The 559,483-nt window shown below is 42.4% G+C and overlaps 2 protein-coding genes across 10 annotated transcripts; both read left to right on the top strand.

The window, feature by feature from the left end:
• Window positions 1-32,372: 32,372 nt before the first annotated feature.
• On the top strand, window positions 32,373-411,829 carry dnah1 (dynein, axonemal, heavy chain 1). Of its 4 annotated transcripts, XM_072280693.1 has the most exons (78): window positions 32,373-32,776; window positions 44,888-45,079; window positions 51,005-51,077; window positions 51,809-51,983; window positions 52,897-53,053; window positions 65,875-66,007; window positions 69,476-69,637; window positions 70,978-71,230; window positions 72,029-72,186; window positions 75,892-76,103; window positions 77,665-77,963; window positions 89,820-89,970; window positions 92,145-92,338; window positions 97,150-97,375; window positions 99,153-99,272; window positions 107,752-107,834; window positions 121,821-121,962; window positions 126,479-126,634; window positions 127,619-127,817; window positions 130,236-130,489; window positions 151,553-151,765; window positions 152,612-152,776; window positions 163,100-163,221; window positions 169,900-170,005; window positions 172,822-173,001; window positions 177,715-177,855; window positions 189,957-190,120; window positions 192,254-192,367; window positions 202,591-202,779; window positions 211,308-211,413; window positions 222,617-222,730; window positions 225,190-225,339; window positions 226,264-226,350; window positions 233,512-233,698; window positions 235,191-235,282; window positions 245,270-245,424; window positions 246,957-247,134; window positions 253,585-253,779; window positions 257,816-257,935; window positions 260,528-260,686; window positions 262,458-262,559; window positions 268,078-268,218; window positions 269,824-269,984; window positions 271,790-271,947; window positions 273,537-273,710; window positions 276,397-276,575; window positions 287,295-287,525; window positions 292,003-292,199; window positions 295,409-295,544; window positions 298,360-298,568; window positions 308,344-308,515; window positions 308,607-308,798; window positions 317,059-317,169; window positions 319,653-319,838; window positions 322,232-322,423; window positions 324,267-324,434; window positions 328,692-328,883; window positions 329,469-329,600; window positions 341,217-341,342; window positions 342,466-342,585; window positions 344,554-344,703; window positions 346,771-346,931; window positions 348,215-348,440; window positions 358,911-359,106; window positions 360,388-360,539; window positions 367,281-367,477; window positions 370,033-370,177; window positions 371,356-371,514; window positions 376,940-377,071; window positions 379,006-379,176; window positions 380,908-381,087; window positions 381,418-381,594; window positions 384,007-384,177; window positions 385,455-385,585; window positions 386,896-387,040; window positions 392,227-392,433; window positions 401,366-401,597; window positions 411,635-411,829. In XM_072280693.1, the coding sequence occupies exons 2-78, from the start codon at window positions 44,900-44,902 to the stop codon at window positions 411,754-411,756; spliced, it is 12,597 nt and encodes a 4,198-aa protein (XP_072136794.1). In that variant the 5' UTR covers window positions 32,373-32,776; window positions 44,888-44,899; the 3' UTR covers window positions 411,757-411,829. The 4 variants fall into 4 exon arrangements, with proteins under 4 accessions (XP_072136794.1, XP_072136796.1, XP_072136798.1 ...); XM_072280695.1 differs by lacking the exon at window positions 253,585-253,779; XM_072280696.1 differs by lacking the exons at window positions 32,373-32,776; window positions 44,888-45,079; window positions 51,005-51,077; ... (3 more) ...; window positions 69,476-69,637; window positions 70,978-71,230 and adding an exon at window positions 71,283-71,632.
• Window positions 411,830-432,914: 21,085 nt separating this feature from the next.
• Window positions 432,915-528,522, top strand: LOC140211163 (DDB1- and CUL4-associated factor 1-like). 6 transcript variants are annotated; one of them, XM_072280699.1, is made up of 25 exons: window positions 432,915-433,237; window positions 459,757-459,812; window positions 460,712-460,829; window positions 462,619-462,695; window positions 463,407-463,480; window positions 465,017-465,130; window positions 472,279-472,416; window positions 474,317-474,817; window positions 476,159-476,260; window positions 478,213-478,371; window positions 478,866-479,045; window positions 479,727-479,936; window positions 480,948-481,117; window positions 487,747-487,871; window positions 490,020-491,292; window positions 503,915-504,113; window positions 506,047-506,129; window positions 507,020-507,104; window positions 507,825-508,058; window positions 513,777-513,870; window positions 515,169-515,273; window positions 516,956-517,029; window positions 522,279-522,383; window positions 525,331-525,595; window positions 527,956-528,522. In XM_072280699.1, exons 3-25 carry the CDS (start codon window positions 460,720-460,722, stop codon window positions 528,012-528,014), a joined length of 4,536 nt encoding a protein of 1,511 aa, XP_072136800.1. In that variant the 5' UTR covers window positions 432,915-433,237; window positions 459,757-459,812; window positions 460,712-460,719; the 3' UTR covers window positions 528,015-528,522. The 6 variants fall into 6 exon arrangements, with proteins under 6 accessions (XP_072136800.1, XP_072136802.1, XP_072136799.1 ...); XM_072280701.1 differs by having other exon boundaries at window positions 432,915-433,148; XM_072280698.1 differs by lacking the exon at window positions 459,757-459,812.
• Window positions 528,523-559,483: the final 30,961 nt, after the last annotated feature.

Below are 559,483 nucleotides of genomic sequence, written 5' to 3' on the forward strand. Positions count from 1 at the left end.
TGCAAGGGGACTTGAAAAAGTTATGAAGGGTGGGGGGGGGGGAATCAATATTTTGGGTTGCTGAGCAATTTTTGAAAGAGGACATTCTGCTCCCCAACACTCTAGCCTCTGCAGGAGATGGAGGACCATCAGTGACAGGACGCCACCGTGGTGTTATTACTTTCTTGAAAAAAGGCTGTACCTAACATATTTACCATTCCCTGTGTAATTCAGAGACAAGATCTTGTTGCAAAAAAAACCCCAAAGTGATCAGCTGCACAAATCAATAAATACTACTATCATGGCAGGAAGGAAAATCAATCCCGATTATTTCAAGAGCTTTGTATTGAAAACGAACAGTTTGAATGCTTGCTGTTGTACACAGAACTCAGATGGCTCTCAAAGCAAAGCTGACTGAGACACTTCCATGTTAGTTTTGAAACTGTGATAAAACTGACACTGAATGAAACATTCAGGTCTTCAACGAAAGAATATTAGGCATGGCATTGCTTACTGGTCAGAATTATTGGCAAAGTTTGATGAAATCAATCTTCAAGGAAATGATGTGAATCTTATCAAAGTCAAATCAGTCATCTCCACACCTGTCCAAGTTAACCCTGTAAGTGAAACATTGGCCGTCACAACCTTTTCCAATTTCCGGAAAAATACCAGACGATGATCTTCAAGTATACTGTGCCCATCTGAGTGAGCTGCATAAAGACATGTCAGAGAGATTTCAGGTAATCCATCCCTGAACACTTCTAATGTGCAACAGGAAGAATGGAAGAACAACTGATAATCTTGTTACAAAATGACTTTGAGCTCAAGGCCAGGTTCCAAAAAAAAATCAGATCAAGACTTATGGCTGCAGAAAAAAAATCTTGAATGCTGCACTGTGGAAAAAGGTCAAGATGTTCTTTATTGCCTTTTCAACATCATAATTACTAGAGTGCAGTTTCAGTGCAGTCACTCAACTTCTTTCAAAGCAACAAAACAGACTGCAAATGACTGAACGTGGGGATCTGAGGTTCCTTCTGAATGACATTCAGCCTGATGTTGAGAAGCTGATATCACTGCACCAGGCCCATCCAGTTCACTGACAGGTGAAAAAGCAATGAAGTAGTGAATACTTGGAATATTAAAAATAAATGAAACTTCATTTTTTTTAACCATAGGTCATTAAGGAATGATTTTATTTGCAACTTTAAATAGATTTGAATAATCTTTCAATTTGCCACTGCTTCGAATTTGCAGTTCCTATTTTCTTTCACTGTTTCATAAATGAAAATTCTTTATAGTTTTTAATGTAATAGTTGGAAAGGGAGAGGAGGCACTGGGAATGTGGTCTGCGAGGCAAGGGGATAGTAACAAAAAATTTTGGGAACCACTGTCCTCAAAGTTCCTCTATGAGGGTGGATTGGGGGGTCAGGGAAGGGAGACAGGGAGGCACAGAGAAGAGGCAGCACCCCAGCAAACATCATTTGAATTTCCAAGGCACCTGCATTATCTTCCATTCCAGTGATTGAATCATGGCATGGAATGTACGCATTTCTTTTCAATGGTGTACAGTAGTGTTGTGATCAGCAGAAATTGACTTGGTGATGTACTCACAGTCCAACACACCAAGGAACAGCAAATGCTTTCATGATGGTCTATATAGTATAAATCTCACAGACCACACAGCCTCTCAGTGCACCAAATGGAGATGGCGGAACGGCCTAACATAAGAAAAAAAATTATAAATTAATTTTAATAAGATCACAACTGCATCTGAGTGTGGGTTCTGTGTTAATGTTTGTATTCTCACAATCACATACTGATACTAGACATAATGGCCAAAATGATATAGGTTATCTGCAACATTAAAAATGTCTGTGAGAAATTTCTTCCTTGGATTAAAATAGATTTTCTTATAAGGTCATTATAATCAAATACATGTGGCTTGGAGGCTGTTATGTCATTTTATTAATACAATTTAAAAATGTACAAAATTTCGATGTTGTAAGTAACACAGACCCAACCAAATCCCAAGCGATTTAGATGGTTTGGAAATAATCTCATGAGTGGTGAATAACATTCAATATTGACAGATACGTCATCATGTGACAAGGAAATGGAAGTAAATTGCTAAAACAATTTAACTAGATCTGAGCTACAGGATACAAGAAAGGTACCTGCAGATAATGATGGATAGTTTATTGAGATCACAAGGAAACCCCTCGGGATATGCAAGCAGATGTAGAGCAAACGACATTAAATAACAAGTTTATATATGGCCACACAGCGCTGTGTACAATTTAATGGCCTTATTACAGAAGGAATATTTAGATAATGAAAGCAAAGCAGAAAAGAACAAAGTTTCAAGCTATCTAAAGATGTTAAAGAAATAGGCAGATTGAACCTTAAGAAGGTTAAGGTTGCCATAAACTCTGTGAACAGAAATCTGAAACACAAGTGGATGTCTGAAGTTGTTTAGTCTTTTAACCAGTGATGATTGCTTGGAACGGACTGCTCAAACAGCAAAAAGAAAGGTCGCTATTCTTTTCAGAAGTAGGAACCATAAAAGCTAAGTTACAGCTCTAAATTTTCAGAGGATTAACATCATTCCCTCAATGATCATTGGGTGCATATCACCTGGACCTGAAACCTTATTAATTTGGAGCTTCACTAATTTCTCCAAAATGACATTACTATTTTAGCTATTCATTACTGAGCTTCATCTCACAACAAACTCACACTCCAACCTGCGATATATTTTCCTGCTCTACCTTAATCTGATAATCCTGTTTAATCTGCCCTACAATATTCTTTAGTGACTGTACATATTATTTGATGGTCTTTCAATTTCAGATAGAAGTAAATAGCTGTTCCTTTAATTCTCATTACTGTACAACTTTTTCTCCAGAAGATCTCGACTGAGATTTTGCACGTTGCTTTCACCATTTGTGTACATTACTGTTCTCTGTTCCCCTAGAAGTTTAAATGTACCAAAGGCTTTCTCTGCAATCAAATTCACCTCATTAAAACTACAAGATTGTTTTTAGTTACTCTTCCTTTAACCATTGGTTTACGTCTTAAATCTGTTTGAGCATAATTTTAAATGAACTATTCTGCTCTTGAAACTTGTCAGACTATTGAGTTTGCTTGTCCAGTCAACTGTTGCTGTTTTGATTGCAAATTTTAGAAAGGTAAATCTTGTTATGACTAAGTCCAGTTGTTTCCTTACATGGGACATTTGATTACTGTTACAAATCAGATTAATAAAACCTTTATACATTAGTGCACCACCAACATGTTGTGAAGGGAATTAATCCTCAATTCTCCTCCACACTTGATGGTCAGAAATGTGAATGAACAGGGCAAGAGGAGGCCATTCAATCCTTCAAGGCTGCACCTTCATCCAATACAATCATTGTTAATCGTCCATCTCAATGCCATAACACCTACTCTTTCTCTACACTCCTCAGTACCTTCTGCATCCAGGAATTTATCCACCTCCTTTTCAAAAATATTTAGCAACTTGGTCCCTGTGGGAGAGAATTCCATAGGTTTGAATGAAGAAAAATTCTCTCATCATAGTCCTAAACGTGTTAGCTCACATTGTGAGACAGTGACTTCACATTCCTGCGAACCAGCCAGGGGAAACATCCTCCTCACATCCCAGATGTTTTGCCTTGCCAGAATTTCGTGATTTAGTTAGACTCCTCCTTATTCTTCTCAGCTCTAGTGAATAGAGATACACCCAGGCAATGCTGAATGTTTGTGTGGAGCTTGTGGTGAGGCAAGGGTTAACAATACCTGGACAAGGACAGAGTGCAGACAGCCCAGACCAGAAAGGTCACTTCCCATTGCAAATCCCTAACCCCAACCCATTTTCACTTACTGGAGATGAGATAAGAATATAATGAAAGGAGCGAAACACACACACACCAACTGAAGGACAACTGATTTACTAACTTCGAAGTATCATCAGTAGTTACCTTGCAGTTTCTATTGACTTAACACCTCTATTGTTAATGGCAATTGATCTTGCAAGTAAGGACTATAAACATACAGTTTACCAAATTTTGTATAAAAATGACATTTCTCTGTTCAGACTTCTGAACAGTGTGGGTGACAGGGGCCATGCTGTTCTTCTTGTGCACAACTAAAATAAAGTACGCCTGAGGAATGAGTGTATTCAGTCCTGTTAATTGGCAATGACCATTCCTCAAGACAGCCAACTCTTGACTTCGTTACATGGGAGAAAGAAATTCAGCCCTGGCAGTTGACCAGTCCTAAATCCTCGGCTGTTGCTACTTGAGCAAGGGATTGAGTCTGCTGTTGGAATGCCAATTTCCTCCTGTGTGGAACAGTCAGTGCACACCAACACTTTAGTCGCTGACGTAGGAAAGTTAAAAAAGAAGCATTCCCTGGGCTGGGTCAGGTCCCAAAGCAACAGATTAAAAAGGATGCGTCCTGGGCCGGCCAGATCCTATTGGACACATTAACAACGGGCGTGCCCTGATTTGGGTTGGATCCAGTGGGATCACAGCCAGTATGTGGTTAACAAAAGGAATTTCGAAATTTGCGCATGAATGGTCCCATGTCCCAGATTCCAGTAGTATGCATGCTTGTGCATTATAGACCAGATAGCATTGTTGAAAAATGTATTGAATCGGGGGAATGGACTAAGTGAGTGTCTGCAGACATGTGGTTAGAGAAATGAATAATGTCATCAGAAAGAAGGCATGACAGCACTTGTACTTTCTTAGAGATTTACGTAGATTCGGCATGTCACCAAAACGTTGACAAATTTCTGTAGGTACACAGCAGGGAGTATCCCAACTCCTGGCATCACTGCCTGGCACGCAATGGAAAAAGCTCCAGGGAGTGGTGGATCATCACAGGCAAATCGCTCGCCAACGTTGACTACATTTACATGGCGAAAGCAAGAAAGCAGCATCCATCAAAGAATACTTGTGCAATCATTTATTTTGTGTTTTATATTTGTAATTAATTTAGATCACTTTGTAGAGATCTGTTTTCACTGTGACATGAAAGACACTTTTTCTGTTGATCAGTGTCAAAAAAGTTAAATTAAATTCACTGTGATTCAATGTTGTAAAACAATAAAGCATGAAAACTTCCGGAGGTGGGGGTGAATACTTTTTAATAGGCTCTGTATGCATCAATATCTTGTATACATCATTGAAGTATACATCAGCTTCTCAACCTGACACCATTTGAATTTTATACCACCTTCTTTGTTTTCCAGACCAATATTGAGGATTTCACATTTATCAATACTACATAAATCATGCTCTCCCATCCTTTCTAAAAGCCTCTAGCATTTTCCCTTATGTTAAGATAAACAACCTGTGGTTGAGTGTTTTCTGTTTTTAAATTGTTGGGTTACCTTCAACAGCCTCTAACCCACTTTAACTATTTCATAATCTATAGAACTGTGCAAAATAATAACCGATGCACCCACTATTTCCAAGGCTGCCTTCTTTAATATGCTGGCATACAGATAATCATACCAGGGGATTTATTGACTTTCTACACCAATAATTTCTTCATTACTGTTTTGTTATTAATACTGTACTAATATCATTTAGTTTCTCACGATTATTTTCTTGGCTTTTTAAGTTTATTTATGTTCTCTTCGGTGAAGACAGAACCAAAGTCTTTGTTTAATTAATCTGCTACTTCCCAATCTTCCCCTTGTTTCTGGACATAAGGGATATAGACTTGACTTCATTGACCTTTCTTTTCAAACACTAACTGTAAGCCTTTACAGTTCACTTTCATGCTTTTTCCAAATTTAAACTCATTGCTTTTTGCTCTCAATTTATTTGTCCTCCTTTGCTTAAATATAACCTTCTCCCAACTATATGCTTGCTACTTCTTTTGGCAACCAAATACAACTTCTTAGGATGTAATGCTTGATTACTTTTGTTGGTCACGATCCATTTACTTTTGCACCAGGCAGGAATCTATGATAGTTATCATATCTGCATTTGTTACCTAAATATTAGCTGTTGCCTATCCACTGTTGAGCCTTTTAATGAAGTTCTCCTCTTTAATCTATTATAACCAACCCACCCCTCAGAGAGGTTTACTAACCTAGTTTTGGATTAAACTACTTAATTTCCATCTTAGTGAAGAATTCTATCATGTTATGATTGAAATCTATTATGTTAAGGTCACCCTTCCCTAATGAATCTCATGCTACAAGATTATTAACTGAACCTTTTTTGTTGCATAATAACCAGTCTAGGATGGCCTATTCCCTAATTGCCTACTCAGCATCCCAGTCCAAAAAAAATCATTCCAGAATTCCTCCTCCACAATACTATTGCTGATTTGATATGACCCAATCTAAATTTCGATTAAAGTTCTCCATGATTACTTGAAACACTCCTGCTATTGCATCTTTAATCTTTGGTTTGGTATCATCCCCTATCACTACAATCTGGAGGCAGAAAGATTTCCATCACTTTAGTTCTTATTAACTCCACCCAGCCCAATTCCACGTCTCCATTTTCTGAACTAATATCCTTTCCCCCTATTGCACTGACTCAATCATTTACTAAGAGTGTCACACCATTTAATTTCCCTATTTTCCTGTCTTTTCTAAATATTAAGTATCAGTGAATCTTCAGCCCAGGCACCGTTCTACTAGCAGCAATAATCCATGATGACAATTATATCCATTAACACCTATTTGTGTTATTAATTCAAAAACTTTGTTAGAAAAAACACCCTTACATTTATCATTTTATTTTGTTTTAAAGAAGTTTACATTGTTATTATACTATATTTGTCTTATTTCCATTTTCTTTCTTGCCTGGACCCCATTTGCTTGTGCATTTGTTTATTTCACACCTCTGTCCTTTCCTGACACAATCTGGCTATCCCTCCCTCCCTCCCTCCTCCTCATCCCCAGTTTCATCTATCACCCAGTGGTTCGCTCTTCCCTCCCCCCACTTTATTACTCTGACTCCTCATCTATTCCACCCACCACGCACCCCCCCCCAGTCCTGATGAAGGGTATCAGCCCAAAATGTCAATTGTACTCTTTTCTATAGACACTGAGTTCCTCCAGAACTGTGTGTGTGTTGCTTGGGTTTCTAGCATCTGCAAATTTCGCTTGTTTGTGATTCAACATTTTCCTGCTCTGCTTCCTTGTGGTTCCTTTTAGTACTTGATATTTTCCTTCACTGGGAACAGGTACCCTCTCTGAACCCCCACTCCAACATTATATTAAGTTTAAAGCTCAAACTTTGCACCTAGTTTATTTCAGGTACTTTCTGTACCAAAAGAATTGGTCTCAGTACTGATCTCACAACTCAAAACCCTCTCCTCTCATACCAAGCTTTGAAACACATTATTTATCCCTCTGGTCCTATTAACCCAGCTTGCTTGTGGTTCAGATGGTAATCCAGAGGCTATTACCTTTGTGGTTCTGCCTATTAATTTAGAGCCTAATTTCTCAGACTCTCTCAGCGAAAACTTACCCACCTATGTAAACCCTGACAATTGACCCCCCTCCTATTAATAGACAAAATGTTGGAGGAGCTCACCTATGGAGATGAATAAAGATCAACATTTTGGGCCAAGACCCTTCATCACCACACCCCTCATTCCAAGTTTCTCTCCAGCCTGGAAGAAATGCCCTCACCCTGATATCAGCCCGGCAACAGGGCTTTAAAGGTCTCTTTCTCCTGCTACAATATTTTAACTTTCTTCTCCGCCACCCCCCCCCCCCCCACTTGGAATGTTTACTGTACCATGGTGGCAAAAATCAGTGTCAGGCCAGAAGCCTCAGGAGCTCATGAACAAAATTCCTCATTAGCTTGGGGTACCATGCATAATCTCAGTTGCATTTGAGCTTCATCTCAGTCATGGCAATTTGCTTTTCTACATTAAGGTGATAGGTTTGGCAATTTCTATATTACCCCTCCTCCATGCAATCATATTCTATCCTCGCAAAACATTACAGGCACCTCACCGCTCTGTGTAAAAGGTGTGTCCAGCACATCTGCTTTAAACTTACCCCCTCATCTTCAATGCATGGCCTCTGGTATTAGCATTTCAAACCTCTGGGGAAGTAAAAGCAGTTGACTACTCTTTCTATGCCTCTTGTACCATTATAAATCTCTATCAGGTCTCCCCTCAGGTTTTACCACTCTAAAGAAAACAACGTAGACTTGTCCAACCTCTTCCCACAACACATGCCAAAGACCCTCACCATTACTGAGACACCTACTGCTCATTGCCACCATTGGGGAGGAGAGACAGGAGACCGACACCTCATACTCAGTGATTTGCCACCATTAGAGAGGAGAGACAGGAGACCGACACCTCATACTCAGCGATTTGCCACCACTGGGGAGAAGGGACAGGAGCCCGAAGCCTTACACTCAGCGATTTGCCACCACTGGGGAGGAGGGACAGGAGCCCGATGCCCTACACTCAGCGATTTGCCACCACTGGGGAGGAGGGACAGGAGACCGACACCTCATACTCAGCGATTCATGAACAGCTTCATTCCCTCTGCCATCAGATTTCTGAACAGTCTTTGAAACCCACAAACACTACCTCTTTATTCTGTTGTTGTAATTATTTTATATCTTTGTACTGCATTGTTGTCATAAATCATTAAATTTCATGTTACATAAATGAATCTGACTCTAATCCCAGTTAATGTCTTCTACACTTCTCCAAAGCCTGTTATCAAACAAAAACTGCAACCAAGCCATAAAAGGAGATGTTAAGCTAGATGACCAATAACTTCAAACTTTGGGGATCACCCTACCTTTGGAAAAAGAGCTAAAGGAGGTTGGGAAATTTGAGTACAGAGCTTTGATAGTTTGAAGGCATGGGCTGCCAACAGTTGGGTAGAATGTGGAATATCGAACATAGAACAGTATATCACAGAAACAGGCCCTTTGCTTCACAATATTGCGCCAACTAACTACATTTATAATCAAATAGTAACTGAACTAATCCATCCTGTCCACAAAATTTTTACATCTTCCATTTCATGAACATTAAGTGCCTCTTCAATGCCCCTATTTTATCTGCCTCCATCACCACTCCAGGCAGCACATGCCAAGCACTCATCCCTCAGTGAGAAAGACTTGCCCTGCACATCTACTTTGAACTTGCCCTCTCTCACCTGAAATGCATGCCCTCTGGTGTTAGACATTTCTACCCTGGGAAAAAGATATTCCTTGTCTACTCAATCCATGCCTCTCATAACCTTATAAACCTCATCAGATCTCCTGTCAGCCTCCACAACTCTAGAGAAAATGACAAATCTATCCAGCCTCTCATGCCCTCTAAACCAGGCAGCATCCTAGTAAACCTCTTCTGCACTCTCTCCAAAGCCTCAACGTCCTGGGGCAACCAGTACTGTATGTAATACTCCAGATGTTTTATAAAGTTGCAACATAACCTCTTGATTTTTGAAGTCAATGCCTCGACAAAAAAAAGGAAGCATTCCATAAGCCTTCTTAACTACCTTATCAATCTGTGTAACACCCACAAAAACGCTGGAGGAACTCAAAGGCCAGGCAGCACCTATGGAAAAGAGTACGGTCGAGGTTTCAGGCCAAAACCCTTCAACAGGACTGGAGAAAAATGCTAGGGAGTAGATTTAAAAGGTGGGGGGGCAGGGAGAGAGAAACACGAAGTGATAGGGGAAACCTGGAGGGGGAGGGATGAAGTAAAGAGCTGGGAAGTTGATTGGTGAAAGAGACAGAAGGCCATGGAAGGAAGAATAGCAGGGAGGAGAACCAGAGGGAGGTGATGGGCAGGCAAAGAGATAAGGTGAGAGAGATGGGAAATAGTGAAGGAGGTGGGGAGGGGGAACCATTACCAGAAGTGTGAGATATCGATGTTCATGCCATCAGGTTGGAGGTTACCCAAATGGAATACAAGGTGTTGTTCCTCTAACCCAAGTGTGGCCTCATCACGAAGGTGGAGGAGGACATGGATGGACATAGATGGACATTTCTTCATAATCACTCAAAGAGTTGAACTGCATGTACATGTAACGAGAGCTGTACAAGTCATCTCCTTCTACCTTGGGCCACAAACTTATCAATCATCCCTGCTGTGGACCACTTTCTGGAGGTCTAAGACGCCGACTTCTACAAAGAAGGGATCCATATGCTCCACGACCACTGGACTAAGTGTGTAAATGTAGGAGGGGACTATGCTGAAAAATAAATGTGCTAGGTTTTCTAAAATTGACTCCTTCTACCTTAGGCCACAAACTTATCAATCACCCCTCATATATCGCGCTGTATTCCTTGCTATTCTTCTATTCTATCCACAATTCCACCAATCTTGGTATCATCTGCAAACTTACTAACCCATGCAGCTCCATTTTCATCCAGGTCATTTACATACATCACAAACAGCAGAGATCCCCGCAGAACTCCAGTAATTATAGATCTCCAGCTGGACAGGTCCCTTCAACCACTACCCTCTATCTTCTGTATGCAAACCACTTCTGAATCCAAACAGCCAATTCACTGTAGACTCCATGTATCCTAATCTTCTGGATTAGCCACACTGGAGGAAACATTGTCAAAACATCTTGCTAAAATCCATGTGCACAACATCCACTGCCCTACCTCCATCAATCTCTCTCGTCACCTTGTCAAAAAACTCAAGTCGGTAAGTTACAACCGGCCACAAACAAAGCCACACTGGCTTTCCCTAATTTGGCCATGGGCTTCCAAATATTCACGTACCCAATCCTTAAGAGTTCTCTCCAGCAGTTTCCCTACAACTGACATGAGACTCACCAGTCTATAGCTTCCAGGATTTTCCCGTTCCCTTCTTAAAGAGAGCTCTAACATTAGCCACATGCCATCCCTCCGCGACCTTGCCATGCCTTGAGGCTACGTCTACACTACGCCGGATAATTTTGAAAAGGCCGGTTTCAAGTAAAAACGACAGGCGTCCACAATAAGCATTTTTCAAAATATCTCTGTCCACACTAACACGGATATTTGGGTGAATCTCCTCTAATGGGCATGCGCAGGGCACACAGAAAACAAGCGAAGGGGAAACGATATACTTGGTCCACATTTGTCCAGTTACACAGTAGAAAAACTTAAAAGGAATTGCTCTTGGCTCTCGCGCAGGAGGACTTAAAACTCAAAAAAAAACAAATACTGGAGCGTATGGAGGCAACCGACAGAGAGTTCACCGACAGTATGACTCAGCTGACGACGAACATTGAAAAATTGATTAACTCTGTTGCATTAATAAAGCACCTTGTTAAATGTATAAAACATGTCTGCATCAGTGTTATCTTGTATTTCCATACAATGTTACATTAGGCTGTTACACATCTATTGTCAGAGAAGTACTTGCATAAATAGGTAAACCACCTTCATACAAGCAAGGACAGAAAACAGGGCAAAGCGAGTATACTTATTTATTCAGTAAGCTATGGGTCAAAGTATTTGGTGAGTACATTTCTAACTCTTCTGGCCTCAGTCTTGTTGCCGTCTGTTCTGAAATTGTTAGGTTCTGCGAAGCGCAGAATCAAATATCGCTGTGATGATTGTACGCTCTAGTATCAATTGTTTGGCGACAATAAAGTAGTAATAATAATAATAATAATAAGAAGAAGAATAAGAATAACATGAAGAAAACATGAAATGCCATGCTGTCGCCATCCGTTCCGGCACATCATGACAGCGGTTTTAAAAAGCTCCAGTTACCCCGTACACACTGCAACAGATATTAGGCGTTTTCAGATTTATTCACTCTGGAGACCATTTCTGGAAATCTCCATTTTCGGGGGCTGAAAACGCCGTTTCAGTGTGGATGGAAGGTCAAAACGAAGAGAAAAAGCTTCATTTTCAAAATTATCCGGCGTAGTGTGGACATAGCCTGAGAGGACACTCATCTCATCACCCATTAACACTGCTAACGGTCCTGCCATTAAATGTGTACTGTCTCTTCACATTTCATCTGTCAAAGTGCAACACTTCACATTTGGCTTGGTTAAGGAAGTCCCGGTCTATATGAGGGAAGTTGAAATCACCCCCTATAACATTATTACTTTTACAGCTTTCGCTAATCTACCCGCATGTCTGTTCCTCATTGTCCCAGTGGCTACTGGGGGTCTGTAGCACAATCCATCAGAGTGATTGCACCCTTCCTACTTTTGAGTTTTACCCGTAGACTCAGCAGATGAACACTCTGTTATGTCCCCTCTGAGTGCAGCTGTGATATTGTCCCTGATCGATAGCACAACTCACCTGCTTCTTTTATCCACTCTATTTTTTTTTAAAGCATTGAACTCCAGAACATGAAGCATCCACTCCTGTCCCTCTCTTAACCGAGTTGTGCAGTGGCTAATGCGATGCTATTACAGCTCAGGGCATCGGAGTTCGGAGTTCAATTCCGGTGTCCTCTGCAAGACCCCGTTTCCTCCCCCACGCCTCTCCCCCCCCCCCCCCGTGGAATGCGTGTGCTTTACCCGGGTGCTCTGATTTCCTCCCAGTCCATCGACGTACTGGCTAGGTTAATTGGTTATTGTAAATTGTCATGAGGTTAGGATTAAATTGGGGTTGAAGGGGATTGCTGGGTTGGCCAACTCCGCATTGAATCACTAAGTTTAAAAAAGATCTGTTGTATCAACATCTTAGTTCCATGTCTTGATCCATGCTCCATGTTCATCACCCTTATCCATAATACTCCTAGCATTAATATAGAAATACTTCAACCCATCTTTCCCATGATGTCTAATAGTTTATTCCTGCCTATTCCACTGGACCTGATATCTACCTTCCTCTGAATCTCTCCACTCACTGGCCTGGTGCTCTGGTACCCATCCCCCTGCATAGTAAACCTCCCGACCAGGATATTGGTTCTCCTCCGGTTAAGGTGCAACATGTCCCTCTTATACCGATCACCCAGGCCCCAGAAGAGCACGATCAGAGCAAAATTGGAAACCCAGTCCTCTGCACCAGTTAATTAGCCACACATTCATCAGTTCTATCACTCTATTCCTGTCCTAACTAGCACAGGGCACTGAGAGTAATTCAGAGATTACTCCCTTTTCAAAACTCTTTCTTTTAGCCTCAAGTTCAATCTTTTCCCATTTATACTGTTACTCTTTTAACATTCAGGCCCTTATTTTAACTATCATTTCTGTTATTCCATGGGAACATCCCACTTTAATTCAAAATTATCATAAATATAACAAAATATAAAAATACTCCAATAAACTATCATCTTCTGTTATCAACACACACCAAAGTTGCTGGTGAACGCAGCAGGCCAGGCAGCATCTCTAGGAAGAGGTACAGTCGACGTTTCGGGCCGTTCACCAGCAACTTTGATGTGTGTTGCTTGAATTTCCAGCATCTGCAGATTTCCTCGTGTTTGCACCTTCTGTTATCAGCCATGCTATGCATCCAAACCGTTACCTGCAGCTTATGGCATCATCTCCATGCGATCTTAACGCTTCAATCATACAAGCCACGTGGGTGAAAACAGGTTTTTTCCCCTCGGTTTCAAACAAATATGTAACTCAAAAGATTATACAAAATTTAGGAAAAAATACTTAATAACATTATTCTGAGAGCATAGATGTGCCAATTCACATAAAATTCCAATTATTTTTCGTTCCCTACCTGAAAAGGGGAGGCAAAAGAAACATATGTACTCCCAACGCACCCGTCATTTTATAGAACGAGTACAACATATACTGCCCCTCCCCAGGCACGAGCAATCAATTGAATGCAAGTCCTTACAAGTCAATGGCAGATTCAGTACTCAATACTAAGAGAATACCGTGCACGCAGATTCTCAGAATTTTCAACTAAATACATTTGCATGCTTTTAAAGTAATATTCCTTTTTTCCTCAACATGAAATGATATTCACATTAAGTAAATAATTTTAACTCTTTTAAAAAATCAGTTGAACAGTTATTTATAACTAAATGGAACAGATTTCAACCTTGTCACACAAGCATACTCAATGAATCTGTAATAGAATACAGTAATAACCATAGCAGAATCAATGAAGGACAGCACAAACTTGGGTGTTGAACCAGTGAGCAAAAGGCAACAAGAAAAAAATACAAAAAGAAAGTAATAATAATAATAATAGTAAATATATTTCGTACCAATCTAAGGGAAAGATTTGGGAAAGGGATAAAAAAATGAAAAAATTAAGTAAATAAGTACATAAGGACTGGATAATTATGTCTGCGGGCAGGAGCAAGCATGAACAAATTAGGATATAAACACCTACAATGGTTGATGCATAGGCTTATATACAACATTTTGGACCAGTGGAAATGGTCCAGAAGGGTTATATGGAAACTATTATTACCATTTTTCTTAACAACTAATTTCATTACTTAGCCTAATAGGTTAGATTTACCACAGTACATAATTATCTATTTAAATGTTTATTTTCCTTTTATATCATCTCAATGTGTACTTAAGAATGTATCAATAATTGTAGTTTTATACATATGAAAAAATGGAAAAGGTTATATGTGTGAAAAAAGTACATGATATTTGTGAATTCCTTATCCAAATAAGAATAAAATTTAAAAAAAAATAATAGTAAATATATATAAGCAATAAATATCGAGAATGAGATGAGTCCTTGAAAGTGAGTCGATAGGTTGAAGAAACATATCAATGATGGGGCAAGTGAAGTTGAGTGAAGTTATCCCCTTTGGTTCCAGAACCTGATGATTAAGGGGCAATAACTGCTCCAGAACTGGTGGTGTGAGTCCTGAGCATAACAACCAAAATAATTAGAGGAATGAAAGAGTTTGGAATGGTAGGGTGAAATGAAATCACAAAGAAAGTGCAGCATAGGGCTATGGAGGGATCTGAAAATAAGCAAGAAGATTTAAAAATCAAGGCTTTGCTTAGTCAGAATTCAGTTTAGGTTAGCAAGTCCAGTGGCAATTGACAAAGAAGTTGTGATATGAATGAAAATATAAGCACCAGACTTTTGGATGATCTCATGTTTATGGAAAAGTGAGTGAGAAACATCAGCTAGAAGTGTATTAAATCCAGAAATACTAAAGAAATAGGTGATGGTTTGAACAGCAGATTAGTGAGGAGGGGTGGAGTCATTGGAGGTGGAAATCAGAGGCTTTGGGCCTGGCATGTACAGTATACATGATACAAGCTCAAGATAAGATGCCGTATGTCACCAAGGTTACAGACAGCCTGGCTTTGTTACAAAGGTTGCTTGGGAGAATGATGTAGTCAGTGACTGGGAAATTAAGTTTTCAGCCTGAAGATGATTATTCTATTTATTCAGTAATGAACGTCACACAAGCAGTCTACCATTTAGAGACAAAGAAAGAGTCAGAGGGGTGAACAGGGTGGTCTTTTTTGGAGATGGTAGGGTTTAGCTAATTTTCATTCCTTCAGGTCTCCAATCCCTATGCAAAGGATATCTTTTTTAGTGTACCTAGAGGGAATCGATTAATTTCCCAGTCAAATTTGTCCCTGTACACTTATCCAACCCTGACCCTTTTCTCTCTCCTCCTGATCTGCCCAGTTCTTCTACAACCCTCCTCCATGCACTTCATCTGCCCATCACTACACACACCTCCAACTGGGTCCCCCCTCCCACTGTTCCCATCTGCCCACCCCAACCTCCTTTACTTGGTTCTATGCTCCGACTTGCTCTCATATCAGATCCCATCATCTGGAACCCATTTTTTGCATCCACCTATCACCTCCTGGCCTGTCTCTATTTCCACTCTTCCCTCCTTCATCTGCCCATCAGCTCTTCTTTACCTGGATCCACCTATCGCTTGCCAACTCTTGCCCCACCCTTACCCCCTCCCTCTTTGGGCCAACCATCTCTCCTCTAACATTCAATTCAGATGAAGAGTCTTGAACTGAAATGTCAACTGTACATTTTCCTCTGCAATGCTACCTGAACCATTGAATTCAAAGGTTTAAAGGTTCATTTATTATCAAAGTATGCAGTATACAACTCAGAGATTCTTCTTCTCTAGCAGCAGAGCGATCCCACCAACAATCAGAAGGCAGGCAGTTGGCACTCATGTTTTGCATTCATCTTGATGTTCCAATCTCCCTTGTTGCTCTTTAATCGGCAAACAATGTAAGCTTTAATCGGCGAAATGGAGATGGACATCTGCTCACATCCCGTCCCACAGCCTCCCCACCTCAAGGCTCGAGCTTGCTGCCTCCTGGAATCCTCTTGGAGACAGCAAAGTGCTAGATCACCTAAACAATCTCCAAACTGCAAATCATAGGCTCCAACAGTCCAGAAACATATTCACGATGAAAACCAGATGTAAAAGACGCAAAAGAAGTGAAATAAATAGTTTAGTGGTCTATCCAGAAGATGTTGACTGAGGGAGCGTTGTACACAAGTGCCATCTTGACGAGAGGCTATGATTTTAAATTCCTCCAGCACTTTGTTTTTTTGGCCCCAAATCTTTATTGTTAATCCTCAGAATCCAAGCATTCAACTATGATACATACCTTAATGTTTCATATTTACTGTGATTTGTAAGGTGCAATTAACTAGTCATTGATGCATCCCTTTCCAAGAAATGCAATTTGCAAGTCCACTATAGCCCACATCACACATGCTGAACAGATCGATTGTTTGAATTCTGTTCAACTCAATATCTAGGCATAAATTAAGTATCAAAAGATTATTATTCAACTGGAGTTAAGGAACTTATTTATTTTTTTTTGTTTTCATCAGGACCTGGAATTCTGTTTTGGAGAACATAAATGTAATTAATTTCACTTCTACTTGAGATATGATCTCAGATTTCAGTTACCATATATCCATTACAGTTTGAACATATCCATATGATACTCTTAGTGTGCACTACTGAGTCATTTGTGAACAGAGGAAGAAGATAAAAAATTAAATTCATGCCCACACTGGATTCTATAACCTACAATACTTCTCCAAACTGTTAACAGAAAGTCTGATTAATTTTTCAGTGAAGCAATTTCTTCAGAGTATAAATGAATTCATTTTAAATTTCAGCATTTCCCTTTGATGCCTTGTTCCCAATAAAATGCAAAGCTCCATACTGTCTCATGATACATTTCACCAGTTTGGCCAAGGCTCGTTCTTTTCTCAACAGTTATTTTCTTAAGGAAAATATGCTTTCTGTCCCCTCACCAGCCCAGACCTCATATTGACGCACTACTGTCTAAAAGCAGACCATCTATGCTCAGGACAACGCAGGATATTCTTCACAATGCCTTCAAAAATGAACAGGCATGGAGCAACTAGACTACAACCACACAGGCGTAAGTTTATTGAAGTATAAAGGCAGCAAATGGAAAGAACTGAGAGAACACTAAGGGGATGTACAAGAATGATTTGTCAACAACTGTCTATTTTTGTCTTCATTTTAAAAAAAATTATAGACATGGGTAGCACTTATTGCCCATCCAAGTGAGTCACCTCATGAACTGCAGATGCCCTTTGGGTGAATGTCCTCCCATAAGGTCAAAGCCTGGATTTTCTGCAGCAGGTAGATCATCTTCAGAACTTCTATAGCCTTTGCAACATCAATATCAGATGGAATATTCTCCAGTTACTTGCGAGCACCTCCATCAGCACCCAACAAGTTTGATATTTCAGCAACTCACGCAAAATGCTGGAGGATCTCAGCAAGCCAGGCAGCATCTATGGAAAAGCGTAAGCAGTCAATGCTTCAGGCTGAGACCCTTCATCAGGACTGGAGAAAAAAGATGAGAAGTCAGAGTAAGGAGGTGATGGGTGGATGCAAAAAAGGTGGGAGAACCTTGAACTCACTGTGTGTCATTTACATGGCAGTTAACCACCAGGACTATCATGACAGCATCTCCCAAACTTGAAATCTTTCTCAATAAGAGCAAGAAAGGTAGTAGACACTTAGAAGTATTGCCACTTTTAGTGTCTCCATCAAGTTACACACCACTCTGATAGAGAGAGCAGCGGCCTCTGTGGGTGCACTGGAATCCATAATGGGTTGGGGTTTGGCCCCTCCTTCAGTGCAGCCCTCTGGTGCTCAGTGGAAGAACAAGCTGGACCAGGACAACATCCCATGTACCATCAACCTACAGGCTTTGCCACTCGGGGACTTGGGCTACATGATTATTTGCGATTTGTGCTTTTCTGTTACCATAACCATATGTGCTATGTGCTGTTGGTAATGTGTTTTGCACCTTGGCCCTGGAGGAACACTTTTGTTTGGCTGTATACATGTATGTTTGAATGATCATTAAATTTGAACTTGAGCTTGAAAGTATAGGGAGAACGTCAGAGATAAGTTTTTTTTTAAACACAGAGAGAGGTGAGTGCATGGAACATCCTATGAGGGTGGAGGTAGATACACTAGGGACATTTTAGAAACTTAGGTAGGCACACGAATGACAGAAAAATTGAGGTCTATGTAGCAGGGAAGTGTTAGATTGATCTTAGAATATGTTAAAAGGTCAGCACATCATCGTGTACTCAATGGCCTATACTGTACTGTAACGTTCTATGTCCTACCAGCACCTCTCTGTAGAAATGAATTATAAAACAAATGAGGGCCAATTAAGCTTCTGATACAAGCTGGTTCCCCAGGATGTAGATGGTTGAGGACAGCAATGGCAAAGCTCTGGGATACTAATGGTAAATGTCAACCTCTCTTTCTGGAGATGATCCTGTGTGCGGCACTAATGATACTTCTTACTTATTATCCTGTGACTAAGTGTTATCTGAGTGTCGCTGCATGCATATGTAAAATGCAGAATATGTGTAAAAACTGTTTGACATACTGATAGGCTTTGTTCTGACTTCTCCTGGTTTGTGCAAAGGGAGCCCTGAGATAATGATTAACTAAGAAAAGGGAAAGTATACTCTGGGGAGGATTCAGTGTGTCTTGACGTTTATATTTGATGTGTTAGGTTGTTCCATCCTTATCTTAGAGCTTGGGCTGTTGCTCTTCTTTACAGTGGAGGGAAACTGTTGACAAAGTGCAGCTATTCACTTGGTACAATGTCTATACTCTGATGATGATCTATTATCTCCATGCTGGTTGCATAAGGTTCAGGGGCTTTTCTTGAAGATAGTGGCAGAAGTCTGCTTTATGTTTTAATAAGACTCATCAGTATCTTTGGTGCTGTAGAGAACTTACCCTGGAAACATTTTTCATTCTTTTATATAGAGAAACTGTTTTATGAAATATGGATTGAGGTGCTTGGTGAAGCTTTGCGAGATCTTACACAATGCTGTTTTATCCGAACAGTGGCCGCCAGAGAAAGCAGGATCTCCCAGTGGCCACACATTTTAATTCCACGTCCCTCCCATTCCCATTTTGATATGTCTATCCACGGCCTCCTCTACTGTCAAGATGAAGCCACACTCAGGTTGGAAGAACAACACCTTATATCCCGTCTGGGTAGCCTCCAACCTGATGGCATGAACATTGACTTCTCTAACTTCCGTTAATGCCCCACCTCCCTTTCGTACCCCATCCGTTATTTATTTATTATTAATTTTTTTTTTCTTTTCCCTTTTATTTTCCTCTCCTTTTTCTCCCTCTGTCCCTCTCACCATAACTCCTTGCCAATCCTCTGGGCTCCCCCCCGCCTTTCTTTCTCCCTAGGCTTCCCATCCCATGATCCTCTCCCTTCTCCAGCCTCGTATCCCTTTTGCCAATCAACTTTCCAGCTCTTGGCTCCATCCCTCCCCCTCCTGTCTTCTCCTATCATTTCAGATCTCCCCCTCTCCCTATCAAATCTCTTAATATCTTTTCTTTCAGTTAATCCTGACGAAGGGTCTCGACCCGAAACGTCAACTGTACCTCTTCCTATAGATGCTGCCTGGCCTGCTGCGTTCCCAGCATTTTTTGTGGCATGTTATAGCAATTCTGGAACTAGTGTGGCATTGTAAGTTTGTCATTGAATGGTCCTATGCTCCCACTGCACTTGGGCATGGGCTGTCACATTTGTGAATCATTAGCCAAATATGGGGTTTTTATCTTAAGCTCAGGGACATAAGGTATGCCTGGATAATGCATTCAGAGTGTCTCCTTTCATCACTGCAAGCTACATTCTTCTTCCTTCTGCAATTGCTGTGGAGTAGACAAGGACTGAGTGCTTGATACCAGATTGTAGAGGATATAACAGCTAACGAATTAAGATTGCAGTTGTAATTCTTTTCTGCAGAACTACCAGGAATTGGACTGGAGTCAAGAATAGCATTTAGAAGGGTTTGCCCTTGATTTATGCAGCAGGCCAGGCAGCATCTCTAGGAAGAGGTACAGTCGACGTTTTGGGCCGAGACCCTTCGTCGTCCTGACGAAGGGTCTTGGTCCGAAACGTCGACTGTACCTCTTCCTAGAGATGCTGCCTGGCCTGCTGCATTCACCAGCAACTTTGATGTGCGTTGCTTGAATTTCCAGCATCTGCAGAATTCCTCGTGTTTGCCCTTGATTTACAAGGGTCGTCCACCTATCAGGATTCAAGACTCAAATGTACTTATCACATATACGTCATAATTACAGTGAAACATGCATTAACAACCAACACAAGCGGATGAACTGGGCCACAGCCCACAAATGTTGCCACACATTCTTGCGCCAATACCGTACCTTAGAACTCACCTTGCAAACGGATGCTCAAAATAAGTCGACATAAAGCACAGCTGCTCACAGGCACGTGTTTGAGCAATGCCGGCTAGAATGCAGTTCCGGGGGAGGAGCGGCTGCTCGGGGCGCAAGCTGCTTTTTTTTGCGCGCTGCTTTTTATCGCGCGCTGCCGTTTATCGTAACAGTGAAAACACCTTCTGTTAGCGAAAACAGGTAACTAATATAGCTCTTTCATAACAGGGAGGTTTTGTAAAGCGAACGTTCGAAAAGCGGGAGACACCTGTATATGTACAGTAACTTGCCTGCAATGCTTGGCAGAACAACACAGAATACAACAAGCAGCAACAAAACAAACCCCGTTCCTCCCTCCTACCCAACCACCCACACACATATGTAGTCCTCCAACCCCAGGACAAGCCGTCTTTGGCCTCCAGTGGCCTTGGACTCCAAGACATTTGACGTTTGACTTCCCTAGCGGAATCGGGGTTCTGGCCAACAAGACTCAACTTGTGGACTTCCATTTCAAACCTTGGGCCTCGGCATCAGTCCTAGAACCTGCGATCATCAGACACTAGGCCAATGATGGGACCCCGAACACTAGGCCCTGAAGTTAGGCACAGTTTTTAATTATGGTGGGAATAGCTACCTACCTCAGGAAGGTAAAGTCATGCAAGCATCTTAGCATTAACTGTAACAATGACCTCTTCTAGGGCACACACTAACTACACGCTCTATGCATGATAGTCCTTTGGGGCAGCAAAGGACTCCAGGTTAAGATATGAATGCCAGAATTTTTATGTAGCCTGAGATCAGAAACGATCCATGTGTTCATACTATTCTCTCTCCTATCAATAAAAAGGGGACAAAGTCCTTCTGAGTGGACTGCATCAGTGACATTATGCAAAGTGGTTGAGCTACAAGCTGCCAAGAGGACGTTCAGGATAATAATTAGGTCTTCACCTTTGCGGGCAGAACAATTCCATTAGAGGTCCCTTACTGGAGTTCTACCTACCTTCTCCGAGGATCGTCACATTGTCGTAGTGGAGAGGCTTGTGAGCTCCTGAGATCTTGCGAGCGATGTCGCTTGGATTTAGCCGGTGGTAGGGTCACCCGTGGTGGTAAGGTCAAAGGAGAAGTTCCAGACAAAGAGAAATCCAACCAAGACTCATCAATGGAGCTGGCAGAAGATGATGACAGAACATAATAGCAGCGAGGGCTGCAGCAGTGAGGGGTCCCAGTCGTCTTGCGCTCCATGCCACTAGACCCTGATTCCTATCTGTCAAGGACCGTGTGATGGCTACCCGTGCATCAGCCTCCCCATGTTCCAGCTGACTTGAATCTCCCACATGCCTTTTGGCAAACTCTAGCTGAGATTTCATGTGAATTTTTCTCCCCCACCAACAGTAATTTTCTCTTTGCCACTCTGCCATAAAGCTGTGACTGGTGAAGCACCCAGGCAACAGTTGTTGTATGCACAGTCTCTCCCATCTCAGCCACTGAAGCCTGTAACTCCTCCAGAGTTGTCATAGGTCTCTTGGTGGCCTCTGTCATTAGTCCACTTCTTGCACAGTCACTCAGTTTTTGAGGACAGCCTGCTCTAGGCAGATTTACATCTGTGCAATATTCTTTCCATTTCTTGACGATTGACTTCACTGTACTCCAAGGGAAATTCAGTGACTTGGAAATTTTCTTGTATCCATCTCCTGACTTGTGTTTTTCAATAACCTTTTCACTGAGTTGTTTGGAGTGTTCTTTTGTCTTCATGGTGTTATTTTTGCCAGGATACTGACTCACCGGCAGTTGGACCTTCCTGTCTGTCTGTGTCTTGTTTTACAGCGGTTGACACCCAGCTTAATGGTGCATTACCGCCACCTTCTGCTCCAGAGTGTGCAATAGACGCACATTCTAAACCCCTTCACCCAATCTCTCTCTCTCTCACACACACACACACACACACACACACACTAACGTATACTTTATCCTCCCACCTTTGGCCATCCTAGTACCCTATTCCTGTTTATCCGTCATATCCTATAAAAAAAACCCTGTACCCCTTAAGAAAGCTAAAAATACCCTAACCTGTGCCCTCTCACCCATGCCCAGCAACCCTTTTAATGTGAATTCTTGCACCCCCAATTCCCTTAGTTTAATTCTCATCATCTCTCTGTGTATCCCATACTTCCTGCAACTCAGAACTACATGTTCTACTGACTCCTCTTCCTGACATCCCTCACACAATCCGGTCTGGTGTTTCCCTATCACCTTCAATGTTTTTGTTTAATGCACAGTGTCCCAGCCTTAACCTAGCCCACACAGTCTCCTCTCTTCTGTTTCCACTACCTACCCTACCTGCAACACTCTTTTGTATTTGATATAAATGCCTCCCTTTCCCCTCCCTGTCCCATCTTTCTTGCCACAGTTGATTGATTTTTTCCCAGATTACACACTCAACCTCTGCTTTACTGATACCAATGTGCATTTCTATGTTTTCTTTCTTTAACGCCCTCTTTGCCAACTCATCCACCCTCTCATTCCCCTTCACCCCTACATGTGCTGGAACCCATAGAAATTTTACCTGACCTCCCTGATTTGCAATTCTTGCAACTAACTGAAGGACTTCATAAAGTTCATGTTGCCGACTGTTTGTGTGAAAAGACCTTAAACTTGCCAGAACTGAGGATGAATCTGAGCATATCAATGCTTTGACTTGTCTGGCTTTCTGCACCCATTGCAGCATAACCAACACTGCCAGTATCTCCACTGTAACACCCCTAACTTATTAGATGTTCTTCTGCTGATTCCAATTTCTTTTGCTGGTATAACCACTCCAAACCCTGTTACCCCTGTTTCAGGTTCCTTCGCACCATCCGTATAAATGTGAGTATAATCACTATACTTTTCCATCACGTGACAGTTAAATGCATTTACCAAATCAGTTTTATATCTTCCTTTCCTTTTTAATTGGACCTTCCAGATACAGGTGTATTTTTTCTACAGTCAGTTGAAACAACTTGACTGCACACAGGTGATCTCCATTCAACTAATTATGCGACTTCTAAAACCAATTGGCTGCACCAGTGCTGATTTGGTGTGTCATATTAAAGGGGGTGAATAGATTGGCAATCAGTTATTTTTTTTATATTTGTGATTCATTTGGATCACTTTGTAAAGATTAGTTTTCACTTTGACCTGAAAGAATTTTGATCTCTTGATCGGTGTCAAAAAAGCCAAATTAAATCCACTGTGATTCAATGTTGTAAAATAAGTCATGCAAAAAGATAGAAAAAAATTAGTGAGGTAGTGTTCATGGGTTCAATGTCCATTCACAAATCTGATGGCGGAGGGGAAGAGGCTGTTCCTGAAACATTGAATGTTGTGTCTTTAGGCTCCTGTACCTCCTCCCTGATGGCAGCAATGAGAAGAGGGCATAGCCTGGGTAAAGGGGATCCTTCATGATGAACACTGCTTTTTTTGAGGCATCACCTTTTGAAGGTGACCTCAGTGCTGGGGAGGTTAGCAGACACCCCACCCTGCAAAAACTCATTTCAGCGAGGTAGTACCCCCGCAACCCCATATCACACCCCACTCCCGGTCGATCTCCAAGGATGTATGTAATACTTTGTTTAGTGATTTTGTCTAATCTGTAAACCAAGTTGGGTGTATGCAGAAGATGTGACATTAAGATATGCACTTATATTATATTATATTATCATGTTTATTCTATTACAACTTTACTCAAGTCTACAGGGAGTTTGACCTCATCACGTGGGACATCACTAGAGTAGCTCCTTAGCAGATAGCCAGCTAGTTTAAATAATGTTAGCTATGCTAATGAACAAATGACACCTGTTAAACTCACCTCAACATGTCTTTTACATTTTCACCCACCATGGGCAATAGAAAAGTCACTGTTGCTAACAGTGCAGCGAGCAACACTCATTACTTTTGAGGTCAACTGTAAAGCCCGCCCACAGAGAAAACTGATAGGTCTACTTAGCACGAAGAGGGACCAATCAGGATGCTCGCTCTTGCTCTTGATCTCGCTCTCCCTCTCCCTCTCAAAAAAATCGATTTCTGGGATATTGTATATAATTTCCAGGCGTCAGGGAGCCACTATCAAGGAGGGGGCCACGTGTGTCTGGTAATTGTGGACAAGGCGAGAGGGGGTGTTGAGGGAAAGAGAGTGGAGAAGGAGCGGGATAGGGATTCGGGACCAGAGGTAGGCAGCTGAGGAGAAATGGATTATTGTGGAGGGAGAAATAAAGGGAATGAGGAGATAGTGAGGGGACAGAAGAATGAAGACCGAGAGAAAGGGAATAAAAGAATAAGAAATGTCAGTGGAAAGAGCTCTGAAAGTGAGGAAGATGAACAAGTTCAGTGAGAAGGTGTTGTCATAATTAGGTTTAATGAGGAGGCTCAAGGAAACATGAAGAAAATTAACCCGTTTGTGCTAACAACAACTCTGGCAAATAAAATAGGGGAAATAGTATTTGCAAAAGTCCTTAACAACGGCAACCTATTGGTAAGATGTGCGAATGAGGAACAACTTGAGAAAGCACTCAAGCTAAAAGAGATAGGAAAATGCAAGGTGGAATACACAGGGAGGGTGGGAGCACGAAATGGCGGTGGATGTAAAGGAGTGATCACGGGGGTACCAATGGGTATAAATATGGAGGAGTTAAAGAGGAATATCAAAGGAGGGAAAGTAATGAATGTTCAAAGACTGAAAACAACAAAGGAGGGAGTGAAAAAGGAAAGTGAATCAGTATTGATTGAATTTGAAGAAGAAAGAGTGCCAAGGAAGGTGTTCCTGGGTTTCATGAATTACCCAGTAAGGGTGTATGTGCCAAAGCCACTGAGTTGCTATAATTGTCAAAGGTTTGGACATATAGCTAAAAACTGTAAAAGGCAGAGGAGATGTGCTAGATGTGGGGGTGATCATGAATATGGAAAGTGCGGAACAGGAGTTCAACCAAAATGCTGCAATTGTGGAGGAGCTCATAATGTTGCATATAGTGGGTGTGAGGTTGTGAGACGGGAGACTAAAATTCAAGAAATAAGAGTGAAAAGAAAGATCACTTATGCAGAAGCTGTAAGAATGTCAAGAGAACAGAATAATGCTCCTAATGAACAGGGAGCAATAGGGATGCGGGAGATGCAACAAAGAACAAATGACAGGATTTATGTAGACAAAAAGGCTCTAGTAACATTCATTGCAGGAGTGATTAATAGTACGGCTGAGGTAAAGTCAAAAAGTGACAAAATTCAGCTGGTGGTAAAAGTAGCAGTAAACCATTTAGGGTTAGTAGGACTGACATGGGAGGAAGTGAGGGAGAACCTCACTAATCAGTCAAGCCAGGAAGTGTCATGGGTTGGTTAGTACTAATTATGGTGATTCTTTTGCAATGGAATGCAAGGAGCTTACTGGCCAATAGCCAGGAATTCAAGCACTTTATTAAAGAAATGGTTGTAAAACCGGATGTAGTGTGTATTCAGGAAACTTGGTTGAAACCAACTTTAGACTTTGTGGTATACGGGTATACAATGATAAGGAAAGATAGAAATCTAGGGGGAGGAGGGGGTTGTGCTATGTTAATCAAGCAAGGTATACCATATAGGGTACTGGAAAAAGGAGATGATCAGGAATACATAGTGGTGGAAGTGTGGGAGAGAGGGGAGGGAGTGGTTATAATTAACTACTACAATCCATGTAAAAGGTTGGATTTGGACAGCCTATTAAGGATACAAGGACAAAACAGACATAAAGTAGTGTGGTGTGCAGATTTCAATGCTCATAGCACAATATGGGGGGATCAGATTACAGATCCAAATGGAAAGGTAATTGAAGATTTGATGGAAGAAAGGGATTTGGTGTGTATGAATGATGGTAGCGGCACAAAGATAAACATAACAACAGGAACTGCGTTAGTATTAGATATTACTTTAGTGTCTAATACCTTGACTGAAGTTAGTAACTGGGGAGTTTGGACTGCCTCACTACCCAGTTTTGTGTTCAGTGGGTGAAAGAGTTGACCAGGTGGCGGAATCCCAAAGTGGGTGTTTGGAAAAGCAGATTGGGATATGTTCCAGAAGTTGAGTGAAGAAGCATTGACGAGGATTGGCATTACTGGAAATATAGATGAATTAAACAGTCAGGTGACTTCAGCAATTATTATGGCAGCAGAAGGATCTATACCCAGGAGTGAAAATAGGATGAATAGAAAACTGGTACCGTAGTGGACAGAGGAATGTTGTCAGGCTGTAAAAAACAGAAATAGAGCATTCAGGCTAGTTAAAAGAACCCATAATATGCAGCATTTGATTCAATATAAGAAAGCACAGGCAGTGGTGAGAAGAACTATACGTCAAGCTAAAAGGGCAAGTTGGAGGAGTGTTTGAAACAAAATAGGAAGAACAACACCTGTGGGAGAGGTATGGGGAATGATTAAGAGGATGGGGGGAGATAGAAGGGAATGGGAATATCCAGTAAAGATATCTGAGGAGGAAACAGCAGTCTCCAGTAAGGATAAGGCTGAGATCATGGCCAAGTCATTTGTACAGATACACAGTTCAGGAAATTTGTCTGAAGAAGGGAGAAGGAGAAGGGAAAGAACAATGAGTCAACACCCAGGTGTGTTAAACAGGAGGGAAGAAACTGATGATATAATTGATGATCCATTTACGTTGGCAGAAATGGTGAGACCAATAAGGAGATCGAGACCAACCTCCCTATGGTATGAATGATGGTAGTGGCACAAGGATAAACATAACAACAGGAACTGCGTTAGTATTAGATATTACTTTAGTGTCTAATACCTTGACTGAAGTTAGTAACTGGGAAGTTTGGACTGCCTCCCCAGAAAGATCTGATATGCTATGTTATGCTAAAAAATCTAGGAGAAGGAGCGCTCTTGAAGTTGCTGCATTTTTATAACAGAGTGTGGGAGGAGGGAAGATAACCAAGTGCATGGAAAGAAGCAGTAGTAATTCCAATAAGGAAACCTGGCAAGGACCCATCAAAACCCACTAGCTACAGACCAATTGCATTAACATCAAGTATATGTAAGATAATGGAAAGGATGATAAGAGAAAGGTTATCATATGAGCTTGAGAAAAGGGGAATGCTGGCAAGTTATCAGAGTGGTTTTAGGAAGGGAAGGAATTCCATAGACTCAGTGATAAGGTTAGAGACTGAAATAAGAAAGGCCCAGGCAAATAAAGAGTCAATAGTGGCAGTGTTTTTTGACATAGAAAAAGCCTATGATATGATCTGGAAGGAAGGATTGTTAATTAAACTGCACAAGATGGGGGTTGGTGGGAGAGTTTTTAATTGGATTAAAGATTTTTTGTTTGGTAGAAAAATTCAAGTTCGGATTGGATCAGAATTATCAAAACAGTACATAGTGGAAAATGGCACACCCCAAGATAGTGTGATTAGCCCATTACTTTTCATCATTATGACCAATGATGTCTTCACAAAGGTACCAGTGGATATAGGTAGGTCACTGTTTGCGGATGATGGGGCCTTGTGGAAAAGAGGCAGGAACATGGAGCATATAATCAGGAAACTACAAGAAGCAATTGATGAAGTGGTGGAGTGGGGTTATGATTGCGGATGTAGATTTTCAGTAGAAAAAACTCAAACTGTATTTTTCACCAGGAAAAGAATTGAAGTAGGGAAGAAGTTAAGAATGTATGGGATTGAATTAGAAAGAGTTGGATCATATAAATTTCTGGGAGTTATATTTGATTCATGATTAACATGGGCAGACCATATCATGAAATTTGAGGAGAAATATAAAAAAATAATAAATGTGATGAGATGTTTGACTGGTAGGGAATGGGAAGCAAGTTGTTCAGTGTTGAAGAGAATGTATGTGGCTTTAGTGAGATCTGTGTTGGACTATGGAAATATAGCATATGGATCAGCAGCTAGGTCTCTTATAAGGAAACTGGATGTGATTCAGGCTCAGACTTTGAGAATGTGCTTTTAAAACATCACCAGTATCAGCCTTACAGGTAGAAGTGGGAGTAATGCCTTTGGAACTAAGAAGGATGCAATTGATGGTAAACTACTGGGCTAACTTGCAGGGGCACAATGATTCTCACCCTACTAAAGGAGTGTTGCAGGAATGCTGGGAAAATGGGAGGTTTCAGATGGATAACTTTAGTCGGGTAGGGAATGATATTGCTAAAGAATGTGGAGTGTTTGATCTAAGGATAAGTCCTTCAGTAGTTTATCTGGTTGTAGCTCCATGGGAGCTTGTATGGCCTGACATAGACTGGCATTTGTTAGAGGTAAAAAGGAAAGGAAAATATAAAACTGATTTGGTAAGTGCATTTAACTGTCATGTGATGGAAAGTATAGTGATTATACTCAGATGTATACGGATGGTGCTAAGGAACCTGAAACAGGAGTGACAGGGTTTGGGGTGGCTATACCAGCAAAAGAAATTGGAATCAGCAGAAGGACATCTAATAGGTTAGGGGTGTTTACAGTGGAGATACTGGCAGTGTTGGTTGCGTTGCGATGGATGGAGAAAGCCAGACAAGTCAAAGTGTTGATGTGCTCAGATTCATCCTCAGTTCTAGCAAGTTTAAGGTCTTTTTACTCAAACAGTTGGCAAGATGTACTTAGTCATAGTATAGTCATAGTCATAGTCACACTTTATCGATCCCGGGGGAAATTGGTTTTTGTTACAGTTGCACCATAAATAATAAATAGTAAGAAAACCATAAACAGTAAAATAGTAATATGTAAATTATGCCAGTAAATTATGAAATAAGTCCAGGACCAGCCTATTGGCTCAGGATGTCTGACCCTCCAAGGGGGGAGTTGTAAAGTTCGATGGCCACAGGCAGGAATGACTTCCTATGACACTCTGTGTTGCATCTCAGTGGAATGAGTCTCTGGCTGAATGTACTCCTTGGCCCACCCAGTACATTATGTAGTGGATGGGAGACATTGTCCAAGATGGCATGAAACTTAGACAGCATCCACTTTTCAGACACCACCGTCAGAGAGTCCAGGTCCATCCCCACAACGTCACTGGCCTTACAAATGAGTTTGTTGATTCTGTTGGTGTCTGCTACCCTCAGCCTGCTGCCCCAGCACACAACAGCAAACATGATAGCACTGGCCACCACAGACTCGTAGAACATCCTCAGCATCGTCCGGCAGATGTTAAAGGACTTTAGTCTCTTCAGGAAATAGAGACGACTCTGACCCTTCTTGTAGACAGCCTCAGTGTTCTTTGATCAGTCCAGTTTATTGTCAATTCATATCCCCAGGTATTTGTAATCCTCCACCATGTCCACACTGACCTCCTGGATGGAAACAGGGGTCACTGGTACCTTAGTTCTCCTCAGGTCTACCACCAGTTCCTTAGTCTTTTTCACATTAAGCTGCAGATAATTCTGCTCACACCATGTGACAAAGTTTCCTACCGTAGCCCTGTACTCAGCCTCATCTCCCTTGCTGATGCATCCAACTATGGCAGAGTCATCCGAAAACTTCTGAAGATGACAAGACTCTGTGCAGTAGTTGAAGTCCGAGGTGTAAATGGTGAAGAGAAAGGGAGACAAGACAGTCCCCTGTGGAGCCCCAGTGCTGCTGATCACTCTGTCGGACACACAGTGTTGCAAGCACACGTACTGTGGTCTGCCAGTCAGGTAATCAAGAATCCATGACACCAGGGAAGCATCCACCTGCATCGCTGGACTTTATGAAGTCCTTCAGTCAGTCACAAGAAATGCAAATCAGGGAGGTCAGGTAAAATTTCTATGGGTTCCAGCACATGTAGGGGTGAAGGGGAATGAGAGGGTGGATGAGTTGGCAAAGAGGGCGTTAAAGAAGGAAAATGTGGAAATGCACGTTAGTATCAGTAAAGCAGAGGTTAAGTGTGTAATCTGGGAAAAAATCAACCAAATGTAGCAAGAAAGATGGGACAGGGAGGGGAAAGGGAGGCATTTATATCAAATACAAAAAAGTGTTGCAGGTGCTAGGGTAGGTAGTGGAAACAGAAGAGAGGAACTGTATGGACTAGGTTAAGGCTGGGGCATTGTGTATTAAACAAAACATTGAAAATGATAGGGAAACACCAGACAGGATAGTGTGAGGAATGTCAGGAAGACGAGTCAGTAGAACATGTAGTTCTGAGTTGCACGGAGTGTGGGATAGAGAGAGAGATGATGAGAATTAATCTAAGGGAATTGGGGGTGCAGGAATTCACATTAAAAGAGTTGCTGGGCATGGGTGAGAGAGCACAGGTCAGGGTATTTTTAGCTTTCTTAAGGGATACAGGGGTTTTTTATGGGATATGATGGATTAGCAGGAATAGGGTACTAGGATGGCCAAAGATGGGAAGATAAAGTGTAGGTTAGGGTATGTGTGTGTGTGATTGGGTGAAGGGATTTAGAATGCAAGTCTATTGCACACTCTGGAGCAGAAGGTGGCGGTAATGCACCAATAAGCTGGGTGCCAACTGCCGTAAAATAAGACAGAGAAGAAGAAGAGCCGTTATCAATATGCGGGAGACTCCCGGAACTTCCGGGAGAGGTGGGATGTCTGGGTTAGCACCCATGATGGAACTGGCTGAGTTTACAACTCCCTGCAGCTTTTTCTGATCCTGTGCAGCAGCCCCTCCATATCCAAATTAATGCTCTCCACAGTACATCTGTGGAAATTTGCGAGTGTCTTTTGGTGACATACCAAGTCTACACAAGCTCCTAATGAAATATAGCCAATGTTATGCCTTCTTTATAATTGCAATATGCTGAGCCCGGGATAAATTCTCATATCTGGAAATGTATCTGTATAAATCTTGAAACTCCCAATCTAACCTCACTTTTAGCATTATCTTGACCAAGTTGACCACTATAACTCCCCAGGAAGGGCTATTTAGAAATAGAAAATAAATGGTGATTTTGCAACACTCACAACACGCTGGAGGAACTCAGCAGGTCGGGCAGCATCCGTGGAAATAATCAGTCAACGTTTTGGGCCGGAACCCTTCGTCAGTCAACGTTTCGGTTCCAGCCCAAAACATTGACTGATCGTTTCCACAGATGCTGCCTGACCTGCTGAGTTCCTCCATTTTGTTGTGAGTGTTGCTTTGACCCCAACATCTGCAGAGTATTTTGTGTTTACGAAATGGCGACTTGTTATACTTGCAAAAAAAACCCTCAAATGTTCTTGCTGTTCTGAGCCAATATGACTTTCTGTCTGCATGGGCTGCCTGCAGCTTCAATTTCTTCGGAGCGAATGGTTCATAGCAACGGACGTTCTCCTTGTGCACTTTGTGACCTTCCGACGTTTAAAAGTGTGAAGAAAAGTTCCATTCTGCGACCTGACGATGTCAGAATTGTTTTCAAAAGATCTACACCACCTGAAAACGCACACTTAATAATCACTTCCGTTATCAGATATCTGAACGGTCCATGAACCTATGAACATTTGCCCATTATTATGTTTTTTGCACTATTTATTTATTTCGTAAATCATAATAACTATGCCCTTATAATTTTTTGCGGTCGCAAAACAACACTTTTTACGTCATATGAGACAGTGTTAATAATCATTCAGAAATAGTAAAGCTTCAGTTGATTATTTGTACTTGGATACTTAGTTTTAATTTTTTTAGGTTATTTTTTCAAGAGGAGACTTTCTTTTTAAGGAAAATGAAACTAGTTTATATTTTGCGGAGCAAGCCCCGCAGTTCAGACTAGAGTTGGTCATCAACCCCTCCCCAATCGCCCACCATTTATGGAAGGCAAAGAAGAAAGTATATGGACACTGTGAAAGTACTAACAGATCTAAGTGTGTGAGACATCATTCACGCTGCGTGGAGAGCCGAGCGTGTAACGCGCAAGGCACATGAAGGATAAGATTCCAAAGCGAAATTCGGAGAGGGGATCATCACTTCATTTAGAAACATGAAAAAAAGCAACGGAAACTTTGAATTTTAGAAGCATGGGTGTCTATTATATAAAAATATTTAGTTCAATGCGAATCTGTCCAGAAGGCACTGCCGTGGTGTGGCTGGCATGTACTTTGTACTCCGAACCCCTTCCGGAGAGATTGGCGCCTACTTCCTGGTAACCGCGGAGCGTTCGGTTGCTAAGCGACGCGGGGTTCGGTGGCGACGCGGGGTGAGACAGCGGCCGTTAGCCCGGCGTGAGTACGACTGTACAACTTATTGGATTTAATCCTCCCCCCGCCCCATGTCTCTCTCTTTCTCCCCCTCGCTCTCCCACACGCACTTTCTCAAACGCAGCTCCTCTCTTTCACACACGCTCTCTCTCCATTCGCTCACTAACATTTAGAATCATAGGGTTATCACAGAAATAGGCCCCTTGGCCCACCCATCCCCTACACCAATACTTTGTCCAAGCCTCCCGTACACTGACGAGGCAAGTGTTCGTCTGGATACTTCTTAACCGAAGTCTCTGTCTCCACCACCCCTCCAGGAGCTAGTTCCAGATTCCCACCACCCTCTGGTTCTTTCTCGGATATTTCCCCTTATCCCAAACCCATGCTGCCTAGTTTTACGTCACTGCTATGGGCAATTGCCCTTTTTAAGAGTTTACGTAAAACTGTGGACCAATCTGAACTGAAGAGGTTGAATCAGCTGGAAGGGAAAAAAACACGAATGGGAGTACATTCCAAATGTTCACATTTGGTCATTAAAACAAAGCAATGATATCGACTGAATTGCTCAGCACATGAATTTAAGTCACAGATTATTACTTTAGGCTATTCACCTGTGGCATTGAGGTCCAAGAAGATTTCCTGGTGACATTGGAAACCATTGGGCCAGAGAGCCTACAGTAGCACCCAAATATCCCACTTATTTTCCTGTATTCTTTTCTCCTTCTGGTGCTCATTAACTTTCCCTGATTCTCCTGCCACTCATACATATTAGGGGTAATTTATTTTATTTAGATGTTTAGCATGGTAACAGGCCATCTGGCCCAATGTGTCCAATTAACTGACTACCCCAACATCTTTAGAATGTGGGAGGAGACTGGAGCTCCTGGAGGAAACCCACATGGTCGTTACAAAATCCTTATAGGCAGTGGCGGGAATTGAACCCGCTTGCTGGTGCTGTAAACTATTACAGTAATTGCTGCACTACTGTGCTTACTACCCTAGGATGTAGGAGCACCACAGGGAGGAAGCAAAATCTCCACTTAGTCAGCACTAGAGATAAGGATCGAACCAAGTTTGACAACAGTACCTCTTATGGCACTCTGCCAAAATTGTGCCAGAGTCGAGATTTAATCCATACCGTAATTGCAAACTTCTATTCTATACATAAGAGTGACCCTAGGCTACCAACTTAGTTCTTCACTTTCATCCACTCCGACCTATCTGTGGCTGTCTACACTATTCAGTGAAGTGCCACATATGACAGAGGGGCAGCACTTTATTTATCGTCTAGGCACATTGTAGACGTTGGGAGACAATTGAAAACAAAATCAGGAAATTTGCTTTTACTGTTTGTTTCAGTACTGGAAAGTTCTAATGCAAGTTTATTCCTCTCTAATGTTAACTCAGCCTTTCTCTCTGCACAGATTTTGCCAGAGCATTTCCAGTATTTTGGTTCAGATGTACAACATAGAACAGTACAGTGTAGGAACAGGCCCTTCGGTTCAGAATCAGAATCAGGTTTATTATCACCGACGTGTGACGTGAAATTTGTTAACTTAGCAGCAGCAGTTCAATGCAATACATAATCTAGCAGGGAGAGAAAGAATAATAAATAAAATAAAACATAATAAGTAAAAAAGTAAATCAATTATGTATATTGACTAGGTTATTAAAAATGTGCAAAAACAGAAATGCATAAAAGAAAAGTGAGGTTGTGTCCAAAGCTTCAAAGTCCATTCAAGAATCGGATGGCAGAGGGGAAGAAGCTGTTCCTGAATCGCTGAGTGTGTGCCTTCAGGCTTCTGTATCTCCTACCTGATGGTAACAGTGAGATAATGCTGAAGCAAATTAATTTAAATCTCTTCTGCCTGTATATGATCCATATTTCCCCCCCCCCCCCCATTTCCTTCATATTCATGTATCTATCTTACATTCTCTTATAAGCCACTATCATACCCGCTACTACCCCTGGCAGTACGTTCCAGGTATTTACCACTTCCTTTTTTGGGATGATATTAGCACCAGGAAAGACAATGCGTCATTTCAAATGGAACCATCCATCTTTGTGTTTTAATGCCTGAAATCCCCAAATGATTCATGATTTTAATGATACATTTTGTGTTTAGCTGTACATATTGCCATTAGTATTTTGGCAAAAATACCCAAAATATTCACTGTAATTTTGGTGAAATCTCTCAGAGTGGAAGATCCAGAACCCACACCAACACCTGAACTTTTAGGTCAGCATGGGTGGGAATGGTTCTGGTATGCCAATCTCCAGGAGCCCAACTGAATGGGAATTTAACACTGCTCAGGTTACATCTGAATGTGTCTCTGCTGATACTGTCTAACCAATGATATCAAACAGCAGAGCTGTAATAATGAATAACAGAGAAATGTTAAATTTGAGTAACATTTCATACGTTCCGTTTTGTGTGGAGGAGGGGGGTTTTGGGGGATTGATTATTTGAATGCTGTTTTTTTAACGGGTGGGGGGGGGAGTGGGTTGATGTTCCTCTCTAAATGACTTTCATATTCGTTCAAGTTTCCATGGCTGGCTGGAGAATGCAAATTTCAAGTTGTATTGTTGTTGCTGTTGGCATCCATTTGTCTCAAAGACAATGGATGATGATGATGATCATCACAAGCCTGGGTGGAAGGTATGGGGATCCTGAGATGCCCAGTCATCAAGATCCCCCTCTCGGCCTCACCAGTGTAGTGCACAGGAAAGCTTATGAAGCAATACTTTTGACACCAGCTTGACTGCAGGAGCTGCCGGAAGGATGTTCAACGACGTCCAGCCGCCTTCGGGGCTCCACTCTGGATTTGCCGTCTGGGTTTACTCCTGTAGCCTTCATCTGTCCCGAGGCTGCCCACAAGGCACACAGCTGGGGATCTGGTTCACGAGCACCAGGGTGTGTCCACACACCGGTGGACCTGCGTGCTACGTGTGCAGGGACCAGACCTCCTCTGTAGTTCAGCCTGCATCTGAAAGGAGTTCAGTTTCTGTGTCTCACCAGCGAGGAGGCACTACATCAGCCTTGCTGTTGGAGAGGGTATATACTGGCAGGGAGAGACTTACACATTCAGCTCTCCTTTTTGCAAGACTGCTAGCTAGCGGTGGAAGCTGAAAGTGAGAGCGACAAGCACTACTTACTACACTGCCACACTAGGCATGTCACAACAACCATTTTGATACATATTGATACATGCTTTGGTAATATTTGAATCTTTGAACTTTTGGGTAGAAGCTGAACTAAGGTTATGGAGACACAAGAAACTGCAAATGCTGAAATCTGAATCTAAACTGCTGGAAGAACTTAATGGGTCAGGCAACATCTGTGAAGGCACAGTGAGGGTTGACATTTCTGGTTGAGGTCTTGCATCACAACCAAATTTATGCTATTACATTTATATTACTAAGAGAAAAATGAGTTTTGAGGAATACCAAAAGTGCCCTCTTCTGTTTAGATTTTTAAAAAACTTCCATAAACTGATAATAGGAGGAGCATAAACTGACAATATTGGATGTGTATGAGTAAGTCATAAAATGAATTTTTTGTGGAGTTAGAGAGCAACAGGAAAGTAATGAAATGAACATCTTGCCAAAATCCAGTGGCAGCGGTAAAATTTAATAGACAAACTATATGGTGAGACGGAACAGAAATCACACCCACGTCATTCACCTATTCCCGCGTCTAATACCTCTTAGCTGACTTCTCTTTTCCAAAACCATTTGGCTACATTTCCAAGGATTAAACCTATTTCTCATCTCAAGGCATAATCTGTAATTTTATTGGAATTACCCAGAAAGAGCATGGATTTCTGATCTCAAGTTATTTTTAAAGTTAGGTGGATAGAGCAAAATTTATAGTTTCCTTTTATAATTGAGGCATGGAATAGATCCAGATTTCAATATGTATAAAGCATATGTATGACTTAGTTACTACACTACATAAGTGGAATGAATGTCCCACGGTTCAGAATAGAGTATGAATGCTGGCATTGGCCAGATCAAGACGAGTGTTATGGCCATTCAGTACTGAATAATGTGCAATACTGTATATATAACATTCTTGACAAGGTTGATACCATGATACTTTTGCTGGCTGAGGTTTCTGAACAAGGGTTCATATTCTCAAATCAAGGAACTGAGGTAAGGAGAAATGTTGTCAGAGGGTGATTGAGGTGAGTCTTTCCAATCCTCAACCCAGGAGGTTTGTTATGGAGGTTCAATTACTGTGTTATGACACAGATCTACTGTTTTTTCCCACTGGATATTAAAGGGATCAAGGGGTCAGTGAAAGAGAATAGTAAAGGATCACCCATGATCCTAGTGAAAAAAAATATTGACGGGCTAAATGGCTTATCCTGTTTGTGTTGTATGATGCACTCTGCTGCTACTTTTGAAGGGTCAAAAGTCATTGAGGTTGATGGATCGAACATATACAATTGATATTTTAATATCTCATCTCTCCTCATTTCACTAAATATTCTTCATTATTATTAAAGTTTCTTATTGACACCTTACTTAGCTGCATCCTTCTCTCATCATGACCACTGTCTTTTGCCTTTTGCTATGGATCTCACCCGTCCCGCTAAGGAGCCAGACTCTGTCATTGCAATTGGTATTCCTAACTTCCATCCAGGTACTTTACAGAGGTAGAGAGTAACTAGAAATACAGGTTTCACACTGTGTGGCACACAAATGTATTGCAACCAAGTCAGAAGGCTAGGGTAACTTGTGTCAGATCCCTGTGAATGAGGGCACAGGACAGTCCTGCTCCAGGTCCGGACTAGAAAAGTATATAGAAACTCCCAGTTCAATGCTTGTTCTTTAGAAAGCTTGTAAGAAACTAAGTGTAACATGAGAGCACCTTCCATAAGGGTATTATCCCCATAGTTTAAGCATTGCACAAAACAGATGGGAAAGTGGAGAATGGTTCCTAAGAGAAGACAGCCAGAGTCATATCAATAGTACACACAAAATAATCTGCAGATGCTGTTGTCAAAGGAACACTCACAATGCACTGGAGGAACTCAGCAGGTCAGTCAGCATCAGTTGAAAAGATTAGTCGACGTTTCGGGCCGAAACCCTTCGTCAGGACTGAAGGAAGAACTTTGGGGATGGTTTGAAGAATGCTGGTAGTTGAAAAAAACAGTAATTTGAAAGACAAAGGGGTGGGGGGGAGGAAGCAGGGAGGTGATTGGCAGGAGAACAATAGTAGAAGGAGGCGGAACTATGAGGGAGGTGATGTGAAATAGGGATAGAGGAAGGGAGGGGGAAGGAATTACCAGAAGTTGGAGAATTCTATGTTCATACCAAGGGGCTGGAGCTTCTTCCTTCAGTCCTGACGAAGGGTTTCGGCCTGAAACGTCCACTAATCTTTTCAACTGATGCTGACTGACCTGCTGATTTCTTCCAGCGCATTGTGAGTGTTCCATATCAATAGTACTACAGGAAACTCTGCCTAAACAATAGGGATAGTATGGACAGGGGAGCTGTAGTCATGCATATTGCATGGAATAAGGGAAGATATTAATGAGCAGGACTTGGAGGTCTTGAATACTACACATCAGTGAGTATAGAAATAGTGCAAATCAACGTGGGTCTGATGCTATTGTGCAGACTGAGAGTTCTACAGTTATGGAGCTAATTTCTAGGGGAGATGTGACTTGTACAGGAGAACAGCTGGCATCCTAGCAAGACCAGAATCAATACTCTTGCTGACATATTTCCTAGTGTAATTGGGAAGAGTTTAAACTAGCTTGACAGAGGACTGGAATATTGTCAATGTATTTAAAAAGGGAGTAAGAAATGGAGTAACAAACTATAGCTGATATAGATAGAAGACAAAATGTTGAAACATAGAAAAAACACAGAAACCTACAGCACATTACAGGCCCTTCAGCCCACAATGTTGTGCCGACTACTCTAGAAACTACCTAGAATTTCTTTACTGCATAGCCCTCTATTTTTCTTAGCTCCATGTACCTATTTAGGAATCTCTTAAAAGAGCCTATCGTATCCGCCTTTACCACCAACGCTGGCAGTGCATTCCACTCACCCTCCACTGTGTGAAAAACTTACCTCTGACATCCCCCTTGTACCTACTTCCAAGCACTTTAAAACTCTGCCCCCTCATGTTAGCCATTTCAACCCTGGGGAAAAAGTCTCTGGCTATCCACGCAATCAATGCCTCTCATCACTTATATACCTCTATTAGGTCATCTCTCATCCTCCATCGCACCAAGGAGAAAAGATCAAGTTCACTCAACCTATTTTTGGTTGATGATTGAATGGCGGAACAGACTCGATGGGGCGAATGGACTACTTCTGCTCCTATATCTTATGGTCTGTTCTTGTAAGGCATTCTGTCCAATCCAGGCAACATCCTTGTAAGTCTCCTCTGCACTCTTTCTATAGTATCCTCATCCTTCCTGTAGTGAGGTGACCAGAACTGAACACAGTACTCCAAATAGGGTCTAACTAAAATCTTCTATAGCTGTAACATTACCTCACAGCTCTTGAACTCAATCCCTCGGTTGATGAAGGCCAACATACCATACGCCTTCTTGACGACACTGTCAACCTGTGCAGCAGCTTTGAGTATCCTGTGGACATGGACCCCAAGATCTCGCTGATCCTCCACACTGCCAAGGGTTTTACCATTAATATTACATTCTCTCTTAAAATTTGACCTACCAATATGAATCAGTTCACGCTTATCTGGGTTGAACTCCAGCTGCCACTTCTCAGCCCAGTTCTGCATCCTATTGATGTCGTGCTGTAACTTCTGACATTTCTTGAGACTATCAACAGCACCCTCAGCTTTTGTGTCATCAGCAAACTTACTAACCCACCCTTCTACTTCCTCATCCAGGTCATTTATAAAAATCACAAAGAGGAGGGGCCCCAGAACAGATCCCTGCGGAACACCACTGGTCACCGACCTCCATGCAGAATTTGAACCATCTGCAACCACCTTTTTCCTTCTGTGGGCAAGCCAATTCTGGATCCACAAAGCGAGGTCTCCTTGGATCCCATGCCTCATTACTTTCTGCATGCAGAACCTTATCAAATACTTTCCTGAAATCCATATACACTACATCCGCTGCTCTGCCTTCATCAATCTGTTTTGTTATATCCTCAAAGAATTCAATCAGTGTCGTAAGGCATGACCTGCCTTTGACAAAGCCATAGTGACTATCCCTAATCAGATTACGTCTCTCCAAATGCTCATCAGTCTTGCCTCTCAGGATCTTTTCCAACAACCTGCCCACCACTGAAGTAAGACACACTGGTCTATAATTTCCTGGGTATCTCTACTCCCTTTCTTGAACAAGGGAACAGCGTTTGCAACCTTCCAATCCTCTGGTATTTTTCACATCCCTATTGAACCTTGCCAGAACAACAATTTCCTGTCTTGCTTCCCACAGTAGCCTGGGATATATCTCATCCGGTGCTGGTGACTTATCTAACTTAATACCTTTCAAAAGCTCCAGCGTATCCACTTTCTTAGTGTCTATACACTGAAGCATTTCAGTCCACTGTAAGTCATCCCCACAATTACCAAACACGAGGAAATCTGCAGATGCTGGAATTTCAAGCAACGCACATAAAAATTGCTGGTGAATGCAGCAGGCCAGGCAGCAATTTTTATGTGTGTTGCCCACAATTACCAAGGTCCTTTTCACTGGTTAATACTGAAGCAAAGAATTCATTAAGTACCTCCACTACCTCCTCCGGCTCCATGCACATGTTTCCGCTATCACTCCTGATTGGTCCTGTTCTCACATGGCTCATCCTCTTCCTCTTCACATATTTGTAGAATGCCTTGGGATTTCCCTTAACCCTGCTTGCCAAGGCCTTCTCATGGCCCCTTCCAGCTCACCTAATTTCATTCTTGAGCTCCTTCCTGGCACCCTTGTGATTTTCTAGAGATCTGACAGTACCTAGTTTCTTGTACCTTTTGTAAGCTTTGCTTCTTAACTAGATTTTCTTTATCCTTTGTACACCATGATTCTTTTACTCTACCATCCTTTCCATCCCTCAATGGAACTTGCCTATGCAGGACACCATGTAAATGCTCCCTGAACATTTGCCACATTTCTGCCGTGTGTTTCCATGGGAACATCTGCTCCCAATTTATGTTCCCAAGTTCCTGCCTAATAGCATCATATTTTCCCCTACCCCAATTAAATGTTTTTCCAAATTGTCTGCTCCTATCCCTCTCCAGCGCTATGGTAAAGGAGATAAAGTTGCGATCACTACCTCCAAAATGCTCTCCCACTGAGAGATCTGACAACTTACCAGTTTTATTTCCCAATACCATATCAAGTACAGTCTGTCCTCTAGTTGGCTTATCTACATATTGCATCACAAAATCTTCCTGAACACACCTAACAAACTCCACCCCATCCAAACCCCTTGCTCTAAGGAGATGCCAGTCAGTATTAGGGAAGTTAACATCACCCATCACAGCAACCCTATTATTATTGCACCATTTCAGAATCTGCCTCCCTATCTGCTCATCAATGTCTCTGTTACTATTGGATGGGGTCTATAAAAGCACACAGTAGAGTTATTGTCCCCTTCCTGTTTCTGACTTTCACCCACAATGACTCAGTAGACAATCCCTCCATGACTTCCTCCTTTTTTACAGCCGTGATACTATCCCTGATTAGCAATGCCACTCCCCCACCTCATTTGCCTCCCTCCTTTGTCCTTTTTGAAACATCTAAAGCCTGGCACACTCAGCAGCCATTCCTGCCCCTGAGACATCCAAGTTTCTGTAATGGCCACACATCATAGTTCCACGTATTGATACATGCTCTATGTTCATCTGGCTTGCTTATGATACTCCTTGCATTAAAATAGACACATCTCAAACCATCTGGCTGAATGCATCTTTGCTCTATCATCTGCTTATTCTTCCTCACAAACTCCCTAGAAGCTGTCCCTACTCATGCGCCAACTGCCCCATCCTCTGCCTCTTCACTTAGGATTCCACCCCCCTGCAAATCTAGTTTAAACTCTCCTCAATAGCATTAGCAAACCTCCCTCCCATCATATTGGTTCCTCTCCAGTTCAGGTGCAACCCATCCCACTTGTACAGGTCACCCCTTCCCCAGAAAAGGTTCCAATGATCCAAGAACTTGAAACCTTCCCCCTCCCGCATTATGTCCTCAACCACTCATTCATCTGCGCTATCTTCCTGTTCTGACTTTCATTAGCTCGTGGCACTGGGAGTAATCTGGAGATTACCACCTTGGAGGTCCTGCTTTTCAGCCTGCTTCCTTGATTTACGTGCAAGACCTTTATCCTTCTCCAGCCTATGTCATTGGTATCAACATGTACCACAACCTCCAGGTGCTCACCCTCCTGTTCAAGAATATTCAGCAACCACTCAGAGACATCCTGGACCCTAGCACCTGTGAGTAACACGCTGTCCTGGTGTCTCTTCTGATGGCACAGAATCCCTATCTGTCCCCCTAACTATTGAGTCCTCTATGACTATTGCTCCACCTGACTCCACCCTACCCTTCTGAGGCTCAGAGCTGACCGCAGTGCTGTTGGTCTGGCTGCTGCTGCCATGTCCAGATAGGTCGTCCCCCTCAGCAGTATCTAAAGGGGTATACCTGTTGCTGATGGGAATGGCCACAGGGGGACCCACAACTGACTTCCTTCTCTCTTTACCTCTCTTGGTGTTCACCCATCTACTCCCCGAATTTTGCACTCTAGATTCTGAGGGATAAAATTTATCAGCACCCGTAACAACCCAGGCTAATCAAAGCCAAATAGCATGGATTTGTTAAGGGAAGGTTTAATGATTTTTAGGAATGATGATGAAAATTTTGTATAATTTACATGAATCAAGTAAAGCATTTGACAAAGCCCCAATGACAGTTTAATCATGATCCTAAGAGCCCAGTGGATCCCTGAGAAAGTGCAAACTTGAATTAAAATTTGATCCACTGGCAAACAGCAAGGGACATTCAAGTGAAGGAAATTTGTGTGTCGCTGGTGTCAGTATTATGCCATTTGCTTTTTTATGTGGACTATGGGAATGAGTTGGGGTCAAATGTAGGATCTACAATTAAGAAGTTTGCAAATGTTACAGTGTTTGATGGTGAAAAAGAAAGATTTGGGCGATGTAAGGCTATTAAGGTATTAGTTAGTTTGGCACAAAGGTGGCTAGTGGAATTAAATCTGGTAAAGAATGCATGGGAGAAAGGCAGGAAATACACAATGAATAATAGCATACTTAGAAGTATAAACAAACAGAGAGACCTTGGAGTGCATGTCCACAAAGCCCTGAAAGTGGCAAGACAGGTAGAAATCAAATGGAATGTCTACCTCTACTGGCTGAGCTACAGAAATGCAAGAGCAGGTAGGTCTTGTGAAAAAGAACAGTTAGGCCACATCCAGAATGCTGTTTTCTGTTTACCACACTACAGAACTGGCGTGATAGGTTTACAGAGGCTGCAGAGAAGGTTTACCTGCTGTCACCTGGCTGGTGGGCAGTATTAGATTTACGACACACATACCACTAAAAAAAAGCATATCCTTGCCCATAAAGACTTTGCAAAGTATCACTTAGAAGATAGTGTAAAGATTTGGAAGAAGGTTTTCTGGTCAGATGAGACTAAAGTGGAACATTTGGCATCAAAATTAATTGGTACATGTGGTGTAAATGCAATACTATGTATCAGCTAGGTAACACCATCTTTACTGTAAAGTATAGTGGAGGTAGCATCATGCTATGGGGATGCTTTTTAACAGCAGGGATTGGAAATCTGGTCAGGATTGATGGGAAGATGAATGCTACTAAATACAGAGAGATGCTGGATAAAAACCTGCTAGCTTCTACCAGAAAGCTTAAGCTGGGGAGGAAGTTCATCCTTCAGCAGCCAGTGACCGAAAGGATACTGCCAGGGCAACCGTGGAATGGCTTCAAATGCGCAAAATTGTCATCTTTGAGTGGCTCAGTCAGAGTCCTGACCGTAACCAGATCGAATATCTCTGGCTAGACCTCAAGATTGCTGTTCACCATTGCTTCTCAACTAACCTGGCACAGCTTGAGCGATTTTGCAAGGAGAAATGGGCAAATCTTGCTTCATCACATTATGAAAAAACTACTGGCTGTGATAACTGCGAGAGGTTGTTAACTAAGTACTGAGCAAAGAGGGGATGAATACTTTTGAACTGCTGACATTTCAGATTTTGAAATTTTAGTTTTTCATTCTTTATAATTTTCCCTGTTTTATTTGAGCTCTACTGTGAAAAAACATGTGATTCACAAATAAAAATCCTCAATTAAATTGATCAAAATCCCTGGTTGCAATACTCATGTGCATATGTGAAAGAGGGGTTGAGGGCTGAATACTTTTTCAAGGCACTGTATATCTCAAGATCATAAGCCCAAGCCTCTGATTACTAGTCCAGTATTATGCTGCTTCTACAAAACATGAAATTTTACCAGAAGATTTTCAACGAAATAGCCAAGAATATATTTGATTTTCTAGTTAGCATGTTCTAGAGTTCCACAGATATAAGAAGTGCAGATCATTGATCTTACTAATATTTTTATAATACACTAACTATTGAAATATTTCTTAACAACATTTGCTGTATCTTTCCATCTTTCTCAATAACCCATAATGGAAAGGACAGGAAGGCAAATGTAATGGATAAATATTCGTTGCTGTGTGTATGCATGTCAGCTATCTTGTACAGTACCAATACATTTACTCCTTTCCTTACAAAATCATGTAGTTCTACAGGCCACTGTGTCAGTTGGCTGATCATCATTTCCTGTTCTTTCCTCATCCCATTATTTTTATTATTTTAAGCTCATCAGTATTTTCTCTAAATCTATGATAGGGTCTCCTTCATTATTGTTCTGTTATTGTATTCTGTCTTCAAAGAAATTCTTAAGCTCTCCTTTTGTTCTTTCATTTTAATTTAAAATGTTTACTCTTTTAAATTGCAAATAAGTTTTCCTATTCGCTGTATTGAAACTTCTTATCAATTCAGACTCCTATCACTGTTCCACAGTCTTATTTTCAGTATTGTGTGTTGAGATAAATTATATGGCAATAATGTTATTGTATTTTATTTCAATTATTAAGTTCTGGTAAAGAATGGAAGCAAACAATAGAAAGAAAACCCCTCCCAGGAAGAAGTTGAAGTCATCTAAACCAAACTTACTAGATTCTAGAGCTTCAGTGAATGATGACCAGTCTGGCAGAAAATATCCAAGTATCACAAAAAGAGGCTTCTATTCAGATATCCTTGCTTCAGGGGCATTAACTGTTCTCGGGGTAAGTGCCATGAATGTCTGTAAATGTCTATTATGATCAAAATCAGGTCAAATGTTGTTGATTCAACAGGTGACTAACCTAACCAGTAAATGCACTTTACCTATCCAAATACTCCAATGAGCCACACTATATTGGGTGCTTCATCTATTTTGTGTGGGAAGGTGAAGAAATATTGGGAGGTAAACATCATAAACCGTGCAAGCTCAATGGTGGGACATTATCAAAGGTCAAATGGCTGCGAATCCATGAGTCCATTGGAGGCTGGAGGCTGAAGACTGAAGTTTCCAGTACAAAGTCCAGCCTGTCCTGGGGTTAGAGGACTGTATATATGTGTGGATGGGTAGGTAGGTAGGAGAGAAGGAGGAATGGGGCTTTGTTTTGTTGTTGTGGCTTTGTCACATAGTATGTTCTGTTTTGTTGTGTAACGTGCTGTGCTGATGAGCATGGTGCACATGCTATGTTGGTGCTGGAAGGCATGATGACACTTGCATGCTTCCTCCAGCATACCATTGGGCATGATGGTCGTTAACACAAACGACATATTCCACTTTGTGTTTTGATATACGTGATAAATAAATCTGAATCTGCTATCTACTCAGGACTTGCAGCAAAGAAGACTGCAGAGATTTTAGCACCTCCTTCATGGAAATGTTGAGGAATTGGAGAGGAGCATCAATGTTGCTGTAGATTTCCCAGTGATGCAAATAATTGATAGAATGGTATAACTGGATAATGGTGACCAAGCTACAGTTATCCAATTACAACATTACATTATGAATGGGGAAGCACCAAAGTCTGTTGAAAAAACAATGGGCTGGACATTGCTGATCTGTTAACTAGTAGTAAGATGCATATTAGTGCTTTCTGGATGCCTCCACTTTTGCATTATATGCAAATATGGAGTATGGAGTGCAGTGGACATCAGATGCAAGTAAATCTGACCTCTTGTGTCCCTTGGATGCACGGTTAAGTCCAGATTGTTCCATGATGTCCTGAGATTAGGGTCAATTAAACTTTGTACTGGGAACTTCAGTTTTGTTTCAGTCTTAGTGGAGGAGGGACAGGGAGCATCAAGCATAACCCTATTCATTTGAATGATGTTCAGCTACATGGTAAGAATAGTTAATAATTGCTTAATTTCAATGTTTTTGACTCACTTCTATAACCAATGTTTATATAGACCAACAATATCCAGGTATGAATCTGTACCTGAGTATGCAAGATTATCTAGACCTGAGTTAACATAAGGATCTATGCACAATCCCTATGAAGTCACATCAGTCAGTTCCTTCCTAGTTATGTCAGATGATGAGTTAATTTGCCAAAATCAAGAGTAGCCAAATCTTGTTGCTGCCAGGACAAACTGTACTCAATTCTGACAACCAGACAGTGGAGGTGGAGAGGATATTTCCCCTGGCTGTTGGTATGAAGAACCAGTGGTCACTGTTTCAGCAATGCTGGAAGACATTTAAGACTGACATAAGGTGAAATCCCTTGACTCAGAGGATGGTGAGCTTGTGGAGTTTTCTGCCATAGAAGGTATTGGTTCAAATCAAGTTTAATTATAATTCTGTCATGTGATTGGCAACAATGAATATCAATCGGTTTTATAAAAACAATCAAACATTTATTAAATTCTACTCAATATTAAAAAAAAACAAACAAAAATCTTAACCGGAAGTAAACTGCTATGCGGCCATTTAACAAACCGCCACTAGTACTAGTTCTTAAAGCAATAAATGCGAAAACAGTTCTTAAAGTGGTGAATTCAAAACCAGTTCTTAGAATGGTAAATTTGAAAGTCCAAGAGATTTATACAGTCAATAAGGAGAGACTTTCCTGTAGTAAAGAATTTCTCGAAGACACGATGTCACTGCCGATCCCAGCCGGAATCTGCCTTGTCTGCAGGATTCACGACGATGGAAATAAAACGGTTTAAAAGCACTGAGCTTTCCCTCTGGATACTAGATACTGCACAGCCTTCTCTGCTGCTTTTAGCAGAGGCTATCTCATGCAGGTCACTCTTTCTTGAACGAATTCAATAATGGTTGATCCTATCCAAAACCGCCGAACGACTCCTTCAGGTTCCCGTCTTCACTCTCCAATACTACTGAAAAGATACATCAACAAACCGGGCAGCAATTGGTTAAACTGCCGGCCCAACACTTTTGTACCTTACAACAGAACGTAAAACTCCGTTTTAAATCAAAACTGCGTCATAGGGCAAATACGTAGTGGAGCGGAGTATCTGGCTGACTTTCTAATTGGAAAATTAACTGTGTCACCCCAGGGGTCTCCTTTTATACCCGAGGTGAACATGTCATCACATGACCTCACATCGGCGGGATAATTACATCAGGTGACCTCCAAAAGACCATTACATCATGGTTATAAGACAGTCACAAGATATCCATGAGGTATGTAACAATTCAAACCATACATGGATACAGTCAAATGAGACAGTGTTCCTCTAGGGCTAAGGAGGATAATGTATGTCCAAAATAATGGAGAGAGAGAAAAAACACACATTGTTAAACAAGAAAAACACATGTATAGTCCAAATCCATGAGCGACATGCAAATGGATGGTACAGCTCCCGGCATTCCAGCCAGTCATACCACCAATTTGGAAGCCGGTTTACTGAAAATATCTTAGGAGGTAGACTGATTTCTAGATACAATAAAAGGATCAAAGAATGTAGGAGAAAATGGTAATTCTGCACAGGTCCTCTCCAGTTTAGGAATACCCAACCTATGCATAGCCCTTGCCTACAAACAAGCATTTGGGAGACTGGTGAGATAGATTTGTCAGCTAGTGTAGGGCTACAGGTGATCTTTCCTGATGCTTGCTGGAATTTTGCCACATCAAACCCAAGAATACTTTTTGGTTAACCATTTCACAAACCCTATCTAGAGACTCCTGCCTGAGTCAGCAGCAGTTTCCTTTTTAAAGCTGTCAAAAGCATTCAAAACTTTACCTGCTGAGATGTGCTGAGGCTAAATTTGTGTGAAGAATTGAAAATACACTTGGACTAAGATGTTAACTGTCCTGTGTTATCACCGGTGGGATCATCAGTTGATCTGCCACCTGTCTTCAGGAGATTCGGCCCTCTTATGATCAAGACTCCCTCAAGGTGGTGGGCCAGCAGTGCTAAAGCACCACCTCCCACTGGTGAGCTTAAAAACTTGGCATCTGCCTCTATCAGAGTTGTTGGTCGCTTCCATCCAACAGGTAGTCTACTCTTCAGGTATCTATGCAACTACTGAAGGGTTTGCAAAAGATGGATACACTGTCCAACTATCTGCCCCTCTGGACATACCTGGTCCACACCCATGATGATCCTGTCTCTGCTGCCTCAGCTACAGCCCTGCTGGTTGACTTGATCTCTCTTCTAGTGAAGCCAAGGTCACGCAGCGACTTCTGGAAAGTGAACGCAATAAAGCCATGGCAACCTAATTAGAATGGATAGCATGAGGCCTTCCACTCTCTGTCTCTGCACTCTGATCTTAATTCTGCATACTTGGTTAACTTGCGCTCATGGGCTTCATCGATGTTATCTTCCCAGGGGACTGTGAGTTCACCAATAACCACTTCTCTACTGGTGTCAGACCTTACGATTATATCTGGATGCAATGTGGTGAAAAATATTTGCTCCAGGAAACTGCCTTTCCCATCCAGGTCAGCCTTGACACACCAATCATTGGCTGAAGAAAGTATGCTGGATCGTGGGCCTGTGCTGTACACCCTTGACTTGGAGCCTTCTTTTACAAATGATATGCGATGTTCTGTGCAGCATGGGGCATGAGATAAGTTGTGTTGCAGTACTCTCTGCTCAACCACTTCTGTCACAACTTTGAGAACATTTTATGTCTCCAAGTGTACATGCCACTGGAAAGATTGACTCTGCATGCACTCAAAATATGTTGAAGTGTTCCCTTCTCACCACAAGCAGCACACCTGTCTGTCTTATCTTCATAGCAGGTGCTGAGGTTGGCAGGTGTTGGGAGCAGGTCGTACGCTGCTCTGCATAGAGAAGAAATGCGGAGCGGTTCCATCTGCCACTGAACATTCCAAGATAGATGTCGTTGTTCAACGCTTTCCCACCGGGTCCAAGCCCCTTGTTTGGCCAGGCCAGCTGTTTTAGCTAACCTCTTCTCCTCTTCTACCTCTTGTATTTCTTGTGTTACAAGCTCACGGCACTCCTCACCTGTAGAAGATGACCACCACTTGTGAGTTGTCCATCCAAGTCCCTGGTGGTCTAGCTGAGTAGCCCCAACCATCTCCTTGTGCTTCAATCTAGACTCTGCCTCATCAACTGCTACGTGGGCTGACCACTTCCTGCCTGATCTCACATATGCCTGGGTGTTCTTGATGACAGGGTCATTTGAGTCTCAAAGCATCAAGAATGATCTTACCTTGGCTACCTTGACCTCTTCAACAAGGGATTGCACTGGGATGGTAAGCTTTGTCTGGCTACTGTGGATTGCAACATTGGTGAGGCTACTCGGTACTCCAAGCCACTTCTTCACATACTTGTTGATCTTCTGTTCCATTGCCTCAACACGGGACATTGCCACTTCATAGACAGTTAGTGGCCACATTATCTGTAGCATCAGTCTGTACTGCAAGCACCACAACTTTAACTTGCCAGGCAAGTCACACTTGTCGACAGACATCAGACCTCTGCTGATCCGTTCTCCTGTCTTTTGAACCCTCTTGGTGTCTCTCAGCTCCTCTGTGTACTATCGCCCGAGGCTCTTAACTAGTTGGTCCTGAATAAGTTAGTAAGTTTTATTATAAAGAATAGCAAGGTTAGATTTAAAATGCTTGTCCAGACAGCCCTTTCATATGGAATGTCATTTCTGTAGGCATCTTCGGTCAGGTGGGAACTCAGTTTGCAGCCACATTTCCAACTTTGTGAACTGCTCCCGGTTACTGCTCAGAAATAGAACCCTGCCATAACCTGGGGAGGGCCTGCATTGAAATGGAAGGTCAGATATGATCATATTGAAAGATAGAGTAGGCTCAGAAGTAAAATGGTCTATCCTTCTTATGATCAATAAAGGCATTTGGAGACAGTGATTGTTGACTTTCACACAATAGAGCTTTCAGAAGACTATCAGAGTTGTCTGAGGACAGGGCTCTAATTTCTACTTCCTGTGGCCTTAACTCCACTTGTGGCTTGTCCCACTTCATTGAAGTTCTTTGGTATCAAAGGCAGGAAGATATTGGGAGCTGTGAAGCCACTGCCAGAGGCTGCTTATTGTGTATAATTAATCATGATGGTGGTAAAATTGGGCTTTGGTTTATTGTTATACTCACTGTCAACATTATTTTGGAGTGACTGACTGAGGAAACTTTATTGCGACTGGGCATGGAATTTTCTTTACCCATGCCTATCTGTATCATTTGGAAAGTCTGGAAAAATGAGAAGACTTGTGTCACAACTAAATCAGTAATTGCTTTGTATTTTTAAATAAGTTCACCTATTATCCAGTATGGCTCTTTATAGTATGTAAGGAAACTAGAGTAGCGTATTGGATTATGACATTAATTGTTACTGCTACTTTAATATCATAATTACCTTAAGGACCATTTCTGTCACAGGGTGAATCATTACCACATTGTTCCACTATGCTTGCAGTTTTAGTTAAAATTTAATAGCCACAAAAGCACATGTTCCCTACCCTCTTAGTCTGAGTAAATTATGCTAAAAGAAAATGAATACATTGCACCCTTTGTCTTAAATGAAACCTTACAATGGTTTTGTCTGGAGAGGCCAATCTTTGCATTTGGACAGAAAGTGCATGATTCTTACTTTTAACTTCACAAATGTTGATCTTCAGTCTTTATGACAGTTCTTTATAATTGGTTTTGGGATTGCTTTTGAGTCTATAGCATGTTGTTTTCATTTTCTTTTACTAGAATGTTCAAGAAGGCCCCGGTGTAATACGCCACTTGTTAAATCAGTCAGGTCAACTACACTATACTCCTGAAGGTAAGGACCTCCTGTTAATCATGGTTTAATGGAAACAAAAATAAGGAGAATGTAAAACAGCTTGCTGTCTCCCTATTTTACAATAAAGCATGAAATCAAAATTTACCCTTGGTAGTATTGAGAAACAGTAGTTGAACAAGTATTACATTCACCATTGTGGTTCAGTTTTTATATTTAATTTAGTTTTCCCAACTTACTTTAACTCTCTTCTGATCTGGAGCACCTGGACCATGATGCTTTCTCTCTCTTTTTCTTGCCTCAGTGGAAGGACTCAACCCTCTGCAGCTGTCTCGGTTTGAAACAAGTTTGTGGGTAAAACTAAAAGCTTCAATGAGTGTTCCAAAATATTTACATAAAGAATATTATTTGAGTTGCTTCCTCTTTCTCCTCTCTTGCATGGTTCATAGGTTTCACGTGAGCATGAAACTGAACTGTAGTCAATAGAATGAGATTACCAAGATGTAAAAGATTTGGGGAACCTAATTCAAAATGAACCAATTCACAATAAATAATATTTAATTCGCTGTGTGGAATATTCAAATTCTCTTTACTCACAGAGTCATACAGCACAGAGACAGGCCATTTGACTACACTGACTATCAAGCTCCTAATACTATTAATTTTATTTGCAGAAATAGCTTTTGTTTGCAGAAATGACACTCTTCCTGGTTTTGCTGGGTCTTTTACAGTTTCTTTATCTGTACAAAAAAACAATAATGCTGTAATTTCAGTCTCTGCTTTTCACGGGCCTGAGGACATTGTAACACACCTGGAATCGCAAGTATATGGATCTGATACAGCACTTCATACAAGAACAGATTTTACACTGCGATCCTTTCAGCCAAAGGTGCAAATTCCATTTCAAGTGGCCCCAGGACAACGACCTCGTAAGCTTGAGATTGAAAGGTAATATTCTCTATTTCACTTTTATATTTCTTGTTATAATTTTGAATGTCATCTAGAAGATCTATATCTGTAGGAAGTTATAAATGTGGTTTGGTTTATTAGGTAATCTAATGATACTTTTCAGTAAAACAAAATGTTGGAATCACCAATCCAGGCTGTATCTGGAAAGAGAAATAGTTGATCTGGGATTCATCATCAAGATGGGAAAGAAAGAAAATGAGTTAATTTTAGTTATCAGAGAAAGTGAGGTGGTGGGGTGGGGAGGATATGTAGAATAACGGGAATCTATTGGGTAGAATGTGATCAGATGATTTAATGTGCTTTTTAAGCAGCATTTACAATCAAATTAAACCTGTTTGTTTGATTAATGTATTGCTAATGGTAAGGATGTGGCAAATACACAGCAGGCTATGAGATATATAAAAGGAAAAACTCAGCCAAAAGGATGATGGGCAAAAATCACTAGTTCTGATTACTTAAAATTGCTGAAGTTATCCTAACAGGCTATAGCATAGACTGATGGAAGATGAGGTGTCTTGGACCTTGTGCAGTGTATGAGGCCACAGGTAGAAAAGTTAGAGTAAGAGTAGCAGGGTCAATTAAAGAGACAGTTAACCAGAAATTCAAGGTCATCCTGTAGATGCTCTACAAAGCAATCACCCAATTTGTATTTGGTTTCTCAGTGTACAGTAGAGCACTTTGTGAACACTGAACACAGTATAGTAGATTCACAATATGGAATATACAATTCACAACGTATATTCATATGAAAGTGATTTTCTTCTTTATGTGAATAGGTTGTTTGGGTCTCTGGATGGTGTGAAAAGAAGAGGCATCCACCTCTTTCTGTCTAACAACCAGATCTTGTTTAGTAACAGCACTCTTTCATTTTGTAATGTTTTGTTTCTAACAGGCGAAGGCGACAATACCAGAGTCAGAATCTTAAACAGTTGCTTAAGCACGAAGGAATTAATTCAGACAAGTTGATACCACGTCTCTCGGGACCAGAAAAAAATCGTGCCAAGGGTGGAAAGAATCCAGCGCAATTCACTGTATATCTGCCATTAGAGGTATTATGCAGACCTTCCCGATATTAGTGTCAATGATTTATGGTTAATTCATTTGTACTATAACATGGTACAATCAGGGAAGTTAAACCACATATTTTAAGACAGGTTAATACATTTTTAAAATTATGAAATTATGAAATTTTATAAAGATATTATCTATATACTACTAAAACTCTCACACTCTGTCTGTCTGTTTGTGACCTCCAATTAGCGCAAACGGTGCATTACAACGGCACTTCTTTTGGCTAAATCGAATTAAAATGTGCCAACTTACAGAATGCAGGCAAATTTCAGGTTATATATTCATATAAAATTGCTCATTCGCCAAAAATCAACAGGCTGGCTTTCAGCTGAGACTCGATCGGCCATCGTGGAAATCGGGACGCGACAGCCCGACGCATGAGGGCAGGGCAGCTCTATTTCGAGGGGTCACATTCTGCTAATGACCATCAGCATGTGCAGGATTGGGACAGATCTAACTGCCACCCATCAATAAGAGATAATTAAATCTTATTGTAATGACGTACTCCGAGACACCCATCAAACCCCTTGCTGCAGTCAAAGGACAGTGATGACTATATCACATCCATTTAGGAGAGCGCCAACCACATCATCAAGAATAATCAGCATCCTTTGGTGTTAGTGCTTTGTATCTTCTATCCAGCATTAGGGTAAAAAAAATGGTCAGCCTAATTATGCCGCGTGGAAAGGGAAGGGGGACATTATGGTCAAAGAGTCAGGACAAAAAAAGATGAGAGGAGATGGACAGAGGAGGACAGGCATGCACATCCCCTGGATCAGAGACAAAGAACAAACAGCAGAAGAGATGAAGAGACGGGGGATGAAAGGGCTGCACGTCTCCAGAATGACAGCAAGAGGCACAAGGGTGGCAGAGCAACACGCACAACACACTGGAGGAACTCAGGGTAGCACAATGGGTAGTAGAAGGAGGCAGAACCATGAGGGAGGTAATAGGCAGCTGGGGGAGGGGGCCGAGTGAAATAGGGATGGGAGAAGGGAGGGGGAGGGAATTACCGGAAGTTGGAGAATTCAATGTTCATGCCCAGGGGCTGGAGACTACCCAGTCGGTATATGAGGTGTTGCTCCTCTGACCTGAGTTTAGTCTCATCATGGCAGTAGAGGAGGTCATGTATGGACATATCTGAATGGGAATGTGAAGCGGAGTTGAAGTGGATGGCAACCAGGAGATCCTGTCTGTTGTGGCGGACGGAGCGGAGGTGCTCGACAAAGCGGTCCCCCAATCTACGTTGGGTTTCACTGATGTAGAGGAGGCCGCACCAGGAGCACCAGATGCAATAGATGACCCCAACAGACTCACAAGTGAAGTGTTGCCTCACCTGGAAGGACTGTTTGGGGCCCTGAACGGTGGCAAGAGAGGAGGTGTAGGGACAGGTGTAGCACTTATGCTTACAAGGATAAGTGCCTGGTGGGAGATCTGTGGGGAGGGACATGTGGCCCAGGGAGTCGCGGAGGGACCGATCCCTGTGGAAAGCGGAGAGGGGTGGAGAGGGAAAGATGTGCTTAGTGGTGCGGTTCTGTTGAAGGTGGCGGAAGTTGTGGAGGATAATGTGCTGGATCCAGAGGCTAGTGGGGTGGTAGGTGAGGACAAGGGGAACTCTGTCCCTGTTGTGGTGGCAGGAGGATGGAGTGAGGGCCAAAGTGCGGGAAATGGAGGAGATGCGGGTGAGGGCATCATTGATGACGGCAGAAGGGAAACCATGATCCTTAAAGAAAGAGGACATTTGAGATGTCCTGGATGGCAGATAAGTCACAAATGATGCTGTCAAAAGTGTCCTTCGTTAAACGAGGAGGAGCTATATTTGCCTTGCTACACATCGTTCTTCTTTAATAATCTGAGGTTTTCTACTTCCAAAGCAAAGCGATACCAATACCATTCAGGAAAATTCAATGTTCTTTCTGGTCACTACCTTTCTCTCAAAGGGTGCCCCAACGGGTCACCCCGTTGTCTAGTAATATAATAGAATTCACCCTAAAGTTTGAAAGGGAGAAATTAAAATCAAATGTATCAGTATTACAGTGGAGTAAAAGGAACTACAGAGGCATAAGACTTCTGGTAAGACGGCCGTGCACTCAGACACAGTGTCCACTTGCGTGAAAACCAAAGGTGTTTTTTTTCTTTGTTTAATGCATTTTTAATGATTGCAAGACTGTAATATATGGATCTATTTCTTTTATAGCAATAACTCCCCTTTACCACTACGTTTGAACTGTTGTCTATGCATGCGCATTGATCTCTCTCTCTCTCTCTCTCCCCCTCTCCCTCTCCTTTTGTTGCTGCCTTCAAGTATTAGATTGGTGGAATGACAGGCTGGATTGCAGTGGCTGCCTTAATCACTATCATCCAGGAGCACTTACATCCACTGTGATGAAGTGTTTTGGAAGCATGAGCTTCTGCCTGAGAAGTAACTTGGATTCACTCCAATTTGCCTACCTTCTTAACAGGTCGCCAGATGGACTACACACAAGAGTTCTGAAAGAGGTGGCTGGGGAATTGTGTCTTTCAAAAATCACTAGATTCCAGCATGGTCCTGGAGGACTGGAAAATTGGAAATGTTGCTCCAGCCTTCAAGAAGGGAAGGGGGCAGAAGAAGGGAAATTATAGGCCAATTAGCCTGACTTCAGTGGTTGGGAAGATGTTGGAGTCAATTGTTAAGAATAAAATCTCAAGGTACTTTGAAGCACATGATAAAATAGGCCAAAGTCAGCATGGTTTTCTGAAGGGGAAATTTTCTGACAAATCTGTTGGAATTCTTTGAGGAAATAACAAGTAGGATAGACAAAGGAGAATTAATGGTTGCTTTGTACTTAGATTTTTAGAAGGCCTTTGACAAGGTGCCACACATCAGGCTGCTTAACAAGTTAAGAGCCCATGGTATTACACGAAAGATACAAGCAAGGATAGAGAATTGGCTTATTGGCAGGAGGCAAAGAGTGGGAATAAAGGAAATCTTTTCTGGTTGGCTGTTGGTGATTAACGGGGTTGGTGTTGGGACTGCTTTTTATGTTATATGTCATTGATTTGGATGATGGAATTGATGGCATCGTGGCCAAGTTTGTGGATGATATGAAGATAGGTGGAGGGGCAAGTAGTGTTGAGGAAGCAGGGAGTCTGCAGAAGGACTTAGACAAATTAGGAGAATGGGCAAAGTTGCAGTTGGATACAGTGTCAGGAAGTGTATGATCATGCACTGTGGCAGAAGAAATGAAAGCTAAGAAAACAAGTTTTCTAAACAGGCAGAATATTCAAAAATCAGAGGTGCAAAGGGACTTGGGAGTCCTCATGCAGGAATCCTTAAAAGTTAGCTTTCAGGTTGTGTCAGTGGTGAGGAAGGCAAATGCAATGTTAGCATTCATTTTGAAAAGACTAGAGTATAACAGCTAAGATATAAAGCCTCAGCATTATAAGGCACAGGTGAGGCCTCACTTTGAGTATTATGAGCTGTTTTGGGCCCCTTATCTAAGAAAGGATGTGCTGACATTGGAGAGGGTTCAGAGGAGGTTCACAAGAATGGTTCTGGGAATGAAAGGATTATCGTATGAGGAGGGCTTGCTGGCTCTGGGCCAGTACTTGCCGGAATTTAGAAGAATGAGGGGCGATCTCATTTAAACCTATTGAATGATGAAAGGCCTAGATAGAATGGATGTGAAGAAAATATTTCCTTTGGTGGGGGAGTTTAGGACCAGAGGGCACAGCTTCAGAATATAGGGGCATCCATTCAGAATGGAAATGAGGATGAGTTTCTTTAGCTAAAGGGTGGTGAGTCTGTGCAGTTCATTGCCACAGGTGCCTGTAGAGGCTAAGTCATTGGGTGTATTTAAGGGAGAGGTTGTTAGGTTCTTGATTAGTCAGGGCGTGAAAGGTTACAGGGAGAAAGTAGGAGAATGAGGTTGAGAGGGAAAATGGATCAGCAGAGCAGGATCAATGGGCTGAATGACCTAATACTGCTCCTACCTATCCTAGTCTTATAGTTCACTGACTCGAAGCAATCCCATAGTTACCCCTCTGTCTCCCATGACCACCTCTCATTGCCCTTACTTCAGGAGTCTTGTTCTTTAGCATCTGCTGTATGCAGGTTGGAGGAGGGCAACCAAGTGATCAGATTTCTCAAAATGCCATCTAGGCATGGAATGGTAGCAGTGTTGAGTGTGTTGGGAACCCTGTTGCTGCAGCTTATACGTTGATGATAATTCGGCAGAGAGATTTCTTCAAATGAGCCTGCCTGAAGTCCCCATCAGTGATTTGAAAGCCATCGTGGTAGGCTGTTTCTTGTTCGCTGATGGTAGCACTCAGTACCTCAAGTGTCTGTTTACCATCAGCCTTTGGCAGTATGTCATGGAGGAGATCTCTCTTGGTGAGTAGGATGGTCGGCACTTAATTATCAGTTGTTTCAGTTCGTGGGAACAAGAGTGCAACCAGATCACCGTGTTCATGCTCCACAGTGAGTATTCTCATAAAACACAGAACCCTACCTTTTGCCTTCTCCGAATCAGCAGTTCGATCCATCCTGTGTATTCAGAAGCCTTCAGGTCTGATCATCGAATATGGTATGCTGGAGTGAGCCATGTCTCCATGAAACACAGAAGGCAGCAATTCCTCATTTCACTGCAATACAGCAACCTTGCCTTAAGATCCTTAGTCTTGTTCTCTAGCAATTATACATTTGCTAGCAAAATAGCAGGGTAGTCATCTTAGTCCTGCGTCCCTCTCTTTTGGCCATGATGATGTACCTCCATCCGCTTAAAGGTGCTGTACCTGCATGCTTGAGAGTTAGGTCCACTGAGTCCTTCAGAAGATCATGACATCGTTAGTTTTCAAAGGTACTTTACTTAAAGGGAAATTACTGGATGCAGATTGCAGTAAAAGTAGTTCCAAAGAAATATATTTAGAAGTTTTGTGAGCTGCCTGCAACATGGCACCATGTTTAGAAGGAAAAATGGAAGATCAGATTATTATTTAAGTGGTAAAAGATTGCAGCATGCTGCTGTGCAGAAGGACTTGGTGGTGCTTGTTCATGAATTGTGAAAGGTTGGTTTGCAGGTGCAGGCTATCAAGAAGGCAAATAGAATGTTGGCCTTCATTACTAGAGGGGTTGAATTTAAGAGCAGAGACGTTATGCTGCAACAGTACAGGGTACTGGTGAGGCTGCACCTGGAGTAGTGCGTGCAGTTCTGGTCTCCTTACTTGAGGAAGGATATACTGGCTTTGTAGGCTGTGCAGAGGAGGTTCACTAGATTGAATCCAGAGATGAGGGGGATAGACTATGAGGAGAGATTGAGTCACTTGGGACTGTACTCGCTGGAATTCAAAAGAATGAGAGGAGATCTTATAGAAATATAAAATTATGAAAGGGATAGATAAGATAGAGGCAGGAAAATTGTTTCCATTGGTAGGTAAGACTAGAATGAGAGGACATAGCCTCAAGATTCGTGGGAGTAAATTTAGGATGGAGATGAGGAGTAAGTGCTTTTCCTAAAGAGTGGTGAATCTGTGGAATTCTCTGCCCAACAAAGCAGTGGAGACAACCTCAGTAAATATATTTAAGACAAGGTTGGATAGATGTTTGCACAGTAGGGGAATTAAGGGTTATAGGGAAAAGGCAGGTAGGTGGAGATGAGTCCATGGTCAGATCAACCATAATCTTATTGAATGATGGAGCTGTACTTAGCCTTACAGTCATAAGTATAAAGCGAATAAAGCAGGGGTCTAAGTACACGGCCCTGTGGTGATTGTGGAGAAGGTGTTGTTGCTGATCTGAACTGACTGGGGTCTTGACTGTCCATATATTCTAGGGTTGAATGAAGAGTCATTGAAAAGGCAGCTGCTGTTGACCTGTTGTGACAGTAGTCAAATTGGAGTGGATCTAAGCCACTCCTCAGGCAGCAGTTGATATGCTTCATCACCAACCATCAAAGCATTTCATAGCAGTGGATGATAGTCATTGAGGCAGGTTACCACATTCTGTTTGAGCACTGGTATAATTGAAGCCTGCTTGAAGCAGATGGATACCTCATGTTGCTGAAGTGAGAAGTTAAGGATACAGGTTGAATTCCCCTTATCCAAAATCTGAAAACCTCTGAAATTCAAATTTTTTTTGAGCTCTGACATGATGTCACAAATGGAAAATTCATCTAGATGCTGGGAAAGTTCCTAGGTAATGTGCAGGTCTCCGTGCACCACAGACAGTTCTGAGAACTGACCTCACATATGTAAATGAATAGAAGTTAATGAAAAATAGAAAAACACTGCATAAAGCGGAAAAGCAATTTAGATTAGATTAGATTATGAGGACACGCAGTCCTCTTTTATTGTCATTTAGTAATACATGCATTAAGAAATGATACAATGTTCCTCCAGTGTGATATCACAGAAACACTAGACAGACCAAGACTGAAAAACTGACAAAAACCACATAATTATAACATATAGTTACAACAGTGCAAGCAATACTGTAATTTGATAGAAGAACAGACAATGGGCACGGTAAAAAAAGTCTCGAAGTCTCTCGAAGTCCCAACATCTCACGCAGACAGTAGAAGGAAGAAAACTCTCCCTGCCATGAGCTTCCAGCACCACAAACTTGCCGATGCAGCATCCTGGAAGTACCCGACCACAGTCCGACTCTCAGTCCGTCTGAAAACGTCAAGCCGCCGACCAGCCCTCCGACACTGAGCACTGAGCACCATCTCTGCTGAGCAGCTTGATCCCAGCCCCAGCCGCCAGCAACAGGCAAAGCCGAGGATTTGGGGCCTTCCCTCCGGAGATTCTCGATCGCACAGTAGCAGCGGCAGCGAACTGGGCATTTCAGAAGTTTCTCCAGATGTTCCTCCATGCTTCTCACGTCTGTCTCCATCAAATCAGGATTGTGTACAAATAATATCTATTTAACAAATACGATATCAACAGAATCAACAAACTCATTCGTAAGGCCAGTGATGTTGTAGGGATGGAACTGGACCCTCTGATGGTGGTGTCTGAAAAGTGGATGCTGTCTAAGTTGCATGCCATCTTGGACAATGTTTCCCATCCACTACATAATGTACTGGTTGGGCACAGGAGTACATTCAGCCAGAGACTCATTCCACTGAGATGCAACACAGAACGTCATAGAAAGTCATTCCTGCCTGTGGCCATCAAACTTTACAACTCCTCCCTTGGAGGGTCAGACGCCCTGAGCCAATAGGCTGGTCCTGGACTTATTTCCTGGCATAATTTACATATTACTATCTAACTATTTATGATTTTATTACTATTTAATTATTTATGGTGCAACTGTAATGAAAACCAATTTCCCCTGGGATCAATAAAGTATGACTATGACTATTTCACTGGAGAGGCTGCACGCGCTGCGTCGCGCCGCCATCTTCTCCCTCCCTTAATTATTAATGGTATGTAATAATTTTTACTGTTGAACAAGTGTAAGACAGACTGCTTATATGTAGCACATAAATTCAGAGTTGGAAATTATGGTGATCCCAAGCTATCTCATTATATATTCCAAAATCCGAAAAAGTCCAAAATCCAAAACACTTCTGGACCCATGCATTTTGGATAAGGGGTACTCAGCCTGTATTATATTGCAATGTACTGCTGCTACAAAACCACAAATTTCACAACATATGGGACGTTTCCTTTGTAAAGGAATCTAAAGTAGAGGTAATTTTAGAAGTATAAAATTGCTAATTAACAAGATTGAGAGGCAAAATTCTATTTTTAAAGGGAGTTTCAAATGTTCGGTAACCCTAACTTTTGGAACTCACTTCCCCAAAGAGCACTTCAATTGAGAGATTAAACACTTTTTAGGCAGAACTAGTTAGATACTTGATAAGCAAAAGAGTGAAAGGTATTATGGGTGGATAGAACCTGGAGTGAGGTTACAATCAGATCCTCCATGATGTTGCAAATGGCGAGCAGACTCCAGAGTCTAAGTGGCTTTTTCTTACTCCCAATTTATATGTTTGTATGTAAAGGAGAATTTTACAGTCCTTGAACAACCAGGTATATATTTATTCTCGTCATGAGTCGTCATGAAAATTTCACATTTGAACTACTCTTTTCATTTATTTAGTTATTTGTTTCTGTTGCTGTTACCCTTCCTTGTGCTTGTTTGTTAGTTCTGTTCAAAACCTTTCTCATCCATTACTCATAGTCTCTTAATGACAATGACAATTTTTAACTTTGATGGTGTCCTTTTTTCTGTTCTGCAGAATAAGATTAATGGTGTAACTTCCTATATATCAGAACTATTTGCATTCGCTCCTCTTAGGACATCTTCCTACTATGAGAATGGTACATGGAGTAATGCAGCCCCCCCCCATGGTGATCAAGGTGCCCACCTAAGCTAAAACACAAACTAGAGAAAATCTGCAGATGCTGAAAATCCAAGCGACATGCACAAAGTGCTGGAGGAACTCAGCAGGCTAGGCAGCATCTATGGAAAGGAGTGCAGTCAATGTATTGGACCAAGACCCTTCACCAGGACTGGAGAAAAAAAGATGAGGTGTTACAGTTAGAAGGTGGGGGAAGGGGAGGAAGAAACAGCAGATGATAGGTGAAACCAGGAGGGGAGGAGGAGGGGTGAAGTAAAGAGCTAGGAAGTTGATTGGAGAAAGAGATACGGGGCTGGAGAAGAGGGAATCTGAGACGATAGGATAGAAGGTCAGGGAAGAAAGGAAAAGGGCAGGAGCAACCAGAGGGAAGTGATGGGGAGATTCAAACAAGAGGACACGAGTTGAGAGTTAAAGGGCAAAAGTTTAGGGGTAACATGAGGGGGAACTTCTTTACTCAGAGAGTGGTAGCTGTGTAGAACGAGCTTCCAGCAGAAATGGTTGAGGCAGGTTCGATGTTGTCATTTAAAGTTAAATTGGATAGATATATGGACAGGAAAGGAATGGAGGGTTATGGGCTGAGTGCAGGTCGGTGGGACTAGGTGAGAGTAAGAGTTCGGCACGGACTAGAAGGGCTGAGATGGCCTGTTTCCATTTTGTAATTGTTATATGGTTATATGGTAAGGAGATAATGTGAAAGAGGGAAATGGGAATGGTGAAGAAGAGAGGGAGGGCATTACTGGAAGTCTGAGAAGTCAATGTTCATGCCATCAGGTTGGAGGCTACCAAGATGGAATATAAGGTGTTGTTCCTCCAACCTGAGTGTGGCCTCATCGCGACAGTAGAGGAGGCCATCGACTGACATGTTGGAATGGGAATGGGAAGTAGAATTAAAATGGGTGGCTACTTGGAGATCCTGCTTTTTCTGGTGGATAGAGCGTAGGTGCTTAGTGAAGCAGTCTCTCAATCTGCATTGGGTCTCACTGATGTACAGAAAGCTACACTGGGAGCATAGGATATAGTAGATGATCAAATAGGCTTACAGGTGAAGTGTTACCTCACCTAGAAGGACTGTTTGGGGCCCTGAATGGTAGCGATGGAGTAGTTGTAGGGCAGGTGTAGCACTTGATCCACTTGCAAGGGTAAGTGCCAAGAGGGAGATCAATTGGGAGGGACTATACCTCTTCCCACCCTGTTACCTGTAAAAATGTCACCCCTCCTTTCAATTCCTCTGTCTCAGCTGTATCTACTGTGAGGATGAGGCTTTTCATTCCAGAACAAAGGAGATGTCCTCCTTCTTCAAAGAAAGGGGCTTCCCTTCCTCCACCATCAACACTGCCCTCAACTGCATCTCTTCAATTTTGCGCATGTGTGCCCACATCCCATTCTCCCGCCAACCCACTAGGGATGGGATTCCTCTTGTTCTCACCTGCCACCCCATCAGCCTCCGTATTCAGCATATAATTCTCCGTAACTCCCGCCATTTCCAATGTGATCCCACCACCAAGCAAATCTTTCCCTACGTAACTCTCTTGTCCATTCATCCCTCCCCACTGATCTCCCTCCTGGCGCTTATCCTTGCAAGCGGAACAAGTGCTATACCTGCCCCTACACCTCCTCCCTCACTGCCATTCAGGGCCCTAAGTAGTCCTTCCAGGTGAAGCAACACTTCACATGTGAGTCTATGGTACTGTACTTGATTAGATGTCAAGGGCATTGCTCTCAGCCATGCCTCTGTGCCTGACCCTTCTTACATATTTAGACTAAGACTGCAATGAGGTTTGAAGTTACTAGCCCTGGCAGAATCTAAACTGAGCATCACTTGGATGTCGTCAGTGAGTATGTGCCGCTTGCCACCACTGTTCAAAACACCTACCATTACCTTGCTGACAATAAGAACAGAAAATGCTGGAAAAACTCAGCACATGAGGCCACATCATTGGAAAGAGAAGCAGAGCTAAAGTTTCAGATTCAAGACCTTCTGTCAGAAATGAAGAGGGAGACCAAAGAAGCTTTTAAATTACAGAAAGATTGTGGTGGCTGGAGATGGTGAGGGTATACTGTATTCGATAGGGTAAAACCGTTGTGACCACAGGATTAGACTAAACAAAATTATGTGATCATTGAACCAATACGAGCATTTAGAGGGTGGGAACATAGGCAAAATATCCTGGACAAGAATGTAGGAGCTACAAAATGTAGAGCAGGAAGACGTGCCTGGCAGGTCAGTCTGGGTACATCCTTCGCTTTCAGAGGGAAGAAAAGTCATTGGAGGCTGCAGCATTAGCCTTGCATCCTGTGCTCATGAAGAACTCAATAGTTTCATTATTTTTGCTGTCAATTTTGTTCTATATTCACCTCACATGGTCACTCATTCTTCCTTTTCTTTTCTGGATCTCTCCATCTCCATCTCAGGAGATATACTAGCTACAGGTATTAACATCAGTTACAAGTCTACTGACTCTCAAAGCTGTCTCAACCACTTTTCATCCTACCACCCCACTCTATTCCATTGTCTCAGTTCCTGCATCTCTGACTTATTTGCTCTGATGATGAGACTTTTGGTATGGGTGTCCCTGAAATGCCTTCCTGCTTCCCCTCTTGTTGGATCATTGTTTTCCCTGTTCCAATGTTCACAAAGTCTTTGAATGCATCACATCCATTCTCCATGCCTCTATTCTGACACTCTGGGCCAAAACAAGGATAAAGTTTTCTTGGTATTCACCTTCCACTCTACCAGCCTCTGCATTCAACAGATTTTTCCCTCCAATATCCACCATCTTCAAAGAGATTCCACTACTAGACATATTTAACCCCTTCGCCTTTCAGCATTTTGCAGTGTCTGTTCCCTCGTGGCTCTATTGTCCACTCCTCTGTTCTGACCAGCCATCCCTCTTCTTATAGCACTTTCCCTTACATCAATAGGAAAACATTCTATTTAACAGTCATTTAGGTATGTTTTATCACCTTACATGTAGCCAGCTCTCTTTAGGGTTGCTTGAATGGCAATACTTATTGAACCAGGTTTTGGTGATCGGCCTAATGATCGCACCTGCTACTGAGATTACAGATTACGAGCAACTAAACTTGATATGAATCTACAATATACAATTTAGAACAAAAGAGTTACTACAGAATAAAATGGCATGTTTCCTCTTACAGTAATACTCATGGCCTTCTACAAATGCGCAGTTGAGAGAATCCTAATATACTGCATCACTGCGTGATATGGAAACTGCACTGCGGTGGACAGGAGGACTCTAAAACTGCCCAACACATCACCGGCGCTAGCCTATCTGCCATCAAGGACATATTGTATATCGAGAAACGTGCTGGAGAAAAGCCAGAAATATCATGAAGGATCCTACCCACCCTGCTCATGGAGTGTTTACACCACTCTTATCAGGGAGGAGGCTACATAGCATCCACGCCAGGCCCACTAGACTCAAGACCAATTACTTCTCCCAAGCTGTCAGGCTGATCAACCATTAACCCACCTCACTGCCCCCATCACCACTACATACACATCACCTTGCACCACTTAATGTACATACTACTCTATGTATATAACAGTTACTTGTACATTGTGTTTTATAGGATTGCTTTTACATTTATATTTACTGTGTTTTTATTGTGTTCTTTATGCTTATTGTATTATTTTAATGTTGCATCATATCTGAAGCAATAGTCATTTTGTTCTCCTGTACAATCTTGAATCTTGAAACCTTGAATCCTTAGTATTTGTGGTGACAGATATTGAAAGCATGCTCTTTCTGTCCTCAATGATAATTATATCTATTTATTAGCACAAGGAGAGAGATTGGTGATGATCAATAGAAAGTTTCTTTGGCTCTATTGACTTGATGCCAAAGATAATGTTCAGGTCTCAGGACCAATTCCTTCAGACTTGTACATGATTGTGCTAAAGCCTCTGGTGTGTCAGTCAGTATATAAATTGTAAAGGCAAGAGAAAAGTCAGAGGCATTGTCTTGTGTGGAAGTTTTCCTCAGAAAATAGGAACCCACAAGGTAAAATGGAATACTTTTCCTCAGCTCCCCAATTCTGTAAAGGGCAGAAAACACAGAGGGCATTAACTCAATTTCCAGCTAAGATTCAATTCCAAATAACATTAATGGACCAAGGCCCTTGATTCAGCAGTATTGTTGGCCAAATGAGCCTCTGTATTTTGAGTGCCATGCTCAGGTATCAAAGACAGTTGGGGTGAAAAGGTGATGGGACTGCAGGAAAATTGATTCATAAATCTGTTATTCTTTTTACCATCCATTTACCATCCATCTACCATCCATTTATTCTCTTATAAAACAGAAATTAGCTACATGAAATCATTATTCCAATCAAATACTTCCAGAGTTCAACAAGTAAATGTATTCAAAAATATCACTGTCTTCCAATTAACAAACATTAATAACTGATTTACACTTGATTTGCTATAGGTATTTGATGATGAAGAATTTGAAAGTCGGACTCCAGATGAATGGTTAGAACTTGGCTATGAGGAAGGATCTAATGATAGGAAGCCCATCCCAGGGTATGCTCTTCTACCCAAAGATGACAAGTTGGGGCATGGTATGGTATATCAAAATATTATATTGGCTGTATTTTGCATTAAATCCTTTTATTTCAGAATTTTAACATGCACACTATACATGTAATTTTAAATGCAACCTTGTTATTGCTACGAACAACCAATTTTGTTTCTAGCAACAACTAAAAGAATTGGTTGAGTCAAAGCAAAAACAATCACTACTGTCCCAGGTCTTTAAACAATTTTAAAGCATCGCAGATGATGAGGCAATTAAGTTATTTTCAACTATTCTTAAGATATCTTTTCAAATAATAAAAACATTCCCTTAGAATAACTTTAAACATTCTCTTAGAATCACTCTAAGTGATAAACAGAAAAGTAAAGAAAATATATAATTTATTTGTATTAGCCTTGTTGACAGATGAATAGGACAAATGTTATGCTAAATGATCAGTTTCCCCCAGCATTTTGTATGTGCTTCTCTGGATTTCCAACATCTGCAGAATCTCTTGTGTTTATGTTATGCTAGATGATCGGTGTTTCATCCACTGGACATGCAGGAGGTGAAATGTTCTGCCTCTGACTTCCAACACAGATAAGTTAAGATAATGAGAGTATCCCTTTGGCAGTTCTCTACAAAGATAAAATTTAGGACTATCATAAATTGTGGATGTTTAGATATTGCTTTAATGTCATTTACGTTCATTCTTCATCGGTGTAGTTGCTGAGTAAGAACACCATTAGGGACATTTTATTTTTTGGCCACACTTCTTAATGCAACCCAAATTAACCCTAAAATCAAGGTGAGTGCTCACTTGGCAATCCTTTCTTTAAGGTGATTCCTTTGCTGCATCATATTGATTTTCATTCTGTGGACTCAGTTGAGTTCAAGCAGCATTGCTGTCATTCTTTTATTCATTCTTTTATTAGTGACTATAAGTTGTGAGTTCCAGACTTGCTGAGCATGATATCTCATTATAGCTTTGTTTAGCTGTGGGCACAAGAATGAAAATTAGGTAGAATTTAGAGATGAGAGTGACTTCCCTTGGTGTGGAGGCAACACTTGAGTTAACAGGAGTTTAAACCTTTATTTGTCACATATACATAGTCATAGTCATACTTTATTGATCTCGGGGGAAATATACATTGAAACATGTAATGAAATACGTCGTTTGCATCAAGAACCACCCCATTCGGGATATGCTGGAAGTGCCTAGAAGTGTTACCATGCTTCTGGAGCAAGCATAGAACAACACTAACAATTTACTAACCCTAATTTGTACATCTTTGGTATGTGGGAAGAAACTGGAGCACCTGGATGAAACCCACAGGATCATGGGAAGAACGTACAGACTCCTTACAGACAGTAAGAAGAATTGTACCCTGATCGGTATCTCAGGCACTGCAAAACACTACACTAACTACTATGCTACCGAGTTGCCATACCATGCATACTTGACTAAGTGTGGCATCAAACATCCCAGTATCATCGATCTCAGTGGGGACCAAGGCAAACCTTCCTGTGGCCTGAAATCAAACTTAATATGTATTAACTGTAGAATGGTGGAAATAGTGAGTGGTCGGAACTACACCCACAATCAGCGTCTTTAGGAATATAGAACTGTGCCTGAAGGAAGGTGGTTTTAGTTGTTAGAAGTCGATCATCTCAGTTCTGCAAACTGTATCCTAGGCTCAGCTGCTTTATCTATTGTTTTCACTCCAATATTGTGCAAAGTGAGGAAGGCCTCTGATAATTCCACATGGTTCAACTCTATTAATAGTTCTTCAGTCAGCTAAGGAGCTCCACAAATCTTTGTACATTAGGTTCTACCCTTTAATCATAGCTCCCTGCTGAACATGAAACTTTCTGGATACTGCTTTTATGTCCAGAAGATGATTACTACAGGAAACTTACTGAGTATAGAGTATCAGAGTATCATAAGTTTAATAATTTCCCCCCAAATCCCTCATCTGATTTTTCTGCTGTTTCAATGTGAAATACTTTTAATGACTGGTAGAGACACAAAAGACTGCAGGTGCTGGATTTTTGGAGCAACACATAAAAAGCTGGAGTATCTCAGCAGATTAGGCAGCATCTATGGAGGGAAAAAGTCAATGTTTCTGACCATGACCCGCCATCAGAGTGATGGCTGATGAAGAGTCTAGACCCAAAATGTTGACTTTTCATTTTACTTTATACTTGCTGCCTGAGCTGTTGCGTTCGTCCAACTTTTTTTGTGTTGCTTCCTTTCATGACTGTTACACCAGAGAAAAATTACCATTTACTATTTTGGTGCTAGACCGGTATTACTTAAAAAAATGTAAACATTAAATTGAATCCTGAATGGATTGAAGTACCTTTAAGTATGATTAACCATCATTAATAAAGACTTGACACAAACAAGAATAAAATTATCTTTTACAGTCACTTTTACTCTGTCTTTCTAGAAAGTGAGAAGCAGAACAAAGATCAAAGTTGCTGGTGAACGCAGATCTTGCCAATCACCTGTCCAGCTCTTGGCTCCATCCCTCCCCCTCCTGTCTTCTCCTATCATTTCAGATCTTCCTCTCCCCCTCCCACTTTCAAATCTCTTACTAGCTCTTCCTTCAGTTAGTCCTGACGAAAGGGCTCGGCCCGAAACGTCGACTGTACCTTTTCCTAGAGATGCTGCCTGGCCTGCTGCGTTCACCAGCAACTTTGATGTGTGTTGCTTGAATTTCCAGCATCTGCAGAATTCCTCGTGTTTGAGCAGAACAAAGAGGAATGGAGAGGAAATTCCAGAGCAGAAGACCTAGAAAACCAAAGACATTGCCATTGATGGTGGAGAGAAGGAAATCAGAGATATGGAGTTTTATGGCTGGCATAGGTTACAAAGACATGGAAGAATGAGGCCATTGTATAGAGTGCCGATAAGAATAGATTTTATGTACCGATCAAGAGGCAGCTAGATAAATGGGAATTGGTGCAAGTTAAGATGTGGGAAACAAAACTTTAGAAGCGCTTAGGTGGGAATTGTGAAGTAGTTCAGGAGAGCTTAGAATAGTTGAAGTCTGGAGATTATGAAAGCATGGCTGATAACCAGAGGCAACAGTGGAAGCAGATGACATTATGGAGGAGGGCGAAAGTGGTCCATGTGATGGAGAGGATAACTAGTTAGACGATCCAATCAGGGTAAAATAGGACAGAGGTAGTGAACTGACTGGTTTAGTTTTGGAACATGATAAAGGAGATAGATGGAAATTGGTGAGTAGGGAATGGATTGTGATGAAGGTTAAAAAAATCTCAGATTTTATAAACATTTGAGTCGCCATGTTTAGGTTTATTTAATTTCCACTTCAGTGCTCGTTTTACTTAATAACTACAAAAAAAATCTGATTATAAAGTTCCTGATAGTGAAAATGTATCTTTATCTTGATAAATGAAATAAAATATAGAAAAGGCATTTTAAATGTTTTTGGATAACCAGTGCTGGTATTTGGTTCAATAAAATGTTTTTCTTAATCTTCAGATGTTCCCAAAAGTGACTCACTTGGCTACAGGTGGTTTTCTGTTGGAGTTTTGGACTATGACAAAGAAAAGAAACTATATCTGGTACAAAAAGCAAATAGTTATGGTTTAATCCGAGATGAGCAAAACAGAATAGTACTGAATGGAGGCATTACTGAAACTGGTAGGTACTTCCAATGATTTTGTTGTCTCAATGGACAGAATTGTTGCATATAGAATAAAACAGAGCAATACGTGAAATTAGCTTTCTGTAAATAAAACACGAAACTGTCTTGAAAGATGCATAATAAAGGATCTTTCCTAAAGTGGCATTATTTTTAGAAAGAAATTTGGATCAATTTCTGATTTTTATAAAATTAGAGTTTTCTCAACAATGTAAGATCTGATGAAAATATAGAAACCTATTTGCATTAAAACCTTGTTTGATGATCCATTTCAATGAAATTAAGGATTAGAAATTGGATTTTCTCATCTTTTCACTTGGTGGTAACAAAGCTAACCTCAATAACCGTGCTTTATCAAATCTCTCAAGTTTCAGTGGTGAACATTTTAGCAGTAAGTTCTCAAAGCTGTGATGGATTGTCTGATAGGGACAAGAGGACATTATTCATCACTTCAAGCTTGTTCCAGCCAAAAGAGCAGAGGAATACTGAATTACCTATCTTGATGTCCTTATCTATTATGACCATTTCTTGACCAAAGTCCATTGATCTCAGCTTTAATCTTTTTCAGTTGGACTTGCTGCAGTTTTGTTTTTGGAAAGTAAGTTCCTGAATTCCACTACCCTTCATGTGAAGAATACCTCCTGATATTTTTCACCATTCCCTTGTGGCAGAGAAGGAAGCCATTGAACCCACCAAGGTGTATGTCTGCACCCAGAGTGATTCAAATTAATCCCATTCTCCCACTTATTTACTTGTGGCTATTCTCTCTTAGATGCCATAAACTATCCCTAGTTTCTCCTGATACTTGCAGTAAGGATATTTTGCAGCATCCAGCATGGTGACCACACTTATACATTTTATTTGAACTAGGTGTACATAGTTACTATTATAATATTAGAAGCACAGCAGCTAGTTCATGCATCCCAAGGTCCTAGATACCACAGTGAAATAAATGACCAGATAATCTATTTTGTTCTAATATTGATTGAAGGATAAATATTAGTCCAGATACTGGGATCAGCTTCGGCTTTTGTTAGTGCCTTGAGATCTTTTCTATTCTCCTGAAAGGCAGATAGGGCCTCAGGATAGTACCTCATTTGAAAAAAAGGATAGTAGTCACTCAAAACTGCACTGAAGCATCAATCTAAAATGTATGTTAAAATCTCTGTAGTATAACTGGAACTACCACCACCACTAAGGGTGCTTCCATAGAGTCACAGCTGGCATCAGTTCTAAGAATCTTTTATACATTTTAGCAATTGGTGGAGGAGTTGAATAAAATCTTATGAAGATTATTTTTCTTCCTTGAATATTAAGCATGTTATCATTTTCTTTTCAGGTGAGAGATTGAAGTTACCCAATCAATATTGGATACCGCGGGTCCAGCTGATGTTTAGTGCAGAAGATCCTGTGGTCTTTGCAAAGCGTGTGGCACAAGCTCATTTCCTACGCCAGAAGACAGAAGCATTGCTGCTCTACAATCTGTACATTGACTGCATGCCAGTCGATGGGCTTAGGTTTCTAGATGAGAACAGTCTTAAAAACATGAAGAAATGGGCTTTCAGCACTCCTGGGTTCAGAGATAAATCTGCGTATGTATTTAATCAATTGACCCATATGAATTATGTTAAGATTCCCTGAATTCAATTCACATAGTTAAAATGAACAGAAACTTTCATCATACTAGTTTCAACTCTAATATAATCTGAGAATATACTGTATTTGTTTCTATAATAAGTTATCAAATCTACTTGAATAGTTTCATGTTGACTAATAAAACTTTTGGAGTTTCCTTTTACAAAAAGAATGTAACAATAAACCTCAAACATTATACTGAATTTAGAGACAGAAACAGAATGCTATAATTTCCAGTGTTTATGCTACAGCTCCCCCAACCATGAGATCTTATTTACCCTTTCATTTATTTTTCATTATTCAGTTATCTAGCTCCCTCTGAAAATGCATCTGTTTTTTTGCCCAAGTTACTCCATATGGTAAGCACAGACTGTTCAATTATTTCTCCAAATTCCTCATTGAATTAATTATCAACTACCATATATTAATGATCCGTAATGTTGTGGTTGCCTCCAAGTTAAGTTGGAACCACATCTGATTTGTAGATTTAATAAATCTACAAGTCATCTCTCAGCCATCTGATTCCTTGTGAAACTTTCAACCTAATTTGACTCTTCAGATATTAATTCAGGTAAATGATTACCTAAACACTGATTTTCTCCAAACATTTGACTTTGTCTTTTACTATCAGATTACTAGACCAGTGACATGACCACAATGTTACCCTACCTTAATGTAGCATGAGTGAAATAATTCAAAGCTTTAAATAAGAGTTTCTATGATATATTTTAGTTGTTCACTTTATGTTTTTGTAGATTGCCAGACTACTTTAAAAAGATAGAACAAGAAGTTCATCTGGATTATAATCGCACTATGAATAAAATTACCTTTGACAAAATTGTGTTGTCTGACCCCAAACATTTTTCTAACGTCACTCTTCCAGATAAAGAGGAAATTAAAGTGCCAAGCAAAGGTAAAACTTTCCTCTTCACTGGTTAACACTGTGTTTCTCATTTTATTCATTTAAATTTCCAGCATGTTAGGTAGGAACATTTTAAATTTGGCTGGTGCCTGGCAGTTGGAAGATATTTCAGCTTTGTAGAGATGTTTGGGGATTGCCATAAATGATAAGCCTGTACTACTTCACAAACACGAGGAAATCTGCAGATGCTGGAAATTCAAGCAACACACACAAAATGCTGGTGGAACGCAGCAGGCTAGGCAGCATCTATTGGAAGAGGTACAGTCGACATTTTGGGCGGAGACTGTTTTTTTATGGAGAACAGAGCGTTCGGAAGGAGTGAGGTTGGAGTGAGTTCTGACAAAGGGTCTTGGCCCGTAACGTCAACTGTACCTCTTCCAATAGATGCTGCCTGGCCTGCTGCATTCCACCAGCATTTTGGGTGTGTAGCCTGTACTACTTGACTACAATACAGGTAGCATTCCCCCTTGCTGTCTGTTCACTTCAATTATTTCAATGTTCAGCTGGCACAACAGCATAGTTCATTGGTTGAAGCTCTAGCAGAGGTCTAATATTGTGAGTACCTAGCTCCAGTTGAAGTTAGCCTCAACTGTTCAAAGATAACTTCTTAAATTCAGCTATATTGATGTTGGAAAAAGAACTAGCAGACTTGCAGAAAATGAATCCTGATTCGAAGTTTCACACAGCATGGCAGGAATCAGGCACCAAAATTTTTGTGCACAGGAAAACCAATCAAACTACAGTAGCTACGGTCTGAAACATAAACATAAATGCTGGAAGAACTGGAGGACTAAGTTCAAGAGCTGCAAGGAGTGTTGCAGCTATATAAAACCCTGGTTAGAACACGCTTGCAGTCTTGTGTTCAGCTCTGGTCATGTCATTATAGGAAAGGTGTGGAAGATTTAGAGAGAGTGCAGAGGATATTTACCAGACTTAGAGAGCAAGACCTGTGAAGTTAGGTTGAGCAAACTCGGGCTTTTTTCTTCAGGGTAAAGGAGGATGAGAGGCAACTTGATAGAGGTGTACAAGATGGTAAGAAGCATATATAATGTGGATAGGAAGAGACTTTTTCCCAGGGTGGAAATGACTAACATGAGGGGGCTTGATTTTGAGGTGACTGGAGGAAAATATAGGAGAGATGTCAGAAGTAAGTTTTTTACACAGAGAGTTGGGAGGGGCGGTGGTACATGCAACAAACATCCTGCCAAGGGTGTGGTAGAGGGAGGTACATTATGGACGTTTAAGAGTCTCTTAGATAGGCACATGGATGACAAAAAAATGGAGATTTATGTAGAAGGAAGGATTAGATTGATTTTAGAATAGATTAAAAGGTTGGCTCAACATAATCTCATAGGGGCCTGTACTGTGCTGAAGTTTCCATGTATGCTCTAACTCAGTCAACCAAGCAGCCGGAAAGAGAAACTAGTTAACATTTTGGGCCAGCAACCCTTCCTCATCGACGACTCCCTGAATGATCATCAGACCACAATCAGTAAGGATAGGCAGCAACACTTCCGTCACAATTATCCTCAATACTGACACCTCACAAGGCCACGTCCTCAGCCCTTTACTTTACTGTCATGGCCAGATTTGGCTCTATCACCATCTACAAGTTTGCAGATGATACCACTGTAGTGGGCCATATCTCAAATAATGATGAATTGGTGAACAGGAAGGAGATGGCCTAGTGGTATGGTGTGAGTACAACAGTCTTTCCCTCAATGTCTGCAAAACGAAAGAGCTGGTCATTGACTTCAGGAGCATGCTGCCCTTCCTGATTATAACAATAATCAAAATGTCAAAAAAAAGTTAAGAGCTTCAAATACCTAGGAACGAACATCATCCTGTCCTGGTCCAACCATACAGAAGGCACAGCCAACGAAGTTCACCCACATCTCTATTCCACAGGACACTAAAGAAATTTGGTATGTTCCCTTTGACCCTCACCAATTTTTATCGATGTACCATAGAAGGCACCTGATCTGGATGTGTCACAGCTTGCTATGGTAATTACTCTGCCCAAAACCACAAGAAACTAGAGAGTTGTGGTCACAACAGCACATCACAGAAAATAGCCGTCCCTCCAGGTACTCTGACTACACTTATCATTTCCTTGAGTGGACAACATAAGCAAAGATCCTACCTACCCCAGACATTCTCCCTTCTCATCCTCCATTAGGCAAGGATACAGAAGTCCAAAAGCATGTACTACCAGGCTCAAGGTCAGGTTCTATCCCATTGTTATAAGACTATTGAATTGATTTCTTAATAAAATAAGATGGATTCTATTTGGTCATAAGTCAGCCACCTTTCTCGAGGGAAAAGAAATATGTTCATCCCTTCTTAATTGGTATAAAGTTACTATGATTAGGCTACAATTGTCAGAATGCACCTATCCTTGTCACAATTATCTGCTTTGGTTTATTTTCCGTTACTGGATCTAATAAAAAGTGTTGTTGGGCATTTTACATGTTGGGTTAGAATATAAACATACGTGAAACTCCATCCCTTCATTTGTTTACTACATCATATGTCCAATTCATATTAAAGTAGTTGAAACTCCCACTTATAATCTTTTTTTTTTACTCATTTCCATTATTTTCTTCAAATTTGTTCCTCATTCTTTCTTCCAATATTAGATGGTCTGTAGCCTACACCTATTAATGTGATTGATCCTTTATTATATACCATGTATGTTCTAATGTTATTTCCCTTACAATTGCTTCATTTGTCCTATTTTCATTTTGTTATCCAAAATGTGTTGATACTGCACCTCTCTATTTTCCCTCTCTGTCTTTTTTTCTGAATATAAAATATTGGGACGTAGCAGCATGAATAATTTACTTGCCTTTGAAATCTGCTGTACTATTCAATACACTTTGCTATATTTAATTACTAGTTCTAATTTTTTTTGTAACCACGTCCTATTAACTCGACCACTTGTGATTTCTGCAAACATGTGATTGCCTTTTGTTTTCTTATTTTATTACAAACACTGTGTATATTGTACTATAGTTAGGTTAAATTAATTTTAATAGGATTTCTATCACTTAATAATTAGTCAACTTTTAGGCTACTTTTCAATGAATCTTTTGGTCCCTTGATCTGAGTATCAATTCTTTCCTATGTTCACTTTTTCTGTTCTATTTGTATTTAAACTATTTGCTAGATCCCTCACATATTTTTTATTGATTTCTATTTACCTATTCTAAAATGACATATCCCATCATGGTTCAGGTTCAGCTCTAACAAGTGATCAAACTTCTTCCCATCATAAACTTTCATAATGGGTGATAATCTTCAGTTTTCCATTTCCTATACCCATTCCCATGAGCCCTCCCCTTACAACGACAGGAATTGCCCACCTTTGTCTCTTCTTTCCCACTAGCTAGGATCACAATTGCAGTTTTCAGGTGAAACCATGGTTTACTTGGGTTTCTTCGAACTTAGTGTATTTTGTTTTCCTCATGTTGTAGTCTTCTAGTGAACAATCTAAATGCAATTGGGGAACCTCATTGCAGAGCATCCCTACGTATGAATTCAAGTTTCCTGTTGCCTGTCACATTAGTTCTCCATCCCATTCCCACACAGAATATCCGCCTTCATTGCGGCAACACAACTCAACTTCACCTTGAAGAATAATACCACATCTTTCTACTGTGTAATGAAAATAATGATGTTCTTTTCTCTCTTCAGGGCTTGTACAACTCCCAGATTATTCATTTAATCAAATGAAAAAGGCATTTTCCTTTAACACCCTGTTGACGAAACCGGAAGTGATAGTTGCCTTGTGTAAAGTGCATGCTGAATGCAACAAAGTGGCAGCCATGTCTCTTTTTTTTGTAACCTTCATTAAAACTGTCCGATTAGAAGAATTTGAACAGATTCAGTCCCAGGCACATGCACAGGTACTGGCTTAGGCAGCATCATTTCTTTTTGTTAGTTTTAGTAACCATTTGATTGATGATTGTTGAACAAAACCAAAGATACTAAAGATATCAAAGTCTGAGGGTCTTTGATATTGAAGTCTGGAAGTCGTAGCCCGATGCTCGAAACCTGGGGGCCTTTCCTGGAGATGGAGGGCCATCTGTGTGGGTGGGCGGGAGAGAGGAAAGGGGCCTGTTGTTGCTGTTTTGTTGCTTGTTGCATTCTGTGTTGTTCTGCCAAGCACTCTGGGCATGCTATATTGGTGCCGGAATGTGTGGCAACATTTGTGAGCTGCCCCCAGCACATCTTTGGGTGTGTTGAATGTTAATGCAAAAAACATATTTCACTGTATGTTTCAATGTATATGTGATACATAAATTTGAATCTGAATCAAAGAACACTATGTATTGCCTTTTTTCTTTTTGATAGTAGGGTGGCTAGAAATTGAAAATAAGTAAAACTTCAGATGCTGGATTCTGAAACAAAAACAGAAAAACTGCAGGAAGAGCTCAGCCAGTTAAGCAGCCTCTGTGGAAAGAGAAACCAGTTAACATTTTGGGACCCTTCCCCAGAAAAATGGTTGTTAGGGTCATAAAAATCTGGAGCAGCTTTCCAGTAACGTGGAAGTTCTATTGGCTAGATGTAAGAGGATGTTTATAGAGTTGCTGAGTGGGTGAGAAATTAGAAAATCAATTTCAATTCAGATAAATGGCAGAGGGAAAAGAACAGCATGAATCATGGAATTACTGCAAGTATTATTGCGGGTCACCAAGGTCCTGTTTATTTCTGTAGGTGAAGAAATGAAAAGCAGTTAAGTCTATATCTAATTTTGCATTAGATCACACTAATAGAAAAGGAAATAGTGAAGGCTGCTTCTCAGTGTTTTTAATACAGAATTCTAGTATTATTGATTTCCATTCACTGATTGGACATACTTTCTGAGGTCCTCCTGCACCTCTTTTGTGTTTTGAAATGCAGTTAAGTTAACCTATCACACCGCACCCCCCCCCGCCATTTGTTCCTCAACCCCAGCTAGCACCTGACAACTTTTGTCAAGTGGAATGGGCTCCAAGCAGTGAGTAATCATTGGGACAAAGACCTAATGTCTTGCTCTGAGGACATCCTGATAAACTTTGACCACTGTAAGAGTCACTTTATGTCAGACAATCGTATGATAAAGTGGGGCTTGTACAGAACATAAGTATTTGTTGTCACAGGTCTTCATCAGGAATGGTCTGTATCTGCACTTAAATTCCTGTGTAAAGTTGCTAAATTGTATAAGTCTCTGAAGATCAACATACTGTATATTTTGACAATAGAGCTAAAGGTAGATAGTAAATTTGAATCCTGTGCAAGCTTTTTTCATGTATTGCCTGTTCAAATGTGCATGATACATCAGACATCAAGGGAGATAGCAAACGCCAACCAGTGGAACTTGTTCACCGCTGGGGTAGGCCACCTGCACAACTCCTGCTGTAATGTAAACTTTCCATGTAATATAGTGTTTGGTCTCATAGCTTAGTTGTTCTATTTGAATTTCAGATACAATTATTTCTCAGTGATAGCTGGATCAACACATTGAAGAAAGTTCTACGTAGTAGCCTATGGGATGTTCGGAAAGGTTGGTTTAACTTGCGTGAATCTAACTGGGAGGTTTATCGCAAATCCAAGCTGCACATGATGATGGAAATGATCAAGTATAACCTCCAGGACTCCCTCCGATACCTTGTGCAAGATTCCTTGGTTAACTACACCCAAATGATCCTCGATGGCTGCTATAGTTTCCTCAACTGCTCCGAGGATATGAAATGGGGTGAAGACCTCATCAACAGCAATTTCAAGTAAGATTCTAAAAATAAATAGCATGTAAACTCTGCATTTTCCTGTTATTGCTAATGTGCAATACAAAATATACAGTTTAAGTATGGAAGCAATTAAATATCAATAATATTCTAACCATTTTTCTAAATGATAGTATTTGCTGGAGGTTTTTTTTGTTCCTTACTGTTATCTGTTTTCTTTGCAATGCTGCTTCTCTCTCTCTTTTGTTACTTCTGCACTTTGCTGAGAGAAGTTAGCCTGGGGACGCTGCAATGTCTGTATGTATATATATATATATATATATATATATATATATGCACACACATAGTTGAAGTGGTACATTAACTATAATATCCCTAAATGTAATGTGAGGTTTGATTTGGAGATGCCTCATTTTTTTTCCAGTAGTGTTGCCAATGCCCTTCTTCAATTGGTCTCTGATTCTCTCCAGTTGTTTCTTAAAATCTTGTTGTCATTTTGACTTTTTGTCCAACATCAAAGACTAAACTTTTGTCCTGTGCCTCGGTGTCTCCAGTGAGGTTCAGTTTACAAATTTTCGTTGCTACTGTGGTGAGCATTTGGTCCATGATGATAGACGAGAAAAGTTTGTTTAGCTCACCTGCCGCTTCTATTGTGACAAGCACAGAAACAGACCGAGCACTCTGACCTGGGGAGAGAACTACTCAGTCACATACAGATGGAGGATGGGGGGGAAGATTATTACACACCCTGGTTACAGTCAGGATGACCCACAAACACACGTGCGAATAACTGTATAACCCGAGCTAAAGTGGAACAATAAATTAACTTGAGCATTTCACCATAATTCCACGAATGCATTTTTAAACAAGAACAATAAATAGCACTGGCTGCTAGGAATGCTGCAGTGAGCTGACGACCATGACCCTGGAGTACCACACTGCCCCCACCTGGGTGGTCACCCATCCCTGGCAACCTCAGAATCCACAATAAAGTCCCAAATTCCCTATGGTGGTCGACGCCGCCGCCTGCAGTGCTGGAGGGTAACTGGAGCCCCTCCCGCCAGGGAGGCACTGTTTGGTGAGGTAAGAGGCAGGGCACCCAGAGTGTCACTTCCTTCTTTCAGCCTCTCTGGATCAGTGGTGACCAAGGACTGATACGGTGCCAGCTGGTGCCTGTGCAGCACGACTGACATCCGCTACTCAGTCAACTGCACTTGATGTACCACATCGGAGGTGTGGTCCAGCACCTTTCCCAGCCCCTTCCAGTGGCTTCCAAGCTTGGGGGATAGTCCCTTCTTCTGGGTGGAGCAGCAGACCCATACTTAGTGAAGTCCTGTCCCCGGCTGTGGGCATCATAAGCCCATTTTTGGCAGCTGTCAGCTGTGCTTTGTTTCTGCTGAGCCATATCACGAACAGCCCACAAGCGCCGCTGAGGTGCTGCAGGTACTCCAACCTGGCCTCCCCAGGAACCTCTGGCTCAGGAGCGGGGCCAGACACCAGATCCACCAGCATGTATAGTTCCCACCCGAACGTGAGCACAGCCAGCGGACACCTGCTGCTCTCCTGACCTGCTGTCCGGTATGACCACAATACTAAGGGTAGGTGGCAATCCAAATCGCACTGCTGCTGGCTAACAAGGATGGCAAGCTGCGTAGCTAGGGTGTGGTTAAAGCGCTCCACCAGCCCATCACTTTGCAGATGAAGCGGGGTGATCTGCGTTTTGGTGATTTCCAGCCACTTGCAGACCTTGCCAAACACCTGCGCCTTGAAGTTGCGGCTGTTTGCTGTGGAGTTCCTCAGGGGCACTGAAATGACAGAAGAACTCCACCATGAGTCTCTCAGCGCTGGAGGTAGCGCTCTGGTTCAGGACCACGTACGCCTCTGGCCACTTGGTGAAGTAATCCATGGCCACTAGAACATAGCAGTTCCTGGTGTTGGCGTGGGGAAGGGGTTCGGTGTATCCACCCCTACACACTGCATTAGCGCCTTAGACTGGCAGCCTGGCCCCTTCTGGAACGTGCACCCATTGCAGCGGTGCATGAAGAGCTCCACATCCTGCCTGCTCCCAGGTCAGTAGAAGCATTTGCACAGCTTGCCCAGCGTCTTTGCCACTGCGAAAATACCAGCCCCCTCCGTTTCACTGACTGCACCACTGTGGCGTCCTGGAACAGCAACTTGTTGCACACCTCCAGTGTGCCCCACTGAGAGTTTAGGGCTTTGTTCCCTGGATCCAGGGCAGTCATCTGTCCAGTCCAGCCGCTGTCTCACTCTCAGCCATCCCCTCACCTGGGCCAGCATGAGATCACTCTCCTGCTCGCCGCTCAGCTGCTGGTGTTCAATGGTGGGGAGGTCCCTGCCGGCTGCCACCTGAAGTGCTGCCTCCGCCTCTTGCTCCTGGCTCTGTTCCTGTAGCTCCAATGCCTTCCGATGCCAACATTGCTCTGATGCCTTCCGGTGTGATGCAGTATCTTAAAATCATAGTTCTGGAGAGTCCCCAGCCACCGTGCCAGCTGCCCCTTGGTATTGCGGAAGCTCAATAGCCAGGTCAGTGATGCATGGTCCATATGAAGCAGGAACAATCGGCCGAAGAGGAAGGGGCGGAAGTGGTGGGGGCTGGACCACAGCCAAGAGCTCCCAGCAGGTGACACAATAGTTCCATTCAGAGTGGCTCAGGGTGCGGCTGAAGAATGCCATAAAGAGTCCTCCTTGGTGCCCCTCCTGTGACAGCACTATGCTGAACCCCATTGCTGTGTCACCAATGAAGAGGCGTGCTGGATTAGGGTACGCCAGTACAGGGGCTTGGGGAGTGCAGCTTGGAGCTGGTCAAAGGCAGCAGCACAGGTGTCAGTTCAGATGATGGGCCTTTTCTTCTTCGTGTGCTGGTGCAGGGAACTGGTGACAGTAATATGATGCCAGACCTAGGAACCTGCGAAGTTCGGAGACATCGCAGGTGGGGTGGGGAGTGCGGGAGGATGGGTAGGATAGGCCAATCCTGACCGCTGCCACTTTCTCTGGGTCAGTTGCTACTCCTTCCGCACTCACCACATGCCCAGGAATTCTATCTGGTGATGTAGCAGGCAGCATTTTGCGGAGTTGAAGTGCAGGTTTGCCTAGCGGATGGCAGCAAAGACCATTTCCAAGTTCCGCAGAGCATCATCAAAAATGACGGCTTGTCCAGGACGTCGTCCAAATTGATGATACAGTGACTCCATGAAATGTGAGCCAGCACATCAGTCTCTCAAATGTGGCTGGGGCATTACCCAAGCCAAACAGCATTACCTGAAAGTGCCACTGCTCTTGACCAACGGCAAAGGCAGTCTTGGGCGGAGTCTCCAGGACCAGATCCACCCACCAGTAGCCACTGCAGATATCGAGAGAGCAGAACCAGGTCAAACGCACGATACGGTTCAGGGCATCATCAATTTGAAGCAGCAGGCAGGAGTCCTTTTGGCTCACCACACTGAGACGGTGATAGTCTAGGCAGAACCGCCACGACCCATCTTTCTTCCTGACCAACACCACTGGGGCTGCCCATGGGCTGTCAGAGGGCTTGATAATGCTAGCTGCTACGATTTCTTTGATCTGCTGCTCCGCTGCCTGGCATTTGACAAGGGGCTGCATGCAAATGGGCTGGGTGTCCCCAGTGTTAATGTGGTGTTGGACCAGCCCAGTGCATCTGCAGTCCTTGCTCCTGGCTGCAGAGATATAGAGGCGGTGGTCCAGGAGGTCCTTCAGATGCTGCCGTTGGTCCTGATCCAAGCCCTTGCCACAGTTCTCGCACTGCCTGGATGGCCTTGCTGGAGGATACCGCAGTAGTGCTGTCAATGCGGCTGCTGATAATGGGCATGGTGAGTTGCACTGGAGTGCCCGGTGGTGATTGTTGCTGTGCCCACCTGGTCTGTTTCCAGGAGCTGCCCTGCTGAAGAGCCATGGCTTCAGCAGTGAGGTAGAGTGTTGACCCCAGCACATCTCCTCACGCCCACGCAGCGGGACAGCAGGTCCAGGCCAATGATGCAAGATTCCCGGAAATCAGCTTGTGCTCCACTGTGTTTATCCCCATTGTGAGGCACTCTTTCCTCTCATCGCCACACAGTTGCCAGTGACCATAGCCAGCTGGACCGCCATTATGGGGATGGCTGGTCTGTGTTGGGGAGGACACCTGGAAGGTTGATGGTGATGGTTCACCAACACATGACATCTGATGCCCTCCACCACGCAGTCCACATATAGGACTTGCTCTTTACCCAAATGGCCCAACAACCAAGGGATTCTGCTGGAGGTCTTGAGCGCCATTTCCCTCATGGCACCACCTGGCTGTGAGGCTGTGGCATGGCGCTGAAGTGGGGCAGTTCAAGTCCACATGGCCAAGTGATTGCTGTGCGGCACGCTGCAAGGCCAGCACGCTGCTTGCCTGACCTGTCTCGCAGACTACTTCTTGTCAGTTTCCTCCTCACCTCAACGACACAAGCCCAGGCTCGTGGTGTGCGGGGCAACACAGAAGTGCCTCGGGGGGAGGGGAGGGGCTAAAATTGCTTCTGCCCTCAACTCATTTCCTGGGTCTTAAGGCGCTCCATCTGATGTCATAGCTCTTCAATTTTGCTGTCAATTTCTAATCCCATTCTTGACATCAATGTGGTGAGAATTTGGTCCATGATGACAGATGATAAAAGCTCGTTTAGCTTAACTGCTGTTTTTATTGCGATAAGCACAAAAACAGACTGAGCGCTATGATCTGGGAAGAGAATAACTCAGTCGCATACAGATGGGGGAGGTGATTATTACACACCCCGGTAACAGGCAGGGCGACCCACAAACACACAAGTGAATAACTGTATAACCCGAGCTAAAAGGGAACAATGAATGCATTTTTAAACAAGAACAATAAGTAGTGCTGGCTGCTGGGAATGCTGCAGTGAGCTGTCGACCATGACCCCGGAGTGCCACAACACTGTTCCCGAGAAATATCCTAGTGCCCTTAAAGGTTCTTTATAAATGAACGCGACAATGGAAATGATCAAGTATAATGCCCAGGACTCCCATCAGTAATATCTCAAGCACTCAGTAATTCTAACTCAGCTGGCCATAGAGTCTCAGACTTTACCATGGTCCTTTCTCCACTGATATCTCCTGCATCATTATGCATATCCTAATCCTCTCCTAGTTGGCTTTTCATGGCTTTTCTTCCATAATTGATCTCTTATCCATCTGCTGGTCTCTATTGTACAAAGTAACTAATCTATATTGGTTCCTGATTCCGCAACAGTTTGCTTAAAGTCTTATTCCAATATTCATATGGCCTTGGTCTTTTCTGTCTTTTTACACCAGATGGAAAAAATTGGAGAGCACAATGAGCTACAGGTTAAGGGGGCCTTCTGTTTCAATGAGTAAGATCATGTTTGAGATTCACTTTCCATCTTTCACCATATCCTTTAATACACCCAGTCTAAATGTCTATAGGTTTCTACCTTGTAAGCTTATAACTCAGAATCCCAATGATTTATTACCTTCTGAAACAATTCCCAATCTCAATCCCAAAAAGCTGATTCCTGCACCTGGGTTCCCTAAATTGGAATAAAATCCTGTCTGCATGTACCTTTCCACCCCTTTGAAGAAACTGATATATCATAGTCATAGTTATACTTTATTGATCCCAGGGGAAATTGGTTTTTGTTACAGTTGCACCATAAATAATTAAATAGTAAGAAAACCATAAACAGTAAAATAGTAATATGTAAATTATGCCAGTAAATTATGAAATAAGTCCAGGACCAGCCTATTGGCTCAGGATGTCTGACCCTCCAAGGGGGGAGTTGTAAAGTTCGATGGCCACAGGCAGGAATGACTTCCTATGACACTCTGTGTTGCATCTCAGTGGAATGAGTCTCTGGCTGAATGTACTCCTGTGCTCAACCAGTACATTATGTAGTGGATGGGAGACATTGTCCCAGATGGCATACAACTTAGACAGCATCCTCTTTTCAGACACCTCCGTCAGAGAATCCAGTTCCATCCCCACAACATCGCTGGCCTTACGAATGAGTTTGTTGATTCTGTTGGTGTCTGCTACCCTCAACCTGATGCCCCAGCACACAACAGCAAACATGATAGCACTGGCCACCACAGACTCGTAGAACATCCTCAGCATCATCCGACAGGTGTTAAAGGACCTCAGTCTCCTCAGGAAATAGAGACGGCTCTGACCCTTTTTGTAGACAGCCTCAGTGTTCTTTGACCAGTCCAGTTTATTGTCAATTCGTATCCCCAGGTATTTGTAATCTTCCACCATGTCCACACTGACCCCCTGGATGGAAACAGAGGTCACTGGTATCTTAGCCCTCCTCAGGTCTACCACCAGCTTCTTTGTCTTTTTCCACATTAAGCTGCAGATAATTCTGCTCACACCATGTGACAAAGTTTCCTACTGTAGCCCTGTACTCACCCTCATCTCCCTTGCTGATGCATCCAACTATGGCAGAGTCATCAGAAAACTTCTGAAGATGACAAGACTCTATGCAGTAGTTGAAGTCCAAGGTGTAAATGGTGAAGAGAAAGGGAGACAAGACAGTCTCCTGTGGAGCCCCAGTGCTGCTGATCACTCTGTCGGACACACAGTGTTGCAAGCACACGTACTGTGGTCTGCCAGTCAGGTAATCAAGAATCCGTGACACCAGGAAAGCATCCACCTGCATCGCTGTCAGCTTCTCCCCCAGCAAAGCAGGGCAGATGGTGTTGAACACACTGGAGAAGTCAAAAAACATGACCCTCACCGTGCTCGCTGGCTTGTACAGGTGGGCGTAGACATGGTTCAGCAGGTAGGCGATGGCATCCTCAACTCCTAGTCGGGGCTGGTAGCGAACTGGAGGGGATCTAAGTGTGGCCTAACCATAGACCGGAGCAGCTCCAGAACAAGTCTCTCCAGGGTCTTCATAATGTGAGAGGTCAATGCCACTGGTCTGTAGTCATTGAGGCTGCTGGGGCGTGGCATCTTCGGCACAGGGACGAGGCAGGACGTCTTCTACAGCACAGGAACCCTCCGGAGCCTCAGGCTCAGGTTGAAGACATGGCGAAGTACTCCACATAGCTGAGGGGCACAGGCTTTGAGCACCCTGGTACTGACACCGTCCGTTCCTGCAGCCTTGCTTGGGTTGAGACGTTTCAGCTGTCTTCTCACCTGTTCAGCTGTGAAGCCCATTGTGGTGGTTTCGTGTGGGGAAGGAGTATAGTCATGAGAGCAGGGTGGGGGACTGTGAGGAGGGGTAGGAGGGGAGAGTGGAATATGTGTTGGTTGGGGGCTGACAACAGATGACTCATGTGGGGGATGGGCAGGGGCCACAATATTTTGTTGACATCACCTTCAATTCTTCTAAACTTAATGGAATTTTTTCATCATTTCATAGGGCAACTCTCTTATCCTAGGAATCAATCTAGAGAGCTCTCATTGAAAGTATATTCTTCTTTCGATAAGGAGAGCTCCACATAGTGTTCATAGTACATCGAAGTCCTGTATAATTACAGCCAGACATACTTATACATCAACACCACCATGAAATAAAAGGTTTTTTTTTTGTCCAACAGTTTACTGCAATGGCACATTGAATCTTTTGGGGATTTCTCTGAATAGAAATATTTCTCATCTTTTAAAACATAATTTACATTTCTTCCTACCAAAGTTAAAAATGTCACCTCCACATTATATGATTGTAACAGGCACTTTGTTGAAACTCTGACGTCTTAGAACATAGAGCATAGGACAGTACAACACAGGAACAGGCCCTTCAGCCCACAGTATTGTGCTGAACCAATTAAATTAGGAATCAAATGGCGATCCAAACTAATCTCTTCTGCGTATACATGTTCATATTTTTCCATTTTCCTCACATTCATGTGTCTATCTAAACGTCTCTTAAAAGACTCTAATGCTTTTGCCTCTACCACCACCCTAGGCAGCTCATTCCAGATATCAGATATCCATCACTCTCTGTGTGAAAAAACAACTTGCCCCTCACATCTTCTTTGAAATTATCCCCTCTCACCTTAAATGCATGGCCTCTGGCATGAGACATTTCAACCTCTTGGATAAAGATATTGCCTGTCTACTCTATCTATGACTCTCATAATTTTATAAATTTCTATCAGATCTTGCCTCAGCCTCTGTTGCTCCAGAGAAGACAAATTAAGTTTGTCCAACCTCTCGTTATAGCACATGCCCTCTAATCCAGGCAACGTCTAACCCTTTCCAAAGCCTCAACACCCTTTCTATAATGGGAGACCAGTACTGAGGCCTTCCATTAATCGTGGTTGACTATGGATATTGCGTCTTATAGCAGTCTACATTGTCGCAGTCGGTCGATATGCAAGCTGGTATGCAAACCAGGAGAGCACAATATGGAGAGCAAGCTGTTACCAATGCAACAGGCTCCTCCTCGCCACACAGCTGATGAATCCAAAGGAACGGCAGAGGCCAATACAGGTTGGAACCAGCGACATCGCAGGAACTCAACATCAGCTTTGAACTCAATGTAGGGCAGCTAGGATATTGGTTCCTCTCCAGTTTAGGAGCAACCTGCCCCTGCCCCAGAAAAGGTTTCAATTATGAAAGAACCTGAGACCCTGCCCCGCACCAGTTCCTTAGCCAATCATTCATCTGTGCTATAAAACCATTCCTGTCTTCACTAGCACATAGCACTGGGAGTAATCAGAGTTTACTAGCTTGGAGGTCCTGTTCTTCAGCCTCTTTCCTAACTTTCTATGTTCACTGTGCAGGACCTCCTCCCCCTTTGTACCTATATCATTGGTGCCAATGTGCACCATGACCTCTGGCAGCTCACCCTCCCTCTTAAGAATATTTTGAAGCTGCTCTGAGGCATCATTGTCCCTAGCACCTGGGAGGCAACACAGCATCCTAGTGTCTCTTTCATGGCCACATAATCTCCTGTCTATCCTCCTAACTATCTTCCTAACTATTGTGACTATCGGGTCATATTCTGCATGGAGGCTAGTGACCAGTGGTGAGCCTTAGGGATCTGTTCTGGGACCCCTATTCTTCATGATTTCTATAAATGACCTGGATGAGGAAGTGGAGGGATGGGTTAGTAAATTTGCTGATGACGCAAAGGTTGGGGGTGTTGTGGATAGTGTGGATGGCTGTCAGAGGTTACAATGGGACATTGATAGGATGCAAAACTGGACTGAGAAGTGGCAGATGGAGTTCAACCCAGATCAGTGTGAGGTGGTTTATGATGGCAGAATATAGTATTAATGGTAAGACTCTTGGCAGTATGGAGGATCAGAGGGACCTTGGGGTCTGAGTCCTTAGGACACTCAAAGCTGCTACGCAGGTTGACTCTGTGGTTAAGAAGGCATATGGTGCATTGGCCTTCATCAATTGTGGGATTGAGTTTAAGAGCCAAGAGGTAATGCTGCAGCTGTATAGGACCCTGGTCAGACCCCACTTGGAGTACTGTGCTCAGTTCTGGTTGCTTCAGTACAGTAAGGATATGGAAACTATAGAAAGGGTGCAGAGGAGATTTACAAGGACGTTGCCTGGATTGGGAAGCATGCCTTATGAGAATAGGTTGAGTGAACTGCCTTTTCTCCTTGGAGCGACAGAGGATGAGAGGTGACCTGATAGAGGTGTGCAAGATAATGAGAGGCATTGATCTTGTGGATAGTCAGAGGCTTTTCCCCAGGGCTGAATTGGCTGAATTGGCTAGCATGAGAGGGCATTGTTTTAAGGTGCTTGGAAGCAGGTACAGAGGAGATGCTAGGGGTAAGTCTTTTACGCAGAGTGGTGAGTGCATGGAATGGGCTGCCGGTGGCCGTCGTGGAGGCAGAAATGATAGGGTCTTTTAGGAGACTCCTGGATGGGTACATGGAGCTTAGATAGATAGAGGGCTATGGGTAAAGCCTAGGTAGTTTTAAGGTAGGGACATGTTCGGCACAGCTTTGTGGGCCGAAGGGCCTGTATTGTGCTGTATGTTTTCTAAGTTTCTATGTCTCCTATCATTATCGCTCTACTTGACTTTATCCTTCCTTGCTGAGCCTCAGAGCCGGCTACATTGCCACTGCCCTGGCTGCTGTTGCTGTGCCCTGATAGGTCTTCCTCCCCCTCCCTCCCAGCAGTATCCACAGGGAAGCACTTGTTGCTAAGGGAAATGGTCACAGTGGAACCTTGCACACTCTCTTTGCTTACTCTCTTTGTTGTTTGAATTTCATTGAATGATAGCGTGGACCTGAGAAATATAATGGTATACTCATGTTATTATGTTCTTATGTTCTTATTCTGCATGTCTCATCAGTGTATTTATTGGAGTTTAATTCTCATTAATCAATAATATGTAATAATGTAAATACATGCTGAATATCATGGAGGATGTGGAAGGTCATCACATCAGTGATTGGTGAGCACTTCTGCCAGACTGGTTACCATCAGCTGCAACTACAAGTCTACAGATTTTATATTCCAATCTGTCGTGAAGAAACTCAGTACGTTTTACTATATTAGGAACTTCATACTGATAGAAATTATTTTTGCCTGCCAAAACTTTCTCACTCATCCTTGAATCAAACTTCAACATTTTAGCTTAGTTGCAGTAAACAGTCTTTCTCAGCTGCTGACACTTCACCATGGAACCACAGAAATGTGTAACACCTACCTTGTCCATGCCATCCATGCTCATCCCACTTGTGGGATTGTGCTCTCTGCTTTTGCTGTCCAAATGCCTTTTAAACGTAATTATTCTTGCCTCTGCTACCTCGTTTGGCAGCTCGTTCCAGTTATTCACCAATATCAGTGTAAAAGTTTTACTTCTCAGATCTCCTTTAAATTTCTCCTTTCTCAGCTTAATCATGTGCCCTGTACTTCTAGACTCCCCTGCACTGATATAAGGATTCAGGCCATCAATCCTGTCAATGCTTTAAATCTCGGTAAGGTCATCCCTGAGCCCCTTATCCTCCTATGGATAAACCTAGCCTATCCAATCTCTGCCTATAACTATAGTCCTCCATTCCAGGTAACATCTTGGTGAATCTCTTCACTCTCTCTGTTGCTACCACATCCTTCCTGTAGTGTAGCAACCAGAATGGTACACAATGTTTTAAATGCAGTGTAGCTAATGTTTTCTAAAGTTGAAATTTGTCACCCTAGCTGTTATACTCAATGCCTTGGCATAAAACGTCAAGCACATGCCCTTTTTAATTATCTTATCTACCTTTGTTGCCACTTCTAAAGAGCTGTGAACTTGTACCCCAAGGTTGCTCCGGTCCCTGCCATTACTCTCCCGCAGTCCACCACTTACAACAGATTTCCAGTCAGAAAAGAACCTATCCACCAGTACCTCTGCCTCCATCACCAATGCAGGCATACAGTCATAAAGCATATGTACTCTTGGCTATTGCCACAACTTCATTTGCCAGACCTTCAGCTGCTTTGTTACCTTGATGATGGATTAAGTGCTCAATGAGACTGCATACTTCAGAGTTATTAATCAGCTGCAAACTGGGAAGATAGTATAAAAGTGCTTCAAACAAGGCTGATATTTATTCATTTTTTATCTCTACAGATGGTTCAATATATTACTCCTAATCCCCAGTCATTAGAAATTTCAGTGAATTACTGTTATTTACTTCACAGTCAGTTGATTATAGTTGTCTTTAGAAGGTGATCAGATTTAGGTTTACAGTGGTCTCCGATTAAGTTGCAGGAAAAACAATGGACAATGGAGATATATATATATCTACACACACACATACATAGAGTATTTCAAACGGTCAGATGCCAGTCCTTATGAGAGTTGTGGAGTTGTCTGTTCATGTTTGTAGAACTTCACTAAACATTTTGGATTTAGTTTGTTGATTCCTTAAATTTTAGAAAATGTTTGTTCTTTTGTTTTACAGGCCCAAAAAGATGCCCATTTTTGTTCTGGACCTTAGTCTGGATAAGGGCAAGGTGCATTTTAGTACACCATTGGAAAGATTTAAGGCTGTTACACTGACTCTGTTTGACAAAGCCATCACAGCCACACAATTTGTTCCTCATATAGAAAAGGTAATATTGCCTTGTAATGTTTTGTATCAGAATTGAATGCTGAACTTTATTCTGAAAATTTAATAGGTATATATTCATGATGATGTAGACTACCTTCCCATCATCGATCTCATCTTCAAGAGGTGCCTCAAGAAAGTGGCATCCATCATTAAGTACCCTCACCATACGGCACTTGCCCTCTTCGCGTTACTACCAGAGCCTGAAGACCCACATCCAATAACTTAGGAACAGCATCTTTCCCTCCACCATCAGATTCCTCAAGTTCATCAGCATTACCTCATTGTCCTTTCTTTCTGCACTTTTTATTGCTTTTTTGTAATTTATAGTAATATTATGTTTTTACACTGTACTGCACAACAACAAATTTCATGTCACATCAGTGATAATAAATCCGATTCTGATTATGTCTGCGTGCACTTGGAGGCACTTTTTGCTTTCCACATTACTGTATTGATAAGAATGTATATTTATACAAGCATTCATCATAGAGGCAAACATCTTTGAATCTTATGGGAGTGATGGTGGTTGAAAATAGATGGGGAGTTGCAAATGTGAATAATGAGAGTAAGTTGACAGCATTATTAAAGAAATCTTTTTAAAAGAAGAAATATAAAGAAATCCATTGAAAGGCAAATTAGTGGCCCATGGTTTGACCTAGTGGTGGTGGTGCAGAGATAGGGAACATATCAATGTGACCAAGAGGATAGTGGAAGCTTTCCTAGGTAAGTTAGAAGAATCTGATACAAATAGATGAGGATGGTGATGTGGGACTTCATCACAGGAATCATTCATGCTTTACATTAGTTGGTAATAGGTGAATTAGGAAAAGATGATAAAAACAATTTAAAAAATATATCCTACAGGATCTAAACTTAATGTGAACAATGACTTTGCCTGAGTTAGGTAGCTTCTTGTTATAATGTTAAAAGTGAGGGAAGGTAAGAAATCCTGCACTCCAAGCTATCACAGACTTATGTTTCTTCCTTTCTTGAATTCCTGTTTCACACATCCCCACCCCCCAGCACCATTTATTTGGCTTTGTATGCCTAAAAGTTGGTTCATCTACAGTGTTTTCCAGTAATGTTTAAAGCCATTAATATGGAACATCAACTTTGTTTCTCTCCTCATAGATGGTGCCTTCCTGCTAATTCCGATGTTAAATGTATTTATTTATTATTACAAATATGATAGTTATCCTACAAATTCCATGATTACAGAAATTAGGTGCAGAGATGCACTTAATCTGTTGACTCATTGGATGAACATTTTTAGAGTTTCATTGTTCCTTAGCTGGGTTTACAAAACCTACATCATGAATCTTACAGAATACAGTTCCCATATTAACTTCTTTTCGTTCACTTGGAAAATTCTTGTTAATAAATTTCAAGTGGATGAAACTTGAAGTTAATTCATTACCTTAAAAGGCTAACCAAGTAAAAAAATTATCCTGAGATGCTCTTGTTAAACTATTGATGAATTTCGGTTCCATAGTTTAGTACTATTGGTCAGTTTCCTACTGCCCCCATGCACCAGCAGTAATTTACAATAGACAGTTAATCTTGTCTATCTGCATCATTGAACTCTAGCAGACAGAGAAAACCAATATAGTCACCGGGGGATTATGTAATCTTCCACATTGACAGCATTGAGGCTAGTGTTGAATATCTGGAACAGTAAGCAGCAGCACCCTTTTCTGCACCACAGTGGAATAATATTAAGTTTTCTCATTAATATATACTTGGAGCACTGTGAACACTTAAAGTGCTGTGAGCAAGTATCTGAATTATATTTATCCCTGACTGGTGTAAAATTTGTTATTTTGTAGCAGTAGTACAGTACAAAGTAATAAAATTACTATAAATTACAAAAACAAATAAGTTTTGTGAAAATAAATGGAATAATGAATAATGTTCATGGGTTCATGGACCATTCAAAAAAAATTAATAGTGGAGGGGAATAAACTATTTTTGAATTGTTGAGTGACCCTTTCATTACAGTCTGCCATTCCTCATGTTCTTCTATAGCTTTCCCCTCATTCCCCTTAGTGAATCTGTATACAGGCTCCTGGCATAACTTGTATTGATCAAATAAGTGAATGTATATGCAAGAGTGATGCCTGCGGTTTCCGAGTTCCCATGGTTGAAGCCGTAATATTTCAAAATTATGTTACTTAGTTTATCCTAGAGGAGATGTTTCAAAGTGGAACACCATTACTGGAATCTGTATGGCACAATGAGCCAGCTGTTCAGGAATTACGTAATACAATTAAAAATGCCATGGAAAAAGCTCTGATACCCATGAATAGCTACGCCAAGGAGTATGAGAAATTCATTGAACTCAATGAGTTGGTTATTGAAAAATATGTGAGGTCAGTAATCGAATATCACATTTATTTTATTAATAATGTTTATACTGTAAGGAGATATTTGCATTAATTTGTTTGGTATGCATGTGAATACTGGATCTTACATAGCAGAAAGATCCTTGGTTTCTATACTGACTCTTAGTGAAGCTGACTGCGCTTAGTTTGACATGTCCAAGTGAGGGAAATGGAAAATTGAATATACTAAATCTAATTTAAAGAGTTCTGCTCTGACGGTTATGGGGAAAATGTGCTCACAAGAGATTTATTGTTTAAATATATTTAGTATTAAAATATTCATTTATTAAAACATGAGGATAAGGACTGTGGAAACTGAGCAGCTGAAGGAAGCAAAAACTTTTGAATGCAGCAGGTGCTCTTAGAGTCATAGAGAAGTACAGCAGAGAAACAGGCCCTTTGGCACGTCTGTTCCATGCCAAATAGCATTTAAACTGCCTTCTCCCAACAACCTGCACCAGGAGCAAAGCCTTCATATCCCTACTATACATGTACTTATCCAAACTTCTCTTAGACGTTGAAATCAAGCTTGCATGGACTATCGGTGCTGGCAGCTCATTTCACACTCTTGCAACCCTCTGAATGAAGAGGATTTGTGCAACTGGTTGCCTCGGGCTGTGGAAGCCAGGTTATTGGGTATATTTGGAGTGGAGGTTGATGGTTTCTGGGCATCGAAGATTAATGGAAGAGGGCAGCAGAATGGGATTGAGAGGGATAGTGAATCAGCCACGATGGAATGGTGGAGTGGACCCAGTGGTCTAATCCTTCTCCTACAGTGCCTATAAAAAGTATTCACACCCCTTGAAGTTTTCACCTTTTATTGTTTTACAAATTGTATCACTGGATTTAATTTGGCTTTTTTTGGACACTGATCAACAGAAAAGTCTTTTGTGTCAAAGTGAAAACAGATCACTACAAAGTGATTTAAATTAATTACAAATATAAAACATAAAGTAATTGATTGCATAAGTATTATGACACACCAAATCATCACTGGTGCAGCCAATTGGTTTTAGAAGTCACACAGGTAGTTAATGGAGATCACTTGTGAGCGGTCAAGGTGTTTCAACTGATTGTGGTAAAAATACACCTGTATCTGGAAGGTCCAACTGCTGGTGAGTCAGTATCCTGGCAAAAACTACACCATGAAGACAAAAGAACACTCCAAGCAACTCCACAAAGGTATAAGATGATTAGAGACATTAACCGTGTGGATAGTCAGAGGCTTCTTCCCAAGGCTGAAATGGTTAACATGAGAGGGCACAGTTTTAAGGTGCTTGGAAGAAGGTACAGAGGTGATGTCAGGGGTAAGCTTTTTTACGCAGAGAGTGGTGAGTGCGTGGAATGGGCAACCGACGGCGGTGGTGGAGGCAGATACAATAGAGTCTTTTAAGAAACTCTTGGATAGGTACATGGAGCTTAGAAAAATAGAGGGCTATGGGTAACCCTATGTAATTTCTGAACTAAGTACATGTTCAGCACAGCATTGTGGGCTGAAGGGCCTGTCTTATGCTGTAGGTTTTCTGTTTCTCTTCATGTTCCCCTTGAACTTCTCACCTTTTACCATTAAGTCATGACCTCTGGTTGGAGTCCCACCCAACTTCAGTTGAAAAAGCCTGCTTGCATTTACCCTATCTAGACCACTCATAAATTTGAATATCTCTATCAAATATCCTCTCAATTTTCTACGTTCTAAAGAATATAGTCCTAACCTATTAAATCTTTCCTTATAACTTAGGTCCTCCAGACCTGGTAACATCCTTGTAATTTTTCTCCGCATTGTTTTAACCTGGTTTACATCTTTCTTGTAGGTAGGTGATCAAAACTGCACACAATACTCCAGATTAGGCTTCACCAACGTCTTGTGCAACTTCAGCATAAAATCCTATCTTCTATACTCAATACATTGATTTATAAAGGCAAACGTGCCAAAAGCTTTCTTTACTACCCTATTTACCTGTGACATCACTTTCAACGAATGATGTACCTATATTCCCAGATCCCTTTGTTCTACCACATTCCTCATTGCCCTACTATTCGCTATGTAAGACCTGCCCTGGTTGGTGCTTCTGAAATGCGAAACCTTGCAGCTGTCTGCATAAAATTCCATTCTGCCATTTTTCAGCCCATTTTTCTAGCTGATGCAGATCTCTCTGCAAGCCATGATAACCTTCCTCACTGTCCACTACACCGCCAATCTTGGTGTCATCTGCAAATTTGCTGATCCAGTTAACCACATTATCATCCAGATCATTGACAAACAACAATGAACCCAGAACTGATCCCTGCAGCACACCACCAGTCACAGGCCTCCGGTCTTAGGCCTCAAGTGTTAGTCTTGGAACAGTGTGAGAAATGCACCAGAGCTTTCTACTTGCCTTCATCTCTACTCAGGATTTGATCCCACCTTGCCCACAAGCTGCAATTACTACAGTCTACCTGCAATATAGAATACACTTAACTTCCATTCTCTGAGAATCTCACTGATTTGCATTCTTTTCAAACTATCCAACGTTCTCCCCATATATCTGTCATCTCTTCAAACTTCTCCACTGTGAATTTTCATTCCACAAGTGTTTCTCCCAAGCCACAATCTCTCCAAAACCATTACTTCCCTTGACTTCTGATCTCTTCAGCCCTCATCTCGACCTCTTTGCTTATCTCCCTTTCATCCCATAATATATGGACAATGTGTAGTCTCTTCAGCTGTCTACAATTTCCCCATTTTCTGTGACCAGTAATTTCCTTTGACCTGCAATTTTTCAAATCTGCTATATTTTCAAAAAAGCAATTCCATTAGCCTAGGAATGACTCTCCCTTTAACAGGCCACCACACCCAACTGATATCTAGTCCTTTAACTAGCCAGATACTGTCTGGGAAACAGGGGGAATAAAAAAAACAAGCAATATGTGCATTTGCAGATATCCCAGCCTCAACTCTATCCTGCCTGTCCTGTAAGTTCATTGAATGTCCACATTTAGAAAACACATCATCAGAAATTTGATGATATAATTCATTTTTAAAGCACCGTGCCCAAATTGCTATATGTGTTGATCACGTTTTTCAGGTTATAGAGTGTCTTGTGCAAATTGAAACATTTCAAAGACAACATCAAAATCAGCCCGAATAAATTCAACATTACATCTGAAAACTGGAAAAACACTGCACTCAATAGATACACCTGGAAGAAATCTGTTCGAGGGAGCTGTGCTACATGAGATTGACCTCCACTGTGTCACAGAGAACGATCATAGCTGTGAAAGGAGTGAATGAGCAACAACAAGACCCAACCACTCACTGCAGCATCTGTTTTCTCTTGGCTACACTGCACCAGAATATGTAGATCCTTGGTTGGTCTTTACAGCCACCTGAAAACCTGCCAAAAGGAGAACATCTTATTCGACTAGAGTGCTTGCACCACCACTACTACAACAATTCATAACCTAGAAGAGATATCAATTGGCATTCAGTATATATTCTTTCCGTGTGCCTGTGGGTGCAATTGAAGTACATTGTGGCCATGATAGCAAATCATACCTAGACTTGAGCTATTTAAAGTTATTGATTGGTTAATTGGAGATCCAGTTAAAGGAGAACTGAACTCTGAATCCCAGGAGATACTCTAGAGCAGGGGTTCCCAACTTTTTCATGCCATCGGTTCCAGGTTGGGAACCCCCTGCTCTAGAGCAAGGCATATACACAGCAAGGATTCAACCTCCTACTTTGCAAAGGTGCAAGTCAGATTTTCAAGAGCTGCTCTCTTCAGCTCCATTGTTAGTGAAGGTTTACTACTAGCCTCCATTAATGCAATGCCAAAATCAGAAAAATGCTTCCCACTTACCTCTACGAATAGTTCTAAAGGCATTGAAGCTACTTGAACATATTCAGCACAAAGCAGTCTGATGAATTGACAACTTGGTTAATCATTTTGAACTCTCATGTGCTCCAAAGTCAACAAGGTCAAATTTGTGCCAGATAAATTATAACCTGGAACTACATATTTTCCATCACTATGAAATGCCTTAGCCTCAATTTGTGAAAACTATTGACTGCTTAGTCCCCTCATAGGTGCTATCTGACCTGCTGAATTCCTCCAGTATTTTGTGTGTGTCAGTCAGGATTTCCAGTATCTGCATAATCTCTTGTGTTTACTTTTCTGACTTTGTTGTTGGGAGGTACCTCATTGAAGATGACTGGGTAGGATACTGTCCTGAGAAGCTGCTGCATTGATGTCCTGTTACTGTCCTTCAACACCTATAATCACATCCCTTTGTGCAAGACATGACAATGGCCATTGTTTTTCCTTGATGCCCATCTTGGTTAAGTGCTATCTTGATGTCATGGACTCATTTCATCTCTGAAATTCAGATCTTTGTTGCATAATTAAGGCCAATGGTGTTTTAGGTCTTGGGAAAACCCAAACTAAACATCTGCTGTAAATAATACTGCTGTCAGTGACATCATACATCACTTTTCTGATCATTGAAAGGAAGACTGATTGGGCAATAATTGTTCAGATGGGATTTGTCCTGCATTTTGTGAACAGGACAAACTTCCACCTGCATAGATAGATGTAGTGGAATAACTTGGCTAAAGATATAGCTATGTTGCATGCTGTTTTTGTTTAGCAACCTACACTAATCAAATGCATATCCACTGTGCAGTTCATCCCATGCAAAAATAGGATTATATACAGGTTATGTTGATCCATAAAAGGTAACTTTATTTAATTATTTCATTTAGTAGGGCTTCTGATTTCAATATTTGTGCCTTTTGATTGTTTGTTGCATACTATTAGCACCTTTGGCAATCAGGATCCAACGGTTCAAGAGGTAAAACATGAAGTGGAAATGCACTTGAAGAAAAAAAGCCACATAGAAAAGTCAATTCCTAGTAATATTATTATTGGACCCTTTATAGTCAACGTGGAAGCATTACGAACCAACCTTGCCAAGAAATGCAATAGCTTGGCTCAAGCTGTATTAAAAACGTTTGCCAAAAAACTTCACAAGCAAGTGGAAGATGTAAGTCTTTTAAAAAGTAAACCTTTTAATTTACTCTGCTACTTTAACAACTGTTATCATTTAATTTCAGGCTGTTTATTAGTCTAATTCGAGGGTGATGAACCTATGGCATGTGTGCCCAAGAAGGCAGATTTAAGAATTTTGTTGTCACTTAGTATACAGTGTCACCATCAAACCTTTAAATACCCAGCTATAATAAAAAAACTTTTAAAATTGTCTTTTTAAAAGATTAATATTAATAATTTTAAACAGGTTTTCAAAAATGCTTCACTTATTTCAATCTGTCTCTGTTATACTTTTATTCATGGTAAGACAATGAATACACATAAATACACAATAGGACTCACTCTTTTTCCTTCAAAATTTTCATAATTATTGTTACTAATTCCTTAATGATCTCCGCTCAAATTGTCCATGGTTTGTGAGAGAAATTATTGGAAGGTTATTGCCAGTATTCTGAAAAAGGTTTGTCACCCTTGATCTAGTTTATTGAACTAACTATGTTATATCTCTCTTCTATTAATGCATTTCTGAATACAGATCTACTGCTGGTCCTTTGTCTTTGTGCGATCAAAGTTAAAAGCAAAAGTATAAATTCCACAGATTTGTACATGAAAAACTGATTTACAATTTGTTATACATTTGATGGAAAACAGATTATAGTGGAGTATAGATAGGAAGCTAATTAATGTGGTTATAAATATAAAATAACATAAAGAATGTGTTCAGATACATTCTAAGAATGGGTTAGGAATGATTTACCTATGAAAAATGGATGCTTGAGGTTTATAATTAATAATCTGTATAAAGTCCATCCTCCTATTAAAAGAAAATGAATATCAGAGTGGAGTTTTCTATTCAAAGTGCACCTTTGCTGTCCTAATAGAGTAATATTTTTTGGATGGAGAGTCCTTTCTATCCTCTCATGTAGGGTGCTATATACAATCTAGTTATTTCTTTATTTCCCCCCCCACCATAATATCCTAGACTAAGTTTAAAATTGAAGTGAGATATTTGACTCATGGTGGAGATCAACATTCAGAACTGATGTGCTTATGGTACTGATATACACTTGATAATAAGTTATTTAGTTTTTTAATTTTTTGAGATACAGCATGGAATAGGCCTTCCAGGCCCTTCGAGCCACACTAACCAGCAATCCCCCGATTTAATCCTTGTCTAATCATGGGACAATTTACAATGACCAACTAACCTACCAACTGGTACGCCCTTGTTGTGGTACTGTGGAAGGAAATTGGAGCTCCTGGAGGGGAACCAATACAGTCATGTGGAGAAAATACAAGCTCCTATAGGCAGCAGCGGGAATTGGACCCGGCTGTCCTGTACTGTAAAGCATTGTACCAACCACCACGCTTGTTTAGCTAAAAAAGACATTAGGAAGGCAGGAAACAGCAATTTATGAAATTGGCATGTAAATCTTTTGGAAAATTAGATTTTTTTTAATTTATTGAGATACAGCATGGAATAGGCCCTTCCAGTCCTTCCAGCTGCACTGCCAGGAACCCCCTGATTTAATCCAAGCCTAATCACAGTACAATTTACAATGACCAATTAACCCATGCCTTTGGACTGTAGGAGGAAACAGGAGCACCAGGAGGAAAACCACGCAGTCATGGCGAGAAAGTACAAACTCTTTACAGGCAGCAGTGAGAATTGAACCCATGTCGCTGGTACTGTAAAGTGTTTGGTAACCACTACACTACCATATTGTCCTATGAATTTGCGGTAAAGATTTTGTGTTCTATTTATTCTTTAGCTCAATGATGATTTCAAAATGATCAACAGAAAATTGTTTGAGAAGGCTAATACTATTGAAGACTTGACAGATCACCGAGAATGGATGAAAAAAATTCCTGAACTGCTGAAAACAAATGAGGTACAACTATACAATGGAACTAGAGGAGACGTTCCAGTCCGTCTGTCCCGTTCTTCCATGTACTATCTATCTCACTTTGGATTCTGTTCCACTCATTTAATTTCTAGGGAATTTCCAGGAAAAGTTCTACATGAAAATCTCTTTATCCAAAATGTAATTTAATTGAACCCCAGGTATTCACCATAATTTGCATCTCTTCTATTCAGGGTGATTCCATCGCTATAGACTGCAGTCCTCACCTTCTTCCAAAATCTAACCAGCAACACAGTAACTGGGTCATAGGAATAAGCAAAAGTCAAAGTCTGTCCCGAGCCCATCAAGCCGGTGCTTATGCCGGTTTCTGTGGCGTGAAGTGACTGAGAGTACGAGACCACCCCCCCTCCCCCGGATAGGATGCCAGTCTATCACGAGGTTAACCCCCAGCATTTGCTGGTACCCATTTTCAGCTGGGTGGACTGGAGCAGTGTGTGGTTAAGTGCCTTGCTCAAAGATACAACATGCTGCCTTGGCCGAGACTCAAACCTATGACCTTCAGATCGTGAGCCCAACGCCCTAACCACTTGGCCACGCGCCACATCATAGGAATAATATGTGTGATATTTTCACCTCTTTCAGTTTCAAATTAATGTCATCCTAAAATCGTTAACATAAATCTTACAGAAGTATACATTTATTTCACATTTATATGATTCATCATTACCATTCATTGAACTATAATACCTCTCACTGGATCAAGTAATAAAATAATGGCTGGAGGCAATGAAACTCAAGCTGTTCAGAGCAAATGGATTTGTTCAAAACCATTCTGACCTTATTAGAGACCTGTTAAGGATAATCAAGGCCAATATTTCTGGCTCTTTAAAGATGCTTGTTTCATTAGATCCATGGAAATGGGAAGTGATAAAAGTAAGTTATTAATTTTTCAGCTGTCAATTTCCCCTTGGCCAAAATATTTATGTGGCTAGTTCAGTTCTTTATTGTCATTGTTGATTCAAATTCATGTTGGTGGGGTACATGATGATTGAAGATTTGTTGATTTGCCCCTCTTTTGTAGGAGATACACATTACATGGCAATTGCACAATGGAAATATTTTCCAACTATGAGAACGTGCATGTCTTCCTTCCCCCTATTTTAATCCCTTTTACTCTCTTAATGGCAGACTATTCTAAACACTGTTTATTTTTTTGAATAAAAGGAGTAATTTGCCTTTCATGGGCATAGACTGGCTCTTGTGAATCAACCACCGACATATGTCAAGCGTCATATTCCTTTCCACGGACTTATGTGGAGCTAAAGGTTTACTTGATATATAATAGATTACAAAGCTGTAACTCTTAGTTTACCATTGTCACAATGTTTTTTTTCATTCTGTTTGTTTTAAATTTTGGGTATGAAGACATAGTCACGGAGTTGTACAGTACATCTTCAGCCCACCTGTTCATGCTGATTATCAACATGAATGCCATTTGTCCACATTAGGATTATATTCTTTTATGTCTTTTCTATTTTTTGTCTCTCTAAATACCCCTTAAACATCGTAAACATCGTTAGTGTATCTGATTCCACCACCTCCACTTGCAGTGTGTTCTAGATATCAACCACTTACTGTGTTTTTTTTAAAAAACCCTCAGATCCCCTTTAAAATTCTTTTCTGAGCACCTTAAACCCGTGCTCATTTGCTTTTGATACCTCTCCAATGGGAAAGAAATTTTGACTATCTACCCTATCTACCCGATCTATGCCTCTCATAATCTTATACATCTCCGTCAGGTCACCCATCAGCCTTTTTCAAACCAAGGAAAACAAAGTTCACAAATCCAAACTCTCCCCATAACCAAAGTCCTCTAATCCAGGCAATATTAGAACATAGAACATAGAATAGTACAGCACACTACAGGCCCTTCGGCCCACAATGTTGTGCCGACCCTCAAACCCTGCCTCCCATACAAGCCCTCAACTTAAGTTCCTCCATATAACCTGTCCAGTGGTGTCTTAAACTTCACTAGTGTATCTGCCTCCACCACTGGCTCAGGCAGTGCATTCCACGCACCAACCACTCCCTGAGTAAAAAACCTTCCTCTAATATCCCCCTTGAACTTCCCACCCCTTACCTTAAAGCCATGTCCTCTTGTATTGAGCAGTGGTGCCCTGGGGAAGAGGCGCTGGCTATCCACTCTATCTATTCCTCTTATTATCTTGTACACCCCTATCATGTCTCCTCTCATCCTCCTCCTCTCCAGAGAGTAAAGCCCTAGCTCCCTTAATCTCTGATCATAATGCATACTTTCTAAACCAGGCAGCGTCCTGGTAAATCTCCTCTGTACCCTTTCCAATGCTTCCACATGCCTTCTTATAGTGAGGCGACCAGAACTAGACACAGTACTCCAAGTGTGGCTTAACCAGAGTTTTATAGAGCTGCACCATTACATCGCAACTCTTAAACTCTACCCCTCGACTTATGAAAGCTAACACTGTAGCGGTGTGCTACACACAGCGCTAAAATAACCACACGTAGTCGGTAAGTTAGAGTTGCGATGAAAGAGCTTTATTCAAACTTCACGGCCTGCTTTAAAGCCTCCCCGTTCCCGCCGTCCCTGGGGCGGGACTGCTGTAGGGAATGCATATTCCCAGACCCTTTCCGCGCACGGGATTTTCCCCCTGCTCATGAAGATGGCCTGGCGCCCTTTTTGGGGCCGGCCTCTCTGCCTGCACGCGCTGTTTCGTGAGCCGATTCGTGTGTGCTAGAAAGTGGGTCGCACATAACCCCCCCCCCCCAGAACTGGCGATACCTCCCCAAGTGTCCACAGTCTGGATCGGCCTCTGTTTAGGAGGTCTGCCCCTGTGCCGCGGTGCCTGAGCCTGGACCGGCTGCGCCAAGTCCACATGGGCCAGTTTGAGTCAGTCCACCATGAAAACCTTCTCTCTCCCCCTAATGTCCAGCACGAACGTGGACCCGTTGTTCCTGATCACCTTAAACGGCCCCTCGTAGGGCCGCTGTAGTGCGCCTGGTGTCCGCCCCGTCGTACAAAAAGAAACTTACAGTTCTGCAGGTCTTTGGGTGCGCAGGTCGGGCTCTGTCCGTGCTGTGAAGTGGGTATGGGGGCCAGGTTACCGAGCCTCTTACGTAGTCTGTCCAGGACTGCTGCGGGTTCTTCCTCTTGCCCCCTTGGGGCTGGTATGAACTCTCCTGGGACTACCAGCGGTGCGCCGTACACCAACTCGGCCGACGAGGTGTGCAGATCCTCTTTGGGTGCCGTGCGGATTCTGAGCAGGACCCAGGGAAGTTCATCCACCCAGTTAGGCCCCCCCAGGCAGGCCATGAGAGCCGACTTCCGGTGACAGTGGAAATGCTCCACTAGTCCGTTCGACTGTGGGTGATAGGCAGTTGTGTGGTGTAGCTGCAATCCTAAAAGGCTGGCCATAGCTGACCACAGGCTGGAGGTGAACTGGGCGCCACTGTCGGAGGTAATGTGGGCCGGTACCCCAAAGCGTGCTACCCAGGTTGCGATCAGTGCTCGGGCGCAGGAATTGGCGGTGGTGTCATTGAGCAGGACCACCTCTGGCCATCTGGTAAACTGGTCTATCATAGTTAGGAGGTACCGCGCTCCTCGCGACACTGGCAGGGGCCCCACGATATCCACATGAATGTGGTCGAACCTCCGGCAGGTGGGTTCGAACCGCTGCGGCGGAGCCTTGGTGTGCCGCTGCACCTTGGCCGTTTGGCACTGCATGCACGTTTTGGCCCATTCACTGACCTGTTTACGAAGCCCATGCTACACGAACCTGTTGGAGACCAGCCGGACGGTTGTCCTGATGGAGGGGTGCGCTAAGTTGTGAATGGATTCAAAAACCTGCCGGTGCCAGGCTGTTGGGACGATGGGGCGGGGTTGGCCGGTGGCTACGTCACATAGTAGGGTCCTCTCACCTGGGCTTACGGGGAGGTCTTGAAGCTGCAAACCGGAGACTGCAGTTCTGTAACTAGGGATCTCATCATCTGCCTGCTGTGCCTCCGCCAGTGCTGCATAGTCCACCCCCTGGGACAGGGCCTGTATGGTAGGTCTGGAGAGTGCGTCCGCCACTACGTTGTCCTTTCCCGAGACATGCTGGATGTCCGTCGTGTACTCAGAGATGTAGGACAGATGTCGCTGCTGGCAGGACGACCAGGGCTTGGACACCTTCGTGAACGCAAAGGTAAGCGGTTTGTGGTCTGTGAACACAGTGAAGGGCCTACCTTCTAAGAAGTACCTGAAGTGCCGGATTGCCAGGTATAGTGCCAATAGCTCCCGGTCGAAAGCACTGTATTTGAGTTCAGCTGATCGTAGGTGTTTGCTGAAGAACGTCAGGGGTTGCCAGCGACCCTCGATGAGTTGTTCCAGCACTCCACTGACTGTTGTGTTGGATGCATCCACCGTGAGGGCAGTAGGAACATCCGTTCTGGGGTGCAGTTGCATCGCGCCGTTTACCAAGGCTTCTTTGGTTTTAACGAAAGCAGCTGCGGCCTCTTCGTCCCAGGTAATGTCCTTGCCCTTACCCGACATCAGAGTGAACAGGGGGCGCACGGTTCGGGCTGCTGAGGGGAGGAAACGGTGGTAGAAATTCACCATACCCACAAATTCCTGCAGACCTTTGGTTTTGTTGGGTCGGGGGAAGTGACGGACCGTGTCTACCTTGGCAGGCAGCGGGGTTGCCCCGTCTTTAGTAATTCTTTGGCCCAGGAAGTCGATGGTGTCACGTCCGAACTGGCATTTGGCTGGGTGGATTGTAAAGCCGAATTCGCTCAGGCAGGAGTAGAGCTGGCAGAGGTGGGACTGATGCTCCTGATGACTACTGCTGGCTATGAGGATGTTGTCCAAATAGATGAATGCAAAGTCCAGGTCGCGTCCCACCACGTCCATTAGCCGCTGGAACGTCTGTGTGGCATTCTTCAGAACAAACGGCATTCGGAGGAATTTGAAAAGTCCGAACGGGGTGATGAGTGCTGTTTTGGGGATGTCGTCTGGATGTACTGGGATTTCATGGTATCCCTGGACGAGGTCTACCTTGGAAAAGATCCTTGCTGCGAAATCTTGAATGTGCGGCACAGGGTAGCGGTCTGGCGTTGTAGCCTCGTTCAGTCTGCGGTAGTCACCGCATGGTCTCCAGCCCCCCGTTGCCTTGGGCACCATGTGCAGGGGGGAGGCCCATGGGCTGTCGGACCGTCGTATGATCCCCAATTCCTCCATCTTCTTGAACTCCTCCTTCGCCAGTCGGAGCTTGTCTGGGGGAAGCCTTCAAGCACGGGCGTGGAGGGGTGGTCCCTGGGTCGGGATGTGGTGCTGTACTCAGTGTCTGGGCATGGCTGCCGTGAACTGTGGTGTCAGTACTGATGGGAAATCCACCAGGACCCCGGTGAATTCGTCGTCGGACAGCGTGATGGAGTCCAGGTGTGGGGCTGGCAACTTTGCTTCACTCAGGGAGAACGTTTGAAAAGTCTTGGCGTGGACTGATCACTTCCCTTGCAGGTCGACCAGCAGGCTGTGGGCTCACAGAAAATCTGCCCCCAGGAGTGATTAGGCCACGGCGGCCAGTGTGAAGTCCCATGTGAACCCGCTGGAGCTGAACTGTAGCCGCACCGTGCGGGTGCCGTAGTTTCGTATTGTGCTGCCATTTGTGGCCCTCAGGGTGGGTCCCGGTTCTCTGTTGCGGGTGTCGTAACTCGTTGGAGGTAAGACGCTGATCTCCACTCCGGTGTCGACCAAAAAGCGGCGTCCTGACTGCTTGTCCCAGACGTACAGGAGGCTGTCCTGATGGCCAGCTGCTATAGCCATCAGCGGCAGCTGGCCCTGGCCTTTCCCGGGAATTTGCAGGGTGGTCTGCAGCGGCGGGCCTCTGTGCCCCACCGCTGGTGGTAGAAGCACCATTGTTCGTTGGGCTCCTCACTCCCTTCGCCGGGTTTTGTAGGCTCTGCTGCCGGGCCTGGTCTGGTCTGCTCTGCTGTTGGGCACGCGGCTTGGTGATCCGTGCGACGGATGCCCCTCTCACTTCCCTGGCATTCCACAGCACATCTGCCCGGGCCGCCACTTCCCAGGGGTTGCTGAAATCTGCGTCGGACAGCAGCAGGCATATGTCCTCGGGCAGTTGCTCTAGGAACGCCTGCTCAAACATGAGGCAGGGCTTGTGTCCTTCAGCCAGGGCCAGCATCTCGTTCATTAATGCCGATGGCGGCCTGTCTCCCAAACCATCCGGGTGCGTTAAGCGGCGTGCTCGTTCACGCCGTGAGAGTCCGAAAGTCCTTATGAGCAGGGCTTTGAATGCTGTGTATTTGCCGTTCTCCGGGGGCGACTGTATAAACTCCTCAACTTGTGCAGCCGTCTCGTAGTCGAGGGAGATCAGCACGTAGTAGTAGCGAGTGGACTCCGAGGTTATCTGCCGAATGTGGAATTGAGCTCCTGCTTGTTCGAACCACAGACGGGGTCGCAGCACCCAAAAGCTTGGCAGTTTTAACGAAACTGCGTGAACAGATGCGGTGTCAGTCATCTCTGGTCCAAATATCGTTTGGGCCGTCGGGGTCACCAATTGTAGCGGTGTGCTACACACAGCGCTAAAATAACCACATGTAGTCGGTGAGTTAGAGTTGTGATGAAAGAGCTTTATTCAAACTTCGCGGCCTGTTTAAAGCCTTCCCGTTCCCGCCCTCCCTGGGCGGGACTGCTGTGGGGAATGCATATTCCCAGACCCTTTCCGCGCGTGGGATTTTCCCCCTGCTCGTGAAGATGGCCTGGCGCCCTTTTTGGGGCCGGCCTCTCTGCCTCCGCGCACTGTTTCATGAGCCGGTTCTTGTGCGCTAGAAAGTGGGTCGCCACAACACCCCGTAAGCTTTCTTAACTACCCTATTCACCTGTGAGGCAACTTTCAGGGATCTGTGGACATGTACCCCCAGATCCCTCTGCTCCTCCACACAACAAGTATCCTGCCATTTACTTTGTACTCTGCCTTGGAGTTTGTCCTTCCAAAGTGTACCACCTCTCACTTCTCTGGGTTGAACTCCATCTGCCACTTCTCAGCCCACTTCTGCATCCTATCAATGTCTCTCTGCAATCTTTGACAATCCTCTACACTATCTACAACACCACCAACCTTTGTGTCATCTGCAAACTTGCCAACCCACCCTTCTACCCCAACATCCAGGTCGTTAATAAAAATCACAAAAAGTAAAGGTCCCAGAACAGATCCTTGTGGGATACCATTAGTCACAACCCTCCAATCTGAATGTACTTCCTCCATCACGATCCTCTGTCTTCTGCAGGCAAGCCAATTCTGAATCCACCTGGCCAAATTTCCCTGGATCCCATGCCTTCTGACTTTCTGAATAAGCCTACCGTGTGGAACCTTGTCAAATGCCTTACTAAAGTCCATATAGATCACATCCACCGCACTACCCTCATCTATATGCCTGGTCAGCTCCCCAAAGAACTCTATCAGGCTTGTTAGACACGATCTGCCCTTCACAAAGCCATGCTGACTGTCCCTGATCAGACCATGATTCTCTAAATGCCCATAGATCCTCTCTCTAAGAATCTTTTCCAACAGCTTTCCCACCACAGACGTAAGGCTCACTGGTCTATAATTACCCGGACTATCCCTACTACCTTTTTTGAACAAGGGGACAATATTTGAACAATATTCTCATGAATCTTCTCTGTATTCTCTTCAGTTCAACCACGTCCAATCCCAACTTGGTATTGTTCCACTGAAGCCCCTTCTATTTGCAGAGATTGAATGTTGGCAGGCTATTTAATTATAGAGGAAAATATCAACCATACTGATCCTGACTTACTGTAGATTGTTCAATGCAAAGCCTGTTCATTGGAAGCCAAATTTATTATTTTTCTCATTAACATAAAGCATATTTTAAGGGGTAAAAATGGGAAGTGTTTGAAATACTCAGTAGGTCAGACAGCTTCTGTGGAGAGAGAAAGAATTAACATTTCTGTTCAAAGGTTCTTCACCAGAATAAATTATTTCAGGGAATGCAGCTTGGTCAAAATATCAATCAAAATCTTTTAAATTCACTTTTATTTATTTATTGTCCTGGACTTTTATATGGTTAAGTATTTTTAATTATAGAGCCTTTGTCATATTTTAAAATAGAGTTTGAGTTTATCCCTGCATACCTATTCCCTGAGTATAAGAACATTTTCCAGAAGGAAAATCAGTGGCAATGGCCCTGTCCAGTTCCTCTCATTCAGATTTAAAGATGAAGGTGATTATAGCTTCATGATGCTACCTTAGCAGAGAATTTACTCAAAGAAGACCAGTCTTTAACCTAGGACCTTCCAGTGGTTTGATTTAGTAACACAGTAAGATAATACCTTAATTCCTATCCACCAGAGGCTAATTTTATGTGTTTATCCAAGTGAAGGAATTAACTTTGTTCTTTGTAAGCTTCAGAAAGTAACATGATGATTTTATCATTTTTATTTATTGTTCCACTGTAGGAAATAACGAACAAAATCATGGTTGAGTATGATATTTTTGACGAATTCCTGTACAATCTCACAGATGAAGATTTTGCAGATAAGTAAGTATAACAAGTTTAAAATTATGTAAAGCTCCACATCTTTTGGAGTTGGTCCTTTAATAAATTCGCACCCACCTGCTAGTAGCAACATGGTAGGATTTCACCAAACAATGCCAGTAAAAAATATACCACAGTTATTCCTCCTTCCCACAGTCTCAGTAAGGTCATCTTCCCACTCTCTGAAAGCATTACAGAGGGTAATGAAGTGTGGGAGACAATTGTTATATGTTAAAGAAAAACATGATTTGATTGTTGATCCCGTGTATGATCTGACAGCTGCCAGTGTTGGATGGTGCACAGATACATCTAAATTCAAAATCCAGGCATATTAACCTGTTTAGGTGACAGGAGTCTGCTACTTATTGCTGGGTTGTGTGGAAAAGGCTATTGTCATGAAGCATCAGAATGAAGAACAGCCAACTGTGCTGTAAAAATACACATCATTATAGCTATTTCAAAGTTCAAAGTAAATCTATTCTCGAAGTACGGTACATGTATCTCACCATATACTATCCTGAGACACATTTTCTTGTGGCCATTCACAATAACTACAAATAAGAACAATAGAATCAATAAAAAGGTGCACACAAACAAAGACTGACAAACAATTCAGCATTTGTTGAGTGCCTTGATTAAGCTGGGAGGACTTACACATGCTTGCTGTGGACTGAAAATCACACAAAAAGATATATAAGATATTGGAGCAAAGTTAGGCAATTCAGCCCATTGAGTTTGCTATTCCATCATGGCTGATTTATTATCCCTCTGGACCCCATTCTCCCGTTTCTCCCCTTAAACTTTGATGCCTTTACTACTCAAGAACCTATCAACCTCCACTTTAAATATACCCAGTGACTTGGCCACCGTAGCCATCTGTGGCAATGAATTTCACTGTCTCACCAACGCCTCGCTAAAGCAATTCCTCCTCATCTCTATCCTAAAGGGACGTCCTTGTATTCTGAAGCTGTGCCCTTCTGGTCCTAAACTCCCTCACCAGAGGAAGCATCTGCTCCATGTCCACTCTATCTAGAACTTTCAATACTTGATATGTTTCAATGAGATCCCACCACGACCCCTCCCCCATTCTTCTAAACTTCAGCAAGTATAGGCCTAAGGTCATTAGACACTTCTCAAATATTAACCGGTACGTTCCTGGGATCGTTCTCATGAACCTCACATTCTAAGTTCAAGTTCATTATCATCTGACTATACATATGTACAACCAAGTGAAACAATATTCCTTCGGACCATGGTGCACCCACAAAACATATTTCAAACACAGCATATTAGCCAAAATGTTACCATAAATAAGCTAATAAAAAATCTCCTCTGGACTCTCTCCAATCCCAGTATATCCTTTCTTAGATATGGGGTCCAAAACTGCTCACAATAGTCCCAAGTGCAGTCTGACCAATGCCTTATAAAACCTCAGCATTATATCCTTTTATATTCTCATCCTCTCAAACTGAATGCTAACATTACATTTGCCTTCCTCATCACTGACTCAGATTGCAAGTTGACTTTCAGGTAATCCTGCACAAGGACACACAAGACCCTCTGCAACTCTTATTTATGAATTTTCTCCCCATTTAAGTAAATAGTCTAACCACAAACAAGAAAATCTTCAGATGCTGAAAATCTAAGCAACACACACAAAATGCTAGAGGAACTCAGCAGCCAGGCAACATCTATGTTGAGACCCTTCACCAGGACTGGAGAGAAAAGATAAGATGTCAGAGTAAGAAGGTGAAGACCCTGATGAAGGGTCTAGCCCTGAAATGCCGAATGTTTACTCTTTCCCATACTCTTGCCTGTCCTGCTGAGTTCCACCAGCGCTTTCTGTGCGTGTTGTTTAGAAAACAGTCTAAACCTTTATTCCTTCTAGCAATGTGTATGTCCTCCACTTTCCTCCACTAAATTCCATCTGTCTATTCTTTGTCCATACTTTTAATCTATTTAAGTACTTCTGCAGACTCTCTGCTTCCACAACACTACCTGCCGCCACCTATCATTGTTTTGTCTGCAAACCTGACTACAAAGCCATTAATTCTATAATCAAAATCATTGATATATAATGTGAAAAGAAGCGGTCTCAACACCAACCTGTGTAGAACACTGCTAGTTACCACCAGTCAACTAGAAAGGGCCCCTTTTTTCCCAGACCTCCCGTTAGTCAGCCAATCTTTTATCCGTGCCAGCATTTTTCCTGTAATACCATGGACCCTTATCTTGTTAAGCATCCTCATGTGTGGGCACTTGTCAAAGGCTTTATGAAAATCCAAGTACACACATCCACTGACTCTCCTGTCTGTTATTTCCTCAAAGAATTCCAACAGATTTGCCAGGCAAGATTTCCCCATAAGGAAACTATGCTGACTTCAAACTATTTTATCATGTGTCTCCAAGTATCCCGAAAATTCATCCTTAATAATAGACTAAAATATCTTACCAACCAGTGAAATCAGGCTAACTGGCCTATGATTTCCCATCTTTTTCCTCCCTCCCTTTCTGAAGAGTGTAGTGACATTTGCAATTTTCCAGTCCTCTGCAGCCTCTCCAGATCTAATGATTCTTGAAAGATTACTACTGATGCCTCCACAATCTCCTTAGTAATAGCAACTACACTCACTTATGCTCTGGCACTTTCTAATTTCAGGCATACTGCTGGTGTCTTCCACAGCAAAGACTTGACGCAGAATACTTAATAAATTTGTTCGTTATTTCTTTGTCCCCTATTGCTATCTCTCAGAGTAATCTTCCAGCAGTCCAATATCCACTCTGTCTTCTCTTTAACTCTTAATGTATCTGAAAAAACTTCTGTATCCTTTGTTATGTTATTGGCTAGCTTACCTTCATATTTAATCTTTTCTTTCTTTTTGGCTTTCTTAGTTGCCTTATTTTGGTTTTTAAAAGCTTCTCAGTCCTCTAACTTACCAATAATTTTTGCCCTATTGCCTTCCTTTTGCTTTGATGCCATCTTTGTCAAACAAGACATGATTCATTCTCCCTTCAGAATATTTGTTTGCTGGGTAGTATCTATCTTGCATCTTCCGAATTGCACCTAGAAACTCCAATCATTGTTCCGCTGTCGTCCCTGCTAGTATCCACTTCCAATCAACTTTGGCCTGTTCATGCCTCTGTAATTCTGTAATACAGATACATCTGATTTTAGCTTCTCCCTCTCAAACTGTGGAATAATTCTATCATATTATGATCACTGCCTCCTAACGGTTCCTTTACCTTAAGCTCCCTCATCAAATCGGGTTCATTGCACCCAATCCAGAATTGCCTTTTCCCTAGTGGGCTCATCCACAAGCTGCTCTAAAAAGCCACCTTGTAGGCATTCTACGAATTCCTTCTCTTGGGATCCAGCACCAACTGAATTTTCCCAATCTACCTACATATTGAAATACTGTACCCCATAACTATCGTAACATGGACCTTTTTACTTGCCATTTCTATCACCGATTGTAACTTGTACCCCGCATCCTGTCTACTGTTCAAATACTTGTATACAACTCCCATCACAGTATTTTACCCTTGCAGTTTCTTAACTCTACTCATAAGGATTCTACATCTTCCAACCCTATGTCACCTCTTTCTAAGGATTTGATTTCATTTTTTACCAACAGAGCCAACCCAACCCACTCCCCTTTGCCTACCTGCCTGTCCTCTCAATACAATGTGTATCCTTGGATGCTCGGCTCACAACTATGATCTTCTTTCAGCAGCAGCTCAGTGATTCCTACAATGTCATACCTGTCAATTTCTAACTGTGCTATAAAATCATCTCCCATATACTGTGTGCATTCAAATATTGTTCCTTCAGTCCTGCATTCATCACCTATTTCAATTTTGCCCCCAGGTTACCGGAAGTTAAATTCTTATCCCTTTCTAAACTTATTGTCTTTTTTATTTACTCTGGAGACTTTCATCACCTCTCCCTCATACTCCTTCCCTTTTACTTTATCCTCACTTTTCCAATCTAATGAACCTACTACTTAGTTTAAAGACACACTTCAACTCATCCCACTGATGCAGTTTTGCCCTATTATCTGCCTATCTTTCCTCACAGTCTCAGTACACACCATATCTACCTTGCATACCATCTTCCTCTGCCCTATCATTGTGTTCCCTCTCCACAGTAAAATTAGTTTATACCCTCTCCAACAGCTCTAGCAAACCTGCCCACAAGGATATTGGTCCCCCTCGAGTTCAGGTGTAACTTGTTCTTTTGATACAAATTATACCTTCCCCAGAAGAGATCCCAATGATCCAGAAATTTGAAACCCTGCCCCTTGCACCAATTTGTCAGCCACACATTCATCTGCCAAAGCATCCTACTATGGCCCACAGCGGTGTGTAGTACAGGCACCAATCCAAAGATCACTACGCTTTCAGGTCCTGCCTTTCAGCTTTCTTGAGTAGAAAGCTTATATTCTTATATTTTCTCTACAGAACCTCATCCTTTTTCCTCGCAAAATGTAGCACAACTTGTGGATGTTCACCCTCCCTTTTTAGAATCCTGTGGATTCAATCCAAGATATCTCTGAAGCTGGCATTTCGGAGGCAACATCCCATCCAGATGTCCCTCTCACAGAATCTCCTGTCTGTACCTCTGACTATGGAATCAACTGTCACTACTGCCCTCCTCTTTTATTGCTTTCCCTCTGAACCACAGTGACAGAGACATGGTTGCTGCGGCTTCCCTCCAATGGGTCTTTTCCCCTCCCTCCCCCTGCCCCCGTAACAATATTCTCCAAATCAGTATACTTCTTATTGAAGGGAATGGCCACAGGGGTACTCTGTGCTGATATATCCTTCTATATAAAGGTGAAAGATCCAGTGGTAGGATTTCAAATGCAAAAAAAGAGATATAGTGATCAAATTTTAATTATGGGATTTTTGTGGTTGGATTTTATTACCCACTTTTCATTTATGCCACCTGCTTTCTGATGCTGATGTTCAGAGGGAATTAAGTGTGCTTGTACAAAATCACTAGAAACAACAGAATCCTAATTATATGAAGAATATGGAAGTTTTAGAGAGGGCGCAAAAGGTGGAATGGTGCCGCAGCAACAACCTAGCACTCAATGTCAGTAAGACGAAAGAGCTGATTGTGGACTTCAGAAAGGGTAAGATGAGGGAACACATACCAGTCCTCATAGAGGGTTCAGAAGCAGAGAGAGTGAGCAGCTTCAAGTTCCTGGGTGTCAAGATCTCTGAGGATCTAACCTGGTCCCAACATATCGATGTAGTTATAAAGAAGGCAAGACAGCAGCTATATTTTATTAGGAGTTTGAAGGGATTTGGCATGTCAGCAAATACTTTCAAAAACTTCTATAGTTCTTCAGTGGAGAGCATTCTGACAGGCTGCATCACTGTCTGGTATGGAGGGGCTACTGCACAGGACCGAAAGAAGCTGCAGAAGGTTGTAAATCTAATCAGTTCCATCTTGGGTACTAGCCTACAAAGTACCCAGGACATCTTCAAGGAGCGGTGTCTCAGAAAGGCAGCGTCACCAGGGCATGCCCTTTTCTCACTGTTACCATCAGGTAGGAGATACAGAAGCCTGAAGGCACACACTCAGCGATTCAGGGACAGCTTCTTCCCCTCTGCCATCCGATTCCTAAATGGACATTGAATCTTTGGACACTACCTCACTTTCTTTAATATAGAGTATTTCTGTTTTTGCACATTAAAAAATATATTCAATATACATAATTGATTTTTCAAAATACAAATACGAGAAGATCTGCAGATGCTGGAAATTCAAGCAACACACACAAAATGCTGGTGGAACGCAGCGGGCCAGGCAGCATCTATAGGAAGTACAGTCGACGTTTCGATTTGAGACTCTTAGTCAGGACTAACGGAAAAAAGAGATAGTAAGAGATTTGGGAGGGGGAGGGGGAGACCCGAAATGATAGGAGAAGACAGGAGGGGGAGGGATGAAGCCAACAGCTGGGAAGTTGATTGGCAAAAGGGATACAAGGCTGGAGAAGGGAGAGTTTCATAGGATGGAAGGCCTTGGAAGAAAGAAAGGTGGAGGGAAGCACCAGAGGAAGATGGAGAACATGCAAGGAGTTACTGTGAGAGGGAAAGAGAAAAGAGAGAAATAATAAATAAATAAATTAGGGGTGGGGCAAGAAGGGGAGGAGGGGCATTAATGTAAGTTAGAGAAATCAGGTGACCCAGACGGAATATAAGGTGTTGTTCCTCTAACCTGAGTGTGGCTTCATCTTGATAGTAGAGGAGGCCATGGATAGACATATCAGAATGGGAATGGGATGTGGAATTAAAATGTGTGGCCACTGGGAGATTCTGCTTTCTCTGGCGGACAGAGCGTAGGTGTTCAGCGAAACGGTCTCCCAGTCTGCATCGGGTCTCACCAATATATAGAAGGCCACACTGGGAGCACCGGACACAATATATCACCCCAGCCGACTCACAGGTGAAGTGTCACCTCATCTGGAAGGACTGTCTGGGGCCCTGAATGGTGGTAAGGGAGGAAGTGTAAGGGCATGTGTAGCACTTGTTCTGCTTACAAGGATAAGTGCCGGGAGGGAGATTAGTGGGGAGGGATGGGGGGGATGAATGGACAAGGGAGTTGCGTCGGGAGCAATTCCTGCAGAAAGCAGAAAGTGGAGGGGGGGGGGAGATGTGCTTGGTCGTGGGATCCTGTTGGAGATAGTGAAAGTTACAGAGAATTAAATGTTGGACACGGAGTCTGGTGGGGTGGTAGGTGGGACGGACCACTGGGGAAGACGGTTGGAGGAGCACATCCTCCTTGAGGAGCTGTCTGTGTTGCCCACATGTCCAAGACACATTTTGCAAGGTCAAATAGAGTGGCTGCTGTAAAGTACAAGGAGTTCACCAGCAGAGTCCCAGAGCAACTTCCACCAAACAAACAGGATGGCATCAAGCTGTAGGAGTCAGGTACTTCAGGCACCAACCGGGACTTCCTTGAGTGGTGGAAGTAGGATAGTACTGGCGCAGCATGCGAGCCAGAATGCTGGAGTTGCCACTGTGGAAACTGCCAGCCGGGCAGCAAAGGAGTGACCCTTGCTGAGTCATGACGGAGTGGCTGGAACCTTGCTCAAGATGAGAAGAAAGGCATAAGGGGAAGGAAAATTGTCCAAAAAGTTGTCGATGGCTGCATGCTCTGCAGGAAGGCAAAAGCAAGGAAATGTCAACATGTAATGGGTGACTTGCAGCCAGAAAGAACTGAACCTGCTACACCATTCCAGTTCACAACGGTGGACCTCTTCGGACCCTACCAAATAAAAGATGACATCAAGAAAAGAGTAACACTGAAAGTCTGGGGAGTGGTCTTTTGCTGCATGGCCAGCAGAGCCATCCACAAAGAGTTGGTAAACACCCTATCAACCGAAGGATTCCTGATGGCCTATCAAAGGTTCACAGCAATCAGGGGACATCCAAGAAAGATCTGGTCAGATCCAGGCACCAATTTCATTGGAGCAAAATCAGTCTTGGAGGAGCTGTACAGATTCTTGGATGGCTTGAACGAAGCAGCCCTGCAGGAGACCATGGCAAAAAATGGAACGGAGTGGATGTGGAAAATCCATGCGCCTGATTCTCCACACAGGAATGGTGCTGCAGAAGCCGCTGTACGCATTGTAAAGAGAGCGTTCCAGAGTCTTGGGAAGGAGTCTGGGCTCAGTTACAGCGAGTTCCAGACAACTCTTCACATAGCAGCCAACCTTGCCAATGCACATATAAATAATAAATAAATAACGGATGGGGTACAAAGGGGAGGTGGGCATTAAAAGTCAATGTTCATGCCATCAGGTTGGAGGCTACCCAGACAGAATGTAAGGTGTGGGTGGAGGAACAACACTTTATATTCCGTTTGGGTAGCCTCCAACCTGATGGCATGAACACTGACTTCTCTAACTTACGTTAATGCCCCACCTCCCCCTCGTACCCCATCCGTTATTTATTTATTATTATATATATATGTGTGTGTCTGTGTATTTTTTTTCTCTCTCTCTCCCTTTTCTCCCTCTGTCCCTCTCACTATACCTCTTGCCCATCCTCTGGGCTTCCCCCCCCCCTTTCTTTCTCCCTAGGCCTCCTGTCCCATGATCCTCTCGTATCCCCTTTGCCAATCACCTGTCCAGCTCTTGGCTCCATACCTCCCCCTCCTGTCTTCTCCTATCATTTCGGATCTCCCCCTCCCCCTCCCACTTTCAAATCTCTTACTAACTCTTCCTTCAGTTAGTCCTGACGAAGGGTCTCGGCCTGAAACGTCGACTATACCTCTTCCTATAGTTCTTTTGTTTTGCTGACATTGAGTGAAAGGTTGTTGTCATGACGCCATGTTACTAGGTTCTCTATCTCCTTCTTGGACTCCAAATCATCTTTATTTGAGATATGGCCCACTACTGTGGTATCATCTACAAACTTGTGAATAGAACGGACTCTGGCCATGCAGTCGTGAGCGTGCAGGGAGAAGAGCAGGGCTGAGGATGCAACCTGTGGAACACCAGTGGGAGAGGTGCTGCTGCCTATCCTTCCTGATTGTGGTCTATTGGTCAGAACGTCAAGGATCCAGTTGCAGAGGGAGGCGTTGACTCTCAGTTCTCAGTGTTTGGTGATGAGTAGTAAACTATTGAAAGTGGAGCTGTAGTCAGTAAACAATATATGAATGTAGGTGTCTTTACTACCCAGACACTCCAGAGGTGAGTGTAAGGCCAGGAAGATGGTGCCTGCCATAGACCTGTTTCAGTGGAAGATGAATTGCAGCGAGTCGGGTTTGTCTAGAAGGCTGGAATTAATGTGTTCCATGACAGCCACTTGAAGCACTTCATGATGGTAGATGTCAGAGTTATTGGGCAGTAGTTACTCTTTGGTATCGAGATGAGAATGGTCTTCTTAAAGCAGGTAGGAACCTCAGATTAAAACAGGAAAAGATTTAAAAATGTCTGAAAATACCCCTACAAGCTGATCCACGCAGGATCTAAGGAAACAGCCAGTCCCCATCCTGGCCTGATGCTTTCTGCTGGTTCATTCTCTAGAAGAATGATCTTATGACTGCAGTGATGATGGTGGGTTGGAGGCTGTCAGGGTGGATGGTGACATACCAATCCCTTTCTGTTTAAAATGAGCATAGATTGCATTAAGTTCATCAGGAAGGGATGTTCTGTTGTTGGTGATGCTAATTTTGTTTTGTAGCATGCAAATCCTGCCACAACTGATAGCTGGTCTGAGACTCTGTTTTGGAATGGTATTGTTTCTTGATATTCCTGATAGCTTTATGGAGGTTGTATCTTGCTTGTTTGTACAGATCATAATCACCTGATTTGAATGCTGCATTCCTAGACTTCAGTAGTGAAGAATCTCCCAATTTATCCGTGGTTTCCAGTCTGGGAACACTTGGATTGTTCCCTTTGGTACACAGTCTCAACACACTTGCTGATAAAGTTGATGATGGTGCTAACATTTTCTTCTAGGCTGGCAGCTGAGTATTTGAACATGGACTAGTCCACTGACTCAAAGCAGTCGTGTAGAAGCTCATGTTTCCTCAGACAAGCACTGTATTAATTTCGGAACTAGATTCTCCTGTTTCAGCTTTTGTTTGTACGCAGGGTGAAGGAGCACAGCCTGGTGGTCTGATTTACCAAAATATGCATGCTCTTGGCTTGGTATGCATCTTTATTGGTTTGGGTCGCTGGTGGGATAGGGGACATTGTGGTAATAGCAGCAGTGGGGGGTTAGCAGTAAGTGGTTTTGAAAGAAACCTACAATGATGCTCAATTTTGTTTTTACTGGGGGGATGGGGAAGATCAATTTTCCAAGTCATTTCTGCCTTGTCAAGCAGGAGCCATATTTCAGAACCATGTTACTTTTGGGACATCTGCTCTAGGTAATTACAGATAAAAGAGTGGGAAGTGTTTATGGCTCACCACCTTCCAAGACAGAACATAAAACAATTTAGTGCACAATGTTGTGCCAACCTTTTGACTTACTCCAAGATCACTCTAACTCTTCCTACCCGGTGCCTATCTGAGTCTCTTAAATGTCCCTAATGTATCTGTTTCAACTACTACCCCTGGCAGGGCATCCCACACACCCACCATTCTGTATAAAAAAAAATCTTCCTCTGACATCCCCATCCTTGCCCCCAATCACCTTTAAATTAAGCCCTCTCATATTAGCCTTTTCTGCCCTGGGAAAAAGTCACCAACTGTCCACTTTACCCATGCCTCTTTAATCTTATGCACCTCTATTAATTCCCCTTTCATTCTCCTTTATTCAAAGAGAAAATCCCTAGTTTGCTCAACCTTTCCTTATAAAACATGCTCTCTTGTAGGCTCTACAAAGCTATTCGCTGTCCCACCTCGGATTCCCAGACTACATATCCATTTTGCTACTCCCTGCAATCAGACCACTGGTTAAGTGAGTCAAACCAGTTCCCAGGGAGATCAGGACCTGGCCAAAAGGTGCCAGCTCAGCACCGCAGGACTGCTTCGAAAGTATGAACTGGAGCATATTCAGGGAGGTGACTACCTACGATTATCATATCGACGTTGATAAGTATGCAGGATAGATGACTGGCTACATAGAGGACATTACCATGATTGAATACGACACTGCCAGGAAAAAGCAGAAACCATGGCTGATGGCAGAGATTAGCGCAGTGTTTAGAGATCAGGATGCTGCCTTCAGCTTGTTTGACAGAATGACTAAGGTCGGCAAGAGCCATCAGGAAGGCAAAGCATGAGTACACACAGAAAATCCACAGATGCTTTTGTGACAGCTAGGACATTTTGCGCATGAGGCAAGGTATACAAACCATAACCGATTACGAGTCCAACCTGCATGTCAACGACGGCAATGCTTCCCTTTCTGATCAGCTGAATGCTTTCTATGCATGATATGACCGTTGGAGGAAAGTCCCTCTTCCCATGAGGAACAAGTACCCTGTCTGGCCAAAGCTGAAGTGAGGAGGACCTCAGCCAGGGTAAGTCCATGCAAAGTTGCAGAGCTGGACAACATACCTGGTCAGGAGCTGTGGGCTTGTTTCATTTGGTTGTATATATGTGTATCAGATGAAAATAAACTTGAACTTGACCTTGAACTCTAATCCAGGAAGAATCCTGGCGAATCTCCTCTGTACCCTCTCTAAAGTTTCCACATCCTTCCTATAATGAAGTGACCAGAACCGAACACAATACTCCAAGTGTGGTCTAACCAGATTTTTATAGAGCTGCAACGTTACCTTGCAGCCCTTGAACTCAATCCCCCAACTAATGATGCCCACACTCCATACACCGCCTTAACCACGCAGCAGCTTTGAGGGATCAATGGAGATGGAACCCAAGATTCCTCTGTTCCTCCACACTGCTAAAAATCCTGTCATTAATCCTGTACTCTACAATCAAGTTCCATCTTTCAAAGTATATCACTCCATACTTCTCCATATAGAACTCTATTTGCCACTTCTCAGCCCAGCTGTGCATGCTCTCAATGTCCTGTTGTAACCTACGGCAACTTTCTGTAGTATCCATAACACCACCAACCTTTGTGAGATCTGAAAATTTACTAACCAGCTCTTCCACTTCCTCACCCAAGTCATTTATAAAAATCATGAAGAGCAGGGGTTCCAGAACAGATCCATGCAGCACACCACTGGTCACCAGCCTCAAGGCAGAATACACTCAATCTACCACTACTTTCTATGTAGCAAGCCAATTCTGAATCCATACAGCCAAGTTTCCCTGAATCTCATACCTCCTAATTTTCTGACTGAGCCTACCAATGAAATCAGCTTCATTGACCACATTTAGAAATGTCCCTATTTGTCTTTTATTACCTTGTCTGTGAAATCCTCAATAAAGTACAACGGGAGATTTCCTCATATTAAATGTATGGTGTTGCTATTGTAAATTATGGTTACCCTTTCCAAAATCCATCTACACCCCATTGATTACTCCATCTTCCTCAAAGAATTCAATCAGGCTTGTGAGGTACAGATGGGAACACTGCGATCAAGTTTGACTTTCCAAAGTATAACACTTGATACTTTTCTGATTGAACTCCATCTGCCACTTTTCAGCCCAGCTGTTCACTCCGGTGAATCAGGAGCTGTTCTGAGGCAAAATTAAATAAAAACAGAAAATACTGGAAATACTCAACAGATCAAGCAACATCTTTGGGGGTAGAAACATTGTAAACATTTCAGATCAATGACAAAGCCAAGTTTCCCTGGAACACATGCCTTTCAGATCAATTACCTTTCATCAAAAGGAGGAAAAGTAAGAAATCAAATGTATTTTAAGTTGTCAAGGAAAGATGGAGAGAACAGAAGGAAACTCTGTGATAGGGTGTAGATCAAAAGAGACTGAATGTTACACATAGTGATGTTGCTGTATCTGCTGATAGGCTGATTAATTGTAGCTGTTCTGTCTGGAGGAGACAAATAGAAGATGAATAAGACCAGAAGAAAAACAAAATAAGGCTGAAACTTTGAGATATAAAACACTACTGTCAGCAGGTCAGGCAGCATACGTGGAGAAAATTTTTTGTGGACTTCATGAATGGGAAGTTGAGGGACCAGCTCTCATCAAGGGATGAACAGTGGAAAGGGTGAGCAGTTTTAAGTTCCTGGCTATCAACATCTCTGAAGATCTATCCTGGGCCCAACATATTGATAGAATTACAAAGAAGGCATGACAGTGGCTATTTCATCAGGGGTTTGAGGAGATTGGGTATGTCATTGTGGGGAGCATTCTAACTGGTTGCATCAATGGAAGGGTCACTGTACAGGATCAGAAAAAGCTGTAGAAAGTTGCAAACTCAGCCAGCTCCATCATGGGCACCAGCCTCCCCAGCATAAAGGACATCTTCGAAAGGGAATGCCTCAAAAATTCAGCATTCATCACTAAGAACCCCTATCGCTCAAGGCATGCTCATCAGAGAGGAGATACAGGAGTCCAAAACACACACTCAATGTTTTAGGAACAACTTCTTCCCACCATGACATTAGATTTCTGAATGGACCATGAATCCATAAACCTTACTAATTTTACTTCTCTCTTTTTGCAATACTTACTGAATTATATATATATATGTGTGTGTGTGTATTATTGTAATTTATAGTTTTTTAAATTATTGGATTAGATTAGATTATGAGGACACGCAGTCCTCTTTTATTGTCATTTAGAAATGCATGCATTAAGAAATGATACAATGTTTTTCCAGAATAATATCACGAAAACACATGACAAACCGACTTAAAAACTGACAAAAACCATATAATTATAACATATAGTTACAACAGTGCAAAGCAATACCATAATTTGATAAGAACAGACCATGACACGGTAAAAGTCTCAAAGTCTCTCGAAAGTCCCATCATCTCACGCAGATGGTAAATCTCCAGTGCCGCCAACTTGCCGATGCGGCATACTAGAAGCATCCGACCGCAGTCTGACTCCGAGTCCATCCGAAAACTCCGAGCCTCCAACCAGCTCTCCAGCACCGAGCACCATCTCTACCGAGCGCTTTGACCCCAGCCCCGGCAACAGGCAATAGGCAAAGCCAAGGATTTGGGGCCTTCGTCTCCGGAGATTCTCAATCGCGCAGCGGCAGCGAAGCAGGCATTTCAGAAGTTACTCCAGGTGTTCCTCCGTGCTTCTCACGGCTGTCTCCATCAAATCCGGATTGTGTACGGCCCCCTAGTTACACATACGATATTTATTCGGAACAGCCGTGTGTGCTGCGTCTCGTCGCCATCTTCTCCTCCCTCCTTTGATGTATTGCGATGCAACAAATTTTATGATTTTTGTCAGTGATATTAAACCTGATACTGACTCTGAAAAACTGAGCTGCTAATGGATTGGTTGGATTAAATTATTGATGCATTTAATCTATTTCTGAAAAGTTGTTTTGCATTTTGTATATGTGTAAATATTCTACACCATGTCATTCATTCTGAAGGGTAGCCCTCTTTGTTTGTAGGTGGGCTGCAATTGCTGCGCCCCACATGATCACTACACGGGTGGAGGTAATAAAAACTCAACATATTGAGGAGGAAGAACATTTCCGAAAAATACAAATATCAGACCAAAGTGCTTTGCAGGAGAAGCTTGAAGGACTGCAGGTACGTCTTTCATTTTCTGTAAGGATCCATCAAAGCTGAATGTTGGAACACTCAGACTGGTCTTATATAAGTTGAGCTCCATGGAAAAATTTGATCATTTTATGTCTTTTGCTGCTTTGATTAGAACTCTCATCCACCCAAGGAAATATATTTTGTCAAGTAATTACATCAGTCAGATGACCTACCATCGGAGCTAGGCAAAGTTAAAACTGAAATCAAACATATTTTAATTTGTAGAGAAAGAGAGAGGGCGTAGAGATCAAAGGGAATGTTTGTGATAGGCTAGTGACTAAGAAAGAGTAAATGACACAAGTAACTGGTGGTTTTGGCTAAGAGAGGTTAGTGAAGACTTATTAAATAAAGTTGATATTTCTAGAGAGATATAATGAAAGGAAAAGATAAATAAAAAAGCAGTTGAACTGTGCAATATAAAACACAGCAGCTATTAGAAATCTAAAATAAAAGAGAATGCGACTCTGTAACTTAAAACATGTTTAATTTCTAACTTTTCTTTGTTTTGATAAAAGATCCCATGTCTTGTGTATTTGAGGGAATGTTTTGTGATTTTCCTTCAAATATTCTTCGTAAAACCTGCTTATAAAAGATTTGATGAGTCTTTTTTTCAGATGGTAGAGTTACCAAGGGTTTTGAGAACTTTTTAGAATTTTTAAAACTTCTTTCCATTTTAGAACGAGCATATAAAATTCTGGTATCCTCCTCATTTTTATCTGTTCAAAGAAAATTGCTATAATTACAATCGCAACAACATACATTTAATATTAGGAAATTTCCCTAGGTACTTCACTGAAGATTTAACTGACAATGCCAAACAATGGATATTTCTAAATGTGGTCAATGAAGCAGATTTTAAGTTGTATTAAGTTAAGCTTGGAAATTTCAGGATTTAGACCTTGATTTCCTGTGATGCAGTGAAAGGATTTTGGCATATTTAAGATAACAGGGTTTATGAAATGTTGATGATAAAGTTTGGAGGAAAAGATTTAAGAGTCCGAAATGATCCTCAGCTGAACTTCTTCAACACAAAGTTTATGTATTTCCCTCTTTAATGTCACCTGTCTACCTGTCTATCCAAATCCCCTGCTTGATTATTCCGTGCTCTCATCTGGTCTCCTTAAGGTTGTCATACTGGGGATGTTAGTCGGGATAAGCTCCCACTACCTATTAAATGCTCCTAAAATCATGCATTGCAAATAGCCTCTGTCTACCAGATCTAGCTCCAGGCCCTCACATGTGCCTAAGCAACTAAGCCCGGCTGAATGGTTTCTACTGGCAGGAGAAGGGGCAAAACTGGGTTACTGGTGCCTTAAAACCAATTGCTTTGGGCAGATGCAACTCATCAGCTGTGGCTGGCAGCTCATCCAGGAGTTATACTCACTCATGGGGAAGGCTTTAGGAGTAAACCCCGAAGAAAAATCTGGACTGCCTAAGATTCCAACTATGTTAAGTTCGATGCTGACTGGCAATTCCTGCTACATTGTTGGTGTCAAACTGTATCAGTCTCTGCCGTTCCTTTGGATTTATCAGCTGTGTGGAGAGAGGGAGTCTATTGCATGGGCAACAGCTTACTCTCCATGTCATAAGACATAGGAGCAGAGTTAGGCCATTTGGCCTATCTAGTCTGCTCCACCATTCAGTCATGGCTGATCCTTTTTTCTTCCCTCTTCGGCCCCCCTCCCCGGCCTTCTCCCTGTGACCTTTGATGCTGTGTCCAATCAAGAACCTATTAAGTTCTGGCTTAAATACACCCAAAGACCTGGCCTCCACAGCTGCATGTGGTAATAAATTCCACAGATTCACCACACTCTGGCTAAAGAAATTTCTCTGCATCTCCGTTTTAAATGGACGTCACTCTATTCTGAGGCTGTGCCCTCTTGTCCTAGACTCCTCCACCATGGGAAACATTCTTTCCATATCTACTCTATCTAGGCCTTTCAACATTCGAAAGGTTTCAATGAGGTACCCCCTCATCCTTCTAAGTTTCAGCAGTACTGACACAGAGCTGTCAAACGTTCCTCGTATGATAATCCTTTCATTCCTGGAATCAACCCTCTGAACCCTCTCCAATGCCAGCCCAGAACTATTCACAGTACTCAAGGTGAGACCTCACCAGTGCTTTATAATGCCTCAGTATCACATCCCTGCTCTTGTAATCTAGACCTCTTGAAATGAATGCTAACATTGCATTTGCCTTCCTCACCACTGACTCTACATGCAAATTAACCTTTAGGGTGTTCTGTACAAAGACTCCCAAGTCCCTTTGCATCTCAGATTTTTTGGATTTTCTCCCCATTTAGAAAATAGTCTGCACACTTATTTCTTCTACTAAAATGCATGATCATGCGTTTTCCAACATTGTATTTCTTTTGCCACTTTCTTGCCTATTCTCCTAATCTGTCTTAGTCCTTCTGCAGCCTACCTGTTTCCTCAACACTACCTGCCCCTCCACCAATCTTGTATCATCTGCAAAATTGGCAACAAACCCATCTATTCCATCATCTAATTTATTATATGCAGCATAAAAAGAAGCGGTCGTAACACCGATCCCTGAAGAACATCACTAGTCACTCGCAGCCAACCAGAAAAGGATCCTTTTATTCCCACTCACTGCCCCCTACCAATCAGCCAAAGCTCTAACCATGCCAGTAACTTTCCTGTAATACCGTGGCCTCTTAACTTGGTGTAGCACCTTGTCAAAGGCTTTCTCAAAGTCCAAATATACTACATCCACTGCATCCCCTTTATCTATCCTACTTGTAATCTCCTCAAAGAATTCCAACAGGTTCGTCAGGCAAGATCTTTCCTTAATGAAATCATGCTGACTTTGTATGATCTTGTCCTGTGTCTCCAAGTATTCCATAACCTCATCCTTAACAATTGACTCCAACATCTTCCCAACCACTGAGGTAAGGCTAACTGATCTATAATTTCCTTTCTGCTACCTTCCTCCTTTCTTAAATAGTGGAGTGACATTTGCAATTTTCCAGTCCTCTGGAACCATACCAAACACCAATGATTTTTGAAAGATCATTACTAATGCCTCCACAATCTACCTCTACCTCCACTACCTCTTTTAGAACCCTAGGATGCAGTTCATCTGGTCTGGGTAACTTATGTACCCTTAGGTCTTTCAGCTTTTTGAGCACCTTCTCCCTTGTAATAGTAACTGCACTCAGTTCTCTTCCCTCAAACCCATTCAACATCTGGCACACTGCTGGTGCCTTCCACAATGAAGGCTGATGCAAAAATCTCATTTAGTTCATCTGCCATCTCCTTGTCCCCCATTATTATTTCTTCAGCGTCATTTTCTCGCAGTCCTATATCCACTCTCATCTTTATTTTTTACATACTTGAAAAAGCTTTTACTATTCACTTTGATATTGTACTAGTTTACTTTCAAATTTCCATCTTTTCCCTCCTAATTGCTCTTTTAGTTGCTCTCTGTAGGTTTTTAAAAGCTTCCCAATCCTCTGTCTTCCCACTAAATTTTGCTTTCTTGTATGCACTCTCTTTTGCGTGCACATTAGCTTTGACTTCCCTTATCAGCCTAAGTATTGCTTTGTTTTTGGAATACATCTATCCTGTACTTTAACAACAGGAATTCTGCAGATGCTGGAAATTCAAGCAACACACAAAGAAGGTTAGTCCTGACGAAGGGTCTCGGCCTGAAACGTCAACTGCACCTCTTCCTAGAGATGCTGCCTGGCCTGCTGCGTTCACCAGCAACTTTTATGTGTGTATCCTGTACTTTCCTCATTTTTCTCAGAAACACACACCATTGCTGCTCTGCTGTCATCCCTGCGAGCATCTCCTTCCAATTTGCTTTGGCCAGCTCCTCTCTTATACCATTGTAGTTTCTTTTGCTCCACCTGAAATACTGCTATGTCAGACTTCACTTTCTCCCTATCAAATTTCAAGTTGAACTCTATCATGTTGTGATCACTGCCTCATAAGGGTTCTTTTACCTTAAGCTCCCTAAGCACCTCTGGTTCATTACATAACACCCAATCCAGGATAGCTGATCCCCTAGTAGCTCAACAACAAACTGCTCCAAAAAGCCATCTCGTAGGCATTCTACAAACTCACATCGTACTACCCTGGCTTGTTGACTGGCTTGCATATCACATAGACAGCTCGGATGCAATATCCACGGCCAACCCTGACCAACAGAGGGCCTCATCTGCTGTCCAACATTGAACCCATTATATATCTATGATTATCCAACCCTCTGTGGCATGATTCCTCACACTTTCAGGCATCACCATTTCACCTGTTAGTTTGAATTAGCTCCCGTCTACTATGTCTAAAGTTTTAATTCTCAAGTTTCTCTATAAAATTCTGAATTTTTCTAACTTTTAACGCAAATTAGACTTGTAACTAAGCAATATGAGCATCAAATTTCATAGATATTCCTACACACAAACACTAATGGCATTTGTACCACTGACACAGAGTTTCCATGGGTAGCTAACTCCTATCTGTAACTTCTATATTACAGATTGTTGTAGCTGGATTTTCTGCTTATACTGACATGAGCCGTGCACATGAAACCGCCAATGAAGTCAGACGGATCCACAAACAGTTAATGGAATCACAGAACCAAGCACAGCTCTACAACAGTCGAGAACGCCTCTTCGAGATGCCAGTGACCAATGTTAGTATATTCAACTAAATACAGGGGCAGGAATAATGAGTATAAACCTAACGGTAATCTATTCTGTGCCTTCAGTTATTCACTGTATATTCTCATACAGATACCACAGGAGTGATCTTTGCTGATGACAGTTTAGCGATAAACATAGTGCAGGGAGTAGAGTAAATTTACAAAAAATGCTAGGGAAAATCTTTAATGGTAGTGCCAATATCTGTTGGGAATTACCACATATCCATGTGGAAGTTCCAAAATGGTGCTTTGATGTCTTAATACAATGATGCAACTTCCACCATGCTGTTTTTGCTGCTGGTTGTCCTTTTGTTTCAACTAAGAACTCTCTATATACGTCCATGCTGAGAGACTTCTCTGCTGTGACAACTCTGGCACTGGCGTGAGAGGACTTTTTCAGCAATAAGGAGTAATTTGCACGGGCTTCCTGGGGGAGAGATAGAGTAGCAGGGCTGAGGTGGACAGGATATTGGGGACATTGCTGTAAATTTTCAGTCTGACATATCAGGACCCTTTCTCTTGGTAAGTTCAGGAAATAATTTTTGAATCTGTGACTGATAAGATTTTAGGAGACAGATTATTAAGTAACATGGAGCCAAGGCAACTAGGTAGATTTGATCTTAGTGAATGTCAGAACAAATCTGAGGAAAGTGTGGTTATTCATGTCCCATATTTCTCTGCTGTCCACCTCCACAGACATAGTACAGACCCAGATCTTCCCAAGTAGCAACTTGTGCAAGTCTTACTCATATGCTAGTATTAATGAATGAGCCTGGGTGGTCAGTGTCAGCAGGAAGGTTGACCAGTCTTAATATTTAATTGAGTACAGTCAGTCCTCCTGCTGAAATTGACCATCCCACGTTCATTCATAAATAATGGTCCATGAATGCAGATAAATATCTTGTTCGTTGTGGAGGAAATATATAACGGGCATTGGCTTCTAGAGTCATGTGTTAACCATTGTTACTATATCAGTATGACAGGCTTTACAAAATGTCCAAGGAATTCCAACCGTATAGGGATCTATGGACAACTACATCTGACTGGTTACGTTGGTATGACAGTTGGATGAGTGATCCATTGAATACCATTGACGCAGAACAAGTAGAACGGAATGTAATTGATGCCTACAAGACAGTGCATCGGTGCACCAAGTACTTCAAGGACATTCCAGGTAAATAGTTGTTTTGGTTTTCATCCCAAAATGCCTATTCTAATCATTTCAAAGGTGTTTAATCTTTTTTTCTAGGAAATACATTATTATTCAATGTTAGTATTTCTGTTGTTGCAATCATAGAATTATACAATTGTTATGTACCCTGTAACTGGGTTGCCAAACCAGCAGAAATGGACCACTTAGTTGGAGTCTGGATTACTGGAACTAAGAAAGTTGTATTAAAGACATAAGTGACACAGTACTCTAATCGTAAGGATATAAATGCAACAGGTTAGCAATGATAAAACACACGTGTACACAGAACTAGGGTAATAGGAATCAAACAAGCTCTATCGCAGTCTAGGGGTAAAATGATCAGTCTCAAGTGATGCAGAGTTCAGTTCAGCTTAGTACAGTTCACAGTAATCGCTGTTGTGCCATTAGAGAGAGAGAGAGAGGGAGATATGCAAATTCTGATTCAAACAGACCTTTGTTCTTCGCAGTTAGCTTTTGGGCCAACCCTTTTACGTCTTCTGTGGTCACCAACTGTGACCCCTCCATTCCAGATACGACCATTCTTCCGCGGTGAACCTGGCACCCAGGCAAGAGCGGACACACACGCCAGGTTCCTGCCAATCGTACCTTTTCACCCTGTGCATCTATGGTCGGTTCCCACGATCAGACCTCCAAACTCCCACCAACTTGTGGGGGCACACCGCTTTTCCAGGGTCTCATTATCTCGTGGTGTCTGTCGTGCCTTAGCGAACCTGTTCTTTTTATCCCCCTGCTGGGGTATTGCCTGTCCATCAAACTTAAAACAGTTCAGGTTCAAAGCAACCGGTCTGTCAATACTCTTAATTGTGTTTCTTTTCCGTTATCTCTCTCCTCTCTTATTAACATTTTGAAAGCTTCTCCATTGCCTCCCTTATCTCTCTCATCAGTATCAATCTTCTGATAACTTAGTTTTTCGTCACACAATCAAGGAAAGAACCATTTAGCTCAACTCATCCATGCCAACCACAGTGCCTTCCTAAGCTAGTTCTATTTGTCTGTATTTGGTTGATATCTCTCTAAACCTTACCTGTTCATGAACTTGTCCAAATGTCTATGAAATAGTAATTATAACTACCTCTACTGTTTTCACTGGCAATTCCCTCATACCACCCACTCTGAGAAAAATCATGCCCCTCAGCTTCCCTTTAAATATTTCTTGTCTCTCTGTTCTCTGATTTTGGACTCACCAATGCTGTCTAATTTTGGAATCCCCCTACCTTGGTTAAAAGGTTGTGGCCCCTCACCTTATCAATGCTTCTTATGATTTTATAAACCACTTGGACTTCTTCACTACAAGGAAAACGGTCTCTGCCTATCCAGTCTTTCCTCATAACTCAAGTACTCCATTTCTGACAACATCCTTGTGAATCCTTTTTGTAACCTCTCTAGGTTAATTGGAATTAACCAAAATTGCACATAATACTCTAGGTGCAGTCTCACCAAATCAATATGCTGAGCAGTTATGCAATAATGTGCATTCTGCTGCAAAGTTTAGCAAGGGCAAGGTTTCAGAACAGAGGGTGAGAAGTTGAAGGCTAAGAATCAAGGCTGGAATTGAGTTGGTGTGCAGTTATATCCTTAGGTGTAGGAGTTAAAAGATTATGGCCAAATTGGGGGCATACAATTGCCATTTTCTTTTGTAAAGCTATGTTATACATTGTTTCAAATGAGCAAGGAATGGGACAGCCACAAGTGATGAGTGTCTATGCATCTGTACATTTGTTACCAGATAATGTCACTTGCTTCAGCATCATGGATCAGAAAGATTCACCTCTCATCTGCTAGTTACATAATACTATGAAAAAACTATGTTGTATTATGTGTGAAATGTTGCAATTTGTATATATAAATTTTAACAAGTTTAAAACTAGCTCTTGGTTTTAGAAATTCTAATAATAGTCTGAAGAGAAATGTATTTAGTCAAAAAATTGAGCTCGTTATCATATTTGGATGAGAAAAGTATCTTTAGTGGTTTTATAAAGAAAGCAAACCAATGCATGAAACAAAAATGAACAGACAGGTGCAGTGAATGGTTGAGGTGGGAGAGTGGAATTAGGGAGTGGAAACACCGACAATATCAGGATAAATAATCTATTTCTAACTCCCGTGTCGTCTTCTATGTAATGTTCATTAGTGAATGTAAATGACTGACTGAATGTGCATCAGTATTAATGAACTCTCGTGTATAAAAACAAATGAGAATATTGGATATTTTGAAGATTAATTTCCATAACACCAAAGAGGTTAAATGGAAACTCATTTTGCTTTTATTCTAAGCATACTATAACTCGGATACTATGGACCAAAGGTAGTGAAAGATTTGTTCCTTTTTGGCAAATTTCTGAAATTTGCTAATTATTCCTTTTTATTTATGGATTACAGGACTTTCAGAGGTTGCAGTAAAAATCCGATCAATGATTGAGGAATTTAAGCCGTATATCCCCCTGATTCAAGCACTGCGAACTCCAGGCATGCGAAACAGACACTGGGAACTGCTATCAGAGCAGATCCAAACTCCCATCAAGCCAAAAGCTAATCTGACATTTGCACGATGTTTAGACATGAATCTTCAAGACCACATAGAGGCCATTGCCAAGGTAGCAGAAGTTGCTGGAAAAGAATATGCCATTGAACAGGTACGTCTTCAAAACTTGGATTTAAACTGTAAAACTGCTGTAAAGTACTTGTGCCTAGTGAAGCTTGGAAGAATGATGCAAGTGATGTTCTCGAGGGACTAGTCCTGTGCCTGTGTTTATCCATTGCCTTGCATAATGACTGGAGGAAGTTCTTCATACCATTTCAACCTGAACTGACATTTGTCTCGAGCCCTGAGCACCCGGTGGATCATAGGCCATTGATGATCTCCTATCTCCATAATCCAAAGTCGACAGTATGGTTGGAGCTCATTAATGTTTCTGTAATCCATTGTATCCACTGTACAGGGGATTGGTCTATGCATCTTCAACAGAGCCCCTGTTGGCTGGCGTTACCCATAAGACATAGCAGAATTAGACCATTTAGCCCATCGAGTCTTCTCTGCCATTCCATCATGGCTGCTTCCGGAATCCACTCAACCTTGTACACCTGTCTTCTCGCCATATCTTTTGATGCCCTGACCGATCAGGAAATGATCAATTTCTGCCTTAAATATATGCACGGACTTGGCCTCCGCCACAGTCAGTGGTAGAACATTCCACAAATTTACTACTCTCTGGCTAAAAAAATTTCTCCTTACCTCTGTTCTGAAAGGTCAACCCTCAATTTTGAGGTCGTGCTCTCTAGCTCTGGATACCCTCACCACAGGAAACATCCTCTCCACGTCCAGCCTATCTAGTCCTTTCCACTTTCAGTAGGTTTCAATGAGATCCCCATGCATTCTTCTAAATTCCAATGAGTACAGGCCCAAAGCTGCCAAACACGCCTCATATGTTAACCCCTTCATTTCTGGAATCATCCTCGTGAATTTTCTCTGGATTCTCTCGAATGACAACACATCCTTTCTGAGATATGGAGCCCAAAACTGTTGACAATACTCTAAGTGCGATCTGACTAGTGTCTTATAAAGGCTCAGCATTATCTCCTTGCTTTTATATTCTATTCCCCTTGAACTAAATGCCAACATTGCATTTGCCTCCTTCACCACAAACTCAACCTGTAAATGAACCTCCTGGGAGTCTTGCACGAGGACTCCTAAGTCTCTCTGCACCCTGATGTTTGAACCTTCTCCTCATTTAGATAATAGTCCGCACTATTGTTCCTTTTACCAAAATGCATTATCATACATTTCCCAACTCTGTATTCCACCTGCCAGTGTTTGCCCAGTCTTCACATTTGTCTTAAGTCCTGCTGCAATCGCATTGCTTCCTCAGTACCACTTACCACTCAAACTATCCTCGTATCATCCGCAAACGTTGCCACAAAGCCATCAATTCCATTATCTAAATCACAGACAAACAACGTGAAAAGCAGCGGTCCCAATACTGACCCCTGAGGAACACCATTAGTCACTGGCAGCCAACCAGAAAAGGCCCCTTTCATTCCCACTCGCTGCCTCCTGCCTGTCAGTCATTTGTCTATCCTTGCCAGTATCTTTCCTGTAATGCCATAAGATTTTATCTTGTTAAGCAGCCCCATGTATGGCATCTTATCAAACACCTTCTGAAAATCCAAGTAAATAACATCCACTGTCTCTCCTTTGTCCACCTGCTTGTTATCTCCTCAAAGAATTCTAACAGATTTATCAGGCAATATTTCCCTTTACAGAAACCATGCTGACTTTGACTTATTTTATCATTAGTCTCCAAGTACCTCAAAACCTCATCCTTAATAATAGACTGCGATATTTTCCCAACCACCGAGTTTAAGCTAACTGGCCTATAAATTCCTTTCTTTTGCCTTCTTCCCTTCTTAAAGAGTGGAGTGACATTTGCAATCTTCCAGACCTCCAGGATCATACCAGAATCAAATGATTCTTGAAAGATCATGACCAATGCATCCATTATCTCTTCAGCAACATCTCTCAGGAATCTGGGATGTAGTCCATTTTCTCCAGGTGACTTATCCACTTCAAGACCTTTGTTATAGCAGTGGCACACACTCCTACTCCCTGACACTGGCGGACCTCTGGCACACAGCTAGTGTCTTCCACAGTAAAGACTGATGCAAAGTATTCATTAAGTTCATCTGCCATTTATTTGTCCCCCAGTACTATCTCATCAGCATCATCTTCCAGTGGTCCAATATCAACTTTCACCTCCTTTTTACTCATTATGTAACTGAAAAAAACCTTTGGTATCCTGCTTTATATTATTGGTTAGTTTGCCCTCACATTCCATCTTTTCCCTTCTTATAGCTTTCTTAGTTGCCTTTTGTTGGATTTAAAAACTTCCTGATCACTTCCACTCACGCTTGCTACCTGATATGCCCTTTCCTTGGCTTTTATGCAGTCCCTAACTTCTCTTGTCAGCCATGGTTACCTACCCCTGCCATTTGAGAACTACTTCTTCTGTGAGACATATCTATCCTACACCTTGTGGACTATTTCCAGAAACTTCTGCCATCATCCTCACCAGTATCCTCCTCCAACCCACCCGGGCAAGTTCCTCTCTCATGCCTCTGTACTTCCCTTTATTCCATTGTGATACAGATACGTATGCTTCTCCCTCTCAAACTGCAGTATGGATCAAATCATATTATAATCACTTCTTCCTAAAGGTTCCTTTATATTCAGCTCCCTAATAAGATCTGGGTTATTACACAACACACAATCCAAGATAGTCTTTCTCTGAGTAGGCTCAAACACAAGCTGCTCTAAAAAGCCATCTCGTAGGCCTCAACAAATTCCCTCTCTTGCGATCTGACATCAACCTGATATTCCCAGTATTGAAGTCCCCCATTACAATTGTGTCATTACTCTTATTCTCGACTATACCTCTTCCCACCCCGCCACATGCAAAAATGCCATTCCCTATTCCCAGTTCGTCCGTCTCCACCGCATCTGCTCCAAGGATGAGGCTTTCCATTCCAAGACATCTCAAATGTCCTCTTTCTCTAAGGATCGTGGTTTCTGCCGTCATCAATGATGCCCTCACCCGCATCTCCTCCATTTCCCGCACTTTGGCTCTCACCCCATCCTCCCGCCACCACAACAGGGGCAGAGTTCCCCTTGTCCTTACCTACCACCCCACCAGCCTCCGGATCCAGCAAATTATCCTCCGCAACTCCTGCCACCTTCAACGGGACCCCACCACTAAGCACATCTTTCCCTCTCCACCCCTCTCTGCTTTCCGCAGGGATCGGTCCCTCCACAACTCCCTGGTCCACACGTCCATCCCCACCGATCTCCCACCCGGCACTTATCCCTGTAAGTGTAAGTGCTACACCTGTCCCTACACCTCATCTCTTGCAACCATTCAGGGCCCCAAACAGTCCCTCCAGGTGAGACAACACTTCACTTGTGAGTCTGTTGGGGTCACCTAGTGCATCCGGTGCTCCCGGTGCGGCCTCCTCTACATCGGTGAAGCCCGACGCAGATTGGGGGACCGCTTCGTTGAGCACCTCCGTCCACCACAACAGACAGGATCTCCCAGTAGCCATCCACTTCAACTCTGCTTCCCACTCCCATTCAGATATGTCCATACATGGCCTCCTCTACTGCCATGATGAGGCTAAACTCAGGTTGGAGGAGCAACACCTCATATACCGTCTAGGTAGTCTCCAGCCCCTTGGTATGAACATAGAATTCTCCAACTTCCGGTAATTCCCTTCCCCTCCCTTCCCATATCCCTATTTCACTCCACCCCCTCCCCCAGCTCCCTCATGGTTTTGCCTTCTTCTTCTACCACCCATTGTTTTCAGGGCTATGATGTCAATGCTTCCCCTCCCCGACACCTTTGTCTTTCAACTGAAGCTACAAGCATTCTTCAAATCCTTCCCCATCTTTCATTCTTCAGTCCCGACGAAGGGTTCCGGCCCGAAACGACGACTCATCATTTCTGACTGATGCTGTCCGACCTGCTGAGTTCATCCAGCGTACTGAAAGTGTTGCTTTGATCTTTTACAGCATCTGCAGATTATTTTGTGTTTACCCTTATTACATGCCTTTTCCAGCTCCCTTTGCAATCTCAACCACACATTTTGGCTACTATTTGGAGATGTATATAATTCCCAAAATGGTTTTTTACCCTTGCAATTTCTTAACTCCACCCACACAGATTCCGCATTCTCTGACCCTCATGTCACCTCTTTCTAAAGATGTAATTATTTCTCTTACTAACAGAGCCACACCACTGCCTATGCCTTCCTGCCTGTCCTTTTGATAAAAAGTATATCCTTTGATGTTAAACTCCCAATTATGGCTTTCTTTCAGCCGCAACTCAGTGATGCCCACAATGTCATACCGACCAATCTCTAATTGTGCCACGAGTTCATCCACCTTATTCTAAATGCTATGTGTATTTACATACAGCTCCTTCAGTTCTGCATTCTTTGTCCTTTTGAATTTTGCCTCAATGGTGCAATTTAACTCTTTGATCTGTCTTTATTTGTATCCAATCATTGGCTTGTCCTTCCTTACATTCAGGTTAAAACTGCTGGCTGATCCTCAGCTCTATCATCCTAGTTCCCATCCCCCCACCATATTAATTTAAACCACTCTCAACAGCTCTAGTAAATCTGCCCGCGAGAATATTGGTCCCCCTCGGATTCAAGTGCAACCCATCCCTTTTGTACAGGTCCCACCTGCCCCAGAAGAGGTCCCAATTATCCGGAAATCTGAATCCCTGACCCCTGCTCCAATTCTTCAGCCACATATTTATCTGCCACCTCATTCTATTCCTAATCCTCACTGTCGCGTGACACAGGCAGAAATCCCAGGAATATTACCCTTGAAGTACTGCTTGTCAGCTTCCTTCCTAACTCACTATATTCTTTTTTCAGGACCTCTTCCCTTTTTCTTCTTATGTTCTTGGTACCAATATGTACCACAATTTCTGGCTGCTCACCCTCCCTTTTCAGGATATTGTGGACACATCCAGAAACATCTCAGACCCTGGCACCTGGGAGGCAAACTACCATCCGTGTTTTCTTTTTGTGTCCACAGAATCATCTATTGTCCCCCTGACTATAGAGTCTCCTATAACTGCTGCCATTCTCTTCAGTTCCCTACCATTCTGAGCCATAGGGCCAGGCTCAGTGCCAGAGGCATGGCTGCTGTTGCTTCCCCCAGGTAGGTTATTCCCCCCAACAGTACTCAAAATGAAGTACTTATTGTTGAGGGGGACGGCTACAGGGGTGCTCTCCACTGTCTGTCGTTCCCCCTTCCCTGTCCTAACAGTCACAACATTTATATGTCTTCTGTAGCCTTGGGGTGACTCCGTCCCTGTAGCTCCTGTCTATCACAGCCTCACTTTCCCTAACAAGCCAAAGGTATTTCCACCTCTCATAACAAGGACGTAAGGTTGAACTTTGAGAGGCCCTGAACTGATCTAGGTGGGGTAAAACTAGTCAAGATTCACTGAGCATTACAAGCCAGAACACCTTGTTACAATTTATCAAAAGTGTGAAGGCAACTAGTCTAACATTACACAATATAACTGCAAAAGAAGTACATGATAAAAATATGCCTCTGTGCTCCAACAATCTTACGTAGGTCATATGGCCTTATGGTTTTAACTATTGACTGTAACAGAGGATGTCGATCCTAGTTCTAGATGCAATCACCCCATTCACAGTTCTCTTGCAATTTGTTGACGTTTTCCTCCAAATACGCCTTTGTTTATTGCAAATATCAAGCTAGTGATAACTGACTCATCTATTGCTTCCCTCTTGATCTGTAAGAAAGCCATTTATATCCATAGATTGCTTGATTTGATGTGGTTTTTCACAGATAAATTGTTTTGATGGAGAAAGATTCTTAGTTTATCAGCACCTTGAAAAGTCCTTTAACTATTAATTTAACTATTACTTTAACTGTTAATTATTTATCTATTAATGTGGACAACCATATTATGAAAGATCTAACAAGGAATCAATGATTAACTCGTGTGTTTGGGCTTGTTTTGTTTGTGTTTCAGAAAGAATTGTTCCTTTTGCAGAGTGGAAAATGCCCAGTTAGTTTTAAAAGTTTCTTTGAATAACAAAAAGGACGTGGTAATAGGGATATAAGGACAGTGATGTTAGGAGCATGAAGTTTATACGTAGATGACACCAGTGCAGAGAGCAATATACTGGATTCAAGTGAGAAGAGCGTGGACCACACAATCACAAGTTATACTTAATCAGTAAAAATATATAGAAGTGCCTTGCATTTTTGTAGAACTAACATAGAATGTTCATTTAATTTCAAAGAAAAATATTGAAAGTGGCTGAGAGAGAGAGAGAACACAAAAAAACCCAATAAGCTAAGTGCAGTGGTAGGGCACACTGACCCTCAATTTGTGCCATGCCATTCAGTATAATTATGGCTAATCTACACTGTCTTCAACCCATTTTATGTGGCAATTCTCTATAGACCACAATTCTTTGATCTTTCAAAATGTACCTTCCTCTTTGTTAAAGACCTCTGTCTTCAATAACCCTATAGAGCAGAGAATTCTAAACATTCGTCAGCTTCTGTGAAAACTCCTTTTTACATCAGTTTTAAATGACTGTCCCTCTTATCTTGTAACCATGTATCCTCCTTCAAGACTCCCTTACTGGGAGAAATATCACAATACCTACCCTGTCCTACCCCATTAGAATCTGATGTTTCACTAAGAATGTTCCTCATTTCTCTCAACTCAAAAAAAATTCTTTATATGCTCACATTTGATCAATCTTCTCATTTCAGTAATTAGCACAAGGAATATCTTTTGGACTGCCTTGAATGCTAGTATGTTCATCTTCCTTTGGTAATTGTAATTTAGAAATGACTTTTTTTCTGGATTAAATAGTCCAACATCTTGGTAACAACAGGCATTAAACAGAAGTCCTGCCGAAGGGATCCAGCCTGAAACATCGACTGTACTTTTTTCCATAGATACTGCCTGGCCTGCTGAGTTCCTCCAGCATTTTGTGTGTGTTGCTCGATTTTCCAGCATCTGCAGATTTTCTCTTGTTTGTAATTCAACAAAATGGCTTATAATTATCCATATTTTCTCTTTCTCTCTTCTTGATCGAGGTTTTATGATTTTCCATTCCATTGGTAGCCTCCCAACTCCTCATGCCTTTTCTTAGCATCCTACAACACCATACTCTCACTTTCCAATTGAATCACACAGTGATTAGTCTTAATCAAGAAGCAAAACTGAGAAGGATTCCAGTGTTAATAAGAGAAATCAAAATTCGCAAACACGAGGAATTCTGCAGATGCTGGAAATTCAAGCAACACACATCAAAGTTGCTGGTGAACGCAGCAGACCAGGCAGCATCTCTAGGAGGAGGTACAGTCGACGTTTCAGGCCGAGACTCTTCGTCAGGACTAACTGAAGGAAGAGCTAGTAAGAGATTTGAAATTGGGAGGGGGAGGGGGAGATCCAAAATGATAGGAGAAGACAGGAGGGGGAGGGATGGAACCAAGAGCTGGACAGGTGATTGGCAAAAGGGATATGAGAGGATCATGGGACAGGAGACCCAGGGAGAAGGAAAAGGGGGAGGGGGGGAACCCAGAGGATGGACAAGGGGTATAGTCAGAGGGACAGAGGGAGAAAAAGGAGAGTGAGAGAATGAATGTGTGTATATAAATAATGGATGAGGTATGAGGGGGAGGTGGGGCATTAGCGGAAGTTAGAGAAGTCAATGTTCATACCATCAGGTTGGAGGCTACCCAGACGGAATATAAGGTGTTGTTCCTCCAACCTGAGTGTGGCTTCATCTTTACAGTAGAGGAGGCCGTGGATAGACATTGTCAGAATGGGAATGGAATGTGGAATTAAAATGTGTGGCCACTGGGAGATCCTGCTTTCTCTGGCGGACAGAGCATAGGTGTTCAGCAAAACGATCTCCCAGTCTGCGTCGGGTCTCGCCAATATATAGAAGGCCACATCAGGAGCACCGGACGCAGTATATCACCCCAGCCAACTCACAGGTGAAGTGTCGCCTCACCTGGAAGGACTATCTGGGGCCCTGAATGGTGCTAAGGGAGGAAGTGTAAGGGCATGTGTAGCACTTGTTCTGCTTACAAGGATAAGTGCCAGGAGGGAGATCGGTGGGGAGGGATTGGGGGGTCAAATTGACAAGGGAGTCGCGTAGGGAGCGATCCCTGCGGAAAGCGGTGGGGGGGGGAGGGGAAAATGTGCTTAGTCGTGGGATCCCGTTGGAGGTGGCAGAAGTTACGGAGAAATATATGTTGGACCCAGAGGCTGGTGGAGTGGTAGGTGATGACCGGGGGAACCCTATTCCTAGTGGGGTGGCGGGAGGATGGAGTGAGAGCAGATGTGCGTGAAATGGGGGAGATGCATTTGAGAGCAGAGTTGCTGGTGGAGGAAGGAGGACATCTCCCTCGTCCTGGAATGAAAAGCCTCATCCTGAGAGCAGATGCGGCGGAGATGGAGGAATTGCGAGAAGGGGATGGCATTTTTACAAGAGACAGGGTGAGAAGAGGAATAGTCCAGATAGCTGTGAGAGTCAGTAGGCTTATAGTAGACATCAGTAGATAAGCTGTCTCCAGAGATAGAGACAGAAAGATCTAGAAAGGGGAGGAAGGTGTTGGAAATGGACCAGGTAAATTTGAGGGCAGGGTGAAAGTTGGAGGCAAAGTTAATAAAGTCAACGAGCTCAGTTGCGTGCAGGAAGCAGCACCAATACAGTCGTCGATGTAGCGAAGGAAAAGTGGGGGACAGATACCAGAATAGGTTCGGAACATAGATTGTTCCACAAAGCCAACAAAAAGGCAGACATAGCTTGGACCCATGTGGGTGCCCATAGCTACACCTTTAGTTTGGAGGAAGTGGGAGGAAGCAAAGGAGAAATTATTAAGAGTTAGGACTAATTCCGCTAGACGGAGAAGAGTGGTGGTAGAGGGGAACTGATTAGGTCTGGAATCCAAAAAGAAGTGGAGAGCTTTGAGATCTTCCTGATGGGGGATGGAAGTATATAAGGACTGGACATCCATGGTGAAAATAAAGCAGTGGGGGCCAGGGAACTTAAAATCATCGAAAAGTTTAAGAGCGTGAGGAGTGTCACGAACATAGGTAGGAAGGGATTGAACAAGGGGGGATAAAACCATGTCGAGGTATGCAGAAACAAGTTTGGTGGGGCAGGAGCAAGCTGAGACAATAGGTCTGCCAGGACAGGCAGGTTTGTGGATCTTGGGTAGGAGGTAGAAACAGGAAGTGTAAGGTGTGGGAACTATAAGGTTGGTAGCAGTGGATAGGAGATCCCCTGAGCGGATAAAGTCGGTGATGGTGTGGGAGACAATGGCCTGGTGCTCCTTAGTGGGGTCACGATCGAGGGGTAAATAAGAGGAGGTATCTGCGAGTTGTCGCTGTGCCTCGGCAAGGTAGAGGTCAGTGCGCCAGACTACAGCAGCACCCTCCTTATCAGAGGGTTTAATAGTAAGGTTAGGATTAGTGCGGAAGGAGTGGAGAGCAGAGCGTTCGGAAGGAGTAAGGTTGAATGGGAACAAGGTGCGGTTGATGTCCCGTCGGCAGTTAGCAATAAAGAGATCTAGAGCAGGCAGAAGACCAGAGCGGGCTGTCCATGAAGAGGAGGAGGGTTGAAGACGGGAGAAGGGGTCATCGGTGGGGGTGGAAGAGTCCTTGCTGAAGAAGTAGGCTCGGAGACGGAGACGGCGGAAGAACAGTTCCGCGTCATGGCAAACGCGGAACTCGCTGAGGTGTGGGCGAAGGGGGACAAAGGTGAGGCCCTTACTGAGGACAGAACGTTCTGCCTCAGACAGTTGAAGGTCGGAGGGGATGGTATAGACCCGGCACGGATGACAGCTGGGATCAGAGGGGGGAGGGGGGAGGCTGGGGGTGTCAGTGGAGAGGGGAGGGTTGGGGTGAGAGGAAGGTGGAGCCTCTGAGGGCCCAGGAGCTGACGGTGGGATCTGAGGGAGATGGGGTCGCAGAGTGCTAGTGGGGGAAGGGGAGACGGGAGTCGCAATGGCAGCACATAAAGACCCGGCCTGGAGTTCAAGGCTGGAATCGCAGTGAATCAAAATTCACTATTTTGATGCCATAGCATCATCTTATTAGATCTTAATTGGAGTATCATATGTCATGTTGTCATCTAGGACAAATATTAATACCTTGACAATGCTGTAAAAAGAGCAACAGGAATTGACTTCTGGCTGGAAGCATCTCATTTATTTAAACATGCTTAATAAGTGACTTGTTGAGTAGAACTAACCTAATTTATAAAATAAATGAAGTGTTGTCGCCTTTGTCTATTCAGGGAATATTTAAGTATTACTGAGTAGGGAACATGCCTAATTTATGTAAATATACTGATTATTATGCATATCTTATTTTCCTAGAGAGTAGTCTCTAGCATATGTTGCTGATGGACTTGTTTGTAGCTTCATGAGGGAACTATACTAATTCTTCATTTGCTAAAAAAAATTATTTCATGCAGAAATGAGCATCTTTCTAGATTAACATTTGGTACTTTTCTGTGCAATTTTTCAGCGATGGGATGGTTTTGATTGGCTGAAGTATTTTCCTCGGTATTTTTTCCAATTTATTGCTGCAGTTTTCTCTGTTCTTCTTTTGCTTTTCATAGAAGATCAAATTACTGCAGGGATTGGAGGGAGTTTGAAGTTATGGAATGATGGACAGATTGTAGTGGGGTTGCAGAGAGGTGTAACAATTTGGAAAGTTGGTATGACATATATTGTCAGGAAGATCCTGCCACATGGTGTGCCTTTTTTCCCTATTAATTTCTTGTGTTTATATCATTTGAATCAAATAACTTTCTCTGGCAGCAATCTGTGATATCAATCACTGCAAAAGAAAAAAGGCATGATAAATATGGGGCATAATATATATGCCAATGGAGGGATTAGACTACCTTGATGAGATCTTTTCCTTGGATGGGCAGACTTTATTCTCTGTAGAAATGATTATTGGTAATTTTCTTTATGTTCCTCATCATGTGCAGCATAGAGCATTATCTTGATGGTGAACTAGTGCTCCATTAAGTATCATAAGTTATTGGCCCACACTTCTGTCCAAATTTTGAGGTTTTCAGGAGCTATGGCTATTAATGATAATGTTACTGTAAGTGTGTATTTAATCATCCCAGTTAGCATACCAGATAAAAGTATATTGGTCTTTGTTCTGGGGCCTCCACCATGGTAGTTGTAGGAGTTGACTCTGGGACTGTAGGAAATTATTCTGACAGCTCTGGATACCTTTTTTCTCTAACGATTGACGCTACTGTCTTCAATTGATCAATATATCGAATCCAAATGACACTAGATGCAACCTCTACTGTGTAGGAGAGTGGTCCAGTTCTGTCCTTTTGCCTTCGGGTATCCACCACTGCTTGAATTATCTCAGCACACTCATGTAATCTTTGTGCGTTCATGGTGTGACCAATGTAAGTGATGCTTGGCTTAAAGTATTCATATTTTTCTCATCATGCTCTAAGTCCATATTCCTCTAATCTTTTTAACACTGTCTTGAGATTTTGGAGATGTTCCTTGTTATCCTCACTGGTAACAATGATGTCATCCAAGTAGCACTGATTGCCTGGATAGCCTTGGAGCACTTTCTACCAAAGTGCAGGTACAGAGGCTACTCCAAAACTAAGCTTATTGTAGCAATAAAGCCCTTTGTGGGTGTTTATGATGAGAAACTCTTTGGACTCTTCTTCTATCTCCATCTTTAGGTAGGACTCATCTCAGTCCACTTTGCTGAATTGTTTCCCTCTAGAAAGGTTTGCAAGATATCTTCTATCCTGGGCAGAGGATATTGATCTACTTTCAGTTTTGGGTTGATGGTGATCTTAAAATTACCACAGAAACTGATGGACCCATTCCTCTTGGCTCCTAGGACCACTGGCATTGCCTATGGGCTCCACTCAACCTTGGAAAGAATACCGTCAGCTTCCATGCAATTGATCTCACTGGCTACTTTATGATATAAGGAATCAGACAGGCTTTGTAAAACTTGGATGTGGCATTTTCAGTTAACACTATTTTATTCTTGGTATACTCGAGTTTTCCAATGCCATCCTTTAACACTGCTATGGCATTATCTAGTAGCTTTCTTAATTTGCTTTCAGTTGACTGTATTACAGGGGATGTAGCATGCATATGCTGGATGGATCCCCAATCAAGTTGTTGTTCTCTCAGCTGATTTCGGCTCCACAATTTTGGCCCCCCTGTTTTTGCCACGTACAAGCCCAATGTGACTGGTTGGTTCTTGTACTTCACCAGTACCAATGCCATTCCCACTGGAGGCATCTTCTTTCCAGTATAAGTTCTTAGCCGGATATCTTCAGGCTTCAGTTCAGTGTCTTTAAGATACCATTCAAACTCATTTTGTGGAATGAATGAAACAGTCAAATCAGTGTCCAATTCTATTTCGGTTAATTTGTTGTTCACTTCTGGTGTAGGCCATATTTCTTGTCCCTTGTTAGTTTTCACATTGTAAATCTTAAGACTACTCAGTCCAGTGTCACACTCATCATTTTCAGATATTTAATCAACAGTATGCAGATTAGTGCTCTTTTTAAAATTACAATTTCACTTTTTATCATTTTCACTTCCCTGTGCAGTCCATTTATTTTTGTCTACCCAACATGCTCTTCACATGTGTCCTACTTTGTTGCACTTTCTGTAAGTTTTGCTTTTAAACCTACATTGGTCTAATGTATGAGAGCCCCTGCCACAATAGTAACACAATTTGTTCATCCAGGCATGTTTCTGTTTAGATGTTAATTTTGTCTAAGCTCACTTCCTTTCCTGACTGCAACTCAATGGCATCTCTGGCTGCTGTTTCCATTAATACGGCAATTTCAACTGCTCTTTTAAATGTGAGTTGTGGTTCAATCAGGAGCATTTATGAATGTTTCTTGTAAGATTCCTCAAACTAAATGATCACTCAGTGCATCATTAAGCTAATCACTGAACTGACAATGCTCAGACAATTTACTCAATTCAGCCACATAAGCTAAAATAGACTTCCTTTCCTTTTGATTCTGCTTATGAAACTTAAAGCATCCTGTAGTCCCCAGTGGTTTCCATTCTAAACTTTCCTGCATTATGTCAAGACATCAGCAAAGCTCAGTTCATCTGGTTTGGAGCAGATAAACTTCTAAGCAAACTGTATGCTTTTCTACCCATGCACTCATTTTCAATCAGCTATTTAATTTGCTTAAAAATACTGTTGGATTCATTCATCATCCAGTTATCTGTTATGCATTTGAACGCAGTAGCGAATGGACCGATAGTGAAGTCATCCAGGAACTGAACGTGAAGCAACTGCGTGAGATTTTCGCTGCAATGATTGCAGAGAAGAACGACTTTAATTTTGAAAGGGTACATAGGCTTAGGGCATATTTGCAGGATGGTTTGAGTGCTTGCAAAGAACTGTATGATAGAAAAATGTGTGCGGCTAAGCAGTCAAGCATACTGTCATTTTTCAAGCCTTCCACATCAGCCACAGCATACGACGAACCTCGACCTTCGGCATCAAGGCAGGCCGAAGAAGAAGATGACCTGCCTGCCCTGATGCAAACAGACGACAATGAGATGACACCCCAGTGACCCACCACCATAACCTCCGGACCGTGGACTGATACATTGCTGTGAAGAATGCAGCGGTAGCTGGGACGCACCCAGCACATCTTTACAAAAAAAAAGCCGAAATAAATAAGTCTGATCTGGGCCGACATTTACCTGCTGGGTGGCACCTAATTAATTAGCTTGTTTATTTTGGCTTTTTTCTTAAAGATGTGCTGGGTGCGTCCCGGTTACTGCATGCTTTGCGGATCGGTATCGGTCCATGGCCTGGAGGTTAGGGACCACTGCACCATCCCAACCTCTGACAACTCAGCCTAACGCACCATCATCAGTGTGCTTGGTGCTGTCTTCACGATTCCAGTAAGTGATACTACACATTATTTCTACTTTATATAGGCTGTGTATTTTTATGTGTTATTTGGTATGATTTGGCAGCTTCATAGCTTAAAGGTTACTGGAGAGTGTTTCTGCCGAGAGCGCTTGCGTGAGATTTTTGCTACAGTGGACAGTGCGGCAATGATTGTAGAAAAGTATTTCTACTTTATATAGGCTGTGTATTTATCATATCATTCCTGCTTTTACTATATGTGACTGTTATTTTAGGTTTTATGTGTTAATTGGCATGATTTGGTAGGTATTTTTTGGGTCTGCAGACGCTCACAAATTTTTCCCATATAAATTAACGGTAATTGCTTCTTCACTTTACGACATTCTGACATACGAACCATTTCATAGGAATGCTCTACCTTCAGATGGTGGGGGAAACCTGTAATCACGTATGTCATTCACATACTTCTTACATGTAATACATAATGAATTCTGTAAACAAATAAAGAATGCTTAATCAAGCAATATATTAATAGATTCAAGATTCAAAGTACATTTATTATCAAAGTACGCATGCAAAATACAATGCTGAGATTCGTCCTCCTGCAGGCAGCCATGAAACAAAGAGTCAACGTGCAAGGGAAAAGAAGAACAAATTCTGCCAAGTGAACAACATATAGAATATCAAACATTAAACCAGTGGTATTCAGATTAGTTCAGTTCAACATTGTGCCACTAGCCAATGCAGACTGCGGAGCATTTCTTCGCCAAGGTGCCGCAGTCCACATCGATTCCCTGATCAAACCACTTAAAACCAGCAAAAAAAAAGAGTAACCAGAATCCAGGAACACATGCAACATGAACCTCAAAATACCCCCAAAATGAGTCCACGGCCTTGCCGATCAATCCTGGCAATATGGATTCCAAGACTCCTACACTTCCCTTTGACAGTAGCTAGCAATGGGGAGAGGAAGACCGATCAAATGCAGGCAGGCAGTGCCGAACACCTGCCTACCTTCCACTCTCGCCCTCTTCAACTTCCACCTTGCTGAACACCTCAATCAAAGAGAATCAACGGAACCGACCATGGGCTTGCAGCCTGTCTCCAGGCTGCACATTCCACTCCAAACCTCATCAAATTCCCTCGGAGACCGCTAAGTGCCATATCACTCATTCGTCCCCCAAAACACACCATCAGAATGTAAATCACAGGTTCCAAACACACACAGCTTAGTGGAAGAATCATATTTGAAAGAATAAGTAAAAGAAGAAATTTTGTGAACTGTCAGTGGGACTTTGCCATTGGTCATATTGTTCACTGTGGCAATTTGACTGTATCTATTTACAATAATACTCAAATATTACTGAAATATTAAATACACTACAGTCTCTGTAATCCTGAAGAAATTTCATTGCATAAGTTTTTTTTATTTGCCAGAAAAATAGTTTGCAATTTTTTTGTGTTTTATAATTTTATAATACAGATCCAAAAAGCAATCTAACAGGTTTATATTGCTATTTATATTTTATATGAACTCTCTCTCAACCTATTTCATACCTTTGATCTCTTTCCTTCTATTTCATTCTTTTTCATGCCATTGACTTCAACCACTTCATGTTGTAGCTAGTTCCGTTTTCCAACCACTCAATAGGTAAAAAGGTTTCTTTCGAATCCAGTTTGATTATGTGAATGTTGATGTTCGTAGTGTTTATTATACCATTAGGAGCTAGTTGAAGCTCAAGTTTGAAATCCAAAATTGATCTTGCATGTTGTAAAAGTAAATGGTTTCTGCTGACGAATATCTTGGTATAGAAAATAGAATATGTCTGAGAGTACTAAGTTCAAAATTTTGTCATTGGCAATACGGTTGTAGAAGAAAATGATATTATGCTTCCCATATGGGTATTGCTTCATGTAAACAGCCAGTAATATTTTTTAAATATTCAATGGTTTATGGTTAGTGTGCTTAACTGCTATGTACAAAGTTATAGCAGATGAAGTACAAAGAAAAAGATGTTGGAATGTGGAGCTTTGTGAACACCGAACTATCTTGAGTGTTTCTGGGCCCACACTCTGGAGGGAAATATTAACCTTTGTAGAAGTGTATCATTAACCAACCTACTTCCTGTACACTCAGGTTTCCTTATGACATACATGAAGTGGTATTCCCTGAAAATTGATATGATTCTTTAAGACATTGAGAAAACCAATAGGGTAAACAGAGAGAAACTGTGTGTCAGGAAGTTGGGATTATGGGGTAAACTCTAAAAATTAGCCAGACCTTTGAAGGGTAAAGAGTGAAATTAGGAAATATTTCAAAACGCATAGGGTGGAACACATTTAGAATTCTGCAGCAAACATAACTGGATACTGGGTCTATTGGTAATTTTCAATCTGAAATTGTTAGATTATTTTAAAATCTACTAAAGGAATATGGAAAAAGGAGTTATATTACCAATCAGCCATAGTACTGATATATATACAGTATAAACTAGAATTCCATTAGACCTTGAAGAAGGTCCATTCCATTACAGTCCTGAAGAAGTGCCTCAGCTCTAAACATCGACTGTTTGTTCATTTCCATGGACGCTGTCTGACCTGCTGAATTCCTTCTGTGTTCTGTTTGTTTTGCTTTGGATTTCCAGCTCTGCAGAATCCCTTGTGCTTTTGATTATTTTCTGTAAATGTCAGAATACTTTAATGATTTATCTTCTTCACAATCAGACTTTTGAACCAACCATTGCTTTCACATCCCTTCCCCAGTGGTATTGAATCAGAAACAGAATCAGAATAAGGTTTACTATCACTGGCTTATGTCATGAAATTTATTCTCTTGTGGCAGCAGTGCATTGCAATGCGTAATAATTTTTTTTAAACTATAAATGACAATAAGAAATGTATACACTGTAAAAACTTAAGTAAGTAGTACAAAGAGAGAACAAACCAGTTGTGAGGTAGTGTTGATGGGTTCATTGTCCATTCAGAAATCTGATGGTGGAAGGAAAGAAACTGTTCCTAAAACATTGGGAGTGTATCTTTAGGCTCCTGTATCTCCTCCTTGATGGTAGCAATGAGAAGAGGGCATGTCTTGGGTGATGGAAATCCTTAATGATGGATGCTACCTTACTGAGACATCACCTTTTTAAAGGTGCCCTTATTGCTAGGGAGGCCAGTGCCCTGACGGAGCTGGCTGAATTTACAACTTTCTGCAGCTTTTTCCGATCCTGTGCAGTGGCCCCTCCATACCAGATGTTGATGCAGCCTGTTAGAATGCTCTCCACGGTACACCTGTAGAAATTTGTGAGTCTCTGATGACATGCCAAGTTGGTCCCAGGATACGTCTTAAGAGATGTTGGCACCCATGAACTTGAAACTACTTACCCTTTACACTCTGATCCCTCAATGAGGAGTGGTGTGTGTATACTTGACTTCCCTTTCCTGAAGTCCACAGTCAAGTCCTTGGTGCTATTAACACTGAGTACATAACTGTTGTTGTGACACCGCTCCACAAGTTGATCTATCTCGCTCATATATGCCTCCTCGTCACCATCTGAAATTCTGCCAACCATGGTTGTGTCGTCAGCAAATTTATAGACGGTGCTTGAGTTGCGACTAGCCACACAGTTGTAGGAGAGAGAGAGTAGAGCACTGGGCTAAGTTCACATCCTTGAGGTGTGCCAGTGTTGATTGTTAGTGAGGAAGAGATGTTATTTCTGATCTGCAGAGACTGTGGTTTCTTGGTGAGGAAGTCTAGGATCCAGTTGCAGAGGGAGGTACAGAGGCCCAGGTTTTGGAGCTTGCTGATTAGAACTGAGGGTATGATTGTGTTGAATGCTGAACTGCAGCCTGAAGCAGGTATTGTCTATTGTCAAGGTGATCCAAGGCCAAGTAGTGAGCCAATGAGATTGCACCTGCTGTAGACCTAATGTCATGTTAGGCAAATTGTCCTTCTTTAGGCAGGAGTTGATTTTGGCCATCACCAGCCTCTCAAAGCACTTCATCACAGTAGATATGAGTGGGTGATAGTTATTGAAGCAGTTCACCCTGTTTTTCTTGGGTACTGGTGTGCTTGTTGCCCTTTTGAAGTAGGTAGGAACCTCCAACTGCAGCAGTGAGATATTGAAGACATCCTTGAACACTCCCGCCAGTTGGGTGGTACAGGTTTTCAGAGCCCTACCAGGTACACCATGAAGGCCTTGATGCCTTGCGAGGGTTCACTGTCTTGAAAGATGTTCTGATGGCGTCCGTCAGGACAGAGATCACAGGATCACCAGATACTGCAGGGATTTGCACTAGTGTAGTTTTATTCTTCTTTTCAAAGCATGCATAAAAGACATTGAACTCATCTTGGAGTGAAACATCACACCTATTCATGATGTTAAGTTTCATCTTGTAAGATGTAATGGCTTGCTAACCTTGCCAGAGCTGATGTGCATCAGATTCCACCTCCAACGTAAGTTGGAATTGTTTCTTTGCTCTTGAAATAGCCTTCCATAGGTCATATCCCGACTTCTTGTCTTGGATCACCAGACTTGAATGCCATAGATCTAGCCCTCAGTTCATCCATGGCTTTTAGTTTGAGAATATCCAGTATGTTTTGGAAGGCAAACACTCATTCACACAGGTCTTTATGAAGTTTGTGACAACTATGGTGTATTCATACAGATTTGAAGATGAGTTCCTGAGTATTGTACAGTCCACTGACTCAAAGCAGTTCTGTAAGTGCTTCTCCACTTCCCTTGACTATACCTTATTGGTCCTCACTACAGGTGTTACGAACTGTAACATTTTAGAAACAAACCAGCAGCAAGGGATTTCACGCTGAGTCAGGTTTTAATGTTAAAACCACTATCTTTATTAGTATCTACTTATAGTAACTCAACCAAGATAAAACCAAAAGTTAACAGTGTTATGTGTATATATGTGTGTAAATATAACTCCCAAACTATTGAGCTTGGGGGAACAAGGCTTAGAGTGTTGAGATGGTAAAGTAGGAAAGTTCAGTAATCCACAAAATAAATGATGGGAGAGAGATATTTGTAATCCACGTTGTAATGGAGAGAGAAAGTATGTACAAAGTATTCCACAGGCCCCACATCAGGTAAACGAAGTAATAATCACCGAAGATCTTATCTGTAGAATCCGTCCACATACGAATTATCACCAAAAGTGACCTAACGCAGGAATATCGTCTTCCACTGGTTACTACACAACATACCCAGGCAAGGGCTACACAAGTGATCCTACAAGATATCCCAAGATCCACTCCTATGGATTATACGAAGTGACACTCGCACATCCGTTATGCACTGCGTGCTGATGATCAACCCACCCTTGTGGGCATAGGAGAGTTCCAAGCCTCGGCTGCGACAAACTGAAGCTACCGGCTTCCCCAGAGTGTGTGTGTGTGTGTGTGTGTGTGTGTGTGTGTGTGTCCCTCCCCACCTTCTCCCACCCACTCTCCCTCCTCTCCCCCACTCCCTCCCCTCCCAAATCTGAAGCAAACTCCTTCAGCCTGTGACTGACGTCATAGTCCCACCTCACTCAGGCGCTTAAGGCGACAGTCCACAGTAAACGAAACCCGTGGGTTCATAACACAGGTGCTGAAGTCCTTAGTCTCTGCATATATGCCGATAGTAGAAGTACAGCCAAGTGATTGGACTTTCCATAGTGTGGCATGGTAAACATTCTTAGAGATGGTATTACAGTGGTCAAGTGTGTCGGCTTCTCTGGTTCTACAGGTGATATATTGGCAAGAGTTGTTCAGGGACGACTTCATGCTGGCCTGGTTGCAATCCCCCACAGTGATAGGGAAGGCAGTTTCATGACTGCTGATCACTGTGCTCATCTCCTCTAGATCGGTTCTGAGGTTGGCCAGAGATGGAATGTATACCACTACCAGGATGATGGTGGAAACCTCGCTTGGCAGATAAAATAGACAACACGAGATTGTTCCAGGTTGGAGACAGAACCATCACATGTGTGCATCACAATGAGTTAACTATAAAGCACACTCCGCCTCTTTTACCTTTAAAAGACTGAGCTATGTTGTCTTTGTGGGGAATGGTGAATGCATCAGGCTGCAGCACTGTCACTTAAATGCCATGTTTCAGAAAAGCAAAGTCCCTGATGTCTCTGGTCTGAGGTCTTCAATGTTCTGTTCCAGAGATTGTACATTCACCAGCAGGGTAGCAGGGAGGACTGGCTAAAGGTTCTGTGTTTCATTTGTATCTGTGGACTGGCTGGGCATCTGCACTTCCATTTTCTTAAAGGGGAAACGCACTCAAGACCTGAATCTGCAGTCTGGGATCTGCCAATATAGCGAAGTTTCAATATCAATGGATTTTGTAAACATCTTAAAACAATGTTGCTTACTGAAGTACTGATGGCTGTGTCTGTGGATATCAGCTGTAGTAGTCCTAAATGGGAATATTTGGTGATACCCATTAGAACTGCACACAAGGAATTGTCATTTATTAGTGGCAGCTTGTGTTGCACTCCTGTATTCTTAAATCTATCTCTTTTGCTTATTCTGTTGTTGTCACTTTAACATTTCTTATTGCCCTACTCCAGTTTGCACTTCAATGCTGTTTTGCAGTTGTTGTATTCATGACTTTTTATTGTTTACTCTGTGAGCTTCATGCGAGCAAAGAATTTCATTGTATCCCTGATTTTATGACTATAAACTAGTCTGTAATATGTAGCAGAACAGGAATGAGGAACTGAGTGGCAGAACAGGCTCAGCAGACTAAATAATCTACATCCATACCTGTGTTTCAATGTGGCGACTCTCTGAGCTGTCATCATTTAGAAATATATTGTTGGAGAACAACCTTCACAGTGTAACCAACCTGAAATATTTGCATCTTTTAATGCACCAACCTTACTCTACACATCTAGACTTTTATATAAAATAATATGCTTTCACTTTAGGTAAGATTTCTGTGATACAAAATTTGTTGTAGGAGTGTATTCACCGCAAGGACTTGCAAGTAACACATTCTGCAAATTAGCTGAAAATAAATAAGCCATGTTTGTTTTAGATACTTTTAGATAGTATTTAAATAGCATTCTAGGTTTCAAAATATATCAGATCTTTGCTAGACTAATTTTAAACCAAAAAAGTCTTCACCGATGAAGTTGCAAATGTTTCAGTCCAAGGAAAGAATCTTCATATGGTAATGTCTGAAATCTTATTTATAGGCCCTGGATAAGATGGAGGCTGAATGGGAAAATATCTTGTTTGATGTAATGCCATACAAAGAAACAGGAACATATATCTTGAAAAGTCCAGATGAAGCTTCTCAGTTACTGGATGATCATATTGTCATGACACAAAGCATGTCTTTCTCACCTTATAAAAAGGCTTATGAAGCAAGGATCAACAGTTGGGAAAGCAAACTGCGGATGACCCAGGTGAGATTTGCACGCATCAGTTGCCTCTTTATTAGGTACTGTACACCTGCTTGTTAATGCAAGTATCTAATCAGCCATCAATAATTCAATGCATAAAAGCATGTAGGCATGGTCAAGATGTTACTTTATTGTCGGACCAAACATCAGAATGAGAAAGAAATATGATCTAAGTGACTTTGACCATGGAATGATTGTTGATGCCAGAATATTTCAGAAACTCTTGGGATTTTCCACACAACTCTGTCTCGAGTTTACAGTGAATGGTGTGGAAAAACATAAAACATCCAGTGAGTGGCAGTTCTGTGGGTGAAAATGCCTTGTTAATGAGAGAGGTTTGAGAAGAATAGCCAGACTAGTTCAAGCAGACAGGAAAGTGATGGTAACTCAAATAACCACACATTGCAACAGCGATATGCAGAGGAACATCTCTGCATGCATAACATGGCAAACCTTGAGGTGGATGGGCTACAGCAGCAGAAGACCACAGCCAGTTCCATCCTGTATCGAATGAAGTGGCTACTGAGTGTAGGCAAATAATGCAATAAGGGTTTCTGAATCCGAACTAAATCAGCTTGTCTTGCCCAATAATCAATAGAAAAGGAAAAAAATCTTGTCCTCTATGCTATATACTATAAGTCACCATAAGTAAGAACAGATAATGTTAGACATAGTGAGCAGATCAGGAGCATCTATGTTGAGAAAGAAAGTGAGTTTACATTCCTTTCAAGAGGAACTTAATGGATCTCTACTTTCCTTAAAGACCTGCTTAACATTATAAACCACAGCTAAGACAAATAAGCAATTATACTTAGAGATGCACTTTCCATTATGTTTGTGTTACTTCAGGATGTCCTGGAAGAATGGCTGCAATGTCAGAGATCTTGGATTTACCTGGAACCTATCTTTTGCTCTGATGATATTAACAGACAACTGCCAGTGGAAAGTAAACGATATCATACTATGGAACGGCTGTGGATAACTATAATGAAAAATGCAAATGAAAATAGACAGGTACAGTTGCAATTACGCTTTTATTGCTGATAAAATGCTGATTATTTTTGATTATCTAATTTTAATATTGATTTTGTTTTCTTGCCCTAAATCAATATCATGGAGAAGCCTCCTGCTCTGATACCTTTTGCTACCTTGTTATCAAACCAGCTACATTTAGAGCAACATAGTAGCATAATGGTCAGCACAATGCTTTACAGTACAGGTGACCTGGGTTCAATTTCTGTTGCTGCCTGTAAGGAGTTTGTACGTTCTCCCTGTGACTATGTGGTTTCCTCCAGGTGCTCCGGTTTCTTTCCAGAGTCCAAAGGTGTACCAGTTAGCAGGTTAGTTGTCCCATGATTTGATTAGGCTAGGATTAAATCAGGGATTGCTGGCGCAGCACAGCTCAAAGGGCCGGAAGGGCCTATTCCACACTGTATCTCAATAAAATTTAAAAAATGAGACTGATTGGAGTGGTATTGATTATTGTCTCCTAATAAAGAAATGCTTTGCTACCTCCAGATTGCTTTATCAGTTTATCAATCTGCAAAGCTGATTAGACTTTCTTCAGCTGTGCCATCTTCTGCCAAGATATACATATCCCAATCCTGCTATGTAATTTGGCTTAATTTAATTTGAGCTTTCCACAGGCCTGTTCACATGTGCCTCTTAGCAGCTGTTCCAAGTCCACCACGTCTACTTCCATTAATTTTCTGTTTTGTGTTTTACCCTATCTCCTTCCTGTGCCAATTACCCATACCAATGCTGATCCTGCAAACTATACAGATGGTTAATTATCACAATCCTGTATGCATTTCCCTTTGGTGTACTTTTGGGTTAAGAGGAGACTGCAAGAATCTGTGAGCTTATTGTAAGAGATTGAATTGATAACTTGACCTGGATGGAAACTCAGCTAACCATGTCCCACTAAATGAAGAGTACCTTCCTGTTTATTGCTTCCACCATTTGCCTGCCAGAGAAAGAAAAACACAATGAAATGGGGATCTTTTCACCAGATCACAGCTTGGCCAAGTATCTCTATTTCTTTTGCACCAATTTCCCCCTCCCCCCCCCCCCACCGAGCTCATCAGCTCGTGCCAGTTTCCAAACTTTTCATTTTAAATCCTCACTAACTACTACCCACCCAAATGTCATGCCAACTATTTTATTAATAAGTGTTTAATTTCCTTCCCCATTACCTGCATCAATAAATTTCAATCTTGGTGATTCAGCTTCCAACTAAGCTTATTATGCTTTCACTCCTCTGAGTTTAGAGCCTTACATTATGTTTTCATTTCCCTACTCCACACCTCTCCAAGTAAGCCCTTGTTTTTCCCTTGGCTCACTACAATTATCAGGTCAATCACAGATAAAGTTTTTTCAGTTTACTTCCTTGTTATGCTGTCACCTACATCCACCCATCTTCTTCTTTTTACCCCTATTTTCTTCCATGTTCATCTGTGAAAAAGAATCTGAATATATTTACATCTACACTTTCAAATTTCTTTCATAACATTTTGGTAGCTACTTACCTGCTGGACCTTCACCTTCAAATTTGTCCCAAACCCAACTAAAATTATTGCTTTCTGACCCCTGACTCGTCTCTACAACGTAACCTTTATTTCTGTTCTGTTAGGTTCAACAGCATGTATAGGTAAGATGTCGGGTTTTGATTTTAATCAAATCTAGGAACATAATATAAACACTATTGTCTCTGCTTTCCTCTGCCTTTGTTGGAGGTTGCTGGGGCGACGTGACTCGAAAGATCAGAAGGCCTTCTCCACGCTGTATTGCTAAACAAAATTATCCTGCAATGCAAAAATAAAACCTGGGCTCTTTCATCTGCAGTCCATCTTCTTCAACCTCTTGACCCAGCCTCTTCCACCCAGAATGTGCAGGAAGCTCACTGATTTTTTTTTGTCACTAACATTAAGAGCAGCAACTGAACTATTTCTGCTGTTTCTCTATTTCCTCTTATTGTTCAGGTCAGACCTTGATGATTGTCCAGAGACCCATCTCCTTATCTACAATTACACTAAACGGTTCACTTGTTTGAGTTTTGTTCCTGGCCACCATGTAAATTGGCAAATATTTGAATTAGTTTATTATTTTCTCATGTACCAAGGTATTGTGAAAAATGTCTTGCTTACTATCCATTCAGATCATTTTAATTACAACAGTAATTTGAGATAGTGCAAGGTAAAACAATAGCAGAATGCAAAATAAACTGTTATGAGTATGGAGAAATTGCAGTACCATTAGATAATAAGGTGCAGGGTAGATTGTGAGGTCAAGAGTTCATTTCACTGTTCTAAGGTCCATTCAATAATTGACAGTGGGATAGCAGCTACCCTTGAGCCTGGTGGTATGTGGTTTCAGGCTTTTGTATCTTCTGACTGATTAGAGGGGGGAAAATGGAGTACATCCAAGGTGGGTGGGGTCTTTAATTATTTTGGCTGCTTTACTGAGGCAGAGTCCATGTTGGACTTAAGTCAAGTACTTAACATCTGAGTATATGGCGCCATTATGTGGTGACTGTTTGCGCACAGCTCTGATGGGAATCATCAAATATTCTCATTTAAGACTACTATATCTGAAATGCACAGTCACAGCCATGGATACTTCAGTGAGCAGCATCATTTTAAGACATCTTAAGTAATTATCAATACTAAAATCATTGAACTGTGGACAGCAGACCCAAGTCTTGAGTGCAATTCTTCTTTAAGAAAATGGAAGCAGGGATGGCATGCAGTCTTAGATACGCAGAGGCCTCAGACTTCCACTCCTAACTATCCTGTTCGTGAATTTACAGTCTCTGAAAAATAAGACTTCAGAGCAAGATTGCTGTACCAGAGGGACATCAGGGACTGCTGTGTACTTTGCTTCACAGAAACGTGGCTATCCCCGCCATTTCAGTTGCAATGCTGCAGCTTGTTGGCTTTATCATTCTCCGCAAAGACAGGGCAGCTCAGTCTTTTAAAGCTAGAGGAGGTGGAGTATGCTTTATGATTAATTTATCATGGTCCACAAATCTAATGGTTCTGTTTCAGTCCTGTTCATCCAACCTAGAACATCCAGCGGTCAACTGAGTCCATTTTATCTGCCGAGAGAGTTTCTCACCATCATCCTGGTAACCATTCACATTTCACTTCAGGTCACTATCTGGCAGGCACTGGAGAGTCTGAGCAATGTAATTAACAGGCACGAAACTGTGCACTCATTGTGGGAGATTTCAACCAGGCTTGCGTGAAGAAGTCTCTGAACAACTACCACCAACATATCGCCTGTGGAACCAAAGGAGTCAACACACTTGACCACTATCAAAAATGCTTACCATGCAACCCCATGCCCACAGTTTGGAAAGTCTAATCACTTCACTGTACTTCTGCTCCCAGCATGCAGGCAGGGACTAAAGACGGCAATTCCAGTGGTGAGGGCCAAGAAGGTTATTGTCAAGGGAGGCAAAGGAGCGCTTAGAGCACTGCTTTGAGTAGATGGACTGGACAATATTCAGGGATTCTCTTCATGTCATCATGTTCTTGGGTGTCAGCATCTCTGAGGATCTATCTTGGGCATTTTCCAGTTATATCATGGGCACTGGCCTCCTCGGCATCTAGGACTCCTTCAAAAGGCGACGCCTCAAAAAGGCAGCATCCGTCATTGAGGACTCCACTCCCATCACACAGGACATGCCCTCTTCTCATTGCTACCTTCAAGGAGGAGATACAGGAGCTTAAAGACACACAATCAATGTTTATGGAATAATTTCTTCTCCTTCACCATCAGATTTCTGAAAAAATGATGAGCTCATGAATACTACCGCAGTACTTTTTATTTCCTCTTTTTTTCCACTACTTATCTGATTTACTTTTCTTTCTTTATGTGTACTTGCTGTAATTTCTAGTTTATACTATTATGTCTTGTAATGTACCTCTGCTACAAAGCAACAAATTTGATGGTGTATGCCAGTGCTATTAAGCCTGATTCTGGTTCTGATTCAATTGTCAGCCCTCTCCTCAAAAACTACTTATTCACCTAACTGGAAAATTACTGAATCTTCCTTTCCTAAGCCTTGAATGTACTGACACAAGGCAAATCCATGCCCATTTTTCCTTCAGCCCTTCCAGTCAGATTTCTTCCCGAGCATGATACCAAACTTGCTCAGAACAAAATTACAAATAGCAGCAATGTGGTTGTTGTTATGGTAAACCATTCCTCCTCAACCTTTTCAGTTTGTCGCAAACCGTTGTATGTGCGAACATGAGTGAATTATCCTCATGCAATATCTCCCCTCTGCCATCTGGATGGGTGAGATACCTATCTGGCTTCATAATCTTTTCTATGGTAGCCAGTGAGCCTCTTACAATTACTTCCATTTCTGCTCCCACAATGTCTCTTAACTTCCTTCTTTTCTCCTCTCCAATTCCTCATATTAAGCCATACTTTGGCAATGTCATGCAACATGGAACATAGAATAACAGTACGGGGTAAATAAAAGCCCTTTGGCTCACAATGTTTTGCCAAATATGATGTCGAATTAAACTAAATCTTCTGCCTGTACCTGATCCGTGTTGCTCTATTCTCCACACATTTATGTGCGTCTAAAAGCCACTATCATATCTGCTTCTACTACTACCCTCATCAACCCTTTCCAGTACCTACTATTCTCTATGTAAAAGATTTTACCCCACACATCTCGTTTATTCTTTTCTCCTCTCACCTTAAACGGACATCCTGTAGTGTTTGACATTTCTACCTTGGGGCAATTGATTCTAACTGTCAACCGCATCCATGTCTCTCATAATTTTTACACTTGTCAGGTCTCTCTTCAACCTCTGAAGTTCTAGGGAAAACAACCCAACTGTGTCCAACCTTTCTTTATAGTTCATACCCTCTAATCCAGGCAGTATCCCAGTAAACCTCCACATCCTTCCTGTAATAGGGCAAACAGAAATGCACACATTTTTTCAAGTATGGCATAACCGATTTTTTAACATAAATGTAACATGACTTCTTTTTATACTTAGTACTCCGGCCAATGAAGGCAACTATGTCACATGCCTTCTATATTACCAGAAAACATATTGACAGGTCCTGTATCTTTGTTGATGACTCTTAACTGTATTGAACTATCATCTCTTTTGATGTTCCACTGTTTTAAAAATTAGCTGGTTCTTTGCCTGTTATTCAGCACTACATGTGTAGAAATCTAAGTATCAGAAGGCCACTGCTGCAAGCTCTGTCCTGAGCCGCTGACAGCATTCTATTCCATGGCAATTCTTTCAAGATAGTTTGGACTGTTAGAAAACGTAATGACATAAACTCAAGTGAGATACTGATCACATACCTGTCACCACTAATGCCTCCAACTCAATAACTCTTCCTTTGTCTCTGAAATTCTCAACCATGTTTTTATTACCATTCACAATTCACTTGATCATAAGACCATTCGACATAGTAGAATTAGGCCATTTGGCCCATTGAGTCTCCTCCACTATTCCATTATGTCTGATTTATTATCCTTCTCAACTTCATTCTCCTGCCTTCTTCCCGTAACCTTTGCCACCCTTACTAATTAAGAACCTATCAACCTCCACTTAATCTATACGTAATGACTTGGCCTTCACAGCTTTCTGTAGCAATGAAATCCACTGATTCACCACCCTCTGGCTTAAAAAAAACTCTTCCTCATCTACGTTATAAAGGGACATTCTTGTATTCTGAAGCTGTGCCCTCTGGTCCTAGACTCCCCCACTCCTGACTGCCCTCAATCTTTAAGTTCATCGAAAACTTTGCTGTCTTTTTACCGATAAGATCTTTTGTGGGATGCTCACTATGGTATTGGTACCAATACAATCCTTCCTGAAAGTAATTTAACCCACTTAGTTAAGTAATTTAAGGAAGGATCTAACTGCATTGGAAGCAGTTCAGAGAAGGTTTAGAGACCAAAACCTGGAAAGGGTAGATTGTTTTATGAAGAAAAGTTGGACAAACTAGATTTGATCCACTGGAGCTTAGAAGATTGAGATAGATAAGATCCTTAGAGATCTTGCAGAGTGGATATGGAGAGAATGTATCTTCCTGTAGGAAAACCTAGAAATAAAAGTCAGTGTTTAAAAATAATCAGTTGTTCATTTAAGACAAGAGGGACCTAGTTTCTTTGAGGTTTGTGAATCCAAATCTCTTCTTTGATGAGGGTCAGAAGCCTATATATTTTTAAAGCAGAAATACATGGATTCTGACTGAGCAAGGGGTGAACAACTACCATGAGTGGTATGATCGAGGAATGACTGTGCAGGCACGTGGACATCAGCGAGTTAGACTGGTGGGAAGAGTATAAAAAGAAGCCAGCTTTATAGAGCAGGCATCAGAGAAGATATAGACAGAGTAGGAGGGCTTTGGCTCTACTGGGCTTCGGCGATAACAAGTCGAGACAAGGTAGGTTACCTGTGAAGAATAGAAACACTGTCTGTGAAGCTGGTGTTCTGTACTGCGTGTCAGATGTGGGAAGTCCAGGAGACTCCCAGCCTCCCGGAAGGCCACATCTGTGCCAGGTACATCAAGCTGCAGCTCCTTAGGGACCGCGTTAGGGAACTGGAGATGTAGCTCGATGACCTTCGTCTGGTCAGGGAAAATGAGGAGGTGATAGAGCGAAGTTATAGGCAAGTAGTCGCACCGGGGCCTCGGGAGACAGATAAGTGAGTAACAGTCAGGAGAGGGAAGGGCAGGAGTCAGATACTAGAGAGTACCCCTGTGGCTGTGCCCCTTAACAATAAGTACTCCTGTTTGAGTACTGTTGGGGGGGACGGCCTACCTGGGGGAAGCAACAGTGGCCGCAGCTCTGACACAGAGTCTGGCCCTGTGGCTCAGAAGGGTAGGGAAAGGAAGAGGATGGCGCAGTGATAGGGGACTCTATAGTTAGGGGGTCAGACGGGCAATTCTGTGGATGCAGGAAAGAAACATCGATGGTTATTTGCCTCCCAGGTGCCAGGGTCAAAGGATGTTTCTGATTGCGTCCGTGATCTCCTGAAGTGGGAAGATGAACAGCCAGAGGATGTAGTACATATTGCTACCAACGACATAGGTAGGAAAAGGTAGGAGGTCCTGAAAACAGGCTACAGGGAGTTGGGAAAGAAGTTGAGAAGCAGAACCTCAAAGGTAGTAATCTAGGGATTACTGCTTGTGCCATGTGACAGGAGTACGGGAATAAAGTGAGGTGGAGGATAAACGCATAGCTGAGGGATTGGAGCAGGGAGCAGGGATTCAGATTTCTCAATCATTGGGACCTCTTTTGGGGCAGGCGTGACCTGTACAAAAAGGACGGGTTGCACTTGAATCTAAGGGGGACCAATATCCTGGCAGAGAGGTTTGCTCAGGTTATTGAGGAGACTTTAAACTAGAATTGCGGTGGGGAGGGGGGGGGGAAACCAAACTGAATAGATGGAGGAAGGGGCTGTTGGCTCACAAATAGAGAAAGCTTGTAGACAGTGCGAGAGGGAGGAAAGGCAGGTGATAGAGAAGGGACGCGCTCAGACCGATGGTTTGAGATGTGTCTATTTTAATGCAAGAAGCATCATGAACAAAGCAGAGTGAGAGAGTGTGGATCAGTACTTGGAGCTATGATGTTGTGGCCATTACAGAGACTTGGATGGCTCGGGGGCAGGAATGGTTACTTAAAGTGCCAGGCTTTAGATGTTTCAGAAAGGACAGGGAGGGAGACAAAAGAGGTGGGGGCGTGGCACTGTTAATCAGAGATAGTGTCACGGCTGCAGAAAAGGAGAAAGTCATGGAGGGATAGTCCACTGAGTCATTGTGGGTGGAAGTTAGGAACAGGAAGGGGTCAATAACTCTACTGGGTGTTTTTTTATAGCGCACCCAATAGTAACAGGGACATCAAGGAGCAGATAGGGAGACAGATTCTGGAAAGGTATAATAATAACAGGGTTGTCGTGGTAGGAGATATTAATTTCCCAAATATCGATTGGCATGTCCCTAGAGCGAGGGGTTTAGATGGGGTGGACTTTGTTAGGTGTGTTCAGGAAGGTTTCCTGACACAATATATAGATAAGCCTACAAGAGGAGAGGCTGTACTTGATCTGGTATTGGGAAATGAACTTGATCAGGTGTCAGGTCTCTCAGTGGGAGAGCATCTTGGAGATAGTGATCACAATTCTATCTTCTTTACCATAGCATTGGAGAGGGATAGGAACAGACAAGTTAGGAAAGCGTTTAATTGGAGTAAGGGGAAATAAGAAGCTATTGGGCAGGAACTTGGAAGCATAAATTGGGAACAGATGTTCCCAGGGGAATGTACGGCAGAAATGTGGCAAATGTTCAGGGGATATTTGCATGGTGTTCTACATAGGTACGTTCCAATGAGACAGGGAAAGGATGGTAGGGTACAGGAACCGTGGTGTACAAAGGCTGTTGAAAATCTAATCAAGAAGTAAAGAAAAGCTTATGAAAGGTTCAAAAAAAACAAGGTAGTGATAGAGATATAGAAGATTATAAGGCTAGTAGGAAGGAGCTTAAGAATGAAATTAGGAGAGGCAGAAGGGGCCATGAGAAGGCCTTGGCGAGCAGGATTAAGGAAAACCCCAAGGCATTCTACAAGTATGTGGAGAGCAAGAGGGTAAGATGTGAGAGAATAGGACCAATCAAGTGTGACAGTGGAAAGGTGTGTATGGAACCGGAGGAGATAGCAGAGATACTTATTGAATACTTTGCTTCAGCATTCACTACGGAAAAGGAACTTGGTGATTGTAGGGATGACTTTCAGCGGATTGAAAGCTTGGCCATATAGGCATTAAGAAAGAACATGTGCTGGAACTTTTGGAAAGCATCAAGTTGGATAAATCTCTTGGACAGGAGATGTATGCCAGACTATTGTGGGAGGTGAGGGAGGAGATTGCTGAGCCTCTGGCAATGATCTTTGCATCATCAATGGGGATGGGAGGGGTTCCGGAGGATTGAAGGGTTGCAGATGTTGTTCCCTTATTCAAGAAAGGGAGTAGAGATAGCCCAGCAAATTATAGACCAGTGAGTCTTACTTCAGTGGTTGGTAAGTTGATGGAAAAGATCCTAAGAGGCAGGATTTATAAACATTTGGAGAGGCATAATATGATTAGGAATAGTCAGCATGGCTTAGTCAAAGGCAGGTCATGCCTTACAAGTCTGATTGAATTTTTTGAGGATGTGACTAAACACATTGATGAAGGTAGAGCAGTAGATGTAGTGTATATGGATTTCAGCAAAGCATTTGATAAGGTAACCCATGCAGGCTTCTTGAGAAAGTAAAGTGGCATGGGATCCAAGGGGACCTTGCTATGTGGATCCGGAATTGGCTTGCTCACAGAAGGAAAAGAGTGGATTGCTTGCAGAACTGGCTTGCTTGCAGAAGGCAAAGATAGGTAATATTCTGTTTAGAAGTCAGTGACCAGTAGTGTGCTTCAGGGATCTGTTCTGGGACCCCTACTCTTCGTGATTTTTATAAATGACTTGGATGAGGAAGTGGAGGGCTGATGACACAAAGGTTGGGGGTGTTGTGGATAGTGTGGAGGGCTACAGAGTCAGCGGTTACAGCAGGACATCGATAGGATGCAAAACTGGGCTGAGAAGTGGCAGATGGAGTTCAACCCAGATAAGTGTGAGGTGATTCATTTTGGTACATCAAATATGATGGCAGAATATAGTATTAATGGTAAGACTCTTGGCAGTGTGGAGGATCAGAAGGATCTTGGGGTCTGAGTCCATAGGACACTCAAAGCTGCTACGCAGGTTGACTGTGTGGTTAAGAAGGCATACGGTGCATTGGCCTTCATCAACCGTGGGATTGAGTTTAAGAGCCGAGAGGTAATGTTACAGCTATATAGGACCCTGGTCAGACCCCACTTGGAGTACTGCGCTCAGTTCTGGTCTCCGCAGTACAGGAAAGACGTGGAAACTATAGAAAGGGTGCAGAGGAGATTTACAAGGATGTTGCCTGGATTGAGGAGCATGCCTTATGAGAATAGGTTGAGTGAACTTTGCCTTTTCTCCTTGGAGCGTTGGAGGATGAGAGGTGACCTGATAGAGGTATATAAGATGATGAAAGTCATTGATTGTGTGGATAGTCAGAGGCTTTTTCCCAGGGCTGAGATGTCTAATATGAGCGGGCTTAGTTTTAAGGTGCTTGGAAGTAGGTACAGAGGAGATGTCAGGGGTAAGTTTTTTACACAGAGAGTGGTGAGTGGTGCATGCAATGCTTCCCTTGACAAAAGTAAGTATCAAAAGTGTCTTATCATTGTCATGGGAGTTGTGATTACTCTACTTGTTTATTAACATTTTGATTCCTTTCCACAGATTATTGAATTATGCCCTGATGGAAGGCTGCTAGAGAACTTGCGTGAATGTAACAAACAACTTGAACTTGTGCAGAAAGGTCTCAGTGAATATCTGGAGACAAAGAGAGGCTCTTTCCCAAGGTACCCAGTTTTTTGTCATTCTTAGAACTTATGAGAAAGAGTTTGTTCTTCTTTCTGACATAGATATAAGAAATGTTGTAGAGTAGATCTCCTGGATGCTATATAGTGTCTTTGGAAAAAAGAAGATCTCTCATTTGGTTGCATAGATTAGTAGAAAGACCCATCAAAAATTTGACTCTTAAGTAAAATTGCTGTATTTGATTCAGCCATGGAATTCCATGGACTATAATAAAACAATTGCTCAGAACAATCCTAGCAATCTCTACAAAGACAAGCAGTTGGGTTATAAATCATCCATCCAATGATTCAGCCTCATAACTACATAAGATGCATTTTACCAACTAGACCTGTGAGCTCATGTGATTTCAAACACTAGCTCATGGACTCTTATCATTGTTGAAGTCAAGGTCACTGACACCCTTAGCTTCCAGGCCGCTGATCTGTGCAACACCTCACTATGTGCTGTTGCATGCTGTACTAACTCTATTCTCTCGGAAACAAGGCTTCAATTACTTTACTTCAGCCAGAAGATGATGCTGACCAGGAACTGATTATGCAAAAGATCTTAGTCCTAGCAGAGATCTCTAGAACAACTGCTTTCCAGGGCTTCCTAAGTTTAGGCCTGAAAGATTTCTGTGGACCCATGCACCCATTTCTTCTCCTAAATATATATTCCACTAGGGTCCTCAAATCCCTTTCATGCTTGCTCTCCTCTCTGAGTTGTATTTTAGGTAAACTAGATAAGGCACTATTCTGTGCACGTTTTATGTGTGGTGTGCTCCTTTATGGGCTGGATCACAAGGTAGTGTGACGTCACTGATGCTGGCAGCTGTGCATCAGTGATATAGGGCAGAATATTTGTGAGTGCTGAAGTAAGCAAATATTAACTGTAAACCTGGAAGTGCTTGAGGTGATAAAGATTCCACCTGCACAAACACCATGATAGAGGGGCAGAGCAGAGTCGATAGGCTGAATGACCTAATTCTGCTTCAGTGTCTTATGGTAATAGCAGTGTTAACCATGTTATGCTTTTTCTGTGCTTCCAAATAGGAACAGGAAGATTTTTAGGTTAGTGATAAAATTTACATTGAGACAAGAGGAAAGTAATTGTATTGGTCAACCAGATTCCATTCTTTGTTATGAATGGGGATGGGGGAAGGCAGGAGATTGGGGGTGAAAGGAAAAATGGATTAGACATGATGAAATAGTGGAGCTATTAGAACGGCCCAATTCTGCTTCTATATCTTATGGTCTTATAACAAAGTCTGATGACAGAATTTTGAGGATCAGTTAATCTAAAACAGATTATTTAGTCAATTACCTTGAGGCCAATTTTCTGGCACGTTTCCTGATGATGATACATTATGGATTTATTGGCTTTAAAGCACTTTTGTATGTCATCAGATTGTGGGAGATGCTATATAATTACAAATTTTATTTATTCTTTGAGGAATAATATTAACTTATTATTTTGATATAGTCTTCATTGCCTGCTATATTTCTAATGTACCTAACCTTCTCTTCCACACTTTTTTGTAAAAGCACTTTACTTTTTGTTTTGAGGAAAGGCACCAGGTTGCACCAGTCTGTTGACTTCTTCATTAATTTAAACTCTCTAACCCATTTTCTCATGCACTGAGGTTTCTTGAATCAACTTCATCCACTTCTTCCTATATCATCTAATTCTGTATTACTCCACAATTCTATTATTTGTTGGATGAAAGTATATTTCCCTTCCTACCCTTGGCTCTGAAATCTTTTAAAGTATGGTCCCTAGCGTAGAGTTCTTCAAACTGAATGATTTGAGGAATGTACTGTTCTGGAAAAAGATAATGGCAGCCTCAAAGTTAATAAATACCACAATTCTCTGCCTCAATCAATTATTACACAAAATAACTACTCAACTTCATCTTAAGCATGTCATCCTCCTGTATCTCTTGATGCTTTTTCAATGTTCAAGATAAATTTATTATTAAAGTACATATATGTCACCATGTACAACCCTGAGATCCATTTTCTTGCAGGCATTCACAGTAAATACCAAGAAACACAATAGAATCAATGAAAAACTGCACACAACATGTTGGACAAACAATGTGCGAAAGACAATCTGTGCAAATACATTCATACATAAATAAATAAATAAATATTGAAAACATGAGATGAAGAGTCATTGAAAGTGAGTCTATAGGTTGTGGAAACCGTTCAGTGTTAGGGCTAGTGAGATTGAGTGATTATCCCCTTTGGTTCAAGAACTTGATGGTTGAGGGCAATAAATGTCCTGAGCAAGGTGGTGTGGGTCCTGAAGTTCCTGTACCTCCTTTCTAGTGGCAGCAGCGAGAAGAAAGCTTGGCTTGGATGATGGGAGTCCTCGATGATAGGTGCTGCTTTCCTGCGACACTGCTCAGTGGTGGGGAAGGCTTTACCCCGATGGACAGGGCTGTATCCACTATCTTTGGTAGGCTTTTCCATTCAAGGGCATTAGTGTTTCCATACCATGCTGTAATACAATCAGTTAATATACTATGTATCCATAAACTTCTAAGAAAGTAGAGGTTCTGCCATGCGTTTTTGTAATGGCAATTACGGACTGGACCCAGGGCGGATCCTCAAATGATAACGCTGAGGAATTTAAAGTTGCTGACACTCTCCGTCTCTCATCCCCCAATGAGGACTGGTTCAGGGACCTCTGGTTTCCTCCTCCTGTAGTCAATTATCAGCTCTTTGGTCTTGCTGATATTGAGTGGGTGGTTGTTGTTGTGCCATCACTCAGCCAGATTTTCAATCTCCTTCCTATATGCTGATTTTTCAGCACCTTTGATTCGACAAATGATAGTGGTCTCATCAGCATACTTAAATATGGTATTGGAGCTGTGCTTAGCCTCACAGTCACGAACGTTTCTGGGATTCCCTTTGTTTATTTAGGACGCTATGCTGCTTAATTGGGGCTCACACTGTTGCCAAACTGTGCTTCAAGCGAACAGTTTTTAAATAGCATCAGTTGTATTCAAAAAAAGCAGTAATTTTTGTCACTGATGGTTGGCAAGAAATAAGGAGCAAGGCAAGTCCCAATTGCTTTGCTCACTGCGGTTTCAAGGATTCAGGCTTGGAGACAATGTTTCCTCTAATTTTTTTTTTACAGCTGCATTGTCTAACCATTGCTTTAAGTGGGAAACTTGGCCTGAAAATTGAGTGGCACTTTAAATACTATTTTGTAACAATTTTTAATTTAAAAATTCTTATAGATTATGATTTTTTGGAAGATTACTTAACTATATCTCATGTTGAGTTCAAGATGCCTAAACCACAGTAATGATTTCATTGTTCTCTCTATATTCTCCAAATAAAAAATATCTTTACTTCTGGATGGTGACCCAATTATACAAAGTGTCTTGGGTAGAAACAAACCATTGTTCCATAATGATGCTGAGACACATCATAGGCGCACGTCAGTGATGTAACTTGGGGTCATCGGGTGTTTCGGGTCTTTCAACATCAGTCACTCTCACTCATTTGGGGTTGATCAGGTCCTGGCTTATGTCCCAGCAGCACTGGTCCACAGGTTATACCTTTGATCCATAGCCAGGTGAAGGCATGCTCAGCAGCCTCTGACAGTCCTGACGGCTCTTTTCTTTGCAGCCCCTAGAACGCCGCGGAGAGAGTAGGTTTTGCAGAGTGAGCAGCCAGCAAGACCTCTACATCCCACATCTATAGGCTCACATTGTGTCTTCCACCCCTGTCCCTGACACTGCTGTACCAGCTCCTGGTCTTTGGCTTTCTTATGCACACACGTCACTCAATCTGGACTTCCCAAAGAACTGTCAGTTCTACCACCTGCTTTGAGGTTTCTAACAGAATGACAATGCCAGGCCTCAAGGATGAAGATGAAATAAGATCAGGGATCTTTAATTGCCTGCCAAGATCGACATTCACTTGCCAGTCAGTCGCTGTGGCGAGCAAGCCTACTGGTGATCTGAGCTGAGGCTGTGGTTGGTCTCCAGCTTCTGCAAAGTCTATGTGGTTTCTGGGTTGGCAGAGGTACCTAATGTTGTTAAAGGCTGAGGAGATACTTTTTGCCACTTCCTTCAACACCTGGTCATGGCGCCAGCAGTAGTGGCCTTCTCCCAGGGCGTTTGGACAGTTGATGAGGATATGTACCATGCAGAGAGGACATGATGGTGCCTCCAAGCAAAAAGGTTCACTGGACTAGGCAGGACGTCTTACGCAGCCTGGATTATGAACTTGATGCGCTGGGGTTCTGCCTGCCAGATATTGGACCAGGAGATCTTATGTTTCAGCACACCCTCCCACCATGTCCAAGCTCCCTGCTGCCCCATTCCTACCATCCTGGTGGTACACATTTCCTCTTCAGCTGCTTGCACCTTCTTCTAGACAAGTTTGCATCTATCGCTACTCTGAACCCTGTCAAAGTGGGTTGAAGGGAAGCTGCCCAGCCTCACCTGACCAGATGTCATTGTCCCTACTGGATCCCTGTACCTCCTTCATGATTCAGCCATTTCCACTGCATCCTGCCTGGACCTCAATGCCTGCTGATGAGACTTTGGGGTGGCTGGAGTCTCTGCAGAGCTGAGATCAATACTACTCTGGGTTTCCCCCACTAATTAACCCTCAAGGGCTTGTTTGCACTCCCTTTTTCTCTTTGTTCCTGTATTGATGGTTTCCACAAGCCATCTTGCAGTACCACCATATTCTTTCCCTAAGCTGTTTTCTAGTATCTGCTATTATTTCTCATATTGAAGCTGTTTATTATACTGCATTACATCACCTTTATGCACTTCAGCAGCATCTGACATTTACATGACCAACTTTCCTAATTACTGTATCCTAATCTCTAGCCCTGACTGCCTCATTTTCACCATGGATGTCCAGTCCCTATATACTTCTATCCCCTATCAAAAAGGCCTTAAAGCTCTCTAAGTCTTTCTCAGCAAAAGAACCAACCAGTTCCCCTCCCCCACCACCACCCTCCATCTGGCAGAACTGGTCTTTGCCCTCAACAATTTCTCCTTCAGAAATGGAAGAGATCAGTAGTGGAGAAGGGAAACCCAGTTCTTTGAAGGAGGATCCCTTTGGCTCCTTTCACTTTTTCCAGACTCAGGGGGTAGCCATGGTCACCCACATGGGCCCCAGCGACACCTGCCTTTTCATTGGCTATGTACAACAGTCCATGTTCTAAGCCTTCTCTGGTAACGCTGCCCAACTCTTCCTTTGCTGCTCTGATGGCTGCGTGGGTGCTGCTTAATGCACCCATGCTGAGTTCATCAGTTTCTTAAACTTTGACTCCAACTTCTACCCTGCCCTTAAATTCACTTAGTCCATTTCTTAAACCTCTTTCCTCTTTCTTGATCTCTCTGTCTCCATCTTGGGAGACAAACCGTCTTCCAACATCTTTTATGAACCCACCGATTCCCATGGCTTTCTTGACTATAACTTTTACCACCCTATGTCCAGCAAAAATGCTATTCCCTTTTCTCAGTTCCCTTGTCTCCAATGCATTTATTCCCAGAATAAAGCTTTCCTTTCCACATTTGATGCTGTGCTCTTCTGTATCCCTTCCATTTCCTGACATCTGCACTCTCCCCATCTTCCCGCTGCCTTAACAAAGGATAGAGTTCCTCTTGTCCTAACCTACCATCCCAGGAGCCTCTGCATCCAACAAATCATTCTCCACAACTTCGGCCATCTCCAAAGGGATCCTACCACCAAACACATCTTTATCTCCCCCCGACTCTCCGCTTTCTACAGGGATCACTCCCTCCATGATTCTCTTGTCCATTCATCCTTCCCCACTAAGCTCCCTCCTGGCACTTATCCCTTTAAGTGTCCAAAATGCTAAACTTTTCCATTCACTTCCTCCCTCTCCTCCATTCTGGGTCCTAAGCAGTCCTTCCATGTGAGGCAACACTTCATCTGCAAATCTGTTGTATCTGGTACTCCCAATGCGACCTCCCCTACATTTGTGAGACTCATCGTAAATTGGGAGACCGCTTTGCCAAGCACCTCTGCTCCAGCCACCAAAAATGGAAATTCCCAGTGGCCAAACGTTTTCATTCCGATTCCAATTCCCATTCCAACATATCCGTCCATGGCCTCTTCTTTTGCCATGATGAAGACACTCTCAGGGCGGAGGAGCAACACCTCATATTCCGTCTGGGTAGCCTCCAACCCAATTATATGAACATCATTTTCTCCTTCCAGTAAAAAAAATTCCCTCCCCTTCCCTCTTCTTCTATTCCCCACTCTGGCCCCTTACCTCCTCTCATCTGTTTATCACCTCCTCCTGGTGCCCTGCCTTCTTCCCTTCCTCCCATGGTCCACTCTCTCCTCCTAGTAGATTCCTTCTTCTCTAGATCTTAACTTTTCCCATCTACCTGGCTCAACTATGACCTCCTAGCTATCCTCCTTCCCCGACCCACACCTTTTAACTCTGGTGTCTTGCCCCTTCCTTTCCAGTCCTGAAGAAGTGTCGTGGCCCGAAATATCAACTGTTTACTCATTTCCATAGATGCTACCTGACCTACTGAGTTCCTCCAGTATTTTGTATGTGTTGCTTCGGATTTTAAGCATCTGCAGAATTTCTTGTGTTTAAAAAAATGACTAACATTTATTGGTGATTTTTCTGCTGTGTTGAACACGAATCCATTCTTTTTGATACAGGTTCTACTTTCTATCAGATGATGAACTGCTCGAGATCTTGTCTCAAACTAAAGATCCTACTGCTGTTCAACCTCACTTGCGCAAGTGTTTTGAGAACATTGCCCGTGTAAGTCATAAAGGAAGGCCATAAAAAGACAATGTTCTAAGCTTATGTGCGTTAAGCATTGATTTTCCACCACTTGTACCATAAAGAATTCTTTATACTGTATTTAACATGAATCTGAACTTACTATACATAGTGAAAACTACATTAAGGCAAAATTATTTTCATGATCATAGACCCAATCATTTCTCCTCAAAGCTTGCATCTTTCCAAATAAGAATATTTAGTCCTCATAGTGTGTCCTAGGAACAGAGGGAAGTCAAAGCAGCTACCTAGTGCCCCTGTTGTTTGAGGGATGAACAGCAGTGACAATTTCAAACATAGTCTCCAACAAATAGTTAAGTACTGTACAGTGCAAAAGTCTTAGGCACGTATATATACATATAGCTAGGGTGCCTAAGACTTTTGCACAGTACTGTAGTAATTTTATGTTTTGCATTGTAATATGCGACAAAAAAAAATTCCATGACATATGTGAGTGATGATAAACCTGACTCTGATAAGGGTCTGTATCGTGGACTAAGAGTAGGAGAGGGGGTCAGGGAGAAGGGAGCAAGCGGGAAGAACCAGAGAGACATTCTGTAATGATCAGTAAACCAGCTGTTTGGAATCAAGTTACCCTGCTTGGTGTCTCAGGGCTGGGTATGTTGCACCTGTGCCAACCCCGCCCTGGCATTCCTTCCCTGCCACCTGTCCCGCACCCCTCCTGTGGCCATCCATCCCCTCCATTCCCAACATCCTTTGTTCCCACCAGATTTACAAACTCACTCTCCACTCCATGTTGACAAATGCTGTACTGTGCAAAAGTCTTAGGCATCCTAGCTATATATCTATGTGCCCAAGACTTTTGCACAGTACTGTAGTATAATATTTCTTAATTCTCAAATCCTTTGCTTTGCAGTATTCTTACAGAGCTGGTCACAGATCTTTACTGAACTTGCATCTTTAGTTCCTTCCTTTATTCATCAGCATTGAGCCATTATGCTTAGTTGTCGCTACATGCTCCTTCCAAGTTTATATTAAAAGAAACCCCCCAGATATGGAAGACATCAAATCAACTTGTGTGCATCTTGTTCATTTGGAGATCTGCAGATTATTTTGACAAGCTTTTGTGCTGAATGATAATAGATCAACATCTCCAGCTTTAATCCTTTTACAGGCCATGGTTACCATAATGAGTGATTTTTGTGTACTTTACAATTAACGGACAAAACTAACTTATGGATGTGTGTAAAATCAGAACCTACCCTGTATTGAGTTCCACAAGTGTTTGGTTGACAGACTAAGCCTCTACTGTTCATAACTACTCTTGCTTTTAAGAAAGCAACTGGTCCCTCATTTAGCTCAAAATCTTCCAAATCCAGTTATTGTGAAATGGGATGAATTAAGACTTGAATTTACCTAGAGTAGATTGCAATAATTGAGGAATAATTATTTCCGGGCATATTGTTGTCATAATGAAATTGATTTATATTCGTGCATATGACTTGCTCCAAGCACTTGATATACATGTGACATCACAATCATGTAATGCACAATTCCAGCCTTCCTGACATAATTGGACTTAAATATGCAATCTACAACTACATGCAATCTGCATGGAAAAGTGTCATTAAAACAAAAAAAAAGCCAGTATTAATCTGTGGCTTGCCATGATGTTTCATGATTTACAGAGACATTATGCTAATAAGAGCAACATGAGAAAACAGCTTCAGAGCTTGCTGAAGTCTGCTCAAACACCTTTCAAGGTTGACTGTATTCTAAACTGTGAGTGTTTGGTCCAGGATTTAGCAATTCAGATATTCATCCAGTGGACCCTCATTAGTGACAGTGTGGCCAGTGCACAATAATTGGAGGGATTGGGAACTTGCCAGAACTCACCATTCAATGTCACTTGAGAACATTAGGGCAGGAAGCAAAGACACATTAATCTGCAAAAATCTGCCACCAGAGACTTTAGAGATACTACCCACTAATTAGCCTCTTTGATTAGAATATGTATTTCCATTCGTATGATTTCAAAGGTTGTTAACACTGAGTTATTTGCAAAGCTGTAGGGAGACACTTGGCCGCCTTCTCATTCCAGGACTGTCCTCTCTATTGAGGTCAGTCACCTTGACTCAACCTCCTCATCATAGATCTTTCCAAGCAGGCACAACAGATCTGTACCATGTTTCCCAATTTGCTGCTCACTGCAGCATCGAAGTGATGTCTTATGGGCTTACAGAGAATTGGTTTCATCTACATTGATTTTAGTGAAGAACAGGTAATGCCTTGAAAATTGAAATTTGCCATCATTGACAGCATCTCATGACTACAGACAGCCAGTAATAAGTCAGACCTTTTCTTTGACAGGATAGGGTTCCACTCCATCAATGTTCAGATGACTATGGATCATCAAAACAATATCCTCATAGTCAATACCATGTTTCTGGAAGCATGCCTGAAGACTGCATCCTCAGGAAGACCTCATTTCTGAATGTTGTCAGCAGCAGCTGGTTAAATGTTTGAACAAGGGGTTAAAGCCTAACCCCTACTTGCCCTGGCTCCTCACATCAATTGACCTCCCACCATAGAAGCTGAGTATTGATTCAGTATAAGCATCAAGTTCATCATTGAAAGCTACAGTGGGCATCTAAAGATGAGAACTTGTGGGCTGCATTACTGTGGGGATGCCCTAAAGCACATGCCTTCTAGATGTGAAAACTTCAATGTGGCGTTCTTATCGTCGTATAACTTGGACAATCCAATAACTGTTGCTAGATCAAGAAGAGCATGCAGTCCCAGATTTAATGAGTCTATCTCTGTTTATTTTGCAGTTACATTTCCAAGAGGACCTGTACATCACTCATATGTACTCAGCGGAAGGAGAGGAGATTAAACTCTTCAAAGATGTCTATCCCACAGGAAATGTGGAAGACTGGCTACTGGAGGTAGAAAAAATAATGAAGGCAAGTGTGAGAGATAACATCCAGAGATCATTGAAAACCTATCCAGAGGTAAGAATCTGTACACAACCTGTCTATATTAGTGAAAGAAACTGTTTCTGCAAGATTATAAATATATCTACTTTAGCACTTAAGTTTCTTTTAACATATTATCAACTGTCTCTTAAAAGAAGAAAATTACAAATGTCTAAAGTGAAGAATGTAATACAAAGGTTATACCAAGAGAAAAGAATGAAAATGCCAGAAATAGCAGGCAGACAACGAGGAAATAGAATTAACGTTTTATGTTGATAACCTTTCAAGAGAATGAGGAAAGGTAGAAATTAAATGTACTTTTAAGTTACAGTGAAGTGGGAAGTTCCACATACAGTTGTTAATTAATGAAATAAGCATTCCAATTAATGGCCAACAAAAAAATATCATTCTCCAGTTGTGCCTAACTCTCTCTCAACTAGACTAAACTGCACTAACTAAGACAAAGCGGGAATACATAACTATACTCGTTTACTCCTACAACATACCAACCCACGTGACAATTACCCATAACAAACACGCAACACGAGGTACAATACAGACAGAAAATAGAGTGATCCAATATCTGCTTACAGGAGAGTCATCGAAACCAAGAAAACGGTCTGAAAGTTACTATGTCTCTTTGTCATCCCCTATTTTAGCTTATGTCATTCAGTGACTTTCTCTGTTTTCATGGATTTGGTATCTCTATGCTTATTGACAAATGCAGTTCTACCTCTTTAACGTAAATTTAATTTTATCTCGGCCAATTCATGGATGTGTTAGATCATTTAAATAGAAAGGAAAAAAGCTATGTGACTGCATTTCAAGCAATCAACTCTAATTTAAAAGCAGATTTATTTACGATATTGAAATATACAGTAAAATATGTTGTTTGCATTAACAACCAATACAACTAAAGGATGTGCTAAGGGCAGCCCACAGATGTTGCCACACATTCCCATGCCAACATGGCATTTCCACAATGCTCGACAAAACAACAGAGAACACAACAAAACATAACATAACAAGCAACATAACAAGCAACAAAACAACAACAGCAGAACAAACCCCTCTCCTCCCACCCGCCCACACACACAGGCGGTCCTCCAAATCCAGGACAGGCCTCCAGCTTCCATTCTCCAAGCTTTGGCTATCAGCCTTTGTCTGTTATGAATCAGAACCTGTTCCTTTTCCCTTAAGTGCTTGACTTTTTTAGTATTCCACTGTTACCTACAGAAAATTCGGGTAATATCACCCATATTTTTAATAGGAAACTTACAGAGGTTAGCCGAATATGTAAATAGCAGGCTTTTACTCACCATTACCATAGTGCAGGCATTATAATTATTTTATGGGACAGTTCCAATTCTCTTTGCTGTCCTCCTACCATCCCATCACATACCTTTCTTCTGGAACACTACGTCAATCAAATATCCTAACCTTCACATCATAAATGATAATTCAAAGTACACTTAATACAAAAAGAGATGTCAAACTGTTTATTTAATTACTTTTGAGGAACTGCTCTGTAGTTGTTCTTGCAGAAACATGGCTCCAGGACAGCATCCCACGCACCGTCAATCTCCAGGCCATGCCACTCAGGGACTTGTGCTAGTATTATTATTGTGACTGTATGTGCTATTGTTACTATCTGTGCTGTGTGCTGTGTGTGACTGTATGTACTATGTTTTGCACCTTGGCCCCAGAGGAACACTGTTTAATTTAGCTGTATGGTTGAATGACAATTAAATTTGAAATTGAACTTGCAAGATGGAATGCAAGATATTTCACTAAGTATCCTGGTAAAGAGCCAATATACAGAGACTTCTGAAGAAAGCTGTTTAGAGTGAATTTGACAACTTAGTTGAACTTAAAGTACAGTGTGTTAACCGTATGCATAATAGAGGCATTAGATTTGCCACCGCAACTGTAACTTCAGTTGTGTACAATGTCTGATAAGTGAGTAGGGTCTAGAAATTCATCTTTGCAATTCCCCCCAGAAAAAGCATTGCATAAACAAAAATAGTATAATTTGGCATTAATCAATATTTTAAATGTTTCTACATGAGTTTACATGAATTATTAATAAGGTATCAACTTCTTTTCAGTATCCTAACTTTGTTTCTCCAGCATTCACTCGTCTAAATAATGTTAACAGTTGTACAAAGCATATCTCATGAGACTTTTAAGTGGTCTGAATCACAGCTTGTATTAATCACTCACAGAAAAACCAGCTTTATTGATTTTAATGATAGGCCCCAAACAGTCCTTCCAGGAGAAGCGACACATCACTAGCAAGTCTGTTGGATGCTTGAGGTGTGGCCTCCTCTAGATCAGTGAGATCTGATGTAGATTGGGTGACTGCTTGGTCAAACATCTTCATTCCATGTGCCACAAAAGGCAGGTTTTCCCAATGGCCACCCATTTTACATTTACTTTCCATTCCCATTCCAACATAGTAATGTTAGTCAACGTGCCAGGATGAGGCCACACATATTGTTAGCGAAGAAACACCTCATATTCCATCAGTGTAGCCCCCATCCCGATGACATCTTCTTCTCACCCTCCCATCACCTGCCTCTGATGCACCTCCTCTTTCCCTTTCTCCCATGACCCACTGTTCTCTCCTATCGGATTCCATCTTCAGCGCTTTACCTTTTCCACCCATTAACTCCCAACTTCTTACTTCATTCCCCCTGTGCACCTACTGCACAGACCTTCCCCCTCACCTGGTCACACCTGCCAACTTGTACTCCTTCCCTTCCACCTAAATTCTTGTTCTGGCTTCTTCCTTTTACTTTCCTGTCCTGATGAAGGATCTCTGCCTGAAATACCAACTGTTTATTCCTCTCCATGGATGCTGCCTGGACTGCTGAGTTCCTCCAGCAATTTGTGTGTTGCTGTGAATTTCCAGTATCTGCAGAATGTCTTGTGTTTAGAAATACTGATTGCTGAAACTGAAAATTAATTAGACATGCATTTAATTTTAGACAAATTAAATAGACATTTCCCTTGTCACACTCCGAGGATGGTTGCCAGTAATGTTTTAGAACTGATGCAAATGACTTTTTTGATAAGTTTAGAGCCTTTTGGAATAGTATTAGGTTGATTGCTAGACAAAGTGCAAATTTTCAGGCCTAGGAAATTTTGTGATTGAAAAGTATCTGACATCAGAATAAAATTGACAAATATACTGAACTAACAAAACATTGAAGGTCTTAACCTAAACCCTATGATTTGTGAAAGCCTTAGCATAGAGATTGAAGACTCTGTACCTATTTATATTAATCTTCAATCACAATCATCAAATGGTATTATATTCATGTTAATAATTATAAATTTCATTTTTACACCAAACCTATTAGCAGCATATGAAAATAAAAATAGCTATTTGAAGAAAAACCTGCCATTTTAGTTTTCTTCTAGGAGTCTAATAGTCTGATGGTTCAGTGACAATGCAGTTGTTATTGCATTTGATCTTCATCAATTATTTTTGCATGTAATGAGAGTTTTAGAAACTACACAGCAGCATGGTAGCGTAGTGATTAGCACAATGCTTTACAAGACAGGCAACCCAGGTTCAATTCCCACCGCTGCCTGTAAGGAGTTTGTACTTTCTCCCCGTGACCACGTGGGTTTCCTCTGGGTGCTCCAGTTTCATCCACAGTCAAAGACATACTGGTTGGTAGGTTAATTGGTCATTGTTAAGTGTCCTGTGATTAGGCTCAAATTAAATCAGGGGATTGTTGGGTGGTGTAGCTCAAAGGGCCTATTCTGCGTCGTATCTCAATAAGTAAAATAAATACAGTATATCTAAAATCACCTGTTCCTCTTGACCAAGTTACAAGTCATACCTCACTTCTTGTTCTCAAATATTATTTTCCAAAGAAATTGAATTTACAAATGTAACTACTATTTGCTTCTAGTGCTCAGCTATAAAATTGATTCTGTAGATTAGCCACTTATGAAATAATATTTGCAGAATTGTCAAAATTAGAGATATGTTTAAATGTTAGATCAACTTTTCATTCTGTTAGTTTCTGATAATTACTTTCATAACTATGGTGGTGGTTGGCATCCGTCTGCCTTGAAGAACAATGTGTGATGATCATCACCACAAGCCTGGGTGAAAGGTACGGAGATGCTGAGATGCCCAGTTGTAAAGATCCCTCTCTCAGCCTCACCAGTGTAGTCCAAAGGAAAGTTTATGAAGCAGTTCGTTTAGCACCAGCTTGGCTGTAGGAGCTGCTGGAAGGATGTTCAATGACGTCCAGCTGCCTGAGGGGTTCCACTCTGGATTTGCCATCTGGGTTTTCTCCCGTAACCTTTGTCTCTCCTAAAGCTGCCCACAAAGCAGTGGGACTATTTACCCATAGCTGGGGATCCGGTTCATGAGCACCAGGGTGTGTCCACACACCGGTGGGCCTACATGCTATGTGTTTGGGCCAGACCACCTCCCTGTCCTCTGTACTCAGCTGAATCTGAAAGGAGTTCAGTTTCTGTGTCTCACCGGCGAGGAGGCACTATATGAGGCTTGCTGTTGGAGAGGCTATATACTGGCAGGGAGAGACTTACACATTCAGCTCTCCTTTTTGCAATGCTGCTAGCCAGCCGTGTAGGCTGAAAGTGAGAGCAAGAACCACTAGCCACTACACTACCACACTACCACACTAAACGCGTCACGACAACCATTTGGACACCACTTTCATAATTAACACTACATAATCAAATGTATTCTGCTTTGTGTAGACTCCTCGTACAGAGTGGGTTGTGACCTGGCCTGGCCAAGTTGTTATTGCGGGCTGCCAAACCTTCTGGACCATGGAGGTATCTGAAGCATTACAGACTGGAGATCTGGAGAGCAGACTCTTCCCAAAGCTGGGCAGTCAGGTTAGTATGGCAACACTGAAGTCTCATCCTACCAGGTATTTTCTCTTTGTCCTGTTCAGCATCTGCATCAGAATCAGGATTACTATCACTGCCAAATGTCGTGAAATTGTTGTTTTGCAGCAGCAATACATTGCAATACATAATAAAAAAAACTTAATTACGATAAGAAATATATGTTAAAAATTAAATACATAATGCAAAAAGAGAGCAAAAAGAAACACTAATGAGGTAGTGTACATGGGTTGATAGTCCATTCAGAAATCTGATGAGGGTAGGGAAGAAGCTGTTCCTAAAATGTTGAGTGTGTGTGTTCAGGTTACTGCACCTCCTCCCTGGATGGTAGCAATGAGAAGAGGATATATCCTGGGTGATGGGGGTCCTTAATGATGGATGCCACCTATTTGTGGCATTGACTTTTGAAGATATTCCCGATTCTGGGGAGGCTAGTGCCCATGATGGAGCCTGCTGAGTTTGCAACTTTCTTTTTTTTTTGCATCTGCGTGCGTGCGCGTGTGTGTCCGTGCGTGTGCGATGTTGGCGGGACGATGTCATTTTCATGCCTTTACGAGAGAGAGAGAGAGAGACTGTGTGGTGCGCCACTCCTTACACAGACATTTCGCAGTATTATTCCCTCTATTTTACGAGGTCAAGTTGCGATCTCAACACTCAACCCAGCACGGATGGAAAGCATACTCGGGAGCGGCCTCAACTGGGTTCAAACCTGGGAACCTCCATTCCAAAGTCCGGTGCTGATGTCATTGTGCCACCAGCTGGCCCGAGTTTGCAACTTTCTTTCACTTTTACTGATCCTGTACAGTGGACCCTCCATACCAGGTGGTGATGCACCAGTTAAAATGTTCTCCATGATACACCTGTAGAAATTTGTGAGAGTCTTTTGTGACATACCAAAGCCTTATTAAAGTCCTAATGAGACCACTTTCATAATTACAATTTAACTGCTGTCAGCCTTAGTTATAAATATTTTGGGCGAAGGGCAGATCATTAAAGATGTTGACACCCAGGAATTTGAAATGGCTCACCCTTACAATGCTAATTCCTGGATGAGAACTGGTGTGTGTTCCCATGACTTCCCCTTCCTGAAGTCCGCAATCAATTCCTCTGTCTTACAGACATTGAGTGCAGGATTGTTGTTGCAATACCACTCAACCATTTAATCTGTCTCATTCCCATATGCCTCCACGTCACCATCTGAAATTCTGCCACAATAGTTGTGTCATTGGCAAATTTATAGGTGGCCTTTGAACTGTGCCCAGCCATACAATCAGAGATGTAGAGAGAGTAGAGCAGTGGGCTAAGCACAAATCATGGGGTGTGCTAGTGTTGATTGTCAGTGAGGAAGAGGTTTTGTTTCTGATCCACACTGACTGTGGTTTCTTGATGAGGAAGTCAATGACCCATTTGCAGAGGGAGGTACAGAGGCCCAGGGTTTGGAGCTTGTTGATTAGTACTGAGAGTATGATGGCGTTGAATGCTGAGCTGTAATCAATAAATAGCAGCCTGATGTTGGTGCTGCTGTTGTCCAGTGATCCAAGGCCAAGTGGAGAGCCAGTGAGATTGCATCCGCTGTAGTCTTTTTGCGGCAACAGGCACAATGTACCAGGTCCAGGTACTTAGTTAGGCTTGATTCTGACCATTACCAACCCCTCAACGCACTTCATCACAGTAGATGTGAGTGCAATTGGGCGATAGTCATTGAGGCAGCTCACCCAGCTCTTCTTGGGCACTGGTACGATTGATGCCCTTTCAAAGCAGGTGGGAACTTCCAACTGCAGGAGTGATAGAATGAAGATGTCCTTGTACACTCCTGCCAGTTGGTTGGCACAGGTTTTCAAACCCTAACAAGTGCACCATCAGGGCCTGACCCTCTTGAATGATGTTCTGATGTCAGCCTCCGAGATGGAGATCACAGGGTCACCAGATGCTGCAGGGTTTCACACAAGTGTAGTTTTATTCTCCCTTTCAAAGCCTGCATAAAAGATGTTAATCTCATCTGAGAGTGAAACATCACAGCCACTAATGGCCTACAAACCCTGTCAGAGCTGGTGTACATCCAGTTCCGTCTCTAACTTCATTCGGAATTATTTTTCTGCTTTTATAATAGCATTCCATAGGTCATACCTGGACTTGTATGATTCTGGATCACCAGGGATGCTCCTGTTTACATCAATGATGCTGAGGTTTAGAGGGTTGAGAGCTTCAAGTCCCTAGATGTGAATATCACAAATAGCGTGTCCTGGTCTAATTGCGTTGATGTCACAGCCAAGAAAGCTCACCAATACCTCTACTTCCTCAGGAGGCTAAAGAAATACAGGCTTGTAAATGTCGACTCTTCCCAATTTTTATCAATGTTGAAAGCATTCTGTCTGAATGCATAACGGCTTGATATTGCACCTGCTCTGTACATGACCACAAGAAACTGCAGAGATGTGTAGATACAGCTCAGCACATTGCAGGAACCAGCCTCCCTTTTATGGATTCTGTCTGTACAAAAGCCTGAAAGCACCTACCATCAGGGGCAAGGACAGTTCTATCCCACTTTTATCAGACTCATGAGTGGATCGCTTGTACAATAAGATTGGTTGTTGGCCTGACAATATACCTCGTTATGACCTTGCATTTTATCGTTTACCTGCATTGTATTTTTTCTGTAGTTTTTACACTTTATTTTGCATTGTTAATGTTTTACATTGTTCTTCCTCAATCGATCTATATGAAGAGTATGCAAGCTTAGCTTTCCACTGTATCTTGGTACGTATGACAGTAATAAATCAATGTCATGCACATGCATGCATGTGAACATAGACATCATGCACAGGCCCACCTTCCTAAAACTTTAACCAGGGCAACCAATATTCTGAATTAATATGGCAGCTGGCTCCCTCTCTCCTGCAGCTAGAAGGGAAAATAGGCTAATTGGTAGGAAATTGTCTTAAGGTCATCATTATAGCAACTCTCAGCCTACTGAGGCACCACAGGAAGTGCTTCTATCACACAACTTCAGTAATCCAGACTCACTCCTGGCCTTGGATCATTAGATGGTGGAAAGTCGCTGGAAAGTCAGGAGATGATCTATTCTCTTTAGGATGCCCAGCTGTTGACCTGCTCTTGCAGCCATTGTCCTGTCCAGTTGAATTTTTGGTCAATGGTGACCATAAGGCTAACAATGGTGGGGCACTCAGAGATGACAATGGTTGTTGAATGGAAAAGGTGGGTGGTTAGACTCTACTTATTAGAGATAGTCATTCTAAGTACATGGGTGGTGTGAAGGTTTTCTGCAGCTCATGCGTGAATATTGTTTAGGTCGTGCTGTGCATCAAGATGGATTATTTCATGTCTTGAAGAGTTGAGAATTATATTGACTGATCATTAGCAAATATTCCAACCTCTGAACTTTTGATGTAATATCATTGATGATGCAGACAAAGATGGTTTGGCATAGAACATTGTCTTACTGAATTCCTGCAGTGATATCCTGGGACTGGGATGACTGACTCCCCGTAAAACTATAACAATCTTCCTCTATGTAAGATATGATCAGGCAGTGGGGTTCTTCCCTCATGAATTCTAACGATTTCATTTTTACTAATACATCAGGAAACAATAGATTAGTCAAAAGATAGAAACATAGAAACATAGAAAATAGGTGCAGGAGTAGGCCATTCGGCCCTTCGAGCCTGCACCGCCATTCAGTACGATCATGGCTGATCATCCAACTCAGAACCCTATACCTGCCTTCTCTCCATACCCCCTGATCCCTTTAGCCACAAGGGCCTTATCTAACTCCCTCCTAAATATAGCCAATGAACTGGCCTCACTGTTTCCTATGGCAAAGAATTCCACAGATTCACCACTATCTGTGTGATGTAGTTTTTCCTCATCTCGGTCCTAAAAGGTTTCCTCTTTATCCTCAAACTGTGACCCCTCGTTCTGGACTTCCCCAACATCAGGAACAATCTTCCTGCATCTAGCCTATCCAATCCCTTTAGAATTTTATACGATTCAATAAGATCCCCCTTCAATCTTCTAAATTCCAGAGAGTATAAGCCTAGTCATCCAGTTTTTCATCATATGAAAGTCCTGCCATCCCAGGAATCAATCTGGTGAACCTTCTTTGTACTCCCTCAATGGCAAGAATGTCTTTCCTCAGATTAGGGGACCAAAACTGCACACAATACTCTAGGTGTGGTCTCACCAAGGCCTTGTACAACTGCAGTAGTACCTCCCTGCTCCTGTACTCGAATCCTCTTGCTATGAATGCCAGCATACCATTCGCCTTTTTCACCGCCTGCTGTACCTGCATGCCCACTTTCAATGACTGGTGTAGAATGACACCCAGGTCTCGTTGCACCTCCCCTTTTCCTAATCGGCCACCATTCAGATAATAATCTGTTTTCCTATTTTTGCCACCAAAGTGGATAACCTCACATTTATCCACATTAAATTTCATCTGCCATAAATTTGTCCACTCACCTAACCTATCGAAGTCACCCTGCATCCTCTTAGCATCCTCCTCACAGCTAACACTGCCGCCCAGCTTCGTGTCATCCGCAAACTTGGAGATGCTGCATTTAATTCCCTCGTCTAAGTTATTAATATATATTGTAAACAAGTGGGGTCCCAGCACTGAGCCTTGCGGTACCCCACTAGTCACTGCCTGCCATTCTGAAAAGGTCCCGTTTATTCCCACTCTTTGCTTCCTGTCTGCCAACCAATTTTCTATCCACATCAATACCATACCCTCAATACCATGTGCTTTAAGTTTGCACACTAATCTCCTGTGTGAGACCTTGTCAAAAGCCTTTTGAAAATCCAAATATACTACATCCACTAGTTCTCCCCATCCACTCTACTAGTTACATCCTCAAAAAATCCTATGAGATTCGTCAGACATGATTTTCCTTTCACAAATCCATGCTGACTTTGTCCGATGATTTCACTGCTTTCCAAATGTGCTGTTATCACATCTTTGATAACTGACTCCAGCAGTTTCCCCACCACCGATGTCAGGCTTACTGGTCTATAATTTCCCGGTTTCTCTCTCCCTCCTTTTTTAAAAAGTGGGGTTACATTAGCCACCCTCCAATCTTCAGAAACTAATCCAGAATCTAAAGAGTTTTGAAAAATTATCACTAATGCATCCAATATTTCTTGGGCTACTTCCTTAAGCACTCTGGGATGCAGACCATCTGGCCCAGGGGATTTATCTGCCTTCAATCCCTTCAATTTACCTAACACCACTTCCCTACTAACATGTATTTCCCTCAGTTCCTCCATCTCACTGGACCCTCTGTCCCCTACTATTTCCAGAAGATTATTTATGTCCTCCTTAGTGAAGACAGAACCAAAGTAGTTATTCAACTGGTCTGCCATGTCCTTGTTCCCCATGATCAATTCACCTGTTTCTGACTGTAAGGGACCTACATTTGTCTTAACCAATCTTTTTCTTTTCACATATCTATAAAAGCTTTTACAATCAGTTTTTATGTTCCCTGCCAGCTTTCTCTCATAATCTTTTTTCCCTTTCCTAATTAAGCCCTTTGTCCTCCTCTGCTGGACTCTGAATTTCTCCCAGTCCTCAGGTGTGCCGCTTTTTCTGGCTAATTTGTATATTTCTTCTTTGAAATTGATACTATCCCTAATTTCCCTTGTCAGCCTACCTTCCCTGGTTTATTCTTTTGCCAAATTGGGATGAACAATTGTTGTAGTTCATCCATGCGATCTTTAAATGCTTGCCATTGCATATCCACCGTCAATCCTTTAAGTGTCATTTGCCAGTCTATCTTAGCTAATTCACGTCTCATACCTTCAAAGTTACCCTTATTTAAGTTCAGAACCTTTGTTTCTGAATTAACTATGTCACTCTCCATCTTAATGAAGAATTCCACTGTATTATGGTCACTCTTACCCAAGGGGCCTCGCACGACAAGATTGCTAACTAACCCTTCCTCATTGCTCAATACCCAGTCCAGAATGGCCTGCTCTCTAGTTGGTTCCTCGACATGTTGGTTCAGAAAACTATCCCGCATACATTCCAAGAAATCCTCTTCCTCAGCACCCTTACCAATTTGGTTCACCCAGTCTATATGTAGATTGAAGTCACCTATGATAACTGCTGTTCCTTTATTGCACGCATTTCTAATTTCCTGTTTAACGCCATCCCCAACCTCACTACTACTGTTAGGTGGCCTGTACACAACTCCCACCAGCGTTTTCTGCCCCTTAGTGTTATGCAGCTCTACCCATATCGATTCCACATCCTCCCGGCTAATATCCTTCCTTTCTATTGCGTTAATCTCCTCTCTAACCAGCAATGCCACCCCACCTCCTTTTCTTTCATGTATATCCTTCCTGAATATTGAATATCCCTGAATGTTGAGCTCCCATCCTTGGTCACCCTGGAGCCATGTCTCTGTGATCCCAACTATATCATATTCATTAATAACTATCTGCACATTCAATTCATTCACCTTGTTACGAATGCTCCTTGCATTGACACACAAAGCAACTGGTCTTAGCCCTTATACAATTATGTTGAAAAGTGGCCCTTTTTGATTTTTGCCCCGGATTTGCCAGCCTGCCACTTTTACTTTTCACCTTACTACTTTTTGCTTCTACCCTCATTTTACACCCCTCTGTCTCTCTGCACTTGTTCCCATCCCCCTACCACAATAGTTTAAATCTTCCTGAACAACAGTAGCAAATGCTCCCCCTAGAACATTGGTTCCAGTCCAGCCCAGGTGCAGACCGTCCTGTTTGTACCGGTCCCACCTCCTCCAGAACTGGTTCCAATGCCCCAGAAATTTGAAGCCCTCCCCCTTGCACCATTTTTCAAGCCACGTATTCATCCTCCTATTTCTACTCTGACTAGCACGTGGCACTGATAGTAATCCAGAGATTATTACCTTTGTGGTCCTACTTTTTAGTTTATCACCTAACTCCCTAGATTCACCTTGTAGGACCCCATCCCGTTTTTTACCTATATCGTTGGTACCTATGTGCACTATGACCACTGGCTGTTCACCCTCCCACTCCAGAATGTCCTGCAGCCGCTCAGAGGCATCCTTGACCCTTGCACCAGGGAGGCAACATACCCTCCTGGAGTCTTGTTTGCGGCCGCAGAAACGCCTATCTATTCCACTTACAATCGAATCCCCTATCATTATAGCTCTCCCACTCCTTTTCCTTCCCTCCTGTGCTGCAGAGCCACCCATGGTGCCATGAACTCAGCTGCTGCTGCCTTCCCCTGATGAGACATCTCCCCCAACAGTATCCAAAACAGTATACCTGTTTAGGAGGGAGATGACCTCAGGGGACTCCTGCGCTACCTGCCTACTGCTATGCTGTTTAGTGGCCACCCATTCCCTTTCTGCCTGTGTAGCCTTTACCTGTGGTGTGGCCAACTCACCGAACGTGCTATTCACGACTTTCTCAGCATCGCGGATACTCCAGTATGAATCCAATCACAGCTCCAGCCGCTCAATGCGGTCTGCCAGAAGCTGCAGCTGGACACACTTTCTGCACACATAGTCATCAGGGACACTGGAAGTATCCCTGATTTCCCACATACTGCAGGAGGAACAAACCACGGGTCTGATCTCAGCTGTCATGACCTACCCAATATGCTACAGCCTTGCCGCCTTCGTTGCTTCAAATAAAATACCACTGCAGACCGTTCTCCTTTTAAAGGAACTTACCCAGCCTTGCCTCACTTGGAGTGAAGCTCGTCCTCAGCCTCTGCTCGCCGAAGCCTCTTGAGCCAAAGCCTTCCTACTCCATCTCCCTCTACTCCGTCGCCCGCTACAACGTCCCCCACTCCGTTAAAGTGCTCTCTTTTAAATACTCCCGCTGACTCACGGACTGACTTGCACGTGCTTGCGCAGTCCTGTCCCAATCAACCGCCGAGAAAAAATGGCTTGGTGTAGCTTCAGTAATTCTCATCTCTGGACTTTGAGTCTTTGATCCATGTTTGAACTGAGGCTGTGTTGAGATCTCCAGTCCAGTGGTCTTGTCAAAGTCCAAGATGGCTTTTGGAAGGTGATTGCCATTGAAAACACTGAGAACAACATCCTTCAGTATTTTAGTCATGACTAGTTTGGGCAACTATTACCTGAATAGGATCCGTCTTTATTGTGGACACTTTTATGTGTCCAATTTAAATTAGCATTTCTTTAAATCCATGTGAATGGGAATCGATGATGGCAGGGCTTCAGAGGAAAGCTAAGATAGATGATCCATTCAGGATTTCTGTGGAGAAGCATTCATCCATTACAGTAGTTGAAATAAGGTGGGCACAAGACATTGCCCTAGGATAAATGTGTCTTGCATTCTTCCCAGAAACATGGAAATAATTATTGCTATTGATGACATACAACACTTGTAGGTTCATGGAGTGACAATCATTGCATTCATGAACCGATCTGGATTTACGTGCAACTCTGAGTGCTACTTGAATACATCATTTTCAGGACCTTCCGTAAGCTTTAAGTCATTGCAGATCTGAGCTCCCACTATTTTTATTTCTCTCTGCTCAAGGAGAAGGGTGAATATCCTTTAACCAGGAAATGCTTGCAGTCTGGATATACAAGAGGTAAGGTACAAAGCTGGCAATGTGACATACTGTATATGCTAAGCACGAGAAAGTCTGCTGATGCTGGAAATAAAAAGCATCCACACAAAATGGTGGAGGAACTCAGCAAGTCAAGCAGCATTTATGAGGATGAATAGACAGTAGATATTCCAGTCCAGAAACCCTTCTTCAGGACTGAGAAGGAAGGGGAAAGATGCCAGAATGAAAAGGCGGGGGGAAGGGGAAAGGGAGCTAGCTGGAAGGTGATAGGTGAAGCCAGGTGGACAGGAAAGGTCAAGGGCTGGAGAAGCTGGAGAAGAAGGAATCTGATAGATGAGGAGAGCAGACCATAGGAGAAAGGGAAGGAGGAGGGGACCCGGGGGAAGAAATAGGCAGGTGAGAAGAGGTAAAAGTTCAGAGTGGCGAAGAGAGGAAGGGGATGGGGGTGGGGTGAAATTTGTTTACCAGAAGGAGAAATCAATATTCATGCCATCAGCTTAGAGGCTACCCAGACAGAATATAAGGAGTTGCTTCTCCACCCTGAAGGTGAGCTCATCTTGGCACAAGAGGAGGCCATGTTCCAACATGTCAGAACAGGAATGGGAATCAGAATTAAAATGTTTGGCAACCGTGAAGACCCAATTGTGATGGATGGTGCAGAGGTGCTCAACGAAGCACTCCCCCAGTTTATGACAGTTCTCACCTATCTAGAGGAGGCTGCATTGGGAGTGCCGGACACAATATCTGAATACCACAGCTGATTCACAGGTGAAGTGTTGCCTCAACTGGAAGGAGTGTCTGGGACCCTGAATGGAGGTGAGAGAGGAGGAAAATGGGCAGGTGTAGCGCTTAGACCACTTTCGGGGATAAGTGCTGGGAGGAGCAAATGGACAAGGGAATCACGAAGGGAATGATCCCTACAGAAAACTGGGGCAGGGGAGGTAAAGATATGCTTATGCTGTATATTCTGCTGCTTTTAGTGATCTAAAAGCTAAGGCAATCAGGGTGACAGATCATCACCTTCATAGATTTGAAGTTAACAGACCTCTGTAACTGCTGACTTAACAGATTATAGCCACTCTGCAAAATGAAGGTGGCTCCCAGAAAGATATTAGGGAAAAATTTCTCCTGGCTAGAGCTTTTCTCCAATCTCATGCTATCAGCATCAATAGAAGAAACCTTGAACTTATTCAAACTCTTGACTTGAATTCTAAATGTGGAGGAGATGAATGTTTAGGATGGTGTGGCATTAAAGGGGGTTGCTTGGTCCTGTATGGTGTCAAGCTTCCAGAGTGTTGTTGGTGCTGCATTCATGCAGGTATTCTGTAAGTGTAACCACCTATCACTTGTAAATGATGGAAATCTTTGCTGTGTCAGATGGTGAGTCATTTGAAGCAAAAGCCTGGCCTCTAATCTGTTATACTAGCCACAAAGTTTATGTGGCTGGTTAGTAAACTCTCTGGTTAGCAGTGACCAGCATTATGTTGGTTGAGGATTTGGCAATGGGAATGTTAGTCAATGTCAAAAGTAAGTAGTGAGCATGGTACTTTAATGTTGTGTACAGTATGTTATTTCCCAGTTATCAGCCAGACTTAAATGTTGTCTGCATCCTAAATCATTTAGAAATAGCCATCTACTTGCTGTGTAGTTGCAAACAGAATTGTGCAATAATCAGTGAACCTTCACAATGTTGACCGTATGATAGAAGGAAGGTTATTGATGAAGCCACTGAAAATGGTTGAGCTTAGGACACAAGGGCTTGAAGAAATCCTGCTGTGATGTTATGGAGATGGGATGACCTCCAAATCTATAGATATCTGAGAGATATGTTTCTATCTGTTATAATAGTTTTGGTTTGGTGCCAATTGATTTAATTTTTAACAAGGCTGTTTGATGCTACGCTTGATCAAATGCTGCTTTGGTGTCAAGGTCAGTCATTTTTATATTTGTCCTCTGGAATTTAGCTCTTTGGTCCACACAAAAATAATTGGGCATTGGTTAATTGGTTATTGGTATGTAAGTGCTACTTGATGGCAATAATAGTGACACGTTCCATTAGGTTTCTAGTGGTTGAGAGTAGACTGACTGAGCAATAATTAATCAGAATAGATTTGTTCTTCTTTTTATGAGCAGGATACTCTGGGAAATATTTCACATGGTCAGGTAAATGCAAGTGTTGTAAATAAACTGGAACAATTTAGCTATACGTGCTAGCATTTCTGGCGTGTTAATCCTCTGCATTTGCAGCTGGGAGATTGACTGGTCCCATATCCCATACTCTCATCAGTTATTTCATATCATGTAGTGTGATCTGAATTGGCTGAGGACTGGAGGAAACAACTATCCATTTGACACATCTGGATCAACATGTTCACCAATGCTTCGGTCTTCTAAATTGCTAGATAGTTATCTAGTTAAAAAATTATTACCACTCATGACTAGATGTATCAGAACTTTTAAAATGTACACATTACATAATTGAATTTCTAGGCCGTCTATATTTGTAGTTCACCTTAATACATATTACTAATTTACAAGGAGCTTCAATACCTTTCTGTTTATCTCTTTATCTGTTCATTGTCATTTTTCACAATTCAGTTAATTAAACCCATTTGACTCTGATTACTAATTTTATCAAAAGTTGCGCCTATAATAGAGGTAATAGTAACAACCATCTAGTTTTGCTACCTTATTTTCAGAAAATGTATAACTTGCCATTATTCTTTGACACAACGCCTACTTTGTGTCTTGGCAAACTTCTATAGATATGTGATGGAAGGTGTGCTGAATGGCTGCATTACGGCCTGGTATGGGAACACTCTTTGAGCAGAAAATCCTTCAAAAGGTGGTGGATTAGGCCCAGTACATCACGGGTAAAATCCTCCCAACCATTGAGCACATTTACCTGAAACATTGCCACAGAAAAGCAGCGTCCATTATCAAAGATCCTCACCACCCAGGCTATGCTCTTTTCTCGCTGCTGCCATCATGTCGAAGGTGCAAGTGCCTCAGGACTCGCACCACCGGGTTCAGGAACAATTACTACCCCTCATCTATCAGGCTCTTGAACAAAAGGAGATAGCTACACTCATTTAAAAACTCTTATATTGATGGATGTTATATTGTTATTTTATGCTCATTATTTATTGCTATTTATTTATAACTGCATTTGTACAGTTAGTTTACAGTTCTATAAATTTGCTAAGTATGCCCACAGAAAAAGAATCTCAGGGGTGTGTATGGTGACATGTACGTACTCCAATAATAAATTTTATTTTGAACTTTCGTCTTCACCCTCAATTCCAACTTCCTTCAACCCTCTGGGATCATACCGACTTCCTCTGGTGCCGCCTTCTTTTGGATTGGTTAACATTTTCTTTTATGTTCTTTTTGTGTATTTATTTTCAGTAATGACTCTTCAATACACCTTCAGGCATACCAGCAATAATAAATGGTGATGAATACAGATTCTTCTTTTTAATCACTTTTATTGTCCTTGTATTTTGAACAAAAGCTGAATGATTTGGTAACTCTTGTGCGAGGGAAATTGACAAGAATGCAAAGATCAATTCTATCAGCACTGATTGTAATTGAGGTCCATGCCAAGGATGTGGTGGCTAACCTGCTGGAGGAACATGTTCAAAGTGTGAATGACTTTGAGTGGATCAGCCAGCTCAGGTAACAATCTGTTTTATCAGTGGAAAAGACTGAATTGCATGCAGGATGAAACAATGTTTCCACCATTATCTCATTAATATCTAGATACCAATATTAATTTACCTACTTTTCTAATTAAGAAATATAATTATAGGTTTTTTTATTTGATTAGTAATTAGTTGACACTGTATTATGGTGAAGCTAATTTTTGGAATTGATATGGTAAGCTGGTTAAAGGAGTAGGCATTATATGGTTTGCTGCTTGTTGGAACATTACCCTGCATTGCTGATTATTCCAACTCCCAGTATAATATGTGTATTTTTTTCATGCCGTATACAAGCATTATCTATGCTGTATTAATACTTTCAAAGCAGATCAATATTATTAATTATAATTTTGTGCACCACTATAACCATTGTGCTGGAGGAAGTGCTGTACCCCACTTGTGCTCTAAAACAATTTCCAGAGAGACCACTGAGTCACGGTATAGATATCCAAGTACATTTCTATCTACCTTGTGCACAAGAACTGACATAACCATAAGCTATAAACACTCATGCTATTCTTGACATTATCTACATTTCTGAATTTTGTTTCATTTTTAATCCTCGAATTTATGCCATCCTTACCAGTCTGAATAACAAGTTGATAACATTTATCAAAAATTAGCAACATTGACTGCAGAGAGAAATGATCAAACACTATATTTTAATCTGAAGACAAATATTCTTATTCTGCTTTCTCTAGCCAATCTGTACATTAATAACACCTTTAATTCTATTTTTTTTCCGACTTTGCTCATGTCCAAAACTTGGTACTTTAGCAAAATGTATTTTGAAATTCTGTATATGCATCAAGTACATTGTTATTTGTTTTCATTGTTACATTATTTAAAAAGCTTAAATGTCAAAAAAGTTTAGTTAATAGATCCCTCTTCACTGATGTTACACTAAATGAATTGCAGTTGAACTTAGCCCTTTCCACATTTTGAAGTTCAATGATTTTAGTCCTGTAGTCATTGGCAATAATTTAAAGAGATTGAGAGGTTTTGGCAGAACTTTTGTAGAAGGTCAGAAACTATAGGCCGACCAGTCGGATGAGGAGCCTTGACCTGAAATGTCAACTGTCCAAAGACACTGTCTAAACTATTCAGTTCCTCCAGCATCGTGTGTTTCTGCAAAAGCTTGTCCCTCCCTCAGTCCTTTCTGAATCTGTATCTCCTCCCTTACGCATCATGCAAATACTCCAATCTCACCAAGTTAGTTCAAATAATTCCCTATAGTCCTAAGAATATTGATAAGAGCCTAGATAAAGCCCATTTTCCAGAACTTACTCCATGGTCGAGGTGTGCAGATTTTCCCTCTGTACTTCCATCATTATGTTTACTGTAATAAACAGTGCTTTAAAGTTCTAAATTCAGTGACCCTTAGAACAATTTCGAAGATAGAATAACAAAATGGAAACAGGACCTTCCACCCAACTGGTCCATACTGTCTAGCGCATCCACCCTGCTTGTCCCAGTTGCCTGTGTTTGGCCTATAACCCTCCAAACCCCTCCCCTCCATGCCTCATAAATATTGCTATTATACCAGCCTCAAATGCTTCCTCTGGCAGTTCATTCCATGTCTTCACTACTCTGTGTAAAGAAGTTACCTCTCAAGTCGCTCTTAAATCTTGCCTCTCTCATCCTGGACTTTCCAACCCTGGGGAAAAGACTACAACCTTCCACTTTCTTCATATGCCTTATGGTTTTATAAACTTTTCTGAGGTCACCCCTCATTCTCCTGTGCTCCGAGCAATAAAGATCCAACAAGGCCAATCTCTCAGTCTAACTCAGGCCCCTTAGTCCAGGCAGTGTTTTCATAAATCTCCTCTGCATCTCTTATTTGTCTGTAGGATGCTTGAAATGTGAGGTACTCAGCTAAATGTTTGCCCTCCCTATATCAAATCTGGATGTCTAACTTTATTAGTAAATCTTTGGATAATCTAGTGGAGATTTAGTGATTTTGTGTGTGGGGAATCAGTATATATACTGGAGAAAAGTAGATGAATGTTCATTTTGAACTGGTGAGAAAGCTGGGTGAAATAAGTAAATGGATCATGCAATGTATGCCTTTGCACACTAGCATTAAAGCATGGAAAACTTCTTTCAGGTACTATTGGGCACGAGATGATCTTCGTGTATGTGCAGTCAATGCTGAATTTCTCTATGGTTATGAATACCTAGGGAACACTGGTCGTTTGGTCATCACCCCACTTACAGACAGGTAAAATGGCTTTCCTGTTTGTTTCATTTCACAGATTTTTGTTAAGTAATCTTTTTGTTGATGATATTCAACTATTTTAATTACCAGATAAAAGGCTGCATTTATTTTGCTGAGGTATTTACAGTTCAAATTTTGTTGCTGTACTATGGGTTAATAGTCATGGAACAAAAGTGCAGATAAGGCTTTAGTTAATAAATACATTAAGTCTTTAAATGTAAGGCTTTTGATTTAATTTTCTACATGTCATGAGTTTGTACTGTGTTTTCCAACAAACCTCCTCAAGGGCAGACTGAGTGTGTTTCCTCTCCCACTGATGCCACACACCTTAAAGGTGTTTGTAATAGAGTTATAGAACACTGCAGCACAGAAATAGGCCCTTCAACCCATCTAGTCTGTGCAAACCATTAATCAGCCTAGTCCCATTCACAAGCACCCGACCATAGCCCTCCATAACCCTCATCCATGTACCTATCTAAATGTTGAAATCGCTCCCACATCCACTATTTGCACTGTCACCACCCTCTTAGTGAAGAAGTCCCCCCCCTCCATGTTTCCCTTAAACATTTCACCTTTCATCTTCAACCTATGGCCTCTAGTTGGAGTCTCACCCAACCTCAGTGGAAAATGACTACCTGCATTTACCCTATCTATAACCCTCATAATTTTGTAAACCTTTATTAAATTTTCCCTCAATCTTTTATGTTCTAGGGAATGAAGTTCTAATCTATTCAACATTTCCCTGAACTCAGGTCCTTAAGTGCTGGTAACATCCTTATAAATTTTCTCTGCACTCTTTCATCTCTCCTGTAAGTAGGTAACTAAAACTGTACATAATACTTCAAATTAGGCCACAACAACATCTTAAACAATTTCAACATGACATCCCAACATTTTCATCCAGATCATTGATGTAGATGACAAACAACAATCTCTGTAGAACACCACTATTCACAGGCCTCCAGTCGGAGAGACAACCATCTACAACTACTTTCTGGCATCTTCCATGAAGCCAATGTCTAAACCAATTTACTACCTCATCTTAAATGCCAAGTGACTGAACCGTCTTGACCAAGCTCCCAAGTGAGACCTTGTCAAAGGCCTTCCTAAAGTCCATGTAGACAACATCCATTGCCTTGCCTTCATCAACTTTCCTGATAACTTCCTCAAAAAACTCTATAAGATTGGTTAGACACGAATTAATACAACAAAGTCATGCTGACGATCCCTAGTCAGTCCCTATCTATCCAAATACTTACCGTATATATCAGGTCCTTTACAATGCCTTCCAAGAACTTTATCACTGCTGTTGTCAGGCTCACCAGCCTATAATTTCTGGGCTTATTTTAGAGCCTTTCTAAAACAGCAGAACATTAGCTATCCTTCAATCCTCCGGCACCAGACCAGTGACTAGGGATGTTTTAATACCTCTGCAATTTCTGCACTTGCCTCCTTCAGGGTGCAAAGGAACACCTTGTCAGGCCCTGGGGATTTATCCACCCTAATTTGCCACAAGACAGCAAACACCTCCTCCTCTGAAATCTGTAGAGGGTCCATGACCTCAGTGCTGCATTTCCTCACACCTATAGACTCTATGTCTGTCTCCTGACTAAATACAAAGGCAAAAAATACCATTTAAGGTCTCCCCCATTTCTTTTGACTCCACACATAATTACCAATCTGATCTTCCAGAGGACCAATTTTGTCCTTGATATCCTTTTGCTCTGTAGAAGCCCTTAAGATTCTCCTTCACCTTGTCTGTTAGAGCAATCTCATGCCTTCTTTTAGCCCTCCTGATTGTGTTCTCTTGCATTTCTTAGACTCCTCAAGTACCTCATATATTCCTGCCTGCCTATATCTGCTATGCACCTCCTTTTATTAAACCAGGGCCTCAATATCTCTCAAAAACCAAGGCTCCACTAACCCGTTAAACTTGCCTTTTAATCTGACAGAAAAGTACAAACTCTGTACTCTCAAAATTTCACTTTTGAAGACCTCCCACTCACCAAGTACACATTTGCCAGAAAACAACCTGTCCTAATCCACACTTGACAGATCCTTTATGATATCATCAAAATTGGTCTTTCTCCAATTCAGAATCTCAACCTGAGGGCCAGACCTATCCTTTCCCATAATTACCTTGAAACTAATGGCATTATGGTCACTCGATGCAAAGTGTTCCCCTCCACAAACTTCTGTCACCTATCCTGTCGCATTCCGTAGTAGGAGATCTAGTATCACACTCTCTTGTTGGGACCTCTATGTACTGATTAAGGAAACCTTCCTGAGCATATGTGCCAAACTCTTTCCCAACCAGCCTTTTTACGGTATGGGATTTCCAACCAATATGTGAAAAGTTAAAATCACTTACTATCACAACCTTACGTTTCTTGCCACAGTCTGATCTCTACAAATCTGCCTCTCTAACTCATGTATACTATTTGGTGTTCTATAATATGATCCCATTAATGTCCTCATCCCTTTCTTATTCATCAGTTCTACCCATAAAGCTACACTAGACGAGCTCTCCAGACAGTCCTGACCGAGCACTGCTGTGACATTTTCCCTGACTAACGATACCACCTGCTTCTTCCTTAATCCCTCCCACTCTATCACATTGACAACAATGGAACCCCTGAATATTAAGCTGCCAGTTTTGCCCTCCCTGCATCCAAGTTTTATTAATGGCTACTGTGTCATAATTCCACATGCTGATCCATGCCGTAAGCTTGCCTGCCTTTCCTACAATATTCCTTGCATTGAAGTAGATGCAACTCAGAACATTAGTCTCACCATGCTCAACCTTTTGATTCCTGACCAAGACAAAGCCTGGGCACCTCACATTTGTTGCATTCCCATTTAGACTTTTTCCCTGCCTACTTGGTGCTGTCAGTGACAAGCGTGGTGAAAGGTTTTACCAGAATGCTTCAGAGTGAGTGGGAAAAGAGTTAACAGCGTGAGTGTTGATCCGGTAAATATTAAGACTGGGGAATTACTAATGGAAAGCAGGGAGATTACAAGTGGCTTAAACATGTATTTTTAACTAGTTTACCCAATAGAGAATGCAGGTAATATTGCAGAAAAAGGACTAACTTGGAAACTGGAAGGGATGAAAGTGGTGCTGAGCAATGGTCTTAATGAACTTTATAGTAGGCTTTTAAAAGAAGTTACTGGTGAGATCAGAATCTGATTTATTATCACTTATTTGATATGAAATTTGTTGTTTTGCAGCAGCAGTACAGTGCAAAGAAATAGAATTACTAAATGAATAGACAATGATCTGGAAATGGAGTATAAATAAGAAATTGTCAGGAAAAATATAATAGAATCATTTTATCTAAATAGTTTGTGCATAGATTTTAATCTTCCAAAATTACCTAATTCAGAAAAGCTTCTCTCTGAAAAATAGAAACATAGAAACATAGAAAATAGGTGCAGGAGTAGGCCATTCGGCCCTTCGAGCCTGCACCGCCATTCATTATGATCATGGCTGATCATCCAACTCAGAACCCCGCCCCAGCCTTCCCTCCGTACCCCCTGACCCCCGTAGCCACAAGGGCCATATCTAACTCCCTCTTAAATATAGCCAATGAACTGGCCTCAACTGCTTCCTATGGCAGAGAATTCCACAGATTCACCACTCTCTGTGTGAAGAAGTTTTTCCTAATCTCGGTCCTAAAAGACTTCCCCTCTATCCTCAAACTGTGGCCCCTCGTTCTGGACTTCCCCAACATCGGGAACAATCTTCCTGCATCTAGCCTGTCCAATCCCTTTAGGATCTTATACGTTTCAATCAGATCCCCCCTCAATCTTCTAAATTCCAACGAGTACAAGCCCAGTTCATCCAGTCTTTCTTCATATGAAAGTCCTGCCATCCCAGGAATCAATCTGGTGAACCTTCTTTGTACTCCCTGTATGGCAAGGATGTCTTTCCTCAGATTAGGGGACCAAAACTGCACACAATACTCCAGGTGTGGTCTCACCAAGGCCTTGTACAACTGCAGTAGTACCTCCCTGCTCCTGTACTCGAATCCTCTCGCTATAAATGCCAGCATACCATTGGCCTTTTTCACCGCCTGCCGTACCTGCATGCCCACTTTCAATGACTGGTGTATAATGACACCCAGGTCTTGTTGCACCTCCCCTTTTCCTAATCGGCCACCATTCAGATAATAATCTGTTTTCCTATTTTTGCCACCAAAGTGGATAACTTCACATTTATCCACATTAAATTGCATCTGCCATGAACTTGCCCACTCACCCAACCTATCCAAGTCACCCTGCATCCTCTTAGCATCCTCCTCACAGCTAACACTGCCCCCCAGCTTCGTGTCATCCGCAAACTTGGAGATGCTGCATTTAATTCCCTCATCCAAGTCATTAATACATATTGTAAACAACTGGGGTCCCAGCACTGAGCCTTGCGGTACCCCACTAGTCACCGCCTGCCATTCTGAAAAGGTCCCATTTATTCCCACTCTTTGCTTCCTGTCTGCTAACCAACTCTCCACCCACACCAATACCTTACCCCCAATACCGTGTGCTTTAAGTTTGCACACTAATCTCCTGTGTGGGACCTTGTCAAAAGCCTTCTGAAGATCCAAATATACCACATCCACAGGTTCTCCCCTATCCACTCTACTAGTTACATCCTCAAAAGATTCTATGAGATTCGTCAGACATGATTTTCCTTTCACAAATCCACGCTGACTTTGTCCGATCATTTCACCGCTTTCCAAATGTGCTGTTATCACATCCTTGATAACTGACTCCAGCAGTTTCCCCACCACCGACGTTAGGCTAACCGGTCTATAATTCCCCGGTTTCTCTCTCCCTCCTTTTTTAAAAAGTGGAGTTACATTAGCCACCCTCCAATCCTCAGGAACTAGTCCAGAATCTAACGAGTTTTGAAAAATTATCACTAATGCATCCACTATTTCTTGGGTTACTTCCTTAAGCACTCTGGGATGCAGACCATCTGGCCCTGGGGATTTATCTGCCTTCAATCCCTTCAATTTACCTAACACCACTTCCTTACTAACATGTATTTCGCTCAGTTCCTCCATCTCACTGGACCCTCTGTCCCCTACTATTTCTGGAAGATTATTCATGTCCTCCTTAGTGAAGACAGAACCAAAGTAATTATTCAATTGGTTTGCCATGTCCTTGCTCCCCATAATCAATTCACCTGTTTCTGTCTGCAGGGAACCTACATTTGTCTTTACCAGTCTTTTCCCCTTTACATATCTATAAAAGCTTTTACAGTCCGTTTTTATGTTCCCTGCCAGTTTTCTCTCATAATCTTTTTTCCCCTTCCTAATTAAGCCCTTTGTCCTCCTCTGCTGAACTCTGAATTTCTCCCAGTCCTCAGGTGAGCCACTTTCTCTGGCTAATTTGTATGCTTCTTCTTTGGAATTGATACTATCCCTAATTTCTCTTGTCAGCCACGGGTGCACTACCTTCCTTGATTTATTCTTTTGCCAAACTGGGATGAACAATTGTTGTAGTTCATCCATGCAACCTTTAAATGCTTGCCATTGCATATCCACCGTCAATCCTTTAAGTGTCATTTGCCAGTCTATCTTAGCTAATTCATGTCTCATACCTTCAAAGTTACCCCTCTTTAAGTTCAGAACCTTTGTTTCTGAATTAACTATGTCACTCTCCATCTTAATGAAGAATTCCACCATATTATGGTCACTCTTACCCAAGGGGCCTCTCACGACAAGATTGCTAATTAACCCTTCCTCATTGCTCAAAACCCAGTCCAGAATAGCCTGCTCTCTAGTTGGTTCCTTGACATGTTGGTTCAAAAAACCATCCCGCATACATTCCAAGAAATCCTCTTCCTCAGCACCTTTACCAATTTGGTTCACCCAATCTACATGTAGATTGAAGTCACCCATTATAACTGCTGTTCCTTTATTGCACACATTTCTAATTTCCTGTTTAATACCATCTCCGACCTCACTACTACTGTTAGGTGGCCTGTACACAACTCCCACCAGCGTCTTCTGCCCCTTAGTGTTACGCAGCTCTACCCATATCGATTCCACATCTTCCCGGCTTATGTCCTTCCTTTCTATTGCGTTAATCTCTTCTTTAAACAGCAACGCCACTTCACCTCCCCTTCCTTCATGTCTATCCCTCCTGAATATTGAATATCCCTGAACGTTGAGCTCTCATCCCTGGTCACCCTGGAGCCATGTCTCTGTGATCCCAACTATATCATAATCATTAATAACAATCTGCACTTTCAATTCATCCACCTAATTATGAATGCTCCTTGCATTGACACACAAAGCCTTCAGGCAAATAACAAATGTAACTCCTTTATTCAAAGAGTGAGTGAGAGAGAAAGCAGGAAACTAAAGTGAAAATGTCACCCTAGGAAAAATAATCAAGGTAATTGGGGAAAGTCAGCATTGTTTTGTGAAAGGAAAATTATGTTTACCAATTTATGAGAGGTCTTTGAAGAAGTTAGATACAAGGGAAACCAGTTTTCCAGGTGCTGCATCAAATATAACTTTGGAGAAACATGCTTTTGATATAGGAGATAACATCTCAGCAAAGGCAGTAGATTAGTTGAACAATGGTAGGTATCACTAGGTCTTTTACTGGTTGGCAACGTGAAACAAATGATGTACCGCAGATATTATTTCAGGGGCTTGAACTTTTTATGAGGATTAAACAACTGATAGAATGGTTATTGAATTTGCTAGTGACAAAGGCAGCTGTGAAAGGAATATAGATGAGTTAATCAAGTAGATAAAGATCTGGTAAATGGAGTGTAATATGCAAAAGTGTGGAATTGTCTATTTTGTCAGAAAAAAATAGAATGGAAGCATTTCATCTAAATGGTCAGAGATTATAGAGCTCTGAGATTCAGGGGGATCTGGTGTCCAAGAGCATGGTTTGTGAAAACTTAGAATGTAAGTGCAGCATGAAATGGAAAAAGACAGTGACATTTTATCATTTATTACTAGTGCAATTGAATACAGAAGTATGAAGATTATGTTTCAGTTAAATAAGGCATTAGTGAAACACAACTAGAATGCTATGTGCAGTATTGCTCTCCTTATTTAAGGAAGAATATTAATGCTTTCAACAGAAGTTGATTTGTCTTATGTGGAATGATCTGACAGGCTAGCCTCACTCTAGGCTGTGAGTTACTTCCCCCTTCCCTTCCTAACGACAATATTCTGTGTGTTCCTCTCCAAGTTTCCTTCCGGAATTGAGAAATAAGGGTCACTGCTTAAAACTATGAGAAGTTGCCCATTTAAAACAGAGACAAAAACAATATTCTTTCTCATGCAGTGTTGTGAGTCTTCAGAAGTCTCGTACTTAAAGCCAGTGCAAGCAGAGTAGAACCTTTGAATATTTTAAAGCAGAAATATCCTTGATAAGCAGGGGGATAAAAGAGTACCCCAGACAGATAGAAATATAAATTTGAGGTTGTTCAGTGAAGATTATGCTGAACAGGGGTAGCTATTATGGACTATAGCCTATTGTTATTTCTAATTCAAATATTGGCATTAATTGTGGCCAGGTCCTTATTACCAATATTTTATAGGGCACCATTGACCAAAAATTTAGTTGGACCAACGACATAAATGCTGTAGATGTAAGTGTAGGTCAAAGGCTAGTGATGCATGTCCTAGTTCTTCAAAGCTATTCTACCAGCTAAAAGGCAAAAGGCAGGAACGCGATGAGTACTCTTCACTTGTCTGGATGAATGCAGTGCCAATATCATAAAAGAAGCCCTTCTGATATAGCAACCGAGGTGATGACACTCAATTTAAACAAGCACAGTATTAACACTAGTATACACAGCTCATTGACCTTCTTGATAGCACCTGCCAAATCCCTCTACCACCTGGAAAGACAACGGCAGCAAGTGTATGACACTTCCACTCCATTCAGCTTTATCGTCAACAGTGGCTTAAAATTCTAAAGTGGTTCAAGAAAGCAGATCACAAGGTCACAACCACCTTCTCAAGGTGAAATAAGAATAAACAAGCCAGCAATGCCCATCCCTTACTTACTTACTTATTTCAAAGTTTCACTTATTATCAAAGAATACAACTCTGAAATTCTTCTTCTCCAGATAGCCATGAAACCAAGAAATAAAAGAACGGCAGCAGATCATCAACCCCCAAATCTCTCCTCCCCGCACCAAAAAAGGACAAATATGGAACAGGCACATTAACTCCCAAATCCCCCTCCCCTGCACATAAAAAAGAGAACGATCAGGTGAAAATCAGCATACAAAAAATATAAGACTGAAAGAAAGTATATAGTTCAAGTCTATGTCCAAAATGCAAAAAACCTGGGTAATATTCTCTGGGCACAGCGGCAGGCCTTTCTCTCTCCAGCAGCACAGCAATCTCACCAGCAATAAAAAGTGAGTCTCCCCTCTCCAGCAGCAGAGTGATCCCACCAGTGATCAAAAGGCAAGCCACCAGCGCTTAACTTCCACTTTCGCCTCAATGTTTCAATCTCCCTCATCACTTTAATTGGTGAATCTTTAATCAGCAAAATGAAGTCAAACATTGGCTCGCACACTGTCCTGCAGCCTTCTCACCATGAGGTTCCCATGCTCTACCTCTGTCTTCACTGCAGAGCGCTAAAACACCCAAACAATCTCCACACTGCAAATCCCAGGCTGCAGCATTTCCAAAATCACATTCAAGACAAAAAACAAATGTAAAAGACATAAAAGAAATTAAATATGTGGTTTCATGATCTATCCGGAAGATGTTGACCGAAGGAGCACTGTAGACAGTCAATATGTTGACTGGAACACTGGGGCTCTTTGCTCCTAAGTGAAGAATAGGCCTCCCATCTTCATCATCCTCTGAAGTCGAAGGTATAGTTGGAGTTCATCAACAATTCTGCAATCTGTTGCATCCACTATACAGGGGATTGGTCTGTACAGCTTCACCAGAGCCCCGTTGGCCAGCCTTACCAATTTCCACCTCTCACCTATGGACAAAGGGCAATGACTATTCCTAGAGGATGGATAACAATAAAATACAAAAGGGAGTTTCACTGAATGTGTAGTAATATCCCAACTCATTCATGCTGAGTAATGTGCCTACCTCAGTTAGCCAGCCCTATTTAAGACCATATGACATAGGAGCAGAATTAAGCCATTCAGCCCATTGAGTCTGCTCTGCCATTCCATCATGGCTGATCCCAGATCCCACTCAACCCCATACACCTGCCTTCTCACCATATCCTTTGATGCCCTGACTGAACAGGAAACAATCAACTTCCACCTTAAATATACCCACAGACTTGGTCTCCATCACAGTCTGTGGTAGAGCATTCCACAGATTCACTACTCTCTGACTAAAAAAAAAATTCTCCTTACCTCAGTTCTAAAAGGTCGTCCCTCAATTTTGAGGCTGTGTCCTCTAGTTCTGGATACCCCCACCACAAGAAACATCCTCTCTACATTCACCCTATCTAGTCCTTTCAACATTCTGTAGGTTTCAATGAGATCCCCATGCATTCTTCTAAATTCCAGTGAGTACAGGCCCAAAGCTGCCAAATGCTCCTCATATGTTAACCCTTCTTTCCTGGAATCATCCTCATAAACCTCCTCCGGACTCTCTCCCATGACAACGCATCCTTTCTGAGATATGGGGCCCAAAACTGTTGACAATACTCTAAGTGCAGCCTGACTAGTGTCTTATAAAGTCTCAGCATTATCTCCTCGTTTTTATATTCTATTCCCCTTGAAATAAATGCCAACATTGTCTTTGCCTTCTTTACCACAGACTCAACCTGTATTAACCTTCTGGGACAGGCATATAGATGAAAAAAAAATAGAGGGTTATGGGGTAGTGTGGGTTTAGTACTTTTTTTTAAGGGAGATATGGGTCAGCACAACATGGAGGACCGAAGGGCCTGTACTGTGCTGTAGTATTCTAGTGTCTAGGGAGTCTGGCATGAGGACTCCTAAGTCTCTCTGCACCTCTGATGTTTGAACCTTCTCCCCATTTAGATAATAGTCCGCACTATTGTTCTCTTTACCAAAATGCATTATCATTTGTCTGCATTTGGTCCATATCCCTATGTAACTACAATGCAGATGACCTGTAGACTGTATTTTTTGATTTTCTTTCTCTAGTTATATTCCAATTTCATGACAATTTTTTCCGTTGTATTGTTCTAATGGAATTCATGATGGAGTTAATAACTTTTTTACTTGATCCTAGATGCTACCTCACATTAACTGGTGCTCTTCACCTTAAGTTTGGTGGAGCACCAGCTGGACCTGCTGGCACAGGGAAAACAGAAACTACGAAAGATCTGGGTAAAGCCCTTGCAATACAGACTGTCGTTTTCAACTGCTCTGACCAACTTGACTTCTTAGCAATGGGCAAATTTTTTAAAGGTTTGGCCAGGTAAGGAATAAGATAAGCTCTGGCACAGGACATTGGTATTCCTACACTCTATTGTGGATGTGGTTCATTTCATTCACCTTATAATATAAAACATGTGTTGGCACGTGGCCAAGTGGTTAAGGCGTCGGTCTAGTGATCTGAAGGTTGCTAGTTTGAGCCTCAGCTGAGGCAGCATGTTGTGTCCTTGAGCAAGGCACTTAACCATACATTGCTCTACGACGACACCGGTGCCAAGCTGTATCTGCCCTAGTGCCCTTCTCTTGGACAACATCGGTGGCGTGGAGAGGGGAGACTTGCAGCATGGGCAACTGCTGGTCTTCCATACAACCTTGCCTAGGCCTGCGCCCTGGAAACCTTCCAAGGCACAAATCCATGGTCTCACGAGACTAACGGATGCCTATAAAAAATAATATAAAACATGTATATTCAACAAAGAAATTCATTAGCAGAGCTTGAGGAGGGATTATTAACCTTTTCATATGAATTTTCATTGAATTTTTAAAGTCAGTATAATAAATCTATTTGATACTTGTATCCACCTCAAAAGGTGGTTATAGCTGAAGCCTGGGCCATGATCAATTTCTGATATGATCTTAGGGTCAAGAATCTCTGTACATGTTAAAGTTCTCAACCTGTAACATTGAAAGAAATTTCCTCCAGCCAAATACTGGAAAGACCGATACTTTAAATCACAGCCACAAATTCCTAGTTACTATCTTCATTCCTTTCCCTAACATCTGTTGCTGGAACCTTTAGTCATACCGTGGTTATCTCTGAACTTGATCATTTCAACACTTTTCAACCCATTCTAAGCCCTGCCATACAGATCAAAGTCAAAGTAAATTTGTTATTGAAGTATGTAAATCTCACCATGTACTACTACCTTGACATTCATTTTCTAGCCCTTCAGGAGGTTCGTCATCTGCTGAGGGCTAGGTCTCTAGTATTGAAGTCTGGTGACCCAGGCCTGTACAAGAAAACCAAATATGACTTGTGGGGTGCCCTTTCAAGAGCAAAGAAAAAATTTTGAGTGAGGTTGGAGGTGACATTGGATGCATGTCAACTCAGGCAGGGTTTGTGGGACATTACATCCTACAAAACAAAACCCAATAGCATGAATGGCAGCAATGCTTTGCTACCAGGCAAGCTCAACACCTTCTATGCCCACTTTCTAAGGGAGAATACAACTACAGCTGTGAAGAACCCTGCTGCACCCAGTGACCCTGTGATCTCTGTCAGGCTGTCTTTCAGGAGGGAGAACCCTCGCAAGGTGGCAGGTCCTGATGGAGTACCTGGTAAGGCTCTGAGAACTTGTGCCAACCAACTGGTGGGAGTATTCAAAGATAATTTCAACCTCTCACTGCTATAGTAAGAAGTTCCCACCTGCTTCAAAGGGGCAACAGACAAGCCTTTGCCCAAGAAGAGTAGCGTGAGCTGCCTTAATGATTATCATCCAGTAGCACTCGCATCCATGGTGATGAAATGCTTTGAGAGGTTGATCATGGCTAAAATCAACTCCTTCCTCACCAAGGATCTGGACCCGCTGCAATTTACCTATCGCCACAATAGGTCTATGGCAGACGCAGTCTCAGTGGCTCTTCACATGGCCCTAGTTCACCTGGACAGTACAAACACCATATCAGGATGCCCTTCATTGACACTATCATTCCCACAGTTCTGATCAATAAGCTACAGAACCTGGGCCTCTGTACCTCCCTCTGCAATTTGATCCTCGACTCCCCAAATGGAAGACCACAATCTGAGCGATTGGTAATAATATCTCCTCCTTACTGACGATCAACTCTGGTGCACCTCAGGGATGTGAGCTTAGCCCACTGCTTTACTTTCTCAATAGCCATGACTATGTGGCTAGGTATAGCTCAAATGCCATCTATAAATTTGCTGATGATATAACCATTGTTGGTAGAATCTCAGATAGAGACAAGGCGGCGTACAGGAATGAGATATACCAGCTGGTTGGGTGGTGTCGCAGCAACAACCTTGCAGTTAACGTCAGTAAGACCAAGGAGCTGATTATAGACTTCTGGAAGGGTCAGACAAGAGAACATGAACCAGTCCTCAGAGGGATCAGAAGTGGAGCGAGTGAGCAGTTTCAAGTTCTTGGGTGTCAAGTTCTCTGAGGATCTAACCTAGTCCCAAATATTTATGAAACTATAAAGAAGGCAAGTCAGCAGCTGTATTTCATTAGGAACTTGAGGAGATTTGGTTTGTCACCTAACACACTTGAAAACTTCTACAGATGTACCATTGAGAGCATTCTAACAGGCTGTATTACAGTCCAGTATGGGGGGTGGGGGTGGGGAGCTACTGCAGAGGATCGAAAGAAGCTGCAAAGGGTTATAAATCTAGTCAGCTCCACCTTGGATGCCTCTGTAGTACCCAATACATCTTCAAGGAGCAGTGCCTCAGAAAGGCGGTGCCCATTACTGAGGACACCCAAACCCAGGACATGTTACCATCAGGAAGGAGGTACAGAAGACTGAAGACACATACTTAGTGATTCAGGAACAGCTTCTTCCCCTCTACCATCCAATTCCTAAATGGACATTGAACCCATGAACACTACCTCTTTATAAAATATTATTTCTGTTTTTACACAATATTTAATTTAACTATTTTCTTTTATAGGCATCCGTTAGTCTCATGAGATCATGGATTTGCGCCTTGGAAAGTTTCCAGGGTGCAGGCCTGGGCAAGGTTGTATGGAAGACCAGTAGTTGCCCATGCTGTAAGTCTCCCCTCTCCATGACACCGATGTTGTCCAAAGGAAGGGCATTAGGACCCATACAGCTTGGCACCTGTGTCGTCACAGAGCAATGCGTGGTTAAGTGCCTTGCTCAAGGACGCACACGCTGCCTCAGCCAAGGCTCGAACTAGTGACCTTCAGATCGCTGGACGAACACCTTAACCACTTGGCCACGCGCCAACACTAACTATTTAATATACACGTATATACTTAGTATAATTGACTTATTTTTTCTGTATTATCATGTATTGCATTGTACTGCTGTTGCTAAGTTAACAAACTTCACAACATGCCAGTAATATTAAACATGATTCTCATTTTCTAGCAAGCATTTACAGATCCTAACTTAAATCAAGCTATGTTCGACCTTCACACCTAAACTTGCTTGCCTACACTTACTTGTGATTTTGAAATACAACAGTATTAAATTTTACATACTAACTTTTAAAAAATCTTCCTTTTCTTATCTCAGTAGCTATGTCCAGTCTGGAAGTCCCCTATTCTGACTTTTTCCCTATCCCCTTTACTGCTCACTCACCCTTCATCAGCCATGTTTTCAGCTGCCTTGGCTCTGAGCTCTGAAATACACATGAGTGCATTAAGTAGAAGGGCTCACCCCATTATGTCTGCTGCATCATGCTCCAAAGGCTCTGCCACTTTCCCTAACTCTCTAATCTTATGACCTTTTGCAATGAATATACCCATTCACTGAGTCTCTACTGTCTTCATGGATAGTGAATTAAAAAGATTTACCATCTTGTGGGTCAATATTTTTATTCATCTCTGTCGTGAATGGCTGATCCCTTATTTTGAGATTGCGTCTGCTGGTTCCAGACACCCATCCAGAGGAAACAGCAACCATCCCTACCAAAGTTTGCATATTTTATTCTTTATGCTTCTGAACTCCAGGTAGTATAGGTATAATCTGATTTACCATTTGGCTGGGTGGATAAAAAGATTTTAAGAGATGATCATGGTTAAAATCAAGTAATCAGGGAGTAACTATTTCCAATATTGATATGTCTTCTTGTTCCTGAAGTGGTACTTAATTACTCCATCAGAATAAGATCTGTAGCCTACAGTGTTTTTTTTATTTTCAACCTGCGGGCTGTGTTGCCAATACACAGAATATACTGCACTAGTGAGTGAGACAGTACAGGCATGAATACCATAATTGTGCATATAACAATATAATTCTCTACTCATTCTTGAAAAATCGTTTATATCCCCTTTTCTTTAAAAAATATATTCTGTATGTTTATTTTGAGCATTGCTCATCTCAAATAGTCAGAGGATAATTTTGCATGCTTGTTGTAGAGTGGCTACACTTCATTCAAGCATCAGTCAGTTATTGTCTTTCTTCTCCTTGGCAGCTGGAGGATGTCCCATCCTTCACAAATTTATCCTGCATTTTCAGTTATTCGGTAGCTCGGACAGTGATCTTACGTCATTCTTGAACATTGCAACCTGCAAGTGACAATGAAGTAAATGGTGTTTCTGTCTTAGAAGTGATATGACGTTGCATTCCTACATTGAGTCTGGTGACTGTGGGTTTATTTCACACTCTTTCTCAGATCTGTATGGTAGTGTGAATTTCATATCTCTGTGACCTACCAAATCCAGTCGTTCCACACAGATGTGTTTAGTATCTAGCATGTCCTCAATGGATCACCTTCCATTAAATGGGTATCCAGATTTTTGTTTCATTCCCATTAGTCCTCTTCTTTTTGCACTGGCATTTCTTTAAGCTTTTATTTTTGGTCTGTGTGTCTTCCATCACAGGGCTTTTTTATGTGAACTCCAGTGATTGTCCACAGCTCCTACATAGCATTACTTGCAGACTGATTTTCAAGTTTTGTTTTTATCCTTTAACTACATTATTACCTCTTCTTTCCCATGACTGAACTGCAGCCTGCCTGTTCAAGTAGTCAATATATATTTTTTTTACATACTGTGCAATTATTAGCAGTATCATTTCCTATTCATTCTTACAATTAAAGAACAATAATCAGAAAATACTAATTTAAAATGATTGTCAGAAGAATAAGAGATAACAAGAAATACATTTACCCTTTTGCAAGCATAGTACTCCAGACTGCATTAGCTAAAAGAATCAAATTTAAAAGAGAAATTGAATAAATATTTGAGGGGAATAGATTTGCGTAGCCTATCTGGAAAAAGAAAAGGAATAGAAGTAATTAATTGATCTTTCAAAGAGTCATCACAGGAAAGATAAGCTGTTTGGTTTCCCTCTCTGTTGCATTGTTTCATTTGCCTCTAATACAGTTATGAGATTTGGTTATGCACCCACCTCTCGTACTTGGAATAAAGATATACCTCTAATTTCAGCTTGGATTTTGCAGGCAGTAGTATGAGAAATCCATACTCTACATCCTTGTCACTTTGTTCTTAAAATTTGGATAGACTATTAATTATATTTCTTACAAATTAGTATGAACATAGAATAGTACAGCACATTACAGGCCCTTCGGCCCACAATGTTATGCCGACCCTCAAACCCTGCCTCCCATATAACCCCCCACCTTAAATTCCTCCATATACCTGTCTAGTAGTCTCTTAAACTTCACTAGTGTATCTACCTCCACTACTAACTCAGGCAGTGCATTCCACGCACCAACCACTCTGAGTTAAAAAAAGCCTTCCTCTAATATCCCCCTTGAACTTCCCACCCCTTACCTTAAAGCCATGTTCTCTTGTATTGAGCAGTGGTGCCCTGGGGAAGAGGCGCTGGCTATCCACTCTATCTATTCCTCTTATTATCTTGTACACCTCTATCATGTCTCCTCTCATCCTCCTTCTCTCCAAAGAGTAAAGCCCTAGCTCTCTTAATCTCTGATCATAATCCATACTATCTAAACCAGGCAGCATCCTGGTAAATCTCCTCTGTACCCTTTCCAATGCTTCCACATCCTTCCTATAGTGAGGCGACCGGAAATGGACACAGTTCTCCAAGTGTGGCCTAACCAGAGTTTTATAGAGCTGCATCATTACATCGTGACTCTTAAACTCTATCCCTCGACTTATGAAAGCTAACACCCCATAAACTTTCTTAACTACCCTATCCACCTGTGAGGCAATTTTCAGGGATCTGTGGACATGTACCCCGAGATCCCTCTGCCCCTCCACAATACCAAGTATCCTGCCATTTACTTTGTACTCTGCCTTGGAGTTTGTCCTTCCAAAGTGTACCGCCTCACACTTCACCGGGTTGAACTCCATCTGCCACTTCTCAGCCCACTTCTGCATCCTATCAATGTCTCTTCGATAATCCTCTACATTATCTACAACACCACCAACCTTTGTGTACTCTGCAAACTTGCCAGCCCACTCTTCTACCCCAACATCCAGGTCGTTAATAAAAATCACGAAAAGTAGAGGTCCCAGAACAGATCCTTGTGGGACACCACTAGTCACAATCCTCCAATCTGAATGTACTCCCTCCACTATGACCCTCTGCCTTCTGCAGGCAAGCCAATTCTGAATCCACCTGGCCAAACTTCCCTGGCTCCCATGCCTTCTGACTTTCTGAATAAGCCTACTGTGTGGAACCTTGTCAAATGCCTTACTAAAATCCATATAGATCACATCCACTGCACTACCCTCATCTATATGCCTGGTCACCTCCTCAAAGAACTCAATCAGGCTTGTTAGACACGATCTGCCCTTCACAAAGCCATGCTGACTGTCCCTGATCAGACCATGATTCTCTAAATGCCCATAGATCCTATCTCTAAGAATCTTTTCCAATAGCTTTCCCACCACAGAAGTAAGGCTCACTGGTCTATAATTACCCGGACTATCCCTACTACCTTTTTTGAACAAGGGGACAACATTCACCTCCCTCCATTCCACCATTCCCGTGGACAACGAGGACATAAAGATCCTAGCCAGAGGCTCAGCAATCTCTTCCCTCGCCTCGTGGAGCAGCCTGGGGAATATTCCGTCAGTCCCCAGGGACTTACCCATCCTAATGTATTTTAACAACTCCAACCCCTCCTCTCCCTTAATATTAACATGCTCCAGAACATCAACCTCACTCATATTGTCCTCACTGTCATCAAGTTCCCTCTCATTGGTGAATACCAAAGAGAAGTATTCATTGAGGACCTCACTCACTTCCACAGCCTCCAGGCACATCTTCCCACCTTTATCTCTAATCAGTCCTACCTTCACTCCTGTCATCACTTTGTTCTTCACATAATTGAAGAATGCCTTGGGGTTTTCCTTTACCCTACTCGCCAAGGCCTTCTCATGCCCCCTTCTTGCTCTTCTCAGACCCTTCTTAAGCTCCTTTCTTGCTTCCCTATATTCCTCAATAGACCCATCTGATCCTTGCTTCCTAAACCTCATGTATGCTGCCTTCTTCCACCTGACTAGATTTTCCACCTCACTTGTCACCCATGGTTCCTTCACCCTACCATTCTTTATCTTCCTCACCGGGACAAATTTATCCCTTACATCCCGCAAGAGATCTCTAAACATCGACCACATGTCCAGAGTACATTTCCCTGCAAAAACATCATCCCAATTCACACCCGCAAGTTCTAGCCTTATAGCCTCATAATTTGCCCTTCCCCAATTAAAATTTTTCCTGTCCTCTCTGATTCTATCTTTTTCCATGATAATGCTAAAGGCCAGGGAGCAGTGGTCACTGTCCCCCAGATGCTCACCCACTGAGAGAACTGTGACCTGACCCGGTTCATTACCTAGGACTAGATCTAGTATGGCATTCCCCCTAGTCGGCCTGTCCACATACTGTGACAGGAATCCGTCCTGGACACACTTAACAAACTCTGCCCCATCTAAACCCTTGGAACTAATCAGGTGCCAATCAATATTAGGGAAGTTAAAGTCACCCATGATAACAACCCTGTTATTTTTGCACCTTTCCAAAATCTGCCTCCCAATCTGCTCCTCTGTATCTCTGCTGCTACCAGGGGGCCTATAGAATACCCCCAATAGAGTAACTGCTCCCTTCCTGTTCCTGACTTCCACCCGTACTGACTCAGAAGAGGATCCTGCTACATTACCCACCCTTTATGTAGCGGTAATAGTATCCCTGACCAGTAATGCCACCCCTCCTCCCCTTTTTCTGCCCTCTCTACCCCTTTTAAAGCACTGAAATCCAGGAATATTGAGAATCCATTCCTGCCCTGGTGCCAGCCAAGTCTCTGTAATGGCCACTACATCATAATTCCATGTATGTATCCAAGCTCTCAGTTCATCACCTTTGTTCCTGATGCTTCTTGCATTGAGGTACACACATTTCAGCCCTTCTACCTTACTGTCTTTACAGCATTTATTCTGCTTCTCTTTCCTCAAAGCCTCTCTGTATGTTAGATCTAGCTTTACTCCATGCACTTCTTTCACTGCTCTATCGCTCCAGGTCCCATCCCCCTTGCAAATTAGTTTAAACCCTCCCGAACCACGCTAGCAAACCCACCTGCAAGGATATTGCTCCCCCTCGAGTTCAGGTGCAACCCATCCAATCTGTATAGGTCCCACCCTCCCCAGAAGAGATCCCAATGATCCAAAAATCTAAAACCCTGCCCCCTGCACCAACTCCTCAGCCACGCATTCAACTGCCATCTCCTCGAATTCTTACCATCACTGTCATGTAGCACGGGCAGCAATCCTGAGAACGCCACCCTTGAGGTCCTGTTCTTCAGCCTTCTCCCTAGTTCCCGAAACTCTGCTAATAATGCTCTGGCTAATAGTTTTTTTTCCTGTGGTTTTTCAGCTCTGGAGCCTGGGCTTGTTTTGATGAGTTTAATCGAATTGATATTGAAGTTTTGTCTGTAGTGGCACAACAGATAACAACCATTCAGAAAGCACAGCAACAACGGGTGAGTTTGGGTCCCTGATGATTTTTGCCAGTTGTTTTATATGACACTTTAGATTTCAGACTTAATGGTGTCAATAAAGAGTCCAGGTCAACTACACCTCTCAAGCAAATTACAATCAGAGGTTCATTGAATCGCAGTGGGCAAATGTACACAGTACTAAAATCATTATATATATAATGCAATTCATCCAGTATTTGTTATGACATGCACCCGACTGCACCAGCCTCTGGGGTTTGGACACTCAAACTCCCTGTAATATGGATAAGTGGTGCTCCTCCTTTAAAGATTCAGGCCCATCCACTAATTGGTGGCCATATTTTGGTGCCAGGATCTCAGGACTTTAATACTTAAAGAGCACTTGAACAGAGATTTGGTGCTTAATCGTCAGCTGAACTCTGGATTCTCGTCTAGTTTAGAACCCTGACCTTGTTTCTATCTCTGTATCCTGTCTCAATTCTAGTCCAGCACCTGGGTCCTAACCATCCTCGCCTAGGTCTCTTGTCATAGTACAACTGAGCCTAACATGGACCCAGGGAGATATCAGAGCCTCCTATCAGCTGTGGCTAGACATAGTGAAAAAATTTCTAGACAGAGCTTGGAGATACACGATCTCCAGACACCAACTATCACAAGGAGGAAGTCAGAGCCGCTCAGGCAAGGATGTCAGTTGCTCTGAGGAGTCAGTCCATCTTCTGACCCCAGAGAGATCCGGTGGTGACCCAGGGTGGGGCCGCAGCTTCCTCACTCAGTGCCCACTGGTGTTTGAACTCTAACCATCCTGGTTCACTATGGAGCTCAGAAAGGTGGCCTTCATGATCTCTCTCCTGATTGGGAGAGCCCTGGCCTGGGCCACCGCACATAGGGAGCAAAGGTCAAAGATTTGCTTGGATTCAGAGGAATTCATGGACCAAAATCACCCTACTGGAGCAAACAGAACCCGGTGAAGGTGCATCAGGGTAGTCGGTAGCAGCCAACTACACTACTGAATTTTGGACTTTGGCCAAGGAGAGTGGCTGGAAACACGGAGGCTAAGGCCACTGTACTGCCATAGCGCCATGGTGAACTAAAGGTTACCCTTGTCTTAGGAGAGCAGGTAGAGGACTTGGAGGCTCTGATCAACCAATCCATTCGTCTCAATAATCCCCTGGCGGAGCGAGAGTGAGACTACCTCAAGAGGTCAAAGAGGGCTAGCCCAAACCCAGCCTCAATGCACCACAATTCCACTTGTCAGCCTTTGACAATGACTAGCCCATCTCCTGCTCAGGATCCTGTCAAGCCATGCAAATCGGATGCACAAGACTCTCCGCCAACTGGAAGTCCTGGCATTGGAGTCGAGGTTGCTGCTATTACTGCGGAGAAGCGGGTCAACTGTGGGCCAAATATCTGAAGCGGCGGCCGACACCGCTAAGACTTTCCAGTGTTAGGAGGACTGTGATGGTAGCAGCCACTACTCCCATCCCTACTGATTCTAGGGTCACGCTGAAGGTGGAGATCTTCTAGTGTATGAACCGACTAGAGGTGAATGCCTCCGTGGCCTCTGGGGCAGCCGGTAATTTCTTATTGTGCCGACTGGGGACCACCCGTCAGCTCAACGTACATCTGCAGGAGTTGAGCCAGCCCTTGATGGTCGTCCTCTTGGTTCTGGGCAGATCCTGCAGCAGGTATCAGTTTTGCGGATGAGGATGGAGGATCATGTGGAGGACATTTGTTTCTAAATCATTGATTCTCTTCACAAACCTGACTACGAAAGTTTTGAGACTGGTAATCAAATCTATCCATACTATCTTTTGGTCTTAACAGACACATACTTACAGACAGCACACACAAAATGCTGGAGGAACTCAGTAGACCAGGCAGCATCTATGGAAAAGAGTATAGTTGATGTTCGGACCGAGACCTGGGCAGGACCTGTTGACTATAGACTTTCCATAGGTGCTGCTTGGTCTGCCAAGTTCCTCCAGCATGTTGTGTATGTGTTGCTTGGATCTCCAACATCTGCAGATTTTCTTTTATGATTGATACACACTTACAGATACTGATTGCAATGTTTCAACAGTAAAACCAACCATCTTCCTCAGGCACAAGTTAGTCAAATGTCTAGTCCCTGTCTGTCTGCATCTTGTTTTACGGCGGTTGGCATCCAGCTTAATGGTGCATTACCGCCACCCTCTGCTCCAGAATGTGCACTAGACATATATTCTAATCCTAGTACCCTATTCCTGTTTATCCATCATACCCTATAAAAAACCCCTGTACCTCTTAAAAACACTAAAAATACCTGGACTTGTTCTCTCTCACCCATGCCCAGCAACCCTTTTAATGTGAATTCCTGCACCCCCAACTCCCTTAATTTATTTCTCATCATCTCTCTCTGTATCCCATACTTCCTGCAACACAAAACTATATGTTCTACTGACTCCTCTTCCTGACATTCCTCACAATCCTGTCTGGTGTTTCCCTATCATTTTCAATGTTTTGTTTAATGCACAGTGCCCCAGCCTTAACCTAGTCCACACAGTTTCCTCTCTTCTGTTTCCATTACCTACCCTAGTACCTGGAATACTCTTTTGTATTTGATATAAATGCCTCCCTTTCCCCTCCCTGTCCCATCTTTCTTGCCACATTCAGTTGACTTTTTCCCAGATTACATACTCAACCTCTGCTTTACTGATACTAACGTGCATTTCCACATTTTCTTTCTTTAACGCCCTCTTTGCCAACTCATCCTCCCTCTCATTCCCCTTCACCCCTACATGTGCTGGAACCCATAGAAATTTTACCTGACCTCCCTGATTTGCAAGTCTTGTGACTAACTGAAGGACTTCATAAAGTACATCTTGCTGACTGTTAGTGTGAAAAGACCTTAAACTTGCTAGAACTGAGGATGAATCTGAACATATCAATGCTTTGACTTGTCTGGCTTTCTGCACCCATTGCAACGTAACCAACACTACCAGCATCTCCACTGTAAACACCCCTAACTTATTAGATGTTCTTCTGCTGATTCTAATTTCTTTTGCTGGTATAACCACCCCAAACCCTGTCACTCCTGTTTCAGGTTCCTTCGCACCATCCGTATAAATGTGAGTATAATCACTATACTTTTCCATCACATGACAGTTAAATGCATTTACCAAATCTGTTTTATATCTTTCTTTCCTTTTTACCTCTAACAAATGCCAGTCTATGTCAGGCCATACAAGCTTCTATGGAGCTACAACCAGATAAACTACTGAAGGACTTATCCTCAGATCAAACACTCCACATTCTTTCGCGATATCATTCCCTACCCAACTAAAGGTATCCCTCCGAAACCTCCCATTTTCCCAGCACTCCTGCAACACTCCTTTAGCAGGGTGAGAATCATTGTGCCCCTGCAAGTTAGTCCAGTAGTTTGCCATCAGTTGCATCCTTCTTAGTTCCAAAGGCATTATTCCCATTTCTACCTCTAGGGCTGACACTGGTGACGTTTTAAAAGCCCCACTGCATACTCTCAAGGCCTGAGCCTGAATCACATCCAGTTTCCTTATAAGAGACCTAGCTGCTGATCCATATACTATATTTCCTTAGTCCAACACAGATCTCACTAAAGCCACATACATTCCCTTCAAAGCTGAACAACTTGCTCCCCATTCCCTACCAGTCAAACATCTCATCACATTTATTATTTTTTTACATTTCTCCTCAACTTTCCTGATATGGTCTGCCCATGTTAATCGCGAATCAAATATAACTCCCAGAAATTTAAATGATGCAACCCTTTCTAATTCAACCCCATACATCCTTAACTTCTTCCCTACCTCAACTCTTTTCCTGGTAAAAAATACAGTTTGAGTTTTATCTACTGAAAATCTATATCCCCAATCATAACCCCACTCCACCACTTCATCAATTGCTTCTTGTAGTTTCCTGATTATATGGTCCATGTTCCTGCCTCTTTTCCACAAGGCCCCATCATCCACAAACATGACCTACCTATATCCACTAGTACCTTTGTGAAGACATCATTGGTCATAATGATGAAAAGTAACGGGCTAATCACACTACCTTGAGGTGTGCCATTTTCCACTATGTACTGTTTTGATAATTCTGATCCAATCCGAACTTGAATTTTTCTACCAAACAAAAAATCTTTAATCCAATTAAAAACTCTCCCACCAACCCCCATCTTGTGCAGTTTAATTAATGATCCTTCCTTCCACATCATATCATAGGCTTTTTCAATGTCAAAGAACACTGCCACTACTGACTCTCTATTTGCCTGGGCCTTCCTTATTTGGCCAGCTGGCCAGCATTTCCCTTTTCTCAAGCTCATACGATAACCTTTCTGTTATCATTCTTTCCATTAGCTTACATATACTTGATGTTAATGCAATTGGTCTGTAGCTAGTGGGTTTTGACAGATCCTTGCCAGGCTTCCTTATTGGAATTACTACTGCTTCTTTCCATGCACTTGGTAATCTTCCCTCCTCCCACACTCTTATAAAAATGCAGCAACTTCAAGAGCACTCCTTCTCCTAGATTTTTTTAGCATCACAGAGCATATCAGGTCTTTCCCTGGGGAGCTTGGTCTCGATCTCTTTATTGCTCTCACCATTTCTGCTAATGTAAGTGGAACATCAATTATATCATCTGTTCCTTCCCTCCTGTTTAACACACCTGGGTGTTGGCTCATTATTCTTTCCTTTCTCCTTCTCCCTTCTTCAGACAAATTTTCTGAACTGTGTATCAGTACAAATGACTTGGCCATGATCTCAGCCTTATCCCTACTGGAGACTGCAGTTTCCTCCTCAGATATCATTACTGGATATTCTCATTCCCTTCTATCTCCTCCCATCCTCTTAATCATTCCCTATATCTCCCCCACAGATGTTCTTCCTATCTTGTTGCAAAAACTCCTCCAACTTGCCCTTTTAGCTTGACGTATAGTTCTTCTCACCACTGCCTGTGCTTTCTTATATTGAACCAAATGCTGCATATTATGGGTTCTTTTAACTAGCCTGAATGCTCTATTTCTGTTTTTTACAGCCTGACAACATTTCTCTGTCCACTATGGTACCAGTTTCCTATTCATCCTATTTTTACTCCTGGGTATAGATCCTTCTGCTGCCATGATAATTGCTGAAGTCACCTGACTGTTTAATTCATCTACATTCCCAGAAATATCAATCTTTGTCAACCCTTCTTCAGTCAACTTCTGGAACTTACCCCAATCTGCTTTTCCAAACACCCACTTTGGGGTTCCGCCACCTGGTCTTACTTCAACTCTTTCACCCACTGAACATAAAACTGGGTAGTGATCACTGCCTACTGTTGAAGCAGTCCAAACTCCCCAGTTACTAATGCCAGCCAAGGTATTAGACACTAACGTAATATCTAACACTGACTCAGTTCCTGTTGTTATATCTGTCCTTGTGCCTCTACCATCATTCATACACACCAAATCCCTTTCTTCCATCAAATCTTCAATTACCTGTCCATTTGGATCTGTAATCTGATCCCCCCATATTGTGCTATGAGCATTGAAATCTGCACACCGTACTACTTTGTCTGTTTTGTCCTTGTATCTTTAATAGGCTGTCCAAATCCAACCTTTTACATGGATTGTAGTAGTTAATTATAACCACTCCCTCCCCTCTCTCCCACACTTCCACCACTATGTATTCCTGATCATCTCCTTTTTCCAGTACCCTATATGGTATACCTTGCTTGATTAACATAGCACAACCCCCTCCTCCCCCTAGGTTTCTATTTTTCCTTATCATTGTATACCCGTATGCCACAAAGTCTAAAGTTGGTTTCAACCAAGTTTCCTGAATACACACTACATCCGGTTTTACAATCATTTCTTTAATAAAGTGCTTGAATTCCTGGCTATTGGCCAGTAAGCTCCTTGCATTCCATTGTAAAAGAATCACCATAATTAGTATTAACCAACCCATGACACTTCCTGGCTTGACTGATTAGTGAGGTTCTCCCTCACTTCCTCCCATGTCAGTCCTACTAACCCTAAATGGTTTACTGCTGCTTTTACCACCAGCTGAATTTTGTCACTTTTTGACTTTACCTCAGCCGTACTATTAATCACTCCTGCAATGAATGTTGCTAGAGCCTTTTTGTCTACATAAACCCTGTCATTTGTTCTTTGTTGCATCTCTCATATCCCTATTGCTCCCTGTTCGTTAGGAGCATTATTCTGTTCTCTTGACATTCTTACAGCTTCTGCATAAGTGATCTTTCTTTTCACCCTTATTTCTTGAATTTTAGTCTCCCGTCTCACAACCTCACACCCACTATATGCAACATTATGAGCTCCTCCACAATTGCAGCATTTTGGTTGAACTCCTGTTCTGCACTTTCCATATTCATGATCACCCCCACATCTAGCACATCTCCTCTGCCTTTTACAGTTTTTAGCTATGTGTCCAAACCTTTGACAATTATAGCACCTCAGAGGCTTTGGCACATACACCCTTACTGGGTAACTCATGAAACCCAGGAACACCTTCCGTGGCACTCTTTCTTCTTCAAATTCAATCAATACTGATTCACTTTCCTTTTTCACTCCCTCCTTTGTTGTTTTCAGTCTTCGAACATTCATTACTTTCCCTCCTTTGATATTCCTCTTTAACTCCTCCATATTTATACTCATTGGTACCCCCGTGATCACTCCTTTACAACCACTATTTTGTGCTCCTACCCTCCCAATGTATTCCACCTTGTATTTTCCTATCTCTTTTAGCTTGAGTGTTTTCTCAAGTTGTTCCTCATTCGCACATCTTACCAATAAGTTGCCATCATTAAGGACTTTTGCAAATACTATTTCCCCTATCTTATTTGCCAGAGTTGTTGTTAGCACAAATGGGTTAATTTTCTTCATATGTTCCTGAGCCTTCTCATTAAACCTAATTATGACAACACCTCCTCTCTGAGCTTGTTCATCTTCCTCACTTTCAGAGCTTTCTCCACTATCATTTCTTACTCTTTTATTCCCCTTGTCTTGGTTTTTATTCATCTGACCCCTCACTATCTCCTCATTCCCTTTATTTCTCCCTTCACATAATCCACCTCTCCCCAGCTGCCTACCTCTGATCCCAAGTCCCTATCCTTCTCCACTTTCTTTCCCTCAACCCCCCCTCTTATCTTGTCCACCATTACCGGACCCACACGACCCCCTCCCAGCAATTTCCATTCCTTCCCCACTCTCTTTCCCTCAACAGGTTCCAAACCACATTCACACATCAAGCAAAACACAGCCAACTTCCAGTTAAGCCAACTCCAGTTCCCCAGCCAATGTCTAGTCCCCCTGGAGACACTTCCTTATATACTCTCTCGAGTGAGCAGGGCATGGGCATGGCTTAGATCTGAATTGCCTATTCCTGATTGGTTGGTTTGAATTGACCTTGTTCTGATTGGTCAATTTTTTATATATATATATATATATAGGCCAAACTCGGTTTAGGAATGTGTGGTTCCACCTGGAGCTATCTCTACACTCTTAGAATCAACGTTTAGGTCCTCATATGCTCAATCCCTGGGATTAAATTTTGCTATAGCACCTGCAAAACAGCTGATAGCTGAAGTATTAACAAGCATGGAATGCATCACACACTTCCTTCCAGTGGAGAACGATGTTAGATTTGAAATTCGGTAAGCTATTGAGATCTAAACCTCCAATCTCTAACATCATGCTAATGGAACAAATGGCATTAAAAGAGCTGAGGAGCAATAGCAACATCATAGTTTTGCAGGCAGACAAGAGTAGGGCAGCAGTAGTGATAGCTACAGTGGGGTATGAGCAGAAGCTGGCAGCTTTAATATCTGATGTTGAAAGATGACTCCACTTGCTACTAGGAGTCTAGTGCCAAAAATTGAGACTAACTGCAAAAAGCTGGTTTAAAAAAAGCAAGAATGGAGGATGTGGTTAAGATCAGAGTGAAGTGTAAACATGTCATATTTATGGTTTGCCTAAAATACAAAAACCTGGAATACCATTAAGCCAATTGTGAGTTGCAAAGTAACAACAACACACCCACTTGCAAAATACTCCTGACGAAGGGTCTCGGCCCGAAACGTCGACTGTACCTCTTCCTAGAGATGCTGCCTGGCCTGCTGCGTTCACCAGCAACTTTTATGTGTGTTGCAAAATACTTAGTTGGGATGTTCAATCCATTGCCAAGTGGGGGACCTAAATGTCGGTTCTAAGAGTGTAGAGATAGCTTCAGTCTGGGACCACACATTCCTAAAGAGGGTTTGGCTAAAAAATCAACTAATCAGAATAAGACCAATTCAAAATAACCAATGAAGAATAGGCAATTCAGATCCAGCTAATCAGGTTGGGTTTAATGTTGAAATGTTGAAATCAATATCTGTAAGTATGTGATTGTTAAGACCAAAGAATAGTATGGATAGATGTCCTCACATACCCCCGATCCTTGCGCATCCTTGCCTGTCCCTGCAGAACCCATCTGTGAACTGGAAGGAAGGGAGGATCATTGCATGGTCTAGTCATTGCAAGAGGGTATGTTTTCGGCTTGGTGTTCCAACCCCCAGACTCTCCTGAAACCAGTGGCCAACGAGGAGCCAGACTTTTGTTCAGGGTATCCTGGTGCCTTCGGGAGACCCAATTCTGCTGCTAAGAACAGACAAGGTGGCCCCAGCCAACAGAACTGTGCATGTCCCGAACCTGTCTAGTTGGGGGTGTGCTGGAACTAGAAAGAGGGTCTCTGGTTCAGGAGTTAGCCAAGGAAGTCAGGAGCTCTAGGAGCCAAATCTAAGGGATCCAGTCACCAGGTTCTGTATAAAGGAAAGGCTCCTAAATATAGACCCTTGGAGCCTCATCCCAAGATCACAAAGACCATTTGTAGTGTCTTGAGGCCATTGTCTGAGGGTATGGATGATGAATTGGACTCTGATTTGGTCTCTGTTTCAACTGAAGACTCTAGTGAACCTATAGCAGAGACTCTGAGATCAGCCAAATCACCCTCACTACCTAAGGAGCTTCAGGAGTCATCCTCAGAGGGAGGTTTGGGTGTTGTTGTAACCCCAAACCAGTCAAAATCCCTTCCAACTACAAGGATTTGGAAGAGGTCTTCAGCAAGGGAAGGGCCTCAACTCTTCCACAACAATGACCCTACAACTGTGCTTTAGACTTACAGCCTGGTACTTGTCCTCCACTGGGTCAATTATATGTGCTCTCAGGCCTGGGGCGAAGCAGTATGGAGGAGTGCATAAAAAGAACGGGAGCCTGCGGCCATGCATTGATTATAGAGGGCTGAATCGCATAACGACCAAAAATCATATCCCCTTCCACTCATGAACTCTGCCTTGAGATTCTCCAAGGGGCAAGAGTATTCCTGAAGCTGCAATCTGGTCAGCATAAAGAAGGGTGACAAGTGAAAGGCTGCATTCAACATACCAACAGGGCACCATGAGTACCTGGACATGCCTTTCAGCCTCATGAATGCACCTGCAGTTTTCCAGGCCTTTATAAACTATGTGTTCTGGGGATACTCTCCATAAGTATGCCTTGGTCTACTTGGAAGATATCTTAATCTTCTCGAAGTCTATGAAGGAGCACATAGCTCACAGCAGAGATATCTTCTTTGGACTTTATGTCAAGCTAGAGAAATCCGAATTTCATGTAACTACCATTTCATTTTTCAGTTTTATCATCTCTAGTGGCAATCTCAAGATGGTCCCTACTAAGATCCAGGCAGTCAGAGATTGGCCACAGCCATCCAATATGGAAAAAGTCCAACGATTCCTGGGATTTCCCATCTTTTCACATAAGGAACTTCAGCTCAGTAGCAGTTCTGCTGACAGCACTAACTAACAGATCCACGGGCCCCTTTTGTTTGGACTACTGAAGCGAAGGCTGCTTTTGCAGAGCTCAAGTAGCAGTTCACGACAGCTCCCACTTTGGTTCCACGTAACCCAGACCTTCCTTCATTGTGGAGGTGGACGTCTTGGACGTCAGGGTAGGTGCAGTGTTGTCTCAAAAGTCACCTTTGGACAACACACTGCACCTGTAAGTATTCTTCTCCAGGCGGCTATCCCCAGCAGAGGTAAACTAGGACATCGGAAATAGAGAGCCACTCGTGGTCAAGTTGGCTTTGGAGGAATGGTGTCACTGGCTTCAGAGGGCCAAGAACCTTTTTATTGTATTTAGAACCTGGCTTGTATTCAGAAGGTCAAAAGACTGAATTCCAGGCAGGCCAGGTGGTATCTTGTCTTTAACTACTTCAATTTCATCTTTGCCTATTGACCAGAGTCAAGGAATCAGAAACCGGATACCTTGTACTGTCAGTTCAATTAACCAGAAAGAGAGGAGCAGCCTACCAGTATTTTGCCCCAAGCTAAGGTGGTAGTGCCAATTTGTTGGGGAGTCGATGCACTTGTTTGCAAGGCCCAGGAGCAAGGGGAGATTCCTAAGAAGGGTCCTCTGGGTCATATGTTCATCCCAAGTTCTGTCAGGTCTCAGGTACTTCAATGGGGACGTGCATCAAGAATGACTGCTCACCCAGGGATTGCCAGTTCATCAGAAGATACTGGTGGCCAGAAATGGTGAGAGAAGTCCGACACTACATGCAGGCATGCAAGGTGAGTGCCTGGAGCAAGGAGCCATGCACCCACCCTCAAGGGCTCCTTCACCTTCTAACTGTTTCAGACAAACTATGGATGAACATCTCAATGGGCTTTGTCACAGATCTTCTGCCTTCCAAGGGGAAGACTGTCATCATTGCAACTGTAGATCACCTGACCGCGCCAGCCTCAGGGGTTTAAACACTCTAACTCCTCAGAATATGGATAACTGGCACGTCTCTTTAAAGATTCAGGCCTGCCCTGCTTATTGGTGGCCATGTTTTTGTGCCAGGATTTTAATATTTAAAGAGCACCTGAACTGAGGTTCGGTGCTCAATTGTCAGCTCAACTTTGGATTCTCGTCTAGCATCTAGTTTAGAACCCTGTCTTTATTTCAGTCTCATGTCTCAATTCTAATCTCGGATACTCCAGCACTTGGATCCTAACTATCCTAGCCCAGTCTCTCGTCACAATATTACTTCATAATTATGTTATGATAAAATGACAGAAAAATTACTATACAGTATACTAATATTTCCATTATTAAATTTTATTGAAAAGTAAATATGTCGGAGTCTTATCTCTGAAATTTACCTCATTGCCCAAATTATCTTTACAGGTTGAACGCTTCATGTTTGAAGGTATAGAGATTCCACTGATACCATCTTGTGCTGTCTTCATTACCATGAACCCTGGCTATGCAGGTCGTACAGAGTTACCTGACAATCTTAAGGTAGGCAAGGTTTTCACCCATGGACATTTATCCAATTTAGTTAGTACACTTGTACCATTTGAAACAAAACAAAAGCCAGTAATGTCATAGAGTATGTTGGCAGGATGAGATGAATTAAAGTGAAAATGTGCAATAAACATACTTGTACCTTAATTCCATTTCAATAAAGAATTAGCATCTTACTTTCCACTACCTAGTGTATTGATAATTCTGAAGGTTTCTTCTAAATTTTGTTCGAATAACAGTTCTCTGCCATTACACTTTCAATGTGACTTAAGGTGCCAGCTATAGTATAAAGGTTGCATATTTGCCTGTGGATTAGAAGGTTGTTGGCTCAGCTCACACAATAAGTTTAAACAGTTTAAAAAGTTTAAAAATATCCTTCAATGTAAAAATTATACAGTTGCGGGAGCCAACTCATGGAAGAGACAGTTCAGGTTTTGTCCACCCTCTGGATAAAACTGGTCTACTGGTCTTCTTTCTAAGTTCTATGACTATGGATTCAGAGATTTGAATTTGAATATTTCTATAGAGCTGGGGAGTTTAAATTTAAACAATTAATTTGAGAATAAGAGCAAAGCTAGTGCTAATAATGGTGACTATGAAACTAATGGACTGTGATTTAAAAACCTCATCAGGTCTATGAATGTCATAGAACACTGCAGCACAGAAACAGTCATCTAGTCTATGCCAAACTATTAATCTGCCTCATCCCATTGACCTGCACCCAGAGCATACCCCTCCAACTCATGTACTGTACTTATCCAAATTTCTCTTAAATGTTGAAATCCAACCTGCATCCACCACTTCTGCTGGAAACTTGTTCCACACTCTCACCGACCCCTGAGTAAAGAAGTTCCCCTTCACGTTCCCCTTAAACATTCCACCTTTCCCCCTTAACCCATGACCTGTAGTTGTAGTCTCACCCAACCTCAGTGGAAAATGCCTGCTTACATTTACCCTACCTATGCCCCTCGCAATTTTGTATACCTCTATCAAATTTCCCCTCATTCTTCTGCACACTATTCAACCTTCCCCTATAACTCAGGTTCTGACAACATCCTTGTAATTTTTCTCTGCACTCTTTCAAGGTGCTGGAAAGGGGACAGTAACATCACGAAGGATCCTACCCACTCTGCTCATGGACTGTTTGTCCTACTCCCATCAGGGAGGAAGTTCCATGGCATCCACACCAGGTCCAGCAGGTTCAAAAACAGTTACTTTCCCCAAGCAGGAAGGCTGATCAACACCTCCACCCTCAGCCGCCTCCACTTTATCATTTTCTGTCAGTGTCACTTTATGTATAGACACTCCTGTGTCTAGTGTCTCTTTAGGGACTATGTATATACTGTAAGCTATTGAATATATTTATATTTATTGTGTTCTGTATTTTATTGTGTTCATTTTGATTGCATTGGGCTGGATTGACAATTATTTTTGTTCTCCTTTACACTGTGTACTGGAAATAACAAACAATCTTGAAGAAATTTGCTAAGTGGTTGGGGAATAGAATTTAGGTTAAGATGCAGAGTTTCTGATGAGCTCACAAGAAGTCAGACGCATTGAGATATTTTAAATAATAGTGCGAGTGATGGAGTTGGGTTGCTTATACGTTTTATTTACAATATCTGTGTTGAAAGGTTAGATGGTTTTTTTACAATATCTGTGTTGAGAGGCTCCATCTCAGAAATTAATTAATCACTTTTATACCAGTCTTCTAGAGTACACTTGGAACTTGGAGGGGGTTCCCAAAGTTGGAAAAATACAGCAGCAAGACAAAGAATGACTAGATCCAGCAAGTCATTTCTTTCCACTACTTTTATTGGAGATTAATTTGTGGAGTATCCATCATCCATGAGCCTCAAAGAAGCCTTCTGTCAGCTACTTATGGTTTCTCTTCACAACTCTGTGCAGGATTACCTCCCCAAGCTTTGTGCGAGCTTCCTGTCACCAATCCCCTAACCAAATCTTGATCATCTGCTTTAATTTCTTTCTCTCAATCCCATTATCTCACTCAATCTCTCCTTTCACTTTTTCTTCAATGCTGAAATCCATTCCATTGTTTGATCTTAAATTCCAGAATCTCTTCCTTGATTATGTACTTTGATTCATCTCCTATCAGCTTCTCTGAAGAGCACCTGGGACAATCCCACTGTAACCTCCAACCACAACAACTCTCACCTAATGGTCAGTCTGCTGGACTGGAAATAGATGTAGAACAAAACAATAGCAAAGTTTTGTGTTAAATATATTGGCCTGAACTCCATATCTCTGGAAATTCCTACTTTCAATACACATCCTGCATTGTTCCATGCCACTAGTCCTGTGTTCTCAAGATGTTACGAGGAATTATTATTCAAGCAGTGTTTAACACATCCCTGTCTGAGAATATTTCATGTTCAGTTACGTGGAATGTATGTTCACTGATTTGTTGGAAATTAATGTTTCCCGTTGTTTAGGCTTTGTTCAGGCCCGTGGCAATGATGGTTCCTGACTATGCCATGATCGCTGAGATTTCTCTGTATTCCTTTGGGTTCAGCAATGCCAAAGTACTTGCAAAGAAAATCACCACAACCTTCAAACTGTCCAGCGAGCAACTCAGCTCACAGGTAAATTAACAGTCTCAAACTAAAGTATCATTATTACAATTTGACCACTTAATCTTTCCTTACTGAGACCATGGCTAAGAATATGCTGGGTTATCTGAAGAAAAAGTTTTCTTTGCTTTCTAAGCAAATTTGATTTGGTATACAGTACCCTTTTATTTACATTGAAGACCATAAGTATAAGATTTCTTGACAATCTTTCATTTCTATGAACCCATTTATCTAAACAATGTCTTTTACTAACATAGATTCATTCACTGCATTTAGAATTTAAAAAACACTAGAGAAGTTTGTAACTCATCACCATGTGTCATTTTGGCTTTTGGCCATTGCAGTTTTCTCAGGACATGTAACTCCCTGCCCTGACATCACCAGTATAATATTAAATGGTTGGCCCCACAGTGTTAGACAAGGTCTGCTGAATCAGTACGGACATTACATGCCCCTGCTCTCCTCTCTTGACCTTAACCAGCTGAGACAAGGGATACTTAATCTTTTCCCTTCTGCATTCTCTAATTTCTGAGCTTTCCTCCACATTTTATTGGGAAAATAAGATTTTAAAAAATGCTGGAAACATTCAACATGGCAAGTAGCTACCATCAAGCTAGGACTAGGTAATGTTTCAGAATATCAGAATAGGATGTATTAATTCTGCTCCTCTTATTGAAGCTGCGTGGCTGAGTATTTCCAGTATTTTGCTCTTCAGATTTCCAGCAGACATTGGAAATCTGAAGGACAAAATGTTTCATTCATCACATACAGTTCCTATGTTGTTGTCTACTGAGTTTATCGATCAAATAGAAGAAACAAGAGAAATGTTAACAATGTTTATAAGCTCCATAGCGCTTCCAACATGAACAAGCTGAACACAAAGCCACATGGTTTGTCAAAGATTAATTTGATGACTAATTACTGTCTCTGCTTTAGGATCATTATGACTTTGGAATGAGAGCTGTAAAAACTGTGATCTCTGCAGCGGGGAACCTGAAGAGAGAGAATCCCGATATGGATGAGGTGAAAGATCCACTGGAAAAGAGTATTTATTTTAAAATGAGGAAGTAGTTCATCATATTTTACAAAATAGGCAGCCATGTTGAATATAGAATGATAGATGCATAATTGTTAATCTAGTACATAGATTAATTGAAATAATAACTTATTATTAAAAGAATAAAGTGATTGCATAAAGATAATAGTAGGAATATACTACTAATCTTACAAAATAGTTTCATATGGTATACAGTGTATAGTATTAAATGAATAACTATTTGTGACCATAAATTAATAGTCATTCTATAATTTGTGTATTATGTTTAGTGAATTATGGTTAATTGGGCCATCAGTTAATTGGGACAGCTGCTTATCTGGGACAACTCTTAAAGAACAGAAACTAATCAAAAAATACCTGAATTCCCTTCATTTCTTTGGTGCACTGTGCCGTTTAATTGGGACGGGGACTGTTGCTGAACAGTGTCTAACTGGTGTCAGTTGTGAGCATTTGTGTGACCATTAGACAATATATTGTGCTTAGAGTGAACAGTTTTAAATAGTGTCAGTTGTGTGTTCCTCTATTCAAAAAGCAAAGATTTTTGTCACTGATAGATGGTGTAAAATAAGCAGTAAGACAATTTAGAACTATTTTGCACACTGCGGTTTCAAATATTCAGACTTGGAGGTGCCAGAAATGGCCAGGAGTGAAAATAAGACACTACTTCAACAGTTAGGAACTACAAAGAATTTGAAGGTGTCGGCAATAGTCTTGAATGTTACAATGAAAATGAAGATTTATAGGAAGCAATCATCGAAAGCATTGTATGAAATCACTCCATTATCTGCACTAGGTGTCTGCACTGATTTTGTTAATTTACAGTCAATCAAAAGAACATGGCAGTGTACACTGAATGAATTCCTCCATTGATGACTATTAGGAACCAATACACAATTTTATAATACTGTAGCAGTATTGATGGTGTTCTAACCTGCGCTATTTCATTTAAATACACAATTTGTCAGCTAAATGATAATATGTCCTTTTTATACCTTTTTAACTGTTTCCATGAAATTTCAGCTAATCGGAGTAGCCCACTTAATTGGGCCAACATGCACTGGTCCTGAAGTGTTCCAGTTAACTGGAATCCAGTGTATATGATTAAAAATGATAGCAATGACATATTGGCCATTCATTAGTATACAGACAGACTTCTTAACTAAAATAAAATGTTCACAAAGTAATTTATATATGAATAAGAGATCACCAGAATGAATTTCGTGTTGATGAACAGATGGTGAATGTGTATTGAACTAGCTAGGAACATAATGTAAACATGATGAAAGCTAGAATAATTAAAGAATATTATATACAGTATAAAATCTTCAAGTTTTATTGAATCAAGCAAAGAGTGGCTTATATGCAAAGGGACATTAGTATATAGAGTGCATTTCACATAGAAAACACACCTACTGTATAAAAAATGTACAATGTTTAGCTATGATGCATAGCAAGAGTTTGCAATAATAAAGTATCAGAATATTTACACTTAAGGATAATAGATATCTGGAAGTATATTGAAAAACATTGATAAATATGCTGTATGTGGAAAGCAGATAAGAATATCCACTGTGCCAACACTTTGTGGTAGTTCAGGTAATGGAAATTTACTCTTAAAGAATTCATAAATCATCAACAAAATTTTGAGATATTGTCTAAAAATTCATATACAAAATTTAAAAATAAATAATTGGATTAATTTATCAGCTGGATGACTATCAGGTCATTCAGGAAACTCAGGAAGTGGAAAATAGGAGATAGTCACCCCTAGGTTACAGGAGGCAGGTAACTTGGTGACTGTCAGAAGGAAGAGGGCAGCCAGTATAGAGTACCCTGTGGCCATTCCCCTCTATTATAAATATGCCGTTTTGGATACTGCTGAGGGAAAGACCTAATGGGGGGGAGCCACAATGATTGGGTCTATGGCATGGAGTCTGGCGCTAAGGCTCAGAAGAGAGGTGAAGAGGACTGCAGTAATGATAGGCGATTCCATAGTTAGAGGAATAGGGACGAGATCCTGTGAATGCAATAGAGACACCCATGTGGTATGGGTGTCGGGGTCAGGGATGTATCGGATTGGGTCCATGGCATTCTGAACGGGGAGGGTGAGCAGCTAGAAGTCTCGGTACATTTTGGCACCAATGGCATAGGTAGGGAAGGCAAAGAGGTCCTGAGGAGAGATTTTAGGGAGCTAGGTTGAAGACTGAAAATCAAGTCTCCTAGGGTAGTAACTTCTGGATTGCTGCCTGTGCCACATTCCAGTGAGGGTAAGAAATCATAAACACAAAATAATCTGCAGATGCTGGGGCCAAAGCAACACTCACAACAAGCTGGAGGAACTCAGCAGGTCGGGCAGCATCCGTGGAAAAGATCGGTTGACGTTTCAGGCCAGAACCCTTCATCAGGACTGAAGAGGGAAGGGGCAGAGGCCCTATAAAGTAGGTGGGAGGAGGGTGGGAAGGAGAAGGCTGGTAGGTTCCAGGTGAAAAACCAGTAAGAGGGAAGATAAAGGGCTGGGGGGAGGGAAGCAGGGAGGTGTTAGGCAGGAAAGGTGAAGAAAGAATAGGGGAAAACACAATGGGTAGTCGGAGGTGGAACCAAGAGGGAAGTGGTAGGCAGCTGGGGGAGGGGACAGAGTGACATTGGGATAGGGGAAGGGAGGGGGAGGGAATTACCGGAAGTTGGAGAAATCTATGTTCATACCAAGGGGCTGGAGACTACCTAGACGGTATATGAGGTGTTGCTCCTCCAACCTGAGTTTAGCCTCATCATTGGCAGTAGAGGAGGCCATGTATGGACATATCTGAATGGGAGTGGGAAGCAGAGTTGAAGTGGGTGGCTACTGGGAGATCCTGTCTGTTTTGGCAGACGGAGCGGAGGTGCTCAACGAAGCGGTCCCTCAATCTGCGTCGGGTTTCACCGATGTAGAGGAGGCCGCAACGGGAGCACCGGATGCAATAGATGACCCCAACAGACTCACAAGTGAAGTGTCGCCTCACTTGGAAGTACTGTTTATGTCAATTTCATTGACTTTACTTCTAACTTCCACCCAGTCCTCAAATTCACTTGGTCTATCTCGGACACTTCTCTCCCCTTTCTCGATCTCTCGGTCTCCATCTCTGGAGACAGACTGTCCACTAACATCTTCTACAAGCCCACTGACTCTCATAACTACCTCAACTCTACCTTTTCCCACCCCGCCACATGCAAAAATGCCATTCCCTATTCCCAGTTCCTCCGTCTCCGCCGCATCTGCTCTGAGTATGAGGTTTTCCATTCCAGGACATCTCAAATGTCCTCTTTCTTTAAGGATTGTGGTTTCCCTTCTGCTGTTATTAATGATGCCCTCACCCGCATCTCCTCCATTTCCCGCACTTTGGCCCTCACCCCATCCTCCCGCCACCACAACAGGGACAGAGTTCCCCTTGTCCTCACCTACCACCCCACCAGCCTCCGGATCCAGCACATTATCCTCCGCAACTTCCGCCACCTTTAACAAGACCCCACCACTAAGCACATCTTCCCCTCTCCACCCCTCTCCGCCTTCCGCAGGGATCGGTCCCTCCGCGACTCCCTTGTCCACACGTCCATCCCCACGGATCTCCCACCTGGCACTTATCCCTGTAAGTACAAGTGCTACACCTGCCCCTACACCTCCTCTCTTGCCACCATTCAGGGCCCCAAACAGTACTTCCAAGTGAGGCAACACTTCACTTGTGAGTCTGTTGGGGTCATCTATTGCATCCGGTGCTCCCGTTGCGGCCTCCTCTACATCGGTGAAACCTGACGCAGATTGAGGGACCACTTCGTCGAGCACCTCCGCTCCGTCTGCCACAACAGACAGGATCTCCCAGTAGCCACCCACTTCAACTCTGCTTCCCACTCCCATTCAGATATGTCCATACATGGCCTCCTCTACTGCCATGATGAGGCTAAACTCAGGTTGGAGGAGCAACACCTCATATACCGTCTAGGTAGTCTCCAGCCCCTTGGTATGAACATAGAATTCTCCAACTTCCGGTAATTCCCTCCCCCTCCCTTCCCCTATCCCTATGTCACTCTGTCCCCTCCCCCAGCTGCCTACTACCTCCCTCATGGTTCCACCTCCTACTACCCATTATGTTTTCCCCTATTCCTTCTTCACCTTTCCTGCCTATCACCTCCCTGCTTCCCTTCCCCCACCCCTTTATCTTCCCTCTTCCTGGTTTTTCACCTGGAACCTACCAGCCTTCTCCTTCCCACCCTCCTCCCACCTTATTTATAGAGCCTCTGTCCCCTCCCTCTTCAGTCCTGACGAAGGGTTCTGGCCCGAAACGTCGACCGATCTTTTCCACGGATGCTGCCTGACCTGCTGAGTTCCTCCAGCTTGTTGTGAGGGTAAGAAATCGACCATTTGGCAGATAAATGTGTAACTGAGGAACTGATGCAGGGGGTAGGAGTTCAGATTTCTGGATCATGATCAATGAGATCTCTTCTGGGGAAGGTACGACCTGTATAAGAGGGACAGGTTACGGCTGAACCCAAGTAGGGGACCAATATCTTTGCAGGCGGGTTTGCTGGAGGTGTTTGGGAAGCTTTAATCTAATTTGGCAGAAGGATGGGGCAAGGACAGGCTGTTGATAGGGCAAAATTGCAGTCAATGGGATGAGTTGCAATGTAAAAAGCAGACAAAATCAAAAAGGGTGATGAATTCAGTAATGAAGGTGTTATATTTGAATACACACAGTATTCAGAATAAGGTAGATGAACCTGTAGCACAGTTAGAGATTGTCAGCTATGATATCATGGGCATCACTGAATCGTGGCTGAAAGAAGATTACAGCTGGGAGTTTAACATCCAATGATACACAGGACAGGTTAGGCAGGTAGTCAGAGGTAGTGGGATAGCTCTATGAAATCAACTCCTTAGAAAGAGGTGACATAGGATCAGAAGATGTAGATTTGTTGTGCGTAGAGCTAAGAAACTGCAAGGGTAAAAAGACCCTGATGGGAGTTGTTTTCAGGCCTCTGAATCGTAGCAAAGATGTGGGCTACAAATTACAATAGGATATAGAAAATGCATGTCAAAAGGGCGATGTTATGATAGTCGTAGGGGATTTCAAAATGCAGGTAGATTAGGAAAATCATGTTGGTGCTGGATCCCAAGAGGGGGAGTTTCTAGAATGCCTCACAGATGGCTTTTTAGAGTAGCTCGTGGTTGCTAGGGGATCAGCTACACAGGATTGGGTGTTGTGCAATGAACTGAAATTGATTAGAAAGGTAAAAAGCACCCTTAGGGGACTGATCATAATATAGAATTTACCTTGCAGTTTGAGAAGGAGAAGCTAAAGTCAGAGTTATCAGTATATAGTAGGTTAAAGGGAATTACAGAAGCCTGAGAGAGGAGCAAGCCAAAATTAATTGGAAGGGGACACTAGCAGGGATGACAGCAGAACAGCAATGGCTGGAGTTTCTGGGGGCAATTCGGAAATACATCCCAAAGAGATAGATAAATAAATAGAAACACAGAAAACCTACAGCACAATAAAGCTGTGCTGAACATGTCCTTACCTTAGAACTATCTCGACTTACCCATCGTCCTCTATTTTTCTCGGCTCCCTTTACCGACTGTATCCAGGAGTCTCTTAAAAGACCCTATCATTTCCGCCTCCACCACCACCGCTGGCAGCCCATTCCACGCACTCTCCACTCTCTGCAGAAAAAAACTTACCCCTGACATCTCCTCTGTACCTACTTCAAAGCAACTTAAAACTATGCCCTCTCGTGCTAGTCACTTCAGCCCTGGGAAAAAGCCCCTGACTATCCACACAATCAATGCCCCTCATTATCTTTACACCTCTATCAGGTCACCTCTCATCCTCTGTCGCTCTGAGGAGAAAAGGCCAAGTTCACTCAACCTATTCTCATAGGGCATGCTCCCCATTCCAGGCAACATCCTTGTAAGTCTCCTCTGAATCCTTTCTATGGTTTCCACATCCTTCCTGTAGTGAGGCAACCTGAATTGAGCACAATACTCCAAGTGGAGTCTGACCTGGGTCCTATATAGCTGCAATATTATCTCTCAGCTTAAACTCAATCCCACAATTGATGAAGGCTAATGCACCATATGCCTTCTTAACCACAGAGTCAACCTGCGTAGCAGCTTTGAGTCTCCTATGCACTCAGACCCCAAGATCCCTCTGATCCTCCACACTGCCAAGAGTCTTACCATTAATGCTATATTCTATATAGGAAAGGTACGTCACATCTGGAGTTTCTACAGTTGGCGGACGATTTCCCTCCATGCCTCTCTGGCGTAGTGGGGAACCGTGTACGAGGCAAGCTACAGCAGTGGTTTGCCACTTGCCTTCTGCCAGGTGAGTTCCCAAAGAGATCACCAGCTCATAACCCAGCACGGATGGAAAGCGTGCAGGGGAGTCGGCTGGACTCGAACTTGGGACCTTTCGACCCAAAGTCCAGCACTGATGCCACTACGCCACCAGCCGGGTTTATACACTTATATATTTATATATTCTATATAAATAGCCATAAATCTCATTTACCAAGCATAATATTTGCAGGTTACAGGATCACAGAAGGACTTCTTTTTCTGACCCACAAGCCATGCTTGGAAAGCATTTCCAAGTTCTCCTTCATTGCTGAGTTTCCTGAGCTTTGTGAAACTCATTGTGGTTATCATATGAAGATGATTGCTAAAATATGAGGCATATAGGTTCATTAACATATTCAAATTTCCCCCATTACTTGAACCCTCTCCCATATCAATGCTACTCTATCGCTGCTTATCAGAGGTGTCAGAGACAGCCCAAGTCTTTCTTACTGATCTTTATCAATGTCCATTCTGTGAGATCAGCATCTCAGTGCTCAGCAGTTTAATGCAATGGATCTTTATTTAAACCTATCTCTATTTAAAGTGATTCAAGGCAAAACTATGGAAAGAAGTCTGGATCCTCATTAACTTTGATGTAAAGAACTTTCTAATTCCAACATGTAGCAAGAAGGAATAGAAGATAAAAAGCCATATAGAATTAAACTGTGGATAGATCCAAAATAAATATTAAAGAAATCCCTATATCATGCAAGTCTTGACCATGTTTCTTTAAACTAAAAGCTCTGCTGTGTTTTAGGAACTGATATGTCTGAGAGCAATCCGTGACGTGAATGTACCCAAGTTTCTACAAGATGATCTGAAGCTCTTCAATGGTATTGTGTCAGATCTCTTCCCAAAAATTAAGGAACAGCCTGTTGACTACGGCATTCTGGAGAAATCCATTCGCAATAAATGTGCCAAGAAAAATCTAAAAGACGTTAATGGTTAGTCATTTTTCAAAGAACAATTATCCTTTCAAGTGGTTGTTTTGTAATGTCAGTAGCCATGCTATACACAATTGAAACCTGATGCATAAAGTTGATTCATATTGTCAAGAAAGCATACCAGAATATTAGGAATAAGTCCTACAAGTGTTTGATTTTAAAAAATTCATTATTTACATGAGGGTCCAAGTAGGAGGAGAGGAAGAAATATACTTCCCAGAACATTCCCCAACAGTTGTTTTGGGGGCAATGCCCATACTTCCACCAGTTCAATGCACAATATGTCCTGTGATCTCCTGAGGGATTGGCATGGATGAGAGCAGAGAGTGCAGCTATGGCCATTGCTGGGGGTGTATTCTGTATTGATTCCTAAAGGCGGATCACGAGCTCATGATCGGCTCCATTCCTCTGCACTGATTAAAGCTTTGAGCAAGATTAACATAGTTTAGGATGAGAGCGGAAAACAAATAGGTTTTCAGTGGCGTGTGCCTGCTTTTGACCGGTCTCTTCTCACTGCTGCCAGCAGGAGGAACTGCAGGAGTCTTGGGTCCCACACCATCGGGTTCAGGAGCAATTGTTGCCTTGCAGCCATTGGGCTCTTGGATGGGCTTCACTTGCCATAATGCTGAACTTGCTCCACAGCAGTAGACTCATTTTCAGGGACTCATGTTCCTAGTTTTCGGGACCCTTGATGTAAGCACTGGCTAATACAAAGGTACAAACCATATTCCAATACCTCGCCTGGGGTTGTTCTTCAGGTAATGATGTTGAAAGGATTTTAAGCAAGAAAGATATCATAGCTGAGACTCTCGATCCAGGACTCTCATGATCTCTATTCATGCTGGCTGGTTTCACCCACAACCACACTTCAATGTACTAAACCAGGTGCTATAAGTTGAAAATAAAGGAATGTAACTTGCATCTGCACAAGGTTGGCAGTGTTGATAAAAATTACATTTCTTCATTTTCAGTTAAATTAATCCAGTAGAATTTCTACAAAAGCAAGTGATATTATGAAAACGGGATTATGAAAGCAGTATATAATGAAATAAAATCATGAAAATACTCTTTAGTAATCTTAGCAAGCATCTTTATTTAATGGAAGTAGTAAGATAATTAAAATAAGGATTAGAATAATGAACTGAGTTCTGCAACCATATGAAATATTTCACGCTTTTATAAAAATGATAATCTATCAGTTCAAATGTACGAGATGACTGAGATGATAAAAATATCTGAACTTGCTAAGAAGGTCATGACATCTCTTTTTTCCACCTTGTGTTTTCAGCTGGAGTCTTTGCCCACTGTATGATTTTCCAACAAATCATCTTAAGTGGATGAAAAACTGCATGAAGCAATTTAAATTTGTTATAATCCCACTGGCAATGTTTTCAGTTGATAGCAGAAGCCACAGACCTACCCATATATTGTCATTTGACTTAAATTTCCTTGAGAACGTTACATTAATGATTGCGCTCTCTTACTTATACAGGCTTTGTGACTAAGTGCATTCAGTTATATGAAACCACAGTTGTCCGGCATGGACTGATGTTGGTTGGTCCTTCAGGATCTGGAAAGACAAAGGTAGGACACATCCTGCTGTATAATAGAATTATAGTCCGTCAAATTTAGCCATCAAACTATCATTGGAATTATTGTCCTGAAGGAGGGTCTCGGCCCTTTATTCATTTCCATAGCTGCTGAGTTCCTCCAGTATTTTGTTTGTGTTGCATTGGAATTATAAGATGTTAGAGGCGGCTACTTGCCTTTAGCCAAGTGGTGGCCGTAGGCTGAACATGCCAGTCATCATTTAAGACAGAACTGCAAGAGTTTACAAGAGAGACGACCAAATATCAGGTCATATCCCCCTGTCATTATCTCTGCATACTCCGCACCAACATGGGAAATACATTACTCCCACGTTAAAAGATTTCCATGCCTATATGGTATACTGGTTTTCCTATGTAAGCTACATACTTTATATAAAACATTCACGCTGATACAAATTTAATTGGGGTCTTCTATATTCTCATTTGAGGTGAGATTCAGAACTTGTGTGCAACAAAATTATGATCAGATTAACATAGAATATAAAACAGTACAGCATGGGACAGGCCACTCGGCCCACAATTTCGTGCTGATCCTGAAGCCAATTTACACTAAATATCCCTCCTGTGTATCATTCGATGTTTGGAGCAATTAAGAATTGTTTCTTAATTTTTGCTTTCCAAAACTGAAATCCATCTGACGTATCAAAAAAAAATCTAAAATATTACAATACTTTTCAATTTTTTTGAGCAATCTTTCATAAATTCATCTGGATTTTTAAGAGATGATTTTCCATTTCTGAGTCCTATTGAGTACATAAGCATGAGGGCACTTGCCACTGCATTTCTGATTCCATTGTCCTGGAAGCTTCATATATGTGTAACAAGATGAGATCCACAGTGAGTTGGCAGGTTGGATTCAAGACTGACTTGATCATAAAAGGCAGAGGGTACTGGTGGTGGGATTTTATTTTGACAGGTTTTCAGAGGGATAGTGGCACTATTAGGTAAGCAAGAATAATATGCTTCTCTGTTCAAAATTTTTATTTGTTCCCCTTATTTAGATTGATGTTTTTCAACTTTTTCTTCATTATCTCATCTTTTCTTTCATTGCCTCAATATTAATTTGTTCCTTTTAAGAAATTCCCTATGCCTATGTGCTAAGCTAATCTTTTCTTTCAACTTTATTTCCCACTCTCTTCCCCCTACCTCCAATTTATTTAATCCTTTGACTTGCCTGTTTACTTTTTTACAAAAAGCTATACCACCAAATGAAGAATGGCAGGATAATTAGGAAGATATACCTTAATATTCATATCAAATGTAATTTGTTTAATATTACCTGTAAACTTCAAAACATTCACCACCATACAATACCCTGTCTGACTTATGAAAATAGAACTTATATATCTCGGCCTGAAACGTCGACTGCAAGTCCTGACGAAGGGTCTCAGCCTTAAACGTTGACTGCACCTCTTCCTACAGATGCTGCTTGGCCTGCTGCGTTCACCAGCAACTTTGATGTGTGTTGCTTGAATTTCCAGCATCTGCAGAATTCCTGATTAGATTGGTTCAACTCTTTAAAACCAAATGGTTATACCATTCGATGTCACATTATTTCTTCTTGCTTTGGGTAGTGGACCTGCACATCACTTTGCAACTAATACTATGTGCTTCACCAGATCCTATTCCCTCATTCGCTCAGTATCAGTTTATTGTCATTGCCTTAAACAATGCAAAATTTATATCTCTATCTATTGTAGTGATCTTGGAGAGGGTTCAGAGGAGGTTCATAAGAATGATCGAGATTAACATATGAGGAGCGGTTGGTGGCTCTGGGCCAGTACTTGCTGGAGTTTGGAAGAGCGAGGGGGGATCTCATTGAAACCTGTCAAATATTGAAAGGCCTAGATAGACTAGACATAGAGAAGATGTTTCCTATAGTGGGAGAATCTACAACCGCAGAACACAGCCTCAGCATACAAGAACATCCATAAAACAGAGGAGCAGCATTAGGCCATTCAGCCCATTGAGCCTGCTCCACCATTTCACCATGGCTGATCCTGAATTCCACTCAGCCACATATACCTGCCTTCTCGCCATATCCTTTGATACCGTGACCATTCAGGTAACTATCATCTTCCATTTTAAATATACCCATGGACTGGGCCTCCACCAGAGTCTGTAGTAAAGCATTCCACAGATTCACCGCTCTCTGGCTAAAAAATTCCTCATTACCCCTATTCTAAAAGGATGTCCCTCAGTTCTGAGGCTGTGCCCTCTGGTTCCTGATACCCCCACCAGAGGAAGCATGCTCCTCATCCACCTTATCTAGTTCTTTCAACATTCAGTAGGTTTCAATGAGATCCCCCGCAATCTTCTAAATTCTGGTGACTACAGGCCCAAAGCTGCCAAACACTCCTCATGTGTTAACCCCTTCATTGCTGGAAACATCCTTGTGAACCTCCTCTGGACTGTCTCCAATGACGATACATCCTTTCTAAGATAGGGGGCCCAATACTGTTGACAATATTTCAAGTGCGGCCTCACTAGTGTCTTATGAAGCATCAGTATTATCTCCTTGCTTTTATATTCTATTCCCCTTGAAAGAAATGTCAACATTGCATTTACCTTCTTTATCGCAGTTTCAGCCTGTAAATTAACCTCCCGGGAGCCTAGCACAAGGATTCCTATGTCCCTCTGCACCTTTGATGTTTGAACCTTCTCCCCATTTAGATAATTATCCGTACTTTTGTTCCTTTCACCAAAATGCATCACATTTCCCAACATTGTATTCCATCTGCCACATTTTTGCCCTTTCTTCCAATTTGTCCAAATTCTGCTGCAAACGCATTGCTTCCTCAGTACTACCTACCCCTCCACCTATCTTTGTATCATCCGCAGACTTTGCCACAAAGCCATTAATTCCATTATCCAAATCATTGACAAACAATGTGAAAAGTAGTGGTCCCAATACTGGCCCCTGAGGAACACCACTAGTCACTGGCGGCCAACCAGAAAAGGCTCCCTTTATTCCCACTCACTGCCTCCTGCCTGTCAGCCATTCCTCTATCCATGCCAGTATCTTTCCTGTAATTCCATAGGATTATATCTTGTTAAGCAGCCTCAAAATCCAAGTAAATGACATCCACTGCCTTTCCTTTGTCCACCCTGCTGGTTACGTCTTTGAAGAACTCCAATAGATTTGTCAGGCAATATTTCTCTTTGCAAAAACCATGTTGACTTTTACTTATTTTATCATAAGTCTCCAAGTACTCTGAAACCTCATCCTTGGTAATAGAATCCAACACTTTCCCAACCACTGAGTTTAGGTTGACTTGGCCTATAACTTCCTTCCTTTTGCCTTCTTCCCTTCTTAAAGAGTGGAGTGACATTTTCAATTTTCCAGTCTTCTGGGACCATGCCAGAATCAAGTGATTCTTGAACGATCATGTCCAATGGATTTGCTATCTCTTCAGCAGCCTCTCTCAGGACTCTGGGATGTAGTCCATCTGGTCCAGCTAACTTATCCACCTTAAGATCTTTGAGTTTCCCGAGCAGTTTTTCCTTTGTAATAGCAATGGCACTCATTCCTGCTCCCCGACACTCATGGGCCTCTGACACACTGCTCGTGTCTGCCATTTCTTTGTTCCCCATTACTACCTCATCAGCATCATTTACCAGTGGTCCAATATCAATGCTCACCTCCCTTTACTCTTTATCTGACTGAAAAAACTCGTAGTATCCTGTTTTATATTATTGGCTAGTTTGACCACATTTTTCATCTTTTCCCTTCTTATAGTTTTTTTAGTTGTCTTTTGTTGGATTTTAAAAGCTTCCCAATCATCCAGCTTCCTACTCCCTTTTGCTAACTTATATGCCCTTTCCTTGGCTTTTATGCAGTCCTTAACTTCCTTTGTCAACCACAGTTGCCTACCCCTGCCATTTGAGAACTACTTCTTCTGTGGGCCATATTTATCCTGTGTCTTGTGAACTGTTCCCTGAAAACTCAGCCACCTCTGCTCTGCCATCATCTCCGCCAGTATCCTCCTCCAATCCACCTGGGCAAGCTTCTCTCTCATGCCACTGTAATTCCCTTTATTCCATTGCAATACTGATACATGTGACTTATCCTTCTCCCTCTCAAATTGCAGCATGAATTCAATGATATTATGATCACTGCCTCCTAAGCGTTCCTTTATGTTAAGCTCCCTAATAAGATCTGGATTATTACACAGCAGCCAATCTAAGATAGCCTTTCCCCAAGTAGGCTCAATCACAAGCTCTTCTTAAGAGCCATCTCACAGGCATTCAACAAATCTCTTCTCTTGCAATCTGACACCAACCTGAGGTTCCCAATCCCCTTGCATATTGAAGTCCCACATTACAATTGTGCCAATCCCCTTATTACATGCCTTTTCCAGGTCCCTTTGCAATCTCAACTCCACATTTTGTCTACTATTTGGAGGCCTAACTATGATTCCCATAATTTTTTTTACCCTTGCATTTCTTAACTTCACCCACAAAGATTCGACATTCTCTGACCCTATGTCACCTCTTTCTGAAGATGTAATTCCATCTCCTACCAACAGAGCCACACCACTGCCTATGCCTTCCTGCCTGTCCTTTCGATAGAAAGTATATCCTTTGACGTTAAGCTCCCAACTATGGCCTTCTTTCAACCATGACTCAGTGATGCCCACAAGGTCATACCAACCAATCTCCAATTGCACCACGAATTTATCCACCTTATTCCGAATGCTACACACATAATACAGCACCTTCAGTCCTGCATTCTTTGCCTTTTTGAATTTTGCCTCTGCGGTACAATTTAACTCTTTGCTCTGTCTGCACTTGTACCCATGTCCCTTTTGAATAGAGATGAGGAATAATTTCTTTAGCCACATGTGGTGAATCTATGGAATTCATTGCCACAGATGGTTGTGGAGGCAAAATCATTGTGTATACTTAAAGTGAAGGTTGATAGGTTCCTGATTAGTCAGGGTGCCAAAGAGATTATGGGGAGAAAGCAGAAGAAAAGGGTTTAGATGGATAACAAATCAGCCATGATTGAATGGCAGAGCAAAACAAATGGGCCATATGGCTTAATTCAGTTCTTATATCCTATGGTCTTATAGTTTTATAGAGATAAATATCTATCTGGTTACCAAAAAACTTGTGTTTTCATTACTGGCTGGAAGCATTATTCCTGATGTAATCTGTAGAAGGGAGATGGACAGTAGATATTCTGGTTTGAGACCCTTCATCAGGACTGATAACCAGTATAAAGAGATGTGGGGAAGGGCTGAGGCAAGAGCTGGTAAGTGATGGGTAGATCCAAGTGAAGAGGGGTGAATGGCAGATGGGTGAGGAAAGAGTAGAAATAGTGGCAGGAAGCTGGGAGGTTAGACTTAGAGGCAACAAGAGATTGCAGAAGATCAGGAAGGTGAAGCATTGAACTTGCCCTCATAAAACACAAGGATAAATATCTAGTCATCAAAAACTTATAACGTTATTGTAGCCCTCCTGGCCAGCCTCAGGGTCGCTTGGCTTGCTGTCATCTAGGGAAACAGCCCTCAGCACCGCCAAACTGGGTAATTAGTTTGTGTGGATGCTCTGTGATGTACCCCACCCCACCCAAATAACAGACAATACACCAGATACGATTAAACGATTTACAGTTTATAGATATTACTGCAACTATATAATTAATAGAGAATAAAATATAAAAGGAAAATAAAAGGTGCCAAACTTATCAAAGTTCAATCTCTTCGTGCACAAGCAGTTGGAGCTCAGGACCCTTCTTCTTCACCCTGCAACCCCTCGGACCACCTCGACCGGCCGCCTGGGACCAACAACAGTGGTCGACCAGACGCTCCACACGAGTCCGTCTCTGTCTCCTCTCCTCGCCGAACGCCCTGATCGGGGTCCAACCCTGTTAGCGGACATCACAGCACCTGGTCCATCCTCGGTCTCTCTCTCCCGCCTTCTCCCCCAAAACCCCGCGCATACAATATCTTCAAATACACCAAAAACAGAACAACTATCCCAATTGGTTCGTAACATATTCTTATCACACTCTAACCCAAAACAAGCTGCTAGTGCAAGAACTTTCTCAGCATTTAACATAACGAAGAAGCATTCCCAAGAATAACGTAACAGAGAAGCCATTTTAATTAGCCTATGCAGTAACATAAAAGACGAAACCCGCTTACACTCTTCCCCCCACCAAATAAAGTCATGTCCTCATGATTTCTAAATAACTCGCCAACCAGTCCTGCAGACACACAACACACACATACACAGATACACACAGTGACAGTTTTCCCCAAACAGTGGACCTTACACCTGTCCCACAGGCGCTACATAGGCTAACCTATCTGGGAGCTTCCTAATCCTCCAAGACCTCCGTACCCCCTCACCTAAACCCTAAAGGCTCAGACACTACTAGGGATACCTCGAGCCTGCCTGCCAACTCCTCTCTCACTCAGGCCACCATTACAACTCGGAGCCCCCTGACCCGTGTCCGGGGCCCCGCTTCTTTTCCTTCCTGATCCTGCCCTAACTCAGACTGCCCACAGCTAACCCTCCCTACTACAACTGACTCAGTGGGAGAAGGGCCAAAGGTCTCTTCCTCAATCGCGGGGAAGTTAGTGAAAGGCAGCAGGTATCATATGTCCAGCACATCATCCTTCGAATCCATATTCTTCCTCATTCCCACGATCGGTAGCTGCTGTTTAAGTTTCTCCAAACTGAAACATTTAGCCGGGGCTACCCCTTCAGCCTCCTGCAGTCGGGACGTCAGCTTCTTCGGGGACTCCTTCAACTCTCACCACAGCCTCAGCAGTTCTGACTCAGGGTTCTTGGCCATCTCAATCTGGGACGCAGATACCCCACCAGCTTCTTCCACCTTGACCTGAAAAGCAGCAGTTAAAGGATGTTCAGCTTCCAGTTTTTTCTTCCTGATGACGTCTTCCAGGTCAACTTTCAGTTTTTCCACTTCATTTAAACTGTCAATAGTCATCTCCAGGTTCCTTTCAAGCGTCTGCCTCCCTTTTCTGAGATCTGTCCTCCATTTCTTCACCTCCTCGGAAGTGTAGTCAAACTCCCCTCCCTGGGCTCTTGGTTTTCTGTTGGCCTTAGTCAGAACACTTCCTTGATCTTCCCCAACTTGTAAGTCTTCCAATCTTTTCTGGATCAACGTCTTGAGTTTCTGCTGATCCCTTCGAAGGTGGGTCATTGTTTCTTCTCGCTGGGTTAATTCATCAGTACATGACCACAGTGTCGGCTCGGAATTCCGTTGCTCCTTCTCCACGTTGACGAGCGTGAATTCCAAGTCTGCAATGGTCGTCCCACAAGTGCGGCACTCAGTCTCCGGCCGGCATTTCTGAGCACTCAGTTCAGCGGTGCAAATCCCCTCTCTTCCCTGTGTCTCATTCAGATTGACGACCTGGGTTTCCATCCCCCGGTCCACCACCGTCTGTCCCAACACCAGGAAGTTCAACTGGTATGTCGGGTCATTTTTCTCACATTGCACCAAACTCCTCCAGCCAAAAACTCCTCCACATTTGACACTTCGCTTCGGTCGCCCGGGCTCAGCCACTCGCCTCGCCTCATAGTCCCCCCAGCCCCCAGGCGAATCCAAGCTGTAGGCGGTCATCCACATATGCCAAAACTCCACACACCTTCACTTCCCCCACGGTTTTCCTCATGCCCCACGGGAAGGATGCAGGGGCTCCAGATATGCCCTTGGGCATCTTTTCGGATCGGAAGAATCCTAGGGAACTAGTAGCGGCCGTCTTCGGCTCAACAGCCGCACTCTTCAGGATCTGGCAACATCCACCCCTCAGATGCAGCACATTAAACCACATCGCATCATCCACACACACGCTGCCTTCGTCTTTCACACCGCCAGGGTCCAGTTGCTGCGACCTCTCTCTCACTGAGGTGTCTTCAGCGGTCAACTCCCCTCCCTCATGATAGTTCGGAGCATCTACTAAGAGGGTCTCACCCTCAGCTACTTTCCCCAGGCCGTACCACTGCTGGGTCTCGTTTAAATTCGGTACGGGCTCAAGGCTACTACACATGTCCTCAGAAGCAACTCGACACGCTGGGTGCCCAGAAAATGCCCCCATGAACTCCAGGGTCATTAACCAATCATCGTCTTCTGGATAACTACTGCCACTAGTACCCAAAGTCTCCGGTACCCTTGCGGTTGTCAAGGGTAAATGCTTCAGACACCGGTTGTAAAGCGAACTGTACAACAACTTGACCTGCGCCCCGGGGTTGAGGATGGCTTTAGCATCGCTTCCCTATATCCGTAACGACACCCTGGGGTGTGGTCCCTCTAAGCCTTCAGGAATAGGGTCTTTTCCTTTCGGAAGTTCATTGGTATATTGCTGGGAACGTGCTTCCCCAGGGACCCCAAGCCGTTCCCCCACTGGCCCTCCACTAAGTTTCCCGACACCTCTCTGATCAGCTGAACAACTGATCCCCTGAAATGATCCCCCTGGCACTGCAAGCAATTTAGCTGCCCTCCTAGCCAGAGAAGACACACTGAAAACTTTCCCCCGCTTTCAAATAACTGACAGCTGTCACTACGGTGTAAGTGAACCTGACAGCTGTAACACCGTCACCAGCCTGCCTACTCAAACTTTCAACCAATCCCTGTCACTCTCCCTCAACCGAGCCTGCCACTCATCTAACAACTGAGAGATCCACTCCACCCATGTCTCGCACGCCTCCGCCCCTCTTGGGGTGGACACTATCCCAAACGCCAGGCAGAGCCTGCCAGAACTGGAACATTTATTCACACACACTACCTCCAAATCAGACCGCTCTTTCCTCTCTCTCCCAACAGCATGGACAGCCCTGAGTTCCACCTCCAACTCGTCAATACTAGTCTGAACTCGAACAAAGACCTCACCCACCACACATACAGCAATAACCAGCAAATAACCCACAGAGACACACATTACTGATTTAAACAGGGCACCCACACAGCATACCGGTAGATCCAATCCCAGACAAAAGCCCACACAATGTAGCCCCCTGGCCAGTTTCAAGGTCGCTCGGCTCACTGTTGTCTAGGGAAACAGCCCTCGGCCCCGCCAAACTGGGTAATTAGTTTGTGTGGATGTTGTGTGATGTACCCCACCCCGCCCAAATAACAGACAATACACTAGATACGATTAAATGATTTACAGTTTATAGATATTGCTGAAACTATATAATTAATAGAGAATAAAATATAAAAGGAAAATAAAAGGCACCACACTTATCAAAGTTCAATCTCTTCGTGCACAAACAGTTGGGGCTCAGGACCCTTCTTCTTCACCCTGCGACCCCTCGGACCACCTCAGCCGGACGCCTGGGACCAACAACGGTGGTCGACCAGATACTCCACATGAGTCCGTTTCCGTCTGCTCTTCTCGCCAAACGCCCTGATCGGGGTCCGACCCCATTAGCGGACATCACAGCACCTGGTCCATCCTCTGTCTCTCTCTCCCACCTTCTCCCCCAAAACCCCGCGCATACAATATCTTCAAATACACCAAAAACAGAACAACTATCCCAATTGGTTCGTAACATATTCTTATCACACTCTAACCCAAAACAAGCTGCTAGCGCAAGAACTTTCTCAGCATTTAACATAACAAAGAAGCATTCCCAAGTATAACATAACAAAGAAGCCATTTTAATTAGCCTACACAGTAACGTAAAAGACGAAACCCTCTTACACTCTATTAACATCAAACTTCAAATATAGTTGATTATCTAAAAGCCAAACGAATCCATAAGTAATCAGATGGCACTATTTTTAACTCCAATATCAAACCAGGTATAATTGTCATAAGAAATGTAATAGCTGACGCTTCCCTCAGCAATATGCTGATATTAAAACCAATTATAATTAGTTCCATCACTTTATAATCAGCAAAAAAATGACATTTATTTTACAATAGGAATAGTACAATTTCTTTGGAACGTAAGGTAGTACATCTAATTTGTTCCCTTTGCCTAGTGTTATGAAGTCTTGGCAGAAGCACTGACAGCTTTAAGGGGGAAAATGTCGGTCAGTGGTGAAAAGTATGAAAAAGTCTCCGTGTTTGTTCTCAACCCCAAATCCATAACCATGGGTCAGCTGTATGGTGAATTTGATCTATTAACTCATGAATGGTAAGTACAATTGGTTTGTTTTAAGTCCCTACCACAAAATAACGTTGCTGCTGTGGATGCTGATTAACTAGACTCTGACAACTTGCATCAATTCATCGAATACACTTTATTTATTTTGCACAGAACAGCGTGACCTTGGTCACCAAACTCATCTAACGTTTGAATAAAGGAATAACATTTTTGTATAAAAATTGACTAGTTAGATACAGATATTGACCAGTTGGTAGGCTTGTGGATGTTCAAGTTCCTTATTTGCATAATGAGTCACAATTGCACTACAGTAATACAGGAATTAATAGCCAACAGAAGCTAAATGGTAAAGGCTAATAATGCTTAGGAATTAGTAAAGTAAGTAAGTAAACATCACTCTGGAATTTTTCATTTCCATCTATCTTGTCTCATTATATCAAATGGCTCTTGGTACCTGGCTGTGCAACGGGGAGCTATGCTCTTCAAAGACCTTTCTTCCCTGGATTGACTGCACAGTGTTTAAAACTTGCTGGTGCAAAAATTATATATGCCTTTGCAGAATATATTTAATAACACTATATTGATCAGCTTTCATTTATTATTATTACTCTGTGATCACAGATAGAAGTTTTGCATTTATCATAGGGCCTTTCATGACTTAAATGTAGTTCCAAAACTCTTAATTACCTAGTGAGGAGTAATCACCGCAGTATTGTCGGAAAAACAAAAAACAAATTATGTATGGCAAGTAACTAGCAACGTAACAATGACTAGATAAATAAAGTTAGTGATGCTCTTTGAGGGTATTATTCACCAGGACAAAGGAACTGGGCAAGACCCTAATTGTGAGGATTGTGGGGATTACTGAGAGGATCTTCGGGGTCTCTCTTCTGTTGAGGTATTTGCCAGGAGCACACAGAGCCTTTGGCATTGTCATTGATCCCTCCTATCTGTCCAAAAGTCTCTTTGAACCTACCTCAGGCAGGAGATACTGTAACATTAGGACAAGAACTGCTAATATGGGAAACAGCTTCTTCCCCTGGCCATGAGACCACTGAACTCCCTGCCACCACCCAGGTCTCACCACATATGAAGTGCCAGCAGTATTATACTGTTTACTTTTTAACTTGTGTCATAAATGCACCTTATTATTTGTTAATTTATTTGTGGTAATATTACTTTATGTGTTGTGTGTGTGAGTGTTTGTATACTGTGTTGTTCACCTTGGTCTGGAGGAACGTTGTTTTGTTTGCTGTACATTTGCACAGTTGAAATGACGATAAACTTGAACTGTTTCTTTGAAGTATGCCGTAGAATATGTATGTTTATGTGAAATAGGACACAGAGCTTCAGCTTATAATCTTGTCCAAGTGAACAGATCTTCTACAATGTAACAATCCCTCAGAATTGTGTTGGTTTATCAGAAAAGTTTTCAAACAATTTTTAAAGAGAGCATTATGAAGAAAGCCAACATTACTAGTAATTAAAATGCTTTTCAGCTTACCATATATCTGTCATTTAGAAGAGAATCTAAGCACTACACTCAGTATGTCTTTTTCCAGGACTGATGGCATTTTATCATCATTAATTCGTGTCGGAGCAGCAGCTACTGACCAAGTGAAAAAATGGTATATGTTTGATGGGCCAGTAGATGCTGTATGGATTGAAAACATGAACACTGTCTTGGATGATAACAAAAAGCTATGCCTCAGCTCTGGAGAAATAATCAAACTCACTGAGGTAGGTAAATAAGAAGAATGATGAAAATTATGGAAAATCCCCATGGCTCAGCAATCAAGTAGTTATGGGACGCAGCAACATATAAACTTGGATATTAATTTGATTTAGATTGGATTCAGATCTATTTATCACATCAAATCATACAATGAAATGTGTCCTTTGTGTTAACAACCAATGTACCCAAGGATGTACTGGGAGCAGCCGCTAATGTCACTACCTATTCAGCGCCAATATGCTCAGTATGCTCAACGGGGCAGTGCAGAACACAAAATGTGACAAAGCAACAGCAGCAAACCAAGCCTTGTTCCTCCCTGTCACCCATCCACACACATACACAATCCTCTATAAACAGTGTTGTGCCAGGGAATTGCTGAATTAAGACAAAATATTGAGTCACAGCAGTGAATGTGTGATGAAATGATTGTTCTCATACACTCACTGACTGTCATTACAGAATTATATCATGAGATCCATTGGAAGCCATGGAAACGATACTCTTCAGCATAGGTAGGCAAAATATTAATCAAAGCAAGCAAACAAGTCCATACAAACCATGACCATTTTCTTCACAAACAAGTTTTTGTCCTCTCTTTGTGTCCTCTCTTAGGCCTATGTAAGGCAAGAGTCCATCTTATCGTACAAGAGGGAGAGGGGAGAAGAGAGGACGTGCAGGGTGGGTGGGGTCTTTGTTTATGTTGGGAGCTTACTGAGGCAGAGAGAAGTTCAGACAGACTGCACTGAGGGAGGCTGGTTCTTGTGATGTGCTGAGCTGTGTTCACAACTCTGCAGTTTACTACAGTCACGTCATCCCTCTACCATTCTATTGTAATCATTAACATAATAAATTCCAATTACTTTAAATCTCTCTTGCCTCCACCCAAGCACTTTACAGATCATGCAACACACATCAAAGTTGCTGGTGAACGCAGCAGGCCAGGCAGCATCTCTAGGAAGAGGTATAGTCGACGTTTCAGGCCGAAACCCTTCGTCAGGACTAACTGAAGGAAGAGTTAGTAAGAGATTTGAAAGTGGGAGGGGGAGGGGGAGATCCAAAATGATAGGAGAAGACAGGAGGGGGAGGTATGGAGCCAAGAGCTGGACAGGTGACTGACAAAGGGGATATGAGAGGATCATGGGACAGGAGGTCCGGGGAGAAAGACAAGGCGGAGAGGGGAACCAGAGGATGGGCAAGGGGTATAGTCAGAGGGACAGAGGGAGAGAAAGGAGAGAGAGAAAGAATGTGTGTATAAAAATAAATAACGGATGGGGTACGAGGGGGAGGTGGGGCATTAGCGGAAGTTAGAGAAGTCGATGTTCATGCCATCAGGTTGGATGCTACCCAGACGGAATATAAGGTGTTGTTCCTCCAACCTGAGTGTGGCTTCATCTTTACAGTAGAGGAGGCTTTATAGATCATTCTACCTTTTTTCTTGTTAATATGGATTTTTCTCTCTCCTGTTGACTGTCTTCTTCCACAAACTTTAACCTTTTTTTTTTAGATTATGAAGACACGTAGTCTTCTTTTATTGTCATTTAGTAATGCATGCATTAAGAAATGATACATTATTTCCTCCGGTGTGATATCACAAAACACAAGACAGACCAAGACTGAAAAAACTGACAAAACCACATAATTATAACATATAGTTACAACAGTGCAACAATACCATAACTTGATGAAGAAGTCCATGAGCACAGTAAAGTTCAAAGTTTCTCAAATGTCCCACATCTCACGCAGACGGGAGAAGGAAGAAAAACTCTCCCTGCCATGCCGACCACAATCCGACTCTGAGTCATCTGAAAACTTCGAGCTCTGATCAGCTCTCCAACACCGAGTACTGAGCACCATCTCTGTCCGAACGATTCGACCTCCTTCTCGGTCGCCAAAAGCAGGCAAGGCCGGGGATTTTGAGGCCTACCCTCTGAAAGATTCCCGACCACACAGTAACGACAGCAAGGAACGGGCGTTTCAGAAATTTCTCCAGATGTTCCTCTGTGCTTTCACGTCCATTCTCCATCAAATCAGAATTATCCACGGCCCCTATTTAACAGATATGATATCATTTTTCACCGGAGGGCTGCGCACACGCAGGCGCGTCGCTATCTTCTCCTCCCGCTCCTGAAACAACTTCCTATTATGATAGCAATACACATCAAAGTTGCTGGTGAACGCAGCAGGCCAGGCAGCATCTCTAGGAAGAGGTACTGTCGACATTTCAGGCCGAGAGCCTTCGCCAGCATCTGCAGAATTCCTCGTGTTCCTGTTATGATAAATGGTTGTCACCTTAAATTTTATTCCAACCTCCACAAATACTGTCTGACTTGCTAAGTATTTTGAACATTCAGTAGCAGGGATTCTATTCTAAAGCCCTTGGTTTGTAAATGAACAATTCCCTGTGATCTATGTTTTAGCATTAGAGTCATAGAAAACTACAGCACAAAAACAGGCACTTTGGCCCATCTCATCTGTGCCAAACCACAAACCACAAACCTCCCCCATTGACCTACACCCAGAGCATAGCCCTCTATACCCCTCTATCTATCCAAACTTCTCTTAAGCCTTGAAATTGAAATCACGTCCACCACAGCTCATTCCATGCTCTCATGACCCTCTGAGTGAAAAGGTTTCCCCTCATGTTCCCCTAAAACATTTCACCTTTCACCCTTAACAGATGGCTTGTAGTTGTAGTCTCACCCAACTTTAGAGGAAAAAGCCTTTTGCATCTACTGTATCTATACCCCTCAATTTTATACATCTCTATCACATTTCCCCTCAGTCTTCTGTGTTCTAAGAAATAAAGTTCTAACCTATTCAGCTTTTTCTCCAGTACAAGCAACAACCAACAATTTTCTCTGTACTCTTTCAGTCTTATTTACACCTTTCCTGTAGAGTACAGAGAATGTTGAATCATTGTGGATGGAGTTAAGAAACTGCAAGGGTAAAAACAAAATTAAAGGGATCATATATAGATGTCCAAATAATAGTCATTATGAAGTTGTGATTGCAAAGGGGGCTGGAAAAGTATGTACTAAGGGTAATGTCACAATTGTAATGGGGAATTTCAATATGCAAGGGGATTGGAAAAATTGGGTTGGTGTCAGATCACAAGAGAGGGAATTTGTTAAATGCCTACGAGGTGGCTTTTTAGAGAAGCTTGTGCTTGAGCCTACTAGGGGAAAGGCTATCTTAGGTTGGATGTTGTGTAATAACCCAGATCTTATTAGGGAGCTTAACGTAGAGAAACTCTTAGGAGGTAGTGATCATAATAAGGTTGAATTCATACTGCAATTTGAGAGGGAGAAGGACATGTCAAATGAATCAGAATTGCAATGGAATAAAGTGAATTACAGAGGATCACTAGGGACCCAAGTCACCCCAACCACAAACTGTTCCAGCTGCTACCATCTGGCAAATGGTACTGTAGCATAAAAGCCAGGACCAACAGGCTATGGGACAGCTTCTTCACCAGGCCATCAGACTGATTAATTCACGCTGATACAATTGTATTTCTATGCTATATTAACTACCCTGTTGTACATACTATTTGTTACAAATTACTATAAATTACATATTGCATATTCAGATGGAGATTTTACTCGTCTATGTGAAGGGCGTTAAGTAATGAAGTCAATTCAATTCAATTCAAATGAGAGAGGAGCTTGCCCAGGTGGAATGGAGGAGGATATTGGTGGGGATGACAACAGAGCAGAGGTGGCTGAGTTTTCTGGGAACAGTTCACAAGGCACAGGATAGTTATGTCCCACAGAAGAAGTTGTTCTCGAAAGGCAGAGGCAGGCAACCGCGGCTGACAAAGGGGAAGTTAAGGACTGCAGAGTAAGTGAAGGAAAGGGCATGTAAAGTAGCAAACATGAGTGGGAAGTTGGATGATTGAGAAGCTTTTAAAATCCAACAAAAGGCAACTAAAAAAACTATGAGAAGGGAAAAGATTAAATATGAGGGCAAACTAGCCAATGATATAAAGCAGGATACTAAAAGTTTTTTCAGTCATATAAAGAGTAAAGGGATGTTAGAGTTTATATTGGACCACTGGAAAATGATGCTGGTGAGGTAGTAATGAGGGACAAAGAAATGGCAAATAAATGTAATGAGTACTTTGTATCAGTCTTCATTGTGGAAGACACTAGCAATGTGTCAGAGGTCCGTAAGTGTCAAGGAGCAGGAGTGAGTGTCACTGCTATTACAAAGGAAAAAGCGCTAGGCAAACTCAAAAGTGGATAAGTCACCTGGATCAGATGGACTACATCCCAGAGTCCTGAAAGAGGTTTCTGAAGAGATATCGGATGTATTGGTCGTGATCTTTCAAGATCATGCTTGATTCTGACATGGTCCTGGAGGACTGGAAAATTGCAAATGACACTCCACTCTTTAAGAAGGGAGGAAGGCAAAAGGAAGGAAATTATAGGGCAGTTTGCCTAACCTCAGTGTTTGGGAAAGTGTAGGAGCCTATTATTAAAAATGAGGTTTCTGAGTAGTTGGAGACTAGTAATAAAATGTCAAAGTTAACATGGTTCTTGCAGAGGGAAATCTTGCCTGACAAATCTGTTAGAGTTCATCAAATAAGAAACCAGCAGGTGGACAAAGGAGAGGCAGTGGATGTCATCGACTTGGATTTTCAGAGGGCATTTGATAAGGTGCCACACATGAGGCTGCTTAACAAGATAAAATCCTTGGAGTTACAGGAAATATACTGATATGGATACAGGAGTGGCTGACAGGCAACAGGCAGCGAGTGGGAATAAAAGGGGCCTTTTCTGGTTGGCTGTCAGTGACTAGTGGTGTTGCTCAGGGGTCAGTATTGGGTCCACTACTTTTCACATTGTTTGTCGATGATTTAGAGAATGGAATTAATGGCTTTGTGGCAAAGTTTGCGGATGATACAAAGATAGGTGGAGGGGTAGGTAATGCTGAGGAAGCAATGCAATTGTAACAGGACTTCGACAAATTGGAAGAATGGGCAAAACGGTGGCAGATGGAATACAGTGTTGGGAAATGTATGATAATTCATTTTGGTAAAAGGAACAAAAGTGCAGACTATTACATAAATGGGGAGAAGGTTCAAACATCAGAGCTGCAGAAAGACCTAGAAGACCTAGTGCAAGACTCCCAGGAGGTTAATTTACAGGTTGAGTCTGTGGTAAAGAAGGCAAATGCAATGTTGGCATTTATTTCAAGGGGAATAGAATATAAAAACAGAGAGACACTGCTCAGGCTTTATAAGACACTAGTCAGGCCGCACTTGAAGTATTGTCAACAGTTTTGGACCCCATATCTCAGGAAGGATGTGTTGTCATTGAAGAAAATCCAGAGGAGGTTCATGAGGATGATCCCAGGAATGAAGGGGTTTACATATGAGGAGTGTTTGGCAGCTTTGGGCCTGTACTCACTGGAGTTTAGAAGAATGGATCTCATTGAAACCTACTGAATGTTGAAAGGACTAGATAGGGTGGATGTTAAGTGGATGTTTCCTATGGTGGGAGTATCCAGAACCAGAGGGCACAGCCTCAAAATTGAGGGGCGACCTTTTAGAACAAAGGTAAGGAGGAGTTATTTTAGCCAGAGTGTAGTGGATCTGGAATGCTGTGCCACAGACTGCAGTGGAGGCTAAGTCCATGGATGTATTTAAAGCAGAAGCTGATAGTTTCCTGATTCACTGGAACATCAAAGGATGTGGCAAGAAGGCAGGTGTATGGGGTTGAATGGGATCCAGGATCAGCCATGATGTAATGGTTGAACAGACTTGATGGGCTGAATGGCCTAATTCTACTCCTTTGTCTTATGGTCTAAGTGACCAAAACTGCACACAATGCTCCAAATTAGCCCTCATCAATGTCATATACAACTTCAACATAACATCCCTAATTCCTGTACTCAGAACTTTTATCTATGAAGGCCAATGTGCCAAAACCTTTCTCTACAACCATGCTACCTGTGACACCACTTTCAATGAATTATGGACCTGTATTCCCCGATCCCTTTGTTCTACTGCACTCCGCATTGCCCTACCGCTCACTGTAAGACCAATTCTGGTTGGTCCTCCCAAAATGCTACACCTCATGCTTACTTGCATTAAATTACATCTGCTGTTTTTCAGCACGTTTTTCCAACTGGTCCAAATCCCACTACAAGCTTTGATAGCCTTCCTCACTGTCCACTACACCCCCAGTCTTGGTGTCACCTGCAAATTTGTTGATCCAGTCAATCACATTATCATCCATAGTATTGATATAGATGACAAACAACAATAGACCCAGCACAGATCCCTGTGGCACACCACTAGTCACAGCCTTCCAGTCGGAGAGGTAACCGTCTGCTACCACTCTCTGGCTTCTCCCACAAAACTAATGTCTAATCCAATTTACTACCTCATCTTAGAGCTTGATATAGAAGTAATTTGACATTTATAATCTTTTTTTTTACCTTTTTTTGAGGTGATGACAATGATGTTTGAGGTGGAGGATTTAGCAGTGGCCTCTCCTGCCACTGTCTCTCGTTGTGGAATGGTCTACTTGGAGCCCAGCATTTTAGGACTTAAGCCATTTATTGAATGCTGGCTTAGGAAAGTACCCCCAGTCATAGAACCCTACAAAATGAAACTGGAGCTTCTCTTTAATAATTTCCTGGAGGTCAGTATTTTCTTCTGCATTGGATCACCTCAGAGGTTAATGTTGTTATTGTTACAAGGATCAACCCTCAATAATAATGATCAGTTAGACACAGAGAGAATCTGTATTTACTGATGAATATCTTTATTGTCTCAACTAACAAGCATGTGAATTTACAAACTAACTATGTGCACACCCACTAGGTTTCCCTGAACTTTCACGAACAGTCAAAGAAGAGAAAAGGTAGCACCCATGAAAAAGAAGCAACACACACAAAATGCTGAAGGAACTCAGCAGGCCAGACAGCATCCATGGAAAAGAGTAAAGTTGACATTTCGGGCTGAGACCTTCCAGCAGGACTGGGGATAAAAAGATGAGGAGTCAGAGTTAAAAGGTGGGAGGAAGGGAGGAAGAAACACAAGGTGATAGGTGCAATGGGGGGGAGAGGGGTGAAGTAAAGAACTGGGAAATTTATTGGTGCAAGAATTGGGAATGGGGAATGGTGAAGCAGAGAGGAGGGAAATTACTGGTAATGACCCTCCTCTTCACCATTCCCAATTCACTTTACCCTCTCTCATGTTATCTCCTTACTTGCCCTTTACCTCCCTCTGGTGGTCCTCCCCCTTTTCTTTCTTCCATGGCCTTCTGTCCTCTCTTATCAGATTCCTCCTTCTCCAGCCCTGTATCTCTTTTACCAATCATCTTCCCAGTTCTTTACTTCACTCCTCACAATTGCACCTGTCACCTTGAATTTCTTCCTCCCCTCCCACCACCTTCTAACTCGGAGTTTTTTCTGCAGTCCTGATGAAGGGTTTCGGCCCGAAATATCAACTGTACTTTTTTCTATAGATGCTGCCTGGCCTGTTGAGTTCCTCCAGCTTTTTGCGGTATTGCTTGGATTTTCAGCATCTGCAGATTTTCTCTTGTTTGTGATTGGACCCAGGAAAAAGTATCTATATTGGCCAGGTGTTCTTCTTGATCTCCATGTAATTTCCACGTTTCCAATGTGGGGTCATCCACTTCTACAATTGTTGGTCTTCACAAAGTTGCCGCTCCCTGTACTCATGAAATCCTCCATTCTTATTCTTTTCCTTATCAGATCAACCTATGATGTTTCAATTTTGTTGGCTCAAGGTTATCGACTGATATATGTGAGCTTTTTATTGGATGTGGCCAAGGCTACAAGCAGTATTCCTTTATGGCTATCCATTCAACCATGTGCCTGAGGTGATTTCTTTCCAATTTAGACTGTTCAAACCAGTCTAACCAGATCAGCCTAACACTGGGCCCAGATGATCAATTAACAGACTGTTCTTTCTGCAAGCTTGCCACTTCACAAATTAAGAACTTCTTGTCTGAAAATAGCCTCGGGTTTAACAGATCATTAGCAGAAACTCCTTGTGTCAAAATTCTGTGCTCTGGTTCGGCTACCCTTGAACAAGACCCAGTTCACAAAATGGTGGCTGCAAGGACAGTCTCACAAAATGGCCTCATTTATATTTGCTAATTTGGAGATTGCAGTTCTTTCTGGCCAACACTATATTTGAACATTGATTTATAGTACATAGATGGTTATCTCTGGAAACCTATACAAAAATGTAACAACCAGGCAGCAATTAACTACCAAGCAGAATACTAAAACAATAATTACCCTTTTAAAACCAATATAGTATATATTACACTACTGCCATCTAAAAAACAGAACTAAAAAAAAGTTACAGATATTCAGCTATCAACCTTTACAAATTTACAGGTTCAGACACAACATGGGTCTTTCACTCTCTGGGGCATCTTAAGCTGTGCCATTGAGGCTGATGTCTCTGCAGTGTTAACCCTGGACGCTGACTGAACACCAACTTTAGGATTCACTGTGGGACCCTGTTTCAGTACTTTGTCTGTATCTTCCTTGTATTTTTACTGTGACATTCTCCTCTAGCACATCTTACAACATCTGACTGAATATTGGCATCAACTCTAACATCTTAGGAATCAGGTAAATAACAAACAATATGCACAAAGCTTCCTGAAATTTACGTTGACTGTCATTAGCACACCTGAATGACTTCTCCCAGATCGCACCCGGATGTCCGTGTGTAGTCAGGAGATCAAAATGCTCACGTGTTTTTATTCTCTTAAAAATATTTTTATCCGCATTATCAAAGACTATTGGAGTGGGATACACAATGCCCTACAAGACATCTTTAAATGTGAAATACCCTTTGAAAGTAAGACCATATATTTTGGGTATATACCTCAAGAATGGTTGAAAAGAGATAAATATTTAATGAATATACTGCTGGTGGCTGGAAAAAAGACACTTACTAGGAAATGGTTATTACAGGAGAGCCCAACTTTAAATGCATGGATGGAAATTACAATGGACATTTACAAAATGGAGAAGATAACAGCATCTGTTAATCATAAGTTGGAACAATTTGATTCATACTGGGAAAAATGGTTTAACTACATAACACCACATAGGCCTGATTTAATTCTCACAAATCAATGAATATGTTGTAAAAAAAAGACCACTCCCTACTTGTACATAGTTTTCTCCTTTTGCTTGTTCTTTTTATCCTCTCTTTTCTATAAGTGTATACCTCAGATAAGTATTATGTGGAGATTTGTGGCATACATGACTATATGATATATATGTACTATATCTGAAATACATCTTATGGAAATGTTTGATGATGAAATTCAATAAAAAAAATAAATTACAAAAAAAATATTTTTTTTTATTTCTGTCTGGGATGGAGTTGTCTTTCTTTGGCTAGGTTTCCTTCCCTCAGTGTGGCTGCACAAAGTTTCCAAAGTTAGTCCAGTGGGGTTATTTAAATAAACACAGTTTTGATTTGTAGCCAACTCTTCTGTGGTGAAAGGTTAGATGTTCTTGCTGATAATGATAATAATGTCGTCCCACTCATTTCATATACCTGCCCTTGAATAGACATTTTGCAATTTCTTCACCTCTGATTTTGAGAAATTGTTGACACTTATTGTGTACACAATGTGATTCTTGAGCCTCAGTCTTCATTATTGACTGTTTTTACAATCTAGCAAAATTTCTGGGTTCAACCCCATTCAATCTCACAGTTCATAGCATTGGCAATTGCACTGTCCTATCCTCATCACCAGTGGAGTCTGCAAATGCATTGAAGGCTGAACAGAGCTGTGGAGGCCTTAGGTACTTACATAGAACGTGGTAGTTTATTCATACATCTCCAGAGTATAGAGAAAGGTTTGTTCACATAAAGTACAGCACAATGTAATCCTGTGTTGGCAATGGTGACATCATTTAGATTTGATTACAGAATCCTGCAGAAACCTGTAAGGTTTCAAAGTCCAGTTTAACTATACAGCTTACCGTGTGAGAAGTTCCGCCTCTAGCTACCTAATTATATACAGTATTTGAAGTGCACAGGGAATATGAATTAATGAATGATCTCTGAAAGATTTGCTTGTAACAATCATGCGTTATTTGATTGACCTTAGATTTGGTACACAATTACCCCAGTTCCCACACTCCCTTTCATACACTGTGCCCCTTTTGCAGAATTTCTTGTTACACAATGGAGCCCTGGTACCTACACTCCCTTTTACACTCTGGAGCTCTGTTCCCACATTCCCTCCAACCCGTCAGGACCAGTACCTCCACTTCCCACTCTTCTTTGAAACTTACAAGGGTCTTATTTCTCATGCACCATCTGAACTTACTGGTTTCACTGAAAATGGGTTATTCTACTGTGTAATGTGTAAAAGGTTTCATTGGAAGTTCTTGGAGAATTAATCAGAATAACATACAATGGTCTGGAAAATCTGCTAGCCTTAAATTACCGAACTCCTCAGCACGCTGGATAAATGGAGTTCTACTGTAGCTAGGAAGCCATACATGTACTAAAGAATTAGATATGAATGAGATTGACTTTGCCAGAGCTTGATTTCGCTAGAATAAATTCTTATTTCTTTTGTTGCACTTCAGCACATAGGGTCAATGTCTCTTAAATAAATAAATTTATAAACCAAACAATCTTAGCTTTTCTTCTTCTTGTCACAGGAGTCAATTTTTCTTGTGAGGAAATCAGTGAATGAGGTGATCACCTCAATGGATAGCAACCTTACCTTCAGCCTCCTGAAATTGATGGATTGCTTCTTTAATCCTTTGATGCCAAAAGAGGTCAGATTGTAATACATAAATGAATTTCTTTTAAAAGCTCTACTTACAAATATAATAAAAAGGTAAAGTGAAAGATTGTCAAACTTGTTATATGTTATCTTCTGGCCACTATCGTTCTTGTCCATTTCACTTATTGGTGGAGGCAATAATAATCTTTAATTTAGGAAAGTAACTCTAGAAAACTGTGAAAGATCTTGATGATTGGAAGACTATCCACCTAAATACAGTGGTGTTGGTTGAATTCAGATAGCCGTCCGGTTTTCTTCAAGCTCATATTGCTCTGTATGTAGCTTGTAGATGGTAATAATAGTAGGTTAAAGAGGAGACCTCTTAACTATTAAACTAGTTCTAATCTCATGAATAATGCTGTAGATCAGTAAAGATATGCAGAATGTGTATTGTTTCAGTAGTTGGAGCATTGGTACAAAGACTTACGCACTTACAATGATATAGAGCAGAGCAAGCAATAATGTAAATTTTTCTAGTATTATTTGTTAAGGAAGAAGAAGTGAAATAGAAGACTTGCTTCTTTTCTGCCAAGATTATTTGTTAATTTACTAATGGTAACATTACGTTATGTGTTACATGTGTGAGTTATATGTACTGTGTTGTGCACTTTGATCCAGAGGAACATTGTTTCATTTGGCTATATACATGTGTACATGTAACTTGAGCTTGAGATCTGATGTTTGCTTTTATTATGGTTCTCTTTTACTCATTGATACTCGTGTCTTAAGAATAACTCTGTGACATCAGCTTAGTTTATGGTCATGTGCATTATTTCAAGAGGTGTGTGCAAGATTTTGTGTCTTGCCGGCTTTTTAAGGAATATGTATGTGCATTGTATGAACAAATTGGTGTATGTGACCCCATAATCTTACACCAAAGGTTTTTCTTTTGTATGATTATTGCCTGTATCCTAGCTTGACGTCACTCCACACCTTGTACAGGCCAGACTTCTGAATAATATTGTATGTTCCACTATAAGATCAATTTTTAGACAGTCATCTCCTTGGTGAAAGGATCAGGTTTTGACAGCATTTCTTCTTGATAGATTTATAAAACTGGATATCATTTTTGTGCCTTTTCTTTGCATCCTTTACTAGACAAGTTCATTGGTATCACATCAGCTGAGACCAAAACAAGTTAGAATGTGTAGTATTTAGATAGCCCATTTGTCTCTCCCAATTTTCCCAGACTTCTTGATTTAATTAATCAGATTTATTGTGTCATTGGTCAAAAGACATGGTTAACCAAGATTTCACAGTACTAAAATCTAGATTCATCATGCTGTCACTTATTTGAATGCTATTCCCTAACTCTGTCTAGAGAAACAGCTATTCAGCTAGTAAAATCATCTAGCCTTTGCCATCTATTGGCTTAATAATTTCAATACTCTCCTGGGCAGCTTCCCATTTCCTACCATTCCCCTCCCCAAATGCTTGAGCTCTGACTCTGCTAATTCTCATCTGGATCTATTCACTCAATATCCTACTACTCACTGACCTGCATTGGTCCATGGCTTGGCTCTCAATGTAAATTTGAATCTGAATCAGATTCATTATCACTATTTTATATGACATGTTGTTTGTGGCAGCAGTACAGGACAGAGACGTAAAATTAAAATAAACTACAAAATAAAAGTGCAAAAAAAGACTCGTGAGTCATGGACTGTTCAGAAATTTGATGGGGATGAAGTTGTTTTTGGATTGTTGACTGCAGGTCTTCAGGCCCCTGGACCTGCACCCCGATGGTAGTAATAAGAGGAAGGCAGGTCTCAAATGGTGAGGATCCTTAATGATGGATGCCGATTTCTTGAGGCACTGCCTCTTTAACATGTCCTCAATGGTGAGGGGCGTTTGTGCCCATGATGGAGCTGGTTGAGTATACAACTCTCTGCAGTCTCTTGCAATCCTATCCAATACAGGCTCTATACCAGCCTGTGATGCAGTCAGAATCTCTCAATTATGTCACTCACATCTTCATGATTGCATTGTGTTGGGTCTAGGAAAGTTTCTCCAAGATGTTGACATAAAGGAACCTAAATATGCTTTTTTTAAAGCTATTTTTTAATTAACTTTGCCCTCCCTTTCTCTTAACTTCCAGCACAAAACCATAAGAAATGTGAGCATTGCTTTAATTCCAGCTTCTTGGACATCCTCACTTCTAACACTTATGTCTTCTAGGCATCTTTTGGGGCTTGCTTCCTTGATCTGTCCTACCTTCTCCTTATGTGGTTCAGTAAAAAATCTGTTTGAAAATGGTCTGATGAACATTTGAAAATGTTAAAAGCAACATTAGAATACAAGCTGTTGTCCACACATACCTTTGCCTTTGAACTCCAACATTGTTGAAATCATGTTCATTGTAGAATTGTATTGAATTCTAACATTGTTGCCAGTACCTCAAAAGCTGGAATATCTCATCATCGATACCTTGCCTGTTTCCTAAAAACAAGGTATTACCTAAACACAAGTCATTGGTTCATCCTTTGTGTTTTCACTATTTTCAAACCTGGTTGTTCCATGCAAACTATATCTTGCCATTTCATCCGTATTTCTCAATAATAAAGAAACAATTTTCTTTGAACAGGGTGAAAGAGGTTTTCCAATTGAAAAGCTGAAGTTATTGGATGACTTAATTGAACCCTGGTTTATTTTCTGCTTGATTTGGAGTGTTGGTTGTACTGGCGATGCTCAGAGTTACAGTATTTTCAGCAACTGGTTGAGACGCAAGATGGAGAAGGAGAAGGTATATTAAAATATGATGGCTTATCGAGATAAAAACATTCATACTAGAAACTCAGTCATTTGTAATGTTCTCTTTCTTTCATGCCAACTTAATTTTGTATTTTTAAGCCAAGTCCAGCTGCCTTATGTATTTTTAGTTAACGGTTACAACATCTCCATATCAATTATAGAACAATCTTACTCAGTTATTCATCAATATATATTTAGTAAGAACAGTAGTTACGAGTGCTAGTTGTTAATTTTGCATGCTTTAATGTAGAGACAAATAAACATTGTCTGCTGTCATTTTTTTGGTAAAATTTTGATGCCCTTATTTCCTGATCAGATTTATCTCAATTTTTGTCACAATGGTGATTTTAAGTTCATAATGTTGTTTACAATAAATGGGGATTACTACAAAATATGATGGTCACCTGTTTCCAGTATTCACAGCTGAATGACTCACTCTTACAATGCTCACCAAACTGCAGATTGGAACCCTAAAAGCCTTGGGCTTTATAGTCAAACACTAACCAGATGTTAATCTGTTATCTCACATAATGCTCGGGCAGAGAAAAGACAGGGTGGGATGGGTAGAGAGATTGGTGGAAGATAGCGGAAATGGGTGATGATCTGTCAGTCTCAAAAGTTGGAAGGTCAGAAGAGAGTTGTAGATTGTAAGCAGAGGACATCAGGATATAGGAATATCATGGTGGCAGAGAAGGAGACAAAATTGTAGGTAGTTGGAAGCTGGAATCAGGTTTATTATCAGACATGTCATGAAATGTGTTGTTTTGTGGCAGTGGTACAGTGCAAGCCGTAAGTTACAGTAAATAAAAGAAAGGTAGGAATGCCCAATAAATAAATATATAATGTTACTGTAAGTTTAAATAAATAAATAATGTGAAAGCAAAATAGTGGGGTGTAGTGTTCATGGACCATTCAGAAATATGATGGCAGAAGGGAAGAAGTGTTGAGTGAGGGTCTTCAGTCTCCTGTACCTCCTTCCCGTTGATAGTAATGAGAATCGGGCATGTCCTGAATGGTGAGATCCGTAATGATGGATGCTACATGCTTGAGGCATGTCTTTTGAAGATGTCCTCAGTGGTGCGAGATTGTGGTAGTGCTGGCTGAGTCTAAAAGCCTCTTCAGCCTCTTTTGATCCTACACATTGCACTTCCATTCCAGGTGGTGATGCAATCACTCAGAATACTCTCCACCATGCATCTGTAGAAATTTACAAGTATTTGGTAATGTATCAAATCTACCGGAACTCCAAACGAAATATGATCACTAGCATAACTTCCTAATGATTGCATCAATGTGTTGGGCCCAGGATAGATAGGGAGAAATTTTAAGGTGGATGAATAATTGGAGAATAATAACCAGGAAGAAAGATTGCAATAATGGTTGAGAAAATTTAGTATGTGAATAAATTGTGAGATTGATTAACATTAATGTATATCATTGTAATTGCCCAGAGACCTATGTATATATGCACATCTCATGCATGAATACAAGTATAATTGCCCAGGCAAAATTAGTAGAATTATCAGATTCTCCCAAGCAGAGTTCTGTTAAGGTGTGCAGGAAGGAGAAAATATAGGAATATCTCCCATTTAAAGCTGGATATCTTCTCCACAGAAGAGAGGGATTCGTTTTATATAAACTACATAAAACCAATCACAATCACTTAGAGCTACATGGTCACCAATCTTGATTGACCAGGGAAATGTGTAGTTGTCTCCACTCTGGCTGAAATGAATAATCTTAAATGATCTTTTCCACTATAGATAGCATTGTGTTTCCCTGATGGCGGGCTGGTGTATGATTATCAGCTGGTTGATGCTGGATTTTCCAATACAAGTCCTGAAGAGGAGAACATTGAGAAAAGGGTGGGTTCATTTCTAGGTCTCTGCTACCAAGCATTTCACTGAATTGAATAGAGCTCCTTGTATAAGCTCATAATATTTTTGTTCTAATGTGGAACACTGGAATAATTAGTAATGCGAACAAATAATTAAATTACTAGACTGATAACCTGGGGATGCAACCAACTTTGCAACAGAGAAATCAGGGAACAGAGTAAATTAGATACAGAAGTTCAATGATTTAATAAAACAGCTTTAAGTTTATAAAAATGAATCTAATAACACATACAGGGAAGAAAATATTCCACCTTATCTGTTCTGGATCTCATATTACTCCAAGTATTAATTGCTCTCTGGAGCCTAGTAACCCATTCATTTGTATTAAAAAACTTCGACATTGATTCCTAATGAGCATGAAACCAGATAAACCACCTGGCCTTGACATTAGATTTAGACAGGCAAAAGTGACTCCCAGTCCAAAAACTCTTGGAAAACTAGATGTGCCTTTTACCATGGACAGAACAGCCCACCAGAGGTGTCAGCACAGTGATTATTCTGCTGGAGGAAGTGAACCTAGGAGTCCTCAATATTAACTCCAAACCCAAAATCAATTCAAAACAGGCTGGGGAACACCTAGCATTTTCCTAAACTGATAAATCACATAGAAGAAGCAGTATGTATAGAAATGGCACAAAACATACATTGAAGAGGTCAGCAAGAGGTCATAGCACCACCACAGATTGATCTGAGTAAGTTCTGAAAGCAAATGCCACACTTGATCGGTATCAGGTCCCAATGGAACTTAGATGAGGGTCAAATCAAAATAACATAGTCATTATCAACCTAACTACTCCAAATACATGCACATGACAGTAATGGTAGGAATGCACAACTATATCCTCACCCTGGAATCCCACCTTCAACAGAGGACACCTTGTTCTTAATGGTATACAACACAGCTAGCAGCGCAAAACTGGCCAAAAATGCTGGTCATCATTAGCTATAGAAATTCATTTCACTAAAATCTGTAGTTTCATGGAGAAGTGCGGAAGGACATATTGTGACCTGCACCAAGGATATCCTAGACTCATAGAGTTAAAGTACATGATAAACAGCAAGAACTTCTTGCAATCTGGAGCTGCTGAAATCCGGAGGTTTGATTGTTGGGGTTTTTTGTATTGCTATATTTACGCTCTATTCTTGGTTGGTGCGGCTGTAACGAAACCAAATTTCCCTTGGGATTAATAAAATATATCTATCTATCATCTATCTATCAGTTGTGCCAAAGCAAAGCTCTGTAATCCTACCTTATCAATTTATGAATAGAGTCATGGAACACTACAGCACGAAAACATGCCCTTTGGCCCATCTGGTCCATGACAAACTATTAATCTGCCTAGTCCCATCAACCTGCACCCAGACCGTTGCCCTCCATATCCCTCCCATCCATGCACCTAACAAAATTTTTCTTAAATGTTAAAATCAAACTGCATCCACCAATTCGGCTGGCAGCTTGTTCCACACTCTCATCACCCTCTAAGTGAAGAAGTTCTCTCTAATGTTCCTCTTAAACATTTCAGCTTTCACCCTTAACCCATGACCTTGGTTCTAGTTTCACCCAACTTCAGTGGAGAAAACACTGGTTACATCTACCGATCTATACCCCTCATAATTTTGTGCACCTCTGTCATATCTCCCCTCATTTTCCAACACTCAAGGGAATAAAGCCCAAGCCTGTTCAACCTTTCCCTGTCCAAATATTGAAACATCTGGTCCCTTCGAATACCTTCCAATAACACAGCTATTGCTGATGTCAAACTCACTGGCCTATAATTTCCTGTCTTATTCTTAGAGCCTTTTTTAAACAATGGAACAACATGAGCTATTCTCCAATCCTCCAGCGCCTCGCTTGTTGCCAAGGAGATTTTAAATATTTGTGCTAGGGTATCTGCACTAGCACAAGATCCAAGGGAACAGCCCTGGGGATTTATCCACCCTAATTTGCGTCTAGACAGCAAAGACTCCATCCTCTTCTGGGGGAGGGGTGTCCATGACCTCACTGCTCTGCTGCCTCACTTCTATAGACTCTGTGTCTGTCTCATGAGGAAATACAGATGAAAAAAAACCTTTTAAGGTCTTCCCCATCTCTTTTTATTCCATGCAACAATGACCATTGTGCTCTTCAAGAGGACCAATCTTGTCCTAAGCTATCCTTTTGCTGTTATTATATCTGTAGAGGCCCTTACTATTCTCCTTTGCCTTGCGTGCAAGAGCAACCTCATGCCTTCTTTTAGTCCTCCTGATTTCCTTCTCAAGTGTTCTCTTGCATTTCTTATACCCCTCAAGTACCTCATTTGTTCCTTCCTACCTATATCTGCTATGCACCTCCTTCTTAACTAGGGCCTCAATATCCCTCGAAGACCAAGATTCCCCAAATCTGCTATCCTTGCCTTTTATTCTGACAGGACCATACCAATTCTGTGCTCTCAAAACTTCACTTCTGAAGGTCTCCCACCTACTGAACACATCTTTGCCAGAAAGCAACCTGTCCCCATCTACACTTGCCAGATCCTTTCTGAGACCATCAAAATTGGCCTTTCTTCAATTCAGAATCTCAACTTGAGGACCAGACCCATCCTTCTCCCTAATTATCTTGAAGGTAACGGCATTATGCAAATTTTGGTCATCAGCCCAGTCTCATTTCTTAATAGACTATCCAGTATTGCACTCCCTCTAGATGGGACCTCTGTGTATTGATTAAGGAAACGTATCTGAACAATTTGACAAACTTTTACAGCCTTTTTACATTGTGAGAGTCGTAGCCAATTAAACAGCTAACAGGAAGAGGAGACTCCAATAATATCCCCATCTACATCAACAGTAGATCCAGAATGTGAATGGCAAAATAAGATTATTGCCACGTTCAGCCTAAATCATCAAATGGTTTACCCTTCTCAATTTCTTTCTGAATCTCCACCATTGCAGAAATCCGTCATTAGAAAATTCAATTAATTCCACATTATATTGTGACAAATGCTCTTATATGTTTGTACTATAAACTCTGGGACCATACAACACCCAGCTATAGTACTAAAGATGACACTACAAGCACCAGTGATGCCTGTAGACAATCTTGTTGTAAAGTTACAACATTGGCATCTCAACAACAATTTTGAAAATTGCTGAAGGACCTCAGCCCAAAACCTCGACTGTATTCTTTTCAATACATACTGCCTGGCCTGCTGAGTTCCTGTAGTATGTTCTATGTGTTGCTTGAAAATTAAGTATGTCTTTTCCACAGAAAGTTGAATAGATCCAATACACCAATTTCCTTTCAATCATTCTACCATCTGTCTTCAGTAAAATGAGAATTTAACCAAATATCCATGATATTGAATAGTTACACCCCTTGATTGTCTTATCACTAACATTCTAGTTATCACAATGGATGAGAAATTCAGCTACACTAGCCATGTGAATATTGTGACTATAAGGACCCAGTCAGAAGCTGGAAAACCAATGTCACTCACCTCTTGACTCTTCAAAGCCTTTTCCACAATTTAAAATGCAGTCAGGGGCATGATAGACTAGCTCAATTTATCTGAATGAGTACCTTCAAGAAACACCTTCCAAGAGCATTCAAGAAGTTTGACGTCATGCAGGACAATGTAGCCCAAATGATTGACATCTCTCATCTACCTTGTGAAGATGGCTGTGTGGTCAGATTTTGTTCTGACTCATTCTATAAGTTTGCAGCTGAAACTACCATAGTGGGCTGGATCTCAAATAATGATGAGTCAGAGTACAGAAGGAGATAGAGATTTTAGTAACATGGTGTCATGAAAACAACCTTTTCCTTAATATCAACAAAACAAAGCAGCTGATCTTTGACTTTAAGAAGGAGGACAGTGCACATGTTCATGTCTTCATCAACAGTGCTCAGGTTGAGAGCTTCAAGTTCCTAGGAGTGAACCCTGTCTTGATCCAACCACATTGATGCCATGGCTAAGAAAGCTCACCAATGCCTCTGCTTCCTCAGGTGGCTAAAGAAATTTAGCATGTCCCTATCAACTTTTACTAGTTTTTATTAATGCACCATATAATGTATTTTATCTGGATGGATCACTGCTTGGTATGGCAACCCGTCTGCCCATGACCGTAAGAAACTGCAGAGAGTTGTGGACACAGCTCAGCACGTCACCTCATGTCACCTCACCTTGCCTCCATGGACTCTGTCTATACTTATCACTGCCTCAATAAAGCAGACAGTGTAATCAAAGACCCCAACCATCCCATTTATTTGTTATTCTCCCCTCTCCCAACAAGCAGAAGATACAAAAGCCTAAAAGAACATACCACCAGGTTCAAGGTGCTGTCATTAGTGCTACCTGAATGCACTGTGTAATTAATGAATTGATTCTATATGGATAGTGTGCAAAACAAGCTTTTCACTGCATCTCATTACACATGATAATAACAAACCAATTCCAATTCCAATTCTAATCTCTTCCACTGCTGCCACACCATTCAGAAAATTCATGACAGTATTCACCGACGCTATTTTGACAGTATCTTCCAACATTTGACCGGGTGCAAGTGAGTACCAATACTCTTAGGTTTGCCACGTAGCCACACAGCATTATGATTTGGAAATATAGGACTATATCTCCATTGTTGCTCGGTCTAAATCACAAAACTTCCCTCCCAGCAGCATTGTTAGAATATTTTCACCATAAGCACGACAGCATTTCAAGAAATTGTGAACTACACCTTCAAAAAAGTCATTGGAGATCAGCAATAAATGCTGGCTTGCCAATGAAAGATCCCATGACTGATAAAAACAAAACTTTCACCATCTCCTCAATGTATGTTATTTTCATTACCAACATTTTTATTGAAAAATTCATAATAGGTTTTTATTGCATTTATCATTTACGTACAAAAACTTGCTGTCATAAAAAGACAGGAAGTTTCCAAGAGGTTAGAAATCTGTTCTTAGGAGTGTGCACTAAGTGCACAGTGTAATACAAATAGCATTGACAACGATGGAACAAAAGATGCTACCATATCAGGATTTTGTGCCAGGGATAGAATAAATTTTTCCCTTAAGCTTTCATGTATCATTTCTACAAGCCTCACAAACATCAGGTTTCTTGCCTCTCTAGTACTGTTGACTATTTCTGTGACAAGTTCCATTATGTGACAATCAAGAATGAAAATCTGAACATTTCATTATTAATATTGGCCACTGTATTGGAGTTGTTCCTCTCCTGTCAATCAGTAAAGCGATCAAAGTTTTAAGCCAAATTAAAGGATAAAACCCAGCAAAACAGGTAGGTTAGTTAGTGCATTCTCCCTTCTTTATCTGAACCTATTCATATTAATGCCCAAAGCTACTTGCAAGTGTATTACTATGTGGATGTCAGTTTTTATAGATAGCTTACTTTTCAATTAATGTGCCTCATTAGAACATACAGTACATATTTAATGAATTTGTGATTTTGGCTTTGGTATCACTTAATTACCCTGGTTTATGTAACAGGTACAGTGGGTCCATTGGATTACTTCTGCACCTGAAGTAGAAATTACACCAGAAACCAATTATTCTGACATTATTATTCCAACCCAGGACACCATACGCATGTCGCATTTGTTATCGATGCTTCTAATCAACAAGAAACCGGTAAGTTACTCTTATCAGTTTAATGGAGAGTGGAGTCCTTCAGATGAATTGCACCAATGAATCTTGAAATCAATCTAGCAAAGAAGTACAAGTGGCCCTATTGCAGAAATAAGGTTATTTAGGAAATAGTGGACATTTTAGGTTGAGACCCTTTATCTGGGCTGAAAGATATAGGGGAGCTATGCAGTATAAACGGGTGGCAGGGTGGAGATTCATCACCCTTGGGCAAGATGTAGCACCTGTTTAGCCCCTCCCCCCCAAAAAAAAATCAGGGTCATGTGAAGTCATGGTTATACGACCACCGATACCAGGCAGACAATCTCTGAACAGTATAGATGATGGCTGGGAACATACATCTTGTAAAGACACTGCCCAGAAGAAGGCAATGGCAAACCACTTCTGTAGAAAAAATTGCCAAGGACAATCACGGTCAAAGACCGGGATTACCCACATCATACAATACAGTACATGATGATGATGATCCAGTATAAAAAGGTGGAGCTAGCAAGTGATAGGTAGATCCAAGGAGAAGGAGTAAATCAAACACATTGACTTTAGTGATGCACAAATTAATCAGAACACTGTTGAAGAACTGAAGAGAACATAGTCTGTGGTAAGTTTTCTTGGCTAAACTCGTTCAATTCTTGGAAAAGATAACAAAGAACGAAAGAATAGACGGGGTACTATTGTGGATTTAGTACACAGGTTTCCAAATAGATAAAATGAAAGCATCTTGAGACATTGGAAATCTGAAAGAATGGACATCTACTTGTTTTCAAGACAGAAAGGATAGAAATTTGTGTGACACAATTATAGTTTGGCCATTTCAGAGTTTGGAGTTCCATTCCAGCACCATTTTGTAAGGTGTCTGTGTAGGTTCTCCTTATGGAATGGGTTTTCCCCAAGTGCTCCAGTTTCTCCACAGTCCAAAGACATACCAGATAGGTTAATTAATCATTGTAAATTGTCCCATTATTAGGTAGGGGTTATTCAGGGTTGTGGGGTTGCTGGAGCAGTGTGATGCAAAGGGCTGGAAGGACTTGCTCCATGCTGTATCACTAAATAAATAAATTCACTGTAGGACAAAGTGGAATATGGGAATCCACAAGAATTAGTGAGAGGACTATTGCTTTTCACAATTTTTGTTAACAATTTAGACCAGAGTTTAAAATATATATTCCAAATGTATGATAGCAATAAACTTATTCCACCAATTAAATACAAAATGACTCATATATAACTTAACTAAATCTGCCCACGTTGGTCTGTAACTTTTAAAACCCAAGTATAATGGAAACCTAACAATTTTACATTTTCATTTAACTTTACCTAAAAATATAGAAGGTATGAATGTACCGGTGAACTTACAAAATTGGTTAATTTGTCTTGTTTAAATTGAAGGAGTTTCTACAAGTGATAGCATTTTCTGTACCATCTTCCATTACAAGAAAGAAGCCTAGAAAAGTAATCAGTATATGTTTTTGCGGGGATCTTATTTCTTACATTAAAAACATTATGCTTTTCTATACTAATACTTTTGATTTTTGTTATTAATATTCTCAAACATTAATCTTGAAGTTTATTATTTTCTTTCACCCTCATAAGGTGCTATGCATTGGACCAACAGGAACTGGAAAGACCATTGTCATCTCTGACAAACTTCTTAAAAAAATGCATCCCGATTACATTTCCCATTTTCTGATATTTTCAGCTCGTACCTCGGCTAATCAAACACAGGATTTTATTGACAGCAAACTTGATAAGAGGTAAGTTTGTGGATAATATACTGTAGAATTTAAAGAATTCAGCAATTCACATCAGCTGAGTAAAACATCAAGCATGTTTTAGCTTCTAAAATGATGGCAATTTTAGTCAAGTTTTCCATTAGCTCTGACCACCACCTTCTTCATGTTACAGAGGAAGAATTCACTGCTCTTGGATAATCATGTATCTGATGCAAATATTATATTTCATACCACAATGTCTGCCTAATTGTATGTATTGGAATATATAGTATATGGTTATGAAATAATTCTAGTGCACATGTTTTCTAATAATAATCATAATTTTTTTTGTTTTTTTTCTATTTTTCCTTAGCTTCTGAAAGTGCATGGTTTATGATAATATGTAGTTTACGAAACTACAACTATTGGAAACAATATTAATTTGATATTGCCTATGAGCACACACTCACATGTTTTCTGCAGCTCATGCCAAATTTAATCACACCAGCAGGCTGGAAAACATTATTTAATATGCTACTACCAACCTTGATGGGATCAATCAACATTATTTTCCTCCTTAACAGATAATATACTCTGATGCCAACACGTTTATGTGCAGTAGATGCTAATTCATTGCCAATGCATTAACCAGATTACCTGAAATTGTCAAGGATAAATGATCATCTTCTTAAAATCAATGTGACTGTAAACTGGAGACAATTACTAACTAAGGTGGGAAAAGTCAAGCCAATGCCTGAAATAGCCATTGGGTTTAATGAAGAGATCAAAGAAGATTGCATCTTTACACCTCAATTTGGATAATTTCCTTTTCATGTTGTATCTTGAAGGCAGTCTGCAGACTATGTTGACTATGTTTAGCTGACTATGTTGTGTAATAGCTTAATGTTCCTTAGCAGCCCAATTCTTTTCAATGAAGTTTCAAACAAGCACATGAAGTAGCATCTAGTGCTTCATTCACACAGGGGTCCTGGATGGAATTGGAATTGGCTTAATATTGTCATGTGTATGAAGTGGAGTGAAAAGCTTGTATTCCACTGTTCATAAAGATCTATTCATTACACGGTGTATCGAGATAGTGCAAATATTAAACAATAACAATGCAGAATAAAGTGCAACAGCTACAGAGAAAGTACAGTGCAGCTAGACAATAATAAATCAGCCATGAATGGCAGAGCAGACTAGATGGGCTGATTGGCCTAATTTGCTCTTATGTCTTGTGATCTTACCGTATAATAATGTGCAAGATTATAACAAGGTAGATTGTGACGTCGAGAGTTCATCTTATTGTATTAGGAACCATTCAAAAGTCTTATAAGAGCAGAGTGGAAGCTGGCCTTGATCCTGTTGGTACATGCTTTCAATCCTTTGTATCACTGCTTGATGGAAGAGGGGAGAAGAGAAAATGTTCGGGGTGGGTAGAGTCCTTGATTATGCTAGGTGCTTTACTGAAGCAGTGGTAAGTATTGACAGAACTCATGATGAGGAGGCTGATTCCTATACCAGCACAGAAGGTGGTGATCTTCTGATGCAGATTATTTGCATGCATACTGATACCATATGCATTATGGTGTCCAATTTATCCTGTAGAGTGCAGAAGGGTTGAATTTCCCCAAGGCTGAGTTCTACATCATTCCTTTTGCATTGCTTCCAACGATCAAAAGCTTTTCATGCCTTTGATAGATGGAAGCAATGCAAAAGACAAAACATTAACATGCTTACCATTTTCCTTACAGTAAAAGTTAAACTAGTTTTACCAACTGTAATGTTTCTTTAGGTCCTCTTTTAAGATATTGATTTTCCTCATCACTCAAGACTTTTTTTCTCAGGCGCAAAGGTGTGTTTGGACCTCCTCTTGGGAAGTATTTTATATTTTTCATTGATGACCTGAATATGCCAGCTCTCGAGATATATGGAGCCCAGCCTCCCATTGAAATATTGCGGCAATGGATGGATCATAAAGGCTGGTATGACAGAAAACAGATCGGTATGTGTTGACCTTTCTGATTTTGTTCTGATACGCATTTATCTACTGCAAAGCTATTAGTAACTATGAAACTATAAGACCCAGTTAATTTCTGAAATAAATCACACCATCCTTATTCATTTGGCCTTATTAACTCCGAACAACCCTTGATATATTTCAGCAAAGTAAATCACACTTGTGGTTGGATAATAAATTTTAGACAAGACAATAACTTCTGTATTCCATGAGAAAAAGAAATCTCACTAGCCTTGATCTTTCATCTTCTCACCCCAGAACCAGCAATTTCCCAGAAATTAAAACAAATATGCATGGTCTGGCTGCCAGTGCAAGAAGAATAGCAGAAAATGTCATCAGTGTAACATTCAAATACTAAGGAAAATAATTGAGTTTGTACTGCATTATTATGTCAAACTACACTTTTCACTCTTTGGTTTCAGTTTCATGGTACAAATTTTCAGAAATTGCTGAAGAAATTCATGGTGTATCTTGAAATAGAGGGACTTTCAAATCAGAAAATGAGAGAGAAATCAGGTAGTAAGGCCACAAACTTTAACACCGCTTTTTCTTAAGATTTCCAAAGAGATGTATTTTCACCCTGTTTTTCCATGTCAGCATCTGTGATAGGTGAGTGAGTCTGAAATAGGGTTGTAGTCTGCCAACTAAACCCAAGTGCTCTGGGCGTATGGGTATGCCTGGAAATATGGCTATAAATACATTTACCAAGAGCTGAACACTACACAAATCAAAGATTATCAGGAGGAGGAGGTGCTCAACTGCATTCCAACAGGTAGAGTTGGAATTCATGACAATAAGAAGTAAGTGAACTGAAAAATAAAATATGGTACAGAGTCGAGGAATAGAAGATGATGCAAAGGTAAAATTAAATGAACTGGGATGAAGTTTATTTGAAGCACAATCTAGCATAGGCATGAATGGTCTATTTATGTTCTGCAATGCTTTATGGTTTTAACATTTGTTTTCAGCCCTCCTTTCCAAGCTGCCAGAAACTAGGGTGACCTTCTAGCATATGGGTGTGTTGAAGGGTTGATGCGCAGTCAGTGCCGCAAGTTTGGATTGCAGAAATGAGCTTTTCCTTTATGGCACATATAGTTCTCAGCCAACAAGGAAACTCTTCAATGGATTTTAATAAACCAGGAAGCTGCTGAGGGTATACCAAATGCCTGGTAATTAAACAGTGATATATGTCTAATGCATAGGACCCAATTTATAGGTGTTACTAAGTCATGCAAATGCCTCAGCCACCAAAATAGAGCCCTAGTTAAAGGCGAAGTGGGTAGAGACATTTTGAGAACAAAGCCTTTTGGAAGATGATTTTAAGTGTGCTTTCCCTCTTCCTCCAGCTCAGATGAGTTAAATTTGTCCCCTTGGGGTTAATGGGAGTATTGGCAAAATGATGTTTGAAACACTGCTGAAAATAAGCAAGATCTAAGGATTCCCATGAAAACTATCTGAATGGAGTGGAAGGTGTAATGTCTAATCAAATATTCACTTGTCAGACCTCAAACTGGTAGGAATGTAATACGAGTCATTTAGCTTTGTTCATAGTTTACACGTGCCCTATTTTGCAGGAAAATTTAAGCAACTTATGGATATCAACTTTGTGTGCGCCATGGGTCCACCAGGAGGAGGGCGAAACCCGATTACTGCACGATTCTCTCGTCATTTCAATTATCTGTCCTTTGTTGAAATGAATGACAGCAGCAAACTGAAGATATTCTCCACAATCTTGGATAGTTGGTTGGGTGAGTTCTTCAGATAGAAATGATTTTTATTTAATATTCAATGAAAATATAGGACATGAAGTGAAGTTTTGGAGATGAGAAGCTGAAAGTGAAAGACCTTGTGAGGGAACAATGAAATGTAAAAAGTGGAATTTCAGCATCTTACACGGTGGAAGGAGGCCATTCTTTCTATTGTGCCTGTCTTAGCTCTTTGAAGGACCTTGCAATCAACTCTACACTTGGAATAACCTCCTCCTTCTCCCTCATAATATCCAGTTCCCTTTTGAAGGTCATTATTGAACCTGCTTCCTCAATTCAGTCTGGATTAAAAAATCCAACCATGTAATATCGTTTTCCCAAAAAAATTCATAATCTGAAAATAAACCAAATTATATTTTGATCTAAAATGTTGTAGATTATATTAATATGTATAAATGATACCAATGGGGTACACCTAATAATATTTGAGATTGTACAAGAAAATTTGCACACTTGACAGTTGAGGCAAACAAGCCATAATACTAAAAAATGTAAATCACCCACTTTTTGTAGATCAATCAGAATTGTCACACACTCCTAAAATATCAGTAGGGTAAAAGAGCACAGGAAGCTAAAGATGTAAGTAAACAAATTTTTAAAAGCAGCATCATTTGTCAGCAAAAAAGTTAAATATCTTACCAAACCCTGATATAAATTTTTAATTAAATTCAAAAGTATCAAAGTTAATTAAAACTTAGTACTGTTCACATTTCTGTTCTACATCACAAAATGGATATGGACACTGTGAAAAACAGATTAACAAGAACGGAACTGAGTGATTCTAGTCTTTGCTAAAGATTAAACAGATTGTAGCTTCTTTTTTTAAAAAAAGAGGGGACTTAAAAGAATACTAATAGAAATCCTTATAGGATGAATGGGCCAGATGGGATTAATACTCCAAAAATAGGCACCATAAGTCTAAGATAGTTTCTAACAGTAAGCAGTTTAGATGTATTCAAATGGAAAACAGGAAATAAATAGAAAGGTAAGCTGAATGCTAATTTTCCCTTTAATTATAACTTTCTTATTTAAATAAGTAAAAGTGTGTATTTTTATACCTTATTATTAAAACAATTTTCTAAGTATTGAGCCCTGCTTTGCAAAATTGCCCAACAGAACCAACATTGAAGAATCAGATGTGATTTGATGTACGTATTCCAAAACAAAAGCAGAAACTCAGCATGTTTTATCATTGCCAGATCTCTAATCTTCACTCTCAATAAACATCATGCTGTCTAATTTACTACTCTTAAACAAGCTGCAAGATGGTATCAAGATAAACTGCCAAGATGACCAGAGAACATCCAGCCCTCAATGCATTTTTGCTCCTTACATGTGTTTGATGATGAACTTTGTATCTGATTGTGGGGATAATGTGATTTACGCTAGATTAAATGTTCCTAAAAGTGAGTTTGGTCTTCAACCCTGCCAATGCTAATCTACGCATAACTCTCACCATTGCCATCCTCTCACCTTGTGGACGTAATGTGAGAGAAAGGGCAGGAGTTGGCCATGTGTCCCATCAGCCTGCTCTGTTTTTTCAATAAGCTGATGACCAACCTGAACACCATTTCAGCCTGTTTCCCCCAGAACCTTTGATTGAATCATTGCCAAAAAGAAAATAATTCAGCCTCCACAACATTCTAGATTAGGAAATTAAAAATTCACAATAATCTTGAGAAAAGAAATTTCTCCATTTCTTAAATGGGTGACACCTTATTCTGAAATTATGGCCCCAGTTCTAGATTCCTTCACTAAATTAAGTACCTTCTCAACATCTACCATGTCAACCTTATATTTTACAATATAGCACCTCCCATTCTCCATTAGTCAAATCATTAAGGACCAAGCTGCTCACTTTTTCCGTGAAGGCAATCCCCTTCATCTCAGGAATCAACCAAGTGAATCTTCTCTGCCCTGTCTCCAATACACACCTATCCAATCTCAAATGGGCAAATGAAATCTGTATTCGGTTCTATGACTGGACTTTTGCCATTTCCTGTAAAGGAAAAACAAGACTTTGTTGCTTTTCTACTCCATCTCCATTCCAAAAAACCCAACATACGTTAGCTTTTCCAATTATTTGTCCCTGCATATAAATTTCCCGTGTTCCAGTACATTCCCTCTATACATTACTTTTCTACAATTTCTCTTCAGTTAAACAATATTGTATTTGCTATTCTTCTCACCAAAGTAGACAGTCTCATATTCCCCATATTATATTTCATCTGTTTTTCCCTTTAACTAAATATATCTCTTTGTAAACTCCTTTGCATTGTTTGTACAATTTGCATTTTATCCATCTTTGTTGCATTAACACATTTGGCTACCTTACACTCAGTACGCTATTTAAAGCATTATTATAGATTACAACTGCCCAGATTCCTGCAGCACCTTACTAGTCATGGTTTGCTAACCTGAAAGAATATTTTCCAAAAAGATAACACTGTACTTTGCAGAGCAGTTGCCACAGAGACACTTGGAACTATATTTAATGTCAAGGGCAGGAACTCCTGCCTTGATAGTCTTATCCTAATTTTTAACACCACCCTTAACTTTGCTTGAAGGATGGACAGTGAAACCCAGCCAATCTGTTGTGTAGTTATTCCCAACATTAAAAAGTGGATATGAAGTTGTGTTAAAGTCTGCCTGCTTTTATGTTGAACAGGAAAATTGGAAGAGATCAAAAATCTGAATGAACCACTTGTTACAGCAACAATTGAAGTGTATTCCACCATAATATCGCAGCTGCTCCCAACCCCCGCCAAATCGCATTACACTTTCAATCTACGCGATTTGTCTAAGGTCTTCCAGGGTATCCTCATGGCTGAATCAAGTAAAACTCAGGTATGTTTAAGCCTTGTCTGTACCTGTAGGCTGCCAGAATATAATATTCTCTTACCTCCTACTCGGTCCCCAAACTAGTTGCTTCATATATCAGATAGGTAAAGTTTTGTTTAAGCTCTGGCCGTGATATTTATTGAGCATACCTACATGCATCGAGGAATAGGTCAGGGAGCCTTCTTCTTGACCTGCTGCTATATAGTTGGAACAACTAAATGATTTGCTAGGCCACATCAGAGGCTAATTTAGAATAAATTATATTGGAGTAGGATTATAGACATACATAGGCTGGACTAAATCAAGGAAATAGGTTTTCTTTCCTAAGGACATTAATGAACTCACGGCACTTTTTCATGATAATTCTACATCTTCAGTGATATTCACTGATACTAGCTTTTTTATTTTCAGATTTTCTAAGCTGAAATGAAATACTTCTTTAGAGGAACAGTACAGTAACAGGCCCTTCCGACCCAGAAGGCCGTGCCACTCAATTACACCCACGTGACCAATTAATCAACTCACCCATATGTCTTTGGAATGTGGGAGGAAACCTATACAGTCACGGGGAGAACATACAAACTCCTTACAGCTACTGTACTGCCTCATTACTCTATCATGGCAAAATTTGAAATCATATTTTTTGATAATCCATTTTAAAAACAAGGTCAAAACACTGAGGTGTTTGAACCAAAATAAACAGGGTCTTAGATTTAAAGTAACTAGTGCTGTCAAGAAATGTAGAGGAGGGTTAACCCAAAAACAGAGCAGTGGAGATGATTTAACAGTGAGCAATAACTTCAATAATAGACTGGAAAATAACAAGCCACGAGGGACCACAAAACAAGAGAGAATGGATACTAAATACAACAGGCAACAAGGTGACTGAAGGCTAGGAGCAACTAGTTGAGGCCCGCTGGTTTGATGAGTGAACAAGGACTGTGGATGAGAACTCGGGTTAAATAGGCTGCAGGTGATGGGTTTGAAATGAGCAGCAGCTGACTCCTATTAGCTGGGTGGAGATTGGGTGGTGCCTGCATGTGCAAGCCTGACAGGACCCCTGCACCCCTACGGCCCCCCCCACCCGATAGCCCAGGATGATCCAAATGGGTCTGGTGGAACTTCTCAATGAACGATAGATCCACAATGTAACTGAACAACCCCCAAAACCACTCCTCTGGACTGTACCCTTCCCAGTCAGCCATGCACTGCACCCCCCTACACAATGACATGAATCCATCAACTGGTGAACTGTGTACACTGGACCACCCTCCACCATCCTAGAGTCCAGAGGTTCGGGCTCCGGTGGGTTAAGTGGTCCATAGACAATGGGCTTGAGGCAGGACACATAGAAGGTAGGTGTGATCTTGAGGGACAGTGGCAGGTGGAGGTGGTAAGTGACTGGATTGATGTGAAGAGTAATCTTGGAGGAACCAATGAACAGGTGCAGAACCTGGGTGGAAAGCCAGACATGGTCCCCAGGCCAGAGGAATCTGGCTGGGCACTGATAGTGGCTTCTCTTTTACTGAAGGCAATGGCTAAGTTATGATACAGTATTCCTGCGGGAGTTTGATGAAGTCTAGGGTTTCCTCCATCTCCATGGATTTAGAGGGTGAAGTCAACTGAGGTGGCAGACAGGTTGGTTCCCAACTCAGCATGCACTGGGTAACTAGGCAAAGTGAGGGCCGTGAATGGAGATCCAGGGGTAACCCAAGATGAGAGAGTGTTGGGTGAGTGGAACAGGAGGAATTGGATGAACTCATGGTGCTCTCTGATGCTCGTGTACAGGCTATGTGCATGGTCTGACCATCCCAAACCCCAAGAGATGTCCATCAATGGCCATGATGTTGAAAGGCTAAGAGATGGGGAGTCCAAACTGATCCAGAAAGTAGTCTGCTGCACCAGATCCACCAAAGCCTCCTGTGCATGTAGAGCCTTCGGGGTGTGGAACAGGATTGAGAGAGTAAGTTGGGCTATGGTGCTGGAATGACGGTCTGGGAAGAATTTACCAGATAAAAGGCTCCTCATCTCTACCTGGTGGCACCATTTCCTGGATGCAGTGGGCATTTGTTGTGGTGGTGATCAGCTGCTCCATAGTAGGCGCACAAATTGTTTCTCCACCAACAGTGGTGCTCACAAGGGGTTAAGGGAGCTCTCACTAACTGCATGGGTTCTGGAAGCATTGAGGGTCCTGCAGCCTGAAGTTGTTCTGGAAGCAGAACTGGGGTTCCGGCTGGTGATCCGGAAGGTTATTCCATAAGATACTTATCAATGCAAAGAGCCAGAGTGATGAAGCTTTTGAGGCCGGTGGGCATCCCCTGGGTAGATGATTCATCTTTCAAGCACTCTGCAAGGCCATAATGGTAATGGGCAGCAGTGCTTCTGTATTCCAGCCGCACTCCACTGCAAGTGTCCTGAATTCCATGGTGTAACCCATCAGAGAGCGTGGACCTTGATGCAGGCAAAGTACCCGATCCACTACCTCCCTTCAACTTTCTAGATGATTGAAAACCCGGTGCATCTCAGCAGTGAAATCTTCATATTTATTGCAAATATTCTCTCAGTTAGTGGTAGCCCAGGTCAGAGCTTGCCCAATCTAAAGGGAGATGAGGAAGGTGATCTTGGCCCGGACCATAGAATACGGAGATGGCTGGAGCTCGAAGAGTGAGGTCATTCTGGGAGAGGAAGTTGCACAATCAGGTAGAAGATCTGTTGAAGCATTCAGGCATGGGGCACAGAGGGAGGAGATTGTCTCGATATAGCAACCCCGCACTAGTCAAAGTTGGAAGAGAGTGGTGAGCAGATAATCAATGGTTTCCTGCCACTTCTGGATTGTGTATTCATGTCGATGGACAACTTCTTTAGGTGAGCATACTCTGCCAGGGTCAATTGAGGGTTCACTTATCCTGTCAGAGCAGCAGAGATGATTTTGTGGTAAAGCAAGAGAGCAGATACTGAACACAACAGGCAACAATGTAACTGAAGGCTAGGAGCAGCTGGTTGAGGCTGGCTGGCTCAATGAGTGGACAAGGACTGTGGATGAAAGCTGGAGTCAAGTAGGCTGCAGGTGATGAGTTTGAAATTTGCAGCATTATTATTTTATTTTAGTTATTTAGCCATACAGTGGGGAGCAGGCCTTTCCAGCCCATCAAGCCACAACACCTCAGCAACCCCCGACAAACTCAATTAACCCCTAACTTAATCACGGAGCAAGTTACAATGATCAGTTAACCTACCTGCTATGTTTTTGGTTCTGGGAAGTGCCTGCAGTGTGCAGGCCTGGCAGGTTGAAGAGCAGGGGAAGATGAAGAATAAAATAAAATCACTCAAAGAGTTAGTGGTGTAGTACTCATTGTCTAAAAAGAAAATAGAGGCAGAAACTCACATCACATTTAAAAAATGATATTTGAAGGTGTTTACAAAGATCTGTACCTGAACAGCTATAAATGAAGTGTTGGAGGGTGTGATTAGATTTCATTACTTTTGGTATTATTAACTTCCTAGTTCTGTGAAATGAGCACATTTAATTGATTTTAAAAAAAGACAGATGCCTTAACTTCCCAGAATAAGAACGTAGAATTAGAAATCAGTGAGCTGCCAGAATACCACAAGGTCCATCACAGCTGGCTATCTCTTCTATAATTTGATGTCTTATACACCAGATACCAATAATGATGTATTTTCATCACTAGGATGCCTGAGTGATGGAGAGAAATTTAGACGAATTTCATAATGAGTGAATGATGTGACCTGCCTAAGAAAGGAAAACAAAGGCTATGCTAATTTTCAGTATTTGCATTGTAGAGATGTATCCCGCAGTGGCCATACTGGACCATTTATGTATTAGTAGCTCAATCTATTCACCTTGCACAAGTTAACAGACCTTTTCTGGAGAGGTTTTCTGTGGTGATTACGACAGAATCTCATTTATCCAAAACAAATTTAGAATCCACACATTTGTCTCTCTTCATAAGTCCAAAAATGTTGCCTAAAGGCCAACTCATGCCTGAGAAACTTGATTGAAAATTTTTGAAGAGATGTATCAATGTGGTCAGGAAACTGTCTATGGCAGGTGATGGAGAGCAGGCATGATGGGCAGGTGTTCAAACTGGCAAAATGTGGCAGGTGATGTCCTCAGGGGGTCTTCTTGTTATATTCTAAAGTAAATTAAATGATGATATAGAAAGCCCCATATTTAAATGTTGTGGTGACAGTAAACTTCGGCATTGTAAGCGGTGTTGAAAGAACCATGAGTTGCAAATAAATATTGTATTAAACAAATGGGTCAAAGTGTGGCAAATATGCTTCATTATTAGCAACTGTGATGTCATTCACTTAGAACCTAAAAGAAATAGAACTAAGAACTTTCCAAAATGGGAACAGTGGAGCATTTGGAAGCAGTAGAGCTCCAAAGAAATGTAGTCACTAAACCAGCATGAACAGATGCAAAACAAACATCTAAAATGCTAATGGAAGCAAGCTTTTAAAGTCAATAAAGTCAGAGAGTTGTACATCACAGAAACAAGTCCTACAGGCTACCACATAAATGACTTGGAGGAAGTACAGTGTGGATATACTTTAATGGTAGCTAGATTCCAAAGATAAAGATATAACGAATTATTGCACAAACAAGGTATTAAAGGTGTCATGTGTGACGCCCAGCAGAGGTACCGGACTGATGATGCTAATGAGAGAGATAAGAAAGACAATGGAGGAACATTCAAAATGCTAAGAAGGGAGAAGAGAGGGATTAATGGGAAAGAAACACAATTCAGCTATTGACAGACCGGTTGCTTTGAACCTGAACTGTTTGAAGTTTGATGGACAGGTAATACCCCAGCAGGGGGATAAAAGGAGCAGGTTTGCTAAGGCATGGGTCACACACCACGAGACCCTGGGAAGAGCAGTGTGCCCCCACAAGTTGGTGGGAGTTTGGAGGTCCGGTTCATGGGAACCAACCAGAGGCTCACAGGGTGTAAAGGTACGATCGGTGGGAACCTGGGGTGTGTGTCCGCCCTTGCCTGGGTACCGGGTTCACAGTAGAAGAACGATCATATCTGGAATGGAGGGGTCACAGTCGGTGACCATAGTGGGAAGGAAGACATCAAAAAGGTCTGCCGAAACCAAATTGCATCTCTCTCTCTCTCTTTCTCTCCAATTTTACGACAACAGCGATTACTGCGAACTGCACTAAACTGAACTGAACTCTGCTTCACTTGAGACTGATCATTTTACCCCTAGACTGTGATAGAGCTTGGTTGATTCCTATTACTCTAGTTCTGTGTATATGTGTGTATTATCATTGCTAACCTGTTACATTTATATCCTTATGATTAGAGTACTGTATTACTTATTTCTTTAATAAAACTTTATTAGTTCCTAGTAATCCAGACTCCAACGAGCGTTCCATTTCTGCTGGTTTGGCAACCCAGTTACGGGGTACGTAACATTAGTGGGGATCTCGTCCGGGACCTTGAACGCCAAATTTGGGACTGGGTAAATTGATTGGGTTAAAATTCCCGAAAGAAAGAAAGGGCAAACAGCAGAAATGGAGATTGAGGAATTTCTAAAGGCGTCAACCGTGGAGGCATTAGGGGATGCCGGGAAATCAGAATTGGTGACTGTTGCAAAACGGTTGAATCTTTTTAAGGGGAAGCCAACAATGAGGAGAGCGGAGATGCACAGAGCTATCATTGAGCATTATGTATCTAAAGGTGTGTTTCCCCACGGGGAGCTGGAGGTGGTGTCTATGAGCAAACCTGGTGGAGAAGCAGTGCAGCTGCTGATGGAAAAATTGGGACTCGAGCTCGAGTTCTGAGTCAAGCAATTAGAACGAGAAGAGAAGCAGTTAGAATGGGAGGAGAGAGTAAGGCAGTTAGAACGAGAAGAGAAAGAGAAGGAAAGAGAGTTTGAGCTGGAGAAGTTAAGGATGACGCTAGAGAGGGGCCACATGCCAAACCAAGGTGGAGGGTTCAGGGCGACCCAGGAGGTTAGGCTGGTTCCCCCATTTGAGGAGGCCGATGTTGATCGGTACTTTCTACATTTAGAAAAAGTCACTGCAAGTTAGGACTGGCCGAGGGATAAGTGGGCTGTTTTGCTTCAGAGCGTACTTAAGGGGAAGGTTCAGCAAGCTTACTCGGCATTGTCCGCAGAAGATGCCCAGAGGTATGATGTAGTGAAAGAGGCTATACTCAGGATTTATGAGTTGGTCCTGGAGGCATACCGACAAAGGTTCCAAAATGTGTGGAAGCAGTGGGGCCGCACATATTTAGAGTTTGCCTGTGAGATGCAGATGTATTTTGAGTGTTGATGCATCTCAAAAGGGGTCACTGGAAGTTATGACAGACTGCTACAGCTAATACTGATTGAGCAATTTAAAGGTTGTGTCCCTGAAGGTACGAGGCCCTGTCTAGATGAGAAAGAGGCAGAAACCTTAGCCGCAACTGCTAAGTTAGCGGATGAGTACGCGTTAACACAAAAGCAAAGTTTACCCCGAGTAAAAGCTACCAGAAGGGTAGTTGAGAGGGTGGAGAGAGTCCGCCGGAAAAGCCAGAAAGTAAGCCAGGGACTAGTGAGAAGGATACGGAAGACCAGGAGCAGTTTGGTAGGAGGTCTCCTGGGGTCGTATGCTATAATTGTGGAAAAGCTGGTCACGTTGCATCCAGGTGTTTTGCCCCAAAGAAGGAGACGGGGAAAGGAAAAATGATGATTCCAACCAGCTGTATTGAGCCGGCAAACAAACCGCTAGGGGAGAAGAGGTCTGATAGAGTTCAGGAAGGGCACGAGAAGTTTATTTCGGCTGGATTGGTGTCGGTGAAGGAGGGGTCAAACCCAGTTCCAGTACGGATCTGGAGAGACACTGGGGCTTGTCAGTCATTGATCTTAAGGAGGGTGTTAGACTTTAGTTCAGAGACCAAGACTGGTGAGGTCAGTGTGATAAAAGGCATTGGGAAAGGGACTGAAGCAGTACCTTTGCACCAGATACACCTAAAAAGCGTCTTGGTCTCCGGACCAGTCACGATAGGGGCGAGGCCCGAATTACCGATGGAAGACGTGGAGGTCTTACTCGGTAACGACCTTGCAGGTGGAGAGGTGTACTCAGCAGTGAAGCTGACAAGCAAGCCTGCCAGGACTGAGGACCCGCCCATGGACTCACAGGTTTATCCCATTTGCGCAGTAACTCGACGCATGTCCAGAAAGGCTGCTGAAGCGAATGTAGATTTAGCTGAGACATTTTTACCAGCCTTGTACCAAGAGGGGTTAGAAAGTGAGAAGAAGGAGCATAGTGAAACGGAAGGAAGTGAGGGAGTTGAGGCAGATTTATCATTAGCGAGAAAGGAATTTATACAGGCACAGGAATGAGACAAGAAGCTGATGGTTTTGACGGAGGCAGCTCTCTCCAAAGCAGAAGTAAAAAAGGAACCAGCGGGCTATTATGTGAAGGAGGGAGTACTGATGGGGAATTGGAGACCAAGTACTGTGCCCGCAGATGAGGAGTGGGGGGTGGTACACCAGCTGGCAGTGCCGAAAATTTATAGGGACGAGATTTTTAACCTGGCCCACAAGATACCCCTCAGTGGACATCTTGGGGTGAGGAAACCAGTCGATAGAATTATGGAAGAGTTTTACTGGCCAAACATGAGGAAGGATATTTTTGAGTATTGTAGACGTGAGCCGACACAGTTAGAGCCTATTAATATGTTAAAAGCTTACCATGATCAGAAAGCAGATCTAGTCGGTGTTATCATGAAAATTAATGAGGTTGGGGTGCCAAATGATAAGGAGAAAACCCATCTTGAAAAGATAAATATGGTGCCAACCAGATTGGAGAACTCTATTGTTTTGGCCAACTTTGCTGATAAGGTCTCTCACTTAACCCCTGAACAGAGCGAGCTGCTGATAAAGCTAATTAACCAGCATGCAGATGTAAGTCTGGATGTCCTGAGGCGAGGCAAGGGGACGGTACATGATGTTGTTGTCACATCAGACCAGCTTATTGAGCAACACCCCTATAGGATGATTAATTCAGTGATAAAAGGGTTAAAGAACACAGAAGCGTATATTGACGATTTAGTGGTCTGGAGTGACACGTGGGAGGAGCACATTGTGGCAGTAGAGGAGTTGTTTAAGCGGCTGTCTGAAGCCAACCTGACAGTGAACCTCGCAAAAAGTGAGTTCAGCCACGCTCAGGTCACTTATCTGGGGTATGTGGTAGGACAGGGGCAGCTGGCACCGATGCAGGCTAAGGTGTGGGCTATCTCTGAAGTCCCCATCCGGACGGACAAGAGAGCCCTGAGAAGGTTCTTGGGGATGGTGGGGTACTATCGGAAGTTTTACAGAAACTTTGCGGATATTACCCTCCCTCTTACTAAGCTCTTGCCGAAGAATGCGAAGTTTGTGTGGAACAACCTTTGTCAACAAGCCTTCGAGAGTCTGAAGGCAATTCTGTGTCACCATCCTGTGCTGAATGCGCCTGACTTTTCAATCCCCTTCTCCCTAGCAACAGATGCTAGCGACGAAGCGGCCGGGGCGGTGCTGTTACAGACAGACAAAGAGGGGGTTGACCACCCAGTGGCTTATTTTTCTAAGAAATTTAATATCCATCAGAGAAATTATTCCACTGTGGAAAAGGAGTTACTGGCCATCATACCAGCATTACAACATTTTGAGGTTTATATTTGCCCGGCACGGAAACCACTGATAATTTACACTGATCACAATCCATTAGTGTTTTTGGCCACTATGAAGGATGGAAACAAATGCTTACTAAGTTGGGGCCTGATCTTACAGGAATTTGATATTAGAATAAAACATATAAAAAGAATGGACAATGTGATTGCTGACTGTCTGTCAAGGTGTTAAACTTAAAGTTCTCTGTATTAGCCGAATAGCTGATGACTACCTGTATATTATTGTGTATCTAATAATGTGCATTCATGCCCATAATTTTTACCCCAGTAAAAATCCTTTTAAAGGTGGGGGTGTCATGTGTGACGCCCAGCAGAGGTACTGGACTGATGATGCTAATGAGAGAGATAAGAAAGACAATGGAGGAACATTCAAAATGCTAATAAGGGAGAAGAGAGGGATTAACGGGAAAGAAACACAATTCAGCTATTGACAGACCGGTTGCTTTGAACCTGAACTGTTTGAAGTTTGATGGACAGGTGATACCCCAGCAGGGGGATAAAAGGAGCAGGTTTGCTAAGGCAAGGATCACACAGCACGAGACCCTGGGAAGAGCAGTGTGCCCCCACAAGTTGGTGGGAGTTTGGAGGTCCGGTTCGCGGGAACCGGCCAGAGGCTCACAGGGTGTAAAGGTACGATCGGTGGGAACCTGGGGTGTGTGTCCGCCCTTGCCTGGGTGCCGGGTTCACCGCGGAAGAATGATCGTATCCGGAATGGAGGGGTCACAGTCGGTGACCACAGCGGGAAGGAAGACTTCAAAGCGTCTGCCCGAAACCAACTGCGAAGACATCAAAAAGGTCTGCCGAAACCAAATTGCATATCTCTCTCTCTCTCTCTCCAACATTACGACAACAGCGATTACTGCGAACTGCACTAAACTGAACTGAACTCTGCTTCACTTAAGACTGATCATTTTACCCCTAGACTGTGTTAGAGCTTGGTTGATTCCTATTACTCTAGTTCTGTGTATATGTGTGTATTATCATTGCTAACCTGTTACATTTATATCCTTACGATTAGAGTACTGTATTACTTATTTCTTTAATGAAACTTTATTAGTTCCTAGTAATCCAGACACCAACGAGCATTCCATTTCTGCTGGTTTGGCAACCCAGTTACGGGGTACGTAACAAAGGGAACTGATGATAAACAATTTATATTGGGTGGAAAATCTGGGATATTAGTAAAGCAGATCTTTCAGGTGTAAAGTTAGAAAATGTTTCTGCAGGCAAAGGGTTCAGAATTCATATGAAAACAGCAGCTGATGCTTATTCAGTTGTTAATGTTAGCTCTGAGATTGATAGATATTTTGTTAATAAAGGTAATTAAGAGAAATGTAGAAACATGACATTAAGACACAGTTCTGTGTGATCTTATTGAATGATGGCACATATTTGCATATCCTCTTCCCTGGAAGCTCTTACAATACTTGCCGTTTGATTTTTTTTAAATAATCTGATCTTCATGATCATAGGTCCAAGTGAGGAGTTCTCTTATGAACAGGTTTTACATTTTACATCTGATTTAATCTAAAGTATTTGTACTTGCTACTTGATGATCCACAGTTCCTTGGGGTTCCTGAATCTTGTAGTAGCAGTAGTGCAATCACTCAAGTTGAGTATGATGTTCTCCTATGGGGTTGTCTATTGGTGGGTCCACAGGTGGCTGTAGAGGCCAATCTGGGATTTACATATTCTGATGCTGTGTGGGCACAGGTGGGTGTGGTTAGTGGTTGGGTCTTTTGGTTGTTCAGTCTCTCCCTTCACAGCTGTTGCTTGTTCTGTGCAGCAGAGGTCACTCCCATGTAGCACAACTCCCTCTTGGAACAGATTTCCTCCAGGTGTATTTATTGAATGCAATATCTTCCCAGTTTTTATATGAAATGTTGAATTTCTTCAGAGGATTGGTTTGGGGGATTTGAGTTAGGCACCCAAATGACATTATATATCCCTCAGAGTTGGTGTTCCTTTATCATGTACAATATACTTAACAGTACAAAATGTATCTTATGACCCATCTCATTTCTGTTTGTTTCAGAGTAAAGTTCTGTTGCTCAGGCTGTGGTATCATGAAAGTTGCCGTGTGTTCAAAGACCGACTGGTGAATGACACTGACCGCAACTGGTTTGAAAATCTGATGCACAACAAGCTTCTGAATTTGGGCACGAGATTTGAAGAGATTGCTGCACAGTTACCTGTGCTTTATGGAGACTTTATGGCCATTGGAACAGATAACAAGATCTATGAATTTATTCCTGACTATGAAAAGGTTATTCTTTTCATTCTTGATTTTTTATTAGACTCTGTTTTGCATTGTCAATATTCCCTAGGAGCAGTAAGTGTTGTGCTGATATTTTACTCTTAGATAAAAACAAAGTCCAAGAAATTTATTTGTGCAACACCAGAAACTGCAATACTGCATCGGTGAAAACTGCATGTTTCTGGGAGAGGGAGCATCAGCCACGATTATCATATGGTCCTTTAGGTACAAGATTTTGTCCACTCCAATAACGTTCCTCTAACATCCAGGTCCACCAAATGTCCTCAGCAGATACGCAATTCACAATATTTGTTTCTGATTAAGCTTTTAACCATATTGATGTGAATGTCAACTTGTCCTGTTCATTCACAACACAAAGAAACCAGATTCAAAATTCAAGGTTGAAGTTTATCACGGGTATAGAAACTTAGAAAACCTACAGCACAATACAAGCCCTTCGGCCCACAAAGCTGTGCTGAACATGTCCTTACCTTAAAACTACTTAGGCTTATCCATAGCCCTCTATTTTTCTAAGCTCCATGTATCCATCCAGGAGTCTCTTAAAAGACCCTATCGTTTCCGCCTCCACCACCGCCACCGGCAGTGTATATCGAAACATACAGTAGCAATCAACACACCCACAAGTGTCACCACACATTCCAGTACCAACACAGCATGCCCACAATGCTTAGCAGAACACGGAACACAAGCAACAAAACAACAACAGCAAAATAAGTCCCATTCCTTCCTCCCTCCCACCCATGCACATTTACAGTCGTCTAACCCCAGAACTGGACACATTCTTTGGCCTCCAGCGTACTCTGACTTAGGCCTACAGTCATTGGGTTTTGACTTACTTTTTGAAACTATATTTAATTATTACTATAATAAGAATACTGCTAGTATCATTTACTACTATATTGAAACTACAATTCAATAATACCGATGGTTCAAGCTGACCACTACTTGAAAGGTCAGATATATCACTCTCCCAATCACAAGCAAAATTCCACAGACTTTTCCACAAAACAGACCTGAAAAAGTCTGCGCCAAACTGAGACACAGTTGCCACACTCAGGATAGGTTCAGAAAGTTCCCACTCAAATGCCAGGAATCCTGCAAATAAAGAAGAGTTCCATGCTCATGGGATCAAAAATGAGTTTTTAAAAAATTAGGAGCAAGCTATTTGACCAAAGAGGTAACACCAAAAATGAAAATCCTTCTTTACCTTTCTTTTGGAAGAGCCACAGCAAAATACAACCAGCAGTCTTTCAGCCATTGGGGAGTGTTGGCAAGGAATAAATAGATCAGGGGTGGCAAACCTTCTTGAGTGTGGGTACCCAAATTGACAATAATCTTTTTTTAAAAAATCTCTCTCTATGCCAGGATAAAGAGACTATCATTGATTAATTAATTTTAACAATACTTTAAAGAAAAAGAATGAGTCCTGTTGCATATTCACATCTCACTGCTCCTGGGTTGTAAAAAGTAATTCGTGGCTACGTTTGACAGTAAAGATAATCATTTATGTATCTTCTTTATTATGGCTTGGGTTTAAAGAATTGAGAGGTGGTACTGCATGCCATGTGCCAACAAAATCTTTACGCGTGCCATAGGTTCATCACCCCTAGAGCAGATACTACATTGATGGGCTGGGTTTTGGCAGAGACCTTGCTGCTGTCAAAAAAAGTCCTGCTAATATGGGAACTTCATCCCGTTGTACCCTCTGCTCCAGAAAGAGGGAAGCATTACAGTAGTGGATGAGTTAGCACTACTGCCTCACAGGTCCAGATATCCCTGTTCAGTCCTAACCTTTAGTGCTGTTCATGTGGTTTTCTACCTATTTATTGCCTCTCTAGTTTTCCCCTCACCGTTCTGGCTCCCTCCTCCTCCTGTCAAAGATGTGCAGGTTGATGAATTATCTAACTACTGTCAATTGCCTCTAGTGTAGGTTGATAGCTAGATAATTGGTATTTTGGGAGTATGGACATGGACATAGTGGGCTGAAGTATCTGTTTCCTAGTCACTTGGTTTATTACTGCAAGTTGCACTGTCTTTCTATAGACAACATTAAATTTTGTGATTTCTATTAACCTCTTTAAGACTACTTTAAGGAGTTTATTAATGTTGTTTTAAAGCCAGAGAGATATGAAAGTAAATTTCAGGGACAAGTTGCCATATGATGCAGATGAACATCTACCAGGATCATGGAAATTGGTCTGAAAGTCTCGATTGTTGTCAATCTTGCTTTATACTACTTCCCTAATAATCCAACCTTATAACTGCTCTCTCCTTGATTGGCTCATTCAGACAGTTGTCCTAATAAGCTAACTGATTAATTTGCAAATTCTATTGCAGGTGTACTGTCAATAAACGATGGTCCCAGTCTGCAGTCCCAATTTGTATAAAATCAGATTGGCAATAAAGTCCATTATTAGCCTAAGTAAAGAAAGATAAACCATAATCTTTGCTTGCTTTCTAATCAGTTGCACTAAACATTGTGCCAGTGGAGGACATGGATGAAGTTGGGCCTTAACTTTTTACATGTCAATTACTGTGTCAGCTCTCACAAGCCAGGCATACATATAATTGATCTGCCTGAAAATCTGATGCTGCTAATGACAGCAAAGTGATTTACTCTAAGTAGAAGGATTGTATTTAAGCCTAGAGTATGATTGTTGATTGCCAAGCATGCAGTTGTCAATGCTAAGTACGTCAACATCCAGTGCCATTTCTAAGTGGAAATCAATAACCATAAATATTGATGTATTTAGCCAAAAAGAACTGGCAGAAATGTTCTTCCTGGAATGTCAGATCTCTGAAGAATGAATAATTTATAGCATGGGGCATCTGACTGTTCTCTTTCTCAGCCCTTTGCTGGGATGTTAGTTCCAGTGTGGTTGGCACTTGACCTGAGTTCCTTAGGTTTCTGGGATTGGATTATCCCTGTGATCACAACATCCTTCAGAGTATTCTGTTACAATCCTTCCTGGTTGCTGCCCGAGCCAATAGCCAAAAGATCCCTGGTCCTCAGGGTCTACCCAGTACCGTTGAAGTGTTGACTCTTACCTCAGTCAACTAACTTGGGTTGGGTAAATGACCACACAAATCTTAATTAATTCACATATTGTACTTTATTATATCAGCACAAATATTCATGGAAATTGTTTTGGTTCCTGGCCAACAATTTAGATTCCTGAATGCCATTGTTTCTTTTGTACCACTACCCACCCAACTTTAACATCAAAATAAGAGATTTCCTGTTGGTCAAATGATCAGTCTATCTTCTCCCTGCCCCAGATATGGGGGTCTTCTTTGTGACAGTTAGTTGCAAGAGTTGTCACTGCTCTACACTCAAAATCCTTTGTATTGATCTCTTGTCATATTAGTTGTACACTCTAATGCTTCTGTTCTGTTTGTTCTGATTTATTTGGCCAACTTGTATTCACTTTTTATTGGCCCTGGCCCAAGACTACAGACAGCATTACCTCGTTACTCTTCTCCCAGAGAAGGGCCTGCCTCTGATTTCATTCCCATGCTTTTCCCTGAGTCTGGCCATTTTAAACCAGTTACAGCCAGTTCAAGTCAGACCCTGCGCTCAGGATACTACAGTTCAAACACAAACTGCTCTTCTATATGTCTGCAGTAGATTGCTGGTAGAGGTTTTGTTATGTTCACTTTGAACTGCTCTGGTCCAGCCATCCCTGAGCAAGGATGATAGTTCACAAAATGGTAGTTGTAACAACAGTATCACAAAATAGTGGCCTCCATTTCTTCTACCACATGGTAACAACAAATATATTTGTTTTATCTACATTCACAGGCCTTGACACACTCCAATTACTAGTTTGCAGATTTTTAATTCCTTCATTGCCAAAAGAAGCAAAATAATTAACTACAATATATTTTTGAGCCTAATTGGCACTGCTGCCTGACTTTTAATTTGAGAGCTGAAATAATTATACAATAAATATGGTTGGCATTTATGGGTCCCCTTTCAACAAGTACCAATGTGAAATTTCCAGAAGAATACAAGTTGTTAGGATCATCCTACTTCTGTTCAGTGCCATTATAGATACAGTATTTATCTGCAGTATTTATAGATACAGACATGTCATCTGTCTTCATATCCTAGAACTCATCATAGAAAGAAAAGGAGGAATGCAGGCACAACAACACAGATATCTGGGAACTGAGCATCTCAAAGCAGCACAAGGGAGGAATTTTGTGGCCATATCTACTATTGAAGTTAATTAAGCCATTTTGTTAGAATTAGCCTCTCCGTTATTTCTTGTCCTTGGACAGACTCTTGCCCTTTAGGTTTAGTAGTATATAATAAAATGGTGTTTCTGTATTTATGCTCTTCAGAACAATATCAGCAGCGGTTTTTGGACTAATGTGCGACTGTACTTGCAATGTGTCTCTTATCTGAACTTCAGTGAAAAAAGCAAACTGTAAATCAGCAATGCCTCTTTATTCCTTGCAGATGATAAGTGTTATTGAAGAGTACATGGATGATTTCAACCAGACCAGTACAAACAAGTTGAAGCTCATTCTTTTCATGGATGCCATCCAACACATCTGTAGAATCAGTAGGATTCTGCGGCAGCCAATGGGCAATGCCCTGTTACTGGGAGTCGGGGGCAGTGGAAGACAATCCCTTACCAAATTGGCATCCCATATGTAAGTAGTAATAAGTTACATCTGTTTGATATGCCACTGCCCTGAACAAAAGTGCGATTAGGATAAAATGTGAGACACTGCCTGCTTAAGACTTAGTCTGAACTACTTAGCTGCTCATCTTAATTTAGCACTGTCCAGACAGTGATACTTAATGAAATCATCAGTATGTGATATATTCTTAAACTGAAAAGTCTAAATAACCCCACTCGTATTGTGGGAGAAGACAAGGTGAGTAGCAAGTAAAGGGTAGATAATACGGAAGTTAACTTTTAATGGCATGTGAATTAGAATCACCAGCTATACTCTGGTAAACTCCAGTTTCTCATTCATAGATCTTACCAGAGTTTCATTTCTCACCTACTCTCTTTAGCAGTGTTCCTCTTCCATCCACCAATCTTCTGCAGCCCTCCATTGTATTTATTGTGTTTCTACCCGTGTTATTTTCCAGAATCTAAAACAGAGTCACTGTTTAAAAAGGAGGATTGCCCTTTTAAGACTGATGAGGTAAAGTTTTTCTTTTGCAAGACTTTGGAATTCTCTCCTTCAAAGGACAGTAGAAACAGACTTTAAATGTTTTTAAGGGAGCAATAGACTGAAAGGTTACTGGGAGTAAGCAATAAAGCAGATTTGAGTTTAGAATTGTATTAGCCACGATCTTATTGAACAATGGAGCAAGGAGCTGGATGTCTACTCCGCTTTTAGTTTGTAATTCCCTTCCAGGTATATCCTCCCACTGTTGCCACTTATTTGTATGCTTTATTTTGCCTCTAAGTCCATCTGTGGAGATGACTTTATCTGTTCCTTATTAGATCTCCCAAAACACTTCACTTCACATTTCATAGGCTCTGCCATTGCTCTGCCCAGCTTCTCAGCTGATCAGCTTCATTTTACAGCCACGACTATTCTTGTCACTATCAACACCACCACCATTTCTCATGGTAGACATACTGACCAAACTTCTTTCATTCAGACAGTCCGTAGTAAGTCACAGCAATAATCACTGTGATACACTGCTAGTCACAGGCTTCCAATAACAAAACCATCCTCCACCAATATCCTCTGTCTGCCTTCACTGCCTCTTTTTGGGGGTCTTTATATAACTCCCAGTTATGTTTTCTGTCCTTTGCTGTTTCTCAGTTCCACCCAATGTTTATCCTACGTTTTGATTTTCTGATCAAAATTCCTCAATATCAGGACTACCCAGCTCCTTCCGTGACTTTCTTATTCACATCTTTCATCACCTTGCAACCTTGACACTATAAAATTGCCACTAGATAACATTATTTGTGCTGTCAATTCACCTGCCTTGTGTTGTGTGCTTTCAGATACAAAACCTTCAATTTTGTGAGCATGATAAGATATAGGAGCAGAATTGGGCCGTTCAGCCTCTGAGTGTACACTACCATTTGCTCATAACTGATTTATTATCCTTCTCAGCCCAAGAGATTGCAGATGCAGAATCCAGAGCAATTTTGTCTTTGGCTACAACTAGCAACACTTTGGGTGAACAAATATGAAATGCATCTGGCTCCTCATATTAACATTAGAATTGATAGATTTAACACAAACTTTGGTACATGTTTTTGGAGGTGTCAGCAGCTGAGGAAGAGCTTTGGGACTGGCACACACTCGGCATTTCAGTGAGGCTGCATCATGCACTTTAACAACCACTGCATAATTGTCTGCCTTTCTCCAAAGACCACTACACGTGATATCCCTGACTTTGAAGAAGGGAAGACCTGTTGCAGAGAAAAGAGAACTTTACTGTATTGTTGCATGTGAAAGTAGAGCTGTCCTCAGCGCAGCTTGCCAATGGTGGCAAAGAAATTCTTTTGCATTAGAAAATACATACTAAACATGTGATGTAAAATACTTTGTGTGAGGGGTCCACAGTGGAACAACTACTTGTGCTGGAAGCCCAAGACCTTTCACAGTTCACATTTTGCGAAGTCTGTCCTCCTTTCATTCAGAATTAGCACCTTGGAGACTGCGCCAGATCAGTGTGCTTTTGTGGATGTAGCCCTTTCGGAGGCTGAAGATGATCTCTTGTCACATCTAAAACTTTAGATTTTCTGCATCATTTCTCTTGGAGAGCAGACTGGCTTTGGTAGTGCGAAGATTACAGCTTTGTCAGTTTAATGCTTTCCTTCATTATGAACATTCTTTTTCTTTTTTTTTTAAAATGCTACCTCGAGGCAGAAGGGGATGAATTTGACTGTCTCACATAGTGCTAGGCATGCTGGAGAAAGCAGCTCATACTTGAACTCACCATAATGAATGGTCTAAACAAACATGGTTTATAATGAACAGAACATTTTTCTCTTAACCCCCTGCACCTGTTGCTCTTGACACTTGTAGTTCAGCCATTCTGAACGGGGGCCATGGTACATTTGAAGGGGCCACCAACTGTGAGAAGGGGGCCCCAAGGGTTTATGGGGGCCCTGGTAACTGAACCGATGAAGTACCCAAGCAGCAACCTTCATTGGAGTCAATAGTTTCCTTCCTACTTATAATATCTTTCCAACACACCGTTTGAATTGGGCGCATCTGGTAAATTCATTGCTTAAGCTCCTCCCACACAGCCTCACTTCAGAGTCAGTCGCGAATCAGACTGCATTTTTGTTACCTTGATTTTTGGATCGAGTGATCTGCCGAATAAATTTACAACACTGGGAAAAAGCCCAATGACTTTTTATTGCCTTTCCCTCAACATATTTGGTTGAGAGCAGATTCTGCAAGGTAGTTTCCTTGACAAAATCCAGGAACAGAATTGATATCGCAACAAGAGGTGACCTCCGACTGTCATTGTCTAATTTGGAGCCCGATATCATGAAACTTGCAGAAAAGCACCAAGCTCAAGGATTGCATTAGGCCTGTTAGATGTTTAATTTCATACAGTCTTTTTTAAAATTTTGTCCAGTATGTCGGAATGTTCAAGTTTTCTTGGTGTTCAATAATAAATGATTTTCTGTCTATCTGTTCGTGTTGTATCCCTGTTTGAAAGGGGGGCCCTGGAACCTGAGAAGATCTCCTAAGGGGGCTGTGGCCAAAAAACGGTTGAGGATCACTGCGTGTAGTTGACACTGTATTGTACCTTCAAAGCAATGTAAGAGATTTTATTCATTGAAACTGCATACGTGTCAGTACTCCAGCGTAAAGAGTTTTTTTTGCCACTTGCTCATTTAAAATTATCTGTTTATTTTTACCAGGGCTGAATTTGATTGTTTTCAAATTGAACTTGCCAAAAATTATGGGCCATCAGAATGGAGAGAAGATATCAAGCGGATTTTGATGAAAGCAGGAGTACAATACCAACAGATCACCTTCCTCTTTGTAGACACACAGGTATATTTTTTTCCAAATTGAAAATATTTAATGAAAGCAGAATTAGCTAATAACGCAGATAGCACCAAAAAAGGGGGTGGTGCGGTCGGGTAGCAGTTAGTGCATCACGTTACAATGCCAGCTGTAAAGATTGGTGTTCACTTCCTGCCACTATCTGTAAAGAGGTTTTACATTCTCCCCATTGCTGCATGGGTTTTCCCTGGGTGCTTTGGTTTCCTCCCATATTCCAAATCATACAGTTAAGGTTAGTGAGTTATGGGCATGCTATATTGGCACCAGAACCGTGGCAACACTTGTGGGCTAATTAGCATAATCCTCGCTGATTTGATTCGACACAACCGATGCATTTCACTGTATGCTTTGATGTATATGTGACATATAAAATTAATCTTTTTCTTTATAAAAAGGAAGTGAATCTGAGCAAAGGACAACAACAAATTGGGAGAGCAATGATCTTTTGGTGTAATTTAGCAGAATAGCAGAATGAAAGAAAGGATGGGTTCATCGGCGGAGTACTAAAATAATTTAGCAAATCTAGTTCAGAAACAACAAAAGAGCAACGAGAGGCATTCAGGGAAGAGATATTTGATCTGAATTCTCACAAAGTCCACAATTTAAAAAAATAGGAAGAACTGAGTGGGATCTGGGATCAGCCATGATGGAATGGTGGAGCAGACTTGATGGGCTGAATGGCCTAATTCTGCTCCTATGTCTTATGGTCTAACTCTGATCACCATTTTCCATTTCAAGTTCTGGAGAATCAGAAGATGACTATTGTACTTTTCTTTAAAAAGTGAATAAGGGATAGGTTACATTTTTATCGTTCTGCCGGCCCAATATACATTATAGAAAAATGCTGAGCGTTGCTGGAATTTAGAAGAACTTGGGAAGGGGGTGGCTGGTGCCTTAGTGAAATCTATTAAATTGAATATTGAAAGATAGTTTGGGCACAGAGAGGATGCTTCCTTTGTCAGGGAGTCTAGGACCGGAAGGCACAGCCTCAGAATTGAAGTATGTTTATTTAGAACAGAGATAAGGAGGAATTGCTTTAGCCAGCGTATGGTGAAATTGTGGAATTCATTGCCACAGGTGGCTCTGAAGGCCAAGTCATTGGGTATATTTCAACTGGAGGTTGATAGGTCCTTGATTAATAAGGGCACTGATGGTTACGGGGAGAAGAATGGGGTTGAGAAGAAAAATAAATCATGGACATCAAGGGAAGAACATTACTTCAATGGTTGGAGTTGTATGTAACACAAATAAAGATGTAGTATTTGGAGTTCAGCAACCCCGTCATCAGATCATTGATGTGAGAATTCCTCAAGCAGCATCTTATCCCCAAACATGCTCAACTGCTTCATCATTCACAATTGGGCCAGATGCACGCTGATGACTACTGATTATTCCATTCCCAACTCTTTAGAAACTGAACCAGTCTACTTGCAGCAAGACTTGGTTTGAAAAGTAACAAGTGATATTAAGCCATACATATGGCAGACAACCACCATCTCCAACTATATGCGTTCAATGTAATTCCCATCAATACCCACAGCAACCAAAGAGAAGAAGGAGGGTTTTGTTGCTTTAAAAATCAGCCAGAGTCCCTCTAAACTTCCATAATGTACTTCAAAATTATCAACCTCATCAATCCTCTTTGTTACCTGCCCAAAAATCTTCAAACTAGTGAATTAGGCACAGTGCTTCCCTTAATAAAAACATGCCCACTGGCATTGACTTTTTAAATTCATTTTTCAGGATTGGCTATTACTGGCAATGTTAGCATGTATTGCCCATTCCTAAATCCCCTTGAATAGTTGCATATTCGGCTATTCATGAGGAATTTTGAAAGACATCCACATTGGTGATTAGGTCACTGTAGACCAAATTAAGATGGTGGATTTCTTCCCTTGACGCGTACTATCATGTTATGGTAGTTCTGTAATCATTGTTACTAATTACTAGTTTGCAACATTCAGTGTCAGCTCCTTTATATTTGGTCATATGTCAATGGTTTGCATGGTTTTGAAGGCTGTAGGTAAGAAGCTTGCAGAGGTTATCAAAACATACTATGTGGTGTGTAGTGAGGAACAAAGTTATAGACTATAGATTGGAAGAAGATATTAATTAACCCATAGACAACTTGTAGTTACCCTTTCTTGGTTTTACCAGATTCTTTCTCTTTGTATCTCCCCATGGGCTTTTATACATTTCAAATTACATTGGAGAGATGTCACAAAAAAAGAGAGGCTCTTTACACAATTCTAATCATTTCTCCTCTTCAGTTTTTTAATTCAAAAATCCAATTTAGTCATCCGTTAGTCTCGTGAGACCATGGATTTGTGCCTTGGAAGATTTCCAGGGCGCAGGCCTGGGCAAGGTTGTATGGAAGACCGGCAATTGCCCATGCTGTAAGTCTCCCCTCTCCACGCCACTGATGTTATCCAAGGGAAGGGCACGAGGGCTGATACAGCTTGGCACCAGTGTCGTCGCAGAGCACTGTGTGGTTAAGTGACTTGCTCAAGGACATAACACACTGCCTCAGCTGAGGCTTGAACTAGCAACCTTCAGATCACTAGACTGATGCCTTAACCACTAGGCCACGCGCCAAGAAAAATCCAATATACTGCTTGTTTCAGGCCATCCTTTTAAATACAGAAGAAATTGACTTAATCAACCTGACCACAAAGCCCAAAATCAATATGGATAGATCAGAAAGGCATGGGCAGAAGCAGCCATAAATAAATTTTTACATTAAATTATTTAAAAATGTTGACAAACTACTTAATTCCAGCTTTTATCATTTTTACTTTCATAGATCAAGGAGGAGTCATTTTTAGAGGATGTCAACAATATCTTGAACTCAGGGGACGTTCCAAATTTATACAACTTTGATGAGCAGGAGGTAATCTTCACTGCAATGAAGCCAGTTGTACTGGACCTCGGGCAGCAACCAACTAAAGCCAACATGATGGCTGCATATACAAAACGAGTACGCAATAATATTCATATTGTACTGTGCATGAGGTGAGTATTCCTTGTTATACCTTCAATGATGGATTGTATGTTTTGAAAAATCTGTGACAAGTGACAACTACATCCTCCATTCCTGATTAATCCCTTGTATTCTATTTTCTACCTCATTGAAGTCAAATTCTGTCACTTGCCTTCCTTGAGAATGCTTCTGTTCTGTTTGGGTGCTAATAGAAGCATTCAGTGCACTCAGAAGAGTACAGAGGAATTTCTAAGGGAAAATGTGTAGGTTTTATTCAACAGCTTGTGTTATTTAAAAAAACAATGTATGTTCAAGTGTAAGATTTGACGAGGGTTGGGTGTGGGGGGCACTGTGGCAGAGGCAATGGGGAAAGGGGCAAAGACTCAACCAAACACATGTTAATAAGGAAAGTTAGTTACATTAATTCAGACAGAATTAATATGTAATAGTACTAAAGCAAGGGTTTTGAACACCAGTCACCTGTTGCCATATCATACTTGGATGTCAGACAGAGAGCACACATGGAAGTGACATTAGAGATTGATTCCTGTAAACATATCTCAGCTAAGCCCGTTTTGACTTCCGCCAACAGGGAATCATCTTATGAACTTCTGTCTGACTTTGTCCCTGTTCCAAAAAGCTAAGCTTCTGGTACTAAATTGTACTCTACTAAATTTGCTTGATAATTTATAAAACATGTATGTTTTATTTCTATTAGATAATCAGATAAAATTGATCATGTCCTTTCTCACCTATTTTATTTCTATTAATTTGTTCAGTTCTTAACTTATTGTTGTGAGTATTCCTTATGACCTTGAGGACAAACTGCTCACCAACATCTTTTATGAATCTACCAATTCCCTCGGTTATCTTGACTATACCTCTTCCCTCCCTGTCTCCAATAAAAAATGCTGTTCCTTTTTTGCAGTTCCCTCATCTCCGCCACATCTGTTCCCAGGATGCAACTTTCCTTTCCAGGACATCAGAGATGGCCTCCTTCAAAGAACAGGGTTTCCCTTCCTCCACAGTGGATGCTGCCCCCACACATATCTCTTCCATTTCCTGGACATCCACGCTTATCCCATCTTCCCACCACCTTAACGGAGTACCTCGTGTTCTTACCCACCACCCCATGAGCCTCTGCACCCACCACGTCATTCTCTACAACTTCCACCATCTCCAAAGGGATCCTACCATCAAAAATATCTTTACCTCCCTCCCTCTCTCTGCTTTCCGCAGAGATCACTCCCTCTGTGATTCCCTAATCTTTTCCCACTGATCCCTGCAAGTGGTCTAAGTGTACACCTGTCCATTCACCTCCTCCCTCACCTCGAGTCAGGACCCCCAACAGTCCTTCATGTGAGGCAACACTTTATCTGCAATCTGCTAGGGTCATTTATTGTGTCCAGTGTTCCCAATGCGGCCTCCTCTACATTGGTCAGACCTGTCATAAATTGGGGGGGGGGGGGGCCACCAAAAGCGGAATTTCCCAGTGGCCAAACATTTTAGTTCCGTTTTCCATTCCCATTCCAACATGTGGTCCATAGCCTCCTCGTGCCACGATGAGGTGGAAAAGCAACACCTTGCATTCCATCTGGGTAGCCTTCAACCTGATGGCATGGATATCAATTTCTCCTTCCAGTAAAAAAATTTCCCTCCCCCTCTCCTTTTCTTCTACTCCCCACTCTGGCCTCTTCCCTCTTCTCACCTTCCTCTCACCTCCCCCTCACCTCCCCCGGGTCCATTCTCCTCTCCTATCAGATTCCTTCTTCTCCAGCCCTTTACCTTTCCTACCCACCAGGCTTCACCTGTCACCTTCTAGCATTCCTCCTTCCCCAACGCACCCCCCCCACCCACCTTTTTATTCTGGTGTCTTCTCCCTTCCTTTCCAGTCCTGAAGAAAGGTCTCGGCCCAACACGTTGACTTGATTCATTTCCTTAGACTCTGCCTGACCTCCTCCTGAGTTCCTCCAGTGTGTGTTGCATTGGATTTCCAGCATCTGCAGAATTTCTTGTGTTTATTATTCCTCGTGTCTTTTGTATTCACACTGCCTTCAAAACCAAACATGTCAGTATCTTCACTGTAATATTTTCTCCTTTCATGCCTTTGGATGCTTACTGATTTATCTCTGTCACTGCATATTCCTATATTAACTGTTAGTTTTTGTAATGTATTTGAACAAGTCAGCCAAAGGGTAGGCAGATACAATATTTAGTTCCATTGCTGTCCCTTAAATTTGAGAAATAGGTAACTGCTAATGACGTGAGGCATTGTCTCAACACTCTGAGCTGCTTAACCAGCTTTAAAGCTGCCGGATGGCCTATCCTGGGCCCAGCTCATAGATGCAATCACAGGGAAGGGGTCCTAACGTATTACTTTTTTGTTAGCTAAGAAGGTTAAGCTTGTTTCCAAACACTCCAATAAACTTCCACAGTGGTACGGTTGGAAGTATCCTGACTGGTTGCATCATCGTCTGCTATGGCAATCTGGTAGCCCCGAAACACAGGAAGCTGCAGAGCAGTGGTCTCAACCCAGTACATCAAGATCACATCCCTCCCCAACATCAATAGTACCCACATAAAATGTTGCCTCAAACAGGCAAAATTCATCATCAAAAATCCCCGCCATATGGGCCATAGCACCTACTGGCTGTTACATATGCATGGAGCAAGAACTACAACAGAGAGGTATGATTAAGCATTTTTACTGAGTACACGCAAAAAGCTTGTGTCCACAAGAGAGTGCCTCCCTTACATGGAAGGACCAATCTATTCACCACACGACCTATCGGCCACATGTGTACTCACCACATTCTCGCAATCAATCTGGTACGGAGCATCCCTGCTCCCTACAGATGGAAACTGCAGAGGAAGAGAATAAGTAAGAGAGGAGATGAAATGTTGACCCGCTTGGTACCAGTCAGCTGGCCGGCGCACCCTTGAGGACTGCCACCAGGGGGGCAGCTTCTCTCTCTGTACTTTCCTGGTTAGCTGATGTTGAGGGCTGTAGACTGTGAATCTCTTTTCTTGATGAAGCATCCATTAATTCATCTGCTGGGACTCTGACCTTGTCAGCAGAGGAGGCTTCTGTAGCCTCCCTGGGTCCCCGGTCAATTCTCAGGAGTACATAATCCAAATGTTGCCTAACATTTTGTCCATCTTTCAGTTCAAGTTCTGTCACTTGATGGTAACAAAGCCGGACGACACTCAGTTGCTAGTTTTCATCCTGCAAAATGAGTGCATAGACTTTGTCTCTGGCACCAAACATCCACTACCTAGTGTATATTTTTTTTTGTTTCATGGTCTCTTGCTTGCTGTAATTCATTCCTGCATGGCCGGCTGTAGGAGATCTACTTTCTGTAGTTGGTCAAGTTCTTCTGCCTTTGGGCCCATCACATACTACTCTGGTCATGCTTTGTAAAACTTTGGCTGTCAGTTCTCTTTAAACTTGAACTCAACCATCAAACCACTGTGTTGACCCAAAGCATCAACTTGGAAAACCTGCTGGTGTTTTTGTAAAGGTAATTTCCCCCCAGTACTGTTGATGGAGTACAGCACCGATGCCATCTATTTAATCCAATTTCTGCCCAGCAGATTAGGCAGCTGGCCTCCCTTGATCACATGTACAGGTAGGTGAAACCGGTACCTCTGCTGAACCACTTCTGCCATAAGGACCCAACACATGTCCACACTATCTCCAGTGTAGCTGTGGTACATCGAGTTCAGCAGTCATCATTTTGGAATATAGCAGAAGAATAATTCATTATCCAGAGTGATGGCTGACCCAGTATCCAGCTCAGATTTCATGGGCTGGTTGTCCACTGTGAGCATAACCAAATAAGGAAGATGGTTTTGGAGGCCCATATTATGGGTTTGGAAAATAGTGCCCACTTCTTCACTCTGGCTGTCTCCTTGCACGGAGTTGATGGTTGAATTTTGCTATTTTCTCATGCCACGTTCCTTAGCGAAGCACACCGTCTCGAGGTGCCCTGCTTTCCAACAGAACTGGCAGACTGTCTTTTGATGCTTGCGATCAGACCATTGGGCATGACTTTCCCCACAGTGATGGCATCTCTGTGGAGGGTTACGTGATTTATTTATTGATATACAATGCGGAGTAGGCCCTTCCAGCTCTTCAAGCCACACTGCCCAGCCATCACCCGATTTGACCCTAACCTAACCATGGGACAATTTACAATGACCAATTAACCACCCTATCAACTTCGCCCAGCAACTGTGAGATCTTGATCTAGATCTCAAGATCCCTCTGTTCCTCCACACCGACAAGAATCCTGCCATTAACCCTGTACTCGGCCTTCCAATTTGACCATCCAAAGTATATTTCTTCACATTTTTGGGTTTGAACTCCACGTGCCACTTCTCAGCCTATTAATGAACTGTTGTAGCATACTGTCCAGCAGCCTTCTACACTCTCTACACCATGAATCTTCATGTCATCTGCAAAGTTACCAACCCACCCTTCCAGTTCCTCATCCAAGTCGTTTCTAAAAATCTCAATGAACAAAAGTCCCAGAAAAGATTCCTGAGGAACACCACTGGTCACTGATCTCCAGGCAGAATATTTTCCATCTACTAGCATTCTCTGCCATCTGTGGGCAAATCAATTCTGAATCCACACAGCTAAGTTTCCCTGGATCCCATGCCTCCTGACTTTCCGAAAAAGCATACCATGGAAAACCTTACTAAAATCAATATACACCATACCCTCTGCTCTACCTTCATCAATGTGTTTTCTCACTTCCTCAAAGAATTAAGTCAGATTTGTGAAGCATGACTTGCTCTTCACAAAGCAACGCTGACTATCTCCGATCAGGCAATGCTACCCCAAATGCTCGTAAATCTTATCTTTAAGAGTCCTCTCCAATAGTTTGCCCACCACTGATGTATGACTCACTGCTCCATAATCCCTATTACCTTTCGTGAACAAAGGATATTCAGCTTCTCCAGATAGCCATGAAACACAAAGAGCATAGGAATCATTGAAAGAAAGGACATCAACTACCCCCCCCCGGCACAAAAAAAGAAAAGAAAAAGAAACAAAACTCGCAAACCCCAAACCCCACCACCCCCTCCCCTGCAGTAAAAAGCAGCAGCAATAGCATCAAATCCCCAGGGAAGGCAGTGGATGCTGTCTACCTGGACTTTAACAAGGCAGTGGATGCTGTCTACCTGGACTTTAACAGGGCCTTTGACAAGGTTGCACGTGGGAGGTTGGTCAAGAAGGTTCAGTCACTTGGTTTTCAAGATGAGGTAGTAAATTGTATTAGATATTGGCTTCACAGGATGGTTGCTTTCTCACTGGAGGCCTATGACTAGTGGTGTCTGCCAGGAACTGGTGCTGGGTCCATTGTTATTTGTCATTTAGATGATAATGTAGAAAACTGGATCAGCAAATTTGTAGATAACATAAAGATTGAGGGTAAAATGGACAGCGAGGAAGGCTATCAAAGGTTGCAGCGGGATCTGGACCAGCTGGAAAAGTGGGCTGAAAAATGGCAGATGGAATGTAATGGAGAGAAAGGTGAGGTTTTGCACTTTGGCAGGAATAACCAGGGTCAGACTTGCACAGTGATCTGTAGGACACCTAGAGAAGTAGAACATAGGAAGGGATCTAGGCACAGGAGTTAGGATGTTATGTTGAAGTTGGAAAGGACATTGAGGCCTAACTTGGAGCATTGTGTACAGGTCTGATCACCTACCTACAGGAAAGATGTCAATAAGATTGAAAGAGTGCAGAGAAAATCTACAAAGGCGTTGCGAGGACTTGAAGTCCTGAGTTACAAGGGACAGTTGAATAGGTTAGAACTTCATTCCCTGGATCATATGGGAAGGTATACAAAATGATGAGGGGTATAGATAGGGAAATGCAAGCTGGCTTTTAGATAGGTCAGGGGTTAAGGGTGAAAAGTGAAATATTTAAGTGGAACATGGGGGGGGGGGACTTCTTCACTCAGAGGGTGCTGAGAGTGTGGCACGAGCTGCCAGCGGAAGTGGTGGATGCAGGCTCGATTTCAACATTTAAGAGGAATTTGGATAGGCACGTAGATGGGAGGGGTAGGGAGGGCTATGGTCCGGGTATTGGTTGATAGGCTAGGCAGATTAAAAGTTTATCATGGACTAGATGGATGAAATACCTGTGTCTATGCTATTGTGTTCTATGGCTATCACTCTACTCTGTGGTCAGCGGAGGCAAGGATCATCGCCAAAGGATAGGCAATCTTTTCCCTCTCTTCCATTAGTAAACTAGGTACAGTATATCCATCTATCCCTGGGGATTTATCTATCCTATTGTTTTTCAAAAGTTTCGGAACGTCTCTTTCTTAATGTGACATGTTCAGTGACAGAGTTTCTCTTGTCCTTACCCACCACCCTATGAACCTCTGTATCCAATACATCATCCTCTGCAACTTCTGCCATCTCCAAAGGGATCCTAACACCAAACATACAGTATCTTTACATCCCTCCTGTCTCCGCTTTCCACAGGGATCGCTCTCTCTGTGATTCCCTTGTCCATTTGTCCCTCCCTATTAATCTCACTCCTGGCACTTATCCCTGCAAGTAGCCAAAGTGCTCCACGTGCCCGTTCACCTCCACCTTCAGGGCCCTAAACAGTCCTTCCAGAAGAGGCAACACTTCACCTATTGTGTCTGATGCTTCCTATATCGGTGAGACCTGTCGTAAATTATCTTCATTAGCCAAAAGCAGAATGTCCTGGAGGCCAAACATTTTAATTCCAATTCCCGTTCCCATTCTGACACACCGGTCCATGGCCTTCTCTTCTGCCAAGTTGAGGCCACCCTCAGGCTGGAGGAGCAACATCTTATATTCTGTCTGGGTAGCCTCCAGCTTGAAGGCATGAGTATCAGTTTCTCCTTCTGGTATTGTCCACTTTGGCCTCTTACATCTTCTCAGCTGCCTATCTTCTCCTCCTTCCCTTCCTCCTATGGCCCACTCTCCTCTCCTATCAGATGCCTTCCTCTTCAGCCCTTTATCTTTGCCATCTACCTGGCTTCGCCTATCACCTTCTAGTTATCCTCCTTCCCTTTTCTCTCCCCCCCCCACCCCCACCACCTTTATATTTTGGAATCTTCCCCCTTTTTTCAGTCCTGAAAGGTGGTCTTAGCCTGAAACATTGACTGATTTCCATAGATGCTGCCTGACTTGCTGACTTCCTCAAGCTTTTTGTGTGTGTTGCTTTAGTTTTCCAGCATCTGCAGACTTCTTGTGTTTATGTTCCAACATGTTAGCCTGTTCTACACTGGCCTCACATTTGTCAAGGTCCACCCCACTGGTGAATACTGAAGCAAAGTATTCATTAAAGACCTTGCCTTCCTCCTCTGGCTCGAAGCATATGTTTCCCCTTTATCTCTGAATGGTCCTACCCTCCCTCTTGTCATCCTCACATTTTTCATGTGTGTGTGTAGAATGCTTTGGGGGTTTTCTTAATCCTACTTGCCTGGGTCTTCTCATGTCCCCTTCTATATATTCCAAGTCCCTCCTTAAGCTCCTTCCTGGCTCTCTTATGACTCCCAAGAGCCCTGTCTGATCCTTGCTTTCTCAACCTTAAGAATGATTTCTTATTCCTCTTGACCAGTTGTAGCACATCTCTTGGTTCCTTCACCCTACAGTCCTTTTACTGCCACAATGGGACAAACCTATCCAGAAGCCCATGCAAGTGGTCCACATTTCTCTTGTACATTTCCCTGAGTACATCTGTCCCCAATTTATGCTCACAAGTTCAGCCTAATAGCATAATAATTCATCCTCCCCCAGTTAAATACTTCTCCATATTGTCCAAGGCTATGGTAAAGGTCTGGGAGTTGTGGTCACTATCTCCGAAATGCTCATCCACTGAGGGATCTGTCACTTCCTCGTACTAGATCCATTATAGCCTCTCTCGTTGGTTTGTCCACATATTGTGTCAGACATCCTTCATGGATACACAATTCTGTCCCATCTAAATCTTTTGCAGTAAGGAAGTACAAATCAATATTAGGGAAGTTCAAGTTACTCACTCCTCCATCCCTCAATAATGGTCAGTCTGTCAGGGGACAGTACTTGTGCTGATTTTGCTCAAGTGAGTTTGCAAGCCCACATGCTGCAGTAACATTGCAGCCAAGGAACTGTGGATGAAATCCTGTAGGACTATGTTCCCAGACACCAACCCCACGCCCCACGGCATGCAACAGCAGTTTAATCTGGTGCTTATATTGCTGAAAATAACTGGCCATGTGAGCATTCATTTAATAATATTAAATGGCCAAAATTAGTTTCCTGTTGAAGCGTTAACTTAACAACAGTTTAAATCATACCTGCATTCACACAGAATTAGTGCTGAAGGTGGCAATACTTAAACTCAAATAATTTAAACTAAAACTGGTTGGCTTAAAGTTGCTCCTGGCCAGGTAAATGAATAAATTGATTTGTTATTGACACAGGTACCATGGTACAATGAAAATCTGTACTTTGACTGCCATCTGTACAGATCATCGGTGCATTGAAGTAGTACTAGGGAAATTAATGTCAGAATGCACAATAAAATGTTACAGTTACAGAGAATGATCAGGCCTAAATCTGTCTGTCTCCACATATTCCCCCTCCACGGCCACACGCACCACTCCTTTTTACGCCTTTTTTTCCTACGGAGGCTAATTTATCTTACGGGGAAGCTATGACTTGTTTTCCCATTAGATAGTGATGTTGTAAAGCAGTATATATATATATTCCTTAACCTTTAATAAAGTCCTTTGCACAATATACAAACTTAAACGTGATACATGAAAACCTCAGGCAAGGTGTGTGTAGCAGAGATATTCCAATGAAAGGGATAATATCCCTAAAGCAATAAAAACTAGCATAATTACAGATGCTGGAACTCTGGAATAAAAGCAAAAAATGCATGAAACCCTGAATACATTAGGAAGCATTAGGAGGAACAGTTCTTTTTCCACAAATGAGCCTGAACCGCACAATATTTCCAGCATGTTCTGTTTCTATTAATGCAGTGAACAGTGCTCTCAATAAATAGCAAATATAACCATGATGCTAAGAACCAGCATACTCAGGAATTAGGCTAGGGAGCTGGCCCGACAATATTTGACGTCATTGGTCATAGCCTCCAGTTTACACATGTACTGTACATACATATCCATCATGTTGTTGAGTGAGTATGTGCAGTTCCTGAGCCCAGGCATACATGACCCAACGAAGGCTTCAGCTGTAAAGCCCTGAGTCAGGTGTATACATGCAAACCTGAGATTAGACGATAATAGGCATCCTAGAGAGGTGGTGATATCAATAAAATATTGGAGATTCCAGATCATACCCAAAGAGTTCTCAGGTACTCCTTAGAGATGATCTGTCAGACTGCTCGAGTAGTTTGACTGCATGGGTTTAGCATTGCTGGTGTGTACGTTCCTTCCTCTGACCGTCAAAGAACAGGAATTAACTTCCTGCAGGTGACTTTTAAACAAGTTAACTCAATTTCTTTTTACTGTAAGGTGACTAGACACCTGGTAATTGAGGCAACCAATCTGAGTCACTCAAATTGAAATATTTCCATGTCAGTTTAAATTGCTGTTGAGTTTCAACACTTATTGACAGTCGTATATTTTTTGTGGCCTAACCTGCAACATCAACATGGTAATGAAATAACCTGTTGAAATAATCTGTGAATTAATCTCACAATCTGTTTTATAAATATATATATATAACTTCTGCATGATCTTTTATAGGGTCTTTAGTGTAAGTAATTTAGTAAACATTTGCGGTGATTTCATCCCTCAGTCCAATTGGGGAAGTGTTCAGGGCCCGACTGCGCCAGTTTCCATCTCTTGTAACGTGCAGTACCATTGACTGGTTTAATGAATGGCCAACTGAAGCTCTCCAGTCTGTTGCTAATGCGTACCTAGAGGAAATGCCAGAGCTTGAAACAAGGCCAGACATCATGAAGGCATTGGTGAGGCTTCATCTATTACAATCTTCAGATTTACTCTAATTTCCTTTGTTTCTACACATGAAACATGTATTTCTTTGTTCCTCCTCTCTAGGTTCAGATGTGCGTATCTATCCATCAAACAGTTGCAATTAAATCCGTGCAGTACATGCGTGAGCTTTCCAGACATAACTACATCACACCTAAGAGCTACCTAGACTTGCTCAGCCTCTTCTCTGTACTGATTGGTATGAAGATACAAATGCTGACAACAGACAAAAACAGGATGAAAAGTGGCCTAGACAAGGTGACGTGCTCAATGTTGTACATGTTGCTGTGTTAAAATAAAAATCCAACATTAAGCTTTTTGGGTGTGGTAGTGTCTACACCATGAAGAGCAGGAATATTCTAGGTTTTATTATTGACCTGTGCTGAGATAAATAATAGTCACATATGCATTACAAGTACTTGTATGGTGGGAAATCCAAAAATAACTTGGCACAGTAGCCTGCTGAGAACCTTTTGTTAGCCGGTAGGGCCTGTACTTACTGGGGTTTGGAAGAATGAGGGGCATCTCACTGAAACCTGTTGAATATTGAAAGGCCAAGATAGAGTGGACATGGAGAGGATGTTTCCTAGATTGGGGGAGTCTAGGACCATAGGGCTCAGCATCAGAATGCAAGGACATCCCGTTAGAACAGAAATTATGAAGAATTTCTTCGGCCAGAGGGTGGTGAAAATTACCACAGATGGCTGTGAAAGCAAGTCAGAGGTATATTTAAAGCAGAGGTTCAAAGGTTCTTAATTGGTAAGGGTATCAAAGATTATGGGGAGAAGGCAGTTGAATGGGTTGAGGGGTATAATAAATCAGTCATGATGGAATGATGAAGCAGACTGGATGGGCAAAATAGCCTAATTCTGCTCCTGTGTTTTATGTTCTTATGATCCTTGACCAAAGAACTGCAATTGTATTCTTCTTTTCATTCCCACCACTCCCTTTGCCAGCCTACAAAAAAAAATGTTGCCATGTGACTGAGACCAAAGGTTGGTACATATTATTTCACACACAGATGTGCCCCAAGAAGCTTCCCTCCTTATTACCTCATCAAAGGCCAGGCAGATGCTCCGGCTTTCCCAGGGCAGATAGCATTTTAATTTCCACATTGTTTGAGGCAAGTTCATTCACCTAATGAGGTGAACTCGTCTGTAATACAGGGTTTGACAGACTTGGATGTTTGCAATAAAAGATATATTATGTAGTGCTCTATGTGATTACACACAAAATATTTCAGAACTGAGTATCATATTGGCTATCATCTTCTTACAAGGCAGTTAGATCATAATACTTTAGGTACAGTCAACATGATTCTATAAAACGATATGCCATTTGACTAACTTGTGAGCATTGTTTAGGATGTAACTAGTAGTTCGATTAAAAAGGAACCAGCAAATATACAGATGTAGTAGTACAGTATTTCTGGATTTACAAGAAGTATGTGGTGCCATGTATGCAAGATGAGTGTTGATGGCATTGAAGGTAATGTTTAGCATAGAAAGGAGAATGCTGAAAGAGGGAAAACACAATCATTGGTGGTGCCTCAGCTGTTTATAAGTATGTTAATGACTTCGATGGAAGCAACTAAGAAAAGTGATGAAGACAGAAATGTAGACCTGGTTTGCATGGACAAGTCCCACCATAGAAAGTTGATCCAGAAGGTTAATCACAAGAGATTTAAGGCACGATAGTAAACCTGAGTCCAAAACTGGTCTGGTGATAGAAGCTAGGATGGGTACTTTCTGACTGGGAGTGGTATTGCACAGAGGCTGATGCTGGAACCTTTGTTCTTTGTGATATATACACTGTAAGTGAGAATAGAGAATATAAACCGCTTACTAGTAAGTTTGCAGATTAAATGAAAAGTGGTTGTGTCATAGATAGCAAAGAAGGCTGCACAAGGAGATAGTAGGACATGGATGAGCTGGAAGGTTGGGCTACAGCAATGGCAGACGAAATTTAGTGCAAGCAAGTATAAGGTAATGCACTTTAAGACATCACATTCTGGTAGGATGTGTAGAGTAAATGGTAGAAACCTAAGTGCTAGTGTAAGGAGACCTCTAGGTGCCAGTCCTTAGCTCGCTGAAAGTGGTGACATAGGTGGCATGTCATATGCTTGCCTTTACGGGCCAAGGCTTTCGGTATAAAAGTTTGCTGCAGCTGTACAAAATATTGGTTAGACTGCACTTGGAGTACTGTGTACTATTCTGGTCACCACACTACAGGAAGGATGTGCTAGCAATAGAGAGTGTACAGATGAAATTCACTAAGCTTTTGCCTGGAATGTATAACTTCGCTTGGGGTTTATGGGGCGTCAGGGAGGGGTAGCACCTCTGGTGGGGGAACATGTCGCGTCCTTTTCAAGCCAGTTTGTCCACCCCTGGTCCCCACCTGGCACTCAGCTCTCACCTGTGGCTCCCTGTAGCTGTTTGCATGCGACAGCAGCCACACCCCGGGCAACGACTTCGACAAGCCAGCTAAACCAGGTGAGGGTAGCCGACGGGTCTCAAACCCTCGGTGAGATAGGGAGATGTCTATCTCAGCATGTGAAGATGGACTCCGGCTGATTGAGCAGACGAGACCAATGGAAGGTCCAATGGTCAAGCAGGCGGTCTCTGCAAGCGTCGTGGAACGCGTAGAGCAGGACAAGACACAGAAGATGTCCTGGTCATCCACTGCGCCTAGTCCCATCTCCAGCCATCTCGACTCTTGTCTTGCCACTGGATCCAGATAGGAATTGGGAAGAGAGAGTGAGGCTGACGCTGCACAACTCTCCCTCACTTAAATCCAAATCACGCGCTAGTGTCGACACCATCACCATCATCATCATCATCACCCTCAAACTTTGAAGTCCTGTGGCGATGGGCGAGCAACGAAGCAGCAGGTGTGGATACACTGGGAGCTGTAGTCACGGACCTGCACACAGGGGGCTCGGGTCTAATGGTTGCTTTTCGCTGACCAAAGCAGCAGTGAAACTCGGCATCTACCTGGGCAACTGAGCAGCCCTCTTTAGGAACGCACTGCTCACCTCCGTAGTATGAGGAAGGAGCTAGAAAAGGTACCCCAAACATTGCCTGCTTCATTACACCCTGGCCAGTTTACCGCGGCTGGCGTTGTTCCTATCTTGGCAGTCAAACAAACACAACAAAATGCAAGGTTACATCGCTCACCATTGGCACTTGGAATGTGCACACGCTATTGGACAACCCTACAACAAACAGACCAGAGAGAAGAACAGCCTTAGTTGCCAGAGAGCTTGCAAGATACAACATTGACTTTGCAGCCCTGAGTGAGACTGGTCTTGCCAATGAAGGTCAGCTGCCTAAAACTGGAGGCAGATACACTTTTTTCTGGAGCAGTCGCGGCAGCGATGAGCGTCGTGATGCTGGAGTTGGATTCGCCGTCAGGAGTCACCTTGTTCGGAAACTTGCCAGTCTCCCCAAGGGTGTGAACGACCGGCTCATGACACTACAGCTTCCGCTACAGAACAGAAGTCAAGCCACCCTGATCAGCGCCTATGCCCCCACAATGACCAACCCAGACGAGATGAGAGACAGTTTCTATGAAGAACCAGACGCCCTACTATCAGCAGTGAGCAGCACCGACAAGCTGATCTTGCTCGGCGACTTCAATGCAAGAGTAGGGCGCAGCTCTGCAGCCTGGCAGGGAGTCGTTGGGAGACATGGAGTGGGCAAATGTAACAATAATAGCCTACTCATTACTGAAGACCTGTGCAGCACACAACCTGCTCATCACCAACACAGCTTTCCGCCTGCCTACCTGTAACAAGACCTCCTGGATGCACCCCTGCTCTAAGCATTGGCATCTTATCGACTATGTCATTGTCAGGAGAAAGGACAGGCAGGATGTCAGAGTGACCAAGGCCATGTGTGGTGCTGACTGCTGGACAGATCACAGGCTCATTGTCTCCAAAATGAAGCTCCGCATCAGACCCAAGAGGCGACCACGAGGAAGCAAGGCTATGAAAAGAATCAATGTGGCCAGGCTGAAGAACTCCAGCATTGCTTCAGCACTGGTTGAAGATTTAGAAACCAAGTTTGCTGACCTACACCTTGCAGGCAGCACTGTGGACAACTGGGATCGCTTCAGGGATGCTGTCCATTCATCTGCACTGAAGATGCGAGGGCTCTCTACCCGCAAGCAGCATGACTGGTTTGATGAGAATGATGAGGAGATACAGGCTCTACTTGTTGAAAAGCACCGTCTTCATCGTGCCCATCAGAACGACCCATCATCAGCTGCCAAGAAAAACACCTTTACCAGTGCTCGCAGGATAGTTCAGAATAAACTGCATAAAATGCAAGATGCCTGGCTGAGCGCCAAGGCAGATGAAATACAGGGATACGCTGACAGAAATGACTTGAAACGACTCTATGAAGCCCTCAACACACTCTATGGATCTCAGTCTATCGAGAGTTCCCCCCTCCTGAGTATAGATGGTACAACTCTCATTACAGAGAAGACTCAGATCCTGCAGAGATGGGCTGAACACTTTGAAGCCATCCTCAGCCGACTGTCATCTATTAACGATGAGGCGATAGACCAGATTCCCCAGGTCGACATCAACAGCGCCATGGATGACCCACCCGTAGTAGCCGAAGTCATGGAAGCCGTCAGCCAGCTATCCAGTGGCAAAGCCCCAGGGGCAGATGCCATACCTGCAGAGATCTACAAAGCCAGTGGTTCTGTACTTATAGAGAAGCCCACCAAGTTGTTCCAGTCTTTTTGGAAGCAAAGATCCATTCCTCAGGAACTTAAAGATGCATCCATCGTACACCTCTACAAGAGGAAGGGCAATCGACAAGTATGCAACAACCACCGAGTAATCTCGCTGTTCTCCATTGCAGGAAAAACCCTTGCAAGAGTCCTACTAAATCATCTGGTCATTCATCTGGAGCTGGGCCTGCTGCCAGAGTCACAGTGTGGCTTTTGCAAAGGTCGTGGGACTATTGACATGATTTTTGCTGTGCACCAACTTCAGGAGAAGTGTCAGGAGCAGAATCGTGAACTCTACACAACTCATGTTGACCTCACAAAAGCCTTCGACACTGTCTGCCGACAAGGCCTGTGGAGGATCATGTCAAAGTTCGGCTGCCCCGCCAAATTCATTTTGATGGTACGCCAGTTCCATGATGGCATGATGGCCAGAGTGCTGGACAGCGGAGAATCCTCTGAGGCATTCCCAGTCACCAATGGTGTCAAACAGGGCTGTGTGCTCGCACCCGCACTGTTCAGCATGATGTTTTCTGCCATGCTGAATGATGTCTTCCAGGACAGTGATGCTGGAATCAGCCTCAAGTACAGAGTGGATGGGAAGCTCTTCAACCTGAGGAGACTTCAAGCTATTACCGAAGTGAAGGAGACTGGTCTGAGAGACTTCCTCTTTACCGATGACTGCACCCTGTATGCTGGCTCGGAGCCAGAGACGCAAGTCAATATGGACAAATTCTCCACAGCTTGTGACAACTTTGGACTCACCATCAACATCAAAAAGACCGAAGTCGTGCACCAGCCTGCCCCTCATGCACCGTACACAGAACCGAAAATCACAGTCAAAGGACAGAAACTACAGGCAGTGGACCAGTTTACTTACCTTGGCAACACCGTCTCCCGAGCAGTGACTATTGATACAGAATTTAACTGCAGAATAGCAAAGGCAAGTTCTGCTTTCGGTAAACTGTGCTCCACTGTATGGGAACATCGAGGAATCAGTCCAGCAACAAAACTGAAGGTCTACAGAGCCATGGTACCCACTACCCTCCTGTATGCCTATGAAATGTGGACTGTGCATCAAAGGCATGCAAGACAGCTCAACCATTTCCACATGACTTGTCTTTGCAGAATATTAGGCATCAGATGGAAAGACAAAGTACCAGACACTGAAGCTCTCTCTAGAGCAAGTCTACCATCAGTCCACACACTGCTGATGACAGCACAGACCCGGTGGGCAGGTCATGTCATCCGCATGCCGGACAAGCGCATACCCAAGCAGCTCCTTTTTGGGGAACTCTCTGCTGGAAGACGCTCGCATGGAGGGCAGAAGAAATGTTACAAAGACACACTAAAGGCCTCCGTAGAGTCATTTGACATAGACACGACCTCCTGGGAAATGCTGGCACAAAACCGCCCTACCTGGCGTGGCCTGATCCACAAGGGCTGTCAAGCTTATGAAGCAAGGCGCATTGCAGAAGCACAACATAAGCGCGAGCTGCGCAAGTCCAGAGCCACCAGCGCAACAACTGCAGTGCCTAAACATGTCTGCCTAACACGTGCCAGGACATTCCGTGCCCGAATTGGCCTGACCAGTCATCTTTGGACACACCACATCCAGTCTCAAAGTGACTAATGGTGTCGAAGTCTTCATCGACGACAATGGACGAACCACACACATAACTTCGCTTATAAGGAGAGATTGGGTAGGCTGAGTTTATTCTCACTGGAACACAGGAGGCTGAGGGATGATCTTAGACGTTATAGGGGTATAGATAGGATAGTCAAAGTCTTTTTCTCAGGGAAGGGGCATCTAGAACTAGAGGGCACAACTTAAGGAGAAACAGAAGAAATGTAAAGGAAATTTGAGGAGAAGTTATTCACAGAGAATGTGGTTATCTGGAAAGAGGAAGTGGAAGACACAGATACAATTAAATTATTTAAAGGGTATTTGGATAGATGAATAGTAAAGGCATAGCAGGATATGGGCCTAATATAGGCAAATGGGATTGGCATAGATAGGCATCATAGTGGCGTAGATGAGGTTAGTCAAAAGGGCCTGTTTCTGTGTTGTTTGACTCTGACTCTGACTCCGACTCTGTGAAGAGAAGCCATGCAAATGCTGGTGATACAAAGACAGATGGAAAAATAAACTGTGAAGAGTATAGTATACAGTGGATTCTAGTTAATTGGGACACATCAGGACCAGTACATTTTGACCAATTAAACAACTGGCCCAATTAGCCGAAGTTTCATTGAATAGTTAAAAAGATATAAGAAAGAAAAACTGAGTGACACATTATGTCAGAGGGGAGTCTTGGATCCGCCAATCTTACATGTAGTCTCTCTCGCGCGCTCTCTCTCACTCTCACTCACTCACTCTCAATACCTGCCCCTATCTGCTTAGCACTTGGACCAGCCATGACCTAGCTTAAGATAAAACTCTCACACTTACACAAAGAAAGTGCCCTTTTTATACCATTCAAAACCCCTTACACTATGCCTTGGTGATACCAGCTGCACCCCCCTCATCTTTAATGACCTTCAGCAGAGACAAACATATTTTTCAACATTTTCCACTATTATGGCTCTCAAAACATTGCCGTGTACTAGTTCTCTTTTACTTTCTCAAAACAGTCACACTTCAAGCTAACTCCATTTTGTCTTATAAACTTTATTTAACTCCTTTCTTACATGTCCCAAATAAACGAAGGGAATCCTGGCTATTTTCTCAATTTGTTTTTGTTCTTTAACAGTTGTCTCAAATAAGCACCTGCCCAATTAACCAAGGCCCAATTAACCAGAATCCACTTAACCAGAATTAACCAGAAAAGATATAGAGGGATTGTGGGTGTGCAAAAAATATATCAGATGAAGTATAATGAGGAGGAGTGAGCAATTATCCACTTCCATAGAAATATTGGAAAATTAAAGAACTGTTTAAATGAAATGAAAATATAGTTGTCAAGGTCAACATTTTTCAAATATCAAAATCAGTACGCAGGTACAGCAGGTAATAAGGAAGGCTTATGGGACAAGGGTCTTCATTGGAAGAGCAATGGAGCACAACTGAGAATGCAACCAAAACATAACATATAGTTTTGTGCTCCTTATTTAAGGAAAGGTATCTTTGTCTTGGAGCCAGTTAACTAGATTAATTTCTGGGATAAGGTTGGTTGTCTTTGAGCAACAATTCAGCATATTAGGTCTATATAGTATGGAGTTTAGAGGACTGACGGTGATCACATTTGGGCACAGAACTCTGGGCAGTATGCAAAGCATTTTTTAAACAAGACTGTGTGTACTGTCCTGAGTAGGCAGAGTATCTTGATTGTGTCAATAAAGAAAACATTCACGTCTCCTTTCTGTTCAGGAATTAATCATAAATGTAAGACAAAAATGGTTGGACTAAGCAAGAGCTTAACTGGAAGCTGCTGTAAGGACTTCCCACCCAGTGAGGGCATCGCCTCAAGATAAAGGATGGTAATTTGAAATGAGGGAAAATTTAATTTCAAAAAGACTTGTAAATCTTAAGAATTCTTACCTCTGAAAGCATATGCCAATAAAGAATAAAGAAGAAAGGTAAACAGGGGAATTAAGGATTGTGAGATCAATTGAAGCCAAAGACTAGTGTAGTCATAATCTTATTGAATGGCAGATCAGACGCAAGGGGCCACTTTGTCCTATGCCTTATGTTATGAAGAGCTAAACAATGACAATTTGTCAGTGCATGCAAGGCCAAATCAATGAAATGTATCCTGCATTTTATTTTCTGATGTAGCTGTTGCGCACTGCAGAAGATGTGGCTAAGATGCAGGAAGAGTTGGAATCAACGCGGCCCCTTCTGGAGGAGGCAGCACAAGATACTGCAACAACGATGGAAAAGATAAAGGTACAAGAAATTTAATGGGCTTATTGATATCATTGCAAGTTATAATAGTAAATACTGTATTGAAGTACAGAACTCTGCAAGCAAAAGTACTCCTGGTCTGGCAAGAAGTTTATTACCAGCAGTGTTAATATGAATATGTAGGAAGTACCTAGGCAGGAAAAGACACGCTAATGGATCAAAACTGCTACAACAGAAGTGGCTAGAGTAGCACAACTGAATACATTTTCCATTCATCTCCTTAGCTTGCAGCAGATAATGTCTGAAAAGATCCAAAATAATAAAAACAACCAGGCCTAGAAATTCTTAAATGCTTTGCAAAGCATGTTAAGTTAGTGTTTAATATTATCATCAAATCTCAGGACCTGGGTCGCTGTACCTTCCTCTGCAATTAAGTTAGTGTTTAATATTATCATCAAATCTCAGGACCTGGGTCGCTGTACCTTCCTCTGCAACTGGACGCTCAGTCCCCTCACCAGCAGACCCAGCAGTGAACAGCACCTGGGTCACCGTACCTTCCTCTGCAACTGGACGCTCAGTCTCCTCACCAGCAGACCCAGCAGTGAACAGCACCTGGGTCGCTGTACCTTCCTCTGCAACTGGACGCTCAGTCCCCTCACCAGCAGACCCAGCAGTGAACAGCACCTGGGTCGCTGTACCTTCCTCTGCAACTGGACGCTCAGTCCCCTCACCAGCAGACCCAGCAGTGAACAGCACCTGGGTCGCTGTACCTTCCTCTGCAACTGGACGCTCAGTCCCCTCACCAGCAGACCCAGCAGTGAACAGCACCTGGGTCGCTGTACCTTCCTCTGCAACTGGACGCTCAGTCCCCTCACCAGCAGACCCAGCAGTGAACAGCACCTGGGTCGCTGTACCTTCCTCTGCAACTGAACGCTCAGTCCCCTCACCAGCAGACCCAGCAGTGAACAGCACCTGGGTCGCTGTATCTTCCTCTGCAACTGGACGCTCAGTCCCCTCACCAGCAGACCCAGCAGTGAACAGCACCTGGGTCGCTGTACCTTCCTCTGCAACTGGACACTCAGTCTCCTCACCAGCAGACCCAGCATTGAACAGCACCTGGGTCGCTGTACCTTCCTCTGCAACTGGACCCAGCAGTGAATCTCCTCCTCGCTGACCATTGATACAGGGGTACCTCAGGCTGCTTGCTTGGCCCCCGCTCTGCTCTCTGTACACATATAACTGTGTGGCTAAGTAGAGCTCCAATGCCATCTTGAAATTTGCTGATGACATTACTGCTGTTGGATGAATCCAGATTGCAATGAGTCTGCTGACTAGGGCAAGAGGTCACCTGGTTGACTGGTGCCACAATCACAACCTTTTGTTCAATGTCAGCAAAACTAAAGAGCTGATTGTTGACTTCAGGAAGGGGAAGGTGGGTGAACATATGCCAGTTTTTATTGAGGGATTGGCAGTGGAGAGAGTCAGCAACTTTAAATTCCTGGATGTTAATATATTGTATAACCTGCCCTGGGCCCAGCACATAGATGCAATCATAAATAAAGCATGACAGTGTCTTGCTTAAGGAGGTTCATTTTGTCAAGGAACATTCTAACAAACTTCTGTAGAAGTTCTATTGAAAGTGTCCTGACTAGTTGTCTGGTAAGACAATTTAATTGCTCAGGAACTTAAGGAGCTACAGAGTGATTAGTGGTCTCTGCACAAGACATCACGGTACATCCCGCCTGCCTTTGGTAGTATCTACCTGTGATGCAGACTGAAGAACACAACATCAGTCATCAGAGATCTCCACCATCAGGCCATGCCATCCTTATGCAGCTACCAATGGGCAGAAGGTACAGAAACCAAAGTCCCTCACCACCAGGTTCAGGAATAGCTACTTCCCTTCAACCCTTTGCTTGTTGAGCAAAACCTTAATCAATACAGTTTAGCAACACTATGGCCAATTTGACCTTGCATTAAAATTAACTATGATTTTTGTTGTTTTAATTGTGCTTTCTTATAAAAACTGTGTATAATTTATAATTAATGTTTTTGTGAATTCTGCTTGTACTGCATATTGCTATGTGCCTGCGATGCTGCTGTAATTAAGTTTTGCATTGCACCTGTGCAGACATAGCAATAGACTCAACTTGGACTTTGATGGAAACGTTTGATCAAAGGTCTGTACTGCACAAAACCAAAGGAGGCTCGTGCTGTAGATCAGGTTTTACAAACTGCTAAAAGATTGTTACAAATTTCACTAAGGCAGATGTGAGTAAAACTAGAGGGCATACATAGACTTATGGTTAGGGGTAAGAGGTTTAATTTTCATGTTGCATAGTCTGGTTAAAAAAAACACAAAGTTTAATTAAACTTATTACATAGATTGAACATTGTGCCACTGATAGAAATGTTATGAATTGTTGAAAGGAATGGCAAGTTGCAGTTAAGACCTTGACTTGATAACATTAAGGATTTGTAAAAGTTTGTTTACATTTGTGGTTCCTAATACACCTGTATTTCAGGTTGATACTACCATTGCAGAAGAGACCCGCAAGGCTGTCAGTGAAGAGGAAGCAAAGGCCTCAGAAAAGGCAAATATAGCCCAGGCTATTGCTGATGATGCTCAGAAGGACTTAGATGAGGCATTGCCTGCTTTGGATGCAGCTTTAGCCAGCCTGAAATCCCTGAATAAAAATGATGTAACTGAGGTAAATTCTTGACTTAGCTCTCAAATTATTTCTGGTTTCTAATTAAATCTTGTCACATAAAACAAATTGACATTCAATAATGCTCCTTTTAAAACAAATTCCCCTTTTATATACTCTCATTATGGTTATTTCTAACTTGTACCTATAGCATTGTAAGAAAATGACATGGTTACTTTCCATCAATTTTCCCCTTACCATGGAGCCCCATGTTTAATACTGAGATGAAGGAGCAGAGCACAGGACTAACAATGATGCCACTGCTTCAAACTCCTTGTGTCAGTAACTTGATTCCAAGTTGTAAAACATAGACGTTTTCTGCTTGAATACTTAAGAGAAATTACATAAGTAATCTACTTAAATATGGCTTTTCTTGCAGTTATTCTCTAAATTCATCACGTTCCTTCTCCCTCACCAATTTGATAAGTTGTTTACGCACTCAAAATACATCTGGTCTCTCAGAGTATGATACTGCTGTAGAACACTGATGCAGTTATTTCTAACCTAGGATAGTTGCTGGTTCCTTAAGGTTGTCATAGCCAGGGGATGAGCTCCCACTACCTATTGAATGCTCCCAATGGTATACATCTCAAATAGACTCTGGCTACTAGGTCCAGCTCATGGCCTTCACATGTGGCTTAGCCACTAAGCTTACTGACAGAAGTAAGGGCAAAGGCGGGTTACTGGCACCTCAAAGCCAGTCACTTCAGGCAGATGGGACTCATCAGCCATGGTTGGCAGTCCAGCTAGGAAAAGAAAAACTCTGATCACAAACCTCTGCTGCCTTGCGGCTATACCCACTCATGGGGAAGGCTTCATGAGTAACTCTGAGGAAAAATCAGAACTGGAGTCCTTGAGGCAGTCCTATGTTGAGTTCAACACTGACTGGCAACTCCTGCAATGCCACTGGTGCCAAACTATATTGGTCTCTGCTGTTCCTTTGGATTCATCAGCTGTGTGGAGCTGGGGGAGCCTGCTGTATGGGCAACACCTTGCTCTCCATATCATACTGGCTCGGCTTGCATACTGGCTTGCCTATCATGTAGATAGCTAGGATGCAATATCCTTGGTCGACCCTGACCAACAGGGGGCTTCATGGAATAGCTGCTGATACCTTCATAATGTTTTATTTTGTGTAACTATTATCCTCCACATGTATGTATGTTTCAGAATTGTAGAATGAGTGGTTAGATATCCACCTCTTCTACTAAAAGGTGTTTGGAGATATATTTCATTGATTTCACTGTCTTGTGTGGACTGTACATTGTCACTAGTTATATTTCAACAATGCAGTAAATTCATTATAGTAATAGTGATTCATGATATATTAGCTTTTTAGTTCATTGTCACAATGACTTTTAGCACAGTTACAGATGTTTTCCATGTTCTACATGGAGTCTTTTATTGCAGGCTTTGGTAATTGCAAACCCTTAAACATACGTATAGAAATTAATAATTGTAGAAAATAGACGTAACTTTGATGTGAAATGAGGTCTATTTGTCCAGCAAATGGAAATAGATAGAGCATACTAGATAGCATTTTTTCTATGAAGTACATTCATAGTAGCATGATTAGCCTTAATTGTTTCAAATAAACAATTAATCAGAAATATAAGAAGGGTTACACGAATGGATCTAATGTACCATATACTTTTTAATGATTTTTTTACAATATATTATCCCCCACCATCTGATCTGGAGATTAGGTTAATAAAATTATTTGTACGTGTATGATCTTGATGACAATTGCTCCATTCAGAGTTACAAATGATAATATCTTTTTTTACAAATTTGATGGCAGCTTTCTAAAGCTCATTCTGTATTGTAACACCGATAAGAAGGCTTTACAGATTATGTACAATTTCAAGTAATTTACATTTTCAAAATTACTTGAATTTATTGCTCTGTTTATCATTAGTAATGTGAAGTTGTATCATTGTGACTCATAGCAAATGATAAAACTTGTATCTTGTTACTTATTGAATGATTAAATGTAATTACTTGGAATTCAATCCAGCCTAGATTGATTTGTCAAAATCCCATGTATCCTGCCAGCTGAAGTACAGTCTCAATTCAGTTCTTTATGGGAATAAGTCTATAGTTCAAACAAAAATTCCTGATAATCTCACTCAAATTGACCTCATGGCTGGTGACAGAATTGGAAAAATATAATACTGCAATGGTGCAGTCAGATTTGAAAATAGAGATGCGAAAAATTGTAGTGTAGAGACAGATTCCCTCGGCATCTGTTATTCGTTCTGTTGGCATTGGCATGCAAAGCATTGCAATTCCAAACACTTTCATCTTTTATCTTGATTAAAACAGTAAATAAATTGATAAGCTGATTTTAATAAAACTGGCAAGTGAAAATAATTTTATTTGTCTTCTGCATATAGGTACGAGGCATGCAACGCCCTCCCCTTGGTGTCAAGCTGGTGATTGAAGCAGTGTGTATTATGAAGGGAATTAAGCCAAAAAAGATCGCAGGAGAAAAACCAGGGAGTAAAATTGATGACTATTGGGAACCAGGAAAAGGACTTTTACAGGATCCAGCCAAATTCCTGGACAGTTTGTTTAAATATGACAAGGTATTGCTTGCATCAAACTTCTTGCAGTTAGTGTTGCTTCCTTCCTCACAAGTTTGACTTGAGCATCAACCTGAAAAAAAAAGCTAGAAATTGTACCATCCTTAAATTCAAGCAAGAAGTGATGCTGATTTGGAAGTCCAGGCAATTAATGAGAGCTTCAAAACCTGAATTCACACACTCTGCATGAAGACATTTGCCTTGTTTTAATCCTAAATACGCTCAGTCATACACTGAGTCTATGTTCATGGTCTTCTACCGCTATAAGACCACCACTTCAAGGTTCAACGTGTTGAGTGTTCAGACTGGCTCTTCTGCCCACCATATTGTAACATATACAGTAATTATTTGAGTTATTGTCACCTTCCTATCAGCTTGAACCAGTCTGACCATTCTCCTCAGACCTCCATCATTAACAAGGCATTTTCACCCACAGAACTGCTGCTCGCTGGATGTTTTATATTTTTCAGACTATTCTCTGTAAGCACTAGAGACTGTTGTCCATGAAAATCCCAAGAATTCTCTGAACAGTTTCTGAGATATTCAAACCCACCCTGTATGGCACCAACAATCATTCCACAGTCAAAGTCACTGAGATCATATTTCTTCCCCATTCTGATGTTTGGTCTGAAGAACAACTGAACCTCTTGACCGTGTCTGCATGCTTTTATGCACTGAGCTGCTGCCAAGTACGTGATTGGTTGATTAGATACTGCATTAATGAGCAGGTGTACCTAAAAGGTGGCCACTGAGTATATCTCAACCATTATTTTGAAAACATGAGCCCTGGCTTTAGATTCCTCAGCAAGGCAATGTATCAATCCAATTGAACCTTCAAAGAATTTGTTACGTTTCGATGAGGTCACCCCCCCCCCCCACCGCAGTCAGGGTCAAATGAAGCCATGGGAGCAGGTGGTGGATGAGCAGCCGGTGCATATCAACAATTCCTGGTTATGCGACCACTGATGCCAGGCAGTTTCTGGAGTGTATTGATAATGACTGGGGTAAAGACACTGCCCAAAAGAAGGCAATGGCAAACCACTTACGTAGAAAAATTTTCCAAGAACAATCATGTACATTGAAAGACCATGATTGTCCACGTCATACAATACAGCACATAAATCCCTAGGGCCTGACAAGGTGTTTTCTCATATATGTCCCCATCTGCAGCCATCTTAAAACTTAAGGACCTATAGACACAAGAGATTCTGTAGATGCTGGAAATCCAGAGTAACATATGCAAAATGCTGGAGGAACTCAGCAGATCAGGCAGCATCTATGGAGAGGAACAACAGTCAACATTTTGGGCCAAGTCCTAATAAAGACTCTTGGCCTGAAATGTCGACTACTTATTCCTCTCCACAGATGTTGCCAGACCTGCTGAGTTTCTCCTGCATTTTGTGTGTGTTATTAAGGAGTTATGGTCACTGTTTCATAAACATTCTTCCACTGAAAGCTTAGTTACCTGACCAGGCTTATTTCTTAAAACTAACCCAGTGTTGGGAAATAAGTCTGGGCAGGTGACTAACCTTCGTTGGACTATCTACTTAATAATTTAGGAAACCCTTCTGGATGCACCTAACAAACTCTGCCCCATCTAAACCTATTGCATTAAGTTGGCCCCAGTCTATACTGGGGAAGCTGAAATTACCCATAAAAACAACCCTGTTGGTTTAACATTTTTCCCAAATCTGCTTGAATAATCTGTTCCTCAATGTTCTGGTGGTCATTGATGGGGTGTGGAGTCTGTAGTATAATGCCATCAGCAACTTTGTCATGAAGTTATGCCATTAAAAAACGTGCACGATCACAACACTAACCTTTCACATTTCTTCCCACTTTTCAGGACAACATTCCCGATTCTGTAATCAAAGCGATCCAACCATATATTGACAGTGAAGAATTTATGCCTGCTTCTATCGCCAAGATTTCAAAAGCATGCACTTCGATTTGCCAATGGGTTCGGGCCATGCACAAATATCATTTCATCGCCAAAGCTGTGGAACCTAAAAGGGTATGTACTGTCTTGTCTCCCTTTCTCTTCACCATTTACACCTTGAACTTCAACTACTGCACAGAGTCTTGTCATCTTCAGAAGTTTTCAGATGACTCTGCCATAGTTGGATGCATCAGCAAGGGAGATGAGGCTGAGTACAGGGCTACGGTAGGAAACTTTGTCACATGGTGTGAGCAGAATTATCTGCAGCTTACTGTGAAAAAGACTAAGGAGCTGGTGGTAGACCTGAGGACAGCTAAGGTACTGGTGACCCCTGTTTCCATCCAGGGGGGTCAGTGTGGACATGGTGGAGGATTACATATACCTGGGGATACGAATTGACAATAAACTGGACTGGTCAAAGAACACTGAGGCTGTCTACAAGAAGGGTCAGAGCCGTCTCTATTTCCTGAGGAGACTGAGGTCCTTTAACATCTGCCGGACGATGCTGAGGATGTTCTACGAGTCTGTGGTGGCCAGTGCTATCATGTTTGCTGTTGTGTGCTGGGGCAGCAGGCTGAGGGTAGCAAACACCAACAGAATCAACAAACTCATTCGTAGGGCCAGTGATGTTGTGGGGATGGAACTGGACTCTCTCATGGTGGTGTCTGAAAAGAGGATGCTGTCTAAGTTGCATGCCATCTTGGACAATGTCTCCCATCCACTACATAATGTATTGGGTGGGCACAGGAGTACATTCAGCCAGAGACTCATTCCACCGAGATGCAACACAGAGTGTCATAGGAAGTCATTCCTGCCTGTAGCCATCAAACGTTACAACTCCTCCCTTGGAGTGTCAGACACCCTGAGCCAATAGGCTGGTCCTGGACTTATTTCATAATTTACTGGCATAATTTACATATTACTATTTAACTATTTATGGTTCTATTACTATTTATTATTTATGGTGCAACTGTAACAAAAACCAATTTCCCCCGGGATCAATAAAGTATGACTATGACTATCTCTTGTTACCATTCAACTTTCTTTCAAAGATGTTTCAGACAAACTTGATTAGAAACTAATAGAAAATTATTTATTTCCTTTTTTTCTCCTTTTCCCAGTTACTTTTCTCTTTATCTGAAAACAGTATTCACTAAATGAGATGGAAATTTTGTAAAGAACTGTTGTTTAATGACATCTTGCCCAAAAGTGTGCAAGTAGATAGTCAGATATTAGTTTATTTAATGTTTTTATTGTTGTCTAGTTTTTACACATTCAGTGCTTCTCAATAGTAATCAAGAGGGAAAATGTCACCCTGCAGGGTTAAAAATTTATATATAAAAGAATAAGAAAGAGATGATCACTTTTGGGTTATAAGAACACCCTTCCAGTACTCAGATATGTAGACATATCACAGAGGAGTGTAAGAGGAATAAGGTTGAGGTAGTGGGAGATTTTAACTTTACAAATACTAACTGGGATTGCATTACTGTAAAGGACTTAGATGGAGTGGAATTCCTAAATTGTATCCAACAGTATATGGAGAGTCCTATTAGGAAAGAGGCTGTATCAGACCTTGGGGAATGAGGATGCAATAGGAGTGTATGTGTGGGAACCCCCAGGGAAAGGTGACCAATTCATCGTCAAAGCTGTGTTAATCTTCTAGATAGTAATGGAAGAAGATAATGTTAATTCTCAAGTTAAGGCCCTAAACCAGAGAAAGTGGATTTAAGTAGAACTTATGCAGAGCAACAGTCTAGGTCAGGTCTCATCAATGTAGAAGAGACCGCACCAGCGGCACGGTATGCTGAAGTCAACCCCAGCAAACCTGCAGATGAAATGTCGTTTCTTCTGGAAGGACTGTCTGGGGTCCTGAATGGTGGTGAGGGAAGAGGTGTAGGGGTAGGTATAGTACTTGTCCTGCTTGCAGGGTAAGTCCCAGGAGGGAGTCCAGTGGTGGTGGTTGGAGGGGCTGGGGCAGAGTAAACGAGCGGACAAGCAAGTCACATAGCAAGTGATCCCTGCAGAAAGCAGAGTGGAAAGAGGAACAATGTGCTTAACGGCGGGATTCCATTGAAGAATGATATGCTGGATACTGGCAGAGGTGGATTAGGATGGTCTGCTGGAGGGAAAACAATAAGTGAAAGGCAAAGCAAAATAGTAAGAGATCAAAGTCAGTATGTTCCCAAAATGGTAGGAACTAAACAATGTTAAGATTAGGGAATCTTTATTAACAAATATATTGAAGGTTTGATCAGGAGAAGAAGGTGGTGTATATCATATGGGAAATTGGTATTGAATTTTGAGGCTCATGGGATATATGGGGAGAAGAAAGAAAATAGGAGGGCAAAAAGGGGCTGTGAAATGCCTTTCACAAGTAGGATTTTCATCTTTTACAAGTATATTAAAAGTAAGAAGTTAACTGAGGAAAGAATATTTCCCCTTATGGATCAAAGGAATAAACTGTTGTGGAACATTGGGGCATGAGCAAGGTCCTAAAAGAATACTTCTCATTGATAGCCGGCAGCAGGAAGGACATGATAGCTGGGGAGTTGAGGGAGAGCAATGCGAGAGCATATCTATCAGTAAGGAGGAAGATTTTCAAATACTGGAGCACAAAAGGGTGGAGAATTCCACAAGGTCTAATGGAATCTATACCAAGATTCTAAAGGAGACAGAGGATGAAGTTACTGGGGTGGGGATCTAATAGACATTTTTGCATCTTTGTTGTCCTGGGTGAGGTACCAGAGAGTTGAGGGTGACCAATGACTATCCCTTTATTCAAAGAGGGCAGTAGGGATAAGCCTGGAAACTACAGGCTGGTGAGCCTTACATCAGTGATAGGGAAGATATGGGAGAAGAGTTTGAGTAACATGATTTAAGTTCACTTAGAAAGACAGGGACTGATTAGTTTGGTTGTGTGTCAGCATGGTTTTATGCAGAGTAGTTCATGCCTCACAAATCTGGGTAAGAATTTTGAAGAGGTAACTAAGAAAACTAATGAAGCCAGCACAGTAGACATTATGTACATAGGCTTGAATAAAGCTTTTGAAAGGTCCTACATAATAAGCTGTCCAGAAGGTTAAGGCACAAGGGATCTGAGGTGAGGCAAACTGGTTCTTCAGTTGGTTTTGTGATAGGAGGCTGAGAGTATTAGTGGATGGGTGTTATGTCTGACTGGAAGTCTGTAACAAGTGGTGCATCACTTTTGTTTTTTGTAGTGTGTGTGTATATATGGAGGTGGTCTAGTAAATTTGCAGATGAAATTAAGATTAGTGGAGCAGGCAGCGCAACAGATTCAACTGGAGAGTTGGCAGATGGAATTTAATTCAGATGAGTGTAAGATAATGCACTTTGGAAAGCAAATTCTGGTGGGACATACAAAGTAAATTGTAGGAACCTTGGGAGCACTGATATACAGAGAGACCTTAGGATGCAAGTCTATAGCTTGCTGAATGTGGAACACAGGTAGATTGGGTAGTGAAGAAGACAATTGATATGCTTGTTTTCATAGGTCTGGGTATGGAGTATAATAGTTGGGGTTTTTTTTGGCGGTTCTACAAAACATTGGTTAGATTTTACTTGGAGTATTTGTGTACAGTTCTGGTTGTCACACTATGGAAAGTATGTGATAGCAATAGAAAGAGTGCAGAATTCACAAGCTGTTGCCTGAAATGGAGGATGATAGTTATAAGGAGAGACTGGCTAGGCTAAGTTTATTCTCACTGGAACATAGGAGACTGAAGGGTGACGTTACATAGGTTTATAAAATTATGAAGGGCATAGATAGGATAGATTGAATCTGTTCCCCAGGGTGGTAGAGTTGAGAACGAGAAGGTATATGTTTAAGGTTTGAGTGAAGAAATTTAAAGAAGATCTGAAGAGTATTTTTCACACAGAGGGTGGTTGTTATTTGGAACAAACTGCCAAGGAAGTGGTAGAGTCAGATACAATTATAATGGTTAAAAGTCATTTGGACAAGGTAGTTGGATAGGAAACGCATAAAGGGATATGGGCCTTATGTAGGCAAATGTGATTAGCATAGACAAACATCATGGTTGGCATGAATGAGATGGGTTAATGGGGTCTATTTCTGTGCTCTATGTTTCTATAATTCTATAAGGGTCCTTTATGATAAAGGCACAGGTTACTGATTTAAACAATCCTTTCACTAATTAGGCAAGGGAAAGTAAATTTTGAAGGAATTTTTTTTATTATTTTCAGTACAAAATGAGATTATACACATGCTACATTTTACTAAATATGGAATTCTAAAACCTATTATGTCAGTAAAAGCTTTAGAATCAATTAATTTACTTTTTATTAATACAGCAAGCCCTCCGTGAAGCTCAGGAAGATCTGTCAGTGACTCAGAAGATCCTAGAAGGAGCAAAAAGGCGTCTGGAAGAAGTGGAACTTGGAATAGCTGCTCTTGAGTCTAAGTACAAGGACTGTGTAGCAAAAAAGGATGAGCTTGGAAACAAATGTGAGCAGTGTGAGCAGAGGTTAATCAGAGCAGACAAGGTAACGATGCCATGTTCCACATCACACATACATCAAAACCTCAGTGACAGTTCATCTAAAAAAAATAGCAAAGTGTCCTTGTTAAAGTTGACAGCATTAAACTCTCTCCTAATCTCACCCTCTGCTACCCTCTACTCTTCTTTCATCTTACCCCATCTCTCTCTCTCTCCCCTATCTCACCCTCTCTGCCCCCTCTTCACCTTCCCCCTACCCCTCCAGCTCCCACCCGATTCTCCATCTCATTCTCCCTGACCTCTCACCAGCCTCTCCACTGTTATATGCTCAATTTCTAGTCCAGCATCAAACTCTGGATGATACAGTTCTCAAATCCTCAGCTTGCTCTGATCCAGTTCTACTAGCAGATCAATTGGACCAATCTACTCAGAGCTTAGTTTCCTATAACACCTAACTCCTCCTCCTCAGCTTCAATATCAACCCTACTTTACCAGTGCAACTTCCACGCATCAAAATAAATCCAGTATTCTTTTGCTTGCTTGAAGTTTAAGATTATAGACTTATCAAGCAAAATATCATCACTTGTCTCCAGGTACAGAAAGTCATGTTGTATGTTTGTTTTTTTCAAAGCTATTAAATGGTCTGTCAGATGAGAAAATTCGCTGGCAAGAAACTGTCCAGAATCTGGACCAAATGATCAATAATGTAGCAGGGGATGTGCTACTTGCTGGAGGGTATGTCGCATATCTGGGTCCTTTCACGGTGAGTATCAACCCCTTCAGTTCACTTCAGGCCAAACATGTCTTCCATTCCAGTGTGTGTCAAAAATCTCAGAGTCATTTCTAACACAACATATTGCATCAGGCACACAAACACGAGGATCTGCAGAAGCTGGAACAGTGGATCTCGGTGGACTGTTTATTCCTTTCCATAGATGCTGCCTTACCTGCAGAGTTCCTCTGGCACTTTCTGTGTGTTGCTTTCAATTTACAGTATCTACAGAATCTCTTTTGTTTAGAAGAATTACAAGATAGGAATCAAATTAGTGTGGGGATTAAATTCAACAACTGCTAGAACAAAATGGTAGTGATGGCATATTCCGTAACCACTGGGTTGACAGCAATGAAGCTTAAACTATCATCCCGACAAGATTAGCCTCAAGCATATCCAGAAGATGTACATACACTAGCAACTCTTCTAAGTGAAAATATTGCAGTTGTACAATGTTGCCAGCATATGCCAGACTTATCCCTCTGCAATTAAATATTTTATTTGAATGAAATGCAAATGCCTTTCAACAGTGCAATTGAAGGTTGCAATAGTGAAAAATGACATTATATATAACCTTTTTTAAACTCTGCTTACCTCTAGCACCTCTTACATTTTCAAACCTGTGGTTTAGCACTGTGTTGCAGTGCCCCTGTGTGGCTGTTGTCTGTTTGCTGGACAGTAACTCCCTTTCACTTAAAGTCCATAAGAACATTTTAACACAGAAGAAGCTCCAGGCCTAGATTTAGATTTTAGCTGTAGATTTATTTATCACATGTACATGAAATCATACAGTGAAATGTGTCATTAGTGTTAACAACTAACATGCCCAAGGATGTGCTGGGGGCAGCTCGCAAGTGTCACCACACTTCCTGGTGCCAACATAACATGCCCCCACAGTGAAGCAACAATGCAACAACAATGAAACAAACTCCTTTCCTCCCTCCCAACCACTCACCTATGTACATACACAGTCCTCTCATCCCAGGATAGGCCGTCTTCTTCAGCCTCCAATGGACTTATGGATTTGCAGACAGCAGATACACAGATATTCACAGACCCAGGACCCAGGACTCTCAGTTGCTGATGACTGACGGAGTAGTGCTGAGTTCTGGACTGTGGGGCATGGATGAGCCTGCTGCCTAATATACAGTCTGGCCTCATGAGGGGTGCATCCATGTACCAAAGTAGCACACACTATTAATATCGAGAACATCAGATCTATGTTGTGGGAGTGAGTGAAGTTCAATGAAGTTATCCCCTCTGGTTCAATAACCCAATGATTGAGGAGTAATAACTGTTTCTGAACCTGGTGGTGTGAGTCCTGAGGCTGCTGTACCTCCTTCCTGATGGCAGCAGCGAAAAGATAGCATGGCTTGGGTGGTAAGAGTCCTTGACAATGGATACTGCTTTCCTGCGACAGCTCTCCATGTAGGGTGCTCAATGCTTCGCCCATGATGCCGTATCCACCATTTTTGTAGGATTTTTAGTTCGTGGACATTAATGTTTCCACACCAGGCCGTGATGCAACCAGGGATGGGACACACTCCACCACACATCTATAGAAAATTGTTAAAGTTTTAGGTGTCATGCTGAGTCTTTACAAACTTCTAAGAAAGTAAAAGTGTTGCCTTTCTTTGTAATGGTACTTATGTGCTGGACCCGGGACAAACCCTCTGAAATGATAGCACCAAGGAATTTGAAGTATAAAGTATCAGTACAACAGGGGGCTATGCACATAGCCTTGTGGTACACCTGTACTGATGGAGATTGCTGTCACCTATGTCACTTGGTTTCACTTTGTACAAGATGATAGCATTCAAACCCTGCCGCAGCTGTCAAGGTTCCTTCTGTGACTCCAGTTTAGTCCAGAATTGCCACTTCATATATGAGATGGCATTCTGGAGGTCATACCTGGAACCCTTGTACATTACTTGGTCGCCAGACCTGAACACCATTGATCTGGCCCCCAGCAGCTTGCCAATATCTTTGTTCCTCCAGGGCTTTTGGTTGGGTTAGATTTTAAATGATTTAGTGGGAACACACTTGTCCACAACTGACTTTATAAAGTCCATGACAACTGTGGCATATTTGTTCAGATCCTCTGGTGAGTCCTTGAATATGGCCCAGTCCACTGACTCGAAGCAGTCCTGTAGCTACTTCTCTGCCTCCTGGGACCACCTCTTTGTTCTCCCTAGTTCTGGAGCCTTGCTCTTTATCCTCTGCCTGGATGAAGCTGGGAGGACAGCCAGATGGTTAGATTTTCCAAAATGTGGATTGAGTGGTAGGCATTGCTTGTGGTAGTATAGCAGTGGTTGAGGATGTTGGGTTCTCTGGCGCTGCAGGTGATATGTTAATGATAATTGAGCAGAGAATTCTTCAAGAAAGCCTGATTGCTGTCCCTGGCAATGATTTGAAAGGTGTCAGGGTAGACTATTTCTTGTTTACTTATCGCTGCAGTCAATGCCTCGAGTGCATGCCTAACATCGGCCTTTGGTGGTATGTAAGCTGTGGTCAGGTCTTGGTAAGTAGAACTGTTGGCACTTAATCATTAGATGTTCCAGGTTGGGGGAAACAATAATGCGACAAGACGGCTACATCTGTGCACCACAAAGAGTTTATCATGAAACACAAACCCCTCACCTTTTGCCCACTGTGAATCAGCAGTCCGGTCCATCAGATGAACAAGAAGCCCTCAGATGCTACCAATGTATCTGGCATGTCTCCATGAAACACAGAGCGCTACAATGCCTTATTTCCTCCGATACAGCAATGGGTCCTCAGTCTTGTTCTTCGGAGATTGTACATTTGCTAACAAGATACTGGGTAGAGGAAGTTTCATAAGCCAACACTTCAGTCTGGCTCTGCTCCTCACTCCCTTCCAGCATTGCCAATGTACCTTCGTCACTTAAAGGTGCCATACCTGCATTCCTGAGAGTTAAGTCCACTGTGTCCTTCATTAGATTGTAAAATCACTAGTTCATTAAGCTGGTTTAAAAGTATTCTACTTCAAGGAAAAATACAGGCAGCAGATTGCAGCGATAGTAGTTTAGAAGAAATAATCAGAATCAGGCATAATGTGACCAGCGTATGTCATGAAATTTGTTGTTGTGCGGCAACAATACATAATGATAAAAATGGTAATTAAATTAAATAAGTAGTGAGGTAGTAATCGTGGGTTTAATGTTCATTCAGAAATCTGATGGCTGAATTGTTGAGTGTGTGCCTTCGGGCTCCTGTACCTCCTCCCTGATGGTGGCAATGAGAAGAGGGCATGGCCTTGGTGATGGGGTCCGTAATGATGGATGCTGCCTTTTTGAGGCATCGCTGCTTGAAGATGTCTTGGATGCTACAGAGGCTTGTGCCCATATAGAGTTGACTGAGTTTACAACTCTCTGCGGCTTCTTTCGATCCTGTGTAGTGGCCACCCCATACTAGATAGTGACGCAGCCAGTAAGAATGCTCTCCATGGTACATCTGTAGAAAATTACGAGCGTCTTTGGTGACATATCAAATCTTCTCCTAATGAAAATACTAAAAACTCTTAATGAAATGTAGCCTTTGTCTTGCCTTCTTTGTAGCTGCACTGGTATGTTGGGCCCAGGATAGATCCTCAGAGATGTTGACACCCAGGAACTTGAAATTGCTCACCCTTTCCACTTCTGATCCCTCTATCAGGACTGGTGTACGTTCCCTCGTCTTACCTTTTCTGACGTCCACAGTCAGTTTTTTGGTCTTACTGATATTGAGTGCAAGGTTATTGCTGTGGCGCCACTCTTGCTCCAGTATGCCTTTTCATCACCATCTGAAATTCTGCCAACAATAAATCAGCAAATTTATAGATGACATTTGAGCTGTGCTAGCCACACAGTCATGGGTGTAGGGAGAATAAAGCAGTGGATTAAGCACACATCCTTGAAGTGTGCCAGTGTTGATTATCAGCGAGGTGGAGATGTTGCTTCCGATCCGCACATACTGTGGTCTTCCAGTCAGGAAGTTGAGGATCCATTTGCAGAGGGAAGTACATTTGTACAAATGCCTAGGTTTTGGAGCCTTTGAATGTGACCTGTAGGAATGATTGTGTTAAATGCTGAGCTGTGAACCATAAACAGCATCCTGATGTAAGTGCTAGTTTTGCCGGGTGGTCCAAGGCCACATGAAGAGCCAGTGAGTTTGCAGCCACTGTAGACCTATTGCGGTGATAGGCAAACTGCAGTGGGTGCAGGTCCTTACTGAGCCAGAAGTTGATTCTAGCCATAACCAACCTCTCAAAGCACTTCATTACCATCGATGTGTGCGCTACTGGACAATAGTCATTAAGGCAGCTCACCCTGTTCTTCTTGGGCACTAGTATAATTAATGCCCTTTCGAAGCATGTGGGAACTTCCGACTGTAGCAATAACAGACTGAAAATGTTTCTGAACACACTCGTCACTTGGTTGGCATGGGTTTTCAGAGCCTACCAGGTACCCCATCAGGGCCTGTCACCTTGCAAGGGTTCACACTCTTGAAAGAAGAATATCTGGAAGTTTATCAGAATCAGTTTAATATCACAGGCATATGTCATGAAATTTGTTAATTTTGCGGCAGCAGTACAATGCAATACATGATAAATATAGGAGAAAACTGAATAGAGTATGTGTGTGTGTATATATAGTTAAATTCAATAAGTAATGCAAAAACAGAAATAAAAAGCAGTGTAATAGTGTTCATGAGTTCAATGTCCTTTTAAAAATCAGATGGCAGAGAGAAAGGAGCTGATCTTGAATTGTTGAGTGTGTGCCTTCAGGTTTTAGTGCCTTTTTCCCGATGGTAACAATGAAGAGAGGGCAAGTCCCGGGTGCTGGGGGTCCTTAATAATTGACAGCACCTTTCTGAGGTACTGCACCTTGAAGCTGTCTTGGATACTACAGAGGCTAGTACCCAAGATGACAATGACTAATTTTACAACTTCCTGTAGCTTCTTTCAGTCCCATGTGGTCGCCCCCCCCATACCAGACAGTGATGCAGCCTGTCAGTATGCTCTCCACAGTACATCTATAGAAGTTTTCGAGTGTTTTAGATGACAAACCAAATCTTTTCAAACTCCTCAAAATATAGTCGTTGTCTTGCCTTCTTTATAGCTGCATCAATATGTTGCGACCAGGTTAGGACCTCAGAGGTATTGAAACCAGGAACTTGAAATTGCTCACTCTCTCCACATCTGACCCATCTGAGGATTGGTTTGTGTTCCCTCATCTTACCCTTTCTGAAGTTCACAGTCAGCTCTTTGGTCTTACTGATGTTGAGTACCAGGTTGTTGCTGCGGCACCACTCCACTACCTGGCATATGTCACTCCTGTACACCCTCTCTTCTCCACCTGAGATTCTACCAACAATGATTATGTCATTCACAAATTTATAAATGGTATTTGAGCCATGCCTAGCCACAGAGTCATGGGTATAGAGAGAGTAGAGCAGTGGGCTAAGCACACACCCCTGAGGTGCACCAGTGTTGATCGTCAGCAAGGAGGAGATATTATCACCAGTCGGTACAGATTGTGGTCTTCCGGTTAGGAAGTCGAGGATCCAATTGCAGAGGGAGGTACAGAGGCCCGGGTTCTGTAACTTCTCAATCAGGATTGTGGGAATGATGGTACTAAATTCTGAGCTAGAGTCGATGTCAGGATGCTGTTCACGGGTGTTTGTGTTGTCTAGATGGTCTAAGGCTGTGTGAAGAGCCATTAAGATTGCATTTGCCATTGACCTGTTGTGGTGTTAGACAAATTGCAGTGAGTCCAGGTCATTGCTGAGGCAGGAGTTCAGTCTAGTCATGACCAACCTCTCAAAGTATTTCATCATTGTAGATGTGAGTGCGACCAGGCGATAGTCATTAGGGCAGATCACATTATTCTTCTTAGGCACTGGTATAAATGTTGCCTTTTTGAAGCAAGTGCAAGGATTTTACTATGACACCATTCAACTAGCTGGTATATCTTGCTCCTATACGCCCTCTCATCACCATCTGAGATTCTGCCAGCATTGGTTATATCACCAGCAGATTTATAGAGCTATACCTAGCCACACAGTCATGGGTATAGAGAGACAGAGTAGTGGACGCATCCCTGTGATGCACCAGTGTTGATCATCAACAAGGTGAGCATGTTATTTCCGATCTGCACAGATTGTTGTCTTCCAATTGCAGAGGGAGGTACAGAAGCCCAGATTCTGTAGCTTTTTGATCAGGACTGTAGGAATGATAGTGTTAAATGCTGATCTCTACGGTCAATAAACAGCATCCTGACAGAGGTAATTGTATTGTTCAAGGCCACATGGAGAGTCATTGTAGCGCGTCTGACATTGAACTATTGTGGAGATAGGCAATTGCAGTGGGTCCAGGTCCTTCCTGGGACAGATGTTGGTTCTGGCCACAACCAACCTCTCAAAGTATTTCATCACTGTAAATGTGTGTGCTTCTGGATGATAGTCATTGCAGTACCTCACACTGCTCTTCTTAGGCACTGGTATAATTGTTGCCCTTTTGAAGCAGTTGGGAACTTCCAATCATAGCAATGAGAGATTGAAAGTGTCTTTGAATTCCTCGCCAGTTGGTTGGCACAGGTTTTCAGAGCCTTACCAAGTAATCTATAGGGGGTTACTGTCTTGCGAGGGTTCACCCTCTGGAAAGGCAGTCTGACATCAGTCTTCAAGACAGAGATCACAGGGTCACCGGTTGCTGCAGGGATTCTCATAGCTGTAGTTGTGAGCATAAAAGGTGTTGAGCTCATCTGGTAGTGAAGTATCACTGCCATTCTTGCTACTGGGTTTCGCTTTGTAGGAAGTAATGTTCTACAAACGCTGCTGGAGTTGACATGTATTCAGTGTCACCTCCAACCTCTCTCAGAATTGTTTCTTAGCTCTTGAAATAGCCCTCCGCAAGTCATACCTGGTTTTCTTGTGTGAACCTGGGTCACCACACTTAAATGCCACAGATCTAGCCCTCAGCAGACTATGAACCTCGTGGTTTATCCATGGCATTTGGTTTGGGAATGCTTACTAAGTTTTCTTTAGCACACACTCATCCACACAGGTTTTAATGAAGTCAGTGACAATTGCAGCATACTCATCCAGACTCAAAGGTGAATCCCTAAATACAGTCCAGTGTACCGATTCAAAGCAGTTCTGTAAGTGCTGCTGTGCCTCCCTTGTCCACACCAGACATCCCACCTCTCCCGGAAGTTCCGAAAGTCTCCCACATATTAATAGTGGCTCCCTGATGCCTGCAAGTTACAAACCCTATTTCCAGAAAAGTTGGGATATTTTCCAAAATGCAATAAAAACAAAAATCTGTGATATGTTAATTCACGTGAACTTTTATTTAACTGACAAAAGTACAAAGAAAAGATTTTCAATAGTTTTACTGACCAACTTAATTGTATTTTGTAAACATACACAAATTTAGAATTTGATGGCTGCAACACACTCAACAAAAGTTGGGACAGAGGCATGCTTACCATTGTGTTACATCACCTTTCCTTTTAATAACACTTTTTAATCGTTTTGGAACTAAGGATACTAATTGTAGTAGATTTGCAATTGGAAATTTTGTTCATTCTTGCTTGATATAAGACTTCAGCTGCTCAACAGTCTGTGGTCTCCGTTGTCTGATTCTCCTCTTCATGATGCGCCATACATTTTCAATAGGAGATAGATCTGGACTGGCAGCAGGCCAGTCAAGCACACACACTCTGTGTCTACAAAGCCACGCTGTTGTAACCCGTGCAGAATGTGGTCTGGCATTGTCCTGCTGAAATAAGCATGGACGTCCCGGGAAGAGTCGTCGCCTTGATGGCAACATATGTCTCTCTAAAATCCTAATATACGCCTCAGAGTCAATGGTACCTTCACATATATGCAACTCACCCATGCCGTGGGCACTGATGCACCCCCATACCATCACAGATGCTGGCTTTTGCATCTTTCGCTGATAACAATCTGGATGGTCGTTTTCATCTTTGGCACGGAGAACTCGACGCCCGTTTTTTCCGAAAACTAGCTGAAATGTGGACTCATCTGACCACAGCACACGGTTCCACAGTCTTTCTGTCCATCTGAGATGAGCTCGGGCCCAGAGAACTCGCCGGCATTTCTGCATAGAGTTGATGTATGGCTTCCTCCTTGCGTAATACAGTTTCAAGTTGCATTTCTGGATGCAGCGACGGACTGCGTTGAGTGACAATGGTTTTCCAAAGTATTCCCGAGCCCAGGTGGCTATTATTGTCACAGTAGCATGACGGTTTCTTAGGCAGTGCCGCCTGAGGGCTCGAAGATCACGCGCATTCAACAGTAGTTTCCGACCTTGCCCTTTACGCACTGAGATGTCTCTGAATTCTCTGAATCTTTTCACAATATTATGTACTGTAGATGTTGAAAGACTTAAATTCTCTGCAATCTTGCTTTGAGAAATGTTCCTTTTGAACTGACTAACAATTCTCTCACAAATTTTGGCACAAAGGCGTGAGCCACGGCCCATCCTTGCTTGCAAAGACTGAGCCTTTGATGGACGCTACTTTTATACCCAGTCATGATACCTCACCTGCTACCAATTAGCCTGCTTAATGTGGAGTCTTCCAGACCGGTGTTACTTGAATATTCTGTGCACTTTTCAATCTTATTTTAACTCTGTCCCAACTTTTGTTGAGTGTGTTGCAGCCATCAAATTCTAAATTTATGTATATTTACAAAATACAATTAAGTTGGTCAGTAAAACTATTGAAAATCTTTTCTTTGTACTTTTGTCAGTTAAATAAAGGTTCACGTGAATTAACATATCACAGATTTTTGTTTTTATTGCATTTTGGAAAATATCCCAACTTTTCTGGAAATGGGGTTTGTATATACAATATCATGGAAATCAATTTTTTTGAGAGCGAGCGAGAGAGCGTGAGACTGAGAGAGAGAGAGAGCGCGAGAGAGAGAGAGAGAACGCGCGTGCCATGGCAGGGTGTTCCAAAAAAAGAAAATATAAAACGTACGTCACTCCAGACTACCCTAAGGTGTACCCCTGCCTAATAGGGGTCAAAAATAATGACAGTGTTGCTCGCTGCACTATTTGCAACAGTGACTTTTCTATTGCCCATGGTGGGTTAAGACTGTAAAAGACATGTTGAGGTGAGTTTAACAGGTGTCATTCATTCATTAGCATAGCTAACATTATTTAAACTAGCTGGCTAGCTGCTAAAGGGCTACTCTATTGCAGACATCCCACCTCTCCTGGAAGTTTCAGGAGTCTCCCGCAAATTGATGGTGCTACCTCCCTGAAATGAGTTTTAGCAGGGTGGGATGTCTGCCATACTGTTAGTCCTCACTACTAGAGCTGCAGTCAAGAGGTATATCTGAGAATCTGAAAGGTCTCAAGATAGGTAAGTTACCTCGACCAGATCATCTACATCCAGGGTTTTGAAAGAGGTAGCTGAAGAGACTGTGGAGGCATCAGTAATGATCTTTCAAAAATCACTAGATTCTGAAATGGTTCTGGAGTACTGGAAAATTGCAAATATCCTCCACTCTTCAAGAAGAGAGGAAGGCAAAAAAGAAAGTAAATTATAAGCCAGTTAGCCCGACTTTAGTGGTTGGAAAGATGTTGCAGTCCATTATTAAGGATGAGGTTTTGGGTTACTTGGATGCACATGATGAAGTAGGCCCAAGACCTTGAGGAGAAATCTTGCCTGACAAATATATTAGAATTCTTTGAGTAAATACCAAGCAGGATAGACAAAAGCCTGAAAGCACCTAACACCAGGCTCAAGCATAGTTTCCACCCCACTGTAATAAGACTATTGAGTGTTTCCCTAGTATGATAAGCCAATCTCTTGGTTTCACAGTCTACTTCGCTGGGACTTTGCCTTATAGTCTACCCACACTCCACCTTCTGCTGTAACACTTCATTCTGCATTCTGGTGTCGTTTTACCTGGTGGTATCTCAGTGCATTATTGTAGTAAATTAATCAGCATTGATGGTATGCAAGACAAGTTTTTCACTCTGCCTTGGTACATGTGACAATAATAAACCAATTTATTAATTTATACTGATCTAGTCAAAGAGACTGTATTCCTCAGTGTGACAGACATTTAAGTTGTTTGGGGGTCATTTGCTCATCTGTCCAAGATTCTGAGAATAGTCAGATACTGAACTCAGGAGAGCCTACATTTCACCTATCCAGGTGACCAACATCCTTACCTTTACTGTGGTGGATCTCTGTTTAATTTTTGATCCTTAGGTATCTTCCAGGAGACAAGAATGGTGAGTGGTCTTAGGTGTAAGATTTCAGTTTATTTTAGAGTACAAACAAACATACAAATACTAAGCAAGCTAAATAAAGAGCTGAGAAACAATTCTAAGAGATGTTCAGACAAAAAAATAAAGAAGAAGCCACGATGGTGCTTCTAAAAAAAAACCCTCACTTTTATAGATAGGGAAAATTCCTTCAATAGAGAATAAACTAGCTAACAGGCTACATAATTAAAACAATTAGCTGTTTACATACATCTACTGATGCTTCTGGACACATCTTCAGTGATGTTCCTGGAATCATCGGGTGTTTCGGGTCTTTCAACATCATACAACCTCCTCCAGGTGACCCAGCCGGGGCTGATCAGACCCCAGCTTGTGTCCAGATGGCTAGCTACTTATGACTTCATGGCTCCCTCTTTTGAGTCACAGCCATCTTGAGGCCCTCTCTGCTGCATCGGTGGTACTGCAGATGGCTCTCCTCTTCCTCTCTCCCTCGGAGCCCAAATTGCTGAAGGCTCTAACTAAAGAATGGGCTACGAATCCCCTGCAACCAACCTTCTCTGGGAGACACCTCGCTCTCCATCCAGCCTGCTGACAGTTGCTGACCAGTCCTGCGTACTTGGAGAGCTTCCTTTCAAAGGCCTCTTCCAAGCGATCTTCCCATAGGACTGTCAGCTCCAGCAGCACCACTTGCTTAGTAGACTCAGACACTAGGACAATGTCTGGTCACAGGGTGGTGGCTGCGATATGGTTGGGGGAACTTCAGCTGCTGTCTGAGGTCCACCAACAGCTGCCAGTCCCTTGCAGAGGTCAGGATGCCTGCAAATGTTCTTTTGGCAGGTATTGGCTGCTCCGCAGCTCTGACAAAGATGGTGTTTCTTAAAAAAAAACACCTCACTTTTATAGATAGGGAAAATTCCTTCAATAGAGAATAAATTAGCTAACAGGCTACATAATTAAAACAATTACATCAAGTGGGTAATGTGCTAATACTTGGCCAATGAAAAATGAAAATGGTGGTAAACCATTAGTTTAGCTGCTATACCGCTTTCTGCCGGTGAGTGTAAAAAATACATGAGTTTGTTTAAAAAGTACAAATCTTATAAAAGGTATTATTTAAAAAAGTGGTTCAACAACTGCTTCGGAACATGCAAACTTGTTTAAATTGAGGTTCTAATAGATTGGAAACATAAAGATGGTAACACCACCTAACCCTCAGTGTAAGTAAGTCTTATCACTCCACTTTCCAGCGATTACTACACCAAATTAGTAAGCCTTTATCAGCTCGTCCAGGTTGACTTTGCTTTTACTGTACTGTATTGGATTTTATTATTCAGGGAGAATACCGTGCAGCAATGAATGATGATTGGCTGAAGAAGCTTTATGCACTCGGTGTTCCACACACAAAAGAATGCTCTCTGACTTCAACATTAGGGGACCCTGTGAACATAAGGACCTGGCAGGTAAGTATCTGTCTCTATTTTCATTTAACCGATTCATTCCATCTGATTGGATGGAAGTCAGAAAGCTGGCACTAACTGAGTTGGCACTTTGCTAACTTGTTGCTGTACCTCAGCAACATGCAAATAAAAATTGGACAGGTTGAAGTTATGAAAGGCTATAATCACAAAAAAATCTGGATGGGGAATCAGAACTGCGTTGAACTTTACCATTTCATGAATCAAAGGTGAAGCACCTGATCTTGTAATAATCAAACGGCCTTCATTTTAACAGCCATTCTGTTTTTTTTTAAGTAAAAGCATCTGGATTTCCCCAGTCTCAGGAAGGTGGGAAGGACTGAGTCCTTGAAGTAAATGAAAAGCACAGGGTGGAACTAGTAATGCCATGCCCTTACAGTGCCAGAGACATGGGTTCAATCCTAACCTCAGGTGTTCTCACTGAGGAGTTTGCACGTTCTCCCTGTGACTGGGTGGGTCTCCCACATCCCAAAGACATATGGGTTGGTAGGTTTAAATGGCCATGTTGGTAGTGTGTGTTTGAGTGGTAGAATCTGTAGGATTTGAAGAGAAGTTTGAAAAAATGATTAACACAAATAGGTGTTTGATGGCCAGCATGGACTAGCAGACTGAATGCATGTTTCCTTGCTATATGTCTCTATGACTCTCAATTCCCTGAGAGCACAGCACATGGGCTTTGTTTTTTCCATGTCCAACAAGCCACTACCCCAAAATTTGTCTGCACCCTGACCACATTTAGTATCCTTTGTACACCATAAGTTAGGAAAAAGCTAAGCAGATCTTTGTGGTGACCGGGGGATGGATGTGGGTAAATGGCTATTTTGTAATCGGATTTCTCCATGGAATACATAAATAGAACAAAATGTGGGTGGGGTGGAGGTGGGTCTCCAGAGGCTGGATTAAAATTTTAAGTTGCAAAAGAACTTGCAGTCTATAGCAACATTTTCTTAAAAACTTCTAGCTGCCTGTCTGTTTTATCTTCTATGCCCCAACCCCTGCACAATAGTAGTATCTCCTGATGTACTCCCGAAGTGGCTGGCTTTTTGCTTTTGAATGGTGTACCTTCCTGCTTCATATACTATTTACTATTAAACATTCTGCTTCATAGATTGCAGGTCTTCCCAAAGACGCACTATCAGTCGAGAATGGAATAATCACACAGTTTACTCAACGCTGGCCTTTGTTTATTGATCCACAAGGTCAAGCAAATAAATGGATAAAAAACTCGGTAAGAGTAATCTACAGCCATGTTAGCTGGTAACTTATGTAAACTAATCAGCTTTGTTTGGTATGAATATAAAATATGAAATATATCACAATTTGATTGAATTTACTTCGGAGTTGTATTGTCACCTGACAACCAAGTACTTTGGGAAATGAACATGTGCAATTTTTCTAATATCCATTGACTCTGAGTAATATTCAATGTGAGTTATTTCAGCTTGAAACAACTCAGAAAAAGTGCTACAAGTGTTAACTTATACAGTTAATGCATGGTACTTGATCCTTATTCTTCATCAATCCCATTTGGTTTACAAGAAATGACCTTGGTTTCCTATACGGTTAGGAAAGTCAGTCACCTCATAATTGCTGTCCAGAGATCGCTGCTGGATATTGTTGAAGCTGTCCAAAATTATCTGGACATATTTAGTGATGTATTAGAAGCAAACTAACACTCTTGTATGAAAGCATTATATGGCCATAAAATGGCGGAATTACTTTTTACATCAGCCAGCACTTATGAGGAGAAAAGCAGTTTCATGTAGATGGCCTTTCATAGTGATCAGCATCTTTCAGTTATCTGCACAGCATGGCCAATTATGGACAGTATTTCCAGAGAATAGGTGAGAAGACTATAATGTTATTGGTGTGCATTCAGTTACACCACCCTGCAACTAAAACTTGTGTATTGCCTACAGCACCAATCAAACAATCATGAATTGAGAGTTCAGATCACACCATGGAAAGTTATTAAACTGGATTTAATTGGCCATGGTTTGCAGAGATCTGAAATCTGCTGATCTTTATGAAAGACCATCTATTGAAACTTTAACTGTTTTATTCTCCATAGATGCTACCAGAACAAGTCAACTCTTGTGTTCTTGAAAAACCTAACTGGTTAGTTCCATTTGTTTAAAATGTGGAACCTGTACAACTCCGGTTTCACAACACTTCAATGGCTTAACACCCCTAAATTAGCAAAGTACAATCAGTTTCCCAAACATCTACTATAAAGCAGAAGGACACCAACATTAACAGAGGATTGTTCAGGGCAAGTGAACATGAGCAACAGATGATAAAATTTACACAAATAATAAAAAAATCTTGTTCCTATTAATATTCCAACTTGCTTTAAACTCATATTTTTTTTAAATGTTTGAGAAGGATAATAAATTTTCCAGTGAACCTAATAGGTTTAAAGTTGTAGTGGGGCACTGGTGTGTTAAAGGAAGTGCAAAATCATTATAGGTCGACCTTCACTAATCTGGCACCATTGGGACCTGAGGAGTGCCGGATTAGTGAAAATGCCAAATTACAGAAGGATCACATTAAGCATAATCAGCACTAGATTATTGAAGGAACCGGATTACAGGTAGTCGGATTAGCGAAGGTCGACTGTACCCTAATATGTTAAAGGGAGAATCAGAATCATTGCCTGGTGAACCATTGGGAATTCTGAACAAGTGGGTGGCAGATTATGGGAGATTTATTGTTCAAGAAATTCAAAACCAGATGTAAATGTCAGCTGAAAGTCTACACATGATATGCAAAAATTCAAAATCTTCCAAGTAGAGTTTAATACATTGGTCCTTTCTGAGAATATTCCAGAATGCATATATTTCCACATGAAAATTAGTGATAACTCTTCAGGTCGTCAAATAAGTTCCATCCTTGGTGAAAATTTGTCTGTCCTTAAACAGTAAAATGCTGCTTTTTTTGCACAATAATAATCACTCTGCCATTCTGCATTTGATCTAAATCCTAATCTTATAGAATTGTTCTCTGCCCCAGGATTCTCCCTCTGTAGTTTCTATCCGAAATCCAATCATAAAAGTGTAACGCAAAGGACTAGGACAAAACTCCACTTAACCACATTGGCAGTAACAGTCATGGTTAAATGTTATTGCAACAGAACAGGCCGTCTACTGTAAAGAACCAATCTAATTGATTTAATTCATCTCTTTGGCTACTTCAGGAGAAAGACAACGGATTAGATATTTTCAAGATGTCTGACCGTGACTTCCTGCGGAGTCTGGAGAATGCCATACGTTTTGGAAAGCCTTGCCTTTTGGAGAATGTGAGGGAGGAACTGGATCCAGCCCTGGACCCCATACTGCTGAAAATGGTACCAAAAAAACCGTAGACAAACTTAGGTTGAAATATTCCGACTATAGTATAATCAGGAAGCCATCCATTGCAACTATTAGTTGTCTGCTCATAATGAGAGTAAGATCATGATTTACACCCTAATAATGCAATGATTACTTGATGAAATCATCAGATCAGAAGCCCAGAGGCCTAGGCTAACAATTCAGAGACAGAAGTCCAAATTCCGTCACTGTGGCTGTACAAATTTCAGCATGTTAATAATCTAAAGGTTTTGGGTGGAAAATATCTGGTCAAAACTACCAGATTTCCATAAATATCCATCCTATTCACTAATATCCTTCAAGCAAGGAAATCTGATCCTTTTACCCAGTCTGGCCTCTGTGACTCTAGATCCACAACATAATTAACTCTTAAGTGATGGAATAAGTCATTCAGTTGCATCAAATTGCTTTGTGAATGCAGAAAAAGTATGAAATCTAATGGACCATACAGCAACAACACAGGCACTTAATTCAGAATGCCAAAACTGCTCCAAATCCACTCAGTCTTGCAAAGTCCTCCTTTCACTCTGGGGACCAGTGTTTATTGGGAGAGGTGTTTGATTGACTATTCATTATCCTACTTACGTAACTTTACAATCCTGACTCCCCTGTCACAATCTATCCATACATCCTGTCCCAACAGCAGGGGGGACCCAACAGAGCCAGTAATACCATGCTATACAGACAGAATAGAGTCATTATGGGTCCTCAACGTTGACTTGAGACCTCCCGAAGTCTCCTGCTATCAGGCCAAAAATGAAGAAGGAATCTTCTGCCTGATCACCACCTCCTTTCTGCCCCCAGCTGACCCTCCTTGTCAAATGCCACCTGGAAGAAGCAGTGAAAGTGTCTCTATTCTGCTTGGGGCACTTCAGTATACTTCACCATGACTGACTCAATAAAGACCAATACTGACTCAGCTGATCAAGTCCTGATGGATATCCCTTCATTCACCTCTTCCAAACAGTCTGCAACAGATAGTGTGTGAACCAAATGAAGGTTAAATCCACTTGCTCTTACCATTCTACCAGATACAAGTGCAGCTGTCCATTCAAGCTTTATTTTAATGACCATCGTACAAAATTTGTAGTGACAGACTCCTGTTTATTCTCTGAGGCCCCTCTACATATTGTATTGCACAGCAGTTGCGTTAAGTAGGATAGACTCAAAACAGCAACATACAAAATGCTGGAGGAACTCAGCAGGCCAGGCAGCATCTATGGAAAAGAGTACAGTCGACGTTTCAGGCGAGACCCTTCGTCACATCAACTGTACTCTTTTCCATAGATGCTGCCTGGCCTGCTCAGTTTCTCCGACATTTTGTGTGTGTTGCTTGGATTTCCAGCATTTGCAGATTTTCTTTTGTTTGTGATTAGTCACCACGCCCACTTCAAGCTAAGGCCCAGGCCCAGGCCCTGCTGCTCCATCCCCAGTGTCCCTGCTACAGCTGCCAGCCACCGCAACACACGGCATGGCACGGCGAAGCGCCCCAGGTCCAGCTGACTCAGCTGGTAGCACCTGGTAAGGGTCCCTTGCTCAGGGTTACGAGCAATGGCCAACGGTGGACCCAGCAGGAGGCTGGTGGGGAAGGTGGAAGAGCTATGAGCTTGAAAGACAATGGTTGTTTTGCAAGCAGATGATCTACCAAGAAGAGAGGTGGTGATCTCTTTAAACTCACCCGACAGAAGGCAAAGGCAAACCACTGCTGTAAACCTGCCAAGTACATGATTTCCCAATATGTCAGTTTCAATAAGGGATCAAAACAACGACGTTAACGACAAGTGTCGGGACAGAGCGGCATGGAGAGAAATCGTCTGCCAACTGGAAATTCCAGATGCAACCTAACAACGACGACAAGACTCAATCCTGACTTGGCAGCTCTAAAACAGTAGACCATAAGCAGCAACAGAAATATGTTCCATTATAATCTAAGATCTGTATAATCACATGTTAACTATAGACAAAAATAAACACATGACACAAATGCTTGTGTTTAAGTACGTGGACATAATCACACCAAAGATTTTTTTTCTGTTTTCCAGACCTTTAAACAACAAGGGAGTACAGTCATAAAACTGGGAGATGCAGTTATCCCTTATCATGAAGACTTTAAAATGTACATCACTACCAAGCTGCCCAATCCTCACTATACTCCTGAGATATCATCAAAGGTCACTCTCATTAATTTCACACTATCTCCAAGGTAAATTGACACAAAAGCAAAAACAGCTCCTTTGGGAAATCCAAAACTAAAATCTGAACATGCTAGATAATCAAGCTTTAACAAACAGAAAAAGGGAAGAGAGTTGAAGAGATTAGAAACAATGGAAAGCAGGAAAAGTTAAATGACAAGAAGGGTAATAGTGCAAATGAAAGAGTATGGTAATGAGAGAAAAGGTCATCCTGAAGGAGACATTACTGGTGAGGAAATAATTATTTGAAATTACCCAGAGGAAATCATTGTGAATTCTAGAAAGCAAGTACTGATTATCTGAAATTATATTCTCTTGATTTCATAAATCTGAGGCTGGGCTGATAGGTGACAAGCAGTTTTCATGCCACCTAGATGCCAGGCAAAGATGGTATCTCACAAAAGAATATCCAGCTATCACTGCTGACATTCAATGACACTGGATTCAGATAAGATTCCAATTCAGATTTATTTATCACATGTACATGGAAACATACAGTGAAATGTGTCATTTTACCATAATTAAATCTCCCACTTTAAATATCCTGGGGATATTAGTGTCTTAGGTAACTTTGCAGAGGTAGATAGATTTTTGAAAAGCAGGGTGTGAAAGGTTCCCATAGATAGGCAGGAATGTGGAGCTGAGATTACAATCAAATCGCCGTGATCTTATTAAATAACAATGTTGGCTTGAGATGCCAAAAGGCTCCCTGCTGCTCCTAGTTCATATATTTGTATGATCAATTAAAGACAGTAATTCTGTTAAATTTCAGTGTTAGAGGTTTCCCATGTCAATTGATATTTGTTTTCAGTTTGTATTTTAAGTTTAAATTCTTTCAGTTCCTTCTATAATGACAAACATTTACTAAAGCATTTTAATTTCAAACATTTTTGATTTAAACCAATTTTCAATTCTATAAAGTTGCAAACTAAGGCAGGACATAAAATCTTATACTGAGTAACATAAAGTACTGGAAGAACTCAGCAGGTTAAGTAGCATCTATGCAGAGGAAATAAGGAGCTGGCATTTTGGACCGACACCCTCCATCAGTCTGCTATAGCTGCCTGACCTGCTAAATTCCTCCAGTATTTTGTGCATGTTACTCCGGATTTCTAGCATCTGCAGAATCTCCTGTGTTTAAAATCTTATGTTGAAGATAAATGTTGATTTATCTTTTCAAACTAAAAATACAGAACATTTCTGGCTTAAGGAAGTGGAATAAGTATAATAACCTAAATTTATTTAGAAGATTGTTAATTTTGTGTACCTTGTAAATTACATTGTAATCCTGCAGTGGTCTGGAGGATCAGCTTCTTGGTCGTGTTGTGGCACAGGAGCGTCCTGATCTAGAGGATGCAAAGAACCAGCTGATAGTCAGCAATGCTAAAATGAGGAGCGAGCTAAAAGAAATAGAGGATCAGATCCTTTTACGCCTGAGCACCTCTGAGGGCAATCCTGTGGATGATGTGGAGTTGATCAAAGTCCTTGAGGCTTCTAAAGTTAAAGCAGGAGAAATCAAGGTTAGTATCAGTGGGTCTTTTCTGGTCATAAGTGGAAATATTGAACTTGCCACAAATGATGAAAAATATGTGTGAGTCCTTGAACACAGACTTGATGCATTCAAGCACACACACGCAAATGATGTTCACACAACAGTCTTCTACTTTTATCATTCAGTGCCCAAAGGGATTAGCTGATTTCCCATATTAAGTTCCAGATTTCTACAAACATCAAAATGTTGTATAGGAGCAAAATTCCTCTATGATGTCAAATTCAATTAGCAACATGATTCCTTTCTTTCCCCTTTTTGTTCATTCAAGAAAAGGCAGTTCTGATCTGCCAAATATAAACCAATAGAGTACAGTCTACTTTTTGTCAGTTATCAGGTACTAAAACATCAGCCCATGAGAATGAGCCTCAGGCAGGATTAAAGTCTTAGCAAATAACAGATGAACTTCGTGAAGGCCAATGGACATCCATACCTGGAGAGAAGATAGGCAGCCAAAAGCTTGCTTTTGTTGATCTGATCTCTTCTGCTGGGCGCTTCCAGTGTAAAAGGTCAAGACTCAGTCACCACAGAAGAAATCATGGTTGGAATATGAATCATGGCAAAGGCAAATATAATAAGTAAATTTGAAGATGCTGGTATTGATGCAAACCATTACAAATAAAACTACTTTGGCTTTGCAGAGCATTTTCAGTAGGGAAAATTGGAAGACCTCAAAAAAAAAGATTGATGCAAGTTTTGGTAATGCAGAAATGCATGTATTTAAGAGAGAGAGAAGATAGATTTTGGTACATAATGTACAGTCAATTGATTAACAGTGTAAGCCATTTACAAACCAAATCACTTCAATCCAATATCTACGTCTGAGTATATCATTCGGCAAGTAACAACACACCTAAGAAAATCATTGAAATTTACAGTAAAAGAAGTACCTGCACAGCTAACAATGAAATAAGGTTGTTCTATAACAAGTTGTTTTACAAGGTGATTGGAATATAAAAGGTGGTGCCAAAGCACATGGTATAAATAACAGCTGGAAATATGAACTGTGGGGAAAACACAAAGGCCTGAGTTATGGCATAATATTAGTGCAACATACAAAATGATGACCTGTTGAAGGGTCTCAACCCAAAATGTTGACTGTTCATTCCCCTCCATAGATGCTGCCTGACCTGCTGAGTTCCTCCAGCATTTTGTACATTGCTCTGGATTTCCAGCATCTGCAGAATCTCTTGTGTTTATGGCATAACATTATACTTGGCAACACATTTTACTGGTAAAATCCAACTAAGTTTTCACACATGATAAAGGTTGGTGTTTAAAAAAGAGAGAGGTGACAATAACTGAAAATGACCATCAGGTGGGCCTTTGGCAGATGGTGGATCTCAGAAGTAGATAATGCAGAAGCAGAAACATAAAATGCTAGAAACTCTCAGCAGGAAAAGGCAGTATCTGTGATTAGAGAGATCAAGTGAAATAACACTTTACTTTCAAGTTGTAAAACAGCTCAAGAAATGTAGCTGGAAGTTAAGGTTATCTGTGGTACTTTAAATTCTCCCATCCAATCCCATTGATCTATGTCTGTGGCTCCGACATGGTTCATTAAGACCCGGTTAAAGATTGCTTAGCATATCAATTCAGTCTGGGCACTTCACAGCATTCAGGACAATTCAACTTTTTCAGGGAACTTGATTCTCTTGTATCACAATTGGCCAAAGGGCTCTTCCTGTACTGTATTGTTCTATTAGAAATGACCAGTTCTACTGTAAAGATTCTCCATCTGCAATATTAACTCAGTTTTTTCTCTCTCCACACACTGCCTGAACTATTCAGCATTTCTAGTATTCCCCATTTGCTTTCAGACCCTAGTAACAAGTCTGATGTGTATTTCATAGTATTTACATATCCCTTTGTTCTCCCTCTCTCTAAATACAACAAGACAGCTCCTTAAACAGTTGAATTACCTCAACCACACTAGACTCGCCCTTTCAGAGATATTTCCTTTGTTCGCACCCAGAAGTTTTAAGTTGTCCACAATTTAAAACTAACTTTTTTTCTCATTTTCCCAAATCTGCTAAAGAGACGTCAACATTAGGTATTCACTCTTTCTCTTCCCAGGGATACTGCCTGGCCTGTTAAGTGCTTTTAATATTTTCTATTTTTATATCATATGAGGTGTAATGGGTTGGACTAAACAGCAAAAAGGGATCAACCACCCAATTATGGAAGTGTGGTAAGTACCTCTGAACAGTTTGAAGGAAATATCTTTTCAAATTTGCAGACAAATTTCTGCAAAAAGTACATTAATAATAGTGATACATACACAAAATGCCAAAGGAACTCTGCCGGTCAGGCAGCACCTATGGAGAGAAATAAACAGTTGTTATTTCAGGCTGAGGCCAGAACGTGAAGGGGAGGGAAGGGAATACTGTACAAGCTGGCAGGTGATAGGTGAAGCTCAGTGAGGAGGAAGGTGGGCAGGTTGGGGAGGGGGCATGAAGTGGAAAGCTGGGATATGAGAGGTGGAAAGGTGAAGGACTGAAGAAGAAGGAATCTGATAGGAGAGGAGAGTGGACCGTAGGAGAAATAGAAGGAAGAGGGGCATCAGAGGGAGGTAATGGGCATGTGAGGTGAAGAGGAGTAAGAGTGAGACCAGAATGGTGTAGGGAGAAAGAGGAAGGGAGGAGAAATTACTGGAAGTTAGAGAAGTTGACGTTCATGCCATCAAGTTGGAGGTTACCCAAGCAGAATATGAGGTGTTGCTCCTCCAACCTGAGAGTAGCCTTATCATGGTGGTAGAAGAGGCCAGGAACCGACATGTCAGAATGGGAATGGAAAGTAGAATTAAAATGGATGGCCAACAGGAAAACCCTCTTGTTGTGGCAGATGGAGCGAAGGTGCTTGAATAGAGGTGACAATCCACATTGGGTCTCGCTGATGTAGAGGAGACTATACCAGGAGCACTGAATACAGTAATAATAGTGGATATTACTACTACATGATAACAGTAGAAAAACACACAGGATAATAATAGTGGCTGCATTCAATTATTCTTATATTAATTCGATGCGATCAGTATAAAAGGCAAGAATATAAAAACTCTCAACTGCATTCAGGAGAATTTTTTTAGTCACTTTGTAACTAGACTGACGAAATGGGACTCAATTCTAAACAGTTTTATGATAATGGTGTAAGGAAATATGTCGATGGAAGTGGGGGCATGGAAGGATATATGTGGAAGAACGTTCTTGTATAGAAGTGAAAGTAATTGTGGAAGACCACAAAGCTAGAATATTAAAAGTCTAAGTAAGGGGAAAGAAATTTTATTAAGTTGAAGTAATTTAGCAAAAATGAACTAGTAACAGCTGCCTGATGTTTGATCAGTGCCAGAGCAATGGGATTAAAGAAGGAAATTCAAGAAGCTTGGGGTAAAAAAGGACTGTCAAATCTAAAGATCTCTGTATGATGAGGTGCATAGCAGGTAAGAAAGAGAAGCTTATGTCAGAATCAGAATCTGGTTTAATATCACTCGCATATGTCATGAAATTTGTTAACTTAGTAGCAGCAGTACAATGGAATACATGATAATATAGAAAAAAATAAGCAAATCAATTATATGTATAGTGCAAAACCAGAAATAATAAAAGCGAGGTAGTGTTCATGAGTTCAATGTCCATTGAGGAATCGGATGGCAGAGGGGAAGAAGCTGTTCCTGAATCGCAGAGTGTGTGCCTTCAGGCTTCTGTGCCTCCTTCCTGATGGTAACAGTGAGAAGAGGGCATGTCCTGGGTGGTGGGGGTCTTTAATGATGGACGCCACTTTTCTGAGACACCGCTCCCTGAAGGTGTCTTGGATACTATGGAGGCTAGTACCCAAGATGGAGCCAACCAATTTTACAACTTTCTGTAGCTTCTTTCAATCCTCTGCAATAGCTCCCCCATACCAAACGGTAATGCAGCCTGTCATTGCCCTCCACGGTAAATTTATCGAAGTTTTTGAGTATCTTGGAAGACAAACCAAATCTCCTCAAACTTCCAATGAAAGAAATATAGCCACTGTGTTGCCTTCTTTATAGCTGCATTAATATGTTGGGAGCAGGTTAGATCCTCAGAGATCTTGACACCCAGGGACTTGAAAATGCTCACTCTCCCCACTTCTGATCCCTCCATGAGGATTGGTTTGTGATCCCTCGTCCTACCCTTTCTGAAGTGCACAGTCAGACACCAAGAGCTCAATATTGCAGGAAGGGTTTTTTAAAAATGTTGTAAGTGGGTAGTGGAGAGGTGTTGAATTAAATGGGAAAGTAAATAGAGGGCATGAAAAGAAATGAGAAAGAAAATAAAAGTTCAAAGATTTGTTTAATGTACATGTAGAGCAGAAGGATAACTAATGAAAGAGCTGGTCACATTGGATACCAAAAAGGTAACCTCTCTGTGAATGTGAAAGGTCTCAGTAAGATTCTGGCTAGAAATTCACAAAAGAAGGGGACAGTCAGGATGGTGGTAAAGAAGGTGGAAATCTAGGATGGGATAAACAGCAAGCAAGGCAGTTTCAAAGGGCTCAACATGCCCGAAAGTAGGTAAATTGCCAGAGCCTGGTGAACATGTTGCAGGTTTTTACCATATGAAAGGGAGGAAAGGGAAGAAAGACTATGACTTTCCAATCTATCCTGGTTGCACAGCAGAGGTCAGAGGCCCAGTGGACTACTAATATTACACTGTTTAAAAAGGGAGGAAGGGTTAAATGCAGTAATTGCAAGGCATTGAGATAAATTTTGGTGTGGATGGTGTTACCCATTCAGGAAGATAGCAGACTAACTAAGGGCCATTGGCATGGAATTCTTCTGAAAAGGTGGCATTTGATGATAATTCAATCCTTTAGAAGCAGTAACAAGAATGGTCAATTGGGCAAGTGAATTTTGTGTAGTTCATATGTAACAGAGAGTAAAATATTGAAATATCTCAAAGGTCCCACAATGTAGACTAAATGGCATCAAAACTGCAGGCAATTTGAATCACTCCTCCTGTGAACTAAGTTACAAAGCACAGCTAACAAATCATTGTTGAAAAAATGAAGGAGTTGATCGTAGATTACAGAAGGAACAGAGGCAGGATAGCCCCTATTGACATCAATGGGTCTGTAGTTGAGAGGGTGAGTAGTTTCAAGTTCCTCGTATACCTATAACCAAGGGTCTCACCTGGCCTGTGCATATTGGCTGTGGTGAAAAAAAAATAACAGTGCCTCTTTTACCTCAGATGGCTGAAGAGATTTGGAGTCTCAAACCCTCAGGACTTTCTACAAAGGTACTATTGAGACTGGCTGTGTAGCCACCTGGTGGGGGAACTGTACCACCCTCAGTCACAGGGCACTGAAGAGAGTGGTGCAGACAGCCCAGTGAATCTGTGGATGTGAACTTCGCTCTATTCAGAACATTTACAGCAGCAGGTGTATAAAAGGGGCCCAGAGGATCATCAGGGACTCCAGCTACTCCAACCCGAAACTGTTTCAGCTGCTTCTGTCTGGCATACATTACCACAGCATTAAGGCCAGGACCAGCACGCTCTGGGACAGCTTCTTTCACCAGCCCATCAGATTTATCAATACATATTGATCTGATCGCATATCTGATTGTACATACATGTATACAAAACAATGATGTATACAATCTTAATGTTTGGGCAATATCCTCCCACATTTCCCTTCCTTATTGTTTGTACATTGTGACAAATACGCAACATAAAGATTTTTATTCCCTCATGTTGTGAGATAGATGTAAAAAATAAAAAATTATAATCCTAATTCTAAAAAGCAACATAATATTTGTTTGAAAGACCCCTGTGTGAACAACAAATTATAGCATTATGAAATTATGGAAGTGTGAAGTTTTGTGAACATTGGGAGTTAGATGTAACCATACAAATTTGCATTCTTAAGAATGTGAGAAATGGAGTAAGAAAAGCAAAAAGAGACTTTTAGATTGTAAGTAGATGTACAAGAAGAAATTTAACATGCACTTAGAACAAGAAAGCACTTGAATTAGTCACTGATAATTCACAAATTTCATTAAACAATGCATAACATTTCAGGTTGATTTGCAGTAAGATTCCTCTGTAATTAAAATATTTTTTTTCAATTTAACTCTCATTGGTCTGCAGAACTGCAGAGGTACTAATAGAAATCAATTTAATTGATGCATCATATAAACAAGTCTGTCTGGATGCATCACGGCAACTGCCCTGCAGAGAGTTGTGACATGCTTAGCACATCACAGGAACCAGAAATGAGGCAGCGAGCAGTATGGACTGTCCGTACTTCTTGCTGACTCAGTAAATCAGCCAGCAGAATCAAAGACCCCACCCATCCTGGAATTTCTCTCTTCTCACCTCTCTCATCAGGCAGAAGATACAAAAGCACACACCACCAGACTCAAGGACAGCTTCTATCCCACTGATAACAAACTTCTTGTGTGATAAGATGGATGGCCTCACAATTTGCCTCATTATGCCCTTTTACTGTTCATCTTCACTGCACTCCTTCAGTCACTTTTACACTTCATTCTGCATTGTTATCATGATCAGTGTTCATAATATGGTAGAACTCAAAGGTTCAGTTTAATGTCAGGGATTATATTTATACAAAATAAAATATACATCCTGAAATGCTTTTTCTTCACAACCATCCATGAAAATAGAGGAGTGCCCAAAAGAATAAACGACAGTTAAATGTTAGAACCCCAAATTTACCCCCCAGCTCCCCCTCCCCCCACCGGCAAAAAAAGCAAGCATCAGCACTGCCACCGAGCACTCAAGTGTGAGCAAAGCAATAGCGAAGACACAGACTTGCAGTTACCCCAAAGACTTTGTGTTTCACTCGGTATTCAACATACCACAGGCTCTCTCTCTCCCTAATAAGGGAGAAAGAGGTGTCTCCATTTTCCCAGCAAGCAGGGAGATGTAACAAACAACTCGTTGGTTTACAATGTTAAAAATCTGTTATGTTGCTTTTTTCGAGCTATGTACCTGAAAATTGCAAAGATCCCGGGTCTCCAGGCACACAGCAGATATTCTGACCCCCCCCCACCCCCGACGACACACAGGTCTCCTGTCGTGACACCGACCCTCGATCTGCCTGTCTCCGGAGCCCCAAGATCCTAGGCTTCCAAATTTGAGCCAGACTCTTAGGCCGAGCTTTTGGCATGCCAAACAATGGCCAGTAATAGAACCCCAAGAGTGGGTCCCATTTCTGCAAAGAACCGTAGTCAGCATGTAACTCCAGGTCAGAGTCTTCAAAAGAACCCTGAAAGGGAAAAATAGAGATATTAAAGATGGAAATAGAGCTGTTTCTGAAGATGCAAGCAAAGGAGTTGCCGTTAGGTGCCATTAACCCTCCTAAGCTCTGCCTTCACCCTGCAATTTAAGAGGGAGAAACTAAAGTTAGATGTATCAGTATTACAGTGGAGTAAAGAGAATTACAAAGGCATGAGAGAAGAGTTGGCCAGAGTTGATTGGAAGGGGACAGCAGCAAGGATGACAGCAGCATAGCAATGGCTGGAGTTTCTGGGAGCAATTCAGAAGGTGCAGGATAGATACAAACCAAAGAAGAAGTTATATTCTAAAGGCAGGATGACACAACCATAGCTGAGAAGGGAAGTCAACATAAAAGCAAAAGAGAGACCATATAATAGAGCAAACATTAGTGGAAAGTTAGGGGATTGAGAAGCTTTAAAAACCAACAAAAGGCAACGAAAGAAGCCATAAGGAATGAAAAGATGAAATAAGAAGGTAAGCAAGCCAATAATATCAAAGAGGATTCCAAAAAATTTTTTCAAATATACAAAGAGTAAAAGAGAGGCAAGAGTAGATATCAAGCTGCTGGAAAATGACACTGGAGAGGTAGTAATGGGGGGCAAGGAAATGGTGGATGAACTGAATAAGTATTTTGCATCAGTCTTCACTGTGGAAGACACTAGCTGTATGCTGGTTGTTTGAGAGGGCAGAAGTAAGTGCAGTTGCTTCGGAAGCTGAAAGGTCTGAAGGTGTATAAGTCACGTGGACTAGTGGACTACGCCCCAGGGTTCTGGAAGAGGTGGCTGAAGAGATTATGGAGGCATTACCAGTGATAAGACCATAAGACATAGAAGCAGAGTTAGGCGATTTGGCTCATTGAGTCTGCTCCATCATTTCATCATGGCTGATCCAATTTTCCTCTCAGCCCCATTCTCTTGCCTTCTCCCCGTATTCCTTCATGCCCTGACCAATCAAGCACCTATCAACCTCTGCCTTAAATATACATAAAGACGGCATCCACAGCTGCCTGTGGCAAACAATTCCACAGAATCACCACTCTCTGACTAAAGAAATTATTCCTCATCTCTGTTCTAAACAGACGCCCCTCTATCTGAGGCTGTGTCCTCTAGTCTTAGGCACTCCCACCATAGGGAACCATCCTCTCCACATCCACTCTATCAAGGACTTTCACCATTCAATAGGTTTCAATTAGGTCACCCCTCATTCTTCTGAATTCTACTGAATACCAGTCCAGAGCCATCAAATGCTCTTCATATGACAAGCCATTCAATCCTGGAATCATTTTGTGAACCTCCTTTGAATCCTCTCCAGTTTCAGCACATCCTTTCTCTGATACGGGGCCTAGAACTGCTCACAAGACTCCAAGTGAGGCCTTACCAGGGCTTCATAAAGCCTCAACAGTACATTCTTGCTTTTATATTTTAGTCCTCTTGAAATGAATGCTAACATTGCATTTGTCTTCCTCACCACAGACTTAACCTGCAAATTAACCTTTAGGGAATCCTGCACAAGCACTCCCAAGTCCCCTTGTGCCTCAGTTTTTTGTATTTTCTCCCCATTTAGAAAATAGTCAACCCTTTCATTTCTTCTATCAAAGTGCATGGCCATACACTTCCCAACACTGTATTCCATCTGCTATTTCTTTGCCTATTCTCCTAATCTGTCCTTCTGTAGCCGCTCTACTTCCTCCAAACTACCTACCCATCCACCTATCTTCAGATCATCTGCAAACTTTGCAATAAAGACATCATCCAAGTTATTGACATATAACGTAAAAAGAATCGGTCCCAACACAGACCCCTGTGGGACACCACTAGTCACCGATAGCCAACCAAAAAAGGCTCCCTTCATTCCCACTCTTTGCCTCCTGCCAATCAGCCACTGCTTTATCCATGCTAGGATCTTTCCTGTAATACCATGGGCTTGTAGCTTGTTAAGCAGCCTCATGTGTGGCACCTTGTCAAAGGCCTTCTGAAAATCCAAGTACACATCAACCAATTCTCCTTTGTCTATCCTGCTTGTTACTTCAAAGAATTCCAACAGATTTGTCAAGCAAGATTTTCCTTTGAGGAAACGGCGCTGACTACAGCCTATTTTATCATGTGACCCCTATAGTACCCAGAGCCATCATCCTTAATACAGTAATCGGATCCAACATCTTCCCAACTACTGAGGCCAGACTGACTGGAAGGAAGTTTCCCTTCTTCTCCCTCTCTCCCTTCTTGAAGAGTGGAGTGACATTTGCAATTTTCCAGTCTCCCAGAACCATTCCAGAATCTGGTGGTTCTTGAAAAATCATTACTAATGCCTCCACATTCTCTTCAATTATTTGATTTCAATTTCAAGAATCACTAGATTCTGGCATGGTTCTGGAGGACTGGAAAATTGAAAATGTCACTCCACTCTTCAAAAAGGGAGGTAAAATATGAAATTAAGTACACAGATATTCAGGCAAATGACATGCAATTCATGGAAGGACAGTAATATTAATGAAAGGGTAATCTCAGAAGACAAGTAATAATATATGTACAACAATATTAGTGGAAATGCTTTGAAACCATTGGAAATATAATGAGTGTGAGCATAGAGAGTGTTTTGAGTGCAATCATATTAACATGATTAGAGCAATGATATAGGAAGTTTGATCGCGTTGTGGGTGTAATGATAGTGTAATGAAATGTTATTAAACTGACTGTAGTAATATTAATGCAAATGCGGTACTGCTGGATGGAAAATCAACAATCAAAATGGGCGAGATCAAGCTAATTGATTGCCAATGGTCTTCAAAGCACAGATTGGTTTTCAACTATTCAGATGCCAGCAGTCACAGGCTTCTGTGCAAAATCAGTGAAAGGCAGAAGTCCAACTTGATCCATACGGTTGGGAAGTATGGCTCATTCATCTGGAAAATAAAAGATTGCAGATGCTAAAAATTTGAAATGACAGCAAAGAACTACTAGATGGAGAAACACAATGAATATTTCATGTCAGTCCCCACCATCAGAATTTGAGTTGAAGGATCTTTGACCAAAATGTTGACTCATTTCTCTCACCATGAATGCCGCCTGACCTGCTGAGGATGCCCTACGTGGTCTCTTTCTGTGATCATATATTCATCATAAATCATATATTTTCTATGATTTGCAATGCTGAAAACCTACCTTATTTTCCCACAGATGAAGGTGACGATAGCAGAGCAAACAGAGAAGGATATCGATAACACTCGTCTCCAATATGTTCCTGTTGCTGTCAGGACACAGATCCTGTTTTTCTGTGTTTCTGATTTATCCAATGTGGACCCAATGTATCAGTATTCTTTGGAATGGTTCCTCAGCATCTTCATGGTGGGCATTGCAAATTCTGAGCGAGCAGGTATGTCAACCGAGTAAACTCTGCAATTCTGTGTGGCATTTGTTCAATAAATTTGTTAGTATAATGCTCTTCTTTAGTTTTCTATTGCTGTAATTTGGCTTAGCTGCTTAACCCAAGCCACACAATGCTTTCAAGCTAGTGTAGCCAAATATTTCTGAATCACTACTGGAGCTCTGATAACACAGGGTGAAGAACATGCTTTGTTGGTCAAGAGCAAAAATGTGGGAGTAGGTTTCCTGCCTACATCTCACTCTAACAATAGTTCTGAAAATGAAAACCAGATGAAAGCATGCGCACCAGCCTGAAGGACAGGGCAAGTAGACAATAACGTCACTAATTAGTCTCCTAAACTCATCCTATCCAGTCTCTCCACATAACTAAAGTCCTCCAATCCAGGCAAAATCTTGGTGAATTCCCCTCTGTAATCTCTCCAGTACGATCACCTCCATTCTAAGGTACGATAATCAGAACTGTGCACAAGGTCAGGCAAGCAGCATCTGTAGAAACAGAAATAGGGTTAATGTTTCAGGTCTTAGATTTTTGATCAGTTTTTTATATTTTTAAATTTTCATTTATTGATAAAAATTGCAGTCAGTCCTGTTGACCTGATTGAGAGTCAAACTAGATATATTTTTTTTTTAAACTTCTTGGTTTTGGACAGATTTTCTACCTGCTTGTCCAGGAGAACAGATTAAAATTTAAAAAACTGAGCCGCCAGAGTGATTAGGCTACATAAGTAATATAATTGTTCCCACACCCATGTTCCATCTTTCTCAGTAACTGCAAGTGTTCATATTCAAGAGCCAAAGATGGGAATCTTTAAAACAACCAGCTATATGAAAAAGAAAGAGGGATCATAAAGATCAATGTATCCATTTTTATATGCTATGCTGGAAGAACAATACTTGAACAGTTGACTTGGAGGCAAGATCATGACTGAAATGTCAATATTATTTTTTAATCTTACTGCTGATTGTGTGATGGATTCATTAGTAATTGTCATTTTGCAGTGAATCCTGGTCAAATCTAACTTTATATGATATTCTGTTTTGAAGTTGCTTGTGCAATCTAACATGCCCTACATAGCTCCATGAATAACCAGAGTGGATATTGTGAATGCAAGCACAGAGGTCAATCAACGTTCCCTGATACTTAAATATATGGACCCTTCTAACCAAATTATGTGATAGTCTATATTAGAAGTGCTAAGCCATAAGATTTGTCAGTTAAATTAAAGCACAGTGGACTCACATAGACAACAACCTGTTTTCTTGCTCCTAGATACTGTGGAGAAGAGGATAACACTTATTAATAATTACTTCACCTACAGCCTGTACCTCAATGTCTGTAGGAGCCTATTCGAGAAGCACAAGCTGATGTTTGCTTTCCTAGTGTGTGTGCGGATCATGATGAACGATGACAGGATTGACATGGTCAGTAACAAATCCATAAATCTCCATTGGCTTAGTGAGTTATATTAAATCACAGAAATCTCAGCCAGACAATAGACAATAGGTGCAGGAGTAGGCCATTCGGCCCTTTGAGCCAGCACCGCCATTCACTGTGATCATGGCTGATCATCCACAATCAGTATCCAGTTCCTGCCTTCTCCCCATATCCCTTCACTCCACTATCTTTAAGAGCTCTATCTAACTCTTTCTTGAAAGAATCCAGAGAATTGGCCTCCACCGCCTTCTGAGGCAGAGCATTCCACAGATCCACGACCCTCTATGTGGAAAAAGTTTTTCCTCAACTGCATTCTAAATGGTCTACCTCTTATTCTTAAACTGTGGCCTCTGGTTCTGGACTCCTCCAACATCGGAAATATGTTTCCTGCCTCTAGCGTATCCAATCCCTTCATAATCTCATATGTTTCATTCAGATCCCCTCTCATCCTTATAAATTCCAGTGTATACAAGCCCAGTCACTCCAATCTTTCAACATATGACATTCCTGCCATCCCTGGAATTAACCCAGTGAACCTACGCTGCATTCCCTCCATAGCAAGAATGTCTTTCCTCAAATTTGGAGACCAAAATTGCACACAATACTCCAGGTGGGGTCTCATCAGGGCCTTGTACAACTGCAGAGGGACCTCTTTGCTCCTATACTCAACTCTCCTTGTTATGAAGGCCAACATGCCATTAGCTTTCTTCACTACCTGCTGTACCTGTATGCTTACTTTCAGTGACTGATGAACAAGGACACCCAGATCTCGTTGTACTTCCCCTTTTCCTAACTTGACACCATTCAGATGGTAATCTGCCTTCCTGTTCTTGCCACCAAAGTGGATAACCTCACATTTATCCACATTAAACTGCATCTGCCATGCATCTGCCCACTCACCTAACCTGTCCAAATCACCCTGCATTCTCATAACATCCTCCTCACATTTCACACTGTCACCCAGCTTTATGTCATCAGCAAATTTGCTAATATTACTTTTATTCCTTCATCTAAATCATTAATGTATATTGTAAATAGCTGTGGTCCCAGCACCGAGCCTTGCGGTACCCCACTGGTCACTGTCTGCCATTCTGAAAAGGATCCATTAATCCCTACTCTTTGTTTCCTGTCTGCCAACCAATTTTCAATCCATGTCAGTACCCTACCCCCAATACCATGTGCTCTAATTTTGCCCACTAACCTCCTACGTGGGACCTTATCAAAGGCTTTCTGAAAGTCCAGGTACACTACATCCACTGGCTTTCCCATGTCCATTTTCATTGTTACATCCTCAAAAAATTCCAGAAGATTAGTCAAGCACGATTTCCCCTTTGTAAATCCATGCTAACTCGGACCTATCCTGCTACTGCTATCCAAATACGCCACTATTTCATCTTTTATAATTGACTCCAGCATCTTCCCCACCACTGATGTCAGACTAACTGGTCTATAATTGCCTGTTTTCTCTCTCCCTCCTTTCTTAAAAAGTGGGATAACATTAGCTACCCTCCAATCCGCAGGAACTGATCCTGAATCTATAGAACATTGGAAAATGATTACCAATGTGTCCACGTTTTCTAGAGCCACCTCCTTAAGTACCCTGGGATGCAGACCATCAGGCCCTGGAGATTTATCAACCTTCAGTCCCATCAGTTTACCCGACACCATTTTCTGCCTAATGCGAATTTCCTTCATTTCCTCCCTTACCCTAGGTCCTCTGGCCACTATTACATCTGGGAGATTGTTTGTGTCTTCCCTAGTGAAGACAGATCCAAAGTACCTGTTCAGCTCGTCTGCCATTTCCTTGTTCTCCATAATAATTTCACCCATTTCTGTCTTCAAGGGACCAACTTTGGTCTTAAGTAATTTTTTCCTCTTCACATACCTAAAGAAGCTTTTACTCTCCTCCTTTATATTCTTGGCTAGCTTACCTTCATACCTCATCTTTATTGCCTTTTTAGTTATCTTCTGTTGCTCCTTAAAAGTCTCCCAATCCTCCGGCTTCCCGCTCATCCTTGCTATGTTATACTTCCTCTCTTTTATTTTTATACTGTTCTTGACTTCTCCTGTCATCCACGGCCGCTCCTTACTTCCCTTAGAATCTTTCTTCCGCTTTGGAATGAACTGATCCTACACCTTCTGTATTATTCCCAGAAATACCTGCCATTGTTGTTCCACTGTCATCCCTGCGAGGATATCTTTCCAGCCAACTTTGCCCAGCTCCTCCCTCATGGGTCCATAGTCTCCTTTTTTCAACTGTAATACCTACACCTCCGAGTTTCCCTTCTCCCTCTCAAACTGTAGATTAAAACTTACCATATTATGGTCACTACCTGCTAATGGCTCCTTTACCTCAAGTTCCCTTATCAAATCTGGCTTATTACACAACACTAAATCCAGAATTACCTTCTCCCAGGTAGGCTCTACTACAAGCTGCTCTAAGAATCCATCTCTGAAGCATTCCACGAACTTCCTTTCTTGGGGTCCAGTACCAACCTGGTTTTCTCAGTCTACCTGCATGTTGAAATCCCCCATAACAACCGTAGTATTACCTTTGCGACATACATAGAAACATAGAAAATAGGTGCAGGAGTAGGCCATTCGGCCCTTCGAGCCTGCACTGCCATTTATTATGATCATGGCTGATCATCCAACTCAGAACCCCGCCCCAGCCTTCCCTCCATACCCCCTGACCCCCGTAGCCACAAGGGCCATATCTAACTCCCTCTTAAATATAGCCAATGAACTGGCCTCAACTGTTTCCTGTGGCAGAGAATTCCACAGATTCACCACTCTCTGTCTGAAGAAGTTTTTCCTAATCTCGGTCCTAAAAGGCTTCCCCTCTATCCTCAAACTGTGGCCCCTCGTTCTGGACTTCCCCAACATCGGGAACAATCTTCCTGCATCTAGCCTGTCCAATCCCTTCAGGATCTTATACGTTTCAATCAGATCCCCCCTCAATCCTCTAAATTCCAATGAGTACAAGCCCAGTTCATCCAGTCTTTCTTCATATGAAAGTCCTGCCATCCCAGGAATCAATCTGGTGAACCTTCTTTGTACTCCCTCTATGGCAAGGATGTCTTTCCTCAGATTAGGGGACCAAAACTGCACACAATACTCCAGGTGTGGTCTCACCAAGGCCTTGTACAACTGCAGTAGTACCTCCCTGCTCCTGTACTCGAATCCTCTCGCTATAAATGCCAGCATACCATTCGCCTTTTTCACCGCCTGCTGTACCTGCATGCCCACTTTCAATGACTGGTGTATAATGACACCCAGGTCTCGTTGCACCTCCCCTTTTCCTAATCGGCCACCATTCAGATAATAATCCGTTTTCCTATTTTTGCCACCAAAGTGGATAACCTCACATTTATCCACATTAAATTGCATCTGCCATGAATTTGCCCACTCACCCAACCTATCCAAGTCACTCTGCATCCTCTTAGCATCCTCCTCACAGCTAACACTGCCACCCAGCTTCGTGTCATCCGCAAACTTGGAGATGCTGCATTTAATTCCCTCATCCAAGTCATTAATATATATTGTAAATAACTGGGGTCCCAGCACTGAGCCTTGCGGTACCCCACTAGTCACCGCCTGCCATTCTGAAAAGGTCCCGTTTATTCCTGCTCTTTGCTTCCTGTCTGCTAACCAACTTTCCACCCACACCAATACCTTGCCCCCAATACCGTGTGCTTTAAGTTTGCACACTAATCTCCTGTGTGGGACCTTGTCAAAAGCCTTTTGAAAATCCAAATATACCACATCCACTGGTTCTCCCCTATCCACTCTACTAGTTACATCCTCAAAAAATTCTATGAGATTCGTCAGACATGATTTTCCTTTCACAAATCCATGCTGACTTTGTCCGATCATTTCACAGCTTTCCAAATGTGCTGTTATCACATCCTTGATAACTGACTCCAGCAGTTTCCCCACCACCGACGTTAGACTAACCGGTCTATAATTCCCCGGTTTCTCTCTCCCTCCTTTTTTAAAAAGTGGAGTTACATTAGCCACCCTCCAATCCTCAGGAACTAGTCCAGAATCTAACAAGTTTTGAAAAATTATCACTAATGCATCCACTATTTCTTGGGCTACTTCCTTAAGCACTCTGGGATGCAGACCATCTGGCCCTGGGGATTTATCTGCCTTCAATCCCTTCAATTTACCTAACACCACTTCCCTACTAACATGTATTTCGCTCAGTTCCTCCATCTCAATGGACCCTCTGTCCCCTACTATTTCTGGAAGATTATTTATGTCCTCCTTAGTGAAGACAGAACCAAAGTAATTATTCAATTGGTCTGCCATGTCCTTGCTCCCCATAATCAATTCACCTGTTTCTGTCTGCAGGGGACCTACATTTGTCTTTACCAGTCTTTTCCTTTTTACATATCTATAAAAGCTTTTACAGTCCGTTTTTATGTTGCCTGCCAGTTTTCTCTCATAATCTTTTTTCCCCTTCCTAATTAAGCTCTTTGTCCTCCTCTGCTGAACTCTGAATTTCTCCCAGTCCTCAGGTGAGCCACTTTCTCTGGCTAATTTGTATGCTTCTTCTTTGGAATTGATACTATCCCTAATTTCTCTTGTCAGCCACGGGTGCACTACCTTCCTTGATTTATTCTTTTGCCAAACTGGGATGAACAATTGTTGTAGTTCATCCATGCAACCTTTAAATGCTTGCCATTGCATATCCACCGTCAATTCTTTGTGTCATTTGCCAGTCTATCTTAGCTAATTCACGTCTCATACCTTCAAAGTTACCCCTCTTTAAGTTCAGAACCTTTGTTTCTGAATTAACTATGTCACTCTCCATCTTAATGAAGAATTCCACCATATTATGGTCACTCTTACCCAAGGGGCCTCTCACGACAAGATTGCTAATTAACCCTTCCTCATTGCTCAAAACCCAGTCCAGAATAGCCTGCTCTCTAGTTGGTTCCTCGACATGTTGGTTCAAAAAACCATCCCGCATACATTCCAAGAAATCCTCTTCCTCAGCACCTTTACCAATTTGGTTCACCCAATCTACATGTAGATTGAAGTCACCCATTATAACTGCTGTTCCTTTATTGCACACATTTCTAATTTCCTGTTTAATACCATCTCCGACCTCACTACTATTGTTAGGTGGCCTGTACACAACTCCCACCAGCGTCTTCTGCCCCTTAGTGTTACGCAGCTCTACCCATATCGATTCCACATCTTCCTGGCTTATGTCCTTCCTTTCTATTGCGTTAATCTCTTCTTTAACCAGTAACGCCACCCCACCTCCCCTTCCTTCATGTCTATCCCTCCTGAGTATTGAATATCCCTGAACATTGAGCTCCCATCCCTGGTCACCCTGGAGCCATGTCTCTGTGATCCCAACTATATCATAATCATTAATAACAATCTGCACTTTCAATTCATCCACCTTATTACGAATGCTCCTTGCATTGACACACAAAGCCTTCAGATGCTCTTTTACAACTCTGTTAGACCTTATACAATTATGCTGAAAAGTGGCCCTTTTTAATGCTTGCCCTGGATTTGTCGGCCTGCCACTTTTACTTTTCTCCATAGTACTCTTTGCTTCTACCCTCACTTTACACCCCTCTGTCTCTCTGCACTGGTTCCCATCCCCCTGTTGTGAACTAACCTCCTCACGCCTAGCCTCTTTAATTTGATTCCCACCCCCCCAACCATTCTAGTTTAAAGTCACCTCAGTAGCCCCCGCTAATCTCCCTGCCAGGATATTGGTCCCCCTAGGATTCAAGTGCAACCCGTCCTTTTTGTACAGGTCACGCCTGCGCCAAAAGAGGTCCCAATGATCCAAAAACTTGAATTCCTGCCCCCTGCTCCAATCCCTCAGCCACGCATTTATCCTCCACCTCATCGCATTCCTACTCTCACTGTCGCGTGGCACCAGTTTTAACTCTTGATTTAACTTGCACCCTATATCTCGGACAATGGACAATTGTTCCACTGTGTGCTTGGGCCACTGTTAGTTTCTCAGTAGAACTTTTAACTCATTGGAAAAGTACCAGAGATGGAGAGGATTGATTGGGCGTGAGAAGCAGAACAAAAAGCTCAGGATCACACTAGCAGACTGTGAGCCATATGAGATGCTGGTTAAGGCTGCACTTGAGCAGCCACAGAGCCGATCAACCTTCAGCCCAGGACAGAGGACTCGGGTAAGCTGCTGTTGGCGGCCTAGAGGAGATGGGCTTAAGAAGAAGAAACTCTAAGTATGGTTGTACAGCAGTTCACATTCAGGGAGGGAAAGCCCATGCATTTGTGAAACATGCTGGCATTTAAATTTTGCAAGATCAAAACCATATGAATGCAGAAAATAAAACATTGCATCTGCAGTTCTAGTGAATTGACATATACCCAAGGAACAAGAGTGATCTTTAAGAGCACAGAGCATCTAGCTACCTGACTGTCGCAGAGTAATACTGCCCAATAGCTATACAGTGCGTAGCATTTTGACTTCCTCTTTAGAGCAGCATAGCATCCCAACATTAAGAGATGATAAATATCACAATCTTCCCCAGCTGCAAACTTTTAATATGTTCAAGTGGTGCATGTGTCACTCCACAAATTGGTAACGACAACACCAAAAAAACAAGTGCTACTTGCCTGTTTGTATTTAAAATGTAGTCTGCTAAAAAATATTTACCCAAAATGGTAAATTGGAATTTTTTTCTTTATCCTTTCCTAATTTGATTGTAATTGAACAGGATGAATGGCGTTACCTGCTCTCTGGAGGACCCACCCACACTCTGAGCCCCAATCCAGCCACTCAGTGGCTCTCAGAAAGAGCATGGAGAGACATTCAGAGCCTTTCTAGCCTCAAGAGCTTCTCCAGTTTCATAGAGGATTTTGTCAACAATCTGGATGGTTTCCAGAAAATCTTTGACAGTCCAGACCCTCACAGGTGAACTTTAAGAATTCTACGATAGATGTATTTATTCATACATTATTTGCAAGATTCCAGATTCAAGTTTATTTATCACATGTACATTGCACCATATTTTCCTACAAGAATGTGGCCCAGCTGACAATGTCTTCTTGCATTGACCTTGGCAGAGTATTTAGGATCAATGGGATGTGGACTCAGAAGGCACTGCTCTCCTCTGAACACCACTGGTCATTATGGGTGTTCACTAGATTCTTCTGCTGCTGTTCAGAAGATACCTTTTTAACCCTTCCCTTTTTCTTTACTCCACTCCATCCTCCCCTTCCCTGGCTCTTGACATCGATACGAGTCAAAGAAGAAAAACTTGAAAGTCAATCTTCCTCACTTCTTCAGGAAATTTCTCAAATATAGTTGTAGAAAGCTATCAATGTACATATTTCACAAATTTGCTTTCAGATTGGCAACTCCTAAAGAAAGAAACTGTGTCTGGGAAATTAGGTCTCTCAAACTTGATAGTAATTTTTGGTGGAGTGGTAGACGTTGTCAACGTGAACTTTATTACTGTTTTAGTTGAGCCAGACATGGTAGCCTGGTCTGGAAAGTGAGATTGCATGAAATCCAGGGTGGGTTAGTCACTTAAATACAAAATTGGCTTGGTGAATGGAGTCAGTAGATCGTAGAGTCGAATCATTTTACGGATTGGACGACTGTGGTCACCAGTGTGCTCCAGGGATTGGTGCTGGGTCTCTTGTCATCGTCCATAACTATTAATGAATTGGATCAAAATGTAGGTGGCAAGATTAGTAAAGTTGGCAGATGATTCCAAAACTGGTGGTGTGATAGACTGTGAAGAAGGTTGTGTACAGTTACAAAATGGGATATGCAGTAGATCAAAAAGGAAAATGAGCAAAGGAATGGCAGACGGAATTCAACTGATCAGTGTGAAGTGATGCATTTTGGTAAGTTAAAGCAGGGCAAGATATACACAGTAAATGACAAGGCCCTTGAGAGTGTTGCAGAACAGAGAGGCCAATGGTACAAATACTGTACATAGCTCCCTGAAAGTGGTGACACAGGTAAACGAGGTGGTAAGGAAAGCTTTACTGTGCTTATCTTCATGGGGTAACAGTGTCTTCAGGCATTAAATACCAGACTTGGGACATCACATGGCTGCTGTACTAGAAATTGGTGAGACCACACCTGGAATATTGTGTGGAGCTTTGGTCACCAAACTATAGAAAGAATATGATTAAACTATATAGGGTGAAGTAAAGATTCACAAGTACATTTTCAGGACTAGAGGGCTTAAAATATAAGGTGAGAAAGGATAGACTAATCTTGTTTTCCATGGAGCAAAGGGGGCTAAAGGTTGACCATATAAAAGTTCATAAAATCATGAAGGGCATAGATAATGTGGATTATCACAGCCATTTTCCCAAACTAGGGGAGTCTAAAACTGTAGCGTGTACGTTTAGGGTGACAGTGTAAAGATTTCAATGGGCCTGAGCTGTAACTTTTTCCACGCAGAGGGTGATAGGTGTATGGAATGAGTTGCCAGAAGAAGTGGCAGAGCTGGGTACAATCCAATGTTTAAAAGTATATGGAAAGGAAGGTTTGGAGGAATGTGAGCCAAAATGGGACTAGCTCACGAAGGCAGCTTGGTCAGCATGGACAAGTTGGCTCAAAAGGCATGTTTCCATCCTGTAAATCTCTGACTCCATCATTCTAAGTTTCTGACCATCTACCCTATCTATGTCTGTCATGATTATATAAACTTCTATCACATCACCCCTCAGCCTCCAATGATCCAGCTTAAAATAATCCAAGTATATCCAACCTCTCCTTCTAACTACAGGTCGACCTTCACTAATCCGGCACCATTGGGACCCGAGGAGTGCCGGATTAGTGAAAATGCCGAATTACAAAAGGATCACGTTAAGCATAATCAGTGCCGGATTATCGAAGGAGCCGGATTACAGGTAGTCGGATTAGTGAAGGTCGACCTGTAGTATCCTCCAACCCACACAATATCCTGGTGAACCTCTTCTGCACTCTCTCCACAGCCTTCTCCCTGTAATGTGGCATCCAGAACTGCACATAATACTCTCACAATGGGACCTTCCCTCTGGATAAAGAGGATGCAAAGATCTCAGCCAAGGCCTTTCATTAAGCCCTGGAGACTTATCCAGCTAAATGTTCAAGAAACCCAATACCTTCTTCTTAATATCAACATACCCCTCCCTGATCTCACTATCATCCATATCCATCTCCTTGAGTATATCAATGCATTGTACTAATTTATAGCCTGTCCACTTCTGCTGCCTCTAGGCATAAATTCACTCATTTGCCCTTGAGCGGCCCTGTGCTTTCTCTAGCCACCCACTTGTTAATATTGAGTTTACTAGTTTATAAGTTACAATTAAGTTGAACGTCATTCTTATCCAGGCAAATACAATTGAGCAGTCCATAAAGTTAAAATATGTATAACTTTTTGTTCCTAGGAAAACTGTTATAAATTTACCACAGTCACCAGCTTCAAAGATTAAAGAACTTGAATGTAATTAATTTTACAGGGAACCTTTACCAGGGAATTTGGATGCTCAAATGAATCTATTTCAGAAACTACTTGTAATGCGTTGTCTTCGAGTGGACAAAGTCACCAATGCAATGCAGGACTTTGTGTCACTGAACCTTGGGCAAAAATTCATTGAGCCTCAGGTCAGACTTTCTGCTTTGTATTTGTTCTGAGTTTGGTCACTGTGATAATTAAATTTGCTGCATCATATTCTTACAATGTGTTTCTAGTGCTGTGTAAAAGTTATGAACCCTAGAGATCAATAAAGATTCAAGAATAATGTTTACAACATTTGAAAAGACCATTTAGTCCAATAGATCTGTACTGTCATTGTTGGTCCACACAAGCCATCTCCCACAGTACTTCATCCAAACCGCTCAATATATCTTAATTCTTCTACTCTTTTGAAATATGTGCTTATCAATTGCTCTCATTCGTGCCGCCATGAAATATATTTGTGTTTAACACTAATGCCCAAGTGGTTTGGAATGATAATTTGGGTTGGTCTTTTAATGATAAAAATCCATTTAATCCTCATCTAATAATGAGGAAATTTGATTTATTTCTATTTGCTCTGGTTATCACTGCAGACTACTATCTACAAATCACTCCTAATTACTCTTGAAAATGTGGCAGCTGTCTTACTGAATTACTGCAGTGGCTGGTGTGAAAGAATAACTCAGACCTGTTATGTAGGTTGTTTCAAGATTTTCATTGATAATAGAAGAATGCATATACTATATTTCCAAATAAGGATAATAAGGAACCTTGGAAACTGTCTTATGGATTACTGCTGTTAATTATCTCAGTGATAAAGACAGGGGAGTTGATAACTATCACCCAGGTAGCCTTCAACTGTACTTTGTATAGATGGTACACGTTTTATAGTCACAGTTGTCAGTGGTATAAAAAAGAGATGGTTAGGATAATGGATGTATGGGAAATTCAGCAAATTGACAACAATAGAATTCTTCACACTCGTGACGGATACTTGGGAACCGTGGGCTAACAAGTTCATTAAATCTGCTGAAATCAGTTGCCCATTCCTACAAGAATGAGCTCTTGGAAAATAGTGTGGTTTTTAATACCACCTCAACATTGATAAGACTGTTAAATTCTTCAAGGGAAAGCTTTCAATTCTGCATCTCCACTCCATTTGTGTGCCACTGAATTTGTGCAAACATTGTGTTTAATGTTTTAATGTCACAGATTAAGCATCATAAATGCTTCATTCATTTACTTTCATGTATAGATTTTGAGGGATTGTTTATTAGTGTTACAATTTTTTGAAATATTTAAAATATCACATTATTTCTTTCAGACCTCAGATTTATCTGGAGTTTTTAAAGACTCATCTCCAAGCATTCCCTTGATATTTGTGCTGTCCCCAGGCACAGACCCTGCAGCTGACCTGTACAAGTTTGCAGAACAGATGAAGTTTTCTAAAAAACTGAGTGCTATTTCATTGGGACAGGGACAGGTAAGGAATAAGCCTTCAAACAAATTCACACTATGCTTCCTCAGTTTCTTTGCCATAGCTGGACATACAAAAGTAAGAATGCATTATCCTGAATAGATAATAAACAGGGTAGTATATGGTGACATATACTGTACATATGTACTTTGATAATAAAATTACTTTGAACTTTGAATAGAAATAAAGTATGCTGGAAATACTTAGCAGGTCAGGCTAAATTTATGGACCAAGTTAATGAAATTATATAAAAATTGAGAAAAGTTAGAAATATTAACTACTGTGAAATCTGATAGCCATGTTGAACTGTTCAGCGCTACAGGTGTCAGCTTCCAATTTCTAATGCAAGTTATGAGGGTCTATTTCTGGCATGACTTGTGTTGCTTATTACATAGTTTACTATGATAAGGCAGGTATTGCCCATGCAAGCTGGTAGTGTGCAGTGTCATCGTCTTAGCAGATCCTTCAATTCAAGGATGACTCTTTCCACTGATGAATGGGAAGATCCATAAAACCATGTCATAGGAGCAGAATTAGGCTATTTGGCCCACAGAGTCTGCTCCGCCATTCGATCTTGGCTGACTTATTATCCCTCTCAACTCTATTCTCCTACCTCCTCCCCATAATCTTTGATGCCCGTACTAATCAAGTACCTTTGCTTTAATAATACCCAGTGGCTTGGCCTCCACAGACATCTGTGGCAATGAATTCCGCAGACTCTCTACCCTCTAGTTAAAGAAGTTCCTCTACATCTCTGTTCTAAAGGTTATCCTTGTATTCTGAGGCTGTGCCTTCTGGTTCTAGACTCCTCTATTACAGAAAACATTCTCTCAACATCCACTCTATCTAGGCCTTACAATATTCGATGGGTTTAAATGAGATCCCCTCCCCCACCCCCCATTCTTCTAAACTCCTGTGAGTACAGGCCCAGAGCCATCAAACACTTCTTGTACATTAATCCTTTAATTCCCAGGATCATTCCCATGAATCTCCTTTGGACCCTCTCCAATGCAAACATCATTTCTTAGATATGGTTCTTACCGCTGTCTGCAAGGAGTTTGTACTTTCTCCTCGTGACCTCCAGGTGCTCGGTTTCCTCCAACAGTCCAAAGACAAAGACATTCTGGTTGGTGGGTTAATTGGTCATGGTAAATTGTGATTAGGCTAGAATTAAATCAGGGGATTGCAGGGCTGCATGGCTTGAAGGGCCAGAAGGGCCTATTCCACACTCAATAAATAAATAAAACAAAGCATCCAAGATGTGACTGAACACATTGATGAAGGTAGAGCAGTAGATGTAGTGTATATGGATTTCAGCAAGGCATTTGATAAGGTTCCCCATGCAAGGTTTTTTGAGAAAGTAAGCAGGCATGGGATCCAAGGGGACATTGCTTTGTGGCTTGCCCACAGAAGGCAAAGAGCGGTTGTAGCTGGGTCATATTCTGCATGAAGGCTGGTGACCAGTGGTGTGCCTCAGGGATCTGTTCTGGGACCCCTACTCTTCATGATTTTTATGAATGACCTGGATGAGGAAGTGGAGGGATGGGTTAGTAAATTTGCTGATGACGCAAAGGTTGGGGGTGTTGTGGATAGTGTGGAGGGCTGTCAGAGGTTACAGTGGGACATTGATAGGATGCAAAACTGGGCTGAGAAGTGGCAGATGGAGTTCAACCCAGATAATTGTGGTGGTTCATTTTGGTAGGTCAAATATGATGGCAGAATATAGTATTAATGGTAAGACTCCTGGCAGTGTGGAGGATCAGAGGGATCTTGGGGTCTGAGTCCATAGGACACTCAAAGCTGCTGCGCAGGTTGACTCTGTGGTTAAGAAGGCATACGGTGCATTAGCCTTCATCAATCTTGGGACTGAGTTTAAGAGCCGGGAGGTAATATTACAGCTATATAGGGCCCTGGTCAGACCCCACTTGGAGTACTGTGCTCAGTTCTGATTGCCTCACTACAGGAAGGATGTGGAAACCATAGAAAGGGTGCAGAGGAGATTTACAAGGATGTTGCCTGGATTGGGGAGCATGCTTTATGAGAATAGGTTGAGTGAACTTGGCCTTTTCTCCTTGGAGCAACAGAGAATGAGAAGTGACCTGGTAGAGGTGTATAAGATGATGAGAGGCATTGATCGTGTGGATATTCAGAGACTTTTTCCCAGGGCTGAGATGGCTAACACGAGAGGGCACAGTTTTAAGGTTTCAGGCCGAGACCCTTCGTCAGGACCTGAAACTCGGCCTGAAACGTCAACTGTACCTCTTCCTAGAGATGCTGCCTGGCCTGCTGCGTTCACCAGCAACTTTGATGTGTGTTGCTTGAATTTCCAGCATCTACAGAATTTCTGTTGTTTACAGTTTTAAGGTGCTTGGAAGTAGGTACAGAGGAAATGTTGGGGTAAGTTTTTTACTCAGAGAGTGGTGAGTGCATGGAATGGGCTGCCGACGACGGTGGTGGAGGCGAATACGATAGGGTATTCTAAGAGACTCCTGGATAGGTACGTGGGGCTTAGAAAAATAGAGGGCTATGGGTAACCCGAGGTAATTTCTAAGGTAAGGACCTGTTTGGCACAGTATTGTGGGCCGAAGGGCCTGTATTGTGCTGTAGGTTTTCTATGTTTCTATGACTGGAGACCAGGATGTGCTGCACAGACTTAAAACACACACACACACACACACACACACACACACACACACACACACACACACACACACAGAGTCTAGTACACACTGAAATACTCTACCAATTACTCACTATGCACACATTCACATTATTTTACTCACACATCTCAGTTTCCCTGTCTCTGGGTAACTGTATTCCCCTAATTGCCTCCCTTCTCTTGATTTATCCCAATCTCAAGGTTCTAGGTTCAAATTTATTTATCACATGTACAACATACAATGAAATGTGTTGTTTGCATTAACAACCAACACACCTGAGGAAATGCTGGGCTATATTCCGGTGCCAACATATCTTGCCTACAATGCTCAGCAGAACAACACAGAACACAACAAGTAACAAAACAACAACAGCAAAACAAGCCCCTTTCCTCCCTCCCACCCACTGACCCGTACTCATACGTAGTCCTCCAACCATGGGATAAGCTGTCTTCGATCTCCAGCCTCCAACTGTTTCGGACTGAGACTCAGGCTTGCAGACATTAATTAGGCCTTCGACCTCCACGGTGAACTCTCAGAGTTTCACAGCTCCCGGACTGTGGTCAATGGGCCTCTATTTCCCCTTGCTCTTAGCCTTCCTAATGAACCATTCCCTCTTCCTCCCTCTCTTGAATTCACACACACTCACTCTGCCCTTGCCACTCTAACCCTCCGGCTTCTGCGGACTACTCTCCTGAAGTGTAAAGCCACTCACTGATGACTGTGGCTCACGCTCAGATTGGTCTTCAGTGGCCAATCACCCTCCCACTTACCCACACACAATGCTGCTAAGCTGAACCACATGGACCCAGCACTTTTGGGGAATCCTGTCACTCATCAGCATAAAGAAACCCATTTTTGGCTCTCAGTGATGCTTTGAAGTTTGTTGGTGATTGACTTTGTAAACCTAATTGTATACATGAGTTGCATTTCCAATGCTATGTGCTGATGGATTTCAGATCAAAGGGAAGTCATATGAGTTATACTTGAATCTTCACTAATTTGCTATAGATGTGGTATCTTTGGCAGTTAAAGTTTCTGGGTCTTCACAAGACCAGGAGGAGATCCCAAAACTATGGCCAGTAGAATGAGAAGGATAAGGGGGAAGGGCTCTGTGCAAGATGACTCATACTCATCTGGCTGTCCAATGTTAGACTGACAAAGAAATGATGCCTGCTTTTCCAAGGACATCACAGACAGCTGCTAAATACTACAACCACACCCTAGAGCTACCCAGCAAGGTCAAAATTGCCTTACCTGTGGCAATGAGTAACAGCTCTGCTCTCTTTGTATTACTCCAGCTATTGTTGACCAAGAGACTTCCCTCCTAATTACAGCTCACCACTGCATAAAGAAGATTACAGAGACTTCACAGGTTGAGCTTAGTTCATCACTTAGTCTGGGGTTCGCTATTAAAGGTTGGTGTCCAAAGGTCAGTTGAAGGTTTGGAAGTCAAAACCTAATGACCAAAACCTGGAGACCCAGAGGCCTGTCCTGGAGTTTGGAGGACTGCTGTGCGTAGGGGTGGGAGGGAGCAAAGGGGCTTGTTTTGTTGCTTGTTGTGTTCTGCGTTGTTCTGCCTAGCATTGTGGAAATGCTATGTTGGCGTCAGGATGTGTGACGACACTTGTGGGCTGCCCCCAGCAAACAACACAGTTCACTTTATGTTTCAGTGTACATGTGAAAAATAAATCTGAATCTGAATCCTCCTTAGATGGACAACAAAAGAGAAAAGTAGTAGGGTTCCCAATATATTAAGGACTGTATGCATTTCATTTTGAGGACTCTACAACAGAGGTCTGAGATGCTAATGACCCAAATGGATATCAGTTCCTCAGTGTTGAGCTTGTCAATGACCAGGCTCTGAAGATAAACTTAGTTAAACCCTAAAATCAGCCATAAGATCTTAGCAATGCAATAGTTTGCTTGTTGTTTCTACTCTTTTGCAGGCATCCCATAAAGATAAAAGATGGGTGGTTGGAATACAAGATATCTGTTTCATACCTAATTCCTAACACCCACCCAAAGTCCTTCTCAAACAGAGGAACGTGGATAAAGTTAGACCTATGCTCAGACTTTGAACATCATATTCAAAGGGTTCCAATGCCAGAACCATTTGCCGCTACACTGCTTCAGTGAATGAATGGAAACACAGACTGTCTGAATGATGATGCATCACATACCCTTTTACCTCTTCCTTTCCCACCATCTGGGGACCCAAATATTTTTTCCAGGTGAATCACTGGGTCACTTGCACTTCTTCCATTCTGATGTCCTACATTCAGTGTTCACAATGCGGCCTGCTGTACACTAGATAAACGAAATGTGGACTGAGTGACTGCTTTGCACAGTACTTGCTTTCAGTCTGGAAAATGACCCCAAGTTTCCCATTACCTGCCACTTTAATTTCTTTATTCCAATTCCACTCTGACCTAGAGTAAAACACACCAAATGCTGAAGAAACATCAGGGTCTCGGCCTGAAACATTGACTGTTTGGTCCTCTCTATAGATGCTGCCTGACCCACTGGACATGTCTTCCTGCTCTGCCATTCACAAGATATTTCTCTAAAGTTTTGGATAAGGTTTGATCATAAACAATAAGACAACAAAACACATTAGTCATGGTGGCAGTGGTTTCATTATTTTAATTTTTTTCTAAATCACAAGAATATATTTATGATTACCATAATAATTATATCTAGTAATACAATCACATATGAATATTGCTAGGTGATTTCTATCAATAGTGTTGACATAACTTTTTTATTTGTAGGGGCCAAGGGCAGAAGCCATGATGCACAATTCTATGGAGCGTGGAAAATGGGTGTTCTTTCAAAACTGTCATCTGGCTCCCAGCTGGATGCCTTCTCTGGAGAGACTTATTGAAACAGTGGATCCTGACAAGGTGATTTTTTTCTTTTATTTTCATATGGAGTGAGATATATAGTGAATGCTATCAGTCTTCCCTTTAATGATTTTGATAATATCGCCTTACAAATAGGACTAAGGATCCTGAGTTAAATGCATATAGAGATAGTGGAGGAAAGTGGAAAAAGCTGAAGACGTGAAATGTTGCCTTCTTTGTAAACTCCGATGACAAAGGACAGACACCAAATTAAAGTTCTCGTGTTTGTGTTCAGTTCAGTTCTGTCTCCGGAATGAACCATGTGGAACTTTGCACACCATTTCCTCAGAGGATGAAATGAGTTTGGTTTACTCTTTGGGTGTCAGCAGACAATTTTATAAGGATGACATTTCCCTTGTGAACATTTAACTCCCTATATTTTTTAATAAGTACTTTTACATTTAATAAATAATTTTATGCTAAACAGAAAACATATTCTACGTACAGAAACAAATTTAAGTTGCTTTGAAAATAGTACTTGCATCCATGGTGACGAAGTATTTGAGAGGCTGATGACGAAACATATCAACTTCTGCCTCAGAAGCAACTTGGATCCACTCCAATTGATTACCGGCACAACAGGTCCACAGCAGATACCATCTCATTGGCTCTTCATTCACCCTGGAACATCTGGACAGCAAAGATGAATACATCAGGATGCTCTTTATCAACTACAGCTTGGCATTCAATACCATTGTCTCCTCAAAACTAATCAATAAGCTCCAAGACACTGGCCTCAATACCTCCCTCTGCAATTGGATCCTTGATTTCCTCACCCGCAGACCCCAGTCAGTTCAGATTGGCAACAACATCTCCTCCACAATCTCTATAAGTACAGGTGCACCATAAGACTGTGAGTTTAGCCCCCTGATCTACTCACTTTACACTCATGATTGTGTGGCTAAGCACAGTTCCAGTAGTTGCAATGCCAAATCAGAGTTTACTGATGACACCACTGTCATAGGTCAAATCAAAAGTGGTGATGAATTAGCATATAGGAGGGAGATTGAAAATCTGGCTGAGTGGTCCCATAATAATAACATCTTAATGTCAGCAAGACCAAGGAACTGATTTTTGACTTCAGGAGAAGGAAACCAGAGGTCCATGAGTCAGTCCTCATTGGAGGACCAGAGGATTGGCAACTTTAAATTCCTCGGTGATATTATTTCAGAGGACCTGTCCTAGGCCCAGCACATGTGTGCAAATTCAAGGACAGCACAGGCACGCCTCTACTTCCTTAGGAGTCTGCAAAGAAAGGCATGACATCAATCTAAAACTTTGACAAACTTCTATAGATGTGTGGAGAGTTTATTGACTGGCTGCATCACGCTTGGTATGACCTTGAACGGAAAATACTACAAAAAGCAATGGATACGGCCCAGTCCATCATGAGTAAAGTCCTCCCCACCACTGAGCACATTTACATGAAATGTTGTCACAGGAAGGCAGCATCCATCATCAAGGACCCCCAGCAGCCAGGTCACACTCTTATCTCACTGCTGCCCTCAGGAAAAAGCTACAGGAGCCTCAGGACTCACATTACTAGGTTCAAAACCAGTTATGACCCCTCAACTGTCAGGCTCTTGAACCAGAGGAGATAACTTCACTTGTCCCAGCATTGAAATGTTCCCTACGGACTCACTTTCAAGGACTCTTCATCTTATGTTTTTGATACTTATTGTTTATTGATTTAATATTATTTCTTTATTTTTGTATTTGCATTATTTGTTGTCTTTTGTACACCGGTTGAATACCCAAGTTGGTGCAGTCTTTCATTGATTTTATTATGGATTTATTGAGTATGCCTGCAAGAAAATGAATCTCAAGGTTATATATGGTGACATATATGTACTTCGTTAATAAATTTACTTTGAACCTTTGAAATACGATTCTTTTGATTGTCTCGCATATGATTGATGTTCTTTCATATCTAGGTTCATCGTGATTTCAGGATTTGGTTGACTAGTTTGCCAAGCAATACATTTCCAGTTTCAATTCTTCAAAATGGCTCCAAAATGACTATTGAACCACCACGAGGCATAAAAGCAAATCTCATGAAAACATACACAAGTTTTTCTGATGACTTCCTAAACTCTTGCTCTAAGGTAATTCTACAACTGAAATTTTGACAATGGAATGTGTGATTTGAAAATGCAGGATGCTTACCATATTCGGCTCTGTCATCTGGTCAGTGATTAGGAAAGTCTAAGTATAGGAATGTAAGGCATAGAGGGAGGCTATTTAATCCATTGTGACTTGCCAGCTCTCTGTTAGAACAATCTAAATTTCATTACACCTCTGCATTACAATCCGTAGCTCTTACTTGTCCTTTAAATTTTATTTACTCTTCACTCAGAAGATGTAATCATTTCTACCATAATTACCCATTAAGCCAAATTTAGCAAAATACAATAACGTTTAATTAAGTGTAGTTAAAATAACAAATATTTAACAAAATACAAGAAGAAATTTCTCCTGACCTCTCTCTTCAATTATAGTTTTAAATTTCTGGCCTGTTGTCAATTTAGAGGATTTAAACATTTTCTAATTTATCCTCTATTGTTTTAAAACCTTCCTCTAAGTAGTTTTGTCTACCAGAGAAAAATTAGTCCTAGACTAAAAGTCAGCTTGCAAGTCAGTCGACTCTCCCTATCTATCTCAATATAAATTAAAGTAGCAGGCAGGTAACTGCATTCTCATATCTCCTCTGATCAAGTTTGATTCAAATTAAGATCAGGAGTAAACCACACAAACCTGCCTCACCATTTGATAAAATAATGGCAGATCTGGTTCTTCAGCTCCACATTCCCACTTACCTGGTGTGACCTTACACACCTTGCTTATCATGGTGCCATCTACCTCTGTCTGAAAAATTATCCATGACTTCCACAGCCTTTTGAGGAACTGAATTCCACAGACTTAACACTGCAAGAAAAAAAAATCACCTCATCCCTGCCTTTAATGGGTGATGCATTATTTTTAAATGGTTGCCTCTAACTCTTAATTATCCACCTGAGCAAACATACCCTCCAATTCACCATTGATGCCCCAGTGGATACAAGCAAAGGCTTGTGCATCCTTTCTCATAAGACAATTTATCCATTTCAAGTATGCATCTCTAAGTCTAAGTTAAGTTTACTGCTTCCTTTCTATAACTGAAGCATAATCTTCCTACTTTTGTATTCAATTCCACAAACAGCAACATTCTGTTAGCTTTTCAAATTGCTTTCAATTAATTAATGTACAAGCCTTTTGTAAGTCGTGCGGTGGGACACTGAAATCCCTTGGCAAGTCAGAGCTCTGCATCTCAAATTATTTCAATGAGTTTATTTGCCAGCCAAAATGGACAATTCACATTTCTCTTTAGTACATTCTACTTGCCAGATAACTGTACCATTTATAGCCTCATTACATCCTCTTACAACTTGCCTTATTACCACTTGCCTTTGTGTCATCAGCAAAGTTGTAACCATACCTCAGTGCCCTTGTCCAAGTTATTCATGTAAATTGTAAAAATTCAAGGCACCACTACTAATCCATGTAATGCATCACTTAATCCATCCTGTCAACCAAAAAGAGACCCATTAACATTTACTCTGTGTCCCATTAACCACATAATCTTTTTACCATGTCAATATGACTTCTCCTACAACATAAGATTTCGTTTTGAAATAGCCTTTCAATGTGACATCTTATTAAATGATTTCTTGAAATTTATTACTATACCATCTGCTAGTTCCCTTTATCCACAGCACATTTTTCTACTTTGAATCCTCTTGTATTGCAATAAAATATCAACTCATGTTTGAGTTTAAAACTTTTTCTCTCAATTTCAGGTTTCAGATTTTAAGTCCCTCCTGTTTTCTTTGTGTCTGTTCCATGGAATAATTATTGAACGCAGGAAGTTTGGACCCCTTGGATTCAATATTCCATATGAGTTTACAGATGGGGACCTACGGATCTGTATCAGTCAACTGAAAATGTTCCTGGAAGAGTATACAGAATTACCCTTCAAGGTATGAGCTAGACTATTATAATTGCAAATACAAAGGATATTCTCATCATTAAAGAGACAGAAACTCAAAACTGTAAGATGGAAGAATATGCAACAGTATATACCTTGCAATTTTAGAACTGATCTGCTGATGGTATTTGAGTATTTGAGATCTTTACTAATTAGCGATTGTCCTCCCTTGTTCCCAGTGCATTTAACATAGAGACACTCCTAGCACCAACTGATATTGATTGGTCTTCAAATGCTTCTCCTGAAAGTGAATCCATAAGCCATTGTATTTGACATTTTTATCCAAAATATTCCAATTCAATTATTTGTTTCCACTTCACAGGTACTGAAATATACAGCTGGGGAGATTAATTATGGAGGTCGTGTGACAGATGACTGGGACAGACGATGTATAATGAATATTTTGGAGGATTTTTATACCGCAGATGTTCTAGAAGAAGATCATGTTTATTCAGAGTCTGGGATCTACGTGCAGATTAATAGTGAAACTGATCTTCAAGCAAGTGCAGATTTTTTTAATCTACTAATTTCTCATTCTTTAATTAATTATAGAAACATAGAGTTGATGTCTCTTCAACAATGATTGTGTCTAACACCACCATCTCCTCTGGCAATGAGTTGTAGGTGCTATCCACTCCCTATGTAAAAAAAAAAGTTGCAATCCCCTCATATCTCCTGGAAAACTCCTTCTCTCACCTTAAAACTATGCCCCCTCATTTTCAATGTCCCAAATATTGGGAAAAGATTCTAACTATCCTATCTAAAACTCTTACAGTTTTACATATCTCTGTATAGTCACTCCTCGGTCTCTCTTGATCCAGGACAACACACCTAGCCTAATCAATCATTCCCTATAGTTAAAATCTTCCAATCTAGACACATCTTGGTGAATCTCCTCCTCTGCACTCTCTTCATCTCAGTAACATCGTTCCTATAGTGTGGCAATCAGTACTCCAAACAGTACTCCCAAGTGTGGTCTGAAGTGTGCTTTTATGAAATTGCAATGTAATTCCCAACATTTTCACCACCCTATCTACTACTTTGCCACTTTTACTTGAAGCACAAGATCCCCCTGTTCATCAACATTTTTTTACACCCTGGTTTATCCCTGCTGTCCGTCTTAAGCAGTAGCTATCCTCTAGCAGTGCCTATCCTTTACAGCTATCCTCACTATTAACAAAGATACAAGCATTTTCATTTGGGAGCTTCCTTCTTTGCATCCCAAAGGGTAACTTTATGAAGTGTTGACAACCATGTTGGAGAATTGTTGATGCCTGCTCATCTTCCAAAAGACAACTGTTTCTCTAACTTCATAATGTCACTGATTATTAAAAGAAACAAGAAAACGGCACTGAGGCTGATGAGTAAGAAGCAAACTGAAAAGATTTCAGAGTAAGGACTAAGTATCTCTTTAGAATAAATCAGCTTCCTTTCATGTTTAATTCCAATGGACTCCAAAGTGCTAGAAATCTATATAAAAATGTTTAATCTACTGAACTCAAGCACCTGTAAAATTTATAATCTGCTAAGCCTCTTCAGAAATGTAGAGATTCATTACTACAACAGGTTCTATTTGAGTATATTTATGTTTTTACACCCCTTGCAAGCAAGGTAATGGTAATATGCCCTAAATACTAAATAGCACTCTACCAGGTAAGCAGTAGTTGCGGAACACTTAAGAATTAAATTTGATTAAAAATAACCTAGTTCAAGAGAGAGCCTTTATGCCCTGTGCAATGGATTACTGTGATGCTCAGGGATAGACAGCAAAAGCTATTGTCACATTTCTTCAATCTACTTACAGTAGCTTTGTAGATTGTGTGGCGTAATGGGGTTTCTCAATGTAAAGGATGAGCAAGGTAACCATAGAATGAACAATTAGTTTAAAGTTAGTTGTGGCAGTCCCCTAGTATTTACATTTACAAGACTAACTTTGTGAGCAATCTCAGATAATCAAGTACAGGTCGAAACTCTCTAGTCTATGGCACTCTTGGGACTTGACTGATGCCAGACCACAGAATGTCAGACTTGAGATTTGCCCCCAACCACCTTCCTCTGAGTATGGCAGCAGTTCTTTTTATGCTTAGACAATCTCTGTATCGTGTAAGGATTCTGAGAACTGTCCATAACACTAAGTACCCTGTAGGCTGAAATCACAGTTAATTCTAAGTTAGTTTCTGATCTTAGTTAGAATTAGTGTAATTTGCTCTTATGTCTTGTGATCTTACCGTATATAATTAGTGGAGATCTGTACTACCGACTCAAAACATGTGGGATCACAGGAACTGCCAGACCAAAGAATGTTGGACTAGAGAGTTTTAACCTGTATATCCAGCATTAATCTGTTAAAAGCAACTTTTAAAGAACTGAATAAACAAATAGATTGATTAACTGTATCACAGAAAATCTTGTACAATTTTCAACATGGTAGAACAGGATTAAATAATTAAATATTAAAGCCAGCATTGATTAAATAATCTGATACAGTAGTTAAAACATGAGCTTAGGGTTTAATGAATGTAGTATGAACTGGCAAAGGGTTGCAAGTGATATCCTTTGGGGTGGCAATTTCTCCTCAATCTAATATAGTTGTGGGTAAAACCCTGCTTCTAATATACCTTTATTTTGAAGTCAGTTTCTGGATAATTTTGACCATGGGGAAAGTATTATCAGAAATTGCAACATAAAATTTGGCAACCAATAATAAAGAATGATTTTTTAAAGAATGTTTGAGCTAAAGTATACTAATAATGAACTTTATTTGTAATAGTGTAGATTTTGAAACTGTAGTCTATGAGAAGTTTGTGTTGCGTTTATCAATGTGTGTGTTTATACAGACCTATGTTACATAAATGTGAAACATAAATATGCAATGGAGATTTCTTAACCTGCTTCTAATTCAATTCCACAGGGCTACCTGGAATATATTAAGGGTCTTCCAATTAACGACACCCCAGAAATATTTGGACTACATGACAATGCAAATATCACATTTGCCCAGAATGAAACTTTTGCCTTATTAAATTGCCTCATCCTACTTCAACCTAAGACATCAGCCGCTGGGGGAAAAGGTGTTGAAGAGGTTTGTTTCAACAAAATTTTTATTACTCACCCACAAGATTTTGGAACAGGACTCTTATAAAGTTCATGTCTGATGTCTAAAATCTGGCACAAATGGGAAAAACACCGTGTTGGATTTTAGATTTTCATGGATTTTGGAAAATGCAAAAATGAGATTTGGGAAAACTAAGGACTGTACTACCAAATATTGTCCCTGTTACCAACATCCAAAGTAAGAGCAAATGTTTCAGGGTGGGTCTAATTAGGTTGTTTTAAGAATGCAGGAACTTGGCCAGTGCACAAATGTAAACTGGAGCAACACATCAAAAGCTGAAAGAACTCAATGAGACAGGTTGTATGTTTTTAACTTGTGATCCCAGAGCGCAACAAAAGCCACGCCTTCATTGGAGGTATCTGCAATTCCCTTAAAAACCCATATTGTATCCTCCTTTAAAGGTAGTTATTTCTTGGAATTCTGCTTTCTCTATACAAATTAAACCACTGCCATAATTCTCTAACCTCCACTGTCAGCAAGATATTTTAAATATCTTGCTCTGAATACTTAGGGGTCGTTATTAGCAGAAATGAGAAATTTATAGTTTTTAGAGGAAAAAGCCAGTGACTTCAGAAGGCGTTGAACCAATGAACACAAAATACTCCACAGATGCTGGGGTCAAAGCAACATGCACAACACGCTGGAGGAACTCAGCAGGTCGGGCAGCATCTGTGGAAACAAACAGTCAATGTTTCAGGTCCTGACGAAGGGTCTCGACCTGAAACGTTGACTGTTCGTTTCCACAGATGCTGCCCGACCTGCTGGGTTCCTCCAGGGTGTTGTGCGTGTGGCGTCAAACCAATGCTGTAAATTTACATTAAAAAATGTAAAAGGTTCCAGAGCATGAATGATTCCTGGTTTTTCTCACTGCCCTGCGCTCTGATCTTTTCAGACCCAGATGTGAGCCTGGGTCTTCCAGTAGTATTCCAGTCCATACTAATGATTGCTGCTGTATGCTCCCGGCCCATAGTCATTGCAGGCAACTAGATCCAGCTATTTCCCCTGATGATTCAACGGTTGACTTTGTCCTTGTCTCACAGAGATCTCAATAGTTTCTGGAGATTTTCAGACTATCTTAGAGATTTGCCAATCCTTGTGTAAACCCATGCAGCTGATATGCAGGGATTGTTCTCCAAGTGATCAACAAAAACTGGAGCACCTCGTAGGTTGAGAAAATTGTGAAGTATTGAAATTGTCCAAGTCCTTAATTTAAGAATGCAACTAATATCCATTTTGTTTTTTAGATAGTAGAGGAAATGTGTGGAGATATCCTGGAGAAAATTCCTAGCCTGATCGACATTAAGGCAGTGATGGAGAAGTTTCCAGTACGGTATGAGGAATCCATGAACACAGTCTTGATTCAAGAAGTGATTAGGTACATGTTCGTTCTGTCATCTAGTGTTTAAAGTCAGAACTACACCATCAAATTCACCCTGAAGCTATCATTCTCCCAATCCTTCACTTTACAGGATTTGTGGACAAACGCTAAGAATTCACCATATTACACTGGCTTGCTCACATTATCAAGAAGACTGACACAGCTTGGCACCTCAGGCTGAAAATACACTGTGTGTGTGTGTGTGTGTGTGTGTGTGTGTGTGTGTGTGTGTGTGTGTGTGTGTGTGTGTGTCTGATCTCAGAATGTGCACAAACTCCTGTGCTGTGCTGAGAGAAGATTCTTTAAAATGAATCCTCAGTCCTCTTCTTTGGTATTGATGTAAAAGATCTTGAGAAACTGAACTTGCCTGAATTTCATACTGCCCTGTAGACCTTCCTAAAGGAAAAGCAACAACCCCAAGTAGATGATCAGTATTTCTGTAGACAAGGTTTATTCTGTCCCTAGTGATGTTGGTATGTTTGCCAGAAGCACCTGCATTGGGAGATTCAGACAAGAAATGTGCCAGCTTTACAGGTAGGTGTGAGCAGCATGCATGAGCAACTACCAGGAAATTCTGCAGCAATGTGCTTAACTCATGTGCTGCAGAATATCAGGCAGCTTGTGTAGAAAGAGAAACGGGTCCGGTGCTGTTCATCAGAACTGAGAAAGAGACAAAATGAATTAGTTTTATGGGGCAGAAAAGGTGAGGAAATGACAGGTAGAACCAGACCGAGTATGTTCCTCAAGTTTCTGTTGACCCACAACATAAAGTTTAGCAGTATACTGACAACACACATAAAAATTGCTGGTGAACGCAGCAGGCCAGGCAGCATCTATAGGAACGTCGACTGTACCTCTTCCTATAGATGCTGCCTGGCCTGCTGTGTTCACCAGCAATTTTTATGTGTGTTGCATGAAATTCCAGCATCTGCAGATTTCCTCGTGTTTGCAGTATACTGACACTCAGTTTGGAGTGAGTTGGTAAATTAAAGTGGGCAACCAGAACTCCTGTGTATAAATATAGCTGCCCAATGATCATCCAATCTGCATTTGGTTTCTCCAATATAAAGAAAGCTACGCTGCCAATGCTGGATGTAGTTCACTAGATTGGAAGAATTGAAAGTGAATTAGTTTGGATCCCTGAATGATGGGAAGGGAAGAAGTGCAAGGATAGATGCTGTATGTGTATTTGGTTCACTTACAACTTCAAGCAACAACCTTATTTCAACTTGTCTTGTGGATTAATAGCTAACATAATCATGCAGGAATAGATTAAATAATTTATTTTTCATTTGATTGTTTTGTAGGTACAATCGTCTATTGGAGACTATTCTGCAAAGTCTTAATGACCAGGTGAAAGCACTAAAGGGTTTAGTTGTGATGTCCTTGCAATTGGAACTGATGTCAGATAGTTTGTATAACAATACTGTCCCAGAACTCTGGAATGCCAAGGTAACACTTAAACCATTTTATTATTGGAATTAATATAATGAGTTAAGATTAATACTTAATTAGGATGGCTAGATAATGAGTGTGAAAAATAGATATGCTTTTTCTAGGGTGATGGTGTTCCCAGGGTCCTGGCCCTAATGTCAGCAAGACAAAGGAGCTGGCTGTTGACTTAAAGAAGTGGGCAGGTGAACAAATCCTGCCCTCATCAACAGAGTTACTGTGGAGATGGTTGACAGCTTCACCTTTCTTGGCATTCACATCACCTACATCTTCACCTGGTCCCTCCACATAGATGTGGTGATCAAGAAAGTACATCAGCATATTTACTTTCCTAGGCATCTGAGAAGACTTGTTATGTCCAGAGAGATTCTCTGTAACTTCTACGATGCACTGTAGAAAGTGTCCTATTGGGTTGCATCTCTGCCTGGGATAGCAGCTACTCTGATCTGGGCTGACAGAACCTGAAGGGAAAGGAAAACCAGCCCAGTCCATCACAGGCCCATCACTTCCTTCTGTCCACCCCATCTTCACAGTGGGTTGCTTCAGGAAGGCTAATATGATTATGGCTGAGACATTCCCACACCCACACTCAGGATATTAGGTCTAAACAGCATTATCTCAAGAGTAAGGAGAAGATCAGTTTTGACTGAGATGAAAAAAAAATTCTTCATTCATTGCAGTTCTCTATCCCAAAGATAGTAGATGCTCAGTTATTGAGTATGTTCAAAGCTGAGATCAGTTAAACATGCCTGTAAAGGACTCGTGCTATATAAAAATTGGGTGTAATAGAGGATCAGACATCATTCAACATCTTATTACTTCCCAGAACAGCTACAATGTGCCACTCCTGCTCCTATTTCTTATATTTAAAGCTCAAGCTTTTGAGACCAGTCCATGAAACATGTACGTTGAAACACACAGTGAAATGCGTAAACATCCAACATAACCTTGGGATATTCTGGGGCCAACCCGCAAGTGTCAACATGTATTCTGGCACCAACGTAGCATGCCTACAATGCTCAGCAGAACAACACAGAACACAACAAGCAACAAAACAACTACTGCAAAACAAGCCCCCCTCCTTCAACCACAGAACAGGCAGTCTCCAGGCTCCAGCAGACTCAGGATTCACAAGCATTGGGTCTCACTTCCCCAGTGGACTTGCAGTGAACCCGAGGCTCTGGTCATCGGATCTCGACTTCCAGACTTCCGAATGACCTTGGGATTAGATCTTTGGCATCGATCTCAGGACTCATCATTGATGCTGAATGAAGACCCCAAACACTAGGCCTCGAATGCCGGCCTCACTGATACTGTCCTTGAAATAACACTGTCTTTGGTGTCTGGAGACTGATCTATCAACACCTAAGCTCTACACAAAATACTCTGCAGATGCTGGGGTCAAAGCAACACTCACAACACGCTGGAGGAACTCAGCAGGTCGGGCAGCATCTGTGGAAACGATCAGTCAACATAACGTTACGTTGACTGATCGTTTCCACGGATGCTCCCCGACCTGCTGAGTTCCTCCAGCGTGTTGTGAACACCTAAACTCTGTAATTTGATCACTAAATCTTTACATGTTTCTCTTCTCTTCTCTATTCTTTGAAGGTTGCCTATTAATCACACTTTTGGTCACCTTTCATTGTATCTCTTCATGTACTGTAACTTACTGTCAGACTCTGAGAACTTTCCTGGTATTTTGCTACACTGAAGGCGCAAGGTAAATACATGTTAATGTACTGCAGTGAACTCCATTGCTAGAATCCTTCCTCTTCAAACATCATGCTTATGATATGAGCACGTGATATGGCCTGACACTTGGGTAATACCAAGGGAGTGCAACATACTATATCAGAAATGCTTCTTTTTCTAGGATGAGATATTTCACAGGAGTCCCACCTTTTCTTTCAGGTATAAGCATAAGCAAAAATCCCATGACACTGGAACATGACATAAGAAAGAGAAGATGTAGGCCATTTGGCCTATTGTACCTGGTATCCAATAAGGTTATGGCTGATCTTTCACCTCAGTTCCACAGCCTTAACATCTAAAATGTTATCAAATCATTGAATACACTGAACAACTAAGCCTCCACAGCACTGCTGGGTAGTGAATTTGCAGAAATGGTGACAGAATATGTGTCAAAACTTGTGAGCTGCCCCCCCCCCCACACACCCTTGGGTGTGTTGGTTGTTAATCTCATTAACATTTCACTATGGGTTTGATGTACATGTGATAAATAATCTTGAATCTTGATGTCGATCTTGATCTTGATCCCTCTGGGTGAAGAAATTTGTTTTTATCTCTGTCTAGAATGGCCAACCGTTTATTTTACACATTGACCCGTGGTTCTACACATCTCCATCACGAGAAAGATAGATCTACTCTATTCAACCCCAGAAATGATTTGTACGTGTTAATTAGATCACCTTTCATTCTTCTAAATTCAGGAGAATACAGTATAAATTTGCTGGAGGAACTCAGCAGATCGAACACAACTGTGAGGGGAAAGGAAATGCCAATGTTTGGGGTCAAAACCCTGTTGATTCCAGCATCAGCAATCTCAGGTCTCACCATTTTACTGCTCCACTGTGAAGTCTCAAGGTGGGCCAACACTGAAGAAGTTTTTCTCCCAGTCCTAATCAGTGACAATTCCTTCCTGCTGAGTTCCTTCTGCAGTCTCTTGCACCTCCAGAATACAGGAACAGTTTGTTTAATTTCTCATCAAAAAACATGTGTGCCAATCCAGGAACCAATCTCATGAACCTTACTTCTCTCCCTCTAGCAAAACCATATTTTCCCTTGGGTACAAAGAGCAGACCTGCACACGATATTCCATGCGTGATCTCACTGGCACCCTGTGTAACTGAGACAAGATAGTTCTACTTTCATACTCAAATTCACTTGCAGTAAAGAACAATGTTCTGTTTGCCTTTCCATTTACTCTCTGCATCTGCAGTTCAGCTTTCAGGAATCATATACAGGAACACCAGCTCCATTTAATCCATTTTTTAAAATACTCTAATCTTTCTAATTTTTACTACAACTTCCATATTTCTGCATCAATAAGGTGAATAGGCAGAGTCTTTTCACTGGGATAGTGAAGTCAAAATTAGAAAGCATAGGTTTAAAGTGAGATGGGCAAGATTTAAAATGGGCTTCAGGTGGAATTTTCACACTAGAGGGTGGTGGGTACATGCAATGAGCTGCCAGAGGAAGTGGTAGAGGCTGGTACAATTGTAGCATTCCAAAGGATATTAGGATAGGTATGTGAATGATAAAGCTTTGGAGGGATATGGGTCAAACTGAGGCAAATTTGATGATTTCAGTTAGGCACCCTGACCGGCATGAACAAGTTCATCTGGAAGGACTGCTTCTCTATGAGTTTATTCCCTATATTTGCCCATTCTGCCAAATCCTTGACCACTCATTTAACCTGGCCATCTTTCCAAGTGCCTCACAGTATCCACCTCACAGCCCAAATTGGCGCCAAATTATTTAATAAAGGAGGAAGGCAGCAGAAGGGAAATTATAGACTAGTTAGCTGGACCTCAGTGGTTGGGAAGGTGTTACAGTTATTTGTTAAGGATGAGGTGGTGGAGTACTTGGTGACACAGGACAAGATAGTACAAAGTCAGCATGGTTTCCTTCAGGGAAAATTCTGCCTGACGAACTTGTTGGAATTCTTTGAGGAGAGTACAAGTAGGATAGATAAAGGGGATGTAGTGGATGTTGTATATTTGGACTATCAAAAGGCCTTTGACAAGGTGCCACACATGAGGCTGCTTACCAAGTTAAGAGCCCGTGGTATTGCAGGAAAGCTACTAACATGGTTAGAGCATTGGCTGATTGGAAGGACGCAGAGAGTGGGAATAAAAGGACCCTTTTCTGGTTGGCTACCAGTGACTAGTGGTGTTCCGCAGGGATCGGTGTTGGGACTTCTTTTTATCCTGTATATAAATGATCTAGATGATGGAATAGATGACTTTGTTGCCAAGTTTGCAGATGATACAAAGATTGGTGGAGGGGCGGGTAGTATTGAGGAAACAGGCAGGATGCAGAAGGACTTAAGACAGATTAGGAGCATGGGCAAGAAAGTGGCAAATGAAATACAATGTTGGAAAATGCATGGTCATGCACTTTGGTAGTAAAAGTAAATGTGTGGACTATTTTATAAACGAGGAGAAAATCCAAAAGTCTGAGATGCAAAGGAATTTGGGAGATAACCTGCAAGTCGAGTTGGTGGCGAGGAAGGTAAATGCCATGTTAGCATTCATTTCAAGAGGTCTAGAATACAAGAGCAGGGATGTGATGTGATGCACTGGTGAGGCCTCACCTTGAGTATTGTGAACAGTTTAGGGCCCCTCGTCTTAGAACAGATGTGCTGGCATTGGAGAGGGTCCAAGGACATTCACAAGGATGATTCCAGGAATGAAAGGGTTATCACATGAGGGACGTTTGATGGCTCTGGGTCCATACTCGCTGGAATTCAGAAGGATGAGGGGGATCTCATTGAAACCTTTCGAATGTTGAAAGGCCTAGACAGAGTAGATGTGGAAAGGACGTTTCCCGTGGTGGGAGAGTCTAGGACAAGAGGGCACAGCCTCAGGATAGAGGGGCATTCTTTCAAAACAGAGATGCGGAGAAATTTCTTTAGCCAAAGGGTAGTGAATTTGTGGGATTTGTTGCCACGTACAGCTGTGGAGGCCAGGTCATTGGGCGTATTTAAGGCAGAGATTGATAGGTTCTTGATTGGACATAGCATCAAAGGTTATGGGGAGAAGGCCGGTAACTGGGGTTGAGGAGGAGAAAAAAAAAAGGATCAGCCATGATTGAATGGCGGAGCAAACTCAATGGGCCATGTCTTATGGTCTTATGTATTGCCACTAGTCAATAAAGAGCAAAGAACTTTACACCCTCACCTCAACCCATCCACTAATGCTTCAACTGCATTTATCAATAAGCCAATTATCTGTAAAAGGCTAGTTTATTATTTCACGTATGCTGTGGAAATGATATGTGCAAATTTAACTGTCACATTCTTTCCATGTTGATATATTTGAAAATTTTTTAGTTGGCTGTTGTGTGCTTTGTGATTTCTAGAAGAAATGAATAGTGCTATATAAATATAAATTCTTTCATTGCTGTAATGTGTACTGTACCCATGCGTCTGTATTTTCTAGGCATACCCTTCACTTAAACCCTTAGCTTCCTGGGTTGAAGATCTTCTTCAGAGAATTGACTTCCTGCAGCAATGGATCACCAATGGGATTCCAGCTGCCTTCTGGATCAGCGGATTTTTCTTCCCCCAGGCATTTCTAACGGGAACCCTTCAGAATTTTGCAAGACAATCGGTTACCTCTATTGACATAATATCGTTTGCTTTCACGGTAAGAGATTGGGTGAGGCATTGAAGTGAACAGTGAATTAATTATTCTTCTTCACAATGTAGTTTGAGTTCAGCTTCAGTGGAAGGTTTTTCTTGATAGCTGTGTGAATGTGTCCTCAATAGGGGGTACTCTAGAAAGATTTGACAAAAGATTTGAATTGAGAACATTGAACATATAACAATATGGCATAGTAAGGCCCTTCAGCACACAATATTATGCTATATTTTAACCTACTCCTTGATCAATCTAACCCTCCCCCCCTACACACCCCATAGCCATCCATTTTTTCTTTCATCCATGTGTCTAAGAGTCTCTTAAAAGTCGCCAATGTATCAGCCTCTACCACCACCCCCAGCAGTGCATTCCAGGCACTTACAACTCTTTCTGTAGCATCCTACCTCGGGCATTTCCTTTAACCTTTTCTTCACTTGCCTTAAAAGGATGTTCTCTGGTGTTGGCCATTGCTGCCCTGGGAAAAAGGCACTGGCTGTCCACTCTGTCAATGCCTCTTATAATCTTACACAACTCTATCAATATGCCTCTCATCCTCCTTCGCTCTAAAAAAAAAAGCCCTAGCTTTTCTTCAATCTTCCATATAAGACATGTTTTCTAATCCAAGCAGCATCTTGGTAAATCTTCTCTGCACCCTATCTAATGCTTCCACATATAATGAAGTGACCAGAACTGAACATAGCTCTAAATGTGATCAAACACTCTGAGAAGCCCTAACTCCACATTTAACCATACTGGGCAGTGTAGACAGAAATTTGCTTTGATCTGAATACCAGAACCAGCTTTAGAGTCTTTGATGGACAAAGTTATAACCATATAACATATAACAATTACAGCACGGAAACAGGCCATCTCGGCCCTTCTAGTCCATGCTCAACTCTTACCCTCACCTAGTCCCACCAACCTACACTCAGCCCATAACCCTCCATTCCTTTCCTGTCCATATACCTATCCAATTTAACTTTAAACGACAACATCGAACCTGCCTCAACCACTTCTGCTGGAAGCTCGTTCCATACAGCTACCACTCTCTGAGTAAAGAAGTTCCCCCTCATGTTACCCCTAAACTTTTGCCCTTTAACTCTCAACTCATGTCCTCTTGTTTGAATCTCCCCCATTCTCAATGGAAAAAGCCTATCCACATCAACTATCAATCCCCCTCATAATTTTAAACACCTTTATCAAGTCCCCCCTCAACCGTCTATGCTCCAAAGAATAAAGACCTCACTTGTTCAACCTTTCTCTGTAACTTAGGAGATGAAACCCAGGCAACATTTTAGTAAATCTCCTCTGTACTCTCTCAATTTTATTGACCTCTTTCCTATAGTTCAGTGACCAGAACTGTACACAATACTCCAAATTTGGCCTTACCAATGCCTTATACAATTTCAACATTACATTCCCAACTCCTATACTCAATGCTCTGATTAATAAAGGCCAGCGTACCAAAAGCTTTCTTCACCACCCTATCCACATGAGATTCCACCTTCAGGGAACTATGCACCATTATCCCTAGATCTCTCTGTTCTACAGCATTCTTCAATGCCCTACCATTTACCATGTATGTCCTATTTTGATTAGCCCTACCAAAATGTAGCACCTCACATTTTTCAGCATTAAACTCCATCTGCCATCTTTCAGCCCACTCTTCTAACTGTCCTAAATCTCTCCAAGCTTTGAAAACCTACTTCATTATCCACAACGCCACCTATCTTAGTATCATCTGCATACTTACTAATCCAATTTACCACCCCATCATCCAGATCATTAATATATATGACAAACAACATTGGACCCAGTACAGATCCCTGAGACACACCGCTACACACCGTCCTCCAATCTGACACACAGTTATCCACCACTACTCTCTGGCGTCTCCCATCTAGCCACTGCAGAATCCATTTCATAAATTCTGTGAGCTTAAAACTTTAATTGGCCTCAGCGCATGACAGTAGTGTTTTCATCTATGCCAAACAGCAATCGATGAGATTAGCTTTATTAGTCACATGTACATGGAAGCATAAAATGAAATGCATTGTTTGCATCAAAGCAAATCAGGATTGTGATGGGCACACTTCTGACACTAACACAGCATGCCCACAAACTTATTAACCCTATCCCATACGTCTTTGAACGTGGGAGGAAACCATGCGGTCAACGTACAAGCTAATTACAGACAGTAGCGGATTGCACCCTCATCTTACAGATGGCACTGTAATAGTGCTACACTAACTGCTACACTACCATCCCACCCTAAATAGACTGCTGTTTCATGGGCTATCCTGTGAGCACCTTGGTTAGACTACATGTAAAAATGATTGAGCAAAGTAGAGTCTAGACTGGATTTGGTAGGTTTAAATTGTTGATGGCATTGTTTTGTCCGTGCAGTCATAATTTGAGCACAGTTCTATTGGGCATCAGGCTAAAACTAAGACCCTACATCAACACACTAGAGTAGATCATTTACTCCAAACTCTCCTACAGTTATATCACAGCATACAGTGAGTGTGAAACAAAAACAGAAGACGCTGCAAATACTTAGCAGGTCAGGCTACATCTGTGGGAAGTTACCGTTTCAGTTCAAAGACCAATTGTCAGAACTGGGAAAGAGACAAAAGATAGTTTGAAGTGTGCATATTTTAATGCTAGGAGCATTATGGGTAAGGGTGGTGAACTTAAAGCATGGATCCGTACATGGAACAGCAATATTGTAGCCATTACTGAAACTTGGTTCAGAGTGGGACAGGAATGGTTGATTAATGTACCAGGTTTTCAAAGTTTTAGAAAATATAGATGAGGTAAAAGTGGGGAGGGTGGTGGGATACTAATCAGGAACAATATCACACGGGAGACATAATGGACGGGTCATACACTGAGTCCATTTGGGTAGAACTCAGGAACAGCAAGGATGCAATCACACTGATGGGATTGTTCTACAGAATCCTTAATAGCCACCAGGACATTGAGAAACAGATATGTAACCAGATTAAGGAAATGTGTGAAAATAGTAGGGTTGTTGTCATGAGGGATTTAAACTTCCCTAATATATCTGGGACCTAGACATTAAAATACTACAGCTCAGTACAGGCCCTTCAGCCCTCAATGTTGTGCCAACCCATATATTCCTTAAAAAAAAGTACTAAACCCACACTACCCCGTAACCCTCTATATTTCTTTCATCCATGTGCCTGTCTAAGAGGCTCTTAAATACCCTTAATGTTTTAGCCTCCACCACCATCTCTGGCAAGTCAGGCACCCACAATCCTCTGTGTAAGAAAAATTACCCCTGATGTCTCCCCTAAACTTCCCTCTCTTAACTTTGTACACACGCCCTCTGGTGTTTGCTATTCATGCCCTGGGAAACAGGTACTGGCTATCCACCCTATCTATGCCTCTCATAATCTTGTAGACCTCCATCAAGCCCCTTCTCATCCTTCTACGCTCCAAAGAGAAAAGTCCCACCTCTGCTAACCTTGCCTCATAAGACTTGTTTTCCAATCCAGGCAACATCCTGGTAAATCTCCTCTGCACCCTCCCCATAGCTTCCACATCCTTCCTATAAACGAGGTGACCAGAACTGAACACAATACTCTAAATGTGGTCTCACCAGAGATTTGTAGAGTTGCAACATGACCTCTCTACTCTTGAACTCAATCCCCCTATTAATGAAGCCTAACATCCCATAGGTCTTCTTAACTATCCTATCAACCTGTGCAGCGACCTTGAGGGATGTCTGGATTTGAACCCCAAGGTCTTTCTGTTCATCCACACTCTTAAGTAACCGACCATTAAACTCAGCCTTCTGATTTGTCCTTTCAAAATGCTTCATCTCACACTTATCCGGATTGAACCCCATCTGCCACTTTTCTGCCAAACTCTGCATCCTGTCTATATCCTCTTGTAACCTTCAACAACCTACAACTCCATCCACAATTCCTCCAATCTTTGTGTCATCCACAAACTTACTCACCCATCCTTCCACCTCTTCATCCAGGTCATTTATAAAAATCACAAAGAGTAGGGGTCCCAGGACGGATCCTTGCGGCACTCCATTAGTCACCAACCTCCAGGCAGAATACTTTCCTTCCACTACTACCCTCTGCTTTCTTCCTGTAGGCCAATTTTTTATCCGAACAGCCAAGGTTCCACTGATCCCATGCCTCATGACTTTCTGGGTGAGTCTCTCGTGGGGGACCTTGTCAAATGCCTTGCTAAAATCCATGTAGACCACATCTACCGCCCTACCCTCATCAATTTCTTTTGTTACCTCTTCAAAAAACTCAATTAGGCTCGTGAGGCACGACCTTCCCATCACAAAGCCATGTTGACTATCCTTGAGTAGACTGTACTTCTCCAAATGCTTGTAGATCCTGTCCTTATGAATCCTTTCCGATAGTTTGCAGACTACCGACATAAGACTATACTTCCCAGGATTCTCCCTATTACCTTTTTTAAACAAGGAAACTACATTTGCCATTCTCCAATCCTCCGGCACCTTCCCTGCAGCCAAAGAGGATTCAAAGATCATAGCTACTGCTCCAGCGATCTCTTCTCTCACTTCCCACAGCAACCTGGGGTATATCACATCCGGCCCTGGGGACTTACCAATCTTGATGTTTATAAGAAGATCCAACACTACTTCTTCCTTAATCTCCACATTGTCCAGCACACAGGCCTGTTCTATTTCAACCTCACCCTGATTAAGGTCCTTTTCACTTGTGAATACTGAAGCAAAATATTCATTTAGGACCTCCCCAACCTTCTCGGCCTTCAGGCACATGTTGCCTTCTTTATCCTTTAGTGGCCCCACCTTCATTCTCGTCATCCTTCTGTTCTTCACATACGCATAGAACGCCTTGGGGTTCTCCTTAATCCTACATGCCAAGGCCTTCTCATGACCCCTTCGAGCTCTCCTAAGTCCTTTCTTAAGCTCCTTCCTGGCTACTCTATATTTCTCATGAGCCCCTCCTGCTTCCTGCTTCTTATATCTAACATATGCTTCCTTCTTCCTCTTGACGAGTTGCCTCATGTGTTTCGTCAGCCACGGTTCCCTTTTCCTACCATTTTTCCCTTGTCTCAGTGGGACAAACCTATCCCGAACTCAGCACAAAAAGTCCCTAAACTTTCTCCACATTACTTCTGTGCTTTCACCCTTGAACATCTGTTTCCAATTTACTCTCGCTAGTTCCTGCCTCATCCCTTCATAGTTAGCCCTTCCCCAGTTAAGCACTTTCCCATTTTGTCTGTTTTTATCCTTTTCCATAGCTATGCTGAAACTAAGGGAGTTGTGGTCACTCTCACCAAAATGCTCCCCCACTAAGAGGTCTGCCACCTGACCAGGTTCATTACCCAGAACTAGATCCAGTATGGCCTCTCCTCTCATCGGCCAGTCCACATACTGTGTCAGGAATCCTTCTTGAACACTCCTGACAAATTCAGCCCCATCTATCCCCCTTGCAGTCAGGAGGTGCCAGTCAATATGAGGGAAGTTGAAATCACCCATAATTACAACCCTGTATTTTCTGCACCATTCTAAAATCTGCCTGCTTATCTGCTCCTCGGTGTCCCGAGGGCTATTTGAGGGCCGATAGACTACTCCCAGCACAGTGATTGATCCCTTCCTGTTTCTGACTTCCACCCACACCGACTCAGTGGACGCTCCCTCTGCAGTGTCCTCCCTTTCTATAGCCGTGATACCATCCCCGACCAGTAATGCTACTCCCTCCCCCCTTTTCTACCTCCCATCCTATTCCTTTTAAAACACCTAAACCTCCTTAGAGTAAGGGGTTTAGATTGGGCAGAATTTGTTAACTGTATCCAGGAAGGTTTCTTAAATCAATATGTGGACAGTCCAACGAAAGGAGGAGCTGTACTGGAGCTGACCTTTCAGTGGGTGAACAGTTAGGGATCAGTGAGCACAACTCCTTGTCTTTCAAGATAGCTATAGGTAAGGATAGGTATGGTCCTTGTGGGGGAGTTTTAACTTTGAGTAGGGCAAATTATGAGGGCATTAGGCAGTAACCAAGAAGCAAGTCCACAGCAAACGTGTGGAGGGTTGCACAGAGTGCAGGAAAGGTATGTTCCTGTTAGAAAGAAGAATGGGGATGTAAAGATAAGAAAACTTTGGATGTCCAGAGAGGTGATGAATTTAGCCAAAAAGAAAAAGTGTGCAAAGCTTTGGAAGTCAGGATTAAATGAAGCACATGACAAGTATAAAGAAGCCAGAAAAGAACTAAAAAGAAAGTAATTAGGAAAGCCAGGAGGGGCCATGAAAAGTCCTTGGCAAGTAGATTAAGGTGAATCCCAAGGTATTCTACCTCATCAAGAGCAAGAGGGTAACTAAGGAGAGGGTGGGACCATTCAAGGATAAAGGGGGGAGCATTTGCTTGGATGCAGAGAATGTGAGAGAGGTACCTAATGAGTACTTTGCTTCGGTACTTACCAAGGAAAAGGATATAGAGGACCAGAAGATCAGAGCTGAGTGCGTAAATACAATAGGACATTTAGAGGTCACGGAGGAGAAAGTGTTGGGCCTCCTATTGAGTATTAAGGTGGATAGGTCCCCAGGGCCTGGTGGGATTTACCCCAGATTATTGAAGGAGGCGAGAGACGAGGCTCCTGGGCCCTTGACCAGTAGCTTCATGTCCTCTCTAGCCACTGGTGAGGTCCCAGAGGACTGGCAAGTAGCTAATGTTGTACCTCTATTTAAGAAGGAAACAAGAGAAAATCCTGGAAACTAGACTGGTGAATCTCACATCAGTTATAGAGAAATTGCTGGAGAAAATTCTTAAGGATAGGATATATGAGCATGGCCTAATTAGAGAGAGCCAGCATGGCTTTGTGCATAGCAGGTCATGCCTTACCAACTTGATTAAGTGTTTTGACAAGGTGGTGAGAGAGATTGATGAGGGTAGGGCATTGGGTGTTGTCTATATGGATTTTAGCAAGGCATTTGACAAAGTCCCTCATGGGAGGCTTATCCAGAAGCATAGGGTCTGTGGTGAATTGGCTGTTTGGATCCAGAAATGGCTTGCACATAGAAGATAGAGAGTAATGGTCAACGGGACTTATTTGAGCTGGAGGTCTATAATTGGTGTTCCACAGGAATCTGTGCTGGGACCTGTTTGTGATGTATATAAATGACCTAGATGAAAATATAGATGGGTCTGTTAGTAAGTTTGCGGATGATACTAAGATTAGTGAAGTTGTGGATAATGTAGAAAACTGGCAAAGAATACAGCACAATATAGATGAGATGCGGATATGGGCAGTGAAATGGCAGATGGAGATTAACCCAGATAAATGTGAGGTGTTGCACTTTGGCAAGGAGACGGCACACTATTAAGGGCAAGATCCTTAACAGTGTTCCTGAGCAGAGAGATCTTATGATCCAAGTTCATAGCTCCTTTAAAGTGGCTACACAGGTTGATAAGGTAGTTAAGGCTTATGGAATACTTGTTTTTATTAGTTGAGGCATTGAGCTCCAAAGTCAAGAGGTTATATTGCAACTTCATAAAACATCCACATCTGAGTATTGCATACAGTTCTGGTCATCCCAGAACGTGAAGAGAGAGAGGAGAGAGAAATGTTTCTGACAGGGTAAAACCAAAGAGACCATGGGGATAAACTGCCAACAAGATAATCTGGTCAATGACCATTAGAGAACAGGAGCAGTTAGCAAGTGAGACACAAAGGAGTTGTAAAATTCAGAGCAGGAAGCCATGTCCAGCTGGTTGGATTACAATTTCTGGAGTCAAAAGAAGCTGGTCTTTTTTGTGCTTCTTTTGCCTTTCTCCTCGTTCTGACGAAGGATCTTCAACCTGAAATGTTAATTGTCTTTTTTCATAGATACTGCTTGCCCTGATGAGTATTTCCAGCAATTTCTGTTTTTATGTCAGATTTACAACATCTGCATTTTTTTCGTTTCATACCATAAGTGTGCGTGGGTTCCTGGGTTTGGAGAAAAGCATATTGAGACAGTAACCACGGGACTTTCACAGAATCTGACATAGCAGCCTGTCCTACTCTGACCCTCAAAATAAATAAAATATTTTCTCCTGGTTGTTAATTTCTGATAACCCTGTATCGAAGAACAGTTCTTGTGCACAGATTGTGGTAATAATCATTATTCCACCAGAAACAGGTGCCAGGATTCATGTTACATCCTCAGCCATGCATGTTTGCAATTGCATCCTAATATACTTAATAGCATATTAAACATGCTTGTTTATGCAGACCATATGTTCGATAACACAATGTGTACTTGTATTGGGTGATAATCTGAGAGTTGTGTATAACTTTCATCAATCTCAACAAACTGCAAAGTTCAGTAAATGTGGGTTGAATGAAGTAACATTGAACTATATTTAGCATATAAATCATGTGTTAAATTAGGCTGTAGAATTGTTATTTTCCTTGTAGTTAACTTTTCTATGCTTGCTTGTTTTTTTTATAATCACCTATATAAATGTAATTGTTCAGTGAATTTTCTTGTAATTATGGTGACCAGGATGCTGCCTGTTTTAGGGGGCATGGTAGTGTAGCAGTTTCTTCTGTACTTCTCTGGAAACTTCTTAGTTTTCAGTAGCACATGTGATGCTACTTGAATCTGGCTGTTTTATAAGTTAATTGTTAATACTGGAATTTTTGCTGACTCTAGTCAGAGTATGAGATAACTGTTTTTCTTTTCCTTTTCCTTTGTCTTTCTTTGTTCTCTCTCCCTCTCTCTCTCTTCATTTTCCATTCTTGTAAGATTTAATAAAATGGCTGTAAGCAACAAGTTTTATGCCTTATTCTTGACTTCTGAAGAGCCTTTAGCCTGCAAAAGCATGTTGTATATATTCTGTATGAAAACAATGTACCTCTTGTTTATTTCTAATCTTGAAGATGTATTCATCTAACTTATACCATTCAATCACAGATAATTGAAAATGAACCACACCAGTCGATGCGTCCCAGAATTGGATGCTACATCTATGGTCTTTTCTTGGAGGGGGCTCGCTGGGATGGTACCTTAGCTCAGCTGAGTGAATCCCGACCCAAGGATCTTTACACAAATATGGCCACGATCTGGTTAATCCCAACTGCAAATCGAAAACCCCCACAGGAAGGAATTTATAACTGTCCAATATACAAGACCCTGAGGCGTGCGGGTAAGAAAAATCTGAAATTAGTGTAGAATGAATAGTGAGGTAATAGTGGAATTAGTGGAGTTTAACAGGATGTTGCTTTATTTTCAAGTTCAACATTTAACGCCCATCCCTAACTGTCTTTGAGAAGGTGGTGATAAGAAGCTGCCTTGAAGGGTTGCTATGACTTGTGGTGACAGTACTCATACAGTGCTGTCGGGGACAAAGCTCTAGTACTTCAAATACTGGAAATATCAAATAAAAATAGAAAGTATTGAAGATGCTCTGCAGGCCAAGTGGCATCTGTGGAGAGAGAAACAAACTTAATATTTTTAGGTCAATACCTTTCTTCAGAACTCGTAAAAGTTCTCACCAAAGATGCTGCTTGACCTGTTAAATATCTCCAGCATTTCCTGCATTTACTTTATGCTTGAGGGTACCTTTGAATGAGACTTGGTGAGCTGCATTTTAGTTTGTTACACAAAGCAGCTACAGTCTGCTGGAGGAAATGGGACAGTGATCAGGTCGTATTTTTCATAGATACTAAAACTTCCGTTATAGTTGGAGCTGGTAAACTAGATAATACACCAACAGGATGATTTGTACCTTAAAAATTGTGCAAAAGTGTTGAGGAGGCATGAGACAAATTATTAACTGAAAATTCTTAACTATTCCTGTATAGATAAAGCATGGCTGATTGGCGGGAGGCAAAGAGTGGGAATAAAGGGAGCCTTCCTGATTGGCTACTGGTGACTAGTAGTGTTCCACGGGGGTGCGTTGGGACCATTTCTTCTTATGTTATATGTCAATGATTTGGATGATAGGATAGATGGCGTTGTTGCAAAGTTTGCAGACGAAATGAATAGAGGCGGAGGGGCAGGTAGTTTTGAGGAAGTAGAGGGGCTACAGACAGACTTAAACAGATTAGGAGAATGGGCAAAGAAATGGCAGTCGGAATACAGTCTGGAAGTATATGGTCACTCACTTTGATAGTAGAAATGAAAGGGTTGACTATTTTCTAAATGGAGAGAAAATACAAAAAACTGAGGCACAAAGGGACTTGGGACTGCTTGTGCAGGAATCCCTAAAGGTTAATTTGTAGGTTGAGTCTGTGGTGAGGAAGGCAAATGCAATGTTAGCATTCATTTCAAGAAGACTAAAATATAAAAGCAAGGATGTAATGTTGAGACTTTATAAAGCACTAGTGAGGCCTCACTAGGAGTATTGTGAGCATTTTTGGGCCCCTTATCTTAGAAAGGATGTGCTGAAACTGGAGAGGGTTCAAAGGAGGTTCACAAAATGATTCCAGGATTGAATGTTTGTCATATGAACAGTATTTATGACTCTGAGCCTGTATTCACTAGAATTCAGAAGAATAAAGAGTTACCTACTTGAAACCCGTCAAATGTTGAAAGGTCTTGATAGAGTGAATGTGGAGATAATGTTTCCTATGGTGAGAAAGTCTTAGACCGGAGGATACAGCCTCGGAATAGAGGGGCATCCTTTTAGAATGGGGATGAGGAGGAATTTCTTTAGCCAAAGAGAGGTGAATATATGGAATTCTTTGCCACAGGCAGCTGTGGAGGCCAAGTCTTTATGTATATTTAAGGCAGAGGTTGACAAGTTTCTTGATTGGTCAGGGCATGAAGGGATATGGGGAGAAGACAGGAGACTGGAGTTGAGAGAAAAATTGGATCAGCCATGATGAAATAACAGAACAGGCTTGGTGGGCCTAATGGCCGAATTCTGCTAAACTTATCATCTTTTGGATCTTGCTGTGCACAGACCTAGTCTGCATTATCTGAGGTTGCAAATGGAATTGAACATTGCAAGATCAATGGCAAACACCCAGATGCTTCCACTGTGGAGAGAGGTCGAGAGAGAGAGAGAGAAAGGGGGGGAGAGTGAGAGATGTGTGGGGAGAGAGAGAGAGGGAGATGTGTGGGGAGAGAGAGAGAGAGGGAGATGTGTGGGGAGAGAGAGAGAGGGAGATGTGTGGGGAGAGAGAGAGAGGGAGATGTGTGGGGAGAGAGAGAGAGAGAGGGAGATGTGTGGGGAGAGAGAGAGAGAGAGAGATGTGTGGGGAGAGAGAGATGTGTGGGGAGAGAAAGAGTGAGAGATGTGTGGGGAGAGAAAGAGTGAGAGATGTGTGGAGAGAGAGAGAGTGGGATGTGTGGAGAGAGAGAGTGGGATGTGTGGAGAGAGAGAGTGGGGGATGTGTGGAGAGAGAGAGTGGGGGATGTGTGGAGAGAGAGAGTGGGAGATGTGTGGAGAGAGAGTGGGAGATGTGTGGAGAGAGAGAGTGGGAGAGGTGTGGAGAGAGAGAGTGGGAGAGGTGTGGAGAGAGAGAGAGTGGGAGATGTGTGGAGAGAGAGTGGGAGATGTGTGGAGAGAGAGAGAGTGGGAGATGTGTGGAGAGAGAGAGAGTGGGAGATGTGTGGAGAGAGAGAGAGTGGGAGATGTGTGGAGAGGGAGAAAGAGTGAGGTGTGTGGAGAGAGAGTGGGAGATGTGTGGAGAGAGAGAGAGTGGGAGATGTGTGGAGAGAGAGAAAGACTGAGAGATGTGTGGAGAGAGAGAGAGTGGGAGATGTGTGTGGGGGGAGAGAGAGAGTGGAGATGCATGGAGAGAGAGTGAGTGAGAGATGTGTGGAGAGAGAGAGAGTGAGAGATGTGTGGAGAGAGAGAGTGAGAGGTGTGTGGAGAGAGAGAGTTGGAGATGTGTGCAGAGAGAGTGGGAGATGTGTGGAGAGAGAGAAAGACAGAGATGTGTGGAGAGAGGGAGTGGGAGATGTGTGGAGAGAGAGTGGGAGATGTGTGGAGAGAGAGTGGGAGATGTGTGGAGAGAGAGTGGGAGATGTGTGAAGAGAGAGAGAGTGGGAGATGTGTGAAGAGAGAGAGAGTGGGAGATGTGTGGAGAGAGAGAAAGAGTGAGAGATGTGTGGAGAGAGAGAGAGAGTGGGAGATGTGTGGAGAGAGAGTGGGAGATGTGTGGAGAGAGAGAAAGAGTGAGAGATGTGTGGAGAGAGAGAAAGAGTGAGAGATGTGTGGAGAGAGAGAGTGGGAGATGTGTGGACAGAGAGTGGGAGATGTGTGGAGAGAGAGAGTGTGGGAGATGTGTGGAGAGAGAGAGAGATGTGTGGAGAGAGAGAGAGTGGGAGATGTGTGGAGAGAGAGAAAGAGTGAGAGATGTGTGGAGAGAGAGAGTGTGGGAGATGTGTGGAGAGAGAGAGAGTGGGAGATGTGTGTGGGGGGGGAGAGAGTGGAGATGCATGGAGAGAGAGAGAGTGAGAGATGTGTGGAGAGAGAGAGTGAGAGGTGTGTGGAGAGAGAGAGTGAGAGATGTGTGTGGGGGGGGGGAGAGAGAGAGAGAAAGAAAATAAAGTCTTAACCTGTTCAACCTTTCCTGTAAACTCAGATCCTCAAGTCCTGGCAGCATCTCAACAACTTAAATTTTGAGTGCGCAGGCACAACGCCGCCTATTAATGCACCCTATTGATATTTAGGTAGTAGGTTAATCTCAAGATAAAGTGATGCAGGAGCCTCAACCTTTGATCTATCTAAATGGTTCAAGGTATTCACTGCTTGTACAAAAGTGAACAAATACTACAGAAAGGATGAGTAATTTGAGTACAGAGCCTCAGCAAAGTGGACTATTCAAGTGGCACTAGTGAGAAAGAATATGATTGCAAGAGACCCTACGATCTTGGGGATTGCTACTGTTGCTCAGGCGTTCTGAGGATTGTGTTGTATGCGTGGTGCCAGGATTGAGGAGAATCTCTTGTGGAACAAAAGAAAAACATAGAATATGAGAGGGACAATCTCATTGTTGCCTTTCATGTAACAATTATCATAGCTCAGAGATAGGTTCTGTTGAATAACAGGTCCAAATTATATCACAAAATCCTGAGCTAAAAATCTTGGGGATGTTACGAGTGGTTCAGAGAGTTAACTAGATTGTTCAAATAACAGCATGGGGGGGGAAGGGTTTTTTTTATTCACATGCCATTAACACAAGAAGTGACAGACTCCACTTTGACCAGGGTAGAATTTGTGCCCTGGTGACTGAATAATCAGAGCTATATGTAGGACTTTAATCAAAAAAAATATACAGGTAGGGAAAAAGGTAATATATTTAATGTGAAAATTCAATGCAAATTCGCAATCTGGATAATAAGAGAATAGTAACAGCATTTAACTGGTATCTGAATAGGTACTTAAACTTGCAAAGCACAGAGAAATAAGAAATTAATGTGGTCAAGTGGGACAGTACAGATAGGGATGATGGTCAACATAGATATGTTTCTATGCTCTACATCTTCATGCTGTAAATTTCTAAGATGCAGACTCTAATGAACCAAAAAGCTTAGCAAACACTAGACAACGGGGTGACCCGTTGGGGCACCCTTTGAGAGAAGGGTAGTGCAGTCTGATGTGACCAGAATGAACATTAAATTTTCCTGAATGCTATTGGTATCGCTTTGCTTTGGAAACTGAAGCAGAAAACCTCAGTTTATTAAAGAAGAACAATGCATAGCAAAGCAAATATAGCTCCTCCTCGTTTAACAAAGGACACTTTGGATGGCATCATTTCTGGTTTATCTGCCACTCTTGTGCCTCTCGTTGTCATTCTGGAGACGTGCAGCCCTTTCATCCGCCATCTCTTCATCTCTTCTGCTGTTTGTTGTTTGTCTCTGATACTGGAGACGTGCATGCCTCTCCTCCTCTGTCTCTTCTTCTCTCATCTTTTTTTGTCCTGACTCTTTGATCCTGAAGTCGTACGGCCCTGGCCTTATCCAATTCTTGTTCTTGCCCTCTCCTTGCTACTTCCCGACGACGTCTGGCGTCATCTCTTGACCATAATGTCCCCCTTCCCTTTCCACGCGGCATAATTAGGCTGACCATTTTTTCTAACCTTAATGCTGGATAGGAGATACGAAGCACGAACACCAAAGGATGCTGATTATTCTTGACGATGCGGTTGGCGCTCTCCTAAATGGACGTGATATAGTCACCGCTGTCCTTTGACTGCAGCAAGGGGTTTTATGAGTGTCTCGAAATACTTCATTACAATAAGATTTAATTATCTCTTATTGATGGGTGGCAGTTAGATCTGTCCCAATCCTGCACATGCTGATGGTGATTAGCAGAATGTGACCCCTCGAAATAGAGCTGCCCTGCCCTTTTGCTCCGGTAGGTATCACTGCTGAGGCTGGCCGTGCGCAAGCGTTGGGCTGTCGCGTCCCGATTTCCAGATCGTCTCTCAGGTCAAAGCGAGCTTGTTGATTTCGGCAAATGAGCAATTTTATACAAATACATAACCCTGAACTTTGCCTGCATTCTGTAAGGTAGCGCATTTTAATTCGATTTAGCCAAAAATAGTGCCGCTGTAATGCACCGTTTGTACTAATTGGAGGTCACAAACAGACAAACAGGCAGACAGAGCATGAGAGTTTTAGTAGTATATAGATTGTATCAGTAAACAAGGTCAGTTGAAAGAAAATAGCACGATGTTAGAATAAAAGCATTTTATTTGATGGTATGAAGTATTCATAACAAACAGAGAAAATAATGGCACAGAGAAAAATGACCTACATATGCAGATATTTTATTAATCCCGAAGGAAATTACAGTGTCACAGTAGCATTACAAGTACACAGATATACAAATATTAGGTACCTCCTGTAAATAATAAAGTCACCACTGAGTGTTGCTCATAGTCTTCTGCTGCTGTAGCCCATCCACTTCAAGGTTTGAAGTATTGTGTGTTCAGAGATACCTTTCTGCACACCACTGTTGTCACACTTGGTTACTTGAGTTACTGTCGCCTTCCTATCAGCTTGATCCAGTCTGGGCATTCTCTGGTGACTTCTCTCATTAACAAAGTAGCTGCGCCCACAGAACTGCTGCTCACTGGACGACTTTTGTATTTTGCCCCATTATCTGTAAACTCTAGAGTTGGTGTGCATGAAAATCACAGGAGATCAGCATTTCCTGAGATACTCAAACCCCTCTCCCTGGCACCAACAATCATTCCAATGTCAAAGTCACTTAGATTGCATTTTTCCCCATTGTGATGTTTGGTCTGAACAACAGCTGAACCTCTTGACCACATCTGCATGCTTTTGTGCAAGGACTTGCTCCCACATGATTGGCTGATTAGATATTTGCAGTAATAAGCAAGTGTATAGCTGTACCTAACAAAGTGGCCACTGAGTGTATAGTGATTAATGACCTGGATACTTGATGTTTAGAAAGGATGGACAAAATAGAAAAGGAAAATGAAGGTGTGAAGTGGGGATATCTCTAATCAAAAGGATGTGCATATCAACAGTACAGAATAATTATTATGACCCAAAAAAATGGAATCTGCTAGATTAAGATAAGGGACAAACTGCTGGTTGTAGCCCTTTATATAACACATAATGGGAGAGAAAATTCAACTATAAATATGAAAATAATATGATCATTTTAATCGTCAAGGTGACTGGGAAGATCAAAATGGCAGCACTAGCTTGAAAGATGAGTTCATTGAATCTATTCAGAAGAGCTTCCTGAAATCATACATTATAGAACTAACAAAACTAAACATCAGGCAGCATCATTTCCGTAGATATAGCCTGACTTGCTGAACATTTTCAGCCTTCTAGATTTATAGCATCTGCGATTTTTTTGATCATTTTCATCAGAGCAGGAATTCAGACCTTGGCCCAGTTCTTTATTAATGACCTCTCAACGTAAAGTCAGAAATTAGAGTACATGCTGATAACTATGCAATGTTCCACTCCATTCACCACTACTCAGCCAATGAACTGGCCCATACCAGAATCTTTCAGGGCCTAGACAGTATTCAGACTTAAACTGATATATAGAAATCATGTAGCAAACAAAAATCCCAGGCCATGATTATTCCCAATTAAAGAACATCTAACCACCTACCCTAAATATCACACCATCACTAGATAGTCCACTATCAACATACTGGAGTCACCCATATTCAGAAACTGGCTATGTATATACTGCAACTATGAGAGATGTCAAAGGTTGGGTACACTGTGGTGAGTGACTCATCTACTGATATCGCCAAGCCTTTCCACCATCTATGAGGCAAAAATCAGGAACGTAATAAACACTTCTCTCGACTTCATTAGAAAAATACAGCTACAACTACTTTTAACAAGTTGATATTCATTTCCAATACCATGATGCACAAGTATACAAACAGAGAATGAAGAAAGTTATCAAGAATTACAGCAGGATCTTGATCAGCTGGGTAAGCAGGCTGAGGAATGGCAAATGGGGTTTAATTCAGATCAGTGCGAGGTGTTACATTTTGGGAAGACAAATCAGGGTAAGAATCTCACGGTGCACCGTAGAGCCCTGGAAAGTGTAGAACAGAGGGACTAGACGAACAAATAAATAGTTTCCTGAAAGTGGTTTTGCAAGTAGACAGAATGGTGAAGGCAGCTTTTGGTATGCTGACCTTCATCATTCAAGGCACTGAGTATAGAGGTTGGGATATTATGCTGCTGTTGGATAAGATGTTGGTGAGGCCATATTTTAAATATTATATTCAGTTTTGGTTACTCTACTGTAGGAAAATGCCATTAAGCTGAAAGTGCAGGGAAGATTTATGTGGATGTTGCCAGGATCAAGGGATAGAGTTACGGAGAGATGCGCCATAGGAAAATGAGGGGTGACCTTATAGAGATGGATAAACTCATGAGGGGCATAGACTGAATGCAGGATCTTTTAAATTTAGATTAGAGAATCAGGAAGTAGACTGCACAGTTTTAAAGTGAGAGGGAACAGATGTAGTTAAAACCTGAGGAGAAAACTTTTCACCCAGAGGATAGTCGGTATAGCTACTTCCAAACCAAGTGAAGGCCGGGTTGGGTGAGGAAGCCCCTCAATTTTTGTACAAGTATACTATCCCACGGGACCAGATGAGTGGCAACAGTACTATTGATGTGTAGGAATGTAATAGAACAGCACTGAAAACATTGGCGACGAATGTAAAGAATAAAAAGGTATTGCACGGTTTATTCTTGTAATTTTTATTATTATGAATAATTTATTCTGATAATAAAAATACAAGGGGAAGGACTGAGAACACCACCCTCCAACCACATATCATACTGACTCAGTAATATATTGGCATTCTTTCATCACTGCTGGGTCTGTCCAAAAACCCACTCTCTCCAACAGCACCAGAAGAACCACAATAGTCTATGGAGGCAGCTAACCACCATCTTTCAAGGACATTTAAGAATAAGCAATAAATGTTGTTCTTGCCAATAATATCAATTCCTGAAAAATAATTATTAAGAGAATGGACCGCTGGTAAAATTATAATAGAAAATAAATGACTATGGTATTCAATAAATATTTTGCAAAAATGGAGTTGAACCAAGGATCTATGAAAAGGTGCAGGAAAGATTGACAAGGATGCTACTGGGACGAGAGGGATTGAGTTATAATGAGAGACAGAATAGGCTGGGACTTCATTCTGTGGGGCGTAGGGGGTTGACGGGTCATAGAGTCATAAAACACTATGGTACAGAAACAGCCCCTTTGGCTCATCTAGTCTGTGCCAAACTATTATTCTGTCTAGTCCCATGGATCTGCACCCAGACCATAGTCTGCCATACCCATCCCATCCATGTACTTATCCAAAGTTCTCTGAAATGTTGAAAAAAGCCAGAATTCAAAATTTCGCTTTTGGAGGCCACTTGCGTACCAAGTACAGCTTTGCCAGAAAACAACCTACCCACTCCACACTTGCCAGATCCTTTCGGATACCAGCAAAATTCTCCAATTTAGAATATCAATGTGAGAACCAGGTCCATCCATCTCCCTAATTATCTTGAAACTAATAGAATTATCACCACTGGATCTGGTGTTCCCCTATACAAACTTCTGTCACCTGCCCTTATAAGGGTGAACATAATTGGGGCATAGATAAGGTGGGTGGTCGCTGTCCATTTGCCAGGGTAGAGAAGTCTAAAACTACTGAGCGTAGATTTAAGGTGAGAGAGGAAAGATTTAAAAGGGAACCTCAAGGGCAGGTTTTCACACAGAGGGAGGTAGGTGTATGAATGAGCTGCCAGAAGAAGTGGGTGGAATTACAATGTCTTTTAAACATTTAGACAAGTGCATGGTTAGGAAGTGCTTATAGGGAAATGGGACTAGCTCGTGGGCATTTTGAACAGTGTGGATGAATTGGGTGGAAGGGCCTGTTTCTATACTGTTTAACACTGATTCTATAATGTCCGAGTAAATGATGCACAATATACTTCCTGAACAACGGTGGGAATTTGTGTATCTGAATCACACTGAGATATCCTGTTTACCCAGAAGTTAAAATGCCTGAATAATAAATTAATAAAATAATGAATAAAAATAAATGATAGTCATGTTCAAAAACTTAGCACACAGTTTCCAGAAGTGGTATCCTGGGACAGGGTATAGTTCTCAAAAATGAGAAATGCAACATGCAATGAGGAACACTTGAAGTTCTGCTGTTGTGCACCATAACAGCAGTGAGAGAGTTTGTGAAAATTACATCCTCATCCCTCCACCCTTCAACTTCTACATTAAAAATTACCTACTTTATACTTCTACTGAAGTACAGAAATTTACTTGGGATCACACATAACATATAACAAGTTATATAAAGGTATAATTTGTTAATAATATAGATAAGATTTTATTTTTAGTTGGAGATACAGCATGATAACAGGTCATTCTGGCCCGACAAGCCCATGCTTCCCATGTGACCAATTAACCTACTAACCTGTACATCTTTGGAATGTGGGAGGAAACTGGGGGACCCAGATGAAATCCATGTGGTCACAGGGAGAACATATAAACACCTTACAAACAGTGGTGGAAATTCAACCGGGGTCACTGGCATTTTAATAGCATTGCAGTAACTGCTACATTAATGTGCCACCCTTTTAATTGAAGATAAAGTACTTTGAATATAAAGTACTTTCCAACTATCTTAGGTGCTGAATATTCCAGATTTAATCTCTTCAACTTGATAAAATGTCTCTTTTCAGGTACACTGTCAACAACTGGCCATTCAACCAATTATGTCATATCTGTGGAAATCCCAACCTCCAAGCCATACAGACACTGGATTAAACGAGGGGTGGCACTAATCTGTGCACTGGACTATTAAAAAAAAACAGGATCAGAAATGAGCTTTTATTGTAGATGTTGAACCCAATTCCTTGTATTTGTCGCATTGTATTAGTTGTGAATTAAATATTTTCTTATTACTGTTAATCATGTTTTTTTTTATTTATCATAGAGTTGTTTGGAAACAGTCTGTGATTTACATTTAAATGTAAATTCCAGAGAAAGATGTAAACCAAAGCCACCTACAGAAATCACTTTGAAACGCTGTCATTTTGCTGAGTGTGCAATTCAGTAGTGAGTAGTCAAATGTGATGTTTCATGCCCATCCCTACAGTCTAATCTAAATCTTGCACTTTACACTGATGCTTCTATATTGGATTTTGATTCACTGCTTTGAAGGTTCTCTTTTGTTATAATGTTGCAAGATATTCTCTTGCTTGACTAAAGTCATAATTATACTCCACTGTATAATAACCTGCATCTTATTGGATGTTTTATGTTGTTATGAAATTTGCTTCACATTCCCTAATAGAGTCTTCATTCACAGTGATATCATACTCTGTGATTTGTACAGCAACACAAAATACTGGAGGAACTCAGCAGTTCAAGGAGCATCCTTAGAGAGGAATACACAGTCGACATTACAGGCTGAGACCCTTCATCGGGACCGAAATGTCAACTGTTTATTCCTCTCCAGATACGCTGCCTCACCAGCTGAGTTCCTCCAGTATTTTGTGTGTTTTGCCCTAGATTTCTAGCATCTGCAAAATCTCTTGTGCTCTGAGACTTGAAGTGCAGTTCTACCTAATTTTTTTAATCAGAATAACCTTAATTTACTGGCTATACGGACTTTTTAATGAAATAGCCCTTTTGAGCATGGTCTCATAAGGCACTTCAGGGTTTGTGCACACAGATGTCATGTGACAGTGTAAGAGAATGCACCTTCAATGAACATCCCCCATATTTCTTTATACATGCTAGCTCTAGCCTGGAAGTCGGCTCTATAGGCACCTGTTTTTTGTGCATAAACCATGCATCAAAAGTTATTTTACCTGGGTTAGGTTGTCTAAGGCAGGGGTCCCCAACCTTTTTTGCACCGCAGACTGGTTTAATATTGACAATATTCTTGTGGACCAGCTGACCCGAGGGGGGGGGGGTGTTCAAGAAGGGTTCAACTCACCTCAACATGTCTTTTACAGTTAGGGTTGCCAACTTTCTCACTCCCAAATAAGGGAGAAAAGTAGCAGTCAAATCCTGGGACACTTTACCCCAGGAAAGACTACCGTGACCATGAAGCCTTGCGCTGGCACCTGTCTGTGCATGCATGTCGTGAACATTTGACGTGCGCATGTGCGTACGTGCCAATTTTTTTCCCCACAAATCGGTTTTGCCTTCATCTTTCCGACTATACTGTACATACATTATTTCTACTTTATATAGGCTGTGTGTTTATCATATCATTCCTGCTTTTACTATATGTTAGTGTTATTTTCGGTTTTATGTGTTATTTGGTATGATTTTTTAGGTTATTTTCTGGCTCTGGGAACGCTCAAAAATATTTCCCATATAAATTAATGGTAATTGCTTTTTCGCTTCACACCATTTCAGCATGAAAGGTTTCATAGGAATGCTCTACCTTAACAGGGGAAATACGGGACAAACCAATTTAGCCCAATATACAGGATGTCCCGGCAAATACGGGACAGTTGGCAACCCCATGTTCAAGTTCAACAGTGCGTGACAGGGAATGAGGAAAGGTGCAGCTGACTCATATCGTTTCCTCACGGCCTGGTAGCACATGCTTTGCGGCTCGGTGGTTGAGGACCGCTGATCTAAGGCATCACTTCCAGGTCAAATTGCAGCCGGGAAACTGAACAGTTCCATGCACAACTCACCTTAGCAGAGCTGACATTTTCCCAGCAACATTGGTGCACCTGGTGATGTCACAGATGACATGCTGCACATTTCCCCTACCGTCAGCATGAACTGGAGCTATTTACTCAATTGAGGTACAACCTTCAGAAAGCTTTCAAGGATGTGGCACTTGATGGTTGCCTCTCTGAGTGGAGACCTGTTACAGGTGGAGTGCTGCAGGAATTAGTGCTGAATCTGTCGTTATTTGTCATTTATATCAATAATCTGGATGATAATGTGGTTAACTGAATCACTAAATTTGTGGATGATACCGAGATTGGGGGTGTAGTGGACGGTGAGGAAGGCTATCGTGGCTTGCAGCGGGACCTGAACCAGATGAATAATGGTGGATGGAATTTAATGCAAACAAGTGCAAGGTGTTGTACTTCGGAAGGACCAACCAGAGTAGGTCTTACACAGTGAACGGTAGGGTAGTGAGGAGAGCGGATCTGGGAATATAGGTCCAAAATTCATTGAAAGTGGCAAGACAGGTAGATAGGGTTATAAAGTAAGCCTTTGGCTCACTGGCCTTCATAAATCAAATTACTGAGTATAGGAAATGGGATGTTATGTTGAAGTTATATAAGACACTGGTGAGGCCTAATTTGGAGTATTGTGTGCGGTTTTGGTCACCTACCTACAGGCAAGATGTAAATAAGGTTGAAAGTGTAGAAAGAAAATTGACAAGGATGTTGTCAGGACTGGAAGACCTGAGTTATAAGAAAAGATTGAATAGGTTAAGACATTATTCCTTAGAACGCAGAAGATTGAGGAGAGATTTGAGAGAGGTATACAAAATTATGAGGGGTATAGATAGAGTAAATGCAAGCAGGCTTTTTCCACTGAGGTTGGGTGGGACTATAACCAGAGGTCATGGGCTAAAGGTCATGGGTGAAAGGTGAAAAGTTTAAGGGGAACATGAGGGAACATTTCACTCTGAAAGTTGTGCGTGTGGGATGACCTGTCAGCACAAGTGATGAATGCAAGCTCAAATTCAATGCTTAAGAGAAGGCTGGATAGTCACATGGATGGCAGTGGTATGGAGGACTATGGATTGGGTGCAGGTCAATGGGACTTGGCAGTTTACATGGTTCACCACAAACTAGACGGGCTGAAGGCCCTGTTTCTGTGCTTTCTTTTCTATGACTCTATGCCACGAGGCAATACCAGTCCAAAACTGAGACATTGAGCAGCCACTCATTAGTTGTGGCAAGGCTTGCATGCTATAATGGAGTTCAAAATCAAGGTTGGGCAGCAATACTGACAATAATGCAAGCCTCTGCAATGAGCTCATGCAATCTACATTGAAATGACACCACCCACCACGAGACCTCCTCCAGTGCACCTGAGCCTACAGTCACCATTGCAGATGTCAGATCAGTCTTCTGGAGAGTGAACCTGCAGAAAGCATGTAGTCCAGATCAATCAACACACATAAAAGTGGCTGGTGAACGCAGCAGGCCAGGCAGCATCTATAGGAAGCGGTTCGGGCTGAGACCCTTCATCAGGACTAACTGAAAGAAGAGCTAGTAAGAGATTTGAAAGTGGGAGGGGGAGATCCGAAACGATAGGAGAAGACAGGAGGGGGGGAGGGATGGAGCCAAGAGCTGGACAGTTGATTGGCAAAAGGGATATGAGAGGATAATGGGACGGGAGGCCTAGGGAGAAAGAAAGGGGGAGGGGTGAAGTCCAGATGACGGGCAAGGAGTATAGTGAGAGGGACAGAGAGAGAAAAAGAATATATATAAAATAAATAAATAACGGAGGGGGAGGAGGGGCATTAACGGAAGTTAGAGAAGTCAATGTTCATGCCATCAGGTTGGAGGCTACCCAGACGGAATATAAGGTGTTGTTCCTCCAACCTGAGTGTGGCTTCATCTTTACAGTAGAGGAGGCCGTGGATAGACATATCAGAATGAGAATGGGATGTGGAATTAAAATGTGTGGCCACTGGGAGATTCTGCTTTTTCTGGCGGACAGAGCGTAGATGTTCAGCAAAACGATCTCCCAGTCTGCGTCGGGTCTCGCCAATATATAAAAGGCCACATCGGGAGCACCGGACGCAGTATATCACTTCAGCTGTCTCACAGGGACCTGACGCAGTATATCACCCAGCCGACTGGATCATCCCTCCCCACCGATCTCCCTCCCAGCACTTCTCTTTGTACTCTTTCTTTCTCCCTAGGCCTCCCGTCCCATGATCCTCTCGTATCCCTTTTGCCAATTACCTGTCCAGCTCTTGGCTCCATCCCTCCCCCTCCTGTCTTCTCCTATCATTTTGGATCTCCCCCTCCCACTTCCAAATCTCTTACTAACTCTTCCTTCAGTTAGTTCTGACGAAGAGTCTCGGCCCGAAACGTCGACTGTACCTCTTCCTAGAGATGCTGCCTGGCCTGCTGCGTTCACCAGCAACTTTGATGTGTGTTGCTTGAAATTCCAGCATCTGCAGATTTCCTCCTGTTTGCGTAGTCCAGATCAATGTCTGGCCTTTAGGAAGACTATCATCCAGGAAAAGAAGGTAACATGCCTTAGTTACTACCACCCACTGGCTCTGACATCCACCATCACGTAGTGCTTCAGAATGCTGGTTATGGTACACATCAGCTCCACCATCTCAAGCATCAACCCACTGCAATTCGCCTCCTGCTGAAACAGGCCCATGGTGGACATCACCTCCCTGGCCCTGCACTTACCTCCAGAGCATCTGGATATATCACCTATATCAGACTCCTATTTGAATATATGAATCTGTCTTCAATATAATAATTCAAAACAAACTAATTTCCTAACTAACAGACCTAGGACTCAATGTCCAACTCTGCCACTGGATGCTTACTTTCTAGACCAACAGATTGCAATTGACTTACGCAGCAATACCTCTGCCATGATCATCCTCAACACTGTGCCCCGCAAACAATGCATCCTCAGACCCTTCTATATTCCTTGTACACTCACAACAGCAAGGCTAGATTATGCTCTGCCTCCATCTGCAAGTCCACAGATGTCACCACTGCCTTAGTGATTCAGATCTCAAATAATGACAAAACAGAATACATGAAGGAAATAGAGCATCTAATTGCATGGTGTCCAGACAAACTTTCTGTTTATCAGCAAAATGAAAGTGCTGATCATTGACTTGGAAAGCAGGGCAGAACTCATGCCCCTGTATGTATCATTGGTGTTGAGGTGGAGATAATTGAGAGGTTCGAACATTAATCGTACCCAGTCCTAGTCCAACCAAGTAGACAGTATAGCCAAGAAAGCGCACCAGCATCTCAACTGTTGTAGCGTGGATGAAATCACTGGAGAGACAGAGTCACTGGTAGATACAAAGCAACTTCTTTATTCGACACAACAAGGTACCGTACTGCAGGCATCATACAGACGGAGACGCTTTCAGTAGAAAGGTCTGCTAGCCCAATGTGGGCTCGATATTTATATGCTAAGCACAAAGGCAATTGCTACTTAAAAAGTTACAGACAATGCATAGTCAATACTTTCTTTGAAGCTACGTACAAACATCACAACTTCTGACTTCATCCTTTCCTTCTGACGCCAACATGTCTGGATCGGTATCTACAGCCTTTAGGAATGCAAGTTAAATCCACAATACATTTATTTGGCATTTTACGTGCTAACATAGAAGACAATTAATATTTATAATGTATAGATAATACTGTCTTCGAAACTACAACATCAGCTCAAACTATGGCGCCAGAAACATCTGGTATTCACACCTTTTTAGGAAGTGCATTGTTGTGAACTCAATCCACAGTACTTTGTCAAATAGTCAAATAGGAGTCTGGTGGCCAAAGTCATTTAAGTGGAAACAAATCATCTACCCAAAAAAACTCACTCTAACAGTCCCTCCTCTTGGCCCTCCTGGACAAAATTAAATTTGTACCTAGGAGGATCTGCTCAAATAGGGCAGCAAAAAATGCCCTGTCTCGAAATTCCGCCGGCCCCCCCGCCAATTTTATGTACCTCTATCTATCCTAGTATTATCTAATCACCACCTACCAAATGTTAAGCAGAGAGGCTGTTCCAAGTCTTTGGAAATGCGGCTCCTTTCATGTGCCTTTCAGCTCTTTCCCTGCAGGCGAACTGTAGCTTAATTATATTCCTTTGTCTTCAGCCCTTCATTCTCTGGTCGCTGAAACTCTCCTTCCAGGAGCACCCACGGGCTCTCTCATCGATGAACAGGAAGGGGTTGGGGTGGCCTGTATGTAAATGTCTGCAAGGACCTCTCCCCAGTGGCACCCCCTTCCGAACTGTCTGGTCGATCACTGGCTCAACTGCTGAAAAGGGCCCAGCTCCTCAGACTGGGGCTGACTGCTTTCAGATGCCATGTGCAGTCTGAAATGCCATCGAAGTGGTGGAACTTGCCGACTCTGCTTTAACTCAAAAATCTCTCCCCATCCAGTTCCCAATAAATTTCTATACTATGCTACAAAATTAATCATCTACCTTCAGCAACCAGCACAGAGTACCATCACCATCACACTGTAGCAGGCTATTCATGGTTTTCCAACACACTCTCAGTGTCCTCTGCCACGCTCTCGGCGTCTTCTGCCTTTGCGTTTTCTCCGGGTATGTTTTCATCAGCTGTGGTCGGGTCTGGCATGGCCGGCTGGTGTTCCTCTCTTAGGTTCTCTGTAATTAAATGGTTACTGAGTACACTTGGTTTCCCACTCTGTCTGTGGGAACAACAAGAGGGTGAGTTGTATGCTTTTACCTGGGTCCAGTGTTTCCACTGGCTGCCTCGCTGAGTCTGTACACACACACACGTATCATTCGTTAAGAGTACTGTCTGTGGTCCTATCCACTTGGGAGCAAACCCTGGCCTTTCTGGCAGCACCCTCACCAACTTGGTCGCCAGACTGTGGAAGAACTATCCCCTTTCCCTCTGGCTCTTTCTGATCAGCGATTCGCTGTTGTTGTTTTGCTCGGTCCTTTAATACTTTAAGTTAGTTACAAAGGTCTTTCACATATTGTGTCATTCTATCCCTGTAAGCCCCAGGCTCCCCGCAACCCGTAATTACCCCATAAGGGAGTCGCATTGCTCGCCCCATCAATAATTCGTAGGGGCTGAGACCCAAAGTGCGGTTCAGGGTTGCGCGCAATCTCATCAAGATTCCTGGTAATACATCAACCCATGTCTTTCCTGTCTCAGCTATAGCTTTGGCTAACGCATTCTTGATTGTTCGGTTCATCATTTCTACCATCTCTGAACTCTGGGGGTGGTAGGGTACGTGGAATCATTGTCGAATCCCTAGTAGTCGGCACATTTCCTTTGTCACTTTCCCCATGAAATGTGCTCCCTGATCTGAATCCACCCGAATTGGGGTTCCCCACCTTGGGAGGATTTCCCGAACTATAATCCATGCAGCGGTGCGGGCGGTGCAGTCCCTTGTTGGGAAAGCCTCCACCCACCGGGTGAAGTGATCCATTATTACTAGACAGTAGCCTTTCCCCCTGCTTTTTGGCAGGGCCCTGTGAAGTCTATCTGGATGTTTTCCCAGGGTCCCCTCAGCTGAGGCTGATTTGCCAGCTGTAGCTTTCTGCCCTTACCAGGGTTCTGCCGGGCACAAATGATACAACGGCGGCAGAATTTCTCAACGTCCCCACCCATCCCTGGCCACCACCAGTCCTGCTGGAGGGTTGTGATCATGCTCTGCCCTCCCTGATGCATCGCCCCATGATATAACTTCAGTAGTATCTGTCTAATACAGGGTGGGGCCACCGTGACTCTTTCCTCCCCGTGTGTCCAGTACCCATCCGGTCCCTCCTTTGCTCCTTTTCTCCTCCATTTTCCCTTCTCTTCTGCCTCTACCTCTTCATATAATTTTACTAAGCTGGCTTCTGTCGTTTCCTCCTGCACACTTGCAATTTCAATTGCCTCTTGTTCCTCTGGTGCCTTCTTTGCAGTAATGTCTGCCCTCGGAGGAACTGGGAAAACTTTATGTTCTGGAGTGGCTGCAGTCTCTCTGAGTATCCCCTGGTGTTTTTGTTCCTTCGCTATACATTGAATTGCAGTCAATGTGTCAGTTTGTATAGGGTCCCGCTTAGGGGGTTTATACAGACCCTCCTCTATTTTAACCGGGTCTATCTTTACTCGACCACAATCTTGCTTGTGTGTAGCCCACACTGCTGGGAACTGCTGACAAAGTAACCCATAGACCCCATCCAGGCTGCAGTCTCTGTTGATCGGGGCAGCTGTGACTATGCTAGGCAGGTTGTTTATTCTGTTGGTTGTGCGCGTTCACTGCCCCTGACTCGTCCATATTATTTCTCTCTTTCCCGAATCTATAACAGCTCCTGCTTCCCTTAGGATGTCTATTCCAAGGATCGTGCCCTCATTATTTGGACATACCCAGAAATACAATGGAAGCTGCACTCGCCCGATTTCTAATATCTGTGACTTGCTTCTTTCTGCTTTTACTGTTTTCCCTCCTACACCCCTGATATAACTGGCCTGTCTGGTTGTTCGTAAGGGTAAGTCTGTTATCGATACTGATGCCCCTGTGTCCATTAACATATTGCATTGCCGTCCCCCTAACAATGCCATTGTGTACATCCGCGGGTCACCAGCGCTGCCAGTGAAGCCTGCTGCCACATCTTTTTCTGCCTTAAGAGGCGCCATTACTAACCCTTTTATCTGATCAACAGTCAGACTGGTTGCTGATGGGGTGAGTGACTGGGTGTCTGCCATGACCTTCGCCCGGGTTTTCCCCCTTCCTTTTGGACACTGTCTCCAACCATGTCCCGATAGACCACAGCTGTAGCATATCAACTCCTTCACTGTCTTATACCTGGTCCGGCAGTCCTTTGCAAAGTGCCCTGGCTGCTGGCAAGCAAAACAAACTCTCCGGGACATCACAGCAGCTGCATTCACTATACCCACTTTATGATCTCTTGCCTTTTCTTTGGTCTATCGCACTGGCCCACGAAACTATCGCAGAGTAGATGGACCCTATCATTATACCTAAATCTAAGACTTCCTTCAGCATTTTTAGGAAGTCTTGGTCATCCCTCCCTGGATTATCCAACCCTGAATTCTCCTCGTACGCTCGATATTTTCGTTCTGCATAATTGATGGCTGTCTCGTCAGTTTTCTGGGTCATTGCCATTATCAATCCCCAGCTACTCTCGCCTCCCCCCAGCCGCTGCCTCACTTCCCCTTTAAAAGAGCGATATCTTTCTTCATTACTGGCGGTCCCGGTAGTTGCCCATGTACCATCCCACACCCCTGGGCTATTCCTGTCCCACATATTCCTCAGGCACTTGGCTTTCACTAACACGTGTATATCTTTAGGGTGCACCTGGTGAATTTCAATCATTTCCTCGAGTTTACGCCAGAATTTTGAATTCCCACAGGCAACTTTAAGTGAGGGCAACTCAGACAAAATGCTCTGTTTCTCCCTGGGGGTGAAGGGCTTACAATAGTTGTAATCAATGTCAAGGGCTGGCTCGGATCATCAGGGCTCTCAACCTGAAGTTGCCTGACCTCAATAGGTGCCATTCTGGTGGATCTATCTGGGTAAAACCTCTCCCTGAGATATCCCTATGCTAATTCCCACACTACGCAAATATAAAAGATGGGTAGCAGATAAACAGTACATACTTAAAACCACAGAGTATGGATTCCACGATCTGCCACCTTTGGCTACCTGAACAGATGATGCCTGCTGTATTCCTTTGCATCACACTTGCAAACGCATACAGTAAAATGCAGCTTCCCGAACTAGTAAACACGCCCCTACTCTAAAGTCTCGAATCGTACCGTCAGTTACCACCATTCGCAACTGGTGGTCCAAGTCTCACCAAGTTAACCAAGTTAACATGCCTCACTTGCATAAACACACATGCACACGCACACACTACTTTTATATCTACCAGTTCAGCTCTCCACGTTCGTGTATCTCGTGTCCCGTGCACCACCGACCGAACGGATCCAAGTGTGAGTGTTATTTTGGAAATATACTCACCAACTTAGACTGCTAGGAACGCTGGCCACACGACAGGTCACGAAGCATCCCACTTCTGACACCAAATGTTGTGGTGTGGATGAAATCACCAGAGAGACAGAGTCACTGGTAGATACAAAGCAGCTTTATTCGACACAAGGTACAGCAGGCATCATACAGACGGAGATGCTTTAGGTGGAAAGGTCTGCTAGTCCAATGTGGGCTCGATATTTATATGCTAAGCACAAAGGCAATCGTTACTTAAGAAGTTACAGACAAAGCATAGACAATGCTTCCTTTTGAAGCTACATACAGACATCACAACTTCTGACTTCATCCTTTCCTTCTGACGCCAACATGTCTGGGTTGGTATCCACAGCCTTTAGGAATGCAAGTTAAATCCACAATACATTTATTTGGCATTTTACATGCTAACATAGAAGACAATTAATATTTATAGTGTATAGATAATACTGTCTTCAAAACTACAGAATCAGGTCAAACTACGGCGCCAGAAGCATCTGGTATTCACACCTTTTTAGGAAGCGCATTGTTGTGGACTCAATCCACAGTACCTTGTCAAAATAGAAGTCTGGTGGCCAAAGTCATTTAACTGTAAACAAATCATCTACCCAAAAAAAACTCACTCTAACATCTACTTCCACAGAAGGCTAAAGAAATTTGGTATGTCCCCACTGATCAAAGTATTGCATACAGATACATAACAGCCTGGTATGGTAACCACGCTGCTCAAGAATGCAAGAAATTACAGAGAATTGTGGAACTCTGCCTGTCGTGAAAACCAGCTCTCCTTCATGGAATCTGTCTACCCTGCCCACAGCCCACTGACAACACACTGAACGTCCTCACCAGACGTTCTCTCTTCTCCCCCCTCCCAACAGCAGAAGATACAAAAGCTTAACAAACAGGCTCAAGGATAGCCTCTATGCCACTCTTGAATGGACTCTTGAACAATAAAGTTGAACTCTTGATCTGACAATATTCTTGTTGTGACCCTTGCACCTTATTGCCTGCACTGCATGTTCTCTGTAACACTACAGTATATTCTGCATCCAATCCTGATGAAGGGTCTCAACCTGAAACGTCCACTGTTTACTCTTTTCCATTGATGCCGCTTAGCCTACTGAGTTCTTCCAGTATTTTGTGTGCATTTCTTTGACTTCCAGCATCTATAGATTTTGTGGTATCCGTAAATTGCTTTTCCCTTTGTACTACCTCAAATGTACTTAAGTTTTGAAATGATCTGTATGGATAGCATGCAAAGCTAAGCTTCTCACTCTATCTCGGTACTTGTGACAATAATAAATTAATTACTAACCTACAAACTTCAATGAGCATCCACAAAAGCATATGGAGTACATTAAGTTCTTAGCAATGAGACATCGATTAAAATGCTCCAGTTGTGACAATGATATCCTGCACACAGGAACTATAGCCTTTTAATGTTCATCTTAAGAAACTTGATACCTGTGCACTTCACAGTTTGCACATTACAAAATAAACATAATTTTCGCACAAGTTCAGGGAGGGAAATTCTGCTTCAGAATGTCTGATGAAACTAAATACTAATGTATGCCGGAAACCCCGACATCATATTGAGGCTCACTCAGGAATTATCTTGAATTGTCACAAAGTGAATAAAAAGATCCTTTTACAGTTCATTTGCAAGTTTAAGCATGTGGAACAAAAATATTACATTAATATTACAATAATTAAAAGATGCTAATTGTATAAATACTGACTTTAAAATTCAAACATTAAACCTTCTCTTGGAGTATTTCTGGTGCAAATTATTTATTGTTATTTGTTTTCCATCATAAGTTGCTCCCCTATGTTTCTTACACATTCTCTGACTTAGAAATGCACTGGTGAGTTTCAAATGACCTCATTTTTCATAAAACTTCCAGCTCTACCTGAGCATTTCATTTGTTCAAGATTGCTAGTCAAATATTTTCTTAATCCAAGGATATTAATTTATTGTCTGAATATTTACTGGTTTCTGAAATTCACCCATTTGCTAAGATGTTCTCAAGAAGTTCTCAAAACAAATTTTCTTCCCGGGATTGCACTGGTATCTGCAATCAGCCCATCGCTGCTACTCTCTAACTTGTGTGCCTCTCAGCCCTATCAACTTGATTGGATGAGGCAATTGTTCCCTAAAATGTGATTGATTTTGGATCTTGTCACTGCTGAAAGCTAAAATCCTCTCTAAAGTCCCAGTCTGCTGCCAGGTCACTGGTGCACTCTGTAAATCAGGACTACAATAGAGAGCTAAATCTATCAGTCTCAACCAGTCATCCAACAGTACACTTCCTCATCACTGATATACCTCCTGCCTGCCTATCTACCCTTCTTTTCTCCAAGATGATGATGGTGGTATTTTTGAATACACATTCCACGTATTTTCTCCCTAACATCTGCACCATATAAGGACTAACATCTGCGTTGGTGGTTACCTTTTCTCAGGGACTTGCATCCCTATGTAAGAGACTCCTTCCAGTGACGAATGGCCATCTTGAATGGATATTCTGAATCTAGCATCCATGCCAAAACTCCCAGTCTTTTGTAGCCTGTGATCCATTCTATCCATAGAGTGGAGAACCTTAAAGCACTGTACAGGACCTTCAGCCTATGATTTTGATTCAACCTTTTAACCTACTCCAAGATCAATTACTCTCCCACACAGCCCTCTATTTTTCTTTCATCCATGTGTCTATCTAAGAGTCTCTTCAATGTCCCCAATGTATCTGCCTCTACCACCATCCCAAGCATCGCATCCACTCACCTACCATGCTCTGTGTAAAAAAAATCTTCCTTTAACCCTTCCTTTCCTCCAATCATCTTAAAGTTATGCCCCCTCATATTAGTCATTTTCATCGCTGGCTGTCCACTCTATTTATCTATATTATCATCTTGTACACCTCTATTATGTCTCACCCTTCTCCTCTCCAAAGAGAAGAGCCCTAGGTTACCCAATCTATCCTGAAAAGACATACTCTCCAATCCAGGCAGCATTCTGATAAATCTTATCTGCATCCTCTCGAAAGCTTTCACGTCCTTCCTATAATGAGGTGACCAGAACTGAACATATACTTAAAGTGTGATTTAACCAGAGTTTTATAGAGCTGAAAAATTACCTTGTGGCTCTTCAGATCAATGCCCCAACTAATGAGGGCCAACACACCATACACCTTCTTCACCATCCTATCAACTTGCACTGCAACCTTGAGGAATCGATAGACTTGAACCCCTATGTTCCATCACAGTTAAGAAACCTGTCAGTAACCCTGTATTCTGTCTGTAGGTTTGACCTTTCAAAGTGAATCACTTCACACTTTTCTAGATTGACCTCCACTTCACAGCGCAGTTCTGCATCCCATCAATATCCCTTTATAACCTACAACAACCTTCTATAATATCCACAACACCAACACCTGGTTGAACACATTTGTAAAGTTCAGGAGACATTGCCACTAAGAAGACGAACTCACCACCATTCTTCTATGGGCTTCTTGACTAAACTAAAAAGTGCTGGAAATACTTAGCAGGTCAGGAAGCATTAAAAACAAACAGAAATAGAGTTAACACTTCAATTCAAAGACCTTTGTCCTCTGGGCTTCTTCCCTGGTTACACCTCAAACTTTGTCGAGCAAAGGTACCTCACACTTTTATTGCCATCTCCATTCGCTAGCCATCCAGCACACTCCCCTATGCTAAGGTCCAGCATACCAATTAGTTTGCCCTGAATTCTCATATTAAATGATACTGCACCCTCGATTGTAGGTCTGGAAATTGTACCTTTTTTACAGTAACTTTAGCCTGACCACTTGCCTCTACTACTTCATTTATGCCCTGTTGCACATACAAAACATGTTGCTCTTGAAAATCTCCCAAGAGTATCCAAATGAAGTGTTCCTCCTAAGTTTCCATAATGTCCTCAGTTCAAGTTTTATCATCACTCACACATGTTGTGAAATTTGTTGTTTTGTGGCAGCAGCACAGTACAATCAATATATAAAAAATATAAGTTACAATAAGTAACATAAACAAGGTAAATAAGTAGAGTAAAAAGAGTGCTGAAAGTGGGGCAGTGCTCATGGGATCATGATCTGTTCAGAAATCTGATGGTGACAGGGAAGAAGCTTTTCCTAAAACATTGTGTGTGTGTGTTCAGGCACCTGTGTCTCCTCCCTGATAGTGGTACTGAGAAGAGGGCATGTCCTGGGTGGGTGGGTACTTAATAATGAATGCTTCCTTCTTTAGACATCGCCTTTTGAATATGTCCTCAGTGGTGGTGAGGCTACTGCCCATGATGGAACTGGCTGAATGTGCAACTCCGTTCAAGTATTTGGCATAGTCAGTTCATTCCTCATCAGAAAGCTTGCCAGCATTTCATATGTCTCCGACCCCATCAACCAGCTACACCACTGTCACCACCTTCTCACGGCAGTCCTCTGTTGTTCTCTCCCATGGATCATTTACACACAGTACAGTTGAATAGCACAATTGAATACCATTCTGCCCATTGAATCTATACTGGCTCTTTGAAAGAGCAATCCAGATAGTCCCACTACCCCATTCTCTCCACAAAACCTTGCAAATTCTTTAGCACATCCAAAAGTACAGCACAGGAGCAGACCCTTTGAGCCAACTTGGTGCCAATCTAACTGATCCCGATTGACTGCCCATGGTCTATAATCCTCTAAATGACCCTGAACCGTTTTTATCATTGGATCCTGATACTTCTGTGATCCAAAGGTTCTTTGAAAACCAAGAATGAGGCATAAAACTTACTGCTTACCATCATTTTATTTAGTGTTGCAAGAGCAGAAAACGAACAAGAAAGAGGACCCTAGAGAGCAAAAGAATGGCAAAGGAAAAAGCAGCTGTTGTCATCTCATACTCGGTCTAGAGATAACATAAGTTCCAGTGATAACAATTAACCTATAACATAGCCAGGTTCAAGTGGTGTGACACCAGCTACTGTAAAGTAAGCAGTTTTTAGGAAAAATGCAGAAGCAACTATATCATAATTACTGAAAAATAACTGAACAATTAAACAGATACAGGGGATAGGCATATATAGAGTATATAACTAGGGTGACTAAAACTTTGCACAATACTGTATTTATCAACATGGAGCAGAGAGCGAGTTTGTAAATCTGGTGGGAGCAAAGGATGTTGGGCTGGTGAGGATGGAGTGCTGCAGAAGGGGTACCAAGGGGGGGGGGGATGGCGCGGGTGCAGACACACCCAGCCCTGAGACAGTAGGCAAGGCTACTTAATTCCAAACAATTGATTTATTGATCATTACAGAATGTCTCTCTGGTGCTTCTCTTTCCCTTCCCCTTTTCCCAACCATGATTCCCCTCTCCCTGTCCCCTTCCCACTCTCAGTCCACGATACAGACCCACGTCATGAATTTTTTTTAATGTAGCAGTACAGTGAAAAACATAACATTACTACAGTATTGTGCAAGGTATTAGGCACCCTAGCTATAGACTTTTACTGTATAAAAACAAGTGTAGTAAAGTTAAAATACACAAAAAAATTACAATTCTACACTCCGATCCAACACAACCTTATCTGCTTCCATTTCCTATTCTGGTAGCATGTCCCAGACTCCTACCGCTGTGTAAAAACGTTCCTCACAGATCTTTACCCCCTCAAGTCACACTTATGCCTTCTAATATTTGAGACTTCCACACTGTGGAGAAAAACTTTGGATGTTTAAAGTAAATTTATCAAAATACGTATGTTTTAACATATATGATTTTGATTTTCAATTTCTTGGATGCGTTTATAGGTAAAAAGGAATACAATAGAATTTGTATTCATTCATTTACCAGTCTGCGCACCACACATCACTAGGAGACACTGGAGTGTTCATATCGAGAGAGAGATTTCAAAACAAGCAAGTGGAGGCATTTGCCACAAGGAAATATTGAAATGTGCACATGGAGAGAGAGAGATTTCAAAAGCAGCAAGAGGGGGGAGTCAGGATATTCTGCGCACCACATGTCACTAGAAGATTGCACATAACTAGGCACTTGGCAAGGTCCAATAAAAAGAAGATAGGTTTAAGCGGTGTGGCCATTATGGCCTTACCATTGTGTGAGTGGCTCAGTGTTAGAATGGGAAGTTCAGTCTTTGGCTCATAGAGGTTTCAACAACGAGAGGCAAAGACTGTTGGTAGTTTTTTCGTTTAAATTTTCTTTTCTGTTTCATTGCACATTTAGAGCAGCGCGGATGCCAGGCAGGATAGTGGAATACTCCTCTTGCAGGATATGGAATGGCAGGGAGACCTCCAGTGTCCCTGATGACTACAGCTGTAAGAGGTGCATCCAGCAGCAGTTTCTTACAGACCTTTTGAGGAATTGGAGCTGGAGCTGGATGAACTCTGGATCATTCAGGAGGCTGAGGGGTTGATTGATAGGACTTACAGTAATCACAGGAAAACTCTGATTTTAAACCTCCGCTGCCTTGCGGCCATACCCACCCATGGGAAAGGCTTCAGGAGTAAATCCCGAGGAAGAAATCCGGAGCCAGGGTCACTAAGGCAGTTTGATGTTGTTTAGGACTTCACTCTGGCAACCTCTGCGACGACATTGGTGCCAAGCTGTATCGGCACTTGCCCTTCCCTTGGACGACATCAGTGACGTGGAGAGGGGGAACCCACTGCACGGACAGCAGCCGGTTCTTCAAATCTTCCCACCAGGCTAGCGCCCTGGAGAGGACACAGTCCACCAGAGGAGCAAACCCATGATCCCCTGGGATCGACGGCTGCCTAGTATACTACAGTACTTACACCCAAGGAACAGGACACAGGGAACTGGGTGACTGTCAGTAGGGGGAGAGGAGAAATGCAGCAAGTGCAGAATACCCCTTGTAGCCATTCCCCCCCACTGACAGGCATACCGCTTTAGATACTGTTAGGGCAGAGGAAAGCCACAGCAGTCAGGTCTCTGCAACTGAGTCTGGCTCTGTGGCTCAGAAGGGAATGGGGGAGAAGGGGTGAGCTGTAGTTATAGGGGATTCAATGGTTACGGGATCAGACAGGGGATTCTGTGGATGAGAACAAGATTCCCAGATGGTATGTTGCCTCCCGGGACATCTTGGATCAAATCCACAGCATTCTTAAGTGGGAGGGTGAGCAGCCAGATGTTGTGGTCCACATCGGTAGCAATGCCATGGGTAGAAAGGGGGACGAGGTCCTGTAGCGCAAGTTCAGGGAGTTAGGTGCTAAATTAGCACCTCCAGGGTTGTGACCTCAGGTTTGCTGCTCACGCCACATGCTAGTGAGGTCAGAAATAGGAAGATTATACAGATTATACATGTAGATAAGGAGATGGCGCAGGAGGGAGAGAATCAGATTTTTGGATCATTGGACATTGGAACTAGAGGTCAGGGATTAAGGGTGAAAGATGAAATGTTTAAGGGAAACATGAGGGGGAGCTTCTTCTTTCAGAGGCTGGTGAGAGTGTGGAATGAGCTGCCAGTGGAAGTGGTGGATTCGGGTTCAATTTCAACGTTTAAGAGAAATATGGATAGGTAAATGGATGGGAGAGGTATGGAGGATAATGGTCCAGGTGCAGGTCAATGGGACTAGGCAGAATAATAGTTCAGCATGGACTACATGGGCAGAAGGACCTGTTTCTGTGCTATAGTGTTCTATGACTCTACGAGTCTGATTTTACAAAAAAACTATACATAAACAATGATAATAAACATCAATTATGCAAAAGACAAATTATACAAATAATAAATAATACTGAGAACATAAATTCAAGGCCCTAATGTTCGCCGTGTAAATAAATACATGTAAATGATGTCCTTCCTGCTTCTTTTACCAATCGGCTTCATTCAGTTCTGATCCCTCTGCCAACAGGAATAGTTGCCCCCTACTACTTTTTCAAAACCTTTATCACAGCTTCCTTCTAAATCCAAACAGAAAAATCCCATACTTCCACAGAACTAAAAGTCATCATCTTGGTAACATTCTGGTCACTCTCTTCTGCAACCTCCACAGTTTTCACATTCAACATCAAACTAAGATACGAGTTGTAGCCCATTCAGTGCAGGACCCTGGGTTTTAAATGGTGATGTACCGTGGGGAGCATTCTAACTGGGTGCATCACTGTCTGGTGGGAGGGGGGAGGAGAGGCTACTGCACAGGATCAAAGTGCGCTGCAGAGAGCTGTAAACTTAGTCAGCTCCATTGGAAGCACTAGCTTCCGTAGTATCCAGGACACCTTCAAGGATGCCTCGAAAAAGTGGCATGCATCATGAAGGACACCCAACAGCCAGGTCACAGTCATAGTCATAGTCATTGTCATACTTTATTGATCCCGGGGGAAATTGGCTTTCGTTACAGTTACACCATAAATAATAAATAGTAATAGAACCATAAATAGTTAAATCGTAATATGTAAATTATGCCAGGAAATAAGTCCAGGACCAGCCTATTGGCTCAGGGTGTCTGACCCTCCAAGGGAGGAGTTGTAAAGTTTGATGGCCACAGGCAGGAATGACTTCCTATGACGCTCTGTGCTGCATCTCGGTGGAATGAGTGTCTGGCTGAATGTACTCCTGTGTCCACCAGTCCATTACGTAGTGGATGAGAGACATTGACCAAGATGGCATGCAACTTAGACAGCATCCTCTTTTCAGACACCACCGTGAGAGAGTCCAGTTCCATCCCCACAACATCTCTCAATGCTACCATCAGGGAGGAGGTACGGAAGCCTGAAGACACACACTTAGTGATTCAAAAACAGCTTCATCCCCTCTGCCATCCAATTTCTGAATGGACATTGAACCCAAGACTGCATTTTTAAATTTCTATTTTTTTTGCACTACTCATTTAACTAATTAATATACTTACTGAAATTCACAGTTTTCCCTCTATTGTTATACCGCTGCCGCAAAGCCAACAGGTCTCATGACATACGCTGGTGATATTTGTTGTGCATGAATAAAGTCTCCAGAGAGAAGTACTGGTAGACATGAAGTAGTCTCTTTATTGGACAAGATAAGATGCAGCAGGCATCATATTGAGACCCTTCCCGAGCAAAAGGTCTCCTTGACCCAACACTACATGACATTTATATGATAAAGATCAAAGGGCAATTCAGGACAATTCCAGATTTATACTGCTTCCTTTGAACTGTGCACCACTTTCACACCTCCCTCTACGTACCCATCTACAGACATCCGAATATTGAATTTAAACCAGCATTGTCTGGTCTTCCAGTTAACTGCGGGTCACAGTTCTTAGGAATCCATTGTTCACAGCTGCATTTTCCATTTAATGTACAGTTCACATTAATATTTGAAGATTGGTGGTAGAAGTCCAGTGCCAAAGTTGTCTGCTATATGTGCCAACCCCTAAAACACTCAAACAGTATTAAACCTAATTCTGAGATAAAAATATGAAGGCAAACTGTGCAAATAAGATAACGCTGAGAGCATGAATTATAAAAGTTTTTGAAATTGAATCATTAGATGGTAGAATCAGTTCAGATTAGTGGTGAGTGAAGTTATCCATGATGGTTCAGGAGCTTGATGGTTGTAGGGTAATTTATTGTCTAACAAATTCAAACCTACGAGTGGTATGCACAATGGATGAGCAGTCCATCGCCTTAATCCACCAACCACATCGTCTGCCGTTAAAACACTTCTCTTCTACACCACAATCCAACAACAGCTACCATGTTGGGATCTGAACTCGGGCCTGAAAGTTGCTATCCCAAAGCTTCCATATGCTAGTCATGTAACTTATCCACTACAGGATACCCACACATTCATGGGGCAAACATACAAACTCTTCACAGACAGTGGTGAGAATTGAACCCCAATTGAGTTTACTGGAGCTGTTAAATATTGTGCTCACCACTACACCCATTTCTTGCAGGCACTTACAGGGAAAAGAGAAATATAGTAGAATTTATGAAAGACTGCATAACCGAAGGTAAATGCCATTGGGAAAAATAAGGACAATAACTGTTCCTAAACCTGGTGGTGTGGGACCTAAAGCTTCAGTACCTCCTGCCAGATGGTAGTAGCGAGAGGAGGGCATGACCTGTATTTTATTTGTATATAAATCCATGATCCTCTGTGTTTGTTTCAATCACTATCTCAATCTGCCCTGTCAGATATTTAAAGAACCACATTTATTCACCCACAGATCTCTGTTATTGCATCCCTTTTTGGAATTGTTCTCATAAAAATAAAACACTTCACATTTCTGAACATTAAATTTGCCAGTTATTCCACCATTTAACCAACCTCGTTTCTCCACAAGTTCTTTTACTGTTCCCTTCACAGTTTACCATAGCTCTTTATTTTTATGCCATCTGCAAATCTGGAAATTTTGCCCTGCACAAAGATAAAAACTATTAATAGATCCAGGCAGTCCCTGAGTTATGCAAAGTTTGTATTCCTGAGAACCGTTCTGTAAGTTAATTTCTTCATAATTCAAAAATCTGTTTTCTATATCATCCCACATCAATTATTTTCGTCACCTCTTCAAAAAATTCCAACAAGTTTGTGAGACAGGATCACATACATAAAGCCATGCTGACCATCCCCCAGTAAGCCCATGGCTTTCCGAATGCACGTAAATCCATCAATAAGCTTCACATTCCTGGCAGAAGATCAACGCTGTCTGCTGGCACCTTACCTGAGCTTAAAGAAGACGTCTTGCTTCCCTCGAAGTCTTTGCATTAAGATTTTGGCGCGATTTTTAAAAATTACGTTGAGAGAAGATAACTTGTGGCCAAGATTTCAAGGAGCACTCTCGCATTTTTCTTCAAATTGTCTTTCACATAGACAAGAGAGGGTAACCAAACTTTAATTAACTCAATAACAGAGCATTTCTAATTGGAGAGCTCCGGATTTAAGCAGGTTATGAGAAAATCCACCGTCTAAGTGCTTTAACATTTATAATCTTAGAGACGCCACACAAATGTAATTTCCAGATGGTGACACACATAAAAGTTGCTGGTGAACGCAGCAGGCCAGGCAGCATACCCTTACTCACTCTTCCTTCAGTTAGTCCTGACGAAGGGTCTCGGCCTGAAACGTCGACTGCACCTCTTCCTAGAGATGCTGCCTGACCTGCAACTTTTATGTGTGTTGCTTGAATTTCCAGCATCTGCAGAATTCCTGTTATTTCCAGATGGTGAGATTACTTATACTGTAAAACATATGCGCTGCAATACAGAGTCGGACTACATCTCCCAGAATGCTCAGCTCATCGAACGAGCTTGCGTCAGACGCAAGCCGCCGCCATTATTTGGTGTGTGTGTGTGTGTGTGTGAGCGCGGTGGCCGGGTCTCGGGTCTGACACCGAGACGGTGCGCTCGGCGTGGGCTAGCGAGGTGAGCGGTAGCTGCACGGAGACGAAGAACGGCAGGGCCTTGGGTCGGAATACGGCGTCACGACAAGGGCCCAGACGAGCGGTGGCCGGGGCTGCAAGCTGCCCGCGGCAGAGGGGGAGGCGGCGAGGCCTGGCGAGGACGGGCAGCTGGTAAACACAAGCCGGGACAACACGTGGCTGCGAGCGGCGGCCGGCCGAGCCCTGAGCACGGCCAGGGTCGTCAGGGAGGGGACGGGGAGGTAAAGCCTGGCGGACTGAGGGAAGTTGGAGGTGGAGGCGGGGTCTGAGAGAGGATCTGGGGAGGGGGCGGGAGGGAGGGAGTCTGGGATGCAGGTGGGGGCTCTATCTGTTGCCAGAGCAGGAGTTCGGGGGTTGAGTCTGTGAGGGGGAAAGAGGGCATGGGGGATCTATTGGTGGGGAGGGGGTTGTGATTGGATCTGTCGGTGGGGAGGGGGTTGTGATTGGATCTATTGGTGGGGAGGGGGTTGTGATTGGATCTGTCGGTGGGGAGGGGGAGTTGTGATTGGATCTGTCGGTAGGGAAGGGGTTGTGATTGGATCTGTCGGTGGGGAGGGGGTTCTGATTGGATCTGCCGGTGGGGAGGGGGTTCTGATTGGATCTGTCAGTGGGGAGGGGGTTGTGATTGGATCTGTCAGTGGGAGGGGGTTCTGATTGGATCTGTCGGTGGGGAGGGGGTTGTGATTGGATCTGTCGGTGGGGGTGTTGTGATTGGATCTGTCGGTGGGAGTGGGTTGTGATTGGATCTGTCACTGGGGAGTGGGTTGTGATTGGATCTGTCAGTGGGTAGGGGGTTGTGATTGGATCTGTCGGTGGGGAGGGGGTTGTGATTGGATCTGTCAGTGGGGGGGGTTAAGATTGGATTTGTCAGTGGGCGGGTTGTGATTGGATCTGTCGGTGGGGGGGGGTTGTGATTCGATCTACCAGTGGGGAGGGGGGTTCTGATTGGATCTGTCGGTGGGGGGGTTGTGATTGGATTGTCGGTGGGAGGGAGTTGTGATTGGATCTGTCGGTGGGCAGGGGGTTGTGATTGGATCTGTCGGTGGGGAGAGGGGTTCTGATTGGTTCTGCCGGTGAGGAAGGGGGTTGTGATTGGATCTGTCGGTGGGGTGTAGTGATCGGAGTGGTGGGGGGGTTAAGATTGGATTGTCGGTGGGGGGGGTTCTGATTGGTTCTGCCGGTGGGGAGGGGGGTTGTGATTGGATCTGTCGGTGGGAGCGGGTTGTGATTGGATCTGTCAGTGGGAGGGGGTTTGTGATTCGATCTGTATGTGGGGTGAGGGTTTGTGATTGGATCTATCGGTGGGAGTGGGTTTTGATTGGATCTGTCAGTGGGAGTGGGTTGTGATTGGATCCTCGGTGAGAGGGAGGTTGTGATTGGATCTGTCGGTTGGAGGGAGTTGTGATTGGATCTGTCGGTGGGCAGGGGGTTGTGATTGCATCTGTCGGTGGGGAGGGGGGTTCTGATTGGTTGTGGGGTAGGGGGTTGTGATTGGATCTGCCGGTGGAGTGTTGTGATTGGATTGTCGGTGGGGGAGGTTAAGATTGGATTGTCGGTGGGGAGGGTTGAGATTGGATCTGTCGGTGGGGAGGGGGGTTGTGATTGGATCTGTCGGTGGGGAGGGGATTGTGATTGGATCTGTCAGTGGGAGTGGATTGTGATTAAATCTGTCAGTGGGAGTGGGTTGTGATTGGATCTGTCGGTGGGAGGGGGTTCTCATTGGATCTGTCGGGGAGTGGGTTGTGATTGGATCTGTCAGTGGGGAGGGGTTTGTGATTGGATCTGTCGGTGGGCAGGGAGTTGTGATTGGATCTGTCGGTGGGTGGGGGTTGTGATTGGATCTGTCGGTGGGGGGGTTAAGATTGGATCTGTCAGTGGGAGTGGGGGTTGTGATTGGATCTGTCGGTGGGAGCGGGTTGTGATTGGTTCTATCGGTGGGGAGGGGGTTGTGATTGGATCTGTCGGTGGGAGCGGGTTGTGATTGGATCTGCCGGTGGGGAGGGGGTTGTGATTGGATCTGCCGGTGGGGAGGGGGTTGTGATTGGATCTGTCGGTGGGGAGGGGGGTTGTGATTGGATCTGTCGGTGGGGGGGGTTGTGATTGGAACTGTCGGTCAGGGGGTTGTGATTGGATCTGTCGGTGGGGGGTTGAGATTGGATCTGTCGGTAGGAGGGGGTTCTCATTCGATCTGTCGGTGGGGAGTGGGTTGTGATTGGATCTGTCGGTGGGCAGGGGGTTGTGATTGGATCTCAGTGGGAGTGCGTTTTGATTGGATCTGTCGGTGGGAGGGGGGTTGTGATTGGATTGTCGGTAGGGGGGTTGTGATTGGATCTGTCGGTGGGGGGTTGTGATTGGATCTGTCGGTGGGAGTGGGGGTTGTGATTTGATCTGTCAGTGGGAGGGGGTTTGTGATTGGATCTGTCGGTGGGAGTGGGTTTTGATTGGATCTGTCGGTGGGGAGGTTAAGATTGGATTGTCGGTGGGGGGGTTAAGATTGGATCTGTCGGTGGGGAGGGGGTTCTGATTGGATCTGTCGGTGGGGAGGGGGTTGTGATTGGATCTATCAGAGGGGAGGGGGTTGTGATTGGATCTGTCGGTGGGCAGGGGGTTGTGATTGGATCTGTCGGTGGGCAGGGAGTTGTGATTGGATCTGTCGGTGGGCAGGGAGTTGTGATTGGATCTGTCGGTGGGGAGGGGGTTGTGATTGGATCTGTCGGTGGGAGGGGGTTTGTGATTGGATCTGTCAGTGGGAGTGGGTTTTGATTGGATCTGTCGGTGGGGAGGGGGGTTGTGATTGGATCTGTCGGTGGGGGGGGTTAAGATTGGATTGTCGGTGGGGGGGTTAAGATTGGATCTGTCGGTGGGGAGGGGGTTGTGATTGGATCTGTCAGAGGGGAGGGGGTTGTGATTGGATCTGACGATGGGCAGGGGGTTGTGATTGGATCTGTCGGTGGGCAGGGAGTTGTGATTGGATCTGTCGGTGGGCAGGGAGTTGTGATTGGATCTGTCGGTGGGAGTGGGTTGTGATTGGATCTGTCAGTGGGGAGTGGGTTGTGATTGGATCTGTCAGTGGGGAGGGGGTTGTGATTGGATCTGTCGGTGGGGGGGTTGTGATTGGATCTGACAGTGGGCAGGGGGTTGTGATTGGATCTGTCGGTGGGAGAGGGGTTGTGATTGGATTGTCGGTGGGGGGTTGTGATTAGTTCTGTCGGTGGGGAGGGGGTTGTGATTGGATCTGTCGGTGGGGGGGTTGTGATTGGATCTGTCGGTGGGGAGGGGGGTTGTGATTGGATCTGTCGGTGGGGGGGGTTAAGATTAGATCTGTCAGTGGGGGGGGGTTGTGATTGGATCTGTCGGTGGGAGCGGGTTGTGATTGGATCTGTCGGTGGGAGCGGGTTGTGATTGGATCTGTTGGTGAGGGAGGTTGTGATTGGATCTGTCGGTGGGAGGGAGTTGTGATTGGATCTGTTGGTGGGCAGGGGGTTGTGATTGGATCTGTCGGTGGGGAGGGGGGTTGTGATTGGATCTGTCGGTGGGGAGGGGGTTGTGAATGGATCTGCCAGTGTGGAGGGGGTTGTGATTGGATCTGTTGGTGGGGAGGGGGGTTGTGATTGGATCTGTATGTGGGAGAGGGGTTGTGATTGGATCTGTCGGTAGGAGGGGGTTCTCATTCGATCTGTCGGTGGGGAGTGGGTTGTGATTGGATCTGTCGGTGGGAGGGGGGTTGTGATTGAATTGTCGGTGGGGGGTTGTAATTGGATCTGTCGGTGGGAGGGGGTTGTGATTGGTTCTATCGGTGGGGTGGGGGTTGTGATTGGATCTGCCGATGGGGAGGGGGTTGTGAATGGATCTGTTGGTGGGGAGGGGGGTTGTGATTGGATCTGTCGGTGGGGGTTTGTGATTGGATGTATCGGTAGGAGGGGGTTCTCATTCGATCTGTCGGTGAGGAGTGGGTTGTGATTGGATCTGTCAGTGGGCAGGGGGTTGTGATTGGATCTGTCGGTGGGAAGGAGTTGTGATTGGATCTGTCAGTGGGAGGGGGGTTGTGATTGGTTCTATCGGTGGGGAGGGGGTTGTGATTGGATCTGCCGGTGGGGAGGGGGTTGTGATTGGATCTGTCGGTGGGAGGGGGTTGTGATTGAATCTGTCAGTAGGCAGGGGGTTGTGATTGGATCTGTCGGTGGGGAGGGAGTTGTGATTGGATCTGTCGGTGGGGGTGTTGTGATTGGATCTGTCAGTGGGAGGTGGTTCTCATTGGATCTGTTGGGGAGTGGGTTGTGATTGGATCTGTCAGTGGGGAGGGGTTTGTGATTGGATCTGTCGGTGGGCAGGGAGTTGTGATTGGATCTCTCGGTGGGCAGGGAGTTGTGATTGGATCTGTCGGTGAGCAGGAGGTTGTGATTGGATCTGTCGGTGGGCAGGGGGTTGTGATTGGATCTGTCAGTGGGAGGGGGTTTGTGATTCGATCTGTATGTGGGGTGAGGGTTTGTGATTGGATCTATCGGTGGGAGTGGGTTTTGATTGGATCTGTCAGTGGGAGTGGGTTGTGATTGGATCTGTCGGTGAGAGGGAGGTTGTGATTGGATCTGTCGGTTGGAGGGAGTTGTGATTGGATCTGTCGGTGGGCAGGGGGTTGTGATTGCATCTGTCGGTGGGGAGGGGGGTTCTGATTGGTTGTGGGGTAAGGGGTTGTGATTGGATCTGTCGGTGGGGTGTTGTGATTGGATTGTCGGTGGGGGGGTTAAGATTGGATTGTCGGTGGGGAGGGTTGAGATTGGATCTGTCGGTGGGGAGGGGGGTTGTGATTGGATCTGTCGGTGGGGAGGGGATTGTGATTGGATCTGTCAGTGGGAGTGGATTGTGATTAAATGTGTCAGTGGGAGTGGGTTGTGATTGGATCTGTTGGTGGGCAGGGGGTTGTGATTGAATCGGTCGGTGAGAGGGAGGTTGTGATTGGATTGGTCGGTGGGAGGGAGTTGTGATTGGATCTGTCGGTGGGTGGGGGTTGTGATTGGATCTGTTGGTGGGCAGGGAGTTGTGATTGGATCGGTCGGTGGGAGGGAGTTGTGATTGGATTGGTCGGTGGGAGGGAGTTGTGATTGGATCTGTCGGTGGGGAGGGGGGTTGTGATTGGATCTGTCGGGGTGTTGTGTTTTTTTGGATTGGTGGGGGGGTTAAGATTGGATTGTCGGTGGGAGGGTTAAGATTGGATCTGTCGGTGGGAGTGGGGGTTGTGATTGGATCTGTCGGTGGGAGCGGGTTGTGATTGGTTCTATCGGTGGGGAGGGGGTTGTGATTGGATCTGCCGGTGGGGAGGGGGTTGTGATTGGATCTGCCGGTGGAGAGGGGGTTGTGATTGGATCTGTCGGTGGGGAGGGGGGTTGTGATTGGATCTGTCGGTGGGAGGGAGTTGTGATTGGAACTGTCGGGCAGGGGGTTGTGATTGGATCTGTCGGTGGGGGGTTGAGATTGGATCTGTCGGTAGGAGGGGGTTCTCATTCGATCTGTCGGTGGGGAGTGGGTTGTGATTGGATCTGTCGGTGGGCAGGGGGTTGTGATTGGATCTCAGTGGGAGTGCGTTTTGATTGGATCTGTCGGTGGGAGGGGGGTTGTGATTGGATCTGCCGGTGGGGAGGGGGTTGTGATTGGATCTGTTGGTGGGGAGGAGGGTTGTGATTGGATCTGTATGTGGGAGAGGGGTTGTGATTGGATCTGTCGGTAGGAGGGGGTTCTCATTCGATCTGTCGGTGGGGAGTGGGTTGTGATTGGATCTGTCGGTGGGAGGGGGGTTGTGATTGAATTGTCGGTGGGGGGTTGTGATTGGATCTGTCGGTGGGAGGGGGTTATGATTGGTTCTATCGGTGGGGTGGGGGTTGTGATTGGATCTGCCGGTGGGGAGGGGGTTGTGATTGGATCTGTTGGTGGGGAGGGGGGTTGTGATTGGATCTGTCGGTAGGAGGGGGTTCTCATTCGATCTGTCGGTGGGGAGTGGGTTGTGATTGGATCTGTCGGTGGGAGGGGGGTTGTGATTGAATTGTCGGTGGGGGGTTGTGATTGGATCTGTCGGTGGGGGTTTGTGATTGGATGTATCGGTGGGAGTGGGGGTTGTGATTGGATCTGTTGGTGGGCAGGGGGTTGTGATTGGATCTGTCGGTGGGAAGGAGTTGTGATTGGATCTGTCGGTGGGGAGGGGATTGTGATTTGTTCTGTCAGTGGGAGGGGAGATGTGATTGGATCTGTCAGTGGGGAGAGGGGTTGTGATTGGATCTGTCGGTGGGGGGTTGTGATTGGATCTGTCAGTGGGAGGGGGGCTGTGATTGGATCTTTCGGTGGGGGTTTGTGATTGGATCCGTCGGTGGGGAGGGGTTTGTGTTTGGATCTGTCGGTGGGAGGGGAGATGTGATTGGATCTGTCAGTGGGGAGAGGGGTTGTGATTGGACCTGTCGGTGGGAGGGGGTCTGTGATTGGGTCTATCGGTGGAGGGTTGTGATTGGATCTGTCAGTGGGTGTGGGTTTTGATTGGATCTGTCGGTGGGAGTGGGGGTTTGTGATCGGATCTGTCAGTGGGCAGGGGGTTGTGATTGGATCTGTCAGTGGGGAGGGGTTGTGATTGGATCTGTCGGTGGGAGGGGAGATGTGATTAGATCTGTCAGTGGGAAGAGGGGTTGTGATTGGATCTGTCAGTGGGGAGGGGTTGTGATTGGATCTGTCGGTGGGAGGGGAGATGTGATTAGATCTGTCAGTGGGAAGAGGGGTTGTGATTGGATCTGTCAGTGGGGAGAGGGGTTGTGAATGGATCTGTGGGAGGGGGTCTGTGATTGGATCTGTCAGTGGGAGTGGGGGTTTGTGATCGGATCTGTCGGTGGGGAGGGGGTTGTGATTGGATCTGTCGGTGGGGAGGGGGTTGTGATTGGATCTGTCAGTGGTGTCCTGTGACGGGAATAAAGAACCAGCAGAGATGGAAACCACTTTGGAGTCCAGTATTGTTATAAACTATTAATATTTATTAGTAACTACGCAATATGGTAATATAAATGTAGATAAATCAAACAGGTTAACAATGATTATATATAAAAGTAAGTGTGGGATAGATATGTATGAAAAACCAAGCTTCTTTAAGTCTAGGGGTAAAAAGATACAGTCTTACGATGTTGAGTAAAGTTCAGTTCAGTTCAGTTCAGTTCGTGGTATTTAGTTGAGTAGTGATGGGGAGAGAGAGACAGAGTGAGTTGAGTCTTCAGGTGAGGTGATGCTGTCGATCTTCTCGTCGTCCTCCGAAATCCTTTACAAGTCACCGACTGTGACTTTAACCAGGGGGACCGGTCTTCCTGCGGTGGAGCTATCACCCCGGCAAGGGTGGACACATAGACAACTCCCCACCAGTCAACCCCTTCTTCACCGTTGGAATAGCACTTTGGATCAATCCTCCAAAAACCCACTTTCTCTGCAGGCACAACAATGCTCATTCAGTGTCCAGATCATGTGTCTGAGGTCTGTATCATCTGACCTCCCATTTATTTCTCTGTGCTGAGCATCACCTGTCATTCCATGAGTCCCTCCTTCCTCTGTCTGTAAAGAAATGCACAAGCAGGCAACAAGTCCTTGAAAGTAACATCAACAATCTGCCTTTGGTCACCATAGCAACCTTCGAGCTGCTCAGTGCTGTCTCCAACTCCAAACTCAGTAGAAATACAAAGTTACTTCCGATGCCTTAAAATGACAGTCCAACTGTTAATCTTCGTCTCTCTCTCTCTCTCTCTCTCTCTCTCTCTCTCTCTCTTTTCCAAAAGCAACATATCGGTGGTAAATAGCTCTTGTCTCTTTCTCCTTTCCAAACAAACCATCAATGATAAATGGCCCTCTCTGTCTCTCTTCTGTTACGTAGCCCGTAACTGGGTTGCCGAACCAGCAGAAATGGACCACTTAGTTGGAGTCTGGATTACTGGAACTAAGAAAGTTTTATTAAAGAAATAAGTAACACAGTACTCTAATCGTAAGGATATGAATGCAACAAATTAGCAATGATAAAACACACATGTACACAGAACTAGGGTAATAGGAATCAAACAAGCTCTATCGCAGTCTAGGGGTAAAATGATCAGTCTCAAGTGACGCAGAGTTCAGTTCAGCTTAGTACAGTTCGCAGTAATCGCTGTTGTGCCTTTGGAGAGAAAGAAAGAGATAATATGCAAATCTGATTCAGACAGACCTTTGTTCTTCGCAGTTAGCTTTCGGGCGAACCCTTTTAATGTCTTCTGTGGTCACCGACTGTGACTCCTCCGTTCTGGATACGACCGTTCTTTCGCAGTGAACCCGGCACCCAGGCAAGGGTGGACACACACACCAGGTTCCCACCAATCGTATCCTTTTCACCCGGTGCGTCTATAGTCGGTTCCCGCGACCAGACCTCCAACTCCCACCAACTTGTGGGGGCACTCTGCTTTTCCAGGGTCTCATTATCTTGTGATCTCGTGGTGTCTGTCTTGCCCTAGCGAACCTGTTCTTTTTATCCCCCTGCTGGGGTATCGCCTGTCCATCAAACTTCAAACAGTTCAGGTTCAAAGCAATCGGTCTGTCAATACTCGGACTGCTGTCTCTTTCCATTATCTCTCTCTCCTCTCTCATTAACATTTGGAATATTTCTCCATTGTCTCACTTATCTCTCTCATTAGCATCAATCTTCTGATAACTTGGTTTTTCGTCACACCCCTCTCCTTCAAAGAATTTTTTCGGGGGTAAAAATTATAGGCATGAATACATTATTAGATACACACTAATATACAGGGTCATCAGCTATTCGACTAATACAGAGAACTTTAAGTTTTCAACACCTTGACAGACAGTCAGCAATCACATTTTCCGTTCCTTTTATATGTGTTATTTTAATATCCTCTAAGACCAGGCTCCAATTTCATAGTGGCCAAAAACACTAATGGATTGTGATCGATGTCAATTCTCAGTGGTTTCTGTCCCGGACAAATATAACAAGGGTCGTCCCGCACAAACTTCGCATTCTTTTGCAAGAGCTTAGTAAGAGGGAGGGTAATATCCGCAAAGTTTTTACAAAACTTCCGATAGTACCCCACCATCTCCAAGAACCTTCTCAGGGCTCTCTTGTCTGTCGGGGTGGGGACTTCAGAGATAGCCCACACCTTAGCCTGCATCGGAGCCAGCTGCCCCTGTCTTACCACAAATCCCAGGTAAGTGACCTTCGCGTGGCCGAATTCACTTTTTGCGAGGTTCACTGTCAGGATGGCTTCAAACAGCTTTTTAACCAGCTCCTCTACTGCCACAATGTGCCCCACCCACGTGTCACTCCAGACCACTAAATCGCCAATATACGCTTCTGCGTTCTTTAGTCCTTTTGTCACTGAATTAATCATCCTGTAGGGGTGTTGCTTACTAGGCTGAGCTGGTGTGACAACAGCACCATGTCCCGGCTCTTGGCATCACCTCGGGACATCCGGACATACGTGTGCATGCCGGTTAATTAGCTCTCTTAGCGGGTTGCTTTGTTCGGGGGTTAATGGAGAGACCTTATCAGCAAAGCTGGCCAAAACAATAGACTTCTCCCATCTGGTCGGCACCATACTTATGTTTTCAAAATGGGTTTTCCCCTATCAGGTGGCACCCTAGCCTCATTAATTTTCGTGATAACACCGACTGGGTCTGCTCACCTATCGTGGCAAGCTGTTAGCATATCAATAGCCTGTAACTGTGTTAGCTCACGTCTACAATAGTCAATAGCATCCTTCCTCCTGTGCAGCCAGTAAGACTCCTTCATGATTCTATCGACTGTTTTCCTCACCCCAAAATGTCCACCGAGGGGTATCTTGTGGGCCAGGTTAAAAATCTCGCCCCTATAAATTTTCAGCACTACCACCTGGTGTACTACCTCATTCCTCATCTGCGGGCACGGTACGTGGTCTCTATTTCCTCATTAGTACTCCCTCCTTCACATAATAGTCCACTGGCTTCCTTTTTAATTCTGCTTCGGAGAGAGCTGTCTCCGCCAAAACCACCAGCTCCTCGTCTCGCTCCTGTGCCTGTATAAATTCCTTCCTTGCTAATGATAAGTCTAACTCAACGTCCATTTCAGTACGCCCCTTCTTTTCACTTTCTAACCCCTCCTGGTACAAGGCTGGTAAAAACGTCTCCGCTAAATCTACATTCGCTTCGGCAGCCTTTCTGGACATGCGCCGAGTCACTGCGCAAACGGAATAAACCTGTGAGTCCATGGGCGGGGCCTTAATCCTGGCAGGCTGGCTTGTCAATCTTACTGCTGGGTACACCTCTCTGCCGGCGAGGTCATTACCGAGTAAGACCTCCACGTCTTCCATCGGTAGTTCGGGCCTCACCCCGATCGTGACCGGTCCAGAGACCAAGTCACTTTTTAGGTGTATCTGGTGCAAAGGTACTGCTTCAGTCCCTTTCCCAATGCCTTTCATCACCCTGACCTCCCCCGTCTGGGTCTCTGAACTAAAGTCTAACACACTCTTTAATATCAATGACTGACAAGCTCCAGTGTCTCTCCAGATCCGTACTGGAACTGGGTTTAACCCCTCCTTCACCGACACCAATCCGGCGGAGATAAACCTCTTGCGCCCTTCCTGAACTTTATCAGACCTCTTCTCCCCCAGCGGTTTGTTTACCAGCTCAATACAGCCAGTCGGAACCGCCGTTTTTCCTTTCCCCGTCTCCTTCTTTGGGGCAAGGCACCTGGATGCAAAGTGTCCGGCTTTCCCACAATTATAGCATACGACCCCAGGAGACTTCCTACCAAACTGCTCCCGGTCTTCCTTATCCCTCTCACTAGTCCCCGGCTTACTTTCTGACTTTTCTGGTGGACTCTCCCCGCCCTCTTGACTACCCTTCTGGTAGCCTTTACTCGGGGTAAACTTCACTTTGTGCATTAACGCATATTCATCCGCTAACTTTGGCAGTTGCGGCTAAGGTGTCTGCCTCTTTTTCATCTAGGTAGGGTTTCATATCTTCAGGGACACAACCTTTAAACTGCTCGATCAGTATTAGCTGTAGCAGTCTGTCATAAACCCCATTGACCCCTTTCGAGCCGCACCAACGCTCACAATACATCTGCATCTCACGGGCAAACTCTGAATACGTGCTTCCTCGCATTCCGGAACCTCTGCCGGTATGCCCCTGGGACCAACTCATAAATCCTGAGTATGGCCTCTTTCACCACATCATACCTCTGGGCATCTTCTGCGGACAAGGCCGAGTAAGCTTGCTGGGCTTTTCCTTTAAGTACGCTCTGAAACAAAACAGCCCACTTATCCCTCAGCCAGTCCTGACTTGCAGCAACTTCTTCAAAATGGAGAAAGTACCGATCAACATCGGCCTCCTCAAATGGGGGAACCAGCCTAACCTCCTATGTCGCCCTGAACCCTCCACCTTGTTTCGGCATTTGGCCCCTATCTAGTGCCATCCTTAACTTTTCAAGCTCAAACTCCCTTTCCTTCTCTTTCTCTTTGCGTTCTAACTGCCTGTCCCTCTCTTCTCGCTCCAGCTGTTTTACCCGGAACTCGTGCTCGAGTCTCAATTTTTCCATCTGCAGCTGTACTGCTTCTCCACCAGGTTTGCCCGTAGATACCACCTCCAGCTCCCCTTGGGGAAACACACCTTTAGATACATAGTGCTCTATGATAGCTCTGTGCATCTCCGCTCTCCTCATTGTCGACTTCCTCTTAAAAAGATTCAGCCGTTTGGCCACAGTTGCCAATTCTGATTTCCTGGCATCCTCTAATGCCTCCGAGGTTGGCGCCTTTAGAAATTCCTCAATCTCCATTTCTGCTGTTTGCCTTTTCTTTCTTTCGGGAATTTTAACCCTATCAATTTACCCAGTCCCAAATTTGGCATTCAAAATTGCGGACGAGATTCCCACTTATGTTACGTACCCCGTAACTGGGTTGCCAAACCAGCAGAAATGGACCACTTAGTTGGAGTCTGGATTACTGGAACTAAGAACGTTTTATTAAAGAAATAAGTAACACAGTACTCTAATCATAAGGATACGAATGCAACAGATTAGCAATGATAAAACACACATGTACACAGAACTAGGGTAATAGGAATCAAACAAGCTCTATCGCAGTCTAGGGGTAAAATGATCAGTCTCAAGTGACGCAGAGTTCAGTTCAGTTTAGTACAGTTTGCAGTAATCGCTGTTGTGCCGTTGGAGAGAGAGAGAGAGATAATATGCAAATCTGATTCAGACAGACCTTTGTTCTTCGCAGTTAGCTTTCGGGCGAACCCTTTTAATGTCTTCTGTGGTCATCGACTGTGACCCCTCTGTTCTGGATACGACCGTTCTTCCGCGGTGAACCCGGCACCCAGGCAAGGGCGGACACACACACCAGGTTCCCACTGATCGTACCTTTTCACCCTGTGCGTCTATGGTCGGTTCCCGCGACCAGACCTCCAACTCCCACCAACCTGTGGGAGCATACTGCTTTCCCAGGGTCTCATTATCTCATGATCTCGTGGTGTCTGTCTTGCCCTAGCGAACCTGTTCTTTTTATCCCCCTGCTGGGGTATCGCCTGTCCATCAAACTTCAAACAGTTCAGGTTCAAAGCAATCAGTCTGTCAGTACTCGGACTGGTGTCTCTTTCCGTTATCTCTCTCTGCTCTCACGTTAACATTTGGAATGTTTCTCCATTGTCTCACTTATCTCTCTCATTAGCATCAATCTTCTGATAACTTGGTTTTTCGTCACACTTCAAACAGTTAATAGGGGCACTCCTGGATTCCCTCTCAGTGGGGAGTGTGGGTTGTGATTGGATCTGTCAGTGGGAGGGGATTTGTGATTGGATCTGTATGTGGGAGGGGGTTGTGATTGGATCTGTGGGTGGGAGGGGGGTTGTGATTGGATCTGTGGGTGGGAGTGGTTTGTGATTGGATCTGTCAGTGGGGAGGGAGTTGTGGTTGAATCTGTTGGGGAGGGGGTTTGTATCTGATAGTGGGAGTGGGGGTTGTGGTTGGATCTGTCAGTGGAGAGGGGGTTGTGGGTGGTTTTGATGGTGTCAGTGGGGGTGGGGATGAGAACTGTCAGTGGGGAAGGGGTCATGGTTGGGTCTGGCAATGTGAGTAAGGGTTGGGAGTGGGTTGTGATTGGATCTGTTGGTGTGAGTAGGGGAGGGGTTGAGGTTGGATCTGACGATGGGGGTGGGATGCGGTTGGATCTTGTCATAGGGGTGAGGATTGGATCTGTCTGTGGGGGCTAGATCTGCAAGGTGGGGGGGTTCATTGTCTGTGGGGAAAGTTGGATATTTCAGTGGGGGTGGAGGTAGGATCTGTTGGTGGGAGGGGCTGGGGCCAAATAAGTGGAGGCAAGTGGGGGTCAGATCTGTCAGGGGTGTGGTGAAGAGGTAACAGTGGGACTGGATCTACAGTGGGGAATTGGAAGAAAGTGAGGGCTAATATGGTTGCACAGGCTGCTTCTCTGTGCGTCAACTGTGTCGAGATTTTGTAACCTGTGTCAGCAAGTTGTTGAGGTTGTCACTACATATATCCCAGTTTGAGATGGGTCTGTATTCGGACCTTAAAAGGTTTGAGTATGTATGAGACAGGAAAGGTGACTTGACTTGTGATCTTATCAAATTATGTGGAGTAGGCTGCAGGCAATTGCTGTCGAGCACTGTTGTGTTTTTTATGTGAAGCGGTTACACAGCAAACAACTGAGCGGGAGGAGAGGCAGGAAACATTTGCTGGTACATGAGGTTCCAAGCAGAAAAAAGTGTCTCTTGCCTGTGTTCGCTGTTGACCTTCGTTTCATTGTTACTTGCAGCTCAGAAGCTGATGAAAGGTGAATTGACAAACCATTTGATCAGTGCATGTAGTTGACAACTGGACGCACCCTGAGCTCAACTAAAGAACTGTCGTTTTCTTGTGCCGATAGGGTTTTAGTGACTGCTGTCCTGTGCCTTTCATCTAAGTGTGGCAACTTCCCCAGTGTCTGGTTGGAAATGAGCCAACTGATAGTGTACCAGGTTGTACATGGTGCATATGTCCCAGATTGCTGCTAGTCTGCACAGGAGCTTTGACAACACGTACTGAAATGAAGCAAGCAAGTATAGTGGAAGGGAAATGGGGGTGGGGGGAGAAGCTGCACCTTATTGGCAGTCTGCATCCTGAGCTGTCAAGCTTTTGTTTTCATCATTGTCACTGGTTGAGCCATCTTGTGAAAGGAGAAATTCGTGCTGTGAACCAGGCTTTTTGCTGTACTGTTAGTGATGCAGATGTATGTTAGGCCTGCCTTAAGAAAGTCAGAAATAATGCTGCTGAAGTCTGTTGCAACACAACGCAGCCACAGCAGTGCTTGTGTTATTGGGTAAGTAAAACAGGAGCGTGGGCGAATGATCCAGATCCAAAGTTCAATTCCAGTACAGCAATCAGAATCAGGTTTATGATCATCAGCGTGTGTCGCGAAATTTGTTAACCTAGCAGCAGCAGTTCAATGCAATACATAATATAGTAAAAGAAAAAAAAAATTGCAGTATATGTATGTTGAATAGATTAAAAACTGCAAAAAAACTAATAATATATATTTAAAAAATGAGGTAGTGTCCAGTGGTTCAATGTCCATTTAGGAATCGGTTGGCAGAGGGGATTAAGCTGTTCCTGAATGGCTGAGTGCGTGCCTTTAGGCTTCTGTGCCTCCTACCTGATGGTAACAGTGAGAAAAAGGGCATGCCCTGGGTGCTGGAGGTCCTTAATAATGGACATTGCCTTTCTGAGACATCGTTCCCTAAAGATGTTCTGGGTACTTTGTAGGCTAGTACCCAAGATGGGGTCGACTAGCTTACAACCCTCTGCAGCTTCTTTTGGTCCTGTGCAGTAGCCCCCCCCCATACCAAACAATGATGCAGCCTGTCAGAATGCTCTCCATGGTACATCTACAGAAGTTTTTGAGGGTATCTGTTGACATACCAAATCTCTTCAAACTCCTAATGAAATATAGTCACTGTCTTGCCTTCTTTATAACCTCATCGATATGTTGAGACCAAGTTAGATCCTCAGAGATCTTGACACCCAGGAACTTGAAACTGCTGACTGTCTCCACTTCGGGTCTCTCTATGAGGATTGGTATGTGTTCCTTTGTCTTACTCTTCCTGAAGTCCACAATCAGCTCTTTCGTCTTACTGGCGTTGAGTACAAGATTGTTGCTGCGACACCACTCCACTAGTTGGCATATCTCACTCCTGTACACCCTGTCATCACCACCTGATTGTGGTTGTATCATCAGCAAATTTGTAGATGGTATTTGAGCTATGCCTAGACACACAGTCATGTGTATACAGAGTGTAGAGCAGTGGCTAAGCACCCACCCCTGAGGTGTTCCAGTGTTGATCATCAGCGAGGAGGATATGTTATCACCAATCTGCACAGACTATGGTCTTCCGGTTAGGAAGTCAAGGATCCAGTTGCAGCCCATGTTCTGTAACTTCTCTATCAGAATTGTGGGAATGATGGTATTAAATTCTGAGCTATAGTCAATGAACAGTATCCTGACAGAGGTGTTTGTGTTGTCTAAATAGTCTAAGGCCGTGTGAAAAGCCATTGAGATTGCATCTGCCGTTGACCTGTTGTGACAATAGGCAAATTGCAGTGGGTCCAGGTTGTTGCTGAGGCAGCCGTTCAGTCTAGTCATGACCAACCTCTCAAAGCATTTAACCATTGTAGATGTGAGTGCTACCGGGTGATAGTCATTAAGGCAGCTTACATTATTCTTATTTGGCACTGGTATATATGTTGCCCTTTTGAAGCAAGTGGGAACTTCTGCCTGTAGCAGTGAGAGGTTGAAAATGTCCTTGAATACTCTTGCCAGTTGGTTAGTAATTGGGGATGTTTCATTGTCTGTAAAAAATAATTGGGAATTTAGATAGATAAAGTCATAGTCATGATTGCCCTAAGGTGTAACTTTTTAATTGGTGTCCTTCAGGGAAGAAAATTCTCTGTCTAGACTCACTTTCAAGGACTCTAAAACTTATGTTCTTAGTATTATTTATTACTTATTTTTATGTGCACAGTCTGTCTTCCTTTGAGCATAGGTTGTGTAATTTTTCATTGATTCCATTGTATTTCTTTGTTCTACTGTGAATGCCTGTAAGAAAATGAACCACAGGGCAGTATATGGTGACATTATTCATACTTGGATAATAAATTTACTTCGAACTTTGGAACGTGATTCTAGATCCATGGCAACACTGGAAACTCTGAATTGTTCTTCAGTTGTATTCAACTGGCACATTGGAATAAATCTAGGCTCCTGATTTGGCAAATTCCTTTAGGAGCAACTGATATCTATCAGGAGAACAGTCCCAAACGCTGGTAAAGAAGCAGCGTTAATGTACCCACAGAATTGTACCTTTAGCCAACATCCAAAGTTTGTAAGTTCAGTATCCATGGTGATAGCAGCTGACAGGAAGGGGAGGCCCAGAAGCATCTATTTCCATTGATAGCAAAGTCTATCATGAGAATGCCAAAGACAAGATTGCAATGTTAGCAGCCATTTTCCATCCAGAAATGCCAATTGGGTGATCTTGGCTTGCTCCTGAAATCTTTACCAGCATCCACAACATTTTAGTGCTTAAGTCATCATGTTTCATTTGATCTTCTTTTCTGAGATTTGTTGATAGAAGGGCAATCTACACTGTCTGCAATTGTACCACACTGAGCACAGCAAAATAATATTAAATAAAAATTACTTTTTTTTCACCTACACTCCATCCACAGAGAGCAGGATTTCCCTATGCCAACCATTTTAGTTCCTATCCCCACATCTGTTCTGACCTGGCCTGATCTTCTGCCACGATAAGGCCATGTTCAGGATGGAAGAACAATACCTCGTATTCCATCTAGGTAGCCTGAGGCATGAACATTGGTTTCTCGTTCTGGTATTTTTTCTCCTCCCTCTTCTGTCTTCTTCTGTTCCCCACTCTGGCCTCTTATCTCATATCATCTGCCTATCGTCTCCCCAAAGCCCCTCCTCTTTCCCTTTCTCCCATGGTCCACTCTCCTCTCTCTATCAGCTTCCTCTTTCTTAGCCTTTTCCACCTATCATCTCCCATCTCCCTCCTCCACCCACTTGGCTTCACCTATCACCTTCTAGCTTGTCTTCCTTCCTTTCTTTCTCTCCTCTCCTCCCCACCCCCCAATCTTTTAAATTTGGCATCTTCCCCCTTCCTTTCCAGTTCTTGGCCCAAAACTTCAGCTGTTTATTCATTTCCATAGATGCTGCCTGATCTGCTGAGTTTCTCCAGCATTTTGTATGTGTTGCTCTGGATTTCCATCGTCTGAAGAACTGCTTGTGTTTAAAAATTACTTTTTAAATTTTCATCTTTCATGGGAAGCAAATTGTGCTAACGGTTGATTATGTTAATTCAAGCTATTAGTGACAGTTTAACACATCTTGCAGGCCAGTGATGGTTTATTTACTGATAGCAGCAATGTCTAAATTGAACTTGGTGAAACAGGATTTTGTATGCCGAGACATTCCTATTAAGTTTTTACCCAATAGAATTAAATTAATATGAGGCACAAATTTGAATTCAAGGATATTTCATCTCGAAGACTGACCCACAGATTTGTTGAATTCTGCAGCAAGTCAGTGGCATCATCTTGCAACAGCTTACATTTAGAGAGTTACTGTCTTTAACAGGCAAATATCCTATAACATTGTTGAAATAGGGGAAAAGCATGACAAGCTCCATTGGGAGAGGTATCATGAACTGTTGGAAGAAAATCAAAAACTCAAGAGTTTAAACGTGCTTTAACATAGTGTGGTGCATTGAGCTTCAGGGAGAAAAGTCAGAAAGTTGGACTCTTCAGTGACTCAGCTGTCACCAGTGGTGGGAAGGGGATATGTAATATTCAGATGTTACATGTATTAAAATGCTGTAACACCTAGAATTCAAAACAAGGTTGTTCGAGTAGGTGATACTAACTTTCCACATATTGACTGGGACACTCATACTGTAAAAGGACCAGATCGACAGAGTTTACCAAATGTGTTCAGTAAAGTTTCCTTAATCAGTACATAGAAGTCCCAATCAGAGAGTGCACAGTTCTTGATCTGCTATTAGGGAATGCGACTGGGCAGGTGACAGAAGTTTGTGTAGGCGAACACTTTGCATCTAGTGATCATAATGCTATTAGTTTCAAAGTAAATATGGAAAAGGATAGACCTGGTCTGATTCTAAATTGGTGAAAGGCCAATTTTGTTGGTATCAGAAGCAATCAGTTGGAACAGGCTGTTTTCTGGCAAAAGAGGCCTTCAAAAGTGAAATGTTGAGGATACAAAGCTAGTATGTGCCTGTCAGAATAAAGGGTAAAGGTAACAGCTTTATGGTTACCTAAACTTTGAGGCCCTAGTTAAGAAAAAAGGTGCATAGAAGGTATAGATAGGCAGGTAAGAACGAATGAGGCATTTATGGAGTGTAAGTGATGCAAGAAGACACTTAAGAAATAAATCAGGAGGGCTAATGGAAGGCATGAAGTTGCCCCGGCAGACGGGGTGAAGTGGAATCCTAAGGGATTCTACAGCTATGTTAGGAGCAAAAGGATTGCAAGGGACGAAATTGGTCCTCTGGAAGATCAGAATGGCCTTCATAAATCAAAGTATTGAGTACAGGAGATGGGGTGTTATGTTGAAGTCGTATAAGACAGTGGTCAGACCTAATCTGGAATATTGTGTGCAGTTTTGGTCACCTACCTACAGGAAAGGTGTTAATAAGGTTGAAAGAGTGCAGAGAAAATTTAGAAAGATGTTGCTGGAACTGGAGGACTTGAGTTATAAGGAAAGACTGAATAGATTACAACGTTGTTCCTTGGAACATAGAAGATTGTGGGGTGATTTGATAGAGGTATACAAAATTATGAGGGGGGGTATAGATAGGATAAATACAAGCAGGCTTTTTCCATTGAGGTTGGGTGGAACTACAGCTAAAGGTCATGGGTTAAGGGTGAACGGTGAAAAGTTTAAGGGGAACGTGAGGGGAAACTTCTTCACGCAGAAGGTCATGAGAGTGTGGAACAAGCTACCAGCACAAGTGGTGCATGCAAGCTCGATTTCAATGTTTAAGACAAGTTCCCAACCTTTTTTAATGCCATTAAGCAAGGAGTCTGTGAGAACCAACACACATCAAAGTTGCTGGTGAACGCAGCAGGTCAGGCAGCATCTCTAGAAAGAGGTTCAGTCGACGTTTCAGGCCAAGACCCTTCGTCAGGACTAACTGAAGCAGCACTCCTAGTTAGTCCTGACGAAGGGTCTCAGCCGGAAACGTCGACTGTACCTCTTCCTAGAGATGCTGCCTGACCTGCTGCGTTCACCAGCAACTTTGATGTGTGTTGCTTGAATTTCCAGCATCTGCAGAATTCCTCGTGTTCCAGTCTGTGAGAACCTTTGATTTAAGAGAAGTTTAGATGGGTACATGTATAGTAGGGGTAAATGTGGCTAGCTCTGGGCGCAGGTCAATGGGTCTAGATAGTTTGAATGGTTTGGCATGGACTAGATGGGACAAATGGCCTGTTTCTGTGCTGTACTTTCTATGGCTTTATGCTTTTGTTTTTGTGGCTGTAGTGAAATACAGTTGATTCCAGATAATTGGGCCATCAGCTAAGCAGGGCAGCTGCTTGTTTAGGACAACTCTTTAAGAACAAAAACTCACTGAGAAAGTAGCCGAGATTCCCTTCATTTATTTGGGACGCGATGCCACTTCGCCAACAGGAGATTGTTGTTGAATAGTTTCTAACCAGTGTCACATGCGTGCATTTGTGTGACGGTTAGACATTACAACATACTTAGAGTGAACAGGTTTTAAATAGTTGCATGTGTTTGTGTTGTAAAAGCAGAGAATTTTGTCACAGCTAGTTGGTGAGAAATAAGCACTAATCAATTCGGAACTGATTTGCTCGCTGCAGTTTCAAGCATTCAGGCTTGGAGATGCTGAAACAGCTGGGAGGGAAATGAAACAATTTGACTGCTTCGACAAATTAGAAACTACGAAACCAAGGGTGCAGGAAGTGTATTTGGCTGCAGCTCCTGACTACCTGAAACTGCAGGTGGATTTGCTGTGGACTATTTACTATGCATTGTGGATAACAGTGAGCTGGTCACACTAAACAGCGGCTGCATGAAAGATTTTTTTCTGTTGATCAGTGATCAGTGTCAAAAAAAAAGGCAAATTAAATCCTTTGTGATTCAATGTTGTAAAACAATAGAATATGAAAACTTCCAAGGGGTTGAATAGTTTTTCTCGTAACTGTATATTTCAGTCATGGGGAGCACTGGTTGGGTTGGTGAAACCTGTACAAGCAGGCAGGGTGCACTTGAGCTAGAACTGGTTTAATATCCTTGCTGGAAGGCTTGCTTGAGCTGTGCAGAGCTGGGTAGTGGGTTGCGATACAGTAAGCTGGAAGGGAGGGTACATTCTAATTAGAAGAAAACCTTCATCAGTCCAGCAGGCAGTGCAGATAAGGGCACTGAGAACATGAGAGGATTGATAAACTAAACTCTGTCTATTTTAATCCAAGTTTAACAGGTCAGGCAAATAAATGCAGAAAGCTGATCAATATTTGAAATTACAGCTATCAGAGCGATAGCGCAGCATTGCTGTTAACAACCAAGTCATTAACATCTAGTGTATCACTGTGAGTAAGCTTGTAGATGACAGAAAAGTTGGTGTTTTGGATAGTGAAGAGGATGGTTTTCAGTAACAGAAAGATTATTCGTCAGTTGGGTGGAGCAATGGCATAGAGACTCTGGTCCTGATGTATGAAATGATGTAACTTGAAGGAGACCGTATATCATGAATGGGAGTATTGAACAAACATCCTTGGTTTGCAGCTCAAAGATCCCTGAACATGGCAGCTCAAGTAAATGGGTGGTGAAAGTGTGTGGGATGTTTGCCTTTGTTATCCAGGGCATAAAATATAAATGCAGGAGGTCTTGGTCCAACTTCATAAAACATTGGTTAGGCCACTGCTGAAAAACGCTAGTTTCCACGTAGTGGAAAGATGTGGATACAATGGAGAAGGTGCAGCAAAGTTTCATCCCATGTTGGGATAAGATGTTTATAAAGGGAGATTTGAGTGGCTTGTCTTGTCTTGTTTTCCTTCGAGCATCAGAGGCTTCAGGAGGACCTGACACAACATTATGAGAGGCGTAGGGAGATAGAAACTTTCTACCATGGTAGCTATGTCATAGGTTTAAGATGACTGAGTTCTTGAGGGTACTGGGGAATTTTTTTCCATCTGGGGGTGGCTGCAGTCGCGAAAAGGTGGTGGAGGCAGAACTCGCAATGTTTAAGAAGCATCTGGACAAACATATGAATTGACAAGGGGTAGTATACTACAACCATAATGTTGTGAGTGAGTTTGGTGTACATACTTGATGACCAACATAAAAATGATAGCCCAAAAAGTCTGTTTCTGTGCCATATGATATATTTTGTAGTTCAGAAAAATGCATGTTATCTTACTGAAACTTATGATTTCCTAATGGGATGACAGGATAGATGTCAATATTTCCTAATGACAACCTGTCCTCCTCCACCCTCACCCTGAACACCAGCGTGCCTCAAGGCTGTGTGCTGAGCCCTCTTCTGTACTCTCTTTTCACCTATGACTACATTCCCGTACATGGTTCTAACTCCATAATCAAGTTTGCAGACGACACCACGGTGGTTGGTCTGATCAGAGGGGATGACGAGACTGCTCACAGGGACGAGGTCTAGCACCTGGCCGCATGGTGTGCCGACAACAACCTGGCCATTAACACCCAGAAGACCAAGGAAATCATTGTGGACTTCAGGCATGCTAGGAGCCACACTCACATCCCCATCTACATCAACAGAGCTGTAGTGGAGCGTGTATCAAGTTTAAACTTCCTTGGTGTCCACATTTCCAAGGAGCTCACCTGGTCCCTGAACTCCTCCATCCTGATCAAAAAGGCGCAACGGCACCTTTATTTCCTGCGGAGCATCAAGAAAGCTCACCTCTGTCCCAGGATAGTGATAGACTTTTACCGCTGTACCATTGAGAGCATACTCACCAACTGCATCTCAATGTGGTATGACAATTGTCCTGTATCGGACCGCATAGCACTGCAGCGTGTGGTGAAAACTGCCCAGCGGATTATCGGCACCCAAATGCCCACCGTTGAGAACATCTACCATAAACGCTGCCTGGGCAGGGCAAAAAGCATTATCAAGGATGCATCTCACCCTAACCATGGACTTTTTACTCTCCTCCCATCCGGTAGGCGCTACAGGAGCCTCCGCTCCCGTACCAGCAGGCACAGGAAGAGCTTCTTCCCTGAGGCTGTGACCCTGCTGAACCTCACACCACAGCGCTAAGCAGTATTGCACCCATATTATACTGTCTCCGTACTTTTGTATTTGTGTGCTGTAGCACTTACTTTTTATTCGCAGTTATTTTGTAAAGAACACTATTCTTTGCATTTCTGGTTAGATGCTAACTGCATTTCAATGGCTTTGTATCTGTACTCGGCGCAATGACAATAAAGTTGAGTCTAATCTAATGTTCTGGGAGCAGTCATTTAAAACTGAAGTGAGTAGGAACAGCCTCTCACGGAGGGTGGTGAATCTTCAGAATTGTCTGCCCCAGAGGGTTGTGGAGGGTGATACATTGGTTGTATTTAAAGAGGGGGGTTGGTGTTTTGAAAGATCAGGGATTGAAGGCACTGGGGAACTGATGTAGAAGAGGAGATGAGGGCTAAGATAGATCAGCCATGGTCACATTGAATTAGGACAGGCTTAAGGGACCAATAGGCCAACTCTTGCTGCCCCTGTCCTTGGATTAGGTAATGTATATTTTGTGACGTTGCTGGTGAAGTAGGCATTTATTGCTTATCCATAACTGCTACTGAACCGAGAGAAATCTTTAATTGCCATGCTACTGTTGGTCTGGAGTTGCACATCAGCCAAACATTGTTACAACAGGGACATTGTTTCTCACCCCTCAGATTTTGATGGTCTTCCTTTATGTCTGCACAGTGGCTGTGGAGGAATTGGGAGGAAGTCTGAGAAGTATCTACCACATCCCAGTCATGCAAAATAACATTGAGAAAGGCCGACGAGGAAAAGCAAAGGCGGGAAGGGGAGATTTATTTGGTAGACTCAGACTTGTGTTTGTAAATAGCATGACCTTGTTCCCTTTCCTTTTTGGCAGCCCTGTGAGCAACACTGTGGTATTGTTATCAGTTGTGATCCAGGTTTAATTCTAAACTCTGTATTTTGATAGTTTTCCATGCCTTCTCAGCAGTGGTATCATTTTGAAGTTGTGCTATATTACACAATGTGGAAAAAGGGGATAGATACATTAGAAGGCCTGAACATAAATTCAGTTGTTCAGCACTGTGGAAGATTGAATTCCAGAGCTGAAAGGTAATGTTGCAGCTCTATGAAACCCTGGTTACACCATATTTGGAATATTGTGTTCAGTTCTGGTCACCTCATTATAGGAAGATTGAGAGAGAGAGAGAGCAGAAGCGATACACCAGGGTGATGGTTGGACTAGAGGGCATGTCTTATAAAGACAGGTTGAGCAAGCTAGGTCTTTTTTTTTCTTTGGAGCAAAGGAAGATGAGAGGTGAGTTACAGAGGTGTACAGAGAAGAGGCATAGATCAAGTGGATAGCCAGAGACTGTTCCCCAGGGAGGAAATGCAAGGGAACATAATTTAAATGATCAGAGGAAAGTAAAGGGGAATGTCAGAGATACAGTAAGTTCTTTGCACAGAGTAGTGGATGCATAGAATGTGCTGCCAGAAGTGGAGATGGAAAAACAGAGTGGTATAAGGAGGGAGGGTTTGATTGATCTTAGGGTAGGTTTAAAAGTCAGCACAACGTTGTGGGATGAAGGTTTTGTACTGTGCTGTAATGTTTTTTCTCACTGATCTTCTGCTTATTGATGACATGTGGATTGGACTTTGTCAAAAAGTTGGTTAAGTTGCAAGAGTTGGTTTACTGGAATCTGTCCTGTTCTGCCCTGGACTTGTAGTATGTGAGCTATAACCTACAGTGATAGTGTTTTCTTTACCAATGTTGTGGTTAGTGTTTCCCAGCTCCTCAATACACGTGCTGTCATTGTATTTTTCACACTACAAAATCAGTGCTTCCCTTTGGATCCTTCATATTCTTTGGGTTTAGTCCTGTGGAAATGCGTTGCGGTATTTACAGCTGGAGTTTGTTGATGTTACAACTAGGCATACAGTTGTGTTAGACTGTGGAGTGTTGTTTCACTAACTTATTTCATACCTGAATGCTAATGGGAAAAGCTTTGTTTTCTTGTCTGCCTTTCCACAACATTGCCCAGTTTCTTAGGAATGCATTTGCTTCATTGAACTCCCAACCCCATGATTGTAACCAGAGCAGATTTGTAAATAGCTCTTCAGTCTTTGGAGTTCTCATATTTCCCAAGTTCACACCTCATTTATAAGTGCTCACTAGACTCAGATTTGCTGATGCCAGCAAGCTCCTTTGCACCTCATACATGGTGTCCTGCCATTGTCATGGGCTCTTTCATTCTCATAATTTGCTTTCGCCCTTTTCGATCTTGAGTTTAGTTGCATATTTTATTTCCTGTAACCAACAAAAATCATTTACTTTCATTGCTTAAACATATGAATTTGTGATGTCTGATATTCTTTGCCGTTGTATTCTTAATTCATCACCTCTGAGTAATCTAATGGCAAGCTGTGCTACTCCAGTGTTAGAATGAACTAACCCAGACACCCAAGTTTGGATAAACAAGCTGCAATTGCATGACACCTAGTGTACATAACATACCATAAAGCATGTAGTGCTGATTCAACGTGGCAGTGCTATTAATTCAGTTTGAATTTAAAGCAGATTCGAGAGCTTGGAACTGGCTGCAGTGTACACCAGCATGATCTGTAACCCCATGGTCCAGTCTTCAGTCTGCCATTGCTGGAGGATCAGTCCACAGAATGAAGTGTGTAGATGGAATGTAGGGAGCAGCTCTAGCTGCATCTCAAAATAAGTTGTCAACTTGGTAAAGCTGAATGGCAGCACACAATAAACTTAGCTGAGCGATCTCACCAGTGAATTGGATTAGAGTTTTGTACTTCTGTCACACCTGATCATGAATGCTGATGGGCAATTTGAAAATGCCCATTTTCAACAATGGCAAGTCAGAATGCCAAAGACCAGGCTTGAAGCGTTTACAGTAGTTTTTAGCCAGATCTGCCTTGATTTCCTCCTGAAAATCCACACCATCACAGAAGCAAATTTAATCCATCCCAAGTGATGAGAGTAAAAGCAGTAAATACGGCAAAGCTTTGGGAATGTGCAATATATTGGCTGTAGTGCTTAAGGTTTGCACTCTAGGAGTAACTGTTCCTTTAGCCAAGGAAGCCAGGTACTGTTACAACATTGGCATCTGTCCAATATTGTGGAACATTAACCAGGTATGTTTTGTTCCTCAAAAGTGGGACACATCGGATTGGGCTAAATATCACTTAAACTAATCAATCAGCAGAGTGCTGAAAGCAACCAATGCAATGACTAATGTCGCCAATATGTCATCAGACAACGCTCACTTGTAATAACCTGCTTGTTGGTGCTCATTTTGGGTTTTATAGACCAGAGTTAGACCAAAGAGCTAAGTTGTGGAGCTGTGGGGAAACTGACTCAAATCTGCTTACGGCAGCATTTTAAATGAACCAAGGAGCTCAGGTACAACAGAAGTCAGTGGCATCTATTGTGAACATCTCAGATAGCCAAAGGTGATTTCAAATAAAATAAAGCCCCATTTTTAGAAGTTTGTGTATTATTATTAACTATTATTAGAAAATTGCTAGAAGTTTGCATCATAGGTTAACATAGTTTGTAATTAGTGTCACAATTTTGAGCTTTAGGGTAGGTACTTTGTTGGGTAGGGTCAAACCCTGGTGACAGTAGTGCATAATAAATAGGTGCTGTGGAATGGGCAGATAGAGAAGAGATCTAGACGGACTTGGTGAGCATAAAAGATGAAGGAATTTAAAATCAGTTAGATCTTTATTGTTGCACATTGGGAACAGAGTGAGCATTGCATGGGTCAGTGTAATTTCAGACCTGAGTAGCAGTGTTTGGCATCTTAAGTTTATCAGAGTATGGATAGGGTAAATGCAAGCAGGCTTTTTCCACTGAGGTTGGGTGAGACAGGAACTATAGGTAATGGGTTAAGGGTGAATGGTGAGATATTTAAGGGAACATGAGGGAAACTTCTTCAGTCAGAGGGTGATGAGTGTGTGGAACGAGCTGCTAGCGCAAATGGTGCACTGTTTGATTGCAACATTTAAGAAGTTTGGATAAGTACATGGATGGGAGGGCTATGGAGGGCTAAGGTCCAGGTGCAGGTCAATTGGACTAGGCAGAATAATAGTTCAGCATGGACTAGATGGGCCGAAGGGCTTGTTTCTGTGCTGTAGTGATCTGACTCTATAAGGTGACAACTGGACGGGATTGCTTTGTGGGAGTTAAACCTGAACATGAAAAAGACACCAGGATAGAATTAATAATTATAAGTCATTTATCGAGCATTTTTCATCCAGACGATGTAGTTGACAGTGCTTTCCAATTGAGTAAAATTACTGAGTTAGAAGTGAGTGCTCTTTTGGGGGATAAAGGCTTGGCTCAAAACTAAATATAATAAAAAGAGGATATTTTGGTTACAGCTGCTCCCTTTCCTTCACCCAGGCACCACAGTGATGTCATGAGATGATATTTTGGGATGTGCTTCTGACTGACTTAAAGTAAGCCTAACTAATACATATACTTCAGACTAATCCTCCAGTACGACCATGTTACCAAAGCTCCTGAAAAGACACAATAACAATATTCAAATAAAAATCAGGGGTTCTTTCATCAATCAGTAGCATCAGGGCATCTTAATTAGCCTCTGCAGTGTTATAATATCAAAAAAATAATTGGCACCGGTGTACTTTGGAATTTCCTTGTGATGGGGAAAGTCATATTAAATAAGCTTGTATGGTTCATTTGTGGTGGACGATACTGTCTGGCTAAATGTTGCCATCATCTCTATTGTGCCCCAGGTTGTAGTTTAGGGTACTCGTTTCTGCCTCTATGGTATGGTGCCAAGTTGTACCAATATTGGTCTTGATCTTGGTGGTGTTTGGGGCTTCCTTCATCATGCTAGTAGGTTCCTCTGGGTTCTCACTACTGTCAGTCATGCAAATCCCAGGTGGAGTCACACACATTTCCCCTGGGTTCTCACTACTGTCAGTCACGCAAATCCCAGGTGGAGACTCCCGAATACCGTCACACACAGATGCAGGATTCTTCTGTAGGATTGCTGTTTCTGTAACAACTTTTTTGGATCAATCAGGGTTGTTAGCTCTGATCTGAACCCCCAAACTAGAGGATAGGTGGACCAATGTTAGTCCGGCCTCTGAGATACCTATATTCATCCATTTCTAGTCTTTTGCTTCCTAATTTTCATTATTCTGTGTGGAGTATCCTTAATCTGAACTGGTCCTAAACCTGTACGTATCTCTGCCTCTCTCTATTCACATAAAAGTCTCTGAGAACCTACACCTTTGTCCAAGCATTTGGTTATGTGTTTCATGAACTTTAGTGATTCATCACTTGGTGATTGTAACATTTAGTAATCTGCTGTGCACTTTCTTGCCAGGTTCAACAATGGCTTCCGTAACTTCGAATGTGGATTCGAAAGCAGAACTCACTTCATTACTGGAACAGTGGGAGCGAGAGAATAGCAACGAGCAGAATGTTATTCCTGTGCTGACCAAGTAGGTCAAGACTTTTTTTTTAATTCTAGAAAGGACAGTTCTGAAGGTCTTCCTTTAAACAATCTACAAGATGTTTTAAGTTGAATTGTTTGGCACAAATTGGAGAAATTGATGCACGTTGTGGAGGTATGCATTTATGGAATCTATCGGAAATGAATGCACATGGAAGAATACTGTTTGAACAGAGCACTAGAGAAGAGGATGAGAATTAAAATGGGAGCTTTATTTGTAACTTTTATTCATGAGTTGAGATATTCGAGACAAGCTAAATATTTGGCATTGAAGAGGTCCAGAGGAATGACCCTGAGAATGAAAGGTATGAGGAGTGTTTGATAGCTCTGAGGCTGTACTTGCTGAAGCTTAGAAGAATGGGGGGGTTCTCAATTGAAACCTGTCAAATATTGAAAGGCTGTAAAAAGAGTGGATGTAGAGAGGATGATTCCAATTGTGTGAGAGGCTAGGACCAGAGAGCACAACCTCAGAATAGAAGGACATCCCTTTGGAACAAAGATGAGGAATTTCTTTGGCCAGGGGGTGATGAATCCATGGAACTCATTGCCACAGATGGCTGTGAAGACCAACTCGGATGTATTTAAAGCGGAGGTTGATCGGTTCATGATTAGTGAGTGCATAAGAGGTTATGGGGAGAAGGCAGGAGAGTGGGGTTGAGATGGATAATAAACCAGCCATGATTGAATGGTGGAGCGGACTTGATGGACCAAATAGTCTAATTCTACTCCCATGTTTTATTTATTGTCCTTGAAGGTGATAGGTTGTGTCATGCAATGTCAGGTAGATAGTGACCCAACAGTGATAAGTACAGTCATGATGGTATGTGTAAGGGATTGTGGAAGTGGTTGTTCACGTATGATACCTTTACTTATCCTTCTATCCCTTGATGGTCACAAATTTCAGGGTCTATTGAAGAAGCTTTGGTGGATGTGGTGCAGGGAGAAATCTCTAAAGTAATAGAATATGTGCCTTGCAGCAGATCACTTTGTTTCTGATCTTGTCTTGGAGATCATTCGCATGGGTGTGAGCAGAATAATGCGTTGCACTCTTGACTACTCTGCTTTTATTTGTGCTGGGAATGTTTGGTGCTAGCGGTGTCAAAAGTAGAAAGTGTTGAATTTATCAGTAAAATCTGTCACAGTGAGCACAAAACTTCTTTCTTACATACACCATTAGCTGTTCAAATTAAAAACATGTTGGAATTACTAGAGCCAATAGTGTGGATGAGCTGAATTAATACACAGCATTAGAAGTAATATCTGCAGTGCTTTTTAGAGGAAACACATACAAATGTTATTTGAACTCAGACTTGGTGCCAACTCTCGTCCTGTCTTTATTATAGTATTTTTTTCTCAATTATATATCCTGGGAGGTGGGGGAGAATAGCTAATAGGGGGGACATAGTTTTAAGCAGGTTAGAGGAAAGTTTAGGAGGATGTTGGAGGTAGTTTTTTTTAGAGTTTGGTAAGTGTGTGAAATGCCCTGCCGGGGTGGTTGTAGAGGCAGATAAATTGGGGACATTTTCTTAAACTTAGATAGGCTCATGATGATAGAAAAATGAAGGGCTGTGCAGGAGGGAAGGGTTAGATTGCTCTTGGAGTAGATTAAAAGGTTGGCATATCGCTGGCCGAAAGGTCTGTACTGTGCTGTAATGTTCTAGTTCAAGAAGCACGAAGCAAAGAAACTTTTTATCTTTAAATGGCCGCATTCACAGAGATTGAATAGCTTTCAGGTGCAAAAGTTGTGTAGAATTAATATCCCTGTTGATTACTTGCAGGATTTCAGACCTCATTGAGAAAGAGACTGAGGAATACCATAAGGCTGACCCTGATCCCTTTGACGATAGGCACCCAGGTAAGAGAGACCATTTCTATTTAAGCAAACTGATCTCTAACAGGTCAGATCTGCACCAGTAAAAGAACAATGTATGAGGAATATATAATAGTACAATTCTGTTTGGTGGATTCTTGGCTGGGCCTAATTAAGTAATATACACACAGGAACTACTTCCAAATTGTGATGAGTCTCTGGAGTTCTCTGCTCAGGACAGTTGAGCATTAAGGAGGAGCCAGGGTGACTTTAATAGGAATTGTAACTTATACAGAAGAAAAGTGAATTTTGTGAGGCTTTGTGATGGTTTTCAGCAATATTAACTGCTAAACCATACCTGTGCAACATACGTCCTAATTGCAAACGACAAATTGATATTTCTTTAAAAAGGTTAAAAGCATAGAGGGTTATGGACCTTGATCACATGACAGCCAAATTCATTGAATGATGGAAGTGTTAGAGGGCTGATCTGCCTATTATGCAAAAGAGGAAGAAATCCATTTTGACTAGTCTTTGGGAGATCATTTTTAAGCCAAGAACTATTTGCAGATGTAGGAAGTGTTCACAAATTATAGAAATGTTACCCACCAGTCTGAGTTTACACACACAAGCATTTTTATACATACATACACACCCAAACACGTGTACTGAGGTATGTAAAACTGACAAAACCATTGATGGCAGAAATCTAATGTAAAGAAACGTGTAATATAAGTTACCATTCATTTCTTTCAGGTCGAGCGGATCCAGAATGTAGGTTGGGACATTTGTTAAAAATACTCTTTAAAAATGATGACTTCATGAATTCGGTAAGTTGGACCTACTACCTTAACTTTGCTTTAAAAGAAATTCAACAGGAAAAAAAAAGCACCTCTGAAATTTAAACCTCGCACTAATGAAAGCCTATCACTTGGACCTGTCCAAGTAAGCCATTTCAACACACACAAAATGCGGGAGGAACTCGGCAGGCCAGACAGCAATGTTGACTGGACTTTTTTTCCATAGATGCAGTGTGTTGCTCGGGTTTCCAGCATCTGCAGATTTTCTCTCTGCGTATCTCCAATTCTCCTTTGAGTGTTACAGTTGGATCTGTTCGTTCACAAGTTCAGTCCCTTTCTATCTTACTCCCCCAAGTTCATTCTTCCTTTATGCTAGATGGTCTGGTGAGGATCATCCCTTGAACCCTCAACTCTCAAGCTTGTCATTTTATTGATTTTCTATTCTGATGAAGCACATCCCGTTTATGACCTAACCCTTATTATACTGATCATTATCAGAGTACTACAGCACAGAAACAAGTTCTTCAGCCGATCTAGTCCATGCCGAGCCGATCTTCTGCCTAGTCCTACCCATCCAAACTAGACGTTATCCTTCCAAAACCTTCTCACGCATTTATCTAAATTTCTCTTAAATGTTACAATTGAACCTGTATCTAGCACTTCTAATGATAGTTCATTCCACCCTTGCAACACTCTCCAAGTGAGCATGTTCCCCTGAGCTTCCCCTTGAATACTCCACCTTTCACCCTCAACCACTGACCTCTAGTTTATATGTTTGCTTTTATGGATATTTTAGGATGCATGTAGTCTCAGCCCCTTAGTGAAGTTAAACCAACTAACAGATATGAAAACTTGCGTCTCATTGAAAAAGAGCAGCTGGCTTGTCTTGCTGATATCAACATGCACAGTGGCCTGCTCTTGTTACAAAAAATTTTTAACACCTTGTATGGTAAAATAGGAATTTACGTGTGAAATTTACAACTGTTAGTTGTGATGCTTTGGACTATTAACACAGAAGATGGAATGGATTTGAGGTTGAGTTTTAAACTTTGGAAGAAAAGTATTGCCCTGCACTCTTTCCCAATCCCTCATCCCACGTTTGGCCATATTCCTCCATTCCATAGCCCTATCACCTGTAACCCACCATCACCACAGCAACACGCATAAAATGCTAGAGGAACTCAGCAAACCAGGCATTATCTTTGGAAAAGAGTGCAGTCCTGATGAAGGGTCTCGGCCCGAAACGTCCACTGTACTCTTTTCCATAGATGCTGCCTGGCCTGCTGAGTTCCTCCAGCATTTTGTGTGTGTTGCTTTGGATTTCTAGCATCTGCAGATTTTCTCATCTTTATACCGTCACAGCAACATGTTGCTTTTTTTTCTTCCCTCCCCACACATGCTCATGAACCCCATCCACCGTCTAACCCTTACAATGGAGAATGAGGAACTTACTGAAAGTTCTACTATTAAATTGCTGTGGAATAAGTCTTCAGGCAAATAAGCATATGGTCCTTAATTTATGTTCTGATTTTTGTCTTTCCATATTTTGCTCTGTGCCCTGAGAAGCTGGTGAATACTTACGTAATGACTAGTAGAGACCCTGTAGTCAACACTTCAGCGTGCAGACTTCTCTTGGACATTATGCCTGGATTGGAAACTGCTGTTGTTTTTCAAGAGAAGGTAGGAAGAAGGCTACATTTACAATCGAGGGTGTTTTTATTGGGTTATGTTCCAGATTCAGATTAATTTACTTATCTCATGTATGTTGAAACATACAGTGAAATGTGTCATTTGAGTTAACAACCCACACAGCCTAAAGATGTGCTGGGGCAGTCTACAAGTATTGCCATGCATTCCGTCCCAGTGTATAGAAGTACCATAATCACAATCTAATTGTACAACTCCATCAGAAGTGATAATTGATTTCAGCTTAAGTACGAATTGCCAGCTGAAGTAGCAGCATTAACCTACTGAGTAGTTACAAACTTCAGTCTTCCCTTAGATCTTTAAGAGATCTGAATGAAGTGTTGGGGTCAAAATGCACGTCAGTGCCCTCATTGAGAAGAGATGGGACTATTGGTAGGAAGCAAGGGATTCTATTGTGTCTGTCCATGGGGGAGGATATGTTAGCATGCTGAAGAAGCACCTTGTGTTAAAGGGGCATCTCTGTATTCTAAAGTTAAAACATTGTAAAAGTGTCGAACATTTATCACCAGGCAGTTTCCAGGGCTTCTGAAGTAGTTTAGTTGAGAATTAGTCATGTAGAATTCAGAAAACAATGGGGAGGGGAGAGCTGATAGTACTAATTGGTTTCAGTGAAGATGAGCCTATTATGTATTCGGACTGTAAAATCACCTATTTCTGTGTAAAGGGGTTTCGATTTTTATGTTACTGCGGAGGCTAATTAAAATGGCGTTTTTGTTATGTTAATCTGGGGAATGCGGCTTTGTTGTGCTTTAACGCTGAGAAAGTTTGCGCTAGCAGCTTATTGTGGTTTAGAGGGTGATAAGAGGGTGCTATTAACCAATTGGGATAGTTGTTATGGTTTTGGTGTATTTGAAGATACTGTATGCGCGGGGTTTTGGGGCAGAAGGCGGGAGAGCGAGACAGAGGATAGACCAGGTGCTGTGAGTCCGCTAACGGGGTCGGACCCCGAGCGGGACGTTCGGCGAGGAGACGGAGACGGACTCGTGTGGAGCGTCTGGTCGACCACTGTTGTTGGTCCCAGGCGGCCGGTCGAGGTGGTCCAAAGGGGTCGCAGGGTGAAGAAGAAGGTCCTTGAGCTCCAACGGTTTTTGTGCACGAAGAGATTGAACTTTGATAAGTGTGGCGCCCTTTATTTTCGTTTTATATTTTATTCTCTTTTAATTATATAGTTCCAGTAATATCTATAAACTGTAAATCATTTAATTGCATCTGGTGTAATGTCTGTTATTTGGGCGGGGTGGGGTACCTCACACAGCATCCACACAAACGAATTACCCAGTTTGGCGGGGCCGAGGCTGTTTCCCTAGACGACAGCGAGCCAAGCGACCCTGAGGGTGGCCAGGGGGGCTGCATTGTGGGGGCTCATCCGGGATGCTTGAGGCTGTTGGTATGCTGTGTGGGTGCCCTGATTAAATCTGTAATGTGTGTCTCTGTGGGTTATTTGCTGTTGATTGCTGTATGCGTTGTGGGTGCGGTCTTTGTTCGAGTTCAGACTAGCATTGACGAGTTAGAGGTGGCACTCGGGGCTGTCCATGCAGTTGGGAGAGAGAGGAAAGAGTGGTCTGATTTGGAGGTAGAGTCTGCGAATAAATGTTCTAGCTCTGGCAGGCTCCGCCTGGCACTGGGGATAGTGTCCACCCCAGGAGGGGCGGAGACGTGTGAGACGTGGGCGGAGCGGATCTCACAGTTGTTAGATGAGTGGCAGTGCTTGGTTGAGGGAGAGTGACAGAGATTGGTTGAAAGTTTGAGTAGGCGGGCTGGTGACGGTGTTAGAGCTGTCAGGTTCACTTACACCGTAGTGACAGCTGTCAGTTATTTGAAAGAGGGGGGAAAGTTTTCAGTGTGTCTTCTCTGGCGAGGAGGGCGGCTAAATTGCTTGTAGTGCCAGGGGGATCATTTCAGGGGATCAGTTGTTCAGCTGATCAGAGAGGTGTCGGGAAACTTAGTGGAGGCCCAGTGGGGGTACGGCCTGCGGTCTCTGGGGAAGCACGTTCCTAGCAATGTACCACTGAACTTCCGCAAGGAAAAGACCCTATTCCTGAAGGCTTAGAGGGACCACGGCCCAGGGTGTCGTTATGAATAGAGGGAAGCGATGCTAAAGGTATCCTCGACCCCGGGGCACAGATCAAGTTGTTGTACAGTTCGTTTTACAACCGGTGTCTGAAGCATTTATCCTTGACAACCACAAGGGCACCCGAGACTTTGGGTACCAGTGCCGGTAATTATCCAGAAGACGATGATTGGTTAATGACCCTGGAGTTCATGGAGGCATTTTCTGGGCACCCAGCGTGTCGAGTTGCTTCTGAGGACGTGTGTAGCAGCCTTGAGCCAGTACCGAATTTAAACGAGACCCAGCGGTGGTACGGCTTGGGGAAAGTAGCTGAGGGTGAGACCCTCTTAGTAGATGCTCCGAACCACCACGAGGGAGGGGAGTTGACCGCTGAAGACACCTCAGTGAGAGAGAGGTCGCGGCAACTGGACCCTGGCGGTGTGGAAGATGAAGGCAGCGTGTGTGTGGATGATGCGACGTGGTTTAACGTGCTGCGTCTGAGGGATGGATGTTGCCAGATCCTGAGGAGTGCGGCTGTTGAGCCGAAGATGGCCTTTATTAGTTCCCTAGGATTCTTCCGATCCGAAAATATGCCCAAGGGCATATCCGGAGCCCCTGCATCCTTCCCGCGGGGCATGAGGAAAACCATGGGGGAAGTGAAGCTGTGTGGAGTTTTGATGTATGTGGATGACCGCCTAGAGCTTGGATTCGCCTGGGGGGACTATGAGGCGAGGCGAGTGGCTCAGCCCGGGCGACCGAAGCGAAGTGTCAAATGTGGAGGAGTTTGGTGCAATGTGAGGAAAATGACCCGACATACCAGTTGAACTTCCTGGTGTTGGGACAGACGGTGGTGGACCGGGGGATGGAAACCCAGGTCGTCAATCTGAATGAGACACAGGGAAGAGAGGGGATTTGCACCGCACTGCGGTCATATGCTGACGAATTAATCCAGCGAGAAGAAACAATGACCCACTTTCGAAGGGATCAGCAGAAACTCAAGACGTCCATTCAGAACAGATTGGAAGATTTACAAGTTGGGGAAGATAAAGGAAGTGTTCTGACTAAGGTCAACAGAAAACCGAGAGCCCAGGGAGGGGAGTTTGACTACACTCCCGAGGAGGTAAAGAAATGGAGGACAGATCTCGGAAAAGGGAGGCGGACGCTTGAAAGGAACCTGAAGATGACTATCGCGAGTTTAAATGAAATGGAAAAACTGAAAGTTGACCTGGAAGACGCCCTCAGGAAGAAACAACCAGAGGCTGAACATCCTTTAACTGCTGCTTTTCAGGTCAGGGTGGAAGAAGCTGGTGGGGTAACTGCGTCCCAGATTGAGATGGCCAGGAACCCTGAGTCAGAACTGCTGAGGCTGTGGCGAGAGTTGAAGGAGTCCCCGAAGAAGCTGACGTCTCGACTGCAGGAGGCTGAAGGGGTAGCCCCAGCTAAACAGTTTGGAGAAACTCAAACAGCAGCTACCGATCGAAGGAATGAGGAAGAATACGGATTCGAAGGATGATGTGCTGCACATGTGGTACATGCTGCCTTTCGCTAACTTCCCCGTGATTGAGGAAGAGACCTTTGGCCCTTCTCCCACTGAGTCAGGTGTAGTGGGGAGGGCTAGCTGTGGGCAGTCTGAGTTACGGCAGGATCAGGAAGGAGAGGCGGGGCCCCGGACACGGGACAGGGGGCTCCGAGCTGTAGTGGTGGCCTGAGTGGGAGAGGAGTTGGCAAGCAGGCCCGAGGTATCCCTAGTAGTGTCTGAGCCTTGTGGGTTTAAGTGAGGGGGTACGGAGGTCTCGGAAGGTTAAGAAGCTCCCAGATAGGTTGGCCTATTTACCGCCCGTGGGACGGGAGTAAGGTCCACTGTTTGGGGAGCACTGTCACTGTGTGTATCTGTGTATGTGTGTGTTGTGTGTCTGTAGGACTGGGTGGCGAGTTATTTAGAAGTCATGAGGACATGACTTTATTTGGTGGGGGGAGAGTGTAAGGGGGTTTCGATTTTTATGTTACTGCGGAGGCTAATTAAAATGGCGTTTTTGTTATGTTAATCTGGGGAATGCGGCTTTGTTGTGCTTTAACGCTGAGAAAGTTTGCGCTAGCAGCTTATTGTGGTTTAGAGGGTGATAAGAGGGTGCTATTAACCAATTAGGATAGTTGTTATGGTTTTGGTGTATTTGAAGATACTGTATGCGCGGGGTTTTGGGGCAGAAGGCAGGAGAGCGAGACAGAGGATGGACCAGGTGCTGTGAGTCCGCTAACGGGGTCGGACCCCGAGCGGGACGTTCGGCGAGGAGACGGAGACGGACTCGTGTGGAGCGTCTGGTCGACCACCATTGTTGGTCCCAGGCGGCCGGTCGAGGTGGTCCAAGGGGGTCGCAGGGTGAAGAAGAAGGTCCTTGAGCTCCAACGGTTTTTGTGCACGAAGAGATTGAACTTTGATAAGTGTGGCGCCTTTTATTTTCGTTTTATATTTTATTCTCTTTTAATTATATAGTTCCAGTAATATCTATAAACTGTAAATCATTTAATTGCATCTGGTGTAATGTCTGTTATTTGGGCGGGTGGGGTACCTCACACAGCATCCACACAAACGAATTACCCAGTTTGGCGGGGCCGAGGCTGTTTCCCTAGACGACAGCGAGCCGAGCGACCCTGAGGGTGGCCAGGGGGGCTGCATCTGCATTGTGCATTGTTATTTGCATCCTACATTTTTGACAGCTGTACAATACTTGGCTTTTATTAGTTCCAAATTTATATTTGCTTTGTATTCATTTCTGAATTAAGCTTCAACTCTATTCTCTACTCAACTTGTCCTTTTTTGTTACGTATTCTTAGGGGTAGTTTCAATATTTGACATAAGTTTGTAGATTAGATAGTGGGGAAGAACCAGCCAGCAAAATAGAGCCTCGTCCGATGACTTACGGAGAATTTTCAGATCCACAGTCTGGTTTTTGTAGATCACTTATTAAGAAATTCCATGCGTGCTTTAACTATGTGGTGCTTTAACAGATCAAACTGTGTTGTGATTTAATTTACACAGAATGCTGGTGGAACACAGCAGGCCAGGAAGCATTTTGTGTGTGTTGCTTGAATTTCCAGTATCTGCAGATTTCCTCGTGTTTGTGATTTAATTTGTTTGAATTCATCCTTCCTGTGCTCTTTTAACTTTGAGAGGCTTGTGTAGAGTCTTGGAAATTTCCATTGTGCAACTCTTCTATCTGTCTGCATTTTAACCTTTTTTTTGTTTGCATTACTTTTAGCCTACTGAACAGTTTCTTGGAAACATTTTCAAAGCAAAATTTGCTATTAAGCTACAAAAAGATATCAGCCTAGATGACCATAAGTTTATAAACTGCTTAAGAGAAAAGGAGGTCAAGGGTTTTGGACAGAGTCTTGTGGAATCTCTTGATGGAATGTTTATATACAGGCTTCATCAGGCAACCATCATAGGATTATGGGAAGTTATAATAATTGGGGTGGTATGAATTTTAAAATTGAGGTTTTGCCAAACCAGGAGCTGAGGTGGCGCAGGACTTAGAGTTGAATGAGTTGCAGGTTTCGAATGTCAAAGTTAGTTTATCATCAAACCTGATGGGCTGAATGGACTAATTCTGTTCCTGTGTCTTGTGGTCTATTTCTGGGACCGTTAAGAAACAGAATTAGAATCAACACCCTTCTGAGAAAGTTTGCAAGAGGGGAGCTGCTCAACTAAGTTTTAAAACTTAGAGGGACACTAACTTGTACCAGTTAAAAAGGGGGATAGGTGCAATAGGATTGGTTCAGCAATGGAGTTGACAGAAGTATAGTTAAATTTGGGGAAAGGTGTGAATGCATATGTAAATCCACAAATTGCAGGACATAATGTTTTAAAGATGTTCAAAAAAGGCAGGGGAAATAATCTGGTGTAAAAGTGCTCATTGGAGAGTTTAGATAGTGCTGGAAAGACAGATAAAGTGTGATTTTGAGGGGTCAGAGGTGAGAGTTAAGCAGGTAGGACATTCTTGTTGCAGGGTATGTTTCCAATCTAGCAAGGATGCGAGCATTGCTGGACTTAATTCTGAGGAACAGGCTTGTGTAAATGGGAAAACAGCCATGTTTAGGTTAGTAATGTTTGAAGGTTAAGGATCTGAAGTTGAACTTTTTAAGTGGAAGGGAAATGATGAATGAAATACAAAGTGGAATTAAAGATCAACTAATTTGACAATGTAAAATTAGAATTGACAAAGTTTGAAGAGGTATAACCTAGAAATATACTCACAAAAGGGGACTAATAAGGTAGTATGAGAGACCTTGTGTGTATGTCCAAGGATTCCTGAAGGCAGCTGGTTAGATAGATAAGATAATTAAGACTGTGATTAGCTGTCTAAAAAATGAATAATATTGTGATGCATTGCATTTAATTGTAAGATCACTAATACAACATGTATTCTGATGAAGAGCCAATGCGATCGAACAGAAATTTGAGTCGTGTGGAGATATTAGGATAGGTAACTATAAACTGAGGAAAAGTATGTAGACCTAGTGATGCCCTTCTCCCGGTATGGTGACAATTCTGCCAGAAAAAAGACAGGCAGATAATTAGGGAGGGCCTTTGGAGTATGGGATCTCTAGCTGAATGCTGATACTTGAATGATTTTAAATGAAAGACGTATAAGAGGCCAGACCTGGAGGTGGCAATATGAAATGGATTTTTTTCGTAAATTAAGGGGAATAGTGTTGGTGTTGGACTTTGAACACAGATCATGATCTAAGACCATTTCTCTATTTAACCCCCACCTCTCAGAGGGGGAAATTTCTTTCCTCTTTTGGTCCTGATGGAATATTGGATTTTATCCACACCACATCACAACTTATTGTTATTATGAATACCATGGCTGTTATTTCAGCTTGCATAACCAATGGCCATCGAGTGAAGTAAACGTTTTGTTTATTTCAGAGAATTAAAGCCATAATTTTCCTGTTTGGTTAACTTTATTGGTTGTGGAATAATTTAAACTGTGACATCAAACTGCTTACGATTTACTGATGAAGCCAGAGGAATCCCATTTATTGATGATTTTTGTGTTAACTTTAGGAGGGGATTGTAGAAAACTTATTCAAGTGGGCAAAAGAATCTGATCAGCCACTGAGAACATATGCTACGGGCCTGCTTGCTGGAGCCATGGAAAACCAAGATATTGCAGCCAATTACCGGGAAGAAAATTCACAGATGGTAAGAATTGTGGAACTGTTTTATTTTAAAGATTGGGAAGCTTTGTTGGGTTTCCTTGTCTCAGGCTTTACTTAGGTTGGGAGAACAGATGCTTCGTTAGACTGCACTTTACAGAAATTTAAAGATATTGGTTGGTGACCTCATTATAATGAATGGAAATTATCTTCATTCCTGCACATTGCTCCCACTATGCACCTTGCTGTCTAAACTAGTTAACCTCTACTGTACATCCTCTAACTAAATCAAGAATTTCCTCGTCCCCTTGCTGCTGTATTTCTTAACAAAAACTGGGCATTGCTACTAACACATTTTGCTGAGATCTGGAGTATTTCTAAAAGAATATGAATTTGAAAAGAATATATGAATAATACAGGATTCACACTGGGTCTCAGTATTTAAAGGAGAATGGCTTCCAAGGAACCTGGAATATTACATGTGTGCAAACACGAGGAATTCTGCAGATGCTGGAAATTCAAGCAACACACATCAAAAGTGCTGGTGAACGCAACAGGCCAGGCAGCATCTCTAGGAAGAGGTACAGTCGACGTTTCGGGCCGAGACCCTTCGTCAAGACTAACTGAAGGAAGAACAAGTAAGAGATTTGAAAGGGGGAGGGGGAGATCCAAAATGGTAGGAGAAGACAGGAGGGACAGGAGGGGGAGGGATGGAGCCAAGGGCTAGACAGGTGATTGACAAAAGGGATATGAAAGGATCATGGGACAGGAGGCCCAGGGAGAAGGTAAAGGAGGGGGGGGGGGAACCCAGAGGATGAGCAAGGGGTATAGTCAGAGGGACAGAGGGAGAAAAAGGAGAGAGAGAAAGAATGTGTGTATATCAATAAGTAACGGATGGAGTACGAGGGGGAGGTGGGGCATTAGCGGAAATCAATAAATAACGGGTGGGAAAGCCTCCAACCTGATGGCATGAACATTGACTCCTCTAACTTCTGCTAATGCCCTACCTCCCCCTTGTACCCCATCCGTTACTTATTGATATACACACATTCTTTTTCTCTCTCTCCTTTTTCTCCCTCTGTCCCTCTGACTATATCCCTTGCTCATCCTCTGGGTTCCCCCCCCCCCCCCTTTTCCTTCTCCCTGGGCCTCCTGTCCCATGATCCCATGATCCTTTCATATCCCTTTTGCCAATCACCTGTCCAGCTCTTGGCTCCATCCCTCCCCCTCCTGTCTTCTCCTATCATTTTGGATCTTCCCCTCCCCCTCCCACTTTCAAATCTCTTACTAGCTCTTCCTTCAGCTAGTCCTGACGAAGGGTCTCGGCCTGAAACGTCAACTGTACCTCTTCCTAGAGATGTGTCCTGACCTGCTGCTTTCACCAGCAACTTTTGATATTACATGTGTGATTCTCTGTAATGCTTCCTTTAGTCTTTGGATATTAGATGTACGTTGCTGTGCCTTCTGTGCTGCTTTGGTGTGTCACATGCTAGGCATCAATGGATAACAGCGGCTGCACCTCTTATATCAGTGGAATGGTGGTGTCACTTCTGAAAATATTTACCACCTGAATAGCTTCTTGTCTGTCTTCTGAATACAGCAGCAGCTCCTAACTCCAGTCTGATGACTGAGGGTGGGAAGGATAATGCAGGTTGTTTCGGCCATGGCATTTTGTTTTGGATATATTCCTGCTTTGTAGGTGTAATTGTTGCTCCTGTACCAAAAACATTGTGATATTATTAAATTAAAAGGAGCCCATTTTGTGGGTGACCTTTCAGCAACTGATTTTTCAGGAACAAGTAAGGCATTCCTATCTTCAATACGCATATGGACTTTTATATCAGAGTGGTACTGACTGACCACTGTGAAAGTTTGGATTTAAATTTAATTTTTGCAAAAGGATATCTTTCTTTAAAGTGCTAATAACCCTTTCCAATTGTTCAAAGGTACCAGTGATGCTACAACGTTTACGAGACTTACAACTGCAAGAACTGGAAAATAACCAGAAGACAAAATGGCAGAGCCCGCGGAGGCCACACTTTACAACCTTGCTTCCAATGGATGAGGAAGCTGTGGATATGGACTATGGTGATACCTTGAAAGCCGAGGATGTGGAGGACTGTGCCAATAATCTCTCCTTTCAATTAAATTCTTCACACAAAACCAGTAACAGGATTAATTCCTCCATCAAAACTACAGAGAACGAGGAAGGAATGAAGGGGAAGGATGGGCAAAGGACTGAGAGAGAGAATACAAATAAAACAGCCAAACAAAGACTCAGCTTTACAAACTTGGAATCTGAACGAATATGTAATGAGCAGTCAAATAGCTGGTCGGAAATGTCACCTTGGGTAATTGGCACTAATTATAGCCTTTACCCTTTGACACCTGCCATCGAGCAAAGATTAATTCTACAGTATTTAACACCTCTGGGAGAATATCAAGAGGTGAGATGCAAAACTGATTTTTTTCTTTATATCTCATTCTTATGATCCAAAATGATGGTGTGTTTTGAGACAACTGACTTGTAGTCTCCACAAGGCATGTTGGTTTGGGTCTAGAGCCACCTTTAAGCCTAACACATACAGAATGTTTAGATATAGAAGTCTGAGGACTTCTCCCAAAATTTGGGAAACCTTACCTTCCATCTCCTGTGGTTAATGGAGCGTTCAAACACATTTACTTCATTTCCTGCATGTCTGCCCTCACCTTTTCTCTCCCCAGACAGAAGAGAAACTTTTCCTTGTCTTCATCCTTCACCCACTAGCTTTTTGATCCAGTGTATCATTGCTTGCTGTTTCTGTCAGCCACATCTTGCCCTCATTTTCATCCCCCTTCTACCTACCCCTCGCTCCCAGCAAAGTTTAGCTTTCTCTGTAACTCCCTGGTCCAACTCATCCCTGCCCACCAACCCCTCTCTATTCCTTGGAAGTTTACCCTGTGAATGTAGGAGATGCCATTCTTGTCCGTACCCCCCACCCCATCGCTATCCAGGAGACTAAACGATCCTTCCAGGTGAGACAGTGATTCAAGTGAATCTCCTCCAACCTCATCAATTGCATTCAGTGCTGTTGATATGGCCTTCTCTATGTTGATGAGACAAAGGATAGACTAGGCAATCACTTCTCAGAGTACCTGTGCTCTGTCAGCAGTGGCCATCCTGAGTTTCTGGTTGCATGTCATTTCACCTCCCCTTTCCATCCTGTCTGTCCTTGGCTTTCTCTGCTGCCGGTGAGACCACTCACAACCTTGAAGAACAGTACCTTCTGTTCTGCTTAGATAGCCTACGGCTTAATGGCATGAACACTGAACTTTCATGTAACCAACTCCCATGTTCCTTTCTCAATTCCCCCAAGGTCTCTCTCCCTTGGTTCACCTTTTCCATCTCCCCTTCCTTACCCACCTATTACCTACCAGCTTCTGTTTCGCTCTTCTCTGTCACTAACTGTCTTCCCTCAACACAGGGTCCTGATGAAGACCATCCATTTCCCTCCACAGATGCTGCTCAACCTACTGAGTTCATCCCGCATTATTTGCTCCAGATTTCAGCACTGTTTTCAATCTTTACATGTGGCTGTCAAATGAACATAGTTGTCAGACTTCTCTCCCTAATCCAATATTGAAGGTGAAATCTTTACAGGGTCCTCGACCTGTCCTCTTGGATTCATTGCTTGAGACCTGCAGTTCTGTGCCAGTTCAATTATTTGAGAGCTTTCTTGAAATGTAAATGCCTTTCTTTAATACTTACAGATTGATTGTAACTCATTGTTTCTGATCATTTCCTCTAGTTGTTAGCTGTATTTATGCAGCTCGGTGCTCGCGAGTTGCTCATGTACTACATCGACTTGAAGCAAACTAACGATGTTCAACTCACTTTTGAAGCGCTTAAGGTACGAGAGGGCATCCTGTGTCTTTGGTGTTAGTACTAAGCTAAGCCCTCTATAACTTAAAATAACAAGTTGTAAATAAGCTATTCAGCCATGATAATCCTTGGTTTCTTTAGTTTGTGATTGGTTGATAAGGATACCACCTTTAGCTGCAGCGCTTTGGGGCCCGAAGAAGGCAACACGCACATTAGCACAAAGCTCACAAAAACCTTTGGGGTTTTTCCATCCTCTCCCCCTGCTCCGGTATGGGGCTGTAACAATGTCCTGTGATTCACCTTCTGAAAGTACACCCTTCAGGAGGTTCCTGTGTTGGCTTCTTGAATCACTTCTGTCTGTATTGAAGGCATTCTCACTTCAGTTTTGAACAGTGACAAAAAAACATGATCCTGAGTTACAGTGGTTTGCAAAACAAAACTCTGGAGGAACTCTAAGCCAGACATATTTTGGTGCAAAGCAAGCTGAAGATGTTGGTTTGGGTATTTGCTGCATTGTATTTCGAAGTATACCAACCATGATGTACTCATGATAGGGGCAGTGAATGTTCAGAATACTAGGAAAGCAGCTGGTCAAGGTGAAGCATCAACATTGAGAATAATCATGGCGGAGGTGTTGCTGCCTATCCTCATTGTGGTCAATTGGTCAAGAAGTCAAGGATCCAGTTGCAGAGGGTGGTGTTTACTCTGCGATTTAGGAGGTGATGAGTTAGCTTGGAGTTATAGTATTGAAGGTGGAGCTGTAGTCAATAAACAATAGTCTTTACAGTCTAGATGCTCCAGAGATGAGTGAAGGGCCATGGTGATGGCATCCACCACAGACTCTTTTCTGTGGTAGGTGAATTATAATGGATGGAGATGTCTGGGAGAGTGGAGTTGATGCATGCCTCTCGAAGCACTGCATAATGGTAAATGTCAGCTACTGAGCAGTAGTTGTTCAAGACACATTACCTTGTATTTCTTTGGTACCAGGATGATCATGGTCTTAAAGCAAGTGGGCACCTCAGATTGAAGCTTAGGAATGTTTGCAAATACCCTCGCCAGCTGATCTGCACAGAGCATTTGTGTTGTTCTGTCAATCACTTGAGTTAGTGAGCTGCACATTCAAGTTTCTCTTGAATTCCTGATGGATTTATGTGTCCCTCATTTATATTTGATCTTCCCATATATGTTGTGTAGAATAACTCTTCCCAGTCACTTCCAGTCTCCCCGTGTATGTTGTGTAGAATAACTCTTTCCAGTCACTTACAGTCTTCCCCCTCCCTTTTTTTTTAAAAGAAAGAGTAGATTACCCTAATCTGGTTCCTCTGTTTCTGGTATTGTCCTTGGAAAACGCTCAGTTGGCTGAGTTATTCATATTAAACAATAACAAGTTATAATAAGTCCAGCTTTGCATTTGTTTCAATGATCAGTGATTTGAATCATGAGCTTATTCTCTCAAACAGGCTGCGTGCCATACTGACTTAATTTAAACTGTCACGTGATAGTTTGTTTAAACACAATTGGGTACTACATCCCAGGGATAAAACTGTGTGGCAGAAATTAACCTTCTTGATTTCATGTGATCTCTCCTGGAAAGTGAATGGGGGAGGGGGGTGTATTGATGAGGATGTGCAAGATTTGGTTGCTATTTTTTTCCATCTTGCCCACACCTGTCCCGAATAACTTGGAATAATTTATCATTACGTATAATTTATCATACCTTCCTGAGGTATCTTGTGGTATGAACTTTTTTTGCTTACATCAGAGGGAAATTTTGGGTGGGAGGAAGAAAAGCTAGAGAAAATGTATCTCTACCAAGTTGTTGCTGATTGTTGTAGCCTTAAGTATTGAGTGCTGACCTTTTTGATTTTTGTAGCACAGGCTTAATGGAGGTTGTCACTCTGTTATGTGTTTGTGTGGTAAGTTATCCATTGACCTGCTTAATCTGCTCATTTGATAGCTGCCTTTCCTCCTCCACAGTATCTGGCTTCTTTGTTATTACATAAGAAGTTTGCCGCAGAATTTGTGGCTCATGAAGGTGTTCAAAAGTTGCTGGAGATCCCCAGACCCTCCATGGCTGCCACTGGTGTTTCCCTGTGTTTATATTATCTAGCTTACAACCAGGATGCAATGGAACGGGTGAGTCCAACGATTCTGAGAAGCACCTTAAATTGTTTGAGTCAATCTCATAGGATAAGGTAAATTAATTGTAATTCGTTTAGGGATGTTTCTTCTCTTTAGGAATGGACCATGAATCTGATAGATCTGAGCTACAGGGAAACTCTCACGTGCCGTTGTTACAACCTGAGAATTATATTCATGTAGCTGATATTGGAAGGATTATTCTGTATTTGGGGATAGGAAGCCGCTCCGTGGGCAACTTGATAGAGAGGGAGCTAAGCCTTAGTATTTCTAGCTTTGCCCCCTAAGATGAAAACCAGCTAACAGATTATTTGATCATTAAATTTCTATTTCTAGTTCACGTTTCCTGTGTATTGCCATAGTAACTTCGTTAACTGTTCCTGAGATGATAAAATGTACAATGAAATATTTCTCTTCTGTTAAAAGACAATGCAAGTGTTTAGTATTTTTTTGGCATGATAATCCTTGTTTCCTCGTTCTTTTCTTTCTAGGTGTGCTTACTCCCACACTCCGTGTTGTCTGACGTTGTCAGTTACACCCTTTGGCTACTAGAGTGCTCCCATGAGTCAGGCCGCTGTCATGCCACTATGTTCTTCTCCATCTCATTCGCTTTCCGCTCTATACTGGAGCTCTTTGACAAGCAGGATGGTCTTCGACGGGTGGTTAATTTGGTATGGTTGCTAAAGGCTCTTGGTGATGCTGTAATTTAACATTTTGTATTGGGTCGAAGGAAAGTTGCACTCAAGCAGGGCAGGCAAGCAATTGTAGTAAACTACTGTCTTGGATCACAGTGGGACACTATAAGGGGTAGAGGGGAAGGAGAGAGCCAGTATGTGGGCCTCTCTAATCAGCAAGATTGATCTTTCCACTGCCCATTTAAATATGGGGTAGATTTGAGAAAAATAAAACTTTGTAGTTGTTCTCCATTGGGTTGGGTCTGTAAATTATTATTTGTGCCAGCCTGTACATACAAACGGTACCTGGTGGTGATGTAATGTTAACTGGATTCAACGTATGCAGAAAAATGATTTCTCTTTGCACTGGAGGGAATCAAGAATGAGATGATTTAATAAAACATGCCATTGTGGAATAAAATTAGGAATATTCTCTCAATTAATGAATATCTGGAAATATCTTCAAAAAATTTGATTAAATTAGCAAAATTTTTCGTCTTGTATGACAATGTTAAGAGAAATGGAGTTGGCTTGTGGAACTGGCAGAGTTGCTAATTAAAGATGATCTCATTGAGTGAATGAACTTCTGCTGACCTGTTTCATCTACACAGAACATCCTTAATTTGATTTTTTAGATTTGTTTTATAGCCTAGGTTAAATTTTGTTTAACTCTTACAGATCAGCACGCTAGAAATCTTAAACCTGGAAGATCAGGGTGCTCTGCTTAGTGATGACGAGATCTTTGCCAGCCGCCAGACAGCCAAGCACACTTGTATGGCACTGCGCAGGTACTTTGAGTCACATTTGGGAATTAAGCTGGAGCACGTGAAGAGATCCTTGCAGCGGACAGAAGGAGGCGCTATTGTTCATCCTCACCCACCGTGTAAGGTGTGTGCATTGAAACGTTTATGCCAATTCCACCTACTGAATTAAAATGATTAACACAGTTTTATGAAGTTCTGTTGGTCCTTTCAATGTATTTGGAGGAATTTTCACTGGAATAAACTCTACAGCAGAATGGTTTTTGGCTGGTGTTATGAAAGTTTTGAATTTTGTGCAAAGTTTGAAATAATAAACATTCAATATCAATAATTGTCTTGAATCAAGAATTCTGATTAGGAATGAAAACTTTTTTCCTAGGCTGGGGGTCATGAGCATTCTTGGTAAAAATCCACTGGTATGAAGTATTATTTTAAAAGCACCTGACCAGTGAGAATAGCTTCTGAACAGATTAGGCCAGCTGTCACACAAGCTGCTGCTATTACTCACTACCAAGGCCAACATAACTATATAAAGGCATCCTGAATGCAGATAGATGCTGCTTTGCAGAAATGCACATCTTGGGGCATCAAGATTCCCTGTGAGTCTTCAAACTAAACTTCATTTCCTCCATGGAGCATTTTAAAGCACAGGTAAAAGGATTCATTAATCAGTAAGATAGTTTGAAAAAATGTATTGTCATAAAGTCTGAAGGTTCAACCCTTTGATAGTAACATTCAGCAAGATTTTTAGTATTTTAAATCTAATATTTCTCAGGAGGCTGTTTCTAAGTTAATCAAAGTAAAGAAGGTATCTTGTCATTAAAATGTTTTCTATGTATTCTGATGGAAATATGTTCAACGTTTCATTTTTCACGAGTCTTTACTACAAAAAATATTAAGGCATAAGGAGGCTCTTAAGACTCCTTTATTGGGACAATGTCAAAAACTGTATTATTTATCCTTCCTGAGCCTTGCACATTGCCAGTTCTTCATATTATATGAAGCAAACCTCTTGTATTTACCTAATGTTGATTAGTTCCAGATTCTTGTAATTCTTGAGTAGTTGCTAAATCTGAATTAGGTCCATGAAGGTTGCATTTGCTCATATTGGAACTAAATTTTTGATTCTTGCTTCTAGGCCTGCTCCTACACCCATGATCAAGTCATGGAGATGATGGAGTTTCTGATTGAGTATGGTCCAGCAAGACTCTTCTGGGAGCCAGCTGAAGTCTTCCATAAGCTCTCCTGCGTACAGCTTCTGTTGCAGCTTATATCTATTGCTTGTGAGTGGAGGACTTACTATGGCAGGTAGGCTTTGGTCCATAGCTTCAGGTTTTCCTTTTGAAGGATTGCTTCAAAATGTGGTCTTAAAAGATGTTTGTTACCACTAAATTCTCTTCCATCATCTTAATCCATCGTCTGTGTTGAACTAGCTTGGCCACTTTAATCATCTGTACCCCTTGTGACTAGTTATATTTGGTATTGTCTGCCTGATGTTGCTTTGGTCTTCCTCAGCTCCTTGTTCCATTTACCTGTATTCACAATTGTGAAAGATGTCCAACACTTGGAATTATAACCAGGGTAACTTCTTATTTTTTGTAGCTTGTGTGAATGCAGTTTTTTTTTCTCAAATCATGTTTTCCCCAATTATTATGAAAGGTACCCCCCCATCCATCCAAATTAGAGTTAACAGCACATATCTGTTGAAAATCTCAACCCTACTAGCTGGATGCATCATTTTTGTGTTTAGTTTTGAAGATTTCCCCTTCTGGTATTATTTTCAGAATGTTATAAATTTAATCCTGCATCATGACCTTCAGGTGGCTTTCAAGGAGGGAATAATTAATGAAATAGTTGTTTGAGCTAATCATTTGGCTGTTAAATGCCTTGAAATTGCAGGAGGAAGGGATTATTAAGTTTTGAATAGTGATTGGTTCATTCAATTGAGTGTTAAGTACATAAAATTAAGAGCACTTTGTATGAAGTTTGTATTATGAAATGGATTTAATTTAGAAAAATGTAGTGGGTGCTTAAGAGGATTTTTTTTAAGCCAGGCTAAAGGTTGAGTTTAAAACAGAATACTGGAAATACTGGGGTTAAACAGCAGCATGTGGGTAAAAAGATATATTAACATTTTGGTAGAAGAAATAAGATGCTAGGAAAATAATTATAATGTGGAAGTTTCTTCTGTCTGTAAAATAAGCAGATGAGAGGGATGGACAGAATTGACCCTCAATGAATTTGCTCAACGACATGATCATATAACTTGAGATATAACAAAACAGGAAGCCTGAGAAGATGAGCTTTGTGGATCAAATGGGGATGGTTCCAGAGTAAATGTCATAATTGAAAGTGATTGAGGGACTTGCTGAAGATGGAAATGAAACTGATCTCCAACAAGCCACTTAGCCCAAATTACTGTTATTGACCTATACACACATTCTTCCACTTTAAGTTTATGGGGAGATTTGACAAGCCCTGAGCTGTTGAAGAGCGGACTGTTACAAGTCCTTCTTCAATACCTGTCCTTCTTTCACTGGAAAAGTGAGAAGTGCTTCTGAAGCTCTCAATTTCTTCTGACAACCGTGAGTGGATCTGCTTTGGGAATACGGAGAGGTATTTGAACAATCTGTGATGCAGCCATACTAACAGAAGATATAGCCATTCTGATCCTATGCGAGCATTCCCATTTTGTTCCTCTTCAAATGAAGATGAAATGGGTTCTGACATGTGTCTCACGGATAAAACTTCGAGCATTTGGCAAAGGAAGTTTCTGATTGAGCCAGAAAGTTAAGTGTGAGTCATAAATATTGGTACCCTGGATTAGCTAAGAGAAAATTGGGCCAGTGACTTTGCTCCTGTTTACAGTGTAGATTACAATTTGGGTAGATTATGCGTAAAAATCCAAGTGTAATTTTAGTGCGGCAGTTGTTAATTATAGTGAAGTAGTAGGTAGTTGTGAAGTTTATAGTCTTAGGAGAGCTATTTCTGTATCTTAATTTGGCGGTGTTCTTTCACAAAGTGACTTCATTCGATAAAAGCCATGAGGATTTCGCTGACGGGCTTCCTGTGCTTATCAGCGGTGCAAACAATAGCACCAGATTACTAATGAATACTCTGTGTTGTGTTCATTTCACAGTGCTTGCACATCTGATCTTCCTCCAACAATGTAACCAAGGAGCTGTGTGCAAATAATTAACACTTGTAACGAGAGGGAAAAGTGCTGAAAGTTTTCACTGTGAAGCATTACCAGTTATCAACATTTATTTCAAACACTCAAATTTCAATCAGGCTTTTATTGATAATGTCAATGTAAGTGGAATTAGTGAAACTGAACTTTTATTATCGGACTAGCCAAGCAATTCTGCTTCTAAAGACAGCCACGTCTGACCTAGCAAAATGTCTCAAGGCAGGCTAGGGGGCTTAAGCTCTGCTCAAGAACTAGCAGAACAAAAATGGAGAGGACATTGGAAGCAGACATGTAAACATTGACTGAGGTGGTGTAATCCAGAGTGGGGGCTGACCTGTCTGTGTGTGAATTAACCCTACTCTCTCACCTAATGGTACCACACACTGAACACTGGCCCTATCTTTCTTAGCTAATCCAGGATTCCAAGATTTACTAGCTCACATTTAACAAAGGAACTTCCTTTGTTAAATACTTGAATACCCTTAACTCATAACCACAAGTTCCCAACTGGGCCCATTCGACATGTTCCAACAGCCAGCTTCCAAATCGTCAAGCTTGGGTTTTACTGCTGCGACTGGCTTTCCCTCCTACCAGAAAGGAAACTTAACAGAAGTCTTTGCTGATTAGTTTGGAATAAAAGAGATGTGTAGCATTTTTGTATTTAATTGAGAAGCTATGCCCTTAACTCAGAAAAAAATGAATTTGAAAGCAGCAAACTGATGTATAATGTTATATATTTGATTTGAAGAATTGGCACGGATTCCAGGCATTTCAATTTAGCAGCTGGTTGATTCCAAGCTGCCAGTTGACGAGAACTTTGTCTGTATAGTAGCAGGTTGTGAGTGCAGATTCTCCAGAGTCTGGAGCATAGAATTGAACGCAACAGTGTAGCAAGGAAGCACTGTCTGAGCTGCTGCCTTTTCAGATGATGTTAAACAGGGGAGCTTTCTAACTGAGACCCAATTTATCCCCTCTGGTGTGCATCCAAATTCCCTGGCTCTTCAAAGATCCGGAGTTTTGAAGATTAAATATTAACCAGAAAATAAAATCACATGAGTGGGAAAATGGTGTTCTTTCTCAGAAAGTAGAAGATTGAGCAGTCTTAAAGTAAATATCAGTCAAATGATATGTATGTAACTTTATTTTACCTTGAGATTCATTTAAATAAAATAGAACTTGTGAATACTATACATAAACAAAGACTGGCAAACAACCAATGTACAAAAGGAGACAAATTGTACAAATTGCAAATAAATAAATAACTGAGAATGTGAGTTGCTGAGTCCTTGAAAAGGGGGTCTAGGTTGTGGAAAGATTTCAGGTTTGAGATTAGTAAAGTTATGCACACTGGTTCCAAAGCCTGATGGTTATAGAGTAATAACTATTCCTGAACTGATGGTGTGGGACCTAAGACTCCTGTACCTCTTGCCCGATGGTAGTCACTAGAAAAGAGCATGGCCTTGATAATGGATGAACATAGAACATAGAAATCTACAGCGCATTACAGGCCCTTTGGCCTACAATGTTGTGCCGCCCATGTAACCTGCTCTCGAAACCGCCTAGAATTTCCCTAATGCATTGCCCTCTATTTTTTCAAAGCTCCATGTACCTATCTAAGATACTTTTAAAAGACCCTATTGTATCCACCTCTACTACCACCGCCGGCAGCAATGCATTCCACACACCCACCACACTCTGTGTGAAAAACTTACTTCTGACATCCCGTTCCCTCCCCCCATACCTAGTTCCAAGCACCTTAGAACTATGCCCCCTTGTGTTAGCCATTTCAGACCTGGGATCAAGCCTCCGGCTATCCACATGATTAATGCCTCTCATCATCTTATACACCTCTATCAAGTCACCTCTCATCCTCTGTCGCTCCAAGGAGAAAAGGCCAACCTCACTTAACCTACTCTCATGAGGCATTCTCTCCAATGCAGGCAATATCCTTCTCCTCTGCACTCTTTTTATAGTATCCTCCTTCTTCCTGAAGTGAAGTGACCAGAACTGAATGCAGTACTCCGTGGGGTCTGACTAAGGTCTTCGCTAGCTGTAACAGTAACCTCAAGGCTCTTGAACTCAATCCCACAGTTGATGAAGGCCAACACACTATATGCCTTCTTAACAGCATTGTCAACCTGTGCAGCAACTTTGAGTGTCCTCAGGACATGGACCCCAAGATCTCTCTGATCCTCCACACTGCCAGAGTCTTACCATTAATATTGTACTCTGTCTTCAAATTTGACCGACCAAAATGAACCACTTCTCAGCCCAGTTCTGCATCCTGTCGATGTCCTGCTGTAACCTCTGACAACCCTCCAGACTATCCACAACACCCACAACTTTTCTGTCATCAGCAAACTTACTAACCAACCCTTCTACTTCCTCGTCCTGCTCCTTTATAAAAATCACAAAGAGGAGGGGTCCCAGAACAGATCCCTGCGGAACACCAGTGGTCACCGGCCTCCATGCAGAACATGAACCATCCACAACCATCCTTGGCCTTCTGTGGGCAAGCCAATTCTGGATCCACAAAGTAAGGTTCCTTGAATTCCATGCCTCCTTACTTTCTGAATGAGCCTTGCATGGGGTACCTTATCAAATGCCTTTCTGAAATCCACGTACACTACATGCACTGTTCTACCTTCATCAATATGTTTTGTTACATCCTCAAAGAATTCAGTCAGGCTCATAAGGCACGACCTGCCCTTGACAAAGCCATGCTGATTATCCCTAATCAGATTATGTCTCTCCAAATGCTCATAAATCCTGCCTGTCATGATCTCTCTAACAACTTGCCCACTACTGAAGTAAGACGCGCTGATCTGTAATTTCCTGGGTTATCTCTACTCCCTTTCTTGAACAAGGGAACAATATTTGTAATCCCCTGGTACTTCTCCCATCCCTATTGATGATGCAAAGTTCTTCGCCAGAGGTTTAGCAGTCTCCTCCCTCACTTCCTGCACTTCCTGGGGTATATCGCGTTCGGATCCGGCAACCTGTTTAACTTGATGCTTGTCAAAAGCTCCAGCACGTCCTTTTTCTTAATGTCTATATGGTCAAGCATTTAAGTTCGCTGTAAGTCATCCGCACAATTGCCAAGGTCCTTTTCCCTGGTGAATACTGAAGCAAGGTATTCATTAAGTACCTCCTCCGACTCCATGCACACGTTTCCAATATCTCACTTGATTGGTCCTATTCTCACACGACTCACCCTGTTGCTCTGCACATACTTGTAGAATGCCTTGGACTTTTCCTTAATCCTGCTTGCCAAGTCCTTCTCGTGGCCCCTTCTAGCTCTCCTAATTTCATTCTTAAGCTCCTTTCTCACAACCTTGTAATTTTCTAGAGCTCTAACAGTACCTTGTTTCTTGAACTTTTCATAAGATTTTCTTTTCTGCTTACCTAGATTTTCTACATCCTTTGTACACCATGGTTCTTTTACCCTACCGTCCATTCTTTGCATCAATGGAACGTACCTATGCTGCTTTCTTGTAGCAGCACTCCTTTTAAATGGGTTCAGTGGTTGGAAGGACTTTACCTGTGATTGGGCTATGTCCACCACTTTCTGTAGATTTTTCCATTCCTGGGTATTCGTGTTTCCATACCAGGCCCTGATGCAGCCAGTCAGGATACTTTCCACTGCGCATCTATAGAGGTTTGTCAAAGTTTTAGAATAACATGCTGAATCCACACCAATTTGTATGAAAGCAGAGGTGCTGTCGTGCCTTCTTAGTGATAGAAAAGATGTAATGACATCTTCGAACATATAGGTGTAATGGGATAGACATCTACGTGTGTCCACTTGGGAGTCCAAAACTATTCCTCCTGAATATACAGCTAAAATGCCTTTGCTGCTGGAAATTTAAAATAAAAGTAAAAACTGTTAGTACGTCTTAGCAGGTCAGGTTGGATCTGTCGAGAAAGTGATGGTTTTTTGACTTTAAGCCCATACATATGTTCACCAATAAATCCAAGAAGGAACTTGCAGTTCATCTTTGCTCTGAGGATATGGAATTCATTGTCATATGTAGTTGAGACAAATAACATAGCTACATTAGGAAGATCTAAAAATCTGCAAGGAAAAATGGTGAAGTACCCTTGGGTGAAGTGAAATACAGTTTGTGTGATCTGCAGACTTGTCTGTGGGCTGTTAGTATACTAAACAGCCTTTTACCCTGTCATCCTTGAAATCTGTGGTGAGGGCCAGCTAGTGGCACAATGACTTCAGCGCCGGACTCTGGAACGGAGGTTCCTGGGTTCGAACCCAGTCAAGGCCACTCCCGAGTACTCTTTCCATCCGTGCTGGCTTGAGTGTCGAGATCGCAACTCGACCTCGTAAAATAAAGGGAAAAATACTGCGAAATGTCTGTGTGAGGAGTGGTGCACCACACAGTCTCTGTCTCTGTCTCTGTCTCTCGCTCTCTCTCTCTCTCTCTCTCTCTCTCCCTCTCTCTCTCTCTCTCTCTCTCTCTCTCTCTCCCTCTCTCTCTGCACCTTGTAAAGGCATGAAAAAGACGGTCCCGCCAACATCGCACACGCCAAAAAAAAAAGAAATCTGTGGTGAATTTTTTGCTGGCTCTTCTTCCCTTGGCATATGGCTGAGATCAAAAAAATTGTTTATGCAGTATAGTAATTTATGTCCCATAATCATCCTATCCACAGCTGTGGGAGCATGTTATGTAGGATGTCTACTATGTTTGAGCTTGTGTGAGTATCCTAATTCTGCATGCTCTCCTTCCTTCAGGAGTGACACTGTTCGTTCTGCTCTAGATGTACTGGCTGTCCTCACTGTGGTTTCCAAAACTCAGCTTCTACTAGCAGAACCTGTAGGTGTGATGGATGAAGGGTCAACTCCTGTTACTGCTGTGGGTGAGTGAAAAGTTATCAGTAAATGTGAACTGATGTCAAATGAATATGAATCCAAATTTAAGCCCAAACTTATGAATGAAGTTTTATTAATTGGTGTCTTTCTTGAAAATAGTGCTGCCAAGTTTAGTCCCTAATGGCTATGTGTGCACAGAGCAAGTTGTTTAAGTTGTGTTGAAGCATGCTGTCTGGATCCAGGAGGGAGGATGGGGGGAGGGGGACTTTTATCTACTTTGCAGCACTAAATCCTCTTCGTTCTACGTTCTTGTAGTACTTAGTAAAACTATCATAAGCAATAAGTTCTATGCTTCATTCTTCTGAAGGACCTTCTGTTACGTACCCCGTAACTGGGTTGCCAAACCAGCAGAAATGGATCACTCAGTTGGAGTCTGGATTACTGGAACTAAGAAAGTTTTATTAAAGAAATAAGCAACACAATACTCTATTAGTAAGGATATAAATGCAACAGGTTAGCACTGAATAAACACACATGTACACAGAACTAGGATAATAGGATCAATCAAGCTCTATCGCAGTCTAGGGGTAAAATGTTCAATCACAAGTGACAGAGTTCAGTGTAGTTCAGTTCGCAGCAATCGTTGTTGTGCCGTTGTGGAGAGAGAGAGAGCGAATGCTGATATTCAAAATCGGATTCAATAGACCTTTGATATTTCTCACAGTTAGCTTTCGGGCGAGCCCTTTGTAATGTCTTCTGAGGTCACTGACTGTGACCCCTCCGTTTTCAGATACGATTGTTCCTCTGCGGTGAACCCGGCACCCAGGCAAGGGTGGACACACACACCAGGTTCCCGCCAACCGAATCTTTCCACCCTGTGCATCTATGGCTGGTCCCGTGATCAGCCCTCCAAAACTCCCACCGACTTGTGAGGGCACACCGCTTCCAGGGTCTCGATACCTCGTGGTGTCTCGTGTGGTGTCTGTTGCCTTAGCGAACCTGTCTCTTTTTATCCCCCTGTTGGGGTATGGCCTGTCCATCACTTCAAACAGTTCAGGATCAAAGGAGCCGGTCTTGACAATACGCAGACCGGTGTCTCCTTCCGTTAAATTCTCTCGTCTCTTCATTAACATTTCCAAATGCTGCTCCATTGTCTTACTTATCTCTCTCCTGAAGACAGGTGGCAGATCAACTGTTGATCCCACTGGTGACAGCACAGGACAGTCAACATCTTAGTCTATGTGTACTTTTGTCACACTTCAGATCAAAAAAGCCTCAGGATCCAGCAACCCCCACCACTTCCCACTCCCTTTACCCTACCATTAAGACCTTGTGCCTGTGGCCGCTCAGAAGTGTTGGAAGGAATGAAGAGACTTCGTGCTTCCTGTGAAGTCTGAATAGTTATAGTATATTGTAAGAAACTTTAAGGAGAGTTCTTGATTGATGATAGTATGAGTCCTAACAGTAATTGAGCCATTGTTGGCAATTCGATAAAAGAAGAGTAGTGGGTATAGAATGCTGGGGTGCAGTTTTTAACATGAAGATATTAGCGAGGCTGTATTTAGAATATCGTGTCCTGTTTTTGTCGCCCTGCTAAAGATGTCATTAAGCTGGAAAGAATGCAGAGATTTTGTGAGGATGATGCTGGACCTCGAGACTTGAGTTATGGAGAGGTTGAGGTGTTCGAAAACTTTTATCATTGGAGCATAAGAGAATGACAGATGATCTTATAGAGGTGTATAAAATTGGCAGGGTCACAGATAGAATGAATATGCGCAGTCTTGTTCTCCCAGGATTGAGGAATCAAGAACTAGAGTGTATGGGTTTTAAGGTGAGAGGGGTAAGATTTAAAAAGAATGGGAGGGGATGCCTTTCAGCCAGAGGGTCAGGATATGGAATGAGCTGCCAGGAGTGGGTAAGGCAGGTATATTGACAGCATTTAAAAGGTATAAAGGTATTTGGACAGGAAAGGTTAAGAGGGATATGGGCTAAGTGCAGGTAAATGGTTCTTCCTTGGAATAGGAATGGACGGGAACCAGTTGGGCCAAAGGGTCTGTTTCTGTGCAGTTAGATTTTGTGCATGACCACAGTGGTGCATATGACCATTTGAAACTAGTTTCAGTCTTGAGTTGTAGTGTTACAATATTTACAGCTCTATGTGTTTGTTCATTTAAAGCACTTCCTTTCTTTTGCAGGGATGAGCATTATCCTTGGAGTTGCCGAGGGGGATATCTTTGCAAATGATGCAGAGACACAGAAGTCTGCGCTTCAAGTCATCATCAATTGCGTTTGTGGGCCTGACAAACGTATCTCCAGCATCGGCAAATTTAACTCCGGGACCCCTCGGCGCAAGAGTTTGCAGAACCCCAAGAGTTCAGAGAGTGTGCTGACCAAGATGTGGGACATGGTTCAGGCCAACAACGGCATTAAGGTGCTGCTGTCCCTGCTGACCGTGAAGACGCCCATCACTGATGCGGACCAGATTCGCACCTTGGCTTGCAAAGCCTTGGTGGGCTTGTCGCGCAGCAGCTCTGTGAGGCAGATCATCAGTAAGCTGCCTCTCTTCACCAGTGGTCAGATCCAGCAGCTGATGCGGGAGCCCGTGCTTCAGGACAAGCGGCATGAGCACGTCAAGTTCTGCAAGTATGCCTCCGAGTTGATTGAGCGAGTCTCAGGGAAGCCCCTGTCTATCGGCTCGGATGTCTCGCTGGCCCGGTTGCAGAAGGCGGATGTTGTGGCCCAGACACGGATCACCTTCTCCGAGAAGGAGCTGCTGCTGCTCATCCGCAACCACCTTGTGTCCCACGGGCTCAACGACACTGCCTCAGCGCTCACCAAGGAGGCAGACCTTCCGAGGACACCAGCCATCCAAGCTGCACAGCCTCACTCCTCGGCTTTCACACCAGTTGCCACCAGTAGTTCCCCGGTCGCTTTGCCCAGGACTCTAAGACTGGCCAACAGTATTGCCCCTCGAGCCATCAGCCTGAATGCGTTTTCAACGCCCTGCCCATCAAAGGCAGCGGTTTCTCAAGCAACCACCTCCGTACCTGGTCCGTCCTGCCCTAACGGCTCTCCGATAATCGGCAAGATAAGCTTCTGCAAGGAGAAGCCATCTCCCAGCAACAACACCACCAGCCTAAAGAAGCAGAGACTGATTCGTCAGAAGTCAGACTATGGTGCTTACAACCAGACGCCAGCTATCAAAAAGCAGCTGGACCGCCACTTACCATCACCACCGTCCTTGGATAGCATCATAACAGAATACCTACGGGAGCAACATGCCCGCTGCAAGAATCCTGTCGTTACCTGTCCCCCCTTTTCCCTCTTCACCCCCCACCAATGCCCAGAGCCAAAACAAAGACGTCAGGCACCACTAAATTTCACATCCCGGGTGACGCACAGAGCTGCCTTTCCAAAGTATGGTGGAGTGGATGGTGGTTGCTTTGATCGACATCTCATTTTCAGCAGGTAATAATTCCCCTGAATAAACACTTTGGTTGAATATCTCTTTACAAAGATCTAGCCAACTTGCAGTCCCCACAGTTCATAGAGAGTGAGGTCATGTTTGTGTGGATTGGCAAGTGTCTTTTGACCATAAGACATGGGGCAAGGATGAGACCATTCAACTCATCAAGTCTTCTCCACCATTCTATCATGGGTGTTTTATTATCCCTCTCAATCTCATTCTCCTGCCTTCTCCCCATTACCTTTGATGCCCTAACTAGCAAAGAATATCAACCTCCACTTTAAATATACTCAGTGGCTTCCACAGTCATCTGTGGTAATGAATTCCACAGATACACTACCCTCTGGCTAAAGAAATTCCTCTTCATCTCTGTTCTAAATGGACGTCCCTCTATTCTGAGGCTGTGCTCACCCATAAGAAACATTATCACCACATCCACTGTATCCAGATCTTTTAATATTCGATAAGTTTCAATGAAATTTCTGACCCCTCCACCCCAAAATTCTTTGAATACAAGCCCAGAGCCATCATATGCTCCTCCTATGTTAACCCTTTCATTCCCAGAATTATTCTCATGTACCTCCTCAGGACACTCTCCAATACCAGCATATCTTATCTTAGATAAATGACCCAAAATTGCTCACAATGCTCCGAGAGGTTTGACCACCGCCTTATAAAACTTCAGCATTACATCCTTGCTCATACATTCTAATCATCTCAAACTGAATGGTAAAAATGAATTTGCCTTCCTTACCACTGACTCAACCTGCAAGTTAACCTTTGGGGATTCTGCACAAGGACTCCTAAGTCTCTTAGTGCCTCTGGTTTTTGAATTTTCTTCCCGTTTAGAAAATAGTCAATATTCACAGTAAATTTATTGTCAAAGTATATGTATGTCACCATGAGATTCATTTTTTGGTGGACATTCACAGTAAGTACACAAGACACAATAGAAATGATGAAGGACCATACCCAGCGGGCTGGAGAAACAGCAAAATGTGCAACTACAAAAAGAAAAAAATAATAATAATAAATAAGCAGTTACATATTGAGAACATGAGATGAATGATTCCATAGGCTGTGAGAACAGCTCAGTGATGAGGCAAGTGAAGTTATCCCCTCTGCTTCAAGATCCTGATAGTTGTGGGGTATTAACTGTTCATGAACCTGGTGGTGCAGGTCCTGTATTTTCCTCCTGATAGCAGCAGCGAGAAGAGAGCATGGCCTTGATGGTGGGGGTTCTTGATAATGGATGCAGCTTCCTGCGTCAGCGCTCTGTAAATGTGCTCAGTGATGCAGAGGGCTTTTCCCTGGGCCGCGTCCACCACCTTTTGCAGGCTTTTCCGTTCAAGGGTATTGTGCTTCCATACCTGGCCGTCATGCAGCCACTCAATATACTCATCTACGCATCTATGCTCAGCCACACATCTATAGAAGTTTGTCAAAGTTTTAGATGTCCTGCTGAATCTTTGCAAACTCTTAAGGAAGTAGCAGTGCTGCCATGCTATCTTTGTAATGGCACTTGCGTGATGGGCCCAAGACAGATCCTCTGAAATGATAATACCAAGGAATTTAAAGTTATTGACCCTCTCCACTTCTAGTCCTTCTATGTCTTTAATTCTTTACCAAAGGGTATGACCATAAGCATCCCTGCACTATTTTCCATCTGGCACTTTTTTGCCCATTCTCCCAATCTGTTGAAGTCCTTCTGCAGATTCCCTGCTTTCTCAACACTACCTGTCCCTCCACCTGTCTTCATGTTGTCTGCATGCTTGGCCTCAATGCCATCATCCAAATCATTGACATTCAACGCGTAGAGAAACAGTCCCAACACTGACCCTTGTGGAACACCACAAGTCACCGGCATCGAACCACAGAAGGCCCCCTTTATTCCCACTTTTTGCCTCCTGCCAGTCAGCCAGGCTTCTATCCATGCTAGTAACTTTCCTGTAATACCTTGAGCTATTAACTTGTTAAACAGCCTCATGTGCAGCACCTTGTCAAAGGCCTTCTGAAAATCCAAGGAAATAACATTCATTGACTGTCCTTTGTCAATCTTGCCTGTTATTTCCTCAAAGAATTCCAACAGATTTGTCAGGCAAGATTTTCTCTCAAGGAAACCATGCTGACTTTAGCCTATTTTATCATGTGCCTGAAACCTCATCTTAAATAATGGACTCCAACATCTTTCCAACCACTGAAGTTAGGCTAACTGACCTATAATTTCCTTTCTTCTTCCTGCCTCACTTCTTAAAGAGTGAATGACATTAACATTTTCCAGTCCTCCAGAACCATTCCAGAATCTAGTGATTCTTGAAAGATCATTACTAATGCCTCTACAATTTCCTCACCTGCCTCTTTCAGAATCCTGGAGTGCAGTCCATCTGGTCCAAGTAACTTACTTACCTTCAGACCTTTCAGCTTCTCAAGCACCTTCTCCTTATTGATAGTAACTACATTCACTTCTACCCTCTGATTCTCTTGAATTTCTGGCATACTGTTAGTGTCTTCCACGGAGAGGACTGACACAAAATACTTCATTCATCCGTCCCTTTTTTGTCCCCCATTACTACCTTTTACAGTGTTAATTCCCATTATATGTTTTTAAAAACTTATGATATCTTGTATGATATTGGCTAGCTTACCTTCCTTATTTCATCTTTTCTCTCTTCATGACTTTTTTTGTTACCTCTATTGGTTTTTAAAAGATTCCCACTTATTTTTGCTGTATTATATGCCCTTTATTTTCATTTTATGCTGTCTTTGACTTGTCAGCCACGGTTGCCTCATCCTTCCTTTAGAATAAAACAATTTAATGTGGATAAATGTGAAGTTATCCACTTTGGTGGCAAAAATAGGAAAACAGATTATTATCTGAATGGTGGCCGATTAGGAAAAGGGGAGGTGCAACGAGACCTGGGTGTCATTATACACCAGTCATTGAAAGTGGGCATGCAGGTACAGCAGGCGGTGAAAAAGGCGAATGGTATGCTGGCATCTATAGCGAGAGGATTCGAGTACAGGAGCAGGGAGGTACTACTGCAGTTGTACAAGGCCTTGGTGAGACCACACCTGGAGTATTGTGTGCAGTTTTGGTCCCCTAATCTGAGGAAAGACATCCTTGCCATAGAGGGAGTACAAAGAAGGTTCACCAGATTGATTCCTGGGATGGCAGGACTTTCATATGAAGAAAGACTGGATGAATTGGGCTTGTACTCGTTGGAATTTAGAAGATTGAGGGGGGATCTGATTGAAACGTATAAGATCCTAAAGGGATTGGACAGGCTAGATGCAGGAAGATTGTTCCCGATGTTGGGGAAGTCCAGAACGAGGGGCCACAGTTTGAGGATAGAGGGGAAGCCTTTTAGGACCGAGATTTAGGAGAAACTTCTTCACACAGAGAGTGATGAATCTGTGGAATTCTCTGCCACAGGAAACAGTTGAGGCCAGTTCATTGGCTATATTTAAGAGGAAGTTAGATATGGCCCTTGTGGCTACGGGGGTCAGGAGGTATGGAAGGAAGGCTGGGGCGGGGTTCTGAGTTGGATGATCAGCCATGATCATAATAAATGGCGGTGCAGGCTCGAAGGGCCGAATGACCTACTCCTGCACCTATTTTCTATGTTTCTATACTTCTTTATCTTTGGGATATATCTTTCCTACACCTTCTGAATTTTCCTCAGTAACACCTGCCCTTGTTATGCCATCATCCCTGCTAGTGTCTTCCAATAAACTTTGGCCAGCTCCTCTCTTATGCCTCCAATTCCCTTTACTCCACTGTAGGACTGATACATCTGACTTCGTCTTCTCTCTCTCAAACTGCAGGGTGAATTCTATCATTATGATCACAGCTTCCTAAGGGTTCTTTTACCTTAAGCTTCCAATTCAAATTTGGGTTTATTACACAACACCCAGTCCAGAATTGCCTTTCCCCTAGTTGGCTCAGCCATAAGCTGCTCTAAAAAGCTATCTCATAGGCACTCTATAAATTTCCTCTCTTGGGATCCAGCACCAACCTGATTTTTCCAGTCTAGCTGCATATTGAAATCACCCATCTCTAACGTAACATTGCCCTTTTTGCTTGCCTTTTCTGCTTCCCGTTTGTAATTTGTATCCCACAACCTGGCTACTATTTGGAAGCCTATATATAACTCCCATCAGGGTCCTTTTATCTCCATCTTCCGATCCTGTCACCACTTTCTAAGGATTTGATTTCATCTTTTTTTTTACCAACAGAGCCACCCCACCCCCTCTGGTTTAAAAAATGTAATAATGAGACTAATTTCTAGGTTTTTAAACAAGTGATTCTCACTGCCCACATTTATTTCTAGTGAAGCTTTGAAAACAGATTGTACTAATTGCCATCAAATAGGTAATATCCTTAATGCAGTTCAATGAGCACTTTTGTAATTGACATTGCAGTTATGATTACATTTGAGCCACTTGGATAATGTGGGCTTTATAAGAGGTCAACAACTATTTTGTTGTTTATTTTACATGATTTACTTAATTCCACCTCTGAGTACATATGGCTGCAATCTATAATTGTAGATTAGAGTGTTGCACGAGCTGCCAGTGCAAGTGATGCATGCAAGCTCAATTTCAATGTTTAAGAGAAGTTCTGATAGGTAAACGGTTGGTAGGTGTATGGAGGGCTATGGTTCGGGTGCAGGTCAATGGCAGTAGGTAGTTTAAATGGCTTGGCATGGACTTGATGGGCCAAAGGGCCTATTTCTGTGCTGTGTTTTTTTTACGACTTCTATAAACTGTACAAGGTATATTGCCAAAGGTTCTTGAGTAACATCTCTGAGCCCTGCAGCCTGCACCACCTAGAAGGGCAAGGGCAACATAAAATAAAATGAACATCATATCCCAGTATCCCTTGGTGTTGTAAAGTTGCAGTACATCTGCAAGTTGCATTGTATTCAAAAGCCTGGAAGTCTTTATCTACCATCTGTGTTATCTCTAGACCAACTTGCGATGAGCAGTTGTTGTAGACTTTGTCAGCAATTTAGCACCTTATCAAAAGTGTGACTTCTTCAGAAAAAGCAAAGCACTGACTTAGTCTACTTCTAAATATGTCTAAAACTGTTATATTTTTCCATCTTTTGGCTTCCTACTTGGATTTACAACTTTGATTCTGTCATTTCTCAAGACCAAAATTAATAGTTTGAACAATCACTAGTTTCTGTGGAGTTTTGTTATGTTGAAAGTATCAGAGTGCATACATCTCCACATACAACCCCAAGATTCTTTTTCTGCGGGTATACTTACCAAATCCATAGAACGGTAACTGTAAACAAACAGTGTAAATGCAGAATTAAATAAATAGCAATAAATAATGAATATGAATTAAGGACTATGTTATATTGTTAAATGGGTAGCTATCCCCTTTTGTTCAAGAGCCTGATAGTTGAAGGGTTGTAATTGTTCTTGAACCTGGTGGCACGAGTCTTGAGGCACCTGTACCTTGACCTAATGGCAGCAGTGAGTAAAGAGCATGGCCTGGGTGTGAGGATCTTTGATGATGAATGCTGCTTTTCTACAGCAACATTTCATATAGATGTGCTCAATGGTTGGGAGAGTTTTACCCATGATGTACTGGGCCGAATCCACTACCTTTTGTACGATTTTCCACTCAAAGACATTGGTGTTTCCATACCAGGCCATAATACATCTATAGAAGCTTGCCAAGGTTTTTGATGATATGCCAAACCTCTGTAGGCTCCTGAGGAAGTAGAGGCACTGTTGTGCTTTCTTCGCAATAATAATTCCAGTGGCATGCACAAGTTTGGGCACCCTGGTCAAAATTTCTGTTACTGTGAATAGCTAAGTGAGTAAAAGATGAACTGATTTCCAAAAGGCATAAAGTTAAAGATGACACATTTCTTTAATATTTTAAGCAAGATTACTTTTTTTATTTCCATCTTTTACAGTTTTTTTTTAATTTTATTTTTATTTGGATAAGGAATTCACAAATATCATGTACTTTTTTCACACATAATAACCTTTTCCATTTTTTTATATGTATAAAACTACAATTATTTATACATTCTTAAGTACACATTGAGATGATATAAAAGGAAATTAGACACTTAAATAGATAATTATGTACTGTGGTAATTCTAATCTATTAGGCTAAGTAATGGTATTAGTTGTTAAGAAAAATAGTAATAATAGTTTCCATATAACTCTTCTGGACCATTTCCACTGGTCCAAAATGTTGTATGTAAGCCTATGTAACAACCATTGTAGGTGTTTATATCCTAATTTGTTCATGCTTGCTCCTGCCCGCAGACATAATTATCCAATCCCTATGTACTTATTTACTTAATTTTTTCATTTTTTATCCCTTTCCCAAATCTTTCCCTTTACTTGTGTTAATTCTCTATTTTCCAAAAGAAAACAAAAAAAAAAGACATTTAGACTAGGGGTGCTTACGTTAGCAATATTACTGTGTTGATGAGAAGAGCAATATAAATCATTAGGAGAGTCATCTAAAGTGTGCTCGCATTGGGGTTATATATTCAATCCATTTATTCCAGATTTGATAAAATTTTTCTTTTTGAATTCTCAGGGAGTAAGTCAACTTTTCCATTTTAAATATTTCCAAGATAATTTCGTGCCAATCTTCTAATGTAGGTGGTATTGGATTTAGCCACTTTCTAGTGATTGATTTCTTACTTGCCGCTAAGAGGGCCTGCAGCAACTTTATATCTTCCTTCTGTTCAAGAAACAATACATGCCCCAAATAGAGCATCTCAAAGTTCAGAGGTATCTGGGACCTAAGTACCTTAACTAATGTTCTATGAATACCTTCCCAATATAGACTTAATTTAGGGCAATCCCAGAAAATATGAAAATGATTTGCCTCCTTGGAGCTGCACCTTCTCCAACACGTCACGTTTGTATCTTTATATTTTTCCTGATATGGGGTCTTGAAGTATCTTATAATGTTTTTCCAACAATGTTCTCTCCAAGTCAAAGAATTAGTCGAGGACCATTGAAAGCTGCAGATTTTCCCCCAAGCCTCCTCTGAAAGTACCAACCCCGCTTCTTTCTCCCACTTCTCTTTAATATACAGTGTATTCACATTTTTAGCATGGGAGAGTGCATTATATAATCGAGAAACTGATTTACTAGGTATTGAACTGCAAGCCGAATTCAGAATCTTGAAAAATTCTAATTCTACTGTTGATAGGTCTGTATATCTACAACTCTGGTTAATGTAGTTTCATACTTGAAGGTACCTAAAAAAGTCATTGTGTTTTAGGCCATGTTTGTCCTGCAGGATTTGGAAACTTTGTAATACTCTTTTATCTATAAATGAGAGGTAGGTTGTAAGACCTTTCTTTATCCATAGCTCAAATCTTTTATCTCCTCTGTTAGGAAGGAATTCGGTATCATATGCACACCATCTAAAGAGTTTTAACATGTTATTAATTCCACATGAATTAACCACCTTCTGCCATACTTTTAATGTAAGATTTATCCAACTGTTTTTAAATTTTTCCAACTGGGCCATCAATCCTTTGTCAGCTATTGAGGCCTGTAGAGGAAAACTGTCAACTAATCCAAATTCTATTTCCTTCCATCTAGCCTTATATTCCCTATTACACCAATATAACAGAGGGGTTACCTGTGAGGCATAAAAATAATTTCTCAGGCAAGGAAGAACCATACCTCCTCCTTCCTTCCCTAACTGTAAGGTGTTATATCGAATTCTAGGTTTCTTTCCTTGCCAAACGAAGCGGGAAATCCATTTGTCCCACTCCCTGAATTGATTATCATTCACCTCCACCGGTAAAGTACGGAAAAGATACAATAACCGAGGAAGAATATTCATTTTTATAGTATTTATCCTTGAATTTAAACTTAAAAAGGGGATAAGATTCCATCTATGCATATCTGCTTTTATCTGAGATTAATGGCCCATAATTTACCTGTGACAGTGTTGAAAGATCCTTCGGCAGGGTTATTCCTAAATATTTTAATGATTTAGCTTCCCACTTAAGATCGTATGTATCCTGCAATTTTTTGGATGGTGTATAATTTAGGGACATAACCTGCGTTTATCTTTTACAGTTTCAAAATAACAAAAAAGGAAAAGGGCCCAAAGTAAAAGTTTGGGCACCCTGCATGGTCAGTACTTAGTAACACCCCCTTTGGCAAATATCACAGCTTGTAAACGCTTTCTGTAGCCAGCTAAGAGTCTTTCAATTCTGGTTTGGGGGATTTTCGCCCATTCTTCCTTGCAAAAGACTTCTCGTTTTGTGAGATTCTTGGGCTGTCTTGCATGCACTGCTCTTTTGAGGTCTATCCACAGATTTTCGATGATGTTTAGGTCGGGGTACTGTGAGGGCCATGGCAAAACCTTCAGCTTGAGCCTCTTGAGGTAGTCTATTGTAGATTTTGAGGTGTGTTTAAGATCATTGTTCTGCTGTAGAAGCCATCCTCTTTTCATCTTCAGCTTTTTTATAGACGGTGTGATGTTTGCTTCCAGAATTTGCTGATATTTAATTGAATTCATTCTTCCCTGTACCAGTGAAATTTTCCCCGTGCCAGTGGCTGCAACACAAGCCCAAAGCATGATGAATCCACCCCTGTGCTTAACAGTTGGAGAGGTGTTCTTTTCATGAAATTCTGCAACCTTTTTTCTCCAAACATACCTTTGCTCATTGCAGCCAAAAAGTTCTATTTTAACTTCATCAGTCCACAGGACTTGTTTCCAAAATGCATCAGGCTTGTGTGGATGTTCCTTTGCAAACTTCTGATGCTGAATTTTGTAGTGAGGATGCAGGAAAGGTTTTCTTCTGATGACTCTTCCATGAAGGTCATATTTGTGCAGGTGTTACTGCACAGTAGAACAGTGCACTACTGAGTCTGCTAAATCTTCCTGAAGGTCTTTTGCAGTTAAATGGGGGTTTTGATTTGCCTTTCTAGCAATCCTACGAGCAGTTCTCTCAAATTTTTCCTGGTCTTCCAGACCTCAACTTGACCTCCACCATTCCTGTTAACTGCCATTTCTTAATTACATTACGAACTAAGGAAACAGCTACCTGAAAACGCCTTGCTATCTTCTTATAGCCTTCTCCTGCTATGTGGACATCATTTATTTTAATTTTCAGAATGCTAGGCAGCTACTTAGAGGAGCCCATGGCTGCTGATTGTTGGGACAAGGTTTGAGGAGTCAGGGTATTTATAAAGCTTTGAAATTTGCATCACCAGGCCTTTCCTAACGATGACTGTGAACAAGCCATAGCCCTAACAAGCTAATTAAGGTCTGAGAGCTCAAATCTTTTGGGGTGCCCAAACTTTTGCATGGTGCTGCTTTCATTTTTTTCACTCTAAAATTGTACAAAACAAAAATAATATACTTGTTGAAAAGAACTTTATGACTTTTGGAGATCAGTTCATCTTCTACTCACTCAAAAGAGTAGTGCATGCAAGACGGCCCAAGAATCTCACAGAACTAGAAGCCTTTTGCAAGGAAGAATGGGCGAAAATCCCCTAAACAGGAATTGAAATACTCTTAGCTGGCTACAGAAAACATTTTACAAGGTGTGATACTTGCCAAAGGGGGTGTTACTAAGTACTGACCATGCAGGGTGCCCAAACTTTTGCTTTGGGCCCTTTTCCTTTTTTGTTATTTTGAAACTGTAAAAGATGGAAATAAAAAAGTAATCTTAAAATATTAAAGAAATGTGTCATCTTTAACTTTATACTTTTTGGAAATCAGGTCATCTTTTACTCACCTAGCTATTCACAGTAACAGAAATTTTGACCTGGGGTGCCCAAACTTTTGCACACCACTGTATATTTTATATAGAAGCAGAAACTGCTGGAAACTTGACAGGTTTATGGAGAGAGAAACAGGTACAGTTTCTGGCCAGAGACCATTCATCAGAATTGGGAGAGCAGCAAGTTATTTTAAGTTGCGGGACAGGTGGTGGGAGAAGGAATCAAGCCCAGAGGGAATGTTCGTGATGGAGTGAGGCCAGGTCAAATATTTGAGTGAGGGTAATTGTAGGATGATTACATTTGCGTTTGTTATGTGCTGCTAATAGCAAGACTGTGGGATTTGCTGAGAAGGTTAGACTTGACTGATGGAGAGGGGAAAACCAAGTTGTATCATGGATGATTTGCAAAAAAGATCCATAAACAAACACTGACTATGCAGACTCATTGTCTCAGCATGCTCTTTCTCCACTCAACTTATTTCTTTCCTTCTTAACTTTATTCTTTCTCTCTAGTGCCTTCTCATTTATCTCATTGAAACTCTGGATGCCGTCCACCACTTTGACAGTTTCTAATTCCCTTTCATTGTCACCCTGGATATATGATTCTTCTGCACCACCATCCCACATCAAAAAGGTTTGAGAGTCCTCTGTTTCTTAAATAGATACCTAACCACTTCCACCAGCACAATCACCTGGCTAAACTTAACCTCACATTGAACAGCTGCTGCTTCAGTTTATTTTCTCCAGATCAAAGATTGTAGCTTTGGGAGTTCACATGGACCCAAATTATACCTGGAATATGTGGGACAAATGAAATGGTTTTCATTTCAGCCCTGCACAGGGACCTACTCCTTCAGCTATTTTACTGGTACACAATGACTGCAGTGGTGGTGGTTCCTGTAGTTACACAGAACTCAAACTTCTTTGCTTTTGCGGTCAGTTTCCACCCTGTTCTAACCTCTACATAGTAAATCTTGAACTCTTCACTTTCTCAATCTCTGAGCTAACTACTCTCGCAACGACCTGATTATACTTCTTCCCAACTTGCCTCATGTAAGGACTCCTTTGCCTTATCCATTCCACTGTATCAGTCGCATTTATTTCAACGCAACTAAAATATGAATCCACACAAATGCTTCTGAAAGGTTCATTTCCTCAGGCATGGCTTCTAACTATCCAAGTGGACAGAGCCCTCCCCCCCCCCCCCCAAAGCGCATCACACCTATTAATTTTGTCTCTGCTCTTCCCTTTCTCCTGTACAGCACAGAGTGTTTCCACTTTGCATCTCACTGGCCTCCACATCCAGCAGATTGCTTGTCACAGTCTTTGCCACCTCACACTCCCTTTCCCTCACCTCCCCTTTCACCATTTGAAAGGGATCCCTCCCTTCAGGTCTCTGGTCTGCTGTTCTGTCCCCACCTACCACTCCCTATCAAATGGCACCAGCCCATGCAACAGCATGAGGTACATCCTTTTACCTCTTGCCTTCCCACCATGCTTGGCCCCAGAGCAGTGGTTCACTTGCATTTGGTGTACTGCATTCAGTGTGTAGTTCACTGTCTGAAAAAACCAAATGCAGATTGGATGTGCTCAGTCCACAGAAGTGATCCTGAGTTTTTGGTTGCCTTGTCGTGCTACTTTAACACCCTGCTCTGTCTGTAACTTTAACACCCTGCTCTGTCTGTAACCTGCTGGACAGTTACAAAACTGAACAGACAGTTGAGAAAAACACCATCTTCTGTTTGGACAATTTACAGCCTGCAAGACTTCATTATCAAATTTAGTTCCCGTGAAGTTTTTACTTCCTTGCTATTTTTGCCTTCCATCTTTTGTATAGACTAAACAATATTGGACAATGTTAGCAATGCCTTACACAAAAATATGTAATCTTATCTTTAACTGTTCTGATCTCTCTCCCCCTCTCTCCCTACACTGGTGATATCTTTTGATTGGCTATTTCGTGCAGCAGCAATCAAATGTTAATGAATTTAATAAGGCTTTCATTCTCTCTTTCAGATGGTCTTTAGTTTCATACACCTGATTCCTTAAAGTCATGCACAAGTAATATCTTGTATCATTGATCATTTCTAAAGTGTTTCTTTCTGTCTTTGACTCTCACTGTTGTTCATGGAGGCTATTGAAGTTGGTCACCTCTAAAGTAGTGGCATTCGTTAAGGGGGGTGTTAATATTCCTTGGTGGAAGGGCTTGTATACATGGTTAAACTTGCAATTTTAATGGTTATTACTGATACAAAGATTATTGTTGTAATTGTTGTAACTCTCTCACAGTGGTGTCTGAAAAGTGGATGCTGTCTAAGTTGCATGCCATCTTGGTCAATGTCTCCCATCCACTACATAATGTACTGGTTGGGCACAGGAGTACATTCAGCCAGAGACTCATTCCACCAAGATGTAACACAGAGCGTCATAGGAAGTCATTACTGCCTGTGGCCACCAAACTTTACAACTCCTCCCTTGGAGGGTCAGACACCCTGAGCCAATAGGCTGGTCCTGGACTTATTTCATAATTTACTGGCATAATTTACATATTACTATTTAACTATTTATGGTTCTATTACTTTTATTATTTATGGAGCAACTGTAACGAAAAACAATTTCCTCCGGGATTAATAAAGTATGACTATGACTATGTTTAGAGTGTTCTTTAATAGGCCTTAACTGCTTAGGATAGTAAAAATTGTTTTATAATTGATGGGAAGGTGTCTCACCCATTTAACCAAACTAGTTATAGTTATGTCTGTTTTCATGCAAGACCTTAAAAGTTAGATGTACTGGAGTGTTGTTGCATCCCCATTTAATCCATAATTATTTACATTATACGAAAGAACATGAATTCCATCCATCACTTACTTTCTTGCTGCAGGTTTCGACCCATTTCTGTGTTCAGAGAATCTGACGAAGAAGGCAGTGGTTTTACGTGCTGTGCATTTTCTGCCCGAGAGCGCTTCTTAATGCTGGGGACTTGTACTGGAGAACTCAAGCTCTATAATTTGTTCACTGGCCAAGAAGAAGCCACATACGCCTGTCATAACTCTGCCATTACACACCTGGAGCCATCCAAGGTAAATTACTTATTTGGGGATCAGTCTTTGACAATTCGAGGGAGATGATAGTGCACCTTTATTGATAGACTGCAATCTTTTAAAACTTTGACTATTAAGTAATTTTGAAAAAATTGTAGAAAGCAGTCCACAAATGGAATTTTATAATCGGGTAATGTTTGGTGGTTTTTGATGTGTCTGGCACTAGTCACATCAATGACAGATTCAATAACTATCTTCATTACATTTCTTCTTAATCTACTTCCCAAAAGGGCTGTTTCATTCTCTCAGTTTCTTAGTCTCTTTTCCTTCCACATCTGTATTTGTATTTCAAATTTCCTCCAAACTGGAATTCTTTCACTTGAGGTTAACCATGTATTTTCTGTTTCCTACAGTGGACAGTTCTGTTTTTGCCCTTTGCATGACTAGAACCATGAATTCTGCTTGTCAAAACTCAGATTTTGGAATCAGTTTTCAATCCAGTACTTTCTACGCTGTTCAAACATAAACTTGTCTTCATATTTACAACCTCCCAAATTCTGCGCTAAAATCAGCTGTTCGAGACAATGAATGATATTCCTATTTCTAGATGGCTTTCTTTGTATGCTTTCTCTACAGACTCCATTGGCCAGACAGCCTACATTAGTGGTCGCCAACCTTTTTTCTTGGCTTGTGCCTACGTACGTGCGCGTCTGTGCATGTGCGTGCGTCCATGATGATGTCTTTTTCTTTTTACAAGGTGCGGAGCGAGAGACAGAGACTGTGTGACGCACCACTCCTCACACAAACATTTTCGCAGTATTTTTTCCTTTTATTTTACAAGGTCGAGTTGCAATCTCGACACTCAACGCGGCACGGATGGAAAGCGTACTCGAGAGTGGACCCGACTGTTTTCAAACCCAGGAACCTCCGCTCCTGGGTCCGGCGCTGATGTCATTGTCGCCAACCTTTTTTAAGTCCAAGATCCCCTACCACAGCCTTAGTGAAAGGCAAGATTGACCTAGACACAAGCATGCGCACCGGGCAGAAAAGAACAGAAGTAAAACCCTGCAACCCCAGAAACAACCTCTCTTCACAAACAGCGGGAATATTGCGATATTACCATTATCCTAATTAGTATTACTTATTTTTATAATGCTCGCATTACAACACCTTTAATTCTATGTTTCATTATTTAATTTTATTTCAACACGAAAAATAAAGGAATAAGTATTGTCTGTTGCACTCAGTGTGATGACTGGGGCTGAATACTTTCTGCTAGTTCCCTGAAATTTGGCTCATAACTACAGACAGCCAGTCTGTGAGGTGTCTCAGTAAGACAGCTCCATATTTAGACTTAATAGTTTTCATCTGTTGCAGCACAATGCCCTTGCAAACCTCCTGACAGACTGAATATTTGAATGGACAGTTTCCTTTGTTAGACTGAATGTTGAATCTGCCACGTTTTTCAGGTGTTTTGTATTGGTAGCCTGTTATTGAGATATTAGTATAAGTTTCAGGGGTACACAAGCTAATGACACCACTGTTTTTTGTTTCCCAGTTCTTTTACATTTGGGGAATGTTGGAATTTAAAGGGGGAGAAGTGTTGTAATGTGAGCATTATAAAGATAAGTTAACACCAATGAGGATAATGGTAATATAGCAATACTCCCGCTGTTTACAAAAAGAGAGGTTGTTTCCGGGGTTGCGGGGTTTTACTTCTGGTCTTTTCTGCCCGGTGCACATTTTTTATTTTTTTCCGGGATCTACTGGGAAAGTCTCAAAGATCGACCGGTTGATTGCGATCTGTAAAATATGGACAGGAAATATTTATTCACAGATGTTGCCTGACTTAGTATTAACAGCATTTTCTGTTTTATATTTCAGTGATGGCAGTCAGTTATTTGCTTTTGTTGTGAGTTATTGTTAACTCTGCTATTGGGCTTATTCTTTAATTCTTTGTGCACACTTTTAGGATGGGTCCTTGTTGTTGACTTCAGCAAGCTGGAGTCAGCCTCTCTCTGCTCTCTGGGGAATGAAATCTGTCTTCGATATGAAGTAAGTAATTGTAGGCATCAATGGTGGAAAGACAACTTAATGACCCCGTATATTGTCCAGTGTCCTTGCCCTGCCAGATAGTCTTGAGTAAGGATTTTGAGACTCCTGATAGGCCAAGTATAGTAGCATGGTATGAAGGCACAGGTGCAGAGCGGGGATTTTGTTCTTCAGCAAATATTTTCATCGGTATTTGAAATTGTACTCATGGGTTAATCAAGGGTGATTACAGACATTATTATAAGACATTGACGTATAGAGAATAATCCGAGCCTTGACTTTGAAATGTCAGTTGGATTGTTTTTGGTATTATGCCAAACTATTTCATGCCGCTTGTTTTATACCCAGTGTCCACACAATCAACTTCCACTCATATCATGCAAAAGTGAGATGGAGATCAAGTCAACTTTAGTACCTCCAATGTTCTTCAATTTGTTTATGTTTTTTTTTTGTAGATAGAAAGGGTATCTTTATCTGAAAGATGAGGTTTGGATAGTTACACCTGTGTTTGAAAATATTAACTCTGCTCACTTGAAAATCTTCAGTTTATGAAAAGCACGTCTATGGTTCTGTGTATAAATTTTATTCATGGCTTTTGTTTGAAAGATAGCATACACTAGCATGTATCAACATCCCTTCCTAATGTGTTAGCCTGTGTTTGTGAATGTATTGCAGTTGAAGTAAATAGGGGGATCATATGGGTAAAATTCAGCACGTGTGTGAGTTTTGCTGGAATACCAAACTATTTTTGTCCTGTGAAGAGTAACCATCAATCTTGGTGAATGTTCCAGGCAGAGCCTGATCAGCACTGCACCCAGCACAGCTGGATGAATGTTTCCCTTGGATTGTACTGCTCAAAAAGTAACTTGATGCCACTGTTCCCTGTATTTCAGGCACTCTTTCACAGATGATCACTATGTAGAGTTCAGTAAACTCTCTCAGGACCGAGTGATTGGAACAAAGGAAGAAGTGGCACATGTGAGTATATTGGCCTTGGCCTCTGTAGTAATTAACAAAATTTTAAATGGCAGTGAAGTGTTATTTAATGCATCTCAAATGATTACAAGAGCCTGGCGAGTTAACTGACCTGATCTGGAAAAAGAAATAAATTTAAAATGGCTCTCATTTTTGCTCACCATTGAGACACTGAATGCCACCATCTCTGGCTTGTGTGATTTACATTCCAATTACATCCCCACTCCAGCTGCCATCACACACCAATCAAACTTTTATTAATTTTCCATCCAGTATACCCTACATTTTCTTTGTCATTAAATGCTTGAAGAGAGATCATCTCTTTTGCTGCCTTGTTGCTTTTTACTGATGAAATCCTCCTCCTGTGTTTTTAATCTCAGCTATTCCAAACTCTTGGATTGCCATACCAATGGATATGTGTATTTCATCAGACTTCCATTTTGATTCAATCCCTATTGCACATTGGCCTACATTACTAAATTAATGCCGCATCAAATTTTAAAAAATTCAATTTGGAACTGACTTACAAAAGGAAATCAATATGGTTCAATCGGATAGGAGAGATGTAGAAGGTTTTATCTGATGCTGAGATTGAAGAATATTGCATTAAACTGCAATGTACTTGACATTGACTAATTTGGTTGTGTCGCTGGATGTTTAATTTGCAGTGTTCCTTAAGCACACAACATTAGTCAAAGAGTTCATCTTTTATTCCATCCATAGATCTACGATATCCAAACTGGACAGAACATTCTCACTCTCTACAATCCAGATCTAGCTAACAACTACAAGCGGAACTGCGCAACCTTTAATCCCACAGATGACTTGGTGTTAAATGATGGAGTGTTGTGGGATGTACGTTCAACACAGGCGATTCACAAGTTTGACAAGTTCAACATGAATATTAGTGGAGTATTCCATCCAAATGGACTAGAAGTCATCATCAATACGGAGATTGTATCTTTTAATAACATGGAATGTTGCACTAGGACCTAAGAGGTTATAGAAATTTATTTCTTCTATACCTGTGGATTTTTAACTGGAGTAGAAATTCTAGTCACTCAGCCAAGAGTTCACTGATCACATGTCATTGGAGCCATGCTGTTTTTTTTCTCCCCGCCCTCCCCCCAAGCATTCAGGTGCGTGTAAGTGAGTTAGGGAAAGTGGCCCTCAACCAACCACCAAGAAACTGCAAATTGCAGCATCTTTACAACCACAGGTGTCTATGATTTATTGATAGATAGCAAGTTCTGCCCTTTAGCTTTCCAGCTTTCAAAGTGGTGATACCTTGATTTAGTCCTGGATCTTTAACCCTTCACAGGGTCTTTCTGAGACTGAGGCCTCCCACCGTTTCAGCTGTCCAGGCATGCCTGCTTCAATCTGGCACTGTCTGGGAGGCGGGGTGACTGACTGGAGGACTGAGGGTTGCACTGTGTGGTTATCTGTAGATAGCTCTGTGATACAGTAGATTCTCAACTTGAAGGCTAATTGGAAGGCAGGCTTTCCACACCTAATCATTTTCACCTTAGGCTCCAATAGTAACACTGGCAAGCTATTGTAAGAGGTGCATTGTTCCAAAAAGAACATGTTGAATCAGTCATCTCTGCCCTATAGAAGAATGCAAACTTCATCAGGCATCACAGTGATTATTTTAAATTGCATTCATAGTAGGGAGTACACTTAGAATGAATTAGATTTTGTAATGTGAGCGGCAGTGTATTCATTGTCCTTTCCTACAGAAGGTGTTAAGATCGTTCAAACCACAGCATGTAGGGCAGGCTAAGTTGGGGGTAGTAGGTTTCCTCTGTAGGTTCCCACCTGCAGCTCTACGTAATTTCCAAGTGCTTTCCTACAAATTGCTAAACTTATTCATAATCTACACTCCCCCTCTATTCTGCTAAATATGTTGCAATTCAAAGGTGTAACCACACTGTTATTCAGCTTTTGAATATGTTCATAGAAGTTGTGAGATGAACTTAATTCATCTCACATGATGTTTCGCTGTCATCGAGTACTTCACCTAACTTTATTCTGGTCCAAATGATTTTAATTTTACTCACGGCCAGAGTTTGAAAAAGTTAAATAAATTTTACTATTTTTCTTATGAAATGCTTCCCAGGCCAGAACTGATAGTAAGCTGTTGATCTGCTGTCTGATCCACTCTAACCCTGGTGAACTGGTAGATCACATAACTTTCATAGCAATGTGCGGACCTCTGGAAATGGCCTAGCAAACCACTGAATTATTTCGAGATCACACTGGTTAATGTGGAGTAATGAAGCCAGACAGCTCACCTGACATCTCTCTCAACATTGGTAGAACCTCTCCCAGTGGAGCTAACCGTGCATATCTTGTGATTATCTAGGTGTCCAAACTGGGAGAGCTGTCAAATCTGTCACAGTTGAACTTTCAGAATAGTTTATTTTGCCTCCATTGCATTCTGGCTATTTGTGGAATTAGTGGGACAGAGCTGCTCAGGTTGATGTTATTGTAATGCTGTCATTGTCATCAGGAAGTGATTAGTTTGTGGGTACTATGGCCTCGACTTCCAGACTCCATGAAGTCTTGTGGTACCCAGTCAAACTTGAGCAGAAAATCTCATGCCAATTCCATCTACTCATAAATCAGTGCTTCTCCATGATGAATAGCTTAGCCAGAGCACTTTGGTAACACACTTTGGGTGAGGAACTTTGGTGTCCATATGCAGCACATTAGCCTAGTAGAACATAGAATATAGAACAACGGTACAGCACAGGAACTGGCCCTTTGGCCCACAATGTTGTGCTGAACCAAAGAAAGTTGTAATCAAGTGGCCAACTAAACTAATCCCTTATGCCTACACTATATCCATATCCTTCCATTTTCCTCACATCCATGTACCTTTGAAAACATCTCATAAAAGTCCCTAATGTATCTGCCTGTACCACCTCAGGAGCTCATTCCAGGCACCCACCACCTCTGTGAAAAGAAAGAAAAAAAAAACTTGCCTCTCACATTTCCTTCTCACCTTAAATGTAGCCCTCTGGTTTTAGACCTTTCAACTCTGGACAAAAGATAGCATTATCTGTCTACTCTATATCTATGCCTGTCATCATCTTATAAACCTCTTGGATCTCCCCCTGAGCCTCTGTCATTCCAGTGAAAACAACACAAATTTTTCCAATCTCTCATTATAGCACATGTCCTCCAATCCAGGCAACTTCCTGGTAAACCTCTTCTTCATCCTCTTCAAAACCTCAACATCAATCCTATAATGGGGCGGCCAGAACTTAATGCAATAATCCAGATGCAGCCTGACTAGAATTTTTATAAAGCTGCAATGTAACTTCCTGGCTTTTGAACTCAATGACGGGACTGATAAAGGCAGGCAGTGGTGAGTGATGTGCCACAGGGGCGGTGCTGGACCCACAACTGTTCACAATGTACATTAACAGTCCAGAAGAGGGGACCGAGTGTAATGTATCTAAGATTGCAGATGATACTAAATCAAGTGGAAAAGCAAATTGTGCAGAAGTTACGGAGAGTCTGCAGAGATATAGATAGGTTAAGTGAGTGCACAGGGGCCTGGCAGATGGTGTGCAATGTTGGTAAATGTGAGGTCATCCACTATGGAAGGGAAAATGAAAGAGCAGATTATCGTTTAAATGGTAAAAAAAAATTGTGGCATGCTGCTGTGCAGAGGGACTTGGAAGTGCTTGTGCATGAATCACAGAAGGTTGGTTTGCAGGTGCAGCAGGCTATCAAGAAGGCAAATGGAATGTTGGCCTACATTGCTAGAGGGATTGAATTTAAGATCAGGGAGGTTATGCTGCAACTGTACAGAGTACTGGTGAGGCCACACCTGGAGAACTGCATGCAGTTCTGGTCTCCTTACTTGAAGACGGATATACTGGCTTTGGAGGTGGTGCAGAGGAGGATCACCAGATTGATTCCAGAGATGAGGGAAGAGATTGAGTCACCTGGGATTGTACTCGCTGGAATTCAGAAAAATGAGAGATCTTATAGCAACATATAAAATTATAAAAGGGATAGATGAGATAAGGCAGGAAAATTGTTTCCACTGGTAAGTGAGACTAAAACTAAGGGACATAGCTTCATGATTCAGGGGAGTAGATTTAGGATGGAGATGAGGAAGAACTGCTTATCCCAGAGATGGTGAATCGGGAGAATTTTCTGCCCAATGAAGCAGTGGAGGCTCCCTCAGTAAATATATTTATATAAGACAAGGTTGGATAGATTTTTGCATAGTAGGGGAATTAAGGGCTATGGGGAAGAGGCAAGTAGATGGAGATGAGTCCATGGCCAGATCAGCCATGGTCGTATTAAATGGCGGAGCAGGCTGGACGGGCCAGATGGCCTACTCCTGCTCCAATTTCTTATGTGAGCATGCTATATGCCTTCTTAACCACTCTATCGACCTGTGTAGCCACTTTCAGGGATTGGACCCCAAGATCCTACTGCCCCTTTACATTTAACCTACCAAGGTGCAACACTTCACATTTAGCCAGGTTAAATCCCATCTGCCACTTCTTCACCCATATCTTAACTGATCTATATCCCATGGTATTCTTCGCCAGTCATCTACGCTATCCACAACACCACCAATCTTCATACCATCTGCAAACTTACTAACCTACCCATCTACATTCCATCCAGGTCATTTATATACATCATTAACAGCAGAGGTCCCTGGACAGATCCCTGTGGAACACCACTAATTACGGACCTCCAACTAGAAGATCCTTCGACCACTACTCTGTCTTCTATGGGCAAGCCAGTTCTGAATCCAAACAGCCAATTCATCATGGATCCCCTGCATCTTAATCTTCTGGGTGAGCCTCCCACAAGGGACCTTTATCGAATGCCTTACTAAAATCCGTTTCAGACAACATCCACAGCTTCATCAATCACCCACGTCACTGCACTAAAAAACTTAGTGAAAGTAGTAAGATACTGCTTGCCCCACTCAAAGCTGTGCTGGCTCTCCCTAGTGGATAGGGTAATGCTATTACAGTGCCATTGTCCAGCGTTCATTTCCACCACTGTCTCTAAGGAGTTTGTACCTTCTCCCTTTTCATTTCTCCAGTTCTCTCCCATATTCCAAAGATGTCTGGGTTAGTATGGCTGTAATTCTACTGGGCCAGAAACATTGTTTTTGTGCTATATCTCTAAATAAAAAATAGAAACAAACAATTGCCAATAGTTACTCAGCACAGAACTGACTTGCGGTAGCTGTCAAATTAAGTCTCTGGTGCTGGATGAACCAGGCTGAAGAGTAAACCCGTTTGACCACATTCTTGCCAATCTACCCATTCCAAGTGTATGTTTAATTATCATGACTGGTAAGGGTGACAATGGCAGAGTACTTCTACAGACAGGTTTGGTCTTCACCTTTAGGGTACTTTCAATTCTGTCATGTTGAACAGATCTAGTAACTCACAGCTGGACATCTGCAAAATATTAATGGCTATCATATTGGCTAATAATAGAACAGACTTGTGATTCACCATCATTGGTAACCCCCTGGCCCACTTGACCATTATTGTCATTCTGAGGTATCACTTTGGTTCAGTTGAGGAATCCTGAAGGGCCTTCTGGGGACAACATCTGACATACCTGAAGATGAGGCATCAACCAGGTGAAGCTACTGCATAGATGTAATCATCAAAAGCAGCATGCAATACACCAGGGCCAAGCAATCCCAAAACTACTCGGTCAGGTTGAAATCTGGGAGTACCAGTTCAGGAACCCTTCAGATTAACATGCGGGTTGAGTTGGTAGTACAAAAGGCAAGAGCAATGTTAGCATTCATTTTGAGAGGACTAGAATATAAGAACAAGGATGCAATGCGGAGTCTTATGAGGCACAGGACAGACCACATTTGGAAAATTATGAGCAATTTTGAGCCCTGTATCTAAAGGATTACTGACCCTGAAGAGGATCCGGAGGAGCTCCACATGAATTATTTCAGGAATGAAAGGTTTAATGTCTGAGGAGCATTTAGTGTTTCTGGGGCTGTGTTGAATGGAGTTCAGAAGGACAATAAGGGGCCTCATTGAAACCTACCAGATAATGGAGAAAAATTTTCCAGTAGTAGAAATGTCCAGGATCTAAGGGCACATGGCAAGACATTGGTTGTGTTTAAAGTAGAGATTGGTAAGGGAGTTAAAGGTTATGGGGAAAATACACCATGATTGAAAGGTGGAACAGAGTCTGTGATATATGAGCAGAATCAGGCCATTTGTCACAGTCTTGGGTTAACAGTACAGGAGCAGGTTGATATGATTTTGAGTTGAACCAGGCATTTGTAGGAAGAAGCTCAGTGCTCTAGCTTGACTGGTTCTGGAATAACAAGAGCAATGCTCCCCAGGCCTACCAATAAATAAGCTCATGGAAAAGTGAGTGCTGTGAATTTGAAAAATGCAGAAGCAGCAAATGTCCAGCAAGTCAGGCAGCATTCGCAGAATGAGAAACATTGAGTTAAGTCATAAATTTTAAATCATCATCTGGGGTTCTTTGTGTGTCTCTACCTGTCCCAGATATTTCCTGAAAGCATTTTATTGGAAACCTATTCTTCATTTCTAAATAAATTAAAGATTTATTGGGGAGAATTCATGGTTGAGGTCTATCCGTGTTTGTTTGACAGTGTAAGTTCCTTAACGAGCTGCCTTTCAGTGGGACCTACGGACATTCCACCTCTTGCATATGGTACCTGCATTAGATCAATGTCGCATTGTCTTCAACAACACAGGCACAGTCATCTATGGAGGTAGGAGCCTTGGTGTGGGGCAGTGATTACTATGAAATTCAATTAAATTGGGGGAATTAATTCTAAAGAGTATTAACTTTATTTTTGAAGGGGAGTTTAAATAAAACATACATCCCTGTCAGTGGTGTCATTTCTGTCTCCTGAACATGGTTTGAAACAAAGAATTTAATGTAATTAATTTCTATGTGTTGGATAAAATATGTCCTTTTCAATTTGTGAGAAATTGGATCCTTTACAATCCACTTACCTTTGCAGTGTTTTACTGGTTCTTGCAGGTGCACACTGAATGCTTGTTTTGGGTTTGGGTGAGTGAACTATTGAGGGCTCACCAACATGGATACACTGTAACCTACTGCTCCAGTCAAAAGTAGTCACTTTTGAGACTATATCTGACTGGAGTAGTAGATTGCAGTCTAACTTCTGAGTTTGGTTATGGATTCATTTGTATAATGGGTGGATAGATGTATCATGAACTGAGATTTGAAAACTATGCAGAATGATGTACTAATACAGTGATGGCACAGGAAATGGTTCTTGGAGCCAGTTGCCTGAAATTGAAGGTTGACTGAGTTAGTCTTGTGTGTTATAATGTTTTTTGTAAATCTTGTAAAATATTTTTCATACAAAAGTTTTTTTTAATAGCAAGAATGAGGTACTTGGACTATTTCGATTTGATTATCTGTCTCCAGTTAAGTAAATCCCTAGTCCTTTACACAACAACAACCAGAACAAAGTTTGGATTGAAGGATCATAGTTACTAGTTGATAAGGGAAATTTTGTTTTCAAAGGAAGTGATTGCTCATTTTTCGAGGTGTAAGTATGAATACAAACAAGGTACTGTATTCTATAAAGTGTTGGTCAGGTTTTCGCTGGAGCATTGCCCAGTGGTGAGACCCTCAGTTGTTTAAAAGCCTTTCTAGTGTTCAAGTACAGGTGACATTCACTAGAAATATATTGGGTTTAAGGAAACCTTCACTTGTAAATGGGAAGTAATTGTGGGGAAAAATTGTAGAGCTTTGGGGAAATGGCAAAGGAGCGTGATTAATTGGGCAGTTCGGTTAAAGTGAGAGCATAGGCATTGGCTGTAAGACTTGCTGCAATATGAACCTCCTGATCTAGGTGAAGTGCTTTATTAATTGGATTAGGCCTGATAGCATAGATTATGTCACTGTGGTATTATAACAGTAAATTCCATGCATATATGCTATTTTGAGTACTTGTGTGCAAGCTGCTCCATGAATCTGACGTGTGAGAGGCTTTATGAATGCAGGCTCTTTATCAGGTTTCATTTTGTTTAGCTATGCTACAGGCAGATGATGAAGATGATTTCTTAGAAGTGAGAATGAAAAGTCCCTTTGGATCGTCTTTCAGGACCTTTGATGCAACTGATTACAAACCAATAGGTGAGAGCCTTGACTTTCCATTTCAGCTTGCTGGATTAATATTATGAGGTGCTTGCTGTATCTTTAAGTGGTTTAATAATGCCACTGGAGTCTTTGTTAGTCGTGGAATTCAGCTTAACTCCTGGTGCTATTGGATCCTGATGCTTTTGCTGTCCAATGTTTCTTCTGAAATTAAGAATGAGGCGTAAAACTTGCTGTTTACGGCTGTTTTACTAAATGTTGCAAGGGCAAACAACAACAAGAAGTGCATTGAGAACAAAGAAAGGACCAGACTAAAAAGATAGTCATAGTCATCTCCTACCAGACTAAAGATAACAGCAAATTCCCTTGATAACAATTAACATATAAAATAGCCAGATTCAAATGACATTACACCTACTACTGAAAACTAAGAAGTTTCTAGAAAAATACTGTACTAGTAACTGTACCATAATTACTGGAAAATCCACTGAACAATTACATGTATATTGGTGATTATATAAAAATACAAGCAAGCGTCGGAAAGTTACACCACAAGAAAGGTAACAATTCTACACCCCAATCCAACAATACTTCATGTTGATTGCTATCAATGCTACATTGCAACTTGATGTTTGCTTCAGATAGTGCCGTTGCATTAACAAGGTGGGCAGAGACTGAGACAATGTTTGTGTTTTGAGGTTATTGTTATTGCCTCATCACAATGTGGGTTAACTGCTTGCCTCCAGAGTTGACTAACTGTAGGCACCACAGCGCGTGTGTTGAGAAAGGGGGAAAAGTCAGAGGTTTGGGAAGCAGTTATGGCACCTAATCTTAACCCTAGTGCAGGGATTCCCAACCTAGGGTTCACTGACCCCTCAATTAACGGCAGGGGGGTCCATGGTATAAAAATGATTGGGAACCCCTGCCCTATAGTGTATGTGACTGAGAAGTAGAAATCAAGAGAATGGAAGTGGGAGGGAGTACATCAAAGTAACCATGGAAGTCCGTGACCTTAGCTGGTCAATAGCCTTTCCCCAACAATAATGGTATTGAAGAGTTGGAGGTGGACCATGCCATGGTGAGAAAAGGTATTGGACCAGATCAAACCACTATTGGAACATCAGAACCAAAGTTGATTACCTTTTCAAGGGTTGGCTATTGCAGCTTGGGGAAAGGATGAAGGTACCTAAGGAGAACCAGTTTTAAGACGTGAATTAGAGGATCGAGCTAAGGCAGGCTTTCCCGGTGTTGGACTTGCTCAGGCACCTATTAAATGTACAGCATGGTGACCAAGATGGTTTGTGGAATAGTATGTGAGGTAAAAAGACTCACAAAAAGAACTGCCTCTTGCAGTGTCTACAATATTCTCTACAAATAAAGATTGAGTTAATTATATTACTCAGACCAATTTCCAAGCAATGATAATGCTATGGTGCTATGAGACATGTTTGCTCTACTGATAATGTGCTGACACGTCATTATTACTGAATTTCCTTGATCCAAAGTTTATTGCTTACAGTTAACATAACCTCTCTCAAATTGAAATAAGTTTTGCTGCATTAACTGGAGTGATTACTGTTTTTGTCCTTTGTGCTTGTTGAGCTGAGGTTGGGATTTGGAAAATATCTTCATTTCAGGCACCTAGCTGAGGTGATGTGATGGCTTATAATTTACAGTGAAGTAACATTTGAATATTTGCTTTTCAATCCTCATTTTTAAAGCAACACTTGACGTGAAGAGGAATATTTTCGATTTGTGCACAGACACGAAGGACTGCTATCTGGCAGTGATTGAGGTAGGGCAGTTTCCTGTGTATAATTTGTTAACTCTTAAACCCTGGCAGCAGGAGTATTATTATTATTATTATAGATCATTACTTTAAAATAGATATACAAGATCATTATTTTAAAATAGACTTTCCCTCCTGAATAGACCTTGTATTTCATTAAAAAGGGCTCGTGTTGTGTGTGAATTGACAGACAATAAGCCAAGTATGACATTACCTGCATCAAATAGCAGATTACAAGCAAGATCCCTGAGTGGTTCTTAATGTCTCCCCATTCTGTCTCAAGGTTATGACCCTAGTTCTGCTTAGTTTATCACAGGCAGGAGTAAAATTGAGAAATGAATTACTTGGGAGCGTGAGACTGCTATTCTGGGTGAATATTGGGAGAGAACGATGATGTTTTGGATGAAAAGTACCAGGTCTAGTTTCCCCACTTGTTTTATGCTTGGAGTAGTCTCGAACAATCTTGGCTTCCCACCAGGAAGGGAAGGAATTCTGGGTACACTTTGTAAAAGCAGCAAAGCACATTCATTGCTGGCTCTGGGGCTTACTATCAATAAATTACCCATCTTCCTGGGCCCAAGTTGGTTACATGCATCACATTTCACTGCTTCAAATGAGCTAGTTGGCATTATTTTACAGATTTTTAAAATTTTAACATTGAATTTAATATTAAACTTCATTCTTCGGTCATCAAGTGGTCAGCTTGGGATGTTATCAAATTCCTGTGGTGATAACTTTCAGGGTGCGTTAACTGAGCAGCTAATTGTCCTCTTGAAATTTAGGTTGTGGAAAACCCACATCTCTATTTAGATCAAGTGAGCATCCATCTAGTTAAAAATCAGACACAAGGAATGAACGCAGGAATAGGCCATTCAGCACCTTCTGCCTGCTGTACCTTTCATTAAAATTATCTCTGGCCTACTTCAGCACATCTTTCCTGCATTAACCCCATATCCCTTCATCTTTCATATCTTAAAAGCTTTATTGATCTTTGTCTCGAATGTACTCAGCAACTGAAATTTCTTTTGGTTTCAAGAATCACTGTTAACTTTGTGAAGAACTTTCATCTCTGTCCTCCTTTGATTTCTGACATCTAATTAGGAGGAGCATTAATTCCTCATCTACCCAGTTAGGCTTGTTTAGGATTTGTATTTGAATGAGATCACCACTAGAGGGTGTGAGCTAAATCTGCTTATTCTCTCCTTGTACATTCCAGGAATCACTTGACTTCACTCTAACCTTGTGGACTTCCTATCTAATATTCCAGGTGTAATTTCACCGGGACCCTGCATACTGACAGTAAACCTTTGTGGTAATAAACCTGATTCTGATTCAAATCTTCTTGCACTAAAGGCAAAAGTATTATTTCCCTTTCCAATTACTTACAGAGCCTACATTTTAAATTCCAGCACAAGACATCTTGTCTCAAAATACTAGCACCTTCTAATCTCGTTACTTGCAAACATACTGTTCTTCTGATTTTTTTTCTCTCTATGAAGCAGGATGACCTCACATCAGTCTACATTGTATTTCAACTGGCACATTCTTACCCATTCACTTGGTCTGTCTATATCCCCCGAGGCCTTTTGTGTCCTCTTCACAGCCCAAACTGACAGCTGCCTTTATATTATAGCAAGCTTAGATATCTTGCACGTATTTCGATTATCCAAATCATTTGTGTGGATCATGACTGTGGCTTCAATACCAATCCTAATCCCAGCTTCCCAACCTGAAAATTACTCATTTACCCACACTGTTCTTTGTGCACTAACCACTCCTCAAAGCACATACTTAGCCCTAATACTATGTGGTCGCATTCAGTTTAATCGGTCAGTATAGATGTTGTGTCTTAGCTGTCTAGATACACAAGCCAGGGCAGTACAATATGGAGAGGAAGCTGTTGCCCATATAGCAAGCTCCACCTCTCCACACATCTGATGAACCCAAAAGAACGGCAGAGACCAATACAGTTTGGCACCAGCATTGTCACAGAAGTGCCAGTCAGCGTGAGCTCAACGTAGGACTGCCTTAGGGACTCCAGCTCTGGGTTTACTGCTGAAGCCTTCCCCATGAGTGGAAATAGCCAGAGGGCAATGGAGGTTTGAGATCAGAGTTCTCCTTCTTGATGAGCCCCATCTGCCCAAAGCGACTGGTTTTAAGGCACCAGAAACCCGCCTCTGCCCCTTCTCCTGTCAGTAGAAATGGTTCCACCACACATGAAGACCAGGAGCTGGACGTGGTTGTCAGAGGCTATTTGAGTCACGTACCATTGGGAGCATTTAATAGGTAGCGGAGTTTGTCCCCATTACCACTCCCAGGTAGAACAACCTTAAGGAATATTATCCAAGCAAGTCTGGGCTTGAGGAATGACAATTTAGCCTAGCTGCTGTGATTAGTGTTGTAAATGCGGGTGTGTGGGAGTATAGAATTAGGAGCTGCAGTCTCAGAATAAGGAGTACATTCAAGATGGGTAGGGGCTTTGAATGTATAAAATAAACAGAATTGATTTCTAGATATTAAGGGAATGGAGGGACATAGGAATAGCGCAAGAAGGAGGTGGAAGATCCACTGTGGACTTAAAGCATGCTGGAGAATGCTCAGGGGCCCAAGTGACCTACTTTTCCTGTTGTGTTCTTGGAGCAGCTAACAACTGAAGCTGCAAAACATCCTTGTGTAAAATCTCCCTCTCTCTGATCTATCAAACTGCACTCCCAGAGCTAGTCTGGTCAGTCCATTAGCACTTTCCTGCTTTTTTCTTTGGAGTGAAGGAGGATGAGAGGTGACTTGATAGAGATGTAGTACAAGATGAGAGGCATCAATTGAGTGGATAGCCAGATACTTTTTCCTAGGGCAGAAATGACTAATACAGGTCCACAATCCCTTATCTGAAATCCGAAAAGCTCGGAAAACTGAAGTTTTCTTCGTGGAGTGTAGAGCATGTTGTAACAAGGCTTGTTTGGCGCGCCAACAGCTGACATCACTCAGATGTGACATGACAGCACTATCAGAGGCCGCCAGACATCAGTTGTGGCTCAGCGCTCATACTGGTAACATTGACGAATTTGCCAAGATAATATCTGATGAAAACCTTAGCCTTGAACAAATTTACAATGCTGATGAGAGAGCAACAGCAGGTTTCAAAGATGCTAAGGACAGGTTAACTATTCTCGGGTGTACCAATGCAGCAGGCACACACAAGGTGAAGTTGGCAATGATTGGAAAAAGCCAACATCTGAGATGTCTGAAAGATTGTTTAGACATAAACCTGTGTTAATGAGACAGATGACAGTTGAAAAAGTCTTTAAAAACGCCGTCTGTCGTAGTGCTGCTTCATAAATTGAGAATCCTGTTCCTGGCCCATCAGGTACCTGTACGTATTTAGCTTAGTTTGAACCTGTATATGTCCTAGAGTATTTACGTTCTACATTTATTCCAATAAGTCATTTACCATCTGTTTGACTTGGTTTGTTTGAAGCTGTATGTTTTTATGTTTTTGTTGGAAATAAAATGTACTAATGTATTTATGGTCTATAATTGTCCCACTATTTCATTTATCAGTATATTACTCTATAAATAAACTGTAATAGTATTTGTAAAAGAGTGCAGATCGGGAAAACCTGGAAGTTCTCTCTCCAGCACTGGTTGTTTGAGCATATACAGACATTTTTCTTGTCATTATTCCCTAATCAATACAGTATAACAACTATTTACATAGCATTTACATTGTATTAGGTATTATAAGTAATCTAGAGATGATTTAAAGTGTACGGGAGGATGTGCGTAGGTCCGGAGCTCCCCCAGGTCCTAAAGTCCATCCGCACTGAGACAAGTTAATTATCAATTTTCTGAAATCTGAAAAATTCTGAATTCTGAAATGCAACTGGCCCCAAGAATTTCGGATAAGGGATTGTGGGCCTGTACCAGACGGCCTAATTTTAAACACAAGAAAATCTGTAGATGCTGGAAATCTAAAGAAACAGACACAAAATGCTGGAGGAACTCAGCAGATCAGGCAGCATCTATGGACAAGAGTGAACAGTCAACATTTCGGGCTGAGGTCCTCCTTTGGGACTGAGGGAAGGGGTGAGTGAGATGCCTGAATTAAGAGGTGGGGGAGGAAAAATAGGCTAGCTGGAGGGTGATAGGTGAGCCAGGTGGGTAGGAAAGGTCAAGGGCTGGAGAAGAAAGATCTAATAGGAGGGAAGAGTGGACAGTAGGAGAAAGGGAAGGAGAAGGGGACCCCGGGGGAAGTGATGGGCAAGTGAGAAGAAGTAAAAGGTCAGTGGGGAATGGAGGAAGGGGGGCTGATTTTGTTCACTGGAAGGAGAAATCGATATTCATACCATCAGGGTGGAGGGCACCCAAATGGAATATAAGGTGTTGCTCCTCCACCTTGAGGGTGGCCTCATCTTGGCACATAGAAACAGGAATGGGAATCAGGATTAAAATATTTGACCACCGGGAAGTCCCCCTTGTGGCAGTTGGTGTGGAGGTGCTCGGCAAAGTGATCCCCCAATTTATAACTGGTCTCACCAACGTAGAGGAGGCCGCATCAGGAGCACCAGACACAATAGATGACCCCAACAAAGTTGCCTCACGTGGAAGGTCTGTTTGGGGCTCTGAATGGAGGTGAAGGAGGACATGTATGGGCAGGTGTAGCACTTGGGCCACTTGCAGGGATAAGTGCCTGGAAGGAGATTAGTGGGGAGGGACTAATAGACCAGTGAATCATGGAGGGAGCGATTCCTGTGGAAAGCAGGAAGAGGGGGAGGTAAAGATAAAGGCCTAATTTTAAGCTGATTTGAGGAAAGTATACAGGAGTGTGGGTGACAGAAGTTTCTTTACACAGTGGAGAACACAGATCATAGGAAAAAAATGGAGGTCTATGTAGGAGGGAAGGGTTAGATTGATCTTAGAGTTAGTTGAAAGGCTGGCACAACATTCTGGGCCAAAGGACCTGTACTGTACTGTATTATTCTATGTTCGGCTATGAAATCAACTCCATGAAACACTTGTTTCTTAGTTCCCCTTAAAACTTGACAGGGTTCCTAATCACCATATTTTCATTTGCACATATACTTGGTTAATAATGCTCCTGTGATGACCCTTTACTGATGTTAAAAGAACACAATATTTGCTTGTTTTTGTAGAGTAAGCTATGGCCAATTATTTAAACCCATTCTCTGACCTTAAACACCCATGTCAGGTAGTATGTAATGTTGCTTGGTCAATTAATGCTTCACACTGTTTTGCAGAATCAAGGCAGCAGCATGGATGCCCTGTCAATGGACACTGTCTGCAGGCTGTATGAGGTGGGCCGTCAGCGGTTGGCTGAGGAAGAAGATGAAGAAGAAGATCAGGTTTGTATAATATTAATAGATTCTCAAACAGTTAAGTATTACACGCCAATACTTAGACTCTGGTCATGATAGGGCAGTTGTCATTGCTCTTAATTTCATTCACTATCATTTGGCCCTGGCACACCAAGTACATGTTTCACGTTGCTCTGTTGGTTCTGTGAGCTGTTCGGGATCAGATCGAGTAGAGTTACAAGTTTGATGTTTTGGGGGGTGGAGGAGAGCAATGTTTTGTTGTGACGTTAAATGTTAGTTTGCTTTCATGGCAGGAGAATGCTACTAGTAGGACAGTTTTCACAGATTTGTTGCTGTTGCCTGTCTTTTTATTTAAGAATGTGCTCTTCTTCTTTCATTGCCTCTGCAAATCCCAGTCTAGGTAATTTGTCTCCACATGAGCAGACTTTTTTTTTTTTTTACCAGAGTTGTATCTTAAAGTTCCTTGGCCCTGAACACTTAGAAAAACAGATTTCAAGATATTAAGAGATCAGCTTTCTTTATCACATGGACTTTGAAACAGTGAAATGCGTTGATTGTGTCAACGATTAACACAGTCCAAGGATTGTGCTGGGAGCAGCCCACAAGTGTTGCCATGCTTTCAACATAGCATGTCTACAACTCACTAACCCTAACACTGATCACAGCAAGAAAGTACAGATAAATATGATTAATGATGCATAGCAGAGGGAAAACCTTTTTACTTGTAAATATTGCAGATAAACCAAATGGTAGAACAGTCAGAAAAATCATCATTTTTATCAACTTCATATATTTTAGCACAAAATTACTGCATTAGCCACCCTCACCCCTTCTATTCCACCACAAAGCTACAACTTGTCTTTGGAAACGCAGCACAACTAACTTTCACTTCGTCATTTCTGGGCATGACTGGTGTGATGCTCTAGCTGTCTCTGAGGAAACTGGCTAGCTGGATCACGCAGAAGGGGCACTCAGGAGTCTACGGCATTGCTGAGTACCTTGGAATCATGTATGGGCCACACTTAGTCAGATTACCTCACAGAAAGGAGTTAAGTTTTTTTGCTTTCCAGGTTAATCTATTGTTCATAATATTAATTCATATGGTGGCATTCAAACTCGTGCCTCTAGATCAGGAGTTTTATGCCGTGTACTACCATTAACCGAAGGGTCCATTGACCGCAGGTTGGGAACCCCTGCTCTCTATCAGTGGTCAGGCCTCTGCAAACTTGTTTTGGTAATTTAATCTTGTTCAACAATGCAAAAGAAATGTTAAGGATTATTTCAGTGTGAGACTGTGAGATGAAATCTAAAATTAGCTTGCCTGGGTAACAATGTAACCGGCCACTGTTAAGCAACCTTATTGGGAATTACCATGTTGAATATTTCAACTTCTGCATGATCTGCATTGAGTCTTTTCTTGTCAGTGGCTATTAAATTTTGAGAATGTGACTGAACAAAGCTGTGGCGAACAGAGGTTGCTTGACTGGGGTTTGGATCTGTTAGCAAATATCCCTGCCTAGGATCAGCCCTTCACCTGGGAGGAGGAAAATACCATCTACATCACTGCACCACGTCAAGCAAGCTGCCCCAGGTTTGGCTGCTGCTCTGCACCAAGGTAGATGTCTTTGGCTGGAACATAAGTGTCACTGGCTGGCCACACAGACCTTTAAGCCAGGATGGAAGAAAGAGTTTTCAAATCAGTGCTGCTGAAGGAGATGCCTCTTCCGTTTGACCTGTTCCATAGATTCTCACTTGGTAGCAAGGGTTTGCTGGTACAAGTTGTACCGGATTCCAACAGAAATCTCTGCCATTGCAAAATAAGCCGGGGAAATAAGTCCAGAAATGACTGAGACAGCGTTAAGGACAGCGTTAAAATTAGATTTGAGATTTTCAGAGTGGTGTCTCCTTCACAGAAGAGTGACAGTAATTGTTAGAGTAATACAGCGGAGAAACAGGCCCTTTGGCCAACTCTTCCATGCCGACCAAGGTGTCATCCAAATTAGTACCATTTTCCTGTATTTGACACATATCTCTAAACTTTACATTCCATCTATTTGTCTAAATGTCTTTTAAATATTATGTTTGTCCCCATCTCTGGCAGCTCATTCCATCTACCTACCAGTCCGGAGGAACTCAGCAGGTCAAGCAGCATCTATGGATGGGAAAAACAACCAACATTTCGGGCCGACCCTTCACGGTGAAGTCCTGATGAAGGGTTTTAGCCCAAAACTTCAACTGTCTATTCTCCCCCCCTCCCACAGATGCTGCCCGATCTGCTGCGTTCCTCCGGCATTTTGTGTGTTGCTGTAGATTTGCAGCATTTACAGAATTTCTTGTTTGTCATGTACTTACCATTCTTTATATGGATATTGTTTTCTCTCTGATCCTTTTTAGACTCCCCTAACCAGAAAAAAACAACTGTGACCCCTCAGCTTACTAATGCCCCATTTTATCAACGCCACGGTCCGGGAGCAGAGTCGGGAGGTGAGGGGTGGTGGTGTCCCAGTTCTCCCTAGTAAAGCCTGAACCTTCCAGTCCCAGTAACATTCTCGTGAATCATTCGTAACATCCCAACACTTGTTCTCAGTGCCCTAAATAATGAAGACAACTGTGACAAAAGCCACCTTCGCCACTACCTAGTCTACCTAGATAGAGCTATGTATCTGTGTGCGTCGCTCTCTCTGTTCTACAACGCTCTCCAGGGCCTTATAATTTGGAATTCTTCCATCAAAAAAGTGAAGCCAGATTAGTGGGGGATTAGTAAGTTTAGTGTTTATTTGCTCCTTTAGGGCTGTTAAAGGGATGTGAAGTGATGGTAAGAGTTTAGTAAATAGACAAGATACAGATCAGGTAATTGAAGATGGAACACGTTCACTGGGCCTCTTCCTGTTTCTGAAACTTTTAAGTTTTACACATTTTGAAGGAAGGATTGACCAGATAATGAACAAAGTTAGTGATATTGTTACTGTCGCAGGAGGAAGAGGAGGAGGAGGAGGACGATGATGACGATGATGACGACGATGATGACTCCGAAGATGATCTAGACGACTTGGATACTGACCCATTGCTGGAGGGCGAGGATGAAAACAATGGGAGCGAGGCGAATGCAGCTGAGGATGGTGAGCAGGACTTCACACCATCTGACGAGGAGGAGCTAGAGGCCCTGCTGGGTAATGGCGAAGATGATGCTGGGGAGGACGACGAGGATGATGATGAGTGGGAGGACATTCTTGAAGATTGTAAGTGTTTTTTCACATTGACGTACAGTTACAAGAAAAAGTTTGTGAACTCTGCAATTACCTGGTTTTCTGCATTAATAACTCATAAAATGTGGCCTGATCTTCATCTAACTAGCCTAAATAACATGCAAACAATTGTACTAGTTCTCATCAGTACTGAATACACCATTTAAACAATCACAGTCTAGGTTTAAAAAAAGTATGTGAACCTCTGGGGTAATGCCTCTACAAAAGCTATTTGGAGTCAGGTGTTCCAATCAATGAGATGAGTTCGGAGGCGTAGGTTGTAGGGGTGCCATGCCCTATGAAAAAGACACACAAAGTCAGGTTACTGACAGAGCCTGCTCTTCTCAAGAAAGACCTGTTATGTGCACCTTGCCTTGATCAAAACAACTTTCAGAGGACCTTAGAAGAAGAATTGTAGAGATGCATGAAGCTGGAAAAGGCTACAAAAGCATTTCTAAAGACCTGAATGTTCATCAGTCTCCAGTACGAGAAATTGTCCACAAATAGAGGAAACTCAGTACTGTTGCTATTCACCCAAGGAGTGGGCATCCTACTAAGATCACATGGAGAACACAAAGTGCAATGCTGAAAGAGGTGAAAAAAGAACCCAAGGGTAACAGCAAGAGACCTGCAGAAATCTATAGAACTTGCTGAAGTCTCTAATGTGTCCACTATAAGAAAAACACTGAGCGTAAATGGTGTACCTGGAAGGACACCATGGAGGAAGCCATTGCTCTCCAAAAAGCATATATTGCTGCATGTCTTAAATTTGCAAAAGACCAGCTGGATGTTCCACAACACTTCTGGGACAATGTTCTGTGGACAGATGAGACACAAGTTGAACTTCTTGGCAGAAAGTACTATGTTTGGAGGAAAAGGGGCACTGCGCACCAAAACTTCATCCCAACTGCGAAGCAAGTTGAAAGGAGCATCATGGTTTGTGGCTACTATGCTGCCTCAGGGCCTGGACAGCTTGCAATCATTGAGGGAACAATGCGTTCCAAATTGTATCAAGACATTTTACAGGAGAATGTCAGGGAAGCAGTCCATTGTCTGAAGCTTAACAGAAGTTGGATGATGCAACAGGACAATGATCCGAAAGACAAGAGTAAATCAACAACAGAATGATTGAAAAAGAACATTTATTTTGTGTGGAATGGCCAAGTCAAAGTCCTGACTAATCCAATTGAGATGCTGTAGTGTAACCTGTAGAGGACTGTTCATGCAAGGTTTCCCAGAAGTATTGATGAACTGAAACTGCTTTGTATGGAGGAATGGTTTAAAATTCCTCCTCGTCTTCCTGCTTGTCTGATCAGCAGCAACAGAAAACGTTAGGTGGACGTTATTTCTGCTAAAGGAGAGTCTACCAGTAATTAAATACAAGGGTTCACATACTTTTCCCAGCCTGGACTGTGAATAGTTAAGCAATGTGTTCAATAAAGACATGAAAAGTACAATTGTTTGCGTGCTATTAGTTCAGGCAGATTGTGTTTGTCTATTATTGTGACTTAGATGAAGATCACACCATATTTTATGAGTAATTAATGCAGAAAACCAGGTAATTACAAAGGGTTCACAAACTTTTTCTTGCAACTGTATTTAGATCTGACTCCCAACAAAGTTTCTAAATGTGTAGACTCTGCATTGCTGTTCATGGACAAATGAAGCTCATAACTTTTGTTTGTCCACCTGGCACTCACCCCGTTCCCTGCTCCTTCAGCACCTTCCCTTCTCCTTGACAATGGACACAAGAGAATGCAAGCTGATGTTAATGGAGAGCATTAATCACTCATGAGCAGCAAAGCATCCCAAAGCTCTCCACAGACACAGAATGATTTCAGAGTGTGGTCACTTATCATGCAGGGAGGTGGCTGGTCTGTTTTCTATCCTGCCAGGACAATAGGAACAGCATTTTGTAAAACTACTGATTTGAGGAGATCTTCGAAACAGTGCCATGGGGTCCATCCAGAAAGGTGAACAGTGCCAGTTTAATTTATGCAAGTGGCAGCTGGTCGACAGTGCTCTGTTGATGCTTGCACCCAGAGTGGGCTAGGCTCTTATGCTAACCCTATCAAATTAAGTACTCAAGTTCTGACTCGTAGCTGACGTTAAGAGGTGAGTAATGCCTTGGCAACATGGTGAGCATCTCTGCACAAGTTTTCCTAAGCCCTTTTACCAGCAGGCGATGTCCTATTTGGTGTATTCGCATGGTTGGTATTCAATGATGTGGTTTCAAGGGGTAAGGAGAAGAGAGTCCATAGCAAAGTAGCTAAAACCCAGTGAAATTCCACGTTTAACTAAGCTTTGGATCATTTGTCGTAGTGGTTACTAATTGTTCCCTTTTCTTAACCCAGCAGATAGCACGGATAACTCTGACCTGGAAGATGATGTCATCCTGTCCCTAACTGAATGAATGTTCCACGTGAATTGGTGGACCCAACAAGAATTGAGGTGCCCAAGTGTAAGGCACATCCCTCCCTAGGGAAAGCAAAGCAAGCGTAATGAACGTTTTTTTCAGGGTCCGTGAGTTCAGTCCTGAAATATTCACACGCAGAGAGGGGAACAGAGCTGGAACAAATCTAATTATCAAAGTAGTGCTACCTTTCCCGTCGAATTGTGTGAAACTGAAGAGACTGTTCAGCTGCTGCAGGCTGTAAGCTGTGGAAGAACCGTGCCTCAGAGGTAGAGAAGTTGTGCATGGTGTGGCCGTCACAGCTTCAGGATATGGAGACACAGTGCATTTAAAGCAGAGAACTTTTTTTTTTATGGATTTTCTAGGGGACATTTGTTTGTGTGTGAGTGTGTAAATATAAATATATATAAAAGAAAAGAGCCATATATTGAGGATGGTCATAATGAAGAATTGGGCTGTAATTTTCCATTTGTAATGTCAAAAAGTAAAGCTTTGAAACTGAGTTCAATGCCCTGCTCACTGCATCCTGCTAATGCTCGTCTTTTAACATTAAGGGCCCTCTCAATCAGTGTTACAGAAAATAGTTTGTGCTTTCGTTGCCATAGTGTCTTGGGTGTAATAAGTGTTGGTAAATTCATCAGGATCTTGAGACACAAGATGAACAGATATGCCAATAAGTGATCAGTTTGAATTGAAATTCCAAGTGACTAATGTGAATAGCAGTTGTGGCTCTGTGTTTCCCTTGTATCTGGCACATCTCCTCCACATCCAACCTGCATTGACAATCAAGGTACACATCATGGAGTTCTTTTTGTTTTAACTTGTCTTTACTGTCGATCCAGCACCAGCCAAAACATCTTTCAAAAGAGCTAGAAGAGAGGAAAAAAAGAAAATGAGCTGCCTCATCATAACTAAGTAAAAGCTGATCGGGTTTCATGGACTGCATTATTGAACACAAAGCATGTAACTTTCTGCTTGGGATTTCAGAATGACTATTCCTGAGTTCTGAGTGCAGAGCACAATTCTCCTGACAGTTGTGAGTGGGTGCTAACTGGACATTTTCTTTAAATGCATTTGAGAGTATGCACAAATGAAGTGCACAAGTACAATGTGTGATACCATGTGTGCACACTGTTCCCAGGTATGTACATGCAAACATATATGCAGACAAGCATAGACACATTCGCAAATTCTGTTTGCTCCTTGCTCATCGTTAACTCCACTGATAGTATTGCCTTACAAAGTTAAGGAGAAATGCTGACCTGTGGAACGAACACAGTTAAACATCACAACTAGCCAGTGACGCCAGCACCACAGTGATGAGGATCCACTCTGCACAGAGATGGGAACTCCCTATATCTGCAACCAGTCTGCAGAGTGAGAGATATTATGTGTCCCACTCTCAGTTCTGCTGAAGATGATAGTTACTTGTTCCTTTTTCAGTCTTCTGCTTGGTTCCAAGCATGAAGAAACTCCTTTAATGCTTCAGTAATTAATAACTTTCTTCCATCGTCTACTATTTCCTAGTTTGTCATCTTTCTCTTTTCTAACGGTACCAGCTAATTCCCCAGTGGTGGGACCTGCATTTCTATCACTGGTCAATTTATGGAAAAGAGAGGGTGACCTGAGGTGAAAGATACCTTGTAGTTCTCAAATAGACCAGGTTAATCAGTGTTTGGGCAGAGTTCCTGGGGATGATGACAAACTTTAGTGTATATCTGAGTGAACAATTCATTCACTGTTTACAGGTGATGGTTTGGACTTGACTCAGATTATACTTCCATCAAAATTTTAATTTCATATGGTTCTAAGATATTCGTTCTGTAACCTCAAAGATGTCTCTGTTGTCTGCCCTGGCTGCTCTTTGATGCACATCTCATTTTCTTCAAGTGTTTCTCCCAGTGGCTGCCTTCGGGAGAGATGCTGGTCACAGTTATAACAACTGAGTAACCAAGCCCCTGATATCTCAACTTAAAGATGGTAGGTTTTAGATTACCTTCCTCTACACCTCCCTCCAATCCCTTTTTGAGGTTTCCCTTTATTTGTTCAACTGAAGTAGACCCAAAAAGAGGCCTTACTCTCAACTTTTCCAAGCAGAATAATTATAATCTGCTGATGTCTTATTGGTATAGCAGCAGCATTATATACAAGTAGCTTGGAGTGGTGTAGAATATTACTTCCTCTTCAAACTTGTCCTTCGATATTAGTCTCCAAGTATTAATGTACTTGAGCAAGTGAATGGATAAAATGTTTTAGCATTTGTCCCTTGAATAATGAAAGAAGTTGTGTTTCATTGACAGGAATGAGATTTGGGTGGGTAACACTCAGCTTTCAACTTCTATCAATGTTGGCCAGCATAAGAAACTTTTGAATCGCCTGAGAAATTACCTTTCTCATGAGTTGCCTTTTTTCTGTGATGCAGCAAGATTCAGTAATCCTGCTCAGTGCCCATTGGATGGCTAATGAAAGAAATGTCATACCAATGCAGCTGGAGAGGTATCTGCGTGCATTGTTCCAAAGAGCCTTGGGCTGTTTATGTAATCTTAACGTATTTAAATCACATTCACTTTCACAGAATCTAAGTGCCCCAGTAACCTTTAACCAGCCTGTAGGGTGATATTCAAATGCAATAAGCCAGTAAATTAAAAAGAAAAGGCTTCTTGGACTGGTATGTCTGGCCTTCAAGGGCCAAGCTCTGTGGCTAGAGAAGAGTGTGCAGAGTTTGTCATACAGAGTGTGTCATACTGTCCCAGCCTGAGCGTATTGGGAAACTGCAGAAGGATATGTACTATCTAATGCAGGATATTGCTCCTTGGTGGGGTGGGACGATCTTCATCCTGTGCTACTTTACTGTGGCAATATAGAGGAAGTTTCTCAGTACTTATTCTGTATCGTACACCAACTGAGCAGTATTGATGCTGACTACTGAATTCTTGGTGGAGGGGAGAAGAAGTTCCTTTTCCCCAAGTGTTGTCATCCATTTCACCAACCTAAAACTCTCCGGGGTAAGCAATTGCCCAAAATTAGCCTCAAGACCATCATAGATGAGGTCACAAATGTAATTTTTGAATGAGAAGCTCATACCCTGAGTTGGACTAGCCTTGTTATACCTATGCTGCTGCGAACGGTAGCAGAGGTAGAGTGGGTCAAATCTCATTAATGCACTGACATTGTCTATGGGTTTGCAGGAGTGAGGGGTGTGATATTACGTGAGCAACACCATGAGAATGATACCAGATAGATGGAATCAATTCTCCCTCCTTGCTGCAGCTTCTGGCTTTTGACCCAATGATTGTAGAACAAGGTTCTGCCACAAAGTGGTGCTGGAATACAAGTGCTGGTTGCTTGCAGCAGTAGCAAGGCAAGTGATGTCATTGTTTCAAAAGAAACAATCTAATTATTTTCCTTTTTTTTTCCAGATCTAGTTGAGCAGGACAGGGTCTCCACTTAGCCCTGACTTGGGCTGTTAATGGCAATGCACACATTACGGTAGACTGTCTCTTCGGGTGGGGAGGAGAAAATATATAAAGCAAAACATTGAAAGCTCATTAGCAGGAAAAAAAAACAAACAAGAACCAGGTCTTATTTCATGCGTTTACCTAAGAGGTGCATCAATATTTTTGTGCATTTTCCTGTAATTTACAAATGTGTGATACAAAGCACAAACTGTAAAAAGATTAGGCCTTGTACAGAATTCAGCTGAAATATTTTTATTACTGAAAATGAAACAAAATAAAGATTAAGAATTATAAAATCTTTTGTTTCTGTTATTAGCTTTTGTGTTTGTTTTATTAGAAAGCAGATTTGTGTCCACACAGTTTATCTTCTGACCTCGAGGTATCCCAAAGTTCTTTGTAGCCATTGAACTCTTAACAGTTTGGACGTGGAAAAATTGTGCAAACAACAATGAGGTGGATAATGATTTAGTGATGGAGGATGAAATATTGACTAAGATCCAACAGAGCCTTCATGTTATTCTGTCACTCAGTAAGTAAGTGGATCTGAGTTTACAGAACTAACATTAATAAGAACACAACGCACATCAAAATGCTGGAGGAACTCAGCAGGCCAAACAGTATCCATGGAAAAACTATAGTCGACATTTCAGGCCAAGACCCTTCATCGGTCCTGATCAACTGTTCTAGTTAGCCTGCTACACTCCACTCAGTCTATGACCACTGTCACTGCACTGCAATGTAAACACTTGAAACTACTGTTTACAATGCTGTTTACATTGTAAATACATGCTGGTATTTATGCATAATTCATGCCATATCTCTAACTGTATATTTTATATTTTTTTGCTGCTTGTTGCATTGCACACTGACACTCCACAGCAAATTCCTAATAATGTGTAAATGTACATGGTAAATGAAGTTGGTTCTTGATCCTAGGAAAAATTTTATTAGAGTAGAAAGGGCAGAAAGCATTTGTAAAGCCTGTTGCCTGGACTTAGAACAGTTATAACAAGAGACTAGAATGTAGGGAACTGAGCAGTGCAGCTGTTAAAAACTTACCCAGCCATAGCCAGTTCAGTCCCAACCCAAGGAGCTTGGGGCAATTACCCAGGCTCTGCCCTGGCTTAACACCCACATTCAGCTCTTCCAACACTTCTATTGCCCATGTGGTTTGATAAATGAAAATGGAGGCAAGGCATTCAGCCCTGCTTCCACCATTCAGTAAGATCGTGGCTGGTCAGCACTATCTTCATGCACTAATTCCATATCCCTCAATACCACTGCCCCCCTCCCCCTGCATAGTTCTAGATTACAGTGGATCTCTCTCCCTGTGACTTCATTGTTCACTAGGTTGTAACCACAGAATCAGCAAAGATTTCTTGCATCTTTATTGTCTACTTTGTTTCCTGTACAGCCAGTAGCCACTTTGTTAGGTACACCTTATTAATGCAAATATCAGCCAGTTGTGATCTCTTCCTTCAGTTAGTCCTGACGAAGGGTCTCGGCCTGAAACATCGACTGCACCTCTTCCTACAGATGCTGCTTGGCCTGCTGCGTTCACCAGCAACTTTGATGTGTGTTGCTTCCAGATGAAGTAACACTTCACCTGCGAATCTGTCAGGGTCATCTGCTGTATCCAGTGCTCCCAATGCGGCCTCCTCCACATTGGTGAGATTCAATGTAAACTGGGGGACCATTTTTTTTTCCATGTCTGCTCCGTCCACCAAAAGTGGAATTTCCCAGTGGCCAAGCTTTTTCATTGCTATCTGCATCCAGGAGGCCGTGGATGCAGACTGGGAGACCATTTCACTGAATGCCTACGCTCTGTCCGCCAGAGAAAACAATCTCCCAGTGGCCACACATTTTAATTCTACGTCCTATTCCCATTATGATATGTCAATCCATGGCCTCCTCTACTGTCAAGATGAAGCCACGCTCAGGTTGGAGGAACAACACCTTATATTTTGTCTGGGTAGCCTCTAACCTGATAGCATGAACATTGATTTCTCTAACTTCTGTTAATGCCCCTGCTCCCCTTCCTACCCCATCCCTTATTTATTTACGTATTTATTATTCTTCTCCCCCCCCCCGCTTTTTTTTATTCTCTCTCTGTCCCTCTCACAATCACTCCTTGCCTGCTCTCCATCTTCCTCTGGGTTCTCCTCCCCCATTCTTTCTCCCTAGGCCTCCTGCCCCATGATCCTCCCCCTTCTCCAGCTCTATATCCCTTTTGCCAATCAGTTTTCCAGCTCTTAGTTTCATCCCTCCCCCTCCTATCTTCTATTATTTTGGATCTCCTCCTCCCCCACCCACTTTCAAATTTCTTACTATCTCTTTTTTCAGTTCATCCTGACGAAGGGTCTTGGCCCGAAATGTCAACTGTACTACTTCCTATAGATGCTGCCTGGCCTGCTGCGTTCCACCAGCATTTTGTGTGTGTGTTGCTTGAATTTCCAGCATCTGCAGATTTTCTCGTGTTTGACCTTCTATAGCTTGTTCTCCTTCCACTCCCCCCACCTAATTCTGGGATCTTCCCCCTTCCTTTCCAGTCCTGATGAAGGGTCTCAGCCCAAAACGTCAACCTGTTGTCATAGTTTTTCACTTCACGACCTCCCTGTGTTCATGTAATTGCAGCTTTGGTGTCTCACTGACACTATTGTTTCCAAACTGCTATTTTAAAACCCTATTTACATGTGTTTCACTGCTGTCTTCTGCAATCTCCAACCACACAGAGATCCTGTGGAACAGCCTCTCAAGACCAACAGCCTCCTAATGCAATGTTTACAGTGTTCATTGACTATTGAGACAAAACTCGTTCTAAATATCAAAACTTTTGTTAATGACCCTCATTTGAATTTTTATTTCATTGAGAGAAATTGTACAGTAACAGGCCCTTCTGGCCTAACGAGCCCACACTCTCCAATTATACCCATGCGACTCAATTATCCTGCACGCCCTTTTCTCACTGTTACCATCAGGCAGGAGGTACAGAAGCCTGAAGGCACACACTCAGCGATTCAGGAACAGCTTCTTCCCCTCAGCCATCCGATTACTAAATGGACATTGAAGCTTTGGACACCACCTCACTTTTTTTTTCAGTATACAGTATTTCTGTTTTTTTCACATTTTTAAAAATCTATTCAGTACATGTAATTGATTTACTTGTTTGTTTATTATGTTTTATTTTATTTATTATTGTCATTTTTTTTCTCTCTCTGCAAGATTATGTATTGCATTGAACTGCTGCTAAGTTAATAAATTTCAAGTCACATGCCGGGGATAATAAACCTGATTCTGATTCTGATAACCGGTACGTGGGAGGAAACTGGAGCACCCAGAGGAAACCCACATGATCACAGGGAGAACAAAGTCCTCGCAGATAGCAGCAGGAAATTAACCCATGTCACGGGCGCTGTAATAATGTTAATGCTAAGGTGCCACTGTGGACATGGACTAGTTTAGAGATTTGATGGGGTAAAAACTGCAATAACTTGTATCAGTGTGTGAATGCAGAACAAAGAGAAACAAATCAACTAGACCATTTCGGCAAAGCAGGGAAATTGAGAGCTCCTGTGAGGAGCTGTAGACGGTTTGAAATGATAAGTCATAAAACAACTGATTTTTTAAAATTTGCTTAAGACAGGGAGAATAGTTGTCTAGATAGAATTAAAATGCAGGTCAGCTCATTGATTGTAAGAACAACTTTCAAGAAATGAATAAGCTAACGGATTTCCTATATTAATGCATTTTGTAATAATTCTTTATAAACAAGTGCAATAATGTTATGGAATGTTATGATGAGGTTGTATAAGGCATTGGTGAGGCCGAATCTCAAGTATTGTGTTCAGTTTTGGTCATCAAATTACAAGAAGGATATAAATAAGGTTGAAAGAGTGCAGAGAAGGTTTACAAGGATGTTGCTGGGACTTGAGAAACTCAGTTACAGAGAAAGATTGACTAGGTTAGGACTTTATTCCCTGGAGCGTAGAAGAATGAGGGGAGATTTGATAGAGGTATATAAAATTATGATAAGCGTAGATAGAGTGAATGCAAGCAGGCTTTTTCCACTGAGGCAAGGGGAGAAAAAAAACCAGAGGACATGGGTTAAGGGTGAGGGGGGAAAAGTTTAAAGGGAACATTGGGGGGGCTTCTTCACACAGAGTGGTGGGAGTGTGGAATGAGCTGCCAGACGAGGTGGTAAATGCGGGTTCTTTTTTAACATTTAAGAATAAATTGGACAGATACACGGATGGGAGGTGTATGGAGGGATATGGTCCGTGTGCAGGTCAGTGGGACTAGGCAGAAAATGGTTCGGCACAGCCAAGAAGGGCCAAAAGGCCTGCTTCTGTGCTGTAATTTTTCTATGGTTTCTAATTGAAGAAGTATTACAAAATTCACAAACGCTAGGAGCAAGATTAAGACAGGTGAGTGAGTCCTGCAAGTACGGAGAGACACTTGCACTATCCCATCATTGAGCTACACACACTCCTGTCCTTTCACCCTCCCAGGCCCTTTTTGCCTTGAACCTTCCCAAGAAACCCAGTCTGATCCTGCTGAAATCTTCCTGCAAACCTAAGCACTAGTATTAACTGCCTTGAAGATGTAATATGTTATGTTCATTAAAACCCAGTTGGCTGGGCTACTCCTCAGAAGTTGTTGGGTATGCCAGGAGTAAGAATTTATAACTTTTGTCTTTCTTTCATCAGATAGTTTATGCACTAACATTTAGTGTATTTTCCCTTTGGATGGGAAAGTTCAATTTTGTCCTAGAAATGATTAATGGATAACTAAAATCATCTGCTGGGGCAGAGTCCCTGGCAGGATTATCCCTGCATTGTCCCTTGGTCAATCAAAATGATTTTTCACCTTACTGAACAATGTAACCACCAACTGGCTCCTTACATCACGTTATCAGTGCTGTGGGAGTAGTTAGCCATTGCTGTGTTCCTTTGGCAGACTTGTAAAATAATCATATGTAGCATTTTTTTTCTCGTTGATCCCCCTACTGAGAGTCACAATTCAGTTCTGCCTATTTGGAGAGTTGCCATTTTATGTTTTGCCTTTACGGCAATGCATTCTGGGAGAGATGCCATTCTAAACTGGGTGCTTAATGCTTATCGTGATTTTAGACTGATGTTTCTTGTTCTGGGCCCGTCAGATTGTGGCACATTGCTGAAATATTAAGTAAAAGATAATAAGTATATGAGCATTTGCAGAGAAGTTGAAGGAATTGTTGCTCCTCCATTTTATACAACACTTGCACATATTTTGTCTCCATAGCAACGGTCCAAGTTGCTTCTGCAGTGAATCAAGCATGCATTTTTTTAAACCACAGTGCTAAAATCAAGGACAATGAAGTGCAACACGTCAGTCCTGAGTGATTTGAAAATATCCTTGTCTGGACATAGAATGAACCTTGGAAGTAAGGTTTTGTGCTCTATACTGGGAGGATTGAGTAAAGCAGAATGGAGTTCTAGGGGGATATAGTCGGTGCAAGGCACTCACTGGCACATACACTCGGCCCTACCTGTGGTGCAGCCTGTGCACGTTCTTGGGGTGGGGGAGGGTGAGTACTCCTACATACTTAGATAGCAACTGCTGAAGGTGATCAGTTCCAGTGGCTTAAGTCCCGGAGGGCCTGGATTTGTGTGTGAGGCACGTGACCCAGATCATTGTTCAGGCTGCCAACAGCAGCCCAGAACAAGCTGTCGGTTGTGGGACAAGTGGGGGAGGGAAGAACAACAAGGCCTTGAGAGGCCCCAGCTGTGTGTGTCTCTCTCTCCCACATCCCTGCTCTGGGATTTAAAGGTGAGACCAGTAAGCATTTAATTGTTTCGGATCTGAGGAGTACTTGGATGAGGGAAGCGATGAATGAACAAAGGCACAGCAAAGTGCTGGAATTGGTTTATTATAGTCACATATACTGGGATAGTGAAAAGCTTTTGTTTGCGTACCATCCTGATAAATCATCCCAAATACAAGTACACTGAGGTAGCAAAACGTAAGAGACTGCAGAATGTAGTACTACAGTTACAGAGAAAGTCAAATGCAGGCTGACAAGTAAGGTATAAGGGCCATTACAGGGTAGATAGAAAGATTGAGAGTTCATCTTTTAGTGTTGCAAGTACATACAGAAGAAAATCACCTATGTTTTTTAGCGCTGTGAATAAATTCCTATGAAGGAACAATTGGCAAGAGGTTATTTTACTCCTGAGTAACTGAAGCATTTTCAGTGATTTCCCACCTCAGACGATCATTCCCACCTACATACAATTGCAATGGACTAAAAGCAGCTGCCAGTTTGTGGACAGCACGATCCCACAAGCGAGTGATCGGCTTTGGCATTGCAGAACTGTCAGCTTGTCCTCCAGCACTTCGCTTTGATTCCCAAACTCAGGCCAGAACTATGTGGAGTCTTGGCGTCCATTTCGGCTCCACCGAGTTTAGCTTCACCACCCTACAGCTAAGGACATTTACTTCTACTCCTAATGTACCACCGGCTGCAGCACAAACCCGGGTAACATCCCGACCTCTGGTACTGTCCGTGTGCAATTTGTGCCTTTGCCCCGTTACCTGTGCCCAGCCCACTGCTCAGTACATCACCCTCATCTCCAGAGTGATACAAAAGGCAATTCCTTTCCACCCACTGAGTTCCTCCAGCAGGCCTTACTAACGTCTTATACAATTTCAACGTAACATCCCAACCCTTGTACTAAATACTTCAGTCGATCTCATCAAGAGCTCTCCATCTCATTCATGCTGATGGGGTGGGTGAGAGAGGGTCAGCGAGATTTGTCTAGGGCAGAAGAACCAGAAAATGCACCAGGTTTGGCGAGTGAGGCTGGGGATTAGCTCTGAGCACAAGAATGTTTCAGCCATGACAGAATCACGGCGGAGAGATGGGCAAGACTGATAGCTCCATATTCTAGGTGGACATTTTGGCAGTGCAGGTAAGGGAGGATGGGATGCATCATTTTTGAAAAAGGAGGACATAATAACTGTACTAAGAGATGACATTCTTGGGGGATCATCCAGTGAGGACATCTGAGTAGAACTTGGAACAAGAAGTTGGGCTGTAGTTTAGACATTCTCCCAGCAGGTGTGCAGAGAAATTCCTCTTAGTTGTAAGTGTGATGTGGTTGTATTAGTGAGATTTGAATTTCCCTGGTACTGACTGGGCACCCAGAGTGTTAACAGCCTAGCTGTGTAGAATTTATGAAGTGCATCCAGGAAAGTTTTGTGAGTCAATATATAAAGGGTCCTACTTGCGAGGGTGCAATCCCGGACCTCAACAAAGGGAAAAAAGCAGGGCAGGTTACTGAAATGGTGGACAATGCAATTAACTTTCAAAGACAGGTGATTAAATTTGTGCTTGAGGTAGCGATCTGAGGCCACAGTAGCATAGCAGTTAGCATGATTGGATAGCTGCTCGGGGTGTTTCAGAGTTCAGAGTTCAGAGTTCAATTCCACGGCAACTGTAAGGGGTTTGTATGTCCACCCCGTGACCACACATGCTTCCTCCGAGTGCTTTGGTTTCCTCCCACAGTCCAACAATGTGCCGGTTACCAGGTTAATTACTCATGGTAAATCATCCTGTGATTAGGCTAGGGTTAAGTAGGTAGGCTGCTGGGCAGTGCAGATTATCAGGCCGGAAGGGCCAATTCTGTGCTGTATCCCTCAATAAATAAAATGAACCAGGTGCAGGGTTAGGTCTTTCAGCTCCTTGTCCCTGCTCCACCACTCAATATGATAGTGGCTGATCTTGTACCTCAGCGCTAACTTTACAAACTTATCCACTATCCCTTGACACTGTCCGTTCTCAGTGTGTAATACTTTGAGTGACAAAACCTCCACTGCCCTCTTGGATAGAGAATTCCAAACATTCATCAGCTTTTCCATGTCTTGTCTAATTAACGGCTGGTGTTACCCTCTTAGGAATTTAGCTTAGGGGTTCCCAACCTTTTTTATGCCATGGACCAGTACCATGAAACAAGGGGACCTTGGACCCAGGTTGCGAACCCCTGACTTAGATCTGCACTCAGTGGCCACTTTATTAGGTACACCTGCTCATTAATGCAAATATCGAATCAGCCAATCACGTGGCAGAAACTCATTGCATAAAAGCATGGTCAAGCGGTTCAGTTGTTTCTCAGACCAAACATCAGAAACGTGAGCTGTGGAATTATTGTCGGTGCCAGATGGGCTGGTTTGAGTATCTCAGAAACTGCTGATCTCCTGGGATTTTCATACATAATAGTCTCTAGAACTTACAGGGAATGGTGCAAAAAAAAAACCACAAAAAGAAATCCAGTGAGCCCCAGTTCTGTTGGCAAAAATGCCTTGTTAATGAGAGAGGTCAGAGGAAAATGGCCAGACTGGTTCAAGCTGACAAGAAAATAATGGTAACTCAAATAACCACACATTACAACAGCAGCGTGGAGATGAGCAGCTTCAAATGCCCAACACGTCAAACCTTAAAGTGGTTGGGCAAGAACAGCAGAAGACCACAAAGATACACTGTGGTCACTTTATCAGGTACCGAGTGTATGTTTTATGGCTCTTATCGAAGATAACTCATGGCCAGAAGCTATTAATGTTTCAGACAGAAAACCCTTTCGTCTGAACTTGGAAGAAGAAATAAAGTAGATGCTTTTTCACATTTCGTCCATGATGACCTGGTGCAAGGTTTTCAACTGACACCTTGGCAATTACTTATCTCCGCACAGATTCTGAGTTCCTCCAGCAGATTAGTTGTTGCTTTGTCCTCATTCCTGAATGGTGGACTTGTTGAGACTGTAACCAGGGCTCCGACCTGCCCAGCCAAAGGAAACGCCATCCCTTCCTCTATCCTGTCAAGCCTATAAGAAGTTTAAAAGTGGAAGTGCAACCCTTACAGTCTTTCAAATAGTGCAGGCCTCAGCTACGTCATCTCTCTCCAAACAATAGATCTTCTATTCCAGGAGTCAACCAGGTGAATGTTCACTGCAGTGTCTCATTCCAAGTATATTGCTCCTTGGGGAAACCGATCCAACTGTACACACTGTTCCAGGTGTAACCACCAGAGCCTTACATAATTAGATATTGTACATAAATCTTACTGTGATAAAGCCAACACACAATCACCTTCATAATTATAAGAAATTTCTGCAGATGCTGGATGACTTCATAATTACATGTTAACTTTAAGTGATCTGCGTACACTCAGATTTCTCTGAGCATCAACATGTATCAGCCTCGCCACTGCAAATATTCTCTGCATTTGAAGCAGTTCCGTAAAATCCTGGTTGGTTGATCACACTTGGAATATTGCGTTCAGTTCTGGTCACCTCATTATAGGAAGGGTGTGGATGCTTTAGAGAGGGTGCAGAGGAAGCTCACCAGGAGGTTGTCTGGATGAGGAAGATAAGTTGAGTGAGCTAAGCTTTTCTCTCTGGAGTGAAGGAGGACGCGGGTGACTCGATTGAGATATATAAGATGATACGATCAAGTGAATAGCCAGAGACTTTTAACCAGGGTGGAAATAGTTAATATGAGAGGACATAATTTCAAAGGTACATTTAATGTCAGAGAAATGTATACAATATACATTCTGAAATGCTTTTTCTTCACAACCATCCACAAAAACAGAGCTGTGCCCCCAAAGAATAAATGACAGTTAAATGTTAGAACCCCAAAGTACCCCTCAGCTCCCCTCCCTCCTGCACGTAAGCGGCAGCAAGCAACGATCTCCCTCCCCCCACCAGCAACAGAAAAGCATAGCCACCCGCCAACAAGCACTCAAGCGCGACCAAAGCAACAGCAAAGACACAGACTTGCAGTACCCCAAAGACTACTCATTCACCCGTATCTGACATATCACAGGGAGAAAGAGGTGTCTTCGTTTCACAGTGAGAGGGGAGACATAACAAACAACTTGCTGGTTTACAATGTTAAAAGTCCATTGCGTTTTTTTTTCTGAGCTCTGTGCCCAAAGATCTCAAGTCTCTGGGCACACAGCTGTAGATCTTCCATCTCCCACGACACACCGATCTCCTGCCCAGGACACGGACCTCCGATCCCCCCCATCTCCAGTGCCACGAAACCTCAAACCTGCGAAGGCAAGCAAAGCTCTTAGGCCGCGCCCTTTGCGTGCAGAATAATGGCCAGTTGTGAAACCCCCAAGAGCGGGTCCCATTCCCGCAAAGAACCATCGTCAGCGTGTAACTCCAGGTCAGGGTCTTCAAAAGAACCCTGAAAGGGAAAAGTAGAGATATTAGAGATGGAAATAGAGCTGTTTCCAAAGGTGCAAGCAACAGAGTCACCGTTAGGTGCCATTGTCTCCTCCTAAGGTGATTGGAGGAAAGTATGGGGGAGGGGATGTCAGAGTATTTTACACAGAGTAGTGGTTGTGTTTTACGTGTCACCAGGGCAGGTGGTGGAGGCTAAAACACCAGGGACATTTAAGAAACTCTTAGATAGGCACATGGATGATAGAAACGTGGAGGGCTATGTAGGAGGAAAGTTTGATTGATCTTAGAATAGCTTAAAAGGTTGGAACAGCATTGTGGGCCAAAGGGCCTGTACTGTGCCATTGGGTTTGATGTTCTATTTCTGTGCTTGCTACAATGAGAACGACCTCATATTCCATCAGCTGTATCCTTGCCCTCTCGTTTAGCCTTTCTCGTCTCCCTTTGGCTTCCTTATGTCTTCTTCATAGCTTAACGTCTTTTCTACCTTTGTGTCATCAGCAAAGTTAGCCAAACGCTGTGTTCATCAAATTCATTTATGTTAAATTGTAAAAATTACATATAATTACATATAATATAGTATAAATTATAATAATAAATTATTTTTTTAAAAATTAAATGTAATGCAAAAATAGTGAGGTAAATAGGTTTGTGGGTTCATTGTCCATTCAGAAAGCTGATGGTGGAGGAGAAGAAGCTTTTCCGAAATGTTGAGTGTGTGTCTTCAGGCTCCTTGACAGTAGAAATGAGAAGAGGGTTGTCCTCGGTGATGGAGCTTGAACAGGCTGGGATTTCACCCCTTGGACTGGAGACTGCAGCTGTATAAAGTCATGAAAGCACATTGTCTATTTCCCAAGGAAAAACTAAAGGGCACAGGTTTAGGATGAGAAGGGAAAGATTTACTAGGAACCCGAAGGTCAACTTTGTTTTTGACACAGTGGTGATGATGTATGGAATGAGCTGCCTGAGGAAGTGGTTCAGGCAGGTTCAATAACAACATTTAAAACATAATTGGACAAGAACTTGGACAGGAAAGGTTTAGAGGGATATGGGGCAAATGTGGGCAAATGGAACTAATTTAGATAGGCATCTTGTCCGGCTTGGCAAACATAATGGCAGTGAGCAGGTTATTGGAGAGCAAGTTTTGTCTAATAGCGTTATTGGTGGACATTGTTGACAATCAGCAGCATGGCAAAGCAGGTGAAAATTGTCCTGACTGGATTGGTTTTATGTGAACAGGACAGACCTGGGCAGCTTTCCACAACATTGGGAAGATGCTTGTGGTATAACTACACTGGAACAGCTTGGTGTGAATAAGGAGTAATTCTGCAACACAGGTCTGGGGCACCACAGAGAGGATATTATTGGGTCCAGGAGCTTTTGCTGTGCACTGAGCTAGTTACTGGTAATCATGCAGTGAGCTGGTTTATTAGCAACAGGATTTAGCACAGTACAGGCCCTTCAGCCCACAATGTTGTGCCAATCAAGCATGATTTGTGACATTGAAGTTGGCTAGATGGGTCATCTTCTTTAGAGCTTGGGGTAAAAATGACTTAGCTTTTAATCGGGTTCATGTGTGCACAAATATGTGTTTACACAGGCATTAATGGGATTGAGTTTGGAGAGTATGTGTTTATGTGTCAGCACAAAATGCTGGAAGAACTTAACAGGTCAGACAGCATCAATGGAAATGAATAAACAGTCCACGTTTCGGGCTGAGACCCTTCATCAAGACTGGAAAGGAGAGGGGGAGACTCTGGAATAAAAAGGTAGGGGTGGGGAAGGAGGGTAGCTAGAGGGTGATGGGTGAAGCCAGGCGGGTGGGAAAGGTGAAGGACTGGAGAGGAAGGTATCAGATAGGAGAGGAGAGAGGACCATAGGAGGAAGGGGAGGAGGAGGGTAACCTTAGGGATGAGGAGAGGCAAGAGGCTGGAGTATGGAATAGAAGAGGGGAGGGGGAGGAATTTTTTTTTTAACTGGAAGGAGAAATTGATATTCATGTCATCAGGTTGGAGGCTACCCACACAGAATATAAGGTGCTGCTTCTTCACCCTCATTGTGGCACAAGAGAGGCCACGAATCGACATGTTGGAATGGGAATCAGAGTTAAAATGTTTGGCCACCAGGAAGTTTTGTTTCCTGTTGCCCAGCATTTAGAACATAGAACATAGAAAACCTACAGCACAATACAGGTCCTTGGGCCCACAATGCTGAGCTGAACATGTCCTTACCTTAGAAATTACCTAGGGTCACCCATAGCCCTCTATTTTTCTAAGCTCCACGTACCTGTCCAGGAGTCTCTTAAAAGACCCTATTGTATCCGTCTCCACCACCGTCACCAGCAGCCCATTCCATGCACTCACCACTCTCTGCATGAAAAACTTACCCCTGACATCTCCTCTGCACCTTAAAACTATGCCCTATTGTGCTAGCCATTTCAGCCCTGGGAAAAAGCCTCTGACTAGCCACACGATCAATGCCTCTCATCTTATACACCTCTATCAGGTCACCTCTCATCCTCCGTTGCTCCAAGGAGAAAAGGCCGAGTTCACTCAACCTTTTCTCATAAGACATGATCTCAATCCAGTCAACATCCTTGTAAATCTCCTCTGCACCCTTTCTATGGTTTCCATATCCTTCCTGTCATGAGGTGACCAGAACTGAATTGAGCACAGTACTCCAAGTGGGGTCTGACCAGGGTCCTATATAACTGCAACATTACCTCTCGGCTCCTAAACTCAATCCCACAGTTGATGAAGGCTAATGCACAGTATGCTTTCTTAACCACAGAGTCAACCTGCGCAGCAGCTTTGAGTGTCCTATGGACTCGGACCCCAAGATCCCTCTGATCCTCCACACTGCCAAGAGTCTTACCATTAATACTATATTCTGCCATTATATTTGACCTACCAAAATGAACCACTTCACACTTACGTATCTGGGTTGAATTCCATCTGCCACTTCTCAGCCCAGTTTTGCATCCTATCAATGTCCCGCTGTAACCTCTGTCAGCCCTCTACACTATCCACAACACACCCAACCTTTGTGTCATCAGCAAATTTACTAACCCATCCCTCCACTTCCTCATCCAGGTCATTTATAAAAATCACAAAGAGTTAGGGTCCCAGAATAGATCCCTGAGGCACACCACTGGTCACCGACCTCCATGCAGAATATGATCTGTCTACAACCACTCTTTGCCTTCTGTGGGCAAGCCAGTACTGGATCCACAATGCAACGTCCCCTTGCATCCCATGCCTCCTTACTTTGTCAATAAGCCTTGCATGGGGTACCTTGTCAAATGCCTTGCTGAAACCCATATACACTACATCTATTGTTCTACCTTCATCAATGTGTTTAGTCACATCCTCAAAAAATTCAATCAGGCTCGTAAGGCACAACCTGCCTTTGACAAAGCCATGCTGGCTATTCCTAATCATATTATACCTCTCCAAATGTACATAAATCCTGCCTCTCAGGATCTTCTCTATCAACTTACCAACCACTGAAGTAAGACTCACTGGTCTATAATTACCTGGGCTATCTCTATTCCCTTCCCTGAGTAAGGGAACAACATCCACAATCCTCCAATCCTCTGGAACCTCTCCCGTCCCCATTGATGGTGCAAAGATCATCACCAGAGGCTCAGTGATCTCCTCCCTCGCCTCCCACGGTAGCCTGGGGTACATCTCAACCAGTCCCGGTGACTTATCCAACTTGGTGCTTTCCAAAAGCTCCAACACGACCTCTTCCTTAATATCTACATGCTCAAGCTTTTCAGTCTGCTGCAAGTCATCCCTACAATCACCAAGATCCTTTTCTGTAGTGAATACCGAAATGAAGTATTCATTAAGTACCTCTGCTATCTTCTCCGGTTCCATACACACTTTTCCACTGTCACACTTGATTGGTCCTATTCTCTTATGTCTTATCATCTTGTTCTTCACATACTTGTAGAATGCCTTGGGGTTTTCCTTAATCCTGTCTGCCAAGACCTTCTCATGACCCCTTCTGGCTCTCCTAATTTCATTCTTAAGCTCCTTCCTGCCAGCCTTATAATCTTCTAGATCTCTATCATTACCTTGTTTTTTGAACCTTTCGTCAGCTCTTCTTTTCTTCTTGACTAGAGTTACAACAGCCTTTGTACACCACAGTTCCTGTACCCTACCATCCTTTCCCTGTCTCATTGGAACATACCTATGCTGAACTCCACCCAAATATCCCCTGAACATTTGCCACATTTCTTCCATACATTTCCCTGAGAACATCTGTTTCCAATTTATGCTTCCAAGTTCCTGCCTGATAGCCTCATATTTCCTCTTACTCCAACTAAATGCTTTCCTAACTTGTCCGTTCCTATCCCTCTCCAATGCTATGGTAAAGGAGATAGAATTGTGATCACTATCTCCAAAATGCTCTCCCACTGAGAGATCTGACATCTGACCAGGTTCATTTCCCAATACCAGATCAAGTACAGCCTCTCCTCTTGTAGGCTTATCTACATACTGTGTCAAGAAACCTTCCTGAACACACCTAACAAACTCCACCCTATTTAAACCCCTCGCTCTAGGGAGATGCCAGTTGATATTTGGGAAATTAAAATCTCCCACCACAACAACCCTGTTACTATTACTTCTTTCCAGAATCTGTCTCCCTATCTGCTCCTCGATGTTCCTGTTACTGTTGGGTGGTCTATAAAAACACCCAGCAGAGTTATTGACCCCTTCCTGTTCCTAACTTCCACCCACAGAGACTCCATAGACAACCCTCCATGACTTCCTTCTTTTCTGCAGTCATGACACTATCTCTGATCAACAGTGCCACACCCCCACCTTTTTTGCCTCTCTCCCTATCCTTTCTGAAACATCTAAAGCCTGGCACTCGAAATAACCATTCCTGCCCCTGAACCATCCAACTCTCTGTAATGGCCACAACATCATAGCTCCAAGTACTGATCCACGCTCTAAGCTCATCCGCTTTGTTCATAATACTCCTTGCATTAAAATAGACACATCTCAAACCATCGGTCTGAACACATCCCTTCTCTATCACCTACCTATCCTCCCTCTCGTACTGTCTCCAAGCTTTCTCTATTTGTGAGCCAACCACCTCTTCCTCTGTCTCTTCAGTTCGGTTCCCACCCCGCAGCAATTCTAGTTTAAAATCTCCCCAGTAGCCTTAGCAAACCTTCCCACCAGGATATTGGTTCCCCTGGGATTCAAGTGCAACACGTCCTTTTTGTACAGGTCACACCTGCCCCAAAAGAGGTCCCAATGATCCAGAAATCTGAATCCCTGCCCCCTGCTCCAATCTCCCAGCCACGCATTTATCCTCCACCTCATTCTATTCCTATTCTCACGGTTGTGTGGCACAGGCAGTAATCCCGAGATTACTACCTTTGAAGTTTTGCTTCTCAACTCCCTTCCTAGCTCCCTGTAGTCTGTTTTCAGGACCTCCTCCCTTTTCCTACCTATGTCGATGGTACCAATATGTACCACAACCTCTGGCTGTTCACCTTCCCACTTCAGGATATTGTGGACGCGATCAGAAACATCCCAGACCCTGACACCTGGAAGACAAACTACCATTTGCATTTCTTTCTTGCATCCACAGAATCACCTGTCTGACCCCCTAACTATAGAGTCCCCTATCACCGCTGCCATCCCCTTCCTTTCCCTACCCTTCTGAGTCACAGGGCCAGGCTCTGTGCCAGAGGCACAGCCATTGTTGCTTCCCCCAGGTAGGCCGTCCCCCCTAACAGTACTCAAACAGAAGTATTTATTGTTAAGAGGGACAGCCACAGGGATACTCTCTAGCCTCTGACTCTTGCCCTTCCCCTTCCTAACCGTGATCCACTTGTCTGCCTCCCGTGGCCCCGGTGTGACTACCTGCCTATAACTCCTCTCTATCCCCTCCTCACTCTCCCTGACCAGACGAAGGTCATCGAGCTGCAGCTCCAGTTCCCTAAGGAGCTGTGGCTCGACACACCTGGTGCAGATGTGGCCATTTCAGAGGGCAGGTAAGAACCAGGAATTAACCCAATTTTATTCATTTAATTGCGTGGAGGGATAGGAGCAGAATTAGGCCATTGGCCCAGGGCTGCAAATCCTCATTTACAAAAGGATACATATTAACCAAAGTCAAAAGGTTCCATATTCTGGAAATTTAAAAATTAAAAGATAGTTTTGAAAAACAACTGGTAGTTTAGACAGCATCTGTTGGAGAGAAACAGCTGATACTTCAGATCAATTAGTGAAACAGATGGGTTTGTCAAAGAATATACAGTTACAGTGGATCACACACAAAGTGCTGGAGGAACTCAGCAGGCCAGGCAGCATCTACTATGGAAAAGAGTAAACAGTCGATACCTCAGGCTGAGACCTGTCCTGCCGAGGGGTCTCGGCCACGAACGTCTGTTGCTGCAGATTTTCTCTTGTTTGAGATTGGTTTACAGTTACCGTGACTCCGGTTAATGTGGACACATCGGGACCAGTACATTTTGGCCCGTTTAAGAGGCTGCCCCAATTAGCAGAAGTTTCAGTTAAAAAGGTATTAAAAACAAAGATAAACTACCAATTAACTGTGTTATGTTTCAAACCGATTGAAAGAAAAACACACAGGGGATAAACATGTACAGTCTTTGTTTTTACCTTCGTGAGGTGTGCACATATGATGTTGTAACTCAGACAATATAGTTACAATATTACTGAAATATTAACTACACAACTCTCCTCTCTGTTTAACTATAAACTCCAACTTAATATAGAATGCATCTCAACTTACACACACACACACACACACACACACACAGATGATGGCATCCGCCTGTCTCGAAGGACAATGGATCGCGGCACTGGAGTGACCTCTCCAGGGCCCCAGGCCACAAGCCTGGGCAGAGGGTGTGGAGATCCTGGGCTGCTCAGCCACCAGCATCCCTCACCAGTGTAGTCCAAAGGAAAGTGAAGCAATACATTTGGCACCAGCTTGGCTGCAGAACCTTCCAGAAGGATGTTCAGTGATGTCCAGCTGCCTCAGAGGCTCCACTCCACAGTAGACTATAGAATACAACTACATTAGTCATAGTCATAGTCATACTTTATTGATCCCAGGGGAAATTGGTTTTTGTTACAGTTGCACCATAAATAATAAATAGTAATAAAACCATAAATAATTAAATAGTAATATATAAATTATGCCAGGAAATAAGTCCAGGACCAGCCTATCAGCTCAGGGTGTCTGACCCTTCAAGGGAGGAATTGTAAAGTTTGATGGCCACAGGCAGGAATGACTTCCTATGACGCTCTGTGTTGCATCTCGGTGGAATGAGTCTCTGGATGAATGTACTCCTGTGCCCAACCAGTACATTATGTAGTGGCTGGGAGACATTGTCCAAGATGGCATGCAACTTAGACAGCATCCTCTTTTCAGACACCACCGTCAGGGAGTCCAGTTCCATCCCCACAACATCACTGGCCTTACAAATGAGTTTGTTGATTCTGTTGGTGTCTGCTACCCTCAGCCTGCTGCCCCAGCACACAACAGCAAACAGGAGTGAAACATCGAACCTCCTTGTTTGAGGAGCCTTCAGCTTGTCTCACTGTTTGTCCTGCATGCTCCTCCTGAGACTGGGTTTGAGGAGATCCAAGTGTGAGCCAAAGGGACGACCCAGGAACAGCATAGCTGCTGAGTTGTTGGTTGTGGAGTGTGCTGCACTGCGATATGCAGGGAGGAAAATGGCGAGCTTCTGATTCAGTGTCAGTATAGTGTTTTCTGCTGACATTGCTCATAGAGTGTTCTTTAGACACTGAACAAACCCTTCTGCCAAGTTATTTGTAGCCTGGTGGTATGGTGAAGATGTAATATGTCTTAGTCCATTCACTTTCAGGAACGACTGAAACTTTTCCGCAACATGTTGTGGTCTATTGTCACTGACTAAGTGTTCTGGAACGCCAGCCTTTGAGAAGAGGCTTCTCACTACGTCCAGCTGCAGTAGAGGCTACTGGGAACAGTTCTGGCCACTTTGTAGTTGCATCCACTACCACCAAGAAATTTGTGCCCATGAATGGTCCGGCAAAATCCACATGAATCCTCTGCCAAGACAATGCAGGACATTTCCAGGGATGGAGAAGCGCTGTCCTGGGCATCTTCTGGATGTGTCGGCATCCCGAACAGTGCACGGCAATCTGTTCGATCTGCAGATCTATCCCCAGGCCACCAGGCAAAGCTTCAAGCCAGCACTTTCAGTTTGGCCAGCATGCAGCTCCTCCAATAATTTAGCTCTCAATCCCCACAGGAGACAATCTCCGTCAAGGGCAAGTTCGTCCCGGCGCTGGTAAAAATGGGGGACCTGGGATTTCTGCTGCACATTCCAGTCACTTTGGATTGCCAAGTGGACCTGAGACAGTGATTCACTTTGGATTATTTCTGCCATAACAGGGAGACTTTCAATTTGCATTAGGGAGAATACATGGAGAAATGTCCCCTTTTGCTAATTTTGCAAATATTTCCTCTTCCAAGGGCAAACGGGACACTCCATCAGCATTTCCATAACTCATCATCCTCTGGAATTCAATCAGAATTCATTATTATGGTCTGGTCACATGATCCTTCTCCCCACCCCAGTCCAACAGTAGAATTTCCTGTCCCTTCTAGGTCAGACGGAGGCAGACTTAAACCCTCAGTCTGGCCTTGCTGGAGAGCTGTGGCGGTTGGATTTAATGGTTGATGAAAAATTTAATTGGAAAATTAAAGACAGTGTGTCATGGAGAAAGCCTCTGTATATTTGTAAATTTTTGTACATACATGTTTGTTTTTGTCTATTTGTAACTACTTTTTCTCTTCACAACTTTTGGGCAGCTTTTGTATTCTTTTCACTTGGCACTAAATAAAAACTCTTATACCAATGTGTTGTTTTGTTTTCAACTGGTAACCCTCGATTGGAAATGCTTACCCACACCTGATAGTGAGGTGTGACACAAAGGCTATGGGGTGTTCACTTCCATCGCTCATAACACGTGACATGACTGCACCTGAACCATAGAGGCATCACCAGATGGTGTGGAACATAATGTGTAAGTATGATGTCTGATGTCACCATTTCCTTTGTCTTTCGGAAAGTCAATTCACACTTCTTTCTCCATTGTCATTTCTTCCTAATCTGTAGAAATCAATTCAATGGGTGGAGCTCAGTAGGCAGGTTTGGCAGGAACCTGTTCTAGTAATTGACAAATCCTAATAAGGACCACAACTGTGACACATCCTTTGGCCTTGGAGCATCCACCACTGCTTGAATTTTCTCAGCACACTTGTGTAATACTTGTGCATCAATGGTGTGACCACAATAAGTGATGTTTGGTTTAAAGAATTCACACTTATCATGCCATGCTCTGAGCTCATAATCTTCTAATTTTATTAGCAGAATTAGATTAGATTATGAGGACACGCAGTCCTCTTTTATTGTCATTTAATGCATTAAGAAATGATTCAATATTCCACTGGTGTGATATCACAGAAAAGACAGACCAAGACTGAAAAACTGACAAAAACCACATAATTATAACATATAGTTACAACAGTGCAAGCAATACCGTAACTTGATGAAGAGCAGGCCATGGGCACAGTAAAAAAGTTCAAAGTCTCTCAAAAGTCCCACATCTCATGCAGACTGGAGAAGGAAGAAAACTCTCCCTGCCATACCCGACCACAGTCCGACTCTGAGTTGTCCGAAAACTTCGAGCTCCAACCAGCCCTCCGACACCGAGCACCGAGCACCATCTCTGCTGACCGCTTCGACCCCAGCCTCGGTCGCCAGCAGCAGGCAAAGCTTAGGATTTTGGGGCCTTCCCTCTGGAGATTCTCGATCGCACAGTAGCAGCGGCAGCGAACCGGGCATTTCAGAAGTTCCTCCAGATGTTCCTGCATGCCCTCACAGCTGTCTCCATCAAATCAGAATTGTGCACGGCCCCTATTTAACAAATATGATATCACTTCACTGGAGAGGCTACGCGCGCTGCCTCGCGCCGCCATCTTCTCCTCCCTCCCTCGAGATTTTGGAGATGTTCCTTGTCATCTTTACAGGTAACAATGATGTCATCCAGGTAACACTGAGTGCCTGGGCAGCCTTGCAGCACCTGGCCCGTAGCTTTCTGCCAGAATGTAGGTGCAGATGTTACCCCAGAAAAGACCTATTATAAAGCCCTTTATGAGTATTTATGGTGAGAAACACTTTGGACTCTTCTTCCATCTCCATCTGTAGGTTGGCTTCAGTGAAGTCCATTTTGCTGGTGTTTTCCTCCAGAAAGATTTGCAAAGATATCCTCTATCCACAGAGGGTATTGATCTACTTATAATACTGGGTTGATGGTAACCTTAAAATCACAACAGATCCTGACAGACCCATTCTTCTTCACTACTGGGACCACTGTCATTGTCCATGGGCTCTAGTCAACCTTGGAAAGAAATAATTCAGTCTGCATGCAATCTAGCTCACTGGCTACTTTATCATGGATGGTATAAGGAACAAGACGGGCTTTATAAAACTTGGGTGCGGCATTTTCATTTAACGTTGTTTTACTCTTGATATGTTTGAGTTTCCAATGCCATCCTTGAACACGGCTGCAGCATCATCCACCTTCCTTAATTCACTTTCAGTTGACTCTATTACAGGGGATGTGGAAAGCAAATGGTGAATCAGTCTCCAATCAAGTTGTAGTTGTCTCAGCCAATCATGGCCCCACAATTTTGGCCCTCCTGTTTTTAACATATAAAAGTCCAATGTGGCTTGTTGGTTATTGTATTTCACTGTTACAAATGTCATTCCTACAGGATTTACCTTTTCACCAGTATAAGTGCATAGTTGAATATCTGCAGTCAGTATCTTTGAAATGCTGTTCAAACTCATTTTGTGGAATGAGTGAAACAGCTGAGTCAGAGTCCTGTTCCATTCTTAAACACTAGTATAGTGTCATGATTACAGAAGAAGTGTAGTGCAGGTAGATGATAAGGTGCTTAAGAGTTGAGTTTAAGGTAAGGTAAACACTGCATTGACTGCAAAGCTGTGAAAAGTGCTACAAATTTTTGTGATCACTTCTAGCATAAGCCATATCACTTGTCTATCTTGTCAGTCCTGACGAAGGGTCTCGGTCCGAAACGTCGACTCTACCTTTTCCTAGAGATGCTGCCTGGCCTGCTATGTTCACCAGCAACTTTTATGTGTCACTTGTCTATAGTTAGTTTTTACATTGTAAATCTCAAAGCTTCTCAGTCCTCTGTCACTCTCATCATTACCAGATTTTTCATCAACATTGTGCAGATTAGTGCTCTTTTTGAAACTGGAACTTGACTTTTTATCTTATTTTCCCCTGTGCAGTCCATTTATTTTTGTCTGCCCTTTGTATGTGTCCTACTTTGTTGCATTTTCTGCAGGTTTCACCTTTAAACCTGCATTGGTCTGGTTTATGTGAGCCCCTACCACAATGGTAACACAAATTGTTCTCCCAGGCAGGCCAGGTGCTGTAATTTTGTTGACACTCACTTTCACTTCTGACTGCATCTCAATTGCGCCTTTTGTCTGCTGTTTCCATTGATACAGCGATTTCAACCGCTCTTTTAAATGTGCGTGTATGTGACTAGGTGTGTTAGGTGTGTAGCCATAGATATGTCAGGGCTCCCACAACCTTGTCCATTACCAAACAGCCCTCATTGTTACCCACACATTATACTGGCTGGTAAATAAGTCAGCTGGAGAGCTGACCTTCACCTTCAGAGAGATTCAGTGGTGAAGAGACTGCAGACAGTGATCAAGCTACAGCTCTTCCCAGCTCATCTTTTGCCTGAGCCTGGACTCCAGGGAAACCAGTTGGTGCAGCAGAGAAAGCAGAATCTCTCTGGTGCCAGACTGTCCACAACCCCATTGGAATAGAGCGAGGAAGGAGAGAAGATGAGGGACTGCTGACCTTGGAACCTGGATCAGAAAGTATCAGCTCCTGGAGTAGGTCAACAAGTTTCAGATTTATTTTTCACACGTGCATTGAAACATAACAGTGAAACGTTTTGAGTTAAAACCAACATACCTGAGGGTGTGGTGGGACAGCTCGCAGGTATTGCCACACTTTCTGGATCCAGCACAGCATGTTCACAATGTTTGGCAGAACATGCAACAAGACAAAACAGCAAAACAAGTCCCTTTTCTCCCTTCTATCCACCACACACACACACGGCGAGTCATCCAATTCCAAGACAGGCCTCCTGGGCTTCGGCCATTGGGCTTCAATGTCCGGACATCCAATGGACCTTTGGTCTCTGGTTTTCAATGTCAACCTGTGGACTAGATGATGATGAGACCCTGAACTTCAGGCTCTAGCACCGTGAGCTCACCAGCTTACTGGCCCACATACTTCCTGCTCCCACGGACATCCAATCCCAGGACATACTGACTGGGACAGCCTGACAGATACCCAAGGATGTTCTTTGACACCCAACCATGTCGTTGGCCTTCAAGCAAGGAGGGCAAGCCTGGACCGTGGATGTCCTTTGTCACGTCTATGGAGGGAAACCGACAGTCAATGTTTTGGGTGAAGGCCCTTCACCGGGATCCCACAGGAACAGGGAATTTTTCCCAAGGTCCGTGAGTAGCTAAAAGGAGCCTTATCAGTTACCGACAAGAGAAAATCTGCAGGCGCTGGGAATCCAAGCAACACACACAAAATGCTGGAGGAACTCAGCAGGTCAGGCAGCATCTAGGCAGGAATCACTGAAGGGTTTCGGCCTGAAATGTCGACTGTACTCTTTTCCTAGATGCTGCCTGGCCTGCTGAGTTCCTCCAGCATTCTGTGTGTGTTGTCAGTTACAGACCTTTGTGTTGCTGGGAGTTTTTATCCCCTTAAACATTCCCTGCCAATCAATAAAACCACAGCCAATCAGCACCTCGAACTCTTCCTCCCTCTATTCCACCCGGATGCCCAATAAAAGTCTCTGCTGGATGCTGCAGTAAACTGCAGCCAGGGGAGGAGGCTCTCTCTGGTTCAATATTCTTTGCAGCATGGTTGGCCTGTTATGTTGGTGCTGGAATGTGTGGCAACACTTGTGGGTTACCCAGGCACATCCTTGGGTGTATTAGTTGTTAACGCGAATGAGCCTTTTCACTGTATGTTTCAATGTACTTCTGAATCTGAACCCGAACCTAAATCTGAAATCTGGGAATACAAGGCACCTCTCAACATCAACCCTCAAATGTGAACTTGAAATTTCATCTACTACTTTCTTTTTAGTTTAAAAACCTGGATCAGATCATCCTGCATCTAACAATAGAGCTTTGACCAGTGACCAATCTGGGCATCGGAAGTTTGAAATGATGGATTTCACTCGGATCCACTGCCCGAGTAGAAAAAGGCAGCACTGATCGCAACAGCATAATTGAGCTTTGACCAGTGGTCAATCTGCATTTGGGATTGATTAGTAAGAGCAAATTAAAGGAAGGCAGTGACAAGCTTAGCGGTTGCCGTCACATTGCCATTGTATGAGGGGACACGGTCACAGTGGTGATCTTGAGGCTTTAGCTCTTTGGTGCTTCAGAGAGCCTTCAGTCAGAGAAAGGAAGTTAAAGAAACGCTCTGGGTTAGGTTTTTCTCCCCCTTCCTTTCTCTATATCTGCTCAGCTGGGACAGTAGAGGTGCCAGGCAGGATAGTGGAATACTCCTCTTGCGGGATCTGGGAAGGCAGGGAGACCCCCAGTGCCCCTGACAACTAGTACATCCAGCTGCAGTCTCCAACAATCCGTGTAAAGCAGTTGGAGCTGGAACTGGATGAACCCCAGATTATTTGGGAGGCTGAACGGGTGCCAGGACATATAGAGAGGTAGCTACACCCAAGGTGCAGGGAAAGGGGTTAGGGAGCCAGTGCAGAGTACCCCCGTGTCCGTCCCCCACAACAATGTCTGTCACTTTGGATACTGTTGCGGGGGTGGGGGGTGACCAAGCAGAGGGAAGTCACAGTGGTCGGTTCTCTGGCACTGAGTCTGGCTCTGTGACTCAGAAGTAAAGAGGGGAAAAAGAGACACACCGCTGTATCGCTTCCCAGGTGCCAGGGCCTGGGACAACTCAGATCAACTCCTCAGTATTCTTAAGTGGGAGGGTGATCAGCCAGAAGTTGTGGTCCTTGTAGGTACTAATGACATGGGTAAGACAAATGACAAGGTTCCACATTGGGAGTTCAGGGAATTACGTGCTATGTTAAAGGGCAGCACCTCCAGGGCTGTGATCTCCAGATTGCTTCCTATGCCACGTGCTAGGGAGGCCAGAACTAGGAAGATTATACAGTTTAACACATGGCTAAGGGGTTGGTTTAGGAGGGAGGGCATAAGAGTTTTGGATCATTGGGCTCTCTTCCAGGGAAGGTGGGACATGTACAGAAGGGACAGTTTGCACCTGAACTGGAGGGGGACAAATATTCTAGTGGGAAGGTTTGCTAATGCTGCACAGTGGGGTTTAAACTAGAGTTGTAGGGGGCTGGGAACTTGAGTGCCTGAACAGTTGGTGGAGGGCTTGTGGAGATATAGCCAGGAATCAAAAGCTTGAGCGACAAATATTTCAATGCAAGAAGTATCAGAGGAAAGGCTCAGGGCATGGATCGACACCTGGAATTACAACGTTGTAGCCATTAGTAAGACTGGTTGCAGGAGGGGCAGGACTGGCAGCTCAGTGTTCCGGGGATCCGTTGTCTTAGACACGACAGAGCAGGAACGATTAAAGGAGGAGGGATGGCGTTACTCATCAGGGAAAATGTCACGGCAGTGCTCAGTCAGGACAGACTGGAGGACTCGACTAGTGAGGCATTATGGGTGGAAATGAGAAATAAGAAAGGTATGAACACATTAATGGGTCTATATTACAGGCCACCCAACAGTCCTAGGGATTTAGAGAACAAATTTGTAAAGAGGTCGCAGATTGTTGCAAGAAACATAAGGTTGATATAGTACTGGGATTCCCATTCTGTAAAAGGACTAGTTGGGATAGAGTTTGTCAAATGTGTTCGGGAAATTTTCCTTCATCAGCACCTCGAAGTCCCAACATGAGAGAGCGTGTGATACTGGATCTGTTATTAGCAAATGAGACAGGGCAGGTGACAGAAGTTTGTGTACGGAAACACTTCGCATCCAGTGAGCACAATGCGATTAGTTTCAAAATAAATATGCAAAGAGATAGGTCTGCTCCATGGGTTGAGGTTCTAAATTGGAGAAAAGCCAATTTTGATGGTATCAGAAATGATTTGGCAAGTGTGGATTGGGACAGGCTGTTTTCTGGCAAAGGTGTACTTGGAAAGTGGGAGGCCTTCAAAAATGAAATTTTGAGAGTACACAGTTTGTATGAGTCTCTCAGAATAAAAGGTAAAGATAACAAGTGCAGGGGACCTTAGTTTTCAAGCAATATCGGGGCCCTGGTTAAGAAAAAAAAGAGCTGCAAAGCAGGTATAGACAAGTAGGAATAAATGAGGTGTTTATGGAGTACAAGAAATGCAAGAGAACAGGAAATCAGAAGGGCTAAAAGAAGGAATGAAGTTGCTCCAGCAGACAAGGTGAGGGAGAATCCTAAGGGGTTCTATAGGCATGTTAAGAGCAAAAGGAAGACCAGAATGGTAATTCACGTGTGCAGCCAAAACAGTTGGGGGAGATGTTAAATGAAATCTTTGCATCTGTATTTACTCAGGAGATCGACACAGAGTCTATAGAACTGAGGTGACCCTGTACAGATTACAGAGGACAAGGTATTTGCTACCCTGAGGCAAATTAGCGTGGATACATCCCCAGATCCTGACAAGGTGTTCCCTTGGACCCTACAGGAGGCAAGTGCAGAAATTGCTGGGGCCCTAGTAGAGTTATTTAAAATATCCTTGCGACAGGAGAGGTACCAGCGGATAGGCAATGTTGTTCCACTGTTCAAAAAAGGTTCTAAACAGAAACCAGGGAATTATAGACTGGTGAGTCTGACATCAATTGTGGGAAAGTTGTTGGAAGGTATTCTAAGAGACTAGATATATAAGTATTTGGATGAACATGGGCCAATTAAGGATAGTCAGCATGACTTTGTGCATGATAGGTCATGTCTAACCAGTCTTATAGAGGTTTTTGAGGAAGTTACCAGGAAAGTGGATGAAGGCAAGACAGTGGTTGTTGTCTACATGGACTTTAGTAAGGTATTTGACAAGGTCCCACATGGGAGGCTGGTCAGGAAGGTTCAGTTGCTCAGCATTCAGGATGAGGTAGTAAATTGGATTAGACATTGGCTTTGTGGGAGAAGCCAGAGAGTGGTAGTAGAGGATTGCCTCTCTGACTGGAGCCTGAGACTAGTGGTGTGCTGCAGGTTGTTTGCTATCTATATCAATAATCTGGATGATAATGGTTAACTGGATCAGCAAATTTGTAGATGACACCTAGATCAGGGCATAAGAAAGGCTATCGTGGCTTGCAGAAGGATCTGAACAGGCTGGAAAAATGAGCTAAAAAATGGCAGATAGAATTTTATGCCAACAAGTGTGAGGTTTTTCCACTTTGGTAGGGCCAGCCAGGGTAGGTCTTTACACAGTGAATGGTAGGGCACTGAGGAATGTGGCAGAATAAAGTGATTTGGGATTCCAGGTACATAATTTGTTGAAAGCGGCGTCACAGGTAGATAGGGTTGTAAAGAAAGCTTTTGACATACTGGCCTTGATAAATCAATATACTGAAATTGTATAAGGTGTTGGTGAGGCCTAATTTGGAGAACTGTATGCCGTTTTGGTCACCTATCTACAGGAAAGATGTAAGCAAGGTTGAAAGAGTGGAGAGGAAATTTACAAGGATGTTGCTGGGTCTGGAGGACCTGAATTATAAGGAAAGATTGAACAGGTTAGGACTGTATTCTTTGGAACGTAGAAGACTGAGAGGAGATTGGATAGAGGTATACAAAATTACGAGGGGTATCAATAGGGTAAATGTAAGCAGTCTTTTCCCTCTAAAGTTGGGTAGGACTATAACCAGAGGTCACAGGTTAGGGGTGAAAGGTGAGCAGTTTAAGTGGAACATGAGGGGAAGCATCTTCACTCATAGGGGTGTGAGAGTGTGGAATGAGCTGCCAGCACAAGTGGTGCATGCGAGCTTGATTTCAACATTTAAGGAAAGTTTGGTAGGTACATGGATGGTAGAGGTATGGAGGGCTACGGTCCCGGTGCAGGTCAATGAGAATAGGCAGTTTAAGTAGTTTTGGTATCTACTAGATGGGCCGAAGGGCCTGATTCTGTGCTGTACTTCTCTGTGACTCTATGTGTTACCTGTCCAATACCTACAGGAACCATGGGGAATGGTTTCAATGGCATCTGATAGGCAGCATAATCAATGGTTGATTATTCTACATGTCAGAGGTACTGATGTTACTTGGAGCTGGCAATGAGCAGGTCGCAGACATGAGCTGATAAGTGGCAAATAGTATCTCTGCCATAGAACATAGAACAGTACAGCACAGTACAGGCCCTTCAGCCCACAATGTTGTGCCGACCCTTAAACCCTGCCTCCCATATCACCCCTACCTTAAATTCCTCCATATACCTGCCTAGTAGTCTCTTAAATTTCATTAGTGTATCTGCCTCCACCACTGACTCAGGCAGTGCATTCCACGCACCAACCACTCTCGGAGTAAAAAACCTTCCTCTAATATCCCCCTTGAACTTCCCACCCCTTACCTTAAAGCCATGTCCTCTTGTATTGAGCAGTGGTGCCCTGGGGAAGAGGCGCTGGCTGTCCACTCTATCTATTCAT

Source organism: Mobula birostris, chromosome 16 (assembly GCF_030028105.1).
Source record: "Mobula birostris isolate sMobBir1 chromosome 16, sMobBir1.hap1, whole genome shotgun sequence".
Taxonomy (NCBI): domain Eukaryota; kingdom Metazoa; phylum Chordata; class Chondrichthyes; order Myliobatiformes; family Myliobatidae; genus Mobula; species Mobula birostris.

Bases quoted from the DNA above. Each gene is read 5' to 3' on its own strand.
- LOC140211163 (XM_072280699.1), top strand. From the start codon at position 460,720: ATGGCTTCCGTAACTTCGAATGTGGATTCGAAAGCAGAACTCACTTCA. The intron at 506,130-507,019 runs GTAAGTAATTGT...CCTGTATTTCAG, and splicing joins AAATCTGTCTTCGATATGAA to GCACTCTTTCACAGATGATC. The intron at 525,596-527,955 runs GTAAGTGTTTTT...TTCTTAACCCAG, and splicing joins GGAGGACATTCTTGAAGATT to CAGATAGCACGGATAACTCT.
- dnah1 (XM_072280693.1), top strand. From the start codon at position 44,900: ATGGAAGCAAACAATAGAAAGAAAACCCCTCCCAGGAAGAAGTTGAAG. The intron at 53,054-65,874 runs GTATTATGCAGA...GATTTGCTATAG, and splicing joins CTGTATATCTGCCATTAGAG to GTATTTGATGATGAAGAATT. The intron at 360,540-367,280 runs GTCAGTAACAAA...GTAATTGAACAG, and splicing joins ACGATGACAGGATTGACATG to GATGAATGGCGTTACCTGCT.